Raw genomic sequence first — 472500 nt, 5'->3', positions numbered from 1 at the left:
AGTGCAAGGAGCTATAGACCCTCCGGACCACCCCCACCAGTCCTTTCCCCGATCCCCCATGTCCCATCCCAGCACCCAGGAAATAATGAGCTGCTGGGGGGGGGGGAGGGATGATTGGGGAAAAGTATTGGAAAGGCTTAACAGAGGCACTTTTTTCTGAAGCATTTCTGCAGTAAGGTAAAGTCTGAATTGATGGACTGTGAATACTAATGTTCACCACTAGAGGGGCCTGGGGAGACCGCTTTCCGTCATGGAAAACCCCAATATAACACCTAGGCAAGGGTGTAGCAATAGTCATAGCAGCTAGAGCAGCTATATGGGGCCCTGGAGTAGAGGGGGCCCCGGTGGTACTTGATGTATTCACCAACTTTCTTGTGTTCCTCCACCCTGTGATTATATATAAGTGCCCATGGACTCTATGCAGTGTAGATCACATGAGAATGCAAATCTCCCAGTTACCTCATATCCATAGGGGAGAGGTAGGTGGCATTTCTCACCAATGCCTACAATGCTATGGGGCCCCCTAATGTCTAGCTACACCACTACACCTGGGCACTCCCTACCCAAATACCTCCTTGTATCACTGAGGGCCCAAAGGAAAGAGGTGTGTCTGCCATCCCCAGTGCTAATGGGGGAAATAGTGGAGCTGCTTGTGTATTGCTGTGTATTGTGTATATGGGAATACTCACCTCTTCACCACTTTCATCCAAGCAACTTCCTCCTCATCCCTATAAAATGAAACAAATGTAAAATGAAGTTAGAATCATTGTACAGCAATATAAAGTAGGTCGTACTATAAGATTCAGGTAATACTCACGTAAGGGGGGGCACCGGGTGCATCTCCATGCCGAATATGAGGTCGGCAGCCACGGCATGGATGACCCTAGGAAATAAGACAAAGGGTGAGGCGTTACTTTAGCTGTTATTGATGAATAAACTCAAAGGTAATACTTACACAGCAACTCAAGAATGGAAAAGAGTCCGGATAAGCGGCTGGTGGCTGGAATGGTGTAAGTCACAGTTACCTTCATACCCCCCATCTATCTGACCATGGACACATGTCCGCAGTTTAGTCATCAGTGCCACCGATACATGAGAGGGTTGCATAGACAAGCTGACCTGCTGAGAATGGCAGGTAGGGGGCGTACCCGAGTTAGGGCTTTTTTCAAATCTCTTTTTATTTAAAAAACCCCTACAAATTGAATACAACATTTAATTTGCCATATCCAAGAGATAGTAGTAGGAGAAGCAGTACACTGTTGTATAATATGCTCGGATTTGCACATAAAAAGAGTTTAACTACTAGCCGTCTGCGTCACGCCGATGGGCGTGGCCACCTGACCGCTGCGTGCACGTGTGCACAGACCCCCGCTCGGCCCACCTCCTGGCCCATCCTTTGTCCTGTCCCAATGGCTGTCAGTGCAGGGCATGCGCAGCAGCACAAAGCACTGACACAGGGACACTTGTTCTTTATTAGGTAGGATTCTTTATAAGGTAGGATTATTAGTGGGTCTCTTTCACACCATCCCTGTATATCTCCATGGCTATACAATGTCATGTAGAACAGGTAGGTGATTGGACAAGCTGTTGACTATAAAATGTATCAGAGAGCTGATTGGTCAGTGGTAATACTTACCCCCTGGTAATACTTACCCCCACAGGTTCTCAGTTGTTGGGTTCTCCATGTCTTCATATGATCTGCAGGGAATAAAGCAGACATGATCTCAGCATACAAGTAAAAGACAACCAAACGCATCTTACAAGTATTGCCTATGTGTGTCCCGCTCATCTGACTGCACACATATCTGACAACCAAACGCATTTTACAAGTATTGCCTGTGTGTGTCCCGCCCATCTGACTGCACACGTATCTGACAACCAAACGCATCTTACAAGTATTGCCTGTGTGTGCCCTGCCCATCTGACTTCACACATATCTGACAACCAACTGCATCTCACAAGTATTGCCTGTGTGTGTCCCACCCATCTGACTGCACACGTATCTGACAACCAACTGCATCTTACAAGTATTGCCTGTGTATGCCTTATTCTATGTGATCTGCCTTCATCATATTTACCAATTGCAGGATTGCATTTAGTGATTTTCATTACTGCTGTTTGTATCTCTGGCTTCACTTGTTTCACTCCTATAACCTGGTGGCTTATCTGTATCTTCAAAGAGGGTCTGTTAACCTTACACCCTGATTAGGCATTGCTCTGGCTGACTATAGAAGGGCTCTAGTCAGCTTTTGGTGACACATCAGCTGGGAGAGCCTATTTATTAAAGGGTCGTGTTTTTAGGTTTGAACAATTCTGCAACAGTTTCCCAAATTGCAGTATCTACTGCCACACTACGCTACAAATCACTATTCTTTAAAGCGTACCAGAGATCGAAAAATAGAAAGAATCAATACTTACCTGCAGGTCTGAGTCCCCCTCCATCCTGCTGTGGCCATTCAGACACGATCAGCCCCGGTAATTGGTTCAGTTGGGTCCAGTCTGGGTCTTTTGCGCATGCCTGGACTGCCCGCGCAAAAGACCTGCGACTGAGCCTGATACCGGGGCTAATCGCGGTTGAACTGCAGACCGCGGCAGGACGGCGAGGGACACAGACGTGTTTATGGGGCTAGAGGAAGCCCTGGGTATAGATTCTTACTATTTTTAGATCTCTGTTTTTTTTTTAAGATGAGTAATATACTGTTGTAAAACAACCTATTGGTTGCCAATCAAGCACAAACCACATCAGACATTTATCCCTCTGGTGAAAATGACAGTTACTTCAAACTGCGTAACACCAGTAATGGTTATGCACTTATATGTGAACCAATGTCCTTCAGTTTGCAGATTTATAATAAAAGATAATAGTTATCCAAAGTCCCAGTTAGAGTTCCAGCTGCACTATAGTCTATAGGATGAGTTTCCCCCTTTTCTTAAAAGCATTTAAAAACTTGACTTGCGCAGCACAAACATGTCACTCCCACCACAAACACCTAATGGAGAGCGACTCACCGAGTCAGGTGGACCACTAATGACAATGGTCTTTTGCACATGTGGGGCATTGCCAGGCTCCTCTCGCCTATTCCCTCCGCTCCACTGGGCGGAGCTGCTGACGGCGTCTTCCTAGCAAGTGGTTGGAGGAGAGGCAGAGCTGCTGGGGATACCAGCAGGAACTCTGGGGAGCTGAGTGGTCAGACCGGGAGAACGAGCGGGGCAGAGCCTGCTGGGAAAACTCTATGCGATACTTACCTCATCCACATTGTAAGGCAATTCTCAATAAATGTTTTAAGATTTATGCAGTGTTGTGCAATGAGATGTGTTCTTTTCATTTGAGGCCAACATGGGGAGACACTCTTAACCCCCTTGGCGGTATGATTCTTTTTCCGGATTTTAGGGTCTAAAAGCGGTACAATTTTTTTTTGCACCCTTTCAGACTCTAAAACCTGGAAAAACTCATGCTGCCAGGGAGATCTGCACAGCCCCAGCAATCACTCACCTCCCTGGCTCCAGTGCTGCAGTTATGCCTCCATCCTCCGGGTGGCGCTGCAACTCTAAAGTGAGATTGCTGGCTGTCGTCATAACGACAGCTGACGATCTCACCAGGAGAAAGCAGAGCCCCAGAGGAGAAGAAGAAGAATGGCATCTGTCGTCGGGATCCCTGGGAGGTATGTAGAAACACTCCCACTGCACGCATTGCTCTGCATAGAGCCTCCAGCAGCTACCCCGAGCAGAGGTCGGGATTACCGCTCTGATGCTGCAGTTTTCCGCCCTTACCCTAGCTCAGGGTTACCGCCAAGGAGGTTAAAGGGACACACTGACTTATGGTGGCTGCAGCAGGAGTGGAGCTGAGGGAATAGGCGAGGGGAGCCTGTGAATGCCCCGCATGCTGAACACCATCCCAGCCTATACAGACTATAATGGTCATCGTGTCACCACCCCCTCCCTATAGATTGTAAGCCTTTGGCAGGGCCCTCCCGCCTTGTGTATCCTATCTGATTGTGCATTTTGCTCATCGATTAACATGAACTTGCATTACTTGGGCTACTACTCTAGTGCCTGATCTGGCATTGTGTGTCTTATTGCTTATTCCCTGTATTGTGTTGTCTGTAACCCCTATTATCAATGTCTGTAACCTAATTTATTGTACAGCGCTGTGTAATATGTTGGTGCTATATAAATGCAATAAATAACACTCATAAAATACTTACGGCATCGGTCCATGGTCTCTGGTCAGGCGGGTCTGCACGATGGCCAGGCACAACCTAAGGAATACAGGAGATAGAATGATTACATGAGCCATCATATTATCATAACACATCTGTACAAAGCCAGACCTGAGCAATATTAGTGACCTCTGTAATGAAGTGATGTGTGATGAAGAAGAATTAGTGCCCTCCTATTCCCCCAAAACATCATTACTATGTTCTCACCATTACTATTCCAATTGCTGGGAAGTGTGAGGCCTGGTTTCCATTCAGTGCTGCAGGCAATGCAGGCGGCCACCGCGAGGCACGGCACTGTCCCGCACTGTGACTTTCCCTGCTGCCATTGTGATTTTATTCATAATTAATAAGTGGAATCGCACCGCGGCAAAATGCGTGCAACCCTGCATTGCGATTCCATGGTGAATTGCACAGCATGGATGAAATCATCAGATAGTGCAGACTATGCACTTTCTGATATGCTTGTGGATCACATTGCAATCGCATCTAAAAGGCACCTAATGTATGTCATGGTGACGCAGAGGTTTAGCTTTTTATTGTGTTTTCTATGCATTTCTTTGTGTGTGTGTGTTTTTTTTTTTTTGTTCTTTTTTTAAAGTTTTAAGTATTTCAGCTTTCTCTTGACTTCCTAGTGATTAGCATAAAACACATATAAAAAAAAAAAAAGCATACAAAACACAAAAACACATATGCGATTTTTATGTGCAAAACGCAAACATATTAATACGCAAGCGAAATGCAAAAAAAGCATGTGCGAAAGACAAACACACTGAAAACGCACAAATGCATATGCCGCAAAACGCAACCTTTCATGCAAGGCCTAGTGTGTTCCCAGCCTGAGGCTTCCCAGATCCTCTTGTGGTTGGAACATACTAGGCACTGCGGGAAAGTTAGCGTTTTGCTGCATATGTGTTTGTGCTTTTTCTTGCGTTTTGCATCCGTTTTGAGTGTGTTTGCATTTTTGTTCTGCACATATGTTTTCTTGCATTTTGCATGTGTTTTAATGCGTTTGCAGTTTGCATATATAAATCACATATGCGTTTTGTATGCTTTTTTTTAATATTCTTTATGCTAATCACTAGGAAGTGGAAACAAATCATCAAACTTGGTTGAAAAAAAAAATGCATTAAAAAACGGACTAAAACGCAATACCTCTGCATCACCATTGACATTCATTATGTGCGTTTTAGATGCCTTTTGGAAAAATATGCAGCAAGTCCTGCATTTTATAAAAAATGCACATTGAATGTAAACATGTGTTTTCCATGCGCCCCACTGACTTGCATTATGTGCATTTTCCGGCAAAGCTTTCCGCAACGCTAGCGTTTCTGTGTAGAGTGTTCCTAGGCCACTAATGATACAATTTGCTGAATGATCGCTTACAAACAATTCTTCTTATGAACGATCGGAACTGATCACTTGGGACCACTAATGGACGAATATCTCCTAACCAATCCGATCAGATTAATGAATTGGATCCAAATTTTGGATCAATCCTGTCAATCTGATCGGACTGCTTAAGAGATCTTTGTCCATCAGTGGTCCCAAATGATTATTTCCGATCTTTCATAAGAAGAATTGTTCGTAAAAGATCGTTCAGCAAATTGTATCATTAGTGGACACCTTTACAGGGTTTCCTGTTGTTCCCGGCGTGTGAGTGTGTGCGCGTGTGCGTGTCACTAAACAATCTAAGTGGTGTTCGCCAGACTAGTCCCTCCATATGTTCACCTTCCCACAATAACATTATACATACAGTAAAAACATTTTATGAACAATAAGTGAATAGTAGATGTGATACTCACTCAACACTTGGCTCGTACAAGATGTCCCTGATGAAAAGAGCAGAAGCAAGACGAGTAGCAAGATAGCTAAGAGATGAAAGAGAGAATAATGAGTTATCTTTGCTTGAAATGGGACTGTGACATGTTTTAAACATCTACAACAGCAATCCTTCCACCTGCAGAACAGTACGGGAACGCAAGTCAGTGAAGGTGAGAAAACTGCTATCGGTAGTCTATGATAATGTGACAGCTGCTAAGCTTATTTCTTCAAACAATACAGGGGATACAGGGGGACAGGTGGACCACTCAGGGGTACAGGAGGGAAGACGGGGAACCAGAGGACAATGCAGGGGAATAGAAGGGGACACACAGGGACAGGAGGACACAGGGGGACAAAACGGAGTAAAGGAGGACACAGTGGGACACGCTGGAGTACACAGGGGAAGTAAAGGAGGACACAGGGGGACAAAAGAGGATACTTGGTGGACAGAAGGGAACACAGGAGGACGATAGGGGAGAATATCTAGATGCTACTGGGACATGGATGCACCAGGTTTACTATATATATTTTTTCCCTGGTTTTTACCCTCTGAACCTAGGTGCGTCTTATATTCTGAAAAATATGGACTATCACACATAGAAATCATGTATATCACACATCTGTTTATACTATAAATTAATATATACAGGTAAAACTCCAAAAATTTGAATAGCGCGCAAAAGTTCATTAATTTCAGTCATTTAACGTAAAAGGTGAAACTGATACATGAAATAAGAACCCGCTGCAGGAGTTTTGGATTAATTAGCTGATTAGAGTCTGAAACTTTGAGCCTAGATTAGAATATGGAACATTTTCACAATAATCTAATGGTCTGAGAATTTGATTTTGGGGTTTTCATAAACTGTAAGCCATAATCATCAAAATGATAACAAATAAAGGTTTGACATATCTTGCTTTGCCTATAATGGGTCCATTTCATATATTAGTTTAACCTTTTAAGTTGAATTACTGACATAAATTAACTTTTGAACGATATTCTAATTTTTCGAGTTGCACCTGTAGGCTTTGTAGACAGAGAAAAATGACTTACAGTTCGTCTCTTTCCAATGCTGAAAATAAAAGAGAGAACATTAGTGAGATTGTCCAGAAATATCAGACACAGAACAGTTTGCATAGTGTAGGCTTTGTGGGATAAGCTGATCCTCCCCTATAGTAATAATAGTGTCCTGCACTGACTAGACTATTGTCATCACCAGGGCACGGACAAGGTCCCCCCATCCAATTGTGCTCACCCCAGTATAGGTAAGAAATGCAGTATTCAAAACCAACCCCCCTTTCCCCCAGCATAGATAGCAGATGTGTCCCCAGTATTATGTAACCCCCTCCTCAGTATAGATAGCAGATGTGTCCCCAGTATTAGGTAACCCCCTCCTCAGTATAGATAGCAGATGTGTAGTATTAGGCAACCTTCGCGCACCCCCATAGTAGTATTAGGTAACCTTTGTGCACCACCCTCAGTATAGATAGCAGATGTGCCCCCAGTATTAGGTAGCCCCCTCCTCAGTATAGATAACAGATGTGCCCCCAGTATTAGGTAGCCCCCTCCTCAGTATAGATGGCAGATGTGAGTAAACTATCATACTCCAATTGCAGCTCTGCCATTACCACTGCTGGTCCGGTGTGTGTACAATTGTACATCTGTGTATTTATAACCCTCATACGTACAGTCCAGGTATCCGCCATTTTCAAAATCAGACTGAAAAGAGAAAAGTGGAAAGACACAAATTAGTATTTCATGTTATACAATACAGTACATACATTATATTCAATCCATTCAATTATATTCCATCCATTGCCATCCATTCCATCCACATGCCATGTCGGGTGTACTTACTGAGTCACTGTCAGAAATCTCACGGTCTTCACTGTAATGAGAGAAACAAAAACCGTGTCAGATACAGGAAGAGTAAAATAACACAAATAGCAATACTAGGGAGCCTCTGTGGCCCTCCATCACCCCCACCCCAGATAGTATTAGGTAGGTTCTGTGCCCTCTTGTTACATCCCTCCTCCCAGGTAGCAACATTAAGTAGCCTTTGTGCCTCTCCCTCCATCACCCCCACCCCAGACAGTAGTGTTAGGTAGCACTTGTGCCCCCTTATCATTCCCCAAATAATAATTAGGAAGCTGTAAGGTCCGCCCACCCCGATAGTAGTTTTAAGTAATTTTTGGGCCCACTCTTAACGCCCCGATGGTTGTATTAGGTAACCTTTTTACGCCCCCCCCCATAGTAGTATTAGGTAGCCTTTGTGCACCCCCCTCCATGGTAGCTTTAGGTAGCCTTTCTACATCCCTTATAGTAGTAATAGGTAGCCTTTCTACATCCCCCATGGCAGTATTATGTAGACTTTGTACACCCTCAATAGTAGTATTAGGTAGCCTTTGTACACCCCTTATAGTAATCTTAGATGGTCTTTGTGCACCCCCATAATAGTATTAGACAGACTTCATGTAACTCTCATAGTAGTATTAGGTAGCCTTCATGTACCCGCCATAGTAGTGTTAGGTAGCCTTTATGCACCCACATAGTAGTATTAGGTAACCTTTGTGCACCCCCATAGTAGTATTAGGCAGCCTTTGTGCACCCCCCATAGCAGTATTAAGCAGCCTTTGTGCGCCCCCATAGTAGTATTAGGTAGTCTTTATGCACCGCCCATAGTAGTATTAGGCAACCTTCGCGCACCCCCCATAGTAGTATAAGGTAGCCTTTGTGCACCGCCCATAGTAGTATTAGGCAACCTTCGCGCACCCCCCATAGTAGTATAAGGTAGCCTTTGTGCACCGCCCATAGTAGTATTAGGCAACCTTCGCGCACCCCCCATAGTAGTATAAGGTAGCCTTTGTGCACCGCCCATAGTAGTATTAGGCAACCTTCGCGCACCCCCCATAGTAGTATAAGGTAGCCTTTGTGCACCGCCCATAGTAGTATTAGGCAACCTTTGCGCACCCCCCATAGTAGTATTAGGTAGCCTTTGTGCACCACTCATAGTAGTATTAGGTAGCCTTTGTACACCCCCCCATAGTAGTATTAGGCAGCCTTTGTGCACCCCCATAGTAGTAATAAGCAGCCTTTGTGCTCCCCCATAGTAGTATTAAGCAGCCTTTGTGCACCCCCATAGTAGTATTAGGTAGTCTTTGTGCACCGCCCATAGTAGTATTAGGCAACCTTCGCGCACCTCCCATAGTAGTATTAGGCAGCCTTCGTGCACCCCCATAGCAGTAATAGGTAGCCTTTGTGCACCGCCCATAGTAGTATTAGGTAGCCTTTGTGCACCTCCCATAGTAGTATTAGGTAGCCTTTGTGCACCGCCCATGGTTATACTCACATGTCCATATCAATGTCTATAAGAGAAAAAAAACAGGAAAGTAAATTCACCAGTTACTGCCGCTCTATATGGACATCAATCTATTACCTCTTTATAAAGACACTAGTGGTGAGATGCTGCACATGTATTGATATACTTACACAATTTGCAGGCTAGTGGCCGAATGATCCACTGTTTGGATTGGAAACTCCCTATATAAGAAAGAAAGCAAGATGATATTAGTTATTGCTCATGTTACAGGAGGGTTACTGAACAGCATATGGAAATACTCACGACATGGATGGAGAGCTCGAAGTCTTCGGGTCCTCAAAATCAGCCATAATTCTGTAGAGAAAAGAACAAAAGAAACTTTAAGATCACATGGTCTGTATGACGTCACATCAGCCACAGTGATGCAATAACATTTTCCAATGCACAATAAAACACAGGTCAAAATATATCAGGCCTCGGTGGCAGACTGGGTAATATAGTGAGATAACATTCCTTATACAATAATAATAATAACAGTAATACAAGAAAAGAGGTCAGAAAAGGGGTCTAAGCTCCCTGTGATTGGCAGGACTAGCTGGAGATGTGTGGTCATTGCAGAGAATTAGCCTTCACATGTTACTTAACCCCTTAGCGTTTTTTCCAAGTCTGGCTCGGGGTTAATTTTCAGTTTATAAATTGAGAACCCTGAGCCACACTCGGAGATGCAGCCCGGAAGAGTATATGCCAGTGGTCCTCAAACTAAGGCCCGCGGGCCGAATGCAGCCCCCTGAGACTTTTTCACAGGCCCCCAAACACAAAATGTATAACTTATAGATGTGGCCCACTGCACCTTTAAATATTGGTGGTCTACATATAGAATAGCAGTGCTGGCACCACCCATCCACATACTGTAGAAGCCAGCGACCAGTCATTTTCTGGCTTCCAATCCAAATCTACATCAGGTGACACTGCTGAATTTATCAAAACAAATAGCTATTAATCTAATGCATAAATGCAATGATGAATCCTGCATCCTTCCAGCACTGCACAGGTAAAACCTCCATCTCTGCAGTACTACACAGGTAAGACCGCCTGCATCCCTGCAGCACTACACATGTGAGACTGCCTGCGTTGCTCCAGCTCAGGTAAAAGCTGTGTTGCTGGGACCCCCCTGCTGGTATCTGGCTACAGATCATGCCTGCAGATTACAGCAATGTACATGAGGGGGGGGGGGGGGAGGTTCAGGGTGTTGGTAATGCATAGGCAGAAGCAGCCTGTGGGGAGGGAATCCCAAATTCTAGGGACTGCAGTCATCGCGGGAGGCCTCTACTGGATACGCACAGGCCTCCTGTTCCGGAAGTGGCTCTCCCTTCGCTCTGTCGCCTGCACGGGCCACGTCAGTCTCTAGCGGGCCTAGTGGCCCTGCCAGAGCCACCGCAAAACTGACCCTTGTGCACTTCCTGAAGACTACGCTTGAGGAACAAGTGAGATGTGAGCCGCTACTCCCTACTGTGCATGGAGCGGCGAGCTGTGCAGAGGAAGGACTGTACCACCCAGGGGGATCTCTTCAAAAACCGCCGCTTTGACGATCTCCAGATCGTCATTTCTGAAATCGCGATTCTGATCGTGAAACGATAAATCGTTCAGGTGTAATCTCTCATACTATATGGGAGATGCAAAATTGTAACATAATTGGCCAATCCAAATTGGATGTGTATATACACCCTAAGCCATCTTTTCTTCATTACAGTAGCTCAACAGCAAAATAAACGGTGATTCATTAAGAAAATCAGGATTGCATAAAAGTACAACAAGGCTTTTAAGAAGAGAGAACAGACATACTATATATGCACACCTACTCAGGACTTATCAATCTGAATCAAAGTTAATTGGAGAAGATTTACCTTCTTAGAGAAAAGCAGCACACACATTGTTTCACTTTTGCATTAGTTTTCCCTCTATTTTGCATGCACTTGTGTTCATAAATCTGCCCCATTGCCATGTACCTGTCTGATAATAAAAGCCTGTATTTAATTATTCTTGTCATTAGGGATGGTCGGACTCAGAATTGCTAATTTCCGATTCCGCGGAAATTCCGCCAATGCAGATTTCCGCTACCGCTATATTCCAACGGTATTTAGCAGTATTCCGTCGGTATTCCGATTTCCATGGAAAATTCTGCCTACTGCTTACTACACTACAAATCCTCATTCTCTGATTGGCTTATTCATTCCGAGTCTTCTGATTGGCTTAAAATTACCGACTTGTATGGCGGATTTCCGTGGAAATTTCCGCTACCGCTTATCGCACTGCAAATCCTCAATCTCTAATTGGCTGAGTCATCCCGAGTCTTCTGATTGGTTTAAAATTACCAACTATTGGTTCCACGCACTTCCGCAGAAATTCCAGCTACCGCTTACCGCAATACGAATCCTCATCCTCTGATTGGCAGATTCATCCCGAGTCTTCTGATTGCCTTAAAATTACTGATGATCAGTATAGCGAAAATTTCCATGATTCCCGACGAATTCCACACACTAATTTCCGTGTACCGCATTCTGATGCGAAAATGTGATTTCCAATTGGAAATGCGGAAATTTCCATTCCGCGGAATCGGAATAAGCATGCCTACTTGCCATATGCAGCACACACATACCAGTGTGTGCTAGATGGCTGTGGATGCAGCTACACTGTGTAAGCAGTCAGCGGTCTCAGCTTGAGAGCAGGAAGGAGACTGCTGGCATTAACCTCCCTGGCGGTAAGCCCGAGCTGAGCTCGGCTATGCCGCCGGGAGGCACCGCTCAGGCCCCGCTGGGCCGATTTGCATATTTTTTTTTTTTACACACAGCTAGCACTTTGCTAGCTGCGTGTAACCTCCGATCGCCGCCGCTACCCGCCGATCCGCCGCTATACCCGTCGCCGCAGCCGCCCCCCCCCCCAGACCCCGTGCGCTGCCTGGCCAATCAGTGCCAGGCAGCGCTGTGGGGTGGATCGGATTCCCCTTTGACGTCACGACGTCGGTGACGTCATCCCGCCCTGTCGCCATGGCGACGGGGGAAGCCCTCCAAGAGATCCCGTTCTTTGAACGGGATCTCTTGATCTCCGTTCGCCGGAGGCGATCGGAGGGGCTGGGGGGATGCCGCTCAGCAGCGGCTATCATGTAGCGAGACATTGTCTCGCTACATGAAAAAAAAAAAAAAAATTGAAAAAAGGGTATTTGCTGCCCCCTGGCGGATTTTAACAAACCGCCAGGGAGGTTAAAGATGAGAAGCAGCAAAAAAGTCAGCAAGAAAGTATTCTGGTCCCAGCATTCATCGCAGATTTTGTGAAGGCAAAAGATATAGAATTGTCTTTGCTTGCTTTGACTACCCGTGACCCGCACCTACAGCTCGAATCAACTCGGGTACCCGCACCCGACCCACATTTTGGGTAACCCGTGGGTACCCGACCCAATGCAGGCCTTTGTCCTGCTCCACATATAGAGACAATAAGCCCCATCAAAGGCCTCCCTAAAAAGCAGCTGCTCACCTCCAAGTCACAGCAGGAAGTGAGCAGTGCAGCCCCAGCATAAAGACTACAATTCCCAGCATGCCCATGTTACAATGTTCACACCAATCCGGGAGTCCCAGGTGGCATCATGTCAGGTCACATGGTCTGGCAGCAAATCTCTGCAGTAACATGGCCAAGGGCAGATTTATTTAATATTTAATAAACTGTGCACAGAATGGGGTCACAGGGACTTTATAAGGGATCATTTCAGAGATAAATATAACTGTATCATAACTCTCATGTGACCAAATAACAATGACACAGAAACTGAGGGCCGGTTCACATTGGACGCTTGCCCGCGCTTCCTGGTGATTGCATTTGGGTCCGCGATCGCGATTCGGCGACAAAATCTTGCGAATTTCATCGCAATTTGCGCTTGTGATTCCGTCAATAGAACAAGAATAACAGCGCAATTGCCCCAAAGACGCTACATACTAGTAGTAACGGCGCTTTCTGATTGCCGGCAAAGTGCTGAAAAAGTGACCAGTGTGAACCAGTCCTAACCAGGGAAGCAATTTGGCATAAGAATTGCACCACATGTTAAGTATACATATCGATTCATAAACTTTATTCCATCACATGATTACAAAACATTGCATAAAACCATTACAACCAGGTAATCAAGCAATATTTGGTGCTCCTTACTAATAACACACAGGGCAGAATTTACATATTTAGAGCCTATAGACCCAGAAGACTTGACACAAACCCCGCCCTCACCAACTGCCACTCTCCAAGCTACAGGTGCTTATCATGCTAAACACACTGCGCTTTTCAATCACGTGACCCCCACTACAGAGGAATATAATAAGAAAATCGCACATAGTGCTGAATAACGTTTTTAAGGGGCCCTTATCACCACTCCTTGCAGTCCACTGGGACGTGCACACCAATGGGATTGACAGTTGTACACCCCCCTCTGGGTATGCACTCACCGTCACGATACTTCTACTTTAGCACATCAGCATTTACGGTAAATGCTCCTCCTCGTGTGCCCATCCCGGTCTCACAGAGATACAGGTCCCACTTCAGAATTCCAATAAAAAATTCCTTTTTATTATAAAAAGATTCCCCATAAAAACATTGGTCTAAACAGTGATCAGGGAGCTCGGCATCCAATAGTCGCAACAAGCAAACAGTGGCTGTACCGCGGAATAAGCCTGCTATCGCCGTGCGCCGCTACCTCTCCCACTGTATGTCAGCGTGTCACCAGGCTCCTCCCCTGGAGACACACGAGGAGGAGCATTTAAATGCTGATTTGCTAAAGTACAAGTATCGTGACGGTGAGTGCATACCCATAGGGGGGCTGTACAACTGTCAATCCTATTGGTGTGCACGTCCCGGTGGACTGCAAGGAGTGGTGATAAGGGCCCCTTTCTTAAAAACGTTATTCAGCACCGTGCGATTTTATTATATTCCAGGGTTGATCAGTGTAACCTCTGTAGTGGGGGTCATGTGATTGAAGAGCGCAGCGTGTTTGGCTGATATTGGTGCAACAAAGAGACGGTGACTTTGTTTTAGTTGCGAGCCCCTGGCTGACTGTTGTTTCGGAGCGCAATCTTCCTCTCTTGGAATGCTTATTATGCTGAGAAACACAAATTGCTGAAACCAATCAACTTCAGGAGATAATCCTAACCTGCAGAAGCCATTACAGGGGCTCATATGACATGTATAGCCATAGTGCAGTGTTGCCAACCTTTCAAATTATTTTTTACTGACAAACTTCTCAAAATTTATTAGCAAATAATTTTTTTTTTACTGACCCCAATTCCTGCAGCATGGTAAGCGCTTAGCACCGAAAAAATGGGCATACTTGTGCAACATAATGTGGGCGTAGTTGTGGGTGGATTTGGAACCAAATATACATAATCTAATGCTAGATACCCAAGATGCAATTTTCTGACAGATTTACTGTCAGATTGATTATTTCCAACACGTCCGATCTGATTTCCGGTTGATTTTCTGTTCACTTCTATGGAAAATTAATCGGAAATCAGATTGGGCATGTTGGAAATAATCGATCAGACTGTAAATCTGTCAGCAAACTGCACAGTGTGTACCTAGCATTAGCAGTTGTGTAAGCAGGCCTGCCTAGCAAAATGTTGCATGAAGCTGCCTCTACTTTAACCTCTTGAGTACCGCAGTGTTAAACCCCCCTAAAGACCAGGCCATTTTTCACTAAGGGCTCGTTTCCACTATTGCGGTGCGGAATCGCCTGAATTCCACCGCTAACGAAATCGCATGCGGATGCGATTCCGCATGCGTTTTTGCCGCGAATTCGCATAGGTGAGGGCACATGCGATTTTAACCATGTCACTGCCTGTGTGAATTTACATCAGTACCTATGCGAATTCGCAGCAAAAAACGCATGGGGAAAATGCATGCGATTTCCCTATTAAATACATTGCATGCGATTCGCATGCATTCCACTCTCAGACGAATTCGTTGGCTCTTTTGTGTGTTTTTTCACCGCTCCAAAAAATGCACATCACCAACGCAAGAGTGGAAACAGGCCCATCCACTTACATTACATGTGCGAATCCGCATGCGTTGGACGCATGCGGATTCGCGATAGTGGAAACGAGCCCTTAAACAGCTTTAAAGAGAACCCGAGGTGGGTTTGAAGAATATTATCTGCATACAGAGGCTGGATCTGCCTATACAGCCCAGCCTCTGTTGCTATCCCAAACCCCCCTAAGGTCCCCCTGCACTCTGCAATCCCTCATAAATCACAGCCACGCTGCTGACAAACAGCTTGTCAGAGCTGGCTGTGTTTATCTCTACAGTGTCAGTCTGCTGCTCTCCCCGCCTCCTGCAGAACTCCAGTCCCCGCCTGCATCCCTTCCCTCCCTGCTGATTGGAGGGAAGGGACGGGGGCAGGGACCGGAGCTATGCAGGAGGCGGGGAGCAGCTGAGACTGACACTACAGATGTAAACACAGCCTCACAGCATGGCTGTGATTTATGAGGGATTGCAGAGTGCAGGGAGACCTTAGTGGGGTTTGAGATAGCAACAAAGGCTGGGCTGTATAGGCAGATCCAGCCTCTGTATGCAGATAACATTCTTTAAACACACCTCGGGTACTCTTTAAAGGAGTTCCGTGTAATTAAAAAAGTAAAACGAGCTGACACTTACCTGAGGCTTTTATCAGCCCCCTGCAGCCGTAATGTCCCGCGCTGTCCTCTCCTGATGCGCCGCCGGTCCCTGTGTAATCACGCGAGTGATTACACTGCGGCAGCGCGGCCGAGCTCTCGCTTCCACACGCATCATAAGAACTTACTGCGCAGGCGCAGTACAAGAAAACTTCGTACTGCGCCTGCGCAGTAAGCTCCCGATGACGCGAAAGGGAGCGCGCATTATTTGTCTGTCGTCAGACGAATAATGCCCGGTGCCGGCGGCGGGGAACGGCAGATCGGAGGAGGACGGCGTGGGACATTATTGCTACAGGGGGCTGATATAAGCCCCAGGTAAGTGTCAGCTTCTTTTACTTTTTAACTAGCACAGAACCCCTTTAAGGACTCGCTGCAGGGCCGTCCAACTCAGCACACAAGTGATCCCCCCCCCCCCCCCCCCCCCATTTATCCCCACCAACAGAGGTTTCAGTTTCTGTTTTTTTTTTTTTATAAATATTTGTTGGCTTCAGCCTATGACAGCCAATCACTTTCCTGCTTCTGGAGGGGACAACCGTGTCACACGGCTGTCCCCAGTACAGCACTGCCTTAGACCGCAGCGCTGTAAAGCAATAAAAGATGGCGATTTCGCCATGTAGCAGTCTCCCAACGGTGCTCGCCGCTAGAAGACTGAAGGCAGAGCGGAGCCATCAGAGCGGGGATGCGCGCGCATCGGCACGTGCACATCGCCCGCAAACCATGCCCCAAGGACCTTACGCCGATTGCTGTTAGCCGGTCCTGGGGCTGCCGCCGCCGCGGCCACGACCATCGGCGTGACGAGGTCGGCAAGGGGATAATATAAAAAATAATGCCCACACCATAATCCCTGGTAGCCCAGTCCCCCAGCCCATCCCGTGTCACAACGCTGGTCCTGGTCAGGCTGTGACTGTTGGCACAGTGGTACTACTTGTCTGGCTTCTCCACTCCAACTGCTGCTTGCCTGTGCCGGGGCAAGGTTGGGGCTGGCTGCTGGGCTGTTCTGGGCCCAAAATGGCTCCGGCACTCACTAGAGCAGGTTGCAGGCAGCGGTAAATACAAGGTGGGTGGGGCAACACTTATATAATGCACTTCTAGGAGACTGAGGAGAGGGACCCCCTATAAACATTGCTGAGCTGTCACCCAATATATGATGGCCTTACAGGAAGGAGGGGAAAGACCCCCTATAGACAGTGCTGTCACCAGAGCAGCCATCAGAATTTTCTGGGCCCCATACTTGGCAAACCTACAGGGCCCCACTCACGCCAAATAATCTGATAGGTAGATTGTGTGGGGGCAGAGCCACGGTATATGGGGTAGAGTCATAAGCAACTTGCCTTTCTGCCATTTCTCCCTCCCCCTGCATTGATGTGTGTTCACCAATCACGCAGCAGGGAAGGGGAGATGACCACACAACTCCTGTTATGCCACGGTAGAATAATTGCCAGCAGAGGCTTGAGTGGCACTACCACTGTTTGGGCCCCATACTACTGTTCCTCTTGTACCCACCCGATGGCTGCCCTGGCTGTCACCCCATACATAATGCCCCTATAGGAAAGAGAGGAACCTCCCAATTCCTATACAATGCCCCTAGGAAGGGAGGGAAGAGGCCCATACACACATATAATGCTCTTGCAGGCAGGAAGGGAGTGTAAAGTTAGGGGTGACAGTGTTGTGGGACTACAGTAACAGAATATGTGACAACACAGTGCCCAGCAACACACACTGCACTCCCATTAAAAAGTGGCATAGCAGGCTTCCACTAACCTCTCAACTGGGCACAGCAACAGCTGCACTGAGAAACCACTTTACAGAAGTGAGAAGAAACTTTGGCAAGCAATTGAAGCAAAGCTGTGGTGTGGCTTGCCCCTGTTCATTCCTCCCCAGGCATGGTGATTAGTGTTGTCCAGATCATGAACGATTCGGATTCTTTGATCCGAATCTCTTTTGTGAGTCGAATCATCCGGATCATCAAAATGAACGATTTGTTTCACAGAGGGGGTGGAGCCAGGAGCGGCACCCCCCCCCCCCCTCTCAGCGGGCATAAGGGGCCTGGAAGCAGAGCAGAGATGGATCGCTCAGTTGGAGGTGAGCCAGCCTTGCAGGGACAGGTAGATGAGAGAGAGGGGACATGGGTGCCACTGCCAGATATGTGTAGAGCACACGTAATGGCTGTAATGTGTTGTTCATTTTAGGCTGTGTGTTCGTGCATAGTGAACAAATGGGAAACTTTTGGCTCAGAAGCACAGCTCAGTAACTTTGCAGAGTGCTGGGCTAGAACGACAGGGCAGGCACTGTGATTGCAGTGCAATATGATCCTCCTGCACTGCTCTAAACAGCTGCACTTGACTTCTCCCTAAATCTTTGATGATGAGTGTTCAGGTGAGAAAAGGACACATTGGGGAATGCTTTCTTTCACTGTGAGACATTTGCATTCAAAGTATACAGATGAACATATAGGTGAAATATATTTAAAGCATACGATTGCAACATGTGGGTAATGTGTACAAAAAACATTTCTGCTCTCCCCTCTTCTCTGTCCACTCCCTGCCCTTCTCTGTCCATCATCTCCCCTTCTCTGTCTGTCCACCCTCTCCCCTTCTCTGTCCATTGCAGGGAAAGTCCTGTCCTGCTAGTCATTTCACCCTCAGAATGCTTCCCTAGTAAAATGATTTGAAGATTCGGATCAAAGATCCGGATCTTTTCAATGATCTGATCCGGTTCGATTCGAATGATCCGAATCCTTGAAAAGATCCAGACTTCCCATCTCTAAGGTGATGCTGTGCCCAGTCCAAAGAATGCCAGTGATGCAATCTTATCATTTTAAAATAAATCTAGCAATGAGCAGAAGTAGGTGGGTAGACTTGCAATTTGCAGCATTGCCAGCACCAAACAAATGCTAATAAAAGTTGTGGATCACCTACTTAACGACCGCCTAATGATAGGCGTCAGCAGGTCGAAGTGGTGTTACCATGGAAACGGTCGCTTGTTCGAGCGGCCGTTCCATAGCAGTTCACGGAGGGTGTCTCCATGAACAGCCTGGGAGCCACCAATCGCGGCTCGCAGGCTAAATGTAAACACGCGGGGAAGAAATCCTGTGTTTACATCATACGGCGCACAGCAGCGCCGTAAAGGAGATCGGTGATCCCTGGCCTCTGATTGGCCAGGGATCACCGGCATCTGACAGGCTGAAGCCTATCCTAGCCGTGCAGGACGGATATCGCAGCTCATAGCAAGAGGGAGGGAAGGGCAAAAATCGCTGCGCCCCCCCCCCCCCCCCCTAAGCAGAAATAGCTGGCGGCGATCAGACACCCCCCCCCCCCCCCAGCAGGACAAAAAGGGGGGGGGGAAGTCTGGTCGCCCCCTGGATCAATCCCGATCGGTGCTGCAGGCTGGAGAGCCCACGCAGCACCGATCATAGGAAAATCCCCTGGTCTTCAAGTGGTTAATGAACAGGAGCATTTTCCAGCATTAAAAAAAACATAAAATTTCTATTCATATCAAACGTATTATACTGCTGTATGTTGGAAGTGAGTATGCAGCAGAGCAGACACAGCGCTGGTCCAGCTAAATGTAACACACATTGATCCCTGTGTCCCTGGCTGCAGTGTAGTATCTGTGCTGCCCAGAGCTGCCTCACTGACACACAGGACATGCTCAGTGCCAATCATCTCCAATATCTCAGCAGGTATGGGAGTGTAGACAATATATAAGGTATACATATATATACTTACTTACTTACTTAAATAAAATAAAACACCATACACAACCTCCAAAGTGGCATTTAATTGGCCGTGGCCTTCTTTATTGGTTATTTAAAAACATAAAGAGGTCCAAATAATTTTATTGGAAATATATAAATATAAATATCAACTGTTATCAACGATCAAAACAGGTAAATCAGTTCATTGTGATCCACCACTACGGTTCAGACCACCTTGTACCATTCAAATTTTCCAAAGGACCCCTTCACGAAATTCGTCCACACTAGCCTGTGTGACTTGAGGAACCAATAAAGTTTGACCACGACGAGCAATCTTTACCTAAAAGGAGGGAAGGGTGGGTGGGGAGCTCCCCAGACCGCTCTGGACTAAAGGCAGATATGCTGAGACGGACCCTCAATTTATACCCTGTACTTTGACCTGATAGGCTGCTGCAACATTGTATGAGCCCCAGTAACACCTGGCAGACTACCTACAGCTCACCTGCCGACCAATCAACAGATGAGCTACCATTCTTTACCCTGCAACCTGCGCCCAGTGCCTAACCAATCAGCAGCGCAGCTACCTCACAGCTTAATGTCAATGCTAAATATTATGACAGGAGAACACAAACCCCTCCAATTGTCACAATCCCATGTAGGGCCTATTTTATTAGATTCATGGCCCTTCTCATGGGAGTGTAGACAATATATAAGGTATACATATATATACTTACTTACTTACTTAAATAAAATAAAACACCATACACAACCTCCAAAGTGGCATTTAATTGGCCGTGGCCTTCTTTATTGGTTATTTAAAAACATAAAGAGGTCCAAATAATTTTATTGGAAATATATAAATATAAATATCAACTGTTATCAACGATCAAAACAGGTAAATCAGTTCATTGTGATCCACCACTACGGTTCAGACCACCTTGTACCATTCAAATTTTCCAAAGGACCCCACCCGCCAGGCACTAGCCTGGCACCAACCCCACAGCCAACTCGATGCAACATTGGAGGTCCCAATTGAAAATATCCAGGCCTATGTCGCTCAGATGTACACCATCCTGCCTGTACAATCCTTGAGGCCCGCCCTCCAAATTGGTGTGTCTGAAAGTAAAAACCCCAATTTTTGGAAGAGCCTTTTGAAGTTGGTGGTTTAACCGTCTCCTTACCTTTTCGCAAGGTAAAAGATCAGGAGATGTCAACCACTTCCACCTAGGTACAATTTCTGAAAATATGATAACGGATCGTGGAAATATTGCTCTGAAAACTGCGAGATCATGCTTAATGTTGAAAAATAGCTCAAGTGACTTTAGCTTACCAATATCGTTACCACCTACATGTATGATCAGTATATCAGGAACAGGCCAACTTTTACATAAATCAAGCATAACATTTTTTAAAACGAGACCATACCAGTCCTCGCACTCCATGCCAGAATACTGCGTACTCCTCTGGGTTCATGTTGAGGTTGGTGGAGTAACAACGACGAAACGCTCTGTTATGTGCCCAAAAAATAAAAGAGTGGCCTATGATCCAAACCACAGTCTTTGAACCTGTAAATAAACAAAGGTTTAAGGGCGAACATAAAGCTTGTAGGCATTTGACCTCCATCTACCTACTTTTTTAATAACACTGTCATGTAAGCCCAGCTTGTATGCTTCTGTAGCGGCACCTATGCGGAAGGAGTGTGATGTTAAATGCAGGTTTCCTAACCCAGAAGCATTTGCACAAAGCTTAAGCACTGAATTGAATTGAAAATAAGATAGTGGTAGGCCATTCTCATGTCTTAAAAGGGGGCCCTGAGAAATCCCCCTGCATACTAAATAGTTATTCAAATTCTTTAAAGGGCATAATTTGTTCCCTGGCCAATGATGCAATTCTATCCATGTACCCTTTCCTAACTGGTCAGTTTTTGAGAATTTTAGGCAGATCTTTATTTTTTCAGGGGAGATCAAAACATCCTCACATCTCAAACCCCCGGCACAAGATTGGGATTGAGAAATGAGTTCTGAAATTCTAAGGGCTCCGAAAAACATCAAACAAAAAGCACAACGAAAAAGAAGTGACTCAAAAGGGGAGGAGCATATTACCTGCGTCGCCTCCCACAGCAGCTCTAAAAACTGAATAGAAATAGGCTGCCTGCTGTCAGGTTTGTGGGAGGCACGCCGCAGGCCCTTCAGAGTTTGTTTTACCGAAAAATATGAATTACAAGAAGGTAGATTATTCAATTTCAGAAAAAATGAAACGCCAGCCAGGGATTTTGCAATGTGAGAATGCGACCATCCCCTCTGCATACAAGATGATATAAAATGCAAAACCAGACCTTCTGAAACCTCCCATTCATTGCGACCTAAAGTGTTAACAAAATTCACCCAGTCCTTCCATGCGCTTGCATAGGCCTTCCAAGACGCCATGGAAACTGATTGTCTTATCCTGGTACTAATTAGCTCCATATCAGCTCCCACAAGCAAGCAGGCATCTCTTCTCCCACGGGCTGTGCGGCAGGAGCCAAGGAACGAAATTTTTCCATCTGGAAGCGGGATAGAGCATCCGCAATATCATTTTCAATACCCGGTAGGTATTCCGCTTTCAACCACACATTAAATTTTAGCGTATATAATACTAACAACCTCAGTAACTTTACCACTATAGGTGATTTAGATGCTACACAGTTAATGGCGTATACCACACCCTTGTTGTCAGTTTGTACGAGAATTCTTTTCCCGTGAAAATGAGGGCCCCAAATATATAAAGCGGCTACTACAGGGAAAAGTTCTAATAAAACTATGTTACCTGTCACCTCCCTTTGAGTCCATTCACAAGGCCATCGTGCATTAAACCAATTATTATCCCAAAATGCTCCGCAGCCGACGCTGCCGGAAGCATCCGTGAAGAAATTTAGCTGCCTGTTAGTAACAAACTGCTCTTGCCATACTGAACGACCATTATAGTCGTTCAGGAATTCCGCCCAGACCATTAAATCCTCTTTTAGTTCAGTAGTAACCCTAATGTGGGCAAAAGGAGATTTTAAACCAGCCATTGATCTAGACAACCGTTTTGAAAAAACACGACCCATGGGCATTATGCGAGAGGCTAAACAACCTAATAATGACTGCATTTCTTTTAATATTACTTTTTTACGCCTCAAAAAGGAGAAAATCAAAGTTTTTAGCTTCTGTAGTTTTTCACTTGGAAGTCTAAATTCCATTCTAACCGAATCTATAGTTATACCCAAAAATTCAATACATGTACATGGGAAAACGGTTTTTTCTTTTGCTAGGGGAACTCCAAATTCGTTACATATTACAAAAAATGCTGAAAGTAAATTACCGCAGACTTCAGAATTAGGACCACCGATAAATAAGAAATCATCTAAATAGTGCATTAGGGTTGTTTGTCCTGTAGTAACAGTAAAAACCCACTCCTGAAAAGTAGAAAAGGCTTCGAAGTAACTGCAGGACAATGAACAACCCCTTGGGAGACATTTATCAAAATAGAATTTATTATCAAAATGAAAACCTAATGAATTAAAACTGTCGGGGTGAATGGGTAGCAGTCTGAAAGCGGATTTGATGTCAGCTTTTGCAAGTAAAGAATTCCTACCCAAAGGACGCAACAGATCCAAAGCTGTGTCAAAAGAGGTGTATGCAACTGATGACAAATCACTAGATATGTCGTCATTCAAAGAACCCCCCTTTGGGTAGGAAAGATGATGGATTAATCTAAATGAACCCGGATCTTTTTTAGGAACAATACCCAATGGAGATAAACGGAAGCACTCAAAAGGAGGTGACAAAAAGGGGCCTGCAATTCTTCCTTCCTTTAACCTTTTACTGATTTTATCTTTCACTACCTCAACATGTGTACTAACAGATTTTAAATTATTGACAACCATGCAGCCATCCCCTGTGTAAACTGGCAAGCGAAAACCATAGCTGAAACCGTCAATTAGGAGCATTGCTTTCTCCTTGTCTGGATAGATTCTGAGCCAAGGTAGAATGCTTTCCAGTCTCACCGGTGTGGGTGCCTTTAAGAAAAAGTTCCTTAGGAGAGGAAGACTGAGCTGAAGCTGCTTTTTTAAAACACTTGGCGACAGGGTGGGCTCCTGCACAAAACCCGCACTCATGACGGTACTTGCAGGTACCTGGCCACTTACACTGTGAGTCATTGAAGGCGTAACAAACGCCTTTTTTGTAATTAGTACTTACCGATGCATTTTGATTACTCCTAAATGTGGACACTCTCTGTGGCATCATTAGATTCAACCATAATTCCACATCTTTTGTACCCCATTTCATGTCAGGGTATACTGCTAACTTCTGGCGGAAAGCCTCATCGTAGCTATACCAAGCTAGCCCCCCAAAGGACTTGTATGCCTCTAGAATAGTATCTAAATACCTAAACATTTGTGGGCATTTTTCAGGGAAACGCTCGCCCAGAACGCTGGCGTAAATACAAAACAGCAATCAAATAACGAACAAAAAACAGCGCTTGCAAAACGTAAAATTGCACACACTTAAATTGCACAGTCCCACTCCGGTGGTATTCCTCACACACTGTTACAAGTTAATTTGGGTTATAAGCCCTTAGTTAGTATGCAAAAACCTCTACCAGTCCTTAGAACACGTTGTCAGTCCTTCCCTTTGTATAACAGGGAAGTGCAACTGACATATGTAAAACAGAAAAAATGATAAAAAAAATTTATAATAATGCTTGATACAGTTCCTCAGGCATGCGCTTCTGTTCTAGGAATGAGTAGCTTCCCACATAAGATCCAGTAAGTAATTGTCAGCAGCGCTTCCTTAATAGTATTCCTCCACCAAGAATAGTCACCCTTTAGAAGTGCGACTCACCTATTCAATATGCTACGATAACAGTAGCAAGAGCACCTTTGGGGCATTACATAGGCTCCCCTCGCCTTCCACGACACTTCTTAAACCACAATCAGGCAGATACAAGGAATTCCAAATTCACGGCTCATAAAGCACTTGTTCCTATGACCTTAGGGTATGAAGCAAAAAGCCTCTCATTGCGCAGTATAGTTTTAAAACATTAAAATCTTTATTTAAAAGTTGCACTCACGTGTTGGATGCAGTTTTAACAGCTTTTGGAAAGTTTGGAAGCGGGTTCCACCCCGCGCGGTCTCCCGGGCTGACCGCCGCGTTATGTCCTCCCCGCCGCAAGCTATCACCGGCTGCACTGCTATTCCTTCCAATTTCCGTTCCGGCGAGACTCCACTGTTTCGGCAAGACTCCTCCCTACTAGTTTCGTCATATACTATGACTCATTCAGGGGATGGGGTCTGCCGATTCAGTGACTGCTTAAATTTGTTTAACTCCTCCCCCCGTGGCCAAGTTTGTATACGCCGCACTAGTCCCCTACCATGGGAGCGGCCATATTGTAGCCCGGGAGGCTGCGCATTTTATCATCTGCTTACAACCCTTATCTTCTTTTAAGTTAAATAAAATTAATAAAAATAGTAATAATGATACAAAAACTTTCTCTAGTCACCTTGCCACTTTACTATGTTATTGTTTCACTGTCTTCCCCTGGTCCGGAGTGAAAGTCTGGTGCTATATATAAACGCATATTACGCGCGAAATACATTGTGACCTTAAAGGGCCCCACCCCCCATTACCCCACATAGGGAAATGTATTGGCCATGTCAAAATTACAAGTATGAACCCTTCCTATATGCGTGCACCTCAACAGACATCCCGGACCTGGTTCACACACAGATGCCCAATTTCAAGCATCACACATTTTCCCTATACATAATACAGCTCAAAATGTGCAAAAATAAAAAAGTTCATAAAAATTAGAAAATTAAAAAAGTTCATAAAAATAGCAATATGAGCCAATATGATTTTATCCACTTCTATGTGTTATGATGTGTCACTATTTCCCTCTCCTCCGTCTATATTTAATTTGCGGTGATTTTATCCATTATCTATGAAACAGTTTATATCCACCTCTATGTTCATGCCTTTTGGTGACATAGTCTCCATCCTGAATATCCATTCAGTCTCCTTTTTTGAAAGTATCCTAATTTTATTTCCACCCCTCCATGGTATATTAATTTTCTCTATGGCACAAAATTTTAAATGTGAAGGGTCACTTGCGTGCTTCTTTCTGAAATGTTCTGATACGCTGTGCCCTCTTACTCCATTTTTTATATTATTAATATGCTCATGCACTCTGTCCAACAATTTCCTCTTAGTTCTACCAATGTATTGCATGCCACACGGGCACCAGAGCAAGTATACGACACCCTTGGTGTGGCATGTAATACACTGCCTAATTTTGTATTCCTTCCCATTATGGAAGGATACTATCTTCTCAGCCTTCATGGCCCTAGCCTCCCTGCATGGGAAACACCCCCTGCAGGGATGAAAGCCAGGCTTTTGCCAGAAGGGGGTTCTCTCCCGATCAGGGGGGGCTACACATGATGGCACCATCAAGTTTTTTAAGTTCGGGGCCTTCCTATAAATAAACATAGGTTTTTCTGGCAATACTTTAGCCAGAGCCCTGTCCTCTAGCAGTATTCCCCAATTCTTTTTAAATGCTTTTTCCAACTCCTTTCTTTGATAGTTATAACCTGTAATGAAGGGTGAGCCATTAGTGATCGTATTCCCATCATCCATGGTTTCATTTCGTAAATACCTTTCTCTTTTCGTTCTACCTACCTGCATCATAGTTCTATACAAATGATCCCCTTGATACCCCTTCTCCTCAAAACGATCAATTAATATCTGGGATTGCTCCACATAGTCCTCTAATTTGGTGCAGTTCCTCCTCATCCTCACCATCTGACCCTTAGGGACCCCTCTTACCCAATTTGGGTGATGTTCACTAGTAACAGGTATATAACAATTACGGTCTGTTTCTTTGAAATAACTTTTAGTGATCAATTTATCCCCATTCTTTGTGATTTTGAGATCCAGAAAGTTAATCTCCACCGTGCTACTTTCCATATTCAGTTGAATATTCCATGTGTTTTTATTAATATGCTCAATAGGAGGAACAGGTCATCTATATATCTAAGCCAATTTTTGAAAAATCCCCCGTACTGATTAACTATACCCTCTTCCCATCTAGACATGAATAAATTCGCCAGGGCTGGGGCAAAGCCCGCCCCCATGGCGCATCCTCTAATCTGCAAATAAAAACACCCTTTGTGCCAAAAATAGTTCCTTTTAAGTGCAAAATCCAAAATTTTAATCAGAAAATCAGCTTGTTCCCCTGGTATCCCCTCCTCTTTCTTCATGTAGTGGTCCACTGCTTCAAGGGCCAAATTATGAGGTATATTAGTATAGAGGGAGGACACGTTATTAAAAGATCTATATACTGGGCGTCTCCTATCCTCCTCAGTTTTGTCATCCTTTTTTTCTTTTAAAGACTCCTTTGAATGAGGCAACAGAGACAATAGCTCTATAAAATCCCCTTTCCATATCTTCTCTTTTGTTGTTACAGGCAGATGAAAACCTAATGGGGATAGCTCACAGGATAAGTGTCCCTTGTATGCCATTTCAGATATACCTGGCTTATTCACAGGCAGAGTTTGTTGAAATAATGCAGGGGCCTGCGTAGGGGTTAACAGCTGAACTGACTCAGGGCTGTCTGATCTATTCGCTACACCACCCCTTTCTGTGCTGCTGCCCACCCATACGTTTTCCGCCGATGCCTGGCTTTTACCCTTCAACACTTCCATCACAGCATTCATTAATACAGATAATTGTGTTGCATTATCATACATACCAACGCCCGCATCCGGAAGGGCTGGTGGCTGCTGCACAACCACTGGGATCCCATGGGCTGCTCCTCCACAAGGCGTGCCGCTGGCATGGAGCTGAGCGCCGCCGCTAGCCGCCGGCAGAGCGGGCGTCCCAGGTTGCCCTGGTAACCCATGCTCCCCCGAACTGGGCTGCGCGCGCTGACTCCCACCGCCAGGGCCGCCGCCGTACTGGTCAGAAGAGGCTGTGGGCGGACCTTCCTCCTCTCCCCACTCGCCGACGTCACTGGATCCGGATGAGTCATCGCCGGCGGCGATCCGGTTGGTCGCCACAAAGTGGGCGGGGCCAGCACCCGAGCCGACTGCTCCCAGCGCTGCGGACGAAGGACCTGGAACTTCGCCCCGCCCACCAGCCGCCGCGACCCGATTGGCCGCTGATTCAAATCCGGCGAGCCCCGCCTCCGACCCAGCCGGATTGGTCGCCATCGCCGGGGCAGGAGGGCGGGCTTCGATCTCGCCATGCTTCGCCGCCACTGCCAGCTTGATAGCCGGGACACCGCTCTGCCGATTTTTCTTCCCGGACGCCGCTCCACTGGTCGCCGCCACTCCGCTTCGGGGCCTGGAACCCGCACCTCCAGCTTCATCAGGCGAGTAAGGCCTCTTCTTCTTCCTAAGTCGCTTCGCCGATTTCTCCGCTGCTCCGCTCGCTCTTCCCTCTTCAATCCGCCGCTGCTCGTCCATCCACTGCAGGCACTTCTCCAAGGTCTCCCGACCTCCCGGCTCTTCAGCTTTGGCAGCCAACAACCTTAGTATGTCCATAGCGGCGGGGGCTCCGTATTACAGCTCAGTACTACAGCTCATGAGCTCCCCAGACCGCTCTGGACTAAAGGCAGATATGCTGAGACGGACCCTCAATTTATACCCTGTACTTTGACCTGATAGGCTGCTGCAACATTGTATGAGCCCCAGTAACACCTGGCAGACTACCTACAGCTCACCTGCCGACCAATCAACAGATGAGCTACCATTCTTTACCCTGCAACCTGCGCCCAGTGCCTAACCAATCAGCAGCGCAGCTACCTCACAGCTTAATGTCAATGCTAAATATTATGACAGGAGAACACAAACCCCTCCAATTGTCACAATCCCATGTAGGGCCTATTTTATTAGATTCATGGCCCTTCTCATTCCCCTTGTACACCCCAAAGTCTGAGGGTAGGGAGGGGACCCCCCGATTTGCCTATGTGCAAAATATCAGCCCCCCAGCCCTGCTGGTTCACAAGATAGGTTCTTATACTCTTATCTCGGGAACCAGCAGGGCTCGGGGGCTGTAATTTGGCACAGATGTATATCAGGCTGTCCCCTCCTTACCCTCAAAATTTGGGATATGTAGGGGGAATAACCGCAGAGATATCGCCCCCAGCATATGAGCACACCAGCAGAGTAGGGAAATCCGGATTTATCAGGCTGGCTGCTCAGTCCCCGGACTCCTCCTCATTCGCTGCTGGGCTGCTAGACGGAGGGGCGGGAGTTACCGGGGAGGGATTAAAGAGAACCCGAGGTGTGTTTAAAGAATGTTATCTGCATACAGAGGCTGGATCTGCCTATACAGCCCAGCCTCTGTTGCTATCCCAAACCCCACTAAGGTGCCCCTGCACTCTGCAATCCCTCATAAATCACAGTCGTGCTGTGAGGCTCTGTTTACATCTGTAGTGTCAGTCTCAGCTGCTCCCCCGCCTCCTGCATAGCGTCGGTCCCTGCCCCGTCCCTTCCCTCCAATCAGCAGGGAGGGAAGGGATGCAGGCGGGGACCGGAGTTCTGCAGGAGGCGGGGAGAGCAGCAGACTGACACTATAGAGATAAACACAGCCAGCTCTGACAAGCTGTATGTCAGCAGCGTGGCTGTGATTTATGAGGGATTGCAGAGTGCAGGGGGACCTTAGGGGGGTTTGGGATAGCAACAGAGGCTGGGCTGTATAGGCAGATCCAGCCTCTGTATGCAGATAATATTCTTCAAACCCACCTCGGGTTCTCTTTAAGGTCGGGCTGCAGTAGGCTGGCTGAGCCATGGGGCGGGACTGATTCCTGTCTCTCTGTAAAGACAACATCCAGCGTTCCCGCCCCCCTAGGAAGATGGTAGCTGCACAGAGCCAAATTTGTTACTACGGAGAGAGAGGGAGAGATTGAGAGAGAGAGACGCTCCGCTCGAGCAGGTAAAAAACAGCAGGCGGTAGAAAGGGGGACATATGGAGCTAATTATATAACAGAGGGGTATATGTACGCATTTATCATTAAAAATAAACATTCAGGTACACTTTGAGATGTAAATACCAGCAATTTGCAGCTATAACCAGCCATAACCCATCAGAGACCCTGAATCAGCAGCCACTCACCTCCAAGGCTCAGCAGAATGTAAACATGAAGCGACCAACTGTCAAAGGTGGCACATGCCAGGTCACATGCTCTGACAGGTCGCATGCTCTGGCAGTTAATCTCTGCACTAACATGGCCAGGGCAGATTTATTTAACCACTTCACAACTGAGGGGTTTTACCCCTTGAGCACCAGAGCGATTTTCACCTTTCAGCGCTCCTTCCATTCATTCGTCTATAACTTTATCATTACTTATCACAATGAAATGAACTATATCTTGTTTTTTTCGCCACCAATTAGGCTTTCTTTAGGTGGGACATTATGCCAAGAATTATTTTATTCTAATGTGTTTTAATGGGAAAATAGGAGAAAATGTGGGGGAAAATGTATTATTTTTCAGTTTTCGGCCTTTATAGTTTTTAAATAATGCATGCTACTGTAATTTAAACCCATGAAATTTATTTACCCATTTGTCCCAGTTATAAAACCGTTTAAATTATGTCCCTATCACAATGTTTGGCGCCAATATTTTATTTGGAAATAAAGGTGCATTTTTTTCAGTTTTGTGTCCATCCATAATTACAAGCCCATAGTTTATAAAGTAACAGTGTTATACCCTCTTGACATAAATATTTAAAAAGTTCAGTCCCTAAGGTAACTATTTATGTATTTTTTTTAATTGTAATTTTTTTTTTTAAATTACAAAAAAAATAATAATTGGGGAGTGTGGGAGGTAATGAGTTAATTTTTAGTGTATAACTTATGTATTTATATATAAAAAATGCTTTAGGGTGTAGTTTTACTATTTGGCCACAAGATGGCCACAGTAACTTTTTGTTTATGCGTGCAGGAAGTGTTATGAGGCTGAGAAACTTTTTTTTTTTCACAATGATCGCGCTGCTTCTCGTAGAAGCAGCTGATCATTGCGGGGGCTTGAATCAACGAACGGGAACGTTTTTCCCGTTCATTGATCTCCGGGCGAGCGGGCAGCGGCATGCACGAGCGCGGGGAGCGTGGACAGCGGCGGGAGCGGTGTCAGGTGCGGATTTCTCCGTCCCTTGGTGGTAACAGGGTGGAAAAAGGGACGGAGAAATCCGCACCGCTGGGGGTAAACTGGTTAATATTTAGGCAAGAAATATTGTTATTATGTTGTGCAGAATAGCCAATATATTATTTTTCAGCAGGCGCGTGTTTTTCCGCACATTCGTACTAAGAACTGTACTAAGAAAGGTCGTTCCTTAAAGAGACTCTGTAACAAATTTTTCAGCCTTAGTTCTTCTATCCTATAAGTTCCTATGCCTGTTCTAATCTGCTCTGGCTTACTGCAGTCTTTCCTAACTGCACTGTCTCTGTAATAAATCAATGTATGTTTCCTCTGTCCTGTTTGTCGGGCTAAGGCTTGATTGTGTGGAATGTGCAGGGCTGCTTGTGATTGGTAGAAGCGATACACACCCTCTGCAGGCACCCTGCACACTCTGATTGACTCACACACTATGCTTAGCTGAGCCTATTAGAAGCTGGTTAGTTTGTTTGTAAACACTGCCTAAAACTGTTAATTACAAGCCAGGATTGCAGCAGAGAGTGGCAGAAACAGCACAGAGGGGCACAGGAGAAAATAATGAATAGAATGGTACAGCCTCGGACAGGCCCACCGAACCACCGATGGTCCCATCGGTGGGCCCTGGCCGTCCCGCCTCCTGGGGGCCCCAGTGCTAAAAAGGAGGGGGGCTAAGCGCAGGAAGGGGGGACATTGTGCACAGATCGGCGGGGAGGGGCGGAAGCCTCCCCCCCCTCCCTCACCTAGGGGCCCCCCTTCCGCGCTCCCCCCCCCCCTCTCCAGAATTGCAGCGAGCGGCAGCAGCGGGGAAGAATCACTTAACAGCATGAGTTACGGAGATGAGATCCGTAGCTCTGCGTGCCGCTGGCTGGTCTGCTCTGGCTCCTGAACTGACTGTCCAATCACGCTCTCGCAGGAAGTACTGCGAGAGCGTGATTGGACAGTCAGTTCAGGAAACAGAGAGCAGACCAGCCAGCGGCACGCAGAGCTACGGATCTCATCTCCGTCATGCTGGTAAGTGATTCTTCCCCGCTGCTGCCGCTCGCTGCAATTCTGGAGGGGGGGCCCCTAGGTGAGGGAGGGGGGTTTCTGGTGCCTGCTGCCCACATTACGATTTTCTGGTCACTGCTGCCCACATTACGATTTTCAGGTGTCTGCTGCCCACATTACGATTTTCAGGTGTCTGCTGCCCACATTACGATTTTCTGGTCACTGCTGCCCACATTACTTTCTGGTCACTGCTGCCCACATTACGATTTTCAGGTGTCTGCTGCCCACATTACGATTTTCTGGTGTCTGCTGCCCACAGTACGATTTTCTGGTCACTGCTGCCCACATTGCGATTTTCAGGTGTCTGCTGCCCACAGTACGATTTTCTGGTCACTGCTGCCCACATTGCTATTTTCAGGTGTCTGCTGCCCACAGTACGATTTTCTGGTGTCTGCTGCCCACATTGCGATTTTCAGGTGTCTGCTGCCCACATTACGATTTTCTGGTGTCTGCTGCCCACAGTACGATTTTCTGGTCACTGCTGCCCACATTACGATTTTCAGGTGTCTGCTGCCCACATTACGATTTTCAGGTGTCTGCTGCCCACATTACGATTTTCAGGTGTCTGCTGCCCACATTACGATTTTCTGGTCACTGCTGCCCACATTACGATTTTCTGGTCACTGCTGCCCACATTACGATTTTCTGGTGTCTGCTGCCCACATTACGATTTTCTGGTGTCTGCTGCCCACAGTACGATTTTCTGGTGTCTGCTGCCCACAGTACGATTTTCTGGTCACTGCTGCCCACATTGCGATTTTCAGGTGTCTGCTGCCCACATTACGATTTTCTGGTCACTGCTGCCCACTTTTGGGGGGGTATCTGGCACCAACCTGATTGCATTTTGGGGGGTATCTGCCGCCAATCTGATTGCATTTTGTGGAGGTATCTGCCGCCAACCTGATTGCATTTTGTGGGGGTATCTGCCGCCAACCTGATTGCATGTTGTGGGGGTATCTGCCGCCAACCTGATTGCATTTTGTCGGAAAATCTGCTGCGATTTGACTACTTGATGAATTATCATGAGGCATGTAACTACTTGAATATTTTATCTAAAATGTATCTGGGGGGGCTAAGCGCAGGAAGGGGGGACATTGTGCACAGATCGGCGGGGAGGGGCGGAAGCCTCCCCCCCCTCCCTCACCTAGGGGCCCCCCTTCCGCGCTCCCCCCCCCTCTCCAGAATTGCAGCGAGCGGCAGCAGCGGGGAAGAATCACTTACCAGCATGACGGAGATGAGATCCGTAGCTCTGCGTGCCGCTGGCTGGTCTGCTCTGGCTCCTGAACTGACTGTCCAATCACGCTCTCGCAGGAAGTACTGCGAGAGCGTGATTGGACAGTCAGTTCAGGAAACAGAGAGCAGACCAGCCAGCGGCACGCAGAGCTACGGATCTCATCTCCGTCATGCTGGTAAGTGATTCTTCCCCGCTGCTGCCGCTCGCTGCAATTCTGGAGGGGGGGCCCCTAGGTGAGGGAGGGGGGTTTCTGGTGCCTGCTGCCCACATTACGATTTTCTGGTCACTGCTGCCCACATTACGATTTTCAGGTGTCTGCTGCCCACATTACGATTTTCAGGTGTCTGCTGCCCACATTACGATTTTCTGGTCACTGCTGCCCACATTACGATTTTCTGGTCACTGCTGCCCACATTACGATTTTCAGGTGTCTGCTGCCCACATTACGATTTTCTGGTGTCTGCTGCCCACAGTACGATTTTCTGGTCACTGCTGCCCACATTGCGATTTTCAGGTGTCTGCTGCCCACAGTACGATTTTCTGGTCACTGCTGCCCACATTGCTATTTTCAGGTGTCTGCTGCCCACAGTACGATTTTCTGGTGTCTGCTGCCCACATTGCGATTTTCAGGTGTCTGCTGCCCACATTACGATTTTCTGGTGTCTGCTGCCCACAGTACGATTTTCTGGTCACTGCTGCCCACATTACGATTTTCAGGTGTCTGCTGCCCACATTACGATTTTCAGGTGTCTGCTGCCCACATTACGATTTTCAGGTGTCTGCTGCCCACATTACGATTTTCTGGTCACTGCTGCCCACATTACGATTTTCTGGTCACTGCTGCCCACATTACGATATTCTGGTGTCTGCTGCCCACATTACGATTTTCTGGTGTCTGCTGCCCACAGTACGATTTTCTGGTGTCTGCTGCCCACAGTACGATTTTCTGGTCACTGCTGCCCACATTGCGATTTTCAGGTGTCTGCTGCCCACATTACGATTTTCTGGTCACTGCTGCCCACTTTTGGGGGGGTATCTGGCACCAACCTGATTGCATTTTGGGGGGTATCTGCCGCCAATCTGATTGCATTTTGTGGAGGTATCTGCCACCAACCTGATTGCATTTTGTGGGGGTATCTGCCGCCAACCTGATTGCATGTTGTGGGGGTATCTGCCGCCAACCTGATTGCATTTTGTCGGAAAATCTGCTGCGATTTGACTACTTGATGAATTATCATGAGGCATGTAACTACTTGAATATTTTATCTAAAATGTATCTGGTCGGACCTAATCTCTGTGAATAACACCGCTACTTATGTTGTGTTTTTTTTTTTTTTTTAAGTCTGCCCATGACTCATCGTGACCACGCCGATGTTCCAGTGCGTGGTGACACCCATTTACTTTCGCTGCGGCGCGCTGCGCACGCCGCATGTGGACTTATCCCTATTGGAGACTGTCCTCAGAAGTGTTCACAATCTTTTCCCTACCATAAACTCATGCAAAATTTCTAGAGTACATGTGTATGTGAGCCCAAAATGGGGGGGGGGGGGGGGGGGGTGGCGAGGAGGAGGGGATCGGGGGGGGGGGGGGCGGGGCCCAGGCTGAAACTTCCTTGGTGGGCCCTTAGTGTCCCAGTCCGACCCTGGAATGGTATGCTTTTTATTGTAAGAATATTAGAGTACAGATTCTCTTTAAGGTATTTTTCACCTTATAGACGAGAGGAATTTTCCTATTTCAGCGCTCCTCCCTTTCATTCCCCAATAACTTTATCACTACTTATCACAAAGAACTGATCTATACCTTGTTTTTTCCGCCACCAATTGGGCTTTCTTTGGGTGGAACATTATATTAAGAATTATTTTTTTCTAAATGCATTTTAACAGGAATAATAAGTTAAAAAAATGGGAAAAAAATCATTATTTCTCAGTTTTCTGTCATTATAGTTTTCAAATAATACATGCTACCGTAATTAAAATCCACACATTTTATATGCCCATTTGTCCAGGTCAGTGCAACGTTAAAATTATATCCCTAGTATAATGTATGGTGACATTATTTTATTTGGAAATAAAGGTGCATTTTTTCAGTTTTACATCCATCACTAATTTTTAGCCCATAAATTCATAAAATATGCCCTCTATTTTTTTTTTCTAAATTTTTATTCCCTAAACACAGTAGATGTAATGCTACTATTTGGCCACAAGATGTCCCCATTGAGTGCTTCCTATTAGCGTACAATAAGTACGCTATAGGTTGCTACACTGAAACTTGGGAAGCGACGCAGGCCTGCGATAACACTTGCCTGCAGGGAGATTAATGAATGGGAACTTTATTCCCATTCATAAATCTAACGATTGGCGGCGGAAATGAGTGGCAGGAGGAAGCGCAGCGGCCTTATTTAAGAATAGACACTGTTTTTGACAAAAAAACAGTGTTAATTCTCAGCGGACGAGAATGGATTAGCTCAGGGGACTTTTGTCCCCTGCAGCCAAGCCTCCCTGCTCCCGGCAACATCACGATCTCGGGCTGTCCATCCCACAGCACCCCGAACTGCAGAGACGTGACTAGCTCGTCCTTGGGATGTAGCAACTGCCGCTGCGGACATGAAGCTCACGTCCCAGCGGTAGAAATGGTTAAAGTTACATTTCAAAAGGGTTTATTTTGAAACGTTTAGAATACCACTCTTACACTATTGCGCTGTGTTTTCTATCTGGCCACTGGCCAAGCAGGAAGTGATGCACGCGTGACGCACGCTTGCCGTTACTTTGTGCTTTGGGTATGCGGAAGTGCACGGAATTTTTACAAATCCACATGTCGCTATCGACTAACACGACTTTCGGGCCGTCGCTGATCGCCGCAACTCGACGCATCGCCTCAGCGTTAAAGTAGTTTTTGACCTGCGTCAGGGATACGGCAAATTTGTCACTTCCGTCACGTCGCGCCGTAACGTTGCAGTATGAAAGTCTCTATAGACTTTCATTGCACGGTAGTGGGGTGCGGTGAAAATACCGCAACGCCTTGGTGGGAAAGGGCCCTGAGGGTCAAGGCGGTCCATGTATTGGCCTTTAGCATTTCCACCAGGGCTGTGGAGTCGGTCCAAAAATCCACCGACTCCGACTCCTCAGTTTAGGATTCCACCGACTCCGACTCCTCTAATTTGCATATTACAATTTTGTTGATTAAAAGTATGTAACATGAAATTCGTCTCTTAACTGCCAACGCTTAGGAATTTTACAAGACAACTGAAGTGAGAAGGATATGTAGACTACTATATTTATTCCCTTTAGACTAAAACTAGTTCTTGGTAAGAGTACTTGTAAAAGGTACAAACCGGAACAAAGAACATCTATCAACAACTAGGCAATGTAAGGCCCCATACACACATCAGACCATAGTCTTTTGAAAATGAAAGATCACAGACCAATCTTACCACCCTTCATGTAATATGAGAGCCATACTCTACACAGTCTTTTCTATGGAGCTGAACTCCACATCAGAAAAAAATCTTTGCAAGATGCTGCACACACACAAAAGATCAGTATCTGCAAAAGATCTGTTCCTGCCAAAAATCCATTCCTGCAAATTGCAATGAAAGTCTATGAGATCTGCAGATCATCATACACACATGATTTAACTGACATTCATCTGCAGATCAAGAAGTCATCTGCAGATCTGAAAATCCATCCTGGCGGATCTGATCTGCAGATGAATGTCAGTTAAATCATGTGTGTATGATGATCTGCAGATCTCATAGACTATCATTGCAATTTGCAGGAATGGATTTTTGGCAGGAACAGATCTTTTGCAGATACTGATCTTTTGTGTCTGTACAGCATCTGTGTGTGCAGCATCTTGCAATGATTTTTTTCTGATGTGGAGTTCAGCTCCATAGAAAAGACTGTGTAGAGTATGGCTCTCATACTACATGAAGGGTGGTAAGATTGGTCTGTGATCTTTCATTTTCAAAAGACTATGGTCTGATGTGTGTATGGGGCCTAAGTGTGGGCACATGTAAGAATGATGTGCAGGTACTCTGCAGGGGAATGAGGAGATTGTAAACAGACAACACCTCTGTGTTCAATGTGCACAGCATTCTCAGTGGATTCCCTGCAGCTCTGTGGGGAGTGCATATGTAGAGTATAGTACTACTGTGTAACAAAGTAAACCTGAGACAGATGAAATTAAAGTTTTTATACATACCTGGGGCTTCCTCCAGCCGTCTTCAGGATAATCAGTCCCACGTTGTCCTCCTCCACCACCTGGATCTTCTGCTATGAGTCCAGGTACTTGAGCCAGTCGGGCGTAGTGCGCATGCACACACTCCGCCGCCAGGAGCATACTACACCTGTGCAGCACTATTGCGCAGGTGCACTTCAGTGCACCCATCTACCTACGTGAGCGCACGCAGTGTCACTGTGCCTGTCCGGTACCTCTCTGTGTGTGACAGGTGCACATTATAATACTCATCGCTGCATATACCGTATTTTTTGCCGTATAAGACGCTCCGGAATATAAGACGCACCCAGGTTTAGAGGCTTCATCAATTACGTGTCATTAGAAGCCGGCACTAGAGGAAGCCGCACACAGGAGCCGGATGTCTTCAATCGCCGCGGGCAAGATGGAGGAGGTAAGCTGCTGCCCGCTGCTGCTTCTTACACAGGGGGGACCCGGCGACATAAGCGGGGGGCTTAGACACGTAAGAGGGGGGAGGGGTAGGATAAACACACAGCAGGGAGCCAGGCACAGGGGGAAAACAGGCAGGGAATCCCTGATGTAGCGGCGGTTCGTATTGGCGGGCGTTCGGAAGTCGGGGATTCCCTGCCTTTGCCGTATAAGACGCAGGGACTTTTTCACCCCATTTTTTGGGGAGAAAAAGTGCGTCTTATACGGCGAAAAATACGGTACCTACCTGTTGTTTATAGTGCACCCACCTACCTACGTGAGCGCACACAGTGTCATTGTGCCTGTCCGGTACCTGTCTGTGTGTGACAGGTGCACATTACAATACCCATCACTGCATATACCTACCTGTTGTTCACAGTGCACCCACCTACCTACGTGAGTGCACGCAGTGTGATATACCACTCCATGCATACCTGTTAACTGCACCTGTGTGACTGCACATTGTATTAGTCAAGTCAGTGCATACCTTTCACTCCATCCCCACCAATATGGACAAAACAAAACGCAGAGGCAGGCCCCCTGGCAGGTCTGTTCGAGGTTGCACTGTCGTGATTTTGTGCGGCCCTCGACAAAAGTACAGTGTTCAGAAGAAGGCACGTGCCATCAACCCCCAATATTGTCAGGACGTAGTTGACTATTTAACACAGAACACCTCATCTTTCTCAGCTTCCGCACGGAAGTGTGACATATCTTCCTTCTCCTGCTCTGATTCTGGCACCCCACTTAACACTCAGTCGGCCGCCACCACCAAAGTGCCATCACCCCAGGGCTCAGCGGTGTGGAAATCTTTATGTGTGTCTGCCTCAGATGAGAGCAATGCCATCTGTACTCTCTGCCACTGAAAATTGAGCTGTGGAAAGACTAAGACACGCCTAGGGACAACTACCTTACGAAAGCACATGATTACAAAGCACAAACTGCAATGGGATGACCACTTGAGGAAAGGCAGCACACAAAAGCAAAGCCACACACTGCAGTGGAAGATACCAGGTAGCAATTTTTTCTCAAAAAAGGCGATACCTAAACTGTACCGTGATGTTGAAAGGCAAGCGGTGACATCTCTGGCACAAATCGTTGGGTCAAGGGTCCATCTGACCACGGATGCCTGGTCTGCAAAGCACACTCAGGCCTGCCCGAAGACTAAGTCAGTCCCCACACACAGCATCTCTGCCTGTATGCCATGTGACTGCCTGCCCCAAGACTAAGTCAGTCCCCACACAGTATCTCTGCCCACAGGCCGGTTGACTGCCTTCTCTGCCACCACCAACAGGGTCCAGGACTCCAGGTGGATTCCTGAATTTTTAAGGCTGCTGCTAGCAGCGGCCGCTATACTACTTTTTCTGGTGCATGTACATGCCTGCCTAATTTTTCTGGCTGCACTTCAGCTGTAACAACAAAACAATAGGCATGTACATGTGCCAATTCCCCTTCGTGATCATTACCTTGCCGTGGTGAAAAGGCTTGCGTATCACAATGGGGGGGGGGGGGGGGGGGGGCGGGGAGGGGGGCACACCCACGATAATAAGGTTGTTGCTTCATTGTGGACAGACCAAATTTGATCAGCTGCACAGTCACTGTTCTATCATTTAGCTACCTCATCCCGGCAACCATATGGGCTGGAAAGCCGCCATCACCTGCACTCTCGGCAGGGTGCGCATCAGTCCAGCTCGCCCGTCACTACACAAACAGCTGTTTGCGGTGCGTTACATAGTGAGTTTGGTGTGTCAGTGTGAAGCAGTACTCTAATTACACTCCCTGGTTGATGTATACACATGCAAGATGTTTTACAACACTTTAGGCCTCCAATTTAGCATGCAATGTGATTTCTGCCCTTAAAACACTGCTTTGCATTAAATCCAGATTTTTCCCAGGGACTTTTGGCGTCTATCCCACTCATCCATGCAAAAACTCAGATGTTAGACCCCTTGAAACATCTTTTCCATCACTTTTCTGGGCAGGATAAGTGTTTCTAGTTTTCAAAGTTCACCTCCCCATTGAAGTCTGTTGCGGTTTGCGAAAGTTTGTGCGAACCGAACTTTTGCAGAAGTTCGCAAACCTGGTTCGCGAACCGAAAATCGGAGGTTCGGGCCATCTCTACCTCCCAATACCTATACAATGCCCCTAGGAAGAGAGGGAAGAAGCCCATACACATACAGTGATGGGAAAAACTATCTGCCCCCTTCCTGATTTCTTATTCTTTTGCATGTTTGTCACATTTAAATGTTTCTGCTCATCAAAGACCGTTAACTATTAGTCAAAGATAACATAATTGAACACAAAATGCAGTTTTAAATGATGGTTTTTATTATTTAGTGAGAAAAAAACTCAAAACCTACATGGCCCTGTGTGAAAAAGAAATTGCCCCCTGAACCTAATAACTGGTTGGGCCACCCTTAGCAGCAATAACTGCAATCAAGCGTTTGCGATAACTTGCAACAAGTCTTTTACAGCGCTCTGGAGGAATTTTGGCCCACTCATCTTTGCAGAATTGTTGTAATTTAGCTTTATTTGAGTTCTTTCTAGCATGAACCGCCTTTTTAAGGTCATGCCACAATATCTCAATAGGATTAAGGTCAGGACTTTGACTAGGCCACTCCAAAGTCTTCATTTTGTTTTTCTTCAGCCATTCAGAGGTGGATTTGCTGGTGTGTTTTGGGTCATTGTCCTGCTGCAGCACCCAAGATCGCTTCAGCTTGAGTTGACAAACAGATGGCCGGACATTCTCCTTCAGGATTTTTTGGTAGACAGTAGAATTCATAGTTCCATCTATCACAGCAAGCCTTCCAGGTCCTGAAGCAGCAAAACAACCCCAGACTATCACACTACCACCACCATATTTTACTGTTGGTATGATGTTCTTTTGCTGAATGCTGTGTTACTTCTACGCCCGATGTAACGGGACACGCACCTTCCAAAAAGTTCAACTTTTGTCTCGTCGGTCCACAAGGTATTTTCCCAAAAGTCTTGGCAATCATTGAGATGTTTTTTAGCAAAATTGAGACGAGCCTTAATGTTCTTTTTGCTTAAAAGTGGTTTGCGCCTTGGATATCTGCCATGCAGGCCGTTTTTGCCCAGTCTCTTTCTTATGGTGGAGTCGTGAACACTGACCTTGAGGCAAGTGAGGCCTGCAGTTCTTTAGATGTTGTCCTGGGGTCTTGTGTGGCCTCTCGGATGAGTTTTCTCTGCGCTCTTGGGGTAATTTTGGTCGGCCGGCCACTCCTGGGAAGGTTTATCACTGTTCCATGTTTTTGCCATTTATGGATAATGGCTCTCACTGTGGTTCGCTGGAGTCCCAAAGCTTTAGAAATGGCTTTATAACCTTTACCAGACTGATAGATCTCAATTACTTTTGTTCTCATTTGTTCCTTAAAGGGGAACTGAAGAGAGAGGTATATGGAGGCTGTCATGTTTATTTCCCTTTAGACAATACCAGTTGCCTGGCAGCCCTGCTGATCCTCTGCCTCTAATACTATTAGCCATAGCCCCTGAACAAGCATGCAGCAGATCAGGTGTTTCAGTGGTTCAGACTTATAAGTCTGATCTGACAAGACTAGCTGCATGCTTGTTTCTGGTTTTAATCAGATACTACTGCAGAGAAATAGACCAGCAGGGCTGCCAGGCAACTGGTATTGATTAAAAGGAAATAAGCATGACAGCCTCCATATACCTCTCTCTTCAGTTCCCCTTTAATTTCTTTGGATCTTGGCATGATGTCTAGCTTTTGAGGTGCTTTTAGTCTACTTCTCCGTGTCAGATAGCTCCTATTTAAGTGATTTCTTGATTGAAACAGGTGTGGCAGTAATCAGGCCGGGGGGGGGGGGGGGGGGGGGTGACTACAGAAATTGAACTCAGGTGTGATAAACCACAGTTAAGTTATTTTTTAACAAGGGGGGCAATCACTTTTTCACACAGGGCTATGTAGATTTGGAGTATTTTTTTTCTCACTAAATAATAAAAACCATCATTTAAAACTGCATTTTGTGTTCAATTATGTTATCTTTGACTAATAGTTAACGGTTTTTGATGAGCAGAAACATTTAAGTGTGACAAACATGCAAAAGAATAAGAAATCAGGAAGGGGGCAAATAGTTTTTCACATCACTGTATATAATGCTCTTGCAGGCAGGGTGGGAGGGAAGGGAGTGTAAAGTTAGGGGTGGCAGTGTTGTGGGACTACAGTAACAGCATATGTGACAAGTTGCAACACACAGTGCCCAGTGACACACACACTGAGCTCCCATAGAAAAGTGGCATAGCAGGCTTCCACTAACCTCTCAACTGGGCAAACCAACAGCTGCACTGAGAAACCACATTACAGAAGACTGAGAAGAAATTTTGCCAAGCAAAGCTGTGGTGTGGTTTGCCCCCTTTCATTGCTCCCCAGTCATGGTGATGCTGAGCCCAGTCCAAAGCATGCCAGTGATGCAATCTTATCATTTTTTAAATAAATCTAGCAATGAGCAGAAGTAAGTGGGTAGACTTGCAATTTCCAGCATTGCCAGCACCAAACAAATGCTAATAAACATTTTGGATGACCTTAATGAACAGAAGCATTTTCCAGCATTAAAAAAAACCCAGAAATATATTTCTATTCATATCAAAAGTATTATACTGCTGTATGTTGGAACTGAATATGCAGCAGAGCAGACACAGCGCTGGTCCAGCTAAATGTAACACACATTGATCCCTGTGTCCCTGGCTGCAGTGTAGTGTCTGTGCTGCCCAGAGCTGCCTCACTGACACACAGGACATGCTCAGTGCCAATCACCTCCAATATCTCAGCAGGTATTCCTCTTGTACACCCCAAAGTCTGAGGGTAGGGAGGGGACCCCCCGATTTGCCTATGTGCAGAATATCAGCCCCCCAGCCCTGCTGGTTCACAAGATAGGTTCTTATACTCTTATCTCGGGAACCAGCAGGGCTCGCAGGCTGTAATTTGGCACAGATGTATATCGGGCTGCCCCCTCCTTGCCCTCAAAATTTGGGATGTGTAGGGGGAATAACCGCAGAGATATCGCCCCCAGCAGAGCAGGGAAATCCGGACTTATCAGGCTGGCTGCTCAGTACTCCCCGGCTCCTCATCTGCTGCAGGGCTAGAAGGAGGGGCGGGAGTAAGGCCTCTATTACATCAGTGCCGTTTCTGTGCGCTTTTCGCAGCGCATTGCCCTGCGCTGAGCAACGTTACAAAAACATAGGGTTGCATGCATTTCTGTGTGTTGAGCTGTAAAGCGCACATCAATGCAAGTGAATGGGTGCGCTTTTTAAGCGCATAGAAACGCGTACAAGTGCATAGAAGCACATGCATTTTTTACCCGTATTTGGAAAAAAAATACATTTACATAGAAAAACAAAAGCTTTATAGACAACTGCTACTGCTACAGTAAGCAAAACGTGCCTTAAAGAAGCGCAGCACAACGCACAGAAGCGTGCACTAAAGCGCATGTGTTTTTTTGCCACGCGCTCTCACACATTTCTTAGCGCAGCAGATGTGGACGAGGCCTTACGGAGGAAGGACAATGGCCGGGCTGCAGTGGGCTGTCTGAGCCATTGGGTGGGACTGATTTCTCTCTCTGTGTAAACATTACCTCAAGCGGTCCGCCCACCTCCCCCCCCCCCCCCCCCCCCCAGGAAGATCTTAGCTGCAGAGAGAGAGAGAGACGCTCGAGCAGGTAGAAAACAGCAGGCGGTGGAAGGGGGGACACATGGGGCTAATTATGTGACATAGGGGTATTTACACATCTTTCTCATTAAAAAGAAACATTCAGGTACACTTAGAAATATAAATACCATCAATTTGCAGCCAAACCCATTAGGGACCCCAGATCAGCAGCTACTCCCCTCCAAGGCTCAGCAGGATGTAAACAGGAAGCGACCAACTGTCAAAGGTGGCACATGCCAGGTCGCATGCTCTGGCAGTAAATCTCTGCACTAATATGGCTGGGGCAGATTTATGTATTATTTAGGCAAGAAATATTGTGGTTATGTTGTGCAGACTAACACCAATATATAATTTTTTTTACAGCTTGTCGTTATTCCGCCCTGTTTTTCTATTTGCTTCTCCTCCTACAGTATTTGGAGTAAAGCTACATACACACATTAGATACAAATTGGTCGTAAGCCTAATAAAACAACCAATAATAAGGTTTCAACCGAGTTATGGGCAGCAACCAACAACTAACGATCATCAACAACCCAATAAAATGACCGATATCGGAAGTCGGCCATGATCAAACCTGTTGGAATCGTTCGACCAACCATCTGTTACCGTTGTTTGTGTGTACAAGTAATTAACTGACGTACAACTATCATTTTTATTAAAGCACGTGCGTGAAAGTACCACCTGCGTAGGAGTGTGACCAAAGATTTTTACAAATCCATGGGTCGCCATAGACTAATATGACTTACGGGCCGATGCAGATCGACGCAGTGCTAACGTGTTTTTTGACCTGCGTCGGGGATGTGGCGAATTCTTCACTTCGGGTGCGCTGTATCGTTGCAGTATGGCAGTCTCCATAGACTTTCATTGCATGGTAGTGGGGGGCGGTAAAAATACCGCACCGCCTCGGTGTGAAAGGGCTCTGAGGGTCAAGGCGGCCCATGTATTGCCATTAGTATTTCCACCCGCATATTTATTACATTTCTTCGTCGTAGGGCATTCTTTAACATCACTTCCTGACAGTCGGTTGTAGTCGAAGACGTTTGTACGCAGATCGATCGTTTAAGTGATCTGCAAACTTGGCTCTCCGGCTGTTAAGGAACTACAAGTCCCACAATTTATTGCAGGAGTCTGACAGTCACAGTCATGATTCATAAAGACAAATGCATTGTGGGACTTGTAGTTCCTTAACAGCTGAACAACCAAGTTTTCAGATCACTGGTTTAACCAATTAGCTCATTTGTGTGACCTAACAGCAGCAGTAGGGCCATGCCGCACTTTGTGACACACTACATAGTTTACAAGAGCATTAACCAGTGCAGTTCCGTGGCCTTCCAAGCAGACAACTGACGTACTGCTGTGCTGTGGCCATGGAGATCGTCACTGGAAGGTGCCGGAGTTCACACATGGGCGCTTTTTGCACGCAATTCGCTCTTTGCTGACAGCTTGTGATCAGCAAAGCGCTGCTGCACCAGTAATCCTATGGGATTACTCACACTGCAGCAATTGTGGCACGTTATATGCTACTTATAACATTTTCCCAGCCTTTGCGTCACGATTCTCATTCAATGGAATTAATATTGATAAATGCAATTGCCAAAGAAATGCAAAACACCACAATGCAAAATCAGAAGGCGATTGTGTTGCTGAGTGTGAATGGGGCCTTACTCAGTCTGCAGGGATGGAGAGGAGACTGAATCCAGCCCTGCATCTGCGGACCAGATGAAAAAGAGAAACAGACCGTAGTTTGCCCACTCCTGGCATAGTATAATACTATATTGCAGTGATGGCTAACCTTGGCCTCCAGCTGTGACAACACTACAAATCCCATCATGCCTCTGCCTCCCTGAGTTATGGTTAGAGCTGACAGAGTATTGCAATGCCTCATGGGACTTGTAGTTCCATCACAGCTAGAGTGCCTAGGTTAGCCATCACTGCTATATTGGTAAGGCCTCTTTTTAACATGAAGTTGTTAGTGCTAGATAACTGAGACTCTAGGCCTTGTGACGCCAATGTCCCCCAAATGCTTTTTGTCCTCCCACCCCTGGTACCTGTAGTTATACTTTACCTGTCACGATCTGTGCGTGTCCTCGTACTTCTGCATTTACGCCCCCGCCTAGTTGCCGGTGTTATGGCATGTGGAGCGTGTGTATATTGTCACACATGCGTCCCACATGCTATGAGCCAGTAGTCACGTTGGGCCTGAATGTGGAAAAAGGGCACAGACACTCAGCATGACAGATAAAGTATAACTGCACAGGCACCGAGGGGACATAAAACATTAGATGGGGACAGCGGCCAGGGATATCTGTCTCGGTTAGCATTAATAATTTTTTTCGCACGCTGTTACCGCCAGGCACCCAATCGAGCATGACAACCCAAGATTTTCCAATGTGTTCGGTCAATACATGCATCCAATTTACGCCCGAAATTGGTTGAATTGTCAATCGGGAATGCTTTTGGCAGTACAGATTTTCATCAGATTCGATAATTATCAAATCTGTTGGCCAAAAGTCTATAGATGTATACAGCGATGCAGATGTCGGCCCTTTATAAATACTAATACAGTAAGTCCCCTGTTATCCAGAAGTTTTAAACAACCAGAAAAAAAATTGTTACATTGTAATAATGACAGTTCTAGGAACTAGAGCATCTGGAGCTCAGGCTACATTGCTCCCTCCAGCCAACGGGTCTCCCGTACCGCCCCTTTCCAGGACGCAGATGTGTGAGCAGTAGAGGCATCGGGTAGGGAATGAGAGCAGCCAACTCATAACCGGGGAGAGGCAGAGTACAGGATTTGGCCCGGCTGTGTACACTTGCCCAGGTGGCATCATGCCAGGTCACATGGTCTGGCAGCAAATCTCTGCAGTAACATGGCTGAGGCAGGGTTGCCTACTTGATTTCCAAATTTTTACGGAAAAAAGCCTTACAAAATCTGGACATCCAACATTTTGGACGGACAGAGTCAGATGCACACTTTTAGGGGTGTTGCAGGTGAAGCTTTATTGTTGGTGTGGTCACACATGATAGTGTGTACCCAGGTTACCCCTGCACCCTTGCAACAACTGCAGCCATACTGTGCACAGGGATCACTCTGTTACTAGCGCAAAAGACTCCACAATCAGCAAACACAATAATAATGTGATCAGGTGAAAAAGGCAGCCATCTCCAACTACACAAGCACTCTGATCGATCACCAGATGGCCATGTCAAGTTTCCTGTCAAGTGACAGGCAGCCTATTGGGCCAATCAAAGTGCTGGGATATCGTCCTTTAAAGTGATTGGACCCGCAGGGGCTCAAGGCAGGACGAGTGGAGCTCTCGTCATTGCCAATTAGCAGGCATAAGTTCGTAGCGCTCGCCATGCTACTCTGATAAGGCATGCTATTTATCTTAAGGTGCATTTACACCCACTACAAGGGCTGTGGAGTCGGTACAAAAATCCACCGACTCCGACTCCTCAGTTTAGAATTCCACCGACTCCTCGACTCCGACTCCTCTAATTTGCATATTACAATCTTGTTGATTGAAAGTATGTAACATGAAATTCGTCTCTTAACTGCCAACGCTTAGGAATTTTAAAAGACAGCTGAAGTGAGAAGGATATGGAGACTGACATATTTATTCCCTTTAGTCATAGACTAAAACTAGTCCTTGGTAAGAGTACAGGCCGGAACAAAGAACATGGATCAGGCCCTAGGCAATGTAAATGTGGGTACATGTAAGAGTGATGTGCAGGTACTCTGCAGGAGAATGAGGGGATTCTTCCTCTATTACACATTCTTCAGGCACAATCTGAACATGGATCAGGCCCTAGGCAATGTGACTGTGGGTACATGTAAGAGTGATGTGCAGGTACTCTGCAGGGGAATGAGGAGATTCTTCCTCTATTACACATTCTTCATGCACAATCTGAACCAGGTTTATGGGTGATAGACAACACCTCTGTGTTCAATGTGCACAACATTCTCAGTGGATTCCCTGCAGCTCTGTGGAGAGTGCATATGTAGAGTATAGTACTACTGTGTCACATACATACCTGGGGCTTCCTCCAGCCCCCTTCAGGCTAATCAGTCCCTCGCTGTCCTCCTCCGCCACCTGGATCTTCTGCTATGAGTCCAGGTACTTGAGCCAGTCTGGCGTAGTGCGCATGCACACACTCCGCCGCCGGGAGCGTACTACACCTGCGTAGCACTGTTGCGCAGGTGCAGAACGCTCCTGGCTGTGGAAGCGGCATGCGGCCGGACTGCGCTGACTGGCTGAATTACCAGGACTCATAGCAGAAGATCCAGGTGGTGGAGGTGGACAGCGAAGGACTGATTAGCCTGAAGGGGGCTGGAAGAAGCTCAGGTAGGTATAAAACTTTTATTTTCATCCTTCTCAGGTACCATTTAATTCGTAGTCACCAAACCAAATTTTAACAACATATCAAATTATTTGATTTCATGAGCAAAGAGTACATTTGCATAAACCAGAATCAACGCAGAACTATTTCCATCTCATTGACCATCTCTATTAGTGACACAGCTACACATCAGGCTTTATACTTACAGCATAGATGTTATTTAGTATATATAAGAGATTCCTGTGTACACATCATATATACAGTCACAATCAGATATGTATATCTGACTTTAAAAATACGGGGACAGTTTTATTGAAGCAGCACAAGTAACTAATTTTGATTGGTTTATTTCAATTTTGTGGACTAAGCACAGCTATTACTGTATGTATAAATTATTTATGACTATTATCTGAGAAATGGAACATTTTATCATATTTTCTATTTTAATTACAGTTTAAATTCATTAGGAGTCGGTGCATTTTTTCCCGACTCAGACTCCAGGCACCCAAAATTGCCCCGACTCCACGACTCCGACTTCACAGCCCTGCCCACTACATCCGGCAACTACGGGTCCGTCAGACCCTCCCGCTGGGCAGACGTATAGCCAACAGTAGTGCGTGTGTATGCGCTGTTGGCGGACTGATAAGGCTGTTTCTGAACGATCCGCTCTGTACTACCACTACTATCGGCTAAATGTCCGCCCAGCGGGAGGGTCTGGCGGACCCGTTGTGACCTGTTGTTGCTGCCGGTAGTGCGTGTGTACGCACCTTTAGTGAATCAAGCCCAATGTATTTATTCATGAAAGCGCTGGGGAAATTGGTACACAAAGCGTTTTTTCAAGTGCTTTGCGATTTCCCCATACCTTCCATTGAGGCAAATCGCCTCAAAAATAGTACAGGCAGCGCTTTGGTGAGCGGATCGGAATCTAACCGCTCAGATGTGAACACTCTCATAGGGAATCATTGCACAAGCGTTTTCAGGGCAATTTTGAAAATCGCTGGCTCTTAAAAAGAGACTCAAAACGCCCTCTGTGGGAACAAGTTGAGTTTATAGAACTGGAGAGACTCGGACACTGCTGTTGGAGTGCTAAAGTGTTTGGAGACAGCTGCTTTTTTTCCCCCCTGACCACGCTATCCCTGTGTTTGCTGGATGCTGCAAGGGTGCAGGAGTATAACCTGTGTATACATTATCCACTCAGCTTGCAGGTGCTGTGTGGGTGACAGCTGAAGTTCAGAATACGGAAATTCTACATTATACATGATCTATTTGTTTATCTTTGAGGATCATTTGACATTGGAAGTATGAGAGGAATTACAGATTACAGATTTGTACCGTGGCTTACTGAACTTAAAGGAATTACGAGGTGACATTTGTAAAAAAAAAAAGTTCAGTACCGGTCTTTATTCTGTATGCACGCAGGACGCCATCCGCGCCAACCTTTTACTTCCGCCGGGTCCCCCACTCTTTGCCAGACCCCCGATCATCTCCCGACCCCACCGCCTGTATCGGGCTCTCATGTCACAGGTAAAATGACCGCCAGAGCTTGCCATGGCTGCGCAGCTCTAGGGCTCCTCCCGCCACGTCCTCGCTACAGGCTGTCTCCTGTGCATGTATCGGGAGAGGCCCTGGAGCTGCGCAGCCACACTGCCGTCTATGAGAACTGCGCAGCCGTGGCAAGCTCTGGCGGCCATTTTACCTGTGGCATGAGAGCCCGACACAGGTGGTGGGGTCGGGAGATGACCGGGGTCTGGCAAAGAGTGGGGGACCTGGCGGAAGTAAAAGGATGGCATCCTCCGTGCATACAGAATAAAGACCGGTACTGAACTTTTTTTTTTAGAAATGTCACCTCGTAAATCCTTTAAATGCACCAGATAGGAGTTATCTACTGTGCAGCAGGACCGTTGCAGTATAACGGCATGCAGCGTTGCCATTGACAGTATTGACTGTATGCTTCACTGTATCTAACACAATGTGCAGCACAGATTTCCTGTTATGTTGTGTTCCTGCTGTTACAGGGAACACTATGGCCACTGTAAATGTAGCCTTAACCACTTGAGGACTGCAGGGCTAAACCCCCCTAGTGACCAGGCCATTTTTTGCAAAATTGGCCACTGCAGCTTTAAGGCCAAGCTGCAGGGCCGCACAACTCAGCACACAAGTGATTTCTCCCCACCAACAGAGCTCTCTGTTGGTGGGGTCTGATCGCTCCCCCCATGTTAATTTTTTTTAAAATAAATATTATTGTTTGTTTGTTTTCTTGAAAAACCCGTTTCTTTAAATTTCTTCCCTCCCTCCCTCCCCACAGCCAGCCAATTATGGCGATCGGCTGTCATAGGCTTCTGCCTATGAGAACCGATCGCTCTCTTGTCCCCCATGGGGACAGCCGTGTCACACGGCTGTCCCCAGTGCAGTGCTGCTGCTCATCGCAGCGCTGCACCTAGTAAATAGACGGCGTGATCGCCGTCTAACAGTCTCCCGAGCGGCAATAGCCGCTCGGAGACTGAAGGCGGGGCAAAGCTCCGCCCTCCGAGCATGAGATGCGCGCGCACCATGCGCACGATCTCATGCAAAACAGAGCCCCAGGACTTTACGCCAATTGGCGTTAGGCGGTCCTGGGGCTGCCGCCGCGGCCACGCCTACTGGCGTGACGCGGGCGGCAGAAGGTTAATGTTAGGTTCCACTCTGTTCCGTTTTCTGGTCAATATTATAGTGAGTGCAGTTCACCAGAGAAGATGATGCCTAATCAAAGTATGACAGTAGATAGAGGTTTCAGGATTGCTGTATATTGTATGTACAGCTTGTATAACCTTTTAATTGAGTAACTTCAGAGGGTTCCTAGAAAATCATATTACATTCATTTCATATACAGCAAAACCTTGGATTGAGCGTAATTTCGTAATGTTCTGTCACTACAGAGCTGAAAAAAGAATAAAATATAACAGGTAGGTGGTAGCCTTAGCTCTGTCTAGAAGCATCATGTAAGAGCAGCTCTACGGTGCAGTGTGCTGCTTGTTTACCTTTGCTTGTGGCAGGCAGAGCCCATCCTTATACACTCTCACAGCCTCTGCAGCACGGGTCAGGCTTGTGCAGTGACTTGTCCTGTGTGACTGATCTGTCACTGTCATGTCTTCCTGTGCTGCAGGAGAGCCCCTGCCTGCTGTGTGTGGTGTGGGGAGTCTGGGCCAACATTCTATCCCTAAGGCCCGGTTCACATTAGCGGTTTTTGCAAATCCGAACCGGAACGTATACTGTACAAATGGAACGGATGTGAAAGGATCCAATGTTAACCTATGGATCCATTCACATGCGTTCATTGGTATGGATACGTTCCGGTTCTCGGATCTAAAAATTGCTGCAGGCCCTAATTTTCCGGACCGTTCTGCCCAGCGGAACGGATCCAGACAAAAAATGCTGCAGCATTGGGGCAATGGAAAACAGAACGTTTCTTCACACTAGTGAAGAAATGGACCATTCCACGGGGGATAGGGGCATGTGATGACGCAAACCTGAGTGACGAGAGGGTGAGGGAAGGTGCAGCAGCCGGGACGGGTGGGTGAGGGAGGTTAAAATACATACCTAATGCTCTGTAGCAGCCAGCGGTAGAGGCTTCCATCTTCTTCCACGTCATGTGACTACACGTCGTGTCATGTGACTAGTCACATGACACGCTGTGCAGTCACAGCGGAAGAAGAGGAAGCCTCTACCGCTGGCTGCTACAGAGCATTAGGTATGTATTTTACCCTCCCTCACCCACCCGTCCCGGCTGCTGCACCTTCCCTCACCCTCTCGTCGGCTGCATTAGGTATGTATTTGTTGCCGAAATTGAGTGAAAACTGATCCAAATCATTGATCAGCTTCGTTTTCACTTTCCATTTTGAAGTGCGCACAGAGCCATCCGGATCCACTGAAGCGGAGACCGGATCCGCTTGGCTCAAAAACGCAATGTGAACCAGGCCTAAACGCTGGCCCTCTTTCCCCCTCATTTGTCCCTCTTTCTATATAAAAATATATATTTCTATAACAAAAATGTGTTTGATTGTAAAGTTTAATCCCATCCTTTAAATTGATATAGTACTAATTTTAAAATGTTAATATGAAGGAATATTAACCAGGATAGAAAGGACCAGTGTGGTTTGAATTATACAACAACATATTTTTCTTATGAAATCTTTACAGTATGCGTGACTAGGGGCATGGTGGGGGCGTGGCCAGGAGGTGTGGCATGGGCGTGGCTTAAGCATCCCTTTTTCTCATCTCAAAAAGTTGGGAGGTATGCAGGTGCCTCATATGCCATGTAGCCAGTAAATGTGTGAGAGAGAGAGCAGAAAGCAGCAGGGAGAGGATGGGGACATATGGAGCTAGTCATGTATCAAATGAGTATATAAACATATTTATAATTAAAAAGAAGCATTCAGGGACACTTTGGCCTCAATTCATTAAGCTTAACTCCTGTCTTTAATAACTCTTCTAAACAGTTTTACAGTTATCACAATTATATCACCATGGTGATAACTGTAAAACAGCTCAGAAGAGTTATTAAAGACAGGAGATAAGCTTAGTGAATTGAGGCCTTTGAAATGTAAATACCATCAATTTCCAGCCATAACCCCACCAGAGACCCTAAATGAGCAGCTACTTGTTAGAATGTAAGTATACTTGAATTCTAGGCCTCGGGTACTAAAGTCTAGTAAAGACTTGAGATGCAGGGTCTCTTTAAGCATAGTTTCTCGGAGAGAAATTATGCAGTCATTTACAAGCAGCATGTTCCTCTAGAAGGACACATAATATGTTTTTAGGTCTGAATGTCCCGACATTCAGACTACGAAATGGTAAACAAAGCCGCTATTTGGAAAATATTGCATTCCATGCATCTAGGGCATAAAGCACTGGCGCATTAGATGAGGTGGGTCACATGCCCATCTTAATATTAGAGGTGACTAAACCTCATGGATCTGCACAAGAGTGCGTGCTGCAGCATCTATTAGTAGTGGACGGTAGTCCCTTAGGTACTGTATGCAACTTTTGCAGCACTGCACTTTAATACACAACCAGTCTGATCAATAGCATATAAAATATTAATGGTCTTACGTGTGTTTAATGAAAAATATCAAATTCTTTATTTAGAGAGTTATCAAAATTGTTAAAACAGTTGGGAATAGGGATAACAGGGGAATGGAAATAAATAAAATCAATGAACACGTTGCGGAGCTAATTAGTCCACTTTGCTGGCCAGCTTTTAGTTTAGGAAATCATTCACACTTTCACATAAGCAGACATATCGGCAACATACACGCTTACCTAGGGTGGTACCACCGGGCTGTTTAGTGCACTGTATGATTATAACTAACTAGGAAAGTGTTTAGATAGTCCTGGGCTGTTAGCACAAGTAAATGGCAATATCCTTTTCAGAGTATTATAAGTTCAGTCCAGTTAATATTAGTAGGCAAGCAATAAACAGATATTAGTGCAGGATAGCTTTAAGATGAGAAACAGCAAGCCGCTTTTCTATTTGTATATGCATAAGCATGGCAACTAAGCACAGTCCGGTGTTGCATTGAGAGGATACTGGACAAATATCTCACCACTCCCTCTAGTTGTGAATCGTCACCAACGACTGTCTGGAGGCTATGGCCGGCTGAGGGGTTCACGCTGAGCGGCGGTGTGCGGACCCTATAGCGGCTGCGTCCAGCCTGCTTGTTTCCTGGGTCTCCGCTATCACCTTTCCTCCTCGCTTCAGCGTCTTCCGCATCTCAGACTTCCCATATAGTACGTGAGGTTTCCAGTCCTGGCCAGACGTGGCGTAGCTCCGCCCACCGACGCGTTTCACGCCGCTTGGGGCGTTTCCTCAGGGTGTGACGTCACCCCGCTTTGCGCTTCTTTTATCTTCAATGTCGTCTCTTCCCTTCTCCACTCTGATTGGTCCAAGAATGCCAACTTTTTTCCTCCTTTTGAAAGAGGAACGTTATTCAATGCTTGCCACTAAGTGGCAGTAGAGCAATAGGGGAGATCAGTTAAGGCCACAAATAGACTTTTTATCTTTAGACCTGGGCAATATTGTGTCTTTTCCAAAGTTTAAATTATTTTTATTTTTATCATTTTGGACAGCTTCTCAGGGAAGTGGCATGTATAGGGGAAGAAGGGAAAAAGAAGAACTTCCACAAAACGCTTCATATCATTCAACCCCATACATGCACACTCGACAATTCAGATTCTATGACATCAGAAACATCTACTTATACGCCTCCAAGCGCAAGAAAGCTTTTAGATCTAGGTCTTTGTTGAGGCCATGTGGATACAGGGTTCCCAATTTGTATATCCACATGGCCTCCTTACAGTAAAGCAAGTCATCGAAGTCGCCTCTTCGGGCCAACACATTCAGCCTATAAAGCCCCTTAACCACTGTACCCTCTAGGCTGCCTCCATGTACCTCTGCGTAGTGTGCTGCCAACTGACTTTTTTCCTCGTCACCGTCCTCAATGTGGCGTAAGTGCTCCAAAACCCTTTCTTTTAACATTCTTTTAGTTTTTCCTATATATTTAAGTTTGCAGGGACATTGGATCATATAGATTACTCTTTTTGTTTGACAGTTAATGTGGGATCTTATTTCATAAGTTTTTGTCTCAGAGCTATTAGTAAAGGTTTTATTGTCATGTCTACTAATATATGGACACAGTTTGCACTTCCCACATCTGTAGGTCCCATTTGGAGTCGTCTTATTTAGCCAGGTGGTGTTGTCTCTTACATATTCGCTATGGACTAATTTGTCCTTTAGATTTTGTGCTCGTCGTGCAGTCAGTAGTGGTCTTGGGCCTATAATTTTTGCTATTTCTGGAGATGAGGTAAGGATCCCCCAGTTTTTTGTCAGCATTTCTCTGAAGTCTTCCCAATGTGACCCATATCTGGACACCATCCTAATGAATTGGTCTCTACCATCTTTATCTTTTTCCACTGATGGAGATTAAATCAGGGAACATCTGCTCAAATTCCAGGCTCTTTTAAGAGCCCTTCGGAGTGTTCTATGGGGATAGTTCCTTTCACGGAATCTTTGGTATAATTCAAGTGCCTCACGTCTAAATAGCTCATCTGTTGAACAATTGCGACGTAGGCGTATGAATTGTCCATAAGGTATGCCTTTAATTAGAGGGGGAGGATGGTGACTAGAGGCATGTAGCAAGCTATTTCCTGCAGTCGGCTTTCTATACGTTGAGGTCATTATTTTGTTATTTTGTATTGTCAGCTTTAGGTCCAAGAAAGTCAGGGATTGATTGCTAACTGTGGAGGTCAAATTGATGTTTTTGTCATTTTTGTTTAGTCGCTCAAGGAATTTTATCAAGTCCTCTTCAGTACCTGTCCAGACCAGGAGCACGTCGTCTATATAGCGAAGCCAGAGGGCGGCATGCGCTCGATAGCCCTCATCCCTATAGACCTCTTGGTGTTTCCATAGGCCCAGATGGAGACAGGCATATGCTGGAGCACACGCCGCCCCCATGGACGTGCCCCTGGTCTGTCTGTAATATCCACCGTCAAATGAAAAGCAGTTATAATTGAGTATTAACTCCATTGAATCAACTATGAATTGATTGGTCAAGTCAGCTTCCGAGTGAAATGCCTCAAGGAAAAAGCTGACCGCCCTGAGTCCCTCCCCATGGGGTATCGACGTGTATAACGATTCCACGTCGATCCCGACAAGGAGGGACCCAGGGGGGCAATCAAACCTATCCAGTTCTCCCAAGAGGCTCTTTGTGTCCAGCACAAAGGATGGAAGTTCCTTGACCATTGGCTTTAAGCGTTCGTCTATGTACTTCCCTAGTCTTTCTGTTGGTCCTCCTATTCCGGCCACAATGGGCCGTCCAGGAGGTTTAATGGGATTTTTGTGAATTTTGGGAATAATGTAGAAGGTTGGAATATTAAAGGATTCCACCTTCATATATTCCCTCTCGACTTCAGTGATTACCTGATTTTTCCACGCATCGTCCACCAGGTCATTGACCCTTTGGACAATATATGCAAATGGATTTCCCTCCAATCTACAGTAAGTCGTTTTGTCTTTCAGTTGTCTTTTTATTTCCGCAACATAGTCCTCTTCTTTTAAGAGGACTATGTTACCTCCTTTATCTCCTGGTTTTATCACCAGGCCTTTTGCCTGTTGTAATTCCATTAGGGCCTGTCTTTCTTTTTTCGTCAGATTGGATTTTTGCACAGTTTTAGTCCAGTCATATTTATTCAAATCTTGTTTAATGGTTTCTAGAAATACTGATAGATATTTGTTTTTAGACAGAGGGGGCATTTTTATGGATTTTTTACGTAATTTAGTTGGAGCAAGTACGTCTGAGGGGGGTTCGGAAGAGCGGTTTAACGGTTCTTCTACATATTGACTTAGATGACCAATTTCATCTTCCTCACTATTCTCTCTATTTTCACAGAGCTCAATTAGGTCCATTAGTGTCCTTTGATCATTTGTATCCAGTTGGGAGTTGGTATCATCTCCACCTTCTGTCTCCCCTAGGGTTTCTTCCCCCTCTTGGTGCCACAGTCTGAACGCCACCTTGCGTAGAAATAAGGTTAGGTCTTTAAATACTTCAAAGGGGTCACCTCCTATCTGGGGAGAGAATGACAACCCTTTATTCAAAACTGACAATGCCCATGCCTGCCAATTGTAGGCTTGGAGGTATGGCTCTGGTGATGTCAGAATTCAACTCTTTAATGTTCATATAAAAGAGGGAGAAGGGATGGCAGAGGGCTACTTTACTTCGTCTTCTGCATGCTATCCTGCTCTCTACGCTTCCTATTATGAATAATAGCTTCATGTCTGTGTGCTGTAAGTATATGTGATGTACATAGGACATAGGAAAGACTGTTTATACTCTGAAGAAATCAACATGTAACAAAAGATCGGCGAGGAGAACGCCAGCGCATACCACTAAGGCTGCCTTAGTGGTATGCGCTGGCGTTCTCCTCGCTGTTCAACCAAATGTAAGTTACACATTTTTTTGCTTAGCTGCTCCCAAGGTTTTAAATTTAGGTTAGGTCACTTGCCCGGAGGTTTGCCTCACCGTGGCGCAAGTGTCTAGTATAATATACTTTGCATGCAAACCATATTGGAAGCTAAAGTTCCTCCTACTTTAATAAATGTTAGCACTTGTCTTGGATGCAGGGCATGCATTTTTCAGTCTAGCAGAGGCGGTGTATGCCTGTGCGGTTAACCATTCTATTGCAGCATGTGTTTAGGGACGCACAGCCTTTCCCCCCCCCCCCCCCACCTTTTCTTAACTATGTAACAAAAGATGCCTGATTGCTGAATAATCCCCCTTAAAGGTGAAGGTGGCTGTCTCCGCTCTATCTCCTGTATGCTGTTGCTGTGAGTTGCAGCTCTAATGAGTGGCTGGTGCCGGAGTAAAAGGTGTGTTGTGCTGTTGCCAATAGCAACCAATGTATATGTTCTTACACTACTCACCTCCAAGGCACAGCAAGAAGTGAACAGGAAACCATGGTAGCCATAGCAACAGCTGCACCAATCAGGGGGTCCTAGGTGGCATCATGCCAGGTCGCATGCTCTGGCAGTTAAGCTTTGCACTAATGGCGCCCATACATGGTACTATTTTTTTATTTTTTTTGCAGAGATGCGATCTCCTGCAAAACACGCCCCCAGGACTGCACACCAATCGGCATAAGTCGGACATGGGGCTGCGGCCGTGTCCACACCAATTGGCATGGAGCGGTCCTTAAGAAGTTCAAGCAGACCTGAACCAAGAGGGATTTGGGCGTACACTGAAAACGGGGGCGTATACTGAAAACGGGTGCGCCCAAATTTGGGAACAAGCTGAAGTCGAAAGGTGGCTCACCCTGTTCCTGCTGAAACTCCCCAGTGGTGTTAGTGCTATTCCCCCTCCAGCATGTGCTATTGCCAGTGGCCGAATTTTTTTTTTCCTTTTTAACTTGAGCCCCCAAATTAGTCTGACTGAGCACCGCAATAGCCTTAATTCACATTATGACCCATGACGGTACCCATATCAGAAATTTGCTGTCTCAGGATAGGGAGGCTGACATTTAATTTTAAAGGGCTTCTGAGGCCAAATGGGAAATCTATTTTTTACTCACCTGGGGCTTCTTCCAGCCCCTCGCCGCAGCCCTGGTCCTCCTCGGTGTCCCCGCCGGCCACAATTATAACGGCCTGCCGGTGGGGTCAGCTCTTCTGCGCCGCCACGGGCACGTCATCTGGCGCATACCGTACCCACACAGTAGTTGTGTGCAGGTGCAGTATGCGCCAGACGACGTAGGCGCAGGCGGGTCGCGATCATTGCGGCCATCCAGCGGGAACACCGAATACTGAAAGAAGCCCCAGGTGATTACAAAATATACAGTCCTGCTGATCCACTGCCTCTAATTACATTTAGCCATTAACCGTGACCAAGCGTGCAGATCAAATGTCTCTGACTGGATTAGCCACACACTTGTTTCAGGTGTGTGATTCAGACACTACTACAGCGAAAGAGCTCAGCAGAATTCCAGGCAACTGGTATTGTTTAGAGGAAATAAATATGGCAGCCACCATATCCCTCTCACTTCAGGTGTACTTTAAAACTGCAAATGATAATGAATGGTAATGGTAATTATATCCCCTGGGAGCTGAATGAAGCAGATTCTGCCTCAAGCTGTCATGGCTGCTGTTTACATTACAATTGCAGCTCTAAAATTGAAATAAAGAATGCGAGACTGTAGGAACACTCTGTTTACCACTTACAACATATTCAGTGAATTATCTCATAAAAGTTTATTGGCAGGTTTGCTTTGATGTACAAAAACATAACACAGATCTATCAAAACATGACACATTTATATAGGCATTCAGATCACGACAAGTAAACAGTATTAATTATATCTCTTGTTAAATAATTTAGCTGTGTGCTGAACACACTGCAGACTCAGGGCTCCATTTGATATCCTTGTGCAAAAACAACCAAAGTGTATCGGATATCGGCTATCCTGAGTGCAAGAAGGTGCCTTTATTATAGATGTCCCCCATTCTGCACAGCAGGCTTGGGAAATAACAGCTGACTGTGCTGAATCCTTGTTTTGACTATATTCCTATTGCACTCCCCCGCAGCAGGACATTACCTGCTGTTTCCTCTTCTTCACAGTACCACACATGCTGCTTAGCTGAGTTCTATGTAAAAGCCTGTAGGGTAATTGGTTCATATAGGCAGTGGTTTGGAGAGTTTGGTCGGCATGAAATGTATCCAGTTGTAGAAATGCAAACTTGCAAGCACTGAAAGCTTAGAAAATGCTAGTTGCTGTAAATAGCTTGGCAATTTTCTGGTGTCCAGGAGGTACCTTGGCCACAGCAAGTGAGCCCAAAGCAAGCTAAGTAAACCGTTCCAGAACACTAGCTAGACCCAGGGTCAGGAACCTTTTAGGCTGAGAGAACCATAAACACCACATATTTTAAAATGTAATTCCCTGAGAGCCATACAATATGTTTCAAACTGGGACAGTAGGGCTCACATCCCTGCTGCCATGGTGATGTGTACACAGTTGATCCACCTGGCAGCGGAAGTGTCAGACACTTCTTTAGCTTCTCTTGGGTTTCAGCAACATCAGCATTTTCCCTGAGAGCCAGACAGGAGAAATACCAACTAACAGCTTGTACAATTAGCTAGCTGACTTGGGGGTTGATTCATTTTGTAGGATGAGATCCCCGCACTTTGGCCCAATAGGCTGCCTGTCAAATGACAGGCAGCCTATTGGCCCAATCAAAGTGCGGGGATCTCGTCCTACAAAGTCACTGGACCTGACAGGATCCAGGGTGGGACAATTGGAGCAGCCGTTGCTCGTTTTGGGGTAGCGCAAGTAAGTGAAAATGTTACTTGCACTGCCACACTAAGCTGCGCTGCTTGAGCAGTGTAGCTTAGTGAATCAACCCCTACTGATTGGTCTGTAAGCCAGCTGTAGCCATCAAGAGCCACATCTGGCTCCCGAGCCGTAGGATCCCTACCCCTGAGCTAGACAAACATCAGACACTCATTTAAAGAGGAACTGTAGTGAAAACATTATGATTAAAATTGCTCATTTACAATATTCATTTATAGATTTAGCGTTTGCCCATTGTAAAACCTTTCCTCCTCTCCATGATTTATATTCTGAAATTTATCACTGGTGGCGACATCTTTAGTTCTGCCAGGTGATCTGTACGGAATGTTCGTTACTGAGCGTTCTATGCACAGAGAGAGAGATTAATTGCTTGGCAGTTGGAAAAAGCGGTTATTTCCCACAATGTAATGATGTTCACAGAAAGCAAACTGTCAGGACCTTGGTCATGACATCACACTGTGGGAGGAGTTTCATCATAATATCAGCCATACAGACCACCCTGATGATCTATTCGAGAAAAGGTAAAGATTTCTCATCGGAATGGTGGTATCAGCTACGGATTGGGATGACGTTCAACCCTTGGTTACAGTTCCTCTTTAAAGTGACCCTGAAAGGGGGGGGGGGGGGGAAATTTCCACAAAGGGATACACCTTTCAGGAGAGAGACTTTTTTTGGGTCCTCCAGCGGCTTCTCCCCATACTCCTCCCCCGGGCCGTTCCAGCGCTGCGTCCCCGGAAAGACAGTAGTCAAGGGCTTGATGGTGATGTGCGCATGCGAAGTAGCACTGATCCAACTGCACTTCAGCGCCTGTGCTACTGATCATGCGCAAGACAGATTTTCTGGGTTTTCAGCGACGGAACGGCCTGGCGGACGACCCAGAGGCTTCCCTCTCCCGAGTTGAGTATCTACATTTTGGGATTGCAAACCTCACAGGTTTGCTGTAAATTTTAAAGTAATTATTTAGCTATGGCTACAGCTATCTGGTAAGGCACCTCAGATCAAATTCCTACAACTACACTTCAATCTGACTACCGGAAAATCCCAAGCTATTTATCCAGCGTTTTCTTAGTGTTTTTCTGTCCAAAAGTCTGCATTAAGACTACCACTGTATAAACACGACGCGGCCAAATGCTGCCATCGACCATCCATATGAATTATTATCCAAAATCTGTACACAGCTGTACACAGGCAAAACATATAAATGCAGCTTTACTTACCTGGGGTTTCTTCCAGCTCCTAGAAGTCATTTGTGTCCCTCGCCACAGCTCTGGTCTTCTCCTCTGAAGGATCACCAAACCATCGTGTTCTGTATGACATCATCCTACACCCAGATGCTCTATCTGCTATTCAGTTGTGAACCTCTTTTAATGTGAAGCTTTTAAGTCAGACCATAGGAGTTTCCAATTCCAAGGAAACATTAAACCGCCTAAATTATAACAGTTACTATATATATATATATATATATATATATATATATATATATATATATATATTTATATATATATATTATGCTTTTAAAGATGCTAAAAACTACCTTTTGTACCCCAATTACACACATGGCACCACTTATGAACTAGAAGCATATCCTCCTCAGAGGGAATTCTGATGGTTGCAAGAAACAGGCAAATATATGTGCGGAAGCATCATCTGCAGTCCTTAAAAAACTAAAATGATTGTTATACACAAGTCATAGGCTAGTAAAGACAAGCTGACATATTGTAGAGGTTACCTGTAGATTTTTACAAAGCTAAGAAATACTCATATGGCACTTAAAAATGGAGTTTTAGCCAAAACATAGCTAAGTTTTATTGCTTTCCGTGCTCCCTTGGAGAGAGCAGTATAAGTCCATTGCTCCTCTCTCTGGAGTGCATTCTTCATGAATTCCAATGGAGATGCCACTAGCGCACCAGCACCATTCGGGAAGCTGAGGTCACAGAAGAGCCTTGGCTCTGCAGAGAAAACATGGTGTCAAGGAGAGAGCAATCTCACTGCTGAGGACCAAGTCCAACTTCTAACCAGTCCAAAAGCTACTCAGAGTAGCCCCACTTAATCATCTGATTGCACTTGCATAGTTAGAGTTAGAAGAAAAACAACTTTACTTAATTTAAGTTTTGGAAAATATGGAGACATGCTAGCTGATATTATGCCATTGGCAGGAGGTAGCTTTAACTTCCACAAAGTTTCTCCAAGACTTCAACGCACCATACTTGGCTAGATTAGCAAAATTGATGAGTTGTAAGTGTATACGTTTTCCAAAATGGCTCATCCCTGCTGATCAGAACAGATTCCAGTTGTGTCATCAGGACAGCATGTCAGTCAGACAACAACGTGTCTGGGAGTCTCTCATCAGGACATCAGTGATGTCATAAAACTTGTGCTCAAAGGCCAATTTGTAACGCGTGTTAATGTCCTCACAATAGCTGATCACACGTTTCAGGTTCTGCAGTCCTGTGGTTCCTGGAGGGTTCAGTTTGCACCTGAAAAATGAAAACACATATGTAAATACCTGGCAAGCAATTGTGCAATCTAGATGCTCTAATGCTGGGAATACACGTTTCGTTTTTGAGCCATTTAGATGGCTCGATAGATAATTTCCGACATGTCTGATCTCCCGTTCGATCGTTTCACTGCTCGATTTCTCAGAGGTGAATAGAAAAAGCTAAGAAAAACTAGCGGAAGATAAGAGAATCGACTGCAGAATCAAACGGCAAAAACGATCAAGCGCAGAATCGAGCGGCAGAAACGAACCGTGTATTCACTTGCGTAACAATAGGGGATGCGACCCCAGCTGTCTCGGGCCCCCTTGGGCCCGCTCAGGGACTTTTGGGGGGCAGGAGGGGTCGCAGCATAAGAGGAGAGTGTGGCAGATCGGTGGGGAGGCGGGAAATTTCCCCCCCTCCTCCCTCACCTCGGGCTCTCCTCTCAGCGCTCCCCCTCCTGCAAGCATTGGTGGCAGCGGGCGGCAGCGGCAGGCTGAACACATTACCTCCTTCTCGCTGGAGGTCTTCCGATCTCTAAGAGCTTCATACAACTTCCTGTGTAAACAGGAAGTTGCTCTTCCTGCTCTCATGCAACTTCCTGTGTAAACAGGAAGTTGCTCTTAGAGATCGGAAGACCTCCAGCGAGAAGGAGGTAATGTGTTCAGCCTGCCGCGCCGCTACTGCCCGCTGCCACCAATGATTGCAGGAGGAAGAGCGCTGAGAGGAGAGCCAGAGTGTCCCCCCTCCCCACCGATCTGCCACACTCTCTTCTTATGCTGCGACCCCTCCTGCCCCCCAAAAGTCCCTGAGTGGGCCCTAGGGGGGGGGGGCTGATTTTTTTTGCAGGGGGGGCCCGGGGATTTCTAGGTATGCTCCTGCGTGTATTCCCAGCATAACGTGCTGAATTAAAGGCTAATTCTACCCTGTCACCTGTGCATTGTGTGTCTGCAGAATGCAGAGCCTATGGGCCATAGAGTCATTATAATGCTAGATTTGACATTAGGCAATACTTGAGGGTCAGTGCCTATGGAGCTCCACAAATGAGTTGTACATGATAGGTGAACCAGGGGGAAGTCTACTGTCCAGAAAGAATCAGGAAAAAAATGAAGTTTATTTATGGAGAACTGGGCAAACACTGGAACATTTGGAGCAATGGCCAAAATTCAATAAGATCATGAAAGTGATAATGAGGCAAGTAAAAACTAATCACCACACATCAATCAGTATTTTAAGTGTTAATTCACTAAAGAAGCTTGCCTTAAAGGGAAGGTTCAAGCAAAAAAAAAAAAATGAGTTTTACTTACCTGGGGCTTCTACCAGCCCCATGTAGCCATCCTGTGCCCTTGTAGTCACTCACTGCTGCTCCAGTCCCCCGCTGGCAGCTTTCTGACCTCGGAGGTCAGGGCCACATTGCATACATTTTTACGCATTCCAGCTAGTGCAGGAACAAAAATTTACGCGTTGCACCACTAACGCGTAAAAATGTATGCGTTAATGTTCCTGCACTAGCGGGAATGTGTAAAAATGTACGCAATTCGGCCCTGACCTCCGAGGTCAGAAAGCTCCCAGCGGGGGACTGGAGCAGCAGTGAGTTACTACGAGGGCACAGGATGGCTGCATGGGGCTGGTAGAAGCCCCAGGTAAGTGAAACTCATTTTTTTTTTTTTTTGCTTGGACCTTCCCTTTAAGGGGCCCAAACACTCAGCCGATTTCTGACCGATCGATCAAAATCGATCGATTGCAAATTGACCGATCGACCGATTTGTGGATGATTTCAATCGATCTGGCAGGCTGGAAAATCTAGGTCGATCTGTTGAGATTGCTTATCATTTTGCATTGGCCCTAATGGAAATCTGAATGGCAAAAAAATGCCATCAGATTGATTTTCAATAGATTTCAAACTGAAATCTATTGGAAATCTGTTCCTAGTAAAAATCAGAAATCTATCTGGCGATCTATCTGCTGCTAATCTAACGAGTGTATGGCCACCTTTAAGGTCACAATACACTTATAGATTTGCAGCAGATTCGACCATCAGATTTCTGTCAGATGCCAGTCAAGTTGAATCTGACAGGAATCTATCTGATGAAATCTATTGGAAATCGATCTAAATGCATTATTGGACCATTAGATCAAATGCAAATCTATGGGCCATCGATCTGCTGCCAACAGCAGAACGACCTAGATCTTAAATCCTGTCATATAGATCAAATAGATCAAAATCGGCCACAAATCGACCAACTGATCGACAATCGAAAGCTGAAGTCGACCAGTGTATGGGCCCCTTAATTAACATGTACTAATAAGCTTTAAAAGAGAGAGTGTGTTATCTTATTGCGTGTGGTCCGGTATTAGTCATGGAGAGAATCCGAAGACATAACAACAAAAGTTGTTTAGGTGATACCTTTTAATGACTAACTGTACAAGATTTCTTTGCGAACTGGATCAGAGCTCTGATCCAGTTCTGAAACAGGCCTGAAGAAGAAACGTAAGTTTCGAAAGCTTGCAAAGAAATCTTGTACAGTTAGTCATTAAAGGTATCACCTAAACAACTTTGAGTGTGTGTGCGTGCGCGTGTGTGTGTACATACGCTTGATGTCTTGCTTTCCTCTCTGTGAGCAGCAGGCTGTGTGTGTTTCTCTCTGTATACAGTTTCACTTTCGGCACAAAATACCAGAAAATAAAGCAGACAGCTCAGAATTGTACACAGCTTACACAAAAAGAACAGCATCCAGGACGTATCCCAAATATAAAAACAACACGCATCACCAGTGATGCTGGGAGGGGAGGTATAAAAGGTAACACTGATATCAATAAATCGATAGGCCCTTGACGATCTACTAAGCCTATTAAATGAGAAGGATGAACAGGGGAGTTATGTCACCTTTAAACCTCCCTTTAAGTTTTTACCGTATTTCAGTAACAAGATAAAGACCTTTTTCAACCTGGTTTGTAAAGATCTGCAAAGCTTGGGAAATAAGCATGCCATAGTTGCTGACAATTTGAGATTAGAAGAAAGGAGAGCAATCAGTACATTGAGTACAAGAAAAGACATCATCATTAAGGAGGCTGATAAAGGAGGGAACGTGGTTATCTGGCCCCTTGAACTTTATTTAGAGGAGGCTCACAAACAATTGAACAACCAATCATTTTATCGCAGATTACGAGAAAATCCCATTTAAATTTTTCAGCGTGAATTTAAGAATCTTTTAGATACAGCCAAATATGAAGGTGCGATTACTGATAAAGAAAATACATTTTTATGGAGAGAAAAACCAGTAATGGCAACATTTTATATGTTGCCAAAAATACATAAGAATTTGCAACAACCACCATAATATTGGGGATTGGCAGCATGACTGAACATGCTTGCCAATTTATTGATTATCATTTACAGCCATTTGTAACATCCCTAGATTCATATATTCGTGATACAGGTGATCTATTGAGACACATTGATTGTCTAAATGTTCCTGATGATGCTCTATTAATTACATGTGATGTTGAATCGCTTTACTCCAATGTGAGTCATGACATAGGTTTGCGAGCTGTGAGTTACTTTCTAGATATGGGTAATATTCCTGATTCCCGGAGGCTGTTTATATTATCGTTGTTGGAATTTGTATTGAAACACAATGTTTTCGTGTTTGACTCGCGCTTCCACCTCCAGGTCAGGGGGGTGGCCATGGGGGCGAAGTGTGCCCCCTCGGTCACCAACCTGTTCTTTGGATGGTGGGAGCGCGAGATTGTTTGGTCTGAATCGATGAGCCGGTTCCACCCCCTATATTTTGGGGTGGTTCAGGATTATTGACGATTTATTCATTTGGCAAGGACCCCAACATACATGTGTGGAATTTTTTGAAGTATTAAACCACAACGATCTGAACATTCTCCTTACATACAACATCAGTGCGCAAGAAATTGAGTTCTTAGATCTTAAAGGGGAACTTCAGCCTAAACAAACATACTGTCATCAAGTTACATTAGTTATGTGCATTAGCATAGATAGGTAATATAATCTCTTACTCACCCTGTTTTAAAAGAACAGGCAAATGTTTGTGATTCATGGGGGCTGCCATCTTTTTGGTTGAAAGGAGGTGACAAGGAGCAGGAGACACAGTTCCAACTGTCCTGTGTCCTGATTACCCCTCCCAGCTGCACACGCTAGGCTTCAAATGTCAAATTTAAAATGAAAAAAAAAATTGCACCAAAACAGCAGAACGAGAACAACAATATCAGAAATCCCATCATGCTTTGCACAGCATCAGGGGAAAAAAGCCTGGGCAGTTTTTTCTGTGCAGCTAAAAATGAGGCTTGTATAAGAGAAACAAAGTTCTGATGCTGTGAAACTGTTAAAGAAACACCAAACCTTTTTCAGTGCTGCTGAGTAGATTTTTAGTCCGGAGGTTCACTTTAACCTCCTTGGCGGTAATGACGAGCTCAGCTCGTCCATTACCGCCGGAAGCTCGTCATTACCGCCGGAGGGCGCCGCTCAAGCCCTGGTGGGCCGATTTTCATAATTTTTTTTAATACACGCAACTAGCACTTTGCTAGCTGCGTGTCTACCTTGATCGCCACTGCTGATGCGCTGCTACCTGCCGCCCCTCCCCCCTTCCCCCCTGAGACCCTGTGCGCAGCCTGGCTAATCAGTGCCAGGCAGCGCTGAGGGTTGGATCGGGACTCCCGATGACATCACAACATCGATGACGTCATCACGATCATTGCCATGGCGACGGGGATGCCCTAAAGGAAATCCCGATCAGAACGGGATTTCCTTATGGGAAGACGTCGCGGCGGCGATCGGAGGGGCTGGGCGGACGCCGCAGGGAGGGGGGAATCTTATCATTTTCTTGTGTGTGCTGGTGGACCGCTGTAAGTCCGGTCATGGCTTTGTGTGGGTGTGCATAAATCTTCTCCATCACACAATATGCTTCATTTTTTCACATTTCACTCACATTGTGTTTATTCATGTGACCTTACAGTCTTCTTACACTGTCACTTTTTTGTTTGTGTTTTTCCAGTTTGTTGGAAGCAAGTACCAACAACTGGATCACGACCATTTGTGGTTATATCCTCCCTGCTGCATTTAGTGCCGATGCTTTTTACCCTACTTTGTATGCAACAACTGGATCACCATTGTTTTCAGCATGTCGGAAGTCAGTACTGACAGCTGGCAGTCACACTTTTGCAACTGCACGATTTTATCACATAGTGTTCACTGTATGCTGGGAACATGTTCTCCAGTTAAATTTTTACACCATTATTCATTTGTTCCTTTTTTCCCTATATTTTTAGTACACATAGATTGTATCAAGCATGAGCACTTTCGATTGACACCCAGAAATCTACTATCACACCATGGATGATTCAAGTTCGAAGATGTTCTTTAATTCAAGATATTTTTCTACCTCCCTTTTGCACTTTATGATTAGCACTTTATTCAGCACGCCAGTTAGCGAGTTTATGAATTATTTATTTTTAGATTTATATTTATTGAATGATATTTATAACTGTGTATAGATTGCTAGGCTATTTCTTCTTGCTTGTATGTATTCTCTATCTTGACCACTAGATGTCTCCAGAGGTTCCCATTCATAAGTTGTTAGATTCCATCATCAGTTCTCTTCTTGTAGTATCAGTTTTACCGACTAGATGGCATTAATCGGGAAATGTATTTAACTTGGAACGGACTTCCGCTTTTACTTTATTATGTCAATGATTATTATCAATTTATATATATCATTAATTTTGCTACCACACATCTGTGCATATTTATTTGATTCTATTTAATTATAACTAGCCGGCCGTCTACTGCATTGACCCTCTGCACACAGCGTCATCGGGTTTGCGCCGCTCAGTTCATGCGACCTTATCGTCGCATGACGGAGGGACGCACAGGAGGTGTGGCCACGCCTCCGGCATTACGTAGCGGCAGCCTGCGTATACTTATGGCTATCCGAGTTTTAACTTTATCTCCGAAGAAGCACCGGTAAGGGTGAGATACATGTGAATTCTTTTCACATCGGCGGTGACTGAGAAGGGCAGTGCTGTGGAAGGGTTAGAACTTTATTCATTTATTCATATTTCTGGCTGTTTATTATACACGTCCTTTGTTATAGCAATACTCCAGGAGATTGAGATGTGGGCAGTCAGTTATCCATGCAGTGATCTGTTTTTGAACTTTGTATATCCACCTCCACTAGCATTTTGTTATTGTCATTGTTTATTGATATCAGTGTTACCTTTTATACCTCCCCTCCCAGCATCACTGGTGATGCGTGTTGTTTTTATATTTGGGATACGTCCTGTTAATAAAGCTAACTTTGTACTTTCACTATGCATAGTGTGTGGTCGTTTGGTTTTTAACCATGGATGCTGTTCTTTTTGTGTAAGCTGTGTGCTCATTGTCCATGGATATGGATTTATTTAGGTTGCTCTGTATTTTGATTGTACAGCTCAGAATTGTACATCTTACATTGCAGTCTCTAATAACAGGTGATAAATCCTCTCAAACCTTAATGTCACTTTCTCTTGCTTTACTTCTGTGAATTGATATTTTACTTAATTTAATTACTTAAAGAACAAGTGACACCCATGCTAACCTAGAAATAAAAAACACATATAAGTAGATAAATTCTACTTCTACTTACATAACAGATGTATTGTGCTATCCACGTAATGATTCCTGTGAATTTTATAAAGGAAGAGCAGAAAATCCTATTCTAGGCAGTGGCCATCTTGCCAAGCTAATGCTGACATCATATCCTCCCTGACTCTTGTTTTCCCCCCTCCCTTCACTTGCTCATTGTGTATTCATTAGCTGCCCTCCCAGAGTCTTCAGACACTCCCACTGAGGTGTATACTAGCAACTTTACTGTCTTTTTGTTTACACATCCAATCACTGAGTCACATCAGCCTTGCTTATAAACACAAGTAATCAGAGGGGTGTTTCTGATAAGGAGCTAGGCAGGGAAATAAATGGAAGAGGAATATATTATAGATAAAAAGAACTCCCAGCATTCAACTCTTTGGCACTAGGGCCAGTGCTCCTAAAGTATGTCATAACTCCAAACCATAACAGTAGAAAAAGTTTTGCAAGTTTTGAATGCAGGATTAGCATCTTTATCACTTAATACACTCAGACCAGTTGCTGTTGAAATTTGATTTTTATGGTGACAATACCGCTTTCATTTAGGGATTCAGTCGTTAACTTAAGGAATACATCCTTAACTTGAGGATTGCATGAGGTAAATTGCTTGGTGAACACTAAATGAATTGTCACCATGGTGATGACAATTAATGGCTTAGAATCGTTATTAAAGACAGAAACAAATTCTTTATTTTATCAATCCCTGTTGGAGAGATTTACCCCCAAACTGTACTTATGTGAGCCTTTACTAAGAAAAGAAGTGGTAAAAAAAAAATCCTTAAATGGGAACAAAGATATCAATAAAAATCAAGCCTTTTTACTCTTCCCGATTTATGTTTTGAAAGGTGTAGAGCTTTGGACTTCAAGTCATTGGGGGTCTATAATAAAAAAAAAAAAAAAAACAGATTCTTACCTAAGGAAAAGGGAGGCTCTGGGTCCCAATGAGCCTTCCCTCTCCTCTCCCGATGTCTTTGTTGCAGTGCAGCTGGCAGCTTCTCCGTTCAAATCTCCCGCCGCGGGAGACTTCGGAAGTCTTCTGGAGCCGAGTCCTCCCAAAGACAGGAGGCTCCGCACTGCACACGTGCGAGTGCATGAGAGAGGGCTCGGGCAGACTTCTGAAGCCTCTCTTCGGCGGTGGAGATAGCAGCATTTGACCGAATTGGTCGAATGCTGCTAAGGAGGATCCTGCGCTGGAACGGGCAACAGGAGAGGAGAGGGAAGGCTTATTAGGACCCAGAGCCTTCCCTCTCAAGTATCTGACTTTTTTTAAATTAACGATTCCCAATGACTTTACATTGCAATTACAGAAAGTTTACTCTCTTCCTTCTTTGATCTACAATACTCGGATCCACTCTTACACATGGATGCTGCTGCTACCCTAGCCAACAATCTCTGTAAATAAAGCTATTCCCCTAAAGTCAGATGAGATCTGCTAAGACTTTAGCTCTAACCAGACACAGCTAAAGTCTTAGCAGACCCCTTAGCAGAGGATCTGCTAAGACTTTAGCTGTGTCTGGTGGTTAGAAATCAAATGCATAGTCCAGCCTCATAGCCTCAATTCAGTAACTTACTTGTTGGATATTTGCTCAAACATTCCTTTATTGAGCAGTTGGCGCTGCTTGCCGTCTTCTAGATACTGGAAGTCACCTCCAGCAACCACTCTGTTGTACAGGATTTCAGCCCAGTCTGGCAGTACATCATAGGCTTCAATAACCACAGCAGCCTAGAAGAGACAGAAATAGCCATATATAGACAGTACAGATATACATAAACAGCCTATTTTACACTTACCTAAAGGATTATTAGGAACACCCGTCCAATTTCTCATTAATGCAATTATTTAAACAACCAATCACATGGCAGTTGCTTCAATGCATTTAGGGGTGTGGTCCTGGTCAAGACAATCTCCTGAACTCCAAACTGAATGTCAGAATGGGAAAGAAAGGTGGTTTAAGCAATTTTGAGCGTGGCATGGTTGTTGGTGCCAGATGGGCCAGTCTGAGTATTTCACAATGTGCTCAGTTACTGGGATTTTCACGCACAACCATTTCTAGGGTTTACAAAGAATGGTGTGAAAAGGGAAAAATATCCAGTATGCGGCAGTCCTGTGGGCGAAAATGCTTTTTTGATGCTAGAGGTCAGAGGAGAATGGGACGACTGATTCAAGCTGGTAGAAGAGCAAAGTTGACTGAAATAACAGTTACAACTGAGGTATGCAGTAAAGCATTTGTGAAGCCACAACACACACAAACTTAAGGCGGATGGGCTACAACAGCAAAAGACCCCACCGGGTATCACTCTTATCCACTACAAGTAGGAAAAAGGCTACAATTTGCACAAGCTCACCAAAATTGGACAGTTGAAGACAGGAAAAATGTTGCCTGGTCTGATGAGTCTCGATAGAGTCAGAATTTGGCATAAACAGAATGAGAACATGGATCCATCATGCCTTGTTACCACTGTGCAGGCTGGTGGTGGCGGTGTAATGGTGTTGGGGATGTTTTCTTGGCCCACTTTAGGCCCCTTAGTGCCAATTGGGCATAGTTTAAATGCCACGGGCTACCTGAGCATTGTTTCTGACTATGTCCATTCCGTTATGACCACCATGTACCCATCCTCTGATGGCTACTTACAGCAGGATAATGCACCATGTCACAACGCTCGAATCATTTCAAATTGGTTTTTTGAACATGACAATGAGTTCACTGTACTAAAATGGCCCCCACAGTCAACAGATCTCAACCCAATGGAGCATCTTTGGGACGTGCTGGAATGGGAGATTTGTGCCCTGGATGTGCATCCCACAAATCTCCATCAACTGCAAGATGCTATCCTATTTCTAAAGCTTACAGCACCTTGTTGAATCAATGCCATGTAGAATTAAAGCAGTTCTGAAGGTGAAAGGGGGTCAAACACCGTATTAGTATGGTGTTCCTAATAATCCTTTAGGTGAATGTATAAGGATTATTTATACAGTATGGTGCACAAAGAAAAGCCTAAATCCATACTATATGATAGCTTAGTAAGAAGGGTCCCCCAAATGGTATTCTGCGCTGTTAAGTTCCTTTTTAAAAAAAGTAGTTGCAAGACTAGCCGATGGAGATCCCCACAGTGTGCTCTCAGCCCTGGGCTGCTGCTAATCAGATGAGAAGATCAATAAGATGCTAATTGTCTGACAATGCAAATTTTGCTGCAAATCGCACACAGCTGAGCCAAGCCAAATCGGCAGTAAGTGCATTTCAGTGGCATAATTCCAAGCTGCATGCACACAAACACGAGCATTTCACAGATTATCTCTACAGTCCAGATTGCAGAGGATGGGCAGAGGCTCAGCTGTCAGAGGAGATGGCAACCTGCAGTTTTGGAAGCCTGCGCTACAGGCAAGGACATTGCTGGAGTTTTTCTGCAGTCTCTTTGTCAACAAACACTTCCCATAGTAAAGAATGCTAACAGCACGTTTTTGTGGTCTGTGAAAGTCACCATGAGTTTGAGTGGGCAAAGGGTTAATATGCATATATACTGTCTGAGTCAAACCCTATTCCGCGCTTCCCTTAATCCAGCCCATATTAAGACATTAGGAAGCACAGACTTGTCTGAGTATCCATCTACAGCCGTAGTGCCTGGATCTAGGCTGTTGCTCCTCCACATTCCTATACTCCCAGCCTATTTAGGCTCTGTATGTAAGTGTGTGCGCGTGCATGTATGTGTGAGTACCGCCTTTGACATGGAAGACCAGGGTTCCTGGCTAGGGTCAGGACCTATTCAGTAAGGAGTTCAAGGCAAGACACCCTAACACTACTGGGTGACCTCTTGAGCATGTCCCAGTGGCTGCAGCTTCGAGAAAAGCGCTATACAAATGTTCAGACATATGTGATTTGATGTGAACTAAGCAGCTTATGCACAGATAAAAGGTCTGTAACAGACAGAATCCTTCCCATCTCTGTGAAAAAAAGTCTTAAAATTCCTATTTCTTCCCCTGCTTCCCTAAGTGAATGCCCCTCCATTTCCAATGTACAGTATCTCTGTGTTCGTGTGCAAGGACGTCATTACATGTGTCACACATGCGTATGTCTGGGGGTGCCGAGCAGTGTGGGCATTTCCATGTAGAGGGCAGAATAGTGGTTACATGGGGGAGAGGTTATGTCATATCCAAGGAAGGTGGGTGGGAGCCTGAATCCCTTCCACAGCACTGGCACTTCAGGACAAGGCAGAGGAGTTAGGACAGGTAAGTATGGATGGAAATACCTTGTCAGAGTCAGAAATCAGAAGCCACACTGCCGTTTAATTTAAAGATCATTTGGGCAGTTCACAAAAGGCACCTGCAACATAATGTCACTTTAACTAGTTAACTCAGCACTTAAACAAATTCTATGCTTTTGTTCAGGGTATTTGGAACATGGCTACAAATCTGACACAAACACACACCTGGTAGAATCGCGGCAGTGTCAGTACTGGCTCCATTAAACTCTCCCGGTTCAGATTGATGAGCCTGGTCTTGTGGCCGCTGCTCAGCATGTGAAGCTGCAGAGTTAGAAGGCGGCTGAGACGGGCACATCGCAGGGACTGACGGACACAAGAATCCTACATGGATATGGAGACAGGAAAACCAGAGTGAAAAATAATCAGTTCATAGTGAATACTGGAATACTTATAATAGGATATGTACCCTAGACTAGTGTTTCACAGCTGAATAAAAATAGGTTCCAATGTAAAAATGTCAATGTTCAACTAGTACCCTTTGGAACCAGTATTCACAGTAGAAAGATTCATATGTTTTAAACAATCAAAAGTACTTATCCAGAACTGTTTTTACTAAACACCAGTGAAAACGGCTTCTGGGGCAATGTTGTGTTTGATGTAGCTCCTAAAGAATCTGCAGACTGCAACACCTTCCTGCCTCAAATGGGAAAGGGAGGAGGCTGCACCCCCCACCCCCAATGGTGGAGAGTGATGAGATGCAAGGCAGTGTGGAATAAGTCAATACTAGCCTTGTTCTTTGTATTTTATTCTAGCTTTAGTAGAGCTTTAAAATTTATTGGGATAGGGGAACATGTTCAGTGTGGCAGTTTGGAGCACCAGCCTCGGTTTTCAGGAACTACAAGACAATGGATTTTAAAGTCCTTGTGCAGGCTCATTTTTTTTTAATGCTGATTGCATGGAACATATTGAAATTTGAAATGTACAAATCACTGTGTATTGCTCATAAACCATTTTTTTAAAATTACCGGTATTCATTTTTATATTGCATAGCTTTCGCGGTTTGCAAAGTTGTCGTTGACTGTCAAAATCAGATGCTGACTGAACAGCAGTCTCCATTTTGTCCACCCCTTATCCAATCATCACCCATGTGATATTCCAAGAGATGAGCTGGGGCACCAGCCAATGTGTAAAGAGGTTACCCTACCCACCTCCTCCCTCTGCTTCATGACAGGCAGGAAAGGGAGGAGGCGGCCAGTGTCAGGTGATCAGCTTGAGCTGGATAAGCAACTCCCATGGTCCTGGCAGCCCCACTTCTTGTGAACAGATCTCTGAAATATGTGACTGATTTTTCCCAATGAGAATTTCTGTAGAACAGCTTCATCAAATATGAAAAATGTAATCATGTATTTTCCCATTTACCGTATTTTTCGGACTATAAGACGCACTTTTTCTCCCTCAAAAGTGGGGAGAAAAAGTCCCTGCGTCTTATAGTCCGAATGTGCAGAATGAATGCTTGCCGGAGAAGCCCGTAAGTGTTCTTTATAGTGCACACGCCAGATGCACATGCAGCACAGGCAAACCAAGTGTCAGTTCTTGTGATTTTAACTGGCCACGGCTGCTGTCTGTATCCCGCCCCCCTCCCCCCCCCCCCACACAGGGAGTGGTGCTTGCTGAAGGCACTGTGTCCGATGTGTCTGAGCTGCTCCCAGGCTATATTCCCATCTGCTGCTGTCTCCGATCCCCCTCACCTGGAGGAATAAACGCTGGAGATGTGTCTGAGTGGCGTCGGCTACCCACGCCACAAGTAGGAACTGGAGTGAAGATGCATCCGAATTCCTCCCCGAGAATCCCGTCTTAGGCTCAACACACACCATACAATCTTGGTTGTACAGGTTTACCAAATCTATGTAGTATAAGGGCCAACAGATTGAAAATACCTTGGATGATTGATTGGATAAGCTCTTATACTACATAAAAGTGGTAAGATTGAACAACCTAGATTGTATGGTGTGTGTTGAGCCTCAAGCAAGCAGCTCGCGCACATTCTGCTGCCCATCCGCTGTATCAATGTCCCCATACAACGCTGTAAACTACAAGAGAGTACGCGGGTGCAAGCGGTCTGGCCACGCTCACGCAGTGCAGAAGGAACACGTGGTCGCAAGCTGGTGCTAGGGAAGAGGATGTGTGAGCCAATCGAAACCGCCGATGGAGCTGCTGTGATTAATGTCCCCGGGCAGCGCTGTTCAGCGGGTGCAGCGCTGCAGAAGAAGGATCATGTGGTTGCAGGCTGGAGCTGGGGCGAAATTCTGTGAGCCATGCTAAACCGCTGTTACCTACGTGAGACGCAGCCAAGCGGGTGCAGTGGGTCTGGTGCAGCACAGAAGGAACACGTGGTCCCAGGCTGGTGTGGGGGAGAAGATCTGGGAGGCATGCTGTTAGCACTGCTGCTGAAGCCCAGAGTTTCAGTCTTCCAGTGCAGTCCAGAATGACCTTCCAGTGTAACCCTCCCTGCCCAGTGATATTCTGGGCTTCATGCGTAGTGGCTGGAGACAGAGGACAACATGAAGGACTGGAGCTGGATCAGGTGAAAACTTGTACTCTTTAATTAGTAGTGTAGCTAGTTGGGCAACCAGGGTTAGCATAGGGTAGTTAGTGTAGGTAGTGGGTCAGCAGGGGTTAGCATAGGGTAGGTAGTGGGGCAGCAGGGGTTAGCATGGGGTAGTTAGTGTAGCAAATGGGGCAGCAGGGGTTACTTTAGGGTAGTTAGTGTAGCTGGTGGGGCAGGAAGGGATTAGTGTAGTAAGTTAATGTAGCTGGGCAGTGTTGCTTAGACTCTCCTGCACCATAAATGCAACAGGTTTGGTATATATTTTTTCCCCAATTTTTGTACTCTAAACCTAGGTGCGTCTTATGGTCCGGAGCGTCTTATAGTCCGAAAAAAAACTGTACCTTATTAAGAATTAAAAAAAAAATTCAAAACTGTGAACTAGGTGTGAAAATGTGAATACAATAATGTTTCTTGGGGGAGGGGCATGGAATGAATTTTATACATACTGTAAATATGCTAAATTATCCCCTGATCAGTGGTGAGTTATGAGGGACTAGTTAAGAAACAGCCTCATCTGTTCAGCTGTGCCCCGTTGTGGCGCCCCCTCCCCCCACACAGCACCCGTGACTACCTGATCGGCCTGGTGAACCAGGTGCCTCTGCAAGAGGGTCAGAAAGAGGGAAAAAGGGGGACAGAAGGAGTCATAGGGGGACTAAAGGAGGCACACAGGGGAGCAGAATGAGGCACACAGGGGGACATAGGAAGGCACACAGGGGGACATAGGGAGGCACAGGGGGACATAGGGAGGCACAGGGGGACATAGGGAGGCACAGGGACAGTAGGAGGCACACAGGGGGACATAGGGAGGCACAGGAGGACAGAAGGAAGCTTGAGGGTCAGAAGGAGTCACAAAGGGAAAGAAGGAGGCACACAGGGGGACAAAAAGGAGGCACACAGGGGACAGAAGGAGGCACACAGGGGACAGAAGGAGGCACACAGGGGGACAGAAAAAAGGCACAGTGAGACAGTAGGAGGCACAAAAGGGGGACAGAAGATGGCAGAGGGGGGTGTAAGAAGGCACGGGGAGACAGAAGTGGACAGATAGAGCCAAAGAGAGACAGAATAAGGCACAATGTGGCACAGGGGGACAGAGGAAGGCGCAGGGGACAGAGGTGGCACATGGGAACTGAAGAGGCACATGGAGACAAACGGAGGCACAAAGGGAGACAGAAGGAGGCACAGGAGGACAGAAGGAGGCAGAGTGGGACTGAAGTAGGAATAGGGGGGCAGAGGTAGCCCAAGGGGACAAAGAAAGGCAAAGGGGACATAAGGAGGTGCAGGGAGACAGAAGGAGGCACAGGGGGACAGAAGGGGGCACAGGGGGACAGAAGGAGGCACAAAAGGGCACAGAAGGAAGCAGAGGTGGCACAGGGGGACAGAAGGAGGCACAAAGGGGCACAGAAGGAAGCAGAGGTGGCACAGGGGGACTGAAGGAGGCACATAAAGACAGAAAGAGGTGCAAAGGGAGACAGAAGGACAAACAGGGGGTCAGACATGGCACAAGGGACTGAAGGAAGCACAAAAGGGACAGAAGCAGGCACAAATGCGGAACGAAGGTTGTACAAGGCACAAAGGTGGCAGCTTCCTGCAACTTATGCCAAGTAGATGCAGCAGAAGCAAGTAATAGAACACACATGGGGTGGGGCTTCATTTGGGGGCAGGGTTTAATACAGCAACATGACGCCCCCAGGACCAATGGCACTCCAGGCAATGGCCTGTACTGCCTATGCATAAAGGCTCCCCTGCCCGTAATGGAGTTAAAATAATACAATGTGTTTGTCTTGACGTTTGAAATGTTTAGGTTTTCACTGATCATGTATTGTTAGGGATCCACTCGTATATTATATTTTATAAAAACAGAACTGATGCACTCACAGCTGCTCGCCAAAATATTTCCCAATTCCAGGAAAAGCACAGTACAGCCAGGACTGGCCGGTTTACCTTGGAATAACTCTCAGCGGCATCAATCAGCAACACAAGTGCCCTCCGGATGGATGACTTGAGTTCTTCCAGCTCAGACAGCCAATATTCTGCAACACAAAATATGGGAAAACTCAGCACACAATACAAAGTTTATAGTATTTATCTACAGCTGTGTGCTATAAATTTGCAGAGTGCAGCATTTAAATATATCTGCCCGAGTACATAAATATCTGGACAGAATTACATTCCTAAACCTGTGCCACACTGCTTGGTCAACGGTTGTTTCTACTGTATTATAGTACATAATTACAATAGATCAACATCATTGTAGAACATAATAGTATGTTCAATAGTAAGAATTAGGACAGTTTCACAGTGGACATCCAGAACTTGTCTAAGCAGTTACATTGGATCTCTTCACGTTTATTGCTGTTCTGTCTACTGTGTTACAACACAGAGAAATGCAATGTATTGCCAGTCATCAAATCAACCTCATTCTTCTGTGCACAAACCTCTGCACAGGACACAAGTAAGGGTTGCACTGAATGCATGGGAGGACTGTCCCAGTACTGTATTGCTCCTCTCTGGTAGCCTATGGCTGTTGTAGTGAAACTTCTCCTCTGAGTGCACATAAGATTTTAAGCAACATTTACTGTATTTTTCAGACCATAAGATGTACTTTTTCTCCCCCAAAAATGGTGGGAAAAGTCTGTGTGTCTTATGGTCCGAATACAGGGAGTCCCCGACTAACAAAATAGCCGCTGACAGGAACTCCATTCTGTACTTCCACAGCCCCGTTCAGATCGCAGAGTGAACTGCTCAGCGGAAACAGTAGTGTGTGTTTCACCTGCTCCATGGACACCTGCAGCAATCAGCAATGTACTCTCTCTCCCGGCTCCTCCTAGTGCCTGTCCCACATAAGGACTTGATCAAGACAAGATGTGAGATAGAGAAGACGTCGCTGATCGCTGCAAGCGCCTGCGGAGCAGGTGAGACAAACACTGCTGCTTCCGTTGCACTGTAAACTCTACACTTACTCAGCACAATACAAGGGGAACATAACGAGGCACATGGTGGCACAAGATGGCACAAGATGGACATAACGAGGCACATGGTGGCACAAGATGGACAAGGGGAACATAACGAGGCACATGGTGGCATAAGATAGACAAGGGGGACATAACGAGGCACATGGTGGCACAAGATGGACAAGGGGAACATAACGAGGCACATGGTGGCATAAGATAGACAAGGGGGACATAACGAGGCACATGGTGGCATAAGATAGACAAGGGGGACATAACGAGGCCCATGGTGGCACAGGATGGACAAGAGGGATATAACGAGGCACATGGGGACACACTGCAGCTTTAAGGGCTCACTGCAGGGCCACACAACTTAGCACACAAGTGAAACCACCAGCTCTCCGTTGGTGGGATCTGATCGCTCCCCTGTTTTTTTTTTTTTTAAGTAAATATTTATTGTATTATTTTACTATTAAATTTCATTTTTTTTTTATGTTCCACTCTCCCTCCCTCCCCCTGCCAGCCAATCAGCGTGATCGGCTGTCACAGCCAATCACTTCCCTGCCTCTGGAGGAGACAGCCGTGTCACACAGATCGCAGTGCTGTACGGGGTAATTAGACGGCAGTTTCGCTGTCTAACAGTCTAACAGCGATAGCCGATGGGAGACTGAAGCCAAGCGGAGATCGCGCGATCTCCTGCAAGATGGACCCACAAAATGCACTCAGATTGGCTGCAGATGGACCCACAAAATGCTGTCAGATTGGCTGCAGATGGACCCACAAAATGCTGTCAGATTGGCTGCAGATGGACCCACAAAATGCTGTCAGATTGGCTGCAGATGGACCCACAAAATGCTGTCAGATTGGCTGCAGATGGACCCACAAAATGCACTTACATTGGCTGCAGATGTCCCTACAAAATGCACTTACATTGGCTGCAGATGTCCCCACAAAATGCACTTACATTGGCTGCAGATGTCCCCACAAAATGCACTTACATTGGCTGCAGATGTCCCCACAAAATGCACTTACATTGGCTGCAGATGTCCCCACAAAATGCACTTACATTGGCTGCAGATGTCCCCACAAAATGCACTTACATTGGCTGCAGATGTCCCCACAAAATGCACTTACATTGGCTGCAGATGTCCCCACAAAATGCACTTACATTGGCTGCAGATGTCCCCACAAAATGCACTTACATTGGCTGCAGATGTCCCCACAAATCGCTGTCAGATTGCCTGCTGTAATGTAATATTTCCAGCCCCCCTCCGCTCCGCTCCTCTCGTCTCGTTCCCCCGTGCTGCCGCCGCCACACCTCAGATCAGCCGCGGGTAGGAGATAGCAACCAGCCACACCAGCGCTCGGCAGCCGCGCTGTGAATTTAAATGCAGGAAGTGACATCATCGGTCACGTCCCGCATTTAAAGTCCCCCGTGCGGCTGCCGTGCGCGGTGTAGCTGGTTCCTATCTCCTGCTCGCCGCCGGTCAGAGTTGAGGCGGCGGCTGCATGGGGGAACTAGGGGAGATTAGCGGAGGGGGGCTGTAATTTATTATTACATTATATCAGAGGAATGGGGGAAAAGTTTAAAAAAAAAAAAAAGCTATGGGGACACGGAGGCTAACACTGCCACAGCAGGGGGGCCGCAGCAGAAGACCTGGTGGAACCGGATGCGGGCCGCCAGTTGGACAGCACTGCACTACACGATACATACATAGACATACTATGGTAAGGATTAGATTGGGAGCCCCTCAGAGACAGCTAAGTGACAAGACAATATATACTCTGTACAGTGCTGTAGAAGATGTCGGCGCTATATCCATTTCCGTGTACCTGTGTACAATAGTTTTGTTTTTCTCTCTCACACACTTCCTTCACCAGACACAGACAAGACACAGAACATTTATATTGTGGTTTTCTCCTGGTGGAGCGTTTCAGGGCTGCAGTCACTCCACAGTGAACAAGATCATTAGGGAGCCTTGTCCATTAACCTCCCTGGCGAAACAATAAAAATTGCCAGCTACATGATAGCCACTGTGCAGCGGCATCCCCCCACCCCTTCCGATCGCCTCTGGCGATCAGAGCAAACAGGAAATCCCGTTCAGAACGGGATTTCCTGTTTGGCTTCCCCGATCGGGATGACGTCATCCACGTCATCACGTCTGGGGGAGTCCCGCTTCACCCCTTAGTGCAGTCTGGCGGTGATTGGCCAGGCTGCGCACGGGGTCTTGGGGCGCCGATCGGCTTGTACACGCAGCTAGCAAAATGCTAGCTGCGTGTAACAAAGCAAAAAGTGTGGAAATCGGCCCACCAGGGGCTGAGAAATCCTCCGAGGCAGCTTATCCCCGAGCTCAGCTCGGGATTATCGCCCAGGAGGTTAAAGGACAACTGTAACAAGAGGAATATGGAGGCTGCCATATTTATTTCCTTTTAAGCAATACCAGTTGCCTGGCAGCCCTGCTGATCCTCTAATACTTTTATCCATAGAAACACCTGATCTGCTGCATGCTTGTTCAGGGTCTGACATTATTGTAAGATCTGACAAGATTAGCTGTATGCTTGTTTCTCGTGTGATTCAGACACTACTGCAGCCAAATAGAGTAGCGGGCTGCCAGGCAACTGGTATTGTTTAACCACTTCCATACCAGCAGTCTCTGCCCCCTTAAGGACCAGAGACTGCTGGTACTGTACAACGGCGCTTACCGACGAATCGCAGCAATAATCAGTCGCTCCCGCCAGTCACGCCATTCTGTCCATGCCGCAGGCTCCTCTCTCTGCCGTCAGAGCACTGTGCGCCAGTCAGGAACAGCTTTCATTGGCCTCTGACCCTGTCAATCAATGTAAGCCAATGGGATTGGCTCACAGTGATGACAGGGCCGGCTCATAGAGCTCTGCCATCTTATAGACTGCAGAGCGAGCGAATTGCGGCGGGTGCAGAGCGGTGAGAGTGGCGGGGTCGCGCTATTTACTGCGATGTACAGTCTACGTCCAGTCAGGGCAGCAGCACCACCTGCTGGACGTAGATTCATTCTGCGTTGCTCTGGGAGAGGTTACAAATGAAAAAAAATATGGCAGCCTCCATATTCTTCTCACTTCAGTTGCCCTTTTATGTTAAAGGACAACTGTAGTGAGAGGTATATGGAGGCTGCCATATTTATTTCCTTTTAAAAAATACCAGTTGCCTGGCAGCCCTGCTGCTCCTCTGCCTCTAATACTTTTAGCTATAGACCCTGAACAAGCATGTTTCTAACATTATTATCAAATCTGACAAGATTAGCTGCATACTTGTTTCTGGTGTTATTCAGACACTACTGCGTCCAAATAGATCAACAGGGCTGCCAGGCAACTGGCATTGTTTAAAAGAAAATAAATATGACAGCCTCCATATCCCTCTCAGTTCAGTTATCCTTTAAACGCACTGGCTTGTGCTGGGATACGAATTCTGGTTTAGGGCTCAAATCTCACATCAAAAGCAGCATCCTTACCAGTACACTATCCAGCTGATCCTCTAGCATGTGAGGTAGCATGCAACATCCCTCCCAGAGATGCACTGCATAGTTATAGCAAAAGAAACTCACCCCAAGGCTGGGATTGAATTAATTTGAGTAGAATCTTGGCTGCATGCTCATGGTTGTGTCCAATGTCACGGTGCAGACTGAAGCACAGCGCCGTCATGTTGTGCTTCTCACTGTCACCAGGATGGCAACGCTTGATATATTCCAGAAGTGCAGTCTGTAGGCCACCTTTCTGAACAGGAAATAGTAAAATACAATTCAATCTGCAAGAAGTAGCATCCAGTAAAAGCTTCATGATGCACTCTTGTAAAACATAGTTCTTAAAGAGACACTGAAGCGAAAAAAAAATTATGATATTATGATTTGTATGTGTAGTACAGCTAAGAAATAAAAACATTAAGATCAGATACATCAGTCTAATTGTTTCCAGTACAGGAAGAGTTAAGAAACTCCAGTTGTTATCTCTATACAAAAAAAGCCATTAATCTCTACGACTTTCAAAGTCGTGGAGAGGGCTGTCTTCTGACTTTTATTATCTCAACTGTTCCTGAACTATTTACTTTTCCTCTGCCAGAGGAGAGGTCATTAGTTCACAGACTGCTCTGAAAGAATCATTTTGAATGCTGAGTGTTGTGTAATCTGCACAAATTAGAGAATGATGCAATGTTAGAAAAAACACTATATACCTGAAAATAAAAATAGGAGAATATTTTCTTTGCTGCTAATCTAGTAATTATTCATTGTACACAACCAATTCATTATATCATATATTTTTTTTCGCTTCAGTGTCTCTTTAACTGAACCCACCGTGTCAAGCTGTTTTCTCAGCAGAACCTCAAAGTGTTGGTTCTTATGTAGAATATCGAACACATAAACCATGTCATTATATCGGCCAATCCCAGACAGGAGCCTGACCTGAAAGAAGGAGCACTGTGAGGAACCTATAAAAAGATAGCAGGCTGATAAAACAAGTTACAGGGAGAGACACTGTACCATGAGGCTATATTCCTGTTTGGGAGCCAGATGCATCTCCGTGAAGTGGCGACATGCTTGAAGGACACGCCCTATCCCCTCTAAGTGGCAAGTCAGACTGAAGCAATCGTGTGCAGAGATGAGGACCTCAATAACTAAAATGTGACCAGGAAAACTCATTAGAAGGCATTGCCTTAAAGAGAACCCGAGGTGGGGATCGTAGAAAGAAATCTATACACAGAGGCTGGGTCTGGCTATAGTGCCCAGCCTCTGTTGCTAGTTGAATCCCCCATAAGTGCCCCCTGCGCTCCGCTCTCCCCCATAAATTACGGCCGCGCTCTCTGGCATGGTTTACCTTACTAATGTCACTCACACCGCTCCCCCCCCGCCTCCTGCAGAGCCGATCCCCGCCCGCGTCCCTTCCCTCCAATCAGCGGCAAGGGAAGGGACACGGGCGGGGACCGGCGCTCTGCAGGAGGCGTGGGAGCGCCGCAAGTGACACTAGTGAGGCAAATACAGCTCGCCGCGATACGCTGCATGTCGCCAGTGCGGCTGTAATTTATGGGGGAGAGCGGAGCGCAGGGGGGACTTAGCGGGGATTCAACTAGCAACAGAGGCTGGGCACTATAGCCAGACCCAGCCTCTGTGTATAGATTTCTTTCTACGATCCCCACCTCGGGTTCTCTTTAAGAAAATACAGGGTAATGTACAGATTCGTAGACATGTAGGAAAAAAAATAGATAAATTAACTCATAGCAAATTTTAGGCGTGCAATGATAACTGGATGAAATACTAACTGCAGTGTAGATTGGTGAGAGGAACCGTTTCCAGATGCTCCAGCAGATTTAACCCAACTAATGTTGGATCAGGGCACAGTTTGGCAAGCTGTAGAAAGTTGGCCCTCTTCTCAGAGAGATTATATATTTCACTTTGTCCTGCACACAATGACAGAGAAACAATAGGTTACAAAAATTAGACCAATGGTTAAATATTAATGTAACTGCTTACGATATGACCAGATAAAGTAATGTCTGTTTTAAAGAAAATGTTACACAACATCTTGAAAAGTTTTCAAACCACCCCTCCCACAGGGAGCTACGTTATATGGGCTTTTGGGGTTGAACAGGCATTTACTTACTGACGGGAGGCCTCCATTTTATATGTCCTTATACCACAGAACTGCAGATGATGTCCTATGTCCCCGGCTGCCGCAATGCATGCTGGGAGATATAATTCCCATTGATGTGATTACATCTCCTAGCCGCATCACGTGATATAACCACATCAATAAACTGCATCACGTGGCATGCATTGTGGTGGCCGTGGGACTCAGGATATCACCGCAGGAACTTCACAGAAGATAGAGGCTTCCATATTGGGGGGGGGGGGGGGGGGGGGCAGAGAAGCCCCCTGTAGGTAGGTGAAGCCTACTGCAATCCCATAAGCCCAAACATTTAATGAACTTCTCTTAGTGGTGATGTTCGTTTGAGGAGTTTTTGCACTTGGGAGCACCCAGGCACTCAGTATACTTTAATAAGACTTCTTGATTTTCAGTCTTGAACAAGTTGGTACATTTCATCACCAACCTCCCTCTTTTTCCGCTGTCTTCCAGATTTTAAGGCTCTCCTCAGCCACTATCTGTGCTACAGTCTCTGCAGGAAGCCCATGTGAGCTGATCACTGCCTGAGCTCTGTCCGCAAGATCATAGCAATGACTGGACAGTACAGTTCGCAGGACTTCACTTGGATCTCGGGAGGAGACTTCCAAAAATGAGCACTCAAGTTCCTACAAGAAAGATACAGTGTGATGGTAAGTAATGAAACACAATACCTGTGATAATTATTACATACACGTACACAAAACATACAGTATTCCACTGCTCCATTTAACCTTACCTGACTCAGTTCAAACATACAGAGAAGTTGTTTACAATATGTCTTTCCATGCATGCAGGTGTCTTTGAGGATCTCCAGGTAAGTGGTGACTGGATTGGTTGGGCTCTGAAGGGATGGAGACTCCACACTGGATGCTGTGTGTAAAAGTAAAGTACAAAACATAAAACTACACGTTGGCAAATATTCAGAAATGTTCTAAAGAACACCAAATAACTTTCCTGGACTGAAGTAAAAGATGTTACACTGTAAATGTATTCACTTCACACTGACACTGAAATTTGACTTGGTTTTAAAGTGACCCTGTAGTGAGTTTATAAAGATGAATTTACTGCTACATCCTGAAACAAGTGTTTAATAAGAGCACAGCATCTTTCAGCCATATACAAATCCCAAACTTCAAATCAACTACGGAGTAGTTAAATCTTGCGGATTTGAATATGATCCCTCCTCACCCCTCCGTTCTAATGACTCATGCGGTGTAGAGTAAGAGCAGACAGCATGAGTCATCAGAAGGGAGGGATGATCACATGGGAGTTGTTTACAGATTGAGGGACCTGCAGGATTTTTTATATGGCTGAATAATACAGATGTTCCAGGTAAGAAACATAATCTGTACTGTTTATTAAGCACTTCTGGTAGGACATAGCCACAATTGGCTCCAATAAATTATTGCACACCTTTTGGTAAAACATCCCCCAAAGAGGCCCTTTAACCTACAACATGTTCTCCTGTGTGCTTAGAAAAAAGCAAGACAGTATATATACAGCTTAGGCGCAGAACAAACAATACAGTATTTAAAGAACACGGGCAGATTTATCAAAACCACTGCAAGAAAAAAAAAATCAGAGAAACAGTAAAGCAGGTGGCCAGATGGAGGATTCTGATTGGTCACTTTGAGCAACTGCTTCACTTTTTGCTCCAATTTTCTTTGAGCTGGTACTGACACATCTGCCTCAGTAAGGGCAGAAGCGTACAGACAGATCCTTGTTTAATTTAAAGTGGGATTGTACTCCCAAAACTAAAATTTCAGTAACTACTCTTAGTTACATAAAAGAGCATTTGAAAGCATTCTCAAGTATCTCCAGTATGTAAAATTGTTTCTTTTCACTGCAGAGAGCAGTAAAAGCTTGCTTAACTCTTGTTATCAGCAGAGGCAAGAATCTCCCTGTGCCTGTGTCTTCACTCTGCCCCACTCCCTCTGCTAAACAGACACATCACCTGGCAACAAGCTGAGTCACTTCAGCAGAAAAGGAGGGGGAAGAGTGAAGACACAGGCACAGGGAGATTCTTGCCTTTGCTGATGACTAGAGATAAGCAAGCTTCTGCTCTCTGTAATTGAAATAAAATGATTTTACACGTGGGAATGCTTTCAAATGTTCTTTTATATAATACAAAAAAATTGGTTTTGGGGGTATAATCCCATTTAAAGAAATGGAAATGATCAGCTTCTGTAGGCAATGGTTTAAATTTGCTCCAACTGAATAAAATTAGCCACTTCACATATACCAATAGGAATAGCTTGATTTTAAAAGTGTCAAAAATGCTCATTTAAATGCAAAATTAAATCTTCATGAAATGGTAGCAGTAAATTCTTTCAAGAGTACTATATGTTCAGCTGTACTGTATTTCTGAAAGATAGCACTCACAGCTCTGCAGTCTCTTCCTGCGGTTCCACAGGTTCTCTTTCACCTCTACTCCCTCAGTAAGGATATCCTGGATGTTGGGATGCAGTTGCTGCACCGACATTTCTCCTGATGCCATCGCTCTACAGCTCAGCACAAGCCACAAATCTCGATGGGAGAGCTGGAAGTACCTGCAGACACGGCTGGCTTCATGAACTTTGCTTTCATCTAGGAGCCTGTCTATGAGAAAGCTCAGTATTCGGGTAGAAGCTTGGTCTTTGTTTCCTTGGATGGTACCACAAAGTTGAGGAAGAGTAGAGACATCCAGCAGCAGAGGAGTGTTGAGTGCAGGCAGGCTGGAAAAGGTGAACTCTGCAGCCAGGAGAGTGAATGCAGACTGATCAGAATGGAGTCGTGAACCACCACTTCTCTCTAGGACTTCCTGCTCAATGCGGCACTTCCAGATTTGTTGTTCTAGCTCTTCTAGCGTCTGCAATGGATAACCATCACCTAATGAGAGCCAGTGTCCAGCAAGAGTGAGTAGTAGTTCTTGTTCTGCCAATGACTCAACCTGTTCTGCTAAGTGTTCTGTGCTGGTGACATGACTGGATGCCTGAGAGTGGAAGAAGCTGGATGCCTCCAGGGGAGAAAGGTGGTTGGCATTAAAAATTTCATGGCACTTCCTCCAGTACTGTACCCGACTCTGAGGACATAGCCATTGTCCAATCTCTTGCAGGAGGCGTTGGTCTTGTAAAACCTATGTGGAGCAGGAGAATGTCAAAGACCTTTAAAACATTCATAAAAGGGCCAATTTTATCACCTTAAAATATTTTTCTTGGCAAGTACACAGAGGACTGAAGTGATACCTGTGAGATGTACGCCCTGCCTATAGGAGTCGGGTAATAACCCCCTCTCATTGACTATTATCCTCCTCCTGAACACCAACCTCTAGTCTACCTTATAGCAAGCAAAGGAAGGTTAAAATGTCACCTAACCAATCAGCACTCAGAAGAGAAGGTCCCACCATCATGGTGGATGTAACTAAATAACAAGCAAAACCGGTAAAAATTACCAAAATGGAAGCAACAGGACGTGGTGTCTGCATCCCTTTTAAACATTTTATTAAACGGATTGTATTTTTTAATATAAAAACAAACAATCAGATTTTCACTATTGCTCATCGGTGGCCACTGATTTGCCTTCAGGGATGTTGCTAAGCTACAGATAAGTGGGGAGAAAAGAGACCAGAGAAGAACGACCAATGAATGGTAGACATTAGATGACATTGCCTCCAGTAGGATTTGGTCTGTGACCCATGCCTGTGTCCGTCAGCATATGCAGCATAAAGTTATGCAAGACAGGACTTTGCGTTTCATTACAGCAACAGTAATAACAGATATTCTGTTATGATAACATAGAATCCGTTGACACATGTATCTGCTTTTCTCCATTTTTATGTCTGGTGTGAATCTAGCCTTAGGGGAAATAAGGCCAAAAATCTAGACAGCTGGATAGTGTACTGGTTGAAGGAATACTTAAGTCATAAAAAAAGGCAGTTTTACTTAGCTGGGGCTTCTACTATCCCCCTGCAGTCGCCCTGTGCCCACGGCTCAGTCTTGCTTTCGGCCCTGGCCACGCATGTCCTGCTCACGCACCTGTCGCTGGGAGCGTCCTGCACAGGCGCAATAGAGGTTTTCTACACACGGTGCTCTTGGTGACGGGAGCGCAAACGAGAACACATGCGGCCAGGGCTGCGCAGTGATCGTGACAGGCTCAGTCGCCAAAAACAAAACTGAGCCATGGAGGGGACCAATGGAGCATTGAGCATTTTTTTGTATAGCGGTTTATGTTAAAATGTACCCGAGGCGGTGCGGTGAGAGGGCAGATGGGACACAGAGACATGCCTGTGTCCCCCCACGCCGCTCTCTACCCCCCCCTGCTATAACCCCCCCGAAATTGGCGACAATGATTGTCGTTAATCTCGAGGGGAAAGGAGGAGAAGGATTCCCTGCTAAAAATGCCCACTGGGGGCGTTCTTGCAGGCTTCCCCATGCTGCCAATCCAAAAAAGCTTTATTGGCAGGACCAAATACATTTAGCATTGCCAAAGCAAACGAAAGCATTAACATGGGGAGGGGGTTGTGGGAATAAGGGAAGCTCTCTCTCCTTGGCCTTTCCTCCCCCTCCCTGCAGGCTGAGAGAACATCTCGCTCTCCTTCCAGCGTCGTGACCCCAGAGGTCAGGAAAGTGAAGAGATGCAGGCCACAGGAGCGGCGCAGAGCGGTGTGGATGGCGGCTACCTGACCCAACAAGCCCCCCAAATCAGGTAGCATCATTTTTTATTAAATGTATGTCTCCACCTCTGGTTCTCTTTAATGCAACTGACCAGAACACTGTATTTGTAGCTGATTGGGGATGGTCAATGAAATGCAAATAATTTTGAGTTGATGCAGCATTATGCAAACTTTGTATGCAAAAGTATGCAGTTTGAAATATAAACCAATCAAATCCTGTTGAGGTAAAATTTGATTTGATTTCATCTTCAAGCTGCATAAATTTGCATAATCCTGCATCAACTCAAAATTATTTGCATCTCATTGACCATCCCTATTGCTGATATCTCTCCTCTCACAGCGAGAGGAAAGAAGAAAGCAATATTTACCACATCCAAGGGGAGGAATGCAGATAAACCAATAATAGTGTAAACTATACCTATCCACACACTTGAAATACACCAATAAAAGAAGCCCATGATGGTTAGTGCTGTTTATGCAGACATTAAAAACAGGACTAAGGAGATAATTTGACTTCCTCATAAACTCTGCCCATGGCTGTCTCAGCCTTACCTCTTCTATAACTAGGTTGTCAGTGGACAGCTCAGCCAGTTCTGCTACTTGATGTGCGAGGGAGAAGTGTCCTCCATCCAGAAGTACCTGCAGTAGCCGCTGACATTCTACCTGCAGAGCTGCAGGACTGTAGTTGCTCAGAAGATCCTTGCTAATGAAGAAAGGCTGGTCTTCCAAGATTTCAGTGAGAAGCTTTAGCTTGTCTAAATCTACACCTAGAAAATGAAGCGGAAACATGATCACATCATCAGATGATAACAATGTGATCATAGCTCAATACACATGTACATCTCTTTACCACAGCATAGCATGGTGCTGTCACACAGGAGCTGCAGGACTTTCTGCAGCTCATATAGGGTACGGCTCTGGAGTAGGAGAAGCTCCAGGAGGTGAGATGTTCTGGACTGAAGCCACACAACTGGAATGGCTGCAATAGAGTCATCGAGGGACTGGAGCTGCAAGACAACCACATACAAGTGCAATCAAAAATGTTCAACTTGTACATCATTTTATACGTTTTGTATGTTTTTCCACTTTAAATATACACGTGTGAATCATATCATCTAAAATCTGTTTTGACTGCAGTTTATAACACATGCAAAATATGGAAAACTATAATTTACAGAAGATAACATAACTCAATCACAATACATTTTACAGCTGGTATACCTTTTCCATTTTTTCCTGGAAGACTTGTAATTTTTCCTTAGCGTCGGAGTAATTCTTGTACTCCATGCATAGATCAAATGCTTCAAACAAGAGGAGCAGAGGACATTCCTGAAATCACAGTGGACAAAGGTGCTTTAACTTGTGTCTGGTCATTTTTTTAGTACTTTCATAAAGTGCACCTGAGCTGAGAAACATTATTGCAAACAATACGCCTGGATGAATTTCCCTGGCAAACACGATTCCAAACATAGATGCGGAGCCAGAGCGTCTTGACGCCATCCAGTTACTAGGTAGTAGCCGGCCGCTGTGTGCTAGTGTGGGGTGCGCCGTACCAGCGGGAGCAGGAGTCCTAGCGGGATGCCGCATCTTTGATCCTGAGTACTGCCCGGTTGGATGTGTGAGTGTAACTCTTTATAGCGCGAGGAGCGGTTTTATCTACAGTTTTACATTATCAGTGTTTTCATCTTTTTAGTGCATTCTGGAATTTCAAAGAAGTTGGATTATATACTGTATCTTGTCTGAAAGAGCCAGTGGTTGTATAATTAAGCACTAGAGCCACCTGTGTTTGAGGTGGCGACTATCTGGTGACTGTTGAATTTCATTAAGTGCTGAGCGCAGTAAGGAACATTTTACTCTCTACTTCACAACTGGAACATCTGAAGCTGCAAACCCACTATCTTCTATGGACACCTTTTGTTGTATTGTCCTAGGTTGACAGGCTAGGACTAAGCAGAAGATCAGTTCAGTAGAAAGTGTACTCCCTTGTAGCTAGGAAAGAGTAGCTTGGGCCTCTTGCACACTACATGCGATTCAGATTTTGTATACCATCCGATTTTTTTATTCTAATTTTAAAAAGTACAGCATGCTGCTATGTTTTTTAAACGGAATCAAAAATCGAATCGTATACAAAATCAGAATCGCATGTAGTTTGTTTTGAAAACCAAAAAGAAATGGTGAGGAAAAAAAAAAACTACACTCAGCACAGCAGAGCTCCAAATCACAGCAGTGGAGGTGAGTACAGCTGGGCTACAATTTTAGGCCCCATGCAAATCCGATTTGCGATACCAAAAAATGCAGAAACGCAGCATGCAGTACTGATTAAAAATTGCAAATCGGAATCGCATGTAAAATCAAAATTAAAATCGCATGAAGTGTGCAAGAGGCCTAAGTCTCCCTTTTCAACAAAATTTTCTATTAGCACGCCACCTGAGAGGAAGTTGGAATCTGCTACTGTGGACTAGTCAACTATTATACAATCAGGTAGCACATTAACAGGAACTCTGCTTTCAAGAATTCAAATTGCTGTTAGGCGCACTCCTGGCAAATGACAACCTGCAAAAGGTTAAAGTGGAACTAAATTTAGAATTTCATCTCTGCTCCTAAAGATTAGCTTCAGCGTGATAACCTTTATGGACAAAAATGTTTCCTCAATACAATTTATGGAAATCCTAAAAAAACTTTTAGAACATAATTTAATTTGCTTAGAGCACAACAGGGGTTAAGCCTCAGTGATTACTTTATGGAGAGAGAGAGAGGTGGCTATGCTTCTGCATTCTTGTCACAGCTGCTAAGAATTAATTAGACCCTTTGATCTGGCTAAACAAACACAGAGCACAGAGCAGTGGATCTCTTCAGCAGCTATATGTGAAATAAAGACTATTTATTGTGTACTGCGCAAGAGATCGGGTACCCTTTAAAAAAAAAAAATTCAAAAATATCCCCCCATGCCATCACATTGCACTGCTGGAGCTCTGCTTTAAAGGGAAGGTTCAAGCAAAATAAAAAAATGAGTTTCACTTACCTGGGGCTTCTACCAGCCCTATGCAGCCATCCTGTGCCCTCTAGTCACTCACTGCTGCTCCAGTCCTCTGCTGGCAGCTTGCCGACCTCGGAGGTCGGCGGGACGCATTGCGTACATTTTTACGCATTCCCGCTAGTGCAGGAACATTAACACATACATTTTTACGCGTTACTGGTTCAATGCGTAAAAATGTACGCATTGAACCAGTAATGCGTAAAAATGTATGTGTTAATGTTCCTGCACTAGCGGGAATGCGTAAAAATGTACGCAATGCGTCCCGCCGACTGCCAGCGGGGGACTGGAGCAGCAGTGAGTGACTACGAGGGCACAGGATGGCTGCATGAGGCTGGTAGAAGCCCCAGGTAAGTGAAACTCATTTTTTTATTTTGCTTGGACATTCCCTTTAAGTTATTTGCAGTCAACCAAACTAGATCATCCTGTTGCAATTAACCTTGGTTTATGCAGATGTATACCTCCAGAAATATGCTGAACGCTTTGTGCAAAGTTCTGTAATCACTTCTTGCAAGCAGTAAATTCCAGATCTGTGTGAGGTCCTCCAGGTTCCACTTGTTATCTGCAGGAGGCGATAATGTTTGTGTGATCTCCAAGTAAGTAGCGGCATCCACTGACGTCACAATCCAAGCACACAGGCAGGAGATACTATCTGTATCCTAAATTGGAAAAATGTTTAAGAGAAGACCATCTAAATTCACAGACCTTTACTGCCATTGTCAGCATTATAGTTGCAGTCACCCATATGCATGAGGTTAGCAATAAAAAAAGAAGCCAGGAACTGTTCTTATGTATTGTAACATCAAATGGGCAGTACTGCGCAGGTGCAGAACTCTCCAGGGGACAGGAGTGCGGCGGGGGAGCGTGCATGACCAAGCCGCGCATACGCAAAAGACCTCGACTGGCAGCGACTGACCAGATTACCGGCAGCCGTAGCGCCAGAACAGAGGGGCCAAGGAGGACAGCGCGGGACTCGGCGCTGCTCAGGGGGCTGGAGGAAGCACCAGTTAAGTATAAATTGAGCCTAGTGTACCATCTCTGATACACTTTACGGTTAGGCATTAGTGGAGGGGGTTAGGTTAGTCACTTACACTTACATGGGGCGGTGGGGTTAGGCATTTGGTAGGGGGTCTTCTTTTTAGGCACTTACAGAGTAAGTTAGGGTTAGGTATTCGGTGGAAGGTTTGGCACCTATGGGGGGTGGGTAATAAGGTAAGGCAGAGGGTTAAGGTTAAAATAGGTGCCAGGTAATGCACAGTAAAGTATTGGTAATTTAAATTACCGATATTTTACAGTTAGCGGCACCACCCAGCGCCCAACTGATGTGACCGCATTGCAGTACATTCTCGGGAGTTGATGCATCTTTTCAGCTGCATAATATAGGCTCTACTGACATTACATTTCATTACCTGCACACAAGTAGCCAACACACTGAACAGAGGCACCCTGTGTGTCACACAATGTTTCAGAAGCATTTGCCCCGGTTCTGCCGCACTGAGACATTTCAGCAACACGTGATGGACAGTATCTGAGTCTGTCTGTACATTTACTCCCTGTGTGGCGCATGCAGGAGGCTCTTTATCTTGTAATGCCAAAGTAATGTGACTGCCCAGAACAGGGTTTAGTTCTTCTACAACAGTGAATATCTGTAGAAAAAGAAAATTACAGTAAACTGGAAGTAACACCTAGCAAAACAGGTGTTTTTCCCATGCAAACTCCATCTCCACTTCTCTTGTTGACTGCTCTCTTTCCAGTTTCTCTCCACTCATTCTCTCTCCTCTCTTATCACCAAATCCCATCTAACCGGCTGTTATTTGGATCCCATCCCATCTCATTCCACAGCTATCCTTATCCCTCATCCCTGCCCTAACATCGCTGTTTAACCTATCCCTCTTCACTGGAATTTTCCATCCTCACTCAAGAAGGCTGTTGTAACACCACTACTTAAAAAACCATCTCTAGACCCCACCGAACTTGCCAACTACCGCCCAGTGTCACTTCTCCCATTTGCATCTAAATTACTTGAACAGTTCATGCTGAACTAAGTCTGTATTTATCTGCAAATTCCCTGTGATTATTCTCTCTCATTTATTCCTCACATTAACTCCCTAACCAGCTCCTCTCACCTCCAACTCAAAACATAGCATGTATCCGTCCTTTTCTCTCACACGTCACAACCAAAATGTTAGTACATGCACTGATTATATCTTTTTTGGACTACTGCAATATACTGCTTGGTGGACTTCCAACTAACCGACTAGCACCGCTCCAATCTGTAACTGAACTCTGCTGCTCGACTCTCTCTCCTCTCGCTCTTCCTCTGCTGATTCTCTCTGTCAAGCTCTTCACTGGCTACCAATCAACCAAAGGATCCAGTTCAAACTCTTAACCCTAACCTATAAAGCTCTCCACAATCTCTCTCTCCTGTACATCTCACTAGTTTCCAGATATCAACCCAACCGCAATCTCAGATCTGCACACAAGCTTCTTTTAGCCTCTTCTACAATTACCTCCTCACATTCACGGGTACAAGACTTCTCACGTGCCTCACCCCTCCTATGGAATGCCCTTCCACAGATCATCCGCCACTCTGCCACCTTTGAAATCTTTAAACGCTCCCTCGAAACCCACCTTTTCTGACAAGCATATTCTCTAGCTTAGGCCATGCACCCTTCAACCTCACATCTACATTTACTCCTCACTAAATAATCTAATCACGCACTGCCTGTACATATACTGTATACCTCCCCCACCTCTTGTTTCCACCCCATTCCTTTAGATTGTAAGCTCCCAAGGACAGGGCTCTCACCCTTTTTGTGTCATGGAATGTTATTTTTATTGCTTGCACTCTGTTATACATTTATACATTTTACTCATCATGTTAAATTTGCTATTGTAATCACCTGTTCTGTATTTTGTACCAGCGTTCATAATTGATGTATATCATTGTCTATCATTATGTATCCCTTGTTTGTTTTCTTACATTGTACAGCGCTACAGAATATGTTGGCGCTTTATAAATAAATAATAATAATAATGTCTCTGAGCATACTTGCCTGATCCTGGGAGTTTGCATGAACAAGAAGCTGCAGCCAATCCTGCTTCTGCGCAAAGTTCCTCAGATAGGCTGAGCTTACCGGAATGTGATGAAGGAAACAGAACTGTAAAAGTGTGATCCATAAGCCATTGCAGGGAGGTTTGCTGGGGAAAATGGAAATAAAAGTGTTTGTGTACTTATATTTGTAGGCGAGCCCCAGCATATTTAAATAGGCGTGAATGAGTACTGTAAACATATTATGGTATTGAATAGTTTCAGACATTAAATAACCTAAATCCTGTGGTTTCTACTTTAATGAATCCAGTAGGAGAATCATGTCATCACTAATCTAAATTAATTTTGAATTTGGTAAGTTATCACAGCAGCATAACTTAACCACTTCAGCACCACAGGGTTTTTTGCTTAAAAACCAGAGCAATTTTCACATTTCAGCGCTCCTCCCATTCATTCACCAATAACTTTATTGCTACTCATCAGATGTAAATGATCTATATCTTGTTTTTTTTGCCACAAATTATGCTTTGTCAGGGTGATATTTGCTTTTAGTAATTATGTTATTATCTGTGCATTTTAAAGGGAAAAATGAGAAAAAAAAGAAAAAATACACTATTTCTCTATTTCCATCCACTATAGTTTTCAAATAAACAATGTTACCATAGGTAAAACCCACACATTGTATTTGCTCATTTGTCCTGGTTATCTCAACATTTAAATAATGTTCCTAGTACAATGTATGGCGATAATATATTAGTTTCTGGTTTGTGTTTTTTGTTTTCTCATTGTACTCTATCAGTAATTAAAAGCCCTTATCTTCATGATTAACAGTAATACACTCTCATGGCATACATATTTTAAAAGCCAAGTCCTTAGGGTAACTATGTATTCTCTTTTCAATGCTGTCACTTTTGTTGTTTTTACAAGTATTTATTTGGGGGTACAGAGTACATGAAAACAACAGTTTTATTGTTTTTCATTCAGTTTTCCGGTAAAAAAAAATATCACATGACTTAGCCCTCAGTTGTCAAACACCACAAAATCTATTCTCTCACTTGTCACGGTTAAAATTATACCCTATATACATAATCAGATAGCTTATTGGACATACAGCACACTGTTTACCACAAGTACGCCTATCTACTCCCCTGATCTTCAGATGAAGTTTTGTGGGGAGTAGATAAGCGTAGCAAGGGATTCAAAGTGGTTAAAGGGACTCTGAGCAGTGCAGAAACTATGGGAAGATGCATATCATTTTAAAGCTCTCTTTCTCCTCTTTTCAATAATATATAAATCGCCGCCCTACGCCTTTTAGTTTTCGCTATTTTCGCAATTGAAATTGCCGCGGATGCGATTTCGATCGCGAAAATAGAGAAAACTAAAAGGCGTAGGGTGACGATTTAGGGGTCGTCAGAAAGAGAGCTTTAAAATGATATCCATCTTTCCATACAGTGGCGGACATACGGCCGTGCAGGCCGTGCCGCCGCATGAGGGCCCCTGAAGTTCAGTTTTCTTCAGGGGCCCATTAAGTATTTTTTTTTTTTATATATTTTTTTTAATTATTTTATTCCCCCGGGGGGCCCCCCGACTCCTATCCTCCCTCCCTCCCTCACCTCGGGGGGCCCCCCTCCCGATATGCGCGGCGGGAGAGCGAGCGAGCGAGCGGCAAATGCAGGAAGTCTTCAGGGCTCGAGGCCCAGCCGCTTAGTCTCCAATATGTCTCCAGTTGGAGACATATTGGAGACTCAGCGGCTGGGCCTCTAGCGGATGCCTGGAGAGCCCTGAAGACTTCCTGCATTTGCCGCTCGCTCTCCCGCCGCGCATATCGGGAGGGGGCCCCCCGAGGTGAAGAAGGGAGGGAGGGAGGATAGGAGTCGGGCCCCCCACCCGGATAGCTACCCACCCGGCTACCTAACCACCTACCCACCAGGCTTCCTACCTACCCACCCGACTACCTAACCACCCACCAGGCTTCCTACCTACCTACCCACCCGGCTACCTACCCACCCACCAGGCTTCCTACCTAACCACCCACCCAACTACCTAACCACCCACCCGGCTACCTACCCACCCGGCTACCTACCCACCCACCAGGCTTCCTACCTAACCACCCACCCAACTACCTAACCACCCACCCGGCTACCTACCTAACCACCCACCCGGCTACCTACCTAACCACCCACCCGGCTACCTACCGGGCTAGTTACCAACCCACCCACCAGGCTACCTACCCACCCACCCGGCTACCCACCCACCCACCAGGCTACCTACCTATCTACCCACCCGGCTACCTACCTAACCACCCACCCGGCTACCTACCTAACCACCCACCCAGCTACCTACCGGGCTAGTTACCAACCCACCAGGCTACCTACCCACCCACCAGGCTACCTATCTACCCACCCACCAGGCTACCTACCCACCCACCCGGCTACCTACCTACCCACCAGGCTACCTACCCACCCACCAGGCTTCCTACCTACCCACTCGGCTACCTACCTAACCACCCACCCGACTACCTACCTACCCACCCACCAGGCTTCCTACCTACCTAACCACCCACCCGGCTACCTACCTAACCACCCACCCGGCTACCTACCGGGCTAGTTACCAACCCACCAGGCTACCTACCTAACCACCCACCCGGCTACCTACCGGGCTAGTTACCAACCCACCCACCAGGCTACCTACCTACCCACCCACCCACCAGGCTACCTACCTACCCACCCACCGGGCTACCTACGTACCTACCGGGCTAGTTACCCACCCACCAGGCTACCTACCCACCCACCCACCAGGCTACCAACCCACCCACCCACTAGGCTACCTATCCACCCAACCACCCATGGGAGCTGCGCGCCGGATGGAGGCTGGGACAGGAGGTCTGCTGCTGCAGGTGAGTAAATGTTTTTGTTTTATTTATATTAGCAGGTGTATGTTCTGGGCAGGTCTGCCACATGATTGCATGTATTTTCTTCGCAAATCTGCCGACATGATTGCATGTATTTTCTGGGCATATCTGCCGACATGATTGCACGTATTTTCTGGGCATATCTGCCGACATGATTGCACGTATTTTCTGGGCATATCTGCTGACTTGTTTGCACGTATTTTCTGGGTATATTTGCCGACTTGTTTGCACGTATTTTCTGGGCATATCTGCCGACTTGTTTGCACGTATTTTCTGGGCATATCTGCCGACTTGATTGCACGTATTTTCTGGGCATATCTGCCGACTTGATTGCACGTATTTTCTGGGCATATCTGCCGACATGATTGCACGTATTTTCTGGGCATATATGTGTATTTTCTTGAGAAAACCTGCACAATTATGTGAATTTTCTGGGGAAAGGGTCACCAAAACTTGGGCCCACTGTCTTTGCGTTGCACTTTTCAAGGGAACCTGAGGTGAGAATAATATTGAGGCTGCCATATTTCTCTCCTTTTAAGCAATACCAGTTGCCTGGCTGCCGTGCTGGTCCTCTGCCTCTTATTCTTTCAACCATAGACCCTGAACAAGCATGCAGCAGGTCAGGGGTTTCTGACAATATTGTCAGAACTGAGAAGATTAGCTGCATGCTTGTTGCTGGTGTAATTCAGTTTATTACTGCAGCCAAATAGATCAGCAGGGCCGCCAGGCAACTAGTATTGTTTAAAAGGAAATAAACCCTCACCCCGGGTTCGCTTTAAGTTACAGTTAGCTCCGCCCTCATCCGGTCATTGCCACGCCCATTTTTTGGCCGCGGCGCAGGTTCTATCCACTATTTTTTGCCGCGGCGCGCTATGCGCGACGCAGGTCATAGGGGGCCCACAATTACAATTTTGCACAGGGGCCCACTGCTGGCTGTGTCCGCCACTGTTTCCATAGTTACATTGTATTACACAGGGCGACTTTTTCCTAAAGTCAGCAGCTCCATTCTGCTGAATGCAGCTGCTGAATTTGAGAAAAAGTCGCCCTGTGTAATACAAGATAACTATGGAAAGATGGATATCATTTTAAAGCTCTCTTTCTGACGTCCCCTAAATCGTCGCCCTACGCCTTTTAGTTTTCTCTATTTTTACAATCGAAATCGTGGCCGCTGCAATTTCAATGGCGAAAATAGCTAAAACTAAAAGGCGTAGGGTGGCGGTTTATATATCATTGGAAAAAGGAGAAAGAGAGCTTTAAAATGATATGCATCTTTCCATAGTTTTTGCACTGCTCAGAGTCCCTTTAATTCTAAGTAAAAGAGGAAAAGTGTGTTGCATTGGCACTGTGGCCTGTGAGGCAATTGGCAACAAATAGGACACTGGCAGATACCCCCAGTAAAGCTGCTGATCAGGGCCGTTTCCTGGGCAGTGCGGGCAGGGCGCCCTGGGCACAGACCTGCAAGTAGTAGAAGGGGGTGCAGGCAAAAGGTGATAACCGCTAGGAAGTTGGTGACGCGCGGTGCAGCCAAATGGAAGATGAAGATTACCAGTGCAATCGCCTTCCTTGACTCCTCCTGGGCTGCCTGTATCAGACATCAAGTCATCATCACGTCACCACCGCATGATGACACCTGATGTCCTGTAGTGGTACTGCAGGCTGTCAGTGCGCGGCGCCCATGGAGGAGTCAGCTTTCCGGGCTCTCTTCGTCTGTGTGATTTCCTGGTCCCTGCTTCCTCCTGGATGAGCGGTCACTAGTAAGTAGGTAGATCTGCTTGTGACCTGTGGAAGTGTGACTGTCCCTAAAGAGTAAGGGTTCGCGAGTCCACAGGGGTGGGGGGGGGAAGGGGTCGCAATTTTTACACCCTCACTCTGTGTGCAATTTAGCATAGAAACTGCCCTGCATTTGAGCTCTCTTATCTCTGTAGTATAGACAGAGGAAAATGTTTCGTTAGACCTCTCTTTCAAACAATCAAATACTGACAATTCCTTTGGAATCATAATTTAATTTCAAGACAATAACAAAGAAGCCAGTGTTTTGAGAGCACGCCGGGTCCCTCACGGCAAGAATTGCTCAATGGCAATGGTCTGTCTGCCGCTCTGCTAAAACATAGAGACAGTACACTGTAATGGGTAGGATTACCTCAATGCACTTACAGCTGCGATGTGCAGCGTGCGAGCAGCCATTGAGCTAGTCTTGCCTTGATAAAGGGTCTCAAAACATTGGTTTCTTGGTTATTGTTTCGAAATAAAATTCTGATTCCAAATGAAGTACAGTATTTGATTTGAGGTGGGCCTCATCCTCTCGTATTTACTGAAGCAATCCTACTGCAATATTGTGGCCTTACCATTATGCAATATTGTGGCCTTACCATTAGAGAGTGTGAGACAACTTTCTATTGTTGCTTTCTCTCAACCTGTGATGGTCTTTTTCCTTTGGTACTTTGTCTATGTTTTAATGAATCCTACCTGCTTTCTTCTTGTAAACTGGCAGCCACAACCTCCTCCAAGCTAAGTAAAAGGTCTTTGGCAGCCTCAGACTCATTGTCCACTAGTTTTTCCAATCTCTGAGCTGAAACAAAAACAGAAAACAATCCATTGAGAAAATAGCGTTTTCTATCCAGACATATGGAGCTGCAATGGGAGTCACAACACCTCATCTGCATACATTTCATGGGTCAATGACTCAAAAGCATAAAAGACAGAGAAATACATTTGCACAATAGCCAAGCAAGTATCATTTTAAAAGGAAGTGTTCAGTGAGGCCCCATTCACATTGCATGTGTTGTCGTCTATATTTCGGCAACGCATGCAGGAGGCCGACACGCACGACATCAGAAAGTGCATAGACTGCACTGTCTGATGTTTACACTGCATGCGTTCTGGACCAGTGCGGTCCGGGAACGCATGCTGCACGCATTTTTTCCCGACACGCGCGGCTAACCCATTCACTACAGTGAATGGGTATCAGCCACGCAAAGCATGCAAACGCAGATGACATGTGTTCATATGCGTTGCGTTCCGATCGCACGGCCATCTGCGTTTGGTAATATGAACGGGGCCTAAAGCTTTCAAAATCACCCTCAGTTAAGGTCCCCTTTAAATGATGCAAATGAACACGCATAATTAAACAAAGTATATTTCCAGATAAAATTTATAATTGTCTCCATAAACCTCAGCAATGGACAATGATCACATGACTTGCTGCTGCCCGGTTTAGTTAGTATTTCCTTTTGTGCTGGGCGAGGAAATAAGCCCAAAGCAACATTAAACTGGGGAATTATTATTTCCACTTATTATCAAAAGTTGTACCATTTTGTGGGTGGAGCTAGGGACAAGCAGTGGGGATATCTAGGTAGAAGTCTCTTTAATCTTCAGTTGGAGGTGGATGGAGTCAGGTGACCTGCTCACGTAGTGGGGGCGGATCTGCCACTCTGCTGGCAAAAAGGAGCTAGAGGATCGACGTGGAAACCAGCAGCCAGATATGTTAAATATATTTACTGCAAAAAGTAAATATCAAATTCATAAAAAAAACCACAACCTGGAGGGTGAATTAGAGCTTTAAAGCAGCAGGGACAGTCATACTATCCCAAGATGTGCCAGTCCCCCCCCCCCCCCCCCCCCCCCTCAGTGTGCTTGTAATGCAGACTGCATGTAGACTACAGAATAAAGACAGAGTAGTGGGTAAATGGAACTTGATTTTGTGGGTGACAATCTCGCTTTAAAGGCTAATGAAAAGCAAGGAATATTAAAGCGGCCGTTACTGTAGTGTTGTATTTCCATCACACCAGAAGAGTGAACAATGACACACATTAATAAAAATACCTTAGCGACAGCCCATGTATGTGACAGGAACCATGACAAACAGGTTGAATACCTAATTCGTGCATGTTAGACTTGTGTCCCTCAGCCTCCTGCTGAGAAGTAGAATGTTTTAAGATGAGATTGGCCACAAAGACATCCACACGTAGCTTGTGACTACTGACTCCAAGCAATTCAAGAAAAGAAACACAGGATGCAATGATTGAAGGGACGCTAAAACAGGACAGAGCCAATGAGTAGACATCCTTAACAGCTCGCTGAATTCTGCAAGACAAAGTAGGAAACCATCATGAAAATGGGACACTGATTCACGGGGCTCAGGTGAACACATTAGCTATGAAATGTTGTAGTAGACTTGCAATAGGTATATAATACAAGACAGACACCATTAACTAAAATAAACAGCATTCTACACTAGCTTCCATCTCTCACTGGATAATCTTCAGTGCCAGGTATTAATAACATCTTTTACCCTAAAGTGCAATTATATTCCCCAAGCTAAAATTTCAATAACTACTCTTAGTTACATAAATGAACATTTAAAAGCATTCCCATACATTCCCTTTGTGTAAAAACCTTTATTTTCACTGAAGAAAGCAGGAGAAGCTGCTTGGCAAATGCAAATGTAACCATTGCCCGCAGAAGCTCTCTGAGGAATGTGTTTTCACTCTGCCCCTCCTCCCTTTGCTGAACAGACATCACCCTAGCAACCACTAAGTCACTTCAGCAGATGGGGGGGGGGGGGGGTAGAGTGTAGAAAGATGTCTCAAAGAGCTTCAGCCAGCAATGATTACATTTGCAAGTGACAAGAGATAAGCAAGCTTCTCCTGCTCTCTGCAGTGTAAATAAAGGTTTCTACACCCATGAAATGTGTGGGAATGCTTTCAAATAACTACTTCAAGGTAGTTACTTAAATGTTGGTTTTGGGAGTATAATCCCATTTTAACAACGCCCCCTCCCCCCCTCCAGTGTTTAATTTCAGCTGGAATTCTGTGCAAAGTGGTTTCATTAATCTTCATGACGTGTTTTTTTTTTTTACATTAAAATTCACGTTTGTGTGAGAATGCTTCCAGAGCACGCAAAAATGTGCCCATACCTCCCAACTTTTTGAGATGAGAAAAAGGGACACTTAAGCCACGCCCCTGTCACACCCCTCATCACGCCCCCTAGTCACGCATACCGTAAACATTTCATAAGTAAAATATGTTGTTTTATAATTCAAACCACAGTGGTCCTTTCTATCCTGGGTCATTTTGCTTCATAGTAACATTTTAAAATTAATAATATATCAATTTAAAGGATGGAAATAAAGTTTAGAGTCAATCACATTTTTGGCATATTAATATACATATTTATATAGAAAGAGGGACAAATGAGGGTGAAAAGGGGACAGAGGGACAGGGCTCCGAAAAAGGGACAGTTGGGAACTATGGGATTGGAGGGTGCGTGGCACTCTGTGGGAGTCGATTGGAGGGTGCCAGTGGGCAGAAGAGGAAAAAAAAAAAAAAGATCGAAGCACCAGCCACGCGAACAGCCGCTGAAGTGTAATGCGGCGGGGAGCACAGCCGACATCAGTCCTCCCTCCCTCCTTCCCTCTCCATCATGGCCCCCCGTGAGTCCCTATATGAAATGCAGAGAGATTGTGCGCAGGAGTGTTTAGCTTACATTACTGTTCAATGACCGGCTTCCTACTTCCTGTTTCGCGTCATGGGAAACAGGAAGTAGGAAGCCGGTCACCGAACAGTAATGTAAGCTAAACACTCCTGCGCACGATCTCTCTGCATTTCATATAGGGACTCACGGGGGGCCATGATGGAGAGGGAGGGAGGGAGGGAGGACTGATGTCGGCTGTGCACCCCGCCGCATTACACTTCAGCGGCTGTCCGCGCGGCTGGTGCCTCGATCTTTTTTTTCTCTCTCTGCCTGCCGGGACACAAGGGGGGTATCCCGTGACAGCGGGACCCCTCCCCCAACCCGTGACAGTCCCGCCGAATCCGGGACGGTTGGGGCCCCTGCGTAACAACACAAATTTTAATGCAAAATATGCATGTAAAAAACAGAACCCTGCCTTAGACCGGTGCTCCAACGTTTTGACCTACGCGTCGATTTTGCCTACTTTCCCTTCTGCGCGTGCTCAGTACTTTCCACGCCCACTCTGCACATGTGCATTTAGGTTTTCTAATTTCCCCTCATTGGATTACCCTACGGGTGTGCAGAGTAATAGCCTGTGGCTGGAGGGAGTGCAGCGGCAAGTGTGTCCCAATGAGCAGGCTCCTTTCTAGGGTCCGTGCAGCCGCCCTGAGCATAGATGAATCATCTATTTCTGCTACATTTTCATACTTATTTCCATTATTATCTTAATAGCAATAAAATACAGTGAAACTCATAAACAATCTCCCTATATCCATAGAAGGATATTTCGATTTGTAGGTCACCTCGATGGAGTTCTCCATTATTCTGTCATTAGCGTAGGTCATTTTGACAATGTAGGACAAAACGTTGGAGCACCGGCTGGTTGAGCCTGACTTGTCCATACAGTTTTCAGCTATTTTGCACTAGATGAATCAAGTTCTTCCATACCACCAGGGAGGCTATGATGGAATTTCAGTTTTATCTAAACTCAAAGGCTGAATTGATCCCAAAGACCAGCAGTTACCAACAGTTCTAGCCCGCCACTGAGCCACAGCCGGCTGCAAGGCTAAGCTGCCTTTATAGCTAGCACTCATAATCTGGCAAGACCTTCATCCTCATTCCGTGTAACAGAACAGATTACTTACAACTGTTCAGGAACTTTGCTTTTCAGTAGCTGATGCACAAGGAAGTTGGAGAACGCCACTGCTGGACGGCCACTCCGCAAATAGAAGAAGACATCCAGCTCCTCTTCTGCTGAGAGTTTACTGACCAGCTGTGGGCAGGAGCAGTGCGGAAGCCCCATGATACTATCTGAAATAAAACAGACATTCCATCATTATTGTATAGCCCAGCTAAACCAGCTGGATATCTATACAACAAATGGCTTACCTGCTGCTGCCAAAGAGTTTGTATGCTGCCACGTGAAGAAATGTGCTGGATGGAATGGTGGCAATGACTGCAAAGAACATTGAAGTTGATGCATTAGCACAGAAAGGCAATAGTAGGACATTTAAAAGGCAAATGACAAAAACACTAAAAGACAGGTGCAGACATAGTATGTGATCACTTTACTAAAAAGCATCTGTAAACCACGGGAAAAGACTGGCTTGTTTCATAAGACAGTGCTAACTATAATCACTATATGCCGCCCAAAGTGCAGTATCTCCAGGCAGCTGGTGTTAGGGTTACTTTACTTAGGTGGCCATAAAACTGAAATTCATTTGGCTGCATTAGTTTCCCCTAAACATTTTTGCATTGTTTTCCAGAACAAAAAAGAGGAGATCTTCTTTCAGATGACAAAGCTAGTTTAAAGTGGACCTGAACTCTTGCACAGCACAGAAGGAAAACAAAGAGAAATGCACCCTGTATGTATTTAGAGACTTTGGCCTGTCTAATTCCCCCTCATCTGTTACTAAACACAACTGTAATTTGATCTATTCAGCTGTGTCAGCTCAGGAATATCCTCTGCCACAACAGAAGTGCTAATTTGTAGCCCTATGTCTGCTTTCCTGAAAGCAGGAAGACACACTGCAGATTCATAGCAGGATTTGTATTAGCTGTAATAAAGAAATTGGTTTCTCTGAAGGTTATTGTGCTGTTGCATATCTTTTAGAGCAGAGAGGACGTTCTGAGTTCAGGTGCGCTTTAAGAAAAAAAAATGAAGCCAATATTGAGTTACGTTCACAATAATGACCACATTTAGTGGTTACAGCCCATCTGACCCCCTGGTAGTGTTTTGGCCTCTGTAATTAAGACGCATTAACCACTTAACGACCAGCTAACGCCCATAGGCGTCAGCAGGTCTTAAGTGGGTTACCATGAAAACGGCCTTTCCATGTCAGTTCACGGAGGGTGTCTCCGTGAACAGCCGGAGAGCCGCCGTCCGCGGCTCGCCGGCAAAATTTAAACACGCGGGGAAGAAATCCCTGCTGTTTACATCAAACTGCGCTGCTGCCTCTGATTGGCCGGGGATCGCCGTCATTTGATAGGCTGAAGCCTATCCTACAATGCGCAGGACGGATATCCGTCCCGCGCACAGCACAGCCAGAGCGAGAGGGCGGAAGAGGTAGGGAGGGCGGAAAACGCTGCGGAGGGGGGCTTTGAGGAGCCCCCCCCCGCGCTCGGCCATAAGACCCCTCCAGCAGGTCATCCCCCTAGTGGGGGAAAAAAGGGGGGGGGGGGGAAGTCTGATCGCCCTGCTGTATTCACGATCTGTGCTGCAGAGCCCACGCAGCACAGATCTCTAAAACACAGCCCGGTCCTTAAGTGGTTAAAGCAGGCTTTACCAGCTAAAAAGTGCTGAGGCTTTATGCTAGTATTAATCTGCAGAGTGAACAGTAGGCACAAGTGGCTGAATAAAATATTCATAAGACTGCTGCACATAGCTATTTCCACCAGGCTTGCAGCAGGCCTGCAATCATTAAGGGCTCAGACACACTATAAGGGCTTTTCTGAACGCTTTTTGGCCTCCAGAGCTTTCTGAGAGCTTTTTAAAAAACGCTCCTTTGACTTACATTAAAATCGTGGTAAAATCACGCGATTTTACAGCGATTTTAATGTAAGTCAATGGGAGCGGTTTTTTAAAGAGCTCTCAGAAAGCTCTGGAGGCCAAAAAGCGCTTAGAAAAGCCCTTATAGTGTGTCTGAGCCCTGAAGGTTATCAGGATCGATCCATGTAAATCCTAATGATAGTGAATAGGAGCCTGGTTGCAGCATGCAGACCGATTATTTTGTTGGGTGATCAACACAATCTACCTTTCATTGGGCATCTAGCTGAAAGAGAACCTGAACTGAAAATAAAAAAGTAAAAATAACCATACACATGACATACTTACCCTCCTGTGTAGTCTACTGCTCAATCTCTTTCTCCTCTCCTGCGTCCCTTTTGTCCACTGTGATCAATGGATTTCTCTGTCCTCCATTTTAAAAACCCTGTTAGAACTTACCGGTAGCGGTATTTCAACGAATCCTCCAGGATGGCTAAAACATGAGAGGAAGCCTGCTCCACCCCAAAGGAAACACCCCCACAATTATTCAATTAGACAGACCATATAGGTCCTCCTCTGCCATAGTCCCTCAGTAAATATAGAGTACAACCTAGGAGGACCCCATAAAGTAAGAACAATACTACCATATGTATGCATAATAATTAATCTAATATCTCCCAAGATAGGGAGGGAACTAAGGTAGCCATCCTGGAGGATTCGTTGAAATACCGCTACCGGTAAGTTCTAACAGGGTTTTAACAACTCATCCTCCAGGATGGCTAAAACATGAGAGACCAACGAGAAGTCTAATAAAGTTACCTTAGGGAGGGATGATGTTTTGTAGAACTTTTCTCCCAAAAGATAAGTCTTGAGCTGATAGTAGGTCGACTCTATAATGCTTCACAAAAGTCTGATGACTAGACCAGGTTGCCGCTTTACAGATCTGTTCTAAAGAGGCCCCTGATCTTTCAGCCCAGGAGGTAGCCAGGGATCTGGTAGAATGTGCATTCACAGCTTGGGGAATAGACTGTCCTGCCTTGGCATAGGCTAAGGTGATAACCTCTCTAATCCACCTCGCTATAGTACTTTTTGAAACTTGTAACCCTTTCCTTGACCCTGCGAAAGCTACAAACAAGTGATTAGATCTTCTGAAAGGCTTTGAGGCTTCCAGATAGGACAGTAGAATTCTCCTGACATCCAACTTGTTAAATTTTCCCTCTTTTTCATTGGAAGGAGGATCACAAAAGGATGGAATAATAATATCTTGAGATCTATGAAAGGCCGAAGATACTTTAGGGAGGTACGTAGGATCTGTTCTAAAGACTATTCTATCGGGAAACACAGTCATGTATGGGTCCTTTATTGAAAGGGCCTGAATGTCCCCAACCCTACGTGCCGACGTTATGGCGACTAAGAAAGCCGCCTTTAGAGTTAGCCATTTTATCGAAATTGAGTTGAGGGGCTCAAAAGGAGACTCAGTTAAATAATTCAAAACCAAACTTAAGTCCCAGGGAGGAAATAATTTTGACAGGATTGGTCTCGATCTGGATACTGCTTTTAGAAAATCAATAACTGCCTGTTCCTTGGCTAATTTGAAATTAAGAAAAAAGGATAGAGCCGCAACCTGGACTCTTAATGTGCTAGTGGCTAGTCCTAGTTCAACACCATCTTGTAAAAATTCCAAGATACTCGGTATTGTAGTTTCTTTTATGCTTTTTCTTTTCTTCCAAGAAGCAAATACCCTCCAAACTTTACAATAAATTTTACGTGTCGTCAACTTATGGCAATTGACTAACGTAGAAATAACTCTTTTGGAGAATCCGCTTAACTTCAGAGATTCCCCTTCAAGAGCCAGGCCGCTAGGGCAAATTTCTGAGGGTTCGGGTGCAAAGTCTCGGCTTGAGACAAAAGGTCCACCCTGGGAGGTAGAAACAAAGGTCCCTGTATAGAGAGTTGAAGTATTTTCGAAAACCATACTCTCCTCGGCCAGTGGGGGGGCCACAAAAATTACTAGAGCTGACTCCCGCTCTATTTTCCACAGGGCTTTCGCTATCAAGTTGAAGGGAGGAAATGCATATAGAAGGTCCTTCGGCCATGGTACCGCTAGAGCATCCAGGTGTGCAAGGTTGGACGAGGGATGAAGTGAAAAGAACGTTTTGACTTTTGCGTTCTGTGGTGACGCGAACAGATCCAGATCTGTCGGCTGTCCCCACTGAGTTACTATCAGGTCGAATACCTGTTTGTTGAGAGACCATTCCGCTTCCGTGCATGGCTCTCTGCTTAGTCGATCTGCTAAAATATTTAGAGAGCCCTTTATATGCACCGCCGAGATCGTTTGCAGATATATTTCTGCTATCTGTAAAATTTGTAGCGCTAAATCCCTTAGATCTTTTGACCTCGTCCCTCCTTGCTTTTGAATGTAAGATACGGTTACCATATCTGATAACACGGTTACATGGCAATTTTGTATGATCGGGAGAAATCTGAGCAGCGCCAATTTTACTGCCAGGAGCTCCCTGAAGTTGGAAGATTTGACTTGAATATCTGGAGTCCATTGTCCCTGAGCTTGGACATGCTCTAGATGGGCTCCCCAGCCATCTAGACTGGCGTCCGTATATATCCTCTTCTGAACTGGCGGATTCCATAAGCGACCCTGATTGAGGTTCGTGACCTCCTCCCACCAAAGGAGGGATGAGATCACACAGGGTGGAAGCGAATAGGACTGATCCAGACTCTCCCTGGATTTGTCCCAAACTGTTAGGAACCATTCCTGAAGAATGCGGGAATGAAATTGTGCCCAGATTACCCCCGGGATCGTTGAAGTCATCAAGCCTAACAAAGAAAGAGTCTCCCTCAGGGATACTCTTGGCTGTGCTCTGAAGTCCCGTACTCTGAGAATCAGGCTTAATTGCTTGTCTTCCGGTAACAGAAAAATTTTGTTTATTGAATCCACCCAAAAACCCAGAAACTTCACTTTCTGGGTTGGGATCAACATTGACTTGTCGTAATTCACAAGCCAACCCAGCTGGGAGAGATAATGGATTGTTAGATCTATATGGCTTAAAAGAGTCTGCGTGGAGTCTGCTATCATTAGCAGATCGTCCAAATATGGAATTATTTGGATCTTCTGCAGATGCAAAAAAGATGTTATTTCTGCCATAATTTTCGTAAATATGCGAGGAGCCGAAGAAATCCCAAAGGGAAGGGCTCGGTACTGGTAGTGGTGGATTGTATCCCCCACTCTTACCGCAAATCTCAGGTAGCGTTGATATGCCGGGTGTATCGGTACATGTAGATATGCATCCTGGATATCTAAAGTCGCCATAAAGGCTTCTTTTGGGATCAGATTCCTTATTGAAAAGATGTTCTCCATTCGGAACTTCTTTTCCTGAATGAACGGATTCAATTGTTTGAGATTTAAAATCATTCTGTATTTGCCGGAAGGTTTGCGTATCATGAAAATTCTGGAGTAAAAACCCCTTCTGTATTGGGTAGCCGGAACCCGGGTAATCACATTCTGCTGCAGGAGTGTACTTATTGAGTCTAGCAGAGCAGATGCTTTTTCCCCGTCCTTGGATAGACCCGTAAGGACAAAGTTTTGGGGAGGACGGGAGGAGAATTCGATTTTGTAACCTGTTTTCAGCAGGTCCAAAATAAACTCGTTTGTGGTAATATTTGTCCACACGTGGCTGAATGATAGGAGTCTCCCCCCGACCTGTTCCCTGTCACTTATTTTCTCTTGGATTTGAGGTGGCTGGTTTGTTAAAGAGAAAGGGAGTTTTTGATTTTGAGGAGTTATATGTCCATCTCTTTTTCTGGGGCTGCGATTTCGCCTCCCTCTGGTTAAACTGTCCTTTGCCTTGAAAGTTTTTACGAAAAGGCTGTTTCTTTCTCTTGTCTGGAAACTTTTTGCCTTTACCAGACGATCTCTCCAGGATATCTTCTATTCTCCCTCAAACTTCATTGCACATAGTTTTTGTTTAGAGACTATGTCACCTTACCATATATTTAGCCATAGGGCCCGTCTAGCTGTATTGATTAATGCTAGAGCTCTGGCTGCTGATTTTAGGGATTCAGTAGCAGCGTCCGCTAGGAACGCCACCGATCGTGCGATCACCGGAAAAAGATTCTAGGATAGTAGCATGAGGCGTACCATCCACTAAATGTTTATTAAGCCCTACTAGCCACTTATTTAAGTTGCGGGATAGACAAATAGCTGAGATTGCCGGCTTAAAAGAGAAGGAAATAGAGTCCCATGCCCTTTTTAATAAATTTTCAGCTTTTTTGTCCATAGGGTTTTTCAGGACCCCTGCGTCCTCAAAAGACAAATCAGTATTCTTAGAATACTGCGATAAAGCAGCATCCAGTCTGGGACATTTCTCCCATAAGGCGATATCTTCCTCTTTAAAGGGAAATCTGCGTTTAAAAGACCTGGGAATATACAGCCTTTTTTCCGGGTCCTCCCACTGCGATAATATAGCTTTTTGAATAGCTGGATGGACCGGAAAGGTTCTACCTTCTGAACTCTCCAACCCAGAATATATATCATCTCTTGCAGATGAGGAGGCTACTGGCTCTGCCAGTTGTTCCGCCTCATAAACTGCTTCAAGTAACTGACGTTTCCTCAGCGTTAAAAAGGTATTTGGATAATTTTTTTGGAACGTCTTCTGGGTCAGAATCAGGCCCACTCCTCTCTTCTCCCTCCTCTAAGGAGTCAGCGGAAGAAGAAACCGCATAATCCTGAGGGTTGGGGACCGATGGGTTCCCCCCCCCCCCCCCCCAGATTAGCCGGAATGTCTAGAGGAGGAGCGGGAGAGGGCTGAACACCTGACGGAACAGGTAGAGTCGGCACCAAGGGTGGGGTTACTTGAGGTACAGCCCACTGAGCCGGAGAAGACATGACTGATCTAAATGTCTTAAATGTGGAGGAAAATTCCTTGCGCATGGATCTCAAAAAGTTCATCATAACTACCGAAGGGTCTGGAGGTTTAGGGGTAGATGAAGACTTTATACATTTTTCACACTGTGATTTAGTCCAAGATTTTGGCATTTTTATATTACAATATTTGCAGCGCCTGGACTTGTCAACAGACTTCTGAGGTTGGCCAGGGTCCTCAGGTATTGAAGAGGAAGTCTGTAAAAACACAATGGAGAACAATATTCCTATAAGCCCTGTGATAGCTAAATCTTACATGCAGATTACACAGGAAAATATAGGATAAACCTTGCCCAGCGACCCCCACAGAAAATACAGCAGTTTTCTTTGTGGACAGACTTTTGGCAATGTCTTCCCAAAACCCCAGTCTGTCCACTCTCACCTGTCCTGCCGCTTGTGTGGTAGCGTCCGGAGGTCCGCTGGGCTCAGAGGGTAAGGCGTCTGACTGCTCCATGCCTTCCTCTGCAAGCACTGACCGGCATGTAATGGCGCCGGGAACGCTGAATAACTTCCGCTTTATGCGGAATCAGCTGTGCGTCATCACGCTGCCTCCTCCCTCCGTGCACAGTTAAAGTCTCGCGAGATCTCACGCGTTCGCCTTAGGAGACTCACTCTGCCCGCAGACACAGCCAGCATCAGACCTCCATCCGTGCCGCCGCCACCCATGGACGCACGAGCTCTCTCTGCTACACCACAAGCGAGAAGAGCTCAACACGCAGTTCTGTCCGCTGGAGGGGGAAGGAGGCTTGAAAAGAAAACGTAGGAGACAGGTACTATACTGCCTCAGAGAGTGTCCTTCAGGTGTAGGAAACACACTAAAACTGAGGGACTATGGCAGAGGAGGACCTATATGGTCTGTCTAATTGAATAATTGTGGGGGTGTTTCCTTTGGGGTGGAGCAGGCTTCCTCTCATGTTTTAGCCATCCTGGAGGATGAGTTGTTAAAATGGCCATTACCCCATAACAGCTTCCTGGTCAGCACACTGTTAAACTGTAATATCATCAACTTGAGCCATAGGGAAACATGGACATTACCTTGCACATTCAGTTGTAACTGACAGCTGCTGATCTATAACTGACAGCACCGGGTATATTTCAGTTCTGACAAAATATTGTCAGGACTGGAAGGGATCACTGTAAGAAGAAAATGGTGAGCTTCTGAGAGAGATACTGATGGTGAGGTTAGTATGTAATATTCATTTGCAGCTACGTCGTGTGTCTTTTAAATAATTTTCTTTGCTTCAGGTTCCCTTTAAGTTCAGAAAAGGACTGCTGTGAACAGTGCAAGAGGTAAACTTACATTGTGGAACAGAAGCAGAATTAAAACCATCCAGTTTTCGTATGCTGCACATTATGTTGTACAGACTGTATAACGCAATGGAACCAATGCATCAAAATAAAGACACTTCATGTCAGGCATTCCATCAACTTTGAGGAAGTTTAAAAGTATCATTCAATGGATTATGTATTGAAAGTGAGCAAGAACAGCAATGAAAAGGTGTCTCTTTAGTGAAAATTCCTAGTGTTACTGGAGTGATTGGTGTAGCGAACCTGTAGGAGATGGTAGAGGGAGATGTCAGGAGGCGATGCAGAGTTAGCTGGGTACTGAGGAAACAGAGCTGCTCGGAGCTTTGGATAGGGCGTCAGTGCCATCTTTAGCAGCGGGGGATCCATGTTCCATTTACAGAGGCTGGGCTCTTCATGCTGCTCCAATACCTGATGCAGATAGAAGGCTTCAAATACAGCACTACAGTAAAACCAGTGACATCCGTATGAACTGTGTACTCCTTACCCCATCAATTCCACCAGGAGCATACATATTGGTTGCCAGAGCAAGAAGCGTATGTCCATCCAAGAGCATGCTGTTCACACTAGGCTGGTAGCTCGGCATCCGTACATGGGCATTGGATAAACTTGCATGAAACATCCGAATGGCATCTAAGTATGAGAAAATGAAATATAAGAGAAAACTATCTCAAACCGAAAGCTTAGAACACTATGCCTCAACCATAGAAAGCACATATTACAACCACTGTGGTAAGTAACTCAGCTCCAAGATTCCACTCACCGTTTGTATTGGCACTGACTTGTCGAATATTTACCAAGAAGCCAAACCAGGGGTAGGCCTCATGCAATGATGTATCGGATAGGGCAGAACAATTCTCCGGCTGTAACCTGCCAATATAGATAGTAATGTAGCATATACAAGTAATTGTTATCTCTATCCTGCAGCCATTACCACACAGCAAGCCTACAGCAGAATATCTGTGTCATTACACTGCCAGTAATGATGGTACTGAGGGAATTGCTTGTGAGGAAATTGCTCCTCTGTGACTTGCTAGTGCATGGCTGTAACGCTACAGTATCATCCAGGCTATGCAGCACACTATAAAAGTACTGTACCTACATTAACTGATAAGACCTATGCTTCCTGTGCAAGCTGTTGGGTGATTACTGCATGCAAATGCCTGTATATTGAGCATTTTGATCTAGCTTAGACAATGTCTGTGCTCGCTTGCTGAATCTTTGAAAAGAAAACATTACTCCCAATTATTGACTAAATTAAGATGCAGTATTATAGTATACATTATAGGTTTGAGTACGACAATTTCTGATAAAGTAAACTTCTGATATATAATGTAAACTACTTTTTCCGGTCCCTTAGAGTTAACTATAAAGGAATTCTAGTGTATTTATATTCCATTTAAAGCGGATCCGAGATGAAAAACTACTTGTAACAAGTAACTTGTCTATATACAGTGGGATGCGAAAGTTTGGGCAACCTTATTAATTTTCACGATTTTCCTGTATAAAATGTTGGTTGTTACGATAAAAAAATGTCAGTTAACCCCAATCTGGGATAATCCTTTATTTATGCCTGGTATTTCACAATCTAATCGTCTTCGAAAAATATCCACCCCTACCCTCAAATTAAAACAGGTCTGACAAAATGACAACCCAATACCACTGTCCTCTCTAGCTGGGACAACTAGTGACCCCGATGATCTATACTTTGAATATATGCAGCCATCTCATTTCCTTAAAAAAGAAGTTGACAAGGATTTCTCAGTTAGATCAGTAACAGACTTGGAAGATGTGTGCTTCTCTCATCCCCCTACAGAACATAGGATTTCCTATTTCTATAACTCTCTACTTTCCCACTTCTGTAATAGCACTCCTACTTTTATGACTGAATGGCAAAACAAACTGAAAATGTCACTTTCTGAAGCAGACTGGTCGAAGTGTTGTACTTTTGCACATAAATGCTCCCTTTCGGCCCAAGCACAGGAGAATGCCTACAAAATATTAACAATGAGGGAATAAGACTCCAGAATAACTTCATAAATATAATCCAAATATATCTGACCAATGTTGGGGGTGTGGCAGTGAGGTAGGCGATATGATTCATATCTGGCATGGTTGTCCTAAAATTATTCCCTTTTGGGCAAAAATCTGTAAGATCATAGCAGCTATTAGTAATATTGTAGTTAAAGGGGAAGTTCAGCCTAAACATACATACTGTCATTAAGTTACATTAGTTATGGTAATTAGAATAGATAGGTAATATAATCTCTTACCCACCCTGTTTTAAAAGAACAGGAAAATGTTTGTGATTCATGGGGGCTGCCATCTTTGTCATGGGGGCAGCCATCTTTTTAGTTGAAAGGAGGTGACAGGGAGCAGGAGACACAGTTCCAACTGTCCTGTGTCCTTATCACCCCTCCCAGCTGCACGCGCTAGGCTTCAAATGTCAAATTCAAAATGTAAAAAAATAAAAAAAAAATTGCACCAAAACAGCAGAACGAGAACAACATCAGAAATCCCATCATGCTTTGCACAGCATCAGGGGAAAAATGCCCGGGCAGTTTTCTTCTGTGCAGCTAAAAATGAGGCTTGTATAAGAGAAACAAAGTTCTGATGCTGTGAAACTGTTAAAGAAACACCAGGCCTTTTCAGTGCTGCTGAGTCGATTTTTAGTCTGGAGGTTCACTTTAACAATGAGCCAGCTCATATCTTACTTTTGAACTTAGCTTGTCCCTCAAAAACCTTTAAGAAATCTCTGATTCGCCATATCCTCACTGCCGCACACCTCACAATCCCTAAATTTTGGAAATCCACTCACTCCCCAACTATACAACATTGGAAGGTGGAACTAGAAACTCTGAAACAATCAGAGCAAGTCATATATTGGGTTTCAGATAGGGAGGAAAAGTTTAACCTAACCTGGAGAAGATGGGAAATTTTTGTACTCTCTGAGGAAGGTCAATCTATACTGGTGGATCATTCTGGATAGATTGGTGTTTTTGTTGAGTGGTTGGTAGGTCAGGACCGAGCAGGGAAACTTGTGGCAGATCAGGCCACAAATTTCCCTTGCTTCTTTCCCACTTATTTCTTTATCTTCTTCTTTTCTTCTCCCCTTTTTTCTTTTCTTCTTTTACTTCTCCTTCTATTCTCTTCAGTTCCTGTAAATATCCTCTATATATAGATTTGACGAGTTCACATATACTCATAATAAAAGACCTTTTCTATAATTTGGAAGCATCGTTGCAAATAGTCACTATCTCACTTGAATAAAAGCTTGATTATCCCAAACCATGTCTTCCTTTGCCATATACCACTAGCTGCCGAATAAGTAAACTTTGTTCACCTATCTACATCCCAAATTATAACTTCGGTTCTATAAGAGGAACACATGGTCATGGGATACTCTAATTCGGATCTCTAGGACAAGTTATCCTTTTGCTTAAACATTTTGTAATTCATATTTTGGCTTAATATTATATAAACGAGCATTCTTGTGAACTGTCATGTATCGATTATATATTTTCTACTGTTTTATAGGTCTTACTGTTTAACTTTCTGAAAATTTTTGAATAAAAATCATTGTATTAAAAAAAAGTCAGTTAAATATATCATATAGGAGAGAATTGAAATGAAGTTTATTGCATTTACAGAATGTGCGCAATAATTGTTTAAATAAAATTAGGCAGGTGCATAAATTTGGGCACTGTTGTCATTTTATGGATTCCAAAACCTTTAGAACTAATTATTGGAACTCAAATTGGCTTGGTAAGCTCAGTGAACCCTGACCTACATACACAGGTGAATCAAATTATGAGAAAGAGTATTTAAGGAGGTCAATTGCAAGTTTCCCTCCTCTTAAGTTTCTCTGAAGAGTAGCAATACAGGGGTCTCAAAACAACTCTCAAATGACCTGAAGATAAAGATTGTTCACCATTACTGTTCAGGGGAAAGATACAGAAAGCTGTCTCCGAGATGTCAGCTGTCTTGTTTCCACAGTCAGGAACATACTGAGGAAATCGGAGACCACAGGTTCAGTTCAAGTAAAGGCTTGAAGTGGCAGACCAAGAAAAATCTCGGATAAACAGAAACGACTAATGGTGAGAACAGTCAGAGTCAAACCACAGACCAGCACCAAAGACCTACATCATCATCTTGCTGCAGATGGAGTCATTGTGCATCGTTCAACCATTCAGTGCACTTTACACAAGGAGATGCTGTATGCGAGAGTGATGCAGAGGAAGCCTTTTCTCCAACCACAGCACAAACTGAGCCGCTTAAGGTATGCTAAAAGCACATTTGTAAAAGCCAACTTCATTTTGGAATAAGGTGATGTGGACTGCTGAAACCAAAATTTAGTTATTTGGGCATGCTGTGGGGCTGTGTGGCCAGTGCAGGGACTGGGAATCTGGACAAAGTTGAGGGACGCATGGATTCTACTCAGTATCAGCAGATTCCGGAGACCAATGTCCAGGAATCAGCGACAAAGCTGACGCTGCGCCGGGGCTGGATCTTTCAACAAGACAACAACTCTGAACACTGCTCAAAATCCACTAAGGCATTCATGCAGAGGAACAAGTACAACATTCTGGAATGGCCATCTCAGTCCTCAGACCTGAACATAATTGAAAATCTGTGGTGTGAGTTAAAGAGAGCTGTCCATGCTCGGAAGCCATCAAACCTGAATGAACTAGAGATGTTTTGTAAAAAGGAATGGTCAAAATACTTTCAACCAGAATCTAGACTCTCATTGGAACCTACAGTAAGTGTTTAGAGGCTGTAATTTCTGCAAAAGGAGAATCTACTAAATATGGATTTCATTTCCTTTTTATGGTGCCCCAATTTATGCACCTGCCTAATTTTGTTTAAACAATTATTGCACACTTTCTGTAAATCCAATACACTTCATTTCACTTCTCAAAGATCACTGTGTGTGTCTCCTATATGATATATTTAACTGACATTTTTTATCCTAACAACCAACGATTTATACAGGAAAATTATGAAAATGAACAAGGTTGCCCAAACTTTCACATCCCACTGTATCTTATCTAAAGTTTAGATAGTTTACACAGCAAATCTAGCTGCAAACAGCTTCAACAGTATAGGATTATTTATTCCTGTGATACAATGAGAGCAGCCATATTCTGTTTGTCACATTACACACAGGCAAGCTGATCTGTATCTCCCACTCCCCTCTCCTACTCCCTCCTCCCCACTGCCTCTGAAATATATGGCTAGTAACCTCCTCCTCCTCCTGCCCAGACTGAGCTCCCATAAGCCCTTGCTACTAAGGCTGAGAGTGCCAAGGCTCTCTGGAGAAGCTGTGGGCGAGGCTTGTTTAGTTTATAGGGAATTTGAGTATTAAAACAAAAGAAAAGTATTTGGCTTGAGGAATGCCCTATAAAACTACTGTATATGAAAGGAAAACAATTATGAAAAGAGTAAAAGTTCTCGGATCGGATCTCGGATCCACTTTAAATGAAAATGTAACCAAGTTTATACAAAACTACTCATGTTTGTCAGTGGTGCTTTAAATGGCAATAATAATAGGAGGTGAGCTTATACCTGTGATGATCCAGATACGTGTACAGGAGGTATTGTAGGTCTCGCTCAATACACAGCTGCACAAAGCGATGGTGAAACTCTGGATAGTATGTAGAGATGTGCTGCAGGGGAGAACCAGCAGGCAGCATCAGCTGATGAGTAACAGCAAGTCTCTCCACCAGAGTCTCAAAAGCATTCCATTCCGAAGACACAAAAATCTTCATCCTGAAAGACAAACACACCTTTCATACTAAAGACATATGACATCCAATATAAAATATAGCAGTGGTAATGGTAATGATGAGCAGTTAAAGCACACCTGAACTGGGAAGGATATGGAGGCTGCCATATTTTTTGTTTTTTTAAACAAAACCAGGGCTGTATTCAGAAGGGTGGTAAATGGGGCATTTTTGGCAGGCAACGAAAATGTTGTTAGTGATCAACCATCGTGCCATTCAAATGAAATATAAGGAAAACACTGCTCTACCTACCAAATGAATGGAAAGAGTTTTTCAAACACTGGGGATAGCATTTCATATTGTCTGCGTAAATGCCGGGGTAGATCCCGTTGGCTCCTCTTTGATGCTACATGTAGCGTATAAATGCAATTGGCACAAAAAACACACCCTATCAAAAGTAAAGCCCTCCACACAAACCTTGACAACTTGTCCAGGATCCTCTGCTTTGTGTAGCTGCAGCATAGTGTATTGTCATCAATGATCTCTGCACTGAAAAGAGGCCACAGTGACTTCTGGTTGTCCCCTATCGTCTCATTCTGTCCTGTACTCTCAATCCATGAGACAATGCTAGGCCAATCATTCCACAAAGTCAGATGGCGCCAAAGGATTGTGGGTGGGACAGCAGCCATGTCTGGAGATACAGAACATAGGTAAACATTGTTACAGAACCATTACAAGCAAGCACACATACTTATCTATCACATCAAACAACTGATACAGAACCATGTGTTTAGTATAATTATATTAAGGCATTTAAAAACTCTGATTTTATTCAAAACAATCCAGCGTTCATTAGAACCTTCACGTATGGCAATATAGGCAGTCCGTCACCTGTGCTGCTCTTCCAAGGAAGTAAGACTGACTCCCGTGTGTCCGAGCTCCAATGCTGGGCCCAGTCTAGAAGCAGAGTATCTGACTCATCTCCTGCAGAGTTTAAAGCATCTTGTAGCACCTGCACCTCTGCAGACAAAGCACAGGGCTTCCATATAGGCCTGAAATACATAGCACAGATAAGTTCCTATACACATATCACCTACAGTAAGTGGGAATAAATGAAGTCCAAAAGCCATTACTTGGAAGATGCACGGCTTATTGTGTGTCCTGCGGGTATGTGCCCATTCCTGTACAGCGTCTCCACTTGGCACACTATATCAATCTTTCCTGTATCCTGTTCTGAAAAACGTCCCTCTTGCTGCAGCAGTTCCACCTAGAGACAGACATTAAAGCGGATCCAAGATGAAAAACTAACTATAACAAGTAACTAGTCTATATATCTTATCTAAAGTTTAGATAGTTTACACAGCAAATCTAGCTGCAGAAAGCCTAAATAGAATATGCTTATTTCTCAGGGCTCGTTTCCACCATAGCGAATCCGCATGCGGCGCCGACATGCGGATTCGCTTGGTACATTGAAGTGGCCGGGGCTGTTTCCATATGTGCGGCGTGCGGGAGCGATTTGGCGGCGGGCCAAATCTGCACGACGGGACCCACAGAATTCGCCTGCGTCGGGAATCCATGCGAATCGCCGCTAATGTATTTAATAGGAAAAACGCATGCGTTTTTTACATGCGTTTTTACCCGCGATTCGCGTGCGATTTCGCACCTTTTTCAATGTTATTTTGCCCTGGCAGAGTCATGGTTAATTGAAATCGCGGGTAAAACGCATGCGGAAACGCATCCGCATGCGTTTTTACAAGCGTCCGGATGCCGGCGAAATCGCGTCGCAACAGTGGAAACGGGCCCTTACTGTGATACAATGACAGCAGCCATGTTTTTTGTAAACATTACACAGAGGCAGGCTTATCTGCATCTTGAGCACTCAGCCTGTGAAAAAAACCTAATCCCCCCTCCTCCTCTCTGCCTCTGAAACCTCTGGCTAGTAATACCTCCCCCTCCTCCTGCCCAGACTGAGTTCCCAGGAGCCCTTGCTACTATCTGAAAATGCTTTGGCTCTCTGAAAACCTGTGGGCGAGGCTTGTTTAGTTTATAGGGAATTAGAGTATTAAAACAAAAACAAAAAAGTATTTGGCTTGAGGAATGCCCTATAAACAATAGAAAATAACACAATTATGCAAGGAGTAAAAGTTCATCTCGGATCCACTTTAACAAAAATTAGACAATGGTAAGAAGGAAAGCGATCCTGAGGAAGAATACAATCTACCCACCAGCAGGGTCCGAACAGCCAGATCTGACGTGTAGAAGCAGATGCGACGCAGCTCGTCCCATATGGAATATCCCTGGAAGAGAAAAAAAATTGTAAGAAAAATAAAGTAAAAGGTGCCCATACACTTGTGGATTTTCCCTAGCAAATCATTGTGATAGAATTTGCCAGAGAACGGTGCCCTGTCATGGCCGCCTGTTCATAATTTTAATCGATTTCTGTCCGATTTCTTTTTATTACATTTCTTTTTCAAAAAAGTTCCACAAAGTGAATACAAAACACATGAACAGCTCACTGGTATTGGTAGTATACAATGCAAACAAGTGATAAGAGTAAAATGGTACATAGTAAGATAAAATAGCATGTGGGTTAAGGTCCGTACACACGCTGGACTGGAGGTAACGGCGGGTCCGTCGTCACCTCCCACTGGGTGGGCGTTCCAGCGATAGTCCGGCGTGTGTACAGTCTGTCGGCAGACTGATACGGCCGTTTCTGAGCGATCCGCTGAATGCTGAACATTCTGCCAAAACAAGGGATCCAGCAGGAGTGTGTTGCATGCTGGGACAACTACCACACAGGCTCTCCCAGAATCACAAATACAACTGCAGGAAAATCACATGCATTTTCTTTCTGTATTCCTCCAAGTTGGTGGCAGGCTGTTTCTGGTGTGTGTGTGTGTGTGTGTGGGCGGAGTTTCCATTTGCAGCCAGGCACAAGTCCTCTGCAGCCAAATTAAAAATGAATAAACATCAGCACACAAAAGATAGCACAATGATTCTGTTGCTGTGTGATGTGGCACTACCAAAATGACTCATTGCATCTTTATAACTAACCCAACAGCAGGTTTTCACTTTTACAATATTTAAAATGGCTTGAAGCATCTGTTATGTGCCTCGATGCTTATTCACCACAGCGTTAGGAAAATGTTCATCATTGCATTTCCAGTGCTAGTTACAGGTTGCCCAGCAAGCTCATGATGAACCAAAAACTCCTAGGAGAGTGTAAGGGGCTAAAAAGGACCAAAAAGCCCTCTAACTAAAATGCTATTCAAAACAGCTGACAAATCATTGCATTTCAGGGGTTCTGGATGTGTGATTAGCTATCAGGGACATCAAATGGATGATTTGCATATTCAGCAGTGATGCATTGTGGGACACTTCATATACTCACTCCAGCTTGAATAATCGCAAATACTTTCCGTGTTTAAGGAGGCACATTTCTGTTTTGTAGTGCTAGTTAGAAAGTCAGGATCTTTTCACAAATAGTTATAAATGCCCTCTATCAATACTAAACTCTTAAATACCAGCGCTAACATAGAAATGAATGTAAATGTGCATCTGTACGTTGGAAGCACGCAGCATGACACAGAAGTGCTTTTCAGTAACAATAACAGGCCACTGACCATATTCTGTAGAAGCTGGCATGCTTCCGTTACTCGTCGCTCCTGCAGGCACCTGTACGCCAATTTCAAGCCTTCTCGTTTCACCCACGTGAGGCTAGATCGGTATCCTTTTGTACGCAGGAAAGATTGAGCATCGGGAATACAGTTCGACAGGATGGCATCAGAGATTATGGCCTAAATCAGAGAAACAATGGATAAAGATAGGTTATTGAATGGGCATTTTTTATTAATATAAAACCCTCACACATAGTTATGAGCTGGATAACTGGCACAGAACAGCAATGCTAAAGCAAAGTTCCTCTCAGAAGCACTATACCTCCACAGGTATATTCTCCCATGCCCTATGTCCACTCTCAGCAGGTTGGGCCTGCACAGGAAATGGCTGCTGGTAAAACCTCTTCATGAAGGGCCGAAGCTTGATGATATATCCACTTAGAATTTCCACACAGTTGTCCAGGGCGGGGTCCGGTTCTTGGCAAAGGAAAATAATAAGCAGCTGTTATAATGGAATCATTTACTTGCACACATAGGTAATCCGTGAAAACTGCTTCCCCCAAGAGATATGCTGACTGCCATTTCTGACTTCCTCCCAAAACTGCTAGTGCTTGGCTGTCTACATTGAATTATTTTGGAATCACTGCACTGGGCCAAGCTTGGAGCCACCTAATCTGTTTATTTGTCCCACATCAAATAAATACAAAGATACTGAATCAGTAAGGACTTATTTTTGTAATGAATCAGTCATGGCGGCCTACATATACCCACGTCCAGGCACAGATCAAAACACCATATGTTGCCTGACATCTTAGTAATCAAGTTACCATTTTTTTAAATTAACAATTTGAACAAAAAACAACCAACCACATTTGAAACAGTCTCAAATGATATTACAAAGTATATAATCACAATCACATTACTGGGATAAATAGGGACTGGAAATATCCCCTATAGTATTACATATATCAGCAACTATAGAAAACAAAACCGTGAAATAGTGCAATTCTTAAGGCCCTTTCACACATGTTGCGTTGCTTCGCGGTACTCTCCCCGCCAGAGCTCGTCACAGTGGGCATTAGTCTGTGAGCCAAGCGGTACCGCACAGCAGTCAATTGTGTTGGAGTGAATTGCCCCAAATCTGATAGGGTGAAAAAATAAATAGCAAGCTTTGTGAGAGGGCTGCTGCTGCTTGGCTTGCATTATCCAACTGTTCAGATAGGAAGAGCAAGGGGCACAGACTAACCATTCTTAAAAGGCTGCAGCCTATAGCACTGCTAAACAGAACTAGGAAGTGATTGGCGAAGGAGCCAATACAGACCTCCTGACAACACTACTTCTCTCACTGTAATACTGACATGCACCTGGATTAAATAAACCAGTGCTCCAAAATTGTTACATCTAGTAACCCCTTATGTAAGATAAGGTTTTCCAAGTACCCCCTTCTGTGAGGAACATCATCTCAAGTACTCCTAAAATTAAACCAAGTATCCCCACGGGTATGTGTACCGCATGCTGAGAACCTAGGAAGCAGACAGACATGTTACATATCAGAGATCAGAGTCAGAACACCTAAGGGCTCTTTTCTACCGAAAATTGTGATCGGCATTGCAAACGCACTGTGGTGGGATTGTGATTTTCTTCATTTCAAACAAACGCAATTTTTTACCGGGTATTGAAAAATGATGACAGACCAATCGCAAACGGACAAAAATTGCAGCATGCAGAGCATTTAAAAAGGGCAACAAAACTCCCATGTTAATCGTGGTGTCCAGAGTACAGCCAGTGGAAAAGGACTCTAATGTGCACTCTTTTTTCAGCTAAGTAGGATAAGAATCACAACCAAGAAGTCTGCCACCACTATATACTGTAGCTGGCATCAAGACTTGTGCTCCTTTCACACCTGCAACGTTGTGTCCTGTAATATCGCCATATCCCATCACAGAAGCAATGATAGCCCTATGGAATATCACAGTACAGTGGGTCCCGACGCAGTAACACACTGCATGCAGTGAGTTAACAATATGACGAGTTGTTTACATTGCCAGTGAAGCAAACTTTCATTTTACTGTATGGTCTCACTTCAGCGGCAATGTAAGGTGTTTTGGGATTGTTGCTGTGTGATTGTAGAATAATCAAACCGCAAGGGAATGTAGCAAATGTGGAAGGGGCCTTAAAGTGAACCTCCAGACCAAAAATCTACTCAGCAGCACTGAAAAGGCTTGGTGTTTAACAGTTTCACAGCATCAGAACTTTGTTTTTCTTACATAAGCCTTATTTTTAGCTGCACAAAAGCTTAAGCTCCGCCCCATCAAAGAAAAATGCCTGGGGTTTTTCTCCCCTGATGCTGTGCAAAGCATGATGGGATATCCTATGTTGTTATTCACGTTGCCTAGCAACTGGGAGGGGTGATCAGCACACAGGACAGTTGGAACTGTGTCTCATGCTCTCTGTCACTTCCTTTCAACCAAAAAGATGGCTGCCCTCATGAAATCAAACATTTGCCTGCTCTTCTAAAACAGGGTGGGTAAGAGATTATATTACCTATCTATTTTAATTAACATAGCTAATGTAACTTAATAAAAGTATGTTTGTTTAGGCTGAAGTTCCTCTTTAAGGTACATTCTTCAACAGAACACAAATTTGTTGAGTTCTTCTACCACAGACAGTTGGAAAAAACACGGCTTATACATACCAGCCAGGAGATTGCAGAGTGTCAGGACTTGGTCACTCAGGAAGTGCAGTGTGAGTTGCAGCAGCTGCTCTGAGAAATGCTTGCTCTGAGTCTCCTGGTCTGTGCAGTGGATGTAGGAAAAGAGGAGGTCCAGAGCTGGCACAAGTTCCTCCACATCTGGACAAAACATAAGGTGCCGAACTTAAAATAAGCTGAGTAACAGTAGATATACAATATCCATTTGTCATCCTACATCCTTACTATGCTGGTAATGGTCAGACTGCAATCTGCCATCTTCCGATGTTAGTGGGCTCAGGATGCTTTCTTTACTCTTCAAGAAAAAGTCAACCGTGTCCAACTGTCGGTTCTCTAAGCCAGCCTATAAATATTAGTATTAAATATCAATTCCAAGAAAGAAGAGAAAAGTGGAATGAGGCAAGACAGGTGAGATTATTACCTCCAGCATGTGTATGGGGACAGAGCAGCGTCCCCAGTTGTTCAGATGGCATAGAGTGTCTGCAGTACTGGCACTGCCATGAATCATCAAGCGGGTCAAGAATTCATTCTGTGACACAGAAAACAGGACAAGAGACAGACCTCGATCTGTTGAGATAATAAAGGACGAAACAATTCAGCAACTTCATGAGTAGCAATCAGAAATGGACAACAGTGCATCTGATTATACAGTAGCTTGTATTCACCACCGACCTGTGATCACCAGGCAAGCCTCATCATCTGTAGTATCTACACACACAGCATTGCCCAGATTGCGGGAAGCAAAATCCTGTTTTTCCACCATCCAGTGGACAAGTGTGGCGCATCCTTCAGAACTGCACAAGCAAAATAAGGCACTGACAGAGGATAAGGACAAGTTGGACAGTCCTACAGGATCCTTGATATTGTCTGTAGGTATTTTTATCCAGCCTGCGCCCAAAACTGTCCATATGAGCAAGGCATCACTGCAGGGGTTTCTGGCCATCAGACTATGAGCTGACGGGCATGCTGGAAACGCAGGGCAGCTGTTTGTCTCCTTCAGAAGCGATGCAAGTGTTGCATCCCATGTCCTACATGAGGAAATAAATAAGAAAATATGATCTGGTACAGGGAAAAAGATTATAAGTTAGTCATTAAGCGAACAAGTCCTAACCCTGAAGTATTGGTGTATGGAAAGCATCACATCAGAGATAACAAGTGCTGCCACTTAGTAAAAGGATGTGTACTAATTAAGCATGCCAGTAAAGACTGATACACACTTTTAATTATGATTGGCCAATCACTGACCAATTTTACCACATCCATGTAGTATGAGATATAGTGTTTTTTCTCCTTTGGTGATTCTTGTAGGGGCCAAGATTCTTGCAGGCCTTGCACCAGTAGAGCGGACCCGATCAGGGTCGGCTAATTCTGCCTGAGCCCAAACGGAAAGCTGTTACTGCGCCTGCGCTGGTAAATATTGCTGGCACTACTGCACCTGCGCCAGACTTGTTGGCTGTGGTTACCAAGCAGCCAGCGCTGGAACTGAGGGAGAGAGGAAGGCAGGAGAAGCCTCATTAGGACGCAGAGATTTCCCCCTCCTAAGGTTAGTATCTCCCAGGTGGGTTTTCTTCATTACAGTGTGTCTTTAACCTACCCCACCGATCTACTCGCAGATAAGGAGTCCTTACCTGTCCATTCGAAAACCATATTCAAGTCCATGGCCAAGTATTTCATCACTATGCTCAGTCATATTTAATATGGAGGAATTGAAGTGTCGCTCTTTTCTCCACGTCTGCAGTGAGAGAGTCACGTCTTCACTGTAGAAAGACATTGTTTATTCTGACACTATTCATGAAGCCTTGTCTGCACATATTGCATAGAACAGAAATTTACCTGAAACCTTCACTCAACTTCAGTGGGAGAAAGGAGGACACAGAAGTGACCACTATTAGATCGAGGTTTGGAGAGACACGAATGCCATTTAGTGTCTCCCCCACATCAGCATCTGGCCTTACAGGAAGTTCCACAACAGCCAGTGGAGAACCATCTACAATGTCAAACACATCTGCACACTTCTGTCAAGGAATTTAAAGGACAATATCTACTTCATAAAAAAAAAGAATACATAAGAAAAAAAGAATTGCCATAAACATAGATAAGTGATGAACACATCTTTTAATGTCATAAAAAAAAATCATACTTTCATTCCAATCTCCACCAACAACCTTAGCAACAGTACTTACTGTAACTTGTCGCTATGAGCCTGTCCTGTCTTGTTGCAGGAGTAATTAGCTGCACACGGCAAGATGTTTTACTTCTTATATTCAACATCTGGACCAATCCAGTGGCACATTATGTTTTATATGCACATAAAAGACAGAAATTACTTACGGTAATGTCTTTTCCAGAACTCGAAAGGACAGCAACCCTGAGACTTGTCTCCTTCCACGCACACTGGACAGGAAGCTAGTTAAAAGATTTGCATAATTGATTAGACAGGGATTAGTCAGGTATATAACATCATGTGCCCTTACCCCATCAGTAATAAAAAAAAGACTCCACGCAGAATGATGCTTCAAAAACTTTTAATCACAGAACATTCGGGTGGGTAAATAGGGTGCTGTCCGTTCAACTTCTGGAAAGGACATTACCGTAAGTAATTTCTGTCTTTCCCAGAACATCTCAGGACAGCAACCCTGAGATGATATACAAGACTTTATTAGGGAGGGACCACCACTTGCAATACTTTTCTGCCAAAAGACAAATCAGAACAAGATAATACATCAAGCTTATAATGTTTAACAAACGTATTGTGGTTTGACCATGTGGCTGCCTTGCAGATTTGCTCAATAGTAGCTCCAGCCCTCTCTGCCCAGGAAGTAGCGACTGCTCTGGTTGAGTGTGCTTTAACTGACGCAAGAAGTGAATTTCCTTGATGAAAATATGCCAAAGCAATGGCCTGTTTGATCCATCTTGCGATGGTTGCTTTAGAAGCTTGTTTGCCTCTGAATTTTCCAGCAAGAGCACCAATAAAGCATTGGACTCCAAGATTTAGAACGTTGAAGGTATTCCAACACACATCTTCTAACATCTAAGCAGTGTAATTTCTCCTCTTTCTGGTTTGATGGGTTATTACAGAAGGATGGTAAATAAATCTCCTTGGATCTGTGAAATTTCGAGACAACTTTAGGCAGGAAGGAAACATCTAACCGGAGAGTAAGTCTATCTTCACTGACTACACAATAAGGCTCATTGATCGAAAGTGCCTGTAATTCTCCTATTCTTCTGGCTGATGTTATTGCTAAAAGAAATGCTGTTTTAATCGCCAAGTGTTTATCTGAGCTATCCACAATTGGCTCAAAAGGGGTTCACATAAACCTTGCAACACTGTGTTAAGGTCCAACGATGGTACTTTAGACCGAACTATAGGTCGAAGTCTTTTTAGAGCTTTAAAGAAACGAATCACATACTCTTCTTCTGCCAACCTTCTTTCTAAGAAGACACTTAATGCCGAGACTTGACCCTTCAAGGTGCTAATGCGCAACCCCTTCTGGAATCCATTTTGCAAAAATTCAAGCACTGATGTTGAATCTGATGTATTCACTGAATTCTGCAAACACCAGCTATTGTATACTTTCCATACTTTATAATAAATCTGTCTGGTGACCTTTTTCCTACTCTGTATGAGAGTCTCTGATAGTTTATTAGAGAATCCTTTGCTTTTCAGTATTGCCCACTCAGGCTCCATGCAGAGAGCTGGAGAAGGTTTAAGTTGGGATGACGTGCTGGGCCCTGGGTCAGCAGATCCTGACTGTTTGGCAGAAGGAGATGACTCGAGGCGGATCTCTGAAGTGGAGCAAACCAAGGTCTTTTGGGCCAGTAAGGTACGATCAGAATAGCTTGTGCCTTGTCCTGATATATCTTGTTCAACACTTTTGAAATTAGATGAAAAGGAGGAAAAATGTACATTTTGTGGTGACTCCAACTGATTGAGAACGCGTCTATCTTCCAAGGGTTATCCTGAGGATTCAGAGAACAAAACAGAGGGCACTTTGCATTTGCCTTTGTTGCAAAAAGGTCTACCTGCGGAGCTCCGAATAGTTCTGAGATGTGTAGAAATACTTGATTGTTCAGACTCCATTCGTCTTGTAACAGATGCCGTCTGCTCAGATAATCCGCTAGACAATTCAAAGTTCCTTTTAAATGTACCGCTCTCCGAGAACTGAGGTTCCTTTCTGCCCAGTGAAGGATCTTCGAAGCCTGTCCCCACAAAGCCTTGCTCCTGGTTCCCCCTTGGCGGTTCAAATAAGCGACTACAGTCCTGTTGTCTGTCCGTACTGTTACATGGGAATGAAGAATCTGTGACTCGAATGCCTGTAGAGCTTGCCATACTGCTTGCAATTCCCTGCTGTTTGATGAACATCTGTGCAGAAGAGGTGACCACTGACCCTGCGCCAGAAGAGTATTCAAGTGTGCTCCCCATCCCCAAGAGCTCGCATTCGTTGTTATTATGACCTCTGTCGGAAGTTCCCATAGATTTCCTGTGGAGAATCGTGTTGGTTCCAACCACCATAGCAGAGAGTGTTTTACATTCCATGGAATGGAAAATCTCTTGTCTAGGGAAGACAGTCGTTTGTCCCATTTGGAAAGGATCCAGGTCTGTAGGGTTCTGGAATGTAGCTGACCCCACTGTACTGCTGGGAAGGATGCAGTCAGTAACCCCAGTAATGCCATGGCCTTTCTTATGCTGGGTACACACTATGAGATTTTCTGGTCGATTTACTGTCACATCGATTATTTCCAACATGTCCGATTTGCTTTCCGATCGATTTCCGAGCATTTTCTGATCGATTTCGTGTACTTTAATAGGAAATCGATCGGAAAATGCTCGGAAAACGATCGAAAAGCAAATCAGACATGTTGGAAATAATCGATCTGACAGTAAATCGACCAGAAAATCTCATAGTGTGTACCCAGCATAAGAGATATGGTCTTGAATTTCTGAAAAGAAAGAACAGATTTCAGTAATACAGCAGATTTTCTTTCTAGTAGAAAAAGTCTTTTACTGGCGGAAGAAATCTCAAAGCCCAAAAATTCCATACATTGTTGAGGAATTACTGAAGATTTCCCCCAGTTAATCAACCACCCCAGGGATTGGAGAAAATCAAGTGTAAATTCCAGTTGGAGATTCACTGAGTCCACAGAGAGCCCCCAGATAAGTAAATCGTCGATAATCTGGATAGCATTCAATCTTAGAGAAGCCAGTACCTCTGCCATAACTTTTGTAAACAACCAAGGGGCAGATGATAACCCAAAAAGTAGAGCATTAAACTGAAAATGTCTTACCTCTCCTTGAAGATACACTGCGAACCTCAGGTACTGCTGTGACTCCAGATGTATAGGTAGATGAAGGTATGCATCTTTTAGATCCAGTGAAGTTAACAAACATCCTTCTTGGAGCAGATTTAGAACTGAGCGAATATTGTCCATTTGAAATTTCCTGTATCTGACTGCCTTGTTTAACTTTTTTAGGTTTAGGATAAATCTGTAATTTCCCTGAGGTTTCTTTATTAGATAGACCGGGGAGTAAAACCCCAGACCTTCTTGGCATCTTGGGACTTGACGAATGACTCTTTTCTCCAGTAGAATATTCACTTCGCTTTCTAGAGCTTGTGCTTGACTTTGAGCTCCTGGAGATGGGGTGATGAAGAACTGATTTGGTGGGTGAGAGACAAACTCTATTCTGTATCCTTGAAGTATTATGTCCAATAGCCACTTGTTTTGAAACTCCATTTGCCATACCTCGAAGAAGTGGGCTAACCTTCCCCCCACCGGAAGACTGGCGTCATTGCTTTGAAGGTTGGGTTGTAGAGGTGTATGAAGGATTACCTCTTGGCCTCTGGGTCTTATTCGGTATCCACCTCTTTCTCCGTCCTTTACTTTCTGCCTCTATCTTTTCTGAAGGACAAAAGGACCGATTAACTCGAAAATTCCTCCTTTTCAGCGGGAAATTCTTTTTCTTATCTGCTGTTCTTTCTAATGTTTCCTCCAACTTAGATCCAAACAACATATTGCCTTCACAGGGTAACCCACATAGCTTCGATTTGGAAGAGGTATCCCCCTGCCAGGTCTTCACCCAGACTCCTCTCCTGGCTGAGTTTACCAAGGCCGTTGTTCTTGCCGTAAGACGGACTGAATCATCTGCAGCATCAGAAAGGTAATTAGAAGCATGCATAATTTTTGGAAAGGCATTCAATATCTCTTCCCTGGGAACCCCTGACGCAATTTGTGACTGTACATCTGCTAACCACAGTTTCAGGGACCTAGCTACTGCAGTAGAAGCTATGGACGGCTTAATGTTCAATGAGGCAGCTTCCCAAGCTCTTCTCAGGATATTATCGATCTTTTTATCAATCGGATCTCTCAGGCAACCAAAGTCCTCAAATTGGAGATCAGTCTTTCTGGAAACTTTAGATAAGGATGGGTCAAGTTTTGGAGTGACCCCCCAGAATCTTTGATCTTCTGGACTATATGGATATCTTTTAGACAGAGATTTAGGCCAAAATGCTCTTTTCTCTGGGACATCCCATTCCCGTTTAATGATATCCTTGAGAGTGTTATGTACAGGAATAAAGGAATCCTGAGGATCCGCTAAAGTCTCATACATTTGATCTAGTGGTGTTAATGATTTCCTCTCTGTGGTAATTCCCATAGCTTTGTGCATGTCTTCTAACAACTCCTTCATAAACTCAGTGGAAAAAGCAAATTTCTGCTCCTTAATACTTTTTTCCCCAGTCTGTTCCGTTTCAGAAGATATTTCCTCAAACGAAGAAATTTCTAATTCTCCTTCCGATTTATCTGACTCCTCGGAAACTTTCTCTAATTTCCTCTTTTTAGCCTTTACTTCCCCCTGGGGAGGTACAGGCAAAGAAACAGGCCTAGATAGCTCAACCAGTGGAGCACTAGTAGATGCTGTAGCCACCGGCTCAGTATCAGCTTCAGGAGTGGTATTAAGAGGATTCTTACATTTCATTAACTCCATAGCCGAGGTTATCTCGGATTTTATCCATCCCCTCAAGTCTTTAAACATAGATAGAGATTCTTCCCTCACTACTTTTTCAGTACATGACTGACATAATAAATTTATTTGAAGATGAAGACAATTTCTCATAACACACTGCACACTTTTTCACCGATTTCTGAGTAGATTTAGACCCAGAAGACTCGGCTGATCTACTAGATCTACTGGATGTGTCAGTTTTCACAGGGTTAGCAGGCTTGTCTGGTCTATCCGTCCTTTCAGACTTAGAATCTGATTTGCCTTCCATTATATTAGCTTCAGGCTGAAATAAAACACAGACAAAAAACCAGCCATCAGCCTGACAACCCTTCAAACAGTAACTAATATACATTATACATTCTCATATGATCATACCAGAGAGGGAACGGAGCAACACTCCACAGAGCCCAAGGAGGAAGATCCAGTGGCAGCCTCTATAGTCAGCAACAGTTTCTGACTATGAAAATCAATTTAAATAGGTTTCCCAGCCGAAAAAACCCATGCCCACAGCATTCCAGATGCACATACCTTAATTGCCCCCAATCAACGGCCTCTGCAGCAGTCCATTCCAGTCAGCATATGCTGACACCACGCTGCAAGCCATCGCTGGAGCGCACGCCGGGCCAGGACCTTCCTGCTTCCGGCTTCCTGTCACGTGAGGCGCCAGTCACGTGACCCACGGGCGGGACTTCCGCTTACCGGACGCGAACTTCCGCATTCAGCCGGACGAGAGGGAGGCTATTGCGCGCAGCATGTCCCCGTGCTGAAGCAACTAGCCAGCACCTTCCCAGGGGGACACACGAGCCGCGGCTCCTGCAGAAAGCATGGGTGGCCAGACCTCCCTCCACCTAGCATCCTGCTTGGACAGGAAAGACAACTGATGGGGTAAGGGCACATGATGTTATATACCTGACTAATCCCTGTCTAATCAATTATGCAAATATTTTAACTAGCTTCCTGTCCAGTGTGCGTGGAAGGAGACAAGTCTCAGGGTTGCTGTCCTGAGACGTTCTGGGAAAACAATGTAATTATGTTGAAAACATGTTTGCCATTAATCCTAGCAATATACGAATCCAAACCTGAAAACATGTAGATCTGTGGGTTCTGGTAGTTGGATTGACTATCAAAGAGCAATCTGCAGATCCCCTTGTATCATAGATGCTGCTACCTGTATAGTACAGTGCTGGATATGGAGACATAAGGGAGAGAAAGCGCACACTGTGATACTGGCAAGTGGGGGTGCTAGGCCCTATAGGAAAGGTCTCACCAGGAGAAACCTATATAGGTGTGCCAGCTGTCACGCTTATGTCCCTCTTGTGCCGGGGAACTGGCTTGCAGGGGTATCCTGGTGGTCTTGGATGGTGATCCGGTCGGGATTGCATGATGGTTGTTTAGAATGCGCTGCAGTGGGCGTGTATATGTTTTTTTGCGCTCGGTCGGTATGAGCCTGAATCCCCAGCTATGGGTGTAGTAATTAAGAACAGCTAGTAAAGCAAGGTGGTGTCACTTACTGGCAATGATATGCCGAAGCTGAGTTTAAAACTTTATTGCGACACGTTTCACAAGGGAGCACCCCTGCATATGCTTGATAAAGCAGGGGTGTTGCCTTGTGAAATGCATTGAAAAACATATACACGCCCACCACAGCTTGTTCCAAACAACCACCGTGAAATCCCGACCGGATCACCATCCAAGACCACGAGGATACCTGTGCAAACCAGGTCCCCGGCATAAGAGGGGCAAAAGCGTGACAGCTGGCAAACCTATATACGGTAGGTTTCTCCAGCCTCGACAACCAGGTGAGACCTTTTCTACAGGGCCTTGTGTCCTCACTTACTAGTATCACAGTGTTTTTCTCCCTTCTGTCTCCGAACCTGAAAACACTAAGCCTCAAATGGAACCTTACTTGGAAAAAAAAAAAAAAAAAAGTAAATTTTTACTTATGGGGCTTCTTCCAGCCCCCAGTCTATCTGGTCCCTCGCTGTCCTCCTGATCCACACCGCTGTGTCGTTGTCAACCCTGGTGCTATCCAGGCCGCATGCTCCTCCTCAATCATGCTCCCCCAGATTGAGGAGGCCTGCAGTCTGGGCCGCTTATGTGCAGTAGTCCCCAACTGACATTTTGACAGGATGAACTGGAGATAATGTTATCTTTGTTATCTTATGTTTACTTCATTATATCAAGTGCGGAATGTGACACATTCTCTGACTGTGCAGACTCTCCTGAACACAGACAGACACTCAGAAAGCATTTCTGCCTTCAATACAAGATTAATAAAAGCAGTTATGTATAAAATGCAAAGGCAGCTCTCAGAGCAAAAAAAAAAAAAGAACTTTGGGAACTTGTCATTTCTAAATGAATAATAATACTTATGCACAAAATCAAATATGATAACCATATGGCATATAAAAAGTAGGAAAACAGGTTTTTATTGAATATTATGTCAGGGTTTCACACCGCTTTAAAAACATCCACACAGTCAACGGACGTGTGTTGAACTTGCAAACACACTGTGCACAGGTGAGGTCTTTATAGGTAAGGAGGAGAATCCCCCCCCCCCCCCCCTTCAAAACGTTTGTTCACCACATTTAAAGGGATAGACACATAAATGCAAAAACATGCGAGTGTAGTATGTACAATGAATAATATACAAAACACACATTAAGATACGTCACCCTTGAAAAAATACATATATACCCACCTAAAAGGAGAAGCATAAAGTACATTACCAGGAAAAGGAATAAGAAGTGCTGCATGAACCTATGGCATAGCTAGATATTATGGGGCCCCATAGATAAACTTTAATCGTGCCCTCAGATGTAGACACCTGCCCCTTCCCTATGGATAGGAGTTAAAGGACACATCCGAGTACTTTAAAAATTAAAAAAATCCACTTACCCGGGGCTTCCTCCAGCCCCTGCCAGCTGTCCAATGCTCTCGCCGCAGCTCCACTCACTGATGGTGGCCCGGGGTCCCCTCCGATGCAAGATCACCACTGCGCATGCGCGAGCGGCTCTCAGAGCTGCACGGCCATCATCCGGACTGTACTGTGCAGGTGCAGTAGTTCTGCGCCTGCGCAGTACAATCCGGATGACCAGTGAGCAGCATGCTGGAGCGCAGAAGAAGCTGACCTGGCAAGGTTGGCATCTCCACCGGAGGGGACTTGGAGCCACCAGAGCTGCGGCGAGGGCACAGGACAGCTGCCAGGGGCTGGAAGAAGCCAGAGGTAAGTGGATTTTTTATTTTTAGGTTGCTCGGACCTTCCCTTTAACTTTATAGAATAATAGAATAACATTTGTAAAGTGCTTTTCTCCCATAGGACTCAAAGCGCATCGTTGTGTCTCAGATTAATACAGGGTTGCAGGCTGGATTGTGCTACAACTTTACATTCTCACAGGGCTGTGGAGTCGGTCCAAAAATCCACCGACTCCGACTCCTCAGTTTAGGATTCCACCGACTCCTCGACTCCGACTCCTCTAATTTGCATATTACAATTTTGTTGATTAAAAGTATGTAACATGAAATTCGTCTCTTAACTGCCAACGCTTAGGAATTTTACAAGACAACTGAAGTGAGAAGGATATGTACACTACTATATTTATTCCCTTTAGACTAAAACTAGTCCTTGGTAAGAGTACTTGTAAAAGGTACAAACCAGAACAAAGAACATCTATCAGGCCCTAGGCAATGTAAGTGTGGGTACATGTAAGAATGATGTGCAGGTACTCTGCAGGGGTATGAGGAGATTGTAAACAGACAACACCTCTGTGTTCAATGTGCACAGCATTCTCAGTGGATTCCCTGCAGCTCTGTGGGGAGTGCATATGTAGAGTATAGTACTACTGTGTAACAAAGTAAACCTGAGACAGATGAAATTAAAGTTTTATACATACCTGGGGCTTCCTCCAGCCGCCTTCAGGATAATCAGTCCCTCGTTGTCCTCCTCCACCACCTGGATCTTCTGCTATGAGTCCAGGTACTTGAGCCAGTCGGGCGTATTGCGCATGCACACACTCCGCCGCCGGGAGCATACTAGACCTGCGCAACACTATTGCGCAGGTGCAGAATGTTCCTGGCTGTGGGAGCGGCATGCGGCCGGACAGCGCTGACTGGCTGAATTACCAGGACTCATAGCAGAAGATTCGGGTGGTGGAGGACAGCGAGGGACTGATTAGCCTGAAGGAAGCCCCAGGTATGTATAAAACTTTACTTTTCATCCGTGTCAGTCACCCTTTAATTTGTAGTCACCAAACCAAATTTTAACAACATATCAAATGATTTGATTTCATCAGCAAAGGGAGTGCATACATTTGCATAAACCAGCATCAATGCAGAATTATTTCCATCTCGTTGACCATCTCTATTAGTGACACAGCTACACATCAGGCTTTATTCTTACAGCATAGATGTTATTTAGTATATATAAGAGATTCCTGTGTACACATCATATATACTGTACAGTCACAATCAGATATGTATATCTGACCTTAAAAATACGGGGACTGCTTTATTGAAGCAGCACAAGTAACTAATTTTGATTGGTTTATTTCATTTTTGTGGACTAAGCACAGCTTTTACTGTATATATACTGTATAAATACATTATTTGTAATGACTATTATCTGAGAAATAGAACATTTTATCATATTTTCTATTTTAATTACAGTTACAAATTCATTAGGAGTCGGAGTCGGTGCATTTTTTCCTGACTCCGACTCCAGGCACCCAAAATTGCCCGACTCCACGACCCTGCATTCTCATGCAATTAACGCTGCACATAATTCATGGGCACTGAGGCAAAGTTAGAGGATGGAGAAACACAAGAAAGTTAATGATGAACACATTAAGTACCCACTGGGCCCCCTATGCTCCAGGGCCCCATAGCAGCTGCTGTGGCTATTGCTACACCCCTGGCATGAACCACTGTTGCGTCAAGTACACTGATCCAGCACTGAACATTACAAATATACTTACATTATTCACCTCCCCCCTGAACAGCACTTGACAATAATAAGCTTTGCTACAAATAATAATTGTTTACAGGAAGGATACAGATATATCCCAGGCTGTCCAGTAGAAACAAAGCTTCATGTCTCAAGCAGACACCTGAGATGCGTTCAGCAGCCTCCGGATCCAGCTCCAGGCACACACATGAGACAAGCCTTGGCTTCTGCTGCTCACCAGTGTAGTGCAGGAGGACAAGGAAGCAGTTGCTAACCAGGAGCAGAATGTGCGCATCATGGAGGGACAGAAGGCGAAACGAGGTTAATGAAGGTATGCCTGCGGGGAAAATATTTTATAAAACATGCTGTATGTTATTCCTCAATGGTACTATGAGCACTTTATGGTAAATGACATGAAGTGTGACACTCACAGACATGATTCTCTGCACACAGCTGCCTCAGCATGTCTTCAGGACACATGCAGGTAATGGTGAGCTCAGCCTCCTCATTCTCATCATCAACACCCACTTTATAAACGCGGATCTCATTGTCCTCTCTGAGAGCAACAAGATGTGCCGTCTCTCCCAGCACAGCGTCATTGCCGTGTCCAGCCTCCCAGAGAAACCTGGAATCCATACAACAGAGGAATCCTGGATTACATGTAACATACAACTCTGCCTCAAATATTGCTAGCCATAGACCCTCAACAAGCATGCAGCAAATCAGGTGTTTTGGACATTACTAGCAGATCTGATAAGATGAGCTGCATGCTTGTTTCTGGTGTTACTCAGACACTACTGCAGCCAAATAGATCAGCAGGGCTGCCAGGCAACTGGTATTGTTTAAATTAATTCATATTGCCCTACAATGTATAGCCCATTGGAGGACAATGCCCATTTGTAGTTTTGTTCTAAGCGATATCTGTCTGAGGAAGAAGCATACACTGTCCCACCCTTCCATCATAAAACACTGAATACAACACATAGGTCTTTAGCCACAACTTTTATCATGCAATACACTTCTTAAAGAGAGCCCGAGGTGGGCTCAAAAAAAAAAAAAAAAAAAAAAAGGCTACCTGATCCGCAGGCCTCCCGTGGGCTGCAATTGCCCACTTTCGCTTGTGTGACCTCTGGGTCACGACCCTGCTGCGCTGAGAGACTGTGTTGTCTCTCATAGTGTGGCGGGAGGCTGGGGAGTGGCAGGAGGCGCGGCCAGGGGAGAGAGCTGCCCAATGGCAGCTCAGGAAACCCTGTAGGAACGCCGGGCGTTTTAAACAGGGAATTCCTCTCCCCTCTGTTTACCTCCGAGTTAGCGTCAAATCTTGTCGCTAAACTAGGGGGGGGGGGGGGGGCTATAGCGCAGCGGTGGGAGGGAGCAGAGATCGGCAGTTGGGGGACACAGAGCCATGTCTTTAGGCAGAGAACATGGCCCTGTGCACCATCTGCCCATCCCTCCCACCCCCCCTCCCTCCAAAGATCCATCTCGGGTTCTCTTTAAGCCTTGTACACATCCTGCAAATGTAGTCATCTGAAATCACTCCTGGTCATTTTAAATGACAATTAAAAGAGAGATGGTTTAGCTATCAGTTTATGATAGTTTAGCTATCAGGGTGGGTAGGTAGGTGTGTGTGTTTGCATAGGTGTGTATGTGTGTGCGGCAAAAAGCATCATGGGAAATAATATTGGTGGTTGGGCATGGTTTGACACATTGTCGATAACTAATGACCAGTGAACAGGCATCAGGAGACGCCTATGCATGCCTTGGATTATGGATGATCATTTCAGGTAATTTAAGTTAAAAAAAAAAAAAAGCGTGTATGCGATCTTATACTACAAGTAAAGGTAGCCATACATCTAGCCCATTCTGTTTCAATTGAAAAAACGATCGACTTTATTGGGCGATCGACATCAGCATGGTTGACCGAAACTCATTCAACTAGTGGCCCACAAACTACAACCGATATCCTATGTGATTCACTGTCACCAATCGATCGGTCTGAACATTGTTGTGTCATGTTCTAAATATACAAAAATCGATACAGAGTAATTTGAGTGATATGTGAACAGTAGCCGATTCCTGTGTGATCCACAGATATCTTGCATCAAGCTTGATCGACTAAGCTGGTTGACTCAACATGATATCGGCCACTTTTCATCGATTAGGCATACTGGAACGCACTCGATTCTCTCTCGATTCGATAAAATAATCTAATGAAATGGTCGATTGTGCAGCCAAATCGCTAAATGTATGGCCCCCTTTAAAAAAAAAAAAAATTATATATATATATATATTAATTTTCACAATGAATGGGGTGGCGTCTATCTGCAATGCTAATTTACATAATTTACTGAGAAACCTGAATTGCATTGTTAAGTGAACCTGTCAGGAATGAAATAGGGCAGCTGCTACAGCTAAAGTTAAATTATGAATTAACAAAGTCCGAAGGAGCCACTCTTATCTTTTCCTTAGCACCTGGTCCTAGTGAGTCACAGACCTGGAACAAGCATTGCCAAATCAAAGTCTGAACTTTTGTCTTGCATTAGGTAGTAAATCCACGATCTGGATGGCAGCTCCGGACTTTGCACATTAGAAAACAAACATCTCTGTGTGGTTCTATGACAGCTGTTTCAGCTGAATGCAGTAAACTAACAGGCAAGGAGGCAAGGAGCCAAGACGGGCCATCACAAACAAATCAATTTGTTTTAATAACTGTGAAAAATCATAGCAAAAACTGAAAGACCAACAACATACAGTTGGATGCGAAAGTTTGGGCAGCCTTGTTAATTGTCATGATTTTCCTGTATAAATCGTTGGTTGTTACGATAAAAAAAAGTCAGTTAAATATATCATATAGGAGACAGACACAGTGGTATTTGAAAAGTGAAATTAAGTTTATTGCATTTACAGAAAGTGCGCAATAATTGTTTAAATAAAATTAGGCAGGTGCATAAATTTGGGCACTGTTATTTTATTGATTCCAAAACTTTTAGAACTTATTATTGGAACTCAAATTGGCTTGTTAAGCTCAGTGACCCCTGACCTACATATACAGGTGAATCCAATTATAAGAAAGAGTATTTAAGTGGGTCAATTGTACGTTTCCCTCCTCTTTTAAATTTCTCTGAAGAGTAGCAACATGGTGGTCTCAAAATAAAGATCAAATGACCTGAATACAAAGAGTGCTCACCATCATGGTTTAGGGGAAGGATACAGAAAGCTGTCTCAGAGATTTCAGCTGTCTGTTTCCACTGTTAGGAACATATTGAGGAAATGGAAGACCACAGGCTCAGTTCAAGTGAAGGCTCAAAGTGGCAGACCAAGAAAAATCTCAGATAAACAGAAGCAACGAATGGTAAGAACAGTCAGAGTCAACCCACAGACCAGCACCAAAGACCTGCAACATCATCTTGCTGCAGATGGAGTCACTGTGCATCATTCAACCATTCAGCGCACTTTAAACAAGGAGATGCTGTATGCAGAGGAAGCCTTTTCTCCACCCACAGCACAAACAGCGCAGCTTGAGGTATGCTAAAGCACATTTGGACAATCCAGCTTCATTTTGGTATAAGGTGCTGTGGACTGCTGAAACTAAAATTTAGTTATTTGGGCATAACAAGGGGTGTCATGCAAGGAGGAAAACAACACAGCATTTCAAGAAAAACACCTGCTACCTACAGTAAAATTTGGTGGTGGTTCCATCATGCTTAGGGGCTGTGTGGCCAGTGCAGGGACTGGGAATCTTGTAAAAGTTGAGGGACGCATGGATTCCACTCAGTATCAGCAGATTCTGGAGACCAATGTCCAAGAATCAGTGACAAAGCTGAAGCTGCGCCGGATCTTTCAACAAGACAATGACCCTAAACACTACTCAAAATGCACTAAGGCATTCATGCAGAGGAACAAGTACAACATTCTGGAATGGCCATGTCAGTCCCCATATCTGAATATAATTGAAAATCTGTGGTATGAGTTAGAGTTAAAGAGAGCTGACCATGCTCAGAAGCCATCAAACCTGAATGAACTAGAGATGTTTTGTAAAGAGGAATGGTCCAAAATACCTTCAACCAGAATCCAGACTCTCATTGGAACCTACAGGAAGCGTTTAGAGGCTGTAATTTCTGCAAAACGAGGATCTCCTAAATATTGATTTCATTTCCTTTTTGTGGTGCCCAAATTTATGCACCTGCCTAATTTTGTTTAAACAATTATTGCACACTTTTTGTAAATCCAACAAACTTCATTTCACTTCCCAAACATCACTGTGTTTGTCTCCTAAATGATATATTTAACTGACATTTTTTATCGTAACAACCAACGATTTATACAGGAAAATAATGAAGATTAACAAGGTTGCCCAAACTTTCGCATCCCACTGTATATATTCTAGCCTAAAATAAAAAAAAAAAAAAAAAAAAAAGAGAGAGAACAAAAATCCCTTACTGTGTGAATAGTCCCTCTGGACTTGCATGAAATCCTTGGGGTGTGCCGGGCTGGAAGACTGTGACCTGCAGCACCCCTTCTGGCAGGAGGCTGCATAGATTCAGGTTTTTGTGCCTGAGAAAAGACACTCTCACTGGCTGCTTTGTCCAATCCTGCAGAGTGATGCCAGGATCCAGGAGAACGCTCAGCTCCATTTTGCACCTGCACCAACAAATTAAACATAAAAAAGCATTTCACATACGGATTTGTGTACTGTAAATTAAGCATAAACCAAGGCCAAATACTACATTTTATACAGACAATTAACGTTTTTTGACATAACCTTGAAAAAGTCATAAAAGTGTACCTGAGGTAGATTAGCGGAAAAAAAAAGAGATACTTACCTAAGATGAAAGAAGCCTCCTGGGACTTGCCCTTACACGTGGACCCCTGAAAGAAAGCTAACAAGAGCTAGTCAGATTGCTGATCGCTAATGTGATCTTCTCTTAATGCACAAGAGCAGCTGTACTGCGCCTGTGTGACTATGGCCAAGGCTTGGGCAGTAAGCCGAAGATGCTTGTGCATGATCTTCAGGAGGGTCCCAAGCAGCAGGAGAGAGGAGGACACGGGAAATCTCTGGAGCATCTCTTTAAAGTCACTATCATGTACTGTATTTTTGGGACTATAAGACACACCTCGGTTTAGAGGACAAAAATCATGGGGAAAAAAATAGTAAACCTGATGCATCCATGGTGCAGGGGGTGCCTTATGGACCTTTTCTCCCCAAACTGTCTATATCTAAGCTACACTTTCCAGCTACACTAACCTCTGCTGGCCCCACGCCCCAGCTACACTCACCACACTCCCAATTACACTCACAGCTACACTAACTACACTCCCAGCTACACTACCGAGGCCTCTATTGTTCCTAATTCACTGGTGCCCTCTAGCTGCTTAACTCATGCGTGACCCCGGCGCAAGTCAGGCAATCGTGTACAGCGACGGCATCTTCTGATAAAAGCAGCTGGAGACGGACGGAGGATTCTGAGTGCGTCGTTGGATAGGTAGGAGCTTGTTGGGGGTAAACATGACTGCATCTTATTATTTATATAATTAATATAAGACTGACTAAGTTTCCCACCCCACTTTGGTGCAAAAAGTGTGTCTTCTATTCAGAAATAATATGGTAATCTTGGGCTGTATACAAGTTGAATACACGCACACTACAATTGTCAACAGTAGGGAACGAAGGGTGACAGTTTTGGCCACAAGCTCACAGAGATTCCCTCTTCCCTATGGGAAGGAGAGGAGGGAAGACTGCACAACCTACAATGGAATGGCTCTGGCCATTGCCCTCACTTAAAGAACTAGCATGGCAGATCTATCTTCAGTGGTACATCTGCACACATGCTAGAGTTTTAGATGAAACAGCCTGAAACTGCTGCCTTGGCCATGTTCAGTCTAGCATGTGCGCCAGGCTATACTGAGTAATAATGGTCAGCAGATCCATAGCCTGCATCAGAAAAAAGTGTAACTCAGAAGAAAAATATGTATTTTACTATCAAGCTTTGTTCAGACAGATATCTTGCCAAGTAGATTGGACCAGCACCAAGTGCCTTCCCAACGCTACATCGAAAAAAGGAACTGAGCCAAATGACTCAGTTCACACTTCTGTTTTTGACTGGCAGTGAACATTTGACATCACATGCAATGCATTTTCTTCCAGCAGAGGAAGCCACACTAATGCAGACATGCAAACTGCAGATACACTCCTACATACAGTGCCTGCGTGAATGAGGCATAGATGAAAACACATTGCTTTATCTATTGCAACAATAATATTGTCACTTTAATCTGAGAGAAAAATATACTACTTCCACTGTTTAAAGGAATACTATTGATTAAAATGTTTTTTTCAGTTGAAATAGGAAATGTTTGGGAAGTGCTGCTAAGTACTGCTAAGTACTGGTGCTTATCTCTTTGTTTACTGTTATCTAATTCCTTTCGCGGTCTGCTGCCGGAGTGAGCCATGAGGGGAGGGGGGGGGGGGAATTCCCTCACAGTGTATCTGTTAACTCTGTGTGTGCAGAGAGCTCAGAGACAAGCAGAGCTTTCTCTCACAGAGAGCAGAGGAAATGTATCTTATGTGCAACATAAACATTTGTAATTGTGTGTGTGAAATTTAATAGGCCTTTGTTTTCATATAACTCTGACATGCTAAGAACAGTGTAATATTGAAGCAGACTGCAGAGATTCACCTATGCAAATGAGACCTTCCAAATGTAGCTAAAATCTACACACAATGAATTACAGCTTTTGCTTCTGATATTTAACATAAAAAGTAGGAAAATGTTTACACAGCTACTTAGACATTATTTGTATATTGTCATTTTAGAACACGTGGGCATTAATGTTCCTTTAACTGAAATGATTTCCATATCAGTATAAAGTTAAATAATCTGGCGAAACAATAGTAGACAAAATACTGAATAATTTAGGAGCTGTCTTGTATATTACCTGAGTGTGTCAAGCATTACACACACAATTGCTAAGTGTAATTTGATAAGCAAGACCAAGTTTTCCAACTTTTCTACTTCAGTCTTTTTAGTAGCGGTTCACTGAGGGTAAGAAACAATTATAAATAATGGAAGAATTCACATTACTGAATGTCACAGCCAAGCTGTTCTGTGAGGGCTGGTGCACACCGAGCGGCTTTTTCAGCGTTTCTGCATCCGCTTGCGGCTGCGGATCCGCTTGGTCAATGTATCTCAATGGGGTGGTGCACACCAGAGTGGGAGGCGTTTTGCAGAAACGAATCATCCTGGGGTGAGGCATTTTTGGGATTTCGGATGCGTTTCTGCCTCAATGTTAAGTATAGGAAAAACGCAAACCGCTCTGAAAAACGCCTGTTCAGAGCGGTTTTGCCGGCGTTTTTGTTACAGAAGCTGTTCAGTAACAGCTTTACTGTAACAATATATGAAATCTACTACACCAAAAACGCTACACAAAACCGCAAAACGCTAGCCGAAACGCTACAGAAAAAGCGTTTCAAAATCTGCTAGCATTTTGTGGATCTGCTAGCGGTTTTTGGTGTGCACCAGGCCTAACACCAGATATCGCAGTATCCTGATGTAGAGTAAAGGAAACCTATAGCAGCTATCTTGAGTAAAACTTTAAAGTGGGCCTGAACTCATGCACAGGACAAGTGATTCCCCCTCAGCTGCAAGTAATCACTTGTTATGTAATTTTCTCTCTCAGTTGTGTCAGCACAGGAATCTCCTTGAGTCTCACAGCCTCAGCTAATTTGTAAACACAGAATGTTAACCCTTTGTCTGCTTCCAAGAAAGTAAAAACACTGCAGGAGTTGAATGATTTTTGTACCCACTCCATAGCCCTGCATGGGCTGTGGAGTTGGAGTTGAGGAGTCGGAGCCTTGCACACGTCTGACAGATCAACTCATCCAACTCTCTTCTCGATCCTCATCTGCTACTTCCCTTTGTCAAGGACTCCACAATCGTTCACCCCTGTACATCTCCTTACTAGTCTTCAAATACTATCGCAACTACAACCTCTGCTATGCACATGACCTTCTTCTCCCTCCCCTAGAATCACTTTTTCCCATTCTTGTATACAAAGTTTCTCATGAGCTTTCCCTCTCCCATGGAATTCCCTTCCAAAGTATCGATCACTCTCCAAACATTAAAGCATTCAAGTGAACCCTTAAAATGCACTTTTTTTAAACAAGTATACAAAGCATTTAGCCTCTGGGGGCAGGACCGGGGGCATAACAGTAGCCAACTGCATATGGCCATATAGCCAATGATGGGTCCCCCAGAGGCCCCCGGGGCAGCACACACACACATACACATACATATACATACATACATACATATATATATATATATACATACATACATACATACACATATATATATACATACATATATACATACATACACACACACTATTTGCCCCTTCCTGATTTCTTATTCTTTTGCATGTTTGTCACACTGAAATGTTTCTGCTCATCAAAAACCGTTAACTATTAGTCAAAGATAACATAATTGAACACAAAATGCAGTTTTAAATGATGGTTTTTATTATTTAGTGAGAAAAAACCCCTCAAAACCTACATGGCCCTGTGTGAAAAAGAAATTGCCCCCTGAACCTAATAACTGGTTGGGCCACCCTTAGCAGCAATAACTGCAATCAGCGTTTGCGATAACTTGCAACGAGTCTTTTACAGCGCTCTGGAGGAATTTTGGCCCACTCATCTTTGCAGAATTGTTGTAATTCAGCTTTATTTGAGGGTTTTCTAGCATGAACCGCCTTTTTAAGGTCATGCCACAACATCTCAATAGGATTCAGGTCAGGACTTTGACTAGGCCACTCCAAAGTCTTCATTTTGTTTTTCTTCAGCCATTCAGAGGTGGATTTGCTGGTGTTTTTTGGGTCATTGTCCTGCTGCAGCACCCAAGATCACTTCAGCTTGAGTTGACGAACAAATGGCCGGACATTCTCCTTCAGAATTTTTTGGTAGACAGTAAAATTCATGGTTCCATCTATCACAGCAAGCCTTCCAGGTCCTGAAGCAGCAAAACAACCCCAGACCATCACACTACCACCACCATATTTTACTGTTGGTATGATGTTCTTTTGCTGAAATGCTGTGTTACTTCTACGCCAGATGTAACGGGACACGCACCTTCCAAAAAGTTCAACTTTTGTCTCCTCGGTCCACAAGGTATTTTACCAAAAGTCTTGGCAATCATTGAGATTTTTTTTAGCAAAATTGAAACGAGCCTTAATGTTCTTTTTGCTTAAAAGTGGTTTTCGCCTTGGATATCTGCCATGCAGGCCATTTTTGCCCAGTCTCTTTCTTATGGTGGAGTCGTGAACACTGACCTTAATTGAGGGAAGTGAGGCCTGCAGTTCTTTAGATGTTGTCCTGGGGTCTTTTGTGCCCTTTAGGATGAGTTTTCTCTGCGCTCTTGGGGTAATTTTGGTCGGCCGGCCACTCCTGGGAAGGTTCATCACTGTTCCATGTTTTTGCCATTTGTGGATAATGGCTCTCACTGTGGTTCGCTGGAGTCCCAAAGCTTTAGAAATGGCTTTATAACCTCTACCAGACTGATAGATCTCAATTACAGTACTTTTGTTCTCATTTGTTCCTGAATTTCTTTGGATCTTGGCATGATGTCTAGCTTTTGAGGTGCTTTTGGTCTACTTCTCTGTGTCAGATAGCTCCTATTTAAGTGATTTCTTGATTGAAACAGGTGTGGCAGTAATCAGGCCTGGGGGTGACTACAGAAATTGAACTCAGGTGTGATAAACCACAGTTAAGTTATTTTTTAACAAGGGGGGCAATCACTTTTTCACACAGGGCCATGTAGATTTGGAGTTTTTTTCTCACTAAATAATAAAAACCATCATTTAAAACTGCATTTTGTGTTCAATTATGTTATCTTTGACTAATAGTTAACGGTTTTTGATGAGCAGAAACATTTCAGTGTGACAAACATGCAAAAGAATAAGAAATCAGGAAGGGGGCAAATAGTTTTTCACGTGTGTGGTGTGTGTGTGTGTGTGTGTGTGTGTGTGTGTGTGTGTGTGTGTGTGTGTGTGTGTGTGTGTGTGTGTGTGTGTGTGTGTGTGTGTATATAATTTTTATTTTTTTTTAGAAAAAGCGACACCAATGCTAATCTAGAAATAAAAACCACATATAGAAGTAGATAAATACTACTTCTACTTACATAACAGATGTATTGTGCTATCCACGTAATGATTCCTGTGAATTTTATAAAGGAAAAGCATAAAATCCTATTCAAGGCAGTGGCCATTTTACCAAGCTAATGCTGACATCCTATCCTCCCTGACTCTTGTTTTCCCCCCTCCCTTCTCTTGCTCATTGTGTATTCATTGGCTGCCCTCCTCCCAGAGTCTTCAGACACTCCCACTGAGGTGTATACTAGGAACTGCACTGTCTTTTTTTTTTTCTTTTCTCCTCCAATCGCTGAGTCACCTCAGCTTTGCTTGTAAACACAAGTGAGCAGAGGTGTTTCAGATAAGAAGCTAGGCAGGGAAATAAATGGAAGAGGAGGAATAGATTATAGATAAAAAAAACAGCATTCAACTGTTTGGCACTGACTACTAAAGAGCCAGTATTCCTAAAGTATGTGATAACTCCAAACCATAACAGCAGAAAAAGTTTTGCAAGTTTTGAATGCAGGATTAGCATCTTTATCACTTAAAGGGAACCAGAGATGAACGATTCACACAAAATAATCATATCAGTTGATAGCTTGTAAAGAATAAATGCTCTACCTGATAATTTCACCACTCTGGTGTGCCTTTTTGAGTGTATTTTTATCCATTTTTGTTCAAGGAAATCTCCAATATAGCCGTCGGCTCATACCTGTTCTGCTTCCGGGTTATGAGTTGTTCTGGATGTGCTGTCTAGCCTCTATGAGACTATAGACAAGCAGGGCTGCTGCAGCCTTTCATCTGTCTGCTTTCAACTATTATTCTGGTATGCTGTGTGGCTGCCTGTAGGGAGTGTCTCTCATAGAAATGAAACTGCATACAGTAGATAATGACTGGCTGCACACTGCACACAGATACACTTGTCTGTTTCAGAGCTTCTTTCTCGGCAGCAGCAGCCCCTCCCATGTCAACAGCTCTGAGTAAGGAAATCTGAGCTAGGAGGTGGCAGGCTTGGGCTTGAAAAGACTCCACAGAAGAGTGACACAGCTATAATGATTCCAGGTCAAACCTAGACTGAATCAGTCGGTGGATTCTTATCACAGTTGATAACAGATAGATTAGACTGAGAAGAATAAAACTAAAAGCAGGGTAGGTGTTTACTGTCATGTTCCCACTGATAAATGTAATAAAATACATGAGGGTGCTTCGTCTCTGGTTCTCTTTAATACACTCAGACCAGTTGCTGTTGAAATTTGGTTTTTATGGTGACAATACCGCTTTAAGCTGTAGACCTAATGCACAGCAACTGAAAGAGGAAGCACAGAACAACTGAACATTTTACATTTATTTTTTAACCACTATCAGTGCACATCTAACCTATACGATCAGCGTTATATAACACAGACTTAACATGGTACCATTTTAGACAGTAGGATCATGGTACCCAGCCTGATCACATCTTTGCAGGCACACAGCATTCTTTTCTCAATTTTTTACAAATTTTCCAAGTTAAGATGCATACTGCTTGCAGCTTGGAACTTAGCCAAAGAAATGCCACACAAACCTACAGTATTTGCCCTAAGCTGCATACAAGTGAGGTTTGGAAACAAACTTCAACAAAATCTGCATTAAGTCGAAACATATGCATTTAACTCATCATCTGTGCAGCCTTTATCAGAAAGGAATACACCTGTTATTGAGGAGTCAGATTCCATCCCATGTGCACCATGTACCCATAAGGGCCTCCCTTCTGTCTGTATTGTATTCCATGCAAAAATATATGGGCACTATATACATAAATAAATAATAATCCGGGCAAGACCCTGGCTAATTCCACCTATCCTATCTATTAACAGTAAGGGAATCATGAATTATGCTAATAGGCCAAAACAAAGCTACAGCCCCCTGCAACCCTCTGACTGAAGCTACCCCCCACTTGTATCATTTGCATCTCACATCCATCACTATGCACTGAACCTGTATGATAATACTACAGAAGACAGTAGAAGATAAATATTTGTATTCATAGCACTGATAATAAGCTGGGCTGTGTTACCTTTCCCACTACATTAGCTGCTTCACCATCACACAGCACCAATCTTCATAGGGCTCGCGCTGTCCACTTTATTTACACGACTCCTTGTGTGCACCTCCACTTCCGGTGAGCGTCACATGACACCTCTCTCTTGGTCACGCGGAGAAGCGAGAATTGCTACGTCAGGCAAGAGAGCGGCTGGTGGTTGGGTTTGAGGCGAGTGACGTCAGGCAGTGGGCGTCAGGGCATGGAGTTGCTGTCCGGGTTGTTGGCTGCTCTCCGCGGGGGATCTAAAGGACGAGGCCGGGTCATGGAAGAGCGAGCCCTGGAAGTGTATGGTAACTGCTGCCCTGCGTGCTCCCATCCTGTGTGTGTCCTGGGGGAGGGGAGGGGGCTTTGTACTACTACTGTGACGTTACAGGCAGGGGCTTCCTCACTGCTAACTGCACCCAGCACTGATAATAGTGACAGATAAGGCAGCGTGTTCTGCAGCAGGGACACACTTCATAGGCAAATTAGGCTATGACAAGGAGTGCTTGTTCCAAATATTTATTGCTTCATTCATAAAAGTAATTTTCAAACGTCTTAAAATTTACGTAACTCGAGAGTCTTCACCAGGTTGGGTGTGGTATGAACCTTGTGTGTTTTAATCTTCTCATGAAAAGAGCATGATACATTTGATTGGGGTATTTCTTACAGCTATTTTTTTTTTCTTGGGGGGGGGGGGGGGGGGGGGGGTAATATTCAGCACTGACTCTGAAATAGTTGCAATATTCATGTATAGATTGTCATTGTTTGCCCATTGAAAACTCTTTCTTCTCCCAGATTTACATTCTGAAATTTCTCAGGTGGTGACATCTTTAGTTCTGCCACTGCTGCCAGTTGATCTGTATGGAATGTTCGTTACTGAGAGTTCTATGCATAGAGGGAAATAATGCTTGCTTGGTAGTTGTAAAAAGCTGTTATTTCCCACAATGCAATGAGGTTTACAGACAGCAAACTGTCAGGACCAAGGTCATGACATCACACTGTGGGAGAGGTTTGAACTTAATATCAGCAATACAGATTTCCCTGATGGGCTATTCGAGAAGGTAAAGATTTCTTGTGGGAAAGGGGGCATCAGTTACTGATTAGAATGAAGTTCAATCCTTGATTAAAGTTCCTTTTTAAAGAGAATCCTAATAGCAGACAGAGGCTGGCTGTGCATATAATCGCCAGCCTCTGTTGCTATATATCGTCCCTCCTGGGCCCCCCTGTGCTCTGCCCCCCCATAAATCACAGCCACGCTGTCCACACGCAGCATGTCACCAGCCGACTGTTTACAATTGCCTTTAAATCTCTGCGGCTCCCCCGCCTCCTCCATAGCTCCGGTCCCTGCCCACGTCCCTTCCTTCCAATCAGCGGGGAGGGAAGGGACGCGGGCGGGGACCGGAGCTATGGAGGAGGCGGGGAAGTGGCGGAGATTGATAGGCAATTGTAAACAGTCGGCTGGTGACATGCTGCGTGTGGACAGCGTGGCTGTGATTTATGGGGGGCAGAGAGCAGGGGGGCCCTGGAGGGACAATATATAGCAACAGAGGCTGGTGATTATATGCACAGCCAGCCTCTGTCTGCTATTAGGATTCTTAGAACCCACCTCAGGTTCTCTTTAAGGACTCTTTCAGAAGGGATGCTGAACTGTGCATTTGACGAGTAGTTCATTGTCCCATCTGCCATCCACAAATGCCATTTGGATGCAATTAGCGGAGTCATCAATCAGATACTGCTAAACCCCTCCCCCAACTACTTTACCCGGGGATTCCTCCAGCCCCTGGCAGCCGCTATGTCCCTCGATGCATCTCTGCTCTTCGCCGCTGGTTCCCGGTGCTTGACGGTGCCTCAGCAGGCATCCTCTACTGCGCCTGCACGAGCACCGCTGTCAATCATCTCCACGTGGTCCAGAGCGTACTGTGCAGGTGCATAACTACTGCGCAGTACACCCCGGACCACGTGGAGGTGATCAACAGCGCCGCTCATGCATGCTACCCAGAGGTCGTCCCACGCACCGTTGGGGACTGGCGGATAGCGGCGCTGCAGTGAGGGACATAACGGATGCCAGGTGCTGACGGAAGCCCCAGGTAAGTAGTGGGAAAGGGGGGAGGTAGCAGTATCTGGTTGATGACTCCTTTTAAAATATAGCCGAATGGGAGCGTTTGTAGCACTGGGTGTCTCAGCGCTTGACACAAAGGATATCATTCATAAAGCATTTCCGCATGCGGAAATGCTTAAAACAGCTGACTTTACCGACCACTCGGCAAAGTCAGCATTCATAAAGGCTCTTTCCGCATGAAAAAATGACACTACCGAGCAGAGTGATAAATCACCGCCTTGTGCGGTGATTATCGGAACAAATGTAGCAAAATGTTAATTCATGAAGATCACCGCAAGCGGTGTGAGGTCGGGAAGTATCGCTCCCTCTGATGTGGCGATAACAATGTAAGTGAATGGAGACACACAGACCTCCCAGGCAGCTGCAGCAGAGCGGAACACGGAGAAATGTATCAACTCGGCAGCTTCCGTGTCTCCGCAAGCCTACCGCCTGCCTACTGCCAGCCTAGTTCGGGGAATCTCCGCACTGCTACCGCAACTGGATACATTTTTATGAATGCCATTTCTTAGATATGCTATTCATGCACTTGTAAAGTTGGTGTATCTTGAAGCAGGCCAAGTCATTTAAATACTTCTTGTTCTTCAAGATGATTATCCTGCTGTCCATTTTTTTGTATTCTCTCTGTGACAAATTCCCATGCAAGTGTCAGAATGCTGACTAGAAACAGAGGCCCCGATTCAATAAACTTTTCTCACCCACCCCGTGCAAACCAAAACTCATAATGAGTTGTTCTTAATTATCTTAAAGAACACCTGAAGCCAGAAATTACATTTTGAATTAAGGCCAGGGATTGCTTTTTCCTGACACTGCTTCTGCTGCTTGTTGTCTTCACTTCCCATTCACAACCTTGAGCTTTTGTCAAATATTTTCCAGGAAATGCCTATGCCCAGGCATTAGTGCTTTTGAACTGGGCATGTGCGAGTTCCGAACATGCATTGCCCTGTCTGTTCTTCAGTCCTTCCCGGATGTTGTGTGTACCTAGCTCTGCTCTCATACTCTGTAACTTGAACTTGGCAAGATGAAACCTGATCTGCTGTCTGAATATTTCAGTACTTGCTTGTCACATGTATTTCAACTACATTAAGCAACATGGATATTGTCCTCTCTCTCTCTCTCTCTCTCTCTCTCTCTCTCTCTCTCTCTCTCTCAAAATATACATCTAGTCATTATTTAGTTGTCTCTTTCAGTACTTCTCAAGTTTAAAAACTATTATTTCTGAATAACTGAGTAGTGAATAACTATCTTTTGGCTTGAGGGTCTTTATTTCCATAAATCAGCTATGCACAGTAGAAAACAAAGCAAGCGCTCACCAATATGGGCTGCAACTGAATGACTCATTACCTCATATGCACCGCTTAAATAGCTCAAATACACACTCACTTACAGCTTTCCACAGCTATGCACAGTGGCATATCCAGTGAAGATGGCGCCTATGACAAGTACTGAAGCTGTGGCCCTTTGGGAGGGAGTTTGAATATGTGCTCAAAACCTGATTTCAGTGTTTCAAAGATGAACTGAAGCATGACCAGCCAGGATGAAGAGTCTCAATAATGGTTGAGATGCTAATTATTTTGAGTTGATGTCAGTATTAATTTTATGCAAATGTATTTAGCTTCGTAACAGACCAATAAAATACAGTTTATTTTTTTTCCCAGGTCCAGTTGTTAGGTGCATAACATTTGCATTACCTCAAAATCATTAGCATCTCATTGACAATCACTCACCTCCAGTAGCAATAGGATGGCGAGATGCTATTATTCTATCTTGCATGCAGATAAAATTCATATTGTATCCAGCTTGGAACTAGGCGAATCAAATGCACTTCCTATTGGGTTTGATTAATCAACTTCCAAGCTGAACATCGTTTTTATGAACTCATCCTGCGGACCAGAATTATTAGCACCTCACTGAACAAATCTTATTTCTAGTGGCAATAAGACAGCGTATATGTATATATATGAGGATCAGTGTCACTCGGACCATCCAGAGGCTTCCAACCACCAAGGTAAGTATCTATCTTGAGTTGCATTTTTTTTTTAATACTCTGCTGAGAACATCAAGTGTACAGCTGCCCTGATACGTGGCCAATAGATCTGGAGTGCTGGATCATCTTGTGTGAGTGGGATTGTTCTCCTCCTTGCCTTCATCATGCCTTGTGCCATCGTTCTTCCCACCTCTTCTATAGCAACAGAACGCCTTGGTAGCCCTAAGTACAGTTATAAAGACAGTTCCTTCCCATAACTTTTGTTTGCACTTTTCAGGCTGTTTTAATAAAATCATGACTGTTTTTTTACCAGGCCTGTGGAGTCGAAGTCGAGGAGTCGGAACAATTTTGGGTACCTGGAGTCGGAGTCGGTGGTTTCATGAACTGAGGGGTCGGATGATTTTTGTACCGACTCCACAGCCCTGGTCTTTACTGTGGAATTCTGTAACTAAGAACTGTAAATGTTGGCTGTGCTGACCCAAGGCTTGAGGTTGTTGTGCCTGTGCGGTATAAACACTTTCACTAGTCTCGGGGGAGCTTTCAACCAGAGAACTCTTTTTTTGTTTGTTCCACCCATAAAACCTGAGGGAGGGAATAGTGATTTGGTTTAGGGGCCGTTAACATTACAAATGCGGACGGCCACGCGCGCGGAACGCAACGCATGCCATCCGCGTTTGTATGCGTTGCGTGGCTGATCCCATCGCTGAAAAGTGAATGGGACAGCCGCGCGTTTTTGCAAAACCGCGTGCAGCATGCGTTCCCGGACCGCACTGGTCCAGAACACATGCAGTGTGAACATCAGACAGTGCAGTCTATGTACTGTCTGATGTCGTGCGTGTCGGCCTCCCGCACACGTTTCCAAAACGCGGCTGGAAATGCGTGCAGTGTGAACGGGGCCTTACTTGATTATTCCAGTTAAAGTGGACCCAAATAAAAAATACAAGATTTCAGAAATAAAATCTATTTTCTAAATTATAATAATAAATAGCAGCCTTTTTTCAGCTGCATGATGACAAATATAAAATATTTTACATTTATTGGAGGAACTCCTCCCTTCCTTTCATATTGCCAGGACTGAATCCGGCAGACTGGTGAAGTTGAACAAACAAACACAGAACATTTATATTGCGCTTTTCTCCTGGCGGACTCAAAGCGGTGTCCGGCAATGGAGGAATTGCTAATGGCTGCCACCTGTATAACCCTAGTAATGAAAAGAGAAGGGTGAAAAGCAGCATGCACTGAAATGCTCATAGGCTTCAAGGAGTGTTTATTTATCTTTGTATGTGTCAGAGTGGTCCAACTAAATATTTTGAATTAAAAAAATGTTTGGTTTGGGTCCCCTTTAAGTTTAGAAAACAATGTTAACTCAGCTGTTGTTCACAGGAGAAACATACACTAATAGATTTGCAGCTGATTCGAGCATCAGATAGATTTCTGTCAGATGCCTGCCAGGTCGAATCTGACAGGAATCTATCTGATGTGTGACACACACTAGGAACAGATTTCCAATAGACTTCAGAATAAGCTCTATTGGAAATCTATTGAGAATCGATCTAAAGGCATTACTGCACCATTAAATCCAATGCAACTCTATGGGCCATTGATCTGCTGCCAGCAGCAGATCGACCTAGATCTTCCATCCTGTCAGATGAAATCGGCCGCAAATCGATCGGCAGCCGTTTTCCAATCGATTTGATTGAAGCGATCAATCGATTGAAGGCTGAAATCGACCAGTGTATGGGTCCCTTTAGGTTTGTGTATGGAGAAGTACCCGTGTGTGATATGCGCAACTCCTGTTCATCGTTATTGTTTGAGTTTATCATGCCTTTATTTACCGTACTTATTGCTGTATTTTGGTTATCCAAGTGTGCAGCTTTGGACTATTTAGATTACCTTTGGAATAGCCGTTTCTTTATATTTAATGATATTTTGTCTGTAGCAAGCATTGCACAAAATCATGGGCACTAGTCTAGTTTAGGGGACCCAGTAGGAATCCTCATAGGGAACAGTTCTCCAATCACAGCACTCGCTGCAGCTCGAAGTGTTGTGATTAGCAGAATAGTTTGGGCGTAGTTTACTGCAACCTATCTGAAACCTAGCAGTTAGAGAGGGTGCTGTCCAGCCTATCACATTAGCAGAATTCCCCCCATGAGGCTTCCTGCTGGGTCCCCTCAAGTAAACAAGAGCCAATCATGAGCTCTGCAGGAAATGTCATCTGCACAGTTTTCAGAAATCAAGATAGATTGCAACACCCATGATGCACACGGCACATGCTGCAGTTCTGACCAGCAAGATAAGATGATACTGTGCGCTCATAAAAAAAATATGTATTTTGGTATCAAGAACATGGCAGAGATGAGAGGATGTGATACTTTTTAAATGAATCTTTATCTTGGAAATACTTCAATATGCATACAAAATGTCATAATTAAAAGTATGCATACATTTTCATGTACAATAATGCTGTCAGTTCACTTGCCCTAATCCTATTCCCATGGCTGCCTGTAAAAGAACCCAGAGTACTTACTGTTCCTGGTGCTTGTGGGTCTACCCTCATCCCATGCCTGTAGCTACTGGCAGTTGTATGAAACCGCTTATGATCTGGCTACCATAGGGAACTCTTCAACTGAATGTCTTTTGTTCAGGAAAGAAACAAAACACTCCATTTCTAGGGCTTTCTCTGTGTCTTGGAGTATCAGCAGTGTGTTTTTCACAAGTAAGATTCAAAATGTGGGAAGACCCTTGATGCAAAAGTAATGGGGAACATTGACTTTTTATTTGCATTGCCCCAGGTTAATTTGTGTCTTTAGCCAGTCCAACCAAGTCCCACCAGTTTTGTGAGTTTAGCGCAGCCTGTGAAACCACATTGCTGAGATATCAGTGACTCCACCTGTGTGTATAGTGAGTGACCAGCAGAGTGTGAACTGTATGTAGGGCAGGTTTGGTCTAACATGAACATCTTAAATGGAGCCTACACTATATGGTATTTTGTTTCTATTCCTCTTTTTTTTTTCTTTTTCCAGAATAGCAATTCCTAATCTGTTTTTATGCAAGTGAAATTGGCTTCTAAACGTATGGCACATTTTTAGTCCCTGCCCAGCGAAAGGCAATATCTCTCTTTTTCTGGCGTTTGTTTAGCCTTCTTTTCCTTATTTTGCATAGCTAAAAGTTCAAAGGACCAAAGATAGCTGCAAAGGAATGAGCTTTCTTGGTTCATCTCCAGTTCAGAAGCTAAGTAGGTAGTGCTGTAATGAAAGTAAATGCCTCCAAACACTCCTAGAAATAAAATAAGTTTATTTAGTCCTGCTGCATTTTTCAACAGGTAACTTCTGCTCCCACAGTAACTGGATGGTAACTGAGTGGAGTTTCACCTATTGTAGATGTGTGCCACGGGATTGGAACAGTAAATCTTCAAAATCTATCGTAACAATCCTGTTTTTTCTTCTTCAATAATCTACAGTAATGGCAGGGAGAGGTCAGTAATACAGTGTTTGTCTCATAGATGGTAGCCAGAAGCTCTAATGCATTGGTTCCATGTAAAGGGGAGTTAACAGGTTTTTCTCTTGTTGCTATGCATAAGGGCATGCTGATTAAGGAAAAATTCCACCAAGCGTCATTAGATGATAAGTAGGAATAACATTTCTGCTATTTCTCTGACAGGTCCAACACTGTCACTTACTCAAACTCCACCTCCTCACCACACCCTCTGACTGTTGGGATACCTCAGGTACTTTTGTCCTTGGTTCCCTTCTTGTCATTTGTAGTATGTGGTCCAGTGTTAGTCATGGAGAGAATCAGAAGACATAACAAAAGTTGTTTAGGTAATAGATTTAATGACTAGATTTAATTAAGAGTTTAATTTCATAACCGTACAAGGTTTCTTTGCAAGCTTTCAAAACTGAGACAACCTAGCCAAGAAGAATATGGAGGCTGCCATATTTTGTTTCCTTTTAACCACTTGCCGACCGCCCACTGTATATTGGCGGCGGCAAAGTGGCATGCGCAGGACCATGTAACGCACATTGGCGTCAGGTCCTGGGTCTCTTCCGGGCCGGGGATCGCTCACAGTGATGCGCGCGCATCCGCCGGCAATAGGCTCCGCCCACCCACGTCGACAACCCGCCGGCCGTTCGGAAGCGCCGGCGAGTTGTTAACCCCACGATCACCGCATACAAAGTGTATAATACACTTTGTAATGTATACAAAGTGTATTATACAGGCTGCCTCCTGACCCCCCCCCCCCCCCTCTCCTTTCCTTTCTCTCCTATGCAGAATTGACCATTATATATGATCTCAAAGTTCCAGTGTTCTTTCTAGTGGTAACTTTTTACATTACTTTTTAGTTTTTAGTCTTCTCCCATGTTTGCTATTAACTACAGTTGATTACATTCATATATCACATTTTGTATTGGCAATGTCACTGTTTTTAAAATGACACATTTTTACTATGTACACATTTGTAATGTTCCCTTTAACACGAGGGCTGGTTGAGGTATAGGGTGGAGTTTTTTCTCCTCCCACCTACATAAAGCCCTCTCCTTGCAGGTTCACTTTTAACTATGATTAAGGGCAGATTGTAAGCCCGACACGCGTCAGTTGAACCCTGTGATTTTACTGCATTTTGCTATGTGGAATTTTTGAATAAAGAATACCAGCATTTTTTCTACCACTGCCTGGTTTGCGGATCCTTCTGTACACATTTATGGATTGGCCTGGCTTCCCAGATCCTGCACCCATTGGTTGAATTAGTAGGGGGTTTGAGCGTTTTTGACTTTCTAATTTAGGTGGTAGGTTGTATGACCGAGCAATAAACCGTGAATGCTGCAGTGGTCTGAATGGGAAAAAAAGGCTCTGGTCCTTAAGGGGTTTTTTGACGCGTACATTTGAAAACGGCGCCGGGAGACTTGGGCACAGGATCCAGCTGTTATATGGCTGGTCCTGCTTCTGCACAAGTCCGGGCTGTTTTAATTACTATTCCCCCTCCAGGCCGCCATGGATAGTGGGGGAATGAAATAATTCGGCTTCCAGCGATTGCTGGAGGCCGAATTATTGTGTTTTTTAAGGAATCTCGGCTCCGTCTTTTGACGGAGCCGACGTTACTCACTGAGCGCTGCAATAGGAGTGATTCCTATTGTAGTCTATGGAGGCGCCGGCTGCGCCCAAATCTAGCAGCGCTGAAAAGCACTGCTCCGTTTATGACTGCAGTCCTTAAGTGGTTAATGAATTCCAGATGCCTGTCAGTCTTACTGATCTATTTGGCTCAGCAGTATCTGATTAACACCAGAAATAAGCATGCAGCTAATCTTGTCAGATTTGCCAATAATGTCAAATGCCTGATCTGCATATATTTGTTCAGGGTCTATGACTAAAAGTATCAGAGGCAGAGGACCAGGCAACTGGTAATTGCTTAAAGCTAACCTGTAATAGCAAAAATCTCCCCTGGGGGTACTCACCTCAGGAGGGGAAAGCCTCTGGGTCCTAAAGAGGCTTCCCTGTCCTCCTCCATTCCCTAGATCCTGCTTTGGGACCCCCGAAGTGTGGCCTCCCTGCGCATGCACGGTAGCACCGCCCCGCTCAGGCTCCGGCGGAAATAGCTGAGCCCGATTGTGTCTGTGCTACTGCACAGGCGCAGACAGCTCATGCCTGCCATAGACCTGATCCGAGCCTGGCTTTTTTTAAGGAAAGCCAAGCGAGATGGAGCTACTGCAGGGGTCTCAGGACTGAAATGGATGATGGACGGGTGAGGACATGGGAAGCCTCTTTAGGATCCAGAGGCTTCCCCCTTCTGGGGTGAGAGTACCCCATAGGTACAGTTTAAAAGGAAATAACTATGGCAGCCTCCATATCCCTCTCGCTTCAGTTGGCCTATACGTTTATTCTTCAGGCATGATACAGAACTGGATCAGAACCGTACCAACCATACCAACTGATAGAAAACTGATGCAGACTGACAGGACTTGAACGGGACTGTACACATTTTATGTGTGAGCCTTAATAAAACCTAACATATTACAACCTTTACATATTTTGCAGAATGATGGAGGGTAGAGAAGTTCTTTAAAAACTCGGATGTTTTTATTGGAACCCCCTCCTAGCATGTGCCGTCCCGGCTAATGTGTTTCACTATGTGGAACTGAGGTCTCATTTAAATTGGACCTGGAATCTTGCACAGGACAGAAGGAAAATATAGAGAAATGCACCCTGTATGTATGTAGAGTTTAGCCTGTCTAATTCCCCCTCATTTGTGATTAATCACAAGTGTAATTTGATCTCTGTTGTCAGCTCAGGGCAGCTAATTTAGTAAACGCAGGAGGTTAACCCTGTGTCTGCTTTCAGGAAAGCAAGAAGTTGGACACACTACAGATTTATTGCAGCATTTCTATCTGCTGTAAATTGTATCATCCTGATTCAACACTTCTTGCTATCAGCTGTAACAAAGAAATGTTTTTATTGCTGTTGCTTATCTTTTGCGAGCAGAGTGGAAGTCCTGAGTTCAGGTCTGCTTTAAAAAGCTAGTGAGGTTGTAGCAAGAATCTAAGTGAGTTTCAGCACCTGTTGGCTGTAGCGAGCACACTGTGGCTTGGTTTGGAGTTATCCGAAATACATCTGAACTGAATGCTATAGAGGAAGAAGTTTTAGTTTAGTACATGAGACTGTGTGTGTGACTATTTATCTATATTGCACAGATATAATCCGGAATATACGGGATCCAGAGAAGCCCAATACGTTGGAAGATCTTGAAGTTGTGTCAGAGAGCTGTGTAACCGTGGAGGAGCTGGATGAAGATTGTTTCCTGGTGATCATAAAGTTCACACCTACCGTTCCACACTGCTCTCTGGCCACACTTATTGGTGAGTATCTGTCTGCAGTATTACATACAATGCATGACCATTGCAAAGAAATGAACAGCGCTACTTAAAAACAGATGAGTGCTTACCTGCAAAAAAGTGCACACCCCACTCATGGGATTCAAATACACAATGAGCATACACATGACCTGTCTACCACTTGGAGGATGTTAGTTTCACTAACAATTTGCAATTTGTTAGGTACTTGTCCCTCCCACTGTCGAAGAAGTCTTTCCTCCATGGGAGGGGACCTAACACTAACTAAATTCTACCTATGCATATGCATAGCCTGGGCGCGCTACCAGTAAAATTGAGAATTGCGCAAAAAAAAGTGGGATCAGCGCATCACCAGGCCGCCTCTGAATGGCCTCAGCTCAGAGATGCGCTGAGCCCCCCCCAGAGACTACAAACGCACCTTGAACCCAAACAGAGGCTCTGCATATACACCAAAGAAAACTATCAAGTGGGAGCAGCTGACCAGAATTAAATCAAACATAGCAAAGAAATGAACAGCGCTACTTAAAAACAGATGAATGCTTACCTGCAAAAAAGTGCAGACCCCACTCATGGGATACAAATACACAATGAGCACACATACAACCTGTCTACCACTTGGAGGATGTTAGTTTCCACTAACAGCTTGCATGCAATTTGTTAGGTACTTGTCCCTCCCACTGTCGAAGAAGTCTTTCCTCCATGGGAGGGGACCTAACACTAACTAAATTCTACCTATGCATATGCATAGCCTGGGCGCGCTACCAGTAAAATTGAGAATTGCGCAAAAAAAAGTGGGATCAGCGCATCACCAGGCCGCCTCTGAATGGCCTCAGCTCAGAGATGCGTTGAGCCCCCCCAGAAACTGCAAACGCACCTTGAACCCAAACAGAGGCTCTGCATATACACCAAAGGAAAACTATTAAGTGGGAGCAGCTGACCAGAAATAAATCAATCAAACATAGCAAAGAAATGAACAGCGCTGACCATTGGAGCAAAAAGCATAGGAGGTTAATAGAAATGGTACAAGGGTAAACCATTCCTCTCAACTGTTTGAGATAAGAAAGAGGGACACTGCCACATCCTAACCACACCCCTATTCGCACATACCTTGAAGATTACATAGGAGAAATATGTTGTTTTAGAATTCAAACCACACTGGTATTTTCTGTCCTGGTTCATTTTCTTCATATTAGCAAGAATTATATATCAACTTAAAGGATGGGAATAAAGTTTAGAGTCAATTAAACACATTCTCAGTAGAAAAATAAATATATTTACATAGACGTGTACATGAGCCCCGAAAGAGGGTGAAATGAGGAAGACAGAGGGACTGGGTCCTCAAAGAGGGACTGTCCCTCCAAAAGAGGGACAGTTGGGAGCTATGGGTAAACCCTCAGGTCTCACAAGATGGTATTAAATATCCATATGGAAATGTGAGTGACAGAAATGTGGGATTTGTCATTGTTGGCTGACATGGTCTTCCTATTAATGTCACTGCATAGTTAGGAACATGGAGACACCATGAAGTATGCTTGAACTGGATTTCCAGTCATGGTGCAAAAATAACCCTGTACCAATCGCATACTTCCAATAAGGTCCCTGAACTTATCTTCTGCAATCTAAGGATCTGGTTAAATTTAGTGGGTCATGGAAAAGCAGGATCACCATTAACAACTTATTCAAACTTGTAGGAATGTGTAATGCTGGGTACACACAATGCGGTTTCTCGTTCAATTGCCTATCTGATTGTTTACCGATTCAATTTTCCGATCGATTTCCGATTCGATTCTGTTATCTTTTCTTAACTATTTCTATTCACTTCTTTGAGAAATTGTTGAAAAAAACGATCGAAAATAAGATCAGACATGTCCATCTATCTAACACAAAATTGTATGGTGTGTACCTTGCATCAGCAGCTGAAAGAGAACAAAAAGCCTCCTTCCTAAAATGCTGAGCAGAACAGAATTTTCTGAATAATCACAAATACACTCTGTTTTAAGAAGGCAAACATCTGTATTGGAGCATGTAAACGCCACTGATGTAATACTGTAGTCCCTGCACTGCACAGTATTGCATGATGGTGATGAAGATGAACATCATCATACACTGCATAAGAATCATTTCACTCACTGCTGTCACTGGTACAGCGTGTTGCAGAGCGATGTTATATTTTGCAGGCTGCATGCTTTTTAAGGCATTGTCCATTATTATTATTATTATTATTATTTATTGTAATTATAAAGTGCCAACATTTTACACAGCGCTGAAAAATAGATAAATGGGGAAACAGACAACAAGGTACAAGATAATGCAATGGATTTTAAATTAAAGGACAACTGAAGTGAGAAGAATATGGAGGCTGCCATATTTATTTCCTTTTAAACCATACCAGTTGCCTGGCAGCCCTTCTGATCTATTTGGTTTCAGTAGTGTCTGAATCACACCAGAAACCAGCATGCAGCTAATCTTGTCAGATCTGACAATGTCAGAAACAACTGATCGGCTGCATTTTTGTTCATTGTCTATGGCTAAAAGTATTAGAGGCAGAGGATCAGCAGGATAGCCAGGAAACTGGTATTGCTTAAAAGGAAGTAAACATGGCAGCCACCATATCACTTCAGTTGTCCTTTAAATCTTAAAGACCACATAGATTAAATCAGTCCGCAATAAGGGTACCCGATGGAAGGGGTGCATCATCAAGGTAGATACTCTCGGGGGGGAGGAGCTTCTGGGTCCCTCACTGCTCCGGTGTCCCGCTGGTCGCCCACAAAGCTCGCCAACCCGTCAGCGCTTCTACGCATGCACAGGTGGCCGCGCTAGAATGCGCCTGCGTCATCAGGCTGCTGCGCTGGCACAGTACGCGGCCAGTGATGCAGGTGCGCGGGGGCCCACAGAGGTGCTGAACCGCTGATGGATTAGCGAGCTTTGCGGGCGGCCAGGGGGACACCGGAGCTGTGGCTAGTGACCCAGAAGACTTCTAGGGGCTGGTAGAAGCCCCAGGTAAGAAAAGATTGCTTTACTGTTTCACCTCAGGGGTCCTTTAAAGCACACAGTACTGCAGCTGGCTGTGCATTGTAGTACAATACATGGTTACCTGCTCTAAATAATGGGAAGAAGCCTTTAAAGCGGACCTGAACTCAGAACTTCATCTCGGCTCTAAAACATAAGCAACAGCATAATAATCTTTAAAGGGCAACTGAAGTGAGAAGAATATGAAGGCTGCCATATTTATTTTATTTTAAGCAATACCAGGTGCCTGGCTTTCCTGCTGATCCATCATCCTCTAATACTTTTAGCCATAGACCCTGAACAAGCATGCAGCAGATCAGGTGTTTCTGGCATTGGCAGATCTGACCAGATTATCTGCATGCTTGTTTCTGGTGTGATTCAGACACTACTACAGCCAAATAGATCAGGAGCACTGCCATGCAACTGGTATTTGAAAGGGAATAAGTATGGCAGCCTCCATTTACCTCTCACTTCAGTTGCCCTTTAAAGAAAAATATATCTTTGTTACAGCTGATACAAATCCTGCAATAAATCTTCAGTGTGTCTACTTACTGCTTTCATGGAAGTCTCAATAGAGTTAACAGCTTGTATTTATACATTAGTTGATCTGCTGAGGCAGCCAGCTGACACAGCTGAGAGATCCAATTACACTTGTGATTAGACACAATGAGGGGGAATTAGACAGGCTAAATTCTCTAAATACATACTGGGTGCATTTCTCTTTTTTTTCTTTCTGTCCTCTGCAAGAGTTCAGGTCCACTTTAATGTGTAGTACAGCGTGTCTACTCTCATGGTGCCTAATAGTAATCTTTGCCTTTCAACATAGGTCTGTGCTTGAGGGTCAAGCTGCAAAGATGTTTATCTTTTAAGCACAAGGTAAGGAATCATGTTCTCTTTAACCACTTTACCCCCGCCCGTACGGATTTCTCCGTCCCTTTTTTCATCCTTTAACTCCCAGGGACGGAGAAATCCGTACTTTGCGCACTCCCGCCGCTGCCCGCGCTCCCGCTCGTAAACACGCCGCCCGCCGCTAGTAAACACGCCGCCGCCCGCTCGCCCAGAGATCTACGAACAGGAAAATCCATTCCCGTTCGTTGATCTAAGCCCCGCAATGATCCGCTGCCGTTCGGCTGAGCAGCGCGATCATTGTGAGCAATAACAAAGTCCCAGCCTCTTTCTACTTCCTGCAAGCGTCCGGAAGGACGCTTGCAGGTCGCATGAAACAAAAAGTTACTGTTGCCATCTTGTGGCCAAATAGTAAAACTACACCCTAACCATTTTTTACACACAAATAAACTAGTTTTACACAAAAAATTAACTCCTTACCTCCCACACTCCCCAATTTTTATTTTTTTTTGTAATTAAAAAAAAATAAAAAAATGTACAATTTAAAAAAAATACATAAATATTTACCTTAGGGACTGAACTTTTTAAATATCTATGTCAAGAGGGTATAACACTGTTACTTTATAAACTATGGGCTTGTAATTAGGGATGGACGCAAAACTGAAAAAAATGCACCTTTATTTCCAATTAAAATATTGGCGGCAAACATTGTGATAGGGACATAATTTAAACGGTTTTATAACCGGGATAAATAGGCATATACATTTAATGGGTTTTAATTACAGTAGCATGCATTATTTAAAAACTATAAAGGCCGAAAACTGAAAAATAATAATTTTTTCCCACATTTTTTCCTATGTTCCCATTAAAACACATTTAGAATAAAATTATTCTTGGCATAATGTCCCACCTAAAGAAAGCCTAATTGGTGGCGAAAAAAACAAGATATAGTTCATTTCATTGCGATAAGTAATGATAAAATTATAGACGAATGAATGGAAGGAGCGCTGAAAGGTGAAAATTGCTCTGGTGGTCAGGGGGTAAAGCCCCTCAGTTGGGAAGTGGTTAATGTCTGTTTTCAGAGCTTAGATCCTACTTATCAAATGGTAACTCTTACCACAGTGCACCTTCATTGACTGAAATGTATGTAGTTGCCTGGCTGTAATGCAGATGCCTTTCTCAACCTTTCTACACTGGAGGAACCCTGCAAATACCTTTTGGATCTCAAGGAACCCCTGCAAACCCACGTTTTGATCTCGAGGAACCCCTGCATTTATTTTGCAGGAGGCATGGTCTTTAAAAGTATGTGTGGCTGTTTATTTCACTACCCCTATTACACTGCCACTCACTATACTGTCTCCTGAGCCCCCAATTTAGTGCTTCTTGTTACAGTACCACCTATTATAGTGTGCTCTATATACTTCCCCCACGATAGGGGAAAATGCCAAGGAACCCCTGCAGAGTCCTCAAGGAACCCTGGTTGAGAAAGCCTGCTCTAAATCAAGGGTGTTGTACTGTAAAAACAAAGTGGGCTGAAATTGAACACTGGGACCAAGTCGTGGGCCACACCCAGTGTTTAGTGGCCACCTCCCTCCATTATAAAAGTCCCCTGGTGTCCGATTGCCCCCTTCCCTCCCCTATATAGTTTCCTGGTTTCTAGTGGTCCTCCATCCCCACCATACCCCCCACAATATACAGTTCCCTGGTGTCTAGTGGCCCTCCACCCACCCCTATGCAGTTCCCTGGTGTCTAGTGGTCCCCCCTTGCACCTATGAACAGTTCCCTGGTGTCTAGTGACCCCCCCCCCCCCAAACAGTTGCCTGGTGTCTATTGAACCCCCTCCCTCCTGTACAGTGCCGTAGTGTCTAGTGCATTCCCCGTATACCCCATATGGCTTCCCTGGTGATCTAAAGCTGCATCCCCAATGTAGCTTTGCTAGTGTTCTACAGTGGGCCAGACCTAATGCAATTGGTGTAATCACTTTCAGTCCAAAGTTGATAGCTCCAGGGGCTAAAGTTTGAAATCGATGCTCTAGATAGGATATTTGGCCCCAATTTCCAGTAGGGTAAAATGGCAAAAAAAATAGAAATTGACATAAATCTGTTTTCGATGTTTTGAAGATAAAACAGGAAAATTATAATCTGTCTTTACAGCATCAGGCGTACTGAGTCTGATTTATACACAAACAAACCTCATCAATTTCTTCATCTGATCAATGTTGTTGTTTTTTTTTCTTTGACCCGAGGAAGATGGGGGGAGGAAGGGGCATAGATTCACTTGGTCGGTGATATTGCATCTGAAATGGAGCATCTTATTGAATGTATGATGAAGATTTAGGTGTGGGAGTCTCATCAGGGATGGAGAAACAAGCCAGACAATTGGCTTTATTGGGGAGTTCAGGGATAAATTTGTAACCATTTGTTCAGTTGACAAGATACATTATTGTATTTCTTCTCAATGTATCAGTAGCTAATGACAATTATTTGTCTATTACGTCAAGCAACTTATGTTTGTAACTTAAAGCATCCTTTTTTTATTTTTCCCTGAAAAGATACCAGAATGCTTTGCCAATTATATGTCATACAACGTTGTTAGCTGCTTAAAGGACCACTCCAGCAGAAAAGTAAGCCGTTAAAATCTGACAGAACCTACAGGTTTTGGACTTTTTTCGCTGGGGTGTTCCTTTAAAAAAAAAAAAAAAAAAAAAAAGTGGTTCCATTTTGTTTTCCGTAAAAACGTTATTTAACAATTAACACAACATTGTGTTCTGCAGGCTGAGAAATCTAGCCTAGCCAATGCGGAGTGCATTTAATTTGACATGAAGACAGGCATGCAGCCTGAAACAGCTCTAGGCCCATGTCTGTTGCTGTGATGTAAGGAAGACACAAGCTATGTAATTGGGACTCTAGCTCTCTTTTAGCCTGTAATATCACTGACAAGCAGCTTATTTGATGGACTTTGGGGACCTATGGTTGCCTATCTACTGCCTTTGGCTTGCACTGGTGTGTCACAGAAAGCTTTTTTTGTACATTGAAAGCTCTTGCAATAAAAGCAAAAGCATACTTTGCAAGATTAATCGGCGTGTGCTGGTTTCTTCCATATTTCTGATCACAGTCCTGCCTAATGCTATGGTGGACGGACCTCTTTGCATCTCACATACGAAGGGAAGTGCGGCCAGGAATCCACTACATTGCAATTTAAACTGAAGTTTGGAATGATATCATAATGTAACCAATGAGTATTACAATCCATTATTGCTTTTAAGGAATTTTATTGCGGGGATCTTCTTTGTATAAAAGAGCAGACCTCTTAATTTACTCTACAACTAACTGCAGATAACTCCTATTAAATATCATCAGACACTTGTGAAGGGCCATTTTCCACTGAACCAGCGTGTGTCTTGCAGGACACCCGCTTGTACTTGCAGTGATGCTAGCACGTATCTTATTCGCTATGCACGGCTATAAGGATTCGGGTGCGGGGTACAGAAACTGCAGCATGACATCCAGAATCACACCGGCATGCGATCTGGGCGGTAGCATTTCCGTGTGCGACTCGCCTGGAGGGAAATGCTGTGGATTCGGCCCTAGTGGAAAAGGGCCAGAAAGCTGACATAAATAACCAGGACATTATTTGGTATACAGTACTGTATTTGCTTTGTAACTCATTCTGGTATTGCAGTGGTGATGTCAATGACTTGCCACCAGATGGCAGTGTGTTCTAGCACTTTGTAAAGGAAATCACAGTCTAAAGTTTGCCATCTCTGCTCAGTCATTTAACCTGTTAGCTGCTGATGGATAAAGCACATTGCAAGTCGGGAATTGCAAATCCTGGTCTCACACACCCACAGTTCTGGCACTGATGTTTGGACCGCAGGGAGATCTGGCAGGTTCTGAGCATTACATGCTTTACCAGACAGTGGTGAAGTCCTAACCTGTATTTTAGCAGAGTTTTGTGTGGAAAACTAGTGTCATTTGATCCTTCCACAAACCATGTAACAGTATGAGCCAGCCCTGTACATGCCATCTTTTTTCATCCCACAATCTCCTGCAGTGGGTGAGTTCATGTCCTTCTTTTTTCCAGCTGGAGATCTATATTTCCGAAGGGACGCACTCGACGGAGGAGGACAGTAAGTAAAGCCTTTCCTTCCTAACTGGGCAATGGGAGCCAGGAACAGCACGCAGCACTTGAGATATCAGCTTGTTCTGTATTATAAATCGCTCAGCAATGTTAAACAAGTGCAGAGTAGTGGAGGACAAAGACCTGTAGCTGAGCCTGAGCTGAAATAACCTTTATACTTGGCCCGTTGCCCGGCTTTAAATCTGCTCTGCTTAAAGTGAACTTGTACAGGGAGGTTCTGAAAGATGCCATCACTTACCGGGTTCTAAAGAATATTTATTACCTTGCTATCATGCTGATCTCCTGGCCTCAGCAGTCACAGTCTCATATCTGCAACAATTGTGCAGCTAATGTAGGCACAGGTCAGGAATGTGAACCCAGATTTGTATATTTGAGATACGCGCACAATTGCTATTGCCCAGTAAACAGTTGCCGTGGAAGAGGTGGAGGAACTGTTGCTATGGAAGAGGTGGAGGCATGATGGAGCTTTCTGTCCCCGGACACTACCAAGATTCTCATCTGTGCCCTCATCATCTCTGCCTAGACTATTGCTACACTCTTCTGTTAGTCCTCCTCTTGAACCACATCGCCTTATTTATTTCTATAGCGCTGATATATTATGCAGCGCTGTACAGAGTATATATTGTCTTGTCACCAACTGTTCCTCAAAGGGGCTCACAATCTAGTCCCTACCATAGTCCTATATCTATGTATGTATCGTGTAGTGCATGTATCATAGCCTAGGACCAATTTAGTGGGAAGTCAATTAACTTCTCTGTATGTTTTTGGGATGTGGGAGGAAACTGGAGTGCCCGGAGTAAACCCACACAGTCACTGGGAGAACATACAAACTCCTTGCAGATATTGACCAGGCTGGGATTCAAATCGGGAACCCAGCACTGCAAGGCGAAAGCGCTAACCCCTATGCCACTGTGCTGCCCCGTGCTATGTTGTATAACATTTTGCTACCTCTGTCCAACACCCCTTTAACATTGCTATTTATTTTCCAGCGCTGTGTAATACATAATACAGGGAGGAGAACAATGAGCTCAGCCTGTACTGCTAGATAATCCGTCATTCCGGATCACTTGGTGATGCGTTGGGGCTTCTGTATCCACGTTGGATTCTACACAAAAACTCACCAACTGACAGGTCTCCTCAGCCAGGAACCCTCGAGCATTTGTACAAGGCTTTATTCAATACAGAAACTGAGGAGCAGCAGTTTAATGCATTCCGTACCATAGGTCTCTGGCCTCTTAAACTAGAGTCTCCACCCCCCCCCCCCCCCCCCCCAAATACAATCATTGATCACGGGATCTGACTGAAATACAGAGCTCTGCTGTCAGTGTGACAGCAGAGCAAGCAGGTTACAGCGTTGCAGCATCAGGAGCGGCGTGTACGGGGCGAATGCAGAAGTTGAAATCTACACCCTGGGATAAACAGACATGGGCGTAGATTTCATATAGCATGGTCCGGAAGCGGTTAAGAATGATGTCAGCATTGCCTGCTCTCATGATCGCTCTGTATACGTCCACTGTAAGGAGTCACAGATGCATATAAACGTTGAACCCTTTTATTTTTTTTATCGCTACCTGCATGTTATTGGATGTTTGAGGTGAAGATAGATTCACATTACTTAATTTTTCTACTGCTTATTGATAGTTGCATCATTTGATATTTATCTGGTGAAATGCCACAAGGCACCAGCTAGGATATGATCACTTTGTGGAAGGAGGCCAGAGGTTGAGATTGTATCACCTTTCATTTGCCAACTAACTTTATTCTTTTCTCTCAGTTAATAAGCAGATCAATGACAAGGAACGCGTATCTGCTGCAATGGAGAACCCGAATTTGCGAGAGATTGTGGAGCAGTGTGTGACAGAACCAGACTAGACTGGTGGAAAGGCTGCACTGAAGTAGATGAACATCTGGCGGGAGAGGCATATGGCCCGTCACTTCTCCCAGAACGGACGTTCAGTTTCCTCATCGGTCCTGGCCTGCAGCACTTGCTGGGCACCTGAGGCAGTCTCTGGGATGGCACATTCTTCACAGATCGGAGGACCAGATGTCATACGATAGACTACTGTGGATTTTATTGTAGGACTACTATACCTTAAAAGGGCTGAGATAAACCTGTCATTAGAGAACCATGCAGGCCGCCATTGCTGAGTTCCTCTTGAAAAAGCTGGTTACCTGCCTGCTATGCTGGCATATTAACATTATTCTAAGTCACTGAGCTGGAACAAGTATGCAGACCAGGGAAGGCAGAGGAAGGCTAGAATATCTGATTTATGTATGTACATGTTTCAGGTGAATAACTCAGGAAGCATCATAACTGGAGAGAGGGCATCAGAGCCGAGAAAATAGAATTTTTCCATGAGGTCAGTCATGGCAGCCTTCATAGATCGTTTATAACAAGTGCACTAAATGCCTTTCAGCAGATCCCAGGGAGATATAAACACATTGGGTCAGTCTTATACACTTGAGCAGCTAGAGTTCCCTGCAACTGTAAATATCCAGACAATCCAAGTGAAATTCCATTTTTGTTAAGATTAAGAAAAAACAATCCCCTGATGTCCGCTGTAAATGGCAAGGGTTGTGGCCAACATTACTTTAGCTTGTTGTCGTGTGCTTATATTCGAGTCAGGTGTGCAGGACCCCATATACAGTGCATGGATTGAAAGCCTGCCTGTATCTATAGTTGCCTCTCTTCATTCCTGGCAGCCATCTTCTCTTCCTTTTTACCATGAAATTTATTAAGCTCCTTGGCGGGTTTTCCCGATCCAGGCACTAGGTGAAAGAATGATGCTGCTAGCGGTAATCCCAAGCCTGGGTCAGGGTAGCCACCGGGAGGAATCTGCTTTGAGCGAAGCAGCGTTTAGATCTCGCCTCCTTCGGGATCTGGACATTCGCAACCTGTCTTCTGCCAGACCTCCAAGGCTTCCCAACTCTTGGGTGAGATCGTCACATGAAGACAGACGGAGATCTCACCATAGAGATAGAGCGCCACCTGGAGGACAGGGGAAATAAATGCAACGCTGGATGCCGAGGAGGTGAGTTCTGTGCAGGGGTATGATTTTTTTTTTATTTATTTTTTTTTGCATTTTAGGGTTTGAAAGCACAAAATAAAAATTGCACTGGCTTTAAACCCTTAAAGCAGACCTGAACTCATAACTTTCTCTCTGCTCTAAAAGATAAGAAACCGCATAATAACCTTTAAAGAGAACTCAAGGTGGTTCTTGGGGGGGGGCAGATGGGATACAGAGGCATGTTCTCTGCCTCATGACATGTCTCTGTGTCCCCCACCTCCGCACTATAGCTCCCTGAGATTGGCAACATTATTTGTCGCCATCTCGGAGGTGAACACGGAGAGGGGATTCCCTGTTCAAAACGCCTGACGGGCATTCCTACAGGGTTTCCAGAGCTGTCATTGGGCATCTCTCTCTACCTAGCTGCGCCTCCTGCCTCTCCCCTGTCTCACTGCATGCTGATGAGAAAATGAATCTCTCGTGACCCAGAGGTTGTGAAAGAGGACCATTGCGGCCCACAGGAGCGGTGGTTTTTGAGGCTATTTAATCCCCTTAGCCCCCTGGATCAAGTAGCCTTCTTTTTTTTTTTTTTTTTTTTTTTTTTTTTTTGTGCCCACCTCGGGCTCTCTTTAAAGAAAAATATTTCTTTGTTACAGCTGCTACAAATACTGCAATAAATCTGCAGTGTGTCTACTTCCTGCTTTCATGGAAGCAGACATATGGTTAACAACCTATGTTTACCAAATAGCTCCCTGCCGTGGCAGTCAGCTGACACAGTTGAGAGATTAACTTACAACTTGTGCTTAGTAACAGATGAAAGGGAATTAGACAGGCTAAACTCTCTAAATACATACAGGTTGCATTTCTCTCTGTTTTCCTTCTGTCCTGTGCTAGAGTTCAGGCCCACATTCAATCTGGAAAGAGTCATACCGCCAAATAAGTTAAATATCTATCGAATTGCAGTGTTGCACTTTTCGGTGCAGTGGGCCGTCAATGTGCCGCCGCTCCCAACGCCAATCGATTGATATTTTTCATCTGATACTATTGACCAATTCAATTGGACCAACATGTTGGCATCGATTTCTAGCAGATTCAATGGAATGATTGAATTGGTTGGATATCGATAGGAAAAATTGATAGGTGTATATACATTTAGCCGTAGGACTATATAGAAAGTGCTTAGTCTGGGACTCCACGCAAAGTGCACTCCTCCCCCCACTCAGCTGAAAGGCATTTGGAGGCTTGGCTCGTTTTTATTTTTGGTACTCAGAGATTGTGGTATGTATATTGCAGAGGAGCCAGATACAAATAATGAGAAACTTTGCTGCACTGTACAGACAGGGATTCTAAATAAAGCTATTTTATATGATTGTTTGACGACTCCTCCTGGTCATGTATATGAACATCTGTACAGACAGAGCTCTGAGGGTTGTGTATATGTTTAGGCTGTGACAGGCTTTGCAGCTACTACTGTGAGGATATTTGCTATAGTACATAACAGAGGATCTGTGTATTTAGCAAGTGACCCATTGAATGACCCATAAAGGACTCTGACACCAGTCTATCAGAATGCTGACCTCAGGCTGCAGGAGTTCAGCATTGTTTAGGGATGGTGGGGGTCAGATATCCTTGTTCTAGGCTGAGAAACCATATGGTCCTCCATTATAGAGCATGGACTCTTGTGTGTTTAACGGATTCCGGGTCACTGATCACAATATGCTAGAGAATATTGTGTTTCAAGGGATTTTTTACTTTGGGCTTGTATTTTTTTCCCTAGTTTTACTTCTGCCCATTGCTTGTAAAATAGATATTGACCATTTTTCTTTAGTTATTTAATATGCTTTTACATAAGCAAAATTCCTAGTGCTAACAACCTAGGTTTGAATCTGGGCCAGGACACCATCTGAACGGAGCTAAGTTCTCCCTGTGTTCCCAACCAATCTATAATATCAGCTGATAATTGATGGAAATTATGATTTAGCAGGCATGTTGGGGCATACATTTCTGCTGTGCACTGCATCATGGGAAGAACTCTTGAACAACACAGCATTTTGCTAGAATTGACTTTTGAATCCTGGTTTCCTCATTCAGAAGTTCAGCACCAAAGCTAATGGAGAGGGTTGCGGTCCATATCGTGCTTCATCCTTCCAAGCCGGTGTACGGCATACTCCAGGTTTCCCCAATTTGAACACCCAACACTATATTTTACTGACTCTTTATTTTAAGATTTTTTTTTTTTCTCCTGGCTGAAGATCGGCAAACAAATTGTTTTACTGTCCAAGCTTAGCTTGACCATACTTTTGTGTTTGCAGGCCTTTGAATTGATGCTGTGTGTTATGACATCAGTGTGACCTGCCTGTGGTGTTGCCTTTTCCCAGTGGATTGATAAACTGTAGTCCCTGAAATATAGATTCAGTGTACAGACAATTGCTGCCACTCGCTGAGAGAGAATAGTTTGAACATAGCTGGATATCCACCATTTAATAAAGGTAATTAAGTCCAACAGGCCCATACACACCTGTAACAACATAATGTGAAACAACCAACCTTGTAAGATCATTTGACCATCGTCTGCAAAAAAAAGTACCATAAAAGATAAAAATGTAAAGTTTACGAAAAAGAAAATCCATGTTGGAAAAGTTTGGACAAAGATTTTGTGGGAAGTCATGTATGGGGAACCTCATTGTACAGCGACTGCACTATGTCACATTAAGCCTGCACACCCCGTCAATAAATGCCACCCGATGAGACATTGCAGGGCCAAGGCTGTGCAGACAGCAATGTGTTCTATGCTGGTATTCTCAGCGGCGCGAGAGTGAAATCGCATGGGAATTGGAGTGGTGGAGAGCAATGCTATCTGTCGTCACTTGGACAAAGTGATCTACCAGGACTGATTGCTGATCGGGGAGCATCGGAGGCTGCCATACACACGCTGGGTTCTCGGCAGAGGCAGTCGTTATCACCGCTTCGCCGAGTTTCATCTGGCGTGTGTTTATGGGCCTTTCGTCATGTCACCATACTTCTGGGTAATGGCAGTGTTGGACTTTGGTGGTTCATGTAGATGGTTGGCAGAAGAAAACTGAACAATAATGGTGCATGACAGTCTTGATCATTCGTTTTCAAAAGTGATCAGACAAAGAGATGTCTATTTGTTTAACATCCAATCTTTCTTGCAAGTTTGGATTAGCTTACATGAATTAAAAACACAGCAACAGAACCTCTTCACTTGTTCCTCAACTGCTGACTATGTGAGCTCTGGCTAGTTGGAATCTCCATTATTGAATGTCTCTGTTTCTGTATCTCTGCCAGTTGAAACTCATTCCTTTCTCATTCTTGAGGTCAGGCTGTCCTAGTAACAAAATCCACAGTTAAAATCAGTGGATTTAATATATTTGCTACTTTAAAGGACCACTTACTGTAAAAAAAAAAATTAAGATTCAAAATACAAGTGTACACATACATATAAGAGGTATAATTCTCCCTCTATAAATTACTTTTCTCCTATGTTGCTTAAACCTGGTACACACATCCAATTTTGATTGGCCAATTTTACCATCCCCATGTCAGGGCTGTGGAATTGGAGTCGAGGAGTTGGAGCAATGTTGGGCACCTGGAGTGGAAGTTGGAGTCAGTGGTTTCATAAACTGAGGAGTCGGAGTGAGATGATTTTTGTACTGACTCCACAACCCTCTGCTCCATGTAGTATGAGGTTTACCTATATAATCTGCTAATACAAAATCTGTTGACCCCAATATAAAAAGGAGGTGGTAAAATTAGCCATTGGTTGGCCAATCAAATTTGGATGCGTATACCATATTTTACACCAGGCAGTAAAATCTGACAGATATCATAGGTTTTGGACTAATCCATCTCCTCATGGGGGTTCTTAGTATTTACTTTATTCTTTACAAAAGTGCTTCCTGGAAACATGCCGATCTCCCTACTCATTAGTACACTATTTTGACAGCTGGACTCAGCAACTGCCATTCAGTAAGTGCTTTTAAAAATTAAGAAAACCCTGAGACTCCCCCATAAGGCAATGGACTAGTCCAAAACCTGTCAGATTTTTATAACCTATCGTAAATGACAGCGACATAGGAAAAAAAATTATAGCTTTATTCATGGTGATGAATTTGCTACTATAAAAGAATTCATGGAAAGGCAGCTCACTCCCCTCCCACAGCGTCTCCCTCACGCCTTCCCAAAGCAGAGTCCTGAGCAGATCGTAAATGAGAGATACTCTCCCAGCTCTTGCCATTCCAATGGTGAGATCTCCCTTCAGTCGGGAGCACCTCTAGCTACTTATTACTGAGTGTACCTCTGGCTCCCTAATGCTAAGGGATACCTGTGATGAGCAAGGGAAGGGAGAAGTGACAGCTGGGCCAGCCAGCACACTTGCGGTGTGGTTCGGCAGGAGTTTGAAGGTTCATGGAGGGTGAAGTCTAGGGTGCCAGGACATCTGTGCCTATAGGCTCCAGTGATGTAAATCCGGGCCTGTGTGCAAGTGACACAGTGAGTGCTTTTTGTAAACTCATGTGACCTAGGCCTAAGATGCTTCTAATAGGTCCATTTTTACACTGGTATATTGGTAGGTGAACAGAGGCGCCAGAAGGATAAAAGTACATAAATTTTTTTAAAAAAAAAATTGCTGGGAGGAAGTGGTGGACTCGCCTCCATTAAAGCAGACACCAAGGACTGTAACTATATAGATATACACATTTATTGAAAATACCCCAAAGATGCAACGCGTTTCGCAGGCACTGCCCACTTCTTCAGGCAATAAGCAGGGGGTAAACAATGCATCATTAAAGGACAACCGACCTGAAAGGCATATGGAGGCTTCCTTATTTATTTCCTTTTAAACAATGCAGAGTGCCTAGCTGTCCTGCTGATCCTCTGCCTCTAATACGTTCTCATAGACCCCGAACAAGCATGTAGGTCAGATGTTTGACTGCATCTGCTGCATGCTTGTTTCAGGAGTGTGTACTGATGCATAAAATATCAGTAGGATGCCAGTCAACTGGTATCATTCAAAAGGAATTAAATATGGCAGCTGCCATATCCCTCTCAGATCAGATCTCCTTTATTTTGAGATGTTGGGTTAATGGATGTAAAAATAAGCTATGCCTAAAAATCGGGACTTTATGTGCATGTTGAAGACACTCAGGGCAGCTCAGTCTGTAACTGTGTCTGTGAACACACCTGCAGCTGCACTGGCTCTTTAGTCCTTTGTCCAGCCAGAGTCTGTAGTGGGGTGATGAGAAGAGACCAGGTGTAGCAGGTCTTGTACAGAGCTCAGCATTCTCCACACAGATGAGTAGGGATAAACCTCATGGACTCCCAGAGGAGCACTGCTCAGCACTCTGCACACAATAGGTGTATTTATAGTTATACAAATCTCCGGATTAGTCGGATGTGCAAAAAATATATGGAAAAAAGAAAGGAACAAAGGACTGTGTTCCCATCTGAGCGGACGGACCTCTCTCATTTCCTCTGTGGGCTCTTAAACAGAAGCCCTTTTCTGTCTCATGACTAAAACAGCTATCCCTGCATTTCCACCTTACAAAAGCCTAACTGTTTACCCAATATTTATTTCTATCTGTACTTGTCAGAAAATCTATTGTATTACTCATACAGTATCTTGCACTTAGAATTGTGCCGTAGCACCGTAAACACATTCATGGAGAAAGACGCCTGGAAAAAAAGGCCACCAGATACTATGGCTAGTAGAAGTTCTGTAAAATTACTGATCTTATACTAAATTCTGATAATAAAATATCTGTAATCTTTACCGATATTTTACTATAACCTAATCGTGCTCTCGCACAGAACCCTCCCTTTACCACTGCCTAACCCTCCTTCTACCCATGCCTATGCCTAACCCTTCACCCTCCCTCTACCGATATCTAACCCTTAACCCACCCTCTATTCATGCCTAACCCTTCATCCTCCCTCTACCGATACCTAACCCTTAACCCACCCTCTACTAGTGCCTAACCCTTCATCCTCCCTCTACTGATACCTATCCCTTAACCCACCCTCTACTCATGCCTAACCCTTCATCCTCCCTCTACCGATACCTAACCCTTAACCCACCCTCTACTCATGCCTAACCCTTCATCCTCCCTCTACCGATACCTAACCCTTAACCCACCCTCTACTCATGCCTAACCCTTAACACCCCCCCCCCCCCAGTGGTTCCTAATCTTTAACCCCCCACTGCTGCAAACCCTCCATTTGCATAGCGGGTAGCCCCGGCTATTATCATTGCTGTGTATGGCAGCACCCATTGTACCTGTTTTGCCGTTAACACCCTGATAAAAGAAGGATAAAGTGTGTGGTAAGTGTAATGTTGTGAGTCCTAATACGGAAACTTGTAGCTGCAATTCCGCTGCAGTTAGGGTGCGTACACCCATCCTATTTTGATTGTCCAATCACTGGCCAATTTTGCAACTTCTGTATACAGTAGAGTCTCGGTTATCCGCCACCGATGGGAAAAGGGCTGATGTCAGATAAGTGAGCTTTCTGATTGCTTGAGACTCAATGTTAAAAATAGGCCTAGCAAATACAGTACTATACCCCACTATATACATCCCATGAACTCTGTATTCTATGTTAAAATGCAGTGAAAATATATTAACCTTGGGGAACAATGGAACTCAGTCTTTAAGCATAGCTTACAGACAGCCTAAGAAGTGGGCCTTCACCACTGTGAGTACTGCCGGCGATTTGTGCTGGCTTGATGAGAACATTAGTAGCTGCGATTACTGTAGTATGAAGGCCAACAGATTTTGGATACTAATAACAGAATGTGTAGGTGAGTTCTCATGCTACATGGAATGGTAAAAGTTACCTATCAAAATTGTATGTGTGTACATACCCCAAGTTGCAGAGAGAAAACACAATGGAGTTATACGAGGCAGGCAACCACTGGAGCATGTGTACAGAGAGTGCTTAGCATTGGCACGTCTGAATTGTCCAGCTGAGAATTTCTAATTCCATCAGCTTGCACCCTTCTTCATTCAAATGTTGGCTGATAGGGCTGGTTCTCGCTAGACAGGAAAGGATTCATGGAATGGACCGCAATGTACAGGTCACTGATCCTATGTAAAATCTAGGATTCACTCAAGCTTGTTCTGACGTATACAATTTGTCCTAGTCCGTTCTGTTCACTGCAGTGTAGGAATGCAATCTCCCAGTAGGCATGATTCTTACAGATGTGGGGCACATCTCATGCAATGGAGACATCTGAATGTTTGCTTCATAGGTGTTCCATGTAGGGCGACTGCATATGCACTCTCTGTTCGCATCCACAGCACTAAACACTGCTGTGATTTATGTGTTGTTGTTTTTTATCAGAATGCCATTTTTCCTATACATATAAGTGAAATTATTTTGCATGACAATGTATCTACCTTTAAAATTAGATGCAATTTTTCTTTTATTTCCACTGACTTATTTTGTACCCGAATCACATGTTCATTCCAGAAAAAAAAGCATACATGGCGGCTGAAATGTTTTCTACAGAAATGTTGACCCATGTGACCCATATGCAATTCATTTTTTCTCCTTAGTTTGTTTTTTTTTTTTTTTTTTTCATACCTTCCCAATAAAATGCCTTTTTAAGAAATCAGCAAGTAAGAAAATACTCAAAATATTTTTTAGTACTTTTTCACACACTTTTTGGTAAGTTTTCGATTGCAAAATGATTGAGGGCTTATTCACAGTGGGACGTCGCAGAGCTGCGCTATAAAGTGATATAACGTAGCTTACTGCACTGCAATGCTAATCCTATGGGACTTTCACAGTGGAACGTTAGCGTCATGGTAACACACTGCTGCAGTGCGTTACCTCTAAACGCAGACGTTACTGGCTACCGGAAAGCATACTTTTCATTGCCTGTAGGCGACAGTAATGCATTGCGGTACCTTTTTTTGGGGGGTTGCGTTGTAATACGGTGTTGTAACTTTAATATTGCATTACAACGCAACATCCCACTGTGAATAAGCCCAAAAAGTTATTTTTAAAAAAAAGTTGAAAAATTATCTTAGGAGAAAACTCGGGTGAAAAAGTGAATTGCATATGGGCGCGCATGTCGGATGCAATGATGCATTGAATTGCATTACATACGTGGCGAGGCCAAAAAAACACCCATAGAAATACGGATCAACCTAAACCATTTGGTCATGAAAACTGAAGCATTCTGCAAGTCAAAGTGGACCTCTGCTGTGATATACAGAATTATAAACCACACTTGGTCAAATGACTGAACCAAAGGAAAATTTGTCATCCATTCAGTAACCCTTGGGGGTTCGATTACGAACGATTCTTTGTATGAACGATCATATATGATCATTTGGAATACTAATGGACAAAAATCTCCTAACCAAACCAATCCAGTCAGTTTAATGAAATTGATCCGAATTTCGGTTCAATCCCATCAATCTGATCAGATTTGTTAGTGGATTTTTGTCCATTAGTGGTCCCAAACGATCATTTACGATCACTCATACAAAGAATCATTTGTAATCGACTGTTCAGCAAATTGTATCATTAGTGGCCATCTTTAATATCTCCAACGGGGAAATTGTAAGCAATCTAGCTAATTTTCTGCTATTAAGTAGCCATCCTCATATACAATAGGGCTGCTGAGAGGTTTGTGAATTTGCGGTTGCTTGCAGTTCCACAGGAATTAGTTTGTTGTGTTTTCTTTCTTTCTTTTTTTGTTTTTTTTTCTTTTGTTTTTTTTCTTGTTTTTTTAATCCAGTACAGTCTGAGTATTTTAGAAAAAAATTATCTCACTTTGGTGCCTGCACGAGGCCATAATCAGTGGTGCTTGGATACCCCCAATCACGGATTCCAGTAAATCCGATCACGGCAGTATCGAAATCTGGATACGGCTTGATCGTGATCCGGACTTGATGCCTAATTCCGAATTCAATTTGGATTTTAACCGTGATTAAAAGTGATACCCTTGATCACGGTTTGACTTTAACGGTTAATACACATGTCTGGCAAATGTGGCGTTTCTAGCATGTAAGGGGGTTTTGCTATTAACCGCTAAAGTCAGCGGGTTTTTAATCATGAATACCGACTAGTGATCATGAGTCGGGTAATGAGTGCATTTGTGATCGAGAGCCAATCATGATTGCCGACAATGACCTTGTGATCACAAGTTACTCATGAGCACGAGGTCGTGACGAGCACCACTGGCCATAATCTTGAACATGTAAGGCTAGGTTCATACTGGGCTTTGTAATCCCTGTAACAGCAGGAACATAATGGAACAGTATATGCACGTTGCGTTATATACAGTGAAGTGTACAGTCCATGAAAAATATGCTTCACTGTTACTGTGTATGTTTTGCGGTTATGCACTGCATGCAGTGTGTTACCATGACATCCCCTTATACCAGGGGTGCTCAATAGGTCGATCGCGATCTACCGGTAGATCGCGACTGCCTATTTGGTAGATCGCGGCCTCTTGGCCGCGTCTTGTTAAATATAGCCGCGCGTCTTACTCTGTGTCGTGCTGCGGCTGCCAGAATCTGCTTCCGAGCGAAGCAGCGCTGATGGGAGAGGCGCGGCTAAAAAGAGAGGCATGGCTGGAGGGGGAGAGGAGCCAATTGAGCAGTGCTGATGGGAGAGGCATGGCTGGAGGGGGAGAGGAGCCAATTGTGAGCGTCTTCTCTCTCTCCTCTGTGATGGTCAAGCGTTGTGGCCACGCCTCCCCCAGGTCCCGCGGGCTTTTAGGACACCATCAACCACCGCATCCATCTTTGGAAAGACTGGAGAGTGGAGGACTTGCATTGCTGCCGAGGTGGGCAATAGAATTATGGTGCTGGTGGGTCGGGTCGCGCTGCAGGTCGGGGCCGATTACTTTACTGTGGGGCTGCAGGGGGAAGGGGATTTAGTTTAGCCTGATGATTTCCCCCCTTCCCTCCAGTATAGGTATCCTAATGACCCCTCCCTCCATCCCTCTAGTATAAGAAGCAAGATGACCCATGGCCATGGCCTATGTGGCCTTGGCTTAAATCCAGCCCTGTGAACATCGCATACTACACCTTCAGCAACCACTTCCATGATTCTGTGACCACAATGAGGACTGTATCTTTACCTTCGTAATAAAAGACATTGTTAGAATGTAAGTATACAGTACTTGAATTCTAGGCCTCGGGTACTAAAGTCTAGTAAAGACTTGAGATGCAGGGTCTCTTTAAGCATAGTTTTTCGGAGAGAAATTATGAAGTCATTTACAAGAAGCATGTTCCTCTAGAAGGACACATAATATGTTTTCAGTTCTAAATGTCCCGACATTCAGACTACGAAAAGGTAAACAGAGTTGATATTTGGAAAACATTGCATTCCATGCATCTAGGGCATAAAGCACTGGTGTATTAGATGATGATGATGATGTGGGTCACATGCCCATGTCCGCCAATTGTAGGCTTGGGGGTATGGCTCGGGTGATGTCAGAATTTATCTCTTTGATGTTCATATAAAAGTAAGAGATGGGATGGTAGAGGGGACTTCTGAAGAAATCAACATGTAACACAAGATGCCCGATTGCTGAATAAACCCCTTAAAGGTGAAGGTGGCTGTCTCCGCTCTCTCTTGTATGCTGTCGCTGTGAGTTGCAGCTCTAATGAGTTGCTGGTGTGGTGTAAAAGGTGTGTTGTGCTGTTGCCAATAGCAACCAACGTATAGGTTCTTACAGACTTCTTTTATGTAATACAGTCCAGGCTTTCTGAATCACTTATAATTGGCCTCCCTGTTTTTTTTAGCAAAAGCATACTGTTACTCTATATTGGGATAACAAAGCAATGTATAGATGCAGGCTTTTAATAACAGTGATAGAGTGCTTTAAATAAAATAGAAAACATGAATTCAATAATTAAAAAGGTCATTTTTAATTATTATACAAAATGAGTTAAGATCAACAAACGTCTGATTTAATTAGACAACAGAATCTGTAGGAAGAGATCCTCCTGGTCAGAGCAGGATGCTTTACAAAATACGCAAACAGTGATTACTCCAGTATAGCACCAATAACAACTGAGTTACCTATAGCTATATATGACTGAACCTTCAGTACTGTGCTGTCTATGAATTGGACCGCTGATGAGTTTCTATCTCCCAAGGCAAGCAGTGGCATTCATCATCATGGGATATGTAATAGATACACCTTCTGGGTGTTTACATAGCCTTGCTACATATATCAGGCCAGGGGCGTAACCATAAATCATGGGGGTCCTCAATGTTCACGTCCTTTCCCTTCCAACCCCTCGTGATCCTCACAGCCCGAGGGGCCATCTAGTAAGGGTCATAAAGCAAGTGTGGCCACCATGAGTTCACACCCATAAGTGTAGCAACAAAAACAGCTGATCTGTGACCTGAAGGATGGAAGCCTTTATTGGAGGGAATAAAGTTGTAGTTGGGGCCCACTTACCACTCTGGGTCCCCCTGTGGTTACAGGGGCTGCTTCCCTGTAGTTACACCCCTGTCGCAGGCAACTGCACTGTATTTTCCATTTGCTCCACTTAATGCCCTTAACAATGAGAGCTGTACAGATTAGCAGCACGTGGCTTTTAGTGGTTTTGTGTGCTTGGTATGGATACACAAGCTTTGTAAAGGCCTGAGATGTAATCATTTCTATGTAAGTACAAGACCTGCTGTAGGTACATCCGACTAATGTTTGGGCAGATGAGTCAGAGACAGGTAAGTGGTTTTTGATGCTGACAGTGTATACTAGGGCCCATATCCTATTCACTTCTATCTTTAGGGGTTTTTTTTCAAGCTGATGTTTTCAAACCTCATCAATAAAATACCCCATGCTCCCACCAAGCAAGCAATTACTAAAAATAAGTTTGGTTTGACTTTTATTACCTTATTACTTATTAGTACTTTTTCTGTTGAGAAGTGCTGAAAAAAAAATGTTTTTTTTAGATGAGATGAACATTGTCTCCCAGGAGAAAACTACAAAAAAAAAATTTGATAAGGGCCTATTGAATTTGATAAGGGCCTATTGAAAAATGTTTCTCCTGGGAGATATTTTCACATCTTATCAATAAAACGCCTTTGAAGCCACCAGCAGCAAGTAAGAAAATAATCAGTATTTTTTCACCTACTTTTTGGTACTTTTTCAGTTGCAGAATGCAGAAAAATTATTTTAAACAGATGAAAAATGATCTCTTAGGAGAAAAGGTGAATTGGATTGGGCCCAACACGTCTAGCTGCAATGGCTGGAAGAGCACAAAGTAAAAACCTATGCTACAGCATGATGGATTTGGACAGCACGTCTTGTATAAAATGGAAATGTGAATTCAATGTTCATCCTCACAACTTCTCCAAGAGCATTGTATGAACGTACTGCTGAATACATCCCTTAGTAAAGTTCCACATTCTCAGTGCAGGGTAGCAAAGTGGATCAGATAACGAGTGACATAAAAGAGAGTGCAGACCTCATCTTGCCTCATGGGAGTAGATTTTGAATGGCTGTGGTCAGGCTTCATCCTATTTCAATGACCTAATAGTGTCTTAAATTAAAGCACCAAAAAGATGAATGTTACTAGCAACATGATTTTGTCCACTGGCCAGCCAGTGAGTCTTCAGAAGAGTTTTGAGTTCAGGTCATGTGACTGTTAGCACCAAGGTTGAGAAGCTGTGCATCCTTGGACGGGTTATGGGAAAGCAATAGCATAGGATCACGTCCCTTTTTCTAATTCCATTATTTGTAATGGTGAATGGCTAATGACCCCTCTTGCAAGCCAGAAGATGCAGGGACGGATCTTTGGACCATTTTCAGCAGGGGGGAATATGACCAACTATCAGAGAAGTGTCCGTTGCACAGTCTTTTTGTCCCTGAGACTGGAGACACAGCAGTCGCCCTCACCTTCGGGACAGCCGGTGGTTAGAGAGCTCGTGTGAACTTTGGGAATGAGTCTGGCAGGTTTGGCAGCACTGAGCTTGGACTGTGGCCAGAGAGCAACGACCCAGGTTCCTCAGAGTGCGGCAGAAGCTGAATGTTAGGCGGTCCCGGGTGCACGAGGCTGTGCGAGAAAAGAGAGAAGTATTTTGAAGCATGAGCTATAAAGAATGCTTCACGGCTTTTAAAACAACAAAATGATAAAAAAAAAAAATTATGCAAAGTATGAACAAACTGACCAATATTTTTAATAAGGGAAAATTATGAGCCTCATTTTCTTGTGAAAAAAATGCAACACCAGCTCTGTGTGCCCTGAGGAATTCAGATGATTAGGCTATCTTTTCTATGCATTCACCAGATCCTGCACAGGTCATGTAACATCTGAACTATGTAAAGAAGAATTCTTTACACATGAAGCTACACTGGCCCTGTGAGCTGCATACCTTCCCCGCTTGTGTATACCGGTTTCCCTAGTGACACTGCTCAGTGGCAAGATGGACAATGAGATGCAAAATGTTATGTTACATTTATGCAGCTTGAAAAAGGACCAATGAAATTATGCAACTACAGCATCTACAGCCATGCTGTTTGCAGGAGACAACTGTGAAGCGGTGGAGGCTCCCTATAAGCCTAAAGCTACATGATGCAGGTGGAGTTGAGGATTTAGTGATCATCCAATGCACCATCATTGCTTAGACATTCTGTCTATCATGGAGTGCCATCAGAGAGGTATGCAATTTGTCCTAGATTTATTCTGCAGCATTACACAAAACACCCCAAATCATAAAGATGTGTCTGCAGTGGAACTGGGAAGTTATCCAAGATGTTTGGAAAAGCCATCTTACAAGTACAAATGTAATAATCTTTCATTACTTCACCTGTTGTGGAGCAATAAGTGAATGACTTTGTTAAAGGGAATATCCAGGGAAATTAAAAAAAAATGACATTTAGTTACCTGGGGCTTCCTCCAGCCCTTTCCAGCCACCATGTCCCTTGCAGCAGCTCTGCTTCCAGGCGCCAGCCCAGGGTCCACGACTCCACGCAGGTGCAGAGGCCGTCCGCTACTGCGCCTGTGCAGTACACTACACACCACGTGTGACAGTGGCACTTGCCCATGCGCAGTAGAGGACGACCTCACGAGGTTGGCCTCTGCAATGGCGTGGACCCCGGGCCGGTGGCTGGAAGCGGAGCTGCTGCGAGGGACATGCCGGCTGCAAGGGGCTGGAGGAAGCCCCTGGTAAGTAAATATAATTTTTTTAATCTCCCTGGACATTCCCTTTAAGCAGACTCCCTTTAGGCCGGTTGCACACCTGAGGTTAGCGGTGCGATGTGCTGCAGAAATCAGGCTTCATATGACCCTGCACCACTGTGTGGCGATAGGGTCATATGCATAGGCCCACCCCCCGGCTTGTGCCATACTCCCTACTGCGCAGGAATTAGGTCACTGGGATTTACATTGGTCCACGCATGTGCGCAGTGTTGCACCACACTCCTGTCCTGAACACTTGCTTGCCCATTGACTTGCATTGCTGCACAATCCATGTGGTGGGCCCGGATCATGCGGTAATGCGCTACAAACTGTGCATCAGGATTGCAGTGATTTTAATACTCTCTGTATACCAAGTAACATCACGTGAAGTCTCCATAGACTTGCATGGCCCTTGCGGTGGGGAAGCGTACCGTGGGGCAACGCAGTGTGCAAGGGACATTAGGCCCCATGCGGTGCATATTGTTGTTGCCTGTTAGGTTCTCACTTGTTCTATTCATCAACAAGCAATACTATATTACCATATTTAACCATTTTTTAATTGAATACACACATTCAGTCAGGCAACTTAAAACCCAATTCCAGGAAACTTATAGTATATAGTGGGTTTTTATTTTGCTCTGTGTCCCCATCTGCTCAAATTTCCCTCACTTCCTGTCCAGAAAGGGAGTTGGGAAATCACTCCAAGAGAGACAAACATAATAAATACCGAGACAATAAAAGTGCCACGTACCGGTTGACACTGATTTTTCCCTTGATGCATGTCTCCTATAAGGTCTGGGACCCACTAGCAGCGCTTTTCTAAGTGTTGGTGATTTGAAAAGCTCTTTCTAATGTAATGCTATGGGGGATATTTAAAAAATCACATCCCTCAAGTGGGATCACACCTATAGCATTACATTAGCAAGAGCTTTTCAAATCACCAACGTTTAGAAAAGGGCTGCAAGTGGGTTCCGGGCTTAATGCTGATTATTCTTAGATCATGTTTGGGGTGTAGTCATAAAAGTGGCAGTATTTATACAATTTGCTGGATTGTTGATGTTGGATTCACACATTGAACCTTCCTCACGTCTCCCTGATGCCCAGCAGTTTCCACAGAAATCCAGGAAACTGAAGGGTCTGTCCCTCAAATATATGAAGAGGAGCGGATGTATTTCCTGTGCTCAGATTCTAACATTTACACAGAGAGAATCTTCAAAGGCTTCTATTTCTTTCCATTGCCTTTCTTCACTGAGTCAACATTCAGGCGGCTGGGGTATCAAGTCAGAGACATTTCATTCTGAGTTACAATGGAGCAGGTTAAAGGGTCACTTGAGACAAAACAGAAACTTCCTCATAAAAAGATCCTTTCATAACATCTACCAGTATATACTGTATGTAAAAACACTTACATACCTTAACTAAAATATCCCTTTTTAATAAAAGTGCCACCTTTAACCCAGTTTCCCATAATTCTGTCCTGCAGTCCACAGTATTGCTTCACCGGATGATCCTACAAGTCCTTTGCAAGGGCCATGAAAAGCTTTCATATGCTGTGTTAATGTCACACTTTATGTAAACATATATACTGTATGTGATTACAAAATACATTTTTTCTGAGCAGCACCGCTATACATAGCATTTCTTCTCATCATGCTGAAATCTATTAAAAATCTGTGAGCAGTATATGGCAGGATTGGCTTAAAGAGACACTGAAGCGAGAAAAAAATTATGATATTATGATTTGTACGTGTAGTACAGATAAGAAATAAAACATTAAGATCAGATACATCAGTCTAATTGTTTCCAGTACAGGAAGAGTTAAGAAACTCCAGTTGTTATCTCTATGCAAAAAAGCCATTAAGCTCTGCGTGGAGAGGGCTGTCTTCTGACTTTTATTATCTCAAGTGTTTTCTTTTTCTCTGCCAGAGGAGAGGTCATTAGTTCACAAACTGCTCTGAAAGAATCATTTTGAATGCTGAATGTTGTGTAATCTGCACATATTATAGAAAGATGCAATGTTAGAAAAAACACTATATACCTGAAAATAAAAATATGAGAATATTTTCTTTGCTGCTAAACTTCTAGTAATTATTCATAGTACACAACCAATTCATTATATCATATTTTTTTTTCGCTTCAGTGTCTCTTTAAATAGATCCCTCTCAGATTATGACCTGAGAGGGATCTCTCTTTTGGCCACATTGACCAGTGTGTGGCCAGCTTTAGCCTGCACTACAGTACATACCGTGTTTCCCTAAAAATAAGACACTGGGTAGTTTCTAGGGAGTGTCTGCAACACCTCAACCAAATAACTGTGTGTGCTAGGGCTCAAAACAAGAGCAATTATATGGTAGAGGAAGAAAGCCCTTAAAAAATAGCACCTCCCACAGCAAAATTTGAAAAAGTATAACAAAAATCTTTATTCAACATTGGGTATATTAATAATCACAGTACTGATGATTCAATTAAGAATAAAACCATTTAAAAAACCAAGCAAATATTCCAACATGATCCCTGCTGCATATGAAACAATCACTCTAAATGCAATATATTGTATAATGACACAATGCTGCTGTCAGATATAAAACCCCACAGTAGGCTCAATATTGAGCCCAACAGGGGGAGAACCCGGGTTCAGTATACAACCTAGTGTGATGCAAGACCAATAAACAACACCTGTGCAATAAAAACAAATGAATAAATATCGCATGTATAAGATTATGAAATAAAGTGCACAATTGCTATCCAAGTATACAGTATTACTAGTGATAAGATGCCTAGTAAAAAATTAAGGCAAAGGAGCAGCCCATAGGAAAAAGAGCATAAAGTGGAGTAGTGCAAAAAATATGAGATACTTAGCCCAGAAATGGTGAAGTCAATCTCAGCAGCACAGCAGGGAACAAGGAATCCCCTCAGAGGACAAGATCCCACTAGTTCCGCGAGAGTCACCTCGCTTTATCAAGGAGAGAGGATGCCAAAATAAGACAATGACTTATGTTAATTTTTGCCCCCCCCCCCCCCCCCAAAGTGCTAAGGCTTATTTTCAGGGGGTGTCTTTTATTCCTTCCCCACTTTTTCCCCACATATTCCTTCCCCACTATTCCATCCCTTATATTCCTTCCCCACTGTATCGCCTCTTCCTCTGCTGGATTCAAAGGTGTCAGTATGCTGCTGTACTGATCAGGCACCGACCCTGTCATCCCTGCACACAGCTGATAACCTTGCTGTGTGCCGGGATGACAGAATCTGTGCTCAATCACCACTGCACCGCATTGTGTCACCTTGCTGGCCACCTCTTCCTGAGTAGCAGCGAGTGCAGTGATTGGCCCAATAACGGAGTCCTGATCCCACCCGTGAGACCATCGGCTCCAATAGAAACACAAGTTGGCTGAATGTTGATTAGAATTATGTTGGTACTAGTACTGGACTGATCAAAGCAAGATAAAGTTGTGCAGCCGTAGATCACATACTAAGGGCCCGAACAGTGGTGTACATTAGTAATGATCAAGGCTGGCGTTATACTTTTAGCAACCCTAGGCCAACTTTCCCCTCCATGCGCAGCAGCATTCCCCACTCCATGTGTACTAACTATGCATGTCAGCTACTCTGTTTCATGTACAGCTCTCCTGGGGAGACGCACCTCCTCTTCCATGTGTTGTTCTCCATTTGCAGTATTTTTACTCCATATGCAGCTGCCCCTGTTCAATGTGCAGCCTTCCCCTGCCATATGCAGCCACTTCTCTTCCATGTGCAGCCTCCCCCTGCCATACGCAGCCACCCCTCTTCCATATGCAGCCTCCCCCTGCCATACGCAGCCACCCCTCTTCCATATGCAGCCTCCCCCTGCCATACGCAGCCTCCCCCTGCCATACGCAGCCACCCCTCTTCCATATGCAGCTGCCCCTTCGGCTGTAGCTATCCAAGGCCTAGGCCTTTGTGGCCTTTCCAGAAATCCCTGGTAATGATCACCTCTATATGTGCTCTGAGTAGAAGTAATCAATAAACAACACTTTCCTCCCCAGCTTTCCCCTCTCTGAAGTAGCAACTTTTTCATAGCAGGTTTTGGTGCTCCAAGTCAATTATGCGTAGAGTGCTTGAGGCAGCCTATTGTAAAACTAGTCAATTGTAGGTGTGATACCAAGGAAACAGTGATTCAGGTATATGAAACCTGTAGAATTAGCCGGTGCCTGGTCCTAACCGGATTGCTCAAACGGTCCTGGGTCAAACCTTGCAAAAAAAAAAAAAAAATAGACAGCACACCACTGGCTGCAAAAACGTGGCTGTGTATTGCAGAACAGAAACACTACATGTTACGGACTGTAGTCCTTCATCAGGTGCACCTGATGAAGGACTACGGTCCGTAACATGTAGTGCTTTTTGCAGCCAGTATTGTAAAACTGGCACTGGGGCCACAGCTGTTTAGCTAGGCCACTGTCCCTGCACTCCTGCTGTGCATCATTTATATAAAAGTGCACACAGTCCATTAGTGCTCCATCAATAAAACTTGCAAATCTATCAAGAAGGATTTACTTTTGCATATAGATACATTATATTCAATCTTTTTCTAAAAACTAGCATAAAATGTATTGAAGGAAAAAAAAAACACATGATGTATGTCTGCCTTTACTCGCCTACATTATATGTCTCCTAGCATGTCCTGCACTATATACTATAGTGTAGATTAACCCCCATCCAACCATTTACTCATCTACAACTTTTACCCACCCCTCCTATCTTCTGATCCTCCAGCTCGGGGCCCAGTAGACCGATTAGAGGGCTTCCCAAAGAGCTTTCTGCTGTCTAGGAATAGCCAGGTAATACAAGCCTATGGGGGCGATTCCACAGGATCGATTGCAATTTGCAGAATTTTCCGAGTTATTTAATTCAAGGAATGCAGAGCCCAAAATGTCATTTTTTGAAATCACTCTGAAAAGCGCTGGTTGGGATGTCGAACTCCAGTCCTCAAGGGCTGAGGTCCTTACACATTTCAGGCACAGCGCAAATGAACTGATGGGACTGAACAGCCCTATTTCTAGAGTACGTTTGAAATCGGCGCCGGTAGACTTGGGCGCAGGATACAGCCGGTATATGGCTGATCCTGCTTCTGCACAAGTCCGGGCCGATTTAATTACTATTCCCCCTCCAGGTCGACATGGATAGTGGGGGAATGAAATAATTCGGCTTCCAGCGATTGCTGGAGGCCGAATTTTTATGTTTTTAAGCAACACGGAGCCGACGTTACTCACTGAGCGCTTCAATAGGAAGTCTATGGAGGCGCCGGCTGCGCCCAAATCTAGCAGCGCTGAAAAGCACTGCTCCGCTATTTCTATGAGTTGGCGAGGTGCGGGTTTGCCTGTGGTGCAGTGAAAGAAGGGGGCGCAGTCACCGCAATGATGGAGGGAGGAGCAGTGTGAACACAGGAACTCGGCCACTGGCTGGGGGGCCCGACTCATCCCCCCCTCTCCTTGGGCCTCCATCCGTGCTCCCCCCTCCATTGAAAAGATTTGTGGCAGCAGGAAGCCTTGTAGTACAAACTCACCTCCATGCGAAGTTCACTGCTGCCGAGCTGCTCTTTCTCCAGTACCGCTCACACTTAGCCCTATAGGGTACCCATATTTGCTAATAATTGCTAATGTACATGACATGGTTAATTCATCACTGTTCCATATCCTGGTATATGTAAAATCCACTGGCTAGCATTAATGATAAATTCTTGCAGAGTTTATTAGTTCTCTTTCTGTGTTACCAGATTGTGACCTTTTTCCTGGTCCTGTGATCTGAAATCTCAGTTAATGCGTTAACAAGTAAGGTATAAACATTAACTTGCAGCTCTGTTAGGGGCTCTGTTGCCGGGGCAACATTATAATACAACTGTATGTAGTGCAGAATATGACACTTAGGTAAAGCATTCCCATTTGCTGCATCTTAGTAATCAGAATTGCACATAATATGGCTTATGATGACTATGTGCAGCAAAGCTAAGATCACAGTGTCGGTATATAATAAGGGGGCCTCTACTTCCTGTATTGACATTTATAGTTCTAAACACTGCACCACCGTCTATGGTCTGATCCTTACACCAGAATTAGGTAGCATCAATGTATGTACTGTATTAACTGATTAGCGCACTTTGATGTAAAGGCCCATCCCCACTACACTATTTTTCCAACAGCTGACTTTTTGAGTGACGAGAATTGTTACCGTGATCTCGCGACATGGGTACAGCTGCACGATTGCATGAACAACCTTTGGCGATGCACAGCGATAATAACCGTCAGAGCAGATCGGATCTTGAAGATCCCTGATGACTCTGCGCAAAGTCCCGTGATCACTTGACTTCCATTCATGTCGTATGCTGTCGCGGGTACCCGCCCTCAGGAAGATGGGTCCGGGAACGCTCAATGTTGCAGGACATCGCTGGGACGATCTTCCTGGGTTTTTAGGTGGGTATTCAGCTTAAGAGATAAGGCTGCACATGGCAGGAATATTGCACTCCTACTAAAAGTGACAAAGTGACCTATTAACGGTACAATTTTTTTTAATCAGATGTGATCTTTCGATGCAATGTTTACAATTGGAAGATAATTATCGATTGTTCCCGTAAACAGGATTTTCTCTCTTCCAATTCGATCAGAAAATCCAACCTTCGGATCGATTACATTTTCGGATCTAATTGACCATAGAATCGGTTAACATTGATTTTATTTTGACAATTCAACAGTAAAAATTGTGTTGGAAGATACAATTCCTTACAAAAAATTGGCATTCTCAATTAAAGCTGTGCTTAAAAAAGAAAAAAGAGAATTCCTGATTAATGCTTAGTCGATATTTTGAGTTAATGTTTCCATCTGCCGCCAAATCTAATAAGAGAATGCTACATTGTATGCCTAGCTTAAGGTCAAATCCCAGTAGAGTACAGAAGAAACAACAACACAAGTTTGAGTCGGTGGAATTGATTCTATAATATCACCAAGTACAATGCACTCCTCTTTTGTAATCCATGAATGAGCACATTCTGTTTCATTTATCACAGTGTGGAGACTGGTGACCTGACTTTCAGTGCGCACAGCAGCTGCACAGTGCAACTAGACTTCATGTAAAAAATGCTCTCTTTCCCAAGATGCATTGCTTCTTTCCTACCTATGCCATGGCTGGTGCAAAAAGCAACACTGCTATTTCACAGCTAAAAATAAAATGTGTGAACCGGGCCACCAAAGACAACAGGAGTTCACATAAATGCCACAATGTGACAATGAAGGTCCTTCAATTCACTGTTTAAGCATCTGTGCAGCTTCCAAACACACAGCACTAATCCCGTGGTCACCAGGGAGTGTACATTAAATAAAGCTACAGGGAACATTACCGATATTCTACTATTGCCTGATCCTGATAGTAGAATATTGGTAATTTTTCTGATAATCTACTATCACCTTATATTATCTTATTCTGTCACCAACCTCCTTGACTATACCTAACACTGAGCTCTGTGAAGCTGGCCCCCCAACAATCAGCATAAATAAAAATTCCATCATGGTTGGTTAGTGCTACATTTGTGCCCATTTGTGCTGCTAAATGCTTTCATTTTGAAAATAATAGCACTTATTATTTCCAAAAAGGTCAATAGTTCACTCAGCCCCCCTACAACATTGCAAAGACTGAGTGACCTTCTTATTTGTGCTGATTGTAGGGAGGCCAGCTTCATGGAGCCCTAACACGGCCCTTCTTCTTACCTACTCCTGACACTAACCCCCCGCCCCACACACACACTCACATACATAATCCTAACACTAATACCACCGCTGTCCACCACCACATGTTAATCTGGTGGTGAGGGATTACCGTTAGTAGAATATTGGTAATGCTACCGATATTCCACCATCTGCTGTTATTGTTAGTGGCCATGGAGCTGAGGGCTGCCAAACCATCCCTCAGCTCCGTGGCCACTAGTATGCACCTGGCTGTACTCTATTATTTTCCACATTGCTGTACACTGTAATGATGTGAATTCTGGAAGCCAAAGATGTACATTTTTTTTTACATTTATAAACAAAGCCCCTGAATTTTCATTTCTGAATGTGTGAAGAGCATCATTTCTGAGAAAAATTCTCTTTAAAGTCCCATAACCAATAATATACCCCTTACAATAAATTGTTAAGAATATCTGGATTTTCCTCAAAGTAGAATGATCTTGTCGCCTGCAACACAATTCCAATGAGGTATTCAGTGGTTGGAAGTTCATCTATTTTAATAAGTGCTCCCGAGAACTGTCAGCTGGGCTGTTAAAAGGTATTTCTCATTATCACGTGCAGATGTTGGAAATGCTGTACATGCTGTAAACATCCTATAGCCAGAAACACAGCAGTATGCAGAGGTGCTCATTGAGCTCATACACTATCAGGGCTGGGCAGCTCATACACTCACATGACTTGTAGATGTTCCTATCTGCAGGACACTGAGGACACACAACCGCGGGCTATGAACTTTTGCAAGTTTGTGTTGAAACTTTACTAATTTCCAAGCTCAGCAATGACTCTTGTACTTGTTGGCCGGTTTGAGTAAAGTCAGGAAATATGGAATCCAGCTAAATTGACACCGCGCACACCCACCTCAAACACTTCACACTTGCTCATCTCTCCCCCTCCAACTGGCTCTATCTGTGACATTGAACACAGTTCAGCTCCCCATTATTTAATGCATATTAATCAGGACTGGGTTTCAGGGAAGGCCAGAAAAGGCCATGGTAGCCCAAAGCTCTATAAACTAGTTGATATTATTCTTGTAGTCTGTTGCTGCTGAGCTCCTGGTCATAATATAGATGAGAGATAGTTAAGCCTGTGAGTAAGTGTGTACAATAGGGGAGTGGTAGCTCAGAAGACACAGTCACTTACTGGTGTTGCTCTGCTGGCAGTCCTGAGGGTTACATTTCTGGATATTTTCCGGCCATGGCTCGTGGTCACATAGGTTGTTATCTTCCTCAGCCACCCTTGTTCTTTTGTTCACGCATTTCACCTGGCGACGCTGGATTCCCCCTCCGCAAGAAGCTGTGCACTGAAGGCAGCCAAAGCATGAGAACAGCCCAGAAAGGGAAAGACAGAGAAAAGGACTATGAGGGGCCACAAAAGATGTCCCCAAATACAATCTGTGCTGGAAAAAGACTGGTTAGTAGAGCAGCATTCTGGATTGTGGGGTAATCTAATGCATCTCTTTATGTTTTAGTAGAGGCCAATGAAGGCGTGTTAAAGGTAGAGGTGCATGATCAGTACTGTGTACTCACCTGGCCCCAGGGGCCTACAGCCCATGTAGTGCATGGATGTTCATTACAAGGGCGGCTGGTGTTGGGTTTCAGGCTTGCATCACATCGGCCAGTCTGAGGACAAGTGACCAGTCTCTCCTGCATGCCCCCGCCACACTCCTCTGAACACTGCAGGGCATAAACAAGGAACACACGAAACTGAGTGATGAACAAGGAAACTGCCTCATTGTTGTACATTATATCTGCCACATTAACTGAGGGGTGTTATAAAACTGGATTTCTTGCTAAAGTTATCAGTGAAACGTGCACTATTTTTAACTGAGTAGATGTTCAATGCAGCAAACCCTAGGTTCTCGACATGCATACCTGTGGGGGTACATGCGTTGGGTGTTTGAACTTGTCATCTAGTATAGTGTATAGTGAGAGCGAATGGGAGAGCTATGCTCATTTACTGAGGAGAGCACGACTATGTGCTACACTTATTGATACAGCATTTCAGATTGTGGTCCCCTAACCCAGGTTTTATGTGTTATTGATATACTCATATGCCTCTGAGGAAGCGGCTTTTGACCGTGAAACACGTGTCAGGCAATCTTGGTTCTGTGAAATTGGATCCTCATGTAACCTGTCTACATTTCTCGACTGCAATCGAGTAGAATTTGTACTTATGAACAATCAAGACTAGTGCTGTTCCCATAAAACCCCTAAAGACTTTGGACTGTTTTGTTGAAATCTAGTACAGTGTGTTCAGAGATTAAAAAAATATGAAATCGTATATAAATTTATAAATAAGCCTGAATATGTATTTTAAATAAAAGCATAAAGAAATGTTTGAATAGCATTTACATACAAATATTGCATATGTCTAACAAATATATGCGTATTGAGGGGCACGGGCGTAACTACAAATCATGGCACCCCCAGCAAAACTTTGATGGGCACCATCAATATTCCCCCCCCCCTTTCTCTGTGACCCTCACAGCCCGGGGGCTCATCTTACAAGGGTCCTAAAACAAGTGTGGACATTGTAATCTTCACACCCATTACGAGCGTAGCCACAAAACACCTGTTCTGAAGGATGGACCCCTATATCGGAAGGAGTGAATTAGTAGTTGGGGCCCTTTACAGCTCTGGCCCCCCTGCAGTCGCCGGGACTGCTCCCCTGTAGTTATGCAACTGCTAAAGGGCTACATGCTGTAAACATGCTGAGAAACATTATGATAAGCCAAATCAAACAGAAATCAATTTACAACTAAGACTCAGTTGGGAAAGGCTGATCTTTTCATCTACTAGGAGCTAGTGGAACCAGCAGGGGATTAGTGGCCATATAACTTTTTTTCTGCGTCCATCAGTACAAAGCTAGCAGTTGCAAATTGATTTTTTAAAACGTTAATTGAGTGAAAGTTGAGTATTGCTAGCTTAAAGTATACCTGAACTGACATGTGGCTTGAGAATAACATGGGTGCATATAGTGTTCTTAAAAGGAATCAGGCAAAACCTCCCCTCCCCCCGCTCTACTTACCGGTACCCCTTGCAGCCAACAGGTCCCACGCCGCATCTCTGCTCACAGCCGCCGACCCTGGGTCCCCGTTGGTGCAGAGGCCAACCTCAAGGTTGTCCTTACTGCTCCTGTGCGAGTGCCGCTGTCAATCAAGCCCACGTTGCCCGTGGTGTACTGTGCAGGAGCAGAACTACTAGAGGAGTTTGGCCTCTGCACTGGCGGGGACCCCGGGTCAGCGGCTGCGAGCGAAGTTGTGGCGTGGGATGTGTCGGGGCTGGAGAAGAAGCCCCGGGTTGGCGGGGGGGGGGGGGGGGGCTTGAGGGAGTTGCCTGATGATTTCTTTAAAGCTTGCAAGTATTCACTTTTTTCAGTGCAAGGGTTAATAATTTTAGTGCTTTATCCATGCAAATACTATTGAATAGTAACACTTTTATCTGCCTAAGCAAATAACCCTGATAACAAGAGGGTGCTGAAAAGCTCGAAACCTGATTATTTCTTGGGAGCTGAATGAGCCAAACCTTACCTTACCTTGCACTGACTGGCTGTTCCCTTACATTAAAAATACGAATATGAGAGATAAGTTCTAAGTACTATGAATATTACACATACAATTAATTATCTGTTGGGGTCATTTTCAGTTAAGGTTTGTTTTAGTAGTACAGCCATATAGCAACTCAACTGAGAAACGGTAAACTCTTAATATAGGGCAAAGGTCATTAATTTGTTGTCACAAATAATAGTCATTCAGAGATAATGGTCACTTATGACATCCATACTTCAGGTGCCTTGGTAATCTAAACTCTGGCAGCCACTCACTCACCTCTCTCCAGGAAGAAACATACCACTCCATACATTTCTGCTCATGGCAGACCACCTGTGCACGTGGCTGGTATAATGTACTCTGGCAGTGGAAGGGTCTCAGGAGCCTGTTGTCCCGCGTGTCCACACACTGCACATCTCTGACCCGGACTCCTGTCCCACAGCTGTGAGAGCACTGCAAAGGAAACAAATGAAGGAGAAAATCTATGTTCACAAGCTCAGAAATTGTTTTCATTATACAAAGGGCAGCATTCACAAAGCTTTACCGCATGTGGTAATGCAGAAAACCGCTGATTTTACCGATCATTTAGTGAAATGTCAATTCACTAATGCTGTTACTGCATGTCAAGCTGAAATTACAGAGCGGTAAACACCTCAATAAATGCCAGCAAATGTCAATTCACGAAGATCTAAGCATGTGGTAAAGCCAAGAGGGATGTTTGCTGATTACCGGCAGCTCTCAGGTGTCGAAAAACCAATCTCCGCAATGCTTCAGAGTGGATATCCCATGACTGGCATAAGCAAAGAGCCAATAATAACAGCCCCTGTCTCCTGCAAGCCCTTGTATCCTTGCTGATAGAATCCAAAGCCTTCTAGGGAGGAACAAGCTTTTCTATACCCCAGGCAGCGGAGGAGAGAATGGAACAAAAGAGGTTTCCCCTGTAGCACTTCAGACATTTAACCCATTAGGCTCCTGTTTGAAGATGCAGAGGAGCAAGTGGGGAAATCACCTAAGCATGGTGTGTTTAATGTTTCTTGTAGTTCATCTAAGCTTTGGCAATAAAATAACTGTTACGAAAGACTAATGGACAGATTTAAAGGGAGCAGAGAAACTTTAGCAAACATGTATATTCTAAAGCAGAGGTAGGGAACCTATGGCTCGGCAGCCAGATGTGGCTCTTTTGATGGCTACATCTGGCTCACAGACAAATCAGTAGGGGTTGATTCACTAAGCTATACTGCTCAAGCAGCGCAGCTTAGTGTGGCAGCGCAAGTCAAATTTTCAAAGTCCCACCCTGGATCCTGTCAGGTCCAGTGACTTTATAGGACAAGATCCCTGCACTTTGATTGGCCCAATAGGCTGCCTGTCACTTGACAGGTAGCCTATTGGGCAAAAGTGTAGGTTCTCGTCCTACAAAGTGAATCAACCCCTAAGTCAGCTAGCTAATTGTACAAGCTGTTAGTAGGTAGTTCTCCTGTCTCTCTCTCGGGGAAATTGCTGATGTTGCTGAAACCCAAGAGAACCTGAAGACTTGTCTGACACTTCTGCTGCCCGCAGGATCAACTGTATACACATCACCATGGCAACAAGGAAGTGAGCCCTCTGCTGCGCATGTGCACTGTCCTAGTTAGAAATATACAGTATGGCTCTCATGGAAATACATTTTTAAATATGTGGTGTTTATGGCTCTTTCAGCAAAAAAGGTTCCTGACCCCTGCTCTAAAGGGATGCTGGGGATGCCTTTTACTATTGAGATGCCATCACCGCACGATGTAACAAAACAGAGACAGCTCCATACTCTTCTGCTGTTACCGAACAGGTTTTTGTGAATTGAAGCCCATTTTTTCGGTAAATTACTGAACTTCTACCGCACCTGTGAAATCTTTGTGAATTGGGAAGAAAAGTCTAAAATACCGAATGCGGTATTTTACCAAGTCTTTTTTTTATCGATCAGCCCTTTGTGAATGCTGGCCAAAGTGTTTCCACTGCAAGCTACTTGATTATAAACACAGAAAAAAGTATAACTAGGAAAAGAATAAAACCAAACATTCTTTAACCACTTTCGCCTCCTGGACGTACTAGCTACGACCAAGAGGCCATGTGCGCATCCGTGCGCTTCAGTGGCCAATCGTGCACGGGCGCTCCCGGCCGCGGATCGTTAGCCATGGAATCAATTAATCGGGTTATGGTGCCCGATCACTGATTCCTTTCCCCCACAGAAGAAGCGACAGCTTCTCTCGGAAGCTTCGCTTTTTCTGGCTCTTGCATCCCCATGCATCCCTCTAAAGGTGCATACACACATCAGACTATAGTCTTTGGAAAATGAAAGATCACAGACCAATCTTACCACCCTTCATGTAGTATGAGAGCCATACTCTACACAGTCTTTTCTATGGAGCTGAACTCCACATCAGAAAAAAATCTTTGCAAGATGCTGCACACACAGATGCTGTACAGACACAAAAGATCAGTAAATAGTGATGAATGCAAAACGAAAAAAATGCACCTTTATTTCCAAATAAAATATTGTCGCCATACATTGTGATAGGGACATAATTTAAACAGAGTAATAGCCGGGACAAATGGGCAAATACAATACGTGAGTTTGAATTATGGAGACATGTCTTATTTTTAAACTATAATGGCTGAAAACTGAGAAATAATGAATTTTTTCTGTTTTTTTTTCTGATTCTTCCGGCTAAAATGCATTTACAGTAAAGTGGCTCTTCGCAAAATGTACCACCCAAAGAAAGCCTAATTGGTGGTGGAAAAAACAAGATATAGATCAGTTCATTGTGATAAGTAGTGATAAAGTTATAGGCTAATGAATGGGAGGTGAACATTGCTCGGATGCACAAAGTGAAAACGAATGAAGGCTGAAGTGGTTAAAGAAACACTACACTGTGTGTGTTTTGGGGTTCTGAAGGAAAGAGAGGAGGGGCTGGGGGAAGTTAATGTAAATTACTGGACAACACCTTAAAGGACCACCATCGCAAAAAAGTACGATTATAATACATACATAAAAGATGTACATTTCTCTCTGAGTAAAATGTTTTTCCTATGTTGCTGTCGCTTAAGTAAGCAGTAAAAGTCTTGACAGATCTGAATGATTTTGGACAAGTCCATCTCCCCATGGGGGTTCTCAGCATTTCCTTTATTCTATACAAATGCACTCCCTGTAAGGCATCTATTAAAAATACCAGCCAGCCTCCCTACGCATTGCTTCTGAAAATCAAGAAAACTATGAAGATCCGCAGCTTTTTCGTGACAGACAACCTTTTTTGTGATGAACGATTGTTTTACATGATATTGTGTAACTTCATTTAACAACAATTAAAGAGTTAAACAATGTTTAGTGACGTGTGGCAATCGCAACCGTCATGTCGGATCAATGAACGAGGATCATTCAGATCCCCATTCACAGCGGCAAACAATTTACCGCAATCATTTAAACTAGTTTAAAACCTGTCAGATTTTAACTACCTAATGTAAGTGAAAGCAACATGGGAAAAAAATAAATTTATACTGCATTTCAAATGTACATTTTTTTACATATGATTTTTACATTTTATTTGTTTTTTTCTTTTTTGAGATTGTGGTCCTTTAAATCTTCCTTGAAGAGAACAAACATAAGAGACACTAGAATGAAGGTGCATTGGGTAGAGGAGCGCTACAATTATGAGCTCTATAATGGCAGTAGGAACTGAGGAATACTAATGAAGCACTACAATGGGTTGAGCACTATAATGAGGAGTAAAATAATAAGTGAAACATGCTGGAGAAGTATAGTGAGAGTTTAATGGGAAGGAGGCGGGCATGCAAGGGCAGGTGCACTATAATGAGGGGTTATTGTGTAAAGGGGGGCAATAACATCTGAAGTATACTGAGAAAAGCAGGGCAGAGACTACCTCTAACCTTTCCTCTCTCCTTCTCTCTGCTACCTCTTTGTCTATGTGTTCTACCTCCCCTTATTCCAGCTCACTCTCGCCTCTTCCCTTCCTTCCTTCACATTATTTTCCTCTCTCTTTATCTATGTGTCTAAAACACATCAGCCTCTCTCTCTCCCTCTTTCTTTCCATCTTGACTGTGTCTCATCTTCTTACTCTGCTCCTTTACTTAATATGTATCAGAAACCTATAGAACATTGTTTGTATTCCACCTGCACCCACATGGGCAGACGCTTGCTAGTTTGCTGGGAGGCAGACTGCTTACCTTGCTCCAGTTCCCCACAGACCAGGATGCACAGGGGCGCAGGTGACATCGGCGAGCCGGAGCTGGTTTGGTACTGCTGTCACATGTCCCATTATCGCCTGCTGTGCAGACAACTGAACGCCACATGGCACCAAGACCACAGGAAGTGGAACACTAAAAAAACACAGATGTATATTATGTGTAGGGCCAGCAAGAACATTTTTTATAAAGAAATATGCTAAATATTTCCCTGGCGCCTTATTTTCTAAGCTAAATTATGTATGCCCAACATGCAAAATGCATAATACAAATGGAAACGCAACCTGTTAATGAACCAGAATGGATAACAAATACTGATACTATTTTAAATGCAGTCTTATCTTTTATTAACTTATCTCAAAATAGTCAAGTTCGAAAGACAAAAATATAGAAATGCTAGTCTTTTGTAAAAAATACACATGAATATGTTCATGCAACCTCTAAAATCTTGGTGCCTTCTCCAGAACCCCCCCCCCCCCCTGGGCCTTGAGTTTATTAAAAAGAAAAACAAAATGAAAAGCAGACTGAAAATGTAACCATTTGTCCCCTGTGTTTTTTTTTTGTTTTTTTTATAAAATATGCTTTACAAGGTCCAAGGCTCTTAATGTTTCAGGCCTCGAAAATGAACATCGGTATTGTGTTGGTTGGACACATGAGAGTGGACCTGAAGTCTTGCGCAGGACAGAAGGAAAATAGAGAGAAATGCACCCTGTGTGTTTTTAGAGGGAATAGACTGTCTAATTCACCCTCATCTTCAAGTAATCACAAGTGTAATTTTATCTATCAGCTGTATCAGCACAGAAATCTGGCACTCCTCGGCAGACACAGCTAATATGTCAAACAAAGGATGCTAACCCTTTGTCTGCTTCCATGAAAGCAGGAAGTAGACACTGCAGATTTATTGCAGAAGTTCTGTAAGCTGTAACAAATATTTTTTTCTTTAAATGTTATTATGCTGTTGAAGCTTTGAGTTCAGGTCCACTTGAAGTCATATATCACCTGCATACACCATATAGTATAGGCATTGTACCACATTTACATTTACCAATAAGCTGAGTTGCCAAACGAATTATTTTGTTTCACACAAGAGGTAGTATGCTAACCAATCCATCCAACATGAACCCTTTCCTTGCACCCAATCCTAATCTCCCCCTTACATTAACCCCTTTCTTGAAACTAACCTCAGCCTTACAGCCTGAACCGATAAAACTATCCTCCTCTTTCCCTATTTCCCAACATTAGCAATCCTATACAAAACAATACAGCCACATCTGTAAAGCGCTTTTTTTCCCCATAGGACTAAAAGCACATAGTTATGTCTCAGATTATGTCTCACAATCTTAGATTGTGCCTTCTGCTGTGGTCCCAGTTCATGCAAGTGGGGTCCATATTATGATGGCCAATACTTGTTCCATAACACTATGTAATACTTGAGCACTGGAAACCAAACCAGCTGTGCTGCAAATGGTCCAACCCATCCATTACATAAACTGTATATGGCTAATACGTAGCAGTCAATCATAGGCTGGTATGACTGTAAAGCAGAAATCAGCTAGATTTTATCATTTGACATGAAAACAAAGACAATATAACTGCTTGGAATCCACATTCTTCCCCACCGAGTGACTCACACTGCAATGTGCGCCTGACCACAAGAAGGGAAACCTTAAATGACTTTTATACTAAAGCCAAGTCATAGCCAACTGGCAATCTGAGGATGCATTCCAAGCAGATAAGAATGAATGTCTTTGTTTCCACCCTCTACAAATGATGTTTCTAGGGGTTGGCACCACTAGGGCAGTCATTACAATGAGGGATTTCTCTTGATGTCAATGCTGCAGACCCTATAGAGGCCTGACCACTGGTACATGGAGCATTTATCTGTACAGCCCACCTTCTATGGCAGGGTACGGCAATACCTTATTTACAAGCTAGTGGTGTAGCATTTCATATCATCATTTATCTTCCAAAATATTTGCACAAATACCAGAGATGGATTAAGATAAAATGGGGCCCTTGGCCTTTGGTTCTCACTTATGGTCTTTTTGGTAATCTAAGATGGGAGAAAGGTCAGAGAAAGTGGGAGTTGGCTCCCCTGACACCCAGTAAGCCCCAGGCACCTGCCTAGGTTGCCTTGTGGATAATCTTGCTCTGACATACACTGTACTATGTCTACCATGGATAACGACAGTGTTCAGGTTTTTCAATTTCAGTCAAATCTGTCATTTTTGTATTACATTTGTACCAGTTTAATCTGATTAGCATGATGTTTGGGGAGCCAAAAGATAAAAGTATCTAAAAAGTTTAAAACATGAGGAGGCAGTGGTGGACTTACCTCCTCCAAGCAGACGCAAAAACTGCCAATGTGTTTGTCAAATACAAGTTTATTTACATACTCTGTGGGACAATGCAACACGTTTCCCAGGTTTAATCCCGTTTCATCAGCCAATAACAACGGAGCAATAGCATATGTGGTCAGTAGAAGAGCCTGGCAGGCACCTCTGAGAGGTAAATAAACTTGTTGTATTTGACAAACACTTTGGCACCTTTTGTGTCTGCTTGGAGCAGATAAGTCCACCACTGCCTCCTCATGTTTTAAACTTTTTAGATACTTTTATCCTTTGGCGCCTCTGTATCCATACTACGCTATATCAAGTCCACCCCTGGTGGAGGGATGTTACCCCCTTTTTTCCTCATCTACGGAGAGCAACTTCTTAAACCTGAGTTGGGTCAGGTCTAATCTCCCCACCTGCCTATACAGTGGTTGCCTTTGAGGTACCCTGCTTTGTGAATATAGCTTATTACTCTATCATACTTAACTTCAACTACCAGTACATGATACTACACTATATTTGGCTCTTGGTGTCCCTACTCTGTGTAGCATGATTTTTGGTTCATATTGCTCTGTGTATGCTGATTAGACTGATTGCTGTTTACGTTGTTAGCGTATGGGTACAATTAGGAAGATGCTGGAAGACATCAGGCAAGTACATTACGTGACACGGTTAGCAGAGTCTACTACGGTAAGACCTTGCATAAGGATATTCAAATGTTGAACAATGTGAATGCTACTGGGTATATCTGTGTCAAAGCAGCACACTTGTGATGATAAAAGATTAAATCTGGATTAAGATGTCAGAAAATTGCCATGCAAAGCCCACATTAACAACTACCATGCTAGCTTAGCTAAGCCTGTCTCTTTATAACAAAGGAAAAAGCTTCAGTTAATTTATGATTCAGTAACCATCGATTTGATCAAAATCAATTGGAATTGACTGCTTCCACAGGGTTTTGTTTCGGTACAGCAGTAAACCAATACCATTTTCAGAAATACTGTTGAACTGATCGTTTATAATTTTTAAACTAATCAAAGATTGAGCAATCGGTACCCCAGCAATGCAAATTAATCTGGCTGTGCTTACAATATATTCTGGAGCTAGTCTACTTTAGGGGACCCACCGTAAATCCCCATAGAGAATTGGAGCTGTGCTGAAAACGGAACAAATTTCCGCTTTCAGCTCTTTTAAACCCCCACAAGTTATACATGTATGGAAAGCTCAGAATCTGCTCTAACGAATGATGCCACTTTCGGTGAGAAGAAACTGAAACTCACAGTGAACGAGGCGGCGAAAGGCCGCAATCGCGGCTCCGTCGGCCATCTTACATCTGTGCTGGCTCATATTGTTCTCCCTCCTCATTGGAGGGATTGTTAGCTGGGGGCGTGCCAGAGAAAAAAAAAAAACCGTCAGTAGCTAGTTCTGCGTTGGTCTTGTCCGGGGAGAAGGGAGAGCAGTTTCTGGCACGCCCCCAGCTAACAATCCCTCCAATGAGGAGGGAGAAAAATATGAGCAGCACAGAAGTAAGATGGCCGACGGAGCCGCGATCGCGGCCGTTCCGGCGCTTCCTACATGGTGAGTTGCACCTTTTGCTCACCGAAAGTAGCATAATTCGTTAGAGCAGATTCTAACCTTTCCAAAGATATATAGCTTGTGGGGGTTTAAAAGAGCTGAAAGCGGAAATTTGTTCCGTTTTCAGCACAGCTCCAATTCTCTATGGGAATTTACGGTGGGTCCCCTAAAGTAGACTAGCTCCTATATTCTTTCATACATAGTATCTTTATTTCTCATTTCTAAAGTATTTTACTAATTGAACAGCATATATTCAAACATCTTAAACATTACACTTCTTTACTGCTGAAATTAACATTCTTCTGCCATAGATATAGCCTAAATTAACCCATCAATAATAGCTCAGTTATCCGAAACAGTCAAGATACCCACTGTAACATACTTATTCCAACCAAAAGAAAAAGTATCCTCTAATAACAGATAAACAGAATATCTATATAAAGTGGTATAGCAGATGAACTTCTTTCATACATCTTAAAGCATCAGCTCAACATTCCTCTTCAAACATTTATTGTAATCCTCATTTATTTATTGGATCACACATAACCATAACATATAATCATTTGATAACCACCCTAACTCACTTTCTATACTACTTTCTTCTGAATAATACTGGCCTATAATTTCATGTACACCCCAGGTCAGAAACTCACCTCAGTCCAGTTTCCAACCTTCCAGGAACCCCTAGGCAGTCCCTCTCCAGTAAGTGATGGCATGGAGTTATTGCTGTGAATTGTGTTAGAAACTTTAATGTCTTCACTTGAATAAGGGTCAGTGCTATCTTTGTTGCTAATTTCTGGAAGGCCCAAATTGACGGACGTCAGGCTCGGGAAAGTCATTTGGGATAGGGATATGGTGACTCCGGACTCAGTGGAAGTCATAATACTAGGACTTGGATGTAACATAGTCTTTGGTGGAGAAATATTTTCTCTTACATCTGTATAGACTTCTGTGGGTGAATTCCATAAAACAACATCTAATGGGTTTTTAGTTTGTTGAGGCATACTTAGTAAAATATCTTCATATGGATTATCAGGTACATTGTTTTTGTCTTGGTGAGTTGGAAATGACTTGCCAGGTAGAACATCACTAGGTGCTTGGTCTGGGGGAGAGTCCCATTGGGACCGTGGTAGGGGATGTGGTTCTAGATCTAATGAGCTGTCAAGCTGAGGGCTTTGTACATCTCTATAGCTTTTATCTGGCAGGAAAGTTGATAAATATATTGGGCCTTGTTGTGTAGTTTCCACCACTGAATGCTGGGAAGGTAAATGTGTTGATTGAAATGACATTATAATTTCAGGATCATCTGCGGGACGGTGGGTAACATGTAGAGGTACGGATGAATATACCGTAGTTTTTGGAAAGACTGTGACATCAAGATTAGCAGAAAACACAACGGTTGCTCCATCTGATTCGTCAGCAGTTGGTACTAAGTAATCTTTACTTTCAGTTTGTCCTTCTTGATAATAGAACATAGGGGTAACTTTGTTGTACTGTCCAGTAGTTGATTCTATTGGTTGCTCAGTAACATCATACGGATCCTCCTCTGAGCTTCTGGGATTTGCAGAAGTTTGCCATGGCTCAGTAGATGCATTTATGGTTGATGGACTTTCTGAAGACTTGGTTTCTTTAGTATCTTCCATTTCATTTCCTTCACCCAAGCTGGGAATATGGACTGGAATATATTCTTGGTCTAGTTCTCCATCTTCCTTGATATCATTATCGTCTGTGGGGTCATAAGTTAAATCTTCATGAAAATTAATAAAGTTGTAATCATAATAAAAATCATCAACATAGGCTTTCCCCCCTTTGCCTTGTCCATTAGTAAAGTCTCTTCCTGAGATGGAATTGTCTTCCAGAGAGTGGTGGTTGCCTTGGGAAGCTCTTGGACGGCCTGAGAAGATTTCATTCACAATTTCTTTACTAGATCCTCCACTTCCTGTCCAGTCAAACACTCTAACTGTTGGTTTACATGCTGGCATGGCACATGCTTGCTTGGTATTAGGTTGTTCTGAAGGCTCACAGGAGCCGCCTTCTAGGGCATTATCACAATATACATCTCGATCCTGAAACCCCTCTCCACAGGAAACAGAGCACTAAGGGCAAAGAGGACACAAGAGTCATGTCATAGAAAAGTCAACATAAAATACCGGCATGAGTATGTAATGAACAAAATGGTGGACATATACACTGAGAATCAGTACAGTGCTCTTTTACAGCAGATTATAGGGTAAAGCCACTCACAATGGATGTGTTACTTCAGATCATGACAGGTAAAAAGGCTGTTGTACAGTTGGGTACCACTGGATGCCATCATAGTCTGTAATGTGAATTACGGCTATAGCGGTGCTCAGAGGGTAATTTCGGCAATGGCAAAAGACGGAGCCTAAATTATGGGAAAAAAACCTGTGCAATTCAGCCAACAGCAATAGCTGGCAGCTGAATTGCATCTTACCTCTGGGTCCATGGTGGCCTGGATGAGGAATGGTAATTAACCCCCAAACCCCATTAGCCGGGAAATTTGCAATAGCAGGGTGAGCAGCTTTTCAGCTTCACCCTGTGCCCAAATTTCCCCTACTGGGGTGAACTGAGGAATAATTAGAACTGACAATAAAAATGCACTGACCGCATTTTTACATTTTACTATCCATTTAAATGGATCTTCGCAGCTACTAGTTTCAAATACGGTAGCTGAAAGAGCTGCCATGTTTGTGAAGTTAACACCCCTGCTTCCTTTTCACTGCCATTATCCAGGCTAGGTGTGAAATTCTTCAGGTGCGACTAATGTTATCAGTTTGAAGCACAGTGGGGAAGACTTATCCTCCTCCCTAAAGGTGCGTACACACGCACTACGGCCGCCAACGACGGGTCCGTCAGACCCTCCCGCTGGGCGGACTTTCAGGCGGCCGTAGTGCGTATGTACACACCTTTATACTTAAAGGGAACCTAAACTGAGAAGGATATGGATTTTTCCTTTTAAAATAATACCAGTTGCCTGACTCTCCTGCTGATCCTGTCTCTCTAATACTTTTAGCCACAACCCCTCAACAAGCATGCAGATCAGGTGTTCTGACTTAAGTCAGACTGGATTAGCTGCATGCTTGTTTCAGGTGTGTGATTCAGCCACTGCTGGAGCCAAATAAATCAGCAGGACACCAGGCAACTGGTATTGTTTAAAAGGAAACATCCATATCCCTCTCAGTTTAGGTTCCCTTTAAAAGGTTTGTTTGGTCTAAGCTTGTGGGTAATTAGGTGAGTTCTTATCTGCCTTCCACCTTCTATTGCTTGCACCCCAGTGGCCAGACGGAGAAAATAGAAGGATTCTGCCTGTAATTAACCCTTAAGTGTAAAAAAATGAGGTAAAATGTGTTTTTTTTTAAATAATAAACCACATTTTTAGCATGCATTTTTAATTTGCTATTGAGCTGCCCTGGGAGTTACAAATGATGCTCGGTTCCCTTTAAGAAAGGTTTATTTAGATTCCATTGTGAAGCGCCGGTGTGCATGTGGGGGAAGAAAGGGTGAGGATAATGTAACCATCTATAGTCATGTCTCCTCTTTAGAGTCACTGATATTTTTAGAGTCAATCTATAACCATCAATAATGTATTGGCAATAGATAGTTTATAGATAGATAAATAGATAGATACATTTTTTACTCAATAAACTTGTCCTATATATTCCACTGAGAGAATCCTTTATCTCCTTTCTTATGGTGCACGGAGTAAAAGAACAGACTTTTGGAATCTCTGGAGGTGGAACTGAATCACTTTAAGGTTGACCACACAGCGCTGCTGCATTCTGTCTGACAATAGATAGTTTCTGTGCATCGTTTTGTTAGCATGACCTCTGGAGAGGCATATGCTTTGACTTTAGAACAAGAACTGCATGGGGTCCAAGGAGTTATCATTCTCAGAATACTACAGCCCCAGAGTCATATCCAAGGACATTATCTGCATGGAGTTCATATGTTCTCCATGTGTTTTTGAGAAGTTAATTAGCTGCACATCAACCCCCCCCCCCCACACACACACACAAAAAAAAATGCCACTAGGCCATAGTAAGGATATTAGACTACAAGAGCTTCTGAGGCAAGGTTAGTGATGTGAATAGTGGCTGGATAGTGTACTGGGTAAGGGCTCTGCCTTTGACATGGGAGACCAGGGTTCAAATCCTGGCTAGGTCAAGTATCTATTCAGTAAGGAGTTCAAGGCAAGACTCCCTAACACTGCAGGGTGGCCTCTTGAGCGTGTCCCAGTGGCTGCAGCTCTTGAGCGCTTTGAGTCCGACAGGAGAAAAGCGCTATACAAATGTTCAGATTATTATTATTATAGATTATTAATAGTACTTTGTAAAGTGCTATGGAAATTGTGTCAGCACAGGAACATGATAGTAACAATGATATAGAGAGAGGGGTGCCATCAGGAGCTCACCTCACTTTACTCTTTAAAGCCTATTTATAATGGGTGGTGATCTGGGCAGTGACTTCTTTTTTGTCTACATTTGACATTTTGTCGACCAGTACTTTATACAGTACTTTATATTGAACATGCTCCTTCTTTCCCATTGGCTCATCTCACCTGGCTCCAGTTCCCATGATGCCAGAGGGCAGGGCAAGGCTCTCTGTGGTTACAGGAAATGCTGGGCTCTGGCTTGGGAAGATGGTGACAGTCTGAAGGTTGTAGAGCACGCTGCTCATCCAGTCCCACACGCTGAATACACAGGACAGTTCTCTTCTGAATACCACCAGAACCACATGTGATGGAGCACTGCTGCCACTCTCCAACCCACCATCTGGGGGAAAATATGCACAGAATTAAGCTAGCCAAAGTGCCGTCACCTGTACATCAGATTGCTTAGATCACTCACATGGAAGCACAACAGATGTTTTTAGGGAATTGGAAAAAGCATCTTATAACTAGTGAAGGTTTAGTCATCACTGATCAGTCTTCTTGCAGATATTTTACTATTGCAGACATTTGTATGAAAAAAAATTCAAACCAGATAACCAAGTGTTTTACAAGTTTTTTACATGTTTTATTTCATTTTCAAGGGCATCTGAACTGAGAGGAATATGGAAGCTGCCCTATTTATTTCCCTTCACCTCTGGCAATCCTGCTGATCCTCTGCCTCTAATTAGGGCCTGTTTCCACTACACGCAGATTCTGCATGCAGAAAACTGACTCCAATGAATGTCTATGGGCCTGTTTCCACTGTATGCGGTTTTTCTGATGCAGCTTTCCCATAGGCATTTATTGGAGTCAGTTTTCTGCATGCAGAATCTGCGTGTAGTGGAAACAGGCCCTACTTTTAGCCATAGACTCTGAACAAGCATGCAGAACAGGGGTTTCTGACTGAAGTCTGACTGGATTAGCCACATACTTGTTTCAGGTGTGAGATTCAGACACTGCTGAGGCCAGAAAAATCAGCTGGACTGGTATTGTTTAAAAGGAAATAAATATGGTCTCCTCCATATCCGTTCAGTTCAGGTAACCTTTAAGAAAAATGTGGCAGTAAAAAAACGAGCCGCACCCAAAGAATAATTACCAAATAACCTAAATTGACAAAAATTGTTAAGGAAGCATTAACAGTTTTTTAACCTTACCTCTGACTCATACACTAAATTAGTGCAAACGTAGTACCTCACAGCAACCAGAATAAGCACATGAGGAATTCTAGTTGGGTCTTGTGGGTTACCACACTGAGGAAATGTAGCTGAATTGAACTGCCTTACTGAATAAGCCAGAAAATGTTTGTGTAGTTCTGTAAGTCTAGGAAAAAGTAGTAATGATGGACGTGAAGCTACCCATAGCGACCCATCATTTGTCACTGTTCTCAGTTGTTGGTTTCTATGGATTCCTGCTGTGTGCATATAAATACAGGGAGTCTCCAAATTACGAACGCCCAGCATATGAATGACCCGCCGATACAAACAGCCCATGGATCCAGTTGTGATGACGTAGTTTTCCGGAACAGTGTGAGAAGTTTGAAGGAGCAGATCCAAACTTCCTTGTGTCCCAGAACGTGTCCACCTCCTGTGCTCCTTCACCCTAATCTATAATGCAAAGTAAGGCACAGCAGAATCCAACGCTGTGCATCCTCCTCTCTCCACTCATCTCTCCTTTTAGTCCTCAGCATCTCCTGCTGGACACTAGAAGGAGAGATGAGCAGAGAGAGGAGGACTCACAGTGTTTGACTCTGGCTGGGAGGTGAGAGCACCACTGCATCTGCTGCACCTTAAAGCCAGTACTTATGACACAATTTACTCAACAATTTTGCAGAAGAACAGCGATACTTTGAGCAACGCGCCAGCATTTTCGTGGTTTCAAGTCATGGGTACAGGCGTACGATCAAGCGAACGACATTTAGCGACGTTATGGCGGAATGGATCTTTAAGATCTCTGATGACTCAGCGCAAAGTACTGCGATCATATGACTTCCTGTTTGCGCCCGTTGTATAATGTTGCGTGACGTCACGCATACCCGCTGGCCGGAAGATGGATCGTGGAATGCTCCTTGTCAGGGAGACGTCGCTGGATCCATCGTCCTCCGTCCGGTGGTGAGTAATCAGCTTACCTTTACATTATAGATTAGGCGGGAGTAGTACAGGATGGGGCCACTAACACCACCAGGGAAGAGGCACAGCGGGACTTAAAATTTCACAGAGAACAGAAAGAGGCACAGGGGGATGGGATGATGGGATATACAAAGGGGGGCAGAAAGAGGCACAGGGGGATGAAAGGAGATAGAAAGAGGCACAGGTGGACGATAAGTGGCGGGGGGGGGGGGGGGGGGTAGAATGGGGGCGGGAAGAGGCACAAGGGGAGGAAAGGAAGTACAGATGGGGCAGAAAGAGGCACAGGGGGATGAAAGGAGGTAGGAAGAGGCACAGGTGGACTATAAGTGGCTGGGGGGGCAGAATGGGATAAAAGGAAGTACAGATGGGGCAGAAAGAGGCACGGGGGACTAAAGGTGGCACAGAGGGACCGGGGTTGTAGCAGAGGGGACGCTGGATGCAAGGGGGGGGGGGGCAAGGAGGCACAGGGGACAGGGTGAAAGTGTTAAAGTGTTTCATCCTACAAGCAGATTCAGGTTAAGAATGAACCTATAGTCCCTAACTCGTTTTTTAACCTGGACTACCTGTACTGCACTTTTGTGATCCTTACTGAATTACGGTATGTATCCCTGTAGCAAGATGACATGCAGAAAATGTAAAGGACTGATAGCGACCTTCCTCACCTTGGTGGGCAGGGCTCCTCATTGCAATTCCTCTGTCTATCATCAGGTCTTGTCAGTGAATCACAGTACCGTTCTTCCACAAGACCCGCCACTTTTTCCACGCAGTGTACCAGCTGCCTCTGCACCCCTAACACACAAACATATTAAACTGCTGAGTTCACATGCATGTTGAGGCTCTATTTCAAAGGATCATCTCAAACTGATTCAAACCATACGCCATAAACTTTACACTGGTAAAATACAGAAGCTATAAAAATCTGGACATGTTCTCTAGATATCATGCACTGCAGCCTAGGTTCTCAAAGTGGTACATTTTACCCAGGGGGGACTTCTGTTGGGTCCAGGGGGTACTGAGGCTTGATGTCATTAAGTATGATAAATTTACAGTATTAAAAAATGATAATTTTATCATAAATCTAAACACGTAGGGAGGAGCCTGGAGGTACGCTGACACTGTGTGTGATCACGTGACCAGAGCCGGGACAAGGTCCTCACGCACTCAAGGCAGAGACACCAAAATGCGCCCCTCCATCCCTCCCACCCAGCTGTCACACACTGATTGCTATTATGCTGGGTACACACTATGAGATTTTCTGGACGATTTACTGTCAGATCGATTATTTCCAACATGTCCGATCTGCTTTCCTATCGATTTCCGAGCATTTTCCGATCTATTTCCGTTCACTCTAATAGGAAATAGATCGGAAAGTGCTCGGAAATCGATCGGAAAGCAAATCGGACATGTTGGAAATAATTGATCTGACAGTAAATTGGCCAGAATATCTCAAAGTGTGCACCCAGCATTAGACTAAGAGGCGCCCCAGGGCCCCCAACCCCCTAATCTCTAGTTATATGGCTTGCAGTCACTGCCATGTAAACCCTTTTCTTATTTCTCTCTGCTTCAAACACAATAGGGGACCGATAGCTGAGTGAGTTGTGCGCCCCCTACTACTCTGCGTTCTGAGGCTGGAGCCTCTCTCGCCTCTGCCTCGGCCTGGCCCTGCACGCTTATTTGGAAACAGCGGTGGGTGACGGAGGGGAGGCGTGCTGGCTGGAGTCCACGGCCTAACCTCACAGACACTGAACCCTGTCACCACTTGCTTGCCGGAATAAAGAAAGTCTGGTCTTAAACTGATGGTACTGAGGGCTGATTCTGGACATCGCGGCTTGCAGGAACAGCTGAGCCTTAGGCTGATACGCAAGATACACGTATCTGTCTGGTGAGTGTAACCACAAAAGGGGAGAGCAGCTGTCATTATCTTCCTTCCTGGTGGTGGGACATCCCATTGCATTATTTTATATTATTTTAACTTATTTTTAGGGTACCTTGCTATGCACTTTTAAAGGCTTAAAGGACTGAGGGTGCAGTCTGCTATTAGGAATTGGTTGATCTGAGAGTTGGTGGCTCTTATCTAACTGCAAACCCCTGTATAATTTATTGGATCTGTATTTTGTTGCGATCTGGAGCGCAGTTCTTTTGCATAAGATTTGTGGTAAACCTTTTACATTATATCAAAAACTAATATAAAAGTTTTGAGTTAAGTTGGGCTTCAATGTGGATCTGGTTCCTCTCCAGAAGCCAATCAACTCATATGCTCTACTCCGAAGCCACTCATAGCATACAATAGTCTTTCATCTCACCAATGCCGCATGTGGCTGAGCATTCTGACCACGCCCCATATCGCCAGGAGAACTCGGGCGGCTGGATCTCATTACTGCCGTCTAGGTCTCTTCTAATGGTGTACTGGTAACGCACTCCCGGGTTCTTCTCTTGGAACAGCAGCTAATATCACAGTGGATAGTCAGTTATGTTATGGAAATGTTAAGGAAATACACTTTCTCTGATCTGTTCTACGTGAATTAGACAGGGAGTAGGTTTCTGTGTTTAGGTTTAGTCAGGCAAGCATGGCAATACAGTGATTGCTAAATTCAAAACACTACATGCAGGGGAAATCTGGACAATATCTACAACTTATGCTACGTACACACTTGCGATAACTATCGTTTGCAAGGAACGATAGTTGCCAGACGAACAATCTTGGAACGATTGGAATGCAACATTGGGATGCAGCGACCATCAAACACATTTTAACGATCGTTCTTGCAGAAAAGAACGATCAGAGGGAAATGTTGCGTACATATTTATATAAAATAAAAAAAAAACACTAACATGGAGTTACAATAGATAAAAATATATGATAGTTGAAATTTGTAATGAAACAATGTTTACGGGTCGCTCTACACAGGAAAAACGGCAACTAGGCAGAATCCAACGCAGGCGCATTGGCCCTTGCAAAGATAGTTCTCGGCAGATAACTGTACACACTATAGTTTTGTAACAATTGTCGCTCGATATGATCCGTCCTGTTGGATTTTCTCATCCTGCCGATATTGTTCGTTTGTCGTTGTACTTAATGATCGTTTGGTAAAGTTCTTTCCCCGATTGTCGGCAGAACGATGGTTAAGCTGCTGTTTCAAACGACCATAGTCGCCAGTGTGTACGTAGCATAAGACTTATTTACTTTCTTTTTTGTATTACAAAAAAATAAAACAAAAAAACAAAAGATGAAGCTTTTCATTTTGTACAAAGGTTAAACAAAACCTGACCGAGCAATGCAATGCCAGCTTTGTTCTAAGGCAGACGTTGAGTTGAGCTTATTATTCAAATTAACTGTTAGCAGGGCTGGATATCTGGAAGGGCTATAAAGGCCAGGGCCTTGGATGGCTCCCGCCTAAGGGGGCACCTGGACATGAAAGAGAGGTGGTTATATATAAAAAAAGAAGGATGAAAATGGAGAGCAACACATGAAAAAGGGAAACTGATGCTCAAGGGAGCTGTTCATGTAAGAAAGGAGTTGCTGTACATGGATGTTACACATAAAGGGGGGGCTGCACATGGAACGGGAGGAGCGCTGCTGCACAAAATAGGAAAGACACAACATACTAAGCCTAGAGGCACAGAAAGTATACATCCAGCCTTGATTGTTACATGAAATTAATAAATGTGTCTTCTTTACATGGTGAAGGGTTGCAGTAAATAGTCCTGTGTTCACAACCAGAGATGATCAATGAGATGCTAATTTTCTTGGGTGAATGCTAACCTGGTTGAAACTTACATGCAGACTGAATATGCATGACTCAAAACCTGCAGTTGCAATTGATTGGTCCAATTGCCTTTTGCGATAGTAAACTAGGGTATGTATTTTCCCAGCACGTTACCTGTATCCACACAGGCTCATAGGTTGGTCCAGGAGCTGTCAAGTTCTCCAAGTTACCAGTGCGAGTGTAAGTGAAAATTGTCCCTGCTGCTTGGTAGTCCCCATTCCACTGAATAGTCCATCTGCCATTCAAGAAATACTTTTCAGGGTCTTCACTGCGCAAAGCTAGGAAGTTCCCAGCCTCTGCCACCTCTTCAATCCGGATCTCACGAGCACCCGGTGGAATGAAACCGATGTCAACGTAACCTGGAAGACACACATAGCTGTATTAAAAGCACATTGTATTTTACAACTAAAAGATATACTTTTATAGTAACTGACAACTGATGTACAATGTGACGCTCTAGCACTGTAATCACTTCCTTGGTGTACAATAATATTCAATGAATACTGGCTTCTGTAGTCTTCAGAAGAACCACAAACACGGAACTTGTCACATTATAGTGCTCACTTTCAATGGATTCATGGGAACCTAGCTGTCAGGATCTGTAATACTGGCTATCTTAATTAGATAGTTCAACACAGCCCCAATTATGGAAGAGTCATAGGAGAACTTGGGCTAATGGTAGATATGAAAAGCCCCTCTTCAACTTTTCCATTACTCCAAACTTCCCTAAAGTACCCCGAGGCCTTTTAACAGTGGCAACAAAACTTCCTGCTTACAGCGAAGAGCATTAGTCTGTCACATGTTTATTCTGATTGAAAATCATTCACCAGGCCATCCTCTAATGCAGAAAAAGTTTAGTATCCTTAGATAAAACATTTTTTGACCTCTAAATTCACAGCCTTCCTACAATGTATCCATTTAAAAGGAAAAATTACAGTATAACTACAAAATCCAAAGTTAACATCTCCACAATATCATGGCCGGATTTCTGGCAAGGCCACATAGGACATGGCCTAGGGCACCAGATAAACAAGGGGCGGCCTGCAGACAGTGGGCATTATTTTCAGGGCATTATTTGCAAGTGTCCAAACAAATGAAAGTGGTCAGGATAACTGCACTATTAGTACCAGCTGGCATCTGTCTTTGCTGTGCTACAGGCAGCTGCAGTCCGTTAACCAAACGTTTGTAATCAGTGTGTGACTAGCAAAAAGCCAGACCTTGTCCAACGACATAGCAGCAGCTGCAGGCAGTTACAGAAGGCTGGGTCTCACGCACTTGTGGGGGATGAAAGGACCAGGGGCAGCACCAGCAAATAGTACAGAATACAGAAGGCAGCCTCTCACAGTACCCATTTCTTAATTATTGATGGCCAGCGCTGTTACCTTGGAGACAGCAGTGGGTACAGGACTCACTTTTACGTGTTGCTGACCCCACCCAATGTCCAATTGTGAGCCACTTTTGACAATGTGTGTGGTGGACAGCTCCCACCACGCCCATCACCTGTAGATCGCTTGATTGACCAGTTCCCCCGTGTGACGTGATTGATTCACTTCACATTGCCATAGAGACCTCGGCACTAGCCCCAATAGTGGACACCATCGGCCCAAAATTTTTTGCGTGGGTGTGTGTGTGGAGAGAGGTGGTAGGATACGGTTTCGGTTGGGGCGGCTGGTAATAGTTGGCCTTGGGCGGTAAGAAGTACAAATCCGGCCCTGCACAATATACACCCATATGCAAGACTCCAAACTTAAAACTATACACTGGAGAGCTGGAGAGTTACATAGATTCTTGTTCTAAGGTGAAGTAATTAGATTGGTAACATTCTTTTTTTGGCAAGGATGCTAAGCCACATATCACACCCTTCAGGCAGCTTCTGTGGCCTTGTGCACGCCACATGTGAACGCTTCTCATTCTCAGGTGAAACTCAAAAAATTAGAATATTATGCATGAGTTCATTTATTTCAGTAATTCAACTTAAAAGCAGTGACTGGATAATGTAATGGTTAAGGGCTCTGCCTCTGACACAGGAGACCTGGGTTTGAATCTCAGCTCTGTCTGTTTAGCAAGCCAGCACCTATTCAGAAGGAGACCTTGGGCAAGACTCCCTAACACTGCTTCTGCCTATAGAGCGCGTCCTAGTGGCTGCAGCTCTGGCGCTTTGAGTCCTCCAGGGTTTTTTTTAAAGGTAAAACTAATATATGAAATAGGAACCCGACAGGAAATGGGCATCCCTGGACGTTTAAAAGCTCCCAGATGCGTTACAACGTAACGCTCTGGAACGCTTTGTCTATTGTGAAAGGTAACATGAAAGTGCTCTGTGAAAACGCATCAAAACAATCAGCTCCTAGTGTGACCACTGGTCTAGTCGGTATGCAGAGTACACAGAGGCTTATGGGGCTTTCCACATGCACAGTAACCAGTTGCATATTGTCAGAGGTACTTTTTTCTATTTTTGTTTTCTTTACTTCACAGCCCATAAGTCCATGGAAGTGCTTGTTTACAGGTTCACTTTAAAGTCACATATTCACTTTGACATAGAAACTAAGCACAGGAAGTTCTCTAGCTGTGTATGATATCTTTTACATTGCAAGCCCTATCTACAGCAGGGATGATTATCTATTTTAGAAAAACGGATATGATGATTATGTGTTATTTTAGCTCTTGTACTCTTTACCCTATTTTTATACTTGTGACCATATTTGCCGATGCTAGACTGTTGATATCAACAAGCTTCTGCAAAGTAACCCTTATACACACACACATGGTGTTCTGCTCTCGCTATACTTCACTGATAGCTCTGAAAGGGCTGTTGCAACAAATTCAAAAGACTTAAGGCTAATTTCACACCAGGACGTTGTGTTAGAGGGGGCGTTAAGGTCGCATAACGTCCCCCTAACTCAACGCCTGGTGGTGCTGAATCTGGACGTCAGAGTGAGCCGCGTTGTGCAGCTCACTCTGGCGTCAGTGATGCCGTGATGCGCACTCTTGTGCGCATGCGGCATCACGTGGTCCCGCCGGCCAATCGCCGCACAGAGCGGCTGCTCCAGGAAGTAAACACTGCACGTCATAACGTGCAGTGCATATTAATTAGCCATGTGCCTGGCCGCTCTCTGCTCCTCCCAAACATTACTGAGCATGTGCAAGCAGTCTAACGCGGCTCAGCCGCGTCCAAAGTACTGCATGCAGTACGTTGTCTTGTGACGCAGCGTTACAATGTAACGCAACGTCCGCACTGTGAACAGCCCCATTGATTTTTCATTACTGTGCGGTGGGCTGCGTTACAGGCTGCTCTAACGTGCGCCTGTAACGTCCCACTGTGAAACCAGCCTAAAGGAAACCTGCCACGATTGGCGGTAAAGGATTTATACTTAACTCTACTACTCCACATGGGCAGTCCCAGCAGCATGCCTTCTCGATCGTGCTCCCATGGCCAGGAGTGTTTTGCCCCTGTGCACCACATATAGTTAAAGAGAACCCGAGGTGTGTTTAAAGAATGTTATCTGCATACAGAGGCTGGATCTGCCTATACAGCCCAGCCTCTGTTGCTATCCCAAACCCCACTAAGTTCCCCCTGCACTCTGCAATCCCTCATAAATCACAGCCGTGCTGTGAGGCTGTGTTTACATCTGTAGTGTCAGTCTCAGCTGCTCCCCCGCCTCCTGCATAGCTCCGGTCCCTGCCACCGTCCCTTCCCTCCAATCAGCAGGGAGGGAAGGGATGCAGGCGGGGACTGGAGTTCTGCAGGAGGCGGGGAGAGCAGCAGACTGACACTATAGAGATAAACAAAGCCAGCTCTGACAAGCTGTTTGTCAGCAGCATGGCTGTGATTTATGGAGGGATTGCAGAGTGCAGGGGGACCTTAGGGGGGGTTGGGATAGCAACAGAGGCTGGGCTGTATAGGCAGATCCAGCCTCTGTATGCAGATAATATTCTTCAAACCCACCTCGGGTTCTCTTTAAGGCCTGTAAATGCACAGGTGCAGAACACCCCCAACCACGAGAGAGCGACCAAGGAGGGGCACGGCCAAGGCACGTAATGGCTCAGTCGGGGAACTTAACCACGGCAGGATAACGGAAAAGACTAAATGGACACTTATGTTTAACAGACATTCATCTGCAGATCTGACAATCATCTGCAGATCTGAAAATCCATCCTGGTGGATCTGATCTGCAGATGATCTGCAGATGAATGTCTGTTAAACAAGGTGTGTATAAGATCTGCAGATATAGACTATGAATGCATTTTTCAGGAATGGATATTTTGCAGGAACAGATCTTTTGCAGATAATGATCTTTTGAGTGTGTACGGGCATCTTTGTGTGCAGCATCTTGCAAAGATTTTTATCTGATGGGGAGTTCAGCACCATAGAATAGACTGTGTAGAGTATGGCTCTCATACTACATGGAAGGGGGTAAAATTGGTCTGTGATCTTTCATTTATCTTTCAAGTGTGTATGTAGCATAAGGTGTGACTGGCTAGAAGATGCTCTAGGCAAGTATAAATCCTTTACCCCCACTCGTTTCTTTACATTTTAATAAGAATCTCTCTTGTGTTTTCTCCCAGGTGATATTTTCACACCTATAAACCTCCAGCAAATAAAAAAGTGCTGAAAACAATGATGAGAGGGGTGCCTGACAGTGAGGGTGCATGATCAAGCTGGAAACACAAGAGGGGAGGATCCAGGCTTACAATCTAATTGCAATCAGAAAGTATGTCTTATTGAATTAGATATGTCTATCAATTATAACTGTCTTATCTGTCTTACCTTCTGACATATCTCTCTTTATCTATCTTACCTTATGACTTATTTCTCCTTATCTGTCTTACCTTATAGTCTATCTCCCCGATGGTATCTATGGTCCAACTCCTTTATGCTTGGTACACACGATGAGATTTTCTGGCAGATTTACTTCCAGATCGATTATTTCCAACAGATCCAATCTGATTTCTGATTGATTTTCCATAGAAGTGAATGGAAAAATCGATTGGAAAATTAATCGGAAATCAGTGTGTACCAGGCATTACATCTCTCCTTATCTGCTGTACTGTATCATTATCTGTCTTACCATGTGGCTTATCTCACCTTCTCTCTCTTACTTTATGGCATATCTATCATTATGTGTCTTAACACTCGATATATCTCTCCCTGGGCTTGATGCAAGTACCAGCAGTAATACTGTCGCGCACAGCAATAGTATCCTTACTTCCACTAGTAACACTATTACCCACGGTACTCGAGCAGTGTGGCAGTTGCTACGATGCTTATTACCATAGGAACAGTCATGGTACTCGAGTACCACCGGTCGTTCCAATAGTTTAATTTGCAGTACTCACGGACGTAAGTAAGGGTAATATTGCCATGCGCTGCCTGTGCAAGGCAATATGACCGCTGGTGCATGTAGGGATGGTCAATGAGATGCAAATAACTTCGAGTTGATGCAACATTATGCACATTTTGTATGCAAATTTATGCAGCTTGAAAATTAACCAATCAAATCCTTCTGAGGTAAAATGTGATTTGTCTATTTTCAAGCTACATAAATTTGCATACTAAATTTACTTAATCCTGCTTCAACTCAAAATTATTTGCATTTCATTGACCATCCCTAGTTACATGCATCAAGCCCCTTGTACAATAATACAATAACATTTCTATAGCGCTTTTCTCCCATAGGACTCAAAGCACTTAGGCTCTCTCAGATTCAGTAATTGGTAGTAGGATGAAGTATTCACACAACAAAAGTTATATTTCTGCAAATGCCAAACTGAACAGGTGGGTTTTCAGTCTGGATTTAAACACGTCCAGGGATGGAGCTGTCCTGATCTGTTGATGTAAGGAGTTCCAAAACGTAGGGGCAGCATGACAGAAGGCTCTGGGACCAAAAGTTTCCAAGTGGACTCTGGGTATGACTAGATTATTAGAACCTGTGGATCTGAGAATGCGGGGATTGCTACGCAGCTGCAACATTTCTTTCATGTATCCAGGGCCCAGATTATTCAGGGATTTAAATGTCAGTAGGCCGATCTTGCAGGCGCGTAACTACCGGCCCTGCAAGGCATGCGGCCGCAGTGGGGCACAGAGGGGGAGAAACCTGACAGGGGGCCCGTGGCTCTGAGGCTCACCGCCCGCCCATATGCCTTAACGAGCGGGCGCACGCACAGGGAAAAAAAGTATTGGTTTCTGGAGCAGGCTGTTCCTGCAGAGCGCAGCGGGCACTAGGACCTGGAGGCATGCTTCTTTTCCAACTCCTGCTTGGACGCTTCCTCGCACCCTCTCCCCGCCCCCTCACGCATGCTGGACGGACACAAGGCAACATGATCCAGGCCAGGAAGAAGAATGTGTCGCTCTGCCGCTGCCATGTGAGACACACAGCCTGAGATGTGTAGTGTGTCTGTAATGCCTGTGATTGTGTGTGATGCCTGTCATTGTGTGTGTAATGCCTGTGATTGTGTGTGATGCCTGTCATTGTGTGTGTGATGCCTGTCATTGTGTGTGATGCGTGATGCCTGTCATTGTGTGTGTGATGCCTGTCATTGTGTGTGATGCGTGATGCCTGTCATTGTGTGTGATGCCTGTCATTGTGTGTGATGCCTGTCATTGTGTGTGTGATGCCTGTCATTGTGTGTGTGATGCCTGTCATTGTGCGTGTGATGCCTGTCATTGTGTGTGTGATGCCTGTCATTGTGTGTGATGTGTGATGCGTGATGCCTGTCATTGTGTGTGTGATGCCTGTCATTGTGTGTGTGATGCCTGTCATTGTGTGTGTGATGCCTGTCATTGTGTGTGATGTGTGATGCGTGATGCCTGTCATTGTGTGTGTGATGCCTGTCATTGTGTGTGTGATGCCTGTCATCGTGTGTGTGATGCCTGTGATTGTATGTAATGCCTGTGATTGTGTGTGATGCCTGTCATTGTGTGTGTGATGCCTGTCATTGTGTGTGTGATGGCCTGTCATTGTGTGTGTAATGCCTGTCATTGTGTGTGTAATGCCTGTGATTGTGTGTGATGCCTGTCATTGTGTGTGTAATGCCTGTGATTGTGTGTGGTGCCTGTCATTGTGTGTGTAATGCCTGTGATTGTGTGTGATGTGTGATGCGTGATGCCTGTCATTGTGTGTGTGATGCCTGTCATTGTGTGTGTGATGCCTGTCATTGTGTGTGTGATGCCTGTCATTGTGTGTGTGATGCCTGTGATTGTGTGTGTAATGCCTGTGATTGTGTGTGTAATGCCTGTGATTGTGTGTGTAATGCCTGTGATTGTGTGTGATGTGTGATGCCTGTCATTGTGTGTGTGATGCCTGTCATTGTGTGTGTGATGCCTGTGATATTATGTGTGATGCCTGTCATTGTGTGTGTGATGCCTGTGATTGTGTGTGTAATGCCTGTGATTGTGTGTGTGTGTGTGTGTGTGTGTGTGTGTGTGTGTGTGTGTGTGTGTGTGTGTGTGTGTGTGTGTGTGTGTGTGTGTGTGTGTGTGAGGTGTGTGATGCCTGTGATTGTGTGTGTAATGCCTGTGATTGTGTGTGTGTGTGAAAGGTGTGTGATGCCTGTGATTGTGTGTGTGTGTGTTGTGTAATGCCTGTGATGTGTATGTCATTGTCTGTGTGTGTGAGATGTGTAATGCCTGTGATTGTGTGTGTAATGCCTGTGATTGTGTGTGATGTGTGATGCCTGTCATTGTGTGTGTGATGCCTGTCATTGTGTGTGTAATGCCTGTGATATTGTGTGTAATGTGTGATGCCTGTCATCGTGTGTGTAATGCCTGTGATTGTGTGTGTAATGCCTGTGATTGTGTGTGATGTGTGATGCCTGTCATTGTGTGTGTGATGCCTGTCATTGTGTGTGTGATGCCTGTGATATTATGTGTGATGCCTGTCATTGTGTGTGTGATGCCTGTGATTGTGTGTGATGTGTGATGCCTGTCATTGTGTGTGTGATGCCTGTCATTGTGCGTGTGATGCCTGTGATATTATGTGTGATGCCTGTCATTGTGTGCGTGATGCCTGTGATTGTGTGTGTAATGCCTGTGATTGTGTGTGTGTGTGAGGTGTGTGATGCCTGTGATTGTGTGTGTAATGCCTGTGATTGTGTGTGTGTGTGTGTGTGTGTGTGTGTGTGTGTGAGGTGTGTGATGCCTGTGATTGTGTGTGTGTGTGTGTGTGTGTGTGTTGTGTAATGCCTGTGATGTGTGTGTCATTGTCTGTGTGTGTGAGATGTGTAATGCCTGTGATGTGTGTGTCATTGTCTGTGTGTGTGAGATGTGTAATGCCTGTGATGTGTGTGTGTTTGTGTGTGATTGTGTGTTGTGTGTGAGAGATGTGTAGTGCCTGTGATTTGTGTGTCATTGTCTGTGTGTGTGAGATGTGTAATGCCTGTGATGTGTGTGTGTGTGTGTGTGTGTGTGTGTGTGTGTGTGTGTGTGTGTGTGTGTGTGTGTGTGTGTGTGTGTGTGTGTGTGTGTGTGTGTAATGCCTGTGATTGTGTGTGTGAGAGAGATGGGTAATGCCTGTGATGTATGGTGTCTGTGATGTGTGTGGCTGGGGCTGCAGAGACGGTGGGGGGCTTTACTCTGTGTATTTTTAAAAAATATATATATTCATCCTGCCCGATTTATTTTTGGAGGTAGGGGGTGGTTTTTGGTGGTGGTGGTGGGGTGTTGGTTGGAGCAGGGGGGGGGGGGGGGGCATCCAAAGTTCGATCTTGAATAGGACCCTCCATTCTATAGGTAGCCAGTGAAGGGAGTGCAGGACTGGCGTTATGTGGCAGTGATGGGATTGGTTGGTTAGCAGTCTGGCAGCAGTATTCTGTATCAGGTGTAGGCGGTACAAAACCTTTTTTGGAAGGCCAGAGTAGAGAGCATTGTAGTAGTCCAGTCAGGATGTAATGAAGGCATGGACTAAGGTTGGCAGATATTCTGGGGGGATGAGGTGCTTGATTTTTGCAATGTTCTTCAGGTGAAAATAGGATGATTTCTTGTCTGACTTTACTCTTATCTCATGATTTATCTCTCTTTATAGTTAAGCTGAAAAAAGATGTGAGTGCAAGGGATAGGTCTACTGACAGAGGTATGTGCATTTATCCCTTATAGCTTGGCCATTTGAACATACACCTACTGGAACTCACCAAGTCCATCGCTGTCCTCAAATGTCTTATGCACAGTGTGACAGGAAGACGAGTCACCATGACAAACACCACAGCGATCCTCTACTGCGTTGGAGTCAATCTCATAGTCACAGCCAATATTCTGTACAGAGAAACTGATCGATTTAGTAAGTTTTCATGCGTAACACACCTTCTCATCACTTAGACTTATAGTAATGCATGTTAAGATAATGCATGCTACGAGTTCATTATACAAAGAATATGCTTTACGTTTCTATTATGATTACACTAAATTCAATCTTCCACTTCCAACTAATTTGATGACTGATTCCCTCAAATCTAAATCACTTCTGTAATTACTTCCAGTTGCTTATAAAACAGCTGTTGTTTGGTTTTAACTACGTAATACTAAATATGTGGTGGTGAGGTGGGATGTTTATTACGTAATGTCCTCTTGGTTTTATTTAATGGGGCCGATTTAATTACATTTAAATCACACCTGAACTCAGAACTTCCTCTCTGCTCTAAAAGATAAGCAACAGCACAATAACCTGTAAACATTTTTGTTACAGCTGATACAAAGCCTGCAATAAATCTGCAGTGTGTTTACTACCTGCTTTCATGGAAGCAGATATAAGGTTAACATCCCTTTACAAATTAGCTGCTCTGCAGAGGCAGCCAGCTGACACAGCTGAAAGATCACATTACACCTTGTGCTTAGTCATAGATGAGGGGGAATTAGACAGGCTAAACTCTCTAAATACATACAGGGTGCATTTCTCTAGGTTTTCCTTCTGTTCTGTGCAAAAGTTCAGGTCCATTTTAAGTAAAATTTTCAAGCACAGACAGCCCACATCACTGGAGTGTTTGCAAGATATGTAACAGGAGCTATTTGTGTTATAAGCAATGTGTGCCTTATGTACATAATGCAAGATGGGCTATTTTCGCAATGCCCATTAGTACTTTGCATAAACACCAGAAAAGTGAATGTGTGTTTTCCACCCAGGAATATTTTAATGGCATTAGTGAATCTGCCCCAGTGTGTGTTGCCCTATGTACTATCATTATATTTATAATCAATAAGTTATACATAAATGGTATAGTTCTTTTAAATGTCCACCCCAGCGAAAAAAGTAAGCAGTTAAAATCTGACAAACCCGACAGGTTTAAAACTAGTCCATCTCCTCATGGAGGATTCTCGGGGTTTTCTTTGTTTTTGAAGCATTTCCTGAATGGCAGTTTAAGTGTCAAAACAGTAGATACGAGCCAGCCTCCCTACTCACTTGCACACTGTTTTGGCAGTTAGTCTTAGCAACTGCCTTTCAGAGAATGCTTTTGAAATCAAAGGAAACCTTGATAATCCCCCATGAGGAGATGGACTAGTCCAGAACCTCTTGGTTTCACTGGAGTGGTTCTTTAAGCAGACAATTAACAACTGACTATCCAACAACAGCACATTAAACAGACACAGTCAGTAGCAGAGGAAATGTAGGCTTCCCCGGTACTCTCCCCTGCAGCTCGTCTCAGTGGCATTTACCTGGCGTGCAGTACGATGTGGTGGAAGAGCTCAGAGCGCCGCAGCGTAACGCAGAAGCTGCACCGTATTACCCTGCGATTCCCAGAAATAAACTGAAAGTTCCATTCTAATTTTTTTTTGTATGTTAACAGTCACACAGTCAACAGTCACATCTATAGAGTGCAGTGCAACTTTCTTACGCCATTGTGGTGCAATCATCCTGGATGATCGCACCACTGTAGTGTGCAACCAGCCTTAATGTGAACTGCATATTGCACCGTATATAACATACCTTACAGATGCCATTGATACACATATCCCGGGTCGTGTTTCCCTCATAACATGGGGTCCCATCAATCACTGCGTCTCGTAGCTTCTCCGCAAAGTTCTCTGCAAGTGACTGGCAGTGAAGCTCACATGGATTAACTGCCCAAAACCAAAAAGTGACATTAAACATCAATGCAGGTAGAAGAGGCAAATCTCTTTGATAAACAGTAATGTGGCATGCTCTGCATCATCACTGAGATAGGATTAGGCAGGGTATTTGAACAGCAGGGGGATTAGGGTTAGGCGTTAGGAAGGTTGTTTGTGCGGCATGGAGCGTTAGGGTTAGGCATCAAAAAGGGTGTTTCTGCGGGGGTGAGGGTGGTTAGGATTAGGCAGGGTGTGTGTACCGCAGGAGGCATTAGGGTTAGGCGTCAGGAAGGATGTTTGTGCGGCATGGAGCGTTAGGGTTAGGCGTTAGAAGAGGGTGTTTGTGTGTGTGGGGGGGTGCGGTTAGACATCAGGAAGGGTGTTTGTGCGAAGGGGGGTGTTCGAATTAGGCGTCAGGAAGGGTGTTTGTGCACGGGGGGGCAGGAGTCAGTTAGGGTTAGCCGTCAGGAAGGGTGTTTGTGCACAGGGGGGGCAGGAGTCAGTTAGGGTTAGCCGTCAGGAAGGGTGTTTGTGCACAGGGGGGGCAGGAGTAAGTTAGTGTTAGGCGTCAGGAAGGGTGTTTGTACCGGTGGGGGCGGGTTCGGGTTAGGCATCAGGGGGAAGGGTTCTGTGTGGTTAGGTTTAGCTATAGTAAAATATCATTTACTGATATTTTACTATTGAAAATAGTAGTATTTTTGCTGTACTTACTGCCCAAGAACACTGGACTCCAGCGATGAAACTTCCCTTTGTAAGGAACAGAATCAAACTGAGAGCATTGCATCTGGCGGAAAGATGGGACGCCCTGCTGACACGGCGCAGCATTACAGACACGGTATCTCTTCCTCTCTCCTATGCAATATCGTCCTCCATATCTTGGCCTGTAGAAAGAGTACACATAACTTTGTGTGAATAACACAATACAGAAAGATCCATTAACTGCTAAATCTACTGTGAGGAGGAAAAAACGCATAGCTCTCCCCATCCCTAACCCTCCATCTTCTATATTTCTGCTGTCTTGACTGCAGTACACCCCTCGCTGTCCTCTTTGGTCAGATTCTTGGCAGTGAATTTTCTACCTAGTGTTACTTAAAGAGGAACTTTAGCGAAAAGGGGAAAAAAGTTAAATCAATACATTGCCAAGTGAGGAGTTACAAAATAGAAGAGAGATATGAGAAATGATTGATATTCGCCATGTATTTTTTTTCATATTGTTTGGTCCACAATCAGCCTGCACACCCTCATCTTTACTACTGGAAGACATGAAAAAAGAACAGACAGCACCAAATGCCAATATCTACAACCACAACACATACTGCGACAGGCTAAAAGGTTAGGTTTTCTTATAGATATACATATGCACAGAGGGAGATACTAGTTGTTTGATAGTTGGAAACAATCGTTATTCCCCACAATGCAACAAGACCTAGGTCCTGACATCACACTGTGGGAGGGGTTTCACCACAATATCAGCCATACAGACTCCCCTGATGATCTATTCAAAAAAAGGTAAATATTTCTTGTGGGGAAGGGGGTATAAGTTACTTATTGGGATGACGCTCAATCCTTGGTCACTGTTGTTCTTTATATTTGGTGTCATGCATCCATTCCTCTGGACCAATGGGGAGATTCAGAGAAATTTAAATATATGCAAATGCAAGAGATCCCAGTCAAGCAGGACCAGGGAAATGACAGGATCTGGCTACGACCTGCAATCACTATATAGGGCACACAGAAGAAAACAAGAAAAAAATTATTGGAAAATAGGCATGGTTTATGAAACTGGAGTTTAATTCTGTAAAGCCAATCTTTTATTTAATGTAAATATTTTTTTCTTAGTGTCCTTCGGGTACTGCAGCTTCCTTCCACTTGATAGAAAACACACCGGTGTAACGATCGGTGGGCGCAGAGAGTATCTGATTACCGGTGATCTGCAGTATCGCCGGAAATACAGATATATACCAGATTATAAGTGATCTGCAGTCTCACCGATAATCCGATATACAAACTAACCTCTGTTCGCCTGAGTAGAGTGTAGTGTTTTGGTGTAACAGTAACACTAGGAGGCCTAGGCCTCAGTGCAGCAAGGAGAACTGCACGGATTCCTTCCGCAGACCTGAGCTCTCCAAGACGGGAGGAGTCAGACTGACAGTAGGAAGGAAAGTCCGAGAGTGACACTCAGGAAGAAGTGTCACTAACAGGACTGGGAACCGCCTCCAATCGTGAGGTTGGTTCTCGAGGTCAGACAAGCCAGGTCGTACACACACGGACAGATAAAGTACAAATACAGTAGGCAAAGGCGGAGTCAAAGTACAGGCAGGGTTCGGCAACGGGGTATCAGATATATCGGGGTACAAAATCAGGAGGCAGAAACAGAGTCTAGGAACGAGCCGAGGTTCGGCAACAGAGTATCAGAAATATCGAGGTACAAGGTCAGAGTTCAGGAGGATAGTCGAGGCAGGCAAAAGTCATAACATATAATCACAATCAAACTAGTACTTTAGCTATCAAATATCTAGCTAAGTGTAGGATTACAGCTCCAGCTGGTCCCGGCACACTTCAGGATCTGACTACGGATCTGGGTGCTCCCACGTATGTGATCGCACGCCAGACAAAGAGCAAGTGAACAACCAGCAGTATATATACTCTAGGACCTTTCCAGGACCTCCCTAATTGCTGGTCCAATGAGAGCAGTGGAATTTGTCAGCTGACCCAGCTGGTCAGCCGACACCCTTCTAACTGCTATTTAAACTCTGCCTCTCTGCTCGCGCGCGTGTAAGTCTGAATCTTGGTGGACTATCAGTCCCAGCCACACCAGTACTGTCATGCAATGTATCTAGTGCGGGGGCCGCCTCTGATGCGGATTCCGCCGCACTGTCTATGCGGCACGCGGCGTTTTTTCCGCGTTGTGACGCCATGCTGGACGCGGAAACAGCCGCCTCACCTCGAGAGATGGCGGCTTTTCCGCGTTTCCTTACAGTACCCCCCCCCCCGAGGAGTGGACTCCGGACAACTCCCACCAGGTTTCTCGGGGTGTAAGGCATGAAACTCCCTTTTTAATTCGTCTGCATGCATGCGCGTCCCCGGTACCCATTGCCTCTCCTCAATGCCATACCCTTTCCAGTGCACGAGGTATTGTACCGAGTTTTGTACAGAGCGTGAATCTAGAATCTTCTCCACCTCATATTCGTGTTGGGCATCTACCAAGACAGGAGGAGGAGGAGTGGGACCCACCTGGACTGCTGGCTTAAGAAGGGACACGTGGAAAGACCTCACCCCCCGCATGTTAGAGGGAAGATCAATGGTGTAAGTAACATCATTGACTTTCCTGACAACCGGGAATGGACCCACAAACCTGGGACCAAGCTTATTCGAAGGTTGTCTTAGGGTCAAGTGACGTGTGGACACCCAGACCAAGTCTCCTGGTCGGAACTTCCACTCCAGCGACCGTCTTTTGTCAGCTTGACCCTTCTGACTCAAAAAGGCCTTCTCCAGGTTACTTCTAACCGTCCCCCAAAGGTCCTTCAATGACTTTTGCCAGGCCTCCAGGGCTGGGAAAGGAGTGGAGGCTATAGGTAATGGGGAAAATTTGGGTGATCTCCCCGTCACCACCTGAAAGGGAGAGAATCCGGAGGACGGATTTTTTAAATTATTCTGGGCAAATTCTGCGAAGGGCAGAAATCTGACCCAATCGTCCTGCGCCTCTGCCACATAACACCTTAAAAATTGCTCTAAAGACTGATTTATTCTCTCAGTCTGGCCGTTGGTCTGTGGGTGATAGCCCGATGAAAAAGATAGCTTTATGCCCATGAGGTGGCAAAAAGCTTTCCAAAACCGTGAGACGAATTGGACTCCCCTGTCTGAAACTATGTCTTCGGGAATGCCATGTAAACGGAAGACATGAGTGATAAACAACTCGGCCAATTCCTGAGCCGAGGGGAGTCCTTTCAAAGGCACAAAGTGGGCCATCTTACTAAAACGGTCGACTATCACCCAAATGACCGCCATACCTTCAGACCTGGGAAGCTCGCCCACAAAATCCATGGACAGGTGGGTCCACGGCTCATTCGGGGTGGGCAAAGGCTGCAACGTACCGACAGGTGCCAGCCGGGAGGGTTTACTCTTGGCACATATCAAACACTCTTTTACGTATTCCTTACAATCCGCTGCCAAGGAAGGCCACCAGGCGCATCTGGCTATCAAATCCTGTGTCCTGGATGCCCCAGGATGCCCTGCGTTCTTATGTGCATGAAACATCTCAAGAACCTGCAGGCGAAAAGGCAGAGGAACAAACAGGACCCCTGCGGGCTTCCCTTCCGGAATGTCTTGCTGAAAGGGAGCCAATGTCTCCCTCCAATCCTCCCAAGTTTCAGTGGCTGCCAGTATTAATTTCTGGGGAATAATGGTCTCTGGAATGGAGGGCTGTGCTGTCTCTGACTCAAAACATCTGGATAGAGCATCCGCCTTAACATTCTTGCTCCCTGGGGTGTACGTAATAATGAAAGTAAACCTGGAGAAGAACAACGACCATCGAGCCTGGCGAGGGCTCAACCTCTTAGCCCCCTCGATGTACTCTAGGTTTTTGTGATCGGTGTAAACCGTGATGGTATGTTCAGCTCCCTCTAACCAGTGTCGCCATTCCTCGAAAGCCAATTTGATGGCCAAGAGCTCCCTGTTTCCAATATCGTAATTCCTCTCTGCAGGGGAGAACCTGCGAGAGAAATACGCACACGGGTGCATTCTACCCTGCAAGCCTGACCGCTGTGACAGCACATCCCCCACCCCAACCTCCGAGGCATCTACCTCCACAATGAATGGGAAAGAGGCATCCACATGTCTGAGGATGGGTGCTGAACAGAATAGGCCCTTCAGGGTGGCAAAAGCATGTAAAGCCTCAGGAGACCAGTGAGTGGTATCCGCCCCCTTCTTAGTGAGGCAGGTAAGGGGAGCAATGACAGTGGAGTACCCCTTTATAAACCGTCTATAGTAGTTGGCGAAGCCAAGAAAGCGCTGAAGGGATTTCAACCCAACCGGCTGTGGCCACTCCAGAACAGCGGAGACCTTGGCAGGATCCATAGACAGGCCTGTGGTGGAAATTATGTACCCCAAGAACGCAACAGATGTTACTTCGAAAATGCACTTCTCAAGCTTTGCGTATAACGAGTTCTGCCTTAACTGATTTAACACAAACCTCACATGGTTTCTATGTTCAGTGAGGTTGTTGGAGAAGATAAGAATATCATCAAGATAAACTAGTACAAATTTCCCCAACACCTCCCGGAATACCTCGTTAATGAGTTCCTGAAAAACGGCCGGAGCATTACATAACCCGAAGGGCATCACCAGGTACTCATAATGCCCGTCTGGTGTATTAAAGGCCGTCTTCCACTCATCGCCCCTTCTTATACGTATCAGATTGTACGCGCCCCGCAAATCTAGCTTAGAAAAAATCTTAGCGTCAGTAACCTGAGTGAACAAATTATCTATCAGTGGCAACGGATAGCGATTCTTTATAGTAATCTTGTTGAGACCGCGATAATCGATGCAGGGTCGCAAGCCTCCGTCTTTCTTTTTGACAAAAAAGAACCCTGCTCCAGCAGGTGACCGGGACGGGCGAATGAAACCCTTGGCCAAATTTTCACGGATGTACTCCTGCATGGCCAATTTTTCGGGCCCTGACAGATTGTACAAGTGACCCCGGGGGGGAACACAACCTGAACGGAGATCAATGGGACAATCGAAAGGACGATGTGGGGGCAATTTATCAGCTGCCTTGGGACAGAACACATCGGAAAATTCAGAATACTGATCTGGTACCCCTTCCACCTGAAATCTGGTTTGTCCCAAGGTCAACTTCCCCAAACACCGCTGAAAACAACGAGGTGACCAAGTGGTTAACTGACCCGTGGCCCAGTCTATTTGAGGTGAATGAAGTTGCAACCACGGCATGCCTAGGATAATAGTTGAGGTAGACATGTGCAATACAAAAAACGATAATTGTTCCCCATGCAGTGCCCCTATGGTGACCTTCACCTCCGGGGTCTGTGACAGAGCATGATTCCGTTGTAGAGGGGAATCGTCTACTGCCGTGACCTGAATGGGGGGTGTCACAGGAGTGAGCGGAATACCCAACTCCTGAGCAAACTTAAAGTTCATAAAATTGGCCGCTGAGCCTGAGTCAATAAAAGCCTCAGTGGCCACAGATTTCTTCTCCCATGTAACTGTACAAGGGAGAAGCAATTTCTTTTCTTTAAGGGGTGCAAGTGGCGTGCCTAGGGTGTCACCCCCCACTACTCCTAGGCAAATTCGTTCCCCGACTTGTTCGGGCAGTTGATCCATCATTCTCCGCCTTCGCTCCACCTGGGTCAATTTCGAACAACCAATCTGCATTGGTTCGGGTGGAGGCAAGGCCGGAGGAGATGAGACAGACGGAGGTGGCGTTACTAAGGGTGCAGCGGAGGGTGCCACATATGATGTTACCCTGGCACGGTGACTGCCCCGAATCTGCCTCTGATGGCGTAATCGACGGTCGACTCGAATGGCCGATGTGATGGCCTCATCGACTGTCCTGGGCTCGGGCAAGGTTAGCATTAAATCGGAGACCTCCTCCGACAACCCAGACAAGAAGTAATCCATGAGGGCAAAATTATCAAATCTGGCCGTGACTGACCATCTGCGAAATTCAGCCGCGTAATCCTCGACTGAACCCCTGTCTTGCCGCAAAAGTTTGAGCTTCCGCTCAGAGGTTGCCGCAAGATCAGGGTCGTCGTAAATTACGGCCATGGCCTTAAAGAATTCCTCTACCGAGGTCAGAGCAGTATCGGTAGGAGGCAGGTTGTATGCCCATGACTGGGAGTCACCAGTCAGTAAAGTTTTAATAAAGGTGACCCGTTGGGTCTCAGTCCCCGAGGATCGGGGTCTCAACTCGAAGTACGATAACACTCTACTCTGAAAATTCCGGAAGTCAGACTTGTGGCCGGAAAATTTATCTGGTACGGGCATACGTATGTCAGCACTAGGAGGGGATCGCACTGAATCAACTGACGTCTGGAGGGTTCGCACAGAGCCTGATAGGACATCAATCATAGTCTTGTGGCTACCCAGCACTTGGTTGATGTTTTCCACCGAAGTGGCAAGTGCGCCCAGACGGTCAGTGTGTGCGTCCATTTGCATTTTTTTTGGTCTGGCGTTCTGTAACGATCGGTGGGCGCAGAGAGTATCTGATTACCGGTGATCTGCAGTATCGCCGGAAATACAGATATATACCAGATTATAAGTGATCTGCAGTCTCACCGATAATCCGATATACAAACTAACCTCTGTTCGCCTGAGTAGAGTGTAGTGTTTTGGTGTAACAGTAACACTAGGAGGCCTAGGCCTCAGTGCAGCAAGGAGAACTGCACGGATTCCTTCCGCAGACCTGAGCTCTCCAAGACGGGAGGAGTCAGACTGACAGTAGGAAGGAAAGTCCGAGAGTGACACTCAGGAAGAAGTGTCACTAACAGGACTGGGAACCGCCTCCAATCGTGAGGTCAGTTCTCGAGGTCAGACAAGCCAGGTCGTACACACACGGACAGATAAAGTACAAATACAGTAGGCAAAGGCGGAGTCAAAGTACAGGCAGGGTTCGGCAACGGGGTATCAGATATATCGGGGTACAAAATCAGGAGGCAGAAACAGAGTCTAGGAACGAGCCGAGGTTCGGCAACAGAGTATCAGAAATATCGAGGTACAAGGTCAGAGTTCAGGAGGATAGTCGAGGCAGGCAAAAGTCATAACATATAATCACAATCAAACTAGTACTTTAGCTATCAAATATCTAGCTAAGTGTAGGATTACAGCTCCAGCTGGTCCCGGCACACTTCAGGATCTGACTACGGATCTGGGTGCTCCCACGTATGTGATCGCACGCCAGACAAAGAGCAAGTGAACAACCAGCAGTATATATACTCTAGGACCTTTCCAGGACCTCCCTAATTGCTGGTCCAATGAGAGCAGTGGAATTTGTCAGCTGACCCAGCTGGTCAGCCGACACCCTTCTAACTGCTATTTAAACTCTGCCTTTCTGCTCGCGCGCGTGTAAGTCTGAATCTTGGTGGACTATCAGTCCCAGCCACACCAGTACTGTCATGCAATGTATCTAGTGCGGGGGCCGCCTCTGATGCGGATTCCGCCGCACTGCCTATGCGGCACGCGGCGTTTTTTCCGCGTTGTGACGCCATGCTGGACGCGGAAACAGCCGCCTCACCTCGAGAGATGGCGGCTTTTCCGCGTTTCCTTACAACCGGTAGGTTAATCTGCACATAACCCAGCTGAGCCTAGTGCAAGCATGTGGTAGAGACACTCCTTTTTGAAAACAAGGACAGATGTGACCGCTTCTACATACTTTGTGCTGTGTAATTTGTTGGCACAAACTGAATACAGTACAGGAAATAACAGAATAACAGGACAACTAATGAGAACTTGCATAGATGTTTGTTGTTTTGTTGTAATTTCCGTAGGCCATTTTCACATGGGAGTTCCTTTGACCGCTTCTCAACCGCTAATGTCAATGTGAGTTAATCCTTGTATAACCTATCAGACATACAGTGGTAACACAGTGCTTTCAGGAACTTTACCACAAGCTTGCTGAATTCTGAATGTAACCCCTTTTATGTAATGCTGCACTGAATGCTGAGATTGTCTGTAGAAGGAAGACCTCCATAAAACACAAAAACCTTTCTTCCTTCACCAACTGAACACACTAATTTCACCTAGATTTCAAGGGCACTCCCATTTAAGTCTATTGGAACAGGTGAGCCTAATCATCTCTTGGACAATGAATGCCTTACTTCTGAACTGCAAGTCCAAACAATAGCAGAGCACGAATGTTATATTAGCTAGTGTTGGGCGAACAGTGTTCGCCACTGTTCGGGTTCTGCAGAACATCACCCTGTTCGGGTGATGTTCGAGTTCGGCCGAACACCTGGTGGTGTTCGGCCAAACTGTTCGGGGTTCGCCCGAACTGCAGAATGCATGGCCGAACATGGCCGAACAGGGCCCCTGTTCGGCCGAACAGGGCCCTGTTCGGCCGAATACTGCCCCCCTATGCCCCCTATGGGGTCGCAGGCATAAGGGGGGAGCATGCCCCGATCGCGGGGGGGGGTCGGAAATTCCCCCCACCCCCTCCGCTAGCGCTCCCCCCTCTGCCCGCTTCCCCATACAAAAAGTTTTAAACAAGTTCAATAGTACCTGGCTGGTGGCACTGGCTGGCAGTGGAGTGAGGAGGAGTCCGAGTAGCAGAGTGACGTTGAGGCCGGGCAGCGGGCGGTTCAGCGCTAGTACCCTTGTGGTACTTCCGCCCTTTCTCTGACCTCACGTCCTCTGCATACGAGGGTACGCATCACGCGTACCCTCGTATGCGTCATCACGCAGAGGACGTGAGGTCAGAGAAAGGGCGGAAGTACCACAAGGGTACTAGCGCTGAACCGCCCGCTGCCCGGCCTCAACGTCACTCTGCTACTCGGACTCCTCCTCCTCCTCACTCCACTGCCAGCCAGTGCCACCAGCCAGGTACTATTGAACTTGTTTCAAACTTTTTGTATGGAGAAGCGGGCAGAGGGGGGAGCGCTAGCGGAGGGGGTGGGGGGAATTTCCGACCCCCCCCGCGACCGGGGCATGCTCCCCCCTTATGCCTGCGACCCCATAGGGCCCCCAAAATGGGCATGTTCGGGGGTCCCATTGACTCCCATTGAGTTCGGCGTTCGGGCCGAACATGCCGAACATCTGGCCCATGTTCGGCCTGTTCGGCCCGAACCCGAACATCCAGGTGTTCGCCCAACACTAATATTAGCCAAAACTGGTCCTGGTAGGAAGTGGTAGTTGTGAGGCGAAATGCTAAGAAAACACATGTTTAAAAATAGGAGCAAAAAAAGGCACCTGTACATGATCAGTATATTATTCTAGTTATCAGTATATATATTCTAGTTTATGCCTGTTAACCACAAGGATAAAAGGCCATGCTGATCCCCTGAAAGCGGCCAAAAGAATGTTGAATTAACGCCACGCACATTTACATGTTCCTCACCCTGAGCTGATATTTTACCTTATGGTAAAAGTGATACAAAATGGTTGCCACCAATGAATCTCCAAATGTAATGTCCCCACATTCCTGTACAGTACTATGACACACACTTTTGAGAAAGCCTTAGTAGGTGGGGCAAAACGCATCAGCAGGCACGACTGGCAGCAGAGAGAGTGACCGCTCACATGACCCAGGACGCTAGGAGCCAAGACCTCGATAGCCCGGCACACATGGACCCACATGAGGAGAAGGGAAACCGTGGATGAGTCGGACAACATGCAGCTTCCTAACAGGAAAGGGGAAGCCATGAGTTTGTGAGCCAAATGGCTAACTCTGTGTCATGTCATACTGCACATGAGATGGACATTGCTCAGAGAGGAACATGTTGTACATCATTCGTGGACACCAGTGATAGTTGTATATGTTCTGGCAGGGCAAGTATCTACACAACCACAGCACTTTGAGGGAAGAGAGCTGGACATTACCTATAGACCCGTAAACCGCATGAGCAGTCCAGGTAACGATTGTCCAAATAGTACAGATACACCAATCAGATTGAACAAATACTAGGGATACCTGTTACTACTGCAATTCCATCAGCAATCCTAGCTCAACCGATTAACATCCATGCAGGGAATGTGAGATTATGATGCTTCTGGGTGTACATCGACGGTGGGTCCATACAGGTTCTGTCCATGGAAGGATGCCATTTGGATTTGCATAGGCGAGAGCTTGGTTATCCATATTGGTTATCCATATTGGTGAAATACCTTGTGGCGATCAGTGGTATAAATTTTAAGGAGTGCTCACACTATGTCTGATAATGGGTTTATACTGGAAAGTGCTAATGCCGGACATAGTTTAATATAGGATTGGAAAGGGTTAAATAGATTCACAGAGCAGGAGCCCCGTTTCAATCAAGTGATTGCAGTAGACTAGGTCACTACTCATCTAGTATTCTTGAAATAACTGGTTGTTTAGGCAGATAAAAATATGGTCAAAAGCAAAGATAATCTTTGCCAATGTCCACAACATGTACGAACGCCTGGTCCACAGATGCATCACGCAACTAACTCAGCACCAACTCCCTACTCGACCCCCTACAATCTGGATTCCATCCTGTGAACTCAACAGAAACAGCTCTTGTAAAGGTAGAAAATGACCTTGCCCTTGCCAAAGCTGAAGGCAACCACTCCATCCTGCTACTCCTTGACCTTTCCTTAGCAATTGATAGAGCTGACCATCCCCTCTTCCTTCAATCCCCACAGTCCTTAGGGATTTGTGACAGTGCCCTGGCCTGGATCTCCTCATACCTCTCTGATCATCACCTCTTCACAACCTCTTTCAATAGTTCCTCCTCATCTCCCACCCCTTTCAGTCGGAGTCCTCCAGGGCTCTGTTCTCGGCCCCTACTGTTCTTAATTTATACCTCCTCCATTGGCAAAGTCATCTCCTCCCTGGGCTCCAAATACCACCTATATGCCTATGATACCCAAATCTATCTCCACACCCCCGATCTCTCCCCCTCCACCATTGACAAGATCTCTTCCTGCCTCTCGACTATCTCCTCCTGGATGTCAGCTAGGTTCCTGAAGCTTAACTTGGATAAAATGGAGCGCCTCATTTTCCTACCTGTGCTGCACCACCCTTCCCAGATATTCACGTCATGATCAACAGCATTTCCATCCGCCCTACCTTCCAGGCCCGCTGCCTTGGCATTACCCTAGACTCTGCTCTCTCCTTCAGCCCCCACATCCAAAATGTTTCCAGAGCCTGCAATTTCCACCTTTGCATCATTTCTAAAATCCACCCCTTTCTGACTCCAGACACTACCAAGCTTCTCATCCATGCCCTCATCATCTCCCACCTTGACTGTTGCAAAGCCTTACTGTTTGGCCTTCCCTTGCGGAGCAGTGCTTTTCAGCGCTGCTAGATTCGGGCGCAGCCGGCGCCTCCATAGACTACAATAGGAATCATTCCTATTGCAGCGCTCAGTGAGTAACGTCGGCTCCGTCAGGAGACGGAGCCGAGGTTGCTTAAAAACATAATAATTCGGCCTCCAGCAATCGCTGGAAGCCGAATTATTTCATTCCCCCACTATCCATGGCGGCCTGGAGGGGGAATAGTAATTAAATCGGCCTGGACTTGTGCAGAAGCAGGATCAGCCATATACCGCTGTATCCTGCGCCCAAGTCTACCGGCGCCGATTTCAAATGTACTCATCCCTTGAAACTCATTGCACCCTTTCAATCAGTCATGAATTCAGCAGCTAGATTTCTTCCATTATTCCCACCACACTGCTTCCACTTCTCCCCTCCGGGAAGCCCTCCAATGACTCCCTATCTGCTTGAGGATCAGTTTTAAGATCCTATATGCCTTACCTACAATTGTTACATTTCTGAGTTGTTCATAGATATATTCCTGCCTGTCCCCTCTGGTCCACCAATGATCTCTGCCTGACCGCCCCACGCATCTCTCACTCCCATGCACGACCCCCCACTCTATGGAACTCCCCCCCTCAGACTCGCTCCTTTTATCAACACCTTCAAGCAAGCCCTCAAAACACATTTATTTAAATTGGCCTACCCCCATCTACCACACTTTAACTCTCTCATCTGAACACCTTTTCCACAGCCCTACCTTATGTGTCCCTCCCCCACCCTTTAGATTGAAAGCCTTTGGAAGGATCCTCCCCCTCTTAATGTGTCCTGCTTGATCTTGCAGCTCCAGCTATGACACCCTTCCCATGGACTAACTCAGACTTGAATTGCTGGGTCTTTGTAAAATCACATCTAATACCGTTTCCATAGATAACCTTGTGCTCTGTTGTATAGCCGTTTGCTACCCCTCTATCTCTTACCTATTGTTTACATTGTATGTATCCCTATATATTGTCCAGTGCTGCATAATATGTTGGCGCTTTATAAATACAATAAATAAATAATAATGTACAGAGCTAAACTAGCGAAAGAGTTTTAACTAAAGGGGGTTCCATTGTGGCCGCACTTTGATTCCTGTGAGATGGGCCTCCTGGCCGCTATGGTGGGGAAAGGAGGTGTGAACCCGAGGTGAGAGTGATATGGAGACTGCCACGTTTATTTCCTTTTAAACAATACTGGCTGATCTATCTGGCTGCAGTAATGTCTGAATTACACCAGAAACAAGCATGCAGCTAATCTTGTCAGATCTGATAATATTGTCAGAAACATCTGATTTGCTGCATGCTTGTTCGGGGTCAATGGCAGAAAGTATTAGAGGCAGAGGATCATCAGGGTAGCCAGGCAACTGGTATTGCTTAAAAAAAACCAGAGAGAACCACTGTCCGCTGGTACCGGGTTCCGTCATTTCGGTCAGTCGAGCCAGTCGACGCGAGCGCAGTGCGCTCCCTCCGTACTGCGCAGGCGCATGCATACAGAGCCGGAGGGAGCCCCTGTGCATGCGGAAGACTGGTCGCGTCCGGCGGAAGTGACGGGACCCGGTACCGGCGACAGAGGCAGCGGAGGATGGCGGCGTGGGAGCGATCCAGGCTTATGGGGCTGGAGGAAGCCCCAGGTATGTATAACATCTTTTTTTCATTTTTAATCTTTGTTCTTCTCTGGTTCCCTTTAACCACCCTGGCGTTCTATTAAGATCGCCAGGGTGGCTGCGGGAGGGTTTTTTTTAAATAAAAAAAAAACTATTTCATGCAGCCAACTGAAAGTTGGCTGCATGAAAGCCCACTAGAGGGCGCTCCGGAGGCGTTCTTCCGATCGCCTCCGGCGCCCAGAATAAACAAGGAAGGCCGCAATGAGCGGCCTTCCTTGTTTTGCTTACATCGTCGCCATAGCGACGAGCGGAGTGACGTCATGGACGTCAGCCGACGTCCTGACGTCAGCCGCCTCCGATCCAGCCCTTAGCGCTGGCCGGAACTTTTTGTTCCGGCTACGCTGGGCTCAGGCGGCTGGGGGGACCCTCTTTCGCCGCTGCTCGCGGCGGATCGCCGCAGAGCGGCGGCGATCAGGCAGCACACGCGGCTGGCAAAGTGCCGGCTGCGTGTGCTGCTTTTTATTTGAAGAAAATCGGCCCACCAGGGCCTGAGCGGCAGCCTCCGGCGGTGATGGACGAGCTGAGCTCGTCCATACCGCCCGGCTGGTTAAAGGGAAATAACTATGGCAGCCTCCATTTCACTCTCACCTTGGGTTCACTTTAACAACATCAGAATCAGAATCACTTTATTTCGCCAAATACAGCAAGAGCTGTAAACGGAATTATTTGTGGTACACATGGCATAGACAGAGTATGAGACAGACGACAACACATACAATAGAACAATAGAAATGCAGTAATCAGTTCGTATTGGCTATTTCACTGCTGCGCAAGTACAGTCCAGTGACTAGTAGTAAGGTGCAGTTAAAGGGCCCGAGTCAATTTGGGTATCGGTCAAGGTAGGCAGCGGTGGGCACCGGCTGAACGACCCGGCTGTAGCGCGCTGGTGTGCCTTGGGAGGTTGGAGTTCAGTAGCCGAACAGCTTGGAGGAAGAAGGTGTTCTTCCGCCTGGTAGTTTTGGATGGTATAGTCCTGTAGCGACGGCCCAGCGGGAGGAGCTTGAAGTAGTGGCTGCCCGGGTGAGAGGGGCCGCGAGAGATCATGGTGGCTCTCTTCCTCATCCTAGCGGAGTGCTTGCTATCCTGAATAATTTACTACATCATACTATATGTCATTACAGTGCCTCTTTAAATACTGTAAGCATAAACAATAGTAGTTTTTAATTGTATCATGAGTTACTGTAGTTGTGTACAGTGTGCAAGTAAACATTTAAGGTTTTGTGGAGGTTCTGCAGTGGAGTATACAGTAAGTGCTTAATGCTCTCGGGACAATATAATTGACTTATTTCTCCTCCCACTTCCCTGTGTTAGCGGATAGGAGCTATGTGTGTGGGATATCATGATGGGATGCAGGCCAGTTCTGAAATAAAGTCCTGATAAATGGGCAAGATATCAGCATTTAAAGTATGCACATCATTTTAGACTGAACTTATCTGTGGGAAGGATGATCGTGTTACACATCATTTAAAGTGTTTTTGAACCGTCTGGCAGCTGCATAATATTTGTATTCTAAATATATTATAAGGAAAGACTTCAGACAAAATGTTTTATTCTTTTAACCTGGGTGCACACGGTACAATTTTCCAGCAGATCGACAGATCATCAGATAATTTCCAACGGTCCGTTCAGATTCCAATCAATTTTGCGATCGATTTTGGGTACTTAACGCAAAATTGATCGCAAAATCGATTGGTAACACAATGCAATTTCTTATCAGATCGCCGGTTGATCTAATGGAAAATTGTACAGTGTGTAAGGGAGGAGGATAAGAACCGCTCTCATATTTGTTCTGCAACAAGTGTCCTTAAAGGGACTCTGTAACAAAAATGTCATTGTGTTTTCTACCATCCTACAGGTTCCTAAACCTATTATAATGTGCTCCGGCTTACTGCAGCACTTTCTACTATCACCATCTCTGTAATAAATCAGCTTATCTTTCCCCTGTCGGACTTGTCGTCCTGTGTCTGGAAGGCTGCCAACTCTTCAGTGTGATCTGCTATGCATGCCCCCTCTATGCACACTCGTGTGTGTGTGTGTGTGTGTGTGTGTGTGTGTGTGTGTGTGTGTGTGTGTGTGTTATTTACATTAGCCAGCTTTTCTCTGCTCTCTTATCTTTTAGAAGCTGGATAAATCCTCTGTTCACATACTGATGAGTCACATACTGCAGAATTACAGACAACCGGGCAGAGCTGTCTGCAAGAAGAAACAATCCGCTTGTAACTCTTCAGTGAGCTGCAGGGGGAAAGAAACACACAAATGATCTCTTGAGATTCAAAAGGAAGGCTGTATACAGCCTGATTGTGTATGGATGTATTTTCTATGTGTGGACATACTGTACATCAACCTACTTCCTGTTTTGGTGGCCATTTTGTTTGTTTACAAACAAACTTTTTAAAACTGTTTTTGACTACTTTTAATGCGTCGGGGAGCGGCGAAATTGTGAGGGGAATAGGAGATGTCCCCTAACACACTGGTATGTTTACTTTTGTGCGATTTTAACAATACAGATTCTCTTTAACAAATACCCTTTGCTTCCTGTTATAAGTGACACAACAGGAAGTGAAAGCATTCACCCAATGGGAATACAGAGACAACAACAACATTTTTTTAGCAGTGCAAGTAAAAAGTCTGAAGTTTTATTGGGTTTGAACTACTACTGCCTGTGTTACCAGAGGAGAGATTGCATCACTCCCTGTTCTTGGTGACATGGCTAAGATCTCACCTACCAAGACATAAATAAAACCCCATAGGGATTTTAACCCATTCTCACTGTTTCCAAAGCTAAAACGTTTTTGGTAGAATTATCATTAAAGGAAACATCCGAGGATAAAAAAAAATCTACTTACCCAGGATTTCCTCCAGCCCCTGGCAGCCGATATGTCCCTCAACGCAGCTCCGGTGTCCCGAGATCCTCTTCGTTGGAGATGCCGACCTCACCAGGTCTGCATCTTCTGCACCTGCGCAAGTGTGCGGCCAGGCTGCTTGCGCTCACGTGCCCTGGAGCGGTCTACGCAGGCACAGGAGTTCTGCACCTGCGCATAATGCTTCAGGCCACGTGAACACCATTGCGATCAATGAAGGACCACTCATACTGCCCAGTGGCCAGAAATCAAGATACACAGATGGCTGTGAAATTTTGGCTTTATCGCCTCCGATCTAAATCCTTTTAGAGTGAATATGTTTTCCACAGTCTTCTAAAGGAGAGATGAGTATTTTTTTAGAATGGGGCTATTGTTTAACACCAATGGGTCTGGGCTCGGTTTTAGGGGTTAGTGATTTACACTAGAAGGGTTAAGCTAGGTTTTCAAAGCACTAGTAATGTACACTAGAGTAGTATGCTATGCTATGATTTGGAGGAATAGTCATTTGCACTTGGAGGATAAGCTAGATTTGGGAGTAAAAGATTTTATAGGATCAGAGGAATTGATTTAGGCTCAGGGAGTGCACACAGAATCAGATCTGCTGATAAGAAGCACAGTGACAACATACCCTGACTGAAAGCTGCCAGAATCCAAATGACCTGATACGAATGTTTATGGGTGTCCCTAAATGGACACATGGTGATTTTTAATAGTAAAAGTGGAAGTCAGGACACAGCATAGACTGTGATGGTGATATGTAAATTACCAAAGTTTGGGAAATACATTTCTAAATGAATCAAAAGAACCCCCGCACATACTTCAACTATTTCTGATTTATACAAAAGGTAGAAGTAAATCAAGAGAGATTAATGAGGCTATAAATAGCTGATTTCAAATGAAGATTACAAATGCTAGCCCAGTATAAATAACACAGCCCCACTCATATCAACCTACACCAAGACACATTGTTGCGACCTGTACTCAAAAATAGCATAACTTGGTCTGTAGCTTTACCATGCTGCACAAATATGAAACAACAAGAAAGTTATAGGATACTGCTTTCTCTAAAACTAAGGTCATGCATGTAATAGTTTACTAATTAATGTTGATTTTGTTTCATGCAGGCCCAAGATTTACATCACCGGAGCCTATAGGCACTGATGTCCTGGCACCCTAGACTTCACCCTCCATGGACCTACAAACCCCCAGCCGAACTGCACCACAAGTGTACAGGCTGGCCCAGCTGTCACTTCTCCCTTACATCTCCTGCCCGTCATGGGTAGCTACTGGTGCCCCTTAGTATAAGGTAGCCAGAGCTACCTCAGTAATATTAAGTAGCTAGAGATGCCCCCAAGTATTAGGTAGATGCCCCTGACTGAAGGGAGATCTTGTCAGTGGAATTCTGCGAGAGCTGGGTGAGTAACTAACCTTTCATTTGTACTCTCGTCTGGAATCAGCATAGGGAAGAAGGGAGGGAGGCTCTAGGGGAGGGAAGTGAGCCGCCTTCCATCATCATGTGCCTACACTGCCTTTCCATCATCAGGCGCCTGTAGGCATGTGCCTACTGCTCCTTATGGTTAATCCAACCCTGATTTCCTGACATGTAAATTTTGGTGGTTCCTCTGAATAAGTACAGTTTTACACTAGTGCCATAAAAATGCTAGACTTCCACTACAAACTCATACTGCGTTCTTGCTGAGGAACAGATGCGTGACCTGCAGTGATTAACAGTAGGGAGGATCCACAGGCCATACAGTCTTCATATGTATGTATCTTCCAGAAAACCCTCTGTATCCTCCCCATCAAAGTGGTGGAGTGATGTGGAGGGTTGACATTTTAACAGAATTTGAAATCAGCCCAGAGCCCTTGGCTGCTGTAGTGCTGTACTGCAAGGTTCCCTGGCTGGATTGCAACTTTACCCACCACCTACTGACATAGGCTTAATTCACTTTACAGCGGGGCTTGTGGCATCGGGTTGATTGCTTTGGGTGAAGTTTGTATGTTCTTCCCGTCTGCATGGGTTTAATCTGGGCACTACAGTTTCCTCCCACATCCAAAATACATACAGTGAAATGAATTCGCTATCCCCCTAAATTGGCCTAGACTATGATACATACACGATATATACATAAACATATGACTATGGTAGGGATAGGTTTGTGAGCCCCTCTGAGGGACAGTTAAGTGATAAGACAATATACAATGTACAGCACTGCAGAATATGTCAGCGCTATATACATTATCATAATAATTAACTATAAATAATAATAGTTAGGAGTCAAAAGAAAGGTGTCAAAAAAGTTGAATAAATTAGCTGTTTTTATAATCGTGTAACTTGTCCAGAATGTGTAGAATATAGATAACTGTCTTTCATAGTGAACCCACACAGAAAGCACATGTCTAAAGGTGACTCTGATGCTATGGGGCTGGTAAAATACCATGCAGGTGGCTTCTCATGCAGATCAATCTATAAGTCTGTTGATGTTGGAAATACACAGGACACTGCTCTGTTTATAATAGATAGAAGACTAATCCTGCTCTGCCTTCAGCACTAATAAACACATCCTTTACATATAAACAGAAAAATACACAGAGATCTCCTTGTAGCATACATAGCTTATCATATGAAAAGGAGATCCATGGATATCCTTATGTCATCACTTTGACTGGAATAGGGTGTTCTTTGTGTGATGCACACACTTTGCTGCATTCACTGGCACTCTGTGCATCTATAGCACAGACTCTCCGATATGAGCGCTTTGATCATTCTTCCAGCTCCTCACTTGTTTGCTGGGATAATCAGCTGAATACATGATTCTCCCTCACATTCCCTGGCACTAATTGTAATGATTCTCCTCTGAAGCCCACACTCAACCAAAACAATAGCAGCTTTCAAGGCATAACTTGGAGCAATCACAAGAGATGTTGTAATTGAATTATGAAGCACAGTGTCAATCTGACGGCAAACAGCCGGACACAATTATAACACATGATACCGAAGAAGCCACAGCAGTTCCCGGCCAAAGCGAGAATGTCATTCTGTCTGCCGAGTGTCAGGCAAGCTTCAGGAACACATTTATCATGGCCTGCTCACTGTGACACTCATGCGCTGCAATGTCCCATCCACCCCCAGGGCTGTGCAGCTGCCATACATATTGTTTTTTCTTGGTATATTTTTATCTTGTTTCTTTTTATGTTTTACTGGTTCATGAAAATCCTGCAACTCCTGAAAGGCTGCAATTACCAGCGTGAAAGGGATCATTCATGAACAAGAGACATACAATATTTTATATATAGATGCCAGATCCATCGCGGCTGGTGTACACACACTAGAATCTTGGCTGAGACTTCCCTGAACAGCCACATTGGCCAAGTAGCCTCTAACAGGTGTATGAGGCGTAAATTCAGGCACAGTTTTTGTATAGGCCAGTGGTCCTCAAACTAAGGCCCATGGGCCGAATACGGCCCCCTGAGGCTTTTTCACTGGCCCCCAAACACTAAATGTATAGCTTATAGATGTGGCCCACTGCACCTTTAAATATCGGTGGCCTGCATATAGAATAGCAGTGCTGGCACCACCCATCCACATACTGTAGAAGCCAGCGAGCAGTCATTCGCTGGCTTCCAATCATGTTCATCAGGTGACATTGCTGTCCAACTGGAAGGCAGGTTGTCACCTGGGTATGCTTCACTGTCTGGTGCACAAAGACGTTCTTTGGGTGCCGCATGACTGAATGGCTGCTGCTGGGAGTTCTCCTCCGGGCATGATTGGGGGGAAATCAAGACGTAGATTCAATGTAATGTTTTTCAACATGTGTGTTCCGGCCCCCAGCAGTCTGAAGTACGGTATGTTGACCGAAAACGTTTGGGGACTCCTGGTATAGGCATTTAAAGGACCATCTTAAAATTTTAAATACATCTAAACATATAACATAGAGATAAGAAGTATATTTCTTCCAGAGTAAAATGAGCCATAATTTACTTATCTCCTATGTTGCTGTCACTTACAGCAGGTAGTAGAAATGTGACATTACTAGTTTTGGGCTAGTCCATCTCTCCATAGGGGATTATCAGCATGGCCTTTATTCTTTATAAAGACACTCCCCTAAAATGATTTATACAAAGAAGCAGGGCAGCTTCCCTGCTCGCTGCACAAATTTTTGGCAGTTGGACGGAGCAACTGCCATTCCCTAAGTGCTTTTGAAAAAAAAAAAAACCCCAAGAGGAGACGAGCTAGTCCAAAACCTGTCCTGTGTTGCTGTCACTTGCTGTCACTTGCAGTAAGTAGTAGAAATCTGTAAGTTCTGTCAGATCTCTACTACTTACTGTAAGTGACAGCAACACAGGAGAAAAGTCATTTATGGCTCATTTCACTCTGGAAGAAACATACTTCTTATCTGTATATGTTTACATACTGTATATTTAAAATTTTAACTTTTTTTGCGGCAGTGGTCCTTTATAGCAATTATGCACAAAACATTTTGTAAATGCTGTAACTACAAATCATGCGGTACTCCAGAAAAACTTTGATGGTGCCCCCAACGCTCACACCCCTTTCTACAATGGTAAACCTCATGACCATGCCTCCCCCACCCCCATAATAAGTGTGGCCACCACCATAACATCTGCTCTGGAAGGGTGATCCCTGTAATGAGGGGAGAGAAGCAGGCCCCAAGCCTCTCCCTTCATGGTCACTGGGGTTGTGGGTTGCTATTAACAGTGAGCAGAGCCATGAAAATCATTGAAACCAAAAATATGAACCATAAGTTTAAAGTATACCTAAAACTCTTGAGTAATACAGTCATTAACCCCAACTTGCAAACATCTGTTTCAAAGAATTTGCCCTTCATCACTGCAAGTTATGAGTTCACACAATTTAGTAAGTATGATAGAAACAGTGGTTCTGGATGCTTGCCTGGATGACAAAGGTGAAAGGGAAGGTTTTAAACAGCTGAGCAGCCCATGGAAACACTGTGCAGCATCAGAATAGTAATTTTCAGAATGATATGATAGACAACTTACTTAAAGGACAACTGTAGCTAGAGGGCTACAGAGGCTGCCATATTTCTTTCCTTTTAAGCAATACCAGTTGCCTGGCTATCTTGCTGATCCTCTGCCTCTAATACTTTTAGCCATATACCCTGAACAAGCATGCAGCAGGTCAGGTGTTTGACATTATTGTCAGATCTGACAAGATTAGCTGCATGCTTGTTTCTGGTGTGATTCAGACACTACTGCAGCCAGCAGGTCTGCCAGGCAACTGGTATTGTTTAAAAGGAAATAAATACCTGATTCCACTGGGCGACATCGCTGGACTGCACACTACTGTGTCAGCTGTATAGTAGCTGATAACGCTCTGCATTGCTATGCAGGAGGGGGCGAGGTGACAATAGAGGGACAACAGGGGCACGTGTGTGACGTCACGCGGCAGGCGGGAGAGTGGCACAAACAATGGGATCAGCATTGCTGGGGTTGAGTAGATCCACCCAGCGGATCGCTCGCAGGTTGCCTTACACACACCTGATTGTCGGCTGAGGCGGTCGTAATCGGCCATCTCAGCCGACTTAAAGCGGAATATAACCCTGCATTTCAACTTTGCTCTAAAACATTATTTACAGCATATTATATGCAATCAGCATTTTTTTTTACTAGACCAGCATTGGAAGGGTTACACACAGAGCTTTAAAGTTCCGTGCAGAGAACTGCTGCCGCATCTAAAGTTTAGATAGATACATTTAAGTAAACACAATGTAACAAGCGAGGGATGTGACTCACTCTCTCTCTGTGTCCGGGAGCTCCTGCACAGTCAGAGTGTGTGTCACATTCCACACTTGTTACATTGTGTTTACTTAAAGGGGAACTGAAGAGAGAAGTATATGGAGGCTGCCATGTTTATTTCCTTTTCAGCAATACCAGTTGCCTGGCAGCCCTGCTGATCCTCTGCCTCTAATACTATTAGCCATAGCCCCTGAACAAGCATGCAGCAGATCAGGTGTTTCAGACTTTAAAGTCAGATCTGACAATACTAGCTGCATGCTTGTTTCTGGTGTTATTCAGATACTACTGCAGAGAAAAACCAGCAAGGCTGCCAGGCAACTGGTATTGATTAAAAGGAAATAAATATGGCAGCCTCCATATACCTCTTACTTCAGTTCCCCTTTAAATGTACTGTATCTATCTAAACTTTGGATGCGGCAGCAGTTCTCTGCATAGAACTTTAAAGCTCTGTGTGTAACCCTTCCAATGCTGGTCTAGTAAAAAAAAATGCTGGTTGCATATAATATGCTGTAAATAATGTTTTAGAGCAAAGTTGAAATGCAGGGTTATATTCCGCTTTAAGTCAGGCGTGTATACGCGCCTTAAAATACAAGTATCTTGGCACCGGTTGCCGACATTAAAATAAGCAGCACATCCATAGTGTGTAGAAAGCAAACTCAAGGAGGTGCATATTTCTTTATTTTGGTGAAAAAAATGGCAGGTTTAGCTTAAAGAGGAACTGTTGCGAAAATTTTAAAATTTAAAACACATACAAATAAGAAGTACATTTCTTCCTGAGTAAAATGAGCCATACATTACTCTTCTCCTATGTTGCTGTCACTTACAGTAAGTAGTAAAAATCTGACACTACCGACAAGTGCCCTGCAGCCGTCCAGTGCCCTCACAGAATCTTGAGTGTCCTCCGGTCCCCGCCGTGGCTTAGTTTCATTTTCAGCCAACTGACAGGCGGCCCCCGGAAACGCGTCCTCTTCTTCGCCTTCCTTGCCGTCAAGCGCAAACGTACTGCAGATGCGCATGACGTGCAGACAGCGGGGAAGGCGAAGAAGAGGACGCCTTGCCGGGGGTCAACTGTCAGTTGACCAAAAACAAAACTAAGCCACAGCGGGGACCGGAGGACACTCGAGGAGCTGTAAGGGCAAAGGATGGCTGTGAGGGGCTTGGGGAAGCCCCAGGTGAGTGAAACTTTTTTTTCCTCAACAGTTAAGGTTCACTTTAAGCACTTATTATAACACTGTAATAACATGTGAGGATTCTTAGGTCAAATCAGTTCAATCTCAAATGTCAGTTTTAACAGAATGGTGACTAGTTAAATTAACACCTGGCCTCTTATATAGCTTTGGAATTCCTCTGAGAGGACCTGGAACTCTACTAACCCGAGTGTTCCCTCTTTACCTTCTGGATGCTTTTGTTATTTCCTCTACGCACAAAGAATGACACAGAACTTGGCAGCAGGAAGATTGAGAGTCCCTGGACTTGGGGATAGAGCTGGGAACTACTGGAATCCCACAAGCATCCCACCTGTGTCCGCTGATAACTGTAATATCAGCTTTCATTGGACTGAGCTCCTACGAGCGCAGCACGATTATCAGGCAGGCAAGTAATGGCCCTGCAAATGTTTCAAATGTAACTAAACCGTCCGGTCTTAATTTGCTGAATATTATGTGAAATCTAAATAAACAGAACCTTATCGGAGGCTGATCCTTAGAAGAGACTGGTAATATCTGACAGCGAGTCACATCACTGCTCTATTTTCATTTAATATCCTGGGAATGGCTGACAAGGATGGGAACACAAACACTCCTCTGTTGCTGGTCCACCTCTTCCTAATTGCATTCAGATGTTCGCAGCGATCAAGATCATTCATTCGTTGAGAAGTTACATTACGTTTGTGACCATTAAGTCTAGTTTCTGTTATTTTTTGGCAATCTGAGAAAGACTTGATGAATCTAAAACCACTTCCTTTGGGAGATCTTGTCTCTAAGTAGAAATATATATGCATGCAGTATCTATGTACCATATACTGCGTGTAGTTTTTCCAGAGTCTCCAAAAGATAGGCGAGAGAAACATAGATTATATGCATCTATTATCAGGACTGTTAGCATAAAGGCAGAGTCATTTGTGTTTTTGTAACATACAAAACTAAAGTTCAGTGGTAAATTTAACGGTACCTAAAGTGACAAGGGCCTGATTCACAAAGCTTTTCTGTTAAATTATCTCACCTTATTTATTAACTCACAATTTATCTCTCCTTAAATGACTTAACCCATGATTTAACTCTCCTTATCTATCTTAACTCATGGTTTAGCTTTCCTTATTTGACATAACTCATGGTTTAGCTTTCCTTATTTGACATAACTCATGGTTAAGCTCTCCTTATTTAGCGTTACTCATGGTTTAGCTCTCCTTATTTGACAAAGCTCATGGTTTAGCTCTCCTTATCTATTTATCTCATGAACTATCTCTCCTTATTTGTTTATTTCATGCATTAGCACTCCTTACAGTTAAAGGGAACCTAAACTGAGAAGGAAATGGATTTTTCCTTTTAAAATAATACCAGTTGCCTGGCTCTCCTGCTGATGCTCTGTCTCTAATATTTTCAGCCACAGCTCCTGAACAAGCATGCAGATCTGGTGCTCTGGCTGAATTCAGACTGGATTAGCTCATGCCAGGCAACTGGTATGGTTTAAAAGGAAACATTCATATCCCTCTCAGTTTAGGTTCCCTTTAAGGTGAAAAATAAGTAGCCTTTGTGAATCAACCCCATAATGTGCTAAACATGTGTATGTAAAATGCTGTCGCTGCTCTTCCCCCCACCCACCCCCATTGAGCAGTCACACCTGCACCACTTGCTATACACCAGCGGCGATTCTGGAGACGGATAGGCACCATGCGGTGTGCAACATAGGACAGGTAATGTATAAATGCACACCTGGGCGAACACGGTAAATCCAGCGCTGGACACTTGGGCGCAGCAGCGCAGGAGACTTGGGCGCAGCCGGCGCCACCATAGGCCGTAATAGGAACTACGGCTATCGCAGGCACAGGGAGTAACTTCAGCGCCGTCAGAAGACGGATCTGAAGTTGCTTTTAAAACAATAATTCGGCTTCCAGCAATTGCTGGAAGCCAAATTATTTCATTCCCCCACTATCCATGTCGGCCTGGAGGGGGAATAGTAATTAAAACGGCCCGGACTTGTGCGGCAGCAGGATCAGCCATATACTGGCTGTGTCCTGCGCCCAAGTCTCCGGCGCCGTTCTCTCTCGTACGCCACCTGGGGGGTACATTTATACACTAGGGGGCAGCGGCAGGGTGGCAGATGCAGCAGACTTGGCCTATTCCTGAGAGTTTTCATGCTGTAAACGATCGAGAAATGGCCCAGTGGGGTATGGGCTGCTGACAGATCTCTCTAATCAGATCCGACCAGAGAGAAATTTGTCTCTTTGTCGAATCTGCCCATCATTGCTAGATGTACGGCCACCTTTAGGCTGCATCCTTACTCAACCTGATCAGCACAAGTGACACATAGACCAGTTGCAATCATTTGTAAGATGATGCTCTCGTGCCCCAATTAAAGTGGCCATATAATGTTGAGACAATGCAACAATCAATCTTTCTCTCAGGTTGATTGGGGAGTAGTGATAATTTTACCGCCTTGCATCACCTGATCAGATTTCAGGAGAAAACTCCTGCTAACTTTATACTGACTGAAGTACAAAGCTGTGCTGCTGTCCATCTCCCACCATTGCTCTTCCAGTGCAAGCAATAAAACTGATCATCTTTTCCAATCAATGTTTCATTGATAATTAATTCAAAATCATTTGACTGAGGCCTAATTTTTATGCAACTTTGGTCCAACTTGATGCTTATTGAATAAAAAGCCTCAACAATTACAAATCACATAGCATATGGTCTGCATTGACTGACCTTAAAGACTGAGGCCTCATTCACAGTGGGACATTGCGGAGCTGTGTTATAAACTCTTATAATGCAGCTTACGGCACTGCAATGCTAATCCTATGGGACTTTCACAGTGCAATGTCGCATTGTAACGTGTAGTGTTATGGTAACACACTGCTTGCAGTGCGTTACCTCTAAATGCCCGTTACCGGGTACAGGAAAGCATAATTTTCATTGCCTGTATGCTTTACTGTACCTATTATATGAGATGGTAATGCAGCATTAATGGGTTTTTTTTTGCATTGCGTTGTCATGCTGCGTTGTGACTTTAACCTCTTGAGGACCGCAATGTTAAACTCCCCTAAAGAGCAGGCCATTTTTCACTGAACTGGCCATTGCAGCTTTAAGGGCTCGCTGCAGGGCCGCACAACTCAGCACACAAGTGATTCCCACCTCCTTTTCTCCCCACCAACAGAGCCTTCTGTTGGTGGGATCTGATCACCCCCCAGATGTTTATTTATAATCAATATTTTTATTATTCATTTTTAAATAAATGTCTGGTTTTTTTTATCCCTCTCTCTCCCTCCCTTCCCCTGTCAGCCTATCACAGCGGATCGCTTTTCTGCCTCTGGAGGGGACAGCTGAGTGACACGGCTGTCCCCTGTACAGCGCTGCCTTAGATCGCAGCGCTGTATTGAGTAAATGATGGCGTTTTCACCATCTAACAGTTTCCGAGCTGCGATCGCCGCTTGGAGACTGAAGGCGGAGATGTGCGCGCATCAGCATGCGCGATCTCCTGCAAGACTAGCCCCAAGGACTTTACGCCAATCGGCATTAGACGGTTCTGGGGCTGCTACTGCAGCCACGCCCAATGGCATGACGCGGTGGGCAAGCAGTTAACGTTGCATTACAACGCAACGTCCCACTGTGAATGAGGCCTGAAGCTTTATTTATAAAACCCCTCAACAGAAAGGAACAAAACTCTACCCCTTTCCCGCTTTCAGGCTGGGCCTGGTCGAGGCAGAGGCAAGAGAGGCTCCAGCCTCAGGGAGAAGTGTAGTAGGAGGCGCACAACTCACTCAGCTTTTATTCCTCTATTGTGTTTGAAGCAGAGAGAAATAAGAAAAGGAGATACATGGCAGCGACTGCAAGCCAGATCACTAGAGGTGAAGGGGTTGGGGGACCTGGGGTGCTTCTTAGTCTAATAGCAATCAGTGTGTGGCGGCTGGGGGTGGGAGAGAAGGAGGGGCGCACTTTGGTGTCTCAGCCTTGGGCGCTGGAGGACCTTGTCCCGGCTCTGCTTTCAGGCACATATGTAAGTGGACAAATAGCGTACTTATAGAAGTTACTGATCCTCTAAGCACAAATATCATTAAATATTCCTACATAACTTAAAGAAAGTAAGACCAAGATGGGAGTAACTGAATCTATTCATCCTTTACATTTCAATTAAATGCAAAAAGGGACTATTATACTTAGCAGTTGCTTTACTACAAGAAAAGTATGACTGAAAATGGTAAGATGAAAGAAAAGACGTGAAAGAAAATATTATTTTACTGAAAAAGCAACCAAAGTAATAAGTGTGGAAAAACATGTGAAAAGAATTTAAAGAACTACCACAGACAGGTTAAGCCACTAATAAGTTAAACAGTCAGACTACATTGATTTAAAGGGTTAGCCCCTGAACAACCCACATTTCAGATGTGGAGAGATGTCAGCAACATAAATATCCCAATACCACCAGGGACTCTGACAGTGAGATCTTCCCAGTCCCACAACCTGCCATAGCCACAACAATACACTCAACAGACTGGGGATTTTCCTATATTAATCAAAAATGTATACAAATGATTGCTTTCTTTTCTTCACTGGAAACATCAGTTAGTGTTTCTAAAGGGTACTGGCAAAATGTTACATAGTTACATGGTTATTTGGGTTGAAAAAAGTGAAGTTCAACCAGTAAATAAGATACAACCCCAGCCTACACCCTCACATATCCCTGTTGATCCAGAAGAAGGCGAAAAACCCTTACAAGGCATGTCCAATTAGCCCCAAAAGGGAAAAAAATCATTCCTGACTCCAAATAGAAATCAGATAAAGTCCCTGGATCAACATCACCGGAATTACCTGGTAATTATAACCATAGATGTCTTCCAACGCAAGGAAAGCAGCAATTGCCCCGTTAAACACACATATAGAATTTGCCATAACTACTTCCTGTGGCTATACAGTCCGCATTTTAATCACTCTTACCGTAAAGAGCCTTTTCCTAAATACATGGCTAAAACTTTTTCCTCCTTGCGCAGATCATGTCCTCTTGTCCTTTGCACAAGCCTAGGGGGAAAAAAGCTCATCCGCCAAGTTTTTATATTGCCCTCTTATGTATTTATACATGTTAACTAGATCTCCTGTAAGGCATCTTTTGCTCATCATCGTTGTTGCTCATCATCACTCAGTTTTGAAAGATGCAATCACATTAATTTCGACATTAATTGGACATTGGGATTTAAAATATGATTTTCAAGTTAGGACTATGGCAGCTTAGTGCTTGTGTGAGCTTCCTCCATGTGCCCAAGTCTTCTCTCACAGCCATGAAATTCATACAGATAGAGAGATTAATTAGATTTTACTCAGACTTATGCTGGGAATACATAGCTCAATTTTGAGCCATTTTGAGCCATTTAGATAATTTCCAACATCTCCAATCTCACGCCCAATAGTTTCCGCTCGATTCCGGGTTGAAGTGAATGGAAAAAGATTTTAAAAAATGAGCAGAAGATAAGAGAATTGACTGCGGGATCGATCGGCGAATCGATCAAGCGGGAGAATCGAGTGGCAAAATCGAGCCGTGTATGCCCAGTATAAGACTCATTTTGAGCCTCGTTGAGAGACAGAATGATGAGAAGTAAGGATGGAATCAAAAAGTTAGCAACATAATTTGCTGTAATCATTAATGAGACATATAACTGGGCATGTGGAAAGATTTTGCTGTACATGTAAATCTACCTTATCTAGGAAATGAAAGTGGCAGCTAGCAAATAAAAGCTACTAGCCATTAGTCAACTGGCATTAGTGGTGTTAATCAGATGCCTGCTATTTTATCAATGGCTATAGGCTTTGATTTGCTACCTTCCACTTTTTCTTTAACCTCCCTGGCGATACAATAAAATCGCCAGGGAGGCGGCGCAGCACTTTAAAAATTCTTTAATCATGTAGCTAGCCTAGCGCTAGCTACATGATAACCGCTGTAAAGCGGCAACCCTCCACCCCCTCCGATCGCCTCCGGCGATCAGAGCAAACAGGAAATCCCGTTCAGAACGGGATTTCCTGTTTGGCTTCCCCCGTCGCCATGGCGACGATCGGGATGACGACATCCACGTCATGGCGTCTGGGGGAGTCCCGATCCACCCCTTAGCGCAGCCTAGCGGGGATTGGCCAGGCGGCACATGGGGTCTCGGGGGGGGGGGGCGCCAAAGCGGCGGGTAGCTGCTAATCGGCGCGGAGCGGCGGCGATCGGCTTGTACACGTAGCTAGCAAAGTGCTAGCTGCGTGTAACAAAGCAAATAGTGTGGAAATCGGCCCACCAGGGGCTGAAAAATCCTCCGCGCCGGCTTACCCCGAGCTCAGCTCAGGATTGTCGCCCAGGAGGTTAAAGGCACGGGAGATTTGTACATTAAAATCTTCACCCATCTTCTCTAATAAGCCAAAGGACAAATTTCCACAATTAGATCGCCCTTCACACCTTCCCTATTGACTGGGCTGGAAGTGGGATTCTCTCTGTCACTGTAATGCAGAAAGTAGTGGCTGAGTTCTGACAATGCTGACATTGGCTAAGGTAAGGAATTATAAAAACAAACGGGCAGGTTTTCCTGATCTAACTTGTCTGATCACCTCCCTCACGAAGCACTTGGCGGACTGTGCCTGCCTGACACCCACAGATCTGAGTTCAATGCCCAGTTCCGATGAAAATGCCTGGATCAAATTACTGCTATTTCACATGTGTGGGTACTTTTCAAATATCTCACAGTACTCCAAGCATTGCTATTTATGCTATGAAGATGGGAGGTTCAGACACTACAGCCACAGGCTTCTTACAAGAGACACAATAGCGATTGAAGAAAGTTTTATAACCTGTCCCATTGCCTTTCCACCTCTTACTTGTTTATGAAGTAACCACAGACGTGAGATCACTACCCAGTATATCCAGAACTGATGATTGCCTTCCAATATCTGCAGGCAACATTCCTCTGATGTAATTATTTAGTCTCACTGTTAGTAAAGAAAGGAGTTACCTGTTTATGTCTGGGAAAGTAAGAGATGCAGGAACGCATCTGTTGTTAGCATTAAGCAGTGCAGCTGATGGCGGCTTTTTGCCAACATCTGCTTTTTCCCTGTTATCTTGAACAGCTTCAGGGCTGGAAATATCCAGTCCAGCAATTCAGATAATATGAGACACCTTTCACACCTGCAAAGCCTCATAAATTGTTCAAAATGGCGTCACTGCCTTCAGTCCATCATTCAACCAATCTGACTGAGCTAATAAACCAATGACGGTCTCATTGGTTTGTTTGTCAGAATGGTGATTATTTAGTACATGACATATACAACCAGTGACATTTCACAAAGTCCTTCTGTGACATCCAGAGATTTTTTTATGTATATATTCATTTATTTTATTGTCATAAGCTAGTTTCACACTAGGGTGTTTTATTGCATTGCGTTGTAATTTACACATAGTGCAACCGAAAACAATATTTGTGGTGGCTTCTGATGTAATGCCGGCAAAGAAGCAACTGACCAATGTGCACCTTCAGTGATTGATATTGTACTCATTAACGTGTGAGATTCTAGCAACGCACTGCATATTCTGCATCGCAGCACAACTGATGAGGTGTGACTTTGAATTGAACTTCGTTACAATGGGCAAAAACTGTGTCCACTACAACACAACGTGTCAGTGTGGAAGTACAATACAAGTACAATTGACTCCTGAGGAAGGGCAACGCCCGAAACATGTAGTGTGTATCTTGCACTTTTGTCTGCTCCAATACAGTTGTATGCTGAACCTTTGGTGTGCTGTCTCCATTCTTGAATTGGAAGTACAATTCAGACTTTCCATCCCGCTCTCTATGCTTCTTCAGCAATGACCAGCCCATCTTGCACCTAGCAGTAGCTTAACTACAAATCATGCGGCCTCCCAGCAAAACTTTGATGCAGCCTCCTTAATGTTCACACCCTTTCTCTTGCCTCCCCTTGGTGACTTTCACAACCTGGGGCCCATCTTATAAGGCTTATAAAACAAATGTGGCCATTGAGATCTTCACATCTATGACATGTAGCTACAAAAATACTTGATCTGGAGTACCGGAGGGAGGGTGGCTTAGTAGTTGGGGCCCCCCACACACCTCCGGGCCCCCCTGCAGTCACAGGAAATGCTCCCCTGTAGTAACGCCCCTGGCAAGTAGCATAGAGACCTGGATGGGCAAGCTGGATGCCACGGGGGTGAAGTTTAGGGTGCCAGAGCTTCTGTGCCTACAGGCTCCTGAGATGTAATACATGTTATAATAAGCACAGTGTCCATTGCGGTACAAACTCATTATAATGCGTACGATACACACACAGTGTGAATCCGACCACCCTAAGTGTTTGAACTGATCACATTCATCTCCTTCAGTCACTCCTCATGAGATAAGAATAATGCGAACAGCGCTTAATAAATATTCATTATCTGCAGAAAAGAGGTTTGGCAAGGTGGGACTTGTTTTGTATGCTTGTTAACAATAATTGCATTTATATGTTAGAATACTGCTATCAGATAGAATTCTGCTATCAGCCTGCCATTCTCGCCCACCATGCCTTGCTGTTAAGCTCTTATTATGATGGTCAGTATAAAATTTCACAGACAGTAATAATTATTCAAGCATGGGACAGCCAGAGGTGAGGGAGCATTCATGTTCTGTCATGCTTAAATAGTATACTGTTTATCTAAACAATATGGCTGTTCCTGCGGGCAGGCGAGAGGCATACAAGCATGTAGTAAGAATTGAATGACACATTAGATAATACAAATCAAAGCTGATCAAAATGTACTCCAAGTCAAAACTGAATACCCTAATGTATACTATGTCATGCTACAGCATAAATACAATAGTGTGTAATAATATATCTCTAGATATACAGGAATGGGATGTTAGAGGCTACATGATGATATAAACGTGTATGTACAGCGCAAAACGTATTAATATCCAGACTGGCAGAAGTAGAGTGAACGATCTGCTGTGTCTGCCGGGCGGAAGTGACGCAGCACGAAGGAGCCGGCGGGTGGAAGCGCTCGGAGCATTGCCGTGATACCACACACGGAGTACAGTGTGGTGTAAGTGAACGGGGCAGCGAGGAGTTTGGTTCTATTTGGGACAAAGATCCTCTCTGGTGGATACAAGGACACGCGAGTCGTTACTTTTGATGGTGGAGAAGGTGGACTATAATACTATTGCAGAGATAAAGTAATAGTATTACTATATGAGAATATCGCTAATCCTTTTGTTAATTCATTGCTTTTTATCATTTTTTAATATATATTTTATATTTTTTATATTTTAAGCAAAATGTTTTTGTGAGACACTGAAGGGCCCTTCAAAACGGGTGTGTATGTGGAGTGTGGATGAATGAGTGGAATCTTTGGGGATTATAATTCTTTGTGAAGTTTAATGTGATACAGTGTGGTTTTTGAATAAAACTAGAGCTATCTGAGCGTGTGTTGGAAAATTTTGTATAATGTTTACTATATTCCCGGCAAGGTACAGACAAGACAGAAGCTGCCACTTCCATGTCTGGATATTAATACGTTTTGCGCTGTACATACACGTTTATATCATCATGTCGCCTCTAACATCCCATTCCTGTATATCTAGAGATATATTATTACACACTACTGTATTTATGCTGTAGCATGACATAGTATACATTAGGGCATTCAGTTTTGACTTGGAGTACATTTTGATCAGCTTTGATTTGTATTATCTAATGTGTCATTCAATTCTTACTACATGCTTGTATGCCTCTCGCCTGCCCGCAGGAACAGCCATATTGTTTAGATATACAGTATACTATTTAAGCATGACAGAACATGAATGCTCCCTCACCTCTGGCTGTCCCATGCTTGAATAATTATTACTGTCTGTGAAATTTTTATCCTAGCACTTATTGTTTTCCCTCTTGATCTAGGAGCGCCAAAACGATTCCTCTGGCAACTCTGCAAATATTTGCTATGTCAGAATCCCACTGAAGTCTCCTAGAACGCTTTCCAAGTGATAGATTGTTTTCCTTTATGTGAAAAACACCCTCATGAATGAAGTTAAACAGAGAACAATGCAAATAACAGGCTTCCTTTCAAAGGGCTTCCAGTCTGAGTTGCAGAAAAAGATAAATGCTTCTATACCACATGTGGTTAAGCTATTGATCTGTGTGCATGATTTGCTATAATACAGTATATCTTTTAAAGGATATTGTTCCTACTCTGGTAGTTTAAAGGATTATTAGATATCAGGGCACAACAAATCACAAAATCGGACCTGATGCAATTTTCTTTTTTTTTTAGGGCCGGTTCAGACGGACGCCTGGGGGCGGTAAACGCATTGTTTCCGACAGATGACAAAGGAGACTGGTGGTTCCATTCATATGAATAAAAGTGATTGTCTCCAAAATAATAGCAGCATTTCCCATCGTTTATGTAAAAGCCGTGGTAGATCGCATCGGCTCTTCCTATCCTGGACGCTACCTGCAGCATCCAGGATTGGCTACGGTTGCTGGCTCCGTGTCCCCAAGTGGGAACCTGAAGCGAGAAGTATATGTAGGCTGCCATATTTATTTCCTTTTAAACAATGCCAGTTGCCTGGCTGTCCCACTGATCTAGAAAAGAACTGGCACATCACTTCTAATTGGTACATTTAAATAAGTTATTAAGGAAAGGGAGGTGCTAAAGGGGGTGTGGCCAGAAAAACAGCAAAAAACAATTAACCCTTTGCACACTCGCATGCAAATGTTCAAACAATTGCATTCACAGATTCACTCATCCAGGCACCACTGTTATTCCTACAGCTAAGTTAAAAGCCAGGATTATAGTTCACAAAAGAATGCTGAGTGGATCTGTCAGAAACAGTCTTATCAGCCTGCCGACAGCGCGTACACACGTGCTACTGTTGGCAGAACGTCCGCCCAGTGGGAGGGTCTGACGGAGCCGTCGTTTGCTAGAGTATGGCGTGTGTACGCGCCTTAAGTCTCAAAATGTGTGAGGACCACCTCTGCCCTTGAGGACTGGAGTTTGACACCTGTGCTCTAGTGGGTCAAAGCCCTTAAGATCAGACAGACAGACCAATCTTCTCTGTTTTTTTTTTTTTATAAGTTTTTTTCTTTACACAACACAATAACTTGCATCAGCCACATTATTCATGCCTGTTCAATCAACACAGCAATACATAAAGAGAAACTGCTATAAATCAGTGGGGGTAACTAAGGAGCTTGGGGCCCCAGTGCGAGTCTGACATGGGGCCATCAAGCACTCTATAGATATGGACTCCAGGACAAATTCACACTGCAATCGCATATCCTTCTATTTGTACTACTGCAATGTGGCTGCGATTGCGCTGCAATTTGTAGGGTACGAGCGCAAACGCACTAAAATTGTGCAGGCTGGAAATTGTCATTCATTACATGATAATCGCGGTGCTGTTGCAATCGGCAAAACCGTCCCAATCTGATCTTTGGATCTGTAGTGGAAAAGGGCCCTTAATGATTACCATTATTCAAAGCAGATACAGAGGTGATCATTATCAGCATAGCAGCAATGAAAATCTATAAAGATGGATGAAGGAGGCCCCTCTTAGTGGGCCCCTCTGGTCCAGGTGCCCCGGTGCAGTTGCATCCTCTGCATCCCCTATTACTACATAGAAATACTGTAGAATGTATTTCTGATTGTTTTCTATGCTATTTATCTATTAATCTCTCGAGGATTCCACTAGAGTACTGAAAAACTGTTTGCAAAGAATTGCTGCCCTCTGCTCATCACTGCAGCAGACTTGGGAACTGAAGCACAGACCCCTGATCTCCCCCAGGGACTGGAGACATCTCAGTTTTGAGTGGACTGTACTTCTGACTGATATTCTGGCAAAACTACAGCTACTGAAAGAGTTTCATATTCTCATTTGATAACATTCCAAGATAAAAGTAATAGAGCACAGCTGAAAGGAGTGTGCTTGGCAGAAGAGGCTAGTTACACATAACTGTTACATATGTCTGGACACAGCCTGTGCTTGGCACACACACTGGAGGCTGAAGCTAAAGGGAGGAGAGGTTGTTCCACAAGCTGACTAGTCTTCACATAGAAAATAGTCATTCAGTACGTTTGTTATAAGTAATGTAAATTATGCCAATACCACTATAGGTACTTGCATTTTTCCATTCTGTATTGGACACAAGGGCATAGCAATAGGCATGGAGCCAGGGAAGGTGTGTGTGGGGCGTGGTATAGGGGGAATACTTCACAGTCCTTTCCAATGTCTGAGTCCCTCCACCCTGTGAGCACCAGATACTTGGAAGGCAGTGAGTACACACAGGTGCTGAGCCTGCAGGGAAGCTTTGTACACTGTGATTGAATAGTATGGCATTACTCCCCTACAGGAAGTGACTTCACCGGTCACAGGAGACATGATATCTAAAGGTACTCATACAACGCTCAATGTGTTAAAAGATTACACAGATTGAATACAAACATCAAATCTAATGAACATGTATTGATGCTATGGCATTTTCAAGCTATAGGATCAGAAATGTCAGTTCTATGAGCTGTAGTGGTGTGAGATTGAGGCTCTGAATAACTTTGTACTGAAATCTTACAACAACAGCGGTAGAACAGGTAGAATATCAATATCTGGAGCGGGGGGGGGGGGGGGGGGGGGAGGGGAAGGGCTGAGGAGGGCCAGTCTACAAATTTAACGTTTGTATAATTACTCATCTGTGGCTATGCACATGTAGTCATTAGAACAACGGTGCAGAAAGCAGACAGCCCTTATCATCAGTCTCTGCGGACCTGCTGCCCCCTACAGTCTACCTCCCTGAATCAGGTCATTTAGGTCGCTTCATGGTAGATTCGGCCCTGATAACGACATTGAATCAAACCAAAATCTATTATCTCCTGAAAACGAACGTTTAGAAGATTTCAGTTTGTACTGGCTTTTCTGCTATTTAGAAGGAAGCAATGTGCAAGCATAGTTGGCATCAGCTTATCATGGAGAAGCAACATGCAGAGTCAACAGCGTCCTATTCTAATGTCCTACAGACCTACACCATCCAAGACTACAATACAAAAGTGTGGTCTGTTTCCCAGTAGATGCAATTAGGCTAGCCACCCCATGTAGTTGATACATGTCTGGGGAGCTCTAGAACTGACATCATTTTTCCCAGCAGTCATTACAATGTGGTCTTTCTCTCTGGGGTTATTCATTACTGTTACATTATTAAGACTGGAACAGAAGCAAGACGCCAGCGCTTAATATTTACTGTTTTGTTTCTTGACTTTTTATGGTTTCGGCTCTTGAAGTTGATCACAAATATGTGTAATTTCTCAAGAGAAGGCTAAACAAAGCAGCAATCTACTGTTACTACAGTATTTTCCCTTATACTGTTTCCTAATATTGCATACCTACTAATACATTTTTATGACTTGTCCCTACAGGATGTGACATATAGCTACCAATAGACTTGCATTAGGTGAGAGGAACACTCAGCAATGTCACTTCTCAAAGCACTACCAGTGTTCAGTCACTTAATGAATTCTGTTAGAATCGCAGCACAGATTATACAAACATGTTGTCTATACAGGGTCGTCACTACCAAATAGGCAAAGGGAACAATCACCCCAGGGCCCCAGAGCCTTTAGGGGCCCTCACGGTGTCTCCCTCTGCAGAGTCTTTGGCATAAGTGTCTCACCTTTGATGGTGCCAAGTTGGGAGGTGATGGGAGGGGGGGGTCTGGCAGCAGTCGGCTCAGGGGCCCAGGAGAAGAATTTGACTGCAACAAAGGGGTGTCTCTTGAGGACCCCTGGGTTAATTTTGCCCTGGGGCCCCATTGTTATTAGAATTGGCCCTGTGTCTATATGTTGCTGTAACACATCACAGCATCTAGAGAGATGGTGGGAGATTTTGTCACTGCAGCAGAGACAGCTGTATTAGTAGGACATACTGTATCTCTTACCGGTGGCAATGGCTCGCCTACCTCTGTCTTGAATCCAAGGCAGGACATATAAGGTTACAGAACAGTAAGAAAAATATAAACTACATCTTATTTAGTAAATGTGGACTGGATTTTTTAAAGATTCTTTGCTTTTACAAGGCAAATTTTGTAACCATCATCTGGGCCAGGGTGGGGGAATGGAAGGGGGTTGACATATCAGTGTTTTCCAGTTTTAGTGAAGGAAGCTAATGCAGCATAGCAAGCCTTAGCTTTAGGCCCAAATGTGCTGACTGGTGTCAAGTGTGACCAAGCTGGTTGCATAAAAGTCTACTGAGGACTCAGAAAACCATAAAAAATCCACCGAGTCATAAAAGCTCATCATTGTCCTCTCATAGATTACGCTGCAGTTGTGGATACACATACCCTAAAGGCCCATACCTACGTGATTTTTCTGATGACCAGCGATTTTTTTGAGCGAGGAGCGATTGTTTTCACATTCTCGCAACGTGGGTACAGATGCACAATTATATGTATGACGTTTGTCGACATGCGGCCATAACGTCCATCACGGTGGATCGGAGCTTTAAGATCTACGACGACTCCCGTGCAAAGTACTGTGATTATTTGAACTCTCGTTCTTGCCCGTTGTGTGCTGCCACATGACATCGCGTGTACCCACGAGCAGGAAGATGGATCAGGGAATGCCCGTCGTCGGGGGACGTTGCTGTGATCAGTCTTCCCACGTTGTTAGGTGAGTATTCAGCATTACAATTTATGGCTGGACACTTTCAGGTAATTATAGTATTGATATGAAATGCATATACATACATGGGATTGCTGCAATGGCGTTCTGCACTCTGAATCCCGGCTCCGCAGCTACGAGTACACGCCGACCAGGAACTCCAAGAGCCCCACGACCCATCCACTGCAGAAGGACGATGGCCAACAGGCACACAGTCACCACCAAAACACCACTGCAAAGCAAGCACACCATGTTACCATCCACTAAACTGGAATATTAGCTTACCAACACCAAACCCTAACCAAAGTATAAACATTTCTTTTTCTGAGTCTTCTATTCACTGGAAGCTTTGTTCGTGGAGATCCTAATCCTGGTACTGAGCATGGGATGATAACTACTACAGTATATGAATTTTGGTGATTGATTTCAAATAACTAAAATGTATATACAACTGTTATTGTTTTGTTTTATTTAAATTCCCTAATACTCAGTTTCCCTGGAGTTGAGGAGTTCTAAAATATTTAAATATGTTAAGCAAAGATGAAACTGGCAGTGTAAATAGTGCTGAGGATGCCTGCAATGGATATCCAGCTTTGTGTAGACTTCTGAATAAAACAGTGAGATAATTATAAAGTCATGGGTGCTAAGCATACCAGACAGTCCTGTTTGTAAACCAAATACTGTTGTCATGGTCACATGGAATACTGTTGTCATGGTCATGAGGAATACTGTTGCCATGGTCACAAGGAGTGCTGTTGTCATGATCACAAGAACAGGAATTTGAAATAGAAATCTTTTGCTCTAAATAATAAAAAAAGATGGCTATGAATTGAGAACCCATTTTTATTTGTTTGCTACAATTTGTAAAAGCCACAGCAGTATTATAAAATAAACTCTTCTTATATCTGCAAGTACAGGAGACTATGGTGCAATTCAAATAATTCGTATTCTTATAAAGACAAAACTTTGGCTTTTATCTATGAGATGTATGGCCATTTCCCTCTCTTTCTCTCAGGTTTGTACTGTTTATACTGGTGAGTGACCTCTATCCCTTATGTCTTTGAAAAGTACTGTAGCTGCTAATGGTACTTTCACAGGTGTGTACACATTACTAAGCCCTCTATTTTATATTGTGTGCATTGTTCTGCAGGACATACCTTGTTTTCACCACAGGTGGTTCCATCTACAGCAGCATCGAGCTTTGAATGGCAAGTGCTTCCAACCGAGCACCACAGCGAGTTACATACGTTCTGTAATTTAACAAGAGGAGATAGCAATATTTTAAAAGCTGGAGAATGGATCAAGCCTATGCATTAAGGTGGCCACTAACGATCCAATTTCTTGTGAAAAATCATTTGAGCAATCAAAAAAAATTTAATCAGAAGAGAAATCGTTCACTACTTCATCAACGAACCAATCTTTGCTTCCTATCTATCACAATCAACAAGAAAATCAGAAATTTTCATTTGACGGAAATCCAATCAGACGACTATTTTTATAATCGTTTGTAATCGATTGTGCCCATCAACATCAACAATTTACAACCAATCCAATCAGAATTTCGGTTCGCTCAAACGATTTTTCACTAGAAATTGGACCGTTAGTGGCCACCTTTAGGCAGACTACCTCAGATACTGTGCTTTATCAGTGACCTTTTCCACTGAACGCAATCCAATCAGAGACACTAAACACATGTAATTTGCGAATCGCATCTGCACCCATTTTAAAATAAAACCCGCAAATGGCCATTTCCATGCTGTGTTGTGATTTTATGGAAACGCAAAAGCATCTTTGTACGATTCTGATTTGCTGAATGTTAAAGATACAAACGCGTGATTGCATTGCGATTCTCAGTGGAAAAGAGTCCTCAGGAACACCCAGGGCACTGCTGCCATGAGTTTATCCCACAGACGTTCAGGGATACCTGCACTTGCACGAGATTTACAAATTACCTGTACACAAAGTTCTTTCCACCTAATGACTGGCTGACAATAATCTAGTGTGTCTAAATAGCTTTGGAAAGACCTAATCGTTTTTGAAACTATTTGAGTTTATCACCTTTCAAACATAAATAGCTGATTATATACAGTAAGAAACTACTGCAAAGCATTTATGATTCTAAGCAATGCACATATCATGGCGATACTAGAACTCATATAAACCTTTGCTAGTATTATTAGACATCTTTATTACATTAGTAAGTATTAGGCTCTACGCCATTTCCACTGCCTGATACAGTAATAGCAAAGTAATACATATATCTTCCTTTGCTGTCCTGCAGATGTGAAAATGTATCACTGTGTCTGAAGGACTGATTAGACACTCACATCAATGTCCTGGCAGAAGGTGGAAGCTGATCCATACTGCAGGCGGCACTGGTGTCCTACATCATACAGAACCCCCGGGGGAACGGAGGGGAAGTCAAGTAGTTCCTTGCTGGGCATATCATCCAAGCATAGGCCCCAACCACGACTGTAAAATAATATTCAAAAAAACATGAAACAGTGTCATAATAAATGGACAAAGACGAAAATCCCTAAATGAAAGTACATAACACTGAGGGCCCGTTTCCACTAGCGCGAATTTGTTGTTGAACTTGTCAGGATTTGTTTGCGTTTTTCTGTGCAGAAAAAAATCTGCATGGCAGAGCCATCAGAATTCGCATACCGCTATGCGACTCGCATACATGTATTTAATAGGAAATTCGCATGTGGTTTTGGTATGCGAATTTTCATGCGAATTCGCATCCGATTTCACATGGAACCAATAGAACAGCACACAGGCACTGACATGGTTAAATTCGCATACATAGTAATCCATGCGAAATCAGATGCGAATTCGCATGAAAATTCTCATACAACCGCATGCGAATTCGCATCCACATACGATTTCGTTAATGCGGATTCCGCGACGAATCCGCAACGCACAAGTGGAAACGTGCCCTGAAAGTCAAAGGATAATTATGATATGCAAATTTCAACATTTCATGGCTACTAAATAGGAGGCACCTTGAAATGAAATTTTTTTTTTTAGATGAATGGGTACTTTGACTGCAATGGACAGTGTATACTCTATTATATTGTTCTTTGCTGACACTTGAGAAAGGACTTTTATTTTGAAACTATTCTAAGATACTTTAACATTTTGGTAACATAACACAACACTTTTTACAAAACAGTTGCTGGATCTAATTAAATCAATTGTACATAATAATTGGAGAACCAGTACTTTAGTTATCAGTTTAAAGTGAACCTCCGGACTAAAAATCTACTCAGCAGAACTGAAAAGGCTTGGTGTTTCTTTAACAGGTTCACAGCATCAGAACTTTGTTTTTCTTACCAAAGCATCATTTTTAGCTGCATTTTTAGCTAAGCTCCACCCATCAAAGAAAATTGCCTGGGCTTTTTTTCCCTGATGCTGTGTAAAGCATGATGGGATTTTCTATGTTGTTATTCACATTGCCTAGCAACTGGGAGGGGTGAGCAGCACACAGGACAGTTGGAACTGTGTCTCATGCTACCTTTTTCAACCAAAAAGATGGCTGCCCTCATGAAATCAAACATTTGCCTGTTCTTTTAAAACAAGGTGGGTAAGAGATTATATTACCTATCTATTTTAATGAACATAACTAATGTAACTTAATGACAGTATGTCTGTTTAGGCTGAAGTTCCTCTTTAAGGAAAAACTTTGGAGTAAAGGTTTGTTGGCCAACCCAGGAGACACAAACAGTATGTTTTCAAAACTACCAAAGTTTCTTCATTAGGCATGATACCAAACTTGTTAAAGAAACGACGTTTCGAAAGCTTGCAATCTACAGAGTGAGCCAAGAACTGGTATAACCTGTACACCAGAGTTCTTGATGTAATAGAAAGCTATTGGATTTTGTCTTATCCTGGCCTTATTAAAAGCTGTACAATACTATTTTTGTGACTGGAGTTACACATTATAGAGTAACGGTAACGAGATATATCAGTAAATTATTCTGGATACCCACTTGTATGGTAATTGTCCTGGTTTCAGCATCAGAAACACTTCCTATAACTATATATTCTAGAATATTGGGGTGTAGCCCCACCCCCTCCCAGTGAAATTTAGCCTAGGCTGATTAGTCATGTGGAATTCTCCCCTCCAGAGCATTCTGGGAGACCAGGTATATTTTGTACTGGTTTCAGAACTCTCAGTAACCAAACATTCTGCAGGGCTGCACCTGACAGAGCTAAAGATGTTGCCACCTGTGTTAAATTTCAAAATTTAAATCAGGGTGAGGAAAGATTTTACAATGGACAAACACTAACTAAATAATTTAAAAAATAAATATTGTAAAAATAAATAAATAAATTGTATTAATTACTTTATTTTCACTGCAGATGCTCTTTAAAACCTGAAGCAAAAATAAACGTATGATATAATGAGCTGTTTGTGTAGTACAACTAAGAAATACAGTTGAAGTACAGGCAGAGTACTGTAACTTCAGTTGTTATCTATGCAAAAGAGCTTCTCTGAGCTCTCCGACCCACTGGGTCAGATACAGTCCTGTTTTCTAAAGCACTTAAACAGCAAAGAAACAGTGAGAGACAACTTGAGATAAGGTTTTACTGCAGGAAAGTTCAGAGGGTCGTTATTTCTGCTTTGTTTTATAGTTTAAAACACAGAGTGTGGTTTTAAAACTGCAACTGTGACAGATTGATGCATTGTTATAAAAAAAAGCTATATAACTGAAAATAAAAATATGAGACTCTTATTTGCTACTAATGTTCTAGTCATTATTCGTACTACACATACAAATCATTATATCATAAGTAGTTTTTTTCTTCAGTATTGCCCGATAACTAGAATGGACACAGGTTTACAGACATACCGACACAAGTGGGGATTGAAGCATCTAGGCACCCATGTGAGGTTCACTAAAAATCTACAATGCACTATAACGGAATTCATGTATACCGTCGGGGGGAGGTAGCCAACAGGTAATTTTTTACAGTAGCTCCACCCCCTTGTACCAAAGATACACAGCAGCAGCAGATAAGAAATCTGAGTTTCAAAGAGGCAATAGTGTATAAGTTAAAACATAATTTTTTATGTATGGTGTAAAAAATAAAATAAAATCACACATCACATCTCTTTTGAATATATTTACAATTATGTATATGTAAAAGTGTCCAAGCAAATTCAAGTAATCTTAACCATGTTTATAAATGATGTGAAATCCTTGTGTGTATAATATGTGGTTATCCCTATCAGGGGGACAAGAAACAGTCCTGTGGAAACATAGGAGAGAACAAAAATGAGCAGACAGCATGTCTGAATGGACCCAGATGCCGCCACTGAGCTGCTGGCATCTAACTGCTGGCATGGCAACGACTATCTCAAGGTTCATGCTGCAGAGTGCCCCTGCCACCACACCTGCGTACATGGCTGGTAAGCAGTAACGAGATAAGCTGTATTTGCTTATTACATATGTACACTGTATAGCTGTGCTGTGCACAGGGCCAGATTGTAGTCTCTGGTCTAGAAACACCCCCACTGAAGGGACAGTTTTTTCCAGGACAGCTCCTGTGACTGCAGGGGGCCCAGAGCTGTAAGGGGTCCCAACTGCTACTTCAATCCCTCCGATAAAGGGGTCCATCCTTCAGATCAGGTGTTTTTGTGGCCACACTTGTTATGGGTGTTATGGGTAATGAAGATTACGATGTCCAGGCTGTGGGGGTCACGAGTGGTTGTCAAGGGAGAGGGTGTGAACATTGTGGGGCTCCATCAAATTCTTTCTGGAGGGGGGGGGGGGCACAATGTATAGTTACACCCCTATTCCAGGAGCTCCCATCATGTCACTGCTACATCCAACCCCATGCTACTATCAGTGCTATCACTGTCCCTGCATCTTCAGTACATGTATCACTCATAGCTTCTGCACTGCTCAGGCTACCTATCCAGATCAAAGCTTGCTGTTGGTACACACAACCCATTTCCTTTATTGTCACCCTATCACTGTCCAGTCGGCCAGCTGCTTGGGGTAGCTTCGGATGTGGCATGTATTGATGTATTGATGAGCGGAGAGTAAGGTGATTTTTTTTATGCCCTATCCTGAGATGTGAATTAAGATCTGGGAGTACCTTATCAGAATCAGAATCAGAATCACTTTATTTCGCCAAGTACAACAGTGAGTTGTACCCGGAATTATTTTTGGCACAATCAGGGTCGGTGATGGTACAGTAAACATATGTTATGCATTACACAAGTTAATAAAACAATACAGTAGACACACATTAAGCATTCCTCAGAGCATACCTTACATAGAACACATTGCACATAGAACACATTGACAAGAGAAAGACAAGAAAGACCAGAGGGGTCTGTCCAAAAGCTATGTCGAGTGGAGCTGCCAGCCACAATCAGAGCGGCGCTCTCTGCCCTGCAGCCCTCCAGACCCCCCACATATAGTGAGAGATAGACATAGAGACCCTTCGTCCCCATGGTTGTTAAACAGTCGACATGGTCATTAACAGTCCCAGCCCCACAGCTCCCGAAGCAGATTTGCAAAAATTAGCCCCTGGCCTGCGCCCCCCCATCCCCCCCAGCAGATGATCCGAAGGGGGCTGATGATGAATGTGATTGTCCGCTGCTATGCTTCCCTACAGCCCCCCTGACCCAGCAGATGTGTCCCGGCAGGGTGACAGCGGCAGCCTGGACCACCTGTTTGCGGCTCCCAGACCCGTTACCTGTTTTGGAGGCAGTGGCGGCTCCCGCGGTAGGCTCAGCAGCGGCTGCCTCCTCCATGGCTGCCCAAGCGGAGCGGCTCCCACTGGGGAGTGGAGTATGGAGGGGAGGCGATCCAAAACGAGCAGCCCCTCGTGGTCGCTGGCGCCTGGCCTGCCGGTGTCGCTGGCAGCGGCGGTGGCTCGCTGGAGGGAGGAGCAGGAGCGGCGTGCACAGGGTCCGCGGCCAGCCACGTGGGTCAGACCGAGCGGCTTCCCATGACCGGCTTCAGGTGTTCGAATCCCGGCCTGCCTGTGTCCCAGTTGTGGTAGCTGGGCGTCCTGGTTTTCTGGCAGCGGCGGCTGCTGCTGGAGAGAGGGGCAGGAGATGGGCATCATGGGGATCCGCGGCCAGCCACGTGGGTGGCGGCCCTATCTTAAAACGAGCGGCTGCTCGTGACTGCTGGAGCCTGGCATGCCTGTGTCCCCCGGTGGAGAGGAATCCATCCTCCGTGCAGCGGGCTCCCATCCTCCCCTGTATCTGTCCTCCTCTGCGCCTGGCCTGCCGGTGTCGCTGGCAGCGGCGGTGGCTCGCTGGAGGGAGGAGCAGGAGCGGCGTGCACAGGGTCCGCGGCCAGCCACGTGGGTGGCGGCCCGATCTCAGACCGAGCGGCTTCCCGTGACCGGCTTCAGGTGTTCGGCTCCCGGCCTGCCTGTGTCCCAGTCGTGGTAGCTGGGCGTCCTGGTTTGCTGGCAGCGGCGGCTGCTGCTGGAGAGAGGGGCAGGAGATGGGCATCATGGGGATCCGCGGCCAGCCACGTGGGTGGCGGCCCTATCTTAAAACGAGCGGCTGCTCGTGACTGCTGGCGCCTGGCATGCCTGTGTCCCCTGGTGGAGAGGGATCCATCCCGCCCAGAAAGACGAGTGGATAACGGGGGAGAAGGGCAGTAGAAGAAAAAGAGCCGGAGCCCTGTGTGCCGCGGCGTCTTGCTACAGCGCCATCTTGGATCGTATATTATTACCTTATTGCCTTACCTTATTGCTGCTCTTATGTAATGGCAAGCCTTGTAGACATGCTTCTGGTGATTGAAAACCTTAAATTGTGCCAAAGACTCAATATTCTTCTCCACCCTAACTTTCATTTTAATTTGGTGCAGTTAAAAAGGGTTTGTGACCTCTTTTGGGGTAATTACTACTAATGGCTGCACACACTTTAAAGAGAATCTGTACTGTCCGATTTGTACAGTAACAAACATACCAATCAAGTCACTGTGATCTCCTGGATTCCTCTTTGCCGTTTCCGCCACTCCCTGCCACCGTCTGACTTTTAATTGCCAGTTTTAGGAAGTGTTTACAAACAAAAAACATGCCCGCTAACCAGGAAGTGATGTTTGTGTGTGTGTGTGTGTGTGTGTGTGTGTGTGTGTATATATATATATATATATATATATATATATATATATATATATATATATATATATATATATATATATATATATATATATATATATGAATAATATTTAGTAAGTAAGGTTTTTAAGTAGTGAGATATCTGTACTCCAGTCTGGGACTCTCACAGATTCTCAGCATGTGACAGGCAGCTCCCTCCCCCCTCAGCCTCACAAACTGCATCACAGACAAGCTGAAACTGAGAGCAGAGACGCTGTCTATGAGGAATAAACAAGGCACACAGGAGTGAGCCAAGAGGGGACATGCCTAACTTGTATTCATTACAACAGAGGCAGCTCATTCTTCCCTGGGTCGACAAAGCTTGACAAAGAAAAGAAGATTAGATATATTACAGATATAGTGCAACTAGAAAAGGCTGCAGTAATCCAGACCACATTAGAACAGGTATAGGAACTTATAGGATAGACGAAATAAGGCTGAACATTTTGTTACAGAGTCTCATTAAACTTAGGTCAGTGAGCAAGCAACCAAACTTTTTATACAGTATCTCCTCTACCTTGTAACAATAATGTAGAATAGCAAAATAAAAAAGTATAGGGGTTTTCAAGAGGCAAAATATATGTTAAAACATGATTTTTAAACTATAATGTAAGATCACATCATATGAGAATTCTAAGACATACTGGCCCATATGCAATTATTTTTTTCACCTAAGTTATCTCCTAGGAGATAAATTTAATCTTCTCTGTAAACTAAATTTTTGGCATTTTACAACTGAAAAAGTACCAAAAAGTTGGTGAAGAGGTACTAAAAAAATATTTTGAGCATTTTCTTGCTTGCTGGTGGTTTAAATAGCATTTTATGACAGTGTATGAAAATATCACCTAGGAGAAAACTCTGGAGAAAAAGTTAATTGCATATGGGCCACTGACATCAACAATTGCAGTTAACGGTAAAAAAGTAGCACCTGACACGTGTTTTGCAGCTGAAACTGCCGCTTCTTCAGAGGCTTCTTAGATCATTATACATTGTCTTGCCACTTAAGCATGATCTGTTCACAAATAATGTAAAAATGCAAAATAAAGTACCACAGTCTTCATCATCTTTAGCAGAAAGGGTGGCCAAAATACAAACACTACTGTTACAAGGAAACTAAGGACAAGCACCTCATTGTAAACGTTGCCTAGTGGAAAACAGCCTATGGAATACTGCATCACTACAAACAGCGTCGTGTGCCCGCTGCTGCATGCAGGGTAGACTGGCGGTGTGTGTTTGTATTCAGCCCACACTCTGATAATCATAGAGTGGAATGTGGTAACATAGTTTGTGTTTTTACATTCTCACTGCTTGAATTGCCAAGACAATGTATTTTGAGCTAAGAAGTCTGTGAAGAAGCAGCTGCTTTAGCAGCCAAATGTCCATAGGTGCTCCTTTTTTAACTAACAGAAAATGTCCTTCTTAAAACAGAAGGTATTTACAATGATTCAGGTTGGAGTGAGCTCGGAGGTCCCTCCCAGCTCAGAACTCAATCCAACCTGAATCATTCTAAATACCTTCTGTTTTAAGAAGGCAAACTTCCGTTTTTCGTATCATCTTAGTAAGAGGGCTTTTTGGTCCTTTTTAGCTCCTTACACACTCCAGGAAGTTCTGGTTCACCATGAGCTTGCTGGGTACTTTTAACTTTTTAAAAATATTAATTGCAATAGTTGATGTCAACATCTTTCAGAATACTCGTGATGTGTAACCTTTTTACATTATATATTAAAAGATATGTTTTAACATACCGTATAATTTTTGCTTCTTTGAAACCCCTATTATTTTTTCTTTTGCTACTCTAACGTAGGTCAGACTAAATGATTGTCCATTTGATCACAAAGTTGTACGCACCTATTTTTCAAATCTCAGATTTCCCTGTTCGCCTTATGCTGTGCCGGAATAAAGCCGAAAAAGAAAAATCTAGCAAACTAAAAAAAAAAAAGTGGACCTGAACTCTTGCACAGGACAGAAGGAAGACATAGAGAAATGCAACCTGTATGTATTTAGAGAGTTTAGCCTGTATAATTCCCCCTCATTAGTGACTAATCACAAGTTGTAATTTGATCTATTAGCTGTCAACTGACTGCCACAGCAGAGCAGATAATTTGTAAACACAGGATGTTGACAATATGTCTGCTTCCATGAAAGCAGGAAGTAGACACACTGCAGATTTATTGCAGTATTTGTATCAGATGTAACAAAGAAATGTTTTTCTTATGCTGTTGCATATGTTTTAGAGCAGAAAGGAAGTTCTGAGTTCAGGTCCGCTTTATTAAAGAATGAAAAGCTTAAATGTGCTGTGTAGTAACAATAGAAAAAAATCTAACTTTGGTCATTTTCCCTTCAGATTTTGATAGCAGTTTATTGCGATGATCTGTAGAGTGATCCTTCATACTCTCAGCCATTACCGTTATCACTGACGGTTATATTGCAGGAAGTGGCTGATCCTCTTGTTTGTGTTTGGAAACTTTAGAGGAAGCTGGTGGGGGGGAGTCACAGTAAGAGGATGGAAAGGACAGCGATTGTCTTGGCCGGTTTCAGGGGTGCGTAGGCCGGCTCACAAAAGATTTACATTTGTGTAAATAAAGCCAGATAAAATTAGAAGACATCTGGCTGACAATCAGGAGATAAAAAGCTGAGTTCTGTTACATTCATCCCCCCTCCCCATCCCCAACAGGAACTACAACCTTATAAGAATGGTGTATCATGGAACGGCGAAGACCATGAAATTTAACACAACACGTATCAGTGCTCGACAAATGGTTTTGCAATTTAACGGTATTAAAAATGATTTTTCCAGTTCAATCTGTAGCCATTCATGTATTTCCAACAATGGCTATCAGCAAGTTTCCTTACTTTTCTAGTCTGAACTCCTTGTTGCACGGAACATTTAGCCCAGGTAGATGCCTCTTAAGGTACATACACACGTTGGATTTGCGCAAACGACCCGTCGCTTAGCGGATCGCTCAAGTCCGCTCTTATCAGCTGAACGACAGACTGTACACACGCCCGATTTGACGTCCAAACGACCGGTCGTTTGCGCAAATCCGACGTGTGTATGTACCTTTACTGAAGAGTAATTAGATACTCAGAGCAGCAATAAGTGTTGCTTATTTTCCACACCTGCATAAACTAATTGACTCAGCACTGTCTTTGTACGATCAATATCAAATTGCTGAATAATTGAGATGTTGATCTTGTAAACTAATTGAAGACAGTGCTGGTTTACTTTCTGGAACATTGCCATTTGATCCTTCTCTTGGGCAAAGAAGTGATTAAGTCGAGCACGTCACCTGTTGAGATTGGTAGGTGCTGCCTTTCTACTTTGTTGGCAAACTAAGCAGCAAACTCTGACACTTCCAATCTTAACAGTGTCGGTTCCATTTAGTGTGGAGTACAGAACTGGATCATCCACAAGTCACTTTAGGCAGGTGCCTAGGGCCCAATGAGGGCCTAGGGTCCTGCCTGGCACCTTTACTGACTAACCTCCCTCATCTTACCTTACCAAAGAAGCCAGATGACCAACACTGGGGCCCAACTTTGGCATCTTGCCTAGGGCCCCATCTTATGTTACTCTGGTGGAGTAGCTGAGCATTTAAAAGTATAGTATTTAAACAAGACAATTCTAAATAATATTTGCCACAAATCTTAACAATATTTATAGCTGAACTTTATTTATAGCTGGGTTTCTTTATTTCTAAACATAAGAGGAAATTCAGTTTAAGATTATTCTTATTAGTAACAGCCGTACATATTTGGAAAGAGCTATGTAGATACCTAGAGGGAAACGTCTTTAGATCCATGTGTCTCACATCCACAGGACTGGAATGAGTTATTATAGCTACACGTGTGGAGTCTACAGAAAACCTCAGCAGCTCACACTACAGCCCACTGCCTCTGGGGCATTTTTCATGGACTCAGGCCCAGATCTGTGGAGTGGCCACAGCAGCCGGGGCGTAAGGCCAACATTTCAAGTGGTGGAAGCTGAGCCATGTTTAATTATACTATTATGTTTCTTTTTTTTTTTTAATAAAGAGAAATTTTACTTTTGTAAAGGAAAAAAAAAAAAGAATCAGCCCCCTCAATTCAGACCCGTACATCACAAGAATTTTTGCATTCTATTATTTTAGATTTGTTTATTTTGGTTTTATCTGCACCACCAGAATATAGCAAAACACCAGATGGGTGTGGCACATATTTCTGATTACTCCATTTGCAACGTTACTTGATGTATGAAGCTATGAGGGGAATCATGGCTGACCTCATCTGGAGTTTACAGTTTACAGAGTGAAGAAAAAGCTGGGTAAAAAACTGTTATTTGATATTAAAGAGAAGCTTAAGTGTCAAGTGACAAGATAGACATGTGTATGTACAGTGCCAAACACAAATAACCATGCCATGTTCCTTTTCTTCTTTTTATGCTTGAAAGAGTTATTCAGCTATGCAATTGACAGTTTCTCTCCAGTTGGAGTATAGGGTCACCCTGACTGATAAGGAAATACAGCCATAAAACCAATTTCTGGCAGAGAATGGCTTATGAGAGCAGGGGATAAATAAAAACAGCTCTATGGGACACAACACCACTGTGTCATTGAGCAACGATAAAACAATAAATCTACCTTTTAAGTTTTTATACATAACTTTGGCCCCGCACTCTTTCCCAAGGAATCAGGTCCAGATCCCTGCCACGTGACAGTCCACATACATGAGATTTTGGTTAGTTATAATTTCTCTGTCACATACAAATCTAAAATGGTGGCTAATACAAAATGGACCCATTTTACTTTGTGGTTAATTCCCCTTTTATGGGTGGTAAGCTGGCAGTGTTCTGTAGTTAATAATTATTTGCCTAGAAGGACATTGTCACCTATGCATAAGTCACAGTATACAGAAGCACTGTTGTGTGAAAAGCATTGCTGTGTGAAGCTGGTAGGAGCCAGGTACACTGCTAAGTGACCTTCACAAGTTATATTATAGTGTGTGTGATGGATGGTGAATACCTGAATAAGGCCTAGATGCAAGTCATTTCATAATCATTCCAATGTGGACGACCTGTCTATCCAGAACTAGGAGTTTGATTTACAAAACGTATGTCATTAATTATCTCTTCTTACTTTAAATGTTATCTATAAACAACTTTTCTGCACTTTCTAAAAAAAGAAATCGCCCAAAATAAGTAATTCCTAATTGATTTAACGTTATTATTACTTCACTCCCCTTTCTATATAAAGCACATATGATTTTAATCCAAACCAAATGCAATTTAAGAAGGGATTAAATGGAAAGTTGCTTTCTTAACCTTTTTACTCTGGAGGAACCCTGCAAATAACATATGGATCTCTGCTGAAAATCTTGTAAAAAAAATAAATAACAAAAAATAGCTTCCCCCAATTACTATTTGATTGTTTTGTTATTGTAGTAAGCTTAAAGCACACCTGACCTGAGGCAACGCTGCCTAAGGTAAGCACAGAGGTATGTTCAAGCCTCTGTGCATTGCCTGTTCCACTCCTGCTTCCTGTAAACACTTCCTGATAAATATGACTTTTGGCTAATGCAAATTTTCAGACAGGAAGAGGCAGATGAGCACTGCGATGTTCCTTGCTATGACCCTACCATTCCCATTTCCTCATTTAGAGCAAAAAAATGGGAAGGTGGAAGGTGTGATTACGGGAACCGGGTGGAACAAGGAGAGGAACTGACAATGCACAGAGGAATGTGGATCCAGCATGAACATACCTCTTTGTTTACCTTCGGTGGCTTTATCCTTGGGTCAGGTATCCTTTAAAGTAACTCTGAATTGGGGGAAATACAATTGAATTAAGCCCATGGAGGGCTAGATTTCCTTATCCTGAGAAGCCTGACACTGCGGTCTGTGGGGTCCCCCTCATACCCCGTTTGTGTTCTATCCCCAGCCTACCGGAAGTTTGCCCCACCGTCAATAAGCGATTCTGAACTGCACATGTGTGAGTCCTGAACTGCACAGTGCACAGTGAAAGAAAGCACTCATAGGCGAGCATTTCCTTTTGCTGCGCACATGCGGTTCAGAACTCACACATGCGCAGCTTGTCACCATTGGGGATACTTATGAGAGACTAACAGTGCTAGTAAAGAAGAAGAGGATTGGAGATGGGGAACAGGAGGAACACCAAAGAAGGCTTTTCAAGGCATGGGAATCTAGCTCTCTATGGGCTTGATTACATGTTTTCCTCCCATTCAGAGTTACTTTAAACTCAGCAGACCCACATCAGTGTTTCTGGGGCAAGGAGAGGGCACTGAGGTCTAGAACATGACTGCTTATATAGTTCAGGGTGGATAATAAAAATATCCAACAAGTTAGGGGGAAAACGTGTGCATTATTTGGAAGAGGCAAAGAATATTAGCATAATCTGTAGATGCCATAGTGAAGCAGGTTTCCAAATTGTATACGTTTGCATAGGCAAACGCAGGGGGGATTACAGCTGCCCAGAATCCCCCCTCAAACCAGGGCCAGTGCAGTGTCTGGGGCCAGGCACAAGTTGAGACACCAGAATATCTGCAGGCATCCTGCAGCTCACAGCACTGCCCCCTTTCTCCAAAACAACACCTTCCTCATCATCTGACTCCTCTTCCCCACACGACTCTTTCTCCTCCTCCTCCCCCCTCTGTGCTGCCGCAGGTGTTGAGGAATCATCTGCTTCTGCTGAGAATTGATCCCACAACTCTTCCTCCTGTTCCTGTTCACGCTCCTCCACAGCTTGATCCACCACTCTCTGCACGGCACGCTCCAGGAAGAAAGCATATGGGATCAAGTCGCTGATGGCGCCTTCACTGCCACTCACCAGGTTTGTCGCCTGCTCAAACGGCCGCATGAACCAGCTGTCAGATGCCGGGCAAGGGGGTGACTGGCAGACATTGGCTTCTTCCGCTCAAAGATTTCCCTCATGGACACCTGGCTGCTGCTGTGTGCAGAGGAGCAGGAACCACTCAACATGAGAGGTGGAGTGGAGGAGGGTGGCTATGATTGTGAAGGTGCAAGGGAGAAAGCGGCTGAAGATGATGCACCTGAAGGAGGAAGAGGAGAAGGAGGGTGGCTTTTCTTTTGTGTGCTGCTTTTGCTCAGGTGCTCTCCCCATTGCAGTTTGTGCCTTTTCTCCTCGTGCCTTCATAAGGCAGTTGTCACTACGTGGGTGTTGGCCTTTCCACGGCTCAATTTTTGGCGGCAGAGAGAACAGATTGCATTGCTCTGATCTAAGGCGGACACACACAAAAATTTCCAAACCGCTGAGCCCCCCTGGGGTGATGGCACTATGGTGGCATCAGCAGCTGACGTTGAAGGGCATGTTGGCTGGCTCTCCATTGATGGCGATACATGGCGCCGGACACTGCCACCAGCTGTTTCTGAAGACGAGCTCCCCCTGCTTCTTTCAGCAACTCATCTCCTCCTACTCCTCTCAGACTCCCCCTCTGAACTGTCCCCTTGGTCATCTTGTCTCTTAGGATCCCACGTGGCATCCGTATCATCCTAATGATCATAATCATCCTCCCCAGCTTCACTTGCCTCAGACACCTCATAAACTGCACCAACAGCAGGTACTTCATCATCCTCCTCCTCACACGTTACGTCCATAGTGTCACCTAACTCAGACATATGAGGTGGTGTAACTTGCTTAGCGCCTTTATCTTGTTGTAACAATAAGGTCTGTGAATCAGCTAATTCCCCACCAAATAACTCCTGCCAAGTGTCAAATGCAGCGGATGTGGTGTTTGTAGTAGCGCTGGTGGCTGCGGAAGATGAGGTGTTCTGTGTTAAATAGTCAACCACGTCCTGACAATCTTGGGAGTTGATGGGACGTGCCTTCTTCTGAGCACTATACTTTGGGCCAGGGCCGCAAGAAATCACGTCAGCACGACTTCGAACAGACCTGCTGGGTGGCCTGCCTCTGGCTCTGCCTGTTGTTTTGTCCATATCGGGGGGGGGGGGGGGTGAAGTGAAAGGTATGCACTTACTTGACTAATACAATGTGCAGTCACACAGGTGCAGTGAAAGGTATGCAGTGACTGGTATTACAATACAATGTGCAGCTGTCACACAGGTGCAGTTAACAGGTATGCACGGACAGCGTGCGGTCACACAGGTACTGTGAACAATTATGCAATGACTAGTATTACATATTTGCAGCTGTCACACACACAGGTACCATGAACAGGTGCAGTGACTGGTATATAACACTGCTTGTGGTCACGTAGGTACGTAGGTAAGTAGGTAGGTGCACTGAACAGGTAGGTATGCAGTGATTGGTATTACAAATGTGCAGCTGTCATACACACAGGTACCGTGAACAGGTGCAGTGACACTGCGTGCGCTCACGTAGGTAGGTAGGTGTACTAAACAGGTGGGTATGCAGTGATTGGTATTACAAATGTGCAGCTGTCACACACACAGGTACCGTGAACAGGTGCAGTGACTGGTATATAACACTGCGTGCGCTCACGTAGGTAGGTAGGTGCACTGAACAGGTGGGTATGCAGTGATTGGTATTACAAATGTGCAGCTGTCACACACACAGGTACCGTGAACAGGTGCAGTGACTGGTATATAACACTGCTTGCGGTCACGTAGGTAGGTAGGTAGGTGCACTGAACAGGTGGGTATGCAGTGATTGGTATTACAAATGTGCAGCTGTCACACACACAGGTACCGTCAACAGGTGCAGTGACACTGCTTGCGCTCACGTAGGTAGGTAGGTAGGTGCACTGAACAGGTGGGTTTGCAGTGATTGGTATTACAAATGTGCAGCTGTCACACACACATGTAGCCACTGAATGTGCTGGGCCTGGCAGTGGCACAGTAGGAATTACCAACGGGCCAAGGTCCCACCAGCAGTTGCGACTGACTGACAGGGCTGTATATGCAACATAAGTGTCTGTGGGACACACACACAAAAAAAAAATAGATCACAAGAACAACATTAGCTCTCAAAAGAGCTGTTGAGGATGAGGAGTGCTTTTTAGCAATAAGATCAGCAAGAAGGAGCAACCTAACAAGCCTAACACAAGAGCCTAACTAAGCTTTCCCTATGTCAGCAGCTAGGTTCTCTCCCTAGGTTCTCTCCCTTCTCTAATTACTGCAGCCACACGAGTGAGTGAAATGGCTGACGCTGCCTGCGTTTTATAAGGGGGGGGGGGGCTCCTGGAGGGAGTGTAGCCTGATTGGCTACCCTGTGTCTGCTGACTGTGATGTAAAGGGTCAAAGTTGACCCTAATGATGTAGTATAGGGGGCGGGTCGAACTCGCATATAGTTTGCGGTTCACGACGAACGCGAACCACAGAAGTTTGCGCGAATAAGTTCATGGGCGAACCGTTCGGGCCATCTCTACCCTTTAGATGTGCTGCAGCCACCAGGGGGAGCTCTTCTTCATACCAGAATACAGATTTTCATCTAATGGGATGCAGAAAAGCCTCAAAAAATGTCACCTTCCTCTGCTCTGTGAGAGTGAAGACCCACCTGATATCCTGTCGCATCAAATCAGCGTGAGAAGCAGGCTGTGGCTTTCCCTATTGTCTGCCTGGCTCTCCCTAAAGGCTGTCTGTCAATGATACCGCACGGAGAGAGCATGGAATGAGTTATCGGCTGCTCTGAGCTGGTGAAAAATACCGAACACTTTTGCCTGGTTTACCGAATGTAGACGTCTTTGTGAATTGCAATTTCTTGACATTTCCTGAGGCATTTACCGCACGAGTCGGTAATTTACCTCACTAGTCGGTAATATTAATTTTCTGTGCGGTGATAGGTATAGTGAATTGCAATTTGGGAAGGTGATCAGTACAATCTATGCCCCATGACATGCCTCTCTGTCCCCCAACCGCCGCTCTCTGCCCCCCCCCCCCCCCCCAAGATTTGTTGATAACTCTGAGGTAAACACAGGGGAGAGGAATTCCCTGTTCAAAACGCCCACCAGGGGTGTTCCTGCGGGGTTTCCTGAGCTGCCATCGGGGCTCTCTCTCTCCCTTGCCATGCCTCCTGCCGCTCCCCTGCCTCCCTGCACGCTATGAGAGACAACAGTCTCTCAGCGAAGCGTCGTGACCCAGAGGTCACAAAAGTGAAAGCGGGCCATTGCGGCCCACGAGAGCGGCGGGGAGCGGCGTTTTTAGCGGCTACCTGATCTGTTCAGCCCCACGAATCAGGTAGCCTACTTTTTACTTCATTTTTTGAGCCCACTTTGGGCTCTCTTTAAAGAGGAACTCCAGTGAAAATAATGTAATATAAAAGTGCTTCATGTTTACAATAATTATGTATAAATGTTTTAGTCAGTGTGTGCCCATTGAAAAATCTTTCCTCTCCCTGATATACAGTCTGACATTTATCACGTGGTGACATTTTTACTGCTGGCAGGTGATGTCAGTGGAAGTGCTTGCTTTTTTGGCAGTTTGAAACAGCTGTAAACAGCTGCTATTTACCACAATGCAATTAGGCTCCCACAGTGTGATGTCAGGACCTTGGTCCTGACATCACACTGTGGGAGGGTTTCACCACAATATCAGCCATACAGAGCTCCCTGATAATCTGTTTGAGAAAAGGAATAGATTTCTCGTGGAAAGGGGGAATCAGCTACTGAGAGGGATGAAGTTCAATTCTAGGTTACAGTTTATCTTTGAGGCATAAAGATAAAACCTTCTCCTTTAGGCCTCGTTCACATCAGGGCCGTTTCTGTGCGCTTTCCACAGCGCACTGCCCTGTGCGTTCAGCAAGGTATTCATTTGTCCATGTAACTAAATGTAGCTGGTTCACATCTATGCGCTGCGCTGAGCAGCGTTACAGAAACGTAGGGTTGCATGCATTTCTGTGCGCTGAGCTGGAAAGCGCACAGCAATGCAAGTGAATGGGTCCGCTTTTTTAGCGCATAGAAGCGCGTACAAGCGCATAGAAGCGCATGCGTTTTTTACCCCTAATTGGAGAAAAAAATACATTTACAACAAAAACAAAGTTTTATTGACAACTGCTGCTGCTACAGTAAGCAAAACGTGCTTTAAAGAAGCGCAGCGCAACGCACAGAAACGCGGACTAAAGGGCGCACAAGCGCATGCGTTTTTTACCATGCGCTTTAACACGTTTTTCAGCGCAGCAGATGTGAACGAGGCCTTAGAGTTCCTTTGGTTAAAACACACATAAAGCCATCACTTGTTTGCATAAAAAAATGTTTTTCAGGAGCCAGGACAGATTTTCTACCTTGTAAGCAAGCAATGCTCATCAATGTATCCCTCTTATACACAGGTACAGGATGTGTGCAGGTAGCAGCCCTTATGCTTAAGAATTATTCAGTGTTGTGATTGCCACTGTACCTTAAAGCAAACCTGAAGAGAAAATGAACTTATGAGATAATGACTTGTATGTATAGTACAGCAAAGAATCAGAATCAGAATCAGAATCAGAGTTTATTATCGCCAAGTACAACCGGTGGGTTGTACCCGGAATTGGTTTTGGCACATACAGGGTCGTTGGTGAAGAGACAAGAAATAGCATACAGTTAAGCATGGCACATACATAGACGTGAGACAAGCATACTTAGGACAACATTACAGCTTGTGCGTACAATTAAGCAGAGTGCAGCGTCACATGCAGTCAAGCATGGGTCATACGTATAAAATGTAAAAGCAAAAATAAAAAGCAAAAACAGAGCGTTACAGCATACACGTACATTTAACGTAAATACAAAAAAAAAAAAAAAAAAAAAAAAAACATAGCAAAGCATACATTGATAGTAGGAACAGAAAAGAGTGGGACTGGAGGAGCAGCCTGAGAGCTGATCTGAGCGCTGCCATTTTCGGCACTGGACGCTACACAGCGACACGCTCCCAACAAGACAGGTGCACCGATTGTCCACGAAAGTAGAGAGAAGGAAACTGGGAAAGCAACTGAGAGAGAGAGAATGGATAGCTAAAGAGGAGAGAGACAGAGACAGAGAGAGAGAGTCCCCTTTAGGACTGCAGATGTGTACAGTCCGATGAACAGTGCTCCTAGCCGAACTGAGGGGATCACCAAGAGGGGTCACGCTTAGCAAAGTTCTGACTTGGTGCCCGGTCTGGGCGGGTCAGGTCCTGCAAAGTTCTGGCTTGGTGCCCGGTCTGGGCTGGTCAGGTCCAGAGTCCCCATTTATGATGGTTGCAGGCAGAGGGGAACTGGTGGAGTGTAGATGTGGCCGCAATTTGAGGGCTGGATGTGGGGGTGACGATCTCATTGGTAGTGGCCCCATCAAGGGAGGTCCTCCCAATGTGGCTGCAGCTTGGACGGGGGGAGAGGTGGCCTGCGTGTGCTCAGGTGGAGTCCCCCTTACCCGGCAGCAGTGGCAACGAAGCTCCGATGCGGAGATCCGGGCACGTGGGCAGCCAGACTGAGGCAGCGAGGCTCCTGGGCCACCACGTGGGCGGCGGCCGCTCAGCTGGTCCAGCGATCCTCCCGAGCGAGTCTCCGACATCCCCAGCCCGCGTCCTGGCAGGCATGTGGTGCGACCGCATGGCTGCACCGAGCGGCGTCTCGTGCTTGCGCTGGGTGCACTCCCCGATGCTGGAGCCGAGGAGGTGCCGCTGGGAGCTCTTCGCTGGTCCCTCTGCGTGTCCCTCCGCGTCGATCCCGCTCAGCTGATCCGGCTCTGCAGCTGACCACAGACCACGTGGGCGGCCATCCCGTAGCCAGCTCCTGCAGCGCTGACTCACAGTGCGCCCTGGATGTCCAGGAAGCCCAGCACTGCATCCCGGGATCCCCAGAGGCAGGGGGGATCCATCCAGCGAAAATGAGATGGCTCTGTTGGGGGGAAAGGGGACAGAAGAGTAGAAAGGCCGGAGCCCTGTGTGCCAGGCAACCCTCTTACGGCGCCAAAGAAATAGAACATTACTAGCAAAAAAAAAGTCCTGTTTTTTTAAGCACTTAAATAGCCAAGAAACATTGAGAGACAGGTTGAGATAAGGTGTTCAAAGGCTTATTACCTCGGCTTTGTTTAGTAGCTTAAAACACAGAGTGTGGTTTTAAAACTGCAACTGTGAGGGCTGGAACCCACAAGAGCGTTTTTTTGAGCATTTTGGCAGCGCTGCGATACGCTAGCGTTTTGCCAAAACGCTCAGCTGATGTTAATGGATGGGGCAACTTCCACAGGAGCGTTTGCGTTTCCCAGAAACGCAAACGCAGGACATGCAGCATTTTGGGAGCGTTAGCGCTTCAATGTAAAGTATTGAAACGCTAGCAGAAACGCTCAGCAAAACCTAAACTGAGCGGTTCTGCTAGCGTTTTGCGGTTCAGCACACTGTAACAAAATTAAAAATAATTCACAGGACCAATCAGGATAAAAACGCAAAACGCAAAACGCTAGGCACCCGCTGGGGAAAAAAATACAATGTTGCAAAACACAACCCAAAACGCGCATGAATCCGCTTGCAAACCGCTCAGACAAAACGCTAGCGGTTGCGTTTTGCGTTTGCGGTTTTCAGTGGGTTCCAGGCCTGACAGTGTGATGCAATGTTATAAAAAAGCGATATAAATGAAAATAAAAATATGAGACTCTTTTCTTTGCTACTAATGTTCTATTCATTATCTACTACAGATACAATTCATTATATCATATGTTTTTTTTTCACCACTTGAGGACCTAGCCTTTACCCACCCCTTAAGGACCAGCGCTGTATTTTCAGATCTGTGCTGGGTGGGCTCTACAGCCCCAGCACAGATCAGCTGGCATGCAGAGCGATCAGATCGCCCCCCTTTTTCCCCCCCTAGGGGGATGATGTGCTGGGGGGGTCTGATCGCTTCTGCATGCTGTGGGTGTTGCGGGGGGGGGCAACTCAAAGCCCCCCTCCACGGCGAAATTCCCCCCTCCCTCTCCTACCTGCTACCCCTCCGGTGATCGGGGCTGCACAGGACGCTATCCGTCCTGTGCAGCCAGTGACAGGCTGTCCCATGTCACATGGCGGCGATCCCCGGCTGCTGATTGGCCGGGGATCGCCGATCTGCCTTACGGCGCTGCTGCGCAGCAGCGCCGTACAATGTAAACAAAGCGGATTATTTCCGCTTGTGTCTACATTTAGCCTGCGAGCCGCGATCGGCGGCCCGCAGGCTATTCACGGAGCCCCCCACCGTGAATTGACAGGAAGCAGTCGCTCGCGCGAGCGGCTGCTTCCTGATTAATTAGCCTGCAGCCGGCGACGTAATACTGCGTCGCTGGTCCTGCAGCTGCCACTTTGCCGACACGCGTTATGAGTGCGCGGTCGGCAAGTGGTTAAGGTTTGCTTTAAATGGTAATTTTACTATTAGTATTTAAAGTGGACCTGAACACAGAACTTCTTCTCTACTCTATAAGATATGCAACAGCATAATAACCATTAAAGTAAAATATGTATTTGTTACAACAGGTACAAAAAAGAAATCTGCAGTGTTTCTACTTCCTGCTTTCATGGAAGCAGACATACTGATAACATCCTGTGCTTTCTTATGAGCTTATCTGCCATGGCAGTCAGGTGACACGGGGAGAGATCAAGGAGAGATCAAATTACAACTTGTGATTAGTCACATAGGAGGAGGGCTAGACAGGCTTAACTCTCTAAATACACCCAGGGTGCATTTCTCTAAGTTTTCCTTCGGTCCTGTGCAAGAGTTCAGGTCCACTTTAAAAAGTGTATTTTCCTGACTGCACACAATAATGACTTCAACATCCATGCCGGGACTCCCAGCGGACCTCCTCTACTCCTCTACTGTATTGCAGGTAAAGTGAGACATGATAAAGCATCTTTTTGGCTTCCACAGAGCTATTAGTCATAACTAACCAGGAGTCACACAGACCAGAACAGCTAGTATCTCACAGACAGCCCTGCAGCAACCTTTTAGTGAACCTATTATTCATCATTAGCTGTGGGTATGGATTGTGCTAAACCTAAACCAACATAAGGCATATAAAAAAAATAACAATAGCACAATGTCGGTTCTTAATAATAAACAATAACATATTGAGTAGGATAACATAGGTTATTTTCAAACAGTGCTGAAAGGTGTATAAATAAATACCAGTAAAATGAATGAAAACTTAAAACACAAAGAACAAATGGATCAATGGAATAAGAAAGAGTGGTCTTCAACACATTTTAATAGCAACCACATTTATATACATACAGATCCCAAATCATAATAAGCAGTGACTCACTTTCCATATCTAGTTTTCTAACAATGTATATATTTAAGGATATCAAAATTTATACACAAAATGCGACCTATCCTTTATGGGATGTCTACTTGGGAAAAACATTGGATAAGTGTTGCTATTTCTCATACTCAAGCCACCTAGTTTTTAGTTTGAGCCCTATATTGCAAGACTGCCCATTTATCCTGTGCCAAAAATTCTCACCCATGTGGAGAAATGTCAGCACAAATCAACTCACTAAATTAGATAATACTGGGAAGCCTAATCATGGACTCTCACTAAGCTTTAAAGCCCAGCTAAACTCATAAGTGAACAAGGCACATTTTAATAGCAACCAGGCTAGCAAGTGAATATAAACCATGTACAGAAGCAAAGTAACGGACAGATACCTTGCTAATGGTCAAGTCACCTTGGAACATTAATGTATAACTTACTTTATGTCCTTGTTGGCATGTGACATACAGAGTACAAAGAACAATAGATGCCTAACTATATTTCCCAGAATCCTAATGTTGCAGTAAAAACGTGTCTACATGAATAGGTGGGGAACAATTTCAAGATCCCACTCTGCGATCAGGAAGTAACAGCCTTTAGGGGTCTTGAGCCTGTATAGACAGCTTTATAACTACAGGTAAACAAAACTACAAAATGAATTTTGCATCCAGGCGTAATATTTATAATAATTTATATTAATCTTCCTCAGTGTTTCTGTATCCCTTCTGTGAAATGCATCACTACCCACGCTATTTTTTTGTAATGGTAAAAATACCAATAAAAATTATTTGAAAAAAAATATATATTATATTAATAAGCACAGTGGTGTAGTGGATAGCACTCTCGCCTTACAGCGCTGGTTTCCTCCAGACACTCCAGTTTCCTCCCACATCCCAAAAACATACAGACAAGATCAGGGTAGTTTCTATGCTAAATTGCATCCAGGGCAAGGGTGTAAAAATTGCGCCCCCCACTTACTAGTGACCAGCTGCTCATCCAGGAGTAAGCAGGAACCAGGAAAACACACAGGCAAAGAGAGCCTGGAAAGCCGACTCCTCCATGGGCGCCACACACTTACAACCTGCAGTACCGCTACAGGACATCAGGTGTCATCATACAGTGGTGATGTGATGATGACTTGACGTCTGATGCAGGCAGTTCAGGAGGAGTCAAGGAAGGTGATCTTCTTCTTCCATTTGTCTGCACTGTGTGTCACCAGCTCCCTAGCGGTTATGACCTTCTGCCTGCGCCCCCCTTCTCCTACTTCCCGGTCTGCGCCCAGGGCGGTCGCCCTGTCCGCACTGCCCAAGAAACGGCCCTGGACAAGATCATTGTAAACTACATAGACATATGACTATGGTAGAGATTAGATTGTGAGCTCTTCTGAGGTACAATTAGTGACATAAGTATATGTACTTTTTAAAGTGCTGCAGAAGATGTCAATGCTGCAAAAATACTAGATAATACTAGTAATAATAAAATGCTCTCAAAATAGTCACATTCAGTAGTGTGAATGTGCCCTTAAGATGTGTAAATCCCAGTGATTCTTTCTTAACAAAGTAAAGCACTATACAGACAAGACAAGAAAAATAAGATTTATATAGTATTGAGCTTTTCTCCTGGTGAACTCAAAGCACTTGAGCTGCAGCCACGAGGACGTGCTCTGTAGGCAGCAGCAGTGTTAGGGAGTTTAGCCCAATGATTCCTTACTGAATAGGTCTTGGCAATCTGAACAGGAAGCAAACAGGTGTTTGATAGACAAACTCTCCATGGTGCATTAAGCTGTTTCTCCACTTTCTAACATCTCTATGTAGCTGCTTCACTTGTGCTATTTTATCAATGACGTCATCAAAACAAGAAGACCTGTATGCTATACGTGTTTTTTTTTTAAATTCATGTAATTTAAATTGAAAACCTCTTGAATATGTTATGAGTATCTTGCAAGCAATAGTTGTAGATGTAAGCATGGTCCACATTCACCTGGAGGGCAGTGCAGTAACATTGAAAAAAAAATCTAGCAGTATTTTAATATCGAGCCCTATTCGCTTACACAGGATGGTGTCACATTACATCACACACCATCGTGAGCAGTCACTCGGCACCATTCCTCCTGGCAGTGGCGTAGCTAAGGAGCTATGGGCCCCGGTGCAAGTTTTACATGGGGCCCCCCCCAAGCACTCTATACATAACAATTGATAAGGCGCAACAAAACCTGCCAATGGCAACTACAGTGTCAGAGGTGCAAGTAGGGGATGGGAAGCAGGTTGTTAATGATTACTACTATTTTAAGCATCTATAGAAGTGATTATCATCAACACAGGGCCAATAAAGAGCTAATATTTTGCTTGAAGGAGGGCCCCTCGGGGCCCCTATGGCCCAAGGGCCCCGATGCGGTCGCTACCTCTGCAACCCCTATTGCTACGCCCCTGCCTCCTGGGTCCTGACAGTTTCCTGTCTGCGAACTGTTTTGCATTGTGGGAAATAACGGCTGTTTCCAACTGCCAAGCAACCAGTATATCCCTCTTTGTATATATATATATATATATAAAGAATGGCAGTTGGTGCTGTCTAGTTTTTTTCTTGTCTGCCAGCGGTAAAGATGATTAGTGCAGGCTCATCGTGGATCAATCAACATGAAGACATTACATGGCGATTAGCAACCATTTCTTGAGCTCTCTTCTATTTTTTAACTTATCACTTTGCAATGTATTGATTTATTTTCTTCCCCTTTTCGCTAAAGTTCCTCTAAGGCCTTGTTCACATTGCGTTCCGATCGCGTTAGTATTCGCTTTTTTTTTTGCGATTCCCGGCGATTTCTGTGCATTGGGCATTTTTGTAAGCACTTTTTGGTGTGTTTTGCGCTCTCTAAGTGTCCTAGGCCTTAAGGGAAAAGGACCTAAAAATTCCATAAACCACATTTAAATTGACAGGGAAAAAATGCCCATGAAATGGCAAAAGCCCTTTTTCTAGTGCTGTGCGCTTTTCCTACACCTCCCATTATCGCAAAATCGCCTCGAAAATGGTCCATTCAGCACTTTTCAGACCGGAAAGCGGACGGAACGCCCCAATCTGAACTAGTGCATAGGAAAGCATGGTGTATGCTCTTTCAGGGCGATTTTTAAAAATCGGCAGCGCTTAAAAAAATGAAAAAGCGCCTCTCGTGTGAACGAGCCCTTAAGCCTTGTAGTCACCCATCTGCTAAAACATTGATTTGATACCGATAATCTCATTGCATTGAAAGAGTGTTTTAACATGTCAATGGTGAGGATCTAAGAAGTCAATTTTGAAGAAAAAAAACCTGCATTTTAGATTTATAAGCTTCATACAATAATTCCACAAGGATCCTATCAGAGATCTGGTTTTTGCTTTACATAAATGACAATTATTATTACAGAACACCCTCCTTCTAATTCCATATACACATTTGTTAGAGCATGTCAGGTATCTTATACTGGTTGATTCACTAACCTACAGTAAACCTGCTATGTGCAGATAGTGCGCAGCAATTTTGCCAGTATTTACAGCAGTGGTGTAGTGCTTTGCTTACACAATTCACGCAACCCGCAGTACAAGGGCAACACGTGTCTTGTTACTTGTAAATAGCACCAGGCAGTTTTACCGTATGTTAGTGAAAAAGCCCATGGTCTAAGCAAGTCTCATTGTTAATTTGTAGGATGAATAAAGCAAAGAGCATGTATGTAAAAGAAATACTGTATTTGAGCTCTGGCACTTACTCTAAGAAGCGGGTGATGTAGTCTCTGCTGCAGCGGGACCAGGTAAGTGGAGAGGTGTCATACAGCAGCTGTGGTGACATAATATGGGGCCTCTTTCCTCTGGGCTCACAGTCATTTCCATTGCCATCATGCTGAACCCCGAAACTAGCTCAAAAGAGAACACAGATCAGTCAGGTGTGGCTGTGTAGCTTTACCAGAAGGAGACACGTTTGTCGTCTGCTATTATAACACGCCCTTACCGCCGCGCACCCAATCATGCATGTTGGCCTGACATCTTGCAGTATGTCCAATCCATACATTCAACCAATGTTGGACCGATATTGGTCAAATCTCTGATTGGGCATGGTTTTGGCAGCACTGATTTACCAATAATAATTATCATATCGGATGGTCGAACAGCTGCTAATCGGTAGATGCATGGGCACCTTTACAGTTTCCTTTTATCTGAGATACAACAAGTTTTTTGGCTACAGAGATTTATGGTCTAATGATGCCCGTTAATAGTACAATCTTACCACTATGTAATCTATCTAGTAAAAGGGTACTGTTTGAATGGATAGTTTTAAGATTGTACAATCAAGATTGTATCAAAGATGAGCACCTTTAAAAGGACTCCGAGCAGTGCAGTAACTATGGAAAGATGAATACCATTTTGAAGCTCTCTTTCTCCTCTTTCCAATGATATATAAATCGCCACCCTATGCCTTTTAGTTTTCGTTATTTCGTTTCGAAATCGCGGCCGCCATCTTGGATTCCTTATTCAGCATTGTATTATGCAGGACGACACTTTCCCCAGTGTTGGCAGCTCCATTCAGCACAATGCAATGAAATACAAGGAACCCAGGGGGATATAATTACAAACATCATCCCGGTAGGTGTGAGGATATAATTAATTAGTTGTGGGTATGCTTAAAGGCATACCCACAGGCACTGCTCGGAGTCCCTTTAAGGTGGCCATTAATGGTACAATATTTGCCTCAGATGTGATCATTTGATTAGATTTTTACGATGATCGAATTGTACAGAAAAACACGCAGTATTTGGAGAAAAAGGACATAAAATGATTTTATGGTCGATTGGAATACAGAATTTTGTTGATTGGAATGTTTGATTTTAAGACCGTAGCTGAAGAGAGAAAGTGCCCTAATGGACCTGTTTATGGGAACAATCGATAATTACCTTCTGATTGTTTACAATCCTGCTAATCTGATCGAAGGATTGCATCTGAGGAAAGTATTGTACTGTTAATGGGCAGCTTTAGGCAGGGAGCGCATGTTACAATGTCAAAACTTGCACTTCTGCACCGGCCATTGTAGTGGGGGCCATTGTGGCACCTCATGGGGCTCACAGTCTAATCCCTACCATAGTAATGCTGGGAATACACTGTTTCTGCCATGCGTTTATCCTCTCAATAGTTTTTGCCGCTCGATTCAGCAGTCGATTCTCTTATCTTCCGCTCGTTTTTCTTATCTTTTTCCATTCACTTCTATCAGAAATCGAGCGGCGAAATGATCGAAAGGGAGATTGGACATATCAGAAATTATCTATCGAACCATCTAATCACCTAAAGAATGAACTGTGTATTCCCAGCATAAGAGTCTAATGTCCCTACCAGGTATCAGCCTGAGGCCAGTTTGGGGGAAACTTATTAACTTACCTAATCAGTAATATTTTGGGACTCGAAAGTACTCAACATCTGTAACATCAAAAACCTCCCCTGGGGGGTACTCACCTCGGGTGGGGGAAGCCTCCGGATCCTAATGAGGCTTCCCACGCCGTCCTCTGTCCCACGGGGGTCTCGCTGCAGCCCTCTGAACAGCCGGCGACAGAGTCGACTGTAGCTTCAATATTTACCTTTGCTGGCTCCAGCGGGGGCGCTGTGGCTGCTTTCGGCACGGAAATAGACGGAAATACCCGATCTCCGTCGGGTCCGCTCTACTGCGCAGGCGCCGGAAACTTGCGCCTGCGCAGTAGAGCAGACCCGACGGCGATCAGGTATTTCCGCCTACTTCGGAGCCGACAGCTGTCAGAGCGCCTGCGCAGGAGCCGGGAAGGTAAATATTGACGTCATCTTGTACGGAGGGCTGCAGCGAGACCCCTGAGGGATGGAGGACGGCGTGGGAAGCCTCATTAGGATCCGGAGGCTTCCCCCACCCGAGGTGAGTACCCCCCAGGGGACGTTTTGTCGTTACAGTTCCTCTTTAAAGAATAGCTGACCTGAGAGGGATATGGCAGCTGCCATATTTGTTTACTTTTAAACAATTCAAATTGCCTGGCTATCCTGCTGATCCTCTGCCTCTTATACTTTAACCATTTCAGCCCTCTGGGATTTTTCACCTTATGCATCGGAGCAATTTTCACCTCCCATTCATTCGCTAATAACTTTATCACTACTCATCACAATTTATTGATCTATATCTTGTTTTTTCCGCCACTAATTAGGCTTTCTGTGGGTGGTACATTTTGCTAAGAGCCACTTTTCCGTAAATGCATTTTAACAGAATTAATAAGAAAAAAATTGAAAAAATTCATTATTTCTCAGTTTTCGGCCATTATAGCTTTAAAATAATCCATGCTACCATAATTAAAACCTATGTATTTTATTTGCCCGTATGTCTCGGTTATTATACCATTTAAATTTTGTCCCTATCACAATGTATGGCGCCAATATTTTATTTGGAAATAAAAGTGCATTGTTTCCGTTTTGCGCCCATCACTATCTACAAGCTTATAATTTAAAAAATGTTTGTAGTATACCCCCTTCAAAAGCATATTTAAAAAGTTCAGACCCTTAGGTAACTATTTATGTCCTCTAATTGTAATTTTTTTTTCCATTAAAAAAATGTATTTGGGGAATATTTTGGTGTGGGACATAAACAGTTAATTTTTAATGTTGCCATGTGTGTAAATTGTAATGTAAAAAATGTGTAGCTGTAGTTTTACTATTTGGCCACAAGATGGCCACCTTCATTTTTGTTTACCCTCCTTGTACTTCTCGCTAAGCGGAAGTACAAGGGGGATGCGGAAATCTGTTCTCACAGGTGAGCGCTTTGTTTTTTCTGCGGGGGAAAGGGATCGGTGATCGGGAACAATGTTCCCTTTTACTGATCCCAGGGCTACCGGGGGACACAACGCGGACACGGAGGCGCGCCCGCGGGCGGGAGCGCTGCAGAGAAATGGTTAAAGGTGGCCATACACCGTACAATTTTTCTTTTTTTTTTTTATTAGATAATTTAGTTTGATTATTCCATTAGATTGAATATAAAGATTTTTCCAGCATCTGATTTTTCTCGAAAAAACTGGATAATCGTTCAAATTTCTTGATCGAAAAAATAAATATTTTAAACTTTCATTCTATTCGATCATTTAGATTGAATAAATAGGATAATTAAACGTTTTTATTGTACCATGTATGGCCACCACTAGTCATATAGTTTAGCCATTGTTCAGGAACAAGCACGGAGATCAGATGCTTGACTTAAGTTTGACTGCATTCGCCACATGCATGTTTCAGGTGTGTGATTCAGACACTACTAATGTATGAAAGATCAGCAGGGTTGCCAGGCAACTGGTATTGTTCAAAAGAAAATACATATAGCGGCCTCCATATACCTCCCAGGTCAGTTGTCCTTTAAGTTTAATATTACTTTTCTTACCAACTTGTAGTACATTTTAACCACTTGCTGACCGCACGCTTATACCGTGCGTCGGCAAAGTGGCAGCTGCAGGACCAGCGACGCAGTATTGCGTCGCCAGCTGCAGGCTGATTAATCAGGAAGCAGCCGCTCGTGCGAGCGGCTGCTTCCTGTCAATTCACGGCGGGGGGCTCCGTGAATAGCCTGCGGGCCGCTGATGGCGGCTCGCAGGCTAAATGTAAACACAAGCGGAAATAATCCGCTTTGTTTACATTGTACGGCGCTGCTGCGCAGCAGCGCCGTAAGGCAGATCGGCGATCCCCGGCCAATCAGCGGCCGGGGATCGCCGCCATGTGACAGGAGACAGCCTGTCACTGGCTGCACAGGACGGATAGCGTCCTGTGCAGCCCGGATCTCCAGGGGGGGCCAGGTAGGAGAGGGAGGGGGAGGATTTTGCCGCGGAGAGGGGCTTTGAGGTGCCCCCCCCCCCCCCGCAACACCCGGCAGGCAGGAGCGATCAGACCCCCCCCAGCACATCATCCCCCTAGTGGGGAAAAAAGGGGGGCGATCTGGTCGCTCTGCCTGCACGCTGATCTGTGCTGGGGGCTGCAGAGCCCACCCAGCACAGATCAGCTGAAACAGCGCTGGTCCTTAAGGGGGGGTAAAGGGTGGGTCCTCAAGTGGTTAACTTGCTAAGTGCTGAAAAGGTATTTTGTAAATAAGAAGAATAACCTTTGGGAAAAACCAGGAGAAAAGCTTACTGAATGAGAGCCAGAGTCTCAGACAAATACGTAAAGGTAAATAATGGATGAACACCATCAAATATCAAAGCACTACAGCTATGCAAGACAGTTATAATCTGTCAGCATGCGCTCCACCTTAGTTCTGGCAAAGACCTTTCATATAATGATATAAATACGTTTAGCGCACATCCTTCTTTTATACAAGTCCATTCAGATTCAAACTTCCATCAGTGTTCTCTTCCTTTATACCACCAATACATTCAATTTCCAGATCAAATGCAGAAGTCCACCACCAAAAGCACCCTACAGGAAACAGACTCACCGGATATCTCTGACCACTGCTAGACTGGTCAGATAAGCGCTTTTTCCAGGAAGCCTTGGAGCCTCAGGATCCTGGTGCCACTGATGGTGAATAATTCCCGGTGGTAGATCACATCCATACACCTTAGATGCCTTAGCAGTCCAATTCCCTGACCAGTCTAGCAGTGGTCAGATATATCCGGTGAGTCTGTTTCCTGTAGGGTGCTTTGGTGGAGGACATTTGATCTGGAAATTGAATATAATGGTGGTATAAAGGAAGAGGACACTCTGATGGAAGCTCAAATAATGGATTAAGTAGAATTAATTCAAAGGATATCTAGGAATGTCTGACTGCTTAAATACTTGACTTGCCTAATAATGATATATTTTTATTCTGGTGATGAACCAATATGCTGATTTTTAAGGCACATTCATTCTCCAATCAGGATGAGGGTTTGCAGACAGAGATATTGCTTTCTGGCTATTTACCTGTGTCCCAGTTCATGAGTAACTGTGAACGCTGTAGGGAGACCGGTGTCTTCATTGATGTTACAACTGCGGTGAGGCTGGCACATGCCAGATACGTGGGAAAGACCAAGGGTTTCACAAGGACGATTCATTGAGGCACAGATGTCTCTTCTGTAATAACAAGGAACCTAACTATAAATATGCTCTTGATGTATGCATATCACAGTTATAGAGGGGTTTCTGACTATACACATATTGAATTTACGAACATCTGAAATAACGTAGTCTGCCAGATCAGACATTTTGTTTAAAAAACACAACCCAAACAAACTCTGTATTTAGACAGAGGAAAATGTGATTATATTCGTATGCCTGTAACAGCAAATTTTATTAATGCTCTCAGTGGCATAGCAATGGGGGATGCAGATGTTGCCACCACCCAGGGGCGCCTGGACCAGAGGGGCGCATTAGGGGCTCTCCTTTATCCATCTTATTATCTTTTCATTGGTGTTATGCTGGTAATGAACACCTCCATATGTGCAATGAATTGTGGCAATCCTTAAAGAGAGACTGAAGCCTATTAAAATACTTATTTTTACCTGCAATTTATGTTAAGCAATGTTAGCAGTGTGGAAATGCCGCATTCCCGTGGCAGAACAAGGGCTTTATACCCCTCAAATCCCAGGGCAAAAATCGGGGAGCGCTTTCTGGTAGAGGCAGAGCCTTGCACTGTAGCTCTGCCTCTACTGGAGTCAATTTTCGCCGATAGCCCCCTCATCCCGCCCCTCTCAGTGAAAGAAGAATGAGAGGTGAGAGAGATTGACTCCAGTAGCGGCAGAGCTACAGCACAAAGCTCTGCCTCCCAGGGCCCTGTAAAGTCGTGGAATTTTGCCCCGGCATTTGCAGGGGCAAACCCAGGATTTTCAAAGGCGGGGGGAGGGGATTCCTGAAAGGTCTCCCTCGCTACACACAATACAGTATAATAATATGATAGGACATCATGCTGGGTACACACAATGCAATTTCCCGTCCAACTGACAGGATCTGACAATTGTTTCCGAAAAAAATTCCGACCTGCCCCTGATAAACAACGGGATCGATCAGGAGCAGTTTGTATACAGATAATAATGAGGACAGCCGACACTGGTTATGAAGGGGAAAGTGATGCATTCACACAGCAGGACACAGGGCTGTGCTCATACCTGACTCTGTTAAGTTCCCCAGAGCTGCTCCATGATCTATACACACTGCTGCTCCATGCACTGTACACACACTGCAGCTGCCTCCAAAGTCAATTGTAGCAGGGAAAGAAAGGGGGCGGAGCTGTGAGCTGCAGGATGCCTGCAGATATTCTGGTGTCTCAACTTGTACCTGTCCCCAGACACTGCACCGGCCCTGGTCTGAGGGGGGATTCTGGGCAGCTGTAATCCCCCCCCCCCCCCCCCCCCCCACGTTTGCCTATGATTTGGGGGGTATAAAGCCCTCGTTCTGCCGTGGGAAATAATGCGGCGTTTCCGCACTGCTAACATTGCTTAACATAAACAGCAGGTAAAAATAAGTATTTTAATAGGCTTCAGACTCTTTTTAACAAACTGTTTCCTACACCTCTCTGACACTGAAGTTGTCCTTGGTAGGTTTTGGTGCTCCATATGAATGGAGTGCTTGGGGTCCCATGAAAAACTTGCACAGGGGCCCCACTCTTAGTTACGCCACTGGATGCTCTGATATACAAGGTTTACTGGTCTTGTAACTTCTGCCTAGTCACCTGGTGAGAAGAACAGCCACGTCATGGTGTAGAGGATCCTCCTCACTCTTCATATTGATGCTCTTCTGCCACTTGCAGAAGCTGCGCAAAGAGTTGTCAGCATGATGAGTAATCTTCAGGTCCTCCTAAAATATTTGGAAATCCCACTAGATTAAAGACAGAAGCCTTAATTATCATCATCTGTTCATCTATTGTTATTTCTCTGCAAATGTATTCCACCCTTCCTTTTAGCCATGCAGGACTATTCCACTGTGGTCCTTAGTTCACCACATACATCCTTCAGCTTAGCTCTGTGCACATCATTTCCTTCCCATCCTCCAATTCACTCTCTGCTGTTCTACTACTCTAGCCTCTCTCATGTTTACCTCCCTTTATTCTCTTGTTCCATTGCCCCACTGGTGGATGCATGTCAATAGGCTGTCTCTCCATGTTACCTCCTCACTCTCTAGCAGGATCAGGCGTACAATAGCGATGTTTATCCTGTTCCCAATACTAGCATCGTGGAAGAGTCCAGCTACCTGCAAGAGAATATTAACAGCATCAACCACTGCAAGAAAAGCAACAACTATTTAGAAAAAATGAATGCGCATTAAACAGCAATAAATGTATAATAAATAGAATGTAATACATCATAACTAGCTGCCAATATTCCATATATCTAATTCAAAACTTGATCACCATTCTTACCAGTGGCGTAACTTAGGAGCTGTTTTACAATGGGGCCCCCCAAGCACTCTATACATAACAATTGATACGGCACACCAAAACCTGCCAATACCAACTACAGTGTCAGAGGTGCAAGAAGGGGATGGGGAACAGCTTGTTAATAATTAATACTATTCAAAGTATCTATAGAAGTGATTATTATGAGCACAGGACCAATAAAGAGCTAATACTGAAGTTCAGGGGGGGGGGGGCTCTACGGGGCCCCTCTGCCCCGATGCGGTCACTACCTCTGCCCCCCCTATTGCTACGCCCCTGATTCCTACCATCTCCAGATCTACTTTGATTACAGCCTAACTACACCAACTTTCTGCAAGGCCAATGTCATACTTTGTACGCTCTTTTGGCACCAGCTTTCCAAGGCCCAGGCCTTTGTGCAGAGGCTGAATAATGGAGATGCTGGACAGTATATATGATATATAATAATTGAGAGGCTGAACAGTATTAAGAGCACCAACTTTAACATAGGAGACTGGGGTTTGAAACCTGTCTGGAACCAGTACCTAACCAGTAAGGAACCCTTAGGCAAGACTCCCTAACATTCATGGGTGGCCTACTGAGTACTCTCTGAGTCACTGCAGCTCTTAAGCACTTGAGTCCAACAGGAGAATAGCATCATACAAACGTTACCATTTAATTTCAACAACTCAGTTTTTAGTTATTGGAAAGAGATGAAAGTTGTCTAAACTATGTCAAAAACACCTCATTTTGGATCTGATCCATAACAATAAGATTCTTTTCACGAATACCCCTTTTTTGACTAAGAACTGATAATACATATTACACGGGGCGTTAAGAGCTTCTAACCCTCTGCTAATCAGGCACGTAATTGACCTAAGGAAGTGTGATAAACCCAAACACTTTGTCTTTTCTGTGCTATAAATTTCCCTTTTTGAAAATACAAGCTTAGACCTTCATGGCTGGGAAAGAAATCCTTACCTGCTATTGTAACTTTTTATACACATTGGCCACCTCTCATCCAACCCCCCGCTCCCCCCGTTACATATTACACGAGCCACTCTGCAATTTGATGTTATTAAAAATAACCTTTCTATCTTCATTTCCAGCCATCCAGCCAGCTATGAATTTCTACAATTTCTAAAATTGCCAGGAAGATCAGTTTGCCTTTCTTTGCAACCATACAATAAGTACACTGTTTAGTGTACAGAACTTCCCAGAATTTGTTTCACCTTCCATGTGTGCTTGGCTGGTAACGGCAGGATGTATAATATTATCATCCTCAAGCATTATGTATATGGGGGTCTCATTTATTCAGGTTACAGTATGAATGTTACGACAAATTCAACAGGACATTGTTTTTTTTTAGTGTTATAGAAGATTAATGTGAATTCTTCAGTTCAGATGAAATCATGGAAATCTCCAGTACTGATCATTTGATTAAAGGAGTTTGGCAGTCCCACTTAGTACTTCCTGAAATGTGCTCTTTGCAATGCCTTGTGCCAATAAATGCATTGCAGGACAGGTAAGAGTCTCCAATAAAGTATTATAAATCACAGGGATGGTTTGGCAAATGCTGCTCTTTTTTTAAATTGCAGTAGCAGTAATTAGATCAACATTCTGTCACACAAAATGGAGCTTCACTGCAAGGATTTTGGAAATAATGTACACAAATCAAAGAATGAGAATGTTTCCAATAACAAAGGCAAATACAGTGTGCGGTGCACAGACATAAAACTGGCTTCAGGTGTTGTAACATGGGAGGTAATGGGAGTAATATGGCATATAAGTGCATCAAAGTATGAACAAGCTAGCACATCCATAACCGTTTTTATTGTTTCTTGCAATATAAAAAACATTTCAGAGCCACGTAGGGCCCCTTTATCAAGGCACACGTTGCTCAAGGCAACAATCTGTCTGCCGCTTCAGGGTTAATAGGAAATTTCCTGTAGGGAGTTAAGGCTCCTCTTAGCACTCACTAGTGTGATGTGCATCCAGCAAGCGGCTGCAGCTGCTCTTAAAGGACAACAATCTCGAAAATGTATAAAAATGAAATACACGTTTATTAGTTTCTAAATTTGTCCCAGAGTAAAATGTACTATTTGTGTAAGAGAAAACAGTACCTGGCATAAAATGCAGCCGGAGCACAACAACCGGAGTCGGGACACAAAGCGTGCACATCCAAATCCTTTAGAGTATTCAGTGTATGAAGAGACGAGAGCGCGGCACCACTTCTTTAAAATCCCTTTATTCCAGTTTGGAAGTAACAGGTAAAGAGCAGTGGGGGTATCAAGTGCCTGACAGCTGTTTCGCTGGTTAAACCAGCTTCCGCGAAACAGCTGTCAGGCACTTGATACCCCCATTGCTCTTGATACCTGCTACTTCCCAAATGGAATAAAGGTATTTTAACCACTTTGCATCCAGACCTTGTTTCCCACTTATGGACCAGAGCAGTTTTGACAGTTTAGCTATGTCCCTATTTAATCAGCAATAACTATATCCATACTTATGACACAGAAATGAAATATATATTGTTTTTTTCAAGACAAACTAGGCTTTCATTGTATGCCATTTTTTCCCTCGAACAATTTTGTTTTCTATGAATTTTAATGGGAAAACAAGGAAAAAAATAGAAAAAACATATTATTTCTTTTTACCGATTCCAATTTAAAGATAAAAAGTGCTACTGTATACATTTTTTTTAAAGTGCTACTGTAGATAAAAAAAACCACAAATTTTGTTTGGCTATTCTTACCGCTTATCACAAAACGTAGATTATGTTCCTGTCACAATTTATGGTGAAAATATTCGATTCTGAAATTATGCTACAGAGTGTATTTTTCACTATGAACTGAGAAAATAAAAGTATTTTTAATGGTAAAAATAAAATTCATTAGCTCAGGAAACATATATTCCCGTTCACCAATTAGTGCTGCATCAGATAGTGCCGGAAATGTGCACAGAAGCAAGCCCAAATCTGCACAGCACTGCTTCTGCTACAAGATGTATATCTATGTCCTCGTGGCTTAGATGAAATCACAGAGGACGAAGATATACTGTAGTCAGGGCCGGTGCTACCATAGATGCAAAGGAGGCAATTGCCCTAGGGCCCAAAAACCTGTAAGGGCCCCCAGTGTGGCTACAAGAGGAAAAATTTTTTTTCAAAAAGACCCTCGATTTTAAAGTTTCAAAGGAAAAAAAATACACATTTAAAAATCCGCTGACTTTAACGGTTAATAGCAAATCCACCTTAAATGCTAGAAGCCCTAAATTTGCAGGATATGTTAAGGAGATAATTGGGAATAAGAGGTACATTTTTTTTTTCAAAATTATAGTTTTTGAGAAAATCGATTTTAAAGTATACTTAAATGCGGTAAATGTCACTTTTAGTAGCAAACCTAACGGTAGTATAATATTACATGTATCAAAAGAAAGAGCAATTAATTTCCTGACAGGGTTTCCAGGGGGTCCATACGCAGTACGCATGGATCTCCTGGAAACCCCTCCGCAGCTGCAGCGCTTTGGCCAGGGATCGCTATACAGCCGCAATATGTATTTGTTTTATGTTTAGAGTGTGGGAAATTAAAAAAAATGATGTGGGGTCCCCCTCCTGAAACTTTTTAACCCCTTGTCCCCCATGCAGGCTGGAATAGCCAGAATTTGGAGCTCCGACCGATTGGGGCTTCACACCCTGACTATACCAGCTGCAAAAAAAGGTACTTTAATGCCGATTTTTGTTCCAGGGTATCTGTTGGGGGGCCCCCAGGTTTATTTTGCCCTGGGGCCCCATTGTTGCTAAAACCGGCCCTGACTGTAGTGGTGGATAAAGTGGTTAAAGAAGTGGTGCCCCACTCTCTTCTCTTCATACACTGTAAAATGTACTATGATTTATTTTTCCCATGTTACTGTTACTAACAGAAGGCAGCAGAAATGTGAAAGATTTCTGCTGCCTTAATGGGGATTCTCAGGAATTCTTTTATTTTCAAAAGCACTCCATGTATGGCAGTGGCACACTACTACTACAACCAGAACAGTTTGCACCGGAGGACATTGGCTTTCCAGCACCACTGTAAAGATCCTTTTCAAAATAATAAAGAAAATACTGGGAATCCCCCATGAAGATACGGACTAGTGCAAAACCTGTGAGATCTGTTAGATTTGTACTAGCTGTAAGTGACAGCAACGTAGGAAAAAAATAAATTTATAGTACATTTTACTCTGGGACAAATAAACAACTAATGCACATGTATTCTAAATTTTACAAATTTTTGGAATAGTTGTCCTTTAAGCAAACAGTAGGATAAGTATAGTCTATACATTTTATGACATATTTGAGATGTATGATCTTCACTCCAGCTTATCCAGATAATGGTATGCTCACCATATTCATAACAGTCAGTACATAGTTCTCCACATTGTTACTTCCGTGATATTCCACCATCTTGGGATCAGCAACAACCAGAGTCTCCACCCACTTTTCTTTGCTAATGGAACGGCGAGATTTAGGACGGTCTGTGTGCTGTCTCTGTAACTGTTCCCAGCGCTCTCTCCTTCTCTCCCATTTATGCTCTGAATCAGGCTTGTCTATTGAAGAAGAGACAGGAAATGTCACCATGGTAGTGCAAGGTCCTATTTTATATTAGGACTAACTGGAGAAAGGTAGGCCGGCACTCAGAATTGGTTGTGATGACAGTGTTGACAGCTGCATAGATGGGCAAACTCCAGCAAAAACTACGTGCTCAAGACGGAAGTAGAAACATTGCATCAAATACATGGGAGGAAACAGTGGTGATGTCTGGCACTGTAGTTTAATTTGAAAGCAGCAAGTGTACAGCAGTGGAAAAAAAAAAAACCGTCCATGAAAAACATGTACAAGGTGTGGTACAGAATGTGGTACTTATCGTGCTTGTTGCTGGGTGTGGGAGGCACTGTGGGCGCCAGTGGGTGCACGGCCTTACGACCGTTTCGCTTGGGGTGAGCCTTTCTTCCTCGGAGGCCTAACGTGCACGTGCACGTTAGGCCTCCGAGGAAGAAAGGCTCACCCCAAGCGAAACGGTCGTAAGGCCGTGCACCCACTGGCGCCCACAGTGCCTCCCACACCCAGCAACAAGCACGATAAGTACCACATTCTGTACCACACCTTGTACATGTTTTTCATGGACGGTTTTTTTTTTTCCACTGCTGTACACTTGCTGCTTTCAAATTAAACTACAGTGCCAGACATCACCACTGTTTCCTCCTATTTTATACTAGTCCAATACATCAGTTTAGGTCTCCTGCCGAGTGTAATATGTCTAATGGTGCCCATATATGGTACAATAAAAACATTTGATTTTCCCATTTATTCAACCAAAACGATCGAACGAAAGTCGAAAATAATCTTTTTTTTTTATCAAGAAAAACAAAAGATTATCTCGTTTTAACAACAAAAATCCGATCCGACAAGTGGGAAAAATCTTCATATTCGATAATTTTTTTCCAGATTTTCTGACAAATCGAACGTTTGTGTATGATACCTTGAAAACAACAATAACAAAAAGAATATTATCTAGCTCTAGATCAAATTAACAATCAATGATGTCTAGCAGACTGATGCTGATTGTTTACATAGGTTTTGCTGTAAACCACTTACTATTCCATTACATGTCCGTAGACACATCCAACCACCACTGCTCAACTTTCACTCAATTCAATAATGGCCTTAATCTGCAAAATGGGGACTTTTGTAACAATGTACTGAATATATTATTGTTACACATAGATTATAATGTTCCATTCAATTATATGGAGAACACCATTTTTCCAAGTCTGGATATATATGGGCAGACCAGCAGGACAGCCTTTGGGTAGTGGAGATCCGCTGGGAGCTGCAAGAAGTGTAGAAGACCTTGCCCGGGGGTCCAGTAAGTAACTTCTTCTGTGCAAAGCTCTGCAAACCACCAGTGCCGCCCCATCATCCCCCTAGGCATGCTAGTTAGATGACACTGGCGGATGCCTGAGTTCCATTTAACCGGCATGCTACTGTAATTTGATGGGATTTTTGAATTGGAAGTGAATATTGGCTTTTGTGTAGAGAGCCTTACACTTTGTACACACGCTAGAATGTACTCAGCCGAGGCAGAATCCACTTTTTAAGCAAAGGCAACAACTGAGTGCATTGTTGCCCTCCTTCCTCACCACCCTCCAAAAGCTGCTCCATTGTGTGTTGCGTGGTTATTCCCTATCCCCTCCTCATAGCAACAGAATGTATTGCTCAGTTGTATCTAAGGGGACGTCTGTAGATGCTCCTGCACAGAACTTTTGCCCTGGGGATCAGGTTCCGAAGCTTACAGGCTGACCAGTATTGAAAGGGTGAACATAGCTTATTTAGTCTACTTGCTCTAAACTCATGAAACATGAAATCTGTCTTATTAATCGCCCTGCGTATTAATGAAATTTGCATTGGATGTACACTGCAAACAGACACCCCACATGCTGTTCACATAATTACTTCTCTGTTCATTATCTGTAAGTAACATTAAACTGGATGCCACATCCTACATGAAGTTATTCCACAGAGAGAGCCCTAGTTTAAAAATATACGACAGCTACTGAGTGTACTTCCATAAAAAAAGCTTGTTGTACGAGAAAGCAATGCATCTGGTTATATTTCGCACCATATACTTATGGAATTGTGGCTGAAAATAAAATGTCAGTAGGTACTGATAACTTAAATAGAAACCGTAACCAAGAATTGAACTTCATCACAATCAGTAGCTGATTCCCCCTTTCCCGTGAGAAATCTTTTCCTTTTTACAATTGGATCATCAGGGGGCTCTGTATGGCTGATACTGTGGTGAAACCCCTACCAGTGTGATGTCAGGACCAAGGTTGCTGTGTTGTTGCATTGTGGGAAATAACAGCTGTGTGCAGCTGTTTCCAACGGCTAAAAAAGCAAGCAGCTTCTTCTTCCAGTGACATCACCTGCCAGCAGTAAAAATGTCGCCATGTGGTAAATGTCAGAATGTGAATCAGGGAGAGGAAAGATTTTACAATGGGCAAACACTAACTTTTTTTTTAATACGTTACTTCCACTGGAGTTCCTCTTTAACTAAAGCACATCAGAAAGACTAAACATTTATAGTTTACACTTGCATTAGATTAACATATTTTTAAAGGGGCACTATAGCGAACATTTTTAAAATTGAAAATATGAGCAAACATAAGCAAATAAGAAGTAAGTTTTTTTCCAGAGTAAAATGATCCATAAATTAGTTTTCTCTTATCTTGCTGTCACTTACAGTAGGCAGTAGAAATCTGATAGAAGTGACCGGGTTTGGACTAGTTCATCTCTTAATGGGGTGATTCTCAGGGGTTTATTTATTTTCAAAACTACTTAGTGAATGGCAGTTGCTCTGTCCAGCTGCAAAAAAACTGTGCAACGACCCAGGAAGCTGGCCAGCATCATTGTTTAAATCCTTTTTAGGGAAGATCTTTATAAAGAATAAAAGCCTTGCTGAGAATTCCCTATGAAGAGATGGACTAGTCCAAAACCTGTCGCTTCTGTCAGATTTCTACTACCTACTGCAAGTGACAGCATTATAGGAGAAAAGTTATTTATAGTTCATTTTACTCTGGAAAAAAACTTACTTCTTGTTTGTTTATGTTTGCACATATTTTAAATTTTACAATTTTTCGCCATAGTGCCCCTTTAATTAGTTAATATTGATTTATTTATTACACTGTTATGGAGTGGTTAATTTAAAAAAGAAAACATTTCTTGGTCTTTCCATCCAAAACATTTATTTCAGATATACAGTGGGTTGCAAAAGTATTCGGCCCCCTTGAAGTTTTCCACATTTTGTCACATTACTGCCACAAACATGCATCAATTTTATTGGAATTCCATGTGAAAGACCAATACAAAGTGGTGTACACAGGAGAAGTGGAACGAAAACCGTACATGATTCCAAACATTTTTTTACAAATAAATAACTGCAAAGTGGGGTGTGCGTAATTATTCGGCCCCCTGAGCCAATACTTTGTAGAACCACCTTTTGCTGCAATTACAGCTGCCAGTCTTTTAGGGTATGTCTCTACCAGCTTTGCACATATAGAGACTGAAATCCTTGGCCATTCTTCTTTGCAAAACAGCTCCAGCTCAATCAGATTAGATGGACAGCGTTTGTGAACAGCAGTTTTCAGATCTTGCCACAGATTCTCGATTGGATTTAGGTCTGGACTATGACTGGGCCATTCTAACACATGGATATGTTTTGTTTTAAACCATTCCATTGTTGCTCTGGCTTTATGTTTAGGGTCATTGTCCTGCTGGAAGGTGAACCTCCACCCCAGTCTCAAGTCTTTTGCATTCTCCAAGAGGTTTTCTTCCAAGTTTGCCCTGTATTTGGCTCCATCCATCTTCCCATCAACTCTGACCAGCTTCCCTGTCCCTGCTGAAGAGATGCACCCCCTGAGCATGATGCTACCACCACCATATTTGACAGTGGGGATGGTGCGTTCAGAGTGATGTGCAGTGTTAGTTTTCCACCACACATAGCGTTTTGCATTTTGGCCAAAAAGTTCCATTTTGGTCTCATCTGACCAGAGCACCTTCTTCCACATGGTTGTGGCAAACTGCAAACGGGACTTCTTATGCTTTCTGTTAACAATGCCTTTCTTCTTGCCACTCTTCCATAAAGGCCAACTTTGTACACTGCATGACTAATAGTTGTCCTATGGACAGAGTCTCCCACCTGAGCTGTAGATCTCTGCAGCTCGTCCAGAGTCACCATGGGCCTCTTGACTGTATTTCTGATCAGCGCTCTCCTTGTTCGGCCTGTGAGTTTAGGTGGATGGCCTTGTCTTGGTAGGTTTACAGTTGTGCCATACTCCTTCCATTTCTGAATGATCGCTTGAACAGTGCTCCGTGGGATGTTCAAGGCTTTGGAAATCTTTGTGTAGCCTAAGCCTGCTTTAAATTTCTCAATAACTTGATCCCTGACCTGTCTCGTGTGTTCTTTGGACTTCACGGTGTTGTTGCTCCCAAGATTCTCTTAGACAACCTCTGAGGCCGTCACAGAGCAGCTGTATTTGTACTGACATTAGATTACACACAGGTGCACTCTATTTAGTCATTAGCACTCATCAGGCAATGTCTATAGGCAACTGACTGCACTCAGATCAAAGGGGGCTGAATAATTATGCACACCCCACTTTGCAGTTATTTATTTGTAAAAAATGTTTGGAATCATGTATGATTTTCGTTCCACTTCTCATGTGTACACCAATTTGTGTTGGTCTTTCATGTGGAATTCCAATAAAATTGATTCATGTTTGTGGCAGTACTATGACAAAATGTGTAAAACTTCAAGGGGGCCGAATACTTTTGCAACCCACTGTAAGTGGAACCTACTCCGAATTATTACGTCTATCTCATAACTCCAACCAGGGTTGTAAGTAGACAGGAGCAGCTCCTGTGACAGCTTCACTGCCTCTGATGAAGTGGTCCATCCTTCACATCGGGTGTTTTTGTGGCTACACTTGTTAGTGGTGTGAACATTATGATGTCTACACTTGTTTTCTGACCCTTACAAGATGGGCCCCCAGGCTGTGAGGGTCTCCAGGGGTAGGCAAGAGAAAGGGTGTGAATGGGGGGCCACATCAAAGTTTTGCTGGGGGGCCCCATGATTTGTAGTTATGACCCTGACTCCAACAGCCAGGTGTCCAGATGAAAGAAGCTGGTTGTTTTCAGCGCTCAGGTCCACCAGCTTTGGACTCCATGGGCCAATTGTTGGGCTAAATGGGCTGAAACTCTAAAAACTGCCAGTTATGGAGTTGGGCATCTGAAATAAGCTACAGGCGTCCCTTAGCATTAGGTAGCCAGAGGTACCCTCAGTATTAACTAGCTAGTGGTACCCCCAACCGAAGGGAGATTTCATCGGTCAGTGGAATGCAGAGAGCTCGGTGAGTTACGCTCTGCTCGGACTCTGCATAGGGAGAGAGGGAGGTCGCTTGGGGAGGGGAGTGGGCCGTCTTTCCTTCATCAGGCGCCTATGGGCACAAACCTACAGTGCGTTATGGTAAATCCGGCCCTGGCTGTGTTTAATGTTTCTTTGATGAAATTTGACTATAATCTCACTTTAACTTCTTCAGGACCGCGTCACGCCGATCGGCGTAAGGTCCTGTGGGCATGTTTTGCAGGAGATCGCACATCTCCGCTTCAATGATGGAGCTTTGCTCCGTCATCAGCCTCCCAGTGGCGATCGCTGCTAGGAGACTGTTAGATGGCGAAACCAACGTCTATTTACTGTGTACAGCGCTGCGATCCACGGCTGTCCCCCTGGGCGGCAAGACAGCAATCCGCTATCATAGGCTGAAGCTGGCTGTGGGAGGGAAGGAGAGGGGATTAGAAAAATATGGTGGGCAGAAAAGGGGGGGGATCACTTGTGTGCTGAGTTGTACAGCCCTGCAGTGAGGCCTTAAAGCTGCAGTGGCCAAATTTGTGAAAAATGGCCTGGTCTTTAGGGGGGTTTAAGCCCGTGGTCCTTAAGTGGTTAAAGTGAATTGAGTTTGGATTTAGAACCATCTTATATGGAGTAATGAAACTACCCATCCCATTCACTACTCCCTGCAGACAATATGTCCCTGAGCGTGGCGCTGTGCATATGACTCTATTGGCGCAATTTGCTGCAGGGTCATATGAGTGAGGTTTTTTTGCACTGTGGTGTGATGTGGCAGGAGCATCAAACCGCAACACAAAAAACAAGTGTAAAACCGGCCTTAAAGAAAACACTGAATCATTCACATCATACCATGTGCTTCATAAGGCCTCACAATCTATGGACATGTGCTTTTCACTGACAGTGATCTGTAATAATGTCAATTTTCATATATGTTCTTCTTTCTCAGGCTTGTTGGAAATGGGTTGCTTTACATTGCCATAAATAAGTCCCAAATACAAACCCAAGACTGTTGCAATGAGGTGTACAAGACTGCTGGTGCATGCACGGTAAACATACAGCTGTGTGTTTACTGTGCATGCACTAGCAGTTTGTTAATTTGCTAATGCTTGAGTTTCCATGCCACCTGCCCCCCCAACACTGATGAGGAATGACCTCCCAAACATTACCCCTCACACCGCAGCTCCTGTACCCTGGCTGCTGCCCTTCAGCTGTGTGCCGCTTGTAGATCCGATGGGGCATTGCTTCTCCTACAGCTGGCACTGTAGTTGTCACTGGTTCTATAATGAAATCTTCATGGTCCAGCTGGAAGACACCTCTCTTTCAAAGAACAAGGAAACATAAAACAGGAGGATTAATGTCAGCAAAGATATTTTACTGGTCACTGGGTCAATGAGAGGGTTATATTACAATCAATGTAGCCTGGCCTGCAGGGCAGAGATTAAGCTCTGCCTCTGATTACCTTAGAGCAGATGTCTGAGCTTTGTGAAACCCAGGAACACCTGGCATCTCCACCAGCCCTCTCACAACAAAGTGTGACCCTGCACACCTGGAATTACACATCCTTCAGATATGTCAGGCTGCACACCTGGGAAACCCCTATGAGACACTCCAAATCCCAGCCACTCACAGCCCCAGCTAAGAATTCACTCTAATTAGCTGTATGTTTTCCTTTTATGTATGCCTGAAGTCTTCCTGAGTTTACTGACCTGGCAATCTAAAAAAATACAGAACTGTGTCACTGTCAGTGTCACTCGGGGGTGACTGCAGAAGCTCTATTCACTGTTGCAGTAGCACACCCTCGGCAAATGTCTGCAATGTGCAGACTAAAGTACAATAAAGCAAACTGTTCTCATGGGGTTCGTTTGGGCAGAGGGGGATTTTTTTTCTGATTGTTTTTCCATCTGTGGGACAGTGAAACTTCTCAAGAGTTGTCCATTACAGGTATGGCCACATGCAAAGAACTGGTAATACAGTGTGGTAAGCGAATATCTGAGTATTTAAAGCGGACCCAAACCAAACATTTTTTTAATTCAAAATATTTAGTTGCACCAGTCTGACACATACAATGATAAATAAACACTCCTTCAGGCCTATGAGCATTTCAGTGCATGCTTTTCACCCTTCTCTTTTCATTACTAGGGTTATACAGGTGGCAGCCATTAGCAATTCCTCCTTTGCCGGACACCTCCTACTCCACCAGTTTGCCGGATTCTGTCCCGGCAATTTGAAAGGAAGGGAGGGGTTCCTCCAATAAATGTAAAATATTTTATATTTGTCATCATGCAGCTGAAAAAAAGGCTACTATTTATTATTATAATTTAGAAAATAGATTTTATTTCTGAAATCTTGTATTTTTAATTTGGGTCCACCTTAAATAGCTGTCTAGAGTTTTCAGCGTAAGTGTCATGTGAGGAACAAGATAATTAGCACCCTCCTCCTGTGTTGTTCACCAGACCAATGTGCAAATACTGGAGATCTAAAACGACTTTTCTTGCCCAATAATTGGTGTATGTATATGTCCATGTACTCCTGGAATATAGCTAAATAAACAACTGAAATCCTTTTCAATTAACTTTCTACGCTGCCAAAAGATTTCTATTTCTTTCCAGCTACAGCTATTTATTCTTTCTCTGCTACAGTCAAAGCCAAAATACAGGAAAGTAAGAAAATGCAACTTTCTGTACCTTAACAGGTCCCTAAAACATTGCAATGCATTTCAACTGCAATAAGCCAGCCACATACCTACACTGATTGAGTAGAAATGTAATCACATGATCACAGGCCTACTGTTTTTAATTTAAATGATACCATCTTGCAGTAGGGGCTATGGCAGTGCATATAACACCATTTCAATAAATCTTGAATGAATTGTTTAATTTGTTATGGACAATTTATAGACTAAACTCTTCTAGGATCTCAGATTTCAATAACTGCAGCCTGATACACACAGGCAATATTGATTGGCCAATCACTGGCCAACTTTACCCCCTCCACGTAGTATGAGAGCTTCCCTACACAATGTGTTTGTAGTATTCACAATCTGTAGGTGGTGAAATTGGCCAATGACTTGTTTAAAGTCCGGTACATATTTTCAATTATGATTGGCCATTTATTGACCAATTTAACCACTTCCATGTAGTATGACGGTTTGTCTACACTCTACACAATCTGCTCAGTATTCAACATCTGTTGACCCTCATGCTACATGGAGGTGCTAAAATTGGTCAGCGATTGGCCAGTCAAAATTGAAAGTGTGTACCAGGCTTTGAGAATGGGGAAAGGTTAGAATTACTGCAAGGTTTTTTTTATTTTTTGTCTGCTTCTTTTGCACAAACTCGCCTCACTTATTTTCTATTTGACATACAGAATATAAGACAATCTCTACAAGGGCATAGACAGCATATAAACCATTACATATATTCTAATCCTCCCCCGCTCTACTGAAAATGTCTTTTTATTGCTATGTGGACAGAAATTTTTTTGATGAAGACAGAAACACAACCCAGTCAGAAGTTCAAACTTGTGTCACTCTAGAAAAACTAAAAAAAGAAGTTTTGCACTTACTTATGTGAACAATGTTTTAGTGATCGTGATTGTTAAGAGGACTACTTCTTATCTTACCAGTCCACTGCAGATACTGATAGCTGCATTGCCGACATACTGATGGTGGGTCTGCACTGCTCCCAGCATGTGACATGAGCTGGAAGGTCGGGTGATAATCCTGGTCTCTCTCAGGCCTCCACTGCGCCATTCGGTCACATAGCCAGGGGCCAGCAGCTGGTGGTTCTGACTGAGATTGAAGGTCAACTCCACTCCCTGGTATCTGATCCCATAATATGTAGAGGGTACCGAGCTGGAAGAAACTGCTCTCTTCTGCAGGCTGCGCAGGCTTAGGTCAAAGGTCAAGAAGGAGCCCTGTTCATCCACGCGGACAGGGTGAACAATGTCAGAATCACGAGAGAAACTAAGGGGGAGATCTGCAATGAGAAAATAAACCTGAGAATGAAAAGGCAGATATTCACATCCAGTATCTTATTGCACATTACACTGGTCTGGCCATGCTGTGAATACTAATATAGATTGTTCTTGGAAACTTGAAAGAAAAATACAATGAAGCAGTTCACTTCAGTCCTGCATCATCTAGGACCGCATGAGGCTTATATCAACACCCTCCATATCAGTGGGTAAATATTGATATTTAAAGCACATCTGTTCTGAGAGGGATATGGATGCTGACATATTAATTTTCTTTTAAACAATTCAGATTGCCTAGCTGTCCTACTAAGACTCTGTCTCTAAAGGTTCATACACATCATGGGCGTCCGCACATATGGCAAAACCGGGCATCTGCCCGAGCCTGGCCGCCCGCTGCCCCCCCCCTGGCCGCGTGCCCATGCAGCCAGCAGGAGGGGAACAGCGCAGAGATGAGAGAGAGCTATGGGCACAGTGGGGAAGGGCGGACGTCTCCCCCCCCCCCCCCTTCCCTCACCTTAGGGGGCTCTCTCTCCCTCGCTGTCCCCTCCGGAATGAAGTGTGCAGCGGCTGGCAGCGGGCGGGACTTACCTCCTCTCGCTCCTGCGCCGGAAGTTCTGGTGCCGCACTCTGGTCTGGATCAGACCAGAGTAGCAGCTAATCCATCCGGCGCGTGCGACGTGAGGAGGTAAGTTCCGCCCGCTGCCAGCCGCTGCACACTTCATTCCGGACTCCGGAGGGGAGAGCGAGAGAGGAAGGGAGAGCCCCCTAAAGTGAGTGCCCATAGCTCTCCCTCTTCTCTGCGCTGCTCCCCTCCTGCTGGGGCACACATGGCGACCTTTTCTGGGGACATATACCCCTGCCTACATATACTGGGACATATCCCCCTGGCTACATCTACTGGGACATATACCCCTGCCTACATATACTGGGACATATACCCCCTGCCTACATATACTGGGATATATACACCCTGCCTACATATACTGGGACATATACCCCCTGCCTACATATACTGGGACATATACCCCCTGCCTACATATACTGGGACATATACCCCCCCTGCCTACATATACTGGGACATATACCCCCCTGCCTACATATACTGGGACATATACCCCCTGCCTACATATACTGGGACATATACCCCTTGCTACATATACTGGGACATATACCCCCTGGCTACATATACTGGGACATATACCCCCTGCCTACATATACTGGGACATATACCCCCTGCCTACATATACTGGGACATATACCCCCTGCCTACATATACTGGGACATATACCCCCTGCCTACATATACTGGGACATATACTCCCTGCCTACATATACTGGGACATATACCCCCTGCCTACATATACTGGGACATATACCCCCTGCCTACATATACTGGGACATATACCCCCTGCCTACATATACTGGGACATATACCCCCTGCCTACATATACTGGGACATATACCCCCTGGCTACATATACTGGGACATATCCCCCTGGCTACATATACTGGGACATATCCCCCTGCCTACATATACTGGGACATATCCCCCTGGCTACATATACTGGGACATATACCCCTGCCTACATATACTGGGACATATACCCCTGCCTACATATACTGGGGACATATACCCCTGCCTAAATATACTGGGGACATATACCCCTGCCTACATATACTGGGGACATATACCCCTGCCTACATATACTGGGCACATATACCCCTGGCTACCTGTTCTGGGGACATCTCTACCCCTGGCTACCAGTTCTGGGGACATCTATACCGCTGGCCACCTATTCTGGGGACACCTATAGACCTGGGGCTACCTATTTTTAGGGAACTCCGGCTGTCAGATTGAGTGTATTTTGGGGAACTGCTGCCAGGTGAGAGGTGTCTACATATTAAGGGGGCATTCTGCCTATTTATGTGAAAAGCTGTCTATTTATGTGCATTATGACTGCTGAATTTGTCTTGTTGCGGGCCTCATGGTTACTGACTTTGTCTTGTTGGGGGCCTCATGATTTGTTGGGGGCCTCAAGATTGCTGAATTTGTCTTGTTGGGGGCCTCATGATTGCTGAATTTGTCTTGTTGGGGGCCTCATGATTGCTGAATTTGTCTTGTTGGGGGTCACATGATTGCTAACTGCGAGACTATGGAAAAAGCTGAATCATCATCATATGAGACAATAGCAATGAAACTTCTTTTTCCGCTTTTTAAAACAGAAAATGAAACTGGGAGGTTCTAAAAAAAATGAATAATTTTTTCAGGAGTACGATGGATGAAATTGTTTATCTTTACAGTTTATTTTCAACTTAATTTTCCATAATGTTCATGTATGAGTTAAAACGTTTGTATTTAGTTTAAATTGCTGTTGGCACTTTGTGATAGTAAAGTGACTTTGCAGTTTGGACACTCGACCTCCAAAAGGTTCGCCACCACTGTCCTAATCTAATGTCCCACCATTGCTTAGTTCATGTAAACTTGTCTCCACCCACGACCACACCCACATTCTGGTTCATGACCACACCCATTTTTCGGCGCTCCGCATGACGTAGCTCCATTTTTGGGCGCGCGCACCAACCCAGACTTGCGGCGCGGCGCACTACGCGTGCCGCCCCACTTTTCTCTCCCCACTTTTTGCCCCCCCCTGGAAAATTTTCTGCGGACGCCTATGATACACATGTAAAACTATTAAATCCAACTATTGTCTAAACTTGGTTTGTTGGATGATAGAAGTGCATGTGTACACTCTAAAACAACAAGATGTCCAACTGATAACAGGCAGTTTGCCTGATTCAACAGGCAAATCAACCTGCCCAACTATTGTGCAGGTTGGCCACATGTACACAAGTAGTTTGTTGTTTTTGGATGTGGACATGTTGGTGCTTGCGCAGTATTTAAATGAGTTGGTTGTTTAGTTGAATGCATGTGTACATACTTGCTGTGTAAACAACAACTTGTGCAGCTGATCATGTAAGGTGCGTACACACGCACTACAAAAGGCAACGACGGGTCCGCAAGACCCTCCCGCTGGGCGGTCTTTTAGCCGACCGTGGCTTTCGGCGGACTGATAAGGCGGCTTCTGAACGATCCGCTCAGCGGATCGTTCAGAAACAGCCTTATCAGTCCGCCGACAGTGCGTAAACACACGCTACTGTCGGTTAAAAGACCGCCCAGCGGGAGGGTCCTGCGGACCCGTCCTTGCCTTTTGTAGTGCATGTGTACGCACCTGTATTGCAGTTGGTTGTGCATTAAGTTGCACCTCTGTACGAGCCTTACTACTCAACAGACCATGAAGAAACAAGCCGATCAAGTGTTTCTGACTGAAGTCTGACTGGATTAGCTGCATGCTTGTTTCAGGTGTGTGATTCAGACACTACTACAGCCCAAGAAATCAGCAGGGGTGCTAAGCAACTTGTATTGATTAAAGGAATCTAAATATGGCACCCCACATATCCCTTTCAGTTTAGAAGTATTTTAAAGATGTTGGAAATATTAGGGAGTATAGTGTGAGGGCCCTGGTCTGTATGAGGGAAAGGTTATGGTTAGCGTAGTTTCATCAAGGATGTCTAAAATATCTGGTAAAAATAGGGCTACTGATAAAGTAGGAGGTAGATTAGGCTTGGCAGAGAAAAGGTGATGGTTCAGGACAAACATCTGACTTGTGGTGTACTGTAGTTGGAGGGTGGGATTACTCTTTATGTTAATTCCAGTGACCAAGGGGTTGTGTTCACTAAGTTTCCGTAACATTTAAGTAAATAACACATGTCTATTTAGCTCAGAGAACCTGCACAGCCTTGGTTACCCAACGGAGCAGCAGAGCATATGAAGTTACATCACCTATGGAAGTATAGTACTTTACCCCTTCTTATATGATGAGTATCTTCTACTATTTCAGTACTAACATTTCATAATTTAAGACTAAATGGGCCTAGCTTATAGACACCAAAGGGCCCAGACTCTAAGCATTGTGGCTTCAGGTTGTTTATACTCTACTTTGTCTTCCTGAAGAGTTCCTGACCACAGTTCCTACCACATCCCATCTGGATGAAAAGAGTTACTCATAACAGTCATTAAATAATGATTTTATTGTTATGCTGGCTGTGACTCACTCAGCACACTCTCCCCCCCCCCCCCCCCCCAAGAAGTAATAAAGGTAATCAAATGATAAGAACATGGAAAATCTCAAGGAAGATCATTAAGCAGCATATGAGATAATGACACGAGGTGCAGTAAGAAACCCCAAGACAGAGCTTGATAAAGTCCCACAAATCTGCACATGGTTATGTCTGTCCTCCAGACACACTGCAAGACAAATTGATGTTTACTTTCCCTGGGATATTTCTAGACCTTGAAACTCCACAGCTGGCCGTGATGAAATTACAAATTCTGTCAATCAAGGACATATCCTAAAGGTACTTATAGAGATCATATGGCAATTGGATGTTCTGGAATGTTAAGACTGCTAAACAATGTCTTGGTTGTGCAGCAAGCACAGAAACATCCACACACATCCTACATATAAGTGTGTCTATGTGCACGAGAGAGGAGACAACCTTAGTGTCATTTCTTCTTTAAGGGAAAAGAACTCTGTTGACCCAAGACTCAGCTGAAGCTCTTTCCCTAACCGCCTGCCCTCACATGCATGGTTGGATTGAGGTCATACTGTGATATGCTGAGTCCGTGGACCAATATCCACCCTCAGCTGAGCATGAGTGTATATGTTTGCATTCGTTTTTCGATTGTGATGGAGGCAGAAGCAGAGTGGCTACTGGCTAAATGACTGGCCCCTTCTGACCACCATCACGCTGCTTTGAGAACTCCTGGGAACAGTTTTATGCCATTTCCATGTGGTGTTCTTAAAATTCGTAAGTGTAAACTTAGCTTAAATTAGACTAATTATAGAAGCGAGTCTCCGGATAAGAAGAACTTAGATAAAGGTGCGTACACACGTCTGATTTTATGCCCAATTGTCGCTCAAACGTCCGGTTTGTCATTCAAACAAAAAGTCGTTCAGACTCCTTGTACACACAGACGACAAAACTATGAAATGCTAATTACAGCTAATTTATATGTCGTTGGAATGGTCAATGGACTGGATAGAACAATGGACCAGATCAAATGACTGATCAAACGACTTGTTGTTTGAAAGTCTTTTAGTGTCAAACTAATAGACTGTCAAACAACAAGTTGTTTGTACACATGTACGGACCTAATCATAATTTGAACGACAGTTAGTTCACTGATCCACCAAGCGGATCAGTCAAAACTGCTGCTATCAGTCTAACGATCGTTTGTACACACGCCAAACTGTCGTTCGAATGACCGGTTTGAATGACAAGTCATTCACAAATATCAGATGTGTGTACATACCTTTAGTCTGATAACACAATTGTTTAGCAAAACAGGAGGAGCGCTCCGTAGGGTGATAACTTTGAATCAAGTAAAAAAGTAAAAAAATACAAATGCACTTACTGGATAGATGATAAAAACAAGCATAAAATAGACATGAAGCCCTGGAAAAATCATCCAGCGGGCAAGCAACCTGAAGACTGAAGTGGCCAGCAGCAGTGGGGGTCCAGATGGACAAGTGACCCAAGGTGCCCTTCGTGGAACTTTTGTGTGCTGTTGATGTCACAACATGTTTTGGCATTGCCATGCTTTCATCAGGTCACCCATTTTATGCTTGTTTTTGCCTTTCCTCTTCCAGTCTGCCTCACAGCCGAGCGTTGAGAAGCTGCTAGAGTGTGATTACCACGGCCCCACCGGTTGGTCCCCTGTCCTTAGCAGCGCAAGATTTCCCATCCTTTATACACAATTGTTTGCCTGTAGAAAGTTTTATTGCTATAGATGTACAGTAGCAATAAAAAGTATGTGAACCCTTTGGAATGATATAGATTTCTGCACAAATCATAAAATGTGATCTGATCTTCTTCAAGTCACAACGATAGACAATTACAGTCTGCTTAAACTATTAACACACAAATAATTACATGTTTCCATGTTTTTATTGAACACACCATGGGCTTGATTCAGTAAACGGTGCTAACCCAGTTAGCACGCCTAAAGACTTTGGGTGTGATAACTAGGATGCTAACTGGGTTAGCACCGTTTACTAAATTCACATCGCGCGCAAAGTCCCACACTGAAAACTTTGTGTGCGCACGGCGCGATGTGCGCAAAATGTCGCATCGCGGTGCGACGAAAATGGTGTACCCGAGGCGCCTATAAAGTCGCATTGGGTGCAACTTTAACGTCACATGGTGCGACGTTAAGGTTGCACCCAATGCGACCTTATAGGCGCATCGGGCGCGCTGTTTTCGCAGTGCGCGTGCAAAGTTCTGCGCGCGGGACTTTGCGCGCGATGTGAATTTAGTAAACATTGCTAACCCAGTTAGCACCCTAGTTATCACACCAGGGGCCCTATGCAATTACCAAACTCGCCAGCGCTAAGTGCTGGCGAGTTCTTAAATTAGGCGTCAGCAAGGTCGCCTAATGCAATTGCATTTAACACCCCCCAGGGCGGAAAAGAACTCGCTTGGGCGATATAATCGCCCAGCAAGTTCCTTTCCCCCTATGCAATTGCATTTTGCACCCCCCGGGAAGCGATGCTTCCCGGCAAACATAGGTGCTAACTTTTCACCTGCTCTGAGCAGGCGAAAAGACCTATCGCTGCTGTCAGCGGGCTGATTTTGGCATCTGGGAGCCTCCTTTACTAAGGAAACCCCAGATGCCAGTGATTTAAATAGGTAAAGGAGTCAGCTTTGACTCCTTACCTATTTAAAATGTAACAAAAAAACATACCTCCATCGTTCCCGTCTCGCCGCATGTCCTACGCCGCTCCTCCGCTCATCTCTGTGACTGTGAGTGTTCTTGGAGCCGGCAAAGCATCTTTGAGTATCCCGCCGGGGCTCCCCATTCGTCCACTAGGTGGCCCAATGAGAATCATCCTGATTCTCATTGGTCCAATTAGAATCAGGATGATTCTCATTGGGCCACCTAGTGGAGGAATGGGGAGCCCCGGCGGGAGACTCAAAGATGCTTTGCCGGCTCCAAGAATACTCACAGTCACAGAGATGAGCGGAGGAGCGGCGTAGGACATGCGGCAAGCCGGAACGATGGAGGTATGTATCTTCTGAAGGTCCCGCGGTAGCGACGAGCGGCAGGAGGCGACGGGCGGCGGGAACGAGCCTTGCAGCGATGCGCTGGCTCTTGCGACGATGCGCGCGCATCTTCCCGGGACCGAGGCAGCAGTGTTGTGGTGCTGAAGGACAGCTCCACGGCACAAATGCCTCGCTCCACATCGCTGGCCACACAGGAGCATCGCTCGGCGAATACCTAATATTCGCCTGAGTTATGCTCCTTTACGCAAGGACATTGCTCAGGTGAAACTGGCAATTGATTTTGCCGGTAAATCCTGAGCGATGTGAGGAGATAAGAAGCTCGCATGTTTTCAGCTTCTTATCTCCTCGAATTGCATATGGCCCCAAAAGTCTTTAGATGTGAATTTATCATGCCTAAACTAACTTTAGGCGTGATATAGGGCTTTTCACAGGCGTGCTAACACTTAGCACGGTTTACTGAATCGAGCCCCATGTGTTTTTACCTGCACACAATGCAGGTGAAAAAAGGTATGTGAACCCTTGGATTTAATAACTGGTTGAAGCTCATTTGGCAGCAATAACTTCAACCAAACGTTTCCTGTAGTTGCAGATCAGATGTGCACTACAGGAGTAATTTTGACCATTCCTCTTTACAGAACTGTTTCAGTTCAGCCCTTTGAACCCCCAACCAAGCAAGCAAGAAAATACACACAAAAAAATTGTTTGATATTACTTTTTCTGCTACCTTTGGTACTTTTTTAATTTAAGATGCTTAAAAGTTATTTTAAAAAAAGATGAAAAATGATCACCTTGGAGAAAAATTAGGCCCCGTTCACACTTGCGTTTTGGCAAGTAAACGGACCGGATCCTGATTGGATCCTGATCGGATCCTGACCTGATCCTGATCAGAACCGTACGGTTCCGATCCGGATCCAGTCCGTTTGTATCAGGCATGCATCAGGCTGCCATCCGGATCCGTGGGCAAAAAATAGTTAAATAGAAACAAAAAAATGTTCGGGTCAGCAGAAGGTGCACCTGGTGCACATGTACAATCAGGTTCCTCCGCTGTAGGCTCCACCTCCGACATTCTGCCAAACAGCTCCAGCACGTCTGTCACTGCTGCTCCACTCCAGACATGCTTGGCCCATGTGTCCCCATCCGAAATGGCCGCTTGGATACGCATAGGAAGTGGGGTAGAACGTCAGGTTTTTGTAGGCAGTGTGTTCTGTGCCTTCCGTTTCCCATTGGTTTCTGTGTTCCTGATGGTGCTGTCAGGCTCAGGTCAGGCTCCGGTCAGGATGCGTGGGCCGGAGATCCGGACACAAAAAATAGCGCATGTTGGAAAAGTGTCCGGAGTCCGGATCCGGTCCGGCTCCGTACTGTACAGAACGTACGTATGTGAACGTCCGCATAGCCTTTGCATTGCTATGCGGAATGTACGTTCCGTTTGTACAGTATGCGGTCCAGATCAGATCCGGAAAATCCGGATAGCGAACACTAATGTGAACCGGGCCTTAGGAGAAAATGTGAACTGCATATAGGCCCTTGACCCATATGCAACTAAATTTTTCTACTGAGTTTTCACCTAGGTGATATTTTTTAACTTGACTTTTAAGCCACCAGCAAACAAGAAAATATTTAAAATAATGTTGATAGCACTTTTTCACCTACATTTTGGTGTTCTTTCAATTGTAAAGTGCAGAAAAGTTATTTTAAAAATACGATAAAATGATCTCCTAGGAGAAAAAGTGAATTGAATAAGGGCCATGATTTCATGCAGTGCAAAACCTATTCATTCCTACAGCTGGTCTAAAAAAAAACCAAAAAAACACATTGCACAGCAACACAGTATTTTGGCAGATTATAAGGACATTAAAAAGGTCACAAAGTGTTCATCACTCTCAGCACAGGGTGGGGTCAGGTGATGGTTCTGTGAGCTGACAATAAGGAACTACAGGAGCCAGCCAGCTATTTTATGTTACAATGTTTATGACATGATGATGTTAATTTAAGTACATTAAAATAACTGTGCTCATTTATGGAGGGCAATGAAAAGTTATTTTTGTAGCACAGGTTTCCACACACAGTCTAAAGCTAACCATAATACATGAGTTTACTCCCCAGTCAGAGGTACAGACTAACCAAATAGCTCACGGTGAACCAGAACTCATTGGAGTGTGTAAGGGGCTACAATGGTCCAAAAAAGCCCCCTTACTAAAATGCACGGAAAACAAAAGTTTGCTTTCTTAAAATAGAAAGTATTTGCGATAATTCAGGTTGGAGTGAGCTCCGAGATGTCTCCCAGTGCATCACTGCTGATTATATGCAAATTAACCGTTATCATCCTTAGAAGCTAAACACACCTCAACATCCGCTGGAATGCCATGCACTGATGAGGATCAACTAATCTGAAACAGTCTGTATGCATGTTGGATTATTATGGCTCTGTACTAATTACAAGCTGACACATCATTGCATTTCAGCGGATCTGGGGGTGTGTTTAGCTTCTTAGGATGACAATGGTTCATTTTATTATTATTATTATTTTTTTTATTATTTATATAGCGCCAACATATTCTGCAGCGCTTTACAAAGCACAATAAGACGACAAGGGGAACATAGATACAACTAACAAATGTACAGCAGAGTTCCAAGCAGCACAAATATTGTTACAAAACAGTAAACATTAGGAGGATGACCCTGCCCTTGCGAGCTTACACTCTAATGGGCACAGACTAACCAGCAAGCCCATGGTGAACCAGAACTCAATGGAGCGCGCAAGGGACCACAATGGTCCTAAAAGCCCCCCCACCAAAATGCCAAGAAAAACAAAAGTCCGCCCTCCCAAAACAGAAAGAACCTGCGACAATCCAGGCCGGAGCGAGCCCGAGGTGTCCCCCAGCGCAACACCGCCGAACACATGCAAATCAACCACTGCCACCCCCAGAAGCCAAACACACCTCTAGAACCGCTGAAACGGTTCTGGAGGTGATTTGCATATAATCAGCAGTGATGCCCTGGGAGACATCTCGGAGCTCACTCCAACCTGAATTATCGCAAGTACTTTCTGTTTTAAGAAAGCAAACGTTTGCTCCCCAGTCAGAAAACCAATAGAGTAGTAAACGTGAATAGTTTGCCCCCCTGTACTGCTTGATTTTTTTATCATATTTCAATTGAAATCTGATTGAGATTTTATTAAACCACAAACTCCACCAACTTTGTCCCACCCACTGGAAATCTCAGCCAGTCGTCAAATCTGCCACAAATATTAACCTGATTATGATTAATTAAGTGACTACTATGGGCTATAAATAAACTTAGATTTTTCTAGTTTTTGTAAACTTTAGACATGCATGCTTAGGATACTGTCACATAGCTGCAGCAGTAGCATATCGTGGGTTCAGCTACATTCAACATAACAATAATGAACTAACTGTGATGCTTCACTAGGATTTCCATAAGCAGTTATCCTGTGAGTCATAACAGGAGGAGATTAATGGGGTTTCCTCGCTTTATGTTCCCTCCATCCTGCAGCTCTGGTAATCCAGGCCAAGATTTTTATTAGCATGTTATGGGCTGTTCATTTTTTCCTTAACAAATCCCATGGATTTTTTTCCATTTCCCTAACGAGAACGGTTCACTGGACGTCATCCTTCAACCTCTGTAGTGTGTTCTCAGTGCTGGGAGCCGGCAGGATAACAGTGTTCTGCCCTTCCCCCGCTAGCACTAATTAGCAGTGCAATCAGAATGGCAGCTCCAACTGCAGCTGTTCCACATCTGGCCTGAGACAAGCCAGCCAGCCAGCCAGCTGACAGTAATGTATCTATAACCCACGTGTGGAAGTCTAATGATAAACAAAGCAAATAGACCAAAAACAATGTGACCTGTGCACATGTAACAACAATCACAATTTACATGTAATCTGACAAGTCCTGTTCATAATCCAAATCTCTTTCCTTCTTCACTGCCACAGGATGTAAAATTATGGAGAACCAGGCCCAACATGATAAATGAATAACTATAGGTATGCTATACAGTAAATGAGAGATCCTTGGGTGTATCTTACAAGAGCATAAACGGTTAGCAATGGGTAATGACATGCAAATAATTCCTAGTTGATGCAGGAGTATGCACATTTTATATGCAAATTTTATGTACAAAATGTGCGTAATCGCACATCAACTTAGAATTAGTTGCATGTCATTGATCATCCCTCTAAATGAGTGATGTGCATGGTTCTTCTACAATGCCAGATTATTTGTGTTGATTTTGGGGAATGTGGAAGAGATACTTTAATATCCCTTCAGCTTCAAGTGTATTCCTAGCACTGTGATCAATTACATTACTTGGCAAAGGGGAGTTACAGGAACGCCTAAACGGTAACAGTGACACCCATAGGTTGGAGGGATGAACCCCACATTTCCCTTCTGGTACAAATGCATCTCCTTTTTTCCCCCCAAGATCTGAAAAAACACAAACAAGTAATTCAACAAACAACAATAATCTACAGAGTGACAAAACAAGTCATTCTTGTTTTGTCATTCTGTAGTTCTTGGTCCATACAGGAGGATTTCTAAACTCTCTGAGCACACTTAACAGTTTTAGTTTTCGTGTCAGTAGTGTTGCTGAAGTCAGAAGAAGTAATCCTTAAGCCTCATACTCACTGCAGCGACCAAGGAAGAAAGATCCAGCGACATCTCCCTCACGAGTCATGACGAGCATCCAGTGATTCATCTTCCTGCCAGCGGGTATGCGCAACATCACAACGTTACATGATGGGCGCAAATGGGAAGTCAAGTGATCAATGTAGTTTGCGCAATGTCGTATGGGATCTTAAAGATCCAATCCACCGTGACGGTCATTTATCGTCGCGTGCCGCTAAGTGACATTCGCGCGGTCGTGTGCCTGTACCCACGTCGCTATGTTGCCTAAACAACTCATCACTCAAAAATCGTTACTTGAGTACATAGATTTAGATATGGTGAGAAATAAGAAAAAGTAGATAATTCATGAGATAAGTGTCATGAAGAGGTGGGGATCACAGGAAGAAGTTACAAAACCTGATCTCTGGCAAGGTCTTGGATAAGACCTCTGTTTCTGACACAGGATACCTGGGTACAAATCTTGGCTCTTCCTGTTCAGGAAGCCAGCACCTATTCAGTAAGGGGACCTTGGGCAAGCCCCCCTAACACTGCTTCTGCCTATAGAGCATGCCCTAGCGGCTGCAGATCTAGCGCTTTGAGTCTATCAGTAGAAAAACGCAATATAAATGTTCTGTGTCTAATGCTGGGAATACACGGTTCGTTTTTGCCTTCGTTTAAACCTTCGATTCGTTCGGTAAACGAATCGAGTGTTGAAAACGTATGTGAAAATAGTCATAATCTCATTATAGTTTCGATTAATAGACCCCAAAAACGAACGACTAGTGATCGAACATGTTTGATATTATCTCTCTTTATCCATCTAATCGAGCCATTGGTAGGCTTGATGGCTGTTCAGATCGATTATATATTCGTTTATGCTAGTCCATCCCTGTAAAAAGGGATTTTCGTTTCGTTTCTTTGCAGCCTTCGATCATTGGAAAAACGAAACCATCAGAATCGAAAAAAAAAACGAAACCGTGGGTGGTGATATTAACCGTATGACCGATTATTTCTGGATCGAAAAGGACAAAAGGTACAATCGAAACGAAGGTTTAAACGAAGGCAAAAACGAACCGTGTATTCCCAGCATTAAGGTCTTTAGTCTGTATGAAACACTGCACAACTGCAGAAATCTACACAATGGATACAAATGTGATACTTAGAATTTAGACTAATCAATATGATTGCTTAGCATTGTTTAATTTATGGTTTAGTTAATTGTCCTGAAGATCCAGAGTTAGGCCACAGACAGCCAGGTCATCTAAACTGTAGTGTACACCATGGGCCAGATTCACAAAGCGGTGCAAACTTTTTCGCAGACTTTTGCGCGCGCAAAGTGCCGCGATTAGCGCGATCGTGGACTTTTGCGCGCGCAAAAGTCCGCGATCGCGCGAATCGCTGCACTTTGCGCGCGCAAAAGTCCGCGAAAAAGTTTGCACCGCTTTGTGAATCAGGCCCCATGTATGTTACTGAGGATAGAAGACATTAGTTTCTGAAAACAGCTGGATGTCTAAGCTAATCCATACAGCTTATGGTTGAGATGAAACAGACCCCCGTGTGTAATAAATGCAATAAGATCTTTGCTTTACTTTTGCAGCTAAAGCTGATGATAGGCACTTTGAAGATCCAGGCCAGAAACCATTGCTCATCTAAGTTATGAAAATACTTCCTCAATGGGTGGCTATGAATAAAAAACACTTTATGGGCTCGATTCACAAAGCAGTGATAACCCAGAGTTATCACGCCTAAAAGACTTTAGGCGTGATAACCATTGCACCACGCTGGTGAAAAGCCCCTTATCACGCCTAAACTCAGTGTAGGCGTGATAAGTTTAGGCGTGATAAGTTTAGATAAGTTTAGATCACGCGCAAAGTCCTGCGCGCAAAGCAGCGCCATTAAACTCTATGCAATGTTTCGCGCGCACCAGACTTTGCTAGCACAAAACATTTGATCAGCTGTGCACTGCGGTGCTAACCCAGTTGGTGCTATAGTTATCACGCCTAAACTTATCACGCCTAAACTGAGTTTAGGCATGATAAGGGGCATTTCACCAGCGTGCTAACTGTTAGCACATTTTTGTGAATCAAGCCCTATGGGCCTGATTCACAAAGCGGTGCTAACCCAGTTAGCACGCCTAAAAACTTTTAGGCGTGCTAACTGTAGCACTAGCTAAGTTAGCACTGTTTTGTGCTGCTGATCGCGCGAAGCTCCCGCGTGCAACGTCCCATAGGGAGCTGCGTGCGAGTTTCTTTTTATCACGCCTAAACTGAGTTTAGGCGTGATAAAGGGCTTTTCACTGGCGTGCAAACAGTTTTCACTGCTTTGTGAATCAGGCCCTATGAGTTTTACAAAGGCCAACACACAATCTGTCACCTTCATTGTCGCCAGAGCAGGGATATTGATTCAAAGAAGTCAGTTCTTTCAATAATAAATTTGACCCACTAGTTTCTAAAGTTCCTCAGGAAGCGCTTCTCTTATTACAGACTACAAGACACACCTCCGTTTTTGGTGTACTGACTTAAAGCGGGATTGTCACCATAAAAATCAAACTTCAACAGTAACTTGTCTAAGTGTATTAAGTGATAAAGATGCTAATCCTGCATTGAAAAGTTTCTGCTGTTATGGCTTGGAGTTATCACATACCTTAGGAGCACTGGCCTTTTAATTGCCATTTCTATCGGCTGGCAAAACAGTTGTATGCTGGGGGGTCTTTTTATCTATAATATATTCCTAGTCTTCCCTTACATAAGACAGTGCACTTTCAAGTATAGACTTCAGTGGGAGTGTATGAAGACTCTGGGAGGAGGGTGGGTAACGAATACACAATTAGCAAGAGGAGAAAAAAAGAGTGAGGGAGGAAATGATGTCAGGATTAGCTTCATTCAAAGGTAACCAAGATGGGCAGTGCAATACATGTGTTATGTAAGTAGAACTAGTATATGTGTTTTTTATTTCTAGGTTAGCATGGGTGTCACTTGTTCTTCAACATCCAATAGTACTTTCATTTTATGTATGCCGCTTTTTGCACAGCCCAATATGCACCTTATACTTACTACATCAGAAACTATCGATGGTAACTAATTAAAATGAAAGTCGCCTGACATCTACAGACCGGTGGAAAACGTTGCCTCAATGCTACTGTACTTTCCTGCTTGTCCTTCCCCTCCCCTCTCCATAGAAAATAGCAAGCTGCTTAACAGAGAGCCAATCAGCATGTTTGTACAGGAATCTACCACTCTGAACAATCACAAATAACCATTTTGGGCAATTAAAACCTAAGCTGTGTACCTAGCCTTTCTGACACAGTGAGCGAGTCCAATCTGCCAGGAGTAAGGCACAGTAATACACAAGATAACTGGTCCGAGGTTAAGTCAGGTATTGCTGCATAAAACTAGCAGTCTTGTTATTCAGCACCCCGCTATAAGGGCTCATTCACACTGAAGGCATTTTCGGCCTTTTTTCAAGCGTACGCGATTTTTAAAATCGGCCACAAAACGCTTGTCAAATGAATCTCTGTGAGAAGGTTAATTTCAGCACGGTTCGTGCGGTGTGCGTTCAGCAAAGAGGTACCTGTACAATTTTTGGAGCGCTTTTTGGCTATAATGGAAGGTATAGGAAGAGCGCTACACGCTCACAAAACCACTTTATATTGCGATTGTGAATAAATACATTGTATTTATTATTTTCTGGGTCAAAGAGTTCACTTCCTGACTTGCATGCAGTGGAGCGCCGGGAGAGGAAAAAACAGCGCGCAAAAAAAACGCAAAACACTTGTGTTTTCATTTTAGGTGTGAATGAGGCCTAAGGGCCCTTTTCCACTAGCAATCGCAATCACAAATCACAAACGCCAGTGATTGCGATTGCGATTTTTCATTAATTCTGTTATGCGATTGCGATTTGCGATTTTCATTTGCGTTGTATTATCATTGTAAAAATCGCTCCAGCAAGCGATTGCGATTTGCGATTAGCGATTTCCAAATCGAATCACTGTAGTGGAAAATACTTCTCATGCTTTCTATGATAAAGTAACAACCCTAGCGATTTAAAAATCACTAGCGATTTGCGATTCAGCAATCACAATCGCTCTAGTGGAAAAGGGCCCTAAAGGTCTATGGCTTGTCTATGCTCTGACAACGTGAGAAGTATTGCCACACATTTATATTGTTGTTGTTTTTATGTTAACAATGCTGGTCTCGACATTTCTGTCACGCTGCTTCATTTTATAAAGTATAAAACCTCAGTATGGTATTGGTAAACTCAATCTAAAAAAGTGAGTTGCAAGAGGAAAGATGGCCATACACTTAAAGGGAACCAGAGACAAAGCACCCTTGTGTATTTTATCATATATATCAGTAAGAACATTAGAGAAAACACTTACCATGCTCTTTGTTTCATCCTCACTGCTAAAAGTGTCTGTTATCAGCTGTGATAAGAATCCCGGACTGAGCATTCAGTCTGGCTTTGCAGGGAATAATTATAGCTGAGTCATTATAGCAGAGCCACAAGGGGGCAGGCTTGGGCTTGAAAAGACACCAAAGAAGACAGACTCAGCTATAATCTTTCCGTAGCAAAGCTAGACTGAGTGCTCAGTCGGGGATTCTTATCAGAGGTGAGAACAAACAGATGAAACAGAGAACAATGAAACAAAAAGCAGATTAGGTGTTTACTGTCATGTTCCCACTGATTTATAAGGTAAAATACAAGAGGGTGCTTCATCTCTGGTTCTCTTTAAGGCTCATACACACATTAGACCATAGTCTTTTGAAAATGAAAGATCACAGACCAATTTTACCCCCTTCCATGTAGTATGAGAGCCATACCTACACAGTCTATTCTATGGAGCTGAACTCCCCATCAGACAGAAATCTTTGCAAGATGCTGCACACAAAGATGCTGTAGACATTCAAAAGATCAGTATCTGCAAAAGATCTGTTCCTGCCAAAGATCTGTTCCTGCAAAATGCATTCATAGTCTATGATATCTGCAGATCATCATACACACCTTGTTTAACAGACATTCATCTGTAGATCAGATCCACCAGGATGGATTTTCAGATCTGCAGATGATAGTCTAATCTGCAGATGAATATCCGTTCATAGCCGGCCTTTGACCTGAGCGACCCGAGCGGTCTCTCAGGGTGCTGGCTTCCAAGGGGGCACCTAGAGCTGGCTATCTAACGGAGGGAGGGCACCTACTCCTGGCTACCTATACTGACGCCTGGCTACCTATGGGGGGAGACCTAGACCCGACTTCCTATACTGGGGGCACCGAAGCTTGGCTACCTATATTGGGGGGGGGGGAGCCTAACTGTCCCACTGATTGTTTTTATTAATATTCCTGAAAGTTTGTAGCCTTCATTTTTAAATGTATTCAGGATAATGCACTCTTTCCATCCATTTTGAGGTTATTAGTATTTTTCTATTATACATATGTGATGTGTCACGGTGATCTCAGCAATTGGTGTGATGTATTGGTGTGATGTGTCATGACTTCAAAAAGGTTGGGAACCACTGTCCTAGGAGGTAGCTCAGGAGAAAAGGTGACTTGCATATAGGCCTGTGTGTGTGCGCGTGCACGCTTGTGAAGAGGATGAAAGGAGGGGGGCACCAAAATCAGGTTTTGCTCAGGGCGCTGTTAAACCTAGGGCCGGCCCTTTGTCCGTTAAACAAGGTGTGTATGATGATCTGCAGATCTCATAGACTATGAATGCAATTTGCAGGAACGGATCTTTGGCAGGAACAGATCTTTTGCAGATATTGATCTTTGTTGTCTGTGCACATCTGTGTGTGCAGCATCTTGCAAAGATTTTTTTCTGATGGGGAGTTCAGCTCCATAGAATAGACTGTGTAGGTATGGCTCTCATACTACATGGAAGGGGGTAAAATTGGTCTGTGATCTTTCATTTTCAAAAGACTATGGTCTGACGTGTGTATGTGGCCTTATCAATGTTTCCCTTCGATATCCAGCAGATACGATCACCCTGATTGTATCTGTTGGCCCCATTGATCAGGAGTGGCGGCTAATCCACGGCCCATAGCGTAAAGGTGGGTACACTGTACACACATCAGATAAAAGTATTTGGAAAATGAAAGATCACAGACCAATTTTACCCCCTTCCATGTAGTATGAGAGCCATACTCTACACAGTCTATTCTATGGAGCTAAACACCCCATCAAATAAAAATCTTTGCAAGATGCTGTATACAAAGATGCTGTACACATTCAACAGATCAGTATCTGCAAAAGATCAGTTCCTGCAAAAGATCCGTTCCTGCAAAATGCATTCTTAGGCCTGGTGCACACCAAAAACCGCTAGCAGATCCGCAAAATGCTAGCAGATTTTGAAACGCTTTTTCTTATTTTTCTGCAGCGTTTCAGCTAGCGTTTTGCGGTTTTGTGTAGCGTTTTTGGTGTAGTAGATTTCATGTATTGTTACAGTAAAGCTGTTACTGAACAGCTACTGTAACAAAAAACGCCTGGCAAACCGCTCTGAAGTGCCGTTTTTCAGAGCGGTTTGCGTTTTTCCTATACTTAACATTGAGGCAGAAACGCATCCGCAATCCAAAATCTGCTGCAGCCCGGGAGTATGCGTTTCTGCAAAACGCCACCCGCTCTGGTGTGCACCACCCCATTGAAATGCATTACCCTAGCAGATCCGCACCCGCAAGCAGATCGCAAACCGCAGCGGAAACGCTCCGGTGTGCACTAGGCCTTAGTCTATGATATCTGCAGATCCTCATACACACCTTGTTTAACGGACAATTATCTGCAGATCATCAGATCCACCAGGATGGATCTTCAGATCGGCAGATAATTGTCTGATCTGCAGATGATTGTCCGTTAAGCAAGGTGTGTATGAGATCTGCAGATATCATAGAATATCAATGCATTTTGCAGGAACAGATCTTTTGCAGGAACAGATCTTTTGCAGATACTGATCTGTTGCAGGTGTACAGTACCTTTTGTGTGCAGCATCTTGCAAACATTTTTATCTAATATGGAGTTCAGCTCCATAGAATACACTGTGTAGAGTATGCTCTTATACTACATGGAAGGTGGTAAAATTGGGGGGGGGGGGGGGGGGGCTACTAGTGAAAGTTTCTGTGTGTGTACAGTCTGTCGGCAGTCTGATAAGGCTGGTTTTGTGTCAAAACCATCTATTGAAATCTATTAAAAATCTATGTCTAGTGTGTGGCAGTAATAGATCCCTCTCAGGTCAGGATTAATCAGACAAGGATCTAATCTGCTGGTCAAACCTTGTGGCCATCTGTAATGCTAGATACACACCATACAATTTTCTGGCAGATTTACCTGCCAGATCGATTATTTCCAAAATGTCAGATCTGAATTTCAATCGATTTTTTTCGATTTTCTGTTTTTTGTTTTATCGATCGATTTTCGTTCAGTTCCATGAAAAATGATACAAAAATCAAAAAACGATTTAAAAACGATCGAAAAATCTATTGCAATTCAGATTGGACATGTTAGCAATTATCGATCTGGCAGGTAGATCTGCCAGAAAATTGTATGGTGTGTACCCTTACGTAGCATTAAGGTGGGTAAACAACAGGCAATTTTCCCATTAGATTGACCGATTGATAATTTCCAGCATGCCGATCTGCTTCCGAGCAGAGGAGGGGGACAGTTTGTTAATGATCAACACTATTCAAAGAATACATAGAAGTGATCGTTACCAGCATAGCACGCAGGGGCATAGCAAGAGCCATAGCAGCCACGGAGGGGAGCCAGGTGGTACTTGATGTGTTCACTTTGTCTCTACCCTTTTGTCTCAGTGCTCATAGACTATATACAGTGTACACTGCATGGAAATGGAAATTGCCCAGTCATCTCATATCCATAGGGAAGGGGCATGTGGCATTGCTCAAGAGTGCCTAGGTGTGAACTATTACTATGGTTGAGGGAGGTCCCCTAGTGGCCCCTTCTGGTCCAAGGGCCCCTTGGTTGCTACCTCTGCCTCCCCTATTGCTATGCCACTGTGTATGGCCACCTTAATATGAATTCCTTCAAACAATGAGGCTGTGTGTGGCCATCCTTAGACATCGCAGATAATAAACAGCATTCTATTACAGTAACAGCTTGTGACTGTTCTCATCTATCTGCAGTCTTACAAGCAATACAGACACAGACCAAGCATCTTGTCCTGAGTCAGCAAAGTCCGAGGTACATGGTGGACAGTGTTCTGGTCCAGCCCCGCACATAATAACTCCTTGCATAGCTGCTAGAATCCAGCCCTGGGATGGGGGAACTGAGGATAAAGAGAAGTTAGGATGCCAAGATTGGGAGGTCCTGTCACACCGACAGAGTTGAGGCCTTACATTATTATTTTCAGTCAGTAATGCATTGCTTATCCATCTCATTCTAAAGAAAACAACAAATCTGTTGTGGTCGAGTTCATATTTCATGCTTTCCACCAATGTAATTAATCTTTTCTTTTGGTAGATCTCAGCCCCCACCCACAGCTTTAACAAGCAGCTATTGTGCACAGCCAGCATCTTGGAATTCAGCAGCAGAAATTCATGGTAGATCATGTAGACGTTGTGCCATCCATCTGCCAATCTATGCCTGTGTCCCTCATCAGCATTCCTCCCTTCTTCACCATCCAGCTGCCTCTGTGTGGAAAGAATACACCCAGGTTCCCCGGCTGCCTTTTCCAGTTACTGTCATCTCAATGCTATGGTTTTGCTTACAACCTGTGTTTTTGTTCATGTGAACCCCATCCCCACTGTTAAAAATATATCACGGCTGTCTCATTTGGCAGTGCGACAGTTGGATCCGCCAATCTAACATGTTGCAGCTTGGTTCAGTTGCCAAAACAAAAGAGTGTGACAAAAATGACAATAAGGCCTGGTTCACACATAAATCTGCACATTTCAGATACTGGCCTGTCCTGCCAGTTATACATTAATTTTCTATAGGTTTTACCTGACTGGACAGGAAATGTAACCCTTTTATATGTGAAGTAGAAGCAGTAGAGTGTTGTACTATGTTAGCCATCAGTAAAAGGAGAGGTTTTGAATAATTATTCATATTTTTGAACATTGAAAACTTCCTTGTTTTATGTGTGAACACAGCCATAGAAACCCATACAAAACTGACAGGACTGGATAAGAAATGTACACTTTTTATGTGTGAACACATCAAAAGAAACACATTAAAAAAAACTAATACAAAACTGACAGGACTGGACCAGATCGGAAATGTACACCTTTTATGTGGGAACACATGAATAGAAAAAACTGATACAAAACAGACTGGGCTGGACTGGACTGGAAATGTACAGATTTATGTGTGAACACAGCCATAGAAACACATGCAAAACTGATGCCAACTGTCGAAAAATGACAGGACAGGACTGGACACCTTTTTATGTGTGAATCAAGCCTCAGGCCTGGTTTACACATAATCTGCATACGTCCGGCCCGGTCTAGTGCTGGCTTGTCTTGTCAGTTATGCATCAGTTTTTCATCCATTTCCTATCAGCATTACCTGATTGGACCAGAAATGTACACCCTTTATGTGAAAATTGAACTGAACGATTTCTGTCCGAAATTGCGATTTTGATTTGATTCACAATTTCCTTTAAATCAAGCTTTGTTTCCCCTTGTGCCTCTCTGTCCCCGTCTCTCTTTGTGCACTCTCTGTGCCTCTCTTTGTGTCTCTTTGTGCCTATCTCTCTTTGTGCCCCCTTTGTCTCTCTCTGTGCCCCTTTTGTCTCTCTGTACCCCCTCTGGGTCTCTCTCTGTGCCCACTCTGTGTCTCTCTGTGCCTGATTTGTGTCCCTCTATGCCCACTCTGTGTCTCTCTCTCTGCCCCTTTTCTCTCTCTGTGCCCCCTCTGGGTCTCTCTCTGTGCCCCCTCTGTGTCTCCTCTATGTGCCCCTTTTGTCTCTCTGTGCCCCCTCTGGGTCTCTCTCTGTGCCCACTCTGTGTCTCTCTGTGCCTGATTTGTGTCCCTCTATGCCCACTCTGTGTCTCTCTCTCTGCCCCTTTTCTCTCTCTGTGCCCCCTCTGGGTCTCTCTCTGTGCCCACTCTGTGTCTCTCTATGTGCCCCTTTTGTCTCTCTGTGCCCCTTCTGGTTCTCTCTCTGTGCCCACTCTGTGTCTCTCTGTGCCTGATTTGTGTCCCTCTATGCCCGCTCTGTGTCTCTCTCTGTGCCCCTTTTCTCTCTCTGTGCCCCCTCTGGGTCTCTCTCTGTGCCCACTCTGTGTCTCCTCTATGTGCCCCTTTTGTCTCTCTGTGCCCCCTCTGGGTCTCTCTCTGTGCCCACTCTGTGTCTCTCTGTGCCTGATTTGTGTCCCTCTATGCCCGCTCTGTGTCTCTCTCTGTGCCCCTTTTCTCTCTCTGTGCCCCCTCTGGGTCTCTCTCTGTGCCCACTCTGTGTCTCCTCTATGTGCCCCTTTTCTCTCTCTGTGAGGGGGCTCTGGGTCTCTCTCTGTGCCCACTCTGTGTCTCTCTATGTGCCCCTTTTGTCTCTCTGTGCCCCCTCTGGGTCTCTCTCTGTGCCCACTCTGTGTCTCTCTGTGCCTGATTTGTGTCCCTCTATGCCCACTCTGTGTCTCTCTCTGTGCCCCTTTTGTCTCTCTGTACCCCCTCTGGGTCTCTCTCTGTGCCCACTCTGTGTCTCTCTGTGCCTGATTTGTGTCCCTCTATGCCCACTCTGTGTCTCTGTGCCCCTTTTGTCTCTCTGTGCCCCCTCTGGGTCTCTAGGTAATTACAATGTCTCTTTAAGGTATACAGTGAAGCAGATTTAGCAAAATTAGTACAAGGACAATTGGATGAAATCTGGTGTAAAACAGATGCACAAGTGCTCAGAGCAACTAATCACAAGTAATTAGAGCCCGATATGGCTATCTGCTCGGTTTTGGCACCAGTTCTCCTCAATTTTGCCTTGCACTAGTTTTCATCCGGCGAGGGGTAACTAAGGATCCAGGAATCCCTTAGGCCTCTTTCACACTGGTGCTTTGCATTACCCTGTTTTGCCACAGGGTAACGCTATGCCAATAAAAGGCAATTGAGCATTGCATACCTGGTGCAATGCGATGCGATCTGCCGGAAGTCGCCAATTTGACACATGGGCAACAGCGCATTGTCGGGCAACATGTGCAGTGACGTACGGCGACCATGTAAATCATGATAGTCTATGGTGCCGCAGGTTTTTTAACATTTCCGGTGTTTGCGTTGCAGAGCACATGCACGGCAGCTTATTTTTTCAATTCAAGGTGCAATTCACACACAGGAAGTGAGCGCTAGATAGCCTTACTTCCTGCTTGGCAAGCAGCCAGAAAGGAGATTACCGCACATTGACACGGTAATCCAGGCTATTTTTTAGCATTGTGGTGTGATGCGATCATCGCACCACAGCGCAGCTACACTGTCTGAAATTGGCCTAAACCTTCTGAAAAAAATTTGCCCCCTTATGGCAACCAGGTTTTTTAACACTTTCAGTGTTTACATTGCGACGCACATGCGCGGAAGTGTATTTTTTTTTCAAAACACTTCCGCGCAATTCAAATTTAAGCCACAGGAAGCCAGAGCTAGAAAGCCTCACTTCCTGCTTGGCGTGCAGCCAGACAGGAGATTACCGCACTGTTTTTAAAATAGCGGTGCGGTGGTCACATCACAACGCTGCTACAACTCCAGTGTGAAACCCACCAAAGGATTACTTCACACCGCCTACATAGATGCCACATGGGCCACTCTGGCTAAAATTGCTACTAAATAACTCTTACTAGCTTCTGGAACTGATGACATCTACTTTGTTTTATGCTATTTTCATAATTCTTATCTGATTTTACACTCTGGCTTAAATTTCAGTTACAGTTATCAAGTTAACACTGCTATACGGAGCTTTGACAGAAGTGTTTCTCTACAGCATGCTGCTGCCATCTGTTTAGCAAAATTCCATGGTATAGTCGCATGAGGGGAGGGAAAAGAGAGAAACTCTAAAGCAGGGGTCTCAAACTCGCGGCCCGCGGGCCATTTGCGGCCCTCGATACAATATTTTGTGGCCCTCGCCGGCAAAAGCTTCCTTATAGTTCACTTCAGTGCTCCCAAGTAATCCGCCGCATCCTCGCCGCTAAACGAGGGCTGCAGTGCCCCCAAATCGCCCGGGGGGCAATCTGACGGCATTTCCTGGAAGGGGCAGAGCTTTCAGCTTCAGCTCTGCCCCTCCTGACCTCGTTTTGCGGCGGGAACACGGCGGATTACTTGTAATGGGAGCACTGAAGCGAACTATAAGGTAAAATAGGCAAAATAGTTTGCTTCAGTGTGATTTTGAAATAAAAATCAATGCAAGGGACGGGGGGGTTGGGGGGGGGGGTAGTGGAATGTGGGCGGGAGCTGCTGATTGTGAAATCCTTTATGCGGCCCAGCCTCATCCTGACTTTGCCTCCTGCGGCCCCCAGGTAAATTGAGTTTGAGACCCCTGCTCTAAAGCACAAACGTACTTGGGAAAAAAAAAACCTAAACACTTGCCAAGTCACACCTAGAGACACCCCCTAATCACGCCTCTAAGCACACTGTCACCCTACCTTTATCAAACCTCCAGTCGCATCTTTGTCACACCTACAGCCACACCTTCACCACATCCCCATCATTACTCTAATCACATCTTTATAACACTACAGCTTCCATCTACATCCCACCTTCTGTTACTTCATAACACTTACGGTCACACCTTTCTCATACTTCCAGACACACCATCACCACACCTGTATCACATCTCCAGTCAAACCTTTACCACACCTCCAGTCATACCTTCACCACATCTCTTTCCTTCCTCTAGTCACACCTTTATCACACTGCCACTACCACCTACATCCCACTTCCTGTCACTTCATAACACCTACAATAGTGCTCATATTTATTTTGCATTGACAGTAGCAGCAGTACCTTCTGGCACCATAAACTGTATGTAGCTGTATAGTATCAAAGAAGAGTTGTTGAGACTCGGTGTGTACAATCTGAACCAGGTACAATCTGAACCAGGTTTATGGGTGATAGACAACACCCCTGTGAGCAATGTGCACAGCATTCTCAGTGGATTCCCGGCAGCTCTGTGGGGAGTGCATATGTAGAGTACTACTGTGTAACAAAGTAAACCTGAGACAGATGAAATTAAAGTTTTATACATACATGGGGCTTCCTCCAGCCCCCTTCAGGCTAATCAGTCCCTCACTGTCCTCCTCCGCCACCTGGATCTTCTGCTATGGATCCAGGTACTTGAGCCAGTCGGGCATAGTGCGCATGCACACACTCTGCCACCGGGAGTGTACTACACCAGCGCAGCATTATTGCGCAGGTGCAGAACGCTCCTGGCTGTGGAAGCGGCATGCGGCCGGACTGCACTGACTGGCTGAATTATCGGGACTCATAGCAGAAGATCCAGGAGGCGGAGGAGGACAGCGAGGGACTGATTGACCTGAAGAGGGCTGGAGGAAGCCCCAGGTATGTATAAAACTTTTCTTTTTATCCGTCTCAGGTATCCTTTAATTCATAGTCACCAAACAAATTTCAACAACATATCAAATTATTTGATTTCATGAGCAAAGAGAGTGCATAGATTTGCATAAACCAGCATCAACGCAGAATTATTTCCATTTCATTGACCATCTCTATTAGTGACACTGACACAGCTACACATCAGGCTTTATTCTTACAGCATAGATGTTATTTAGTATATATATATAAAAGATTCCTGTGTACACATCATATATACTGTACAGTCACAATCCGATATGTATATCTGACTTTAAAAATATGGGGACTGCTTTATTGAAGCAGCACAAGTAACTATTTTTTGATTGGTTTATTTCATTTTTGTGGACAAAGCAGTAAGCACAGCTATTACTGTATATATAAATTATTTATGATTATTATCTGAGAAATAGAACATTTTATCATATTTTCTATTTTAATTACAGTTTAAATTCACTAGGAGTCAGAGTCGGTGCATTTTCTCCCGACTCCGACTCCAGGTACCCTAAAATTGCCCCGACACCTCGACTCCGACTCCACAGCCCTGATTTTACTACCTTGGCAATGTCCTTTGTACAAATAGAGATCAAGCCATCTGACATGTCCCACTCTATTGGGTACAAAATACTGTAATCATAAACGTCCCATGTCCTTCCTGGTTACAATCACCTGGCTTTTAACCAAAACCTTCACAGAATCTTGACTAAGCCTAGATTATTTTAATGAGGTAGGAAGTGAGAAGTTCAAGAGAACCCGAGGTGGGTTTGAAGAATATTATCTGCATACAGAGGCTGGATCTGCCTATACAGCCCAGCCTCTGTTGCTATCCCAAACCCCCCTAAGGTCCCTCTGCACTCTGCAATCTCTCATAAATCACAGCCACACTGCTGACAAACAGCTTGTCAGAGCTGGCTGTGTTTATCTCTATAGTGTCAGTCTGCTGCTCCCCCCGCCTCCTGCAGAACTCCAGTCCCCGCCTGCATCCCTTCCCTCCCTGCTGATTGGAGGGAAGGGACGGGGGCAGGGACCGGAGCTATGCAGGAGGCGGGGGAGCAGCTGAGACTGACACTACAGATGTAAACACAGCCTCACAGCACGGCTGTGATTTATGAGGGATTGCAGAGTGCAGGGGGACCTTAGGGGGGTTTGGGATAGCAACAGAGGCTGGGCTGTATAGGCAGATCCAGCCTCTGTATGCAGATAATATTCTTTAAACACACCTCGGGTTCTCTTTCAGGGGCAGATTATTTTCTACTTATGGAATGGGTAATATTGAGGAGTCAGAGATCTCTCCACCACTTAAGAGAATATCAGTAAGTGGCCGGCCAGTGAATAAAACCAACAATGGCCCTGATTCAATTAAAGCACACCTGAACGGGACTCAAAATCATTGACTTTTACTTACCTGGGTCTACCTCCAGCCCACCGTAGTTTGTGATGTTCCTTGGTGTCCTCTGGGTCCCCTCCTTTCTCCTGTTGGCAGTTTCATAAGATCTGCGACTAGAGCTCTAATCACACCTACTACAAATGCGCAGTCCAATCCGCGTGCCCTTCTTGATCGCGTTCCTGTTGATGGGATTGTTCTGTGCATGCAGAATTCTCAAAAGAATTGCCTGCACATGTGCGGCAATTGAGAAGGGCGCAGGAAAGGGATTGCGCATGTGCAGTAGGGGTGACTGAAGTTCCAGTCGCAGATAATATGGAGCTGCTAGCGGGAGAACGGTAAGACCCAGAGGATGACAAGGGACCTAAAGGACTCTGGGGGCTAGAAGAAGCCCCAATTAGTCTTATCAATAAATACCCTTTTCTGCCCCCAGCAAGCACAAAAGTATGCAAATAGGTTATCCCACATTCCCTTAAGTTTTATATTACCATACTTTACTATCTTTTAACTTGCTAGATGCGTAGGAAGTATTTTGTAAATTAGGGCCCCTATCTACTGAACTTTTCTCTTGAGTTTTCTCAAAGGCCAGGAGATATCTTTACACTTTAGTAATAAAATGTCTATTAAAGCAACAGCAAGCAAGAAAATATTTAATGTGAACCTCCGGACTAAAAATCTACTCAGCAGAACTAAAAAGGCTTGGTGTTTCTTTCACAGTTTCACAGTACCAGAACTTTGTTTTTCTTACCAAAGCATCATTTTTAGCTGCATTTTTAGCTAAGCTCCACCCATCAAAGAAAAAAAGCCCAGGCTTTTTTTCCCTGATGCTGTGCAGAGCATGATGGGATTTCCTATGTTGTTATTCACATTGCCTAGCAACTGGGAGAGGTGCTCAGGACACAGTACAGTTGGAACTGTGTCTCATGCTCCCTGTCACCTCCTTTCAACCAAAAAGATGGCTGCCATCATGAAGTCAAACATTTGCTTGTTCTTTTAAAACAGTGTAGGTGAGAGATTATATTACCTAGCTATTTTAATTACATAACTAATGTAACTTAATGACAGTATGTTTGTTTAGGCTGGAGCTCCTCTTTAACGTAATTTTGGTACTACCTTTTTACCTTTCTTTTGGTACATTTACATTTCAAAGTGCTGAAACCTTATTTTGTAGAGGGGATAAAAAATTACCTCCTAAGAGAAAAGTTAATTGAATAAGTTATTGTGCGCAAGGAACAATTTTACTGGTATTCCTGACAGTAAGGTAGCATGTGTTGCGCAGTTAGCACGACCTGCATTACCTGGGTAATGTGCATGTTGCCTAGGTACAGTATTTCTGTAAAGATTTTAATGGAAACAAACTATGTTTAAATGCTCAGGTACGAAAAGTGTTTTAATGCTCATGGACACCACAATCAGCTGCCATTTTTTATTTTTACAGTGGTTTGAAAATGAAACAAGGATTTTGGTTGGTTGCTGCAGGCAGCAAGAACATTTGAATTCATATAAAACACTTTAAAGTACTGATTTCATCTATTGTTTAATGAGAGAGTTTAAAAATTCTGCTTCTTCCTAGAATTACAGAACTACAACCCTCAGCTTTGAAATGAACAGTTAACAATTGAAAAATTACTTTTGAGGTAAATGTGAAAAAAAAATATGTCCCACACAGGTGTGAAAATAAGAAACGTAAACAACAAAAACCTGCAATGCACAAAATGCAGTAGCTCTGGACAACAGATAAAAAGTATATTTTAGTTATTGTCTATCACTATTACTTTGTGTGGTATCATATTGACTACTCAAGTTTAAGTATTTACAGAATGTCATGTACAACTGGACACTGGAAAATAATGTTTTTTTCTTTAACTTTTCCTAACATGTACAGCTTTTATTTCCCCTTTCCTAGCTAATGTGTAGTTTTGTCATGAGTTAGCCATTCTGGATTACCTACAAATGCAGAATCGATTTTTTTCAGCATTTGGGAGTTTGCCTGACCAAAGTGTGTACTGAATTGTTGAACTTTACTCTAACTGGCCCTGTGTAAGCAATTTAGACTGTGGTTAAATACTGCACTTACATTGACATTGTTTTTGAACGCTTGGAAAACAGCACATTGTGGTTTCCCAGCGTTTCTAAGCCTGCTGTCAGTTACTGTGAGTCGGCCACTGTCATACTGCAGCCTGTGTGTAGGGTAAAAGCACACCTGAAGTGACAGAGATATGGAGGATGCCATATTTATTTCCTTTTAAACAATATACGTTGCCTGGCAGTCTTCTGATCCTGATACGTTTCGCCATAGACCCTGAACACTGATGCAGATCAGATATTTCTGACTGAAGTCTAACTGGATTGTTTCAGGTGTGAGATTCAGACACTAATGCAGCCGAAGAGGTCAGCAGGGGTGCCAGGCAACTGGTATTGTTTAAATGGAAATAAATATGGCAGCCGCCATGTTCTGCTCACATCAGGTTCCCTTTAAGGGCAGCTGTTGCAACCTGGATGCTGCATGCAGCACTTTTTTGAGCACACTACAAAAGGAATACGCAGAATTCAATTTGTCTTCACCAGGGCTGTGGAGTCAGAGTTGAGGAGTCAGAGTCAGAGCAATTTTGGGAACCTGGAGTCGGAGGTTTCATAATCTGAGGAGTCTGAGTCTAGGAGTCGGAGCAGTTTTGGGAACCTGGAGTGGGTCATTTCATAAACTGAGGAGTCGGATGATTTTTGTACTGACTCCACAGCCCTGGTCTTCACATTGTGAGGTTAAGAAAGTGACAAAATGCCTGTGGTTAACCAACCTCACAACTATGCATGTAAATGAGGCCTTATTTTGACAGTTAAATTAGTGTACTGGAAACCCATGTAGTGAATGGGCAGAGCCAAGATGCTTGTAAGGATTTCTGCTCTTTGTTTAAGCACCTTTTCATTCACCAGCATTGCAGTAAACACTTTAACAAGCTAAGCATTTTGAACTAAACGCACACACTAATTTTACTTGCTCAAGCTGTCACAGCTGTCACCCTGGGTAGAGCAGTGGATTCTACCAGCTGCAATCCCCATATGATTTCTGTCTGGTCTACAGAATGATCCATACAGGTAGAATGTAAGGGGAATCACCCACCTGTGAGTAGAGAGGTCACTTCTTGCAGATGAGAGCAGAGCAGAATCAGAAGGAGCCACATCAGGAGGTCTGGATTCTGTGTCACTCTGGGAAGCAGCATGTTGCAGAGGTCCAGGACATCAGCTATGTGTGCACCAGCGTGTTATGTGTGGGGAATGCAGTGCAATGGAAGGTGTGTTTCTACGTGTGTGGGATGTTTGTTATCCTTTTGCACGTTACTATTTATACATGTGTGCTTTGTTAGAGCTGTGCTGTGTGTGGAGGTCAGTGGGCAGGATATGTCTCTTGTAGTGCATCCCTCTGTATCCAGCTCTCCCCTCTGCTGACACACTGCATCCAGCATCCGTGAGATTCTGCAACTCTTTTGTCTCTTGTCATCTGTTTCTTGTCTGGGACTGTGAAGTTGGGAGACCCTCCTCCTGCACCCCCAGTCTCTCCTCCTCCTGTTCTGCCCCTTGTCCTTCCCACACTCTCCCTGCTCCTCTTGTCTTTCATCTGTCCCTCTCTACCGCCCCCTTGTCATCAGTCCCCCAATTCCTGCCTCCAGGGATTGCAATAATAATTACTTCTTTCTTTCCATTTTTATTTTATTGTAAATACACCTCTGTTCTGCCATGTGTTTCCTTGAAACACAGCAGTGGTCAGCTCATCTGTGCAGCTATCATAGTCCCTTTTCTTCCAAATCATCGGACCTGTCCGCCTAGATGACAGCAGAGGCTCTACGCTTGCGTGTTGTCGCCATCTAGTGGCCTTTTCGACGAACACAATCTAAGCTCATTTTTTGGCAGAAATTTTTATAACAGCTTCTCTCGCTTCATCAGATCTCTCTGGCAGCTGCATGGCACGCGAGGAGAACTAAAGTCAAATAAACAAAGCACCCCAGCATGCAGCAGTGTCCTAGCAATATAGATCTTATTATATTCTGATTACAGAGGATCGAATAGCTTGTTTGCCAAAAAGAAAAACTGGTAAATGGTAATTTAAAAAAAAATCGGATCAAGAGACCAGTCTCAGGCCTCGATCACATTGTGTTCCGTTTGCGTGTCCGTCCGCGTTGGGCGGGTTTTGTGGCTTTTTTTTGCGGTTCCCGGCGATTGCCTGTGCGCTGTTTTTTGTAAACGCTCTTCGAAGTGTTTTGCCGAGAGATTGCAGGTTATCATTTCCTGGCGTCAGTCAGGAAGTGAACTCTTTGAACCAGAAAACAATAAATACAATGCATTTATTATTGAAAACGCGAATGCAATCGCTGCAAAAATCGATTTTGTGAGCATTTTGCGTTCTTTCCTATACCTTCCATTGAGGCAGAATCGCCTCAAAAATGACCCGCGCACCGCTTTATTGAACAAACAGTGCACAACCCGTGCTGATATGAACCTTCTCAAAGACATTCATTGCACAATTGTTTGGGGGGCCCACGTGTGAAAAATGCCTCTAGTGTGAATGAGGCCTCAGAGTTAAGGGTACTTGCGCACCATGCATGTTGCATTGCACATCCAAAAATAAGATCGCAAGGCAGTGGTGTTGAGAACTCACATCAGATGTTACGAATGTGATGCTCACAGTACATTAAAGGGAACCTAAACTGAGAAGGATATGGATTTTTCAGTTGCCTGACTCTCCTGCTGATCATGTGTCTAATACTAATGTCTAATACTTTTAGCCACAGCCTCTGAACAAGCATAGAGATCAGGTGCTCTGACTGAAGTCAGACTGGAGTCGCTGCATGCTTGTTTCAGGTGTGTAATTCAGCCACTACTGCAGCCAAAGAGATCAGCAGGACTGCCAATCAACTGGTATTGTTTAAAAGAAAACATCCATATCCCTCTCAGATAAGGTTCCCTTTAAAGTATGCTTCATTGCAACAGTATTCGTGCACATTGTCTGGTACATGCACAGCAATTTTGATAGAATCTTGAAAATAGCTCTCCATTCCCCCCCCACACACACACACACACACATGGGCGTCCGCACATATGGCAAATTCGGGCATCTGCCCGACCCTGGCCGCCCGCTGCTCCCCCTGGCCGCGTGCCCGTGCCCCTAGCAGGAGGGGAGCAGCGCAGAGAAGAGGGAGAGCTATGTGCACAGTGGGGAAGGGCGGACGTCTTCCCCCCCCCCCCTCTCCTCACCTTAGGGCTCTCCCTCCCTCGCTGTCCCCTCTGGAACGAAGTTTTGTGCAGTGGCTGGGCAGCGGGCGGAACTCACCTCCATCTCGCTCCAAGCGCCGGAAGTTCTGGTGCCGCTGGTCTGGACCAGACCAGACTAGCGGCAAATCCATCCGGCACCTGAACGAGATGGAGGTAAGTTCCTCCCGCTGCCCAGCCGCTGCACAAAACTTCGTTCCGGAGGGGATAGTGAGGGAGGGAGAGCCCTAAGGTGAGGGAAGGGGGGGGGAGACGTCCGCCCTTCCCCACTGTGCCCATAGCTCTCCCTCTTCTCTGCACTGCTCCCCTCCTGCTAGGGGCACACCTGGCTACTTATTCTGGGGACATATACCCCTCTACTGCCTACATATACTGGGCACATATACCCCTGGCTACATATACTGGGCACATATACCGCTGGCTACATATACTGGCCACATATACCCCTGGCTACATATACTGGGCACATATACCCCTGGCTACATATACTGGGCACATATACCCCTGGCTACAAATACTGGCCACATATACCCATGGCTACATATACTGGGCACATATACCCCTGGCTACATATACTGGACACATATACCGCTGGCTACATATACTGGGCACATATACCACTGGCTACATATAGTGGGCACATATACCTCTGGCTACATATACTGGGCACATATACCCCTGGCTTCATATACTGGGCACATATACCCCTGGCTACATATACTGGGCACATATACCGCTGGCTACATATACTGGGCACATATACCCCTGCCTACATATACTGGGCACATATACCCCTGCCTACATATACTGGGCACATATACCCCTGCCTACATATACTGGGCACATATACCCCTGGCTACATATACTGGGCACATATACCCCTGGCTACGTATACTGGGCACATATACCCTGGCTACATATACTGGGCACATATACCCGACTACATATACTGGGGTCATCTATACCCCTGGCTACATATTCCCCTGGCTACATATACTGGGGACATATACCCCTGACTACATATACTGGGCACATATACACCTGGCTACATATACTGGGCACATATACCCCTGGCTACATATACTGGGCACATATACCACTGCCTACATATACTGGGCACATATACCCCTGCCTACATATACTGGGCACATATACCTCTGGCTACATATACTGGGCACATATACCCCTGCCTACATATACTCCTGGCTACCTGTTCTGGGGACATCTCTACCCTGGCTACCTGTTCTAGGGACATCTATACCGCTGGCCACCTATTCTGGGGACACCTATAGACCTGGGGCTACCTATTTTTGGGGAACCACTGCTGTCAGATTGAGCGTATTTTAGGGAACTGCTGCCAGGTGAGAGGTGTCTACCATATTGAGGGGGCATTCTGCCTATTTATGTGAAATGCTGTCTATTTATGTGCCTCATGACTGCTGAATTTGTCTTGTTGAGGGCCTCATGGTTACTGAATTTGCCTTGTTGGGGGCCTCATGATTTGTTGGGGGCCCCAAGATCGCTGAATTTGTCTTGTTGGGGGCCTCATGATTGCTGAATTTGTCTTGTTGGGGGCCTCATGATTGCTGAATTTGTCTTGTTGGGGGCCTCATGATTGCTGAGTTGGTCATATTGGGGGCCTCATGATTGCTGAATTTGTCTTGATGGGGGGGCCTCATGATTGCTGAATTTGTCTTGTTGGGGGTCACATGATTGCTAACTGCGAGACTATGGAAAAAGCTGAAATCATCATCATATGAGACAATAGCATTAAACCTACTTTTTTAGCTTTTTAAAACCGAAAATGAAACTGGGAGGTTCTAAAGAAATGAACACATTTTTCTGGAGTCGGATGGATGAAATTGTTTATCTTCACAGTTTATTTTCAACTTGGATTTTCCATAATGTTCATGTATGAGTTAAAACGTTTGTATTTAGTTTAAATTGCTGTTGGCACTTTGCGATAGTTAAGTGACTTTTGGGTTGCAATTTGGGCACTCGACCTTTGCCACCACTGTCCTAATCTAATGTCCTACCATTGCTTAGTTCATGTAAACTTGTCTCCACCCACGACCACACCCACATCGTGGTTCATGACCACACCCATTTTTCGGTGCGGCGCGCTTATAGACCCATTTTTGGGCGCAACTCCACCCCAGAATTTTGGCACCGCCCCACTTCTTCCTCCCCCGTTTTTGCCCCCCCCTGGAAAATTTTCTGCGGACGCCCATGCACACACACACACACACACACACACACTGCCAGGTACCCCCCCCCCCCCCCCCCAGTACAGTAGTCAATCCACGTTTCCTCCGGGAATCTGCAATTTGGCAAATCGCAGGTGTGTTGTGATTGCAACAGTGCGCCCGTAATGGGTCCCATGCCTAAAGTGGGTCACTGGAATAAATAGCTTTGCATTATTCTGGCTTTTATGGAATCCGGGCAGGATGTACTGTGGCAAGAGAAAGTTAACCTGGGAAATGCCAATCAACTGTTAGGAAAATGCCACAAAACACTATTAGGCTGGGCGCCACTTGCAATTACAAAATCCCTCCCAAGCCACATGTCAGCGGGGGTACAAGCACTGCTATCCAGCTGCATTAAATTGCCACAGGAAGGCACTTTGTTGTCAGTAGATGGGAGTATGAATTGTCCAACAAGTGAGCAGGAGGCTTAAAGAGAATCTGTACTCTAATATTCTTACAATAAAAAGCATACCATTCTATTCATTATTTTCTCCTGTGCCCCTCTGTGCTGTTTCTGCCACTCTCTGCTGCAATCCTGGCTTGTAATTAACAGTTTTAGGCAGTGTTTACAAACAAACTAACCAGCTTCTAATAGTGTGTGAGTCATTCATAGTATGCAGGGGGCCTGCAGAGGGTGTGTATCGCTTCTACCAATCACAAGCAGCCCTGCACATTCCACACAATCAAGCTTTAGCCCGACAAACAGGACAGAGGAAAGATACATTGATTTATTACAGAGACAGTGCAGTTAGGAAAGACTGCAGTAAGCCAGAGCAGATTAGAACAGGCATAGGAACTTATAGGATAGAAGACCTAAGGCTGAAAAATTTGTTACAGAGTCTCTTTAAAACATTTAAATTAACTAATGATAATATGTCATCGAGAGCCTCAATTCATCTGCAGGTCAGTATGTCTCAGAAGCTGCATGCAAACTCAGTGGCACCCTGATGTATGAAGTATGCAAGAAGAAATGTTTCTGAAGGCTGGAACCCACTAGAGCGTTTTTATGTGCGTTTAGGGAGCAATTCAAAAAGCTAGCGATTTCCCTAAACTCTCTCCTAAAGTTAATGGATGGGAAAAATTCCAATGGAGCGATGGCGATTAGCAAAATCATGCAGGACATGCAGCGTTTTGGTAGCGTTAGCGTTTCTGCAATTTAAAGTATGTAAACACTGGCGTTATCGCCCATGAATCGCTACACATAGCGATTAGAGTGCGATTTTAAATTAATGCAAACCGTAAATAAAATTATTTTACATTGAAAGGACCAATCAGAATTAAAATTGGTACAATAGAGGCGCCAACATAGGATAAGATGAGCTAAAAACCGTTTAAAAGGAGGGGGTGGGTGGGTCCACTACCCTCACATAAAATGACCAGGCTGAATTCAGGCCGTAAATAATATAAGAAAGATATTTATTGGTCTCCAGAAACAGTGCAACGCGTTTCACGGGCACACATCCTGCTTCATCAGGCAATTTGAGGTAGGAGAACACAGTTGTAGGTCATAGAAAAGCTAGAGCGCCTCTGTAGCTCCTCCTACAGAGGCGCTCTAGCTTTTCTATGACCTACAACTGTGTTCTCCTACCTCAAATTGCCTAATGAAGCGGGATGTGTGCCCGTGAAACGCATTGCACTGTTTCTGGAGACCAATAAATATCTTTCTTATATTATTTACGGCCTGAATTCAGCCTGGTCATTTTATGTGAGGGTAGTGGACCCACCCACCCCCTCCTTTTAAACGGTTTTTAGCTCATCTTATCCTATGTTGGCGCCTCTATTGTACCAATTTTATTTATATCTTGTCCACCCTGGGTGGAGGGGTGTTTTCCCCATCTTCTGTCTATAGAGAGCGACTTTTTATACCTGAGTGCGGTCAGGTCAAAATTCTCCCCACCTGCCGTTACAGTGGTCACCTGCGTGGTGACCCACACTTGTGAGTATATTCTCGTTTTCAATTTTTTTCCATATTGGTTGAACATACTACACCAGATTTGGCTCTCGGTTCTTTTTCCTGTCTTTTCAAGCACAATCAGAATTAAAGTCGCAAATCGCTACACAATCGCTGGCAAACAGCTTACACTTTTTAAAATCGCTAACAAAATCGCCAGAAAACGGTCAAGAAATCGCTTACAAAACGCTCATCAAAAACACTAGCGATTGCGATAACAATTTGCGATTTGTAGTGTGTTTCAATCCTTATCGATGTAAATTGCACATATGATTTTTCATGTTTCCACACATTTCTGCATTTTGTGATTATTTTTTTTCCTCCTTTCACTTCTTCCTTTGCGATTTTGCTTTTTTGTGTACAAATAGTATGCGATATCTCAGATTGCAATTTTTTCCATGCACAGTTGCACACCAAAGAAGTTCATTTACATGAGAATGTATCTAACTAACTTCAAAATTGGATGGGATTTACACTTGACATGAGATTTTTCTGACTTTCCTTTGACTTACATTCCTTGCAAAACACTGACAGTAAAAAAAAAGCATCAATCAGAATCAGAATCAATCAATTTTTTTCACCAAGTAAGTTTGCACTTACAAGGAATTTGTCTTGGCAGTTGCTTAACAAACGCAAACACAAACAATGCCCCATGATTTAAAAATGCAGAAAATAGCAAAATGCGCCAAAAATGCGATGGGTCAAATATGAAGCCATTGAAAAATATTAAATCTGCAACTAACATAAAATCACAATTTTGCATGATGCACAGGGGAGAGGGGGGTTGAGGATGAGGTAGGGGCTAAAAATATTCCTGAATTTCCATTTTAGCCACTTAATGCAAAATGGATATTTTAAAACATCCTATGTTTTGTACTAATCAGTACAAATAGGACATTTTATGTCCATTTTGCTAAAATGCTTGTGCACTCATGTGCACAAGCACACGTCCATTTTAACCCCTCAATGGAAGGTCTTGAAGTGGTTTAACCAAGTTACTTGCAATACAAGGTTTTACTGTACTATCTTTGGCCCTGGTTTAGTAGGACATTTATTGGCACACAGGCCAGAAACCAGTAAGTAAAGCCCTGTACCCATTGCTAGATGGAGCGGGGAACGCAGCCCGACAAACATGCGTTCCCTGATCCATATTCTGACCCACGGGAATAACGCAATGTCACACGATGCACACAACAGGAGCGAACGAGAGTTCAATCGTGGCACTTTGCGCGGTGGACGTTGGGAATCTTAAATATCTAATCTGCCGTGACGGCCGTTAACGTCGTGCATCGCAAAGCGTTGTTTGCTCGATTGTGCACATGTACCCACGTCGCTCAAAAAAAATCATCAGCCTTGGAAAAAATTATTTGTGAAATCACACCATGATATGTAGCTTAAAAAGGAGCTGTCAGCCATACTATCTCATAAAAAAAACAAAACACATATATAAGTAGATAAATACTTGCTCTACTTACATAACATATGTATTGCACTGTCCACGTTTTGATTTTAGTGGTTTTTCTATAGTAAATAAGGAGAAAATACTTCTTAGCATTTCCCATTTTAACTGTGGCTGTTTTGAAGCCAATCCTGATGTCATTTTCTCCCTTACTCTCCTCTACCTGATTTGCCTGCCCTTCACTATAGAAAGTGCATTGTCTCAGCATGAGAAATATTGGCCAATCAGAGGGGAACAGAGGTGTGGGAGGGGAAACCAGAGGGAAGGAGGCTTCAGCCAATCAGGCTGCATTAGATAAGTCTGAGGGGATGTAGAGAAGCAAAAAAGGACAACCCAGCATGCCCTGCAAAATTTTGTGTACCAAATTTTGTGTGTACCAAATAAGAGTCAGGTAAACTGGGGAATGATCATTTATCAACAAGAAAAGTAATAGTGATTTTAACTTTTGGATTGCCTGATTTGCATCCTTATTACTTGTTTGCGAGATAAAAATAAAGAATTGATTTTTGATTTTATGCCCGATAGTTTAAGAGCGTGATGGGTCAGGTCTGGGTTAATGACATTTGTCTCCCAAATACTGTCACCAAAGGAGCACTGACTGCGAGAGATTCATAAACAAAGATCAAGGTTTAGATCATGGGGTTTTTTTCTATTCACAGTTCACAGTTGTGTAATATTTATAGCAAACAGCTGTGCATTTTTCAGAGTTTTAATATCCGAATATTTTTCAGCAAGATGCAATGTCAACTGTATCATTTGCCAGATGTGAAAATGCAGAATCTGTATTCATGATACCTACCTAATTAATGAACTTTAAAGAGAATCTGTATTGTTAAAATTGCACAAAAGTAAACATACCAGTGCGTTAGGGGACATCTCCTATTACCCTCTGTCACAATTTTGCCGCTCCCCGCCACATTAAAAGTAGTCAAAAACAGTTTTAAAAAGTTTGTTTATAAACAAACAAAATGGCCACCAAAACAGGAAGTAGGTTGATGTACAGTATGTCCACACATAGAAAATACATACACAAGCAGGCTATATACAGCCTTCCTTTTGAATCTCAAGAGATCATGTGAAGGTTAGCAGAGTTACCGCCACCGCAAGCGGTAGCAGGGCGGCGGTTTCTGCGTCTCAGGCGGCGGCTTCCACCGCACAGTCAGTTTGTGACATCTTGCCTCAGGGCAGCAGGGACACCGCCGCCGCGGCCGGCGACATGGCAGCGGTTCCCACTACTCAGCCGGCATCTACTAATCTTCTTGCCAACACGGATACTGCACACAGTCTCTCTGTCACTCAGAGGTTGAGGCTTACACGCGCGCGGGCCAAGCGACAGGACCTTTATGCTAGTAGAAGGGCTGTCAGCTGACCAAGCCGGTCAGCTGACTCCTTCCGCTCTTCTGATTGGTTGAATGACTGGGGCGGAGCTGAGGAGCTCTTCCAGTACATATAGGACCTGTATGCCAGTCATTCCCTGTCTGCTGTTGCGAATACTATATGTGCTAGCTCTCAGACCTTAGCTAGATCCAACAGTGTGCCAGAACCGGCAGGAGCTGGGAATCCACACTGAGTCAGTTTCTTGATAGCTTAAAGGGACACTTAAGTCAAACAAAAAAAATGAGTTTTACTCACCTAGGGCTTCCAATAGCCCCCTGCAGCTGTCCGGTGCCCTTGCTGTCTCCCTCCGATCCTCCTGGCCCCACCAGCAGCCACTTCCTGTTTCGGTGACAGGAGCTGACAGGCTGGGGACGCGAGTGATTCTTCGCATTCCCAGACACATTAGCACCCTCTATGCTGCTATATGGTATATGATATATGCTATAGCAGCATAGATGGAGCTATTGTGGCCAGGAACGCGAAGAATCACTCGCGTCCCCAGCCTGTCAGCTCCTGTCACCGAAACAGGAAGTGGCTGCCGGCGGGGCCAGGAGGATCGGAGGGAGATGGCGAGGGCACCGGACAGCTGCAGCGGGCTATTGGAAGCCCCAGGTGAGTAAAACTCATTTTTTTTGTTTGACTTAAGTGTCCCTTTAAAGTACTAATTGCATTGTTTATCTGTTATGACCTCTTGCTTGCCTGACTACGCTCTAGTCTTCTGATTCTGTACCTTGCCTTTCTGATCTCGTTGCCGAACCATTGCCGATTGCACTATACACTGATCCTGTCTCTCGATTCTGTACTGTCTCTGTCCGTGAGTTGCTGAACCTGCCTGTCTGACTACGCTACCCTCAGTCTAGGTATCTAGCCTGAGAGGTTCCAGTATTTCCGCTCCTCGGAAATACTATGCTGCATTAAGGTCTGAATCACCCATTCCCATCTTGGTGTGTTCAGCCTTAAACCGAGGTCTCCTAGCCTTGGGGTCTCTCGGTAGCAGCATAGTTGATCACCTCATTCCACCTGGTGATCTCATTACTTTGCAGATTAGGATCTTATTGTCTATTGATCCTTGCCTGCAGTAGTGTCTGTGACTCATTTGTGTTCCTGGAACTCCTGCTCCTCAGGAATTCCTAATTTGTTACTGTTGCACCAAGCACTCACACTTTAGGTGTCCAGAGGTTAGTTCATACTCGCATTATTGATGATTCTGCAGATCATCCATAATCGGGTATATCTGTATTTTTGGCGATTCTGCAGATCGCCAACAATCAGATTCTCTCTGTGGACTGACACCAATCGTTACAGAACAGCAGACCAAACAAAATGGAATTACTGCACAGTCAACTGGAGGTCCTGACCAATGCTGTCAACACTCTTACCGGAGTGGTCAATACACAGCAGACTCAGATCGCTCAAATGTCTGAATCAGTTGTGGTACTCCAGAATACTGTAAAAGCAGTACAATCCCCTTCTGTCTCTGACCTTAAGATGGATGTGCCTGCTAAGTTCTCAGGACATACGTCCGATTTTCAGAATTTTAAGAGTCGCGTTCTTGCGTACTTTGAAATGAGGCCCAATTTGTCAGGGTCCGAACACCAGAGAGTCACTTTAATTAAGACGTTACTCTCTGGCGATTCCCAGACCTGGGCATACGGGTTGCCACCCGAGCATGAGGCTTTAAAGTCTGTGCATGACTTCTTTGAAGCTATGGCTGTCTTGTACGATGACCCTGATAGGGCCGGTATAGCTGAAAGGAACATTAAGAAGCTCACCCAGGGGCGTTACACGGCGGAAGCCTATGCCGCTGAATTCAGGAAGTAGGCGGGGTCCACAAGATGGGGATCTTTTGCCCTTCTAGACCGATTTCTTTCTGGTCTTTCTGATCCTATTGCTGATTTAATGTTAGGACATCCAGATCCTAAAACTCTTGATGAAGCAATTTCCTTGGCTGTTAGAATGGATCGACGTTTACGCTTCCATAAACAGTTCCGGGGAAATAGGGGCATAAAACCAGTTTCTTGTATTTCCTCTCCGTCTGAGTCCCCTTCGGACGAGCCAATGCAGATTGGTCGTTCCAGATTGCCGCAGATTGAGAAAATGCGCAGGAGATCTGAGGGGTTATGTTTTTATTGTGCTGAGGAAGGCCATGTGGTACAGAATTGTCCAAAGAAGTCGGGAAAACGCTGCCGCCTAGGTGTAGTTAGAGGTAATACCCTGGGCGAGCCACTGTCACCTCTAAATAAGAATCGAGTCAATCTCCCGTGTTCCATTACTTGGAACAATCAGGTGTTCACGTCTGAAGCTTTTGTGGACTCTGGCTCAGAGGCCAATTTTATTGATTATGATTTTGTAAAGAGATTGGGTATTCCTGTACATTCTTTGGACCGACAATTCATGATCACGGCCATTGATGATTCTCCTCTGCAGAATAAACGTCCTTTGTCTCAGACACCACCTCTAGTATGCACTGTGGGAGTTTTACATAAGGAAAGATTACAATTCTTTGTGTTACAAATGGCGACCTCTACTATCGTCTTGGGAATACCATGGTTGCAGCAGCATTCCCCACAGATTGATTGGGCCTCCGGCCAGTTACTCAGCTGGTCGGAATATTGTCACGCCCACTGTTTAGAGAAAGTCGCAATCTGCTCTACTCAGGTTCTAGTGGAGGGTGTACCAGTACAATACTCTGAGTTTGCGGATGTGTTTTGTCCCAAGGCTGCTGATAAACTCCCGCCTCATCGGAGTTTTGGCTGTCCCATTGAGTTAATATCAGGGTGCATGCCTCCTAGAGGCCATTTGTATAACTTATCGGGTCCTGAAAAGATTGCTATGCAGGAGTATATCAAAGAGAATTTGGCCAAAGGGTTCATCCGTTCCTCCCGATCACCAGCTGTAGCAGGGTTCTTTTTTTGTACAGAAAAAGGATGGTGGCCTTAGGCCTTGTATTGATTATCGTGGTTTGAATAAGATCACAGTGAAGAACCGTTATCCTCTGCCACTGATTGACGATCTATTCACACAAATAACCAATGCCAGCATCTTTTCCAAGTTTGACTTACGGGGTGCATACAACCTCATACGTATTAGGGACGGTGACGAGTGGAAAACGGCCTTCAACACACCGGACGGCCATTACGAGTATTTGGTCATGCCCTTTGGGTTGTGTAACGCTCCAGCCGTTTTCCAAGAGTTGATTAATGAGGTTTTTAGAGAGGTCTTGGGAAAATTCGTATTAGTTTATCTTGATGATATACTGATCTTTTCTCCTAACCTTTCTGAGCACAGGAAGCATGTACGTTATGTGTTGGAAAAACTGAGACAGAATTCTCTGTATGCTAAACTCGAGAAGTGCCTGTTTGAGGTTACGGAGGTCTCGTTTTTGGGTTACGTGATCTCGACCACTGGGCTCTCTATGGATCCTCAGAAAGTGACTGCTGTGCTGGATTGGCCTCAACCAGTCGGGTTGAAGGCGCTCCAGAGATTCATTGGCTTCGCCAATTATTATAGAAGGTTTATAAAGGGCTTTTCTGCAGTGATATTACCACTTACCCGCATGACCAAGAAGGGTGCAGATTCTTACCACTGGTCTTCCGAGGCCCAGGAAGCCTTCATTCAGTTAAAAAAGTTGTTTTGCTCAGCACCCATCTTGAGACATGTGGACGTTTCCCTCCCCTTCATAGTCGAAGTAGATGCTTCAGAAATTGGGGTAGGGGCTGTCTTGTCTCAACGCTCGGGGTCTTTAGGCAAGGTCCACCCTTGTGCCTATTTTTCACGTAGGTTTTCCCCTGCTGAGAGAAACTACGATGTGGGCAATAGGGAATTGCTGGCCATCAAACTTGCCTTCGAGGAGTGGCGACATTGGTTAGAGGGTGCAGAACATATCATTACTGTGTACACTGATCACACAAATTTGGAGTACATTGAAGGAGCCAAGAGGCTTAGTCCACGACAAGCCCGTTGGTCCTTATTTTTTTCGAGGTTTAGGTTTGTCATCACTTACACCCCTGGTAGTAAGAATGTTAAGGCTGACGCTCTCTCCAGATGCTTTGAACCAGAGACAGCTCAACCTACTCTTCCCGAGAACATCTTGCCGCGCAAGGTTGTGCTTGCGGCCATGGAAACTTGGGAAGATTGGGCTGCCACATTGACGGCCTATCAGCTTGATACCCCGGAAGGAGTTCTCTTTGTGCCCATGCCCTTTCGGTTACAGATCCTGCAACTTTTCCACACCCATAAGAACGCAGGTCATCCTGGGGTCACTCGCACTCAGGATCTCCTCACCCGATGTGATTGGTGGCCTTCCTTGGCATCTGATTGCAAGGAGTTTGTCAGGGAGTGTGTTGTATGTGCCAGGAGCAAACCGTCTCGTCAGGCCCCTGCTGGTACTTTGCAGCCTCTCCCTGTTCCGAGTGAACCCTGGACTCATTTGTCCATGGACTTTATTGGGGAGCTTCCCAAGTCCGAGGGCATGTCTGTCATATGGGTGGTGGTGGACAGATTCAGAAAGATGGCCCACTTTGTCCCTCTTAAAGGGTTCCCCTCTGCTCAGGAGTTGGCTGATCTCCTTGTGCAACATATCTTCCGGCTGCATGGAATCCCAGATTATGTGGTTTCAGATAGAGGGGTCCAATTTGTGTCGAAATTCTGGAGAGCCTTTTGTCATGGTATGGGTATGAAGCTGTCATTTTCATCTGGGTACCACCCACAGACCAACAGTTTCTCAGGTGCTATGTGGCCGATGCTCAGACTGATTGGGTTAAGTTTCTACCCTTTGCGGAATTTGCGCACAATAATTTGAGGAATTCTTCTACTGGACTCTCTCCGTTTCAGGTGGTCTCTGGAAGGTCTCCCAAATTTTCTCCGTTGCCAGTTTGTTCTTCTCCCTTCCCTGCCCTAGAGGACTGGCAAAGAACACTGAAAGATCTTTGGGGACAAGTAAGGAAGCGTTTGGGAACAGCCTTCCAGACTCAGAAAAGACAGGCCGATAAGAGACGTTCTGCTGAGTGGCATTTTGCTCCAGGTGACAAGGTTTGGGTGTCTACCAAACACTTAGCACTCAGACAACCATCGGCCAAATTGGGTCCTAGGTTCATAGGGCCTTACTCAGTAGCCATACTGTTCATACCCGCATTATTGATGATTCTGCAGATCATCCATAATCGGGTATATCTGTATTTTTGGCGATTCTGCAGATCGCCAACAATCAGATTCTCTCTGTGGGCTGACACCAATCGTTACAGATCATTTGTGTGTTTACCTTCTGTCCCCCTGCAGCTCTCATCCACTGAATACTAGTGACAGGCTGTGAGGCTGATCGTTTCTTCCTGCAGAGTGCAGACAGCTCTGCCCGTGTCTGTGTAATTTCTCAGTATGTGTCAGCCAGCTCCTTTCACAGCCTAACTGTAATGATCCGCTCAGCTGGCTGCACCGACAGCTGTTTGACCATTCCTTATGTCTCAGAAATGCAGGTCTCTGGAAAAGAGACCTGGCTTCATCTTGCAACTTTCAGAGTTGCTTTGCTGAGGGATTTGCATACATGCAAATTGCCCAGCTGTCTCCTTTGAGGGCTGGCAGTATAAAAGCCTTCTGCTACCAGAAGGCTTTGCTGGTCATAACGGTTTGTTAAATACACTCCTGGAGTGTCAGCCTTCCCTGTTGGATTGTTATAGTTATCTTAGAGTAATTCTGGGGACTGCACTAGGCAGCTCCTCTAGTGCAGTTAGCCTGCTTATCTGTTTTGTCTATGTTGCCTCTCTGCTGTGATTGTCCTGTCGCCAACGGTGGTCAATAGGAAATCGTCCTGTCTGTCTGTGGGTGCTAACCAGTGCAGCGGTTGCACTGGTAGCCCCTTCTGTTTCATCTGTCTTACTTGGATCGCACCAGCCTCTAGCGGTAGCGGTTGTGGATCCTTCTGATCTGCTTTCTTGGAGTATAGCTAGAGCAGCGGTTGCCACCGGCTATCTCATCTGCCTGTCTTGCTTGGATCGCACTAGCCCCTGTTATGATCATGTCTGCAGCGTTTATTGCTGGCTGCAGTGGTATTGTAACCCAAGCAGTTCTGATGTCATTACATGCATTTTCTTGCATAGTTTGGTTTGCACTTGAACTAGTTGCTGATTCCATCTGCAGTCACTCTGAAATTAATGACAGTTTGACATGCTCTTGTGTAAACAAACATTGTCTGCTGCAGTGGAGGGGCAGTCCCTGTCCTGCAGGCTGCATATCATTGTCTGCCTTTTCCTGCTATCAGCCTGTGATTAATTACCATTCACTTGTGTGGGAATCTGCAGGTCTGCTCCCATTGGATGACCTCAGTATAAAGAACTGCTTCCTGCAATGTCTCATGGGCTACCATAGTCTCAGACTCTATCTGTTACTCTGCTCGTGCCCCACCTCGTTCCTGGTCCGTGTGGACTGCGCTGACTCCTGCGAAGGGGTCAGCGAGTCCTCCTAGTTCTGCTCTTGTTCTAGAAGTTGTTACTTGCTTGTCTTGTGTCATATATTGGTTCATCGCCAATATATACGCATACTTGCGCATTTTGTTATTTTCCTTGTATCCGTGTTACGTTGTCCGGGTTACGTTGATATATCAGTGTTGCTGATATATACGTACACGAACTGTTTATTTCCTGTGTTCAGTTAGTCAGTTTTCCAGCACGTTTTGGTAGTTTTGGTAGTTTGCGCGTATCGTGAACACCCGTGCTGAGCTAGTTATCCTGTTCCTGGTCCTGTTTGTGGATTGCGTTCATCTCTGCGAAGAGATAACGAATCCTTCTGAATCCTGTTCCCTGTATTACTCCAGTCCTAGTCAGCGTTCCTGCTTATGTCATATATCGGTTCATTGCCGATATATACATATGTTAGTCAGACCTTACAAATAGTTTCATTGATAGCTGTAATTGTAATACGCTAGGAAAACATACTTATTGTATATTTATCTGTGTTACGTTCATCTATCTCGATCCTGCTATTTCCTGTCTCTCCTGTCCTGTCTTTGTGAGGCACGCCATCGCCGCAACGCATTGGCTGCCTCATTCCAGTCTGTCTGGTTTTGGACGCTTGCTGTCGCTAAGTAATCGCTAGCTAGCAAGCGTTCATTCTGTCTACCTGTCCTGATCTCCTCAGTCCTGGTTTATGCGCTCAGCGCTACTTTGCGCTGAGACGTTATTACGAAAGTGTTTGTGGCTGTTCAGATCTGCACCGGCTCTGTGCACCACAATCTCCTATTGGAGTCAGTCCTCTCCTCCACTAAACTGGGGATATCCTGATCCCTTGTGCTGGTGTGTGTACCTCCTTCACGTCAGCTTATGTGTTGTATGCTGACTGTGGAGATTACACCCCCAAGCTTAACAGCCCCTAGCGGTAGCGGCTGTGGATCCTTCTGATCTGTTATCCTGTCCCTGAACCCGGATCGCACTCGCTCTGGCGGAAAGAGCAATGGATCTTTCCTATCCTGTCCCTGAACTTGGATCGCACTCGCTCTGGCGGAAAGAGCAGTGGATCCTGCTAAGCTCTGTTGCTTTACTTGGATCGCACTCACTCTGGCGGAAAGAGCAGTGGATCTTTCCTATCCGGTTTCCCGTCCGTCTGTCTGTCTTGTCTGATACGAACGCTTGCTGTAGGCTCAGTGAGGTAACCGTTAAGCAAGCGCTCGCGTTCTCTGTTTCGTGTTTGGGTGGCGGGGGTTAGTTAGGCGTGCTTGTCTCTGTTGTGCTTAACGTGCGGAGATCGCGCTGTAAACGCGTTCGCTGTTGCGAATGAGTGCGGTGTTCGCGTTTAGTTAGCGTTTGTTATTTTCCTTATCTTCTCATTGTATGATTTGCTGTGCCTTTGCTACTCTCGTGCCCTGTCTTGCTTTGGCCTTGTGTCACCTCTGGCAATTGCCTCTCTCGCGATTGCGTTCCTACTTCGTTTCTGCTGTTGTGTGTGCACCGTCGCGGGTTGGCGACTAGATTGGTGCACACACATACACTCTGTCACTTTACTCTCTCTCTTTAAGGGCTATCTTGCTCTGCATTTCTTCCCTTCGCACAATTCCTTTCTGGCGTCTGTCCAGGGCAGAGGATCTGTTCCTCTGCACTCCTCAGCTCCATCTGCCGACAGGAATTTCCCTCTACAGGTGCGTTGCACCTTTTGCTGGGTTCTCTCGAATTATACGCTTGTGGAGGATTTCCGCAGTGTCAGCGCGCGTCCTTTGCGCTGACCACGGAGAGAATTCCACAATCGTTACACTAACAGAGGAGGATTTATATCCAGCTCTCTTTCACTGATGGAGTGTGCATAGAGGGGCCTGGAGAGGGGTGTGCATAGATCAGCACGAGCTGGCAGCCTTCCAGACACAGGGTGACAAGTCCGACAGGGGAAAGATACATTGATTTATTACAGAGACGGTGATAGTAGAAAGTGCTGCAGTAAGCCAGAACACATTAGAATAGGTTTAGGAACTTGTAAGATGGTAGAAAAAAGGATGACATTTTTGTTACAGAGTCTCTTTAAAGAGGAACTGTAAGCTCAAAATAATTTATTGCCAGCAGGTAGCCTATTCCCAATTTATAGATGAAAACCCAGTATTTTCTGCTAGAAATCCAGCATTTTGCTGGAATTACACCTTTAAGTAGGAAGCCACGCCCCCTCATGAGGCTGCTCCGCGGCTGTATATTCATTAAGCTTGTGCGCACTGCCTTCTGGGTAGTGACATCATGGGTTGCTAAGGGGGAAAAAAAACAGCAGTCCTCACTGTCATCAAGGTGGGACATGTGCACGAGGCAGAAGAAGTTTATCTTGCAGCCTCCGATGGGATGATTGATCATCCCTCTCTGCCCTGTGAAGCTGCCGCTGCCACTATCAGGTCAGCGACATGTGTTTAACTCTCCTCATCCCAGCTGGAATCCCTCTTGTCAGCTCTTCCTACAGCCTCCGATGATCTTATAGCTCTGCCTGCATGTCATGTGCATTCACCAGACATGCAGGCAGAGTTAGAAGATCAAAGGCAGAGATGACGAGAGAGGGATTCCAGCTGGGATGAGGAGAGTTAAACACATGTCGCTGACCTGATAGTGGCAGCGGCAGCTTCACAGGGCAGAGAGGGATGATCAATCATCCCATCGGAGGCTGCAAGATAAACTTCTTCTGCCTCGTGCACATGTCCCACCTTGATGACAGTGAGGACTGCTGTTTTTTTTCCCCCTTAGCAACCCATGATGGCACTACCCAGAAGGCAGTGCGCACAAGCTTAATGAATATACAGCCGCGGAGCAGCCTCATGAGGGGGCGTGGCTTCCTACTTAAAGGTGTAATTTCAGCAAAATGCTGGATTTCTAGCAGAAAATACTAGGTTTTCATCTATAAATTGGGTATAGGCTACCTGCTGGCAATAAATTATTTTGAGCTTACAGTTCCTCTTTAAGCTGAGTCTGTACAATGTCACATTTCTGTGAAATCCTCAAAAGTAGACAAAAGCCTCTGTCATTGGATAAGTTCCTAGTAGGTTGGGGTGAGCCAACAGATAGCAATGATTCTGTTAGTTATAAAGTCTTTTCTACATTTTTACTTGATACAGTACAGTACTTTGTATTAAATATTTTTCAATAAATGTTTTTGGATTGTGGAACAAATCATCTGAGTTTCCATTAATCATTATAGGAAAATTTGCTTTGGATTACAAAGCAAGGCTGGATTTATACTTTGCCTACTCCCTAGGCCCAGTATGTTTGGGCTTCCCTTTCTTGCGCAGCAGTGCCCCTCCCATTCCATGTGCAGCCCCCTCTTCCATGTGTAACATCCATTCATGAACAGCTCCCTTGAGCATCAGTTTCCCTTTTTCATGTATTGCTCCCAATTTTCAGCCTCCCCTTTCATATGTAGCAACCTCTTTCATGACCATTAGGTTTCAGCTGCCCAATGCCCTGGCCTTTGTGGCCTGATTATAAACATGTTACCGAAACAAATTATGCTTGCAAACCAAGGTTCCACTGTAATACTTCAACAAATGGCAACTTATACAGCTCAGAATTGGGCTAATCCAAATCAGAAGGAAGCCCAGCTCACTGCCCCAATTCCAAGCTGCATGTAATCTGAATTAAAGAAAACCAGAGACGTTAACAAGTAAAGATTTTATACTTACCCGGAGCTTCCTCCAACCCTATAAGCACGTGTGAGTCCCTCGCCATCCTCCCGCGGTCTGCCATTCAGCCGCAATCAGCCCCGGTAATTGTCTCAGTCGCATCACTCTGGGTCTTCTGCGCATGGGTCAGCCTGCAAGCAAGCTTGAATTATTAGCATCCCATTGGCCATCCTTTGGTCTCTGCATTGCTGCATGTGGTCTCATACTCAAAATCCCCCCATAACAAGTGCAGCCACCATTACCCTTCTTCCCCCTAGTTTGGCTAGAGTTCTACATTAAAAGTATATATGCAGGTTTATATACTACTGAATCCAATTACTGTAAATAATACATTAGAATGACTTTGTGAAAAATGTTTGTGACTATTTAGCAGATGTGCATGTTGGGTGAGAAGGGATTTGTTTAGAACCTGATTGTTTCTAACTGAAACCCATGCTTTCCATGCTCTTGCAATGTGACTGAACATCATCTGGGAATAGAGCTCTAATGGAGAGAGTTACTAAGATTCAGAGGAAGCTGTGCTGGATTCACCCCATGAGACAAAGAGAATGAAAGCCAAAAATGTGCTATTTTAGTCTGGTCAGCTTTGCCAAGCATTCATCTGGATGCTGGTGTGTCCACTACATCCTAGGCTCTCAGTGTGGTATGCATACCTCTGGGGGTACTTGGGTTGAGTATGGGGGCTGCTCAGACATGCTATAGTCACTCTATTATATTAATAAGCCTAAATACATATTTTACTTAATTAAAATGGAATGTTTCAAAATTATTTAAACACAAATATTGAGCATGCCTAACAATTAGGAATATGTGTCCAATAAACACCCTGTCTGACATGCATGTGCGGTACAACTGCGATGCAACCACACAGTGATTAACTTTGGTATTACTAAATTACTTAGTACTATTAGTATTAGTACTTAGTACTTAGTATTAGTACTTAGTACTATTAGTAGTAATACAATTTGTATTACTACAATACATATAGTGAAACAAAAGATAATGTCTGATAACTTATCAGAAAAGTTGGGTGCGTTATAATTCTTTCTTTTAGACCAAGACAGAACATAAAGGGCCCCATCCAATTCACTTTTTCTCCTAAGTTTTCTGCTAGGAGATCATTTTTCATCTTCTGTTTAAAATAACCTTTTAGAACTCTACAATTGAAAAAGTACCAGAAAGGAGGTGAAAAAGTACTGTCAAAAGTATTCGGAGTACTTTCTTCTTCGCTGGTTGCTTAAAAAGCAATTTATTTATAATGTGAAGAAATTACCTAAGAGAAAACTTGAATGGATCAGGCCCAAAATCTTATATAGTTCTAGAACTTTTGCAAGCTAACAAACCCTTTAGTACTAGACCACAGCAGAGACTGAATAATATGTCAGCCACTACACTACACCTCATACACACTACAACCTTATCCCTCTGTAAACAGAAGCATTCCGGTCCTTCCCAACATCTGAGGCACTGATGACTTCTGCTGGCCTATCACCCCATATTATTTGTTTGCCAACGATGAAGGACTTTGGTGTCAGAAGCAGCCTTTTGACTGTGAGAAATGACATATATCTGGAGGCAATCTGGCTCAGAATCTTCTCAACTGAGCAGAGAAGCTGGCTCTGATTCTTTTTATACACATTATGCCAAGATGGAAACTGACATGCCAAAATGAATTCCTGACGCAGGACCAGATGAAAAGGAAATGGAACTAAAGGTGAGAAAGCAGTTCTGGTCTGGACTGCATATTAAATCCATTCAACAATAGTTATGCCAGTAATGTCCTGAGGTATCATATTTACATAATTAAGAGCGGGGTGGTTTTTTTTTTGGGACCTAAACCTCTCTTTCCTTTCTCCTTCCACCTGGGTCTGTTAAAAATCTCTATAAACAAATGTACTGCTTAAAGAGACACTGAAGCGAAAAAAAAAAACTATGATATTATGATTTATATGTGTAGTTCAGCTAAGAAATAAAACATTAAGATCAGATACATCAGTTTAATTGTTTCCAGTACAGGAAGAGTTAAGAAACTCCAGTTGTTATCTCTATACAAAAAAGCCATTATCTCTACGACTTTCAAAAGTCGTGGAGAGGGCTGTTTTCTGACTTTTATTATCTCAACTGTAATTGAACTATTTACTTTTCCTCTGGCAGAGGATAGTTCATTAGTTTACAGACTGCTCTGAAAGAATCATTTTGAATGCTTAGTGTAATCTGCACATATTAGAGAACCATGCAATGTTAGAAAAAACACTATATACTTGAAAATAAAAATATGAGAATATTTTCTTTGCTGCTAATCTTCTAGTAATTATTCATAGTACACAACCAATTCATTATATCATATATTTTTTTCCGCTTCAGTGTCTCTTTAACTAACAAGAATATTTATTTTGCTCTTAAAGTAGGCCTACTTAGGAAAAAAATAAAGATAACACTGACAAAAAAAACCTATATTAAGAGAAAAGTATTCAGCCATAAAATAAACCCTGAAACAACTAGCAAATGCAAAAACACCCTGCAAAGTTTTGTGACAATTTCATGATGGGGCAGCACTTCTGGTTTGGTTTTTAGGCTCAGGGTAGTATCTTGCACGCCGCAAGCATGTGCCTATGGTCCCTAATGTTGCATATAGGATTTACCTGTATATCCTCGAATATAATAAGTTGACCTTATACATAGGTCAAACCCAAAATGTGATCCTCTTAAGATGTTTTTTTTATTGACTCAAGTATAAGTCTACCCAGCAAAGTTAATTGCTGCACTTGGAGACCAGGAGGAATTAACAGCTGCTCTTGGGGACCAGTAGGGGGTCAATGATTCCACTGCATAAAGTAGTGCAGCCAATAACTCCTCCAGGCCCCCAAGTGCAGCAATTATCCACTCTCCCTCCTTAGTAAGCACTGCAGTGCAAAATCTTTCCCCTTGCCATTTCCTTGTTAATTGATGCAGCTAGGACTTTCAGACCTGTGTCTTCTTGGCATTTCCTTTACCAAGAAAGTGTCACTGACCTTTGGGTACATTGGTGCAAATGGGAATGTCACTAATAGTAGACACACTACTCAGTGTGCTCAGTGTTACAGCAATTGGTTGGTAATGGATGCCTCTAAAACCTTCTTATATCAAAGTAAACTATAAAAAGTAGCGCTTTTTCAAGCAAAAGGTGACGGTGGGATGATCAGAGCCGGATTAAGGCTAAATGGGGCCCTAAGCAAAGTAACTGATTTGGGCCCCCCATCATGTCGTAATAGAATCAGAAGATGCAGCTGCACAGCAATATGTCGTACACACCGGGCAGCCGAGCTACTGGTTGCTATGGGCAACAGCACGCTTTCCTCTATGGGTGCACAATGCAGGGAATAGCAGCGGCAAAATGCAGAGTGAGAGATGAATGGCTGGGACATTTGCACTCAGGGGCTGGGGCACCCCTGTGAAGAGGGCGCCAGACATCACAGCAGCAGCACTTTCTCCCTGCATCTCCAGCCTGGCAATAGCAGAAAGCTCTGGACACCACAAAACCGGAAGCCGTTCCCCAGACAGAATTACATAACCACTCCCACCACCGAACAACCAATTTCCTCCCAAACTAGACAGCCACCATGCAGCCTCCATCCCAGTGAATACGATAGTCCAGCAGAGAAGGCAGCCGCAGCGGGGGAGAATGACAGCACCAGATGACTCACATTCACCTATTGCGATCCAAGCAATAGAGGTCCCGTCATCCGGAGCCCATCTGTCTCCTCTAGAGTGCTGCTGCTCTGTTACTTCTACTATTACTACTTCCTACTTCCTGTCTGATCTGAGAATCAGGAAGTTCAGAGCGAGCGGCTGCACTGTAGAAGAGACAGATGGGTTTCAGATGACGGGATCTCTATTGCTTGGATCATGGATAGGTGAGTGAACGTTTGCCATCTGCTGCTATCATTCTTGCTGCAGCTGTGGTTCTCTGTGGGAAGGGAGGGTGGAGTGGGCAGCGGCAGAGCGCACAGTAGAAGGAGGGGGACCTAGGAGGAGAGCCTGGCTCTGAAGACAATCAGCAGCGCACGGCATCATTTGACAAGACAAGACAAATAACATTTATATCGCGCTTTTCTCCTGGTGGACTCAAAGCGCCAGAGCTGCAGCCACTAGGACGCGCCCTATAGGCAGTAGCAGTGTTAGAGAGACTTGCCTACGGTCTCCTACTGAATAGGTGCTGGCTTACTGAACAGGCAGAGTTGAGATTCGAACCCTGGTCTCCTGTGTCAGCGGCAGAGCCCTTAAAGGGACTCCAAGCACTGCCTGTGGATATGCCTTTAAGCATACCCACAACTAATTCATTACATCCTCACACCTACCAGCATGATGTTTGTAATTATATCCCCCTGGGTTCCTTATATTTCATTGCATTGTGCTGAATCGAGCTGCCAACTTTGGAGAAAAGTCATCCTGTGGCCGTGATTTCGATCGTGAAAATATCAAAAACTAAAAGGCATAGAGCAGCTGTTTATATATCATTGGAAAGAGGAGAAAGAGAGCTTTAAAATGATATGCATCTTTCCATAGTTACTGCACTGCTCAGAGTTCCTTTAACCATTATACCATCCAGCCACCGCTGACTTTGGAGAAAAGTCGTCCTGTGGCCGCAATTTCGATCGCAAAAATATCGAAAACTAAAAGGCATAGAGCAGCTGTTTATATATCATTGGAAAGAGGAGAAAGAAAGCTTTAAAATGATATGAATCTTTCCATAGTTACTGCACTGCTCAGAGTCCCTTTAACCATTATACCATCCAGCCACCGCTGACTTTGGAGAAAAGTCGTCCTGTGGCCGCGATTTCAATCGCGAAAATATCGAAAACTAAAAGGCATAGAGCAGCTGTTTATATATCATTGGAAAGAGGAGAAAGAGAGCTTTAAAATGATATGAATCTTTCCATAGCTACTGCACTGCTCAGAGTCCCTTTAACCATTATACCATCCAGCCACGGCTGACTTTGGAGAAAAGTCGTCCTGTGGCCGCGATTTCAATCGCGAAAATCTCGAAAACTAAAAGGCATAGAGCAGCCGTTTAGATATCATTGGAAAGAGGAGAAAGAGAGCTTTAAAATGATATGCATCTTTCCATAGTTACTGCACTGCTCAGAGTCCCTTTAACCATTATACCATCCAGCCACCGCTGACAGGATGGCAAGGGCTGGTTTATGTGCTAATGGGGCCCCTTTGACTCTGAATGGGGCCCCAAGCGACTGCTTTTGTTGCCTGGTCGGTAATCCGGCCCTGGGGATGATGTTATAAAGCATGCAGGCTGCTGCAGCTTACTCTGTAAAGGTTGAGAGAGAGGTTCGCCCCACATACTCTTTGCTACGAGTCAGAAATTTAGGTCCGACTCGAGTATAACATCTATACTTTTATTTAGTAAGTCAGACCTAAATTTCTAGACTTCTAGTTGAGTATATACAGTACCGGTATATACTAAAGGTGATAACAGCACACTCGAAAAGGCAGAATCTCCTGATGGGAAGCACCAGGGATGCTTTTTAGTAATGACACCTATGTATTTTTAGCAAAAGGATATGGGGCATACATTATATTGAACATGCAAACTTAAAATTTAGATTTAGTTCCATCTTAATGCAGATCTTAAAGATGTCAAAAAAGAAAAATAAATAGTTTGGAATGTAAGGAACATGATATATCATTAAAGTCAATGGGAACTGTAAAAAAAATCATCCAGATACTTACCTAAATTTTTTTTTACAGTTCCCATTGACTTTAAGAAAGCAACCATATTTACATGAATGCTATGTTTCAATCTCTTAACATGGTTTTATGCCTAAATTAAATTCCGCAAAGGCCACTACTAGTTCTGGATAATCCTTTGGTGTAGATGTTTAGGTGGCCATACATCTGGCGATTTTGCTGAGTATCAACCATTCGATTCGATTATTATCAAATCGCATGAAAAAAAGCATGCCCAATCGACGATTCAACCCGATTTTGAGCCAAAATTGGTTTACTGTATCGATCAAGCAAGCTGGAAAATCTTGGGCTGACGTGGTCGATTGGGTGTGTGGCAATAACAGCGTGCAATATAGAGACCAACAAACATGATGGAACCTCCGTCTGCTTTCTTCCCAAATGTTAAAATGCCCTGTGCATTAAGACATCTCACCTGTAGGAGCAGCTGTACTAGCGGCTGCCAAACAGGGGAGATATTTTAATGCATGGGCATGGTGGGGGGCACATTAACATTTGGGAGGACAATGGCGGAGTTGGCGGATGCAGATGATTCCCGAAAGATTTCATGCCTGCGGTGTCTGGGTAGCCAACAGATCAGATTCGATCAGAGAGAGAGATCTGTTACTTTGTCAATCTGCCCATACAGTATATAATATCACTAGATATCTGCGGAGGTTAAAATCTGTTATGTGGATTCATAAAATTGTTGTGTGACCACCAAATTACTCACTCCAGTAGAGATGGCTCGAACCGGTTCGCTAACCTTGAACGCGAACCTCCGCAAAAAATTTGGTTTGCGCGAACTTCCGCGAACCGCAATAGACTTCAACGGGGAGGCGAACTTCGAAAATTAGAAACATTTATGCTGGACACAAAAGTGATGGAAAATATGTTTCAAGGGGTCTAACATCTGAGTTTTTGCATGGGGGAGTGGGATACACACCAAAAGTCCCTGGGAAAAATATGGATTTGACGCAAAGCAGCGTTTTAAGGGCAGAAATCACAATGCATGCTAAATTGGAGGCCTAAAGTGCTTTAAAACATCTTGCATGTTTATACATCAACCAGGCAGTGTAATTAGAGTACTGCTTCACACTGACAGACCAAACTCACTGTGTAACGCACCGCACACAGCTGTTTGTGTAGTGACGGCCATGCTGGACTGGTGCGCACCATGACGAGAGTGCAGGCCATGGCGGTTTTCAAGCCCATATGGTCGCTGGGCTGAGGTAGCTAAATGACAGAACAACAGTGACTGTCCAGCTGATCGAATATGGTCTGTCCACAATGAAGCAACAACCTTATTATCTTGGGTGTGCCCCCCCCCCCCCCTTCACCGTGGTAGGTATCGATCACGAAAGGAAATTGACACATGTACATGCCTTTTGTTTTGTTGTTGCAGCTGCAGTGCAGCCAGATAAATTAGGCAGGCATGTGCGCGCACCAGAAAAATTATTATAGTGGCCGCTGCTAGCAGAAAAAATTCAGAAATCCGCCTGGAGTCCTGGACCCTGTTGGTGGTGGCGGAGAAGGCAGTCTAGCGGCCTGCGGGCAGAGATGCTGTGTGGGGATTGACTTGGGGCAGGCCTGAGCGTGCTTTGCAGACCAGGCAACCGTGTTAAGATGGACCATTGACCCAACGCTGTGTGCCAGAGATGTCACCATTTGCCTTTCAACATCACGGTACAGTTTAGGTATCGCCTTTTTTGAGAAATAATTGCGACCTGGTATCTTCCACTGCGGTGTGTGGCTTTGCTTTTGTGTGCTGCTTTTCCTCAGGTGGTCATCGCATTGCAGTTTGTACTTTGTAATCATGTGCCTTCGTAAGTTAGTTCTTCCTAAGCGGGTCTTGGTCTTTCCACGGCTCAATTTTCAGTGGCAGAGAGTACAGATGGCATTGCTCTCACCTGAGGCAGACACACACAAAAAATTCCACACCGCTGAGCCCTGGGATGATGGCACTTGGTGATGGCTGCTGATGGAGTGTTAAGTGGGGTGCCAGACATGGGCGTCCGCAGAACATTTTCCAGGGGGGGGGGGGCAAAAAGTGGGGAGCAAAAAGCCGCGCCGCAAATCTGGGTTGGTGTTGTGTACGCGCGCCAAAAAATGGAGCTACGTCACTACGCGCGCTGCGCCGAAAAATGGGTGTGGTCATGAACCAGAATGTGGGTGTGGTCGTGGGTGGAGACAAGTTTACATGAACTAAGCAATGGTGGGACATTAGATTAGGACAGTGGTGGCGAACCTTTTGGAGGTCGAGTGTTCAAACTGCAAAGTCACTTTACTATCACAAAGTGCCAACAGCAATTTAAACTAAATACAAACGTTTTAACTCATACATGAACATTATGGAAAATTAAGTTGAAAATAAACTGTGAAGATAAACAATTTCATCCATCTGACTCCTGAAAAAAATTATTCATTTTTTTTAGAACCTCCCAGTTTCATTTTCTGTTTTAAAAATCGGAAAAAGTAGGTTTAATGCTATTGTCTCATATGAGGATGATTCAGCTTTTTCCATAGTCTCACAGTTAGCAATCATGTGACCCCCAACAAGACAAATTCAGCAATCATGAGGCCCCCCCCCTCCCCATCAAGACAAATTCAGCAATCATGAGGTCCCCAACATGACCAACTCAGCAATCATGAGGCCCCCAACAAGACAAATTCAGCAATCATGAGGCCCCCAACAAGACAAATTCAGCAATCATGAGGCCCCCAGCAAGACAAATTCAGCAATCTTGAGGCCCCCAACAAATCATGAGGCCCCCAACAAGACAAAGTCAGTAACCATGAGGCCCGCAACAAGACAAATTCAGCAGTCATGAGGCACATAAATAGACAGCTTTTCACATAAATAGGCAGAATGCCCCCTTAATATGTAGACACCTCTCACCTGGCAGCAGTTCCCCAAAATACACTCAATCTGACAGCAGTGGTTCCCCAAAAATAGGTAGCACCAGGTCTATAGGTGTCCCCAGAATAGGTGGCCAGCGGTATAGATGTCCCCAGAACTGGTAGCCAGGGGTAGAGATGTACCCAGAACAGGTAGCCAGGGGTATATGTGCCCAGTACATGTAGTCAGGGGTATATGTGCCCAGTATATGTAGGCACCGAAGTTTGCGCGAATACACGGTTACACAGGTGCAGTGAACAGGTTGCAGTGACTGCTGGTACAACAGTGTGCGGTTACACAGGTTCAGTTAACAGGTGTGCATGGACTGGTATATGAAACAGGGTGTGGTCACACAGGTGCAGTGAACAGGTATGCAGTGACTGGTGTTACAAATGTGCAGCTGTCACACACACACAGGTAGCATGAACAGGTGCAGTGACACTGCATGCGGTCACGTAGGTAGGTGGGTGCACTGAACAACAGGTAGGTATATGCAGTGATAGGTATTACAAATGTGCAGCTGTCTCACACACACACACACACACACACACACACACACACACACACGTACTGTGAACAGGTACAGTGACTGGTGGTATTAAATATCCCACTGCATGCGCTCACGTAGGTAGGTGGGTGCACTGAACAACAGGTAGGTATGCAGTGATGGGTATTACAAATGTGCACCTGTCACACACACAGGTACCGTGAACAGGTACAGTGACTGTTGGTATTAAATATCACACTGAGTGCGCTCACGTAGGTAGGTGGGTGCACTGAACAACAGGTAGGTATATGCAGTGATGAGTATTACAAATATGCACCTGACACAAACACAGGTACCATGAACAGGTACAGTGACTGGTGGTATTAAATATCACACTGCGTGCGCTCACGTGGGTAGGTGGGTGCACTGAACAACAGGTAGGTATGCAGCGATGGGTATTACAAATGTGCACCTGTCTCACACACACACACAGGTACCGTGAACAGGTGCAGTGACACTGCGTACGGTCACGTAGGTGGGTGGGTGCACTGAACAACAGGTAGGTATATGCAGTGATGGGTATTACAAATGTACAGTTGTCACACACACAGGTAGTCACTGAATGTGCTGGGCCTGGCAGTGGCACAGTAGGAATTACCAAGTGACCAAGGTCCAGCAGCTAAGACTGACTGGCAGGGCTGTATATGCAACACAAGTGCCTGTGGGGCACACACAAGAAAAATAGATCACAAGAACAACATTAGCTCTCAAAAGAGCTGTTGAGGATGAGGAGTGCTTTTTAGCAATAAGTATCAGCTAAAAAGAGCTACCTAACAAGCCTAATTGTAGCCTAACTAAGCCTTCCCTAATGTCTCTGCAGCACCTCTCCCTTCTCTAATTACTGCAGACACACAAGTGAGTGAAATGGCTGACGCTGCCTGATTTTTATAAGGGGGGTGGGGCTCCAGGAGGGAGTGTAGCCTGATTGGCTACCCTGTGCCTGCTGACTGTGATGTATAGGGTCAAAGTTGACCCTAATGATGGGGGCGGGTTGAACCGCCATAAAGTTTGCGTTCTTTCGCGAACGCGAACCACCGAAGTTTGCGCAAATAAGTTTGCGGTCGAACCGTTCGAGCCATCTCTACACTCCAGCTGGGGAGATATTAACAGCATGTACAGTATATGACATTTATTGTAGCAATAAGGTTATATACAGACAGTTACAGAAAACACCTGTTGGCAAAGGCTGCAATAATAAGATACTGTATTATAGAAATCAGCTTAGGTTAGAACTTTCTATCTTGAGGTCCCTCTTTTTAAACTTTAGGTAATTTCATTACCATTGGACAACTGACTGGCATCCAGCATACCATGACAAGCCTTTACTACACCTGTTATGTTTAGGTATTCCATTGACCCCCAAACAGGTGGTAGGGGTGGCCTACACCAAGAAGCAGAGTCTAAGTGGCTGCAGGTCTTCATCAGAATAATCTGCAAGTGATGATGTGCCACCACAATAGTGGGCGACAGACTACTTTGCTGCCTGGTAGCCACCAGGTCCTGACCCCGAGGATTACCCCACCGGTAATGGAGAGCGTGGGCTCAATATCACTTGAAGAGTAAGCAAGTAAGAGCAAGAACAAGTGACTGTTGACTGGAGACAAGCTAAAGGCCAGAGCAGGCTGAAATCAAAGAAGGACAAGTAACTAGCCATAGCCAGGGCTGGGCAGGCAGAGTTCAATAAATAAGTCAAAGATTGGGGCAGGTGGAATCAGTGGCGTAGCTAGAGACTATAGAGCCCATAGTAAAACTTTCATGGGGCCTTTAGGTCTAGGCACTCTTGAGCAATGCCACCTGTCCCTACCCTATGGGATATGAGTAAGGCCAGATTTGTACTGTTTACCACCTAAGGCAATTGTCAGGGGCCACCCCCTCCAGTTTAGGTAGCAAGATGACCCTTCCCCCCTCCCTCCAGTATAGGTAGTCTGAAGACCCCTCCCCCTTCCCTCTAGCGTAAGAAGCCAGATGACCCTCCCCTTCTTCCGTATAGATAGCCTGATGACCCCCCCTTCCTCCAGGACAGGTAGCCAGGTGACCCTTCCCCCCACCCCAGTATAGCCTGCTGCCCTCCCACCCTTGATCCTGTGGTGCCCTAGGCCATGGCCTATGTGGCCTTGGCTTAAATCAAGCCCTGGGTATGAGTTGAATGAGCAATTTACATTTAGATGCATTGTACACTGTGTATACTGATACAAAGTCAGATGGTAGAGAAACAAATTAAAGTTAATACTGAACACATTAAGTACCACTTGGGCCCCTTCATCTACAGGGCCCCATAGCAGTTGCTATGGCTCCTATGACTATTGCTACAACCCTGGGAAGAATTCAACGAAGTCTAGCTAGCTGGGATCACAGCAGGATATTAAACTTGTAGGCAACTGCTATATGCTCATAGCCGCAGATATCGGGCAACTTGCCATAGTCTTGCCAAAGCGCTGCGGAATATGTTGGCGCTATATAAATAAAAAAATAATAATAATAATAGTCTCAGGCAGACTCTAAGGCCTAGTGCACACCAGAGCGTTTCGGCTGCGGTTTGCGATCCGCTTGCAGGTGCGGATCCGCTAGGGTAATGTATTTCAATGGGCTGGTGCACACCAGAGCGGGAGGCGTTTTGCAAAAACGCATACTCCCGGGCTGCTGCAGATTTTGGATTGCGGATGCGTTTCTGCCTCAATGTTAAGTATAGGAAAAACGCAAACCGCTCTGAAAAACGGCACTTTAGAGCGGTTTGCCAGGCTTTTTTTGTTACAGTAGCTGTTCAGTAACAGCTTTACTGTAACAATACATGAAATCTACTACACCAAAAACGCTTCACAAAATCGCAAAATGCTAGCTGAAACGCTACAGAAAAAGAAGAAAAAGCGTTTCAAAATCTGCTAGCATTTTGCGGATCTGCTAGCGGTTTTTGGTGTGCACCAGGCCAAATAGTCTGCCAGAAAATAGGCCAAACCTCCTCATTATGTTGCATGCACATTAACAATTGTAAGTGTTTTTGTAAGTGCAGACTTAAAACACGCGTGCACATGAACTTAGTGCCAAATTCTGGAACATGCGCAGATTGACCCAGGAGTTAGATGCACAAGATGGCCCGGACAATGACACATGCATGTAGTGACATGGCAGGCTCTTAAACACTATGCACATGTACATTCATTTTTGCATACTCATTCGAGTTTAAAAACACATTGCACATGTGTTGGAAAACCATATTAGCTTTTAGACAAGCATGTTTATATTTTTCATGCTGCTTTGTGTTTTAAAAAGTGCAGCTTGCTGCATCTTTGGGGTTAAACACAAGCATTTTAGTGTTAATGGCAGTGGGTGGAAATGCAAATGTGTGCAAAAACATACCAAAGTGTGGAGAAAACCGGATGCATTAGGCCCGTGTTCACTCTGGAGGAAAAAAAAGTGTTGTTTTTTTTTAACCTGTGGATCCGTTCACATTGGTCTGTTAGATCCAGGGTTGTGGAGTCGAGGAGTAGGCATAATTTTGGGTACCTGGAGTCAGAGTCTGTGATTTCAATAAAGTGAGAAGTTGGAGTCGGGTAATTTTTGAACCAAATCCAGAGCTTTTGTAAAAATTAGACTAAGGAGTCAGAGAGTCGGAATCAGAGCAATTTTGGTTACCTGGAGTTGGAGTCAGTGGTTTCATAAACTGAGGAGTTTGAGTCGGAAGATTTTTGTATCGACTTCACAGCCCTGGTTAGATTGGATCCGTTCCGCGCGGTCCGCTGAACGGACTGCAAATTTGGTTTTGCAGCAATTTGGCCAGACTGATGAGCCCAGCGGAATAGAAACAGAAGCAAAGCATTGGGGGCAATGAAGAAACAGAATTTTAGTTCACACTAGTAAAGAAATGGACTGATCTAGACAGCAAAATCCACTTTGGGGAAGGGATGTGGGGAAACAGACCAGACGTAGCTGAATCGGCAACAGAATGAAAATGGATCCGATTGACCGGTAATCAGATCTGTTTTCACAAATCCGTTTGCCACTCAATTGCGAGTGTGAACCGGGCCTTACTAACGTAAATGCACAATATATGGCCTCGATTCATAAAAGTGCCTGCGAGCGGGGAAAGTCGAGCGGGGAAACACCGCTGTCGGTATTTCCGCCTTCAGGGAGGTAATTCATAAAAATGTTGCCTGTTGTGACAGGCGTGCGGAGATACTCCGCTGTAGGCAGGCGTTAGGCTGTCCTACGCATGCGGAAACAGGAGAAGCAGGCGGAATCCCTCCGTGCGGTGTTCTCTCTGCAGCTGCTTGGGAGGTCTGTCCCATTCACTGCAACGGATTCCGCACGCTTCTCGCCACATCAGAGGTAGCGGTAATACCCGTCCGCATACCGCTACCTCTAATCTTTATGAATTGACATTTGTTACTTTTGCTGTGATAATCACCGCGCAAGGCGGTGATTGATCACTCTGCTTGTGGATGTCGGCTTTTCATGCGGAAAAAGCCTTTATGAATACATATTTTGCTGTGTGGTCGGTAAAGCGAGCGGCTTTCTGCATTTCCTCATGCGGAAATGCTTTATGAATCGAGGCTATAGTGTGCAAAAAACTTTCTGCAGATATCAAGCTTTGCACTACATGATATGGAAATGTATGCATAGCAGAGATGGACAATACAACAAGAAGTCTTAATTCCTGTATCTGCTAAAGGTGAATCATATTTCTGCACAAAGGAAAGGTTTTTTTATTGCATAGTTAGTAATTATACAAAATGTTCTCTGTAAATGCTAAAATGTACTTATAGTCATATTAGTTCTTGTTTCTGCCATTGCAATATTCATACAGCATTTCATATGTCTGCCCGGCTAGCTCAGTCGGTAGAGCATGAGACTCTTAATCTCAGGGTCGTGGGTTCGAGCCCCACGTTGGGCGGTTGATTTTTACACCTTTAGTATATTTAGATAGCGCTGTAATCTGCACTTTATATGTAATAACTCTCTCAAAACATGTCATTTCACCATTTAAACCTCACTCGTAGATAATCACTTATTGGCCACAACACACTATGGACGTGAGTGACCTATGCCATTATTTTTATTCTCTTTGTAAACAACAAGCAAAATTTACCATTATTACACCGTCAGACAAATAAGGCTCTAGTTAACTTTCAACTAATATAAATACAGCTGTAAAAAATTAAGGCAGTGTAAAAATTAAGTAAGCTGCTCCGAGGTAAAAGCACAGAAGCGAGCCTCCGCTCTTCTTTATTATCAGAGACAGAAGGCGGCTTAAGAATTCTGGGCATGCGCACACCGTAGAATTGAGCTGGAGAGTCCGATCTGCGCATGGGCAGAGGGCGCCGTGACGTGCGGGCCCGCGCGGTGTGTAGATGCGGCGATCCCGTTCCCGGTAGCCGCGGATGTTATAAATGGCGCCGAAGCAGGATCCAAGGCCAAAGTTCCAAGAGGGTAAGCGTAGTGCTCTATTTGCCGGGGTTTGGGGGCAGGTGCGGGGCTTCTGGCGCTCACCCGCGAGGGGTTCCCACGTTTAGCATTATTCATTTCCTGTAGCGAGTGGCAGGGTTGCACCGGAAGCGGCGGCTCCAGAGAATGTCGTGTATCCCCCGCGTGCCAGGGTAGCAGCGTTTCCTCACACAGCAGTACGGCTCCCATGCTAGTGCTGGATGGGGAGGGGCTATATGTGTATATTCTGCAGGAGCTCCCTATGCTGCAGAACTTGCTTCCTTGGGCTACATTCACAATAGCCATTCTTTTTATTCTATAACAGTGGAGGCAGTTTATTTTTCTGCTCAATTTCTTTTTGACTATAGACCTGTGGTGAATTAGCTCTTGACTGATACTGTTGAGCTCTTACAAACCTACAGCCTGTTCCTATAGAAAACTGATCTGCATCCTGCATCCTGTGCATTGTGTATGGAATGCACAATGTACATGAATCTATAGAAGACCTTTTTATTTGTCAATTGCGCTCTCTCCAGCTGATGCTGGGTACACACGGTAACATTTTCTGTGCGATTTTGCGACCCGCACTCGATTCTCTTATCGTCATTCATTTTTCTTATCTTTTTCCGTTCAAGGCTATGAGAAATTGAGCACGGAAACGATTGGGAGCAATATCGGGCATGACGGATTTTATCTATCGGATCCATCTATCGCACAGAAAATTGTACCGTGTGTATTAGGCATGAGAATCGAGCCTGTATGCAGGTGTTCCCCAAGCTCGTTCAAATATCTGGAATGTTGGATCTTTTAATACCAGCAACCCAGGTTTATTGTTTCGGGACCTGCCAAAAGCTGCTCCAGTGTGCGCCATGTCACTGTCCCTACCCCATAGAGGCAGTACGTGCCACATTGTGTCTCTGCATCACTCAGCCCCCAAACTGTCTCTGGAGACCTTATCTGTCCAGGTGACCACAATTATGTTGGCACGCACCTTAAAGTGACTGTTAAGTGTGGGAGAGAAGTTTTATTTTTTTGATAAAAAACCTGTGAGGGAAGAAGTTACTTGCCTAAGGAGTAAGGAGCATAGTTGACCCCACCGATGCTTGCTATGACCCTCTTTGCTGTGTACGAGTGCTGTCAAGCTCTGCATCTGTGAGTATGGTCTGCTCATGTCTAGCAGCACAATGCCACTTGTGCATAGAGAAAAAACGCCATGTGTGAGCGACTTTGTGCTACTGGGTAAGTGCAGACCGTACTTGCACATGCGTAGTATGGACGAGCACAGTCATGAGAGCATATCGGACAAGCTCTTGTTGGGTATGGTTATAGGGTCCCAGTGCTGAATGGTTGTCTTGAGGAGGATGGGGAAGCCTCTAGAATAACCAGAGGTTTTCCTCTATTTGGGTAAGTATCCAACTTTTTCTTATTCTCCCCCCCCCCCCCCCCTTGCTTCAAGTTCACTTTAAAAGGAACCTAAAGCATTTATTAAATAATAAAAAAAAAGCAAGGTTTAACTTACCTGGGGCTTCCACTGGCCCCCTGCAGCCATCTTGTGCCCGCGCCATGCCAAAATAATCCTCCGGTCCCCTGTTGCGGCTAAGGTTAATTTTTGCTGACTGATCAGCCCTGGCCGCACGTGTATTCGTGCTTCTACTGCGCTGATGGGAACGAGGCCGTGCAGGGCCGCACAGTGGCTAAACGAAAACTGAGCCGTTGCGGGGACCAGAGGATCGGTTTGATCTGGCGCGGGAGCAGGAAGGCTGCAGGGGGCCGGTAGAAGCCCCAGGTAAGTTAAACTTGCAGTTGTCCTTTAAGCAGTTATTAATAAGCTTTCCAGATCAGGCCATGTGAATGCTAGTGAATGTTGGCAAAAAAGAAACAAGGTAATGGTGGCCAATCAACCATCCGATTCCATTATTATAATCGGAATTGGATGCAAATTGGTCCCGTCAAGTGCATCTCCAGTTGACGATACGACCAATTTTGGGTCGAAATTGGTCACATTAATCGGTCGAATATGCTGCAAGATGTCGGGCCAACTTGTTTCAATCTGGTGCGCAGCGAAAAAGTGGCCGGGTGGGGTGCAAGGGCGGAACGCAGGGCTGGTACTTCTCTGCTTACAGCATAGGAGTAGAATGAGGAGGCGAGCCAATGACAGCTGGGTGCTCACCAATATTAGCCGGGTGGAGCACCTGGCTAAATGAACCTGGGGAGAACGCTGTGCTGTAATGTGCATTTATACATTACCTGTCCTGTGTTGCAATATCCGTCCATCTTCCGCCACTCTACAATTGACCTGCATACACTCTGACACGTTCCACACCGGCAGTGTGTATGTGGCTAATTGAAGAGAGGCGGAAAACGGATGGATACCGCGGCACAGGACAGGTAATGTATAAATGCACATATACATTTCATGCACACACGCTCAGCCGATTCCTGAGAGATGTCATGCAGATATTGATCAGGAATCGGCCTGCGGTGTATGAGCAGATCTCTCTACTCAAATTAGATTGAGAGATATTTCTGCACTGCTGTCTGAGGGATCAAGTCCCGAATGTGTATAATCACCTTCTATCTGCCAAACTGAATGCTGACAGCTCTTTTGTTGTTAGTGTCCCCAGTCACTGTCCGCCCCGGTACCATGAAAGCGTATGGAGACAGATTACAGATGCAATTTTTATTTCCATAGCTCCACTTAGCATTGTAGTGAGTCAGGAAGTAGAAGCTGTGACGACTATATTTGCAGCCCAGGGAGAAAGCATTTATCGATGACGAGGGACAGATGTCTATGGCTGAGTACAGATGATGTAATTTTCCTATTAGATTGATGAGAAATTTCTCATCATTGGATAATTTCCAACATGTCCGATCTGCTTTCGATTAAGAAAGAGATTGATTTTGAGCAGTACTGATCTCAAAATTGATCACTTTCTCAAACTGAAGCTGATCAGACAGGTTGGAAATTATTGATCAGATAATATATAATAGAAATATTACATTGTGTGTAGCAGGCATTACAAGATGGCCAGGAAGGTGGTGAGTATATCTGGTTCTGCTCTCTTAACCCTCATGGCAGTCTATTAGAAACCGCCAGGGGGCAGCGCAGCAGGTTTTTTAAAATCATGTAGCGAGCATGCTAGCTGCATGTTGCAAAAAATAAATAAATAAATATGCAAATCGGCCCAGCAGGGCTTGAGAAATCCTCCTGCGCGGCATAGCCTGAGCTCAGCTCAGGTTAAGGCCTTGTTCACATTGCGTTCCAATCTTTTTTGAAGCAATATTTTTTTTTTTCCTTTTCTGGCGATCTCTGTTTGTTGGACGTTTTTGGTAAGCGGTTTTTGTGGGGTTTTTTGCAGAGTGATTCCATTTCTTTCACTTCCTGACATTAGTCAGGAAGTGAACTCTTTGATCCGGAAAAGATTAAATGCAGTGTATTTATTCTTAAAAACATGAACGCAATCGCACAAAGTGATTTTGTGAGCGTTTTGCGGTTTTCCTATACCTTCCATTGCATCAAAATTGCCCCAAAAATGGTCCATGCAGCGCTTCTCTGAGCCTAGAGGATGCTGCCTGAATGACATGATTCAGGTTTGCAGCATTGTTGGGCTGGTTCTGATAGTAGGGGGGGGGGTGAGGATGAGAGCTGATGACAGACGGGCGCTCGCCAAATTAGCTGGGCAGAGCACCTGGCTGAGAGCGCTTGGGGAGAACACTGGGATTTCCCCTATATTGGTCTTAGACTATTATAGGCATTACATTGTGAGCTCATCTGAGGCACTGTTAGTGAAAGGACTATGTAAAGCCATGTGATAAATGTCACTGCATATATAAGTTCACAATACAGTACAATCTCATTATAGTAAACTCTGATATAGTAAACCTCTGGCTAGAATAAACTCAGTCCCCAGGTCCCAACCTTGCAACTGTGTATGTATAATGTATGAGCCATCCTGATAAAGTACATCTCATATAGTAAACTACTTGGAGTTTACTTTAAGTGGTTTTGATGGTTATCAAACTACTATCTTGAATGTGTAAAGAAATGTGTATAGACATCCTTGAATGACCATGACCCAGCTCATCTGTGACAGGCACTGTGTAGCACATGCAACACCAAAATCTACCATAACTTTTGTGATGTAGTCAGTGGATGAATGGGATGTGGGGATGTGGTGCACATGCAGTCATTGAGAAAGTCTATAATCATCAAATAGCAACAGACTATGCAATGTGTGTACTGAACTATGTGTGTAATACTTCCATAACATCATTTTACAGGTGTGTGTATGCACTTGTACACCATTGGTACTAACTGTGGGTTTTCCAACTAAGTCTCTCATAGTGACTTGCCTTTGCATGTTTCACTTTTTTTTTCTATTTTCTTTAGCTTCAAAATTATCTGCTTTAAAACAGTGTGAGGCTATGTTTAGTTCAGTCACATGCAATTCAACACATGCAGTGAAGCATACAGTTTATGAAAAGTATGGTTTACCGCAATTGTATGCATTGCATCATGCTGATTCCATCGCACTGCACTGCTAACACATCAATGAAAGCGTACCATCACAATATAGTTGCATCGCGGTAGCAATGTGATATATTGTCTGACACAACGCTGCAGTGCAAACTAAGCCTATCAGTAATCTAGCCGTATGTTTAGGTATGTTGTGACCTGAAAACTTGGCATGTCAGCAAGAAGGACTGTCCAGCATAAAACCAGCCTGAAGCAACTTTTGAATTCTGTTTTGTGCAGCTTGGAAGAGAGAAGGGAGAATAGGTTTGATGGAAACAGCCCCAGCTCTAAGGTATTTAAAGCAGTATTTAAAATAATGTAAGAGCATTTGAATGTTTTTAGAAAAGCCCCACACTGTATAGCAGATACATATTCGAAACTTTGACTGAAAAGGGGGTTCACTATGGCTACGTTTCCACTAGGGTGCTGCATCCGAATCGGACGCTGCACCCATGCTGATGCAAATTTGCATCTGATTCCCTCTAGCAGTGCCACGAACTGCAATGGGATGCAATCCCTTTGCAACTGCAATCCACATGCATGATGCAAAAAAAATGCAGCTGGCCCTCCCCCTCACGCAAATTCGGATGCAGCCTATTGATTTCAATAGGCTTTAACATTGCATCAGAATTAGCTTGCAGGAAATGGGACAGAAATCGCAATAGTGGAAACTTGGCCTAAATCCTTGCACAGACACAAAATGGCCTCAATTCACTAAGATCATGCTGGGGAAAATAAGGCAATAGGAAACTTGCCACCACGCAGTGAGAGAGTTATCTTATCTCTTCATTCCTTAAGCTACCTCGTGTGTAGTTATTTTCACGCGCAGTTAATTAACAGGCTGTCTTTTTAACTTTAGAATTCTGGAGTTATTTTAGGCTTCTTGCACACAGGGACGTTACAGGCGCACGTTAGTGCAGCCTGTAACGCTCCCCCAACGCACAGCAATGTAACACAAGTGGGCTGTTCACACTGCCCACGTTGCGTTACATTGTGACGCAGCAAAGTGCTGCATGCTGTGCGTTCTACCCGGCTAAGCCGCGTTAGACTTTTTGCACATGCTCAGTCATGTTGGGGTGGAGGGGAGAGCGGCCAGGCACATGGCTAATTAATATTCACTGCACTCAGTGACGTGCAGTGTTTACTTCCTGGAGCAGCCACTCTTTGCGGCGATTGGCCGGGTGGGACCACGTGATGCCGCATGCGTCCAAGAGTACGCATCACGGACGCCAGAGTGAGCTGCACAACGCGGCTCACTCCGACGTGCACACCAGAGAACACCAGGCCTTGCGTTAGGGGCACGTTATGTGCCCTTTAACGTCCCCTAAATGCAACGTCCTGGTGTGTAACTAGCCTTAAGGATTGAAGAAGTAACTTAAAGAGAACCAGAGACATTTGAAAAAAGCTTTTATACATACCTGGGGCTTCTTCCAGCCCCATAAGCCTGGATCGCTCCCGCGCCACCGTCCTCCGCTGCCTCTATCCTTCATACTAATCAGGCGCATGTGTAAGAATATGGAGGGAGTCCCTGCTCTTGCGTACAATTGGCCGCGTCCGCCGAAAGTGACGGGACCCGGTAGTGACGATTAGAGGCAGCGGAGGACGGCGGCGTGGGAGCGATCCAGGCTTATGGGGTTGGAGGAAGCCCCAGGTATGTATAAAAGCTTCTTCATTTTTTTACCCAGGCTTCGTCTCTGGTTCCCTTTAAAGACAGAAGAGTTAACTTTAGGTTTGCCTGAGGTAAAATGTTTCCTGAATACTCCATGCTTCATCACCATGGTGATAACTCTAGAAACGTTATTAAAGACAGGAGATACGCTTAGTGAATTGAAGGCAAAGTCTGTTTGACACCCCCCCCCTTTTTTTTTTTTTAGCTACTCGAAGCCTAGAGGTGGGCCAGGTTAAACATGTCTGCATTTTCAACCACCCAGGCTGCTTATTCCTATATAGTTTATTTGGATAAGGAAGGGAAAAGGGGAATCGATGGATAGTAGTCCATACTCAATGTGATCCTGTCATGAACCAGTGTTTGTAATAGTTTAAATCTCTACTAGTAATTTCTGGTAAAGTTGACCATTAAAAAAACTGGTAAATGAGGTGCCAATAATTTCCGAGTTGATGCAGAATTATGCTCAGTTCCTATGCAAGTTTATGTAGCTTGAAAATGAACCAGTTGAATCCCACTAAAGTGTCATTTGATTGTTCCAGTTATACACTGCATACAAAATTTGAACAATTCTGCATCAATTTGGGATTATTGGCATCCTGTTAACCATGTCTAGTTAGGGACTTGTTACACTCAGCTTGAAGTTAGGCACGCATGATGTTGCCAGCCTGATGCTTCTTCAGATTGCAATTTTCTGATCAAGGAATGCTGATAACAAGTTAAGTAACCGTATACAATAATGCCAAGCAGCGACAGCTAAATTCTGGGATGCATAAAACTGGAGACTACTCCCTCCGTATAGTATATCACTTGTGAGGCCACATCTGGAGTATGGGATACAGTTTGGGGCACCACACTATTGAAAGGACATTGACCTTCTAGAATGGGTACAAAGACAGGCAACTAAATTAATCGGATGGATGAAATATCTCGCTTACCAAGAAAGGTTGGAGAAACTGGCCTTATTTAGCTTTGGGGGGGGGGGGGGGCGACTGAGAGGTTACCTGATTAACATTTATAAATACATCAGAGGACAATACAAAGGCTCGGCAGATTAGCTTTTTGTCCCTAGGATTGTACAATGAACAAAGGGACATGATCTGTGTATGGAGGGAAACGTTTTGCCATCTATTTAGAAAAGGGTCCTTCACTGAGAATGGTTAAAAGCTGGAATATATTCTCTCAGGATGTAGTTATGGCAAACTCTGTATCTGCATTTAAAGAAAACCTGTAATGAGGAAAAACCCTCTGTGGGATACTTACCTTGGGAGGTGGAAGCCTCTGGACCCTAACAAGGCTTCCCCGTCCTCTGATGTACCGGCAATCCAGCACTACAGCCCCCGAACATCGGCCAGTTAAATAGTTACCTACCACGATCCTGCGCAGGTGCACTAGCATCTCTCCATTCAGGTTAAGGTGGAAATGGCCGAACTCGATCAGAACCGCTCTACTGCCCAGGCGCGAGTCCTTTGCGCCTGTGCAGTAGAGCGGATACGATTGGGTTTGGCTAGTGCCCTGTGCAGGATCGCGGTAGGTAAATATAGCCTGTGCAGGATCGCGGTAGGTAAATATAGCTTGAACACGCTTCTCGGGGGATGTTTTGGGGGAGCCAGTTCTGGATTCCCCCGTAGCTACAGAAGACGGGGAAGCCTCATTGGGACCCTTTTTTCTTCCAGAGTACAGAGTCTCTTTAAAGAGGACTTGGATGCTTTCCTTACATTGTAGGGCATCTACGGCTGTAATCACTAGGGAATTCCCAGGATTTATCTGATTGCCATCTGGAGTCGGGAAGGGATTTTTTTCCTTTTAAGGCAAATTGGCCCAGGTCTTGTAAGGTTTTTCGCCTTCCCCTGGACCAACTGGGATATGTGCGGGTTCAGGACAGTGTTTGTGTATTTTTTTGATTGAACTTGGTGGATAGATGTGTTTTTGCAACCAAATGAACTATGTATGAGAGACGCATCACAATCACTTCAGATGTCAATCTGACTTCCTCTGGAAATATGGTTGGAATCTATTGATGCTACTACCATACAATGTTTTTTGGCTGATGCAGTAAAACATCATTGCTTTATTACTTGTTTTGTCCCTGCCTTTCTTTTAGCATTTGGGATGAGGAAGGGTCGGATGCAGGATATATTCTTAAAGGGCAACTGTAGTGAGAGGTATATGGAGGCTGCCATAGTTATTTCACTTTTAAGCAGTACCAGTTGCCTGGCAGCCCTGCTCGTCTATTTGGCTGCATCAGAATCACACCCAGGGCTGTGGAGTACAAAAATTATCACACTCCTCCGTTTATGAAACTTCCGACTCCAGGTACCCATAATGGCTTAGACTCCTCCACTCCGACTTTTTAGTCTCATTTTTGCAAAGGCTATGGATTTGGTTCAAAAATCATCCGACTCCTCAGTTTATTGAAACCACGGACTCTGACTTCAGGTACCCAAAATTACTCAGACTCCACTCCGCAGCCCCAATCACACAAGAAGCAAGCATGCAGCTAATCTTGTAAGATTTGACAAAAACGTCAAACTCCTGATCTGCATATGCTTGTTCAGGGTCTATGGCTAAAAGTATTAGGCAGATGGTTAACAGGATAGCCAGGCAACTGGTAATGCTTAAAGGAAACCAGAGCAGAGTAAGTATAAAAGTTTTATACATGCCTGGGACTTCCTCCAGCCCCATGCGCACAGATCGCTCCCACGCCGCCGTCCTCATTCTTCTCCGTCTTCAATATCGGGTCCTGTAACTTCAGCCAGTCTGCGCAAGAGAAGTGCGCCCTCTATACATTTCTGCTGAATATTTTTCTGTTGCTGGGGAAGTGTGCCTTTCCCAGCCTGGCAGTGCTGTGCCGGGAGCGTTTTTTATATTTATCTCTTCCGACAGCTGGATCTGCTTCTTTTCTCTCTCCTGCGTCAATGCAATTCCGACAGCAACGAGCAGCACGTGCATGGCGTCATGCGGTGGTGTACGCAATGGGATCAGCTTTGCTGGGGGGGGGGGGAGGGGGAGTAGATCCGCTGGGCAGATTGCTCTCGTGTTGGGGGCTGCTATACACGTGTCTAATTATTGACTGAGGGGGCTGTTATCAGCCGCCTCAGCCTTGTGTACGGGTCCTAACTCTATATGAAACCATATAATAAACCAAGCAGCAACTGAAGCCAAATGCCAATCCTTAACTTAAGACTACTACAGCCAATCCTTAACTTAAGACTACCCTGATCCTTCTTATCGTTTTAGAGTATGTGTTTGTATATACAAGGGCTGATTACAAAATAACATTTTTCCCTGTTTCTCTTTCAGGGAGTTAGACATGGGAATACTGTGCTTGTGAATCGTATATATTGATGTGTCTGAACGCTAAAGACTACAGTGATCCAATTACAGGTTCAGTCAGTGAGCGCCTTGTGAGTGGGTTCCTAGCAGTGTGATTAAATATTTCAGGCCATGGTGCTGAAAATTCTTCATGCAAGTTGCTGAACCAGTTCTAAATTCACTTTGCACCTCACCCCACGCGTGGTAACTTACTGGATTCTTAAATGGTCATATTCGCTCATGTGACCCTATAGCCCATCTGGTCCGTGATCAAGATATGTAGACCTCTGCTATAACAGTCCTTGGGGTTCACCGTATCACTGCTTGGACACGTCAATATATGCAGTTCATAAACTCAAACTCAGTATTCTTATATCCACCTCCTGATAGAGAAACAGTCCCCTCTTTTCTTGTCCTTCAGAAGTTATTAGTTGGTGAACAGTCTAATCACGTGTGATATAAATCTTCTAGAATTTAACCATAACCCTATTAAACAATCTAAGGATTTCTGTAGAACTCATTTAGTCCAGTCATAGACAGTAATTATGGGATCCAACTGACAGCAATGATGTTTTAGAAAACAAAGTCTTACAAATTTGTAATCCAGATCTCTGTGAAATGGTGATCAGACATGCCTGACTGCTGCTTCCTCTCGGATAAGCTGGTGTGGGGAGTGTCTGTATGTCCTTTCCCATTGTTTCCCCATAATGTAACAGTGTGCTTGGCAGAGCTTATGTTTATACACCCAGTGCCAGATACACGATTGCCAGATTGTTACATGCCCTATAGCCCTCAAAAGCTGGCGATATCCCATTGTAACTGTTGCCCTGAACCAGAACTTGATTTCACAAGCACTTGTATACCATGGTTGCACTTACCATGTTTTTAATCACATAAAAAATATTAACAGGGCTGAGTAGCAGTGGAAGTAGTGCATTGGTCTTGTGTGACCCAATCAGGTATTTCTGATGCTACCTGCTCTGTAGTCTTATACTTTTATAGAATGGAGACATTTAGTAAGTTACCTGCATTGCCATGCCCAGCCACTCGGAGCAAAGCCCTTGGTGAGGGTAGTAGGACTCAATAGCTGTAGGGAACTAACATTTGTAAAAGGAACTTGGTAGTGTTGCGTTCAGGTTTCTGTCAAGCGTCTCTTCATATTTAGAGACACAAAATGGCGTCCTGCAGGAATACTGTGCAGCACATGTCGGAATGAAGCTTTACTAATTGGTGCAAATATTCTGCCAAACTCACTGTTTTTGCATTAAAAGTGCCAGAAATGTCAGTCAACATCAGGCCCTTTCGCCCTTCTCACAGCAGCAAGGCAGAGGTCATGTTGAAGGGGGAAGACTGGACGCTTGTTCATGGGGTAGGTGGAAAGATGAACATGCTAGGACTGGCTATAGATAAGGGGGCAGAGCCTTGAAGAAAAATCCAGTAAATTGACCTTTCTGTAATTCTTGCTTTTCGCTATCCCTGCGGTAAACAATGTGCTCAATACTGCTTAAAAGAGGAGCTGTCAACCATACTATCTTAGAAAAAAACCCACATATGTAAGTAGATAAATACTTGCTCTACTTGCATAACATATGTATTGCACTGTCCACATTTTGATTTTAGGGATTGTTCTTCAGTAAAAAAAAGAGAATTCTTTTTAGCGTTTCCCATTTTAAGTGTGGCTATTTGAAGCCAATCCTGATGTAATTTCCTCTCTTACACTCCGCCTAATTTGCCCACCCTCCACTATAGAAAGTGCATTGTCTCAGCATGAGAAATACTGGCCAATCAGAGAGGAGCAGAGGTGTGGGAGGGGAAAACAGGAGGGAAAGACAGCGGCGGGGGAGCGATCCGTGCACATGGGGCTGGAGGAATGCTCCAGGTATGTATAAAACGTTTAAGCTCTGGTAAACTTTAAGATAACTTGTTAGTATACATAATCTGCATTAGACAGTGGGATGTGGGGGATGGGTAGAAAAACAAGGGGTGGGGGGAGAGCGCACTCAGGTTGTCATTCAATAAAAATGGCCAGCCGGCCGTGGAATATTCTCACCTGGATCTGTGGCTGACTGTCCCATACGGGATGGTCAGCAGAGGGCTCAACCCCCCTCTGAAACGCGTTGCTTAGCCACTATAAAAGTTTTTTTTTTACTTTTGATTCACACGGCAGCCGCCGTCTATTTCCTACTTGCATACACTTGCACTGTCAAATTGCTTAAATCCAAATTTCTTAACCCACCCACGACTGCCTGACAGTGCAGCCACCTATAGCGGCATCACAGCACTTAGGCTAGGTGGAAAACATACCAGAGCAATGGCCTGCTACTACAGCTCTGAAGGAGGCCATCGTCTGCACGCCTTGTGGAGGAGGACTTCTGCCAAGACTTGGTCCCCAGTCCAAGTGGGACAAAGCCTTTCTGCTGGCCACCCCGTATGGGACAGTCAGCCACAGATCCAGGTAAGAATATTCCATGGCCGGCTAGCCATTTTTATTGAATGACAACCTGAGTGCGCTCTCCCCCCACCCCTTGTTTTTCCACCCATCCCCCCCACATCCCACTGTCTACTGCAGATTATATACCACCTAGAGTGGCACCCAAGAGAGCAGCACCATCTCATGACAACTACAGACTTGCACAATATTGTCAAGATCGCTCCCTCTGTCCAACACAGAGGTTTAGGCTCCTTTCCTCTTAATTGTTAGTATACATAGGCTTTCATAGCTTTAAACAGGGAATGTTTTCATAAACTTTGTGCTGATCATTTTTTTAAAGCTTGGTGTAACAGGGCAAGTAATAGCTCACCAGTGATTCATTTCATGCTTTTTACTGTGCATGCTGTAATCTAGGTATTTGTGCTTACATGTCTGTACATACATTTCTGGTATGGATGATTGGGACAGCAAGGAATCTTTCTGGGTGACAAATGTTTATTGCTAAGCTTGGATGTTCTTATTTTGTCTGTGTGGGGTTGTCTTTATTGGTATGCGTGGTTTAGGCATATTCCATTCAAAATTACTGAATATGCAGGAAGAATTTTCATAGCTTCTATCTTTAAATAAAAACTGTTTCAAATTCATTAAGAACTTCATAAACCTCAAAAATGTGCACGCTTTAGCTGCTGTCTCCACTGCTGGCATGTTCCTATAAAAGCTAGGATTAGGTTTAAAGGCAAAGTCAATTGTGGACTAGGCTGTGCTGCATATGAATCTGGCACCAGGAGATTTGGTGCAGGTATAAGAACATCAGCAATACTCATTCTGCTCCACTAGTGCTATGCAATGTAGTGTGTTGGTGCTCTGCTCCTGCTCTACTGTAAACCACCTTGTACACATGCCAGATGGCACTTGGCCAAGGCAGCTGGTTAGGACGCCTCTGCCGAGAACGTAGCATGTGATCAGCAGCTGCCAATTCCCCTTGATGCATTGGCAAGATGTCAAACTGGTGGCTTGCCTCACCTGAGAGCAGGTCAAGGGCATTGCTCTTCTACTGACCATGCCCACTCAGTTGTGCACTGTGCTGTCAGTCCTCCTTCACCATAGCCGTATAACTGCAGGCTAGTGACTATCCCCAAACTATCGCCTGAGGGATAGAGTTGTGGGATAGACTTCCCATTGCATAGTATCTCAATCTAGCCTCCTAAACCCCTAAAACTGACCCTAATACTAGAGTTGCCAGCCCAAACTGGTCATCTTGATGCCTTGCAGAAAATCAAAGCTGCCTCTGTGCTAATTCTGTTCTTGGCAGCACTTTGCCGATAATGTTTCCTGCATCGGCTACAGTACCAGCAGCCAGTATGCTGGTGTCCAAACCTACTGATTTGCCTATAGTGGAGCACTTGTGATAACTATGTGCTGCCTACCCCCCCCCCAAAAAAAACAAAACCCACATCCTCAGGAAGGAAAAGACGTCGGGCACTTAAATATTTGGGTGTCGTAGGTAGCAAGTCTAGTTCCAGCAAATTTGTGCATGGAGCTTGGTAGATGTAATATGAAAACTGTTGGTCCTAGATACAGGAAAATAGGGGCAGCAGTAGAAACCAGTTGGATTCCCACAATGCAAAACATGCTTTTTGTTGCTGCCTGTCACTTTGATATGTCTCCGGGTAAACAATGGAAATTCCCTACAGGTGGAGTTACCTGTAGAAATTAAAACACACAAGATGTTTTGAGCCCTTATGACACTATTCAAATCCTTTAAAAAATATATATATATTTCCTGTGGAACTGGGCTCTAAGGTTGCGTTCTCTTAGTATTTAGTTTTGAAGTTGCACTTACTAAGGGTTTATTCCCAAGTAATTGGCACCTGGTCAAAATGTCTTTAGTTGAACCTAAACAAATGTAGCGCTGCTTTTCAGCCCTTTTCATTAGTGTTATTGCTTCAATAATTTGTTCACGCCTTTCTGACAGTGTCTGCCCTATAGCCTCGCAATAGTAACAGGTATTTGCTGTTCAGAATTTAAGGAGTGATGTTTTAGTAAGAGATTCTATCAGGTGTGCTGGTAAAATAATTGGGACAGATTCTTTCAGGGGTTGAAATACATTTTTTTGTTTGTTCTTTCACCTTCTTACTGAAATGTATATTTTGTTTGCTTGTTTAGGAGGTTTAGTTTTTTTGTTTATTTTTCATACTACTTGGGCTGTGCCTCAGATGTTTTGCATTTGATAGTTTAATTCCTACTTCTCAACTCTTGTAGTTACCCTGTGAGACTCAACGTTCCTGATGTCTTTTGTTTCCTTGTAGGTTAGGCTGTTTCCCTGCTATTGATGGACATGTACGCCTTTGCAAGGTTTTATTAGTAAGGAGGCTCCAGAGTTTTCACTGCTTGGGTTGAGAAGTATGTTGATTTATTTATTAAACACTTTATTTCTGAGGATTTTTTTTAATCTGTGAAGGTGGTAGGATATTTCTTGTGTGAGAGCTATAACTATACTTTAAATAAACTGACCTGTTTGCGAATGACCATTATTTTTTATTTTCGCATATAGCATGTTTGCCTTCATTTGCATGCCTTTTACCCTGCACTGTGTTTAGCCCATCCATTTTTGCTGATGTCCTATCAATGAGAGCAGGTTTCTTGTAATCATTTGAGATGTTACCTGCACCATATTTGGTATTATGCACCAGCATCATACTTTGACTACATGTATCTAATTGTAAAGTATCACCTTGAATAACTCCCCTAATAGAGTTCTGGGATGTCTGCTCAGCTGAGTGTACTTGTTTGGGAGAAGAAATGTTGTCTGTACAATGAGTTGATAACTGGTTAATATTCATATTACGACTGTGCATGTCCAATAGCAAGTTAGCAACAACTCCTGCTGTATTTTTTTTCAGGCCCTGCTGGTTTTTAGTGTACTGAATTTCTTACATATGCTACTATACCTGTGTAAAGTCTGTATTTGACGTTGATCATTCATCTTGCAGGTGAGCGTGTTTTGTGTTTTCATGGGCCTCTCCTGTATGAAGCAAAGGTATGTTGCTAATGTTGTCCCTTCTGTTTTCTCATGGATTCTTGGTTATGTTTGTGGAATCTGCTTGCTGTGATGAACAAGAAGCTTGCAGGGTATTGAGCTCAGGGTTTAGTGTAGGAATGAAAACCGACATTCTGTCATTTTTTGAGGAAAGTGTAATGGCACAGAGGGTTAATGCTATATGCCGTGTGGTGCTTTTTATCAGAAATAAATGCTAGGCGTTGCTAAAATGAAAGCAAGAAAACTTGGACCTCGATATTCATAGAGGGTAACAGATTTGCAGCTGCTGTTTTTACACAGTGGTTCCTAATGGGGTGCAGCTATTCAGGATAATTAGCACAGATTGTAATATTTCCAGCAGGTATCGGAGTGAGCAGACATTGCTTCCCCTCAAAGTTACTTCCCAGTAGCAGTTATCCCTCTGTCCCTTCCCCAAAGCTACCTATATCCTTACACTTGGAGTATATATATTTTGCAATCATTTTTATGCTGAGGAATATCAGACTAGTTGAAAACATGTCCATAAACCTCCCATAAGGAAACTCAACCATCAGCGGATACTTATCCAATGTGCACTTTAATTTTTATTATATGGAGGTTATACAGCATAACATGACAAGTGCTTGTCATGTTAATGCTGTATAACCGCCATATGATAAAAATAAAAGTGCACGTTGGGTAAGTATCCGCTGAGGGTTGAGTTCCTTATGGGATGTTTATGGATTTGACTGAAATGGAGGTTTGATGACCCCTCTTTGCCATAGGGACATTCATCGCTTTCATCACTTGGACATTCATGCACCACATTCATCGCCTGAGGCCCGCAGACTCCTTTGTATTGCAGCTAGTTGAAAACATGGCCATCCTTTAAAGTGTACCTGAGATGGTTGATTATAAAGAAAATGTACATACTTGGGGCTTCTTCCAGCTCTCCGCCTCTCTGTTCACCCACTACTGGCTCTGGAAAATTCTCCAGTTGGCGCAGGCACAGTCTGGCAGGCAGGCACCCCTGCACAGGTGCAGAAAGCTCCCGGCAACCTGAACACAGAGGGAGCACGTGGCCCTGGACCGGAGGACTTTGCGAGGCCATTTGCAGGCGAACGGAGAGGCAGAAGAGGACAGCATGGGAGCCGATCATGCTGGAGGGTCTTTAGGAAGCCCCAGGCATGTATATTTTCTTTATAATCCCCCATCTCTGGTTCCCTTTAAGGCAGTCATCTGTTGTAATTGCTCAGAAAGGAATGCTAAATGAAAGTACACAGGAGTATGATGACCTGTCTTCTAGTCTTTTTATTCCAGGTAGGGATGGCCAATAATGATTTTATGTGAATGGATGCATCTTTGAGAAATGGTGTGGTTTTAATTGGTCCATTTCCAGCCTGCATAAAATAAAAATATATGTTGCATTATCTCAGAATTATTAGCACCTTATTGACATCCCCAATTTCAAGCAAGTTACAGTGGGTTCCCATTCCTGTCACATTACACCTGCCACTTGTTTTCTATGCCATTGGAATTTAATGACACATCCAATAATAAAATCTCTCAGGCCACCATCACAGGGGTGCGGTGTAACAACCGATTTGTAACACTGCTTACTGCACTGCAGTTCCTATGCAATGTTGACAGTGCAGTGCATATGGTAATGCACTGCATGCAAAGCGTAAATGTGCACATTAACAGTGAGCGAAGCATAGTTTTAATGCTTCACTGAATCTGACACATAACTGTGCGGATAATGTGTGGCACCACTTTCCCTGTCCGTTGGATTCTTGCTGTAACATGGACTGCAATGGCCACTGTGAACCTGGCCTCTAGTATCAATTGTTTCTGATCAGTCTGAAGAAGAATTCACTTCCCACTCTTGCACAATCTGATTATTTGATTGGACAGTTTCTCAGATTGTTTAATATCTAACCCGTTGTATGTGGCTTTAGTTGCTTTTAGCTATTAGATAGGAAAATGTACGCCTTGCTTAAACCTGAAACCCAGTCAGTTATTTTAGTTATTGAAAGTTTGGAAAATATTAGATCCTCATGGAGAATGAACATTATCCCAGTGGGGTAAAATTCTTCAGTAGGGATGGACTGCATTAAAACTTGTGTAGTGTTGATAACAGTTGCCAAAAAACACTTGACAGAGGTACTGGTGGCGTCATTCACTTCCTACCCAAGGTTCATATTCTAACCCTGGAAGTCACAGGAATAGGAAGTGGTGTGAGCCTAGCAAGAACAACCCAGCAGGAGTTTTAAACTTGTCCAACTCTATCCATATGGGAACATAAGCACTTTATAAAGTCACACCCTGTTTTTAGGTCTGTTTATCATATCTACTTCTTGATTCACTAAAGGTGTTTGCAGAATTTCCTTGAAAAACCTAACTCTGTGCAACACATAAAAACTACCCCCATCACTAGTCATTTCTGAATGAATGGTGTAATTCAAGATTAAAACACCAAAAGTAGAAATCGCATAACTGCGCAGTATCTGCCTTTTTAGTCCCACGGTTCACTTTCAAAACCTTTCAGCTGCAACTCGGACAATTAAAACTTTAAAAATTGTACCAACTGCACCTTAAAGCAAATCTGAAGCAAAAATAATTGCACAAGATAATTAACTGTATGTGTAGTACGGATAATAAATAGAACATTAGTAGCAAAAGTCTCATATTTTCAGTTATATAGCTTTATAACATTACATTGCATCAGACATCACCTTATCTCAAGCTGTCACTCACTCAGAAAACAGAACTGTGTTCGACCAAGTTGGTCGACCAGTTCAGAGAAGATCTTTTGCATGGGTAACAATTCAAGGTTTTTTGTTTTTTTTATTTTTTTAACTCTTCCTATACTGGAAATCAGAAATGGCCTTCACGTAACTTCTTAGTAGGGGTAGTACCATTTGTAATTAGGTTTATCTCATTATGTCACGTCACTTCAAAGTTGCTTTAAATAAACCTTATTTTTACTACCTTGGCATTAGTTTTAGGCCTCTTTGACATTGGGATGTTGCGTTTGATGCGACATTAAAGTTATGAAATTGGACGTTATTTTGCACTGCGTTGTCTCTCGGTACATCGTTTTCATTGCATACTGATGGAACGAAAACCGTGCATGTGTTTTTTGTTTTTTTTAACCAAAAAAAACCCGTACTGAGCATGTGCAACACACAACGCAGCAAATGTATTGCTAAACGCACAGCATGCAGCACTCTCTAAATATTGCTACACGTTACACGCAACGTGTGCACTTTGAATGTCGCACAGACTTTGTATTGCTGTGCGTTAGTCTGCGTTATAAAATTTTCTAATGTGCGACTTTAACGTCACACTGTGAAAGAGGCCTTACTGAAGCGGAATAAAATGTATAACTATTTGTTTTTTCCTTTTGGTACCAGGATCAAACCAGTACCAGATAATTTCCAATTGAGAGCTTGAAATTTTCAAAAATATAGGAATGCTGCGCTCTAACCTAGAATAGATATTTTGTTAAAGGGGAACTGAAGTAAGAGGAATACGGAGGCTACCATATTTATTTCCTTTTAATCAATACCAGTTGCCTGGCAGCCCTGCTGATCCTCTGCCTCTAATACTATTAGCCATAGCCCCTGAACAAGCATGCAGCAGATCAGGTGTTTCAGACTTTAAAGTCAGATCTGACAAGACTAGCTGCATGCTTGTTTCTGGTGTTATTCAGATACTACTGCAGAGAAATAGACCAGCAGGGCTGCCAGGCAACTGGTATTGATTAAAAGGAAATAAATATGGCAGCCTCCGTATACCTCTTACTTCAGTTCCCCTTTAAACTATCTGACATAAATGCATTTAGTATTGTCAGGAAGTTGATGCAGAGCACCACCACACTGTCCCGCTCTGCCTCCTTATGTCTTTGGTAACTTGGTTCATCCTGGATTTCAGCATGTAACTGACAACTTCAATGAATATGGTAATCTGCATCCTGGGTGCAGAATTGTATTTATTCAGGTGACTGGATGTATAGAAATGATTTACACTAAATGTGCTGAACAATCATCCCGCCCACTACCTCCACTAGAATAACTGAATATGTTGCTTAACACAAAATGGCCATCCAGAAATTATAGCCTTCCTAATCTATAACCCAATCTGAACTATTGAACGAGATGGGGGGGGGGGGCATTAATATAAAATGTAAATTACTTGTACTATCAGCCCATAGAAAGATTCTACCTGAGACCTGGTGCTGCTCTTATACCTTGGGTAAAGCCGTTTGGACAAATTCATATGGACTTCAGGGGCCAGTCTAACCAATCCAAGAGCCAGAACGGTGTTAAAGTGGGGTGAAACTTCATATTAACTGAAAAAATAAAATAAATCCTCCAATAAGAAAATATTTATTTAACTTACCTATCCTGTTTTTAGTGTTCACCAGGGGCGTAGCAATAGAGGGTGCAGAGGTAGCGACCGCATCGGGACCCTTGGGCCAGAGGGGCCCTTCCTCAACTACAGTATTAGCTCTCTATTGGTCCTGTGCTCATAATAATCACTTCTATAGATACTTTGAATATTGGTAATCATTAACAGGCTATTTCCCATCCCCTTCTTGCACCTCTGACACTGTGGTTGTCCTTAGCAGGTTTTGGTGCGCCGTATCAATTATGTATAGAGTGCTTGGGGGGCCCCAATGTAAAACTTGCATCGGGGCCCACAGCTCCTTAGCTACAACACTGGTGTTCACTGTCAGATTCAAGAGACATGTGATATGAAAATGGACAAGAATATTTCTGTTGATTTCCATTGCTACGCTTTCTCTGTGATGCTAAAAGTAACATCACTTATGCCCTTTAGGGCCCTTTTCCACTAGCGCGTTTGCGCTAGCTGAATCGCAAAACCGCAAACCGCTAGCGATTTTACAATCGCTACGGTTTGCTTTTTAACATAGGAATCGCGGTAGGTCATTTCCACTACCGCAATTCGTTTTTTACTTGATCGCGGCCGCGAACGTCGGGGAATCTCCGCTAATTGCGATTCAGCAATCGCTAGCGTTCAGCGTGAACGCTAGCGATTGCTAGTGGAAAAGGGCCCTAAGCTTTACCCAGCTCAGGGGAGATTAAATTATCTTCCTGTCAGTGTCCTTATCTTATCTGAAATGGGAAATTTCTGTTAACATTTTGAGATAAGCTTGTTACTGTAGCAAAAAAACACGTTAAAGGGGAGCTGTCGGCCATACTATCTCAGAAAAATAAATCACATAAGTAGATGAATACTTGCTCTATGTCCATAACCTATGTATTGCACTGTCCACATTTTGATTTTAGTGATTTTTCTATAGTAAAAGAGAAAATCCTTGTCCATCTTGAAGCCAGCCAATCCTGACATCTTTTCCTCCCTTACTCTGCCTGTGTATCATCCACCCTCCTCTCAGTATTCAGACACTCCCACCAAGCTCTGCAATAGAAAGTGCATTGTCATTGTGTGACTCTGCAGCTTCTCAGCATAAGAAATATTGGCCAGTCAGAGCAAAAGAGTTGTGGGAGGAGAAAATAGGAGGGAAAGAGGCTTCAGCTAATCAGGCTGCATTAGTTAAGTCTGAGAGGAAAGTAAAGTAGAAAAAAAGAACTCCGCATGCCCTGCAACTTCCTTTGTATGGCATATGTACCAAATAAGAGCCAGGGAAACTGGGGAATGATCTTTTATGGACAAGAAAAGTAAGAGTGATTTTTTTCAAAGGGAATCTGAAGCGAAAATAAACGTATAATATGATTCTTTGCATATCCATACAAAAAGACTTCACTAAACGTTTAGACTTTCAAAGTTGCAGAGAGCTCTGTCTTCTGAAGCTTATTATCCTCAACTGTCTGTCACTGTATTTTGTGTTTTCTGCAGAGGAAAGTTCAAAAGGTCATTAGCCTGCTCTGTGAAATCATTTAGAATGCTGAGTGAGTGTAGTGTGTAAACAGCAAATATTAGAGAATGATGCAATGATATAAAAAACTATATAACTGAAAATAAAAATGAGACTATTTTCTTTGCTACTAATGTTCTATTAACTATCGGTACTACACAACCAATTCATTATTTCATTTTTTTTTTTTTTAATTTGAGATGCTACAACGCCTTTTAAAGAGACACTGAAGCGGAAAAAAAATTATGATATTATGATTTGTATGTGTAGTACAGCTAAGAAATAAAACATTAAGATCAGATACATCAGTTTAATTGTTTCCAGTACAGGAAGAGTTGAGAAACTCCATTTGTTATCTCTATGCAAACAAGCCATTAAGCTCTCCGACTAACTTAGGGCTGGTTCAGACGGACGTCTGCGTGGCGTCGCGTCTGGGGGCGTTGCGGCGGCTGCGTGGTCAGGCTTTCGGTAGCCTTCAGTCGCGTCGTGATGCGGTCGCGTTTTTTTCTTCCCCTAGGGGAACATTAGCCGTCGCGGTTGGCCGCTCCCTGAAAGCAACATGTCGCTTCCAGGGGCAGCCCGAACGCTCGTGAAAATCTGGACCCGAACGCCGCGTTCGGGTAAAAGCGCGCAAAAGCTCGGTGTAAACGCTCCCATTCACTTGAATGGGAGCTTTTAACGCGACGTTCCGAACGCTTGCGGTAAACGCTCCGCAAGCGTCCGTCTGAACCAGCCCTTAGTCGTGGAGAGGGCTGTTATCTGACTTTTATTATCTCAACTGTAAGTGAACTGTTTACTTTTTCTCTGCTAGAGGAGAGGTCATTACTTCACAGACTGCTCTGAAAGAATCATTGTGAATGCTGAGTGTTGTGTAATCTGCACATATTATAGAATAATGCAATGTTAGAAAAAACACTATATACCTGAAAATAAAAGTGTGAGAATATTTTCTTTGCTGCTAATCTTCTAGAAATTATTCATAGTACACAACCAATTCATTATATCATATTTTTTTTTTTTTTTTTTTTTTTGCTTCAGTGTCTCTTTAAAAGCCATTTGCCAAAAATCAAAAACTTACCAGCTCTATAACGTCTGAAGTTCATTGGCTATGTGGTTTCTGGGGCAATTCACACCACATGTTTTTAGTTTTATGAACTCCACTTGGTGCAACTAACTGAAGGGACATTCTGCAGCATGAATTAATGAAATAATTCTTCTAACATGCTAACTTTGGGTCTGACTCTAGCGCATCACTGGATAATAATACTGCTGGTTAAATGGAACAGCTTTTAGAAATGTTATTCTAATCTGTATGCCCCCTGGGGGCCAGATGAGCTTATAGTGTAGGATAATATTATCCTCATTACTGTCCTGTAGGTTTGGAAATACAACAATTAGCGTTTCTCTGCAGTAAAGTTAGTGTGTGGGCGGACTCTTATGGCTACATGACAGCTTCTCCCTCTGAATAGGATGTAGAGGAGCTTTGATTGCAGGATTTTCAAAGCTGTAGGACTCCAGGGCCCATATGCAATTCACTTTTTCACCTTAGTTTTCCCCTAGGTGATAATTTTAAACTTGTCAATAAAATGCCTTTTAAGCCACCAGGAAGCAAGAAAATGCTCAAAATAAATTTGATAGTACTTTTTACCTACTTTTTTGGGGGGTAAAGCACACCTGAAGTGAGTTTGAAAAAAAAAAAATAACATTTATTTTCTTTAAAACAATGCAAAATGCCTGTCTGTCTGTGTGGAGGATAAGCATGTAAAGGAAACCTGAGATGAATCTAAAGTAAAACAACCTGCGGCTTCCTCCAGCCTCCTTTGGCCAGATTGATACCTCAACATCTTCATCCGCTATGGCTCCCATTAACTCCGGAAGTCGGGGCTTACTGCGCATGCATGGCCCGGCTGTGCACACGCGCCCCATCGCTCTCCTGTCTCCAGGCTTTCTGTGCCTGCGCAGTACAGACGCAGAATGCTCCTGGCCACAGGAGCGCAATGGTGGAGCATGCGGCCGCACTGCGTCTTTGCCATCTGGCCGTAGTTACTGGGAGGATCCAGAAGGCAGAAGAGGATGGCGAGGCCGAAGGGGGTTGGAGGAAGCCCCAGGTATGTGATTTTTCTCTTTTTCTTTTTTTAATTTTAAGATTCATCTCAGGTACACTTAAGGTCCAGTATAAGAGCAGAAAAGATTTTGGCCTATTGCACCCAATTTGAATTGTCCAAAATCACTCAACTTTATTGCACAGTACTACAGACACAATGTGCTCCTCTTATAGAGCCAAAAAGTACACCGACAATTAAAATTATATCTGCTCAGACATTAAAACCAGAAGTTACCCCGCTTCCCACTCCTAAGGTGCGTACACACATGCGACTATAGTCGTTTGTAACGATCGTTCCCCGATCTTTACCAACGACGATCGTTACAAAAAACGAACCACCGACTATTAAGGCAAACGACGAACGAGCCAAATCGCTACAAAAGAAAGTTCTGTCTCGGCGGATTTTAACCAACGACGATCGTTTGCAAAAGTAGTACATCGTTGGAAACGATCGTTCGTACTAGGCTTGACATGCGCATTTCACTATTTCTCCATGGAACTTCTCATTTTTATGCGCAGGCGCAATAGTTGCTTTCTGTGATGTAACGTTCGTTCTAACGATCAGATCGTTACACACATTTTAAAACTACCTTTACTTAGGTCGTTCTTTCATCAATTAAAAGTTCGTTCGTCGTTCTTAACGAACGATCGTTGTCTCATGTGTGTACGTAGCATTACACTTGAGGTCCAGCTCAGTGTTTTTATATATTTATTTTGGTGTGGGAAAGTGTTTAGATGGGAGGTAAATTTGTTTCATTACTTTATATTCTTGTTTGTACACTTTTTTTTATGTGTGGCTTACAAAAGTTTCTCTCCTCCAGTGTGTGAAAGTTGCTGTTAAGGAAAAGCAAGTGAAGTACTTCATTCACTACAGTGGGTGGAATAAAAAGTAAGTTGAAATAAAAAATGAAATACACAATTTTATGACATTCATTTACCATCTTGCTAGTCTCCATGTTAAACTTGTAAAATAAAGGTGAACTTTTACTGAACATTTTGAAACCCAACTTTTGCAATACCAGAACATTGCTGCCTGCTTGCACTAACTGGGATCTGCTGAGCCCGGTGGATGCTGAAACTTGGCTGGACGTCCTAGTACAGAAGTCTAGCCACATTACTGTCCTAGCTGCTGTACACTAACCTCTGATCCAATGTGCTGGCCATATGGCAGCCACAAGGTGCTGGGCTGGCTGCTTGGATAAGGTGCCATATATTTTCTGATTTTGTATACTCCCTGGAGATCAGAATACCCCCAGTTAGTGATAGCAGGCAGTACTGTTAAGGTGGCCATACATCAGTCGACTTGGCCGATCGACCATCCGATTCGATTATTCTAATCTAGTTAGAAGAAAATCTGTGCTGCTTAGTGCATGCCTGATCGGGTCACAATTGGTCGCATGAATCATATGGACATGCTGGAAGACGTGGGGCCATAGTTTTTGAACGGGTGTGTGGAGATAACGGAAAGTAATATCGGGACAAAACCCCTGACTCTGTCCACCCCTTAATGGTCGATTTGTCCATCTCCCCCTCCCCCGTTGTCTAATGCACTATACATTGGCTATCCGCGTCCACCTCTTGCTATGGGTGCCATCCTCCATCCATGCACGCGCCCCACGTGGTTGCTGGCGTTCACGTGTGTGTGAGGTCACACATGCACCCATGTTACTCCGGTAGCCTTGGGGGGGGGGGGGGTGGAAGGAGGACGGCACCCAGAGGCAGTGGTGGACGCAGACTGGTAATGTCTAGTACACTAGGCACTGGGGGGGAGGGGATGTGGGGGAATATTGAATATTAAGGGCAGTGTTCTCCCCAGGCTCTTTTAGCCGGGTGCTTCACCCGGCTAGTTTTGGTGACCACCCGGCTGTCATCGGCTCACCTCCTCCTATGCTGTAAGCAGAGTTGCTCACAGAAGCACTGGCACTGCATTCTCATCTCGCCCCACCCGGCTACTTTTTCATGCCACCCGGCTACTATTTCATGCCACCCGGCTGGAAAAAAATTCTGGGGAGAACACTGAAGGGGTAGGAAAGCGCCAGTGTGGCGGATACAGCATCACAAGGCTGATTCGGATTGATTTCAGAATGAAATGGATTGGGAATCGGGCCCTGTGGTGTATGGGCAGGCAACAGATCTCTCTCCGGTCTGTCTCTTGGCCGATCTGCCCATACATCGTCTGATGTAGGGGCACCTTTAAGATTTTGCAACGCCTCAATATCTTATTTCTTTAACCATTTGGTCTTTGGGAAGGGGGGTTGAAAAGCATAAAGGCAGCAGAAAGAGGTGTGAGATCTTGTTGCAAATGTCCATTAAAATTACCAAATACTTGAGACCTAAAATGAAATTCTAGCTGTGGGGATAAGACCTTATACCTGTCTACTCTGCTGAATTGTTTCTTTTGTCACCCAACCCCTTTTTTAACCTGATTTTATGCATTCACCCATCCCCTTCTGGTCACAGCTGATACGGGAATAGATTGGTAGCTGTTTTCATTGATAGGGCTACACTTTAATCTGTCCCGGTGTTGCATTGAGTAGAACAGCCATGAAGCACAGATATTCCTCAAGATTTTCACTGTCAGCAGATCACAGCAGGGGTCATTATCAGCATTGAACTATCATCACTTGTATAAGACTCTCTATATTCGAAAAGCAAAACTCATTATGAAGAACACTTGCCCTGGAAATGCGTTGTTTGAGCTCCTTCCATCAGATAGACATTTCAGGTCAATCCACACAAACAGACTGAAGAACAGCTTTTTCCCATCTGCCATAAACTTGTTAAACTCTGAAAATTCTATGAAGTAACTAACACTGTGTACAAATTAAATATGTGAACAAGTTAAAATATTAAAAATACCTGGCATACTTGTATAATTCCTCCATTGCTACTATCACCACGTTCCTTTTATGCACTGTGGGGCTGTTATGAAAAGTATTTCCATTGTGTTACACAATGACCATAAAGTGCTTGAATCTTGGGCATCCAGCAGACTATTAGGGCTGGAACCCACAAGAGCGTTTTTTTGAGCATTTTGGCAGCGCTGCGATACGCTAGCGTTTTGCCAAAACGCTCAGCTGATGTTAATGGATGGGGCAACTTCCACAGGAGCGTTTGCGTTTCCCAGAAACGCAAACGCAGGACATGCAGCATTTTGGGAGCGTTAGCGCTTCAATGTAAAGTATTGAAACGCTAGCAGAAACGCTCAGCAAAACCTAAACTGAGCGGTTCTGCTAGCGTTTTGCGGTTCAGCACACTGTAACAAAATGAAAAATAATTCACAGGACCAATCAGGATAAAAACGCAAAACGCTAGGCACCCGCTGGGGAAAAAAATACAATGTTGCAAAACACAACCCAAAACGCGCATGAATCCGCTTGCAAACCGCTCAGACAAAACGTTAGCGGTTGCGTTTTGCGTTTGCGTATTTCAGTGGGTTCCAGGCCTTATTGTGGAGTACTGGTGCATACAAGGCTTTGGTCATATAGAATGGCTTAGGGCTGGTGTTGCAGTGGAGCAGGTGATTTTTCAAAATCTTACTTGTAATTCCACCTTACTGAAGAACCTCCAACTATGTTTGCATGCCTTTTAGTCTGTGAAAAGCATAAAGCACAGCTATACTTAAAATTGAACAAAGCAAGCAGTTTATAGCAGCATTGTTCAGAAAAAACACCAACCTCCATTAATCACTCAGCAGTATGTGGTTTTAGCTATACAAAAATGTCGCCACCATGTCAAGACTTGAGGGCCATATCCATGCCAGTATTTAGACAAAACAAATAACATTTATATTGCACTTTTCTCCTAGTGGACTCAAAACGCTTGAGCTGCATTTACTAGGGTGCGCTCAGTAGGCAGTAGCAGTGTTAGGAAATCTAGCCCAAGGACTCCTTGCTGAATAGGTGCTGGCTTACTGAACAGGAAGAGATGATAGTTGAACCCAGGTCTGCCTGTGTGCCAAAAATGTGTGAGGACCTTGACTACTGGAGTTTGATCTCTCTGCTCTTGAGGCATGTTGAGATGACACACAGCAGTATAGCTTGTGACAACTGGGCACATATCAATGGTTTGGATATTAGCCTAAATTTTATAAACATCCTGTAACATAATGAGTAAATCTTTTCATTGAGATGAACAAATGCTTGAGTTTTATTTATTTTTTTTCTTCTTTTGTCAAGCTGGGATGAGTGGGTACCAGAGAGTAGAGTACTCAAATACGTGGACACTAACCTGCAAAAACAAAAAGAACTCCAGAAGGCCAACCAGTAAGTATGCCATGATATCTTCCGATAAAGAATAACTAAATTGTATTTTTATATTTTCTTTCAATTTACCATGACCTGCATTAATAAAAACCCACAAAAAGATGTCCAGATAAGATCATTAATTTCTCTATGCTCTAAAGAGGCATTCCAGCATTCTTCAGTTCTAGTGATGTTGAGAAAGTACCCTGATAGTAGCATGTACAAGTAGTTAATTTCGGTAGGCTGGCATAAATGGATTACTTGTACTCATATCTGGGCATTGCGTTCACCTTATTAACTATGAAAATGATGCTAAATATACCGTATGTTTCAGACTATAAGACACACCTAGGTTTAGAGGACTAAAACCAGGGGGAAAATGTATACTAAACCTGGTGCATCCATACTAAAGTGGCATTTTGTTTATTTTACCCCCTTTTTACCTCATGTCGCCCTTGTACCTCTTTTTTTGTATCTCCGTGTCCTCTGTCCTCCTTTATCCCCATGTGTTCTCCTCTATCCCCCTTTGTGTCCTCCTCTGTGTCCCCATGTGCCCTCCTCTGCATGGGCACAGAACAGGGAGTCCCTGACATTTCGGCAGGCTGGAGGTTCGTATGGGCAGGCGTTCACAAGTCATGAGCTCCCTACATTTGGACTATAAGACGCAGTGATTCCCCCCCCCCCCCCCCTTTTTGTAGGGAAAAACATACACTATAGCAGCATAGAGGGTGATATAGCGGCTGGGAACGTGGAGAATCAGCCGCGTTCCCAGCTTCTCGGCGCCTATCGCCGAACCCGGAAGTAGCCTCCGGCGGGGACAGGACGATCGGAGAGGGGCTGCGAGGGCACCATCCAGCTTCAGGGGGCTGAGGAATGCCCCGGGTGAGTAAATATCATTTTTTTTTTTTTTTTTTTTTTTGCTTAACCACTTGAGGACCTAGGGCTTTCTACCCCTTAAGGACCGGCCACTTTTTTTCCATTCGGACCACTGCAGCTTTCACGGTTTATTGCTCGCTCATACAACCTACCACCTAAATGAATTTTGGCTCCTTTTCTTGTCACTAATAAAGCTTTCTTTTGGTGCTATTTGATTGCTCCTGCGATTTTTACTTTTTATTATATTCATCAAAAAAGACATGAATTTTGGCAAAAAAATGATTTTTTTTAACTTTCTGTGCTGACCTTTTTCAAATAAAGTAAAATTTCTGTATACATGCAGCGCGAAAAATGTGGACAAACATGTTTTAAATAAAAAAAGATAGATGTTTTAGATAAAAAAAAAAAAACCCATTCAGTGTATATTTATTGGTTTGGGTAAAAGTTATAGCGTTTACAAACTATGGTGCAAAAAGTGAATTTTCCCATTTTCAAGCATCTCTGACTTTTCTGACCCCCTGTCATGTTTCATGAGGGGCTAGAATTCCAGGATAGTATAAATACCCCCCAAATGACCCCATTTTGGAAAGAAGACATCCCAAAGTATTCACTGAGAGGCATAGTGAGTTCATAGAAGATATTATTTTTTGTCACAAGTAAGCGGAAAATGACACTTTGTGAGAAAAAAAAAAAAAAAAAAAAGTTTCCATTTCTTCTAACTTGCGACAAAAAAAAAATGAAATCTGCCACGGACTCACCATGCCCCTCTCTGAATACCTTGAAGGGTCTACTTTTCAAAATGGGGTCATTTGTGGGGTGTGTTTACTGTCCTGACATTTTGGGGGGTGCTAAATTGTAAGCAACCCTGTAAAGCCTAAAGGTGCTCATTGGACTTTGGACCCCTTAGCGCAGTTAGGCTGCAAAAAAGTGCCACACATGTGGTATTGCCGTACTCAGGAGAAGTAGTATAATGTGTTTTGGGGTGTATTTTTACACATACCCATGCTGGGTGGGAGAAATATCTCTGTAAATGACAATTTGTTAATTTTTTTTTTACACACAATTGTCCATTTACAGAGATCTTTCTCCCACTCAGCATGGGTATGTGTAAAAATACACCACAAAACACATTATACTACTTCTCCTGAGTACGGCGATACCATATGTGTGGCACTTTTTTGCACCCTAACTGCGCTAAAGGGCCCAAAGTCCAATGAGTACCTTTAGGATTTCACAGGTCATTTTGAGAAATTTCGTTTCAAGACTACTCCTCACGGTTTAGGGCCCCTAAAATGCCAGGGCAGTATAGGAACCCCACAAATGACCCCATTTTAGAAAGAAGACACCCCAAGGTATTCCGTTAGGAGTATGGTGAGTTCATAGAAGATTTTATTTTTTGTCAAAAGTTAGCGGAAAATGACACTTTGTGAAAAAACACAATTAAAATCAATTTCCGCTAACTTGTGACAAAAAATAAAATCTTCTATGAACTCGCCATACTACTAACAGAATACCTTGGGGTGTCTTCTTTCTAAAATGGGGTCATTTGTGGGGTTCCTATACTGCCCTGGCATTTAAGGGGCCCTAAACCGTGAGGAGTAGTCTTGAAACGAAATTTCTCAAAATGACCTGTGAAATCCTAAAGGTACTCATTGGACTTTGGGCCCTTTAGCGCAGTTAGGGTGCAAAAAAGTGCCACACATATGGTATCGCCGTACTCGGGAGAAGTAGTACAATGTGTTTTGGGGTGTATTTTTACACATACCCATGCTGGGTGGGAGAAATAACTCTGTAAATGGACAATTGTGTGTAAAAAAATCAAAAGATTGTCATTTACAGAGATATTTCTCCCACTTAGCATGGGTATGTGTAAAAATACACCCCAAAACACATTATACTACTTCTCCCGAGTACGGCAATACCACATGTGTGGCACTTTTTTGCACCCTAACTGCGCTAAAGGGCCCAAAGTCCAATGAGTACCTTTAGGATTTCACAGGTCATTTTTGTTTCAAGACTACTCCTCACGGTTTAGGGCCCCTAAAATGCCAGGGCAGTATAGGAACCCCACAAGTGACCCCATTTTAGAAAGAAGACACCCCAAGGTATTCCGTTAGGAGTATGGTGAGTTCATAGAAGATTTTATTTTTTGCCACAAGTTAGCGGAAATTGATTTGAATTGTTTTTCTTCACAAAGTGTCATATTCCGCTAACTTGTGACAAAAAATAAAATCTTCTATGAACTCACCATACTCCTAACGGAATACCTTTGGGTGTCTCCTTTCTAGAATGGGGTCATTTGTGGGGTTCCTATACTGCCCTGGCATTTTAGGGGCCCTAAACCGCGAGGAGTAGTCTTGAAACTAAATGTCGCAAAATGACCTGTGAAATCCTAAAGGTATTCATTGGACTTTGGGCCCCTTAGCGCACTTAGGGTGTAAAAAAGTGCCACACATGTGGTACCGCCGTACTCAGGAGAAGTAGTATAATGTGTTTTGTGGTGTATTTTTACACATACCCATGCTGGGTGGTAGAAATATCTCTGTACATGACAATTGTTTGATTTTTTTTTTTTTACACACAATTGTCCATTTACAGAGATATTTCTCCCACCCAGCATGGGTATGTGTAAAAATACACCCCAAAACACATTATACTACTTCTCCTGAGTACGGCAATACCACATGTGTGACACTTTTTTTGCAGCCTAGGTGCGCTAAGGGGCCCAACGTCCTATTCACAGGTCATTTTGAGGCATTTGTTTTCTAGACTACTCCTCACGGTTTAGGGCCCCTAAAATGCCAGGGCAGTATAGGAACCCCACAAGTGACCCCATTTTAGAAAGCAGACACCCCAAGGTATTCCATTAGGTGTATGGCGAGGTCATAGAAGATTTTATTTTTAGTCACAAGTTAGTGAAAAATGACACTTTGTGAAAAAAACCCAATAAAAATCAATTTCCGCTAACTTTTGACAAAAAATAAAATCTTCTATGAACTCGTCATACACCTAACAAAATACCTTGGGGTGTCTTTTTTCTAAAATGGGGTCACTTGTGGGGTTCCTATACCGCCCTGGCATTTTACGGGCCCAAAACCGTGAGTAGTCTGGAAACCAAATGTCTCAAAATGACTGTTCAGGGGCATAAGCATCTGCAAATTTTGATGACAGGTGGTCTATGAGGGGCCGAATTTTGTGGAACCGGTCATAAGCAGGGTGGCCTTTTGATGACAGGTTGTATTGGGCCTGATCTGATGGATAGGAGTGCTAGGGGGGTGACAGGAGGTGATTGATGGGTGTCTCAGGGGGTGATTAGAGGGGAAAATAGATGCACTCAATGCACTGGGGAGGTGATCGGAAGGGGGATCTGAGGGTTTGGCCGAGTGATCAGGAGCCCACACGGGGCAAATTAGGGCCTGATCTGATGGGTAGGTGTGCTAGGGGGTGACAGGTAGTGACAGGAGGTGATTGATGGGTGTCTCAAGGTGGGATTAGTGGGGGGAATAGATGCAAGTAATGCAATGGCGAGGTGATCAGGGCTGGGGTCTGAGGGTGTGGGCGGGTGATTGGGTGCCCTAGGGGCAGATGGGGGTCTAATCTGATGGGTAGCAGTGACAGGGGGTGATTGATGGGTAATTAGTGGGTGTTTAGAGGAGAGAACAGATGCAATGCACTTGGGAGGTGATCTGACTGCGGGTCTGCAGGCGATCGGATGGTGTGGGTGGGTGATCAGATTGCCCGCAAGGGGCAGGTTAGGGGCTGATTGATGGGTGGCAGTGACAGGGGGTGATTGATGGGTGATAGGTGATTGGCAGGTGATTGACAGGTGATCAGTGGGTTATTACAGGGAAGAACAGATGTAATTAATGCACTGGCAAATTGATAAGGGGGGGTCAGAGGGCAATCTGAGCGCGTTGGCGGGTGATTGGGTGCCCGCAAGGGGCAGATTAGGGTCTGATCTGATAGGTAACAGTGACAGGTGGTGATAGGGGGTGATTGATGGGTAATTAGTGGGTGTTTAGAGGAGAGAATAGATGTAAACAATGGATTTGGGAGGTGATCTGATGTCGGATCTGCGGGCGATCTATTGGTGTGGGTGGGTGATCAGATTGCCCGCAAGAGGCAGGTTAGGGGCTGATTGTTGGGTGGCAGTGACAGGGGGTGATTGATGGGTGATTGACAGGTGATTGACAGGTTATCAGGGGGGATAGATGCATACAGTACACAGGGGGGGGGGGTCTGGGGGGGGGGTCCTGGGGAGAATCTGAGGGGTGGGGGGGTGATCAGGAGGGGGCAGGGGGGGAGATAAAAAAAAAATAGCGTTGATAGATAGTGACAGGGAGTGATTGATGGGTTATTAGGGGGGTGATTGGGTGCAAACAGGGGTCTGGGGGGTGGGCAGGGGGGGTCTGAGGGGTGCTGTGGGCGATCAGTGGGCGGGGGGGGGGCAGATCAGTGTGTTTGGGTGCAGACTAGGGTGGCTGCAGCCTGCCCTGGTGGTCCCTCCGACACTGGGACCACCAGGGCAGGAGGCAGCCTGTATAATACACTTTGTATAAATTACAAAGTGTATTATACACTTTGTAGCGGCGATCGCGGGGTTAACATCCCGCCGGCGCTTCCGTATGGCCGGCGGGATGTTACGGCGGGTGGGCGGAGCCAGTTGCCGGGGGAAGCGCGCGTCATCAATGACGCGATCGCTCCCCCGGCATAGGAAAAGGACGCAACGCCCTAAGGCGTATTGCGGTCCTTAAGGCATCCACTTTGCCGCCGCCCATGGGCTGTGGGCGGTCGGCAAGTGGTTAAGTATTCCTTTAAAACAGAAGGCATTTGCAATAATTCAGCTTTCCGTGAGCAAGTGTGATCTCCCATGAGGCATCACTCTCGTATGCAAATCCTCTTTATGCCCCTGAAAGCCAGGCACACATCCAAACCTACTGGCATTTAGCAAGTCTATAGCTTATAAAGTGTACAGAGCCACACCAATCCAAAAGCCTACAGCTGTTTCGGACTTTAGGGTCTTCATTGGTGCAATGCATAGGAGTATTGAATTCTTTCTAAAGCACAAGAATGAGTTTGTATAATGGTGTCTTTGGTTCACTGGGCAGTTGCAAACACTGGCGACCAGATACTGTGACAGAAAAAGACTCTAGCTGTTTTGGGTGGCATTTACCGTAATTCTTTGCCTAGTCCAGTGTGTTAATATCTGTGTATTATTGCAGGGATCAGTATGCAGAGGGGAAGATGAGAGCAGCAGCACCAGGAAAGAAGTCAGCTGGACTTCAACAGAAGAATGTAGAAGTGTAAGTGAATGTTTACCGGTTTCTTATCTCTCACTTTTCATACAAGAATGACAAAGCGTAACGGCATTGAACTACTTCATTTGTTTTGACATAGAATTTTTATTATGTGCCACTGAGCATGACAGTGACAGAATGTCTCATCAAAACTGCAGTAGGAGATATTTGCTGGCAAACATACATTCCAGTCATAATAAAGCATCAAAGAGACAGGCAAAATAGGGCATTGGGGTCTCTTAAGTTATTAGGAGCTAACATTGCTTTTACTTTTTTCTTTTTCTTAGGAAAACCAAGAAAAATAAACAGAAAGGTATTTTGTGTTTCCTTCTGGTTTATTGATGTAGAGTTTCCTTTCATCTGCTGCCATTACTCAGTGTGTTTTTGTTACAGCCCCTGGGAGCGGAGAGGGCACCAGTACCAGCGATGCTCCTCAGCCGCCACGGAAGAAACGGGCACGTGTGGATCCCACTGTTGAAAGTGTAGGTATTTTCATGGTTTTGTAGATTTCCCCCACCCACCCCCTATAACATTTATTTTGTTTATTTTCAAACATCAACTCTTCAGTTGAACTTGAAGAGGGAGTTGCTCTGTGAAAGGTTAAAGTATTGCAGGACTCCAGGGATGGGTACTGAATGGATATAAATTTCTCCCTGCTACAGTTTATGAATCCTTTAAATGGCTAAACTTGACCCCCTCTGTCAGAAAGGAGCTCTCCTCAAGAAGGAGCTGTAATCATCTATTATGTTGTCCACCAATCAAAATCTTTAGAGCCGAAAGCTGGGAGGAAAAATGGTATTGCCAGTAAAAGGACGTAAGATAGTACAGTATAATTTAAACATGTGGTCAAATATACCTCACCTTTGGAACTAAAAGTTCTATGAAAGATGTAGAGTCCACTTTGAGAGGTACTTTACTGAACAGACAGAGCATCCAGAAAGTATTCACAGTGCATCACTTTTTCCACGTTTTGTTACAGCCATATTCCAAAACGAATTATTCCTTTTTTTTTTTTTTTACTCAATTCTACACACAACACCCAATCATGACAACATGAAAATCTGTTTTCTGAAACTTTATTAAAAATAAAAAAAAATGAGAAAGCATGAGTACTGTACATAAGAATTCACAGCCTTTGCCATGAAGCTCTAAATTGAGCTTAGGTACATTCTGTTTCCTCTAATCATCCTTGAGATGTTTCTGCAGCTTCATTGGAGTCCACCTGTGGTAAATTCAATTGATTGAACTTGATTTGGAAATACACACACTTGTATAGACAAGGTCCCACAGTTGACAGTTCATGTCAGAGGAATGGTCTGTAGACTTCTGAGGGCCTGAGCCCACTGCTGCGTTTATATGTAAAAAAAAAAAAGCATAAAAACGTTTGTCAAGTGTTTTTGAAACACTTCTGATGTTAAAACACCTAAAATTGCATTTCAAAAAACGCTTGAAAAATGCATGCGTTTTTAAAAACGCAGCAGTGGGCTCAGGCCCCGAGACAGAATTTGTCTCGAGGCACAAATGTGGGTAAGGTTACAGAAATGTTTAACTGCTTTGAAGGTCCCACTGAGCACAGTGGCCTCCATCATCCGTGGGTGGAAGAAGTTCAAAACCACCAGGACTCTTCCTAGAGCTGGCCGGCCATCTAAACTGAGGGATACAAAACTGATTTTCTAGAATATTTATAAATTTAGTCAGTTTGCCACTATTTTTAAATGCTTCAGAGGTGCTGATGTAGTGAAGGCTGATGTAAAATCTGCTTCATGCAGTTGCAAAATAAACAGAAGTAATGACCTTTTTGAACTTTTCCGCATTAAAACATTAGCAGTATTGTTTCCTTAGCCAAATAAGTGTTTTTGCTTTTTTATTTACATTTCAGAAGATGTGCTAAACTGGACTTTGTCTGCCTTATTTGCATAGATAATAAAATTGGGTTTTTATACTTATTGTATAGGGAACTTCAGACACTTTCTTATATATATGCGCCTATATATGCGCCTATGTTGATCTCATTATGTCACTTGTCAGTTCAGATATCCTTAATTTTTTTTTTTTTTTTTTTTTTTTTTTTAGAATAATTCGCCTTGCAAGGCAGGGCCCTATTGGGGAAAATGTAAAATCAAAATTGGCTCTCTATAAGTTTTTTGGAATAAGTGTGGTATTAACTGCTATGGTTAATATTTTGGAATAGGGCAGAAAAATATCTAAAACATTCACTAAATCAGAAGGATTTGGCAAACTAGTTATTGGTTGTGTAATCCATAACAATAAATCATCTGCATGTAAACCATGTTTGAATTCTATGTCCATGATCACCTATCCTTAACATTTCTTTATGGGTTGTACTTGCTAATGGTTCAACTAGTGCAAAGATTCATAGGGAAAGGATAATCTTTTTTGCTTGTTTGTACTAAAGATGTATGTATGGTCCCTTAGAAATATTTTTGGGATTTGTTCTCAACTACAGAAGAAACTTACAGTATACCATAACATGGACTATATTACAACATGTTTGTTGTGGGATTGTGGGGACACCCCTAGATGCGATCTGGCCACCTTTATTATGCTTGGCTGCTCCCAAATAACCACTAGAAAATATACAGAAAGAAGAGGCGCTCTGAGCTTCCATAATAAGTTAATCCACACTCCCAACAGACAGGTCTCGCCTGTTTGGATGGTGGCTAGCACAGCGTACTAAGCCCTGGTGCGCTTTTGTCCCGCTTACAGCTGGGGACCGAGCTCTCTACGATCTCCGGGCGGAGAGGACGTCAGCGCTCCCAGGGTCCTCCTCATGTAGATCATCACAGCAACCAGGACGCCCGCTCTGCAGGAACCAATTAGAGCACAGCGAGCGGCCCCTGGAATGACATACAATGTGGCGTATAGAGAAAAGGGGAGTTGCCGCGCTGGGCAATGAAGGGCTATAAATTACAATATAAAAGTATACTTTTATATTGTAATAAGGGCTATAAATTACAATATAAAAGTATACTTTTATATTGTAATTTATAGCCCTTCATTGCCCAGCGCGGCAACTCCCCTTTTTTCCATACGCCACATTGTATGTCATTCCAGGCGCCGCTCGCTGTGCTCTAATTGGTTCCTGCAGAGCGGGCGTCCTGGTTGCTGTGACGATCTACATGAGGAGGACCCTGGGAGCGCTGACGTCCTCTCCGCCCGGAGATCGTAGAGAGCTCGGTCCCCGGCTGTAAACGGGACAGAAGCGCACCAGGGCTTAGTACGCTGTGCTAGCCACCATCCAAACAGGTGAGACCTGTCTGTTGGGAGTGTGGGTCAACTTATTATGGAAACTCAGAGCGCCTCTTCTTTCTGTATATTACAACATGGATATTGTATCTGTAATTTCTGTATATTTATAGATGTTATATAAACTGCTGTTTCTCAACAATACAGAGATTGCTGACAGAATGTTTTGTTGTTAGGAGGAGACTTTTATGAACAGGGTTGAAGTTAAAGTGAAAATACCTGAAGAATTGAAACCTTGGCTTGTGGATGACTGGGATCTTATTACACGTCAGAAACAGGTATAGCAGATGAGTTATTACTTTTCCTTTTGCTTTCTAAATAGAAGACATTCCGAAGCAATCCAATTGTTATACATTATTTTAGTTTTGGCCTCTGAAACTGATACTTAAGCCCTTCCCATGGCTTTTATACAGCAGGGTGCACAGATGCCCCATCTTAGTACACCATCTGCAGTATGTGCCTGCTTTGCTCCTGCAAACATCCACATATTTTGAGCATACATGCCTCCCCATATCTGCTAGGCATCACTTTGACTGGTAATGTCCTTATACAGACTGCCACTCCACCTTGTAGATTAGAATTGATTTCTAGTGCAGAATTGTCAGGGTAGACTGCTGGTCAGTACTTGAAGAGTACTGAGCAGATGAATGCTTTGGGATCTCAGACAACCCCTAAAGTGAGAAACCACTAAATAGTTTCATATTTTATTGATAAATACACAAACTAAATATTACCAAATGTATTAAAATATTGAGGCTCCCCATTACACTACAATTATGTGCCCTTAAAGAGAACCCGAGGTGTGTTTAAAGAATGTTATCTGCATACAGAAGCTGGATCTGCCTATGCAGCCCAGCCTCTGTTGCTATCCCAAACCCCACTAAGGTCCCCCTGCACTCTGCAATCCCTCATAAATCACAGCCGTGCTGTGAGGCTGTGTTTACATCTGTAGTGTCAGTCTCAGCTGCTCCCCCGCCTCCTGCATAGCTCCGGTCCCTGCCCCCGTCCCTTCCCTCCAATCAGCAGGGAGGGAAGGGATGCAGGCGGGGACTGGAGTTCTGCAGGAGGCGGGGAGAGCAGCAGACTGACACTATAGAGATAAACACAGCCAGCTCTGACAAGCTGTTTGTCAGCAGCGTGGCTGTGATTTATGAGGGATTGCAGAGTGCATGGGGACCTTAGGGGGATTTGGGATAGCAACAGAGGCTGGGCTGTATAGGCAGATCCAGCCTCAGTATGCAGATAATATTCTTCAAACCCACCTCGGGTTCTCTTTAAATTACAGGCCAAATGCAATAGAGGAATTCCTCAGTGTATAAGCTCACGAGAGGTTTTTGGTTCTAGTGTCTTGGAAATGGTCTGTAGAGGTGATCATGTGATTGCTGTAGATTAATTTACAATGGCGTTAAATTGTGTGTGTGCACAACATTACAAGTATCCAAAAAAGGTCCACACACCACTTTAACAGAACCTTCAGAATCAGAATTGACTTTATTCGCCAAGTACGACAGTTGTCGTGCCCGGAATTGGTTGTGGTACACATGGCATAGGCATTTCTTTACATGACAGACAGAACAGGAACAGACAGGTATATACAATGGGATGGGTATAGCAGCATGCATTTTAGAAACTGGGGAACAGTTCATTGAGGGCACTAGTAGCTAGAGTGTGGGGCAGTACTGCCCAGAGTGGTGAGAGATCAGGGATCAGAGCATTGGCTAGGGACTAGGCGCTGCGGACAGTTATGGAGGCAGGATGTGGAGTTCAGGTGGAGGACAGCTTGAGGGAAGAATGTGTTCCTGCGCCTGGTAGTTCTGGAATAGATGGTCCTGTAACGTCGGCCTGTTTGCATAAATTTGAAGTGGCAGTTACCCGGGTGAGAGGGGTCCCGTGAAATCTTGGAAGCCCTCAACCCCAGTCTCGCTGTGTGGAGAAGGTCCAGAGGTGGTAGGGGCGATCCTATGATCTTCTCTGCGGTGTTAATTACCCTTTGGAGTTTGTACTTGTCCTTAGCAGATGCCCCTGCATACCATACAATGACGGAGGAGCAGAGTATTGATTCCGTGGTAGCGGTGTAAAAGCTGGTCAGCAGTTCGCGTGGCATACCGAATTTCTTCAGTTGACGCAAAAAGAATAGCCTCTGCTGGGCCTTCTTTTGTATCCTGGAAGTGTTTTGCTCCCACCTAAGGTCGTTAGTTATGGTTGTACCGAGGAACCGTACGTCGGACACCCTGGAGACTGCAGTTCCATCAATGAAGACTGGGGAGAGCGTGGAGGGGTGCTTCCTAAAGTCTACAATGAGCTCAACAGTTTTTGTCGCATTGAGAACGAGCTTGTTACCCTTGCACCAATTGCTGATCCTCTCAATCTCGCTTCGGTAAGTGTGCTCACCTCTGTTGTCGATAAGGCCGATGATAGTGGTATCGTCTGCAAATTTAATGACTTTGACGGGGTCTGCAGATGAGGTGCAGTTCTTGGTGTACAGAGAAAAGAGTAGCGGGGACAGCACACACCCTTGCGGAGCCCCTACGTTGGTGGTTTTTTCGTGGGAGGAGCAGTTTCCGAGCATAACCCGCTGCGTTCTGTTGGAGAGAAAGTCCTTGACCCATGCACACAGGGTGGGATTGACTCCAAGCTGCCTAAGGTTGTCGAGCAGGATGACCGGGCAAATGGTGTTGAACGCAGAGCTAAAATCCAAGAACAGGATCCTGGCATAGGAGTCTGGTTTGTCGAGGTGTTCTGTGATGTGTGCCAGGCTGACGTTTATGGCATCCTCCACGGACCTGTTGGCTCTGTACGCAAACTGGTGTGGGTCGAGGAGGGCATCAGTGGAGCACTTCAGGAGGGCAAGAACAACACGTTCGAGGATCTTTGCGATGACAGGGGTAAGGGCTACAGGCCTAAAGTTGTTAAGTTCTGTGTTCCCTGGCTTTTTGGGAACTGGGATAATTAGAGATCTTTTGAGGCAGGAGGGTACTTTGCCTTCCGCTAGGGACCTGTTGAAGATGGGGGTCAGGGCGGGGGCAAGTTGATCTGCACAGGTTCTCAGGCAGGTTGATGACACACCGTCTGGACCAGCGGCTTTCCTGGGGTTGATTCTGCGTAGGAGTCTCAGTACTTCCGCTTCCTGAACCACAACTGGCACAGGGGGGTCGTGACCCGGCAGTGAGGATGGGAGGGGAGGAGCTTCTCCTGGCACGGGTGCAGGGACCCCAAGCTGCACAGATTGGTGCTCGAATCTGCAGTAGAACTCGTTGAGCTCTGCAGCCAGTTGGGTGCTTGGGGCCGCATGATGTGCGGGGGCTTTGAAGTTCGTCACTGTCCTAAAGCCTTTCCATACCTCCCGTGGGTTGTTGGACTGGAGACTAAGACCCAGTTTGTCAGAGTAGACTCTTTTTGCAGCTCTCAGTTCTCGGTTAAGGGAGTTCCTTGCTGCCCTGAACTCATCAGGGGAGCCAGACTTGTGTGCCTCTTCCTTGAGTTTTCGCAGCCGGCGCAGCTTGCTGTTGAACCAAGGCTTGTTGTTTGGGAAGACCTTGAAGGTCTTGGATGGGACACATGACTCTTCGCAGAAGCTGATATAGGAAGTGACATTCTCTGTCCACTCCTCCAGGGGGGGTGCCTCTAGGGTTGTCCAGTCGGTGCAGTCGAAACATGCCTGTAGCTCAAGCTTTGCCTCCTCCGTCCATTTCCTGACAGTCCTGGTGATGGGCTTTGAGGACTGAAGGAGCCTTCTGAAGGTGGGGATCAGGTGGATAAGGTTATGGTCAGAGTTCCCCAGGGCAGCTCCTTGAACAGCTTTGTACGCGTTCTTTAGAACTGTGTAGCAATGGTCTAGGGTGTTGTGATTTCTGGTGGGGCACGTGATGTGCTGCTTATACCGAGGCAGCTCCTGCCGCAGATTTGCATTGCTTCATCACTACATACACACAATTCGTCATAAAACAGACTAACGTTTTGGAGCCACACAGGGTCCCCTTTGTCAAGGCACAATTATGATATTGTGCACAACATTAGGCGCAGCTTTGTCTTTGTAATGCCTGGTACACACAATGAGACTTTCTGGAAGCTTTACTGCCAGGTCGATTATTTTTAACCGGTCCGATCTGATTTCCTATCTATTTTCCATAGATGTGAATGGAAGGAAAATCTATTGGAAATCAGATCAGACATGTTGGAAATAATCGATCTGGTAGTAAATCTGCTAGAAAATCGTTTTTCTGTAACTGCCTCAGGTTTTTGATGTTTTTTTTTTTTTCCCCCCAGACCTGTGCACTACCTTAATGTTTTATGTATAGCTAGGAAATTAGCTAATTGGCATACCTGGGGCATTGGGTACTTATGCATTTGTGGGACTGCTTTGAAAACCTAGTTACTGAAAGGACTTGCAGGCTGCTTTGTGCAGCGCTCTCATTTATGACATTCTCTTAATATTGTTTTACAGCTCTTTAATCTACCTGCAAAAAAGAATGTTGAAACTATCCTTGAAGAATATGCTACATACAAGAAGTCTCGAGGCAATGCTGATAATAAGTAAGCTCTGTCCAAAACGTTCTAATATTTTCCCTTTTGGCTGGCATACTGTAATTAGGTTTATTATGCACTGGTTTCCATTTTTTCCTAATTGCACTTTGTCGGTTTTCTTGCAGGGAATATGCAGTGAATGAGGTTGTAGCAGGTGTCAAGGAGTACTTTAATGTAATGTTGGGAACACAGTTGCTATACAAATTTGAACGTCCCCAGTATGCAGACATCTTGGCAGACCACCCTGATTCTCCCATGTCTCAGGTCTATGGTGCTCCCCACTTGCTACGTCTTTTTGGTAAGTTTCCAGCAAATCAATATTGTGTGGGGGAAAAGAAGAAGAAAAAAAAGTAGAGGAAAACATCTGGAGGTCCTCCTCAACCCCACCGCCACTGGCAGGGACCCTCTTCTAGTTTGCGCCTGTGCTCTCCTACGTGCATAAGTGAGGCCATACTGCGCATGCGGTAGTATGGCAGTGCCTGACCAATGGCGTAGAGCTGCTTGTGAATGAGCAGCTTTGGCTTACCATGTGGCTGCTCTTGCGCAGTACGGCTGCATTTGTACATTAAGGGGAACTCAGCCATGAGAACATATCTGACAAGCTCTTGTTAGATCTGTTCAGAGGATCCCTGCATGGGAATGGTGGGATCAAGGAGAAGATGGGAAGCCTCTGGACTATCCATCCAAAGGTTTCCCTTCTTTTTTTTTTTTTTTTTTTTTTTTTTTGAGGGGGGGAGGGGTATAGCAGTGTTCTCCCCAGTCAGAATTTCTTTCCAGGCGAGTGGCATGAAAAAGTAGCTGGGTGGAGTGCGATGGGACAGTACAGGGTTGGTGCTTCTCTGCTTACAGCATAGGGGGCGGGTGAGGTGGCAAGCCGATGACAGTCGGGTGGAGCACCCGGCTAAAAGAGCCTGAGGGGCACACTGTACAGGTTTACATTAAGTGCAGCTTTGTATTTCCTGTTCTAGAATTGTTTTTCTGGAATTTTGATAAAATTTACTTTTTGTCTTCTCCTCTATGATCTTATGTAGTTCGTATTGGAGCCATGTTGTCTTACACACCTCTGGATGAAAAGAGCCTGGCCCTACTTTTGAACCACCTGCATGACTTTCTAAAGTGAGTGATTTATTGCCTCTGGTTTATGAATGTAATTATGTACTGTTATATTTTATACATAAATAGGAGGAATTATAGATCTCTAAAGTCCAGGATGGAGCAGATTATTTTGATTTATTCAGATAGCTGGGAGGTCAGTCTTTGGGCTCAAACCCACTTGCAGCCTTTTTCTAAGCACTAGTGATTTGAAATGCTTTGCTAATGGAATGCTGTGGGTGTTCTCTCTAGTGGGCTCACACCCATAGCATTACATTAGCAAGAGCTTATCAAATTACAGGTGCTTAGAAATAGCTTAGTAACGTACTGCTAGTTGGTTCCAGGCCTTACTGCTTGAGCAAGAATATGAGCTAGGCTTGGATGCCATATGCTGCCATAAGCAAGTTCTTTTAGCAAACCTGTCCTCAGATCTAATTGGCTCTGTAGATAACTTCACATTTGCACAGGTGGAGTCATCGTCAGCCATGCATATTAGGATCCCCCTACACAGTGCAGTAGCAACACTACTGGTGCTTGCCTTTGAGAAGAATGGCAGTTGGATATGGTTTCATATTTCACTCCGATTGATTATTCTTCTGACCGCATTCCTCCACTTATCACAGACATCAGGCCGTTATCTCGTTGGACAGAATTGTAGGTCATTTGACTGTCCAATGTGCTAGTTTTAGATACATTGAAGTGGGGTAGAACGTCAGGTTTTTGTAGGCAGTGTGTTCTGCCTAAGGCCCGGTTCACATTAGCGTTCCCTGTCCGGATTTTCCTGATCTGATCCGGACCGTATACTGTACAAACGGAACGTACGTTCCGCATAGCAATGCAAAGTCTATGCGGACGTTCACACGTGTCCGTTCCGTACAGTACGGAGCTGGACCGGATCCGGACTCTGGACACTTGTCCAACATGCGCTATTTTTTGGGTCCGGATCTCCGGCCCACGCACCCGGACCTGAGCCTGACAGCACCATCCAGGACACAGAAACCAATGAGGAATGGAAGGCACAGAACACACTGCCTACAAAAACCTGACGTTCTACCCCACTTCCTATGCGTATCTAAGCGGCCATTTCGGATGGGGACACATGGGCCAAGCATGTCTGGAGTGGAGCAGCAGTGACAGACGTGCTGGAGCTGTTTGGCAGAATGTCGGAGGTGGAGGTGAGGCCTACAGCGGAGGAACCTGATTCTACAGGTGCACCAACGGACCGGATCTGAACCGTACGGTTCTGATCAGGATCAGGTCCTGATCCGATCAGGATCCGGTCCGTTTACTTGCCAAAAATGCAAGTGTGAACGGGGCCTAACTGCCCCATTTCCGCAGCCTACAAGTTTTACTTGCAATCCGAACAGCTGAGCTCCGCAAAGTTCATGCCTAATTCTAGGTAAGGTAGTGTTAGGGGTACAAATAGGGGTTTGCTTTGGGAGGGTGGCTAGGATTAGGCATCAGGCAAGGTGAGATGCAGCTCCCCCTTTTTTATATAACCCTCATTTCTGAATAAATAGTTGTTTTATTGAAATGGCTATATTCATTTAGGAGGTGCTGATGGAATTCTGGACTGGCAAGCCAATAGCAGAATATTGGTTATACAACATTACTGATGTTTTGTTAGCAACATCCGGCTCCCAAATGAACACATGCCTTTACTAAACATACCTAGGACAGTGGTGTAATGGATAGCACTCTCCTCTTGCAATACTGGGTCCCCAATTTGAATCGGGACCAGGACGCAATCTGCATGGATACTGTTCAATCTGCATGGAAAGTGTTCAAATGTCTGGTGGTCTTGGTGAGGGCCGCTACAGATCGATCCTCACCAAGACCACCAGACATTTGAACACTCTTTCCCCAAGCTGTTCTCCTACTGAACTCGAGCTACCACCCCTGCAAAGCCCCCCTAGCCGTGCACTGACGCTGCACTACTGCCCAACTACGTTTCACCCTCACCCCACCCCCCCTTGTAATCTGTTTGATGTTTGCAGTCTTTTTTTAGCTCCTTCTCCCATCTGTGTGAACTGATCTGTATAAAATCTGTATCTGTATTCTGATCTGTGTGAACTGATCTGTATAAAATCTGTATCTGGTATACTCCTGCCCTGTGTACCACAAAAAATTCCGGGTGCGTCAGTCGACGTACTTGGCGAATAAAGCTGATTCTGATGATGTTCCCGGGTTTGTGTAGGTTTCCTCCCACACCCCAAAATATACCGATAACTTAGCTTCCAGTTACTGACAAGACTATATACTGTGTAGGGTGCTGTGGAAGATGATATAAATACAAAATCAATGCAAAAAAAAAAACAAATAAAAAAAACCTCCACTACTAGCTATGGTGTACCATAGATGGGGAATACAAATTCAGTGTTGATCCTATTTATATAATAATTCTCATTGAGAACAATATCCTATTTATACAGTATAATAATTCACATTGAGACCTTCTTCTCACCTTGTGGACCAGAGCAGTTTTGATGTTTTAGCTATGTCTTTATTTAATCAGCAAACTATAACTACTTAAAACACCTAAATTAGAAGAATGGAAAATACATTATTTCTCAGTCTTCACCCATCATGGTTTTAACATCAAAAGCTAATGTAGATTTAAAAAAAAAAAACCTACAAATTGTATTTAGCCATTTACCACAAAACTTAAAGAGAACCTGTAACAAAAAAAAGTCACCCTGGGGGGTACTCTCCTTAGGAGCGGGAAGCCTCAGGGTACCAATGAGGCTTCCCCCCTCCCCTGTAGCTACAGGCAATCCAGTGCTGGCTCCCCTGAAGTGTCCAGCGATCCTCCCTCATCAAGCCTGACAAGCGCTGATTTATTTACCTTTCCTGGCTCCAGCACGGGCGCTGTTGCGGCTCTCCGCCTGCGCAGTAGAGCGGGCCGACAGCAATCTCCTATTTCCGCCTATCTCCGAGCGGAGTGCTAATACTGTGCTGGAGACGGGAAGGTAAATATTTACATCCCCGCTGTTCTGAGAGCTTTATCGCCTCCACTGTGGGACTAAGGAGGCCGGGGTAAGCCTCAATAGGATCCGGAGGCTTCCCCCACCTGAGGTGAGTACCCCCCAGGGGAGTTTTTTTTGTTACAGGTTTTCTTTAAACACTTGACTGCATTGGTAAACACCCCCCCCCCCCCCCCCCCTAAAGACCAGGCTCATTTTTGCAGTGCTGGGCTGTGCAGGCTTTTCAGCCTCCTTCACAGCCCAGCTTAGGTGCCCAGCGATCGGACTCGCCTCCTTTTTTTTTTTTTTTTTTTTTTTTTTTGTGTTCCTAAAAAGGGGACATGCCGCCGGAGGGGTCTGATCGCTGCAGGCTTCGTTTATTTTATTTTTTCAGATGCCTCAGCGAGGCTCTCTCTCCTCGTCCCCCTCCCTCTCCTTCCTCCCTCCGTTCACTCCATTTGAACAGGACAGCGATCCATCCTGTTCCGCCTCTCATGGGCATCAGCCTATGAGAGGAGGGCGCTCCCCGGCCAATCAGAGGCCGGGGATCTCCGATCTTGTACAGCGCTGCGGCCCCCGGCATCGCTGTTCGCTTGTAAACAAAGGGGATTTCTTTCCTCTTACGTTTACAAGCAGTCTGCTATTCACGGAACTGCGTTCCGTGAAGCATCAGGGAGCGATCGCGCATGCGCGTGGCCGTTCCCTGGGAAACTGCAGCCACAGGACTTTACGCCAATTGCAGTTAGGTGGTCCTGGGGCTGCCGCCGCGGTCATGCCCATTGGCGTGAGGCGGTCCTTAAGTAGTTAAAGAATCTCTGAAACGGGGAAAAAGCAATTGAAATAAACCCATGGTGGGCTAGATTACATAATCCTTAGATGCTGCTCATTATCTGAGGTCTCTCTCCTCTGCCCACTTCTCTCCCTACAGCCTTCTGGAAGTTCCCCCGAGCAGCTATGAGAGTTTTGAACTCTATGTGCAAGTTCCGAATCGCCCATGCGCAGTGAAGGGAAATGCTCACGTATGAGCACTTCCTTTTGCTGTGCACACTTGGTTCGGACCTTTTGCATGCACAGTTCTGAATTTCTTGTCACCCCTGGGGAGAATTTCCAGTATGCTATTCCACAGAGGGAGCTGATTGAATGTGAAGAGGATGGTAAACAGGAGGGACACTAAAGAGAACTAGCAGAATGAGGGCATACATTAGAAGAGGGCACTGGCCGAATTGGCTAATAGAATACTGGCAATGCTGCTGACCTTCTACTAACTCTTCATCAAACCTACCTCTGACATTAACCCTTTACCTACTCCTGACACTAACCCTCCTCCCTAGCTAGTCCTAAAACTAACACTCCTGCTACCCTATGCCTAACATTACCTGTCCCTGCCTACCAGCTAGTCCCTACTTGCTACCACCCCGGTGCCCAAATGATATACTGTGCACCGCTTTTAGCCAAAATTAATATTACAACAGATGCAAATTATTGTGAGATAAGTACATGGTATAATGTCTTTTATCTATTACCAGAATGTACTTTTGGTCAGGTGTAGTTGTTTACAGGACATCATAGTTGTGAGCTGAATACTGTTAATCATAATAGAACTAGAATTTCTCGCAAACCCCACCCACATGCTTTACCCACACACGTATTCGGTGTTCCTCAGCAACTTGCCTGCCCTGCTCGTTGCCACTGATTGACCAGCTGTGCCTGTCGAGCACATTTTTTAGATATGAAAATGGATAAAGGAGAAGTTGTGAACTGGCTTCTATGGAACCGCCTAAGGTCCTTCTACCTATCAGTCGCTCCTTAGATCAGAAGCCTCACTTCTTTTGAAAGCCTATGTGTAACTTGAGGAACTGATGAAATACACAATCTCTGTATAATACGCATCCCTGATATGCTCAGTCTGTTCAGAACTTTTGCTCAAAATTACCTCAAAATGGGAAACTGATCTGGGTTACCAATTGGCTGAACGGAGGGGGGGGAGAAACGATAAAGACAAAAGAAATACCGAGAGCCCAAAAAAAGGGGGGGGGGGGGGGTAGGGGGTTAGGGAGAAAAGAAGGGTGGCAGAACACAATGCAATCAGATGTAGTAAAATGCAGTAAAACAGACTCACCAGTATAGTCTCAAGGTCACGATTAGCACCTCTGTACCGGTGAGTCTGGAGATCAAGGTTTATATACTTAAGAGTATACGGGTGGACCAATTGCATGGTTCATAAGGGGTGGGGGCTGTGTGATGGGCAGGTAATGTGTTTCTATGGGTGGGGAGGAGGCAAGCTGGGGAGCGTGTTTGTGGGCCAATAGGAGCAGGGGACAGGTAATGTAACCTATGTTGGGCCAATAGCAAGAGGGGATGTGGTTGTATAACTTCGGGGAACAGAAAATAAACAAATGTGTGCAAAGTGTATCTATTCAGAGGCTGAATAGAGTACTGGTCAAGGGCTCTGCCTCTGGCACTGGAGACCAGGGTTCGAATTCTGGCCAGGGTCAGTACCTATTTAGTAAGGAGTTTAAGGCAAGACTCCCTAATATTGCTAGGTGGCCTCCTTAGCACGTCCCCAAGTGGTTATTTTTTAGACTGCTTGGGGAAAGAAAGTATAAATAACAAATATTATTTATTCTAACAGACATAGTGCATCTTTGCGCCCTAAAAGACTGTAGGCATAAAAGACCTAATTAATCGTTGACATACAAAGATATAGTAAGTCTACATATAAAAAAATAAATATAATATAAATGGTATAATATAAGACATATGAAATCATTGTAAAAGTATGTACAAATATAAAAAGAAAATATATAAAAAAAGCGTATAAGATGAAGTTTAATTTAAAAGAGAGGACCATTAAAAGAAACTAGTATTGGATGAGTATTAATGATTCTTTTTCCAGTTGTTCGTTGAGACCTTCTGGAGCTAGGGTTCTCAACATCTGTATCCAGAACATCTCACATTTTTTTTAGCAGGTCAAAGGAATTCAAACAGTACTCTATATACAGCCTCCTGAATAGATACACTTTGCACACATTTGTTTATTTTCTGTTCCCCGAAGTTATACAACCACATCCCCTCTTGCTATTGGCCCAACATAGGTTACATAACCTGTCCCCTGCTCCTATTGGCCCACAAACACGCCCCCCAGCTTGCCTCCTCCCCACCCATAGAAACACATTACCTACCCATCACACAGCCCCTACTCCTTATGAACCATGCAATTGGTCCACCCGTATACTCTTGGGTATATAAACCTTGATCTCCAGACTCACCGGTACAGAGGCACTAATCGTCACCTTGAGACTATACTGGTGAGTCTGTTTTACTGCATTTTACTACATCTGATTGCATTGTGTTTTGCCATCCTTATTTTCTCCCTAACCCCCCACCCCCCCTTTTTTCCACTACGATTTTAACTCTTATAACAATCCTCGCACAGCCCCTCACCCCCTCTCCCAATATACCTCTAACCACAGCATTGTTTACCCATTATTCACGTTAACATAACTATACACCAAAAATCATCAGCACACATATACATTGGTCTAAGGACACGCTATCTGTCTCTGTCTTTACAGTGTACTCCTAGCTGTTTATTGCCTGAGGAAGCGGGAATATACCCGTGAAACGTGTTGCACTGTTTGTTTTGGAGTATATTAATAAACCTGTTGTCATAAAACTGACGGTATCTTGTCTGCTTCGGGGAGGCGAGTCCACCACCACCTCCTGAGGGATTTTAAAGAGACTCTGAAGCGAGAATAAATCTCGCTTCAGAGCTCATAGTTAGCAGGGGCACGTGTGCCCCTGCTAAACCACCGCAATAGCGCCGCTAAACGGGGGTCCCTTGACCCCAAAACCCCCCCACTGCAACACTTGGTCGCAGACTTGGTCGCTCCTGGAGGCAGGGCTAACGGCTGCAGCCCTGCCTCCAGTCGTGTCTGTTAGCGGCGCATCGCCGCCTCTCCCCCGCCCCTCTCAGTGAAGGAAGACTGAGAGGGACAGGGGAGAGGCGGAGATACGCGCTGACAGACGCGCGCGGTTAGCCCTGCCCCAACCAGGAAGCGCTCCCCCGCATTACAGAGGGGATTTAGGGGGACAGGGACCCTCGTTTAGCAGGGGCACACGTGCCCCTGCTATCTGAGGTCTGAAGCGAGATTTATTCTCGCTTCAGACTCTCTTTAAGCCTTTTAGAACCTTTTATCCTGCTGGCGCCTATGTTCACTCTTACATTATACTGCAAGAAGCTCCCCTTTTAGCCAGAAACTGCCCTACTGTCCCTGATCCCTGTAAGGATCTTGCAGCAGAAGATGCTTCTAACCAGCTCTGTCTTACATGTAGCGAAATTACTTATAGCCTGCAACTGGAAAAGCACTGCTATCCTAACCATGCTCAAAGTCTTCACTGAGATGAATGTTCTCTGTAGAGTAGATGACTTGTATCACACTGATCAAGACAGGACAGAGGCATACGTCATGAAGTGGGCTGTTTGGTAGGATTTCAGGGATTCTCCCAAGGCACAAGTCATAATTGGTACCCAGCACTCTCCTGGAGGTAGCCTGAACACACAGGCCTAGCTCCACCAGTATTGATGGGGGGGGATGCAGGGTAGAACCAAAAAAATACCTCTTTTAGACCGCCACTGTTTCTTAGATTATTTCTCTACTCCATTTCCCACCTTTCTCTTTCTGTTTTCTGCTCCACTGAACATCCCATATAATAGATTGGGTACTGGGCAATTTTGTAAAATCTGTATGAATCAGCTCCATCTTTTATTTCCTTACTAGACCAGGAATACTAATGTTTCAGTATAACCATGCATGCCTAGTTCCTTATATCCCTGCATAATTATTGAAGAGATGTGTTCTAACGTTTAGACTGTCCTATCTTAACATTTTTTTTTTCTAAAGTGTTTTTGTTTTTTGTTTTTTATAAATGACAATTCCACATTAACGGGTCTTTTTTTTTTTCCCCCTCAGGTATTTGGCAAAAAACTCCTCCACTTTGTTCAGTGCCAGCGACTATGAGGTTGCTCCTCCTGAATACCACAGAAAAGCAGTATAATCACCATGTTGACCATTTCTCTTGAAGACGTGGCAGTGTCCAAGGCTTGCTTGCCACTGTTCTAGTATAAGACTTGTGCGAGTGACTGGATAGGAAGTATGTGTGCTTCTTCATTGTGAATGATCTTGTGGATTTTCAGGGGAGGCTTGGAGACGCCCTCAGGTTTGAAGTAGCCACGTTGATTTGTGACTGGAGACATCCGAACTTCAACAGGTGTTATCTCGCCAACCGAACCTATTGGGTTTGTGACTGAGGAATATTTCCAAGCCAAACGAAGTCGTCGCAGCTTCTTGCATTGCTTCATGGTGATTGTGTGGGTTGTAGCCTTGGTCATCAGTCCATGTAAAAAGTGCTCTCATGTCTTGGCACTTGGCCATCCCCCATTCTGAAGATCATTTCATCTGGAAGATCATCTCGCACAGAAAATGGTTCTTAAGGCATTTTAGAAAAACGAGACTGCTGGAGACAATGTGGATATTTTCACATATCAAGCTTGTAGCATGCCGTAAACATTGTGAACTGAATAACGTCAATTCTCATTTTTCACGGTTTTAACAAGATCTTCAACAGACCCTGGGACCAAACTATACCTTGCCCTACTTCTTGCAACACGAATGGCTCCATTTCTGCAGTGTAATTATTTTACTATTACATTCTGTGGAACTTGTGTTTGCACCTGTATCTTGTTTAGCAAACAATACTGCAACCCCAGTAAAGCTGAAAGGATATACTTGGACTAGAGGACAAACCTGTATACATGCCTTTTTTTCCCGTATTCAGAACTGAACGGCTGTGGAGAGAAATAAAAAATAAAAATAAACGAGGCTTATTCTGCCCCTTCTGTGAGATAGAAAAGCTGAGTTTTATTGGCATATCATCTTGCACAGTTGTGAACGTTGGCAGATGGGGTGACCGGCAGTGCGTACCAACCACCTCCTAAAACTGATTCGAGCCATTACCCCTTATCTTTGTGTTTTCTAACAGTATCTGCTGTTCTGTAACATTTCTGCCTCTGGGCATGTCGTAATCTTGTAATTGGTGTCCAAGAAATTGTTGTATATTTGTTTCACAGACCTGAAATATTGGTGTTAGTTCTACACCTGTGTACTTATGTTGGGTGAATTCATTTTTTCAGAGCACACCCAATTACATACAAGTTTAAAAAAAAAAAAAGAGGCACCTAGGAACCTCTGTTTTTGAGTATTCTGGGTTCTGATAATGTTGAATACTGATATGTTTGGTATGATGAGGAGAATTGGTGGCCTTAATGAATACGTGGATTGCCCCTGGCTTGCCAGAATGCAATCATGCCAAACTTACCATTCCATGGGCCTCTACAATGTATCCTCCTTACCACAGTCAAACGTTTCGGTTGCACTTTTCAAAGCATGGTCTATGCACCATGATCTAATGTTCGAAAGCGTCTTTTAATGCATGACTTTGTTTTATGTTTTGCTCTAAGTGTATAAAAAGATGTTCTATAAAATAAAGGTGATGTTACACCATGGTGTGCATTCCAATTTGCTTTTTTTTTTTTTTTTGTAGATGCCAGTAGAGGGTGCCATTGCAAGCAGCAATGTGTACTGTTTGCTTCCATTGTTGCAAGAACTCCTATGTGTTTACATTCTAATGAACCTTACATGTTAAACTTGTGTTCCCAAGGCCATAAACAAAAATATTAGATATTTGCCTAAGAGGGAATCCTCTGGATCCTGAGGAGGTTTTCCACGTCCTCCTGGCCCCTACCGTTGCTGCACATGGACCCCAGGAACATATCCGATAAGAGCTTGTTGTTTATGTAACATGGCTGTGCTCCTCTTCTTGCATAACCACCCATGAGCAGCTCCATGCTAGTGCGCAGGTGTACTGGTAAACTGCTTTCATACATGGATGGGTTACATGGCCATGCTCCTCTTCAACAAGAGCTTGTTGGATATGTAATGTGGCTACGCCCCTCTTTTTATACATAAGCATGGCCATACTGTGCTTGGGCAGTAAGCCGTAGCCACTATTCCAGGTGTGGCCATGTCGCATAGATGCACTATGGCTGTCCACATACGTGAAGAGCAGCGCAGACACGTAACATCTGACAAGCTCTTGGGGAGGACATGGAAAGCCTCTGGGGGATCCTGAGGCTTCTGTCTTCTTAGAGTTTGTGTGTTTTGTTTTTTTTTTGTTTTTTTTCTTTAGCATCACCTCAGGTTCTAGAGGGAACCTGAACTGAGTAAAATAATTTAAAATAAACACATGATGTAGCTGCAAATGAATATGACATACTAACCTCACCATCAGTTTCTCTCAGAAGCTCACCAATTTCTTCTTACAGTGATCCCTTCCAGTTCTGACAATATTTTGTCAGAACTGAAATATACCAATTGCTGTCAGTTATATACCAGCAGCTGTCAGTTACAACTGAATGTGCAAGGTAATGTCCATGTTTCCCTATGGCTCAAGTGGGTGATATTACAGTTTAACAGTGTGCTGACCAAGAAGCTGTTATGGAGTAATGGCCATTTTTAAAATGGAGGACGGAGAATTCCATTGATCACAGTGGACAAATGGGAGGCAGGAGAGGAGAAAGAGATGGAGTAGACTACACGGGAGACAAGTATGACTGGTGTATGGTTATTTTGACTTTTTAGTTTCAGTTCAGGTTATCTTTAAAGCAGTAGGATCAGCCATACTATGCCAGGGGAAAAAAACACATATAAGTAAATACTTGATCTACTTACATAACCTGTATTATACTGTCCACATTTTGATTTCAGTGAATGTTATATAGTAAATGACGAGAATTCTGTTAGTGGTGGGGGCCATGTCTTTTGCCCACAGTTAAGGCTAACTCATGATGTCATTTCTGCCCTTTTTTTCTTGTCTCCTCCAATCGCTGAGTCGCCTCAGCCTTGCTTGTAAACACAAGTGAGTAGGGGATTAGGTTTCAGATAAGCAGCTGGCAGGAAAACAAAGGGAAGAGGAGGAATAGATTATAGATAAAAAGAACCCCCAGCATGCAATTCTTTGGCACAACTACTAAAGGGCCAGTGCTCCTTAAGTATGTGATAACTCTAAATCATAACAGCAGAAAAAGTTTTGAATGCAGCATTAGCATCTTTATCACTTAATACACTCAGACCAGTTGCTGTTGAAATTTAATTTTTATGGTGACTATACCGCTTTAAGGAGACTCTGTAACAAAATTTTGAGCCTCATTTCTTCTATCCTATAAGTTCCTATGCCTGTTCTAATGTGGTCTGTCTTAGGCCTCTTGCACACTGCAAGCGTTTCCGATTCAGATTCCGCTTTTTAATCTGTTTTTACATCCGATTCAGATTCCGATTTGCAGTGTGCAGGGAGCAAACTGCAAATCGGATTCGGATGTAAAAACTGATTAAAAAGCGGAATCTGAATCGGAATCGCTTGCAGTGTGCAAGAGGCCTAACTGCAGCATTTTCTAGTTGCACTGTCTCTAATAAATCTCATCTTCTCTCCTCTGTCGGGCTGAGGCTGGAATGTGTGGCATGTGCAGCACTGCTTGTCATTGGCAGAAGATTTACACACCCTCTCCAAGCTCTGCATGAGTCACACAGTAAGCTGTTCACAGCCTATCTGGTTAGAAGCCATGTTTTGTTTGTAAACACTGCCTAAAACTGTTAATTGCAAGCCAGGATTGCAGCAGGGAGTGGCAGAAACAGCACAGAGGGGCCCAGGAGAACATAATTAAAAGAAGGTTTTTATTGTAAGAATTTTAGAGTACAGATTCTCTTTAAGGGGTTTTATGACTGCAGTCCTTAAGTGGTTAAAGAAAACCTGTACTGAAAAAAAGTTCCCCTGGGGAGGTACTTACCTCGGTAGGGGGAACCCTCTGGACCCTATCGAGGCTTCCCCCGTCCACCTATGTCCTACGGCGGTCTCGCTGCAGCCCCCGGAACGCACAGGCGACAAATCCGACAGCCTGTGCAATATTTACCTTTTCGGGCTCCAGCGCTGTTGCGGCTCTTCTGATGGAGATAGGCGAAAATAGCCGATCTCCATCGGGTCCACTCTATGGCGCAGGAGACTTGCTCCTGCGCAGTAGAGCGGTCCGACGGAGATTGGCTATTTTCGCCTATCTCCGTGGGAAGAGCGGATACTGCGCTGGAGCCACGGAGGTAAATATTTACATCGCCGCCGCTCCGGGAGGCTTTTCTCCGCCGCTGTGGGACTGAGGAGGATGGGGGAAGCCTCAATAGGATCTGCAAGCTTCCTCCACCGTGAGTACCCCCCAGGGGAGTTTTTTTTTTTTTCATTACAGATTTTCTTTAAACTTTTTCTCCTCTCTCACAAGCTTTGCACTTAGGTAGAACAGATATCACTTAACATTTACTTTAATGTTATGCTGCTGGTATATACACTGAGGGACTGATGCAGGCTGACAGGAATAATGTCTCATGATCACAGGCAATGCTGGCTGCTGAGCTTTACACATCAAACGAGGGGCTTGACAGAGGCCATTTACTTTCTGGCAACACAGTTCAATAATACTGGGCTGTGTCCTGGGCAGTCTTTGTTTCTTAGGCAAGACAGTGCTATATTGCAGAAATGTACTGTTTATCCTCACAAGGTTACTTTCCCTGGTATCTCCATGTTGGCATACTAATGGGCAAAGTCCCTCCCCTTTGCCCCAGTAGGATGTCCAAAGATTTTAAAAGCTGTGCCCCACCCCATACTGCCATTTTTTTTCCGTCCTCGCCTCCAGCAAGGATTCCACTAATGTCTTCAGGACCCTTACCTCCTCCTTGTGCGGATACCAACAGGTTCAAAACTCTCCTGTTGGAGTCTGGGTCTTAGTTATCTAAATGATCCTATAAGGCTCAGAACCCCTTTCTATTTTTCCTCCCGGGGGTGATTACTAAAAAAAATTTCCTGCTTCCACGCTATACTCCTAAATTGAGTTGTGGTCCCCTACAGCTCTGACTCATATTTTGTGGGTCCCACCGGTGGCCAGTGGTCGATTGGCTTACCGCTTTGTCTGGGTGCCGTCTGCTCTGTTTTTTGTGCTGTTTTCGCTGACCGTTCAGGCAGCGCTATTGTATCTGTCCGGCTGGGCATCTTCTTCTCCACCGGGAGGTGTGTAAGTCTCGCGCGAGCCTTCCGGCTCTTTTGCGTGGTCTGGGCGGAAGTGCCTTGGTGGCCATCTTGCTTCAGGGCATAGAGCGTCTGGGGCTGGAAATTGGCTTCAGAAGCTATTTGAGCAGCCAGTTTGCAGCGATGGCGCTGCAGACGCTGGTCTTTCGCTTTGGAGCTGCGAGTGAGCCATTGGAGCTGAAGGTGGGCAAAGGATGTTTTGCCTTGTGGGAGATCTTGGATATTTTATTTTTACGGTGGGGTTCTTAGTTACCCCTTGTGTCGATTATAGGAGATAATTTGTAAAGCATATGTAAATGGGTGTAAATGTATGGGAGTATAGTTATTTATATAGATAGATATAGATAAATATCAGTTTCATATTGATGTGTTTCTCTGTGTCATAAATATCTCGCAAGAGCAGGCGAGGCACCAGACTTCTTATTTTACTTTTTATTTTTTTATTACAGCTGTTGTGGGGAAGAATAAGGGAGTAAGCTCTAAAGCTATAAGGTAAGGGTGGTAAGTGTAAAAAAAAAATAAAAAAAATAAAAGTTGGTTCAGTAGCTCAAAATTACTTTCTTGGTTTCTTTTAGACGTCCTCAAGAGAGGGGAGTACGACAGAGGCTACTGACCCGGTCTAAAGAAAAGTCGCTTGACGCGGTTGGGAGTCAGCAGGGTGATGCAAAATCCTCATCATCCAATTCAGAGTCAGATAAAAAGATGTGGACAACACCTAAACCTACTCGTAAATCCTCATGCAGAAGAATCTTGTCCTCTAGTGAGGACTCGGATCAGCCTATTGTATCCACTTCGTTCCAAGCAAAGTCCTTGCCTCTGGGGGATAGGTGTTGGATTTGTGGAAGGCCATCCCTTGCCAACAAGAAAGTGTGTGACGTCTGTCATTTGGACATTGCTCGAGAGGATAGAGAAGTATCTACCCTCATTAAACAAGTGGTAAAAGACACTGTAGCTGAGATGGCATGGGATCGTAGGGCTCCTGCTAGAGAATCGAGATATTCTTCTCAAGAGGGCAGTTCCGAAAGTGATTCGTAAGAGGATACGGAGGGATTTGATTTCTCTCTGGTGCCTTCTTATGTAGAGAGTCAAAAATGCTATTCAGTGGCAATAGGATTCCTCTTCCCCCAGACCTAAAAAAAAAAAGGAGATACTTCAAGAATTTGCGTAAATTGAGTTTCTTTCCCTCTGATGGAAGAGATAAGAGGTGATTAGAGAAGAGTGGAATAAAACGGTTAAGAAACCGTCCTTTAAGAACAAGTTTCAAAAATTGTATCCTCTGTCTCAGGAGGATGACTCGCTGATTCAATCAGTACCAGTGGTGGATGCATCAGTCATCAGGATCATACGCAATGTCACTCTGCCATTGGAAGACTCCGTTTACTTCAGAGACGTGATGGACAGACAGATCGATCAAGATCTTAAGCGATCATATTTAGCTTCGGGAGAGTGTTCACGGGCGACAATCTCTCTGACTTCAATTGCTAAGGCAATGAAGGTTTGGGTGGAGGACGCCTAGAAAAGGATTCAGAGAAAGGGAGATATGGAAGACATTGTGGATACCTTCCAGGATTTAAGTCTAACAGCGGATTTTTTGAGTGGGGCTAGTGTAGACATAATTAGGTCTGCAAGCAGAGCAATGCTTTATAGCATTATGGCGAAATGATCATTGTGGCTGAAGCCTTGGGCCACGGATCCTACTTCAAAGCAATCCTGGGTAAAGATTCCTTTTGATAGGAAGAATCTTTTTGGTTCTAAAATGGATGCGGCAATATCCAGGGTGACCGGCGGTAAGTCGGGCCTACTGCCTCAAGACCGACGATTCAGAAAGCAGAATTATTCGCAGTTTAGGAAACAGAAACCGAATAGATATACAGAGGCCAGGTCTTATAGACCGGCCAAGGAATATAGAAAGAATTGGCGCAGACCACAGACTGCTTTCCAGAGATCTAATAAGCCCAGATCCATGGCGGCTTCAGCGGAGTCTTCGAAGCCTTTTTGATGTGTTGCCCGTCCAGGGTTTTCCGGTAGGAGCCAGACTTTTTTGTTTTATTGAAACTTTTCAAATATTACAAACATACAGTATATACATAATATACATAACATTGTATATTACAGATATCTCCCATCCCTACCCCCCCCCCCCCCCCACACACACACACACACACACACACAGTCTTCCCAGCTCCCCGCCTGAATCCTCCCATCCCCACCCTCCCGTCAGCTTATCTAGAGGAAAGAATCCATCACGTCTCCTATTAGTTTAAGGGCATAGTCCATTGGTCAAATATCAATGTCAGAAGCTTCCAACCATTTCCTCCACACCTTGTAGAATTTTTTAATAGAGCCACGGTTTTGGTATACATTTTTATAAATTGGTAAGTCAGAGTTAATAGCAGACCTGAATTCCGTAATAGAAGGTGCTTCTGGCCTCTTCCACGCTAGGGCAATTGCCCTCCTAGCATAGAATAGTAGAAGTTTTACCAGAAGCTGCTTGTTTTCCCCAAGAGTGATGTCCCCAAAATGATTAAGTAGCATAGCAGTAGCTGTAAATGGAACCTGTGGACCAATGATCTCTGCGATTGTCATGTACCTGTGACCAAAACAGTTTAATCCCCCCACACTCCCAGAAAATGTGGAAAAATCCCGCCCTTTCCATTCTGCACCTCCAGCACGCATCATCAACATCGAGTCCCATCCGAGATAGCCTCCGAGGGGTGTAGTAAACCCTACAGAGGTATTTTAGAGCACTCAACTTATGCTTGGCTGCAATCTGAATTTTAAGAAAATCTGCTACTATTCCTTCCCAGTCTTTAGATGACAGGTCTGGAAAATCTGTATTCCATGCTGCGAGAGCTCTGGCAGGAATTTGGGGCGGATGTGTAATAAATATATCATATAATTGGGATACTATTCCAGTAAGGCCTGAGTGCATCAGCAGGTTTTCTATGTCACTAGAATGCAAAGCTAAAGGCCTATGACGGAACTGTGTCTCAAACGCATGCCGCAGCTGCAGGTACCTGAAGAACATGGAGTTGGGGAGAGAAAATTGGGCTTTCAGTAGATTAAATGACAGGAGCCCTTGCTCGCCCACAATATCCCTTAATTTAAGGATACTCTTGGTTGCCCATATAGAGGGGTCAGGGACTGTAGCAAATTCCTTTAGTCTCACATTGTTCCATAAGGGAGTGTATGGGGACCATTGATCAACGTTTAGGAGAAAGTGTTGAGCGAGTTCCCAGACTTTGGCCGTGGTCTTCATTGGGGTTGTCAGGGAGGGAATGGCCTTATGTCCTCGATATGGGAGGGCAGACAGTGCCATGTAGGATCCAATGTTAGTGGCTTCTAGTACTGTCGCTGGATTGTATGTAGATTGTTGAAACCACCAGTAAACTGTATGAATCACTGTTGCCCAATAATACAACTTAAAGTTCGGCAAGGCCAATCCCCCCCCGTGTAACAGGTAGCTGGAGGCTAGACAAAGCAATTCGTGGTGCCGATGAGGCCCAAAGAAAGGAGGTAATTAGCCTATTAATAGCAGAGAAGAAGCAGTTTGGTATGAGAACAGGTGTGTTGCGGAACACATAAAGAAAGCGTGGTAATATGCACATTTTAATCAGGTTGGCTCTTCCTATCAGCGATACAGGCAGTGTGCTCCAGGTACGGAATTTAGCCTTGACCTGATGTAACAGCAGCACATTGAGACCATAGTACGAAGTCACCTGTGAGGTTATTTCAATTCCAAGATAGGTGAGTTGTGTGACTACCTGTAATGGTGAGGCTATGGTTGCATTTTCAGGCAGGGGGTCTAGGGGTAAAAGCAAGGATTTAGTCCAATTAATCTGTAGGCCTGAGAAACGTTCAAAAGTGGAGATAAGTTCAAGTGCTGAGGACAAGGAATCATAGGGGTCTGCTAGATAAAGTAATAAATCGTCGGCGTAAAGTGACACCTTCTCCTCTATAGTAGATAGATGCAAGCCCACTATACTACGATTAGACCGAAGGGACGCCGCCAGGGGCTCCACTGCCAGTGCGAAAAGAGCAGGTGAAAGTGGGCACCCCTGGCGCGTGCCCCGGTGTAGGTTAAAGAATGAAGAAATTCTAGCCCCCGTCCTCACTCGTGCCCGTGGATTGTAATACAGGTCTTGAACGTATTTAATAAAGTTTTCCCCAAATCTGAATTTAACTAGTACCTCCCACAGGTATGCCCACTCTACGGTGTTGAAGGCTTTTTCGGCGTCTAATGACGCAATCACCCTAGTTCCTGCATTGTCCTGTGTAATGGATAGGTTTGTCATAAGCCTTCTCAGGTTGATGTCACAGCCTTTTTCAGGAATTAATCCAGATTAGTCGCTGTGTACAATTTTGGTGATGACAGTGTTCAGTCGTATGGCAAGAACTTTTGCTAATATTTTCCCATCAACATTAAGTAAGGAGATCGGTCTGTATGAGGAACATAAAGTCGGGTCTCGGCCCTTTTTGGGTATTACTGTGATAAGCGCCTCAGTCATGGATGGAGGGACCTGACCTATCTCTAAAATAGCCTTGAATAAGCGGCCTAGCTTAGGAGCCAATGTCTTTTTATATGTAGCATATAGTTCTGAGGGAAGACCGTCAAGACCAGGAGATTTTCGTTTTTTGAGTGTGGTTATTGCTGCCTCTATTTCAGGTTGAGTAATTGGAGCATCTAAGAACTGCCTGTCATCATCCGAGAGACATGGGAGCTGTATATCTTGCATATAGGAGAATATTTCTTTGGTAGTTTTCTGAATTTTAGAGCTATATAGGTTAGAGTAGTAATCCTTATATGCATCATTAATATATCCCGGGTGTGTCAGGCATTCCCCGGATGGAGTATTAATAGTGGCTATCTGCACTGACAGTTTCTCCTGGCTTACTAGGTATGCGAGCAGCTTACCCGTTTTGTCCCCGTGTTCAAAAATCCTCACTTGTTTGGAGAATAGTCCCTGGTTTGTGTGATCGACCTGTTTACTAGAAAGGGCTGTAAGTGCCGTTTGCCATTGCTGATAAGATTCCTCCGACTTAGTCTCAATGTACTGCCGTTCTGCCTGTTCAGCTTTCTTTTCTAGGTTTTCTAGAGTTGTCTTATTCTGCTTCTTCTCTGCTGTATTGCTAAAGATATATGCGCCTCTGGTGACAGCCTTATAGGCATCCCAGACTATAAGTGGCGACACCGGATCGTGCGGTATGGTCCTGTATTCTTTCATTTTATCCATCACCATATATTTTACCCTCGGTTCCTCCAACCAGTGAGGAGCAAGTCTCCAAACATACTCTGTGTGAGAGACACCAAAGTCCATAACAAGGTTGATAGGACAGTGGTCCGAAATTCCCCTGGGAAGCAATTGGATGTCTTGTATCAATGCTAGTGAAGCATGGGATGCGTATATCAGATCAATCCGTGACAGCGTATGGAAGGAAGTAGAATGGCAGGTAAAGCCAGGTTCAGAGGTGTGCTTCCATCTCCACACGTCCGTCAGGGACTGCGTCTGAGCCCAGTCTGAGAGGGATTGTGATTCTGACAGCCTGGGTTTTAATCTGTCCAAAGTGGCAGATGCTACCATGTTAAAGTCCCCCAAAAATAGTCTGTGCTCAGTCGGGTACTAGATAGTGGATTGTGCTATTCGGTATAAAAGGTCAGAGGATGCTGGAGGTGGATTATATAATCCTACCAAGACAAGAGACAGGTTGTGTATTTTAGCATATATAATTACATATCGTCCTAAATGGTCAAGGGTTAAGTCCAGCAATTGAAATGGTACGTTTTTCCTAATGAGGATGCTTACTCCCCTAGAGTAAGTGGAGTATATGGAATTCTAGTAAGCCCCTATCCACGGTTTCTTGAGAGTGAGGACTTTGCCTCCCTGGAGGTGAGTTTCGACCAGAACCACTATGTGGGGGCTAAATTTCCGTAAAAAGTTAAATACCAGCGCACGCTTGAAGGGCGTACCAAGTCCACGTACATTCCATAGGATGCAACGGACTGTTTCACGTTGTGGCGGCATTGGTGAAGGTTACATATATCAAAGGAAGCATTTGTGTAGGTATATAGGAGATGACCGACCCATATGGAGAGAGTGGAGACTGTGTGTTAACCCCCCCAGATTTAACCCCTCCCTTCAAAAAAAAAAACCCCTTCCCATTCCTAACATCCCACCCTGCTTCCACCTAAACTAGAAGAAGCTTATATCCCAATCCCGAATAACTACCTAAGATGAGTCCCTATACTTACAACTTCGAGCACAGGGTATCCAAGGTAGGACAGACAGACAACAAAAAACGGGACGGAGAGGCCTGAGAGACGTTCGAGCGGTGGGCTGGCTGCTCGGCTGCTCTCATGGCTAGATATGTTAAATACTTAAAGGTATCCCAACATTGTTACTAAATTAGGTCTATGACCTCAGCTTCACAGTATACTTGCAGGTTGTCAGTGGAATAATACATAATTAACTGTAAGAGGGTTGCTTCCATAGTAGTTGGCAACTCTCAATAAGACAATGAATCTTAATCTATTTTTCCAGTACCATTAAGCAATAGTGATGAAAAGTGTAAGTGGTTAACCAATATCATCACATTTTTATGAGACCAGGAAAGTAAGTGAATGGATATGCTGTTATTCACATCAGAGCTCAAAGTTGAGCATAAGATGGGAAGACAGCCCCATCTAGTGGATACGTTATATATAAGTAAAAGAATCATCATGAGAATATTAACCCCAGAACGTTCAAACTTGCAGTAATCTCTACATTGCAGTAATCAATGATGTATAAAACATTGCCTGTTAGGGAGGAAAGGATTATTTGCATAGCAGACCCTTTATCAAAAACCGCAGAAGCAAACAAAAAGCCTAGCATAATATACAGGTTGCGAACAGATTCCCCTGCAAAAAGAGGAGTGAATGTATGAAACAGCTTTGCCTCTCCAAAGATCACCCCTCTACACGAGGTCTAGTAGCTGACACTTGCAGTACATCTTGTATGGAGCTCACGGGCTTAGAAAAGGCGGAATAATGATCGTATCACATTTCCGTATTGCATAGGTAAACAACAGCATGAAATATAATAACCAAAAGTTTTCCGCAAAGGAGGATAGATCATTTGTTGCTAAGTATCGGAGTCTCCAGTGCTGCAAGGAAAAGTTCTGTCGTAGCAGTTCATAAAGTATCATCAGGCATATAGCGTGTCAGCAAAGGTTGTAGGAGTGGAGTAGAACTTAAAGAGAGGCTTTATCGTACCTGTGTATGATGATTAAAGATGAAGGAGAAATACAAGGCGGGACCTGTGGTATCATTCCGGAGCAGGGGGTAGCGATTCAATCCACTTCATAGCGGCTTCAGGTGTATTAAAGAAGCAGAAGAATTCTCCGTCCTGGACTCGCAAGCGAGCTGGAAACATCATAGAATATTGGATGTTCTTCTCCCGCAGCTTTTCTTTAACATGCATGAAAGATTTCCTAGCCTTTTGTGTTTCTGCTGTGAAATCTGGGAAGAGCATGATTTTCGTATTCTCCACGTGTAATTCTCCCGCTGCCCTGGCCGCGCCCAAAATGGCGTCGCGATCTCTGAAATTAAGTACCTTGAAGATTAGAGGCTTAGGGTAGGCGCCCGGGGGGCCTTGCTTCGCCGGCATGCGATGGGCCCTTTCGATTAGGAAGAACTTTGAAAAGGTTGCAGGTGGCAGGAGGCGTTTTAGAAGTCCCTCTACGTATGCTGGAACGTCTGCCCCTTCTACTCCCTCAGGGAGGCCCAGGATACGAATGTTGGACCGTCTGTTCCGATCTTCAGCGTCTACTGACCTCGCTGTCAATGCCTTAAGTTGCTTCTGCATAACAGGTATCTCTATCTTGTGTTGTTGGATGGTATCCTCGTTAGTGGAGACCCTGCTTTCCAGCTCTTTGACTCTCCCTTTAGTTTTGGAAAGTTCGTCGGTGAGGAAGCCGAAACGAGCATCTATGGAGTCAATCTTGACTGTCAGGGAGGTTTGGCATTGTTTTATGGCCTCCATGAGGTCAGCGACGCTGGGTTGGGGTGGTTCTTCGTCGGCCTGCACGCCATCTTGAGCATTGTGATTGTCTCCTTTACCTTTAGCAGCCGGTTTAGGAAGGGCGGGAGTCGCCGGTAGTTGTTCTCCAGCTTAAGAAGCATCTTTTTTGTTGTCTTTGTCTTTCCCTTTCCCCATGTCTGCAAGCGGGTATGGAGTATAGCGGTCTTGATGCCTCTGTGGCCTAGTGGGGCCTGAAGCCTGCAGCGCCTCCGGGGTCGGGCGCTCAGTGCCGTCGGAAGCATCCGGTAGGGGATCAATCCAGTCCTCCAGTGTAGAGCCAAGAGGTTCCTCTAGACTCCAGAGATGTTTGTGTCGAAGTCAGGGTCTAAATTGCATCCTTTTTCAGGAGTTTATGAGCAGCCGAGCAGCGGAGCTCTGAAAAACGTGTCCGCTCAGAGCGCCATCCAAGCCACGCCCCCGGAGCCAGACTAATTTACTTCAGGGAAATCTGGGCGGGAGAAGTGCGAAACAGTTGGGTTGTGAAGACAGTTTCGGAAGGTCATCTATGGGATTTCAAGGCCTTACCTCCAAACAATCGTTGTATTCAAACGAAGATTCCGGACAATCAAGAAAAGTTAAGGACTCTCGAGGATTATGCTGCAGAATTAATTCAGCAGAGAGCAGTAATTCACGTGCCTCATTCAGAGAGACTAAAGGGATTTTATTCTCCCCTGTTTCTAATAAAGAAAAAGACAGGAAAATTGAGACCAGTACTGGACTTGAAAAGTTTAACCATTTTAGGACCGCAGTGATTGAGATCTACGCCCTGTTTTGGTGGGCTCCTGGCTGGCAGGGTGTAGATCTCAATCACTGTCCGCAGCACGCATCCGCCGCTACCCGCCGATCGCGCCGCTCAAACCCGACGATTCTCGCTGCATCTCACAGGCTCTGCCTGTCTCTATGACGGTAGAGTCATGTGAGCCGGTCAGGAGCCGATTTCATTGGCTCCTGGCCCTGTCTTTTAATGTAAGCCGTTCCCATTGGCTTACATTGAAAAACAGGGTCAGGAGCCAATGAAAGCGGCTCCTGACCGGCTCACATGACTCTACCGTCATAGAGACGGTAGAGTCTATGTCCTGAGGGTCGCGGCGATGACGGCGGTTGCGGCGGCGATTCGTCGGGTTTGGACCAGCGGCCTCTGGTCTTTAACCATTTAAGGACCAGCGGTCTCTGGGCACTTAAACAAATATATCTTTGTTCCAAAGTTCAAGATGGAAAGTCTTCAGTCCATAGTCTCGGCTATACAACCAGGAGACTGGATGTGCTCCGTGGATTTAAAAGACGCGTATTTTCATGTACCCGTACATGCAGATTACCAGAAGTTTTTACGTTTTTCGGTCGGGAGGTTACATCTACAATTCGTCTGTCTCCCGTTCGGACTGTCCACGTCGCCGAGAACATTTTCAAAAATTCTTTTGACGGTAATAGCTCTAGTACGGGTACAGGAAATGCGCGTCTTTCATTATTTAGACGACATACTGATATTGGCCACTTCAAGTGAGCAGCTAATTCGGCACAGAGAGATTCTCTTACGAACACTTCAGAAGTTTGAATGGTTAATAAAATCAAAAGAGTCAGTTTCATCCAACACGGAAAATGATCTTTTTGGGTGCCGAATTAGACACAGAACACGGTACGATTTCTCTTCCTCAGGAAAAAATAGACAGAATAAAACAGAACGTTCTCAGTCTATTGAAAGGACGAGTAGTAACAGCCAGAGCATGCATGCAGACAATAGGTCTAATGTCATCTTCAATTCCGATGGTGAGATGGGCTCACTGGCAGCTACACCCACTGCAACCCTGTTTACTGGATCAATGGAACAAAGAAGATTTGAGACAAAGCATAGTCTTGACTCGAACGGCGAGAAATTCTCTGTGGCGGTGGAGGTCGACTTGCAACTTGAAGAATTGCTGACTCCTTCAACAGCCATGCTGGGAAGTCATAACAACGGACGCCAGTGCAACAGGTTGGGGAGCAGTATACTTGAATCGTACGGCTCAGGGAAATTGGAAGTTCCCCTCTCAAGGCATAGTCTCAAACGTCTTAGAGCTGAGAGCTGTCCTCCAAGCCTTAAAGCACTTTCTTCCTCTGGTGAAGAACAAGCCTGTGGTGTTAAGAATAGACAACACTACGGCAGTGGCATACGTGAAGAACCAGGGGTGGACACACAGCAAGTCTCTAATACAGGAGCTAGCCCCTATCATGACCTTGGCCAAGGCCAATCTACAGGACCTGTCAGCCCTTTACATACCAGGAGTCCAGAACAGAATGGCAGACTGTCGAGATACAAGATAGACAACAACGAATGGTCGCTGCTACCATGAGCATTCCACATCATAGTGAAACAGTGGGGTTGGCCAGAGGTAGACTTATTTGCATCAGAAGCCAATCACAAGGTGAAGAGTTACTTCTCACGGTTCCAGGATCCAAGAGCTTTGGCGACAGACGCATTGCTTCAACCTTGGAACTTCAACAAGGCGTACGCTTTCCCTCCAACTCCACTAATTTCCAGGTTCCTGAGAAAGTTAAGGACTCATACTCTGACAGTCTTGGCAGTAATACTTTATTGGCCTGCAAGACCTTGGTTTCCTTTGTTACTGCAGATGAGCACACAGGAACCCCTGCCTCTTCCTCAAGTTCAAGACCTGTTGTCACTGGGGGAGATTTATCATCAAAACCCAGTTCGTCTGAAATTGATGGTGTGGAATTTGAGAGGCTTAGGCTTCTAAACTCAGGCTGTTCTATACAGGTTGTGGACACCTTAATAAAAGCCAGAAAACCCCCTACTCTAGTCTCTTACAACAGTCTGGAAGGCTTTCTCGGATTATGCTAAAATGTCAGGATTTTCAGTTGACAGCTTTGAAGTATCCAACCTTCTAAGTTTTTTACATAGAGGTCTACAGTTGGAACTAGCCTACTCTACGTTAAAGAGACATGTGTCAGCTATCTCAGCCATATCTGGAGTTTCTTGGTCAGAGCATGTTTTAGTGAGGCAGTTCTTTAAGGTGGCAATCAAGATGAGACCACCTTTAAAGCCAAAATTTCTAAATGGCATCTTCCCATAGTGTTACATTATCTGGAGAATAATTTATCCTCCTCTGGACCTTTGACTTTATATGACTTAACGTTAAAAACCGTATTTCTTATAGCCATAACATCCAGCAGAAGGGTGTCAGAGCTCTAGGCTCTCGGGTGCAAGGTACCGTACCTAGTTTTCTATGATGACAGGTTAGTTCTTCATCCAGTTCAATCTTTCCTTCCAAAAGTTACAACTCCTTACCATCTGAATCAAGAGTGGACTTTGCCAAGTTTCAGAACTCAAGACGGTCTATTTTGCACCAGTTGGATGTGCCATCTACTGTGAAACTTTATCTGGAAAAAACTGAAGTTATTCAACAGTCAGAAAGACTCTTTATAATCCCTAGTGGTTACAGGAAGGGCAAACCAGCATCGACTAGAACCATAGCAAAATGGATAGTTTCTCTGATTCAGAGGGCATACAAAGCTAAAGGCTTTTAACCGCCGCAGGAAATAGTAGCCCATTCGACAAGAAGCATGTCTTCTTCTTGGGCTAGAGTGGGGAAGGTAGCGCTGCCTACAATCTGCAGAGCAGCAAATTGGGCTTCTGGACATACCTTCTTAAAGCATTATTCTGTAGATCCAGCTTTATTGTTGTCTGTGGAATTTGGGAAAAAAGTAGTTTCCTCCACTGTTGCTTCTGCAATATAATTTAATTTGTTTGCTGGTTAAATTGATTAAATTTGTTTTGTGTTTTTGCATCCCACCCTTTTGTATTGTCTAGTTATTGGCCCATTAGTATGCCGACATGGAGATACCAGGGAATTAGGAAAATCGTATACTTATCAGTGATTTTCCTTTCCTGGTAGTCTCCATGTCGGCATGCGATCCCACCCTATGCTGTCTGCTCGTCTAGTTATGTGAATGGCAGTTTGGGGTGGGGCACAGCTTTTAAAATCTTTGGAAATCCTACTGGGGCAAAGGGGAGGGACTTTGCCCATTAGTATGCCGACATGGAGACTACCAGGAAAGGAAAATCACTGATAGGTAAGTATACGATTTTCCTAAGTTTCTTTAGGCTGGTTTCACACCAGGACGTTGCGTTTTAGGGGACGTTATGGTCGCATAACGTGCCCCTAACACAACGCCTGGTGCTCCCTGCTTTGGACGTCAGAGTGAGCCGCGTTGTGCAGCTCACGCTGGCGTCCGTGATGCGCACTCTTGGACGCATGCGGCATCACGTGGTCCCGCCGGCCAATCGCCGCACAGAGCGGCAGTTCCAAGAAGTAAACACTGCACGTCACTGAGTGCAGTGAATATTAATTAGCCATGTGCCTGGCCGCTCTCCGCTCCTCCCCAGCATTACAGCGCATGTGCAAGCAGTCTAACGCGGCTCTGCCGCTTACAAAGTACTGCATGCAGTACGTTGACTTATGGCGCAGCGTTACTGTGTAACGCAACGTAGGCACTGTGAACAGCCCATTGATTTTTCATTGCTGTGCGGTGGGCTGCGTTACAGGCTGCTTTAACGTGCGCCTGTAACGTCCCACTGTGAAACCCGCCTTAATGGTATCTCAGACGGGCAGATCCTAATCACACCACCTTCATCAGAGGATACAATTCAGTATGCTGCGGTTAACTATCACTTTCCTCAGACAACCATCACTAAATTGTGGCTCTTTTCGTCTATCATGACTACTACTCTAATTACAGTCTGTGGCTTAATGAAGTTGCAATGCTTATACACATCTGGCTCAATAATGTCTCTCTGTACTATGCTTGGATCTGGCCTGGTGTCTCTTTAGATTTACCAACTGCCGCCTGGTCTCTGTCACTGCTCTCTCCTTTGCTGTGTGCACGGTTGGCTGCCGCCAGGCCCCCTCTCTGCCTCACGGGGGCTGTTGCTCTGCGGGCCTCCGCACCCCTCGCTTACCGCTGCCTGACTGAACTGCGCGCTGTGAGGAGAACTGGTTATATCCAGTCTCCTCAGCCTGTGTCTCGTGCCACTCTGCCTCCTGCGCTGCCTCACGCGCTCTGCTCGTGCAGCTTCTGGAAGATAACCTGCTTTGTGTCGGTCGCCTAGCAACGCAAATACATGCGACCAAATGCTCGCTTTAGGCCTCTATGCGCAGTTTTAGTTCCACAGTGCTAATTCTCAAGGCGAATTTTCGCCTATCATGCTAATATTACATTACACAGGTTAAATCCATTCCCTCATCACACTCCAAAGGGCTACAGCAGTCATGTGCCACAGGAAGAGATCAACACAGGCTCCTCTCTCTAAATACAGGGTGCATTTCTCTACTTTCCTTCTGTCCTGTGAAAGAGTTCAGCTCCACTAAGTTCCCGCAGTGTGATTGTGAAGGGGGAGGGGGAACACAGCACTACAGACTGGGGAGGGGGCAGGAGTGAAGTGCACAGGAGGCTGCCTTACTAAAACATCATCTTGAGCTCATCTGTGCCAGCTTGAGGATATGCTGGCATCCACCTGGTCTGAACTCTGATCTGAAACAAAGGATTTTACCAAGGACTTTATGATTCTTCCCACAAAAAGGACATCTTTCCATGAAACTAAGTATTTTTTCCCTTGCTTTTATTTTTCATACTGGCTATCACTGTTTTAATGTTGATTTTAATAATTGTCTGTATATATTATTTATATTGCCCGTGAATAAAAGACTTTATCAAAGTCATTCACTGTTCCGCTACCCTATTATTCAGCATACACAGAAACTGAACTCAGGTCTCTGAAGAGATGCTACTATTATGGATATCTAGACAGAATAGAGTGTGTTTAACCGTTTTTATTCGCAGGACCAGTCAGTCGGGTCCACTGGCCCATACCAGTGGTGGCAGATACCCTGAAATAGTGTGTAAAGTTGTAATTACCATACCTCACAGGCTCCCTTCTGGTCGGGCTGCTGCCCAAATTCTTGTCTTTCTGTGCAAAGATCGCGACCAAAGCTTGCATGGTCTGTGTGCTGAAACCGATTGGATGGCAATTTGCGGTCTGACCACTAGGGCTCCTGTGACAGGGTTTGGGATCTGTGTTGTGCTGAAAGTATCTAAGATAGCGCAAGCAAGAAACAAACTAACTCGTTGGTGTAGCTGGAAGGCAATATATTTTTTATATATACAAAGAGACTGTGTAGCCAGCACCCCTCCCCAAAAGTTTTATTTTATTTTGCATGAATATGTCCGGGAACTACAAGAACATGTGCCTGGCGGACCTGCAAACTCTTTGCCAAGCGAGAGGCATTGAGGTCGGCCGCAAGAAACACCAGGACCATACACAAGCCATAGCGGTGGCTCGAGCCATATTAAAAAATAAAAAAAAAAAAGCGACAGCTCGTTGCCAGGTCCCTCTGTGCAACAGCCGTACACACCGCTCACAGAGGGACACAGATTCGGCGGAAGCTGTGCCGAAGGTCCCCCCCCCCGCCGGAAGCCCCATACATTGTGTATGGAGTTGCTGTCGCTAGTCTCCATACACACGGTGGACTAGCAACAGTTGCGTCGATGTTGCAGCGACAGCTTTTGCCGGCAATTGGCCGCGCCAATCGCCTGGCGACAAGAGCGACTGTTCGGGATGCGCGCCTCATACACACGGGCAACCTGTTGCCGCTACACGCGCGTCCCACGTGGTTGTAGCGACAATTGTAGCCCGTGTGTATGGGCCATTAGAGACAGCCTGTCACTGAACATGCTGTGCATGGCTGTCTCCTCTGCCCCCAGACTGAAAGTGAAAAAAAATAAACATGCAGAGGTCTGAAGTGGCATCACTTCTCTGGGTCTCTGTGCCTCCCCCCAGCTGGATTAGACCTGCAGCTGCCGTTTTCATTATCTGGCATAGTGGTTACCTGCAGTCTGGGGGAGGAAGGGGAGAATAAATTAGCAGCTCTGCGGCTGTCCCTGACTGCTGGACCCACAAGACTCTTATCTTTGTAACTCCTGCAAGCTGTTGCTATTGTTCAGGGATGTGTGTGCATGATTGTTTGGCTGCCTCTCTATTTTCATTGGCAAGACAGAGGCGCCGTCATAACATAGATTCTACTTCATTGGAGGGAGGGAGAATCTGAGCAGGAGTCCCTTCCTTTACAACCCACCCAGACAAGTGACAGGCAGAGGAGCGCTCCTGCAGTGTACAGCCTCTGCTTTCGCTATTGTGTGTGTGCGCGAGAGCTGGTGCTGATTTAAAGCAGGCAATGGAGCGCTCCTATGTGCAGTTTAAAAAGGATTGTAGCACTGGATTTTAGAAGCTAGGCAAGCACATGACAACAGGTGGGCGGGGTTTTAAATCAGCCAGCCCACCTAATTAGCTCTGGAGAGAACACTGTGAAGGATTTTCTGCAAATGTGTCACACCTCCCACAACCTCAGAACTCAAAACCTTTGGAGCCAGAACCTTCTGTCATGCTGCCATTACCCTTTGGAATGCCTTGCCACACCCAATCAAGAAAGCTCCAACCCTGGATGCATTTAAATCAAAACTGAAAAGCCACCTGTTTAGTCTGATATTTATGATCACATAACTTTTTCAACGTAACATCACAAACCGCAACTATGTACTGATCTGACACAAGCTTATGCACTTTGGGTCCTATGGGATAAAATCATTTTACAAATGCTTTGTTATTGTTTAACCAGTACACTGTCTATCCACCGTTTCCACTACACTGTCCATCCACCGGTTCTTGGGAGATGCCAGTTTTGGTCTATGCAAATTTTGAAAAAGTTACACTTATTCTGGACACTAAAGGGTTATCTCTGCATCTAAGCTCCCAACAGAAGTGTGTTTACGCTACATGGAAATAGCAAGTTCAAGCAGTAAGTCAGTACAGCAGACTGTCACAGCTTTTTAACATACAGAGCTGAGCTGACACTGAAGAGGATTGTGTCCTGAAAGCACAAATAACTCTACAAACAAAAAGCACGCGATGAACTGTCTTTGTGAGTGGAACTCCCACAGAGTTTGTTTGTAAACTAGACTCTGAGGTTAGGTACAATTTAACAACTTTTTTTTTTTTTTTAATTGGAGCAGAATTTTTATTGACTTGAAACCTCATTCAATTTCTTTTCTAGAACCACATGAAAAAAAATAGACATCCGTTTTGTAAAATCATTTCTTACAAAGTGTTGCACCTTCTGTGTCTTTCAAAACAGATATGAGCTGTACAAGATATTAAAAGCAAGAACCGATACAAGGAACCATTTATAAAGGAAGATCTATTTTACAAGGGCCCAGATACACTGTTCTCTTTACCATTTCTGCACCATGCTTTGACAGCATTCCTTCCAGGTCCTTAGAAGTGCAACCAGAGGGAACAGGATTGTCTCTTGCATCACTATAGGACCTACATTAAACCTAGGCAGACAGATGAATATTAGTCACAAACAAAACATAAGCCAGAAACATTTTGGTTTTAAAAGGCTAGTGGTGTCAGAAACCTTTTCAAGTCCTTCCTGTAGGGACATGTAGATAAGGAGATGGTCAGCTGCACATCTCTTGTGGGTGCTGGACTCCATTATATGGAAACACACATATCCATGAATTCAGCAAAGTAGTTGATTGGAAGTTCAAGAACCAAATTCTAATCCTTCATCACATGATCAAAACATCCAGCAAGCCAACAATTGTTTTGGGGTTATGGAGGGTCTGCTCCCTTGGCATGTACAAGGACAGACAGAGAATCCTTGTTTATACCTTGACAATGGGACCCTCTGTGGTTCCAGAACAATTGTTGGCTCCTTGAAATGTTTTGATCATGCAATAAAAAGATACTTTATACTGTACTTAGAAAATGGTGTTAGGCCTTTCAATCAATTACTTTGTCCCTGTAAGGAAACCTTATCTACACTTTCTGTCCAAGCAATAAGGGCCACCAACCTGGGAAGTTGAAGGCACCAAATCAGAAAAATCATTCTGATGTGGGCAGCACGGTGGATAGCACTCTCGCCTTGCAGCACTCGGTCTCCGGTTCCAATCCCAGCCAGGGCACTACCTGCACAGAGATTGTATGCTCTCCTCGTGTTTGAGTGGGTTTTCTGCCACAACCCGAAAACATACAGAAAAATCAATTGGCTTCCCCCTAAATTGGCCCTAGACTAAGATGGATGTATGACTATGGTGGGGTTAGTTTGCCTCCCCTGAGTGAAAGTTAGTGACATGAAATTGTACTCTGTAAAACGCTGCGGAAGCTGTGGGTGCTTTATACAAATACTAAATAATAATACATATTCCTTTATGAAAAGTTATCAGCTGCAGAAGTTGTAAGGCTCCCATGTAATCAACCGGAAAAAAATGATTAGTATGTGCGCCTTAAAGGGAATCGGAAGTGAGAGGAAGATGAAGGCAGCCGTATTGATTTCCTTTTAAACAATACCAGTTGCCTGGCTGTCCTGCTGATCCTCAGCCTCTAATACTTTTAGGCTAGGTCCACACTAGACACAGTTGCAGGACGGACACTGCAGTCCGGATCAGGGGAAGATTAGGGGAAGTAAATCCGTACTGCAAACTGATGAAGGTGCATCAGTTTTGCATCAGTTTCCGTTCAGTTTTTTCCCTGACAGAAAACGTCTCTATCATTAGGAAGGAGTGGGAGGATTTTTTTGGGCCAATCAAAGCTCAGGCTATCCGTTTTCACATCAGTTTTTTGCCTGTGGAGCTGGAGTTGCGTTTTCTCATTGCTTTTCACTACCCCTGCGTGTATCCGTGGTCCTGATCCGTTGCGTGAAAATGCAGCAGGTCCGGACCTTCCGTTCAGGTTTTGAAAACGGGTCCCCGCAAACGCAGACGGATCCGTTTTTTACTTGGGTGAGGCTGGCTGCTATTTTAAACATTAGTATCCGGGACTCCGTTTTTCATCAGGTTTGAAAAACGCAGCCACGGATACGTTTCCGGACCTAGTGTGGACGCAGCCTTAGCCAAAGACCTGTAACAAGCATGCAGATGTTTCTGACAAAAAATGTTCCCCACTACCAAATCCAGACTACAGACTGTGCGCAGAACCCGGTACATCCACTAAAGAGCCATAGAGAAATAAGTGTAGTGCACAAAAGTGAACAGGAATCCAAGAGACCTAGACGAAATAAGGGTGAGATGAAAAGTATGAGAGAACCAAAAAATGCAATGTAAAGTACCAAGGGAAGGATTACACCACAAAGGACAGCAGGGAAAGAGTGCTGACCACCAATCACCCAAAATATTAAGATGAATGAAATTAGAGTTTCCCGGTAAATTAATAAACCATGTGATTCAAAACTACTGAACACATTTTCTTCAGCCAGTGCTGACACTAGCATGTTTAGAGCCCAACCCCTGTAGAAAAAAAAATGCATTGCAGTTCTTAAAGCGTACCTGAACTCAGAACTTCCTCTCTGCTCTAGAAGATGAGCAACAGCATAATAACCTTTAAAGTAAAACATTTGTTACAGCTGATACAAATCCTACAATAAATCTAAAGCGTTTCTACTTCCTGCTTTCACTGAAGCAGACATAGGGTTAACATCCTGTGTTTACAAATTAGCTGCTCTGACGAGACAGCCAGATGACAGCTGTGTGATCAAATCACAACTTGTGATTAGTCAATCTGTTCATCATAACCTAGGACCATTTTTTTTTTATAGGGAAGCCAATTCATTTATCTGTATGCTTTTGGAACGTAGGTGGAAACGGGATTTATTATTATTTCATTATTACAGTAGAGCGGTGGTTCCCAACCTCTTTGAAGTTGTGACATCATGCCAAATGCAACAATTGGGAAAAGACCACCTCAATAAACCGCATCAAACTGATTAGGCAAATTAATATCAAATCTTTATTTGAAATATTCCATAAAAACACTTAAAATCAAACATACTGGAGGTAGGGCAAAGATATCAAAATTATATCAAACAACAATAGTATGAACAAGGCCCACAAGGAGGGAACAAAGTGTCAATAGTATAAAGTGCGAACCAAGTACCTATTGCAATGGATCTATAAACAAATAGTGCAATACAAAATTACAAAGACATTTAAGTATTTATATAGCGCCAACATATTACGCTGCGCTGTACAGAGTATATTGTCCTGTCACTAACTGTCCCTCAGAGGGGCTCACAATCTAGTCCCTACCATAGTTGTATGGTTGTATGTATGTATCGTGTAGTGCATGTATGTTCTAGGGCCAATTTTTTTTTTTTTGGGGGGGAGCCAATTAACTTATCTGCATGTTTTTGGGATGTGTAAGGAAACTGGAGTGCCCGGAGGAAACCCACGCAGTCACTGTGAGAACATACAAACGCCTTGCAGATGTTGACCTGGCTCTGATTCCAACCAGGGACCCAGTGCTTGCAAGGCGAGAGCGCTAACCACTATGCCACCATGCTGCCCAAGACATACTACTAAGAGTGGAGCATAGACACCACAAGTATAGTGATATTGCACACAAAACCATAAAGTGCAGTGCTGAACAATGAGACATGTGCAAGAGAATAAGGAGTGTGGAAGAAGCGCACAATAGTGTAGATATGTCCCACAGTGAAGAACAAATGAGAGCAAAGAAAAGCAAGAAAGTGTACAGGTCCCTCCAAGCAAACCCGTGAGAGCCCTTACCTGCCGCTATCGTGATTCACTGTGACCGGCTTCCTCAAAGCCTCTTCCTTTACTCTACACATCTATTCTCCCCTGTTGCTGCTATGACAGTGGTGACAATCTTCAACACAACCATGATGTGCCCCGCCCCCCCCTCTAGTAACAGACGCAAAGAAAAGGTACCCGCAGCCGATTGATCGTTTCTGCCGTAGTAATTGATCGGAAACAACTGGTTGTGCCAATTAATGCACAAATTCCCACAAACCAATTTGATCAAATTGATGGGAATGAAACTGAAAAATGGATGGATTCAATTGATCTGATGAAATTGGCTTTAGTTGAGCAGCTTTATGTCACAGGGCTGCTACCCTCTTACCTTTCATGCAACTCGAAACAGTAGATTGGATGGCCACCAAAACCGTGTGTTATTTTGCTGGGAGTGCCAGTCACTTGCTGGACATTCACAAACTGGAGAGAAGTGGAGCGCTATTGGAGTAGTGAGTAAAGGGCCACATACACTTAACGATTTTCCCAACGATATACAGCAGATTCGATCACTGTGGGGGGAGGGGGGGCGGCTTTCATGCTGAAATCGATGCTGAATTCAGGGGGGGGGGGGGGCGGCTTTCATGCTAAAATCGATTCACAATCGACACATTTGCAGTAAAGGCAGCCATACGATCCCTCTCAGAGAGGAATCTATCTGTTGGTCGATCTGATGGCATACATACACACATCTGATTTTCGTCAACGACCCGTCGTTCGTACATCAAATCAGGCTTGGCGGATCGCTCAAGTCCAGTCTTATCAGCTGAACGACAGACTGTACACACGCCTGATTTGACGTCCAAACGACCGGTCGTTTGGATGTCCAACCGATGGGTCGTTTGCGAAAATCAGACGTGTGCACGAACCTTAAGTGTTTTTTCTATCCTGATGGGTGAATGATTGATTTTGCCTATAGACACTGTTTAAATGATAAGATCAGAAACGATTATAAATGGTCTGGAGATTATATAAAAACCCGTTTGAACAGCAGAAAACAAAATAATGTTCAGTCGAATTTCAAATGAGTGAAAATTCCAAGCCTCCCTAGTCAGTTATTGCTCAATTTCTACTAGGAAAAAAAAACAAAAAAAAACTTGAGCTGCAGAAAATGCCTGTTACATTTCCTCTCTTATACACTTTCTTTAAAGAGCTCTCAAGAGGTAATCTGAGTCCTTAACTACTTGCTGACTGCTTCACGCCAATTGGTGTGAGCAGTGCGGCAGCCCCAGGACCGCTCCATGCCGATTGGCGTGAATGGCCGTCTATGGGGCTAGCAGGAGATCACATTTCCTGCTCGGGGGGGGGGGGGGGGGGGGGTTTAACACTGCAGTCCTCAAGTGGTTAAAAAAGAACTATACTGAACAATGATGAAAGCCTTCAGGTGCTGACCTAGTTATTATAGAGAAACCGAGGTGAAAGACATATGAAAGGCTGACATATCGATTTCCTTTTAAACAATGCACATTCTGCAGATCATCTGCCTCTAAAGCCTCATCTACACGGGTAGATGAGGCTCCGATGATCCTTATCAATCGAGCCGCTGATGCGGCTCGATTGATAAGATCCGACAGGACGGATCTTGCTTCCGCCGATTCCCTGCTCGCTCCCCGCTAGGGGACAATGGCAGGGAATCGAGCAGAAGATAAGCGGCGCCGGCGGGGACGAGCGGGCACGAGCGGGGAATCGAATGCGGCGCACGCGCGGCGAGCGGGGACGCGGCGGGTACGCGCAGGAGGCGATCCGGCGGCTAATCGAGCCGCCGGATCGCTACAACCTCTTATGGTGTAGACGGGGCTTAATACTTTTAGTCACAGTCCCTGAACAAGCATGCAGATCAGATGCTCTGTGTGTAGTCTGACTGCCTCATGCTTGTTTCAGGTGGGAGATTCAGACACTACTGATGTTTTCTGCCCCTGATGCACAACCTGCTGCCCCTGAGAGACTGAGGTGCAGTTGTTTATTCATTTTAAAGGGAATCTGAAGTCAAAATAAACTTATGATAATGATTTGTATGAGTAGTATGTGTTGCAGTTTGCATTCAGTTTAGAGGTGATGGGGGTGAAGTCCCTGGAAGTGATAGAGCCAGGGCTCGCCCACATTTCCCTCTGGGTATCGCATGGTGGTTTGGGGGCCCCAGCAAGTGAGAGAGGCTGGGGCCCCCGGCTGTCGTGTGAACCAGTGTTTGTGATTTTACATTTCTGTTTTGCAGCTTCCAGGATGCGGTTGACAGGTGAGTGGTTAGGGAGGGTACTGTGTGGGAGATACCTACACGCGGCGGTCCCTGTAAAAGATGTAATCAACGATTACGTCCAACCAAGCCTCCCACCTGAATGCTAATTTATGCAGATCCTGCTAGATCGGTATGGCAACCAGAGGGTGTATGACCGTACACCTGATTGGCTGACTGGCGCCTGCTGGCCAGATAGAGGTAGGAAATTGCCTGAACTGGTAGTGAGCAATTTTGTGTGTTGCAGTTTGCATTCAGTTTAGAGGTGATGGGGGTAAAGTCCCTGGAAGTGAGAGAGCCAGGGCTCGCCCACATTTCCCTCTGGGTATCGCATGGTGGTTTGGGGACCCCAGCAAGTGAGAGAGGCTGGGGCCCCCGGCTGTTGTGCGACCCAGTGTTTGTGAGGTATGAGTAGTATAGCTAAGAAATAAAACATTAGCAGCAGAGATAGGAGCCTAAAGCCCCGTCTACACAAGGCGATCCGGCGACTCGATTAGCCGCCGGATCGCCTATGCGGAATAGGCTCCCCGCGCGTCGGATTCGATCCCCCGCTCGTCCCCGCCGGCGCCACTTATCTTCCGCTCGATTCCCTGTCATTGTCCCCTTGTGGGGAATGAGCAGGGAATTGGCGGTGGCAAAATCCGACCTGACGGATCTTATCAATCGAGCCACATCAGCGGCTCGATTGATAAGTAACATCGCTCCGTGTAGACGGAGCTTAACATGGTTTCCAGTACAGGAAGAGTTAAGAAACTCCAGTTATCTATGCAAAAGAGCTTCACTGATCTCTCCAACTTTCAAAGTCACAGAGAGCTCTGTCTTCTGAAGCTTATTATCTCAAGTGGCTGTCACTGTATTTTGTTTTTTCTGCAGAGGAAAGTTCAAAAGGTCATTAGCCTGCTCGGTGAAATCATTTAGGGATAGGGATGGCAGAGAGAGGGACCTGTGGCGGGGACAGAACGGCATGACTGGCGGACTATTGCGACGATTCGTCAGCGTTTTACCTTACCAGCAGCCTCTGGTCTTTAAGGGGGCAGAGGCTGCTGGCACGGAAATAGTTAATCATTTCTTATGGTTATTTGACTACTGGAATTGAATGTCGTTTGGTTCTGTCACAATTTTATATGGGTTTCTTAAAGGGATCAATATATCAAAATAGCGCTGCAATTAGCAAACAGATACAGTTCAAAAATTAGACCAATACACCAAACAGTTCGATCCTGATAGATGTTACAATCTTGGTGTATAGCCTCTGGGTATGCGCTTTTCTATGGGGTGTAGCAAGTCCCTTCTATAATGTCTCTTTATGTAGATAGCGCTCCACAGTGATTGGTGATAAGAAAAAGAAGCCCCCTTTGGGACCGCACTCACCCTCTTAGGTGGACCACTATTAGATTGGTCATTAACGTCTCAATGAACATCCAGGTGGAAGTTGATGAAGCCCTCTGCTCGTGGTCTGGATAGGGGTGAGGTCCTCTGCTGATGGTCTGTATAGGGGTATTGTGGTCCCCGATGCAGTCAGGTATTTCCACTTCTCAGTTAGACATCCGCGTTCCTCATAGAGGAAACTATGCGCCAAGGTACCTCACAATAAAATGAAGTAGACCATAGCGTAATCCCGTATAAAAATATGACAGTTTATTTTTAAAAACATACTCACAATCGTGATTGGGTAACAGGCGTTTAGAGTTAGTAACGGGCTCTCCCCCGTGCCTCCCGGGTAAGGCCTATAGAGGTGGTCCGCTCCGCTCGTTATCCGCTATCTGCTCCCGCTCCAAAGTGTTCTTCCTGGTTGTCCTGTGGCTCCACCCGACGCGTTTCGTCACACGCGTGACTCATCAGGGGCGTGGTTAGCCACAGGACTCCAGGATACTTTATACTGATAGTCGCTGCCCCACATCCGGCTGAGCCAGCCGGCTATGCAGGTACTTCCGCCCCGTTAGAGATGGAGGCGTACCACCCGCGTCATTGTTACGCCCATAGCGTGCGTTCCAGCCGTCCGGCCGTCATGACGGGGGCGGTTTTGCCTTCATCGGCGTCTGTTTCACTGTGGTATTCTGTGAAGTAAGCGCACCGGATCTATATAGGAAGTGCGCTTCATCATGTTTATGATGAATAGGCTACCGGGTGGGAGTCCGTTTTTACACTGTTGTCATATGTAAAACCAATAAAAATGGACATAGCATTATCCACTAAGAATTCTTAATACAATTCCATAACATGAATAAATACAAACTATAAAATTAATTATATTCAAGATAACTGTCCTGACACACACTGCCCTCCAGTGGTCAAACTTGAAACTATGAACATACATTAAAAAGTACATAGCCAATATTGCTATTATGTTATAAGCCATATTATCATCCTCTGGTTAGCAATGTGCCAAGTGAACTTAGATATGATAATTTAAACTGAATTCTTTTGTTATTATTTATTCTACGCCATTAACTATTTGCAATAAAGCAATTTAGATCTAATTCGATGTTGTGACCGTTTGGTTGCAGTGTTCCCATACTGTAAATCCATTTCGTTTCTCGCCTTGAAATATCCCTTGTTTTATGACATCCCCTCCATGCATATTCCGCTTTTTCCAGCCCACAAAATTTCAAGGAACTTGGATCTGAATTGTGGTGTGTTCTATAGTGGTCGGAGACACTGTGTCCCATGTGACTCCTTCTTATATTCCCTACGTGTTCACCTATCCTGGTCTTCAGTTGCCTGGTGGTTCGCCCAATATATTGAATGTTACAAGGGCACCAGACCATATAGACCACTCCTTTCGTGTTACACGTTATGTTTTGCTTAATTTTAAAGGATCTTCCATTTGTCGCAGAAGTAACCTCCTTACATCTTACTGGTATTGCTTCTCTGCATCCAACACATCCTCTACATGGGAAGTATCCATCTTGTTGCCAGAAGGGGTGCACCGTTTTCGGTGGGTTAACGCAGCTCGGGGCTAAATAGCTCTTCAAATTCTTTGCTCTCCTGTAAATAAATTTTGGTTGTTCAGGTAAAGATTTGCCCAATACTACATCTCCCTTCAATATCTGCCAATGTTTTTTAATGATATGTTCCATTTGCCTGTGTTGCGTTGAAAAATCAGAAATGAATGGTACATTTTCCCTATTTTCCCTTTCCTCTACTTGTATTGGGCCCTTTCTCAGTAGATTCTCCCTATCAATCCTTCCCACTTTCATGATTTCTCTTTGTATCTCCATTTCGTCATATCCCTTATCAACAAATCTTTCTGCTAGTGTCTGTGCCTGGATTACGTAATCTTCTAACTTGCTGTAGTTCCTCCGCAGTCTCATAAACTGGCCCCTAGGGATTGCTTTCTTCCACTTTGGATGGTGGCAACTTTGGACAGATAAGTAGCCATTTCTGTCAGTGGGCTTAAAATAGGTGGTCATGATTAGACTGGTTCCCTTTTTTTCAATATTTAGATCTAGGTAGTGGATTAAATGGGTGCTTGCTTCCATAGTTAATTCAATGTTCATCATATTATTGTTCAGTTGTTCAATAAAAAGTGGAAGTTCCTGCTGCTCCCCCCCCCCCCACAGAATGAACAAATCATCAATGAATCTTCGCCAAGTTTTTATTCTGGGGTCCCGGTCAGCTCCAAGAATTCGCTCCTCCCATTGTCCCATGAAAAGGTTTGCCAATGAGGGGGCAAACCCCGCCCCCATTGCACAGCCCTTAATTTGTAAGTAATAGCTCCCCTGGTGCCAAAAATAATTTCTTGTTAATGCGTAACTTAAAAGCTTCATTATAAATTGTTGTTGTTTTGGCATAATGCTTTCTTCCTTTTCCAGGTAATGTTGTACTGCCTCCATTCCTAAATTGTGCGGAATATTGGAATACAGGGATGTTACGTCAGCTGTAACCAATACATCGTCCTGTCCAACATTCAGGGTTTCCAGTATCTGCAGCATATGCTTTGTATCCTTCACAGCTTGGGGGAGCCCTCCCACCAATGGTAGGAGAAAAAAGTCCAGGTATTGTCCTATTCTGTGTGTTAATGATCCAATCCCACTCAGGATTGGCCGTCCTGGTGGCTGCTCTGCATTTTTATGGATTTTAGGTACCTGGTATATGACAGGTGTTCTGGGTGCTGTGGGCATCAAAAATTCAAACTCCCTATCATCCAGTATCCCCTCATTAAGTCCTTCTTTGAGGATAGATCTCAGTTCCTCAGTATAAACTGCGAGTGGGTTCCCCCTTAACTTTTTGTATGTACTTAGGTCATTGACTATTCTGTTTAGTTCTGTACCATACTGTTCCTGATTCATCACAACTACACCCCCCCCCCCCCCTTTATCTGCCGGTCTTATGACCAGATTCTTGTCCTCCAACATGCTTTGAACCACTTTTGTAATCCCTCTTGTTTTCCTAGTTTCTATTTTCTCCATGTCATTTTCCACCATTTTCTTAAATGTTTCAACCGTGTTGCCACTGCTTGTGTTCTGAGGATTAAAAAGAGAACGGTTCCTCATGCCAGTATGCTTATATTGGCTCACTGGATTCATCTTGGTAGTTGGACCTTCCTTACTTAAAAAATATTTTTTTTATGTTCAAAACTCTCGTATATTTTTGTAGATCAATATACGCATTAAATTTGTTGAGTGGTTGCGAAGGGGCGTGCTTTAAGCCATTGTCTAGTAATTTCAATTCTTCTATGCTCAGATTTACTCCTGATATGTTGTAAATCCCTTTGCCTACCTCTCTCTTCTTCTCTTGAACGCACTTTCCCCCTCGTACCCCCCTTCTGGTCTTCGTTTGCTTCCTCCCGGCGTTGGTTGTTGGGTAAGTTCGTACTCTGGTCTCTGATGTTGGTTCCATGGCGGTTTGTAAGGGGCCCTGTTGTGCCCTAAAAAAGAGTGGTACTCCTGTTCCTGCCTTAGAGGATCGTACCGGTTTTTTATAGGGACTGGGAAATGTCTTTGTTCATATTGGTTTCTTTGGTCAGGATATTGTATAGATCTATTGTTATTCCCTACTTTGTCCTGGTCTCTTTGATAATGTTTATAAGGTCTGTATCTTCCCCCTCCCGGTCCTTCATACCCCTCTTGCCGCGTTCTGAAATTATTAACTTGGGATTTCTTTGGTATTGCTCCTTTACTTCTATTGGGGGTAGACCCTGATGGTTGCGGATTAGTTAGTCCACGGTTTTGTGGCTGCTGGGGTAGAGGTTCCCTAGGTTTAGGGACTGTGGGTTGATTCCCCCTGTTCTTATTTTGCCACTTATAGGCCCTTTTCAGTTTGAACACATTCCAATCTAGCTGGAAATGTCTTTTCTTCTTTATGATGATCTCCCTCTCTTGTTTAATTAATATCTCACACGTTCTCTCAGATATGGTTTTATACAAGGCTTCATTTTTATGTATTTCCAGGCTGTTCTTGATCTGGGCTATTTCATTCCCCAGTCGTTCTAAACGTGCTGTTTTCCTTTTGACTAATAGCTCCATAAGTCCTATACCCGCCATCCATCAAAAAATTCTCCCCATTCCTTGTCATTTTCCTCACTTTCCTCACCATCATCCGGCGATAAGTCCCATCTTAGTTTTTGTGGGATTATACCCTTGCTAATATATTTTGTTAAAGTAGTAATGTCCCACCACGTTGCTTGCTCTTTAAGGAGGGTATGCTCTAACCCTCTAAACTTATCCTCAATATCCTTTTTAATGTCATCCTGACTCTCTTCCTGGCTGTCATCTTCCACATTAAAAATCACTTCTGTATCAACATTATGTTTCGCTCGATATTCAAATACATCCAAATTGCCTGCTGCCATTTTTTTAGCTGTGGTAAAGTATCAATATATCAAAATAGCGCTGCAATTAGCAAACAGATACAGTTCAAAAATTAGACCAATACACCAAACAGTTCGATCCTGATAGATGTTACAATCTTGGTGTATAGCCTCTGGGTATGCGCTTTTCTATGGGGTGTAGCAAGTCCCTTCTATAATGTCTCTTTATGTAGATAGCGCTCCACAGTGATTGGTGATAAGAAAAAGAAGCCCCCTTTGGGACCGCACTCACCCTCTTAGGTGGACCACTATTAGATTGGTCATTAACAACAGTGTAAAAACGGACTCCCACCCGGTAGCCTATTCATCATAAACATGATGAAGCGCACTTCCTATATAGATCCGGTGCGCTCACTTCACAGAATGCCACAGTGAAACAGACGCCGATGAAGGCAAAACCGCCCCCCGTCATGACGGCCGGACGGCTGGAACGCACGCTATGGGCGTAACAATGACGCGGGTGGTACGCCTCCATCTCTAACGGGGGCGGAAAGTACCTGCATAGCCGGCTGGCTCAGCCGGATGTGGGGCAGCGACGATCAGTATAAAGTATCCTGGAGTCCTGTGGCTAACCACGCCCCTCTGACGAGTGCACGCGTGTGACGAAAACGCGTCGGGGTGGAGCCACAGGACAACCAGGAAGAACACTTTGGAGCGGGAGCAGATAGCGGATAACGAGCGGAGCGGACCACCTCTATAGGCCTTACCCGGGAGGCACGGGGGAGAGCCCGTTACTAACTCTAAACGCCTGTTACCCAATCACGATTGTGAGTATGTTTTTAAAAATAAAACTGTCATATTTTATACGGGATTACGCTATGGGTCTACTTCATTTTATTGTGAGGTACCTTGGCGCATAGTTTCCTCTATGAGGAACGCGGATGTCTAACTGAGAAGTGGAAATACCTGACTGCATCGGGGACCACAATACCCCCTATACAGACCATCAGCAGAGGACCTCACCCCTATCCAGACCACAAGCAGAGGGCTTCATCAACTTCCCACTGGATGTTCATTGAGACGTAATGACCAATCTAGTAGTGGTCCACCTAAGAGGGTGAGTGCGGTCCCAAAGGGGGCTTCTTTTTCTTATCACCAATCACTGTGGAGCGCTATCTACATAAAGAGAGATTCTTAAAGGGAACCTTAACTGAGAGGGATATGGATGTTTCCTGTGAAACAATACCAGTTGCCTGGCAGCCCAGCTGATCTCTTTGGCTGAAGTAGTGGCTGAATCACACACCTGAAACAAGCATGCAACTAATCCAGTCTGACTTCAGTCAGAGCACCTGACCTTCATGCTTGTTGAGGGGGCTCTGGCTAAAAGCATTAGAAACACAAAATCAGCAGGAGAGTCAGGCAACTGGTATTATTTTAAAAGGAAAGATCCATATCCTCAGTTTAGGTTCCCTTTCAGAAATATTTTGCTAATAAAATGAAGTTTGTCATTTCGGCAGAACTGTGAGTGTGCTGGTCCTTGTGGACGTTTTCAATAATTTTTCTCAAACAAAGTCAGTGGACATCTAATAGAGAGAACCCTTGACGTTGCAAACTTTTCACATTCTGTGTAAAGCAGGAGTTTTGGCTGAGGCGTCACTTTAAGGTTAGTGGTAAATAGAATTTACACAATTTTATATTTCCCTTTATTATTTTTTAAGTCCTTTCAGAATGAAATCTATTGGAAATCGATCTAAATGCATTACTGGATCCAATGCAGCTCTATGGGCCATCAATCTGCTGCCAGCAGCAGATAGATCCAATCGATCGAAATCGGCTGCAAATCGATCTAATGATATATTAGATAGAATAGCTTTCTGATGAATCAATTCCAAATAATTGACCAATCGCTTAAAGGGAACCAGAGATGAACGTTTCACACAAAATAAACGTATCAGTTGATACCTTGTAAAGAATAAATGCTCTACCTGATAATTTTGCCGCTCTGGTGTGCCTTTTTTTAGTGTTTTTTATACAATATTGCTCCAGGAAAAATTAAATATGGCCGCCGGCTCATATTCCTTCTGCTTCCGGGTTATGAGTTGTTCTGGATGTGCTGTCTAGGCTATATGAGACTAGGCTGCTGCAGCGTTTCATCTGTGTGCTTTCATTTTGGTATGATGTGCAGCTGCCTGTAGGAAGTGTCTCTCATAGGAATAAAACTGCAGTCATCATCATTATCTATGCTGAGAGCACACAGAGCACACAGATCATATTGCAGGCTTGCAGCCACACTTGTCTGTTTCAGAGATTCTCTCTCAGCAGCAGCAGCCCCTCCCATGTTATCAGAGCATCTCAGTATGCAAAGTAGGAAATCTGAGCCAGGAGGTGGCAGGCTCGGGCTTGAAAAGACTCCACAGAAGAGTGACTCAGCTATATTGGATTCCAGGTCAAACCTAGACTGAGCCAGTCGGGGATTCTTATCACAGCTGCTAATAGACTAATTAAGCAGATAACAATGAAACTAAAAGCAGGGTAGGTGTTTACTGTCATGTTCCCACTGATAAATGTAATAAAATACATGAGGGTGCTTCGTCTCTGGTTCTCTTTAAGGGGACCAGTGTATGGGCCCCTTAAGTCCTGACTGAGACAGGAACTGCCACTTACATAACTGATGTTAAACTCTTTCAAGCAGAGAAAGAAAAAAAAAGGAACACAGCCTAGTTATTTGTGTGCTAGGCACTGTACATACACATGTCTATCGCATCATGTCAAATGTACCTCGGGTATCCTTTAATCATTTTTAAAGAATGGCAGAATTTCTGTTCCCCATTTGTATTTATAACTATGTAAGGGCACTAGATACACCAAGTTTCATCAACATCTGAGAAGTCAAGGCAGACTGTCATACAAAACTGTGATGATTTGACATGAATGCCTTCTGTCACAAAGAGCAATGTGGTAAAAATACTTTGACCTCTTAAGTCATTAGAGCTGGACGTTCTCCAGAAAACTGTCCCCACCCTCAGCAGCCACAGCATTGCACAGAACTTATATGAGGGCAAGAATATACAGCATGGAGGGGAACATGGAGAATACACTCACCCAGCCCTCTGAATCCACCATTATTTCTGCTAGTTTGAAAGTCACTTTAGGATCTGCGGTACCTGTAACACAAAGAGAATATTAGAGCACATGGCTAATAGCATCACTGAAACTAGTTACTGGCACCACATTCTCACAAGCATCAGTTCCCTTCTAGCACACCCTCAGAGCCATACTTCCACACAACAATGCTCATGTTTCCTGTGGATGCTCACCAGCTTTGGGGTACCTAAACGAGTCTGTCCTGCGGGTTTCTAGCATTGGTGATGTGACATGAATTATCTCCACTTCGGATTCATCATTTTCTTCATAAAGGGACGCATAAAATCTGACCACCTGATGGCGCTGTGATGTAAAATAATGGAATATATTACTCAATAGGGCCAATATGTTTTCCTGGTGACAGTCAGATTTGTCTTCAAGTGAAAGAAAAAAAGTAAAAAAACAAAAAAATTATATCTGAGTCCTACAGAGCCTTCCATTACTGTTACTATCATGGTCCCATTGTTCCAGCGATGTCATCCCCTGCCATGGGAGGCTTCGGAAGATGGAAGGCTCTGGACTGCACATGCGTGAGTGCAAGAGCTAGCACAGGCACAGTACAGAGCCATCCGTCTATGGGCTCCCAAAGCTTCCTGTGGTGGCAGAGAGTAGTATTTGACAAATCAGTCCTATACTGCTACCAGGGGAGGAGCCAGCAGTGGAACACGGGGCCCGTACTAGGAAAGGGAAGGCTCTATAGGATCCAGAGCCTTCCCTCTCCTTAGGCAAGTATCTGGGGTGGGGTTTTTTTACGCTTCTCATTAGCTTTCAGAGCTTCAATCTCAGGTGTATAGACTTTCACAACACAAAGCTGTTGGTAAGTTATGGATAGTTATGGCTAGCCTCCACACCACCAGTATCCAGTGTAGCGGTCAAACTCCTCCTGTAGTACAATCGAGCTACACCTGCAGACCTCGAGTCTTCCTCTACTCCAACCATATCTGTACATGTCACAGCAAAGCAAAACTACGGTTATAAAGTAAAAACTAAGATATACTGATCACACAAAGATCAGCATCTTACCCACTATTCATAAGAGATTCCTTGACATGCATTCTATGTATTGCAGCGCTGGCATGCATCCAGAGCCTTACCTTTGTGTAAGAAGGTCAACCTCCGTTCCTCTCCACTCTCTATATCAGCCCACACCACAAGTCATTGCTGTGGACAAATGCTATCCAGGCTAGGATCTGCAGGACAGATGGTGGGGTCCATGCGGATGTTCGGACAACTGCTCTCTAATAACTGAGGCTAAAGAGGCTGTTTCTAAATTTAAAAAAAAAGTAAAATAAAAAATTAGAAGACTTTAGTAGGGTTTTATTTGTCCCTTCGTTGAAAAAAGAGAGCAACAATACGATGAGTACATTCAAAAGTGGAGCCCGGTAAAATAGGCAATAGGGAGCATCATCCACTTTGTGCCCAGGAGAGGACGCTGCTGATAAACTGCAGTGGGTGAGAGCTTCAAACAGGAGCAGCTGCAGAAAATGGGCCTGCAGCAGCTGTGTGCATGTGGGACAGTCTGGATGAGTGTGTGCTGCAGAGCTCAGTGGCTGTGTGCATATGGGACAGTCTGCAGGAATGTGTGCTGCAGTGCGCAGCAGCTGTGTGCATGTGGGACAGTCTGGGGGAATGTGTGCTGCAGAGCGCAGCAGCTGTGTGCATGTGGGACAGTCTGGGGGAATGTGTGCTGCAGTGCGCAGCAGCTGTGTGCATGTGGGACAGTCTGGGGGAATGTGTGCTGCAGTGCGCAGCGGCTGTGTGTATGTGGGACAATCTGGGGGAATGTGTGCTGCAGAGCGCAGCAGCTGTGTGCACGTGGGACAGTCTGGATGAGTGTGTGCTGCAGAGCGCAGCAGCTATGTGCATGTGAGACAATCTGGGGGAATGTGTGCTGCAGAGCGCAGCAGCTGTGTGCATGTGGGACAGTCTGGGGGAATGTGTGCTGCAGTGCGCAGCAGCTATGTGCATGTGGGACAGTCTGGGGGAATGTGTGCTGCAGAGCGCAGCTGCAGCTGTGTGCATGTGGGACAGTCTATAAGCGTAAATTTAAGGTTTTTTAACAAATCTGCAGAGTAGGTACATAAACAAAAGTATACAATCAGTATAGGTGGTCCCTGAGCAAACGTGGTTGTGAGAAAACGGCCAATAGTGTCCGGAGTATGGGAGGCCAAGAACCCACCTGGACATACCTATAGCTGCACTGAGGTGAAAAACTAAAAAACCTCAAAAAAAAAAAAATCTCTATACATTTCACTCCAGATAGGGGCTTCATCATGAGAATCCCAAGAGAAAGGGCTGAGTGCTTAAGTTGTATAGGGCACTTTAGCACCTTATGCAACTTTAGCACTTGGGTTTAATTTTTTCTGTGCTTTATACATTTCCCTGCACATTAGGAGTGAATACCAGGTAGTAACTTAGACTACTTAGGCACACGCCTTCCAAAAGTGTTTGTACTAATGTAGTACTATGTTGCCATCCTACATAAATGTAAAATAATTTGGGTCCTTCATTATCCTACCCAGTCTCCCTGCTGTCCTCTTCATTTAAAATGACTTTTGAATATTCATCCTTATCACTTTCAGCAAACAATCCAACTTTACAGTGTTCTCCCCAGGCTCTTTTAGCCGGGTGCTAATTTTTGTGAGCACCCAGGCTGTCATCAGTTTGCCTCCTCATCCTCTTCCTATGCTGTAAGCAGAGTTGTATAGAGAAGCACCACCCCTACAATTCTCTGTCATGTCCCACCCGGCTACGTTTTCACGCCACCCGGCTGGAAAAAATGTCTGGGGAGAACACTGCTTTACATAGTAAAATGACATATACTACTGCATTTAATCACTTTATGACAAGCTGACTTATAAAAAAAAAAAACGTCCTGCTAGAGCCTCTTAATGGCTCCAGGACGTTTTTATAAGTCAGACAGTGCTGCTGCCGCTGTGCGCGCTCCCGCACGTGCACGTCCATCCCCATGCATGTGAAAATAGTGGGGGAAAAAACAAACAAAAAAAACCCGTTTATTTCCAAATACTATATTGTCTCCATACCCACTGTACTTGGGACATAATTAAAATCTTGTGATAACCAGGACAAATAGGCAGATAAAATGTGTGGGTTTTATGTATAGTAGCAGTGTTTATATTAAAACTATAGGGAATGAAATTGGAGAAACAGTGTATTTTCATTTTTTCCTTGTTTTTCCCTTTAAAATGCCGCGCCCGACAAACGATTCAGGAGGATGCCGGGAACCACTACGTGGCTGGAGGCAGGCTAAAGGCTGCGCAGTCGCACTCGCGGCAAAGTGTACTGCTCAGCCGCGTATCAAGGCGGCGGCCATCTTAGGGGTGAATGGATGCGACCCGGTCGGTGGGGTCGGGACAAGCCCTGGGGGAACTAAAAGGTCTAGATTGACGGCGGTACGGAGCGGAGGGCGTCCTCCGTGGATTCTGCAGATAAAAAGGTAAAGTGTCATTTTTGTTATTTTGGCCTCGTAAGTCCTTTAAAGAGACTCCGTAACAAAAATTGCATCCTGTTTTTTATCATCCTACAAGTTCCAAAAGCTATTCTAATGTGTTCTGGCTTACTGCAGCACTTTGTACTATCACAGTCTCTGTAATAAATCAATGTATCTTTCCCTTGTCAGACTTGTCAGCCTGTGTCTGGAAGGCTGCCAAGTTCTTCAGTGTTGTGGTTCTGCTATGCACTCCCCCCTCAGGGGGGAAAGAAACACACAAATGATCTCTTGAGATTCAAAAGGAATGCTGTATACGGCCTGCTTGTGTATGGATGTATTTTCTATGTGTGGACATACTGTACATCAACCTACTTCCTGTTTTGGTGGCCATTTTGTTTGTTTATAAACAAACTTTTTAAAACTGTTTTTAACCACTTTTAATGCGGCGGGGAGCGGCGAAATTGTGACAGAGGGTAATAGGAGATGTCCCCTAACGCACTGGTATGTTTACTTTTGTGCGATTTTAACAATACAGATTCTCTTTAAGTTAAATTCAAGGCATTAAAAAGACAGTCCACATTTAATGAAAAAACAAACACCTAGTTCCACCTTACTGTAAGCACAGAACATACTGTAGTGATTTATACCGGTCTCACAGCTGCCAAATGGTGTCAAACTGCACCAGGCACAGGAATACTGCCGAGAGTCTAGCACATAGGTTCTCAATGTGTGGTACGCGTACCCCAGGGGGTACTTCTGAGGGTTCTAGGGGGTACTTGGGCTTGATTATACTTAAAAAAAATAACAAATTTAGAGTTTTAGAAAATGATAAATCTTATTTAAACAGCACCAAATTAGTATTTTAACTAATTAAAAGCAATAGTAAATGCTTGGAAATGGTTTAGAACCAATTATCATGTACTACGATTAAATATATATTTGTCAAGGGGTAATTGTGATAATGTTTACTATGCTAGGGGGTACTTGGTGAGTACAGGGTTTTAAAAGGGGTACATACCAATAAAATGTTGAGAAACACTGGTCTAGCACGTTGTCTCACTATAGGTACATTTTAATTAAATGCCATGAATCCTGCTTTGCCTCTGCAGCCATATGATGGGGTCTGCATCTGCCCCTGCTGAAAGCAGTAGGGAGTAACAAGGCTCTATGAACTCGAATAAGCAGAACTGTAGCTGTACATGCTGACAATTACATGTGCCATTAAATGTGCGCAATAAGAAAGTCTCTATGCAGACAAAAGCATGGCTTTACTGAGCAGTTCTGCTCTATAAGAATACTGTGCAGCTCTAAAGGGCATAAAACAACAACTCCACTTTCATTAATAAGTGCTACAAACAGACCAGCACCACTCAAAACAAATATTTTCAAAGTGTTTGAGCTGTTGTGCAGAACTTTGGTTTATGTTAACATAATAGAAGCCCATAGTTGGCTTGTTATGTTTCTAATGGGTCTTTCAACCTCATACAAGTGCTCAATGGGACTGAGCTGGCCGATGAAGCAAGCTGAACTAGGACTTAAGTTCACTGGACCAATCTGAGCTCATCTGAGCATAGCGACAAGATGCATTGTCAGTCCAGCTGAATCTGACCATCTTCACTGGGGATCTCTGAGGTGCTAAACATGTGCATCTGGTCAGTTACGATCTTGAGATAGCCCATTACTGCAAGAGCTTTTGAAGCGCTAGTGGTTTGAAAAGCCCTTGCTAATGCATTTCTATGGGTGATTTTGATAAAATCACATCGCTGAAGTGAGAACACACACATAGCATATTACAGCATTCGACACTGTCGACCACACTCTACTCCTACAGATCCTTTCATCTATAGGAATAAAGGATCTCTCTCCTGGATATCTTCCTACCTCTCTGGAAGGTCTTTCACTGTTTCTTATTCAGATCAGGCCTCCTCTTCACATCCTCTGTCTGTAGGGATACCTCAAGGCTCTGTCCTCGGTCCCCTCCTCTTCTCCATCTACATGCATGGTCTTGGTAACTTAATCAGCTCATTTGGTTTCCAATACCACCTATATGCAGACGATACACAACTGTACCTCTCGGCCCCAGACCTTAACTCCCTCCTCTCACGGGTTCCCGACTGCCTGTCCGCTATTTCCTCTTTCATGTCCTCTCGCTTCTTAAAACTTAATATGAATAAAACTGAACTAATAGTCTTTCCACCATCCCTGTCCACCCCTTTGCCTGATATTACAATAAATATTAACAACACGTCTATAACATCAGTTCTCAAAGCACGGTGCTTGGGGGTAATATTTGATTCTTCTCTCTCATTTACTCCTCACATTAACTCCCTAACCAGCTCCTGCCATTTCCAACTGAAAAACATAGCACATATCCGACCTTTTCTCTCCCATGACACAACCAAAATGTTAGTACATGCTCTTATTATATCTCGATTGGACTATTGCAATATATTGCTTGGTGGACTTCCAACTAACCGACTAACACCGCTCAATTCTGTACTGAACTCTGCTGCTCGACTCATTCATCTCTCCTCTCGCTCTTCCTCTGCTGACCCTCTCTGTCAAGCTCTTCACTGGCTACCAATTAATGAAAGGATTCAGTTCAAACTCTTAACCCTAACCTACAAAGCTCTCCACAATCTCTCTCCCCTGTACATCTCCTCACTAGTCTCCAGATACCAACCCAACCGCAATCTCAGATCTGCACACGAGCTTCTTCTATCCTCTTCTACAATTACCTCCTCACATTCACGTGTACAAGACTTCTCACGTGCCTCACACCTCCTCTGGAATGCCCTTCCACAACACATCCGCCACTCTCCCACCCTTGAAATCTTTAAACGCTCCCTCAAAACCCACCTTTTCCGACAAGCATATTCTCTAGCTTAGGCCATGCACCCACTAAATAACCTAATTACGCACTGCCTGTACATATACTGTATACATCCCCACCTCTTGTTTCCACCCCATTCCTTTAGATTGTAAGCTCGCAAGGGCAGGGCTCTCACCCTTTTGTGTCATGGACTGTTATTAATTTAATTGCTTGCACACTGTTAGACATTTATACATTTTAGTCATCATGTTAAATCAAGTTGTAATCAGCAGTGCTGTATCTTGTATCAGTGTTCATATTTCATGTATATCATTGTCTGTATCATTATGTATCCCTTGTTTGTTTTCTTACATTGTACAGCGCTACGGAATATGTTGGCGCTTTATAAATAAATAATAATAATAATTAGCAAGAGATTTAAAAATCTCAAGCCCTTAGAAAAAGCTCTTGCAGTGTGAACCAGCCCTGAGACGCACTGCAGAGCACTTTGCTGACTGATAGTGCTACGTTTGCCTTTTTTAAACAGAAAATGTTCCCATTGACTTGCACAAAACAAAACAAAAAAAAAAGGGGGTATTTATTAAAAAAAAAACAAAAAAAAACACAGATGCAGCACTGACGGGAAGCAAAGAGCTCTGCAGTATGTCTCAGGCCTAGGTCTATTAAAGGGAACCTAAACTGAGAAGGATGTGGATTTTTCCGCTTAAAATAATACCAGTTGCCTGACTCTCCTGCTGATCCTGGGTCTCTAATACTTTTAGCCAGAGCCCCTCAACAAGCATGCAGATCAGGTGCTCTGACTGAAGTCAGACTGGATTAGCTGCATGCTTGTTTCAGGGGTCTGATTCAGCCACTACTTTGGTCACTGAGATCAGCAGGATTGCCAGGCAACTGGTATTGTTTAAAAGGAAATATCCATACCCCTCTCAGTTAAGGTTCCCTTTAACTTCCCTGGCGGTATCCCTGAGGCAGGCTCGGGGTGAAAAATAAAGCAGCCAGGAGCAGTAACCCAGAGCTTGACTCATGGTAGCCGCCTGGAGCTTTAAAGGATACCTGAGGTGACATGTGACATGATGAGATAGACATGGGTATGTACAGTGCCTAGCGCACAAATAACTATGCTGTGTTCCTTTTTTTCTTTCTCTGCCTGAAAAAAATTAAATATTATGTAAGTGGCTGACTCAGTCCAGACAGGAAGTGACTACAGTGTGACCCTTACTGATAAGAAATTCCAACTATAAAACCCTTTCCTAGCAGAAAATGGCTTCTGAGAGTAGGAAAGAGATAAAAAGGGTCATTAGTTTATAGATTTTAGCTCTGGCATACCTCAATGAATGGGTTATTGAGCAAAAACAATAAAAAACATTAAAAAAAGTAGATTTAAACATAAAATAAAACTGTGGAATATCTTAAAAAGTCATTTTTAGGAGAAGGAAGATAGATATAATCGTTATTTCATTCGTTTATTTTCGCCTCGGGTGTCCTTTAAGCAGAGTGTAGCACGCAGTGGGTGTTTTAACTCACCTCCCCCGGGATCCAGACGTCGGCAGCCATTCTCCTTCCTGTCTTCAGAGGCTCTGCATTCCCCAGGTGAGATCGCCATCTGACAGTGATCTCACTATAGGGTTACAGCGACACCCAAAAGACGGAGGGTGAATTGCAGTGCTGGATCCCAGGGAGGCAAGTGCTGGGGCTGCTGCAGATCTCTCTGCAGTGTGATTTTTTTCCCCCTGGTTTTTGGGTCTAAAAGCATGCTAAAAAAATTGCACCGCTTTTAGACTCTAAAATCTGGAAATAATCAATCCGCCAGGGAGGTTAAGGGACCAAGTGAGTCAGAGGAGAAAATTAATCCCCTTCTACCCACTTGTAGGGTTGTCATTTGACAAGAAGGGTCCGTGGATTTGTGCTGCTTGCACCATATTCTCATCCTGCCATCAGCATGGAGAAGGAAAGGAGGCCGAGAAACCTTTTTTTCCACCCATTGAGTGTAACTATTATGCTCCTGACACACTTTACTGTTTTAACAAATGCTCCGTTGATGGTCTCCTAATGTTAAAATCAACCCAAGGCATAGTTTGTCGTATTGTGGGTTTGAGCATTGTTCTTGGTGCACCTGTTGCCACAAGTGATCTGTGCCATTCACCAGCCATCTCTTTGATAAACAAGCCTTCTACATCCACCGTTGGGCTTTTTGCTTAACCTTTTCGGGACCGGCCACCTACCCCCCCTTAAGGACCAGGCATTTTGCGCGGGAAGGGGTGCGTGCTTTTGGGGGGGGGGGTCAGGCGGCCGGATCCCGTCTGTGGCTGGCTTTGTGTCCCCCCCATGGTGGCCTGGGCCCCCCCTTCTGCCAGCAGCCTTCACTTACCTTCCAGGCTCCAGCGATGAGCCGCACGGGACCCTCTTCTCCGGCCGGCATCTCCGTTCTGTCTGACGAACAGTTCCGGGTCGCGGCTTGATGATGTCATCAAGCCGGGACCCGGCGCTGACGTCAGACGGAGCGGAGATGCCGGCCAGAGCGGAGGGGGGTGCCGATCGTCGCGGGAACGGCAGGGAGGTGAGTGGATCCTCTTCTTTTCCCCCCTGCCGCCGCAGCTGTCAAACTGATCACTACGATCCGACGGCGATCGTAGTGATCACGTGATCAGCAGCCATACGCGATGGCTGCTGATCACTCGGGGGAGATGTCGGCTGTCATATGACAGCTTAATCTCCCCCTCTGGGTGCGCACGATCGCGTCGGGAGCGGAAATTGCGGGCCGGCGTAGATTCTACGCCGCATCAGGCTAGAACAGCCACAAGTGCGGCGTAGAATCTAATGCACGTGGTCCCGAAAAGGTTAAGGTAGCCTTATATCTAGCGATAATGGGCAGATTCGACCAAGAGACAAATCTCTCTCTAATCGAACCTGATTAGAGAGAAATCTGTTGGCTGCCCATACACTGCAGACTGATTCCTGACCAATTTCTTGATGAAATTGATCAGGAATCGGCCTCGTTGATCCGCATCCGCCGCCATGCTGGCCAATTGCCAGCATATACGTGGGCGTGTTCAACATCACACAGGCCCACGTTTCTCCGGCAACAACGAGGGGCGCATGTATGCGGATTACAGCGGAGGATGCAGACAGGTAAAGTATAGTGCACGGGGGAGGGGTGGGGAGGAATATTTTACATTGGAGGGGGGGGGGGGGGGGGGGGACAGTGCCAGGGGTTTCATCGCTTGTCCCGATATCAACCGCCATTACCACAGTGCACCAGATCAACCACGACGGTCCAACATCTTGCAGCATGTTCAATCGATACATGCAACAAATTTTGGCCCAAAATTGGTTACATCGTCAATCTGACATGCTCTTGGCACCAATTTTTATCCGACTCGATGATTATCAAATTGGATGGTTGATCGGCAGCCAAATCAATAGATGTATTGCCACCTTTAACCTCCTTGGCGGTAACCCCGAACGTAGTTCGGGGTAAGCCGCGCAGGAGGTTTCCTCCGGCCCTGCTGGGCCGATCTGTTTAATTTTTTTTTTGCTGCACGCAGCTAGCACTTTGCTAGCTGCATCAGCACACCGATCGCCGCCGCCCCGCGCACGATCGCCGCTATCCGTCGCGCCGCACGGCCCCCCCAGACCCTGTGCGCTGCCTGGCCAATCAGTGCCAGGCAGCGCTGAGGGGTGGTTCGGGACTCCCAATGACGTCCCGACGTCATCCCGCTCCGTTGCCATGGCGACGGGGGAAGCCCTCCAGGAAATCCCGTTCTTTGAACGGGATTTCCTGATCGGAGATCCCCAAAGGCAATCGAAGCGGGCGGGGGCATGCCGCTGAGCAGCGACTATCATGTAGCGAGCCCTGGGCTCGCTACATGATATAAAAAAAAAAAAAAAAAAAAAAAAAAACTGCTGCGCTCCCTCCTGGCGGAATTTTTTATACCGCCAG

General features: G+C 44.5%; 4 protein-coding genes, 1 long non-coding RNA gene and 1 other non-coding gene across 8 annotated transcripts; 4 read left to right on the top strand and 2 right to left on the bottom strand.

Annotated features, from left to right (window-relative positions):
• The first annotated feature begins 29626 nt into the window (after positions 1 to 29626).
• Positions 29627 to 172124, top strand: CIAO2A (cytosolic iron-sulfur assembly component 2A). 2 transcript variants are annotated; one of them, XM_068275079.1, is made up of 6 exons: positions 29627 to 29712; positions 84748 to 84944; positions 159589 to 159753; positions 163583 to 163632; positions 167686 to 167731; positions 169517 to 172124. In XM_068275079.1, the coding sequence occupies exons 2-6, from the start codon at positions 84905 to 84907 to the stop codon at positions 169612 to 169614; spliced, it is 399 nt and encodes a 132-aa protein (XP_068131180.1). In that variant the 5' UTR covers positions 29627 to 29712; positions 84748 to 84904; the 3' UTR covers positions 169615 to 172124. The 2 variants fall into 2 exon arrangements, with proteins under 2 accessions (XP_068131180.1, XP_068131179.1); XM_068275078.1 differs by lacking the exons at positions 29627 to 29712; positions 84748 to 84944 and adding an exon at positions 148980 to 149107.
• On the bottom strand, positions 58659 to 148901 carry SPG11 (SPG11 vesicle trafficking associated, spatacsin). The gene is made up of 41 exons (XM_068275076.1): positions 148791 to 148901; positions 141053 to 141253; positions 137044 to 137237; positions 136722 to 136949; positions 126504 to 126675; positions 126299 to 126427; positions 125343 to 125698; positions 125092 to 125237; positions 124896 to 125013; positions 124656 to 124811; positions 122283 to 122437; positions 121967 to 122140; positions 120569 to 120640; positions 119477 to 119610; positions 119235 to 119395; positions 118821 to 119034; positions 118186 to 118389; positions 113384 to 113490; positions 113108 to 113253; positions 112867 to 113031; positions 104783 to 104849; positions 104539 to 104704; positions 101817 to 102025; positions 100409 to 100511; positions 95036 to 95180; positions 93389 to 93625; positions 92441 to 92638; positions 90167 to 90274; positions 89796 to 89952; positions 89498 to 89712; positions 86677 to 87409; positions 85031 to 85164; positions 84722 to 84920; positions 83933 to 84070; positions 83157 to 83290; positions 82971 to 83078; positions 82227 to 82395; positions 77642 to 77730; positions 73318 to 73473; positions 70464 to 70615; positions 58659 to 62240 (listed from the first exon to the last, which is right to left on the bottom strand). The coding sequence occupies exons 2-41, from the start codon at positions 141244 to 141246 to the stop codon at positions 62063 to 62065; spliced, it is 7020 nt and encodes a 2339-aa protein (XP_068131177.1). The 5' UTR covers positions 141247 to 141253; positions 148791 to 148901; the 3' UTR covers positions 58659 to 62062.
• A 9512-nt stretch (positions 172125 to 181636) lies between the features above and the next one.
• ADAMTS7 (ADAM metallopeptidase with thrombospondin type 1 motif 7) lies at positions 181637 to 342583 on the bottom strand. Its single transcript, XM_068275075.1, has 24 exons — positions 342168 to 342583; positions 312070 to 312425; positions 309615 to 309765; positions 302886 to 303088; positions 298258 to 298341; positions 297824 to 297948; positions 296080 to 296229; positions 290913 to 291056; positions 266214 to 266358; positions 265044 to 265136; positions 263973 to 264118; positions 226444 to 226613; positions 225611 to 225744; positions 223824 to 223944; positions 214815 to 215059; positions 213237 to 213378; positions 211596 to 211722; positions 208937 to 209150; positions 205011 to 206453; positions 200432 to 200584; positions 196499 to 196672; positions 194199 to 194345; positions 193813 to 193972; positions 181637 to 183799 (listed from the first exon to the last, which is right to left on the bottom strand). Exons 1-24 carry the CDS (start codon positions 342265 to 342267, stop codon positions 183639 to 183641), a joined length of 5088 nt encoding a protein of 1695 aa, XP_068131176.1. The 5' UTR covers positions 342268 to 342583; the 3' UTR covers positions 181637 to 183638.
• Positions 221001 to 259624, top strand: LOC137563077 (uncharacterized). Its single transcript, XR_011030240.1, has 3 exons — positions 221001 to 221060; positions 223789 to 223969; positions 259516 to 259624. It is a non-coding gene; the product is annotated as an uncharacterized lncRNA (long non-coding RNA).
• A 32866-nt stretch (positions 342584 to 375449) lies between the features above and the next one.
• TRNAK-CUU (transfer RNA lysine (anticodon CUU)) lies at positions 375450 to 375522 on the top strand. The gene has a single exon. It is a non-coding gene; the product is annotated as a tRNA-Lys (tRNA).
• Positions 375523 to 375926: 404 nt separating this feature from the next.
• MORF4L1 (mortality factor 4 like 1) lies at positions 375927 to 427846 on the top strand. Of its 2 annotated transcripts, none has more exons than XM_068275073.1 (12): positions 375927 to 376058; positions 390974 to 391020; positions 399827 to 399894; positions 403184 to 403270; positions 409348 to 409428; positions 409710 to 409735; positions 409816 to 409904; positions 412866 to 412967; positions 417134 to 417222; positions 417339 to 417511; positions 418245 to 418329; positions 426242 to 427846. In XM_068275073.1, exons 1-12 carry the CDS (start codon positions 376019 to 376021, stop codon positions 426324 to 426326), a joined length of 972 nt encoding a protein of 323 aa, XP_068131174.1. In that variant the 5' UTR covers positions 375927 to 376018; the 3' UTR covers positions 426327 to 427846. The 2 variants fall into 2 exon arrangements, with proteins under 2 accessions (XP_068131174.1, XP_068131175.1); XM_068275074.1 differs by lacking the exon at positions 390974 to 391020 and adding an exon at positions 380809 to 380860.
• Positions 427847 to 472500: the final 44654 nt, after the last annotated feature.

The sequence above is a fragment of the Hyperolius riggenbachi genome, chromosome 3 (genome assembly GCF_040937935.1).
Source record: "Hyperolius riggenbachi isolate aHypRig1 chromosome 3, aHypRig1.pri, whole genome shotgun sequence".
Lineage (NCBI taxonomy): Eukaryota > Metazoa > Chordata > Amphibia > Anura > Hyperoliidae > Hyperolius > Hyperolius riggenbachi.
Note: the sequence above shows the minus strand (reverse complement) of the source record. Positions and strands in the feature narration are given on the sequence as shown.

Coding starts and splice junctions, on each gene's coding strand:
- SPG11 (XM_068275076.1), bottom strand. CDS start 141,246: ATGGAGCTGAGCGTTCTCCTGGATCCTGGCATCACTCTGCAGGATTGG. Junction 113,032..113,107: donor CTCCTGGTGGAATTGATGGG/GTAAGGAGTACA, acceptor TATCTGCATCAG/GTATTGGAGCAGCATGAAGA. Junction 70,616..73,317: donor CACTGCCGCGATTCTACCAG/GTGTGTGTTTGT, acceptor TGTCTCTTCTAG/GCTGCTGTGGTTATTGAAGC.
- MORF4L1 (XM_068275073.1), top strand. CDS start 376,019: ATGGCGCCGAAGCAGGATCCAAGGCCAAAGTTCCAAGAGG. Junction 399,895..403,183: donor TACAGTGGGTGGAATAAAAA/GTAAGTTGAAAT, acceptor TCTTTTGTCAAG/CTGGGATGAGTGGGTACCAG. Junction 403,271..409,347: donor GAACTCCAGAAGGCCAACCA/GTAAGTATGCCA, acceptor GTATTATTGCAG/GGATCAGTATGCAGAGGGGA.
- ADAMTS7 (XM_068275075.1), bottom strand. CDS start 342,267: ATGCTGCTTCCCAGAGTGACACAGAATCCAGACCTCCTGATGTGGCTC. Junction 296,230..297,823: donor GTGGCTGTTCTTCTCACCAG/GTGACTAGGCAG, acceptor TTGTTATTACAG/AAGAGACATCTGTGCCTCAA. Junction 226,614..263,972: donor CGCCATTGCAGCAATCCCAT/GTATGTATATGC, acceptor CTCTTTCTACAG/GCCAAGATATGGAGGACGAT.
- CIAO2A (XM_068275078.1), top strand. CDS start 149,017: ATGGAGTTGCTGTCCGGGTTGTTGGCTGCTCTCCGCGGGGGATCTAAA. Junction 163,633..167,685: donor GTTTATCTTTTAAGCACAAG/GTAAGGAATCAT, acceptor TCTTTTTTCCAG/CTGGAGATCTATATTTCCGA. Junction 167,732..169,516: donor GCACTCGACGGAGGAGGACA/GTAAGTAAAGCC, acceptor CTTTTCTCTCAG/TTAATAAGCAGATCAATGAC.